General features: G+C 42.5%; 3 protein-coding genes across 4 annotated transcripts; 1 reads left to right on the top strand and 2 right to left on the bottom strand.

Moving 5' to 3' along the window:
• Positions 1–19,081: 19,081 nt before the first annotated feature.
• On the bottom strand, positions 19,082–135,958 carry pparg (peroxisome proliferator-activated receptor gamma). The gene is made up of 7 exons (XM_080182034.1): positions 135,769–135,958; positions 53,600–53,833; positions 52,774–52,943; positions 52,347–52,485; positions 48,618–48,817; positions 44,685–45,132; positions 19,082–24,468 (listed from the first exon to the last, which is right to left on the bottom strand). Exons 2-7 carry the CDS (start codon positions 53,823–53,825, stop codon positions 24,221–24,223), a joined length of 1,431 nt encoding a protein of 476 aa, XP_080038160.1. The 5' UTR covers positions 53,826–53,833; positions 135,769–135,958; the 3' UTR covers positions 19,082–24,220.
• Positions 135,959–158,906: 22,948 nt separating this feature from the next.
• On the bottom strand, positions 158,907–507,615 carry syn2b (synapsin IIb). 2 transcript variants are annotated; one of them, XM_080182020.1, is made up of 13 exons: positions 506,995–507,615; positions 303,530–303,587; positions 295,057–295,148; positions 280,320–280,476; positions 274,981–275,070; positions 229,185–229,247; positions 228,508–228,650; positions 224,597–224,671; positions 210,008–210,110; positions 177,566–177,715; positions 176,530–176,596; positions 162,515–162,809; positions 158,907–159,907 (listed from the first exon to the last, which is right to left on the bottom strand). In XM_080182020.1, exons 1-13 carry the CDS (start codon positions 507,288–507,290, stop codon positions 159,772–159,774), a joined length of 1,725 nt encoding a protein of 574 aa, XP_080038146.1. In that variant the 5' UTR covers positions 507,291–507,615; the 3' UTR covers positions 158,907–159,771. The 2 variants fall into 2 exon arrangements, with proteins under 2 accessions (XP_080038146.1, XP_080038151.1); XM_080182025.1 differs by lacking the exon at positions 506,995–507,615 and adding an exon at positions 445,352–445,416.
• On the top strand, positions 243,242–272,792 carry LOC145337251 (metalloproteinase inhibitor 3-like). The gene is made up of 5 exons (XM_080182044.1): positions 243,242–243,544; positions 266,564–266,652; positions 267,629–267,737; positions 269,586–269,713; positions 270,784–272,792. The coding sequence occupies exons 1-5, from the start codon at positions 243,424–243,426 to the stop codon at positions 270,979–270,981; spliced, it is 645 nt and encodes a 214-aa protein (XP_080038170.1). The 5' UTR covers positions 243,242–243,423; the 3' UTR covers positions 270,982–272,792.
• Positions 507,616–554,165: the final 46,550 nt, after the last annotated feature.

The following is a 554,165-nucleotide window of genomic DNA, read 5'->3' as shown; positions in this document are numbered from 1 at the left end:
CCCCCTTTGAAAACTGCAACCTACAAATCCATGATTTGTAAACAGGGTTGGATTGGCTCTCTTGAAAGAATGATGGAACGGTTACAGTACTGAAAGAGGCCATTCAGCCCGTTGAGTCGGTCTCTGCATGACCAGTTAACCTAGTGCTAATTCTTGGCCCTTTCCCCACAGCCCTGGAAATGTTCCCTTCAGTTATTAATGCAGTTCTCTTTTTGAAAGCTAAGATCAAATCTGCTTCCACTACACTCTCATTCCAGATCCTAACCATTCACTGAATCAAAATCTTTTGGCTAATTTTTGCCATTGGTGTCTTCTAGTTCTTGACCCTCACACCAATGGAAAAGATACTCGGATCAGGTCATGCAAGATTTTGAACATCCTTATCAAATTTCCTCTCGAGCTACACTTGTCCAAGGAGAAATGAAAAAACCCAGCTTCTTCAATATGTCTATTTACTGAAGTTCTTCATTCCTGAAATCATTTTCATGAATATTTTCTGTGGACTCCGTTGATGGTACGCTAAACTTTCTTTCATGTGCAGTTAACTTCTACTGCAATAAAATCAACTGATCAATACCTAAGAGTTGATCCCTAACCCTTACACAACACATTGCATTTCTTAAGCCACATATTGCAATTTTGATCTCACATAGGCTGTCTGGAAAAATATGCAGAAGTGCCACACTCACACAATTCTAAAGCAAAGTTTATTCATTAGTCACCAATAAGGCTTACATTAACACTGCAATGAAGTTACTGTGAAATTACCGTAGTTGCCACACTCCGACGCCCGTTCAGGTCAATGCGTCTAACAAGCACGTCTTTCAGACAGTGGGAGGAAGCCAGAACACCTGGAGAAAACCCACACAGACACAGGGAGAACGTGCAAGCTCCACACAGACAGTGACCCAATGTGGGAATCGAACCTGGGTCCCTGGCGCTGTGAGGCAGTCGTGCTAACCACTGTGCCACCATACTGCCCCCATCCTACTCAAGGATTTATGGAAAATGGACATCTTACTTTGAAAATAAAATGCTTTGAAAGAAAATTGTGCAAGAGTTCATGTGATCACACTTTTTCTGTTGACACACATAGAATTATTGAAAGTTAGAATTTAGCTTGCTTGTTTGGCCATGACATTGAAATGCAAATGACCTTCCAGGACACTTCATTGAGAAGGCAATGAAATGCAACAAAAACTTTTCTGGAGGATTAATGGTTGCCATTGCCCAAATAACACAGGAAGTTCAAAATAGACTCACAGATGTCTTGACTTTGGAATGTAATTCCACAAAATGTGTGTGAGAAGAAACCATTCTGTCATAAGGAGTAAAATTCAAACACTGCTGTGTGTCAATGCCCAAGTCGTTAAAGACTATTTATGTAGACAATGGAAAACAGATATTATGGTCATGTGACAGAAACCAGGTTTCAGTAAGGGACACGATTTGCGAGTAGCCATGGAGAGATAGAAAGAGGGAACAGATCCAGATCAGCAAAAGAAGGACCCTGCTTAAAATCTATCAGCAGGCAGAGAGTTTAGATTAGCCTTTAACTACCGATTTGATGAAACAGACCAGGTTTTCAGTGCAGGGAATCAACAGCACATCAAGTGGATTGAAGCCAGAGAAACCTTCTATTGTGAGAAGTAAACCACTGTGAATCTGTTGTCAGAAGTCTCCAACCACTATTTCGTCAGTGGACCAAAAAGGAACCATCCAGTCTGCAATGTTTCATCTAGAAAGAATCAAGTGGAAGTGGGACTTAAGTGATGCTACCTCTTTTTGAATCACCTTTTCCTTGTGTGTATGTGTGTGTGTATCTGTGCAAACGAGAGTGGGTCCTGTTGTGTATACATTTGATTATTGAGTAGTAAACATTTACCTCTTACAAGAAAACCTGTTATTTGCCTCCTCTTGAGGCTTCCAGTGCTCAGGGGTTGAAACATTTTTCTCTTAGAACACATACGTCACTGGCCAGTCAACCACCTCTCCCCAGTATGTAACACAAATGATAACATCCCTCTCTATCAGAAGGACTGGAAAAGAACATCAAAGGGCAAAGCAATCAGTCCCACTAAATGATCGACATTTATATAGCACCTTTCACAATCTCAGGACATCCCAAACTATGGCACAGTACCTTTGAAATGTAGCCACTTCTTTAATGGAGGAAACACAGCAGCCTCAGATAACTGAGGAATAAATATTGGACTGGTTAACAGGGGAATCACCCCTCCTCTTCTTTATAGGATCTCTCACATCCATCCAAGAAGGCAGTCGGAGCTTTAGTTTAATGTTTCACCTGAAAGGCAGCACCACTCTTTAAGGTTTAAGCTTATTTATTAGTGTCATAAGTAGGCTTACATTAACACTGCAATGATATCACTGTGAAAATCTCCTAGTTGCCGCAAGCACCCTATACAAAACATTGGTTAGGCCACAGCTGAAGTACTGTGCGCAGTTCTGGTCACCCCACTCTTGGAAGGATGTGATAACATTAGAGGGAGTACAGAGGAGGTTCACCAGGATGTTGCTTTGGGATGGAGCATTTGAGCTATAAGGAGAGACTGGATACGCTTGGATTGTTTTCTTTAGAGCAGAGAAGACTAAGGTGGACACAATTGAGGTGTATAAGATTGTGAGGGGTATGGACAGGGTGTGCAAGGAGCAGTTGTTCCTTTTGTTTGAGGGGGTCAACCACAAGGGGGCATAGCTTTAGGGTCAGGGGTAGGAGATTCTAAGGGGGTTTGAGGAAAAATGTTTTCACTCAGAGGATGGTGGGAATTGGGAATGCACTGCCTGGGAAGGGAGTGGAGGCCAGAATCCTTACAACCTTTAAAAAATATTTGGATGAGCACTTGAAATATCATAACATTCAAGGATATGAGACAAGTGCAGGAAAATGGGATTAGTCCACTTTGACTGATATAGAATCATAGAATCCGACAGTGCAGAAGGAGGCCATTCGGCCCATCAGTTTATTGTCAGCGCAGACTCGGTGGACTGATGGGGCTTTTCTGCGCTGTATGACACTATAATGACTCTCTGCTGCATGGAAGTATCTGAGTAGACTTTGTGCTCAGGTCTCTGAAAGGGAAGTTGAACACATGATCCTCTGATTCTAACCCTTTACTAACATTGTCCACTTGGCCATTCTGAGAATGCTGTTACTAACTCACGGCTTACACTATCATTTTGGCCAGAAAAGACATGGGATAGATTGTTTTACTTCAGTAGTGAATGATACCACCCTGCTTGGAAACAGAAGTAACATCATAGGCATTTCTGTTGAAAATATACAACAGCAGATGATTCATTTTTATTACCTAAACCTTCTTGCTTTAATATCATTAAATTGGTCTTTGAAAGACCTTGCGTTTGAAGATATGCACCCAAGATAAATTGACTAACGTTCTTCAGAAACATTGCTATCCAATTTATAAATTCAACTCCATTTTAATAACAATGCACTACATTTTAAAAATCAGTAGATGGCACTTTCGTTACTGGCCTGACATATTGGAATATCCTCTGAAATAATAACAATGATCATTTAAATACCTTCCTTGGGAATTTTTCCCCTGTATTTTTGTTGCTTACTTAACATAACAAAAGTGTACATGTTTGCATTTAGTTAATGAATACTAAATTTGACTGCATTGTGATTTTTTTGCATCAGTTTGTTTGTATTGATTTGCGTTATTTTTGTTCAGTATACCAAAGTTGGATGATTGCAGAGTCATGGAATATATAATAGTGAGGGGCAGCTTGCTTTGAATATTAATTGTAAAGAGTACAAATAAACAGGTGAGAAAGTCAGGTAAAAAAGTGGGAACAGATTTCCGGTCTATTACCTCTATCACTGCTGAATTATGTTGCACTCACTGATTCACATATACATGACCATTTATTTGCCGTAAAGTATCTGGCTGTAGTTATTAATGCAAATATGTGTTGATCTGCTGATTTTTAAAATATTCATTCATGGAGACGTGGGTGTCACTGGCTAGGTCTGCATTTATTACCTACCCCTAATTGCTCCCAAGAAGGTGGGGGTGAGCTGCCTTCTTGAACCACTGCCGTCCATGTGGTGCAGGTACACCCACAATGCAGTTAGGGAGGGGTTTCTAGGTTTTTGATCCAGCAACAGTGAAGGAATGGCGATATGTTTCGAAGTCAGAATGGTGCGTGGCTTGGAGGAGAACTTACAAGTGGTGGTGTTCCCATGAATCTACTGCCTTTGTCCTACTTTTTTACTCATTCGTGGGACATGGGCATTGCTGGCTGGCCAGGGTTTATTGCCCAACCCTAGTTGCCCTTGAGAAGGTGGTAGTGAGCTGCCTTCTTGAATTGCTGCAGTCCACATGCTGTGGGTTGACCCACAATACCATTATGGAGGGAATTCCAGGATTTTGACCCAGCAACTGCAAAGGAGCGGCAATATATTTCCAAGTCAGGATGGTGAGTGGCTTGGAGGGGTACTTGGAGCTGATGGTGTCCCCATGTATTTGCTGCTCTTGTCCTGTTTGTTAGAAACGATGGGTTATAAAGGTGCTACCAAAGGAGCTTTGGTGAGTTGCTGCAATGTATGTTGTAGATGGTACCCACTGCTTCCATTGAGTGTCAGTGGTGGTTGGGGTGCTGTATTATCCTGGATGGTGTTGAACTTCTTAATTTGTTGGAGATGCACTTATCCAGGCAAGTGGAAAGCATTCCATCAAACTCCTGACTTATGCAGCAACTGAATATTTGCCTTAAACAGCAACTAAACTTTGTAGATCACTGCGTTCTTGCTTTGAAAAGCAAGCAGATGGACACAATGGTCGCAGTTGTCTGTAATCACACCCAACTGATGAGTCAATGCAGGCAGTTAAAAATGTGTGGATAAACTATAGGTGCACCATTTGCCATTTTTCACCCATTGACAATAATGGACGGAAAACATCAGATAATGAGCCCGTGATGGCTGTTATACTTCCCACTGCTGGTGATGTTAAACCTGAGAAAATTCTACCCTCCAGCCCATTAGGTACATTTACCTATTGTACATTTGCATATTTGGGTAAAGTATCATCATTGTGTAAATTAAGTGGCTGTGCACAATCACATAATGAATATGCTCTCACCCACTATCATAACTGACAATATGAGGGTCCTTCAAAGTTATTTGTACAAAAAATATAGCTCTAAAACAGTTGATCATGAGAGATGTCAGTTTTGCACATCCAGGACCAGAAAATTGAATGAATGCAGATTTTTATATTATTGTATAATTAGACATGATGTTTAACAGATTATTTTTCAATGATGTTTTCACCCATTATTCATCTGGGATTTACTTCACTGACCACCAAAATACTTCTGTTATTGCATTGAGAAATCCGTTTAGAAAAGGTCTCATGGAAAATTCTGTGAAATAAGCTGCTTTATTGAGTTTATGCAAAAATGTTGTGTAAAATATTTAGCATCAGATTTTCTACTCAAGAACTTGGAAGAGATGAATTTGGTGATACCTTTGCCTGATGAACATTGTTTCAGCACTGTAACTTTTGGCAATGGTCTGGCAGTAACTTTTGGCAGCCAAGCAGAGATCAAAATATGTGATTTGCTAAATTTAACAAGTCACAAACGAACCCTTTGACTCGTGTAAAGAACGTCAGCAAATGGTATTGCCAGGAGAGAACAGAGACCAAATCAGCATGGAAAATAACATCTTAGTGATGCAGGAACTTGTACATGAGATCCTACAAGTAATATTTAGATCTGAAAATTATATGGGAAACTCACCAGCCTTGGGCTCCTGGCTGCATTCAAATGTAGAGTGCTGGTTGGAGAATTGGCGTAATTTGTTGCCCTTTCTCACACTCACATTCCTTTTGTGTGTGGATTGAGAAGTAGTAAATTTAATCTGTATGTCCAAGTCCTTTGCATGATATATTACCTGGGCTAAAATTTAAAGAGCTGAGAATGATCCTCAGCTGGACCTCACACACAATTCTGGACACCTCACTGGTGGGAGGATGTCAAGCCCTTGGAAAGCTTATACAGCAGATTCACAAAACTGACACAAAAGCAAAATACTCTGGATGCTGGAAATCTGAAATAAAAACCAAAAATGCTGAGAATACAGGTAAGTTTGTTTTTGTTTTTGAGTGTGCTGTAAGGGCTTTGGCTCACAGGGCCAAAGAGATAAGGGTAAGGCAAAGTAAGTTATAAGTTTTTTTTTTACTTTTTCCTCTGGGTTACTAAAAAGGGGCAAGTATGGGTGTGAGGCCAGTATGTTGTTGCCAGTGCAACATGTGGGAGGTCTTGGAGGCTCCTGGTCTACCAGACATCCACACCTGTGCTCGGTGTGTGGAGCTGCGGTCCCTGTGGAACCAGGTTAAGGAGCTGCAAATACAGCTCGAGGACCTTCGGCTCATTTGAGAGAGTGAGGAGATAATTGACAGGAGCTATCAGCAAGTTGTCACACCAGGGCAATGGGAAGAAGGCACGTGGGTAACTATTAGGAAGGGGAAACCTCAGGTGATGGAGAACACGCCGGTGGATGTCCCCCTTCAAAATAAGTACTCCTGCCTGAGTACTACTGGGGGGGACAGCTCATCTGAGAGAGGCAGTGGTGGCCAGCTCTCTGGAGCTGAGCCAGTAAGTCAAAAAATTAAAAAAGAGAGCAGAAAGGTAGTATTAATAGGGGACTCCACAGTGAGGGGGGTGGACAGGCGTTTTTGTGGACGTAGACGGGAGTCGCGGATGGTGGTTTGTCTCCCTGGAGCTGGGATCCGGGATGTCTCTGGGCGTGTCCCAGACATCCTGAAGGGCGAGGGTGAGGAATCGGAGGTTGTAGTGCATATAGGTACTACTGACGTAGGCAAGAAGAGGGAAGCAGTCGTAAAAAGGGATTATAGGGAACTGGGTAGGCAGCTGAGGAAGAGAAAAGCAAAGGTAGTAATCTCAGGATTGCTGCCTGTGCCACGGGAGAATGAGGGCAGGAATGGAATGAGGTGGAGGCTGAATGCGTGGCTGAGGGACTGGAGCAGGGGGCAGGGATTCCGGTTCCTGGATCATTGGGATCTCTTTAGGGGCAGGTGTGACCTGTACAGTAAAGACGGGTGGCACTTGAATCCCAGGGGGACCAATATCTTGGTGGGAAGACTGGCTAAGGCTACTGGGGGGACTTTAAACTAGAAAGGATGTGGGGAGGGAATTGTGATGGGGAGACTGGGACCGAGGAGGTTAGCTCGCAGGTAGGGAAGGACTGCAGGCGGTATGACAGGGAGGTTAGACAGGGGGTGGAGAAGGGAAATGTCCAGACTGAGGGGCTGAAGTGTATCTGTTTTAACGCCAGGAGTGTAGTAAATAAGGTAGATGAGCTTAGGGCGTGGATTGCTGCTTGGGAATGTGATGTGGTGGCCATTACGGAGACTTGGATGTCTCAGGGACAGGACTGGGTACTTCAGGTGCCAGGATTCAGATGCTTCAGGAAGGACAGGGAGGGAGGCAAAAGAGGTGGTGGAGTGGCACTGTTGATCAGGGATAGTGTCATGGCTGCAGAGAAGGAGGCTGCCGTGGAGGGACTGTCTACAGAGTCTCTGTGGGTGGAAGTTAGGAACAGCAAAGGGTCAAAAACTTTGCTGGGAGTTTTCTACAGGCCGCCCAATAGTGACAGGGAAGTTGAGGTGCAGATAGGGAAACAGATTCTAGAGAGATGTAGTAATAACAGAGTTGTCGTGATGGGAGACTTTAATTTCCCAAACATCGACTGGAATATCCCAAGGGTAAGGGGTTTGGATGGGGAGGAGTTTGTTAGGTGTGTTCAGGAAGGTTTCCTGACACAGTATGTGGATAAGCCTACAGGAGGAGAGGCTGTACTTGACCTGGTACTGGCGAATGAACCAGGACAGGTGACAGATCTCTCGGTAGGAGAGCATCTTGGGAATGGTGATCATAATTCTATCTCCTTCACAATTGCATTGGAACGAGATAGGATCAGGCAGGCTAGGAAGGTGTTTGTCTGGAGTAAGGGGAAATACGAAGACATCAGGAAGTTAATTGGACAAATAAACTGGAAGGAGGCATTCTTGGGGAAAAGTACAGAAGGAAGGTGGCGGATATTCAATGAATGTTTGTCTGGAGCTCTGCACGACAACGTTCTGATGAGACAAGGAGGTTTTCGTAAGTCGCGGGAACCATGGTGCACGAAGGCTGTGGTGAACCTAGTCAGGAGGAAAAGGAAGGTGTACAAAAGGTTCAGGGAGCTAGGAGATGTTAAGGATCTTGAGGAGTATAAGGATTGTAGAAAGGAGCTTAAAAGGGAAATTAGGAGAGCCAAAAGGGGTCATGCGAAGGCCTTGGTGGGTAAGATTAAGGAGAATCCCAAGGCCTTCTATAAACATGTGAAAGGTAAAAGGATGAGAAGGGATAAGACCTATAAAAGGTGAAGGGGGAAAGGTCTGTGTGGAACCAGAAGAAATGGCAGAGGTGCTCAATGAGTACTTTGCCTCAGTATTCACAGTGGAAACTGATCTGAGAGATTTTGCCACAGTTTTGCAGCAGATGGAAAAGATTAAGAATGTGGGTATTAAGGAAGAGGATGTGTTAGAACTTTTGAATTCTATCAAGATAGATAAGTCGCTGGGACCAGATGGGATGTACCCCAGGTTACTGTGGGAGGTGAGGGAGGTGATTGCAGAGCCCCTGGCGATGATCTTTGCATCGTCAATGGAGACGGGAGAGGTTCCGGAAGATTGGAGGATTGCGGATGTGGTTCCTATTTTCAAGAAAGGGAACAGAGATAGCCCGGGAAATTACCGACCGGTGAGTCTGACCTCAATGGTTGGTAAGCTGATGGAGAGGCTTCTGAGGGACAAGATTTACGAGCATTTGGAGAGGTTTGGCATGATCAGAAATAGTCAGCGTGGTTTTGTCAAGGGCAGGTCGTGCCTTATGAGCCTAGTTGAGTTCTTCGAAAATGTGACTGAACACATTGACGAAGGAAGTGCAGTGGACGTGGTGTACATGGACTTCAGCAAGGCGTTTGATAAGGTCCCCCATGCAAGACTTCTTGAGAAGGTGAGGGGGCATGGGATCCAAGGGGCTTTGGCCTTGTGGATCCAGAACTGGCTTGCCTACAGAAGGCAGAGAGTGGTTGTGGATGGGTCTTTTTCTGCATGGAGGTCAGTCACCAGTGGAGTGCCCCAGGGATCTGTTCTAGGACCCTTGCTGTTTGTCATTTTCATAAATGACCTAGATGAGGAAGTGGAGGGATGGGTTAGTAAGTTCGCCGATGACACGAAGGTCGGTGGTGTTGTGGATGGTCTGGAAGGATGTCAGAAGTTGCAGCAGGACATAAATAGGATGCAGGACTGGGCAGAGAAGTGGCAGATGGACTTCAACGTGGATAAATGTGTAGTCGTCCATTTTGGCAGGACCAATGGGATGAACGAGTACACGATCAAGGGCAGGAGTCTTGGTAGTGTTGAGGAGCAGAAGGATCTTGGGGTCCGGGTCCACAGGATCTTAAATCGGCCTCGCAGGTGGAGGATGTGGTCAAGAAGGCATATGGTGTACTGGCCTTCATTAATCGAGGGATTGAGTTTAGGAGTCGGGAGGTAATGCTGCAACTTTATAAGACCCTTGTCAGGCCTCACTTGGAGTACTGTGCGCAGTTCTGGTCACCTCACTATAGGAAGGACATAGAAGCTATTGAAAAGATACAGAGGAGATTTACAAGGATGTTGCCTGGATTGGGAGGCATGCCTTATGAAGATAGGTTGAGGGAGCTGGGACTCTTCTCCCTGGAGAGACGAAGGTTGAGAGGCGACCTGATAGAGGTTTATAAAATGTTGAGAGGAATAGATAGGGTGGATTCTCAGAGGCTATTTCCCCGGGTTGAAATGGTCGCTACGAGAGGACACAGATTTAAGGTGCGGGGAGGCAAGTACAGAAGTGATGTTAGGGGTAAGTTTTTCACTCAGAGGGTGGTGAGTGAATGGAATCGGCTGCCGTCAGCGGTTGTGGAGGCGAACTCGCTGGGGTCTTTTAAAAGACTTCTGGATGAGTATGTGGGATTTAGTGGGATTGGGGGTTATAGATAGGTCTATGGATTGGTAGGTGTTGATGTGATCGGCGCAACTCATGGGCCCAAGGGCCTGTTTGTGCTGTAATGTTCTATGTCCTAATACCCAGCAGGTCAGGCAACCTCTGTGGAGTGAGAAACGGAAGCTGAGATTTTCTGGCCCCGCCACGCTGGAACCCACCATTCTATCCTTCCACTCTCACTCACTGCTAAAGGAGGCAGTCATTAACTCCACAAACCCCTCCCTTGCAGGCTCCTGGACGGTTCCCCTCCCCGCGGTATCAGGGAGAGAGGTCCATTGGTTTCTGGGCCAGCATTGGATTCTCTCAGGCGCAAGGTGTGATCAACCGCATGCATGTGACCGTCAAGACTCTACCCATTTGTAGTGCACTGCTTGAAACAGATGCAATGGTAAGTTTCAAAAGAGAATTGACTCGGAATAACTTGCAGGGCTCCGGGGAAAAGCATAAAAGGGGTACCAATTGGATAGCTCTTTGAAAGAGCTGTCCCAGGCTTGATGAGCCAAATGGTTTCCCTCTTTGCAGTTTATGAGCAGCATGGCGGCACAGTGATTAGCACTGCTGCTTCACAGCGCCAGGGAGTCGGTTCAATTCCCGACTTGACCCACTATCTGTGCAAAGTCTGCACGTTTCCACGTATCTGCATGGGTTTCCTCCAGGTGCTCCCGTTTTCCCCCACAGTCCGAAAGACGTGCTGGTTAGATGCATCGGCCATGCTAAAGTCTCCGTCAGTGTACCCAAACAGGCACCCGAGTGTGGTGACTTGGGGATTTTCATAATAAACTTCGTTGCAGTGTTAATGTAAGCCAACTTGTGACAACAATAAAATAAAACTTCAAAATCTATGATTCAAAAGTTGAAAATGATGGGCCTATCAGCAGAAAAACGCTCAATAATGTTAAAAAAAGGACATCATTCACTACAAAAGGCAAAAAGTTAACAGTAATAGAATCTTTTAATAGCTGTCCCGCATGGATTGCATAATTAAATGGAAAGTCACAGATTAAGATGCAAAGCTTCAGTGATGCAGATGATTTTTAATCATAGTGAGGTCTTTGGGGGAAAAAGTCACAGGAATAATGATGGCTGGGTGCACTTTCATTTCTACTGGCAAAGCAGCACAAATGATAGCCTGAGATTCTAAATCAGGCTGTAAATTACAAAAAAGAAAAGTTAAAATTTTTAATCAGAACTAGTTAAGCAATACCATTATGCATGGCAAATTAAAAATGAAATAATCATTCTTACAATTCTTTTAATCCACAATCAGTAGAAAGATCTCACTAAAAGACAAGTTGGTGAAAGACAAATGAAAGTGTTTTGATTTTCATACCACTCAAAGATAACTTAATACCCATGTAAGCATGTGGTTCAACAATGCAGCTGCCGTTTATTGCTTTACCAACCAAACAAACTAAAACGTGGATCCTGCAATCTAATAATGCACTGTCTTGCAAAGTATGCAAGCAATACATAGCATACATGCTGCTGAAAGTAGGTTCCTGAAATCTCTTTCATGCAAACTATTCCACTGTGTCTGGAATGCAGTTGTGCCAACACTGGTTTCCTCAATGTTGATGGAATAATAACTTGTATGCCCCAAAGTAAACATCCTGAAGTGACTGATAACTCCATTCTCCTGGGAACACAAAGGTGAAGATCCAGGGAGACTTGGGAGTCTGGGTAAAACTTGCCATGACTTTGGACAGCACTGGGTCCACTCGAGTGGCCTTCTTGATTTGGTCTGGAGTGATGGGTGGGTTCTGCACATGTCTAAAGTAACAGATGTCTTTCTGAACATTGTCCCTATGGCTGACTGGTCGGGGCAGCCTCAAACAACCATCCATATTGCCGTGTGAGGCAGATTTTTGATATCTTGAGGTCATATATGTGAGCACTCAACATCAATACCTAGTGCTGCATCCAGCTTGCAGTTATTGAATTGAATTGATATATTATTGTCACACGTATTGGGATACAGTGAAAAGTATTGTTCTTGCAAACTATATCATTCACAGAGTACATAGGGGAGAAGGAAAGGATAGGGTACTGTGTATAGTGTTGCAGTCACCGATAGGGTGAGGAGAAAGATCAGCACAGCATGTGATAGGGGTCAATCAAAAGTCTGATGGCAGCAGGGAAGCAACTGTTCTTCAGTTGGCTGGTCCGTGTTTTCAGACTTTTGTATCTTTTTCTCACTGGAAGAAAGCGGAAGTGAGTATGTCAAGGTGTGTGGATTTCTTGATTATGCTGGCTTCTTTTCCAAGGCAGCTGGAAATGTAGACAGTGTCAACGGATGGGAGACTGGTTTGCGTGATGGGCTAGGCTACGTTCACAACTATTTACAGTTTCTTATGGTCTTGGTCAGAGCAGGAGCTCTGTGATGCATCCGGAAAGGATGCTTTCTATGGTGCATCTGTAAAAGTTGGTAAGAGTCTAATTTCCTTAGCCTTCAGAGAAAGTAGAGGCGTTTTTTGAGCTTTCTGAACTATAGCATCAGCATGGAGGGACCAGGACAGATTGTTGGCAATCTGAACACCTATAAACTTGAAGCTTTTGTCCATCTCTATTTCATCACGGTTAACAGTAACCTTGAAAACTCCACAGATGTGTCTGGAACCGCCTTTATTGAGCGCTGGGTAGATGGGTGTTGCCCATTCACCATGACTCAAGTCTTATCTTGATCAGATATTCCAGGTCAGCTTTGAATTTTGATTGCATGACATAAGGCGTGGTTCTGGCCTTCGGAAAGTTTGGTTGAGAGTCGGCTCTCAGTTTTACAGCAAGTTCCTTTATGCTTCCTAAATCACAGTGAAAAAGGCAACACTTGTTCAAAACAGCCATCAGACCAATTCCTTCTGTTGCAATGCCCAGGTTAATCACATCTTCTTCAGCTCTGACTATCCAACTAAAGCTGGGTAACTTCCTTTCACCACAAACTATGAGAACTTAACAGTCTGTCCATTCAATTCCACCTTAACTTCCTTTTGGCTCATTGTAGGTACAAATTCCCCTGTACATGGTTTTGGGATGATTTTTGCAGGCTTCAAGGGAAGCTGTTTAAACTTGTCCTCAAACAGAGCATCAGGTACCAGAGAAACTACTGTCCCTGCATTCAGTTCCATACGTATTTGTTGGCCCTCTTGCAGCAGTGTTAACTGTGAATCACCTACCACAGACAAGAACTGGAGCAGTTCTTTTCCTTTGGGCTCGGTATCACTCCGGTCCTCCCGTTCCTGCTGTATGGCATGTAGATTCTTCTCGTTATTACACCAGACTGCAGATTTCTTTATCTCTGGTGCACTTCTCACTCTCCTCACCAATGACAGCAGTGTGTACTATCTACGAGATGCGCTGCACAAGCTCACCAAAGCTCCTTAGGCAGCACCTTCCATATCCACAACCACCATCGTCTAGAAGGACAAGGGCAGCAGGTACGTGGGAGTACCATGCCCTACAAGATCCCCTTCAGGCCACTCACCATCCTGACATGAAAATATATCACCATTCCTTCACTGTCACTGGGTCAAAAGCCTGGAACTCTCTCCCCACCTGAACTAGATACACCATTTGGACTGCAGTGGTTCAAGAAGGCAGCTCACCTCCATCTTTTCAAGGGTGATTAAGGATTGGCAATAAGTGCTGGACCTAACGTGTGGCACCACATCCTGGAACAAACATAAAACATTTACAAGACCAGTGCTAAACATAGAAAAAAGAACGATTTTCCAAAATTGTAGCTGTATAAGGGCTTTTGATCACTGTGAAATGGCCACAATGATTTTTAAGATTCTTAAATTAAAATAATAAGGTTTATGTGATTTTGAACCAAGGCCTGTCCGTACATATCTTATATTAACTACAGCTAGCAGAAGATTCCCCAAGAGGCTTACTGGAGATATGCACCATGTTGTGTTGTATTAAATAAGATATATATTATTATTATACATTATATGCCATATAGACAGGCTGGTCCCTGGTTTGATTCTACAGATACAAACTGAGGCTTGGACTGTTTCTGGGTCCCATACACATCCCTTGGTGAAAGGTGGCTCATTGGGATTTTCACAGGGTTTGCCATCCAATTAAGGATGGCAGGCAGGCTTTCAGAGTTGGAGGGGGCAATCCAAAGTCTTCTGGGTTAGGAGGCGCAGTAGGCAGTAATGAAAGGTAAAAATAGGAATGACATCTCTCCAACATCTTTAAATCTTTAATTAAAAATAACCAGGTCACTGGTGCATGCAGAGGGGCAGCTGGTGGGAAGTTAGGGAACTCCTCTATAGAGCATCTTACAGCCAGTGGCTGTTCCTGTATGCAGGACCTTCTGGAGCATTGACCATCCACCTCCCAGCAGTTTGCCGATGGGTGCCTCCCTACAGGCTAATTGGCTAGTCAGCTTCCTTTCTTTGGCCTGTTTGGCTCCTAAAGAATTGGATCGGCTATCTGCTGCTTGTTATAAAATCATAGAATCCCTTTAGTGCAGAAAGAGGCCTATTGGCCCATCGAGCCTGCACTGACATCAATATCACCCAGGGCCTATCCCTATAACCCCACATATTTACCCTATTAATCTCTCTGACACTAATGGGCAATTGAGCATGGCCAATCCACCTAACCTGCACATTTGGGATGGAGCTGGGAACCAGCATGTTGGCAGGCTGGGCTAATTTCTGGCTGTGGCCCAGCAACAATCCCAGCTCCAGTTGGGACCAAATGTCCAGCCCAACTATCTGCTAGGTTAGCAGATTCCAGTCAAAGAGACAATTGGTCCATGCCATCACCGATCAAGCTGACGTAGAATAAATCAGCAGGATTTGTATTGCTAGATCTTGTTCGTGACCCCCCTGATGGAAGTGTACATGTGACTATCAGGTGATGACAGGACCAGGACTGCAAGTTATAATAGCCCTGCTGTCATTTACTGTCTTGCCTCATGCACGATGAATGCCTGTTGGAAGAGGTTACCAGGTTTGTAGAATGTCATTGTATTCAGGAAAGAAAAGAAAAGGGAAGTGAATTAAAAAAAAATCCGCTAAATTTGAACTTAAATTGCCTTAAAAAGTAGTTTTTCATAAACTAACAAAAACAAAATAAATTTTGGACTTTAGAAAGAATGGTTGCCTATAGTGATGCAATTTGTATCCTGGCAACTAAATTTGCGCCCTTGTGATGTGTGGATTACATTAAAATAATTCATTAAAATTAGACATTTCCACAGGTTTGATATTTTTTTGTGCTTCTGGAATGACAAGTTTGCATTCTGTAGTTGTAATTACATTTTTTCCCCTTTAACCACGTGTAGTCTTCAGGGGATAAAGTAAAACCTGCCTCTTGACACTGTGCAGCTTGAGAAGGCTAAAAATAGGCCAGTGAAAAATTACTATCACATTGATATTATCATACTGCTCTGGAGACCAAAACCACTTTGTGAGTTCAATATAAAGTTACATTTGGTTTCCGGGATCCAGAATCTGTAACCAAAATTTCAAGATTTGTGATATTTTCAAAACAGTAATAATTTTCTAGAAAGGAGCAGCAGCTGGGTGCCGTTGTAGGTGACTTTATCATTATTGCCAGAGAGTTACCTCGATCACATAATCAGACGTGCGCCACAGTGCTGTCCTTATCAGAGACCGAGTTCATCCCACACTCGTACTCCTCCTTTATGAAGAATCATAGCATGCCGATTAGTTGAGTGTTGTGCAGAAATGGTAAGCTACCTAGCTGGTTTGGTAAGAGAAGGAGAAAGTTGTACCATATGTACAGTTAAATATCCACATTGCACATTGAGGTCATGTTTCCTGTCTCCTTTCAATGTGAAAAATCTCAAATTTCCAGCTGCCCTCTATATTTTGTTTCTCAACATCTTCACATGTTTGCCTTACAACTCAAGGGATGCTTTGTTATTTAACTCAATGATCAATTCATTCCTGTCTCAAATTAAAATTACGATTTGTAACTCCAGCTATGACACACAATTATTGTAAGAAGGCTCACAACACCAGGTTAAAGTCCAACAGGTTTATTTGGTAGCAAACGCCACTAGCTTTTGGAGCGCTGCTCCTTCGTCAGGTAAGTGAGAGTTCAGAACCACAGTCCAACGCCAGCATCTCCACATCATGACTACCATCGAACAGAATTATTATGTTAGGTTTATGTGGCATGCTTATTAAATGGCATTTGATTTAAAATAAATGACTTTGTAAAGTAAGGTCACAAGTATTAAAAAAAACAAGCAGCACATGCTATATTTTTCCTCTGAAGGAATATATAAATAAGAATACAGAGGTTAGGATGTGAAGGACAGTTTTTCCTCTGACAAAGAATGTGCTCTGGTTAGCAATATTTACAGGATAACCAAAACTGTAATATTATATATGTCAGTGGTAAAATTTTCTCCAAAACTAGGCAGTGATTGTGAAATAGAAATTCCCCTGGAGTGTTCTGTAAGTGTTTGATAGCTTCAGCAGGAGACCATGTCTACTTTGAGAACTGGACCTGCGAGAGGAGACAATGGGTGGAAATTTCCCTCCAAAAAAGTGTCATGGCAGCGTGAAAAGAGGAGTCCACCACGCCAGTATTTTCAGAGTGCTCGGGCATAATTATGCAGGATGCACAACCCTTCACACAAAAGGTTGTGAATCTGTGGAATTCCCTGCCCAGTGATGCAGTTGAAGCTACCTCATTGAATGTTTTTAAGGCAAGGACAGATACATTTTTGAACAGTAAAGGATTTGAGGGCTACGGTGAGCAGGGGGGTAAGTGGAGCTGGGTCCACAAAAAGATCAGCCGTGATCTTATTGAATGGCGGAGCAGGCTCGAGGGGACACATGGCCTACTCCTGCTCCTAGTTTTTATGTTCTTATGTGTATGTTCTTATGCCCAATCTATTGTCGACCCTTGAGACCTCCTCGCACTGCCCCCATTTCATCAGTGGCATTGTTAAACCACCACCCCCCCCACCCACCAACACAGGTTGACAGCACTGGGGCATCAGGACCTTCCTGATGAGTCCCCTAGTGGACCCCCAACATGCATCCCCTTCCCATCATAATCCTTTCTGTGGTCTACTCCTGTAAGACCACCCCCCACAACCTTTGCATAGGCCAGGTGAGCACTGCCAAGCCTGATGGGCACTGCCTGGCTATGCCCCCAACAAAAATGTTTTGGAAAAGTTGAATATATTTTGACTTCCTCTATTAGTCACTATTAGTCACTATTGCCTAACTAGTGAAACAATAATGAAGATCTGGCTTTAATTCATCTGTTCTTATTATATTATTTTCAATTCGGATATAATTACAATCACTGTATAAATGAATGATTCCCAGGCACCAGTTGACCAATTTACACGGTCATAACATTGACAGAATGGTATTTATAAAACCAGCCTACTCCAGTAAATAATTCAGATTAAAATGAAAGACAAAAATAAAATTATATGTTAGCCACACAGGTTATTGAAAAATAGTTATCAAGTTATGCAGTTGTATGTACATAATTACCAAAATATGGTAAACTTTAAACAAGTAATATGTAGCCAGTGAAATTAACTTACATTTCTCATCATATACTGAAGTCTTTTCAAACCATTAGAAATTGAGAGTTGTTAATTCTATAGTAAACAGTAACTTTCAAACCTATTAAAATGTAATTATTTCTATTCACTATACATTCATTATATGTTATATATAATATATACATCATAACTCAATCTATCTACTCTCATGTTTTCCTACACAGACGTCTCAGCATTACCAATAGCCAAACTCTTATGACTTATTGAAAATGGAGTCTTTGGTTTTTAAGTCTGGCAATGTCTGACAATATAAATACATGAAACTTAGCTACATGAATAGGCAGGGAATTGTGGGATATGGATCATGTAGAGGCAAAATGTCTTTAGAAAGGTCTCATTTGTTGGTGCAGGTTTGGTGGGCCACAGGGCCTGTTTCTCTGCTGTACTGTTCTTTGTCCTTATTTTGATGAAACGTTTATAATGGTTTTAAAACATACAAATGTTTTAAAAATATTTTGGCTGTTGAAACTTTTAGTCCGGCAGACACATTGCTGAAAAGAATCCACCAGAAGTAGGTTCTAATAATTAGAATATCTCGCAGGGGAACAATGTGGTCGATGATTCACATTACACCCAATCTTGTAGCAGAAAGGTAAAACAAAATATGTTAAGAACAACTCAGGATCAACAGTGTTATAATGAATGGAGCAAATCTAACAATTTGTGTTTATGACTGGATTGCTAATCTAGATACAGAAATGTATTCACATCTATAGGTAAATATTCCAATAGAATTTTAGAATAGCACCACATGCATTGTGTAATTTTTCAGTCCTCATTCCATACATTGTTATGAATTTTCAGATACTAACATGAATTATATGAGTTATGACTACTCAAATTTATTTACTGTTACAATAGAGAGGCAACTCTCATACCATTAATCTGGATTTGACTATAGGCGAAACAGACTTTTTCCAATTCACTATTTCACGCAGTTCCCAACAGTAACTTAAGTAATAGTTTATACAGGAGACCAATTCCTGACTTAGAAAGAAAGAAAAAATGTACAGTAACTAGAAATATCTCTCTAATGATAACCATGACACATTCAAAGTATGACTTCACAGTGGTACAGTGGTTAGCACTGAGACCTCACAGGACCCCCAGGTTCGATTCCCGGCTTGGGTCAATATCTGTGTGGAGTTTGCACCTTCTCCCCATGTCTGCATGGGTTTCCTCTGGGTGCTCTGGTTTCCTCCCACAATCCGAAAGATGTGCTGTTTAGGTGTATTGGCCATGCTAAATTCTCCCTCAGTGTACCTAAACAAGTGCCGGAATGTGGTGACTAGCAGATTTTCACAGCAACTTCATTGCATGTTAATGTAAGCCTACTTGTGACACTAATAAATACACTTTAAAAAAGTAAGACACTTAAACCAATTTAAAAGTATTCAATTTTTTTATTTAAAATACTTTGCCAGTACAGAACTGTCATCTTTGCAGTTTACAGATAGTTTGTAACCAAAATATTCCCTTTGAGTAATAATGACTGAAATGGGTATGCTATATAGCAAGTGGTAAACCCTTAACCAGATTTGTGCTTTCTCGCCCAGCACGCCCTTTAAATCCATCTTTTGAATTGTTGAGAAGTGAAAAATAAGTGGCTTAAATTTGTTTGCTAAATAAATGGATTGTTTTGAGATCATGATGACATGATAAACTCTCAAAAAGTCTGGCTATTTCAGAACATTTGAAAGTGCATTCAATGTTATAAGGTGCAGTGAATTGAACTGCAGTGAGCATTTCAATCATTCATTATGCCAACAGTTGCAGTAGCAGCCTCTGCTGGTTGCACATTAGTACTGCACAAATTTCCTCACTTAATGATCCATTATTGGTAGGGTAAAAATATTACTCTTGACGCAGCATCCAAGTACTAATTGGACACTATTTTAGAACATTTTAAAATTATGATAAACATCATTAGCACATGATTGAATGCAATAGAAGTATCTTGCATTTTAAAAACCAAAGCTGGACAATAAAATAAAGGATCCCTGAATGTCAGTTACAGCCATACAGTGTAAAATGTCTCTATACTTCATTTGTAAAATTCACAAATACATTGCATATCATTAGCTAGATGCAATTTCAAAATTAAGCTTCTAACTGAGTACTTAAGTTCAAAAGAAATAATAAAAATTAAATGGACCATTTAGTTGTGTTTTTATGAACTAATTGTCATTACAAAATAAGGCTCAGGTTACATGCAGTCACAAGTCTTGTGATGCTTTGGATAAGCAAATTCAACACATCAAAATGAAATGGCTTACATCGTTATTAAATAAAAAAGTTACACAGTAAGTAAACCTATCAATATCTATTTTATCTTTAACTTGTTTTTACAAAATAGCATAGTTTGATCCCACGCATTTGGAGTTATCCAGTTCAATAATCAGCATTGCAGGAATGTATCCATTGAGTTACGGTACAAAAAGTGTAAGCAGGGTATCTCATAAAACATTCTGATTTTGGATAACTAAGAGTACACATTATATGTAATGACAATTTCATTTTCAGTATTAGGACTACAGCACCTCACGCCGTATGATTAGGCTCAATTCCTTGTTTGTTGTTGAACAGCCATTAAAGAACACGTGCAAAGCAAATTTTCAGTTTTATCTTTTACAGATTTCATTAGACAGCGACTTATGAAAAAGTGATCAATGTGCTGAATTGCAATACCTTGAAGCTGCAAAGAGCTTTCATTACATTGCATGATTTGATAGGGGGAATAAAAAGCAATTCATAAACATACCAATAATCTTAAAATGAAAACAGAGCAATTTGTTTATAGTTTGGCAGAAAATATGAAGAGAATCTGGCACAATGTAATCAGCTGGGATCTAGACCGGGCTGTGGATATGCTGATTCAACAGAACCAGTTAATCATCAACACCGACAGCAGGATGAAGTCCAATGTCATTTTGCCAAGTTTCCATATAATACAAGGGAACCAGTAATGCTATTGCTCCCCCGTCCCTCCTAAGCCAGTGGAGACATTCTGATATTCACAGTGGGCTACTCTTTACTGGCTGAGCTATATATCATAAATAATTTGGCAAATATTTCTACCAGATGATTTGAACAATCATTTCTGTTGGCTCACACAAACTATGTTTCTAAATAGAGAGGCTACATAATACTCCCTTAAATGTAGCCCATTTTTTTTTATCAGAAATCCATGTCATTTTCTTAACCCTTTCCTTAACAAGCTGACACAAAATCTTTCTAGAAATAAAGTACTTTCATTTAATTAATCCCTTTTAGGAATGAGTAATGCTGTTAAGTTACTGTAATATGAATAAACTCAGCTATATTACACAAAGCAAGACCCTGCAAATAAGCTGCGGTGGTTTTGGTTGGAATATGCTGCACTGATAACCAAGAATCTGTGCATTAAATAACATTTGTTCATTATGTAAAGACTTTGGACAAAATGATCCCATCCCGCCCACTAGGGGAATTGTAGTGGGTGTGGCCTTGGACTGCTGATCTTGGGCGGGAATTTCCAACCTTGGGATGAGCGTGGCCGTAAAATTGTGGCAAAAATTAAGAAATTCATCTACTTAGCAGACTTAAAGTAAGGAGGGTGCCTTCCCCCCCATTATAACCTTTAAAAATGTAATAGTTAAAATAATTGAAATTTAATTAAGCATACAGCTGACTGAATATTGGGCTGGTGTATTAAAGAAGTTGAAGGCTATTTATCGGAGAGATTAACTATTAATCATTTGATTCTGCACTTATTCATATTAATTCTAATGCATTGCTTTTTTTTGTATGCCTTATGATTCCATTAGCATCCAATATTTAATTAGGGATACAATGACTGAACTGGATTGAATATAATCTGTATATATCCTCTATGTAAACTTGTCGTGCTGTAATTAATCTTCTCTTCTGCAGCCCCACCTTTGGTAAGAGGAGTGTAATTACAACATAAATTAATATAGGCACTATGCATTCCAAAATCGACATAAGAATGAATAATGGTAATAGAACTAAGGCAGACTATATTATTTCAAATTGGAGATTGAATTACACGTGGTCTGATTGCTGACTGATGTTTAGTCCAGCTTCACCCAAGAACTACATCCTGCAAAACTGGCACAGTGGTTAGCACTGCTGCCTCACAGTGCCAGGGACCTGGGTTCAACTCCCGGCTTGGGTCACTGGCTATGCAGAGTCTGCACATTCTCCTTGGGTCTGTATGGGTTTCTTCTCCGTCTGAAAGATGTGCTGGTTAGATGCATTGGCCAAGCTAAATTCTGCAAACAGGCACTGGAGAGTGGCAACTAGGGGATTTTCACAGTGACTTCATTGCAGTGTTAATGTAAGCCTACTTGCGACTAATAAATAAACTTTGACTTTTTATATTAAAGTCAATAATAACTTGTTTGTAGTTTGATTTTAATGGGGACTATAATGGTGAGAATCCTTCTTTAAATGATTAAGATAAGTTGAAATCTTTTGGCAATAGCTGTTCATATGCTATCCTTTTTGTACAACGCCATAAATATTGAATATTGAAGAAATTTAAGCCAATATGATTATTTATCAAATGATATTCTTAACCATAACATTTGCTCTTAAACTGATTTATAGTTCTATAAAATAAGAAGAATGGAAATATGTAAGCAATCTGTACATTCAGCACAACATACGAACAATTATCTGAAGAGTCCATGAACTCAATAACCTAGCTTAAAGTTTGAAGATTATTTTAGTAATTCCATGGAATTCCATGGGAAAGATGGGGAAAAAGAATCATAGGACAAGCTTTTAATCTAATATTAAAAAAAATCCCTTTAAACCACACTTACAACAATATTACGTTAAAATGCTCAATTGAATTTTAAACCAAAGTGTTTTATGATCAATGACGACCCACAAGGTTGACATCGCTATCAACTTGAATGGACAATTGAATGTTTCTAACATCAAGCCCAAATGGGCTTCCTTTGCTAACCACTCCCAAAAAAAAATTAAGGACCGGAACAACTTCCTACAAAACCTAATTTACAAACTTTCCAAGGACTCATTTGAGGAAAATTCCATGAACATGTTAAATTAATACAGGCATCAATTGCACTCATTATACATTGTCTGTGACAATTTCCTAGTGGAAGACAATGGAGGGAAACCTTACTAAATACATTGGTATTTGTTGATTAATGATAATTAATTTAACTGAAAGTTATATACTTTGCATCAGATTAATATGATAAATGTAAATCGCACAGATCAATGATTATAATGGCTTTTGCAAAGTATTTATTACATGTACTTAAATTGCACTTTTAATGAATTCAGTAGATTCTACAAAATTCTGTTGTGTTCTAATGCAGCTTATGCTTAACATTTTGTAAGTAAAGGGATAATGCATTTTTCTGTTGGCTTCAAAAGAATCCTGTGTAACTATGTTTTGCCATTTCTATATTATATGACAGGAGCACTATTAGTTTTTGCAATAAGAACTTTTTGCATTTAAAACAATGAAAAAAATTTGATTATGTGTTCATTAAGAATACTTCTCTGTCTTCTGGGTGATACTTCTATCCACTTGCAAAGTTACAGAAAGCACTTACAACATAGCATTCAAGTACATGCTTAACTGTATGGAAGACATAGTACTGAATAACCTAGTTAAAATCATAGAATAGAATCATAAAATCTCTACAGTGCAAAAGGACACCAGTTGGCCCATCAAGTCTGCACTGACTACAATCCCACTCAAGCCCTATTCCCATAACCCCACATATTTACCTTGTTAACACTCCCTGACAGTAGGGTCAATTTAGCACCAACCTAATGGGCACATCTTTGGGACGAAACTGGAGCAACTGAAGGAAACCCACGCAGATGCAGGGAGAATGTGCAAACTCCACACAATTGATTAATATAATGAAAATAGTTAACGTTAGTTCATCTTAATTTTCTGTATTATGCCCAGTTTTTTTTTTACATGTGCAATGAAATAATAGGTCTAGATGATTAATCTTAAACAGACAGATAGAAATTTGAGAAAAAGTAATATGCAATCAAATGGCTTGCATAATTTGTGGCCAACCCCCAACTGAACAATATCAGTCAAGTTTCAGTTATGAAGATGACAGAAAGGATGAGTCAGTGCAAAAAAGGGTGATCCTGAAGGACAACACAGACTGGATATGAAAGATAAGTTTGTCAGAAAAATGACAAGTTGAACTCTGAACACTCTAGGCTTTTATGCTATATTCCTAGCTGCTGATAGACAAATTCTCAAAATCTTTCACAGAATAAGGTTTTTTTTTAAGGCACTCAAGCAATTATTTGCAATATTCAGTAATATCAAGGGGATATTACCAGTGCAGAAAATGTTCTACATTCCTGCCAGCATTTTTCTGTACAGTGGAGTTAGGTGCAATTCCACAAACTATTATTTGGGTGCCTAATGACACTGCCATTCGTAAGTTGTTTCTGTTGTCACTGTGGACAATAAAACTGTGGAATTTGAGAAAGGGACATTGCCTTGTCCGTGGTTCAAGGGGAGACTTTCTAATACAAGTCCTTATATATTTCTTGCAGGAGTGGATGAAGACTCATTTCTGCCTCTGTTTTCCTGATCGTGTGCAAAAGCTGCACATGCTCAGTGACAATCTGTCTTAGATCCGTCATCTTTTGAAGTAGTTTTGCAAATAACTGTGGAGAATCTGGGTGGTTTATCTTAAGTTGAAGGGCAAGTGCTTGTAGGATGCTGTCCTGCAGTTCTTCAATTGGTTTAACATTTAGCAATCCAGGCCGATCTAGAACAAAGCAGATAAATAGTTTCATATTCTGATACAACTACTACACCTTGCATTTTATGTCAAATCATCAAAACAGTAAATCATTTTGCAGGAGCATTATCAAACAAAATTAAGCACCCGGCCACATAAGGAGGACTTGCAGCCAAAAAAGTAGTCAGACAGGTAGGTTTTAAGGAGCATTTTATAAGAGGAGAGAGGTAGAGAACCCGTTTAGGGAAGAAATTCCTCAACATAGGGCTGAAGCAGCTAAACTGCAGCGCATATTATGAAGGCATCTCACTTTTGAATGAACTTCACAATCAAAGCTTCTTTAAAAAAACCCAACAGTTTACAAGACTATTCTATAGTAATTGGCTTACTTTGTTTAGTTTTCCTTTGGTAGGATTAAAAATGATGGGCGGAATTTTCCTGCCCACCCACCATGGGAATCGTAGTGGACAGGATACAAACCATGCAATTGTCCATTGACCTCAGACAGGATTTTCCAGCTTTGGAGCGAGCGTGGCCTGAAAGCCTTGCCCGATGTGTTGAACAGGACACTAATGCGGTGAAGATACAAACCAAAAAACCTATTACACCTATGTCAGACTCATATTCATAGATTACAGCTCAGCCTTCAACACCATTATTCCTACGAGAGTTATCCCTAAACTTCGTGGCCTGGGGCTCGGCTCCTCCCTCTGCAACAGGACCTTAGACTTCCTAACCCATAGGCCGCAGTCAGTAAGGATAGGTAGCAACACCTCCTCCATGATCATCCCCAACACCGGTGTTCCATAAAGTCCTATGTGTCCTCACACTATACTCTTTATATATCTCTGACTGTATAGCCAAACTCCCATCCAATTTGATTTTCAAGCTTGCTGATGACAAGTTGTCATTGGATCTCAAAGAATGGCGAGACACGTACAGGAATGAGATATAGAATCTGGTGAACTGGTGTGGCAACAATAATCTCTCCCTCAAAGTCACCAAAATGAAGGAGGTAGTCTTTGACTTCAGAAAGTGTAGTGGAGGCCATGTCCCTGTCTACACAAAGTAGAAACAGTGGGGAGCTTCAAGTTTTTAGGTTTCCAGATCATCAACAACTTGTCCTCATCCCCCCATGCGGACGCTATAGTTAAGAAAGCCCACCAACGCCTCTACTCTCTCTGGAGACCAAGGAAATTTGGCATGTCTGCTACAACTCTCACCAACTTCTACAGATACACCATAGATAGCATTTTGTGATTGTAATACAGCTTGGTATGGCTTCTGCTCTATCCAAGACTGCAATAAAATACAAAGGGTTGTGAACGAAGCCACTCCATCACTCAAACCAGCCTCCCATCCACTGACACAGTCTACACTTCTCACTGTCTTAGAAAAGCAGCCAGCATAATCAAGGATGCCACGCACCCTGGACATTCTCTCTTCTACCTTCTTCCATTGGAAAAAGATACAAAAATCTGAGGACATGTACCAACCGACTCAAAAACAGCTTTTCGCCCTGTTGCCATTCGACTTTTTAATGGGCTTTTCGCACATTAAGTTGATCTTTCTCTACACCCTAGCTATGACTGTAATACTACATTCTGCATTCTCTCCTTTCCTTCTCTATGTATGGTATGTTTTGTCTGTTTTGTGTGCAAGAAACAATACTTTTCATTGTATACTAATACAGATGACAATAATAAAACCAATGAAATCTACAGGAGTGAAGAGACTGACTGCTCAAAAGTGATTGTGTGAGTTCACTAGTGTAAGGTCATTAACACATTCCCATGAAATCAAATATGATAAAGTTTCAAAGTAACTTTCCCTAATATCACAAAGCAGTCAGTGCTCAAAATGCGTCAGTGCTAAAATACCAATATAGAAATGGACAGAGGAAAAATAAGAATTATTTTTTCCAGAAGTGCTAATGGTGAAACATCTGTTTTAATGGTAACCCATTTGTGCTTTTTGTAATATGTTTTATGATTGTGCAGAACACAAAAGGTGGACACAAGATTTTCTTGACAGGCTAAGTGTAACAAAATTTTGAAAGCATTTATACAGAATATACAGAGTTCCATTTCACACAAAATTATATCTTTCCCTATGATTCACAATTAATCCCCTGAAAATAGAAGTGACTTTCCCACAGGGCAAGCATGAAATCTCATGCAGGCCATCAGTCGGTGGACCGAGTGGAGACTAAAGGAATAATTTTGTCAGGGTCTGATGCCAGTAAGAATAGGTCAGTAAATCTCAGTTAAGATGTTGCAACTCTATCCCTGAATTCTACATGGAATCTCACTATTTAATGATACTAATTTTCAGAGGTGTTCCCCTCCCCTAGCACCCGCCTTAAAAGAAAACACAGGTGAGTGACTAAACCTAGTAACCTATTAGAATGAGAAATATTTGCTTTCTCTGGAAGGGAATTTTTCATAGTACGGGGCATGTCTTAGAGAAACATGCAGGGGGAAATAACCTTTTCAAAACACAGTGGAAGTAAGACTTCCTGGACCATGCTTGAAAGAAACATAAAATGACAATGGCTTAAATTTTCCCGCTGTTCCTGTCAATGGGATCTTCTGCTGAACCCCTGCTGTGAATTTCCTGGTGGTGGAGGGGACTATATAATGTTGACAAGTGAGAGTCCAGAAGATCCTGCTACTGAGCACTTGCGCTGCGGTGAAATGCATGGCGGGATGGAGGAGGCTTGGACAATACACCCAATGTCCATTCATTCAAAATCCAGTTCAATGATCTGTTATTAAATTGGATCAAGAGTGGGCTTTTCATTCCCTCAAGCCCATTATGTCGTTCTACCTGTTCATTATGAACCACATTATGATTCCCTGACCAGCTTCAGCTCCTTACACCTTAACACTCTTGCCTAACAACAATCTCCAAATCTCAGTTTTGCAATTTTCAATCCACCATCCTGAACAACTTTTGGGGAAAACAGTTGCAAATCTTTATGCAGACAGACTTATGAAATCAGGCTCAATACTAGAAGCATAAAGAGTAATTTGAAATATTTGATACACCCTTCAAGATTACGCGGCAGTCATAGGCTGGAATTTTACCACCACACCTGCCACAGGAATCGGAGCATGTGAGCGATGGACCATGGCAAGGTCCATGCACCACAGATGGGATTTTATGGTTTTGGGATGAGTGAGGCTGTAAACTCCCACCCGTAGAGTCGTGTAGTGCAGAGAAGGCGCTTTGGGCCATCGAGTCTGCACCGACAATAGCTACCACTAAAGTCACACTAATCCCATTTTCCAACACTTGTCTTAGATCCTTGAATGTTATGACATTTCAAGTGCTCATCCAAATACCTTTTAAAGTTTGTAGGGTTTCCAGCCTCCATTCTCTTCCTGAGCAATGCATTCCAGATTCCCATTACCTGGTGTATAATGATTTTACCACTTAAAACTGAAGCTTTGTATTATAACTTTTTAAAATAAACTATTTTGTTATGGTGAAATGAAGTGATCAATGGTTTAGAAGCTAGTGCAATGCAAGTTTCGGTGAGAAATCTGAACTTGACTTCTCTTGGGAATTCATCCCATTCACTATTAAAACTGGCTATTCACAAAAAACACACTTCCAAGTGGCTGATTTTAATCATGTTAGTATTGTGGCAACTTCAGCATTATTTCAAAGGCCAAAAAAAAATTTAATGATCACCATTGAGAAAGGAACTATATTCACTCCATGTTATTTATATGGATTCCCTGGAAAATATCCCACATTGTGCCAAGTAGATTTTTGTTGACATAAGCTTGTGTTCTCATGTACTGCTAATTTGAGAATCTAATGCTTACGTTCCATGAATAAACTCTCAGTTAAGATGGTCTCTGGCCAATGTTGAAACACTTTCCTAAGCACTTTTCTTAAGAGTATTTGGCTGCTAGTTAGAAATTTCTGCAAATACCACAGCAAGTAGTTGAGGCCAAAATATTGTATGATTTCAAGAAAAAATTAGAAAAGCTCTTGGGGCTAAAGGGATCAAGGGATGTGGAGGCGAGGCGGGATATTGAATTTGATGATCAGCCATGATCAAAATGAATGGCACAGCAGTCTCCAAGGGCCAAATGGCCTACTCCTGTTTCTATTTTCTATGTTTCTATGTGCAGGTTCAAGGTATCAAAATATAAGTGTTCATTCAAATCCATGATCGTTTCTGTAGATTCTCAACCACTTTAGTACAACATTATGTAAAAAGAACTTCACTGTTCATGAATTCTTCTTAGGTTCAATGACCTTCCCTCCATCATTAGTTCACAACCATTTGTGACTCCTTAGAACTGAAGCAGTCTACATCCAAGTATGATGAGATCTGGACACAATTCAGGATTGGGCTGGCAAGTGGTAACAACTGTGGCATGCAAGTGCTAGGAAACGACCATCTACAACAAGAGGGAATCTAACCATCGTTTCTTGACATTCACTAGCATTACCATTGCCCATAATTTCCCACTGTCCAATCCTGCGGGTTATCATTGACCAAACATAGGGGGGATGGGGTGAACTTATCTTCTCGTCCCACCGGTTGATGGGCAGGGCAAGCTGGTAATATCATGAGATAGGTGATTACTGAGCCTGGGACAGAATTGTCCAGGCTCACTTGTCTTAGCAGCAACACTGGTGAAGATCCTCACTGGTGAGGTTTATGCATGATCCCTATTAATGGGACCTGTTGTGATAGCCTCCCCAGTAGGACCAGAGGCCATTGAGGACACCTGGGAGGTTGGGTGCAGGGAAGGTGTCCCTTGGGCAGCACCAGCCTGGCACCCTAGACTGGCCATCCGAAGGGGTGGAACCTGAGGGGTGGGGTGACACTGTGCACTCTGCAACTAGAATCAGACTGGGGGGGGTGGGCATTGCGCACTCTGCAACTGGCGATCAACCGGGAGAGGTGGCAATCGACTGCTGGGCTGGGGATTGGTGATCATTTGGTCCATGCAAAGAAGGGGTGTGATTGACTGCAGAGGCTGATGATAGCTAGGGGTGGCGGGGTGGAGGGTGCAGACAGTGGCAGATCTCCCTCTGTGCTGTTGCACAGAACAGGGAGATCTGTGCATGCGCGACTATGCTTTCTAATATGAGCTGCTGGTTTTTGGCAAGCCTAGGCCCTGCCTCCTCCCCCTGCTGGCAGGAAACAGGTCTTGCTTCAGTTTTTGCTCAGAGTGTGGTGAGACTGAATCAGCGCGATTCTCTCCCAATTTCACAGTGGTAAGATTGTGTCCATTGACTTTCGGGGGCGGGGGGGGTTACACTTCATAGTAAAAATGTTTTTTTTTCCCCTTGCTGTAATTTTGATGGAAAATAAAGTTTGTAAATTAGCCAAGGAAATAGCATTTGATAAACTCTTCCACCTTGATGATGAGGAATCAATGGCTGTAATTTTCCCATCGCAACTTTTCTGAAAAGTCATGGTGGGAGATGCGCATTGCCAGCCTTGTTTCGGGATTTGCGCATGTGCTGGTTTGAATGTAACTATTGGGAGTGTACTGGTCCCAACTAAATCTCCCACCCCGCCAAGAGTACTTCATTCCAGCAGAGTTCAGACTAGGGGAAGTAGCGGGAGACTCTGCCAGAATGAAGGGAGGGCAATCAGGGCCCCCTATGGGTTGGGTGGCAAGGGGGTGGTGCCTCCTGGGCATGGGCATCCTGGCTGTGCCAGCATGTGCCCTCTGGCACTGCCCAAGGGGCAAAATGCCCATGCCCAGGCAGTGCCAAGGAGGTGGGGCCTATTGTGGGCAGGGCCTAGGGACAATCAGTGGGGGTGGAGGGAGCCTGCTGCCACACTGGATTGAGATTGGTCTGGGATGGAGGAAGGCCAGCGATTGGGATGGAGGGGGTCATCTGCTGGGGCGGGGGTGGGGGCGGTTTGCGGTGTTGGGGGAGTGGGGAGGGCATGCCTTCTGGGCATGGTGTCTGACCCTGGGGGGGGGTGGGGGGGAGTGAGCAGGAGGGGGGGGGGGTGGTGGGGGGCTGGACTTCGGGGCGCTCCTGGGCAGGGGGAAGGGTTCAGGACTGGCCTGGGAATTGTTGTGGGGCCCGCAATCGGGCAGTGGGGGAGCGGGTGGGTGGGGAGGAAGGCTGGAGGGGCAGCACTGCAGGGGTCCCGGGCTGGCCAGCAAACAGGGAGTCTGACAGATCGGGGCCACTATGCATGCAGAGAGTCCTAGGATGTCAGACTTTGGCACAAATTTAATCTGCCCCCCGGGTTTTTAACGAGATTCACAATTGGGACCTCTGCAGTGCACACAGAGTGGGGAGATTCGAGTGAGAAGCTGAATGACAAAACAGTTGGGATCTAAAACAGTTTTCCTGCCAATTCAGCGCTTTTGGGAGAATTGCGGCCAATGTTTCTGCAACCTTGAGAAGTGAGACACAGGTCAGGTGTAAAGCTTACCCGCTCAGCACAAACCTAAATACAGATATGTTTTCAATATGAATGCAATTAAATCAAAGAACAGTCAGATATATCAATACTTTTCATTAATTTGGTTTCATTTCCTGATAATAAAAATTGGCCTTTCTGAAAACTGTTAAGGCAGAGGTCTTTAATGTCAAGTTTCAGTAAGTGGTCGGCACAGTGGTTAGCAAGTGCCGCCTCACAGCACCAGGGACCTAGGTTCATTTCCAGCCTCAGGTCTCTGTGGAGTTTGCATCTTCTCCCTGTATTCACGTGAGCTTCCTCCGGGTACTCCTACGCTCCAAAAATGTACGGGTTAGGTGGATTGGCCGTGCTAAATTGCTCCTTAGTGTCAGGGGAACTAGCAGGGTAAATACATGGGGTTATGGGGATAGAGCCTGGTTGGAACTCTTGCTGGTGCAGGCGCGATAGGCCGAATGGCCTCCTTCTGCACTGTAGCGATTCTTTGATTCTGTCCTAATTAAAAACCATATTGTTATTGGTACCTCATTTTCAAAGTATTAATTCACAACAAATGCTCAGGTTTGAAGAGTCTGCACTAAATAGGTGGCTGCAGGAAGACATAAAATCTTTGTGTAAAGTGAAACAGCTGAGACTCTGTAGTGTACAAATCAAAGAGCCTCTTGGGTCAGGCAATAGAATGTACAGGAGTCAGGATGTAAAATGTATTTCATAGGCTCATGAAACTGAGCATAAATTCTGTTTTCAGTTGGTCAGTGTTAAGGTCTTGAAAACAGAAGATATTTAGAACCACTGGGAAAGAGTGGGTCAGTGCGATTAATGAGTAGCTGTTTCAAAGAACCAGGGCAAGTACTATGGAATGAATGGTGCCCCTCTGAGCAGTAAAATTCAATGGCTCCAGTATTTAATGTGGAGAGAAAGAGTGTGCGATAGCGAGGGGAATCCCAGAAAACCCACTACGCGGAGGTCCTGCAGAATTCAACAGCAGGTCCTCATTATCATTTTTAGAAAATTGTGCTCCCCCCCTCAGTGGCTGGCTGAGGGGAAGTCCGCCACAGAAGTGGACAATCCGCAGCAGTCGGGAAGGTGGGAGGGGGAGAAAAACAGTTCGGCTGATTTACTTGAGGGACAGGGGTGATCTGCAAAGAGTGCCCCAAAGACCACTTCTGCGGTCTATCATTCCCATTCCAGTGTCGGCTTTCCTGAGCCTGGCTGGCAGTAATTCAATTTAGCTGCGCTATGGGAGCTTGATTTGAACACTGTAATAAAGTGTCCAGCCTCCCAAATAGTTACGATTTTAAGTTAATAGACTGGGGACTAGATGTGCCATAGCGGTGTCATGGCAAAACATCCAATTAGAACATCTGTGCCTTAATACATACGTAACTACATATGTACGAATTGGAAGTAGAAGTAGGCCACTCAGCCCCTCGAGCCTGCTGCACCATTCACTTAGATCATGGCTGATTTGCTTGTAACCTAAACCCCACATTAGTGCCCATCTCCGCTAACTTTTCACCCTCGTTATCTAGTTCTGTTTCCACTGTGTTTTGAGGAAAAGAATTCCAAAGTCTCACGAACTTCAGAGAAATAAACTCTCCTCGTCTTTGTCTTAAGTGAGTGATCCCCTTATTTTTAAACAGTGACCCCTAGTTCTAGATTGTCTCACAAGAGGAAACATCATCTCCACATCCACTCTGTCAATACACCCTCGGGATCTTGAAGGTTTCGTTCGATCAGATCACCTCTTAGTCTTCTAAACTTTAGAGGATACAAACCTGACCTCTCTAACCCTTCCTCATAAGGCAACACTCCCATTCCTTTTTTAGTCTAGTAAAGCTTCTCTGAACTGCTTCTAACTCATTTATATCTTTCCTTAGATAAGGAGACCAATACTGTATACAATACTCCAGATGTGGTCTCATAACTGAAGTAGTATCTTACTTATCGGCTTCTCCCTATTCCTGCAACCAATTCCCCTCACATTAAACAATAACATTCTACTTTCTTTCTTAATTACTTACTGTACCTGTATATGACCCTTTTGGGATTCATGCTAGGTCCCTCCACACCTCGGAGCTCTGCAATCTCTCACCTTTTAGGTAATAAGCTTTCTTTTTATTCTTCTTGCCAAAATGGACAGTTTCACATTTTCCCACATTATATTCCATTTGCCAGATTTTTGCCCACTCACATAACCTATGTTCCTTTTGTAGCCTCCTTATGTCTTTTTAATAATTTACTTTCCCACATGTCTTTGTCTCATCAGCAAATTTACCAACTATACCTTCAGTCCCTTCATCCAAGACATTTATATAAATTGTAAAAAGTTAATGTCTCAGCATTGATCACCTGTGGTGCCACCTGGTCACATCCTGTTAACCAGAAAAAGGCCTATTTATGCGAACACAGTTTTCTGTTAGATAACCAATCTTCAAACCACGTGAAATTTACACCAACACTATGAGTTTTTATTTTCCGCAATAACCATTGATGTGGCAGCTTCTCAAATCAAGAGTCAAAAAGGGTTAGAAGAGATAAAGAGTTCAATTTCCTCCCCTTCAGCATCGCTCTACTTTGAAACAAACTGTGTGACATTAGTGCATCAACAGTTAATGACTTCTTTTGTTTGCTATTTTATCTGATTCCAATATTGCAACTTCTTTCTAACAAACATTATGGAGTTTAGCAATGATCCCTTTACACTTTCAATGTTGTCTGTATTTTGGTTCCTTCAATTCATGATACCTTTAAATGTTTCTACCTGGCTGTGCATGCCAGGGGAGGCAGTGGCATAGAGGAATTGTCTAATGATCAGAGACCCAGGATAGTGGAGGCCCAAGTTTGAATCTCACTACTCTGATAAAGGGTCATCCAGATTCGAGGCATTGGCTTTATTCTTTCTCTACAGATGCTGTCAGACCTGCTGAGATTTTCCAGCATTTTCTGTTTGTGTTTGAATCCTACTGTCTCAGATGGTGGAATTTGAATTCAGTAAAAACCTTGAAATTAAAAGTTTAATGGTGACCATGAAAGCATTGTCAACTGTCACAAAAAAACCCATCTTGTTCACTGATGTGCTTTAGGAAAGAAAATCTGCTGTCCTTACTTGGTCTGGCCTACATGTAATTCGAGAAACATAGCAATGTGATTGACTCTTAAGTACTCTCGAAATGTCCTAACAAGTTCAATAATATCGAAGTGTTACAAATCCAATAAAATGGAACTAAATTAGAGCTAGCATTGAAGATGACAACAGCAAACATAGCCCTCTTGATTTTGCCAAGTCTCGGGTCCGGGATGTCACATCTGGGCTGCAGAGGAACCTGGAGTGGGAGGGTGAGAATCCGGTCGTTGTGGTACATGTGGGTGCCGACGACATAGGCAAAATGCAAACTGAGGATCTGGGGAGGGAGTATGAAAAGCTGGGAATGGAATTAAAAAGTAGAACCGACAAGGTGGTCATCTCTGGGCTACTGCCTGAACCGAGTGCAGACGGGCGTAGGGTTGATAGGATTAAGGAAGTGAATGAGTGGCTCAGGGATTGGTGTGGGAGGAATGGGTTTGAATTTATGGGGCATTGGCACCAGTATTGGGGTAGGTGGGACCTGTTCGGGCGGGATGGGGTTGGTCTGAACCGTGCTGGGACCAGAGTGCTGGCGAATCGTGTAAAGAGGACTGTAGACAGGGCTTTAAACTAATTGCGGGGGCGGGGGGGGGGGGTGTGTGTGTGTGTGTGTGAGGGTAGGTGACATTACGGGGTCTAAAGTTAAGGAGACAGTACAGGTAAGGCAGGTAAGGATAGAGGCCGAGGATGTCCCAATAATAGGAGTAGGGGGCGTGAGTATGGTTGGTGGCGTTCCGGCAAATAGGGTCCAGGTGAAGGCTGGGATGAAGGCGCTTTATCTGAATGCGCGAAGCATTAGGAATAAAGTGGATGAGTTGGTGGCGCAGATCGACACAAATGGATATGATCTGGTGGCCATTACAGAGATGTGGCTGCAAGGTGACAGGGACTGGGAGCTGAATGTCCAGGGGTATCAAGTGTTTAGGAAGGATAGGCGGGAGGGAAAAGGGGGGGGGGGGGCGTAGCTCTGCTGATTAAGGATAGCATCAGGGTGGTAGCAAGGGATGATATTGGAGCCAAGGAGCAGAACGTGGAATCGTTGTGGGTAGAGATTAGGAACAGCAAAGGGAGGAAGACGCTGGTGGGTGTCGTCTGTAGGCCCCCGAATAATGATCTGGAGGTGGGGCGGGCTGTTAACGCGCAAATAAGTGCAGCGTGCAGGAATGGGACGGCCGTAGTTATGGGGGATTTCAATCTGCATATTGATTGGTCGACCCATGTTGGACGCGGTGGGCTCAAGGAGGAGTTCTTGGAATGCTGCCGGGATAGTTTCCTGGAACAGTGTGTGTTGGAGCCGACGAGGGAGCAAGCTATCTTGGATCTGGTGCTATGTAATGAGGCAGGTAGAATTAGGGAACTTGCAGTGAAGGATCCTCTTGGGGAGAGTGATCATTGTATGGTGGAGTTTCTGGTGCAGATGGAGGAGGAGAAAGTGGGTTCCCGGACACGCGTCCTTTGTTTGAACAGAGGGGAGTACGGTAGGATGAGAGAAGAATTGGCGAATGTGGACTGGGGGAGCGCATTGGAAGGTAGGTCTGCTGAGGAGCAGTGGAGGATCTTTAAGGAGATCTTTCTTGGTGCTCAGCAGAAATTTATTCCGATGGTCAAAAAGGACCGTAGGAGGAGAGGTAATAAGCCGTGGATAACGAAGGAGGTGAAGGAAAGTGTTAAATTAAAAGCGGAGGCGTTTAGAGTAGCTAAGAGTAGTGGGCGAGAAGAGGATTGGGAGAGGTTTAAATGTCAAAGATTGACAAAGAAGTTGATAAAGAAGGGTAGGAGAAACTATGAAGCTGGGCTAGCGCTTAATATAAAAAAGGATAGCAAGAGTTTTTATAAATATATAAAAAGGAAGAGGCTGGCTAGGGTGAACGTTGGTCCCTTAGAGGATGAGAAGGGAGACTTAGTGGTAGGGGATGGGGATATGGCTGAGGTCTTGAATAACTTTATTGTTTTGGTCTTCACGGAGGAGGATGTGAATAATTTGCCGGATGTTAGAGATGGAAAGGTGGTAGGACTGGAGGGTCTCGATGACATTACTGTTACTAGAGAGGTGGTGCTCGACAGACTGGAGGGGCTGATTGTGGACAAGTCCCCAGGACCGGATGGAATGCATCTGAGGGTTCTGAAAGAAATGGCGGAGGTGATAGTGGATGCCTTGGTGGTTATTTTCCAGACGTCGCTGGATTCCGGGGAAGTGCCGGAAGATTGGAAAATGGCTAATGTTACGCCATTGTTTAAGAAGGGTGCCAGGCAAAAGGCGGGGAATTATAGGCCTGTTAGTTTAACGTCTGTTGTAGGTAAAATGTTAGAATCCGTCATCAAGGACGAAATAGCGAGGCATCTTGAGGGGAACTGCTTGATAGAGCAGACGCAGCACGGTTTCATTAAAGGGAAGTCGTGTCTGACAAATTTACTTGAGTTCTATGAGGATGTGTCTAGGGCAGTGGATAGAGGAGAGCCGGTGGATGTGGTCTTTCTTGATTTTCAGAAGGCGTTTGACAAGGTACCTCACAAGAAGTTATTGCAGAAGGTCAGGGGGCATGGAGTTGGGGCTAGGGTATTAGCGTGGATAGAGGACTGGTTGTCAAATAGGAGGCAGAGAGTGGGGGTCAATGGGTGCTATTCGGATTGGCGGATGGTGACTAGTGGAGTGTCCCAGGGGTCGGTGCTGGGGCCTCAGCTATTTACCATTTATATAGATGATCTGGAGGAGGGAACCGAGTGTAGGGTGTTGAAATTTGCTGATGACACCAAGATTGGGGGAACGGCAAAATGTGCGGAGGGTGGGGAGAGTCTACAGAAGGATCTAGATAGGCTGGGCGAATGGGCCAGGAAATGGCAAATGGGATTTAATGTTGGCAAGCGCGAGGTGGTCCACTTTGGTAGGAACAATGGTAGGAAGGATTATTACTTACGTGGAGAAAAACTGCAGCAGGCGACGGTGCAGAGGGACCTTGGGGTCCTTGTGCATGAGTCGCAAAAACCCAGCTTGCAGGTGCAGCAGGTGGTCAGGAAGGCGAATGGGATGCTGGCCTTCATCGTGAGGGGGATTGAATATAAAAGTAGGGAGGTCTTGCTGCGGCTGTATAGGGCATTGGTGAGGCCGCAGCTGGAGTACTGTGTGCAGTTTTGGGCACCGTACTTACGCAAGGATATTTTGGCCTTGGACGGAGTGCAGAGGAGGTTTACTAGGCTGATGCCGGAGTTGAGCTATGAGGAGAGGCTGAATAAATTAGGCTTGTACTCGTTAGAGTTTAGAAGAATGAGGGGAGATCTCATTGAGACGTATAAGATGATGAATGGGATGGATAGGATAGAGGTGGAGAGACTCTTCCTGCTCAGAAAGGATAGCAGGACTAGGGGGCACAGCCTCAAGATAAAGGGGGGGCGGTTTAGAACAGAGTTGAGGAGGAACTTCTTCATTCAAAGGGTGGTGAATCTCTGGAATTCTCTGCCCGTTGAAGTGGTGGAGGCTACCTCGCTAAATATTTTTAAGACGCGGGTTGATGGGTTTTTGATAAGCGAGGGGATTAAGGGTTATGGGGAGAGGGCGGGAATGTGGAACTGAGCCACGACAGATCAGCCATGATCTTATTGAATGGCGGGGCAGGCTCGAAGGGCTAGTTGGCCTACTCCTGCTCCTATTTCTTATGTTCTTATCTAGGCACTTGTGCCAAATTTGGGAGAGCTGTTTCACAGACTAGTCAAGCAACGGCATCCTCCCATAATCATACCTTACAGATAATGTCCCAGGTACCACCATCACCATGTATGTCTGCTCCACTGTCAGGGCAGGCATAAAAGTATACATTTGGGAGGGAGTTGCCCTGGGAGTCAACATCAACTCTGGACCCCATAAAGTCTCATGACACCAGGTCAATCATGGAAAAAGAAACCTCTTGCTGATTACTATGAACCCCCTCAGCTGATGAATCAGTATCCTCCATGTTTTAACACTGGTTGGAGGAAGCACTGAAGGTGGCAAGGATGCAGAATGTACCTTGGGTGGGGGACTTCAATGTCCATCACCAAGACTGTTACAGTTGTATCACTATAGGTGGGTCCTAAAGGACATAGCTGCAAAACTGGGACTGAGGCAGGTGGTGCGTGTGAGAACCAACAAGAAAAAGAAACATACTTGACCTCATCCTCCCCAACCTGCATGCCGCAGATGCATCTGTCCATGACCATATCAGTGGGAGTGACCACTGCACATTTCTCGTGGAGACAAAGGGCCCTGTTTTATCACTGCGTGCGCCACGGGCGCGAAAACGTGGTAAAGTCAGGTGTGAGGCCATTAACGCGATCCACGCAGACGGCCATTGTACCGAGACTCGGGAATGGCCTCGATCCGATTTGCGCCCGAAACAGGCGCAACGGCGATTTAAATGCATTTGCATGCATTTAAATTGAACTAATGAACTGCCCGCCCAACTTCATCAGCATTTCCCCCTTCACAGCCGAGCTCGCCGATCCGGAATCACGCCGAAATGAACATGCTGACTAGAAGTCTGAATCGGACCCTCGGGCTGCTGAAGAAGCGGGTTCAGAGCTTCCAACAGCTCCCTGACTCAGATCAGTGGTTTGGTGGGGACAGGGGGGGCGGTGGGTCAGGTCATTCTCTCATTGAGTGGGGGGTGGGGGGGGGGTGGGAACGATCGTTGTTTGGTGATGTGGCGGGGGGGGGTGGGGGGAGAGAAAGGCCAATCATTGTCTAGTGGAGGGATGGGGGTGCGCGACCATTATCTGGTGGAAGGGTGGGGAGGGGGAGGTGGGCCAGATCATTCTCCAGTGAGGGGGTGGGGAGGGAGGAGGAGGCAGGTCAGATGTTTTTTTGGGGAGGGGAGTAGTGTGTGAGGCCAGATCATTCTTTTTGGGGTGGTTGGGGACGGGGGAGGGAGTGAGGCCAGAGCGTTCCCTTCGAGACAGAGGGGGTGGGACCAGATCATTCTCTTGGTGGGGAGGGAGGGAGGCCAGATCATTCTCTGCGGCAGGGGAGTGAGACCTGATTATTCTCTGGAGGGGGCGGGGGTGAAGCTAGATTGTTCCCTGGCTGGGGGGTGTGGGGGTGGTGAGGCCAGATCGTTCTTTTGGGATGGCGGGGGGGGTTGGTAAGATCTCTGGTGCAGGGTCCACTGCCCTCTGTGGGGCCATCAGTGGGGGCAGGGCAACGAGGAGGGGAAGGGAGTCGCGATTGGTCTGAGTCATGGGGAGGGACGGTTGGTGGGTCGATATGAGGGACATTGATGTTGTGGGGGCCATCACTCCCACTTTTTGCTCTCTGGGCTGCTTTCTCTGCTTTCTACGGCCCAGGAACAATCTGACACGGGTGTGCCTTTTCAAATTTTTTTTTAGAGCTCCGATTGTCTTGGGCATGCCAAGCCCTGTCTACAGCACGAATTGGACCCCCGATTTTTTTCTTCAGGCTAAATGCGTATGGGGGGCACCTGAAAGCAGATTTCCAAATTGGATCTGAATTGCCCCCAGTTTCAACACTTAGAATGAAAATGATAAGATCAGGCCCAAATTGTCACCTTTACATTAAAGACACCCTCCATTGTGTTATGTGGTACACGGCTAAATGGGATAGATTTCAACAGATCTAACAACTCAAGACTGGGCATATATGAGGCACTGTAGACTAGCAGCAGCAGCAGAATTGTACTCAATCACAATCTATAATCTCACGGCCTGGCATATCCCCAATCTCACCAAACTAGGAGATTAACTGTGGTTCAATGAAGAGAGTGCAGCAGGGTATGCCAGGAGCATATCTAAATATGAGGTGTCAATCTGGTGACTACTTACATGCCTAACAGCATAAGCAGCAAGTAAATAGATAGAGCTAAACAGTTTTACAACCAATGGATCAGATCTGTAGCATAAACAGCATAAGCACCAAGTAATAGATAGAGCTAAACAGTTTCATAACCAATGGGTCAGATCTGTAGCGCTGCCAAATCCAAGCCATGATGGACAATCAAGCAACTCATTGGTGGAGGAGGCTCCACAAGTACCTCCAACCTCAATGATGGAGGAGCCCAGCACATCGGTGTAAAAGATAAGGCAACAACAATCTGCAGCCAGAAGCGTTGAGTGGATGATCCATCTCCGCCTTCTCTGGGTGCCTCAGCATCATTCCAATTCAATTCACCCTACATGTTACATCTTGAAAGGGTTGAAAGCACTGGATAGCATAAAGTCTAGGAGCCCTGACAATATTCTGATAATAGGACTGAAGACTTGTCCTCTAGAACGTGCCTTACCCCCTAGCCAAGCTGTTCCAGTATAGCTACAACACTAGCATTTATCCAGCAATGTGGACAATTCCTCAGGTATGTCCTGTAAGATAAAAAGCAGGACAAATCCAATCTGGCAAATTACCGCCCCACCATCATCAACAACACTATCAAGTGGAACTTAGCAATAACCTGCTTACTGACACTCAGTTTGGTTTCCACCAGCATCGTTCACCTCATGACTTCATTACAGCCTTGGCTCAAACATGAATAAAAGAGCTAAATGCCGGAGGTGAGGTGAGAGTGACTGTCCTTGATATCAAGGCTGTAAATAACCAAGGTGTGGCACCAAAGAGCCCTAGCAAAACTGGAGTCAATGGGAATCAGGAGGGAAAGTCTCTGTTGGTAGGAGTCATACCTAGCACAATGGAAGATGGCTGTGGTTGATAGAGACCAGTCATCTCAGCAGCGGGAGCTTCTCAGGGTAGTGCACTAGGCCCAACCATCCTCAGCTGCTTCATCAATGACCTTCCTTCCATTAGGTGGTCAGGAAGGGGAATATTCACTGATGATTACACAATATTCAGCACCATTTGTGACTCCTCAGCTACTGAAGTAGTTCATGTCCAAATGCAGCAAGACCTGGACAATATGCATGCTTGGGCTGAGTGGGAAATAAATATTCATGCCACACAAGTAGCAGGCAACGGCAATCTCTGACAAAATAGAATCTAATCACTGCCTCTTGACATTCAATGGTATTATTATAACAAGATCCCCCGCTATCTACTCCCTGGGGGTTAGTATAAATGGAATTACACTAGCCACATAAACGCTATGGCTACCTGAACTGGTCAGAGGCTAGGAATTCTGCAATGAGTAACTCACCTCCTGAGAAAGTTTGATGAGGACTTGTCAGTTGAGGTAGTATGGGCGGAGATTAGAAATAGGAGAGGAGAGGTCACCCTGTTGGGAGTCTTTTATAGACCTCCTAAAAGTTCTAGAGAGGTTGAGGAAAGGATTGCGGAGACAATCCTGGTTAGGAGTGAAAGTAATAGCGTAATTGTTATGGGGGACTTTAACTTTACGAATATTGATTGGAGTTGCTATAGTTCTAGCTCGCTAGAGGGGTCAGTGTTTGTACAAAGCGTGCAGGAAGGTTTTTTGTCTCAGTATGTAGACAGGCCAACTAGAGGTGAGGCTATATTGGATTTGGTGCTGGGAAATGAGCCAGACCAGGTGCTAGACTTGGAAGTTGGTGTGCATTTTGGTGATAGTGACCACAATTCGGTTACGTTCACCTTAGTGATGGGAAGAGATAGGCATGAACCTCGGGTCAGCAATTTTAGCTGGGGTAAGGGCGATTATGAGGCTATCAGGAGTGAATTAGGAAGCATGGATTGGATTAGGGGATTACAGGGACTGGGAACGTCTGAAATGTGGAGTTTTTTCAAGGAGCAGCTACTGCGAGTCCTTGATAGGTATGTCCCTGTCAGGCATGGTGGATTTGGTAGATCTAGGGAACCGTGGTGCACTAAAAGAGTTGAGTCGATGGTTAAAAAGAAAAAGGAGGCTTATGTTCAGATGAGATTGGAGGGCTCAGATAGTGCACTAGAAAGCTTTAGATTGGCTAGGAGGGAGTTGAAGAGTGAGTTGAGAAGGGCTAAAAGAGGACATGAGAAGACTTTGGCTGATAGGATTAAGGAGAATCCTAAGGCGTTCTATAGGTATGTCAAGAACAGAAGGTTGGTCAGGGCAAGATTAGGGCCAGTTACAGACAGCAGGGGGAAGTTGTGTGTGGAACCGGAGGAGATTGGAGAAGTATTGAACCAATATTTCTCTTCGGTGTTCACGCAGGGGGACATGAATATAGCTGAGGAGGACATTGGGTTGCAGGGGTGTAAAATAGACAGTATTACGGTTGATAAAGGGGATGTGCTGGAAATTCTTGAGGGGCTGAAAATAGATAAGTCCCCTGGTCCGGATGGGATCTACCCTAGGATTCTCTGGGAGGCTAGAGAGGTGATTGCAGAGCCTCTGGCTCAGATCTTCAGGTCGTCATTGGTCTCTGGTGTAGTCCCGGAGGATTGGAGGATAGCGAATGTTGTCCCATTGTTTAAGAAGGGGAACAGGGACTTTGCCGGGAATTATAGACCTGTGAGTCTTACTTCTGTTGTGGGCAAGGTTTTAGAAAAAATTATTAGGGATAGGATTTATAGTTATTTGGACTGTAATGAATTGATTAGAAATAGTCAGCATGGTTTTGTAGCGGGTAGGTCGTGCCTTACTAACCTTATTGAGTTTTTTGAGAAGGTGACCAAAGAGGTGGATGGGGGCAAGGCAGTTGACGTGGTATACATGGATTTTAGTAAGGCGTTCGATAAGGTTCACCATGGTAGGCTTCTGCAGAAAATGCAGATGTATGGGATTGTGGGTAATCTAGGAAGTTGGATCAGGAATTGGCTATCAGATAGGAGACAGAGGGTGGTGGTGGATGGTAAATATTCATCATGGAGTACAGTTACGAGTGGTGTGCCTCAGGGATCTGTTTTGGGGCCACTGTTGTTTGTAATTTTTATTAATGATCTGGATGAGGGTATAGTTGGGTGGATTAGTAAATTTGCTGATGACACCAAAATTGGAGGTGTGGTAGATTGTGAGGAAGGGTGTCATAGTCTGCAGGGAGACTTAGATAGGTTGCAGAGCTGGGCCGAGAGGTGGCGGATGGAATTTAATGCGGAGAAGTGTGAGGTAATTCACTTTGGTAGGAGCAACAGATGTGTCGAGTATAGGGCTAACGGGAGGACTTTGAATAGTGTGGATGAACAGAGGGATCTAGGTGTGTGTGTACATAGATCCCTGAAAGTTGGGAATCAAGTAGATAAGGTTGTTAAGAAGGCGTACGGTGTCTTGGCGTTTATTGGTAGGGGGATTGAATTTAGGAGTCGCAGTGTAATGTTGCAACTGTACACTACTCTAGTGCGGCCGCACTTGGAGTACTGTGTGCAGTTCTGGTCCCCGCATTACAAGAAGGATGTGGAGGCGTTGGAGAGGGTGCAGAGGAGGTTTACTAGGATGTTGCCTGGTATGGTGGGGAGGTCCTATGAGGAGAGACTGAGGGATTTAGGGTTGTTTTCGTTGGAAAGAAGGCGGCTAAGAGGGGATCTTATTGAAACATATAAGATGATTAGAGGTTTAGATAGGGTGGATAGTGATAGCCTTTTTCCTCGGATGGAGAAAGCTAGCATGAGGGGGCATGGCTTTAAATTAAGGGGGGGTAGCTACAGGACGGATGTCAGGGGTAGGTTCTTTACCCAGCGGGTGGTGAGGGATTGGAATGCCCTGCCTGCTGCGGTTGTAAATGCGTCTAGTTTGGGGGCGTTTAAGAGATCTCTGGATAGGTTTATGGACGAAAAGGGATTGGTATAGGCTAGTGGGTCATTGTTTTTGTAACTGGTCGGCGCAACATCGTGGGCCGAAGGGCCTGTTCTGCGCTGTAATGTTCTATGTTCTATGTTCTATGTTCTATGATCCCCCAAAGCCTGTCTACCAACTAAAAGGCACAATTCAGGAGTGTGATAGAATACTCTTCCCTTACCTGGATAAAATACTGTTCCCTTGCCTTGATGAGTGCAGCTCCAACAACAGTCGAGAAGTTCAACACCATTCAGAACAAAACAGCTGCATGATTGGCACCTCTTCCACAAACATTCACTCCCTCCACCAGTGACAAAAAGTGCCAAGAATGAGTACCAGCTACAAGATGTACTGCAGGAACTCACCAAGGATCTTCAGCATCTGCCAAACCCACAGGGCAGGTGGGGGGAGCAGACACCTGGGAACACCAATACCTGGAGGTTACCCTCCAAGTCACTCACCATCCTGACTTGGAAATATATTACTGTTCCTTTGCCGTCACTGGCTCAAAATCCTGGCACTCCCTCCCCAGCACTGTGGGTACACTTACAATACAGGGTCTGCAGCTGTTCAAGGTGGCAGCCCTCCACCATCTTCTGAAGGGCAATTAGGAATGGGCAATAAATGCTGATTTAGCCAGCGATGCCCAATAAATGCATAAAAAGAAACGAGTCCTTTAAATTTTCTTTTTCGTCTTTTAAATGTTCCAGTGGAAATTGAAAATGTGTTGCGTCTGTTACACTATCTCCAAAGAATAATTATTAGCATGAGTGGGCCAAGGTCCTTTCGTGGAAACTATTGTTCTTTAATTGTCCCATGTGGGCACACAGTCTGTTAGCACTTATTCCCAATGTTCACACATGTATAATGGCACGAGGACAAGGCACTAAAAGGCTATTAGTAGCAGTGGTACTGGACCCTAGGAAGGTGCCAAAGCTTTCAGAATCGGGAGGGAGAAAATTTCTGATGAAACAGATTCTAACCATGAAATAAACGCCCGAGTAGCACTTTCTTAATACACATCAAAATGTGTGTTTCTTACCTCCACTGAGGATGACAACAGCAATAAATATTGCAATGTCACAGTCGTTCAGCCCCAAACCATTGAACTTCATGGCAAATTCAAATTTGGGCTCCATGATGTCACAAAACGGTTTCCTCAGGCTCTTTAGAAATTCCCGAGTCATGAAGCCCTGACCAGCAGCAATCAAAAGTCCATCTTTATTCATCAGGGAAGCCAACATACTGAATATGACCTCATGGACACCATATTTAAGAAGAGTAACTTGGTCATTTAGGTCAAGACTTATGAATCCTGGGATGGATTTCGCAAATTCAGTGATTTCCCTTACAGCCTCCACTGAACGGAATTGACAACGTTGAAATATTCGTATCTCTACCTCTGTGTTCTGTTCCTGCAGAGGCGTTTGTTTGAATTTGATGCGTTCCTCTCCTGCCTTTAAGGAATTCATGTCATAAATAACAAATGGCTACAACAGGAAAAACAAAGACATGTTATGTTAGTGATGTACATTGTGTTTTCATTAACAGTTTACATTAGAATCAAGGCATAGGGCTTTTACCAACAGCTTGTGATTCCAGTTACTGCATTCTCTGAAGGTAGACACACATTCCCCCTGATAATGGGGGCTGCCATTAATGCTGGAAGTGGGCTGGCTTCAGAGAACTGCCAACCACTCTGCTCTGTAGACGCAGCAGCGCCACAAAGCACTTTGACCACTGTCAAAATAGTCCCCAGGTTCTAGGTCCCATGGCCAAGATGGATTTCATTGTGGAGGTCTCATGGCATGGGATGGGAGGTCCTTGAAAGTGGGGTTGAGGACGTGAAAATCCTGATAGCAAGGCTAAGTGGGGAGAGAGCACCCAGGGGCAGACCTTCAGTTGGCAGAAGGGGAGGAGGAATGCAACACGGAAAGGGAGAGAGAGTAAGTGAGATGGCAGCTCCCTCATCCTGCACAAGGCCTGAGCAGGGTGATCTGCTGGATATCCCATTGTCCCAAGTCCATGAACCTCTCCTGAGGTCAAGCAGGAAACGACCCTTAAATGACTATTCATTAGCTCTTGGGGTGAGGGTAAGTGGACTGCACTAGGCCTCACCACTCCCTTCTCAACTGCCACCCCTAATCCCTGCTTCCACAAAACTGAGGACAGGATGGGACAAGTAGTGAGAAGGTCACTCAAGGAATTTTACAGGCCCTCCTGCCTGCTAACCTATTAGCAGGGGATCATAAAATTCTGCCCTGAGAATTGTTGGGCTGAAGATCCACTGCAGGCAGAAGCGTGGGAGTAAGGAATGTCGGGGGGGGGGTGGTGGCTTCATTCTGGATACTTGGATATATCTTCCTTGTACATCAGCTACTAACTTGTAATGACCTCAACGTGGCCCATGTCAATGTCAATTGAACCCATTGACATGTCTCAATGTCAATTGAGACATTGATCTCAATGTGGGCCAATTACAATGTGGCCCAGTAATGAATTCAATCAGTTACTGATTGAAGTAATGATTACCCAATCAGGAAGTCTCATCTATATAAATACATACACACACATATATTGAGGGGTATCAGGGCTACTGATACTCTAGATTCTGACTTTGTACCTGAAGCATTCTTAGGAGTGGAGATAAAGTTGTGAATTTGGTGAAGGGACACCCTCCGAGGAGTTATTTCATAACTCCAGCCCAGCATTAGAATCTAAAGGGAGGGTTTCAGTTTTATATGGGAATGCACATGCCTGCATTCTCATAGAAACCATGATAGTCTGATCACTGGTTCTGTGGAGGATATCAAATGGAGAAGGGGTGGGAATAAGGTTGCTCCTAGACAGAGTAGGATTGTGCTATTGAGTAAGGTAAATGTGCCTTTGCCACACAGCTGAATTTAAAAAGAATTGCCTACTTGTTACATGTAGATCCGGGCCACAATCCCAGCCTGGACTTTCATCAAACTTCTATTTTTCCAGATACTATTCAGTTGTTAAGGGCAATGACAACTGAAGCATAATAGAAAAAAATGTTCAAGTGCTATAGCAGCAAAATGGCGGTCAGAGAAAAAAGGGATCTGAAGTAGTCCATTCAGTCCCTCAAGCTTAAACCACCCACTGTTCAATTAGATATTAGATGGCATGTATCTAATTGGCCTCACAAGAGGCTAAAGCTACAAAAGGTGTGAAAATTCTTGAAACAAAGAAGATAATCATAAATATTTTGAATGCCTGTTTTCAACAAGTATTCCCAAAAGGTCACTATCCTCTCCAAACAAATATATTGCAAGTAAAATCAATGAGTTTACTTTTTTTTAAATAAGATGGATTTAAAAAATTCCAAAACATTAAATTTCAGTCATTGATGGTATTTATCCCAGTATGGTCAGAAAATGAGTGGATTTTTGTGAGGGTTTAATAATTATAAGAGTTAATAAACACTGGGGAAGTATCAGATTGGAAACAATATAGAAGGGTAACAACACAAATCAGCTGTGGGTCAATTGATAACACTCTCATCTGTAAGTTAACATTCAGCTCTAGGGTTTTAGCAGAAAAATCAAGGGACACAGCGATCCAGTACTGAGGGAATGCTAACTATTGGAGGTTTGGCTGAAACTTAAGCTGAAGACCCATTTGCTTCTTTGGTTGTAAGTAAAAGGTCCCATGGTAATATTTTGAAGTAAAGCAGGAGAGTTGATCCATTCCCTGGCCAACAATTATGCCTCAATCAACATTTTAAAAACTGATTCTGTGGCATTATCGCATTGTTGTCAGTGGGAGTTGGCTGTCACGTATTAGAATCAAAGAATTACAGAACCCCTACAGTGCAGAATCAGGCCATTACACTCGTGACTACATTTAAGAGTGTTCCATTTGCTGTCACGCACAATGAGTTATCCAGATATTGTGAAATACAAGTTTTTTAATTCTTTTAAACTCATTGGCCTTACTTAATGTTACTTGGCGTAAATGGGGCAGCGATAGATTGAGAATACCCTTACCATCCTGCTTACCACTGACTGGAGGAAAAAAGAAATCAAAAATCACAGGACAGCTAACCTATATGGAATTTCAACCAGTAGCAAATAGCGAGATAAAGTAATCTATTTATAAAAGAGATTTAAAAAATGACCTGTTTACAATATTCACTTGTGTTTTAATTCTGTGTGTGAACTAACACACTTAAATGTATCCATGGATGAACTATTACAGATGCCTGTAATGAATTGTACATAAGAAGGGTAAGTGCATTAAACGGAAGCAGTTTAGAAATTTTTGTCCTGGAGCATCCCTCTTTAGATAACAGAATGCAGCTGACTACTTCAAAAATAGCCAGTAACGTACCCTAGTTTTGAATTATGAACTTTTATTTTTCTGTTTAATGTCATCTCCTGACATCATATAGCCAATTAAAAGACTTATGGCTATTATACCTACATACCATCTTGCTGATTTGTAATTTTTTAGTTGTCCAGGGCACTTAATCACTCAGATGTTGTCATCTATGTCCTTGACTTGATCATGGCCAATACAACTGATCTAGCACTTAGAAAATATACAGATAGTCAAAAATATGTCTACTATTGCACATCAGCTTGCTGAATAAAACTTTTATAATAAACCTTAGACTGCTAGTGGATCCAGATCATGGGGGAGTTTCTAAAATATCTCAAACCAACTTCAGAGTCTTTTTAAAAATGCATTGTGTGGCAAATGAGTAAGCTTAGTATGAAAATTCAATTTGTGCTACCTGGTCAATGAATCAAAATTATTATTTTGACTGCCTATAATTACTTAGTCCCAAAAAACAACAGGTATTTTGCAAATTGTTCATTACACTGTTCATTAATTAATTGCATAGATAAACTCAGCAACTTAAATATAATGCATGACGTCTGAATAATTCAACTGTGGTGAGTTGGCAAAATAACAGCATTCAATTTTTAATCATTGAACGGTTACATACCGATACGTCTCCTGTTTTTCCTGCCATGATTGCTCGGGATTTAGCTTTTGTAATGGGAAAAGACTTATTGTATGATTCAAACATGTGTTTGGCAAGAGCACGGAGATCAGCAAACTCGGGATTCAGCTGGTCTGCATCGCTGGAGATTTCAGCTAGGAGTTTCTCCTTTTCTGCTTGTGGCATTCTGCCAAATCTAATTGCTATAAAACAAATATCAATGTGTCAGCAAATCACACTTATAAAAGGTTAAGCTTAAAGGTCAAGATTAAAGCAAGTGCTATCCATATCAAAGTGAATGGCGAAATATGGTTACACTGAGGTTCCACTCTGTGACTAGTTTTGCATATCAGACATTTATCTGTCGTAGTTCATCTGCAGAATTTTATTTTCCCATGGGATTCATAGCGGGTGGGACACAGACCATGCAAAAGTCTGTCGACCTCGGGCAGGATTTTCTGGTCTTGGGGCGGATATGGTCAGAAAATCCCACCCCATATCTATCTTATGCTTGAAATATTTCAAAAGCTTATCTTGTAGCTGTACTATTTATGCCAAGTCAAGTAAGTAATATATTTGAAATATTTACCATGAACCAGCCTTTAACATCTGGGTCCGACTTGAAAAGAGATTTTCCCCTCTGTTGGGGGACGGCAAACCTTTTACTGCTTTGGCCTGGGCCTACTGTAACCCACTCAGTGACGTGAGAAGCAAGATTTTGTGGGGAAAATGGTGCTAACAGGTATCAGGTGCTCCGGTTGAATCTCCTACGTAATTTACATGTGGTGGGTGGGGAGGGTGTGCTGTGATGTGGTCCTGATGTGATTTGAGATAAGGAAATCTCAGTCAGAATCATAAAACAATGGTAGGCCTGACTATTATAAAATGATCAGTCTGGTTCTGAAAATATAAATGTCTCTTATGATTAAATACTAGATAGTTAAAATATATTTTTTCAACTTCTACCTTAACGCCATATGCATATAGCAACCTTTATTTTCCTCTCCGCAAAACTTTTACAAAGTGATTTATTAGCACTTTTCATTTACTGATCAACCCTCTGAGAATTCTTTTAATATGACTGGCCACTTGGACAGGTGTTTAATGGTCTTACTACAACTTCATGCTGGGAATCTCCATAAAAGAATGCTGCAGTTAAATGCAAATTAAGAGATACCAAATATCACAGCACAGGTTTCTTTCAGGTAAGCGGTGAGTGCTCTTCCTTCGCTGCTGACTGTAAACTCTGGGCCATTATTTTCAAATCAATTTTAAATAATCCAAGCTCCATCAATTTAGCTTTGTGGAATTTGGACCTAGGCCTTTGAGTACCCCCCTCCCCAGGGCACTTATTTTTGGGATCATTGTGACCAAAACACGATAAAAAATTTTAAATGTAGTCAGATGTAATATTAGACAACTTTTCCAGTTGGCAATGGCCTCAAACCAGATTTCATGCTGCTCAAATTGAACAATAAGATGGATAATGGAATCAGCTCTTAGTGAGAGAAATGTAAATTTATTAACCATGGTACAGCAGCGCATGGTTTAGAAGAATTGGCAGAGAATTGTATTTATAAGTAACCAACCAGAAGTTACTATTTTATCAACTGGGTTAAGTCATATTTCAATGAAGGCACATGCTAAATAACTAGTCACTATCTAATCACTAAGATTCAGAGTTAATTGATGCTAGTATGAGTCATAAGAATGTAAGGAATAAGAACATAAAAACTAGGAGCAGGCTCCTCGAGCCTGCACCGCCATTCAATAAGATCATGGCTGATCTTTTGGTGGACTCAACTCCACTTAGCTACCCACTCATCATAGCCCTTAATTCCTCTACTGTTCAAAAATTTATCTATCCTTGTCTTAAAAACACTCAATGAGATAGCCTCAACTGCTTTACTGGGCAGGGAATTCCACAGATTCACAACCCTTTGTGTGAAGAAGTTCTTCCTCAACTCAGTCCTAAATCTGCTCCCCCTTATTTTGAGGCCATGCCCCCTAGTTCTAGTTTCACCTGCTGGTGGAACACCTTCCCTGCTTCTATCTTACCTACTCCCTTCATAATCTTATATGTTCCTATAAGATCTCCCCTCATTCTTCTGAATTCCAATGAATATAGCCCCAGTCTACTTAGTCTCTGCTCATAAGCAATAGGAGCAGGAATAGGCCCTTTGAGCTTTCACCAATGTTCAATAAAATCATGGTCAATCTTCTGCCACTATCCCATATCCTGAGCCCCTGAAAATCTGCCTATCTTCCAACTGAATGTTCTGAACAATTGTCAATCTACAGCCTCCAAGAAAAGAATTCCAAAATATCACAAATGGCTGAGTCACGAAATTTCTCATCTTAGTCTTAAATGGCTGACACCCAGATGCCAGAACAATCTCCAATTCAATAAGGTTTATCTACAGCGAGAGAAGCTACCACTCCTTTGATAGTAATGACAGAGCAAGATATGGACTGGTTATAAGGTTTTCAAGCCACCTGAACCTATGAACAGAGACTGGATGGGTGAGAGTGGGGCAGTGTTGGGGGGGTACTAGTACAAATGTGTATATACACGGAGTAAACTGAGATAGCAAGTAAATATGTTAGAGTAAAAACTTGGGGGAGGTGTCATATAAGGGCACATAAAAGATCAACACGGGACCAAGTACAGTACTACCAACATAGTGATGTGCGAGAACACATGACTTGTAACTCGGGGTCAGTGTAGCGTCGGTCAGAGCCGTGTGGAGGAGCAATTATTGTGTCAGCTCCTGTCTTATAGCTTTTAAGTATCAATGTATACAGCTTCTTGTTAATATAAATACGTACTGTTGATTTACCCAAGACTACGAATATCTTAATAAGACCTACTGAAGTACGCCCAAACCTTACAATGGCCACCACCTTTTAATGGACACCTAGAGATAGATATAAGGTGAGGGGAGGTAAATCTAAAACTGAGATGAGGAGGAACTACTTCTCACGGAGGATGGTGAATTTGTGGAACTCGCTGCCCCATTGCGCGATGGACTCAGAATCCTTAAATGGTTTCAAGAAGGAGATGGATATATTTCTAATTAAAAAAGGGATGTGGGGAACAGGTAGGGAGGTGGATTTGAGACCAGGGAAAGATCAGGCATGGTCTGATTAATGGCGGAGCAGGCTCGAAGGGCTGAATTTGCCTACTTCAGCTCCTAATTCCTATGTTCCAAAATGCTGACGTTGCTAACAACACCCATATCCCAAGGATGAATACAAAATGAAGGTGTTGATGTACTGCAGCTCAGCTGTAAAATGCAAGTCCACACGAGCGTTTCTTCAAATGCTCAGTTACTGATTGCAGCAAGACTGCTGAGAGATACATCTCCCCAAAGAGGAATAGATTTTATTTTTGGTTATTTATTAGTGCCAAAAGTAGGCTTACATTACTAACACTGCAACAAAATCACTGCAAAAATCGCCATGTTGAGTCCAAGTACCCTGGTAAACTTTCTAGTGGAGAGCAGGAGGATCTGAAGAGCAGCTTAACATTACTGCCTTCCCTTACTTAAACATCAGTGCGATGGTGAGGTGGATGGGGACTGAAAGAGTGAACTGAATGATTTGTTCTGCGTTAGTACCTGCAGGTCTCTTTTTTTCCCCTGATTGCTGTATTCTAAACCTTTGAACTTTTGAAGAATGTGAAAAATCTGTGTACAGAAGTTACAAAGAGACAATTCCACATGCACCTACCATTGTGCGACATGCCGACAGCCAGACATTTCTGAAACCTGCAGTACTGACATTTATTCCTGTTCTTTTTCTGAATCCTACAGTTTAGGTCGCACTTGTCATACATCAGCTTCAACCTGATTGTCCTCCGGAAAAATCCCTGTTATGCAAAGCAAATCATGTCACAGTTGGAATGTATGTATATAAAATGAAACAGTTGAAAAGACATCAAACAACTTGGTCTTTTCTTTTTGCACTTATTACTTACAGTTTTAAATTCCTGGGCTAAATATACAAAAAAAATCAGGTTGATCTCTACAGTTATACCTTACTATTCCATACAGTAAATAATAAATACATGTAAATAATTAGAAAACAATTAAATAGTAATGTTCCACACAAATGCTTTTCCTTCTAGATTAGCAATAGTGACACAAATTCAACAAACCTTACATCCTTCACATGCATGGACCCCATAATGGAAGCCTGAGGCCTTGTCTCCACATACTCTACATTCAATAGACAGAGCTGAATTCGATGGATCTTCTAGCAACTTTGAAAATGAAGGTTCTTTTCCTGATTTCTCATTTAAGGAAGAAGGTTCGACTTTGATAGTACCTGTGTAAAGATAAATTTTTACGCATTCAAAATTCGCACAAGTCATGCCGATTAAGCATTCGAAGATGTTGAGACAAATTTTACACCTGGCATTAAAAGTACAGATATTCATAAAACAACGCGCTGCTTCAAGCAGGAATTTCCAGTTTTGAATTGCTGGCATTCAAGTAGAACATTTTTTTTACTTATCTAGAGTCAACGAAACTTCTCTGCATCATTAACCTGTAACTTAAAATGTTCAGGCCCAATTCCCTGCACCTCAATGGTGTGGCCCAAGGCTCCGAAGAGTAGTTAACATGTGTTTAAATATTGCCTTGTCCTTTGCCCTTCCTCCTCCCTACAGGATAAGTAGTTTGTTTCAACTTTACTTCACTTGATCGATGTTTTAATCTATCTAGCATGATGCCTTTAATAACTATTCCATTTGTTCTCCCTTTCCCTTAATTAATCTTCTTAAATAAATCCATTATCCCTTTGCGGTTAGCCAGAAGGGCGTAAATAGGAAGCTTTTTTTTCAAATGCATAGTTTATGACAATGAAAACTCAAACACTAAAATCCATATTTTAAAAACAAATGTGGGAAAAATTACGAAAATAATAGCTGGCTTTCATTAGATTTGTTGTCCTATAAGACACAATGAAAATAAATAACATACTTTGATAATCCAGATATCTTTCATCATATCTATAGTCTGAAGAATTCTCATCAATTCTGAAAGACGTGGAAGCGCGATCCTCATAATTAACTGGAGAAACACTAGAAAAGTCCACTGTAGCAAATGGCTTTACGTCGAAGGAATGAGAGTGATTGGCAAGTTCCGACAGGTCCATTGTACCCATGGCAAAATTGATGGGCCACAAAGGCAACTGAGTGTCTACCATTCTTGGTCCTGCGAGGAAAAAAAGTGAAAAAGGAAAGTTAGTGTGCATTTTTAATGCAAACAATGCTTATGCAACCCAAACTCAATAGTTAATAATACCACAGTAAGTAAGCATTTCAGATTTCACATCAAATAATTCACAATGTACAATGTAGTACGCATATTAAAAGAGAACATTGCTCCTGAAAAGTCACTAGATAAACTTTCATGGCACTGTATTGAAATGATCCAGTTTGTTGGTAAATTGCTTTCAGACCTGTCGCCTGTGGTCATGGTAGCATAACTCTTCTAAGCCTTAGAACAAGTGACCCAACTTCAAAAATGTAGGGATAGATGATCACCAGTACTACAGGGTGTAAATAAAACCGCTGAGTACTAATATATTGGGAAAAAGCAGATGGCCTACAGCTTGCACCCAATCGATTTTTGGGATTAGGGCCCATTAATATAAAAAGTTTGCTTCTGAGGAGTGCATCATGCTCAAGCCAGGATTCTTCAATAGTCCTCGAGGGCAAATACTGCTAAGTTTTAATTGTTTAAAAAAAAAACTTTCTGTAGAATTGGTAGGGTGGTCACCCCAACCCGACAGACCTGGAGATCACCTCCTCGCAATGCCCCTGGCAGTATCAATTCCACTTCTGAATCCTACCTGAGGGCCACTTGCGGTGAAGCAGGCAGTCAAATTCTTCTTTGGACAGGTGCCCTTAGTCCACTCCAATTATTCAGATGAGGGGACCAATTTCTATCAATCTTTGAACTCCAGATTCTAACTCTGCAGACAACAGTCTGAACCTGAAAGTGTGCTCAGCCTAATTTCTACCTCTTCTGCATTTGTGATTGTGAGATGCATATTTCACAGTAGAAAGAAATCGGTGCAAAACCAGAACTGATAAGATCAGCACAGGAACTGTCATGAAATTGCTCATCAAGTATGTACACTATTGCCCTTCTTTAATCTTTCAGATCTAAGCTTCTCTGTGTTGTTTAACAAGGCAAGTGAACACTGTTCAAGTCTGGTCATAACTGTACTAACATCTGTCAACAGTCAGAAACTTTTAATTCTAACTTTGTAATTAACCTCTTTTCAAACTTTAATTATACTTGTCCTTCAGTGTACCATGTTTACGTAGTCACATCAAAACAGGAACATCAGATCGTATTTCATACATTTTATCTAACAATTAGAAATTGTCTGCTGATTGTGTGCATTCATGTAAGTCTACTTTAAAGTTTCAAAAGAAACTTGTGTGAAAGAAAATTCATGAAGAGTTTAAGCAAACTAACCCATGGTGTAAAGGTTAAGTGGCTAAATTTTTCAGATTAGTGTTTTAAATGCAAAGGCATATTTCTACTGCATCAAGTACTTCAGAGCTATACAGCTCAGCTGTTAATAAGTTATCTTCAAATCTCCTGCAAATAATGATTTCCTAGTTGATGCAATCAGCTGTATGCGTTGCACAATATATGCTTTATAAATTAAGGTCACTCAGTTTAAGTGTGTATAACGCAAATTAGATGCAAAGCATAAAAGATATGCACTGATTATGAAACCATACAACGTAGAAATGTCAACTTTATTAAATTATGACAATTAGCCATTATATTTGCAACAGATATGTTATTCATTTACAGAGTTCCTGCATCAATAGAGCCAAACTCAGAACAATTTCTCCTTTTGTTTCACCAGATCATATCAGCATAATCTTAAGGCATTGAAAATTCACTTCAGGAGATTGTAAGTTTTAAACTGCTGCCATTTTTACATTACATCAAGTAGCAGAAACAGAAACAATTAAAATTTAAAAAATACAGCTGCAAGTTGTTTGTTGATCACAATTACAACATGCCACTTAAAAAATTAAAATAGAATAAATTAAACAACATAACTGCATTCATTTAAATCAAAATTGCAAAGAATTAGGCATTTCAATTCTTCATTGTAGATTACCTTTCAAACATGGTGAGCAAATTTCTATCTGAAAATGTGGTAATGTTACATGTGCTATGTTCATGCTATGTTGGCAATGGTTGCTAATGCCTGATGAGTAGGAGATTCCAGCGTGCCAAATCAATGCCAACGTACTGTTGGCCAAATCTAGTGCACAGGATACCAATGTTATGAGGCCAGGCACTGCAACAGGCTGGGTGGCATGATGGCCCAGTGGTTAGCACTATTGCCTCACTGTGCCAGGGACCCAGGTTCAATTCCAGCCTTGAGTGAATGTATGGAGTTTGCACGTTCTCCTCGTTCTCTGTGTGTGTCTTTCCTGATTGCTCCGGTTTCCTTCCACAGTCCAAAAAATGTGCAGGTCAGAGGTGGATTGGCCATGCTAAATTTTCCTTTCATGTCCCAAGATGTGTAGGTTAGGGGGATTAGCATAGTAAATATATGGGGTTATGGCAACAGGACCTGGGTAAGTTTAAAAAAAAGGTGGATTGGTGCAGACTCGATGGGACTGTAAGGATTCTAAGACTCTATGATTGGGGATGTTACCATCTGTTAATGGCATGCAGCATTCTCTTAACCAATGCTCACCATGCTAGTGATAAAAGGAGACAATAATAAAACAAAACTGATCTACCACTTTGGCAATTTATATAATTTCATGCATAACTTTCTCTCTAGACTCATGGCTGATTCTTTTGTCACTATTTTTGGGATATGGGAGGTAGTGGCAAGACTGCATTCTCTGCCCATCCCTAATTGCCCCTGAGAAGATAACAATGTATTATCTTCTTGAATCGCTGAGTCCTTGAAGTGATGCTGCTTCTTCAGTGGTGTTAGAGATCCCACAAGGAAATTTATTTACTATAATTATGTAATCTTAAAGTGGAAAGGTATGTTAACTAGAACACAGCCACAACTTGTTGCACTGTGGTGGTTTGTGGGTTTTTATTATTCACCTCAAACTTGCACCTAAAATATCAAATAAGTTTTGGTCAGTTTTAGTTTGGCAAGTTAACATTAATTAATATGGTTTCAAATCTCATTTCAGAGTATAAATTAGATACATCCTATTTATTACAGGCTTAATAAATGTCCATGTTGTGTAGGTGCCAATATAGCAGGCATTTTATTATGCGCAGAATGGGCCATGTGTGCTGAAAGCTAGTGAATTACAGACGTATTTTTATTTATTTGGTGACAAAATCTAATCCCTATTTCTGTTTTTGCATCTCTCAGCTTTGAATGGCAGTTCTCACAAATGATTTTTTGAGGTTTCAAGGCTAAAATCGACTTTACGTACTTTGGATTTTAAAATAGCACCCCACCAGAATAGCTCTTTATCCTTCGCTAAAATCAAATCAAGGTAAAATATTCAACACTTCCATATTTTCACTGCTTGACTTTAGAATAGGAAAAAGTTCTCACATCTGTTGTAATTTTTCCATGACCCAAGATCATTGGAGACCAAAAGTATGACCCTGTTGGGACCTGTTGGAAGTTCCGATGTGCTGACCTCCATGGGAACTTCCAGGTAATTCCTGGAGGGGAATTTGAGGGGGGAGGAGGGGAGGCTGAAGGAGTGGGATCAGTAACAAGCCTGGGGATAGTTCTCAGTTACCTTCCCTTTCCGACGCTGGGTCCCTTCGTCAGACACTCAAAGCCTCTGAACAAGCACATGAGCTCACAAGCACCCCGACAGTACTGGCTCATGCAAGAAAAGTGGTGTATGGCATACCTGCTGCACTGCTGGCTTTTTTTCACCATATTTTCCAGCTGGAGGCATGTCTTACACCGTCACCCACCAGCAATGTTGGCTTTCCAGTGATCGGGACACTGGAATTTAAAACATACAACCGCTTCATAGGCACGTGGAACCACCACTCAACCCCAGAGTTCCCCAGAGAAAGCCCGCACATACTGCCCCTTGCTAGAGCTGGGGGGCATTGGGGCAGTACCAAAGGCAAGGCCCGCTCCCTGTGGGGACTGTACTTAATTGTGTGCCCTTGGTGTGGTCTCTTCATCTGGTTCACACTGGGATGGCATGATGGCACAGTGGTTAGCTCTGCTGCCTGACAGTGTCAGGGACCCAGATTCAATTCCAGCCTTGGGTCACTGTGTGCAGTCTACACATTCTTCCTGTGTCGGTGTGGATGCTCCGGTTGTCTCCCACAATCTAAAGGTTAGGTGCAGGTTAGGTGGATTGCCATGCTAAAGTTGTCCCTTAATGCTCCAAGTTGTGTAGGTTAGGTGGATTAACAGGGTAAAACTATGGGGATTTGGGGATAGTACCTGGGTGGGGTTGCTGTCAGAATGTCAGTGCAGGTGCAATGGGCTGAATGACCTCCTTCTGCGCTGTAGGGATTCTATGATTGCTCCAGATCTGCTGTAAACCTCACTGACTGTAATGAGAAACCACATGTGAGGGGATGATACAGTGGGGGCAGCTGCTGATGGCATTTAAAAGTACTTATATGAGGATCTTGACATTCTTGGGCAGTAACCTCATTACATCAATGGTGGGGACAATCATGTTATTAGACCCTGCTGGCAAGAATTGCATTTTTGGCCTCTCATGGAATTTTGCATCCATGTTACCATTTGCGCTTGGGACAAACATGGGGCAAAATCGCCTCCCATGTTTCAGATGTTCCTACCTTTCTTGTGTCCCTCTGAAGGTCTATAACTCTTTATCCTTGCCTCCATGATTCCCCAGATTCTACATTTCCTGGATATTTATTTTCTCTCTAAATCTCAGAAATGTCCTTCCATACCTTTGCCTCAATTTCCATTCCCTCTAACTGATGTTAGCTTCAGCCTTAATAGCAGCTTTAAGTAACCTGTAGGGCCCCCCCAGAGGGTCGGGTACAGGAGTGTGCCCCCCTTGGCAATGGCACTCTGGCAGTGCCAGCCAGTGTCCCCTGACACTGCATAAGGGGCAAGGTGTCAATGCCCAGGGGGCACATTGGCATTGCCACCAGGCATAGGACAGTGCCAAAGGGGCAGTCCTAATGGGACGGGACCTCTGGGGCAATTGGTGGTGAGGGGGGATCCTACTGCCACTGCATTTTGGGATCGAAAGGAGGAAGAGGGAGGCCATTGGTCAGGACTGGCCATCAGGGTGGGTGGGGGGATGGTTCGGCCTACCTGGGTTGTGGGGTGGGAGGGGGACGGAGGAAGTGTGGGTTCGTGAGTGCTGAATGGGAGATCAGGGCTGCAGGGGGAGCGGGGGGTCAGCAATCAAGGCAGGCAAGGCCCGGACATGCTCGGGGGTGGGGGAAGAGGGGCAGGGGGCAGCGATTGAGCCATGGTGGAGGCCAATGTTGCAGGGGTTGTGGGGTTGACCAGCAAATCGGGAGGCTGGCCAACAAGGGCCATTGTGCATGCATTGATCTCAGCACTGACAGATCGGCGCATGCAGTGGCCCACTCAAAGCTATGCTGCCAAACTCTTCAGCGGAAATAGGCCCCACCCACTGATTATTCGCGCATTTCATGTTGGTGCACTCTGCAGTGCAGAGAGTGTGGGAGATTCATATTCGAACTCATACTGAAAAGCCAGTGTGATTTACTGCGGTGTTCAGGCGAATTCGACACGTATTTTACTACTTTGATTCTAAGTGCTGAATCTTGGCGTAATTCAGATCCGACTTGTAAACCTGCTCTCAGGCGCCCCCATACTCACTCAGTCTGAAAAATATGTCGCAAATCTGAATAGCGCTGTTTCTTTTTTGCGCCAAATCTGGACTGGCGAACGGGATGGTAAAGGGGGAAATGCCAGTATGTTTGGGCATCCAACTCATTAAGTCAATTTAAATGCATGCACCTGTTTCAGGTGCAGTGTCGATCGCGGCCATTTTCAGGGCTTGGTAAAGTGGGAATCTGCACAGAGGTGGGCGCGGATTGCGCTATTCACCTCACGCCCAACTTTACCAAGTTTTTGTGCCCAAAAACAGGCATAGCGCAATGGTAAAATCGGACCCTTGGAACTTTCGGGGGAGAATCGCCCCATCTGTTGAGTTGAATATGACTTTTCTTCAGAGCTGTTCCATTGGAAACTAAAGAAGCTAACTGGGATTATTGAAAGATAAAGGAACAGGTGGGCTATCAACATGCCATGACCTAGACAGAAGTGGTGAAAATTGCATTTACAAAATACCTATCACATCAAAACAACTTAACAAAAGCACACAATGAATAACTTTGAAGTACAGTGATTTAAGAAAATGACTAGCTTCCACAATTTAAATATTTATTTTAAAATTTTAATCGCAAGAAATTGTTTTCAGAAATACAAAATTTTCAGAAAATAGTATTACTAGGCACCAGGAGTGCTTTATTACATGTATTTTTCTGATCTGTTTGGCAGATTGACTGACTGGACAGAATTCTTTTGATGAATGCAATAGTTGCTTCTGATGACTTATTGCAACAAAATGAAGTAAAATTAACCATGGTTTTTGGTTCAATTGCTTCCATCATTGTTAACTGGATAAGTCATATAAATATTTTGGCTACAAGAGCAAGTCAGAGGCTGAGAATTTTGTGATGGGTAACTCATTTCTCATTCCCCAAAGCCTGCCCACTATTGACATTGCACAAGTTAAGTTTAAGTTTATTTATTAAAATCGCAAGTAGGTTTCCATCAATACTGCAAAGAAGTTACTGTGAAAATCCCCTAGTCACCACAGAGTCTCCACTTGTCTGGATGAGTACAAATTCAACATACTGAAGCAGCTCAACACCATCCAGGACAAAGTCACACAGTTGATCAACTGGCACCTCATCACAACTTCAACATTCACTCCCGCCACCACCAGCACACAACGGTAGCAGCAGGTACCACATACAAGATGCACTACAGCAACTCGCCAAACCTCCTCAAACAGAAGCTCCCAAAACTGTGAGCTCTATCACCTGAAAGGACATGGGCAAAACCTTATGGGAGCACCATCCCTCTGCAAGTTCCACTCCAAGCCAAACACCGTTTTAACGTGGAATTATATTGCATCCCTTCATTGTCAATGCATCAGGAACCTGGAACTCACTTTCTAACAGCACTGTGAGAATTCCTATAACAGATGAACTGCAGCGGTTCAGGGCAGAAGTTCACTGCCACCTTCTCAAGAACAATTAACGGTAGGCAACAAATGCAGGCCTTTACAGTGATGCTCACATCTCATGAAAGAATATTTGAAAATATCATCCTCTGATCTCCATTGCAAATTTCCTTTCTGTACTGAAGTGTCACTTTTCATTCTCCTGTATCGTCTGAACATTAGCATGTGTGGTTTATTGTACAAACACTTGGCGAATTTATGTCACATTTCTCTTGCTCTCTATTTTAACAGAGGCAATTGATTCATTTATTTATAGAGCTGCGTTTTAACCAAGGTCATTTAACTGTTGGTGCGTTTGTTGAACTTCCTCACTCACTAGACCTTTATTGAAAGTATTTCGAGACAGTGGTCACATTGGCCACAGCAGTATGTTCCACTTCCCTTTATTAAAATTAATCTGATTAGTGGCCAGGAGATTCCCTAGCATACAGGGGACAAAATCAATACAGTGTAATCTGCTGGTTTTTCCTTTGAAATACACTTCATGTTTACGTACTAGGAAAACAATTTACTTTTGGTTTGGACTTTGTTGAATTTGCAGACTGAAAAGCCACTTCCTTTGGCTCGGTTGGACTTCAGTAGAGACTGCTTTTTTTAGATTCTGAAGGAGACCCCCTCCAAGTCCATTAAGTGTCTGAATAAATTTTAAGAACGGATGGTTTAAAATTTGCATTAATTCACTGGTGAAATGTTGCCAATCGTCAAGAAAGTCTGTTAAAATGAGGCTTGACCCAAACACTGACCCTTCTGTTCTCCTCATGTACACCTGTGATTGCTACCTGTATCCAGCACTTTCTAATTTTGTTATCAATCACGCGATTTAGCCATCACAGCATTGTAAATATTTGGTACACTTTGGATATTCACTTCAAATGACAGCTTTTTCTTTATGCAACACTTGCTTCTATGGTGTGTTCCATTTACAGTTACTGTTTTCTTTTAAGTCACACTTCCTTTACTAAATCAGAAAAAATGGTCAAATAAAGACACTATGTGAAGTTGAGCGATATGAAGTGACAATGACAAACTGCAAACATATGTTGTTTTTTTAAGGTATATTAGTGACTATCCTATCAACTGGGGCTGTTTTATGTCAAAATATTCACAGGTATGGTTAAAGCATTCTATTGCAGTATCCCTTATTGTGGTTTAATTAAATATTCAGTTGATCACAACAAAAATCCTTAAATTCTGATACAGTAATCATGGAACTCAAATTCTAACACTATGGCTGGAATTCTCTGAACTTGCCCATGGCTGGGATTTTCTGGTCTCGCCACAGTGAATGAAGTTTTGGCTGAGTTCCAAATTCTCCGTTCTCGCTGGCAACGTGCACTAGATTGGAGAATTCCAGGATATGTTTTTAAACTACTTGTGTGCTAAATATAACTGACTTTGCCTCAGGATTTACTTTAATCATAAAGGAATAGAAAAGCAGCCAAGAACATCAAATCAAAAATTCTATGTTAAATGAAAGCATCTGCTGTATATTAAGTTTTACAGTAACTTAGAGACCTAAATATATGCATGTCAATTATCATTTAGCAAGAGCTATTCTTCCATTTCAACACCCTCAACTGTCCTTTCTCAAAGATGGTGACACAATGGTTCCCCTGGTGATGCTAATCTTCCAAACTCTTATCTGAGTAGCCACGTCTACAGGATATAATGTTGTACTGGGAGGCAGTATCATAGGCTTGTCCCTGTTATCATCTGATGCCTGCACATATACACTTTCCAAAAAGGGGAGCAGGAACACTGCATTCAATCTCTGCCAAGTAAGCTGATTTCAGTCAGACTAGTAGCATGGTTGGCTGCAGAGTCTATGGTTTTGGAGAAGACATAATAAACATCATTTAGGTTCATGTTCCTTGTTGCCATCCAGTAACCTCTGGTGGAAGAGTGCATGTGTTCGTATTGTGTATGAACAGGATCAAAGCTGTCTGTGATCAAACAGTCTGATGGCAATCATGTACAGTGTTCACAGGTGAGCACTGCCACCTGGGCTAGGTACATGGTATACTGCTTATTGTGAAACTCCACCAACCCAATGGTCTGCATTTTGTGTTCAGTAATAGTGAGATTATCTGTGCTCACTGTTACTGAAGAGAAAAATTAAACAGCAATTTCCAGCAACTACACATGCACAGTTAATATGTGGAAATCTGGAAGTTGCTATCTGAGTTGTCCCACTTTTCCAGAACTCCTACTTCAGTATTTTACCAAGAGACCTAGCATCCAAATGCATGGAAGATCGTCAGGTTGTGCCACTTCTTTGACATGACTGCATTAAATACAACAGAAAAATCTAGAGCTTGTCTATTTAATGCTATGTTAAGTCCATTTAATGCCATATTAAGTCTTAATTAGTTAATCTTGTGGCGCTGAAAATAACATTTACATGAGTATTATTCCTTCTAACATTAGTTACTGCTGAAGATTTCAAAACAGTAAGCAAAAATTAAATGCTTTTTAAAATTTTTCCCTTTTGTCTCTTTTATCTTTCTTCCTTAATCAAATCTTTTTTCCAATTCTTTATGTTGCTTTCTGCACATTTACATTGAATTAACTACTCTGACACTTTCTGCATTAGACTTGGCAAGCTCAAAGGGTTCTTCAATCTGATTGGTAAAAGAGACAGATAGTTACCAGCTCTGTTCACATTTCCCAGATTCCCTACAGAGGATGCCTTGCTGTCTTGTATATTGAATATTAGGCCTTACCTTCCTGATGCCCCAGTGTCAAATTTGGGGAGCTCCCCGAAGACGTGCTGGGGTATCTCACTTGGAAGTTTGAAGTTAAGTGTTTACCTGGCAATTGTCCAGAAGCACTAACTTCCCCTGGACAATTGCACTGCACTGGGAACCATCCGCTAAAGTGATGTTTCTCCATTTTACATAAATAGTCTGCAAGAGTTAGAAGAAATCAAAGCACTTTTAACTTCAGTGTAATAACTTTAAAGACCCAAGCTGAGCCCCCGCACGAGACACGCCACACATCTCCGACTCCCAGTGTCCCTCCTCAGCAGTCCTTCCCTCCGGTTCCACCTGACAAACCGCACCACCCCAGCTGATGTCTGAACCCTCGCCCGACATCCCATCACTTACCTTTGAAACTTACCTTCTCCCTTTCAATGGTCCCTTTAAACTCACCTGCTTTATATCAGCTAGTGCTGTAAAAAAGAGGGTGCTCCCCCTTTGCTGTCTCCTTTCATACCTTGCTGGTGGAGTCCTGGAGCTGCTTTGCTGTTCCTGTCTCAGTTGGCCTGAATGAGGAAGGTCAGGTGAGACAAGGGCTTTGGAATTCCAGTACGGAATGGCAATGCTACTCCAAGGAAATTATGAGCCAATCACTGCAAGTTTCAGTGCAAAAGCCCATAGGAAGTTTGTGGGCAAGTTCAAGTGTAATGAATGGTATGGGTTTATTTGTCACTGTAAGAAGTCTGACAAAACCAGGTTTAAGTCCAACCAATTTATTTGATAGTAAACTCACAAGCTTTTGGGGTTTGCCCTTTCATCAGGTGAATGGAGAGCTCTGGCCTCAGACAGAGCATATAACAGCACAGACAGTTTACAGATTACTGATTAGAATGTGAGTCTTTACAACTAACCTGCTGTTCAAGTCTTAAAGATGCCAACAATGTGAGTGGAAAGAGCATTATGCATAGGTTAAAGAGATGTGTATTGTCTCCAGACAGTACAGTAAGTGAGGTTTTGCAAACCCAGGCAAGTCATGGGGGTTACAAATAATGCGACATGAACCCAACATCCTGACAGCAAACACAGTCATCAGAAGAGAAATGGAGGGGAGAAAAGTTGGACATAGCAAACTTAAGAAAAAAAGGCTGAATATTATTGAACAAATTAAATATTTAAAAAAGGTCCCTGATCATTAGACTGATAAATAAACATTCCAGAGACAATGGGTTTTTTTTTTACTAGCAGCAAGGATTAATTTGGAAATTACACTTTTTAAAACTCTTAAGTCAATGCTCCTTTTTATAGTAATCAGCACATAAGCGCAACGGTTTCTGATAATTTTGTCATGCTGCAGCGAATGAAGGTTTAGGTCTATCGTACTACGACTGTTCTTTAAACTGACTTCATGTGCCTTCAGCACCAACTTGCACATTCTACTCTGTGTTCCTGTCTTAGTTATTTTCTCTGACTATATAATTTACAAAACACAAGTTAAAATAGAAAGGCTAACATGATGGGTATGTCCCATACAAGACAAAGGCCCATGTTTCTTTGTGGAGGCCCCATCAACCTTTGCACATGGCAGCCAGGACCCAGACCTGGGTTGCCCCACTCCCATTTCTGGAAGATCTCATATTCACCAGACAGGGAAGGGGCAGATCGCAACTCACACAGGCAGAAAACCTGAACTCACTGAGGCTGTTTGAACTCAGTGAGGAGTTCAAACAGACCACATTTTCATTGTGGGAAGTGCCTCAACTCAGAGTGTGGATGTTACAAACTTTCAGAGTAATCATAAAATCTCTTAAAGGGCAGGTAATATCTGTAGAATGGACAAGTTATTGTGTTATTTAAATGCCTTCCCTTTAAAAATATTTTAATAAGCAAGCTGCCTGATTCAGCATGACCTATCAGTATCAATAGTTTTTTGTTGACCTTACTCTAAGGACTATCATTATTAATACTTGGATGTTTTCCACAACCTATCATTATCTCAGTAAACTGTTGTAAGCTCACAGTTTGATTGACAGCTCAAAGAGGTTATTAAAAAATTAACTATCTTTGTTGTGAGGTTCTGAATGCAATAGTTTGTTTTACAAGGGATTACATTCTTGAGGGGATTCAAATGTTTTGATTGGGCTTTCATGAACGGACATTCTTTTATTATAGTGAAGATTGTAATAGATATTTAGAACTTTATTTTATTTCATCTCCGCGTGACCTGTGGGGTTTTTCCATGGTGCATACTGGTTGAGTTGACATTGAGGGTGTAAGGATAAAAGGATGGTGGGTGGGAGAGCATGAGTTGGCATTATATTGGCATGGAGGGTATGAGAGGCCATGGGGTGAATGGGAGCATGTGAGCAGAGGTGGGCAAGGCAGGTGCCATATAGAGAGTAGGATGTCATTATCTGGTTAAAATTGGACAACGTAGCAATTTTTAACTATTCCATAAGAAGTTCTGCCTACAATTTAAATTAGAAATCACAAAATCATAGTTTCCAATCCCCTTCCCTACCTCTGTAACTCCACACATTTACCACAGCTAATTCCCCTAACCTGTACACCTAAGGGATAATTTACCATGGCCAATCTACCCAACCTGCACATCTTTGGACATTGAGGATTTCATGGAATGAAGATTCCCAGTGAATAGCATAAGATAATGTTGTTAGCACTTCTCAGCTTTAAAAAAGAAATTGCTTTCTCAGAGTTACAAAGCCAATGCGCAGAGTAGACATGGCAAACTATTTATTTTCCTTGCTGCTATCAGAATTTTGAGTGGACCTACCATATATTAAGCTGATCTTTGTCTACACCCTAGCTATGACTGCAACACTATATTCTGCACCCTTTCCTTCCCTTCTCCCCTATGCACTGTATGAATGATATATTTTTGTCTGTATAGCATGAAATAAACAATACTTTTCAATCAAATCCCCTTTCTTACTCCAAAAGCCAGCTAGAATTGAATTCAATTCATGAACCCTACAAAAAAATTGTACTAGATCCAAGCTTACAAGAACAGACATTACACCTGATCGGAAGCTTAATCTACACTTGGATCTTAGCCAAAAGGTGAGAAAAGATGGCACCACTCAGCTATTTAATATTACAGATAAATTGGATTTTCACTGCCCACAGCGTGGTCAATCTTTGATTATTTATTCACTTTCCCTTATAGTGAATGTATTGCTCTCAATAATTTAATAGGATTTTGTTTCAAAGTTTTCACATATTGGTTTGCCCTATTCTAAGTGTCAAAGTTATTCTAAGTAGCAAAAATATACTATTTATGGTACGCTCAGTCAGATTGATAACACAGACCCACATGCGTGAGCAGCTAAATCTGTGACCAGAATTTTATCATAATTTATGCTAACAGGATTTTCCCATCTGCTGCAGTGAATGGATATTTAGTTGGCTGCCAAATTCTTCAATCTTGCTGCAGCAACAGTGTGGTGTAAATGGCCAGTAAGATCATGCACCAAATGTTTGCCTTCTCGGGTGGATGTAAAAGATCCCATAGCACATTTTAAAAGAGCAGGGAAATTATCCTAGTATTCTGGTCAACATTTATCTCTCAATGGACATGACTGAAACTGTTCACCCAGTCATTTATCACATTGTTGTCACTCATGACTGTGGAATATCGCTGTGCAAACAATGTCTGCTGTGTTTCTACACTGGAGTAGTGTCCAAACTTCAAAACAAAATAATTGGCTGTAAATCGTCTTGCAATGTCCTAAAGTTGTGAAAGGCTGAGAATGCATGTTCAATCATAAACATAAGCATTGCCTCATTCCAACATTACATAAAGAACCGGCCATAAAGGCCAATCATAATATTACATTTTTTAGATAAAGTAGATTTTTTGATGTTAAAAAGCACAGAAACAACTGTTTACACTATTTACATACAGTCATCTTTTCAAATCAGTCCCTTGTTTTATAAGTTTGTCTTCCAATATAACTGAAGTCACATTCTTCTGCAGAGAGATTTACTAGACAAATTGTAGTTGATAAAATAACAGTATCATACCAGCATTACATCCTATAACAATCAAATATGAATTTAGCTTCTTACCTGTTTCAGACATTAGAAACATGAAGTTCCTGGAACAGCTCAGTGCCTGAAGTATAGTAACAGAATCTGATTAACCACACTGAAACCCACGTACCTTTATACCATCGAGAAAAGGTGCCAGAGTGAACCTTTCATACTACTGGAGCATTAAAAAGTCACATGATTTAAACTCTTCTGACTTCATATACTTTACACCCACTGATCTTTCTTGGTGACACTCAGCCAACTTGTCTCTGGTATTATTAGTTAAAGTAATAGGATTCCTTGATTTAATTTTGCATGTTTTGGAGTCTCCAGAACCTGACGTGAAGCGGTTTGCCTTAACAATTTTCTTTCCTGTTTCTGCTGGATTGGTGGACACCTTTGGTGGAAGACATTTCTATTGGGCCAGATTACCTTCCACTACCTGAAATGTGACTGATGCTTGTGTGCGTCATTGAGCGTCACTGAATTGCATTTATATTGTGCCTTTCATGGCAACAGGATGTCCCAAAGCACCATTAAAGTAATTTTTAAATGTAGTCACTGTTGTAATGTAGGAAAGGCAGCAACTAATTACAAGCTCCAAGGTACAGTATAATAATGAACATATAATTTGTTTTTGTGATGTTGATTGAGGGATAAATATTGGTCAGGACAACAGAAATATAATTCTCATTCTGTCATCAAACTTTTCCCTCTTCCCTCAATCTTTTCCACCTCTCAAGTGGCTGGGTGGCGTTAAGCTTGCGCTTTTCACTTGGTCTACTTCCTTCAATACAGGACAACTAGAGCATTCTCAGACATTGAGGAAGAGCAAAGAGAAAGTTTAGGTGAGGGGACAATGCTACTCTTTTTCACGGTCACAGTCGCCAGCTCAGATACTGACTACCGCCGGCAATTTAGCAGCTAGGTTCAAAGCAGGATTAGCTTACAGTGAGGCAACAGGCACGAGTATTCTGGAACCAAGGCAGGAGACTAGGATAGCACAGGAACTAGCACCGTGGAGGATGAGGTTTTGGGAGTTACCTCCCAAAAGGCATCAACAGGGGTACAAAAGGTATGTCAGGAGGACCAGAATGCCTCAGAGGGAAGGAAGGGGGCTGGCAATGAGATAGTGGTGGGGGATGGGAGGGTCAAAGGAATTGATAGGCAGTTCTGTGGGCAAAAGCATGACTCCAGGATAGTAGTCTGCCTCCCTAGAGCAGGGGTACAGGACATATCAGGGAGGATAGAGGGAATTTTGAAGGGTGAAGGGGCCCAGGCTGAAGTAATTATACACATAGGAGAGAAGGACGTAGGAAGGCAGAGCAGGGGGGATGTACGTAGGCAATTCAGGGAGTTGGGGGCCAAGCTGAAGAGCAGGGCGTCCAGGGTGGCATTCTCTGGGCTGCTGCCCAGTAACAGCATGGCTAGGAATAATGAGATCATGCAGCTGAATGCGTGGCTGAGGGATTGGTGCAAGGTAGAGGGCTTTACTTTTGTCTACCACTGGGAAATATTTGTGAGAGAAGGGCACCTGTACAGGAGGGATGGGGAACATTTGAATGGGAGGGGGACGGATATCTTAGCTGGGAGGTTAGCTGGAGTGTTTCGGCAGGGTTTAAACTAATAGGGAGGGAGGGTGGGGATAAGGCTGATAGCTTATTAGGCACTGGGATTGGGAGCGAGTTGGGTGACAGGGTAGGTCTGGTTGAAAGGAAAATTATCAGGGGGAAGGAGGTTCCGAGTGGGCCTGGAGAGTTGGATTGCGTCTGTTTTAATGCGAGGAGTGTAACGGGTAAAACGGATGAGCTTAGGGCCTTGATGCTCGTGAGGAATTTAGATGTGGTGGCAGTGACGGAGACGTGGTTAAAGGAAGGGCAGGACTGGCAGCTAAATATTCCTGGGTATAAGTGTTTTAGGTGTGACAGAGGAGGGTTGAAGAGAGGTGGTGGGGTGGCGTTGTTAGTAAAGGAGCACATCACAGCAGTGCAGAGGGAGGACAATATGGAGGAGTGAGGGATTGAGTCACTGTGGGTGGAGTTGAGGAATAGGAAGGGAGTGATAACTAAGCTAGGGGTGTACTATAGGCCACCCAACAGCACAAGGGCAGTGGAAGAAGGCATTTGTAAAGACATTTTAGATAGGTTTAGAAAGAATAGGGTGGTCGTAGTAGGTGACTTTAATCTTCCTGGAGTGGATTGGAAGGTGCCTAGAGCTGGGGGTTCGGATGGGGAGGAGTTTGTAAAATGTGTGCTGAAAGGGTCCTTGGAGCAGTACGTAACTAGCCCGACTAGGGAGGGGACTATACTGGATTTAGTTCTGGGTAATGAGCCGGGTCAGGTGGTTGAGGTTGCAGTAGGCGAACATGTGGCTAAGAGTGACCACAAGTCTGTCTACTTTAGGATAAAAATGGAAAAGGATGAGTGCTGTCCGAAGGGGAGGGTGCTGAGCTGGGGGAAGGCGAGCTATAGCCAGATTAGGAAAGAGCTGAAGGACACTGATTGGGAGGGGTTGTTAGCGGGTAAGTCCACGGTTGGCAAGTGGGAGGCTTTCAAGGGCAAACTAAAAATGTTGCAGGAAAGACATGTGCCGGTAAAGAGGAAGGATGAGAAAGGCAGGATTAGAGAGCTGTGGATTACAGGGGATATTGAGAACTTGGTCAGGAAGAAGAGAGAGGCATATGTTAGGTCTAAGCAACTGGGAACGGAGAGAGCACTGGAGGAATACAGAGAGAGCAGGAGGGAGCTCAAAAGGGGAGTTAGAAGGGCGAAAAGGGGGCATGAAATTGCTTTGGCTGATAGGATTAAGGAAAATCCAAAGGCATTTTACTCTTATATTAGGAACAAGAGGGTGGTTAGAGGGAAAATAGGTCCTCTTAGGGACAAAGGAGGGGAACTATGCATGGAGTCTGAGGGAATGGGGGACATCCTGAATGAATACTTTGTGTCAGTATTCACAAAGGAGAGGGGCTTGGTGTCTTGTAATGTCTTGGAGGGAGCTGTAGACCAGTTGAAGGAAATATCCATTACGAGGGAGGAAGAGTTAGGGTTTTTAGCAGCATAAAAACTGATAAAACTCTGGGGCCTGATGGCATTTATCCCAGGCTGCTGAGGGAGGTGAGAGATGAAATTGCTGGGCCTCTGATGCAAATCTTTGTCTCTTCTTTGGACACAGGTGAGGTCCCAGAGGACTGGAGGATAGCTAATGTGGTACCGCTGTTTAAAAAGGGCAGTAGGGATAACCCTGGTAATTATAGGCCGGTGAGTTTGACATCGGTGGTAGGAAAGTTGTTGGAAAAAAGTCTTAGGGATAGGATGTATAAGCATTTGGAGCACTTTGCGATCTGATTAGGGATACGCAGCATGGCTTTGTTCAGGGGAGGTCTTGCCTTATGAATCTGGTAGAATTTTTTGAGGAGGTGACAAAAACGGTTGACGATGGATGAGCCGTTGACGTCGTCTATATGGATTTTAGTAAGGCGTTTGACAAAGTCCCTTATGGTAGGCTGGTAGAAAAGGTTAAGGCACATGGGATACAAGGACAAGTAGCTAGATGGATTGAAAACTGGCTAGGCAACAGGAGACAGGGAGTAGTAGTGGAAGGGTCCTTTTCTAGCTGGAGGTCTGTCACCAGTGGTGTGCCGCAGGGCTCAGTACTAGGACCTCTTGTCTTCGTAATATATGTAAATGACTTGGAAGACGGCGTACGTGGTGTGATCAGCAAGTTTGCAAATGACACCAAGACGGCAGGATTGGCGCGGATAGTGAGGTGGATTGTCAGGTGTCACAGCAGGATATAGATAGGCTGGTATATTGGGCAGATAGATGGCAGACGGAATTTAATCCTGATATATGCGAGGTGATGCATTTTGGAAGGAATAATGCAGGGAGGAGTTACATGATAAAGGGTAGACCAATTAAGAGTATAGAAATGCAGAGGGACCTGGGAGTGCAAGTGCACAAGTCTCTGAAGGTGGCAACCCAGGTGGAGAAGGTTGCGAAGAAAGCTTACGGAATGCTAGCCTTTATAGGAAGGGGTATAGAGTATAAGAGCTGGCGTCTAATGCTACAGTTGTACAGAACGTTGGTTAGACTGCATTTGGAGTACTGCGTCCAGTTCTGACCACCTTACTACCGGAAGGACGTGGAGACCCTGGAGAGAGTGCAGAGGAGGTTTACCAGGATGCTGCCTGGTATGGAAGGACTGGGTTATGAGGAAAGATTGGGTAAACTGGGGCTCTTTTCCTTAGAAAGACGGAGATTAAGGGGGGATCTGATAGAGGTGTATAAAATAATGAAGGGTAAAGATAGAATAAACAGTGGCAGGCTTTTTCCTAGATTGGAGACAAATATCACGAGGGGTCACGAGCTAAGGGTGAGGGGGGAGAAGTATAATTTGGATACTAGAGGGAGGTTTTTCACACAGAGGGTTGAGGGGGTATGGAATGCACTACCAAGTAAGGTGGTGGAGGCTGGCACGCTGGACTTGTTTAAGGTTTACTTAGGCACATGAGTGAAACAGGGATGGAGGATTATAGGAGACAGTTTTAAAAAGAGTCAGAGCCTTGGGATGTTACTGGAAATCTAATGCTGCATGTTGATGTTTTGTCTCTTTTACTCCGCAGGTGTGTTGGTCCACCTTGTTGTCTAACGAGGGGCATGCACACGATGGGTCGTGCGTGGGCTGCTCTTGGATGTTTCGAGAGTGGCCTAGTACTTTGCGTCGTTGTGTGTGCTTAAAACTGGACCAGCAGATGGGCACCACGGCAGCTCAGTGACTATCACTGCTAGCTGTGCAGATACATGGATTTGGGCCAGTGTCTGTGGGAGTTTGCGCATTCTCCCTGTGGTTGCGTGGGTTTCCTCCGGGTGCTCCGGTTTCCTCCCACACCCCAAAGATGTACTCTTAGGCTGACTGGTGGAACAAATTGTCCCTAAACTATTCTCCCCTGAATCTGGTTTCCAATGGGGGTACCGTACGCACACACACGGGTCAAGGTAGGTGTAGGAAAATGCTTTGTTAAGATGGCGGCGCGGGCTTGTTGGGCCGAAGGGCCTGTTTCCCGTGCTGGGTTGTTCTTTGTTTACTACCTCTGCTGCGTGGGACTGCGATGAGGGCTTTAATGGACCAGGCTTCAGAAGAAGGCATAATTAAATTCTTGATGCAAGGGGAGCTCTGCCAGAAAGCCTGCAGTCAACGCAGGGGAAACCAGTACCAACTGGGTAAAGGGCATTACAAAGCTTGTAGACCATCCCTTTCAACATGGATTAGGTGGTCACCTCCAGCAACAAACCTGTGCAGCCAACTATAATACAGAAGGGGTGATGTCTGGCCCTGCATGCTTATGCACAGGTTGCACTGTGGCTAGAAAATCACAGGCCATAGCATGTTCAGCACCGGGGAGAACACCTTTTAGGATTTTCCTTGCCCCTGAGTGCTGACGTAATCTGATTCCCATCCAGTGGGGGCTGGAACCAGATTTGACTTTAAGCAGAATTTTCTCTGCTCCTGGGAATTTCCAGCCCTCGGGGGGCAGTGGGAACCAGGCGCCAAGCACTACTAGCTTCCAAACACAGAAGCCAATCATGATAGCTGTGCCGGGGAAGGGGGGGGGGGTGCGCATTGAAACCCCTGGATGGTCTGGGAAAAGGTTGGGCCCTGGAACTGCCAGGGTGTCAGGCTGGCAGTGCCAAAGAGGCAGTGTGAAAAGGGGGGGGTCTGCCAAAGGAAGGAGGATCTGAAAAGTAGAAGGCCTTTGGTAACCCCATAGCTAGTTGTTGTTCAATTGGGGTGTGGGTGGGGGGGAACAGGTTGGGGGGTGGTGTTACCAGTGACTGGGGGGTGTGGTCTTAACCAGCAAGTAAAAGAGGGGTGATGTGTAGGGGTGTCTGGAAATTGGGGCATTCATTAAAAATGGCGCCCCCAACCGCAGAGGAACTGGCTTCGCCAGCATCTTCAGGTCCCCACTGCAAAAAAAAATTCAAAGTGCAGAAGATTTCAGGGAGAATCTCCCTAGGCTCCAAAGAAATTTCTAAGTGTGGGGGAATTGTGAACTGAATCACACCCACCCTGCCACAGGGAATTTCACCAGTTTTCCTGCTGGGGAACCACACTTCGAAATTTTTTGAGAGAATTCCGCCCAGAGTCTGAAGGCTATTGTCAGTTTGCATTGCAGGACAAACAACATTGACGCATAAGTCAGAGTGATAAAATAGAAAGTGAGACCACTGAAATGCTCTCATGGAAACTCAGATTTTTGGTATCATGATTCTGGATACAAGTAGTGGCACAGTGGTTAGCATTGCAACCTCAGTGCCAGGGACGCGGGTTTGATTCCAGCCCCAGAATCTGTTTGTGTTGAGTTTGCACTCTCTCTGTGTCTGTGTGGGTTTTCTCTGGGTGCTCTGGTTTCCTTCCACAGTCCAAAGATGTGCAGGTTAGATTGATTGGCCATGCTAAATTTGCCCTCTTGTCAGGAGATTAGCAAGGTAAATGTGTGCGGTTACAGAAATAGGGCCTGGGTTGGGATTGTGGTTGGTATGGACTTGATGGGCTGAATGGCGTCCTTCTGTACTGTAGGGATTCTATGATTCTAAGTGTGCAATTGAGCTTTGAAGGCATCACAGCACTCCAACTGGGATTTGTTCTTCAACTGGGATTGTTGAGGCACCACCTTGGAGCAGTGACAGTGGCTGCAAATCATTGTAAAGGAATAAATCAAACGTGATGACAATCTGCCAATATAAAATAAGCTGAATGTAGAAGCAGAAAGAAATAAATACTTGAATTGCTCGCTTCAAAAGTTTTACGTCTGCCATTAAGAAGCCCCTACTCCCCACAATGCAGGTACCCAAGAGGTAGTGCTGGATAGTTCAGGCACATGGTGATGTAGAAAGGGAGAAGGAGATGATGATTAGCAGAGGAATTGGACAGCAGTCTCAGAAGTCCAGGGAACACCCAACTTATTGGAGTTGTTCAATAAAAAAAGGGATGATGACGATGATGACAGCAACAACAATTTGCATTTATAAAGCAATTTTAGCATAGTAAAACTTCACAAGGACCCTCACAGGGGTGTAATCAAACAGAATTTAATACCAAGCCACACAAGGAGATATTAGGGTGATGACCAAAAGCAGGCTCAAAGAGGTAAGTTTTAAGGAGTGTCTTAAAGGAAGAGGGGTAGAGATGGAAAGGTTTAAAGAGGGAATTTCAAGCCTAGATTTTAAACCTATTCATCTGGCAAAACCAGATATGTGGATGGTTAATTATCTAGATTACATATCTGTGCTGGAGTTGCGGAGAGCTGACTGATAGGCATTTTCACTGCAGCAGGTAACAAGGTCACTCAAAGTTGGAAAGGTCCTTTTCAATATAAGCAAAGACTGGGAACTTCAAAGGTTTGAGTTTGCTGGGGAGGGGGGGTGCAGAATGGGAATGTTAGTAAAAGATTCCATCATAATGCAGAATGCAAAGATGTCCTACAGGGTTGCTTTGAGACAGAATTCAGATGAGTACAGGGAAATATAGCGAAGAAAACGGTACAAATTCTCAGTGTGAATTATAAATCAAAGAGTAGAGAGATACAAAGGAAGACCTGCAGGCAGTTAAGAGATCTATGAAACACTAGTTACCTTTATCTATTCAAAGGTAAGCGGAAATGAAGACAATTCATTATAAAGTTAAAGTTTATTTGTTTATTAGTGTCACAAGTAGGCTTACACTAACATTGCAATGAAGTTGCTGTGAGAATTCTCTAGCCATGTTCCAGCGCCTGTTCAGATACACTGAGGGGGAAGTTAGCATGGCCAATGCACCTAATTAGCATGTCTTTTGGACTATGGGAGGAAATCAGAGCACCTGGTAGAAATCCAGGCAGAAACAGGGAAAACGTTCGCACAGACTGTGACCCAGGCCAGGAATTGAACCAAGGTCCCTGGCACTGTGAGGCAGCAGTGCTAACCACTGATATCAGTTATGTTTCCAATCTAACAAGGAAAGAATAAGAAGCTTTGCTTGGTTTAATACTGGGAAATACAGAGAGCAAACAACAGAAGTGAGATTAAGAACTACTGAGAAATAACCACAACGTAGTAATGTTCTGTGTAATGATGATGGAAAAAGAAAATGGGTTCTGGGCTGGAAAAAAGGTAATGCTCAACAAAGTGAGGAGGATTATAGCCCAAATTACCTATGGGAAATCTCAAAATTTCCAGGATAGAGCACAAAGTAAACATATTCCTGTAAAGTGAAAAGGGGTTGCAGTGAAGAATGGAATTCTGAGAGTGAAGCAGTTTTATATATTCAAAACTAATTTGAAGTCAAAATAGCAGAAAATAGAATAAGCAGTGTAAGGACTAAGCAATCACAATTGGTCACCCTGCTAACCTTTCTTCCAACTTTTTCATTAAGATATCTTATTCAAATTGTATTTCAGCTTTTCATTTAAATTCTGTCTTGGCAATATAATACTGCATTTTGTGCTGGTTCAACTGATTTCAAGCAGCATAAAAAGCCACAGGTACTATGTAGACTAGAAACCACAGACAGGAAAAGAGAGGTTTGTAGTTGAACAGACAAGGCTATGAACTTCTGACCTTGGCTATAAGTGCGCCAAAACTAAATGTCTGCAAAGCTAATAAATGTTGCGGTGTACCAGGCTTTTTCATCATGCACGCGATGCGAGCAGAAAATACTGAACTATTTTGAGATACGATTTGACATTAAAAATTTGTCGTTATATTTTGGTATCAGATTTTTAAATCTTGGAAATCAAATCTCGTCTGATTTGCGAAGGCAATGGAACTGTCACAAGTGTTTTAAATCTGAGGTCTTTTTGGGTTAACAAAAAGTAACAAACTTTCATGCATCCAATTACTCAAGCGAAAATGGATTAAAAAAAAGCATTAGAATGAAATTCGGCTAACATCTTATGGGCCATTTTACTGCTGATTTAAGGTGAATCCAGTGTGGTTTTCACATTCCACTGAAGCAGGATCTGTAGCATAAATGCAGTTTCAGTCTTCTGAGGATGATTCAATATTGAAGTGTCAGACAGTTTTGAGAAGGTAGTTTCGCTCCTCTTTAACTTCACACTGGTTGCAATATGAATGAAGCAGGCACAAAATGAACTTTTTCTGACTTTTGAAAAGCAAACCATTTCCCAGAATTTAGTTTCCGATGTTGTAAAGAACTTGGCTATCCTACTGGCTTTTTCTGGTCTGCCCAGGGCCTGGCTCTGCCATGGTCAAAGTCATCAATTACATTTTTTATGACTGAAACCACAGAGGCTTATCCATCCCCCATGGTCTCTGACACAGTCAACTGCTTCATTATCTTCACTGTCGCACCACAGAGTTGGACTATCTGCTCACGATCTGATATTTTGTCTGTCAGGTGCGCAAACTTAGCGGTCCTGGAAGTGCACATGAAATGTGTTCCTTGCCACGCTTATCCCCCGAACATAATTTTATACTGTCTGGCCAATTAATTGGCAACCAGACTGAATACGCTGTGTGAAAGGCTGAGTGCTGGCGGGGAGGTGGGTGCCCAGAAAAGGGGATGATGCGGGCTGGCGCTTCTATTGTGCCCCTTTGGGGACAGCCGCTGTGGAGCTGCCTCAGGGAAGTGCTGACCTGTGAAAAATGGACTGCCATGGAAAAACAATGCAAACTGCGCCCAGGCAGCACAATGAAGTGCAAGCCCCAGTCCCCCGACACTTTTCAAATTTCATTTCAGCCCTCCCAGTTCGTCCCACCCTGGATCGAAGTTGAAGCTAAAATGTAAAGGCTGCCTGGCCAACCGACCTGCTGACCATAAAAGCAGACAGGTCACGTAAAGTTGCATTCAATTTGCCTCTAAATGAGTTACACTGCCGTCTTCATTGTTGGTGGGCGAGCTTCTGATTCTTACGCACGCCCGCTGGCTAAATATTACATGAGTGAGCAATGACAGCGGAACTTGTGCACGACGTCTTTTCACACATTTTCCGAGTTGAGTGCACACCTGTCCAGCAATGTAAAATTCTGGCCATTCTTAGCCAATAACATATATCCAACATTTTAATACAATGTATCCAATAATTTGTTTCTCTGACCTCCTAGCTGTAATTTTCCAGCTCTGGCAACATCCCCATAAATCTCCTCTGTACCCTCACTTGCGTAATTACATCCTTTCTGTAATGAGGCACCAGAACAGTTGTGGCCTAACTAACTTGAATAACCTCCCTGCTCTTATATTGTTTGCCTCGGCAGATAAAGGAAAGGATTCAATATGCCTTCTTGATCACCTTATCAATCTGCCCTGTTACTTTTAGGAATCTCTGGGTCTCTGACTTCCTCTACATCACTCTGTATCCTCCCATTTATTGTGTATTTCTTTGCCTTATTTAATCGCTCCAAATACACCACTTCACACTTGGTCGAATTCTATTTGCCACTTTTTTGCCCACCTGACCATGTCCATTGATATATTCCTGCAGTCTACAGCTATCCTCTCATTTTCCTAAACTCCAATGGACACAGACCCAACCCACTCAATCTTCCCTGTAAAATAAGTTCTCAAGCTCAGGTATTAGTTGAGTGAACTTTCGTTGGACTGCTTCTAAGGCAATTATGTTATTTTTTAATCAAGGAGACCAAAGCTGTACAAAGTACACCAGATGTGGTCTCACCAACGCCCTGTACAACTGCAGTGAAACTTCCCTACCTTATCCATTCCCCTTGCAATGAAGGGCAACATTCAATTTTCCTTCCTAATCAATTGTTGTACCTGGATACTAGCTCTTTTTTTGATTCCTACTCCAGGACATCCTGAAGTCTTTGTAACACAGAGTTCTGCAATCCATCTGTATTTAAAGAATTCACTGCTTTTTTTATTCTTCCTGCTGAAGTAGACAAGCTCACATTTTCCCACATCATCCATCAACCAAACTTTTGCCCACTCAATCAACTCACCTAAATCTACTTTCAGACTCCTTTAGTTCTCTTCACAATTTATTATCTGACCTATCTCTGAAAAGTTAGCAATCATACATTCAGTCCCTTCATCCAAGTCATTGATATAGATTGTACATCAATGAGACCCTAGCACTGATCCCTGCGGTGTTAGCACTACAGGGGAAGAGTGCAGAGATAATTTAGCCCCACCAGGGGTTGCACCGTTAGTTTAAAGAATTACTTCACTCACCAAAATGGCCAATTATTTACTTTCATGATTGCTAGGGACCCAGAATAAAAGAGACATTAACCAGGTTTCTTTCAATAGAATCGGAATGGCTGACTCATTACAAAACGAAACTGCTCTTAAAAAGCAAGTTGCAAGAACGGTTAACACACAACAGTACTCTGGAAGAATAATTATCTACCCCTTTCAAAAATGAATTGCCCATCACACTGGCGTACACACAAACAAACAAACAAAGGACAAACAAATTGGATCTCTGTGGAGATGGGCTTTGAAGGATAGGCTTCATAACATAAAGGAAAATATTCATAGGTTTTTGATGCTATTGCTCTGGAGATGTCTCATATGAAAATGCTCTGGAAATGTCTCAAATGAAACTGGTGCTATGGATGTTTGGACTCTCCCACCAACAGAGCTTTTGTACGGATGATCAGGCTGCCCATGCAACATGATAAATTTTTAAGTTTATTTATTAGTATCACAAATAGCCTTACATAAACACTGCAATGGAGTTGCTGTGAAAATCACCTAGTCACCACACTCCAGCACCTGTTTGGGTACACTGAGGGAGAATTTAGCATGGCCAATGCACCTAACCAGCATGTCTTTTGGACTGTGGAAGGAAACTGGAGCACCTGGAAGAAACACACGCAGACATGGGGAGAACATGGAGATACTGCACAGACAGTGACCCAAGTGCGGAATCGAGCCTGGGTCCCTGGCGCTTGGAGGCAGCACTGTTAATCATTGTGCCACCATGCCGCCCCACAAAAAACCCATTGTGTTGTGGAAGGGAAATCATGTTTAACCAATTTATTGGAATTCTTTGAAGGAGTAACATGTACTGTGGACAAGTGGGGGCTGCACTTGGATTTCCAGAAGGCATGTGATAAAATGCCCCATCCAAGGTTATTGTGGAAAATTAAAGCTCATGTTATAGTGGGTGCCATATTAGCATGGATAGACCATTGGCTGTTAGGCAGAAAATAGAGTATGCATAAATTGAACTTTCTCTGATATGAAGTCTGGAGTCCCATAGGGATCTGTGCTGGGGTCTCATTTGTTACAATTTATGAGATAATGACTGAGATAAGAAAGTGAAGGCATGGTAGCTAAAATTGCAGATGACACAAAGATAGATAGGAAAGTATGTTGTAAAGCAGACATAAGGAGGTTGCAGACAGATATAGATAGGTTGGATGAGTGAGAAAAACATCTGGCTGATACAGTATGATATGGAATAGTGTGAAGTTGTTCACTTTGGCAAGAAGAGTAAAAAAGCATATTACTTATATAGAGAACAGCTGCACAATTCTAAAGTGCTAAGGGATCAAGGTGTTTTCATCATGAGTCACATAAAGTTAGTATGTGGGCACAATGTAATTGAAAAGGCTAATGGAATGCTAACCTTTATTTTGAGAGGAATTGAACGTTGTAGTAATAGAGGGAATTGGTAAGAGTACATCTGAAATATTGTGTGCAGTTTTGGGCGCCTTACTAAAAAAAAATGTTAAATTTATTGGAGGCAGTTCAGAGAAGATGTACTAGATCGATGTGCCGAATAAGCAGGTTGTCTTATGAGGAAAGGTTAGACAAACTGGTCTTGTTTCTACTGGTGTTTAGAAGAGTAAGGGGTGACCAGATTAAAATATGTAAAATCCCAATGGTCTTAGTGAAGTGGATGTGCAAAAGATATGTCCTCTTGTGGGTGAGTCCAGAACTACGGGGCATTTTTTAAAAATTAAGGGTCGTCCTTTCTGGACACACGAGGAGGCATTTTTTCTCTCAGAGGATTCTGCGACTTTGGAACTCTCTGCCTCAGATGGTGGTGAAGGTCATTGAAAATTTTTAAGGCAGAGGTAGATAGGTTCTTAGAATAGAATCCCTATAGTGCAGGAGGCGGCTATTTGGCCCATCGAATCGGCACCAGCAACAATCCCACCCAGGTCTTATTCCTGTAGACCCTCATACTTATCCTGCTAATATCCCTGACACTAGGGGTAATTTAGCATGGCCAATCAACCTAACCCGCACATCTTTGGACTGTGGGAGGAAACAGGAGCACTCGGAGGAAACCCACGCAGGATTCTTGTTAGGCAAGAAAATCAAAGTTATGAGGGTAAATGGGAATGTAGAACTTGAAACACTAACATATCGGCCATGATCTTATTGAATGACATAATAGGCTTGAGGAACCAAATAGAATATCTACAGTGCAGAAGGAGGCCATTTGGTCCATTGTGCCTTCACCAACTCTCTGACAGAGCATCATACACAGATCCTATTCCTGTAACCCCATGTATTTACCCCGTTAATCCCCTTACATTACACTAGCGAACAATTTAGCATGATCAATCCACCTAACAAGCACATCTTTGGACTGTAGGAGGAAACTGGAGTACCAGAGGAAACCCACGCAGACATTGGGAAGAGTGTGCTATCTCCAAACTCCATAAGGGTGGAATTAAACCCAGGTTCCTGGTGCTGTGAGGTAGCAGTCCTAACCACTGTGCCACTGAATGGCCTATTTCAACGTCTATTCTTATATTTGTACAGAACTAGAACTTTTTGAGCTTTACAGGGTTCCAAATGCTGACAGGTTAAACTCAGATGAAGATTCTCTGGCTGGATGTTGATAACCATACATGGAATTTCAGGCAAGACAGGGAGAGAGTATGTTTGGATAGTCATCCTTCTTAGCTTATTCTTCAAAATACCAGGGCCAATCTGAAAGCTTGTCTGCCATGTGATTTTGCGGTAAATCACCAGCCTTTGCCTTTACCAGTCTTCTCCCCATCAATTAAAGTGATTGCAGTTCAGGTGATTTCGTTGAAAAAGGCAGGCTTGTTTCTAGTCAAAAGGTGAAATAGTGGTCTTTCTCCAAATCCAAGTATCCAAATAATACATCTTTCCATATTTTAAAAAAGTCCAGTTTGTGAAAATATGGTTTCCCCAACAGTGGCACTCCCCTCGTTACAGTTTGCCAAGCTGACAATGAGCCATTATCCTTACTCTCTGCTCCCTCTTAGCTAATTATTCCTCCTTTCATGTTACGACTTACACCCAGAGCTCTTATTTTGTGTAGTAACCTTTAATGTGGTACATTGTTAAATGTCTCTGGATATCCAAGTACACCACATTTGCTGATGACTCCAAGATTGGGGGAACGGCAAATTGTGCGGAGGGTGTGGAGAGTCTGCAGAAGGATCTAGATAGGCTGGGCGAATGGGCCAGGAAATGGCAAATGGAATTTAATGTTGGCAAGTGTGAGGTGGTCCACTTTGGTAGGAATAATGGTAGGAAGGACTATTACTTACGTGGCGAAAAACTGCAGCAGGCGACGGTGCAGAGGGACCTCGGGGTCCTTGTGCATGAGTCGCAAAAACCCAGCTTGCAGGTGCAGCAGGTGGTCAGGAAGGCGAATGGGATGCTGGCCTTCATAGCGAGGGGGATTGAATATAAAAGTAGGGAGGTCTTGCTGCAGCTGTATAGGGCATTGGTGAGGCCGCAGCTGGAGTACTGTGTGCAGTTTTGGGCGCCGCACCTGCGCAAAGATATTTTGGCCTTGGAGGGAGTGCAGAGGAGGTTTACTAGGCTGATACCGGAGTTGAGGGGGTTGAGCTACGAGGAGAGGCTGAATAAACTAGGCTTGTACTCGTTGAAGTTTAGAAGAATGAGGGGAGATCTCATTGAGACGTATAAGATGATGAATGGGATGGATAGGATAGAAGTGGAGAGACTCTTCCCGCTCAAAAAAGACAGTAGGACTAGGGGGCACAGCCTCAAGATAAAGGGGGGGCGGTTTAGAACGGAGTTGAGGAGGAACTTCTTCACTCAAAGGGTGGTGAATCTCTGGAATTCTCTGCCCGTTGAAGTGGTGGAGGCTGCCTCGCTAAATATTTTTAAGACGCGGGTTGATGGGTTTTTGATAAGCGAGGGAATTAAGGGTTATGGGGAGAGGGCGGGAAGGTGGAACTGAGCCACGACAGATCAGCCATGATCTTATTGAATGGCGGGGCAGGCTCGAAGGGCTAGATGGCCTACTCCTGCTCCTATTTCTTATGTTCTTATGTTCTTATTTATAGGTTCCTCATTAACCACGTTGCTTGTTACTTCCTCAAACAACTCAAATAAATTAGCATTTAAGCCATTTTATAATGGCTGCCACATGGGGGATAGGTGGATTAGGAGAGTACCTGTGGAAATTCACCATAAGGCATTTTTATTCTAATATTAAAATTAACTTTGGACAGAGTTCTCCCATTTTGACACTACGGGTGGTAAAGCGCAGCTTTGGTGATGCCTGCCCTGCCGACTACAATAGCAAGATCCTGTGATCAATTCAGTACCTGGAAAATTAATTATGCACAATTCTCCTGGCAGCTGATCCATCCGCCTATCCTCAGCTGACTTGTTCAAAAGGTCCCGGCCCCTCTTTGAAGGCAGAGGGAAGACTGACGGGGGAGAAAATGGGCCCCCAACAAGCTGCATGGAAAGCGCAGAAACAAGGAGGTCAAAGCGATATCATATTGTTTACTGGAAGGGGATGTGTAAGGCTCCTGATACGGTGGTAGAGGTCAAAGTGGGGCATGGATGCCTTGCAGGTGATGGGCCTCGGGGAAGGAATGTTGAATCAAAGAACAAACTTCATCTTGAGGCTGCTGGCCTTTTTGCTCTGGGTTGCTGACATCCTGCATGGTCTGATGAAGACAAGGGAGCTGGACTAGTATTTAAATATGGCACCGGGATGTTCAAACCACCAGCTGGCAGCAGATGTATGAACCAGCTGCTGGCCTACCCAGAGATTAGGAGGGGAACTCGCCTGTGCTTAATTAGTGAGGTTCCATGTGCATTATCTGGTGCGGGTTCCTGCAATTCTGACCTATGGGAAAGTTTACACCAGAGTCACCATCCACCACACTAAATTTCAAAAATTGAGAATTCTGCTTTTAGTTTCAGGCAACATTCTGTTCATATCTGGGTAATTTTGTAACAGTAATTCCACTAATTAAGAGTAGGAGGGATGGAATCAATACTTAATGGAACATCCTACGGAGAATCTCACTTCCTATGCACCAACCACAGAGCACCACTTCGTACTGGTGCTAAAAACAACCTAACGTTCCTATTGCACACTCTGCCACTCTGGTGGGCGGGTGCAAAGAAAAGTTCATAAGGTGGCAAAATGGGTGAACAGGAAACAAGTTCCGAGCTTCTCCTTCCAAATTAAGGTTTCTTGTTCCAGCTTCTCACTGTTCTCAAAGGCACCAGTTGTCTTTTCAGGAAATAATCTCAATGAATGCACTCAAGTCCCAAAGTCACGGAACATATTTTTGAATAGCTTGTAAGAAAACACTTTACAAAGTTTAAAGTTTATTCATTAGTCACAAGTAGGCTTACATTAACACTGCAGAAAAGTTACTGTGAAAATCCCTTAGCCACCAAATTCCAACATCTGTTCGGGTACACTGAGGGAGAATTTAGCTTGGCCAATGCACCTAGCCAGTTTCTCTGTGGGAGGAAACCAGAACACCTGGGAGGAAACTCATGAAGATATAATGGGATTGAGAGTTATAGATAGGCCTGGTAGGTAGGGATATGATCGGTGCAACTGTAGGCCACAGGGCCTGTTTGTGCTGTAGTGTTCTATGTTCTATGGGGAGAACATGCAGACTCCACACAGTCAGTGACCCATGCTAGGAATCAAATCTGGGTCCCTGGCACTGTGAGGCAGCAGGACTGTGCCATTTTAAATGCACATAATAATGCATTGAACATTTCTGGTATCCTTATTTTGTTGAGCATCCCTTCAAATTTAATTTGTGCTTCTGCTACTAGGCTTGAAGAATGGAATCAATGATAGCACAGTGTTTACAAATCAGCACAGCTACTGTTGCCTAGGTCAACCAGAACAGATCAAAGTTCTACAACCAGTATCTCTCAGGACTTGTAATTCAAAGCAGGTTACAGAGTTACAATGAATCTCAAAAGCTTAAGTTCATTCATGTCACCAATTGCTGCATACTTCAATAACATTCAGTGGCACTGTGTACTGTGCACACCACCCTAATGAATCTTAAAACAACACAGCACAAATGTGGTGAAAAATGTCCTTCTTGAATTGTGCTCTGAAAATGTTTTCATGTAAGGACACCTTTATTTGAGTATATGATAAGGATAAAAAATGGTTCATTAAACTAGATTTGACCTGTTCAGGTACTGAATAAGGGTATTTCTTGTTTGTTTTTCTCTTGTAGGGCTATATACATCATTAGTGTAGAGGGACAGGCAATCTGATTATTGTTTTTTCCAAGTGCACACCATTTGTCACCTATTACTCTCACCTACAAAAGTTTTATTAATTTTCTACTTTAATACCCATAGTGACAGTTATTATGACAATGTCAAAACAAACTGTCTTCTCTCTATGATAACACTCCTCTGCTCTTATTGTATCACTATAAACTCATTTAAGGGCAATTATTTTATAATTTTCTGCACAAAGACAATATAATGATATAATTAAAATCTATCTGTGGAATGAGCAGCTCTCCACTGAGAACCCAACTTACAGCAATTAAGCTTGAAGTCTAATGGGATACAAGGGGACTGGAATATCAAGCTAACCTTCATAAAGCACCAGAGGTTCTCTAGATCTCTTGGCAAATCTAAACACTGCAGCAGATTTTTAAAAAAATTGTTGAAAGGTTATGAGAAAAATGTTGAGAAAGTACAAAGGGTCGCAAACTACGCCCAATGCAAACCAGCCTCCCATCCATTGGCTATGTCTACACTTCCCGCTGCCTCAGAAAAGCAGCCATCATACTTAAGGACCACACGCACTCTGGACGTGCTCTCTTCTACCTTTCTCCGTCTGGAAAAAAGATATAAAAGTCTGAGGTCACGTACCAAATAACTCAAGAACAGCTTCTTTCCTGCTGTTATCAGGCTTTTGAATGGTTCTACCTACTTTATATTAAGTTGATTTTTTTTCTCTACACCCTAGCTATGGCTGTAACATTACATTTTGCACCCACTCTTTTCCTACTCTGAACAGTATGTTTTGTCTATATAGTGCACAAGAAAAAATACATTTCACTGTGTACCAATACGTGTGACAATAATAAATCAAACCAAAGATTGTGGATGCTTCTACCCATGCCCTTGTAAAACATTTAGAACAGAAACATTACTTTAATAATAAAAAGATAAAATTACAAAAGGTCATGAATGTAGCCCAATCCATCATGCAAACCAGCCTCTCATCCATTGACTCGGTCTACACTTTCTGCTGCCTCAGCAAAACAGCCAGCATAATTAAGGATCCAACGCACCCTGGAATTCTCTCTTTCACCTTCTTCCTTCGGGAAAAAGACACAAAAGTCTGAGGTCACGTACCAACCGACTCAAGAACAGCTTCTTCCCTGCTGCTGTCAGATGTTTTGAATGGACTTACCTTGTATTTATTTGGTCTTTCTCTACACCCTAGCTATGACTGTAACACCACATCCTGCACTCTCTTGTTTACTATGAACGGTACGTTTTGTTAGTTTCGCGTGCAAGAAACAATCGTTTTCACTGTATGTTAATACATGTGACAATAATAAATCAAAAGGAAAGGATGACAATATCCATGGTGAGGTTATGAGTGATATTAAAAAGACAAAAATGAAAAAAAAAGGAAATACAAAGTGAAAATATCAAAAAAATTAAATAGTGAGATATTCGATAGGCACGTAAGTAGCAAAAGGAGAACTGAGATGGGGAAAAGGCCACCTGATGAATGAACAAAATAAAAATCACTGCAGGTAACGTTGAAATGGCTGGACACTGGAATTGAATCTTTGCCTGAGTTTTCACTAAAGAGGAAATAACAACAGAACAGTTCAATAAGAAAGGAAGAGGAAATATTAGATAAAATTAAATAGGACAAGATTTTGGGTCCAGGTGGACTGCACTTGCAGACAATTAAATAAGCTGGAGACAAATTCAGAGGCATGAACATCTATACCTAAAAATTCAATAGAAAAAGAAATGCTGATAAAGGTTTGGTCAGCAGCTAATATAGTATGAACACAGGGAACGATAGGCTTAATGTTATTGACAGGGAACGCGTATCTCTGTTTTAAAGAAAAACAGATGACAAAACTACTTGAAAAGGAAGATATTCTAAGTGTCAGCATGGATTTCTTAAAATAAAGGCACCATTAGGATAAAAGCAAATTACTGTGGACGCTGGAATTTGAAACAAAGACAGAAAATGCTGAAAAATCTCAATAGGTCTGATAGCATCTGCAGAGCAAGAACAGAGCTCATGTTTTGAGTCTGGAAATGGGTGTGAGGTTGATCCAGCTGGATATCCTGTGCTGGTGAGATAACGAGAGGCAAAAAATCAGATGCGAACCTGATTTCTTGGCTCTCTCGCAATCTTACTGGCTCACTCTGCCCATCGGCTGGCTGGCGAGGTGAAAAGGTAAGATCATGGCCAGTTTTATATTCTTAGGGTCACACAGATGTGGAAACTTCAATATGCATTTCTTCATCTTTTTGATTTTATTTTATTATTGTCACGTGTATTAGTATACAGTGAAAAGTATTGTTTCTTGCACGTTATACAGACAGAACATACCATACATGGAGAAGGAAAGGAGTGCAGAATGTAGTGTTACAGTTATAGCTAGGGTGTAGAGAAAGATCAACTTAATGCAAGTTAGGTCCATTCAAAAGTCAAACGGCAGCACGGAAGAAGCGGTTTTTGAGTGGGTTGGTATGTGACCTCAAGATTTTTGTATCTTTAACTTGTTACTTATCTTGTTGGCCTGCAAGATGTCCTGGACCTTGGTTGTAAGGGATAATTGCTCTCAAGTAGCTTGTTAATGAGCCCAATCAACACCCTGCCATGATTAGGTGGGATTTCTCCACTGGGCCTTTGGACCACCCCCCACCCGTCCTGTCATACTGAGACACAGACAAATGGCCGACTGTCTGATTTTCCTGGCCTCCCTGCCATCATGCTCGCTCCAGCAGGCTCCAGTAAATTCCACCCTCTGTCTCATGGAACGATTGAAGCAGAGACCATCAGTGCATTTAAGGGAAGGTTTGAAGCATTGATTAAGGAGGGTGCAAGAAAGTGATTTACAGACAGATTGGGAAAAGATGATTCAGTGGGAAGAAGCTTGTGTGGTGTTTGGGTTTGGAATAGCAATCCTGTCCGACATGACTAACAGACTTGCCATTGTCATATGACTCTGCCATGAGTCTATCTCTGGAGGCAGACATTTTTTTTAATATCAGTTCAATAAAGCCTCTCAGAGATGTACAAATGAAGACTGCTGTCCTTATATTTGCAACACAGTGTCAGAGAGTGGAAAAAGAAATAGATTCTTGAAATCTGCAAAAAGAGCAGAGAAGACCATCGAGAACAGAGGAAAGACAAGGTTCAAAATTTGCAAAAGAGGGCAGAGAAAAGGTGAAAAGAAACGCACACATCAGCTGCAGGTAAAGTTACTGGCTACAAAGAAAAAGGAAACAGGTAAAGGCTGTATGTGTAAAAATTGCTGGAGTTAATTTTCCAATCCCATTTGTAATAAATCTTTGGAGGCAGAAGTTCCTTCACCAAAATCACTTTATTTACAATTCCTGCAGCAGTACACAGGAGTGCTATCAGTCAGCAGTCTAACTTCGAGACTGCCAGAGGAACTGAACTCCCTGTTAAATACAAAGGAAAAGACTCCCTGATTGGCCCATCAATTGATTCCTTAATTAGGGAGTTCATATTCCAATAGGCCAGCCTCAATGGCCTGATTGAAGTCATTACACCGTCCCCGATCCAGTTAAAAAAAAACGTATGACAAAACAGGCAGATTTTCCAGTTATGATGGAAAACTGTGAGATTACAACAGACTTAATGAACAAGCCAGAACTGAGAAGCCATACTGGAAACACTGCTAGGGAGGGACTGCCACAAAGTGGAGACCACGCAAAAGACAAAGGGAGAAGGCCTCACAGATTTTGATAGCCTTGAACATGCATTTTAAACTCCAAATGAATGTTACATATCTGTTCAACACTGTTGGTCACCGCACTTGCGGAAGGATGTATTGGCCTTGGAGGGAGTGCAGAGGAGGTTCACTAGGCTGATACCGGAGATGAGGGGGTTGGACTATGAAGAGAGACTAAATAGACTGGGTCTGTACTCGTTGGAGTTTAGAAGAATGAGGGGGATCTTATAGAGATGTATAAGATAATGAAGGGGATGGATAGGGTAGAGGTAGAGAGATTCTTCCCGCTTAGAAAGGATAGCAGGACTAGAGGACACAGCCTCAGGATAAGCGGGGGGTGCGGGGGGTGCGGGGTGCAGTTTAGATTGGAGTTGAGGAGGAACTTCTTCACTCAAAGGGTGATGAATCTCTGGAATTCTCTGCCCGTTGAAGTGGTGGAGGCTACCTCGCTAAATATATTTAAGTCACGGGTAGATAGGTTTTTGATGGACAAGAGAATTAAGGGTTATGGGGAGAAAGAGGGAAAGTGGAACTGATCCACTTCAGATCAGCCATGATCTTATTGAATGGTGGGGCAGGCTTGAAGGGCTAGATGGCCTACTCCTGCTCCTATTTCTTATGTCCTTATGCTCTTACTAGATTTCACAGTGACAATGAGACCATTGAACAGTATATCACATCAGTAACACAGCTGGCAGAATTGTGAGAATTTGGACAGCCAAAAGATTATCTGATTAAAGATAGATTGGTCCTAGGAGTGGGAGACACCACAGTGAGAGCAGGAGTACGGAAAGATGAGAAATTGACGCTAAGGTGACAGACGTGTGTCAAAATTGGTTGTAAAACAACAACTAGAGCGTACATGTATCTCCTGGTCTGCCACATTATGTTGAGAAAGAGTCTAAGCAAAAAGAGCTGAGTGATTGCAAACAAAAGGGCAGGATGCAGGTACTGTGGAGCACAGCATGCACAAGACAGGAAGACTTGATCAGCATGGAGAAAGCAATGTTTCTAATTGCAAGAAGCCAAATGATTTTGCGCACAAATACTTAAACATAGAAAAGGAAAACAAGCTGGTACAGAAGGCCACAGGCGAGTCTGATGAAGAACTATACACAATGCAATAGGTTGGTTCACTCAAATCTATAGGTGACAAATGCTTTGGTACTGTTACCAAGGTGATCACAGAAAGAAAATACCACGCGAAGAAGTAGTGCCAGATAGACACAGGTACACCATGCAATCCAATGACCTTCTCAGACCTGCATGAAGTAGCTCAACAATGGCAATCCAAAAAATGAAATCGCAAAGTAAGGTTGAGGGATGTGGGCTTCGCTGGCTAGACCAGTATTTATTGCCCATCCTGAACTGTCCTTGAGAAGGTGAGCCGCCTTCTTGAACTGCTGCAGTCCATGTGGTATAATTACACTCAGTGTTGACAGGGAAGGAGTTCCAGGATTTTGACCCAGGGATAGTGAGGGAATGGCAATATAGTTCCAAGACAGGATAATGAGTGGCTTGCAGGGGAACTTCTAGGTGGAGGTGTTCCCATGTATCTGCTCCTCTTGTCCTTTTGGGTGCCCTAATCATGAGTTTGGAAGATGCTGCCTAAGGAACCTTGAGTTCCTATGGTGCATTTCCCTGTGTTGTGCAGTGCAGAGAGACCTGTGTCTGCACAATTGTGCCCTCTCCTGTCAGCTGACAGCTTTCTGGCAAGCTTAGGCTACACCCCTTCCCTCTACTGGCGGGAAACAGATTTTGTGTTATTTTTAGAAGCGAGTGGGATAAGACTGGAGTCGTGGCCTCGCCGGAAAAAATGGATTTGAAACTGTCCCCTTTTCACATTTGTTCAGGACTTTTTTCGGTAAAATTGCCTCCTGTGTGTTCAGTGCATATGCAGAGGCTGACTAGAAGACCAAACAATTGTCAATGCATGAGAACAGTGGGTATATCATGGGTAACTTGGGCAACACTCTGTCACACAGGATCTGACACGAAAATGTGTCTTATGTTCACTGGGAAAAAAATGAAAAAGGGAATGTTTATATCTTCTTTTGATATGAAAAAGGGAGTGTTTTTGTTTTAAAAATTCAATCCTGCACTGCATAGCTCACTGACTTAAAAATAGTCATGCGAGTCTGCCTCAGGAGGGAGACATTTTAAGATCTATTCAATACAGCTTATCACAGGGACACATTAATGAAGACCGCTGTCCCTATTCTTGCACATGTGTGCATAAACATTGACATAACCCAGTTTGGCCAAATGGCCTGTGTGCTGCATAATCAATGCAATTTTATGTGATTTAAAATGTACTATTTGTGAGTGGTGCTCACATACATCCATTCATGCACATAGCTCCCTCAAGACATTCAGATTTATTGCAATGAGCCCCCTCCAATATAACGGAGGCGCTGCTTGTTGTAAACTTCTCTTTGCAGTTAGCACTTTCAGACATCCAAACAGCTACGAATGACCCCAATACAAGATCTTACGGTACCACAAGGAGGGAAGACAACAGTATTTTGGAGCTTTCTAAACCAAATGATCAGACTTGGAAATCTGTCAGTGTTATATACATACCAAAACTAAATATTCCAACGGTTACAGATTGCTCAGTCAAATACCAATGAACTTTGCCATGACAGGTGTGAGTTACACCTTCAAAGTCACTGCAACTAAGCCACAGTGCTGTACGGGAAAATAATTAGAGATTAGATTCAACTGCAGTGGAAAACAATCTGGTGCCCTATTCCCCATTCTATATCCACTCCCTTTTGAATGTTAACAATATAGGAGAAAGGTACGGTACCTATAATTTTGCCTCCTTTTAATTTATATTCAGTAGCTATTTCCTGTTCCCTGCTTCAACTTTCAGGTAAGTGGGTTGGTTAGTCTCAACAGCCAGTAACAATGCGGTTGTGACCAGCTGACTGTTGACAAGGGCAGCAGATACTGGGGAACACCACCACCTCAAGTTCCTTTCCAAGTCACTGACCATCCCTGACTTGGAAATATATCGCTGCCCCTTCACTGTTGCTGGGTCAAATTCCTGGATCTCCCTCCCTAACACAGCACCATGGGTGTATCTACACCTCAGAGACTGCAGCAGTTCAACAAGGCAGCTCATAACCAGCTTCTCAAGGGGCATCTAGGGATGGGCAATCAATGCTGGCCTAACCAGCACTGCTCACATTCCATGAATGAATTAAAAAAAATTAGAGCTGCATTTCTCAAGGGCACCTTGCTTCTGCCAGATTCCAAATTTCTCCTTTTCCTATAAAAAGGCACTGTGCCTCAACATTGCCTTTCATCTAATGATCTGAGAATGGGCAGCTTGGTAAATGACAGTAGGTAAAGTTGAATGACAGTCAAGGTTGGAATTTGGCCTTGCAAAGCTTTGGCTTTGAGCTTTAATACTTTTGTGCCAGAGCTACAAGGTCAGAGGAAGTGGAATCTTTCTTCATGCTTAGAGTCCATTAAACCCCAGTATATTCAAAATAAAGTTGTTGGCACGCTGCAAAATTGACTAATCTCTATTTTTCTTTCTATTTCAGACCACCATGAGAATTCAGGAATTGGACATGATTACGTTAAAACCTTTTTTAAAACCACATTCGATCTTTCCCCTAGATTCTTTTGGAATTCATGGAGAGTTGATTACTCCAATGGGAACGGTTGTATTTCCTTACGGATAAGGAAACGCGTGAGTGACATATAAAGACATTCAGGCACTAAAATTGGAATAGCAGCTTTTTTTGGGGACCACAATATTCAAAAAATTACATTTTCAATTAAACTAGCATATGTCAAAGTTTTGTACTATTGGTATTCTCTAAAATGTTTCACTACACATCTATTCAGAGGTGTCTACTCCCACAACAGCAACTCATTTAGTTATTTAAATAACTGCATATTTCATAGTTACCTTCTGAAAATAAGCTTATTACTACTAATATTAAATATCTCACAACAATCTAGTTAAACAAGTGCAATAAATGTGTTTAGCAAAACCAGATGGACTGATGAGAATTTTTTTTATACACACAGTGGGTTACAATGATCTGAAATGCACAGAAATGCGAAATATTAAATATTGAAAGATTCCTTGTAATTTTCACAATTAAATTGGACACATAGCCAATAAAGGAAAACTGGGACTAATTGGATAATGCTTTCAAAGAGCTAGCATGGGTATGATGGACTGAATGGCCTTCTTCTGTGGCATAAGATTCAATGATTCTTACATTTATTTTAACCTTCTCATTTATTTAACAATATTAAGACAAGAACTCCAAAATCTGATGCATATAGTTTTGTTTAACAATATGAATACTGAAAATTGTAGTGAGATCTTGAAACTGGACTTTATGACACGTTATACAAGAGAGAAGTATTTTCATTAGGACTACTGTTAAAATATAAAGTCAAAGAACTAGGAACACTAATTGTACCAACAGATGGCAAGCCAATTGTTTAATATGGGTTCCCCTCCAAGCCACTCACCACATTGATTTGGAAATATATTGCCATTCCTTTGCAGTCGCTGCATCAAGATCCTGGAATTCTCTCCTTAACAGCATTGTGGGTCAACCCACAGCACATGGACTGCAGCAATTCAAGAAGGTAGCTCACCACCACCTTCTCAAGGGCAACCAGGCATGGGCAATAAATGCTGGCGAGCCAACGACACCCATGTCCACGAATGAATGAATAAAAATAAATTAGCTAATTGATGCTGAAGGCAACAGTAGTAATGTAATTCCTCTTTAAGGGAGAGAACTTTATAGATCAGTCAGTTTAATATCTGTAGTAGGAACAATAATGGAATCTTGACTAAAGGACTAAATAGAACAAAATGTAAAAAAACAAAAAAGGAATAGTCAGCATGGATTTCAAAACCAACATTCTTCTTTTACCAACCTTATTCAATTGTTGAGGAGGTAAGAGAGAAAGTAGACAATAGCAATGCATCAGATGCAATTTATATGGATTTTCAGAAGGCCTTCAGAATGGTGCCCCAAAATGGATTAATGAACAAGGTTAGAGTGTGCAGAGTCAGGGGGAAACGAACTTGTTTCAAGACAAGAAGCAAAGAGTGGGAACAAAGGGTAATTAATTCGGTTTGGAATCAAACCGAATTTGCAAACTTGTGGATGATGTGAAACCAGGGTCATTACTGGGAGGATGTAACAAATTTCAGGAGGACATTAATAAACTTGTGGAATGGAGAAGTAATTGACAAATGAAGTTTGACACAGATAAATATGAGGCGGTACCCTTAGTTATGAAGAATAGGGAAGTCACATTTTACCTCAAAGGTGAGAGAAGAATCTGGGCGGGTGGTTGGGGGAAAGGGGAGTGGATCTTGGAGCACAAATACACCAATCACCTAAGACTGCACCACAAGCAAGGTCTTCTAATAAATGCAAATCTGATTTGCATAGTTCATTGTAATATACACAATGCATTTATCTATTGAGCCAGAAGGGGGACATAGCTTAATTTTTAAGTGATAATGGACCAGGCTTTTCAGGTTGAGTGAGGATGGAACTGAGCAGTACAAGCAGGCCGTTTTACACTTTGGAAATAAAAGAATTCCTTTGTGCGAGTGTGGAGCAATCAGAAGTATAGTTTTACACAGTATCTACAAACCCAGCGATTTGGCGACAAACATCACAAAGAATGTTTGTACTTGATTTTCTGAAGTATTGCACAAGTACTCTTATACCTTGCTGTATTAAAGCACCATGTAAATGGGTCAGCAACTGTGGTTATTGACCATAATGTTTCATCTGCAGGAACTGAAACATTCTGTATAAAATCTTGACACTGTGTAACTTGTTGTCTTTGTGGATATCATAAAATCATGTGACTCCTATATGGCACATTCATACAGTTCTCTGTGGGTGTAAGGCTATGAACAATTTATAATGCTTAAGGTGTGAAAGCAAACATCTTAGTCACGTGCGTTGGTATATACTTAGCTGAGGCAATATTTCCAACATTCTCATCTTCAGGTATTTGGCACTAATGGCAAAAATGAAAACTTAAAAGAGCAAATAAGTTCCACGTTAGCAGCAACATGGGCTGCAATAGCAATTTTTCAGCTTTACAGCTTTGGGTTAAAATGTAACACAGGCTACTGGGAGAAGGGCCCTCTTAAAAATTTACTTCAGTTATTTGGTGGTCATCTTTATTTTCAATGAAGTGGAGATGCCAGCATTGGACTGGGATGAGCACAGTAAGTTTCACAACACCAAGTTAAAGTCCAACAGGTTTATTTGGAATCATGAACTTTCAGAGATCTGCTCCTTCCTTAGGTGAGTGACACTTTTCAGAATGACACTCAGGTAGTAAATTGTGAAAGTTCTTTTAAAAAGATACTTTTTCCTAGTCACAATGGCCCAATTTGAAAATCAAGATGATGGGTGAACAAATAATGATTGACACATCATTATTACATTAATAGGAATTAACAATATAATGTAGAACAATGTATTGTTCTTATGTTCTTAATATGTATTTATAATTGTTAAAAACTGTGAAAAGAGGAACTCCACCACAACATATATAGGCAAAAGAATAATAAACTTTATGATGTGTGGCATGTCTTGACTTGCAGGTGATTATGGGGGATTGTCTCTAGGAACAGTGGTCCTATTAAGGTGTACACATATCCTTCTAATTTTTGTGATAATGGACAGATTTTCTTATTGGTTCTATGCCTCACACTGATTTGTCTTCCTGGCTCCACTTTTTCACTTGTAGCTTTACTGAAGCTCTGTCTCTCACTTCCTGTGCTAGTACACACCATATTCCACGGTCAGATATCTCTTGTCTGACTCTCATGAGCAGAATTTTCATCCAAAACACTCAATTTCACTCCCTTCCTGACAAATTTTCTTCTGTTACTGAAGCTAAAGCAGGTTAAAGGACATTATTGGTCCAACAAAGAATTATTAGACAGTTTAGTTCCTGAGAACTCCAGCCAAAGTATACGGGGGATTATTTCCACTATTTACTATTTATAATGAAATTATAAATGTGTTTCCGATTTTGCTATAAATAGTGAACAATGGAAATCTTTCCCCACCTATTGCTGTGAAGGTCCACGTTCCAGATGATGTTCTATGGTAGTGTGAACTTGTGTCAATATCTTTTTAAGTTCGTTGCTGTTAGTTTGCTGTATTTTTTTTATCTTCCTGAAATTACAAAAGGTAATCTTTGCTTCATGTCATTCAGGCAAAAGAAAACAATGCAAGGTACTTCTCCAAAGACAGAAAATCAGAACATAGTTTTAAATATTAAGAGCTTTTGGATTTAGAATTGATAACTGCTATCTGAATGTTTGAGGAATCAGGCATATCTGGCACTTTCTGCTGGTGGGATCTTCCGGTTCTGCCAACGGTGATGTCTCAAAGAGAGTACTGTGGCAGTTGGGATGGAAAATTCCACCTGGAATTTTTAACTTTGTTCCGAACACTAGGTGGAGAGCCAAGGCCCTTTAGGATACAAATAACAATGACAATACAGTATGGATGAAGACATTGCTTTTAATTGATGCTAAGCTTGGGTGCTAGAAACTTAGAGCAAGTTTTCTGGCTGTTCCCACCAGCAGGATTTTCCAGTCCTGTCAATGGCAACCTTTCACTGTGGGTTCCCCAGCAGTGGAGGGTGTGAACAACCGGAAGCCCCACTGTCAGTGACGGGTTTGCAAGATCCCATCGCCGGGCAATGGTGGGACACCTCTACAAAGCATGCCGTGGAGGTGCGAACAATCCTGTCCTTAGATTGAATTTGTGTAGGCTAAGGAAGTGAAAATTGGAGTGGGATATACAGTTTCACCTTTTCAATGCACAGGCCAACCATGAAATAATAGGCTGGATTTTGTGATAGGTAAAAAAGCCTGAGGCCGTCACTATTCTCCATTATCAAGAAGTGAAATGTATGGACACCAGAAATTCCTGTTCATGTGAAAATGCAGGAGCCTGCTGTCTGATTAACTCTGCTTGTCCATAAGTTCTCCTACCGTGTCATGAGGTTTGGTATTAAAAACCATGCCAGAAAATCTTAGGCCTTGTTCTTTTGAATGTTTGCATATTTTTAAACAGCCATCTAAATCTGACTTATCATCCAACAACCAATAAATCACTGATACATTCTTCATGGCAGTACTTCAACCAGAGTCTGTTTGCCAACTGATCAGCACTCTTTTCTCATGCAGCATAAATTGTTGGTCCCTTTGAAATTTGACATTTTTGCATCTGTCCTGATGAGTACAAGACAAAAAGCTTCAGCAGCATCTTTGTTTTTTTCAGCTGTACTCAAGTTCTGTGCCATAAAGCAATCGCCATCTCTTTTTTCCCCATTCTTTCATTTACTGTGCATGATTTTGCACTGAATTAAATTTTCCAATCGATACTTCCTTTAAATTCTGAAGAGGGGTTGGATGCAAGTGTGGGATAAAGATGTGTGGGTAAGGTTGATTGGCCATGTTAAAATTGCCCCTTAGTGTCTTGGGATGTATAGGTTAGAGGGATTAGAGGGTAAATGTGTAGGGATATAGGGGATAGGGCCTGGGTGGGATTGTGGTCAGTGCAGACTCGATGGTCCAAAGGGCCTGTTTCTGCACTGTAGGGTTCTATGTTCTACGTTCTAAAAACTGGGACAAATGTCAGTGCATCCGGAAGCCAACTTTTCTGTTGTCCTGAGTGATGTGCTGCTTGTGCACAAACCCCTCAGGAGTAAAAGGCTGCCTAATTAATTAATAAATCTGTGTGATATTTTAACATACTTTCAAATTTAATGGCACACCCATGAGTTTCTTGGGTTCCCTGAAATTGCCAGTGAAAGTAAGGCCAAAACACAATGGAAATACTACCCTAAATACCCAGCACTCACAGCAGCTTTCTTTCACTAAAAGTTTACTTTCTACATTTTCAAGGTTCACTGAATCGTATCAGGGAGGGTGGCACCTTGGTCGCCTAACACAAGGGACACTATGACCAATAACACCAATAGCAGCAGCCTGCTCTCCAGAGACCAGCAGTTGGACTGCAGAGGTATGCAGTTTGCAGGAGTACCTACCCGTGACACAAGGCCTACGGGAATAGGCCGAGTTTCCTTGGCAGCTCCAAATAGCAGTTCTATAGTTCTGATAGTTGCCACTTCTGGCATTTTGGGGGTGAAGAATGGAATAAAACAAGGTTGTCTCCTAGCCACCCCCCCCTCTGTATTTGGTATTTTCTTGCCCATGCTCTGAACCTTTGCCTTCCCTGCAGATGTGGAAGTAGTTTACCTGCATACCAAGCCAGACGGCAAGCTCGACATTCTATCCAGACTGAAAAGCGCAGACAAAAATGCAGATGTCTTGACCCGAGAACCCCCTTACACTGATGATGCTGTGCTAATTGCTCACATTGAAGTTCGGCTACAAGACTCATGGATTGTCATGTTTTCCTTACTATAAGCATCAAGAAAGCCACAGTTTTAGGGTCTTGTGTCACTTTAAATAATGCCCTACTGGAATATTTAGTAAGTTTTAATACTTGGGTCCACGGTGACAGATCTGTCTCCTGCTGCAAAACTTGATACGCAAACAGGGAAAGCAGCTACCACCTTTGGCTAATTCAGGAAATATGCATGGAATCACAGCAAGTTGACCTTTCTAAAGGACGTCTGGTAGCATAAATCCCAGATCACAGACTTACTTTAACTTCTATTGCTGACGAGAAAAGGGAAAATAGTGAATCAGGTAACATGTTTTACATCCAACTGATTAATTCCTCCCAATGAAGTCAGTAGCCATGACAAAGGCGGGGTTGTATATTATATACTCTACTTATGTGATGACACATCTGCACTGATAACATTAATCTACTCTCCTTGATCAGTAGCCTCAGTAGTCAATAAGTTCTTTATCAATCAAAACATCTGTATTTTATTTCCGTAAGTAGTCAATAAAGTGTTGAGAAAGCGAAGAAAATCTAATCAATTTGTGCTGTTGATGTCACAAAAGTTAATCAGTTATGTTTTTAATCTAATACTAAGAAATACATGCATGGAAATTAAGCACAGATTTCCACATTGATAACTGAAGTACCTTGCCCAACTCGACATTTCTAATATACACTATAAATCCTTATGCCACAAGTTGTGTCAATATCCATGGAAACTGAGGGCAGAATCTTACTGCCTTTAGGGATTTTTAAAGAACCCTGCTGATGAGGCAGAGACACTAAATTAAGAGGCCATTCCAGGAGCACCATCTAATTTAGTAAGATAGGCAGGACATGCAACCTGCTGGGGCAATGAGAGGGCCTGCAGAGTCTCATTGCAAGCAGCAGCAGCAGTACCAAGAGAGTTTAATGCACTGCGGCAGGGAGAAAAATGCGAGGAAAATGCTGAAGGTGGAGATGCTGGGTGCGATTTAGCGGGTCCTCTGCAACGTGGGTGCAAATCCTGTCCTGCTAAATGTCGTGAGGCGCCAAAAATGGGATTTGCATTGGTGAAATTTCAGAATACGATCTTCCCAACATCCGTCTGATGATGCAATCATGTTAATGTCCAGGAAGGACGCGAGCCCAAATAATGTGAATTTGAATACATTAGCATCTATTTAGCAGGCTTAACATTTCATCTTCATCCCTCATCAAATCTTCCCACCCACCAGCTCTGATGTCATGCATGTGTGAATCATTACTGTGAACTTGCCACCACGTGGCAGCGGTGACTACCCATTCCTGGTGATCGTCAGGACCACGGCAGCCCTGAACTTCTTCATCATGGGGTCCTTCCAGGGCTCCATTGGGGATTTCAGTTGCACTGAACATAACGGCTGTCAACTACATCCACTTTGACTGGGACCAGGCCTGGCAGTATGAGAAGGCTATTGAGTTGGGCAAATAGCTGGTCTGCAGGGGCACAGAGCAACAGATTGCACTAGGTGCTCACCACACCTCACGGCAACAGAGAATCACCTTCATCACGTGGAAAGGATTCCACTCCTTCAACGTCCAGCTGGTCTGCAACCATCAGATAACGGTCATACATACGTATACCGGAAAGCGTGCATGACAGCTTCATCTGCGACAGGTCACAGATCCCTGGGGCCTGAGGCACACACCAAGCTACAGGAATGGCTCCTTGAGGGCAAGGAATATCACCTCACGTTGTGGCCACTGATGCCATCGTGGAGACCACAGATGACTGTAGAGATCAGGTACAATAAGGTTCACAGTAAGACCCACTCTTAAAGATGTGGTTCTCACAGGCCCCTCGTTCTAAGCACAGGCCTGCGATGTGAGCACATGAATGGCTGTGCTTCCATAAGCTCTGGCGCTACTCCTATTTTAATCATTTTATTTAAGTCCCTGGAAAAATTCTGCTTAACTTTTGTGATAAAGTGCCGAGTAGAGTCATGATAATCATCTGTGGAAAGAAGCAGCTGGGTTTGAGCTCAGCCCTCAATATAGTGATTTAGTCAGTGAGTGGGCGTTGTTAATGATGACTGTCAATATGACTAAAGTTATAGATGGCACAGATCCATACGCGGCACGGTAGCACAGTGGTCACTGTCTGCGTGGAGTTCGCACATTCTCCCAGTGTCTGGGTGGGTTTCCTCCGGGTGCTCCGGTTTCCTCCCACAGTCCAGAGATGTGCGGGTTAGGTTGATTGGCCATGCTAAAAAATTGCCCTTAGTATCCTGAGATGTGTAGGTTAGAGGGATTAGTGGGTAAATATGTAGCGATATGGGGTAGGACCTGGGTGGGATTGTGGTCGGTGCAGACTCGATGGGCCGAATGGCCTCTTTCTGTACTGTAGGGTTTCTATGATTTCTATGAGAATCCCAGCGCTCGTGATGCTGAACTTCAGAATCAATAAGAAACTATATATAATGGAGGAAAGAATGCTTGTCACCAAAAATGCAACTTCCTTAGTAGAGACCAACTTTCAATCCTTGGTAAATGAGCTACATTCTATGTCAGATATCTGATCGATTTGGAGAGCCCAGGCCAAAGGAGGAATGTCTGCATGCTCGGCTTTCCAGAAGGAGCTGAGGATGAGTTCCTAGCTAGATTTTGAGAGAACTGGCTACTATCTTTTTAAAATCTCCGCATGGAAGCTGGGCATATTAATCTCGAAGGGGCACATTATATCCTGTTTTAGAGGCCTTACTCCCGACTGGTAATCATGCATTTTCACAGCTTTGGTTGCAGAGATTTTGATGAAGTTGGAAAGTATCTGACAGCTGTATCAATGCAGTTTGCTCTGCTTTATCCTGCTACCGAGGGTGACATCTGACAGATCTTAAGGCGGTTCGACAACCCTACTAAGGCTATGGCCTCTCTAAACTGGCAATAATTTGAGTCATAATCTACAGTTCATTGCTAATCCTGGGCTTTACCCCTTATCATTACACTCCTTTTTTCTCATTTTGCAATGTTATTTATCACGTTGACAGGGGTGATAGGAGCATTCAGCCAAATTTCACCTATTATCCTTTGAAAACCAGGGATGTCTATTTATTTATAATAGACTGCTTCTCTCAGTGTGGTTCCTTTAATTACTCCAAACGGCAGGGTGGCACAGTGGTTAGCACTGCTGCCTCACAGCACCAGTGACCCGGGTTTGATTCCTGGCTTGGGTCACTGTCAGTGCGGAGTTTGCATGTTCTCCCTGTGTCTGTGTGGGTTTCCTCCGGGTGCTCTCCCACAGGTTTTCTCCTACAGTCTGAAAGATGTGCTGGTTAGGTGCATCGGCCATGCTAAAGTCTCCTTCAGTGTACCCGAACAGGTGCTGGAATGTGGCAGTTAGGGGATTTTCATAGTGACTTTATTGCAGTGTTAAGATAAGCCTACTTGTGACACTTAAAAATAAACTTAAGCTTATGACACAGATCTTACTGTATCTTTGTTATGCCAGGGATGCAGGCTGGCATTGGGGACTACCTACGTTGCTTTTGGTCCTGTGTCAAAACTGAATCTTAGTGGTTTAATATCCAAAGAGCTTGAGTAGCACACTGGGAGTATTGGGGAGCATGCTGGCTAGGCTTTATGGCACTAGGACTGTATGATATTTTTTCTTGTAGTCCTTGCACTTACAATGGTTCTATATACCAGTGGTATCCTTTACTCTTGTCATGGGTAATGTGAGTAGCACCAGTGTAGGGAGGTGGATGGGTGGTTTGGTTATACATATGGTCCAACAAGTCCTCACAGCTGGTGAGGGAGACCCTCTTAGAACTGCTGAGCAGTGTTCAAAGAATCTCTAACAAATTCATGTAATGTTACAGGCAGAGAACAAATCCTGAAAAAAGGACATTGTTTTATATCAATGGTGGCCCTGAAACAATTGGAGATGGGGAAAGTAAGTTTTAGTGTGCACCCAAACACGGTGAATCTTTGGTTGATGAGCCTTTTCTATACCTGTGTCCATATCCTATATTCTTCTTGTCTGAATACACAATGGCATTAGCTACATTGAAAATCCTGGAATGTAAGTTGCATGCCTCTGTCTTGAGTACTCATGGCTTTATCTTGCTATCCTGCTTCCCCCCAGTCTCTGAGTGTTTGTACCTTCGGAGGTGCCATTTGTATTGAATAATGAATAAACCCAACCAACTCGGTTGGTACTCTTTTGTCTCTTTCTATATGTATGTGTGGAAAAATGATTATGCTGTATTGTACCAGCCCTTGAGGCTTTGTTGTGTTGTTTATAAAAATTGGAAAAGTCTTCAATAAAAATATATTTAAAAAAATAATATTCAGATGAGTAACTGCCAATTTATTCTCAAATCCCAACAGAATTCATGGACACAGATGAATATACTTGAGCAATTGAATGTTAGATGTAGTTCTCCCCGTGACCTGGCCAATATTTATCCCTTGATCAGCAGCATTACAACAGATCATCTGGCTATTTATGAACACTAATGTGCACAAATTGCTGCTTTAGACAGTGACCATAATTCACAACTACTTCATTTACTGTGAAGTGCTTTGGGATGTCTGGAGGACATAAAGTTTAAACATTAGAATTACTTTGCCTCAATTCTTTAAGGTGGTAGTCCTTGCCAAACTCCATCTTAACAGAAATATTTCCATGTTTCCTTGGCCCACCTTCCTCTTGAAAACAGGCTCACAAGCTGTTCTTTAAAGGGCACTGGTTTCACAAAAGGTTTTCATGAAAACAAAACAGAAGAATGCTTAGTTTTATCATAAAGGCATCACACGCAATTCTATTACAAATTCTACACAAGATTATTAAGTAATTGTGATGTGAAGAATGTTTCTCAATTTATTTCGAAGACAGTATCCATTTAAGCCATTTTATTTTGTGAAGGTTTATTTTGAGTTGTTGCAGAGCAGAAAAAAAAACAGCAGATCTGATTACAGTTACGTTACTGCTCCTCATTCATGTACTTAAAGAAAAAATAACCTAGAAATAAAAGACTGGAAGGGAAAATGCAATATGCCAAATGGTCAACAAATCCATGTGCTAAGGTTTTATCATGGCACAAACTGCACGTGTTCTTGTGCCAAGATGAAAGTTTCATCCAGCAGATTTTAACCTAGCTCCTATTACACTCATAAAAATAGACAGCAACATAAAGCCTCAATAATAGAAAAACTGCGGTACACATGTGGAGGTATTATAAGCTTATTCAATCTAAATAAAGCATTGCTGGCACAATACCAGGATTATTACATTATAAATTTAGTTTCATTACACAAGAGAATTAACTGGTTAAATAGTTGTTTTAAAAACTACTAACAGTTTTCCCATGCCAGTGCCCATGGCACGTGGGATGATATATCTTGCAATAAGAATGGGTAGTTTATTCCATGTAGCACGTACGATGAGGATCATTGATCTAATCACTGAATAAGTCAAGTTTCACTTTTATTAAATGCTACTTTGCTATTATGCCAGTTTTAGGGATTGAGTTCTATGGTTCCATCCATAATTCTGTGAAAATCATTGTGAGGAATGTATGTTTCCATCATCACTCTTTCTGTAAGTACACTCATATGACATAGCTATATATCACACACACGTGCACATCACACATCCATTATCCAGATTATAGAATTGGATCAATACTGATGGTAAATGACTGACTGGAGTCTTTCCCAACATGTTTTCAGCAGCGCAATGGCCTGCCAGTGATTTGGGACTACGGTCTTCAGTCTAGAATTTTGTTAAATAGAAAACTATTACTGTTGGGACATTTCTCTCTTCATTTAAACTTATCCTTACATTTATAAAGCATAACAAAATTGTAGTTTATACCATACCTAACCGAAGTAGTGAGCTCAGCAAATGACCAATATTATTTGAACGATACATGGCCTAGCTAGTTTGGCCAGTGTGTAACGCTGCAGTGTGGATGAATGTCTTGCACTCAGCATGTTGCTCCAGATGCACCTTCTGCTCAGCATCTCCTTATGGAGTCGGATTATTGACTCTCCCTTAAAGTCAAGTTTGGGTGATCAAAAGATACAAGGACCATCTCAGTGTTTGAGCTTTTGACTGCTGAATTCTTATGTGACACAACAAAGAAGAAAGAGGAGCTCCAAAACATCACAAATCAGCCAACAACCTTGATCCTGTCGATGGCATATCAAGATGGTCCTCAGCATGCCACTGTCATTATTACTGTTAGGAATGATCTTCGGTAGTTCAGTACCCTCATCTTTCTCAGTGGCAGGCATGGCTGTGGTTGGCCTTCCGGTGGGGTTGATGGGATTGGTCGCTGGTGCTGGACCATCATCCATTCCAGCAGCAGAGACAATGGCCTAGTGGTATTATTGCTAGACTGTTAATCCAGAAACTCAGCTAACATTCTGGGGACTCAGGTTCGAATCCTGCCACAGCACATAGTGGAAATTGAATAAAAAATATCTGGAATTATGAATCTACTGATGATCATGAAACTGTTGTCAATTGCCGGAAAACCCACTAGTGGTTCACTAGCGCCCTTTAGGGAAGGTTATCTGCCATCCTTACTTGGTTTGACCTACATGTGACACCAGAGCCACGGCAATGTGATTGACTCTCAACTGCCATGGACAACCAGGAATGGACAATAAATGCTGGCCAGCCAGTGACACCCATGTCCCATGAATAAAAAAAAACTGCTGTGCCAGTGTGAGCATTCTGCTCACAGTATGTAGCTCCTCATACGTACCATGAAATTCAGCATATACTGAATGGATTGATCCATGGTTCTCTGAGCAGGTTTGCACCCTATCTTGACTGGGACGCTACTCTTGCATCCACTCCGAACATTGCTGCATGCGTCTCTCCACAAGATTGGCCAATCTCTCATAGTCAGAGCTTAAACTGCTGAGTCCCAAGGCAACATGGAGCTCATGTTGATAATGGAGTCCTTCGTTCACAATCTAAGAGTTCCCACCACCTCAGGGAACTCCGCCAAATGTCCACATATCTGCTGCTCATTATCTAAATATGTGCCCCAAAAGGTGACTCCTGAGGCTGCCCAGTTCACTGGAGCACCATTGTGACTTTCTGCCCTTCATTGAGGGGCACTGTGCACAGATATTTCCAACTCCACAGGCACACAACATCCCTCTGAATACCGAGTTGGCAGGGTGAGAGCTAGACAGATGTGACACCACTTCCTTGGATATTTCTTCCTTCTCTTGATGCCCTTGAGATGATCTGGCCTATGAGATCGGTGAGGGAGCAGAACTGGGACCTGTGTGAGGCGCAAAAGGAGTTAATTAGGTGTAGCCCTGCTCATGGTGAAAACATGCTATGAGGCATGCCATGCTTATGCTGCCCTTAAGATGCAAGTCCATCTTTGCACTCCTTCTGATGCTACCTGGGGAGGTGGTGGGAGCAGGTATGATAATGGCATTTAGGGGGCAACCAGATGAATACATGAATAGGATGGGAATGGAAGGATTCGGACCCCATAAGTGCATATGGTTTTAGTTTGGGCAGGCATCATAATCAGCACAGGCTTGGAGGGCCAAAGGGCCTATTCCTGTGCTGTACTTTTCTTTGTTCTTTGTAAAGTGCCATTGAATTCAGTGAGCTGACTGCATGATCTCCATCATTGCCACCATATGCCAAGGGGATTTCAACATTGCCTTTGAATGTGGCGATTCATCATCAGCAACAGACAGCTATTCAGGTATCCTGACAATCTCCATAACCATAGAACACATGCATCTCAGGGAGGCTGACCCATTCACAGTCCTGGCCATTTTCAGAGTGTTCTTCACTCTTTTGGTCGACAACAACAGAATTTGTGTTAGTCTGACAGTGTATTGTGGGATATTCCTCTTCACTGCTTTGGTGCATCACTGTTCTCGTTCATCTGCTCTGTGTACACACTTATGTGAACTGCTTACACATACAAATCTCAAAATGCTGAGACGGAGGTAAAAGTGCCATATCCTGCACTTTGGCTGAAGCATGCAGATATGATCCTTCCCCTGCACTTGCATGTCGGTGAGCCAAGTTACTCATTTTTCCAGAACAGAGGTCATTGGACCTTTTCAAGCACTGAATCCACAAGTGCTAGTCGTCCTCCGTGTCTCTCACCATAGCCACAATCTGAATTCAGGCTTGTTTGTGGCAGTTGGATTGCGATGGCCAGCATGGTAAAGGACTGACCTCCTCCTCAGCACTTCTTCCATGAACACCTGAAGATTCTGATCAGAGAAATGTGGGACAGCTGGACTCATCTCTTACCCCACAGCTCCTCTGTAACATTCTATGAATGAAAAGGTAAGACGAAAAGAGTCTTAAGAAATTCAGATTACATTGTGCTCATTCACTTTTGTGTGTTTCCACGCACTAACCATTTTCATTCATATCACCAATGATTACTGTTGAATGTGTGGAGAAAATGGCTCTGCACGAATGCTTGGTGTCATGTATGTAGTGGCTGTGACTCCAAGCTGGCATGTTATGCTCTGGGACCACTGACAGCTCTGCTGGTTTTCTCCCCTTAACATAAGAACATGAGAACTAAGAGCAGGAGTAGGCCACCTGGTCCCTCGAGCCCGCTTCGCTTTCGATAAGATCATGGCTGATCTTTTTGTGGACTCAGCACCACTTATCCGCCACTCAGCATAACCCTTAATTCCTTCACTGTTCAAAAATGTACCTATCCTTGCCTTAAAAACGTTCAATGAGGTAGCCTCAACTGCTTCACTGGGCAGGGAATTCCACAGATTCACAACCCTTTGTGTGAAGAAGTTCCTCCTCAACTCAGTCCTAAATTTGCTTCCCCTTATTTTGACGTTAAGCTCCTAGTTCTAGTTTCACCCGCCAGTGGAAACAATTTCCCTGCTTCTATCTTATCTATTCCCTTCATAATCTTATGTTCCTATAAAATCTCTCCTCATTCTTCTGAATTCCAATAAGTATAGCCCTGTGTACTCAGTCTCTCCTCATAAGCCAACCCTCTCAACTCCGGAATCAACCTACTGAATCTCCCCTGCACCCCCTCCAGTGCCAGTATATCCTTTCTCAAGTAAGGAGATCAAAACTATACACAGTACTCCAAGTGTGGCCCCATCAGCACCTTATACCCCAGCAACATAACCTTGCTGCTTTTAAACTCCATCCCTTTTGCAATGAAGGACAAAATTACACTTGCCTGCTTAATTACCTGCTGCACCTGCAAACCAACTCCTTGAGATTGCAGCATGCTGCAATTTTTTTACCATTTAAATAATAGTCCATTTTGCTGTTATTCTTACCAAAATGGATGACCTCACATTTACCAACATTGTAATCCATCTGCCAGACCCTCACCCACTCACTTAGACTATCTATATCCCTTTGCAGACTTTCAGCATCCTCTGCACACTTTGCTCTGCCACCCATCTTAGTGTCATCTGTGAATTTTGACACACTACACTTGGTCCCCAACTCCAAATCTATGTAAATTGTAAACAATTGTGGTCCCAAAACACTCATTTATCCCCCACTCTTTGCTTTCTGTTAGTTAACCAATCCTCATTGTTAGCCACATTGTTATGGTGTGACTCTGCAGATATGGAAGGACCTGGTCAAGATCAGCAGTGTGGATCCATCCTGAGTAAGGGTGGAAAGAGGATGCGTGGCTGGGAAAGTGAGTACAGCATTGTTCATCATTCAACCACCCACTCAAATCTTGATAGCTGTCGACATGATGGCATAACATCTGTTCCAGGCACTGATGGCTAGACAATGCCACCTCCATGGCTGTGTCTTGAGAATTTACCCCATCTTTTCAGCGATTTAGTAGAATGCACTGAGACATCAACAATGACAGTTCTGCCATCAGGAAAGCCCATGTTGGGCCATCTGCTCCAGGGTCCGTTAACAGCTGGACGATACTTGCAGCTTTGAATCTCACCTGATGAGGCAATGCCATCTCCTCTAAGTTCAGGAAGATAAAACTTTGTGAATGGGCCTTTCAGTAGGCCCACTTTTTGTGTGTGCTGGTGCTGCCCATACTGTGGCGGGCCGACCTCCACCCCCCAACCCCTCAACTCCCACACTGAAAATTGGAAGTATGAGCAGATATATGTAAAGATCAAGTTCATGGAGCCAGGAATTCGCCCAAATCTGCACACCTGACTCATGGATGAAATTCCAGGCGTTTAAAGAATTGTATGTAGCCTTGATGATTGAGCAATTCAGTGATGCCTAAACATTTACTATGCTAGGATACTCATTGTGAGCATCGGGTGTGTAGTCAAAAGAGGCAAACAGGACTCTCACTTGAAACAGGCATTAGGGATTTTGCAGATAGCAGCGCTTATGCACATTTAGCAAAACTGTGCTTTTATGAGGTAAACTTTGACTCAACTCACTGTTTGCTAATTTCTCTATCCTTTGTTCTACTACTTTTTATCTTGGAGGAACTCCCTTCCTAATTGTACAGTGGGTGTTCCTGCAACACATGGATTGCAGTGATTCACAAGGCAGCTCACCATCACCTTCTCAAGGACAATAAGAAATGGGCAATAAATGCTGCCTAGCCAGTGACGTCCCCAATCAGACACCAGCAGCTCATCATTGTGTCAGCACCAGCTCAATAACAGTGATAGCTGCTGACAATGGAACTGCCAAAGATCTGGGTTCAGCGAGGGTTACAGTCCACAAAGTGAGTGAGCGTGGACACAGGGAGGAAGCTACTGATTAGAGAGGGCCAGGGGGTGTGCAGGACAAGTCAAGGGGTTTGATCACAACATGTTTCTCCCTTCTCGATGCAGCTCCCTCAATCAAATACCAAGTGCCTTTGAAAAAGGGATACCCTCCAAAAAACAGTCCAGCTGCCCGGTTTTCGGCCTTCCCACAAGGCGACTACTCTGTCCACCACTGGTTCAATATCAAATATGGTGGGATGTGGCCCTTAAGTGGGTTTTAGTTACCCAATTAAGGGCTTAATAGGTGTCAGAATGGTAAGGCCTTCCCATTCCAGTGTTAATGGAGCACAGACGAGAAGGTGACAGAGACCCTGCCCAGCACTTTCCCACCCAATTAAATGCCCCCCTCACCAACCCAGCTTCAAACCCACCCTGGGTGAGGGTATTACATTCTACTATGGTGTTGTTAGCCAATTGTCTCATACCACCTTACTATTAGCTGATGTGTAAACACAGTGTCACCTGCAAATAAGTAAATTATTCCCTCCCTTCCTTGCAAATTTATAATGTTTCTCTGCCTTTGTTAGAGCTTCCCTTTCCATTCAATATCTAGTGAAAAGTTATGGCAGGCCATCCAGTTCCACATCGCTGCCAACACCACTGATGCATTCTCCAGGCAGAGATAAAGACACTTCTCCCACGCAAAAGGAGAGAGAAATAGCATGATGGAATTCACTGGGCTCCTCATGTGCATCTGTCAGTGGTCAAACTGACTGGCAGTGCCTGATGCCTCGAGGTAGATTGCCTATTCAGCCTCTTAAGTATAGATGATTGGTATGAACGTTTGCAGTTATTGAAACAAAGAGACTTTCAGTTATCGAAACAAACAAAACAATTTATTTTCCTTTCACTTTAGTAACAGTACAAGTTAAATTGTAGGATAATGGAATGCAACTTGAGTTGACTGTAATTTTCAAAGAAACAAGCATTCCAAAGATTCTGACACCAGAAATGTTTTACGATGAGCAATCCCTTTTTTTTGTCCGTATGACAAGTGCAGGAAATGAACTTTGGACCAGTTAAATAGAAGATACGGATGTAAATCTGTGGGGTGCATTTGTTCCCTGACTGGCATTGGTCACGTGAGTTTGGTCAATAATGTAGATTCTATTATTGGTCTTGGCATCACATATTCAGTTTGTAATACATCTCAAGTAATTGCGAGAATAAAAGTGTGATTAGAATTGTAATTTTAAAAGGAAATTACATTAACAGAGTACAGAATGGTGATAAATCAATAGTACTATTTCTCACAACAGAATTTGCTCTTAATATTGATTGACATTCTATAAAATACAAGAAATCTTAACATATAAGTGGCATATAAAGGCAGTCACTGAAGAAAGCAGCACTTTCAATTTTCCATGTAGTGTTTCACTAATACAGCTAAAAATTATTTTAGGTTGGTTAACAGCTGAAAAATAGGAGATTGGAAATGCAGATTTGTGCATGTATTTTATATCTTGTGCATGAACTCTTGTAACTGGGATCGCTAAGCATGATTCTAATCGAGAATCTGAATCTTTTTTCTTGTGACCTGCAACTCCCTTTGTTGAAAGATTTATTTACCCAAGGTGCGCAGGAATCTAGCTTGAGAATGACAGAGATAAAAATCTAAACACACTCCATGAACCCAGCATCGATTTGTTTTCATAGCCTCACCTTAAATTTATTGCTACGGGCACATTTAAAAACTGCAATGAACAAAGATCACTTAAGAGAAGAACACGCACCCTTATGACTTAATTCTCCTACCTACAATAATTTAAATAAGTACATGTTGTGTAATATGCAAGGTCAGGGCTGGAGTGCAAACATGAACCTTGAGACATCGAGTATTGTTTTTTGAAGATAAAATTAAAAATTGAGACTAAATATATTTGTTTGTTCTTCCCTGAAGTATAACTGTGTGCAACTATTATGCAGAAATAGGTGGCTTGGCTTACTTGTTGAAACGATCATACAACTTATAATTGATCAACCATTGTTTTTACTTTAAGCCACAACATTCCTGAGACCTTAAGATTTCAAAAGAATTGGCTGAAACAAAAGCCTGAAATCAGACTCCCATGCAAACAGCCTAGTTACATGACTTGTAAAACAAAAGAAAAATACAAATCAATTTAACATGCATATTAAATCAAATTCTATGTTTTCCCTCCCCTCCTGAAGCTGTTAACCGTTGCTATTTTTGGGGTACAGTTCCACCTGTACAAGTACCTAGCTACTCCATGTCATTGATTCTCTACAATGCCTATCGAGCCTGCATCGACAATAATCCCACCTAGGCCCTATCCCAGTAACCCCACGTATTTTCCCTGCTCATCTCGCTGGGACAATTTGGCATTGCCAACCAAACTAACCCGCACATCTTTGGAGTGTGGGAGGGAAGCAGAGCATCTGGAGGAAACTCAAGCAGACACGGGGAGAATGTGCAAACTTCACACAGACAGTCACCCAAGGGCAGAATTGAACCTGGGTCCCTGGCGCTGCGAGGCAGCAGTGCTAACCTCTGTGCCACTGTATCGCCCATGTGAGCTTAATCACAAGAAGTTATTTTACTCCTGTTTTTATGTGCTTCCTCTTCTTGGAGGAAAGTCCTTCCTGTCATGGAGACAGTTTTCATTGCAAAAGTAGACTGAAATTCCATTTGGATTTCACTTGGCTGTATGAACTGCAATTATCCAAACTTAAGTGTTGAGGTACAGATCAGCAACTGGCATTGAAACACACCATGTCATGAATGGTTGGGTTGTAGATTTGCACCACTCCCACAAATATTAAGCCCTAATATTAAGGAGAGGACAGTTTAGTTTCCACGGAGGCAGGAAGTTAAATTAGGAAGAACATTTTTGCAATTTAATCTCAAGAAAATCATAACGGCTAAGATTAGTTCACATGCCTTCCTCTTCAGCCTGAGAGTAATGCATTTGGACTTAAGCATTATGAGGAAACAAGTGGAAAGGAATGAAGTATCTCATTCATTGTAAACATATAAAATGTATGCAGGTAACAGCTCACCTGAATACCTAGTTAAGATTGAAGTCCAATTCTGGGTTGGGATTGGGCCTCTCTGTTTGAGCACATACTGTGATGCAGTACCAAGATTAGGGTCATTTCTATCCCATAGTGAAGATGGGATCATTTAATTTTGGATAATTGCAGTTCATACAGCCAAGTGAAACCCAAATGGAAATTTCAACTTCTAAGGAAAGATCCCAAAATCTCAAAACTGGGACTCTTCCCCTACCCTTGTTTTGTCCATTTCTTGCAATCTATGTAACCTTTATATTACAACCTTGGTGGTGCTTAACCACTATTGCTTCATTTATTCCATCCTTTAAACTTGGCAATGTCCTGAATTATGAGCATCGGCTTTTTGCCATCAGTGAACATTGCGGCTGTTGTTTGTATTGGCTACAGAGTAATGCAGCAGTTGTCCAAGCTGGTTTTGACAGTGCCTTCCGCCCTACGAGCCCCACCAGCAAGAGAGACATCAGCAGAAATTTTAGAAAAACAAATTCCACCTCCAAATAATGCACCATTCTGACTTGAACACATCTCCATACCGTTGTCATCCCTGCATCAAAATCCTGGGACTCCTTACCTAGGATCATCCTGATAATGCCATTACCACACAAATGGTAATGACTGAAGAAGGCAGCCAACGATCATTTTGAGGGGAACTGTGGATGGATGTATTCTTGCAGTATCACCCATACCTTGTAGGAGTATAAGAACGTGAAACCAAGTGCACTACATAGTACAATGTGGTGTTAATCCCATAGATGTTGGCATATAAATTAACCTTTGAAGTCTTGAAAAGTCCCTCCAAAAACATGGATTGAATTATGTACTGAGTATAAAAGTGCATGGGTAGTCATCATCTTGGACTGTCACCAGCATCCAACGCAAAAAGTCTTAACCGCCTGTTCATCTTTGCTTGGGGGGTGGGTGGGCATGGTGGCACAGTGTTAGTATTGCTGCCTCACAGTGCCAGGGACCCACGTTTGATTCCTGGCTTTGGTCATTGTCTGTGTGGAGTGCATATGTTCTCCCCTTGTCTGCGTGGGTTTCCTCTGGGTGCTCCAATTTCCTCCCACAGTGCAAAAGAGGTGCTGGTTAGGTGCACTGGCTGTGTTAAACTCTCCCTCAGTGTACCTGAACAGGCGCCAGAGTGTGGCGATTGGGGGATTTTTACAGTAGCTCCATTGCAATGTTAACATGGGCCCACTTGTGACACTAATAAATAAGTTTCACAAATAAACTTTAAAAACAGCCCACATAACCTGCTTGATGCTTTACATCAAGTTATAAGGCACCAATAATGTTCCTGTGGAGTGAAATCTTGAAGCTCACTATTCTGTGAATATAGCACATTGTGGCTGAAAAGGGAGATTGACTTTCACTGATTCTTGAAGCCTGAAAAATAGGGTTGTCCTACACGCCCCGACTTACATGCCGTGTTTTGTGATACACATTATTTCTTTATTATAAAAATTTGAAGTTAATTTATATGGTAGTTATCAAAATTCTTCAATAAACATAGCCGGTTGTCTCTCAAAAATTCTGGAAACTATTTACTTTATTTTGCTTGACGTAAGCATCAATTTTGACTTCACCTGGATGTTCATATCAGGGAATATGACTTTATATAGAATTACCTATTTGTTAAAATGAACTGCTCACATTTAAAATATCACATTAATTAATCTGCATTTATGACACATATTCAATACCACCATACAACAGCATGGAGATGGATAATTTATTTAGTAGTTTAAAACTATCTGGTGATTTCTTGCATTATCTAAAATTGCGACCTTTAATTAAAAGGTCACATTAACCTTTAAAAATAGTAAAGACGGTGAAACAGTTGTCACATGGAATGACTCAGTAGCAAGGAATGATGTGGTCAGAATCAGCTGCCTTTCTATTGCTGGATCTTGCATTATATAGTTTACGTAATAAGGAACTTGTGAGTGCAGTTCAAATTAGTAACAGACTTTTGTATGGTACATGTACATAATGACACAAATGAGTTTCTAAAGATGATTGATTATCAACTGTTATCCCTTTCTTTTATTCCATGGTTTTGGGTATGGGGGTGGAAGAAACAGAACCGGTTTGGATAGTAATTTAATCAGTAACTCCACCTCTTTCAAATGTTTCACAGTCAAACCTGCCAAACTCCAAAAAAAAAAGGTTGAACTAATGTTTCTTTGTTTGATGTAAAATGGTCTGATCACACATCAAAGTCAGCATTTTATAACGTCAGCTCAAGATTAATTATTAAATGTATATGGTGAGAAATTCAGATCCATAACACCAATAGAGTAGGTGCCATGGTATCCGATCTCTCTCCTGGTGGTGTGAGCTGCACTGCCAACTACTTTTGATTCAGCTTCTGTGGAAACTGTCTTGAGAAGGATATTAGCATAGGCATTGCTGTGAGCATTGGAAGTAACTGATCTCGTGATAGCTCTGACTGACTCCAGTGTCATGCTGGTATGCTCTCTGCTCCATAACTCTGTCCTCAAGAGAGGCAACTCTTATGCTTCCCACGGACAACAACGCCAGCTTCCTCCTGCTCAGCAGCTCAAATCAGAAACTACCTAGGAGGATAGTTAAGAATTGGGTAGGCCTCAGTTGCATCTAGACCAGTAAAGGCAAAGTGCATTTCATTTAAGCGTTGGTGTCTTTGAATGGTGTCACTGATACCTGATTTCCTGTAGCCACAATAAGAAGGACTGACAACAAGTACCATAAGTAGTGAAAGCAGCTTGCTAATTTTAGTCAAATGGGTTGGGACACAACTTTTGCAAGTATATCACCCTGGCAGAATTGGGCACATGTTCAAATCATAAAGTTTGATGCCACTTACCGTTGAAAGTTGATTTTCATACACTCCACTTGTACCAAAACAATGAACAAATTTGAATTGTGTGCAAAACAGCTAGGTACAGAGGCAGCAGGTAAACTGCTCTGTATACTGGCCTGAGGCACATTCATTTAACTGCTACAGTGCGGTGGGGATGGGTGAGGTGTTGTTAATTTTCCCGACTATAACTGGCGGGGTGGCGGACCATGTAAAGATGTAAAGGTCCGTTGACTGGGACAGGATTTTCTGGTTTTGGGGCAAGCATGATTGGAAAATCCCACCCAAATAGTCAGCTCATTGCTGGTTGGATGCTTGCAAAATCCTCCAAGGTCTGAGGGATAATTAATGTGGACAGGGTGGTGATCAGGGGTTGGTGGTAGTAAATGGTTGCCAGGGGCGTGGGGGGGTGGGGGGGGGGGGGGGGGCAGCAGCGGAGGTGGGTGATGGTGGTAGTGGTGGCGGCTAGGGTCAGATATGATAATAGTGGCTTGCAGATGTTATCTGTGTGGCCAGGGAAAGCTTGCCTACTTTGCCACAGTCTGCAAGAACAAAACTATGTATTTTTGAATGGTCTCCAGTTTTACCTTTTGGGACCACTGATTAGGCCAGTCAAAGGTCTACGCGCACCTCATGCTATAGCTGTATTTTGTAATTGGCGTGGGAGAAGTGGCACGGGAACTTCTGTTTGCATACTAAAGCAGTCATAGGTCTGCTCTGTGCGGGTAGGCTGCTAACTCATTTACAAACTCAGCTTCAGCAGAGGTGCTTTACAAACTTTGGATTTCTGTCCATTCACTTTTCACATGCAAAACATATGGCTATGAGTTAAATTCCACTCCATTCATAACTGAGGAGCAAAGTTGCCAATCTGACCATACTCTGGAATTCTTCTGGCAAATGGTATGAGGACTCATATCTTGAGGAAGCAGTTTTATATCACCTAACTTTTGCAGCAGCTAGTATTCATTAGGAATTTAAACTATTTTCATAATGCAATGAGCTGATTGTCCCATCAGCTCTTCAGTAAAATTAAAAGCGAGATCTTGATGCCAATGAATTGGTCTAACAAGATAATTATTTGGGGCCAACTTTACATTTCTCAAAGCAGGTATCACTCTCCACTGGATACCTATACTATAATTTATTAGTCTAGTTTATTTAGATATTAGTCACAAGTTGGCTTACATTAACAGTAATGAAGTTACTGTGAAAAGCCCGTAGTCGTCACACTCTAGCATCTGTTTAGGAACATTGGCCATGCTAAATTCTCCTTCAATGCACCTAACCAGCACGTCTTTTGGACTGTGGAAGGAAACCGGAGTACCCGGAGGAAACCCTCACAGACCCAGGGATAATGTGCAAACTCCACACAGGCAGTGACCCAAGCCAGGAATTGAACCTGGGTCCTTGGCACTGTGAGGCAGCACTGCTAACCACTGTACCACCCTAGGAAGGATGTGATTGTACTAGAGAGGTTGAGGAGGCGATTTGCCAGGATGTTGCCTGGGCTGGACAATTTCAGCTACGAAAGGAGGCTGTTTAGGCTGGGGATGTTCTCCTTAGAGCAGAGAAGGCTGAGGCGAGCCCTGATCAAGATGTGCAAAATTATGAGGGACATGGATAGGATATATAGGATGGATCTTCTGCCCTTCGTAGAGGGGTAAATAACAAGAGGGCACAGATTTAAGGTAAGGGGCAGTAGATATAGATGGAAATTGTGAAAATATTTTTTTCACCCAGCGAGTGGTGGGAATCTGGATCTCACTGCCTGAGAGGGTGGTAGAAGTGGGAACTCTCACAACTTTTGGAAGCAGTTAGATGAACACTTAAAACACCATAGCATACAAGGCTATGGACCAAGTGCTGGAAAATGGGATCAGAATAGATAGCTTCCTGATGGCCAGTGCAGGCACAATGGGTTGAAGGGCCTCTTCTTGTTCTGTAAAGCTATGACTCTACACCTGTGCAACAGCATTGTCCAACTTTGACTGGATAACCAGCTGGGATCTGTTGTGAACATGATGTACTCAAGTTGCTTCAAGCTGAAAGAATTTGAAGAATAAAGTCATATTGGAAATGCCATAAAATTCTGTCAGCTATCTTACCTTTTCTCATCATGATGATATTATTTGACAATAATCTAATTAAATCATTAAAGCAAATTCAGGGAAGATAACTCATTTAAGTGCAGAAGATGAATAATTGAAGGATTTGAAAAGCATTCTAACACAACTTGGCCGAGGTTTAAAAAACCTACAGAAAGTTCAACATGCATAGAATTTAAAAAGAGTTAATAATCAATGAAGCAAGTATGTAATTACGGTTTTATTTCCTTAGTCATATATTACCAACTCCAGCTTGAAAGGTTGAGGAATTTGCTTTAAGTACTTTTCCACAACTAATACCAGCAATGTTCTGAGATCAGCCAAGCTGGGAAAGAAGATGACAAAAAGCAAGACAAGCAGGACTGTCCGGATTTATTTCCTCTTCTGTGATTAAAAAAATGAACAAAATTTCGCTCAAATGGGCATGACAGTCAATTGTGTAATCTGAACTTTCAGCCCTCTGACGAAGAACCACATGTCCTATCACTTGACCAGGAACACTCTGGCTGCAGGCTTTTCTCATTAGACATATTTGAAAATCATAAAAAGGAAATTGAGAAACATTGCATATTATTTAAGTAAGATTACTATCAAGATTGTTTCACACTAACCAAAACATGAAATAAATCTTGTGATTTTCACATATTATAAAAATGGACATGCCTCAAAAAATATTTAATTGGCTGCAAAGCTTTGGGATGTCCTGGGGCTGTGGTAGACATTATAAATACAAGTCTATGTTATATATATTTACGTAGTATATTCCAACAGCTCTCAAAACATGTCAATGACTGCACACAATAAATTGTTATATTTAATTACTTGTTATAAGCAAGACTTAATTACTTCAGTTACTAAAATGTGAGAAACAATAATTGTAACATTTAGACCTGCATCACTTTGTTCTCCAAACTAGTACTGTCAACATTTACCATTTTTTAAAAATTGCCTTTTCAAGAAGTTATATTATTTTCACATATTTGGCTTAAACATCATGTCAGGCTGTCAAAGATTGTTTCAAAATAAATTATTTGCCAAATTGGTACAAGGTGGGAAAGACCACATGGGACAATTTTTGTCCAATAAAAATGCATAGAAAAACCCCCAAATTTATGACTCTTTCCAAGTTATGTTCTGGAGCGCAATCTTTATTGTAAAAATAACTGCACAGAATTCAGCTTATATAAACAGATTATATTGGGATTCAAAATTAACATTATAATTCCTCACTGAATCTAGTTGGGAATTTGTACACACTTCTATGTCTTGAACTGGCAGAGATCCAACCCCCAAAGCAGAAACATACTGGATTTATCACAGCTGTATGTGAATACTGTAACAATCTTAGTTATGCAATAAATAAAGGATATTAGCTTCTTCATCGACCCAAGTAATATACAGGACATGGTCCACCATGAACCTTTATTATTATTTGTCTTGCTTGTACTTTTTATTTGGTAAGTTTTTTGCTTTACAATGATGTGACATCTTTGTAAAACAGGCTTAAGTAAATTAGCTGCAAATAAACAGATTAGGAAAATGTTAACTTGCTACCTAGATTCAGCATAGCAAAGTTATTGACAAATTACAGAGATTTCTGATTCCACATCTGAAATTTAGGAACTTTTTTCATAAAAGTGAGCGGGAGAGAAGGAGGAAGTTGGCAACATACAGCAGAGGGAAAACAGGACTAATTTTAGGTTTGAACATTGAACTTGTATTGGCAGCCTAGAAAACGCACACTAAAGGAATTCTAGAATGAACATATTTCAGTTTTGCTCGTTGCTCTCAAAGTCTACTTTCATTATCTTGTAATTTAAAACAAAACTAAACAAAATGCTCAGCCAAGGCAAAAGATTTAATGACCCAGTGATTTTCAAATGTTATGAAAAATAACAGAGCAGGAATTTTTCTTAGAGCTCAAATATTGCGCAGAGATTTTCAACATAATTACACTTGGCCAGTGAATGAGTTAATTATCTGCAATAAAACCCAATGATCCCAGAAATGGTGAGCTAAGATTCAGTTAGAAATTTGTGTCGAGTTAACTATCAGCATTAATGGAGCATTGGCCCATATTATTAAGTGCTTATTTCAAAACAAGATACACTTAAGCGTATGTATTTTCAGTTTCAATCCAAGGTAATTTAGTTTCTCATTTTGATTGTGAGACATCTAAAAGGAAATGAGTTTTGAGTTACAGTCTATGTTGAGGGATGGGTCAGGGGGCAGTAGTGGGTAGCTGAAGAGAAAAATTGATAACTGGGCAAGAAGAACTCAAACCTAAAAAGGTCACGCAACTTTTCAAAAACAAAACCCAGGCTGAACTTAGATGTTAGTAACAGTTAAACAAGGTATCTACTTTCTGATAATTGGCTAAGCTTTTCCTCTGGCCAGGAAACAAAATCAGTTATGTTAGCTTCCAATAATATCTGTGCATTAACAAAACAAAAGCTTCTCATTAATGCTGGCGTTTTCATTTCAACTGTGTCAAGCACAATGTACTGCCAAATCATGAAACTCTCAAAAGGTTCAACTGGCAGGAGGTCTCAGTAATGCTGGAACAAGTTGTGTTGGCCTATTCTATGCCAGGCCTCTTAAGTAACCTTTTAGCTTCAGGATACTCAACTCCTCGATTCTGCAGAAGCGAAACTATTTGGGTAATTAATGGTTGGTGATACAAATATGATCCAGCCAACGTAACCATCATCATTGGATACAAGAGGAATCACTGAATCAGCCAACTGATCCCACTATAACTGGACAAGATGATGCTTTCCAGCTTGAGTGATTATCTTAGGGTGGTGAGGCCAAGGTTTTGTTCTTTAAGAGAAGGGGCAAGATTACTCTAGCTGGGCTGACGTACAATGAGAAAGATAAGAAAATCTCCAAACTGATTTTGCACAGCTAACAAACATGTCCATCACCGTTCAAAATTTTTGCCTTAGAGCTAAAAGAATCAAGGATATGGGGGGAGGGGGAAAGGGGAAGGGGGATCAGGGTATTGAATTTGACGAGCAACCATTATCAAAATGAATGGCGGAGCAGGCTCAGCAGGCTGAACGACCTACTCCTGCTTCTATTTCTCATCTGAACAATTACAAATGAGGTAAATTTCATATTGCAGAAATCTTCAATACCCGCAGTGCATTATCCATCATTCAATGAAAATGTTAATCGTGGGAATGGCCAAATCCAACTTTCATCTTCAGCCTAAACTCCTGCCATGATGCCAAAGCAGATTGGCAGTAAAAAAAATTACCCTCGTACTCAGGAATTCAACAAAATTTTACAGTCCCTACACTCCAAAGATTTCAAAGATATTTCAGATGATCACCAAACTCCTTATGTACCATATGGTCCACAAAAAGTAGAATATTAGGGTCTTAACTCTAAAAACAAGGAGTCCATAAATATTGATATTTTGACTGTCACAGATCAGCTACCATGGCTTGTATTTGTGTTGTCAATTTAATGTAATAAAACATTTCCAAAGTGCTTTACAAGAGTGTTGTAAAGTGAAATTTGGCACCAAACCACATAAGATGATATAGAGTAGATGACCAAAATACTGATTTAAAAAGGTAGATTTTAATGAGCATACTAATGGAGGAAAGTGAGGTAAAGAGGTTTAAGAAGGAATTCATGAACTTAAGACCTAGGAAGCTGAAGGCACAGCAACCAATGGTAGAATAAGATGGCCCAAGAAGTCAGAATTAGATGAATGCAGAGATCTCAGGAAGTTGTGGGATTAGAGAGGTAAGAAGTGGAAAGGCTGTGGAGGGATTTGAAAACGAGGATAAGATTTTACCAAGACTGTTTGATTGAACAGTGGGCATGCCAGTGTGGGTGAACAGAACTTTGGGCAGGATTTTTTGGCTGCTCCCATCCCAAAACCAGAAAATCCATCCGTGGTCAATGGACCTTTCCATGATCCGGGTCCTTCCTGCTACGATTCCCATGGCGAGTGGGGCGGGAAAATTTCCCCCTTTGTGTGAATAGAAACATGGCCAGCAGAGTTTTAGATGATTGCATGTTTTAAGAGGTTGGAATGTGGAAGACCAGCAAAGAGTGGATTGCAATAGTCAAGTCTAAAGGCAACAAGGGCATGGATGAAGGATTAGTTTGATAAGGCAGACATAGAGAAAATTGGTTGGTTACAGGATGACATTGGCTTAGCTCAATACACACTGATGCCTGAAGTCACTTTGCAGCACATTAGTAAATATTCCTGCTCAGTAACATTTCTAACATTCTGAGAAAAGATAGGCAGTAATTTGCTTCTGCATTAACGATAGCTTCCCTTAAAAATCTCTCATTTTCTCACAGCATCAGGTGGGGTAGACGGTCTGGAAATTTGATTCCCCGATTATTACAGTTGATGAATCCAAGACTTTTCTTTTGTCAGGTGAGCCTATTTGTATTGACTTGGATTGGGTAACTGCTGGTTGGAAGCTTGTTCCACTACAGATTAATGAATAATGGAACAGGGTCCATTTCAACTACAATGGTGAGGAGGGGTTCTTGAACTCCCAAAGTGCAAAGTAATAATGATCACTTTGCTGTCAAGAAAAAATATTTTGAAATAAAAAACAAAAATAACAAATACAAATATAAAAATATTCAAAAAAAATGTTCCAACCACACACAACGCACACAAAAATACATCATTCATGACATCTCTGTCCAATGTTTTAGGTATTAATTTATTGCTGGATGTTCTAAATTGTTGACCTACTGGTCACAAGGTAATCTTAGCAAAGATGTTTTGGCATCAATGCTCATTGATGTTGTTGATGCCAATTTAATGACTGACACCTCAGGCTATGATGTATGGGGCTCTTACTGGAATGTCCTTACAGTTGAACAATTATTGAATCAGGTCACTTTGGAATTTGCTGAGGTACTGGTGCAACATGCACCAAAGGGGAGATTATTTACCCATCTCTTGGTGCCAAAGCAAATTTGTGTTTTGGATAGGTTTTTCACAGTCAAACATTGAGGTTTCTGAAGGCCTCTTAAGAGGCAACGTGGAAAGCCAACTCGAAGATTCCATTGTGAGGATTGGAGCTGTGAAAATCGACTTGATGACTATACTTGGACTGAAGCTTCTAACTCCAAAATTGAGCTTCTGTGCTGAATTCTTCTGGATGTTGAGCAACTTGCTGTTACTTGGTAACTGTGGACAACATTGCCCAGCAGGAAACACAAGGAAATGAAATATTTTGGTCATGTGGATAGGCTCAATGACATTAATTAAAAATAATTTAATGAATAAAAACAATTTGCAGATTCATAAAGAAATATGAAGATAAAAGTTAATTAACCAGTGTTGAATGCTGAATTTATACTTGTGTATGCATATCAGGTTTTTTTTATTGACTGACTGCCAAGTAAGAACGGCAAACATTTTGTAATATGATCTATGATCAAGGAAATTATTCAACGTCTTTAACCAATTCAATGAACTTTCAATGAATGTGTAAAACATTCCTACTTTAGTGCAAAGGAAGCAAGATACCACTGTTGCCAACTTCTCAACATTAAACTTTAAAACGAGTAAACAGCACAGATATTTTATTAACTAACGTTTGTAAAAAAACAGCAGTGCTAAATTAAAAAGATTTTAATTTTGTAAGAATTTTGAACTGCAACACGGCATTTGTTTTTATCATGAAATCATGCTGGGTATAACAAGATATCCACTCCATGTTCTTCAAAGGAAGTATTTATATTATGTATATAAACAGATGCTACCGGTTGTATAAATAGAACCTAACAAAAGAATGCAAAATACTTTGATAAGCCAGAACTTGGATATTGCTGAAAAGAGATGTTGCTGAAATTTTTCATTTCTCACTCATCAGGACAAATGCAAGAATGCCAAATTTCAAACATTCACAACAATTTATGACACAGGTGGAAAGGATATAGATTTTTTGTTTGGCAAATCAATCCAAGTTGGCCAAGGCATTGCTGTGAAAAAAGTCATGGGGAACCATAGATTTTCCCCAATAATGTACTTTTATTACTCACTATGTCCTCCATTTATCAATGAATGTTTTTCAGTTATCATTTGTTTCTTATTCAGGTGATCAAGTATACAAGTGTAAGAACAGTTCTGCTATCATTTTACCCTTTTTGCTGGTAAAACTCACTGTAATTGGTTTCTGCATAAAGTTTTTCAATCTCTCAACATAATACTCATTTCAATAATAAAGTTAATGCGACTGGGTGGGCTATCTAGATTGTAGAAGATTGTGTTACATGGCACTCTAATCACATAATTCATTGATAATTCTCAGTAAGAAACACATATTAATATCTGGATGTGAAAAATGATCAACATGTTGTCTTACAAAGAAGAAAGAGCTAAGCAACATTTATCTTAATGATCATTAAAATCAAAAGATATAACACCCTATTTTAGTAAAAAACACAATGAACTGAGTGATGTATAACTCATTCAGGATGCCTTGATGGAGTGTTTCTAAGAAAGATGTTTGCTCTAACGATGCTTAGAAATGATGACAAATAAAGGGTGACACACAAGTTATAATGGGTGCAATCTTACCACCCGTTCATGCCATACTCCCACTGCAGCGGGATTGGAAAATCCCATGAGCATGAATGGTCAGAAAATTTCCAGTCATGGTTTTGAAAGGAGGGTGGCGTTGAATGAGATGGTGAGGTTGTACAGTTGTCTCTGCTAAAAAAAAGTTCATGCCAATATTTGTCCTCCTCAGTCTATTCTGTAAGGTCACAACTTCCTGTAAACCGGCTAAATCTAAGCTGATGAGGTAGGTCATATCATGAATCCATCATAGAAGAATTTGCTTCAAAAAAATTTACCAAATTTAAAACTACATTAGTCATTTCAGAAAGAATGCATTTTAATTTTTATTCCCTGAAAGAACCTTTTTTCTGGTTAAATGAGGAATGCAAAAAGAAACTCCATTTAATTTAGAGTTATCTATGATTATTTTTGTGATGTTTTATTGGTACAACTTCCACGCGTCAAAAAACAACTGCCAACACAGATGATATAAGATGATCTAAGATTTTAAGATAGTTGTAAAAAATCCAGGGGGCAAACAAATAGAATTTCTTTAATGCAGCAAGGCATTACGATCTGGAAGTCACCACCTGAAAGTGGCCAATCCAGTAGGAACTTTTGAAAGGAAACTGGATATATACATGAAAAGGAGAAATGTGCAGGTCTATGGGAAAGAACAAGGTAATGATACTAATTAGTGAATACTTTCAAAGAAGCCAATACAGAAAAGATGGGCTGAGTGATCTCCTGTCTTTCATGATTCTATGATGTAACACAATATTAATATATATTAGAGAAGCTACAAAGCCTTTGTCATATTTTCCAAAAACTATTTAAAAAATGTCAGGAAAACAAACACTTCAGTCAAAAGTTGGAACACATGCATGTCTGGTAACGTAGTTGATATTCCTCACTTCAATGCTTGGTATATTGAGTGAAAATTAACTTCATTCAAACTTTCCTAAATATACACAGCAGCAAACGTAAAAGCCTCATACCATCGAGAAAATAATTCCAGAGAAGCAGGAGGTGATTCTGCACCGGACTGGAAGATTTCAGCAGAGCCAGATTAGCCGTCAGCTCCATGCCAGAAATAGGTACGGAGCTGCATTAGGTATGCGGGAGATTTTAATATAATTTAAATATGATTAGTGAGCCACTAGCCCCCCACCCCTCTCCCTGCTAGGTGTAGTTCACTCCATCAGGGTTTAAAGTAGCTCCTCACTGATGGAGTGAAGATAGGGAGTGGGGGGGGGGGGGGGGGGGAGTGGGGGCAATCAGCCCCACAGAGGGTTGGGTGGTGGGGAGGTGCCCCCTGGGCATTGACACCCTGGCAGTGCCAGCCTGTGCTCCCTAGCACTGCCCAAGGGGCAAAGTGCCAATGCTCAGGGGGCACCTTGGCATTGCTCACTGGGCATAGGGCAGTGCCAAGGGAACAGGGTCTATGGGGAGTGGGGCCTGAAGGGGGTATCTTGCTGCCACTCTGCAGACAGGATTAATGGGGGAAGAAGGGAAGGTGATCAGGATGGGCTGGGTGGGGGGGAGGGAGGTGGAACTGCAGGGACAGTAAATCGGGGCGGGGTGGTAGTTGTGTCTGGTCCTGGACACGGTCAGGGGGCTAGCCAGCAATCAGGAGGCCGGCAGATAGGGGGTCACTGCACATGTGCCGACCTCGGCACTGACAAAATCGAAGGATGCGCAGTGGCCTGCTCAGTGCTATGCTGCTGGTCTCTTCAACGGGGGTAGGCCCTGCCCACTGATTTTCAGGTTTACGCTAGTGCACTCTGCAGTGCAGAGAGTGTGGGAAATTCATTTTTAAATTCCAGCTGAAAAAAACCAATGTAATTTACAGCACCGTTCACGCGAATTCGGCATTTAGAATTTGTTTGGGAGAAGTGCCTCGTAACCTAATTTAGTTCAGAATCTATAGCAAGTAAACCCAGGTCCCAACTGAGGCTCCCATCATTTCATGCTAGCATGAGCTTCAGAAAAAACAACCTATTACAATAATTTTCCACATTTTTAGGAACAGTTTGCTATGCCTTCAACCTAATTCCTAACAGGATAAAAATATATTTTAAAATTGGACACTAACTATGGACAGGACTATTCCAGGTGCCTACGATAATGTACGTATTGGTTTGGTACATGGAGCTGCCCAAAATGTTCCTGTGTGGAGTTGATAGAAGGGGCTGTACCCTACATTGAACCTGTAACCTGCACTCCATTTGATATGTGACTGATGCTAATAAGACTGGAGACAAGTGTACTGCTCAATAAATTCATTATAATAATTTACTATTGAAATTGAACCATTCATTTAGACAGATGAACAATAATCTTGTAAGTCTTGTGTCTACCGTACTTTGAAACAACGAAACATGCAAATCTTTTATTACATCTGCACATGATTGGCTCAAATATAACTTAAAAATTAGTGCCAAATCACTACTAACTGGTAGGATATTTTAAGTAAAAAAAAATGAACAGGTATGAAAGCTAACAAAATTCTACAGTCCATAATACCAATTAAAAAAATAGAACATGAGAAGTGGAAAAAGAGCACAAAATCTATATTAGTTCAGATCTTCCTGTTGGCAGTGAAACCATGGCTTATGCCTGAGTGCGTGAAGAACTATGAATTCGCCTGATTCATAGTTTGCAGGGACAACTTCCTCTTCTTGCTGCAACAGGTCTACTATTGAAATAAACTGCGTGGGTTTCCATGTGGCACACTGTCAGTGAAACCAGATTCCCTTTTCACATCACAAGCTGGTGACAAGCCCTTGAAGTCTGTTTCACCTCAATGACAGGCAAGTTTTTTTTTAAATGACTTTTAATTTTTAGAACAATTAGGACACTTTTTTTAAAAAAATGTTGTAAACTTTGAGATGCATTTGACACTTTTTATAAACAGTTCAAAAACCTACTGGGGTCTTTTCCTTTGCCATTAACACCGTCAGCAAACTCATCCAACCAGATGACATTGGCAGGACTGAGAAGCCAGTGGTGCTGGGGAGGGTGCAGCAAAATGAAGAACATTTTTATTGCAAAGATCAATGCTCATGCCTGACAGAATTCACTAACTTTGCTCACTTAATGCCTGTGCCCATCAACATTCACTTTTTGCACATACAAATCCAGTGCAAGTTGTGGGTAAATAGGCAAAGTTTCTGAATTAATAGGGCTGGCCTCTTTCAGAATAGAAATAGAAGGACCGGCACTGTAGACTCCTCCGGCGTCTATACAAATGCACCACAAGTTCCTGTTTTTAGCATGAGTGAGTTTGCTGGAAGTTGTGGTGCTGCTGCAGCCTCAACAGTGACAAACATCTTGACATTTGTTGCCATTAGGAGTGCAAGATCCAGGCCGTTATATATAAAAATGGACAGTGGTCTCAGAATCGCAAACGCATTATGTATGTAGTGAACATAATAACCCAGAAATTGCTGGAAAAATAGTACTGAGTTTCAAATACTCACTGTTATTAGAAAGTAAATTACCTAATTTGTAAAGAGGAAGAGATACCTTGCAGTTCATCATCAATCCCTCAATGAAATTCAAGAAATCATTGTATTTGTGCAGCAAATATGCAATAAACCAGGCTTGTCTAACTCATGACCCATGGACCCCCACTTGGAAATCCAAGCATTTATATCTGGCCTGTAGAACCAGTGTTCAAAGTCAATTAGATTCAATGAAATATTCTGCAAGGAGTTGCAACTCCTCAATAACAGGCATAGTTTGGGAGAGAAACAGTCTTGGATTGGAGGGACATGAAGCAAATGAGAGGCTTCTGTTTTTACAGTACACACTTTCTCTGCCTTTAGCCGCGCCTTCTCTCTCTCTCTTGTCCTCCCGTGCAAGCATCAGTTCCCAAAGCAATAAAGGGCTCAAGATAATGGAGTGGGCTGGGGTGGCCTCAAGGAACTGAAGAATTACAGCAACAGCATCTGCCTGGGACAGCTGGTGTCCAAGACAGTGATGGAGTGAGGACGTGTGCCACTTCAGTGTCCCGAATGAATGAGTGTGTGAGTGAGAGCAAGAAAACCGAGACTGGGAGTGAGCTGGACACGGACATGTAGTAGGTCAGGTCTGGAAAACCAAGGTTGAAAGGTTAGCTGCCTCTGACCTCCACCTTTCTATGCATTCCATCAGCATCCTTCTCCCTATCCCTTCGTTGGTGACCAAGATTTGGGACCTAGTTGGTCGCTCTAGCTTTGCTCTTAAATGAAAAGGCAAAATAGGTTTTATTGGTCAACTCTGCTGCCTGGCAATTTTTAATTGTCATTTTTATTAATTGCTCCTTTTTTGGTTGTCAATTTTTTGTTTTGACATTGATATCCATTTTAAAATTCATCTTTAATGTTGTGCCAGCAAACCTTGTCTTGTTGAAAGTTGCTCATTGGCCCCTTGAGTGAGAAAAAAATTAAAACGAAGCCCCATGCACAAAGGAGTTGGACAAACCTGCAATAAACTAACCATAGAAAGTTAGGGCTTGCATTTAACAATATAAGGATCCTTCTAATGTCACCCTATGGCCACAGTTCTCTCATTGCGGCCCGACACTTTTCTGGCAGGTCCAGTCGGAAGACACCGGTCTGCGGTGTAGAATGAGTATTTGCACACGCACAGGGAATGCATGCACACCTCCCAGAACTGGTGAACAGCCGCCAGCCAGACCACACTGGAAACCGGCGGTAAGGCAGGTAAGTTATTTAAAATCTGTTTCTAATGTATTTTAAATATGTATATTTGTTCATTAATCGCATGATTGAATCTCCCACCCTGCCAAAAGTACTTCATTCTGGCAAGGTTCAGACTAGCTCCCCACATTCAGGGAGCTAGCAGGAGACCCTGCCGGAATGAAGGGGGGGGGGCGCAATTGGGGCCCCCCCAGAGGGTCAGATGGTGGGGATGGTGCCCCTGAGCATGGCACCCTGGCACTGCCAACCTGTGCCCCTGGTGCTGCTCAAGGGGCAAAGTGCCCATGCCCAAGGGGCACATTGGCATTCCTGCCAGGCATCAGACAACGGTAAGGGGGCAGGGCCTAGGTGTGATTGGTGGGGTGAGGAGTCCCGCTGCCACTCTGCATTGGGATTGGTCTGGTATGGAGAGAGGACAGCGATTGGGGCTGGGGGGGGTTTGGTCTACTGGGGGGGGGGGGGGGGGGGGTGGAGGGATCACTACTGCTTGGGGGGGGGGGGGGGGGTGGGGGGGAGGTGGGACCTGGACATCAAGACACTCTGGGACGGGGAGGGTCAGGGCTGGCCCAGGAATTGTTGTGAGGGCTGTGATTGGGCCATGTCGGGGGGTGAGCTGGAGGGGCAGCACTCAGGGTCCCAGGCTGGCCAGCAAACGGGGAGTCTGACAGATTGGGAACCACTGCGCATGCGCAGAACTCCAGAACTGTTAAACTCTGGCGCGAATAGACCCCAGCCCACCCCCGGGTTTGAGATTCACGACTGTGGTCTCTTCAGTGCACAGCGTGCGGAGACTCAGGTGAGTAACCGAGCTGTCAGAACAGTCAGGATTTAGAATAGTTTTCCCACCAATTCACCATTTTTGGGAGATTCGCCCCCACTGTCTCTGGCTGAGAAAAGAAAATCTGAAAACACGAAGTCTCAGCTATAGGCATAATCATTTCTTTTTTTGAGATTTTGAAACTTTAAAGCAGATATCTTAGTTTTCCTGCCTTCCTCATTTTTTGCACTCAATCCAAATTTTTATTTCTCTATCTGATTTGACTAATTGACCCCACTGTCTTCTCCCTGTTCCTGTGTTATTATTCCTAAATTTCATTTGTTAAGGACCTGTTGCTCATGTTCCTTACCAAGATATCTGATGCCTTGTTATACTTGCCCTCCATTATCATTCCACAATTCCTGCAATCTGTGCACAAAATTAAGTTAATTTACATTTTATTGATGTCACAAATGGGCTTACATTAACACTGCAGTGAAGTTACTGTGAAAATCCCTTAGCCACCTGTTCGGCTACACTGAGGGAGAAGTTAGCATGGCCAATGCACCTAGCCAGCATGTCTTTCGGACTGTGGGAAGAAACCAGAGCACCCAGAGGACACCCACCCAGACATACGGAGAACGTGCAGACTCCACACAGACGGTAACTCAAGGCAGGGAATCGAACTGGGGTCCCTGGCACCATGAGGCAGCTGTGCTAACCACAACCACTTGAGGTACAGAGATTCTTCCCACTTAGAAAGGATAGCAGGACTAGAGGGCACAGCCTCAAGGGGGTGGGGGGGGCAGTTTAGATCAGAGCTGAATAGGAACTTCTTCACTCAAAGGGTGGTGAATCTCTGGAATTCTCTGCCCGTTGAAGTGGTGGAGGCTGCCTCACTAAATATATTTAAGTCACGGGTAGATAGGTTTCTGATAGACAGGGTAGTTAAGGGTTATGGGGAGAAAGTGGGAAAGTGGTACTGATCCACTTCAGATCAGCCATGATCTTATTGAATGGTGTGGCAGGCTGGAAGGGCTAGATGGCCTACTCCTGCTCCTATTTCTTATGTTCTATGCCGCCTTGCTGTCCTAAAATAAAATTGAGCTGACAGCTGAGGGAAAAATCCTAACTGACCGGGCATACCCGATTCCACAAATGTTGAGCCATTGTTACGTGACTAAGTTAGCACTTAAGGACAAGCAAATAACGTGACCACACCCATATTGTACCCTTGATGATCCTTCTGAAATGGTCACAACCGAATTTGCAAACACGTCAGACAATACAATAATAACCCAAGTTTAATGGTCATTCGAGGAGTTGTCAAAATAAATGCGCCTTTATTGGAGTACATTTATAAAGTGAGCCTCAGAAATGGGATATAATGAAAACAGAATTAACGTCCACCAAAGATACAACTACTGCTCATATGGCATGCAGGATGAAATCGGAATGCGCTGTTCACAATCACGAAAACCAGAACCACATACTGCATTAATCGACGTGACTGCCGAGCGTCTTTTCAGCTGCAGTTAGTGGCAATGACGGAGGAGTGCTGACCTGTACTTCTGCAGCTGTAGGAAGTGAATGGTGGGGCAATAGCAAAGAAACTGAGTTAAAAAACCATAAATCTGTTGCTCACAGAACTTTCCAGTCCCGCAATTCACAGCAATCCCACACCCCAAACTCAGCCAGCATCAATTCATTCAGAGGTACTCAGGAGAAAACCAAATCCTCTTCCGTACTCTGTTATTTCTTTTTGCATCAAACTTGGAGTTCAAACTGCAAGGCAATAACAATCATTCTGCCCTGTCGCTGATTAGAGTCCACAGACACTATCAGCATTGAACAAAGTAACTAACTCATCTAACAGCACCGTTACATTTTCCAATGTTTGTATTCATTCGTAAGATGTGGACTTCGCACTAAGTGGCTACTACATCAATTCACTTAAGAGTGCAAATAAGGGTCAATCACAGCGCATGTGACACTTAAGGAGTAACATATGGGTCAGACCAAGTAAAAACAAGAGATTTATTTCCCTCAAGGGCATTAGTCAGCATCAATTGAACAGCAAGCTTAGAATACCCCTCCAACCTACTACTGAGTGGAAATGCTTGGATTATACACAAAATTCAACTTTCACCACAACTCCCTCCACAACAGAGATATCTAAATTAGACCAGCAATTTTACTCCCTTTTGCCAGCAGAAATTCAGACATATGATTGCAAACTTATATTTATGCTTAACCACCAGCAACAATGCCTCCCCCACCCAAACACACACAACCTACTATCAACTGAACAGAACTACTGAGCTCTCCCCCCCCCCCCCGCCCCCGCCCTCCGCCCGCCTGCCCAGAATGAAAATGCTGGTTGGACCAAACTTCTATGCTCCATGAACAGAATTCCCAGGATAGGAGTATAAATCTTCATTGAACTTCCCTCTGCATGGAGAATAATTATTGGAATCTGACCCCAACTGCTCAATGGATTTTGTCCTCCCACTTAGCCAAGACAACAAAATGAACCATACCCAGAATTGAGATGCCAGTGGAGCAGGAACATTTGCAGAAAATACCAACTCCATGTTTGTTCTTCCCCACACTCTTTCCACAATTTCCTTCCCCTCATCTTCCCTCCAACTCCCTTCCCGCTATTCTGCCTCTTCTATTCCTCACTTTGTTTCTTCCATCATTTACTTTGCCCTTCCTTCCATTCCTCCCCCATCCCCTGCTCTCCTTCCTCCCTCCTACATGTTCCCTTTTCCTTCAAATTGTGTATTTGGTTGGGTGTATCTCTCATTGATGCATTGCTTTGGGAAGTAGAAAGCAGGAATACATAGCTGGAGTTTGCCTGTATATTGAAATCATACATTGGAGATGTACATTGCGTAAATTCTGCAAATTAATTTAAAATATGATATATTTCAGTTTAAATCTACAAATTTTCCAAGTGAATACATGCTACTTACCTGGAAAGTTATAGAAACCAATTACATCAGCAACACTTCACTAAAAAGCTACAATGCATGTGTTATTTAAGAATAAATCTTTATTTAAGTCATAATTTTAAAGCTGGCTTTAAATACTTCCACTAAGATTGACTCTGACATGGCTCAATTGGACATTTATTAAAAGGGTGCTGAAACTTATGGCACTATATCCCAACCAGGAGAAGGAACCATAGGAAAGGAAGGGCAAAAACTTGTGTGATGATTAATAATGCAAATTTCACAACACCCAAATGAAAAACAATTTTGATACAAGTGCCATGAAGAGTCCCCATTAAGCAATGCCCATTCTTAAATTTCATTGATTAGGAATGATGTAAAGGATAAAATTACAACTCATTAAAACTCAAAATATACATAGTAGTTCAGTGAGCTGCACCTTTATTAACAATTTATAAGGGATAAGGTGACTCCAAACCTTACTTTCTCAGTAGCAATCAGAGATTTTAATATACTTGTATAAAGACTAAACAACGAAAAAGCAAAGTCACTAGATTATTTACATCAGCTAAGAGTCGTGTTATGGTAAATTATATGTTTAGCACATTACAACCTGAACTGAGTTTCTGAAGTTCTGATAATGTATGTGCCATCTATCTGTTCTGAAACCACAAATTTATTTTTTAAACAAAAGCAGATAAAGCCCACAGTCTCCAGCACTGTGCCATCTATCTGTTGTGAAACCACAAATTTATTTCTTAAGCAAAAGCAGATGAAGTCCAGTCTCCTGATCTGTCTACAGCCTATTTGAGACAGGTACACTACATATTGTGAGCATAGTGACTTGAACTGGATGACTTAAAACAATAAGATTTTCTTCAATGGTAAAATTGTATTTGTTTTTCTAGCTGATATTTTTGTTTGAAATGCATGATGAAAGGTTGAAAGTGGGCCAATATTTGTAGAAGTCCGATGAAGCAGAAAAATATGAAGACTGCTGTTCCAACTAATCACTAATTTGTATTTAATATGTAATACATTATATATTTTGTGTTTTTGGATATGCTTCCTGTCCCTATATTTCCTTTTTTAAATACGAATTTTAAGGATGTAAGTCATCTAAGCTGTTATAGGTTAGCCAAAACCAAAGATGACAACCAGAGATATGAACTTAACTTTATATATTATGAAACGGCGAAATCTGAAAAGATCTTAGTTGTGCTTAATAGTTGTCACTTTTCAATTCAATAAAACTTTTCTGTACACACTGCAAAAGATATAGGGCATCAATAAATAACATCGATCTAAAGCCCACTGACAACTTTATCTATAAATACTGCCAGACCAAATAAAAACAGAAGATGTAGGAAATACTCAGCATGTTTGTGGATAGAGAAACCAAATTAATGGGTACAATTTCCTCCTTCCTCTGGAGGCAGCCTTGAGGAGTGAGGGGGGGGGGAAGGTGGTGGTGGTGGTGGTGGTGGGTGCTGAAGAAACGTACAACAAAAGCATCAAGATAGGTTTGTAAATATGGATAACATGATTCACCACAACTACATGATTTATTAGTGTCATGAGCATCAGATCAGCTTAGCTTGTTCTCTGGATAGTCTATGTCACTTAGGGCTTCAAAAATATTTATTCTCGCAAATTAATTGAGCTAATGTAAAGTACCGAGTTAATAAACCAGAAGTAGAAATACCTAAACATCTTTAACACAAAAAATGAACTCAAACCTCCCCTTTCTTAATAGGGCAAGGAATGTTTTGTACTGTAGGAATTCAGAGTTCATAATTTCAATATAATTGAAGATGAATTCCTTAAAACGAAGGATTTAAGTTTATTTATTTTTATCACAAGTAAGCTTACATTAACACTGCAATGGAGCTGTGAAAATCCCCTAGTTGCCACACTCTGACGCCTTTTAAGTTACACTGAGGGAGAATTCAGCTTGGCCAATACACTTAACCGCTTTCGTACAATGGGAGGAAACCGGAGCACCCAGGGGAAACACACACAGATACTGGGAGAATTTGCAGATTCCACACAAACATTGACCCAAGGCGGGAATCAAACCCGGGTCCCTGGTTTCATGAGGCAGCAGTGCTGACTACTGTGCCACGAATTGTTTGCAACGCGTTCCTTGAAATTTTTCTAGACGTGGCTCTAGGGAGATGATAGTTAACTACCCAAGAAGCCAATTAAGGCATTTACCGAGCCTATTTGTGGCTTTTTTTTAAGAAGGGAATAGAACTTTTGCCAACAATGCATGGGACATCTGCTTTGTCTGAAGTTCAGCAACTCAAAGGAGGAGGAGAAAGAGCACAGCAGGAGGTCAGAGTGTCATGAGATGCATGTACAGTTTTCACTTTGAATGACCAAACTGACTGCAAAGATGGATCTGTAGACAGATCCACCAGATAGTGCTACGTTGAAGGATTTGCTGTCGGCCTCATCATCGAGATTGCATTTCCATCTTGTGCATCCTTCTCCTTCACACAACTTTTACAGCGGTGTTGCCAGCTGATTTCACTTTGAGTGCCCCCCTGTGTTGCTGGACCTCCCACCTTCCCTATTTGGATGGTGAATTTGGAAGCGGCCCCCTCCTGTAAAATTCAGCCGAGGGCAGAAAGCAGAGTTGGGACCCTGAAATGGTCCTACCTCCGGATGATTTTCTAAAAAGTCAGCTCAATGTTTCAAGTCAATGATCTTACATCAGAGCTTTAGGGTAAAATGTACAACATTTGTCTAGATAATGTTTTATTGCTTTGGCATTGAGTTGTACTATTAGTAACGATTCAAAAACTGCAAATACAATTTCTTTGTCTGATGGTTTAATGTCATTGCTGGATTTATTTCAAAAATGGTTAAACACCCTTGCATAAATACCAAATGGAGGAATTTTCCATCAATGGTAACATCAGTAATATTTTGCAGAATGATTTCAGCTTCTGTTTTACCATTAAAAATTGCTCACACCAATATTTGTGTTAAGTTGTACAAGATTTTGAACAAGAGGCAAAAGTGGACAAACAATATGATAATCCAAGATGACATCCATCCTCACAGAGGCTAAGCAACTGCAGAAGTCGAAGCATCAGCTAAAATAAACAGCGCGATATGCCACAGTTAGGTGACTTACTACATGGCCAAACAGGCTTACCTTGTTCTGTACAATGTTTAAAAAGATTGAAATGAGCTCGATTAATACATTAAAAGTGATACAAAACATCGTATTAATAAACCAAAAGTGAAAATGTACAGTCATCTTTACTTTAAAAAGTGAATGAAGCGACCCAATCTCCCCTCTCTCAACTGAAGTGCTGCATTAGAGCAGAAAATGTTGGGGAAAAACATACTTCAGTGGATCCAAATACAATTCTCCTTCAGACCTGAACATTCTTATTTCTCTCACCAGTGATGTTGCGAGACAAAAACTCAGCGGGTCCCGCAACATCTGTGAGAGAAACGAGAGTTTTCAGGTGTGAAAGGAGCATCATATTGGGTCTGCTGAGTTTTTTCCAGCATTTCAGATTTCCAGCTTCGGTCTTCAAGTTTTGTAGTGGACGTTTATAGAAGCAGTAATTTAAATACAATTGGAGATGAATTCCTCAATTCGGAAGTATAGTTTGCAAAGTGCTCCCCCCTCTCCCCCCGCCCCCAACACACACACACTCTCTCTCCACTCGCTGTGAGAAAATATAATCACTTGCCCCTCTCACTCACTCACTCACTGTATTGACTGTCACTGCAACACGGTTCAGGATCACAGCTTTGCCCACGCTTGCCACTACTAACCTTGACTCTTGCAACATTCAAGCGAGAACCTTCGGTCGCCCCCCTCGGTGACAGCTTATCTTATCCGCAGCAGAGCGATAGTGTTGCTGCTGCTGCTTCCCATCTCGTCCCCGGGAAGGTTGAAAAGGCTGCCAGCTGACGCCACCGCTCGCTCCCTCCCTGACCCACCACGCTCTGCTCTCAGGTGCTTTGCTGCTTGCGCTCTGCTGTCAAAGTGGCGAATCCAGGCGCGCCACTGTCACAGCATTCCAGTCACGCGCTCGCCGCGAGACGGGAGGGATCTGAGGCGCGCGTCACCACCAGCGCGCGAGCACGGCCACGCGCGCGCACTCGACGGGACGCGTGCCCGAGCGCCACGGAGCAGGCGCGCCCCCTGGCTCACGCGGAGCAGCAGCAGCAGCTGCTGGTGATTTCACCTGTTTCATTTAGTTCCCACTTTCTGATAAAGATCCTCTTTCCTAGTCTTGCCCATGTCTGTGCGGGGGCAGCAAGGTGGTGCAGTGAGGGGGGGGGGTGGTACAGTGGCATTGTGGGGGGGTGGCATGGTGACACAGTGGGGGGCAACACAGTGGGGAGAATGGCAAGGTGGCACAATGGAGGGAGTGGCACAGTGACCAGCACTGTTACCCTCACAGCGCCATGGACCTAGATTTGATTCATGGCCTTGGGTCACTGTCTGTGTGGAGTTTGCATGTTTTCCCAATCTGTCTGCGTGGGTTTCCTCCGGGTGCTCTGTTTCCTCCTACACTCCAAAGATGTTGATTGGCCATGCTAAATTTCCCCTTAGTGTCTGGGGATTAGCAGGGTTAATATGTGGGGATGCAGGAATAGGGCCTGGGTGGGATTGTGGTCGGTGCAGGCTCGATGGGTCGAATGGCCTCCTTGTGCACTGTAGGGATTCTATGATGATGTTGTTTGTCCCAATGCGGACCACGTTGGATCTTCTCCCTCCCACTCCAATATACTTTCAAGCAAGTCAGAGATGTCCCTTGCCCTGGCACTGGGCAGGCAACCTACAATGCAGGATTCACATAGAATAGAAACATAGAACAGTACAACACAGTACAGGCCCTTCGGCCCTCAATGTTGTGCCAAGCTATGTCTAAACCCAAGGTCAAGCTATCCCATTCTCTATCATTCTGGTGTGCTGTATGTGGCTATCCAATAACCACTTGAAAGTTCCTAAGGTGTCCGACTCCACTATCACAGCAGGCAGTGCATTCCACACCCCAACCACTCTCTGAGTAAAGAATCTGCCTTGAACATCCCTCCTATATCTCCCACCATGAACCTTAAGAGTTATGCCCCCTACTAACAGCTACATCCACCCAAGGAAATAGTCTCTGCATGTCCACTCTATCCCCCTCATCATCTTATAAACCTCTATTAAGTCACGTCTCATCCTCCTCTGCTCTAAAGAGAAAAGCCCCAGCTCCCTCAACCTTTCCTCATAAGACCTACACTCCAAACCAGGCAGCATCCTGGTAAATGTCCTCTGCACATCCTTCTTATAGTGAGGTGATCAGAACTGCACACAATATCCCAAATGTGGTCTCACCAAGGTCCTATATAGTTGCAGCATAACCACACGGCTCTTAAACTCAAACCCCCTGCTAATAAACGCTAACACACTATAAGCCTTCTTCATGGTTCTGTCCACGAGTGGCAACCTTCAGAGATCTGTGGATATGAACCCCAAGATCTCTCTGTTCCTCCACATTCCTCAGAACTGTGCCGTTGACCCTGTAATCTGCATACAAGTTTGTCCTACCAAAATGAATCACCTCGCACTTATCAGGTTTAAATTCCATCTGCCCACTTTTCTGCCCAGCTTTACAACCTATCAATGTCTCTTTGCAGCCTACAAGAGCCCTGTACCTCATCCACTACTCCACCAACCTTATTGTCATCAGCAAATTTACTAACTCACCCTTCAGTCCCCTCTTCCTAATGATTGATAAAAATCACAAATAGCAGAGGACCCAGCGCTGGTCCCTGTGGTACACCACTGGTAACTGGTCTCCAGTCCTAAAATTTTCCCTCCACCACCACCCTCTGTCTTCTATGAGACATGATGTGGGTATGCCGGCGTTGGGCTGGCGTAAACACAGTAAAAAGTCTGACAACACCAGGTTTTAGTCCAACCTATTTATTTGATAATATTCTCACTAGCTTTCGAGGGGACAGCCTCTTCGTCAGGTGAATGGAGAGTTCTGGCCTCAGACAGAGCATATAAAGCACAGACAGTTTAGAGATTACTGATTAAAATGCGAATCCTTACACCTAACCTGCTGTTCAAGACCTGAAGTGGCTGATAATGTGAGTGGTAGGAGCACTGATCACAGTTTAAAGAGATGTGTATTGTCTCCAGACAGTACAGTAAGTGAGGTTTTGCAAACCCAGGCAAGTCACGGGGGTTACAGATAGTGCGACATGAACCCAAGATCCCTGTTGAGACCGTCCTCATGTGTGCGGAACTCGGATGTCCGCACACATGAGGACGGTCTCAACAGGGATCTTGGGTTCATGTCGCACTATCTGTAACCCCCGTGACTTGCCTGGGTTTGCAAAACCTCACTTACTGTACTGTCTGGAGACAATACACATCTCTTTAAACTGTGATCAGTGCTCCTACCACTCACATTATCAGCCACTTCAGGTCTTGAACAGCAGGTTAGGTGTAAGGATTCGCATTTTAATCAGTAATCTCTAAACTGTCTGTGCTTTATATGCTCTGTCTGAGGCCAGAACTCTCCATTCACCTGACGAAGAGGCTGTCCCCTCGAAAGCTAGTGAGAATATTATCAAATAAATAGGTTGGACTAAAACCTGGTGTTGTCAGCCTTTTTCTATGAGACAGCCAGCTACTTATCCAATTGGCCAAATTTCCTTCCATCCCACACCTGCTTACTTTCTTCATGAGCCTACCATGAGGAACCTTATCAAATGCCTTACTAATATCCACGCATACAACATCAACTGTTCTACCTTTGTCTACACACTTAGTTGCCTCTCAAAGAATTCAATCAAATTTGTAAGGCAGGACTTACCCCTCATGAAACTATGATGACTATCCCGGATTAAGCCGCATTTTTCCAAATGGTCATAAATCCTATCTCTTAGGGTCCTTTCCATTAACTTACTGACCACTGATGTAAGACCAACTGGCCTATAATTACCAGAGTCATTCCTATTTCCTTTCTTGAACAGAGGAACAACATTCGCCACTCTCCAGTCCTCTGGCACAATCCCTGTGGACAGTGAAAACCGATCCGGGTTACGAAGGATGCTATCAATCCCCTAACTATAGCATCCCCTGCAACTACCATTTGTCTTTTTGCTGCCCCCCTCTTGAATGGCCTTCTGTAACACAGTGCAGTGGTCAACTAGCTGATCCACACAGGGAACAAGCACCTCGTACGGGTTGGACAAGGTCAAGAACTGAGGTTCCTCTGTTCCTGAATTCAGGATTGCTCTACCTGCCTCACTTGGAGTCACACACATTCATTGAATCACAGAAACCCTTATATTGCAGAAGAGGCCATTTGGCCCACTGAATCTGCACCAACTCTCTGTCAGAGTATCTTACCCAGGCCTTCTCACATGCCCATGCCTTAACCCCACAAATTAACCTGCCTAATTCATCTAACCTACACATCTTTGGCCACTAAGGGAAAATTTAGCATGGCCAATCTGCCTAACCTGCATATCTTTGGACTGTGGGAGGTAATCGGAGCACCCGAAGGAAACCCACACAGACATGGGGAGAAGGAGCAGACTCTACACAGACAGTGACCCAATGCCAGAATTGAACCTAGGTCCCTGGAGAGCTGTGAGGCCAGTAAAAAGTCTGACAACACCCGGTTTTAGTCCAACCTATTTATTTGATAATATACTCACAAGCTTTCGAGGGACACCCTCTTCGTCAGGTGAATGGAGAGTTCTGGCCTCAGACAGAGCATATAAAGCACAGACAATTTAGAGATTACTGATTAGAATGCGAATCTTTACACCTAACCTGCTGTTCAAGACCTGAAGTGGCTGATAATGTGAGTGGAAGGAGCACTGATCACAGTTTAAAGAGATGTGTATTGTCTCCAGACAGTACAGTAAGTGAGGTTTTGCAAACCCAGGCAAGTCACGGGGGTTACAGATAGTGCGACATGAACCCAAGATCCCTGTTGAGACCGTCCTCATGTGTGCGGAACTCGGATGTCCGCACACATGAGGACGGTCTCAACAGGGATCTTGGGTTCATGTTGCACTATCTGTAACCCCCGTGACTTGCCTGGGTTTGCAAAACCTCACTTACTGTACTGTCTGGAGACAATACACATCTCTTTAAACTGTGATCAGTGCTCCTTCCACTCACATTATCAGCCACTTCAGGTCTTGAACAGCAGGTTAGGTGTAAAGATTCGCATTCTAATCAGTAATCTCTAAACTGTCTGTGCTTTATATGCTCTGTCTGAGGCCAGAACTCTCCATTCACCTGACGAAGAGGGTGTCCCTCGAAAGCTTGTGAGTATATTATCAAATAAATAGGTTGGACTAAAACCTGGTGTTGTCAGACTTTTTACTGTGTTTACGCCAGTCCAACGCCGGCATACCCACATCATGAGCTGTGAGGCAGCAGTGCTAATCACTGTGCCACCGTGCACCCCGATAATGAAACGTCTGGATGAATCATTCAATGTCTTGGTCAGTCGGTGCCTTGGCTTTTTCTGCGTTCTCCCCATTTTAACCACAAGGCGCCACATATTGTGTAAAAAAAATGTGTTGTGGTCGGCAGACAACTTCTGCTCTCAGTTGTCGTGATCTTCGCCTTTTCTTTTAGCAAGTTCCTCAAACTTAGAACTTGAGTCTCAACACCACTCATGCTTCTTACTCAATTCAGGAATGGCTTTGGCGTGCTGAAGCAAGTTTTTTTTTGGTTTTTTTAAAGTGTTAATATACACAGCATTCCTTCACTTGTAAAATAAACAAGAAGCAGTGTAAACATTGAACATGCAAGACACACAACGCAGGGATCTGATTTGATTCATTATTATCACATGTATTGGGATACAGTGAAAAGGATTGTTTCTTGTGGAATACAAAACATTCCATTCAGAGAGTACATAGGGGAGAAGGAAAGGCGAGGGTGCAGAACATAGTGTTGCAGTTACAGAGAAAGTGTAGAGACGATCAATTTAATATAAGGTAGGTCCATTCAAAAGTCTGATGGCAACAGGGAGAAGCTGTTCTTGAGTTAAGAACATAGAACATAGAACATTACAGCGCAGAACAGGCCCTTCGGCCCACGATGTTGCGCCGACCAGTTACAAAAACAATGACCCACTAGCCTATACCAATCCCTTTTCGTCCATAAACCTATCCAGAGATCTCTTAAACGCCCCCAAACTAGACGCATTTACAACTGCAGCAGGCAGGGCATTCCAATCCCTCACCACCCGCTGGGTAAAGAACCTACCCCTGACATCCGTCCTGTAGCTACCCCCCCTTAATTTAAAGCCATGCCCCCTCGTGCTAGCTTTCTCCATCCGAGGAAAAAGGCTATCACTATCCACCCTATCTAAACCTCTAATCATCTTATATGTTTCAATAAGATCCCCTCTTAGCCGCCTTCTTTCCAACGAAAACAACCCTAGATCCCTCAGTCTCTCCTCATAGGACCTCCCCACCATACCAGGCAACATCCTAGTAAACCTCCTCTGCACCCTCTCCAACGCCTCCACATCCTTCTTGTAATGCGGGGACCAGAACTGCACACAGTACTCCAAGTGCGGCCGCACTAGAGTAGTGTACAGTTGCAACATTACACTGCGACTCCTAAAGTCGGTTGGTATGTGATTTCATACCAACGGTTGGTATGTGACTCCTAAAGTTGGTTGGTATGTGATTTCAGACATTTGTATCTTTTTCCCAACGGAAGAAGATGGAAGACCATATATCCAGAGTATGTGGGGTCTTTGATTATGCTAGCTGCTTTTCCGAGGCAGCAGGAAGTGTATTCAGAGTCAATGGATGGGAGGCTGATTTGCGTGATGGACTGGGCTACGTTCACAACTCTACGTTGTTTCTTGCAGTCTTAGTCAGAGCAGGAGACATACCAAGCTGTGATATAACTGGAAAGTATGTTTTCTATGGTGGATTTGTAAAAATTAGTGACAGTTGTAGTGGACATGCCAAATTTCCTCATCCTCCTGAGAAAGTAGAGGCGTTGGTGGGCTTTCCTAACTATAACCTCAGCATGGAGGGGCTAAGATAGATTGTTGGTGATCAGAACAGTTATAAACTTGGAGTTCTCGACCATCCCCACTTCATCACTGTAGATGTGGACAGGGGCATGTCCTCTATTACATTTCCTGAATTTGATGACTAGCCCTTTTGTTTTACTGATATTGAGGGAGAGATTATTGTCGTCGCACCATTCACCAGATTCTCTATGTCTTTCCTGTACTCTGTCTCATCGTTGTTTGAGATCTGACCCACTAGAGTCGTGTCATCAACAAACTTGAAAATGGAATTGGAGTAAAATTTGATCACGTAGTCGTAAGTGTATAAAGAGTGTATAAAGATCAGCATCTATAGAAAGATAGGTATGAGATTTGGGTAGTTCCATGTATCAGAACATCTTGAAATGCAGGAAAAGTATGTAAGGACATGGAAGCCTAAAGGAGAAAAACGTAAAATAAGTAAGCATGAAACTGGTGCTACACTTCTTGAAAAATATATCAAGTTTCTGTTTTAATGTGCATTTAGATTAATTGCACACTTAATTTATACTCCAATAGATTGTAATCTTAAAAATATAGTGATATTGAATTTTTAACATCCTGCTCCCTACTTTTCTTGTGCCACCCCATCATGCTTGCCACTCTTTCCCTACTTTCCTCAATGCCATCCATTTTTCCTTTTTTCTTCTCTTCACTTTCCTCACTCTCTTTTCCTTTCATCGCCATCCACTCCACTCAGCCTTTCAGCATCATCACTCTGTCCTCTTGGTGTGCAGCTGGCCTCCCTCTGACTGTTTTCACATGTTTCCTGCCCATTCCCACTGACAGCTGCTTCCCCAGTACAGTTATAAATTGCGCCCCTGGATTTTCATTCCTCTCCCAACTCCGAAAGAAGACACAATGGCTGCACAACTCAATAACCCTGCCAAAATTCATGCGTGAGTTGTGACGTAATATTAACCCTAGCCTGTTGCAAACTGACTTCTGCCTACTAATTTAAATTATTTGTTCATGCGATGTGCGTAGTGTTACAATTATGAAGGTTATAAAAATTATTATATTTTGGGACTGTATCTTTAAATTTAAGGTTTGTGAAGGAGGCCATGTGACCTGTTTTGAAGCCTGACTGACTGTAATCCTCGGTGTTGAGATTGCAAGATATCAATAGAAGATTTAACTTGTTTTACTGAAAAAAGGTGCATAGAATGGAGTCAGTGGGGGCAATTTTATGAGAACAATGTGCAGCTAGCATGAAAATGGGAGTGTTGCAGATCTGCTTTTTGGGCGAGTCTTTACTCCTAATCTTGTGCACTTAGTGGATGAAAAAATGGGCTAGACCATATCTAGCTACTAGAGGCAGTGGGCAGGGCTTAAATCACCAACCAGCTTGATCAAGCAGCAGAGGGAGCTATTGCGCATTTGCAGACCTCTGCGGCTGGACATGAGCAATTGCAACAGCAGAGGCCTGACAGACAGCGAGAGAGAGCCATCATGCTTCTGCTGCTGCAGCCGTCTTCAACACAGCCCATCCCTTGTTATCCTGGGGGCCCGCAGCTGAATGTGATCCTCACATATCTCAATATATCACTTCTGCCCCACCCCCCCACCTCCCAGACCGATTGCATGCCCATGAACCAATAGTATGCAAAGCAGCATGCCTGATGGGCATTACCAAGGTGCCAGGCTGGCACTGCCAGATTGGTACTGCCCAAAGGGTACCTCCCCTTGCCCTTGACCTCCTCAGGAAGCCCCAGTGGCCTCCATTTCAACCAGCAATGGCAACACGACTGTTCACTGTTCGTGAAGAGCCGATGCTTTCCTCAGCACCTCTCTCAGCAAGGCCACAAAGGCAAGTGAGCCCCGACGATTGCATCCCGGTTACGTTAATTGCATCCTGGGCTCGTTAAATTAGCATTTAAATAAATTTACGTCAATATTCTGTCTTTTGCCGGGAATGGGGGAAAGGCTGACTGCCTGAAAATCCTGTGCCGATAAGATCGCAAGAGCCAAGAAACCAGGCATGATCCTGATTTCTCGGCTCTCCCGTGATTTTACCAGCTCACTCTGCCCATCAATAGGTGGGGTGAGCCAGTAAAATTGCGGCCTGAGCCTCCCAAAGTCCCAGAAAGGTTGTGTAAGTATCAGATTGCAAACAATTGCACAGTAAACTGTCCACGAGACATAGGAGCAGAAGTAGGCCATTCAGCCCATTGAGTCTGCTCCACTATTCAATGACATAATGACTGATCTGATATCACAATCCACTTTCTCACCTTATCCCCATAACCCTTGATTACCTGACTGACTAAAAATCTGTCTATTGCAGCCTTGAATATACTTAACGACCCAACCTCGTCTGCTTCCTGCAATAAAGAATCTCGCATATTCACTGCCCTCTGAGAAAAGAAATGTCTCCTTATTTCAGTGTTAAATGGGCAATCTGAGATTATGCCCTCTGGTCCTCGATGCTCCCACAAGGGGAAACAACCTCTCAACATCTACCCTGTTAACTCCCTGAGAATCCTATATGTCTCAATAAGGTTGCTTCTCGTTTTTCTAAACTCCAATGACTACAACCTTTTACTCACTCAACCTCTCCTCATAAGAAAACCCTTCTGTACTCAGGATTAACCTAGTGAACCTTCTCTGGACTACCTCCAATGCCAATATATCTTTCCTTAGATAAGGAGACCAAAACTGTTCACAGCATTCCAGGTGTGGTCTAACTAGTGCCTTGTATAGTTTTAGCAATGCTTCTCTATTTTTATATTCTATTCTCTTCGAAATAAACGCCAACATTACATTAGGTTTCCTGATTACCAGCTGAACTTCAATTTTGTGATATATGTACAAGGACTCCAAATCTTTCTGTGCTGCCACATTCTGCAGCCTTTCTCCATTTAAATAATATTCAGCTCATTTATTCTTTGTACAAAATGCATATCTTCACAATTTCTGACATAGTCACTGTCTATGACTCTGAGCCATCTTTACCACTTGCCTTTCCATATATGTTTTGTCATCCGCAAACTTGGCAATTGTACATCCGCATCCCTCATCGATTACTTTCAGTATATTAATGATTACTTTCAGTATATTTACTATCTCTGTAGCTATGTCTTTTAATATCCTAGGAAGCACCCCAAGGGGACTCATTTGTTTCCAGTCCCATGAATTTCCTTAGTACTTTTTCTCAGTGATAGTTACAGTATTGACCCCCCCCCAACCTTTGCCTCTTGATTATTTAGTACTTTTGGTATTTTAGTAGTTATTAAAGTTTATGGATTATTTATTAGTATCACAAGTAGGCTTACATTAACACTGCAGTGAAGTTACTGTAAAAATCCCCAGTCGAATAGTTATTAATGTCTTCCACTGTAAGACTCAAGAAGCCGGAATGGAAAGGAACATTGTTTATAACAGAAAAGCTAAGTAAAACAACTAGTTGTGTACACACACTAGTTCCTGCCCAGGACTGCAGTTCAATAGGTCCAGTCCTGTGCTAGCAAGTTGAGGAACAGGGAGAGAATGCAGATAAACACATGGCTGCAGGAATGGTGTAGGAGGGAGGGTTTCAGTTACATGGATAATTGGAGCACATTCTGGGAAAGGTGGGACCTGTACAAACAGGATGGTTTGCACCTGAACCAGAGTGGTACCAATATCCTGGGAGGAAAATTTGCTATAGCTCTTCCTTTTTAAACTAATTTGTCAGGGGGATGGGAAAGCTGTAGTCCAGAAGCCAGTGTTGAGTGTGGCGAGGTACGAGGAGGGTACGGTAGACAGGAAGGTGGGCTGAAGTATGTCTACTTCAATGCAAGGAGAGTGTGATACAGGCTGATAGGCTGGAGGAGGTAAATGTTCTGAGGGAAGGTATATTAGCAATTTTGAAAAACCTGAGGGTCGACAAGTCCCGTGGGCCAGATGGGATATATCCTAGGATTCTTTGGGAGGCAAGGGATGAGATTGCAAAGCCTTTGGCTTTGATCTTTGGGTCCTCACTGTCCGCAAAGATAGTGCCAGAGGACTGGAGAGTGGCGAATGTTGTTCCTCTGTTCGAGAAATGAAATAGAAATGACCCCGGCAATTATAGGCCGGTTTGTCTTACATCGGTGGTTGATACGTTAATGGAAAAGGTCCTGAGGGATAGGATTTATGACCATTTGGAAAGATGCAGCTTAATCTGGATAGTCAATATGGATTCATGAAGGTAAGTCTTGCCTCATAAATTTGATTGAAATCTTTGAGGAGGTAACTAAGTGTGTAGAAGAAGGTAGAGCAGTTGATGTCGTATACATGGATTTTAGTAAGGCATTTGATAAGGATCCCCATGGTAGCTCATGAAGAAAATAAGGAGGTGTGGGATAGAGAGAAATTTGGCAATTGGATAAATGACTGGCTATCTCACAGAAGACAGTGGGTGGTGGTGGATGGAAAATTTTCAGACTGGAGACCAGTTACCAGCGGTGTACCACAGGGATCAGTACTGGCTGCTCTGCTATTTGTGATTTTGATCAATGACTTGGAGGAGGGGGCTGAAGGGTGGGTCAGTAAATTTGTTGATGACACCAAGATTGGTGAAGTAGTGGATGAGGTGGAGGGCTCTTGCAGGCTGCAAAGAGACATTGATAGGATGCAGAGCTGAGCCAAAAAGTGGCAGATGGAGTTTAACCCTGATAAGTGCGAGGTGATTCATTTTGGTAGGACAAATTTGAATGCAGGTTATAGGATCAACGGCAGGGTTCTGAGGAATGTGGAGGAACAAAGAGATCTTGGGGTTCATATTCACAGATCTCTGAAGGTTGCCACTCAAGTGGATAGAGCCATGAAGAAGGCCTATATTGTGTTAGTGTTTATTAACAGGGGGTTTGAGTTTAAGAGCCATGGGGTTATGCTGCAACTGTACAGGACCTTAGTGAGACCACATTTGAAATATTGTGTGCAGTCTGGTCACCTCACTATAAGAAGGATGTGGAAACGTTGGAGAGAGTACAGAGGAGATTAACCAGCCTGGTTTGGAGGGTAGGTCTTATGAGGAAAGGTTGAAGGAGCTGGGCTTTTCTCTTTACGGCGGAGGAAAATGAGAGGCGATTTAATAGAGGTTTATAAGATGATGTGGGGGATAGATAGAGTGGACATTCAGTTGTGAAAGTGGAACTGAGCCACAACAGATCAGCCATGATCTTATTGAATGGCGGGGCAGGCTCGAAGGGCTAGATGGCCTACTCCTGCTCCTATTTCTTATGTTCTTATGTTCTTATGTTCTTATGACTATTTCCTTGGGTGGATATAGCTGTTACTAGGGGACATAACTAAAGGTTTATGGTTGGAGATATAGGTGGGATGTCCGAGATAGGTTCTTTACTCAGAGTGGTTGGAATGTGGAATGCACTGCCTGCTGTGATAATGGAGTTGGACACTCTAGGAACTTTCAAGTGGTTAATGGATAGGCACATGGAGCACACCAGAATGATAGGGAGTGGGATAGCTTGGTCTTGTTTTCAGACAAAGCTTGGCACAACATGGAGGACTGAAGGGCCTGTACTGTGCTGTACTGTTCTATGTTCTATGTTTTATGTAATAAGTTATGTAATAAGCTAGACAGGCCCCTGCCTATTACCATGGGAATTCATGCTTAACAAGATCTATAAGGGGATCAATCAGTGATTCCCCGTGTATCTCATGGGGGTTGTCACATCCACCATGAAGACTGATGCCGAGTATTTATTTAACTCATCTGACATTTTCTGGTTCCCCATTACTATTTCCGTAGTCCTGCTCTCTAAGGAGCTGGTGTTCTCTTTGTCCTCTCTCTTCCCTTTTATATATTTAAAGAAGCTCATATTTCCCTTTTCTTTATTATTTGCTAGTTTGCACTCATGGTTCATCTTCTTCCTCTTCTTTTTATTCATCTTTTGTTGGTTTTTCAAACTTACCCAATTCTCTAACTTACCACTAACCTTTGCCACATTGTGTGTTTGTTTTTCAGTTTAATATTATCCTTAATTTCCGAGTGTTCCTGATTGTCATTCTTCAAATACACAGGAAAGTAAACTTTACTTGCACACCAATTCTATTCTTAAGCAATTACATGATCCCGAAAACGTGATATGAAAGCCAAGATGTGGCATATAGAATGATACTAATAAAGGAAGGTTCTCTACTGAAGAATGGGAATTCTATTTGAGGAATGACATTGCTGTAAAAGATGCAAACAGAAAGAAGTAAATAATATAGCAGTTTGCCAAAAAGACCTTCAACATTGCTTGAATTTATCCAAATTCAAATCCTGCAAGGAGATACCAATCAAAAGCATGTATAGAGAGAGGTCTGTTCTAATGAATGTGAATAAGATGTTGTTCTAGCTTTGACACGTATTTTCAGACAGTCAGATGATCAATGGAATCCATTTCTACCAGATGCCCTGTCCCAAAATGAAGGATCTCAAAGTCAACAACAGGTGATGCCACAATGTCAAACGCTGAAACATTTGCTGTCAAGCAGGTGCTGTAGTCCCAGGTGTTGTGAATGCTGGCAGGAGAAGTTACCCACCCCCTCGGAGCTGCCAGCCAATTGGAGGCATTTCAGCTCAGCAGTCCCAAGCAGTGAGATGTTCCCTCCTTCCATGTCTACTGGGCACCGCAGGGGCTGGAATGTGGTATTGACCCTTTTAATCACATTTTGATTTGATGTTTTAAGTTTCCTTTATGCTTTATCTTGCATGTTGGGCAGTGTTCCCCCCAATCTAAGGGGCTGCCCCCTTTTATTTTGTCCCTTTGGTTTGTTTAATTTGTTTTGATTTGCCAAAAAGAATGCAAGGAGATGTCCTTAATTTTCCACTTAACTGACTCACTTGGCTACCGGGCTGGAGGGAGGCTTCTACATGTTCAATTGCTGATAAAATGGCATGACGGTGGGAAGGCAATGTGCCCCTCCGTATTCCCCCCCAGCATCCCAACCTCTCCATTTTATAGCCCCCTTCCACCCCCAAAAACCATTGTGTGAACATTTGAAATGTGGAAATCAAAGCAGCAGTTTCCAATGTGTTATACAAATAAGGAAGCTGAAATGTTGGGAATCTGTGTAAAGTACCTGATCTGCCAGACAGATGAACTTGCATAAGAGCAGAATATACTTGATTACTTAACTGTAAATGAGAAACAAGGCCAGCATTCATTGCCTATCCCTAATTGTTTTTGCCAAGGTGATGGTGAGTTGACTTCTTGAAACATTGCAATCTGTGTAGCGAAGGTGTTCCCACAGTGCTGTTAGGAAGGCAGCTCCTGAATTTTTGTGCCTAAGTAGTGGTGAGTCAGCGGAAGATTCGCTCATCACAAAATACTTAGCTCCTGTCCAGCTCTTGTAGCCACAATATTTATGTGGCACATCCATATAAGTTCATGGTAAATGGTAACCTACCCCCTGCCTCCCCACCCTATTTCAAGAAAAGCAGGGGACTTATCCCTGGTGTCCTAGCCAATATGTATCCTTCAATCAACATCACAAAATAAATGTTGAGTACTCGCCATTTGTCACATTGCTCTTTGTGGGAGCTTGTTCTGCTCATATTGGCTGCCACCTTTCCAACAATGCAACAGTGACTGCACTTCAATGCAAAAAATGTAGGCATTTTTGCACTTTGAGACATCTGATGAACATGGGAAGTGCTATATAATACAAGACGTTTTTTCACTTTGTAAAGAAATTATTTCCTTTCAGAGTGTAAGCAACATGAATGACTGAGCCAATGACATAGTAAAGAGCAATGGGTTTTGCTGAAAAAATAGTAGTGACGCCAATTGCTATGACCACTATTAAAGTGCCAAATGGACAATATGTTCCTGCAACTGCCCAAGCACAGTTAAACATGGAAATCTAATGATTTCCATCCAAGTTGCCCCACTTCCAAAAGTTGTGGAATATACAGTATAGAGACTGGCTATTGAAGCACATTGAATGGTGTGACAAGACTGTTCTTAAGTGATTTATACCCATTAAACTCATCAGAAAATATTCACACTTGTTCCTTCAAATGCAAATACATTTTTAACAGACTGTTAAGTCTTGCTTACTGCCAGAAACTCATACCATCTCTGGAAATTAACTTTGACAAGTGTGGAGTCTCAGTCCTTCAATTTTTAACCAATATTGGAGATTTTAAAAGCATTTTTATATTTTTCTTTCTCTTTTATCCCTCTGTCACTCACATTTATCCCTCTCCATTTTGTTTTCTGCACATGATTTTATAACAAATTAGTATTACAACTATTTCCTGGTTCAGAATCTGTGCTATTCATTTACGATTTTTCTACTTGATTGTTTAAGGAGATGCACAGTTGCTTGACCTGTTCACAGAGGTCTCAGATCTCCTGAAGAGGGCACCACACCATTTTGATTCTCTACTTTGCAGTCCACTCAGTGCAAAAAAACCCCTTGAAAAATCCAAGCTTAAATGCATTATTCAATAGCTGGAGCCACATGCTTGATAATGAGAGCAAAATCCAGACCAATGTTTTGTTAAAATAGCTGAAACTGAAGCAGCACAATTATGTTGTTCTGGATACAAATAAACATTCATAAAATGTCATAGAATCAGCTTCACAAACTGATGCATGTTTATTAGCTCTTCTGGACTCCGCACCAAAACTAGTTTTGTAGAATGTCATTTAATGGCTATTCTATTTTGAAGTGGCTATATCTCTGAAACTGATGTAAGTGATTGAACATATATTTCACATGCTGAAATTTGTGCTGTCTTTTGTTCTTTGATGCAATACTTACCAATGGCATACACAACTTTTTATTGCCAAAAAATTTGAAAAGTATTAAAAATAACCAGTTTGATTTTTACTAGTTCACTGGTATATGTCGCAGCCTCTAAGAACCAGATATCTAACAAAAGGACAAGAATTATCAAATAAATTGTGTAGTGCTTCAGTTATAACTATCCATATTAACCTTTAAGTTTAATTTGATTTGATTTATTATTGTCACATTTATTGGGATACAGTGAAAAGTATTGTTTCTTACACATTATATAGACAAAGCATATCATACAGTGTTATGATACGTAGTTGCAATCATAGATAGGGTGCAGAGAAAGAGCAGCTTAATGTATGGCAGGTCCATTCAAAAGTCTGTTGGTAGCTGGGAAGAAACTGTTCTTGTGTCAGTTGGTACATGTTCTCAGACTTTTGTATCTTTTTTCCAATGGAAGAAGATGGAAGAGAGTATGCCCAGGATACGTGGGGTCTTTGATTATGCTGGCTGCTTTTCCAAAGCAGTGGGAAGTGTAGACAGAGTCAATGGATGGTTTCCGTGATGGATTGGGCTATATTCACAACCCAAAAGCAAGATCAGGGAAACCTGTTTTTCTGAGTTGGCCTGTATTATTTATTTTCAGTTCGCACAAGAGGTGCTGCCAAAATAAACAGAATTGCGCCACTAAACTGTGTTTTTGGAAAATGAGAGATGGTTTGGCAAACAGATTTTTCCTCAATAGTATTCTATGAGCTATTGCTTTCTTATAACATTTTATCTTTCCTTCTTGCGTAAGATCTCATGACTATAAATGGCCATGTGCTTTATAAGTACAAACATTCAATAGATGCAGTAAGAAGTCTCACATCACCAGGTTAAAGTCCAACAGGTTTATCTGGTAGCATGAATTTTCAGAGCACTGCCCTTTCATCAGTTGGCCAAAGGGAGGATCCTTTGTATGAATAGATGTAGCTTTTAGTAAGTGTAAGTGAGCCCCATAGCGAACCCAGCACATAATCATAAATTGGTTGCTAATGTAATTCTTAGCACACTAAAGATTGGTCAGTAAGCGCTATCTAATCATTGAACCCCATCTAATGTTGGGTACTTCTGAGTCTGGGTTTTGTAAGCTGGTTGAGCACTGTCAGTATTCTGCTCACTGCAAACAGCCGAAGGGATTGCTGTTTAATATGATATACCAGTCATTGGGAATGTATGGCCCACATACCTGGTATTATACTGGCACTGAAATTCATATACCACATTACTGGGTGCCAGGCAAAATGTCTTTTTGATTTGATGCCAATATGTTAATGGAGAATACCACATGTTCTTCCAGCATAGTAGCAGTGCGAAAGGGCTAGATTAACCTGTTGCTGAAGTTTTTGAGAGACCTTACCTTACCTCACTGAAGGTCACTTAAAGGGGTACCTTACCTAGGGTAATTTGAGGAAGTCCAGCCACTTTTCTGGAGTGAAAGTAGCAGCCTTAGGCCCATTCATGAGGCTGCAGATATACTGTGAGAAATTATTTGATCAGGATAGCCATTACCCTGCAGGATAGCTTTGATGCGATGTGTTTCGACATCAAGCTTGCGTGTGAGCAAATTGTTTGGGCCCTGTTTACGAGTTTGCCATGAGGGCCACTCTTATAGCGTATGGAGTTGTTGGAATTCCAACACATATAATGATCAGTGAAAGTTGTCTTGTGGTAGACAGTAGAGAACCCATCAGCTAGCATGTCAAAGAAAGGGAACTCGTTACACTGCTCAATTTCAAAGGTCAGTTTGAGCACAGAATCAAGCCCATTAAGATGTGTACAGAAATTCTTATAGACTGCTTTAGATTCAAATACAGCAAACATACCAAATGGGATTTTACAGCCTCACTTGAGTAAGACGAAATTTCCATCTGTGGTGAATAATCATTTCTATTATCAATCTCTCGCCCGCTCTGATTCCATGGCAGGTGGGGCACTAGAATTCAAGTGATCATGTGTGTATTGGAAACATGCAAGGAGTAGGAGATTTGGGGATATTCCATCAAAAATGTATTTTATGTGGAAACAAATAAAATGTAAGAGAGAGCTAGGCATTGAGAGGGACCCATGGCAACACCAACTATTTGGGCATAAATGACTCTCTAAAACTTGTCCACTATCAACAAGGCACTAGTCATGAGTATGATGCAGCTCCAACAATACTCACAAAGCTCAATACTTTTCAGCACAAAGCAATCCACTTGATTGCCACCCCATCCACAAATATTCACCCTTCCATCACTGAAGAACAATGACAGCAGTGTTTACCATGTATGTGGGGCACCACAGGAACTCACCAAGGACCATTAGATAGCACCTTCCCAAACCCACAGCTGCTGTCATCTAGAAAGACATGGGCAGCAGACACATGAGAATACCATCATCTGGAAGTTCCCTTCCAAATCACTCACCATCCTGGCTTGGAAATTGTGGTAATGTGGGCCCTTTGAGGGGCAATCCTATGCAGGCCATGTGATCAGGCTGGACTTTATGGAGCTGAACAAGGAAGCCAGGCCATTCGGGAGTGACGGTGTGAATCCTGGGTTAATGCCCAAATACCATAAATGAATATTAGAAAAAAATGGTGTTGTTAAAGCTGAATTCAACTGTCCAAGTTGTGAAGTTCATAAGTTCAATAAATACTGATTCAGATAACAGCAGAGTGCCTAGATTGCCATAGAATAATGAGGTGGTGCGAATGTCTATGGCTTCCTTGAGTGTTGTATGAGTGAATTGACTAGTAATCTGAAACAGGCACATCACAACATTGCTATTGATATACAGACCTTGTATGGTTGTTGCCAAAGTGAAGGAATTCATCACCTTGTATGTGGAAAACTTGCTTAGAATTGGCTGTAGCAATTGTTGTAATATGCCTTGATATCAGTATAACATCACTAGAAGGGAAATGTGTCATGCGATCCAGTCTTAATTTAACTTTTGCTTTGACCTGAAACAGTCAAAAGCATCAACTACTTCAACATTATTGAGAAACATTAGCTCTAGTGTTCAGAGTCATGTGTTTTCATACCTATCTTTCTGGCAAAAGATTTATGGACTGCAAACCACTGGAGATGATTTGGTGAAAACCATTGACCATTGCACCTCCAGTATGGCAGCATCTTGTGATAAAGATTCAAGGTTACTACTATGAGATTAGGTACAAGCCAGGTAACTCAATGATCACATCAGATTCACTTAGCAGATTGTTTAACCTAGTGAAAACAGAAGATGTATCCTTAGATCTCCAAGTTATCTTCACTGACATTGAACTTGAAGATGTTCTGCAAATTGATCTGGTATATTTTGTGCAATGCCAATGTTAGCAGCTACAAGATGAAATGGTGCATGATGTTACACTATAGAAACTGTGGAAAATCACTATTGAAGTCTGGCCTCATTCAATTCAGCATGTCCACGAACACACAAGACAATTTTGGCCTTACCAGGATGAGCTAAACATCTCCCGGGGAGTCATTATTAAAAGCAGGCAGGTTATCATATCAGGATCTTTGCAACCTGATATTCTTCAACAACTTCATTACTCATACATGAACATAAATTGGAATAGGAGACTCACAAGAGAAATGTCTATTGGCCTGAAATGAAAATGAAATTGATGTCATGTGTCAAATCAATACAATAGGCCATTGATTCCACATTAAGTTCTTCTCCATCCTTGGTTTAAAGTTGCATCTGACCTCTTTCATGTTCATCGTCACTATTGACCACATTACCAAATACCTCATTAATCAACAGTTGCACAATATGTCAGGCACAACTGTTGTGCACACTTTAAGTGCTATTTTCAGTTTACTTCATGTGTCTAAAGAGATCATTACAGATAAAAGTCCACAATTTATTGGTAAGATGTATCAGTATATGTGTGAGAAGTTGAACATTGATCACAGTGCTTCTTCTCCTCATTATCTTAGATCTAATGGCCCTGCTGAATGAATGATTCACTACGTGAAATCCCTACATCTCAAACGTAGCCAGACCAAGCAAGATCCATGCATTGCAATGTTACAGCAGAGAATGGCATTTTTGAGTACAACGTCATTGGTAAAGCTCATATTTGGCAGACCAGTGTGTACTAATTTACCTATTCTTAGCAATTCTATTCTCCAGAAATTAGACAGCAACTTTTAAAACTGCAAGAGAAGATGATGGACATGCACGATAAAAGTGCAAGTACAGAATTGATAACGTTACAATTGGGACAACATGTCCATATCCAGAATCCCACAGAAGGTACGAGGCAATTAGCTGAGGTGACAAGGTTTTGTTAAGGACCCAGGTCCAATGAAGTCATTACACACAAAAGTGCAAAGGTGGAGCGAAACTGAACACAAATTAGATCATTTAGAACTCTTCAACCACTGCACAGACCTGTCACATCTGGGGCAAGATCCCAAATGCAACCAGAAACAACATCCAAGAATGACAATCTTACAGAACACTGGGAGCAATTAAACACATCTCTGGACAAGGTTATCATGACAAGATCTTGGCATGCCAGCAGATTATCTCTATGCTTTGGAGACCCATAGATTCATCAGTTCTACTTAGGTAATGAAAACATGAACATGCATTATAAATAGCTATAGTTATTTGGAAGGGGGAAAGTGTATTTAAAAAGAAAGGGTTGTGTTGTAAGGGATATCAACATGACATCACTAGAAGGGAAATGTGTCTTATGATCCAGTCTCAGTTTCACTTTTGCTTTCAGCAGAGCACACAGATATTGCTCTGATACATTTAACGCTTATACTGTGTATAGCTGTTTTCATGTGCCTATTCTTAATAAATGAACCCACAACGTGTTTACCCAATCCCTTATGAACAATTGGTGCCTCCTGTCTACTACTGTGAATAAACACATGCATTATGTTACTATATGACATCATGACAGCAATTCCCTCAATCATTTGGCCAGTCATGAGTAAGATAGGGTTTAAAGGGATATCATTTTTGTGACTCTTGGGCAGCATATACTTATTCAGATACAGTGAACCATGAGGATGAATCTTATCATGTACACTACCAGGCAGCTTGTTACTCTTGTACAACCCTAACAGAGCTTTTGTAACTTGCTTTGAGCAGGGTCGTTTGGTTATGCTTAATGGCAGGTTCAATGGACACAAATTTTGAGCTGCCATTTAAAATGGCTTGCATTTTGTCAATGTAGTTGCACTTGTTGGGGATAACAATTCTAGTCCCATTCCGATTCTAAGGCATATGGTAGCACAGTGTTAGCACTGCAGCCTCACAACGTCAGGAACTTGGATTTGATTCGCTCTTGGAGTCTGAATGTTCTCCCCATGTCTGCGTTTGAAAGACATGCCGGTTAGGGTGCATTGGCCATGCTAAATTCTCCCAAACAGGCACTGGAGGGTGGCAATTCAGGGATTTTTGCAGTAACTTCATTACAGTGTTAATGTAAGCCTACTTGTGACACTAATAATAAATAAATTTCAGGTGCGCTGATATGTCTGGGTTGGCCAAGCAACTTTGCAATGCCACCATACATTCAGAATGCATGTGAAAATCATTGGGCCATTGGGCATCCTGCAATATTCATGCACCAGGTCAGCCAAGTGTACTTCTATAAAGTTAATGTGTTCATTGGATTCTCGTTTGTGGAACGACAGCTGGGAATAATGCAGTTCAAAATCAGAAAATACATCTTCCTGTTTGATGCAGAATGAAAGCACAGCAAAACTGAAGGTGTGCAAGAGGATGAACTCCTTACTTTCAGAAAGTACACAATCAGACCGATGTACTACATGTTTGACTATAGTGTGTTATGGTTTCATTGTAAGCAACAAACAGCAGAGCCTCAGTGAGTTAGAATCAAGAATTTTCTGAAATTTTTATGAAAATATAAAACAGCGACCCAATCTGCCTTCCTCCCAGGTGAATATAAAAGATCCCATTTTAGGAAGAGAAGGAAAACACCCAAAATGTTCTCTCTAAAATATATTCTGGAATCAAAATAGCAAACAAGCCAGATTAACCAATCATCCATCTCATTCCTGTTTGTGGGATCCAGCTGTCTACAAATTGACCACCATGTTTACTCTATTATACAAAAGGGACACAATTCAAAAGTACTCTGGAGATGCCAGTACAGCATTCTGGTACCTCCAGAGGATGTGAAAGGATCAGTGCAAATTTCTTTCCTTAATGGCAACATAGATTGAGCAGTTTTACATAAGCAATTCCTCTCAAAGTTGCTCCAAGTTCAAATGCTGTAAGGACATAGCGATCAATAGCATGCTTCTCAGATAATAGCACACATGCAAACTCATAAATCCTAAATTATCTGGAAGCACATTTTCATGGCTAAAAGTACTTCTGAAATAGATGTTGATTATAAGTGCAGACATCTATGTGTCTTTTTTTAACTACTAACTTGTCCCTTTGAAAAGTAATTTTCACCAGTTGTATTTGAAGCTAAAATAATTTTATAATTAAACTAATAACTAAAAATAATAACTAAATAATTTTAATAACTAAAAATACAATCATTTTGTGCAACTGAAAGCCCTGAGGCTAACATTCCTCTAACTCTATATATGTACCACTTGGTGACAGGATAAGAAATCCAGATAAGGATGGTAAGGTGGCACAGTGGTTAGCACTGCTGCCTCACATTGCTAGGGACCTGGGTTCGATACCTAGCTTGGGTCACTGTCTGTGACCCAAGTGTGGAATTTGCATGTTCTCCCTGTGTCTGCATGGGTTTCCTCCAGGTGCTCGGGTTTCCTCCCACAGATGTGTTGGTTAGGTACATTGGCCATGCTAAATTCTCAGTACACCTGAACAGATTCTGGAGTGTGACGACTAGGGGATTTTCACAGTAACTTCATTGCAGCGTTAATATAAGTCTACATGTGACACTAATAAATAAACTTTAAAAATGATAGGCTGACAAACTTGGTATAGATTAGAATAATGCAGTTTTTAAATTTGCTTACTAGATAAGACAGATGCGTGGTTAAATCAAATTCTTATCTTTTTCACATGTATGTAGTTGTTGCTTACATTGCAAATTTGGGTAAAATCTTTATAGAGAATAGTGCTCAATAAAATCTTGAGGCGCTATGAATTTTGCTATGACGGAGACATTTCCATAAAATTGTTACTGTTCATTGGTAACATTTAGCAGTAATGTTCTGTATAGTTTAATTCAGAAAATTATCAGATTACATAAAATGGAGATTTTCTGTGACCACTGATAAAGAATTATCTGTACTGTATCAATGAACTTTTTTTGCTAAAGCTATAATTTGAGTGTGAAAGCTGAAAACTGTAGTTAGGGTATTCTTAAATAAGAATGTATCTGTTGCAGGATTTCATCAAGGAATCCGTAAGCTCCACAAACAAAACATGGTCAGGAAGCTAATACAATTAATTTGCTGATTTAAATTATATCCTGGGATGACAAATTGTACTTTCATATTACCATCAAATATGTGATTCATGAATAACAATATTCATATTATACTTCTCCTCAGGGGAAGGAGAGGAACATAGAAATGTATGGGAATGGAAAAGATTATTGTGATCCAGCTGGCTGATCCCAGGATGGGGATTAATAATCAATTAAAGTGAAAGAATTTGAATTAGGCTTTCTCAATGAATGTCTCGCCAACTTATTGCCATCTCCTCTTTCTTTACTATGACTTCCAATTTTGTCTGCCCTTTCAATTCTCTGTATTAACTGCACTTTGCTTCTTTGTTTAAATTCTATTCTTTTTTTCAGTTTAGTGCCTAACTATGATAATCAAATGATTGCTGTTGAAGATATCACATTTCTGTGACTTTTGTTCTTAATGTTGATAAGTACCATCATATGATTTGTGTGTGGTATATCGATTGCAGTTTTATTTGTGAACTTTCTACAGTAAAGTAATGATATACCAAAATACCTTATCAGATGGTGCTTAAATGGCCTTATATAAATAACAAAACGTGAGAGGTTCAATCTGCTGTGATGTTCTGATTTCCTTTGGAGGTACCTCTGCAATAGTCACAATATTTTCATTTATTTGATGAGCATATATACATTGGACACAAAGTTGTCCTGTTTTATCAGAGCATACAAGGTATACTGGGTTTGAAAGGCAACAAAAGGCTCAAGTATACTAATAACAAAAATTTACAACATATTTTACAACACATACACTAAGTTAATACAGAGATCTTTTAATATACATCAATGTTTATAGGAAGTTATTCTGCGATGTACCTCCAATTGCCTGTATAAGTTGTTACATTTAAGAGGAAAGCAGCTTCTAGAAGTGCAAATATCAAGGAATGTAATTTCTATTCATTCCTTACATTACAAAGTGATTTCAATCAATTCACAGTTAATACTAATATATACTTTTGTTACTTTTAACCAATTCAAAAGTAACTTGTAGATTGGCCACAACACATGTTCTGAATAAAACTTATTACAGCATAGTCTAGTTAATCACAAAAGCAGTTTGTTAACTGATTATTAACACTAAGCTGAATTAACATTCTGGCAAGACTTTGAACAGAAGTAAGCACGCTTTAATTGAAGAATATACTGTCAGACTTCACTACTGAATAAAATATAGAAATGTTACATTCACTATAAGGCATCTCTGTGCACATACCACAACATCACAGTGAATATGCTAAAGGTTAGTATCTTTCCCCTGTTGAAATCACTCAGACATTGCACAAGTAAGTGGAGTGTGACCTGTTTTAAATTTACTAAAATCATCTTGAATCTAACTGACCTAAAGCAGTTCATTATGTCACATCCTACTTTGGACATACTACACTACACCCGCAAGTGCACTACAGAAGGCATCAACTCTAGGGCAACAGAACAGAATTTGTCTAAGTCACTGAAGATAGCACGCTACAGCTATTGTAACATTGACATGGGGTTATACAATACTTCAAGGCATTCAATTTTTTTTTAATCAGAAAATAAGCTGGCAAAGGACTTTCTCAAGTTGCGGATTGTCTCAGCCTTTGCTTCGTCCTCATTCATATTTGATCGAAATAGTGATGATTCCGTAATGTTGAATGCATTGGTCAAAGACTGTGATTTACTGCAAAACCAAAAGAAAACCAATACACTTAAATATATTTTGATTATTGGAAGTTCTTATATTATCAATGAACCATCATTCTCATGAAATTATCTATATCATGAAAGGTGGTAGCATCTCAATTCTTTGTTCCATGAGCATCGGAAAATATATCCTAATCATTTTCATGACCCCAATTGATTACTAAATGGTAAATTGCAACACATATGAACACGTGAATTAGGAACAGGAGTAAGCATTTGGCCCCTCAAGCCTGCTCTGTCCTGATTGTGACTTCAATTCCACATTCCTGCATACCCCCGATAACTTTTGACTACCTTATTATTGAGAATCTATCTACACCACCTTAAAAATATTCAATGATCCTGCCTCCACTACTCTATGGTGTAGAGAGTTCCAAAGACTCATGACCCTCTGAGCGAAAGAAATTCTTCTCATCTCCACCTTAAACTGGAGATTTACTTTTAAACTGACTACCCTACTTCTAATCTATTTCATAGGGGAAACTTCCCTGAAGCGCCCACCCTCAGGATCTTATATGGTTCAGTAAGATCATCCCTCATTCTTCTAAACGCCTAAGGATCTAGACCAAGCCTGTCCAAACATTCCTCATATGATAACCCCTCCCCACAACCACCCTACCATCCTGGGTATCACTCAAATATATACTTTTATTATATATACTTTTTATTTGTTCTCTTTAGTACTTTGCAAACATTTTGTATATACAATACAAACAATTTTTATTGCTATCTTGTAAGAGTGTTATTTAATGTCAGTTAGTTGTTAGTCACAAGAACTATTCATGGAAATTCTGTAGGTGTATCATGTACTAAAACAGGTTATTAAATAGAAACAGTAAAAAATATTTAGATTTGAGCTAAACAGGGATTTCAAGCCTTTGGTTGTGCTGATGTTACTGAAAACTAGTAATTTTTCTTCTGATGCACTTCTTTTAGGGAAAATAAGCTTAAATCTAGGAACATGGAGTTTGAGCTCTTCATTTTTAACTGGATTACATATCGCTAAAATCTGTCCAAATACCTGCCCACGAGAATGGTTTACTTGAATCTTCATTGACTTGTTAGAAACAAAACATAAGGAAACCAAAATAGGCGTATAACACACAGGACTTTAAAAAGCAACGATTTATGAAGAGGGTAATAATTTTGAAGAACGAGGGCCAGCAGAACCATCTCTTCAGCTGTGCCCAACCTTGTTGCATCAGGGGATACCTTATAAAAAGTGTCATGAGTTCTGCTTAATAACCTTGTCTCTTGTGCTCTAAGTGCAAGTAATGGTGACACAGAACATTGTACCAAATCAGTGTAGGCAATGGGGATTACAGTTATTTACTTTTGTCCCTTTATCTATAGTATCAGTGTTATTTTGAATGATTAGTTTATAATTTATGATCTGGCAGAATTTCCTTGGAGGTTTCAGCATTATGAGCAGGTGACTTGAGAGGCATATCTGTGAATACAGTTCCAATTAAGATGCCTAGAAAGCCATATTAAATTTGCAATGCTGTTTCTTTCTCCACTGACGCTGCCTGACTTGCTGAGTATTTCCAGCATTTTATGTTTTTAATTTAAATTGTAAGTACTGTCAAACGTCTCCTAACTGCTGTTGTGATTTAGGAACCCAGATATCAAAGCATTTTAGTTCTTTTTTTAAAAACTGTCTTATATTTACAGTTTACAACTTATTACCTAGCTTGCATTGTGGAAAATATAACCTACTTTTCAGACCACAGACTGAAGGTAACAAAATCATGACTCAACTAAAAGGGAGGAGGAGTGAAAGGGGAGATGGATAATGAGAAGAAAGAAGGGAAATATAAGAGGCAAAATGGAGAAAAACGGAATAGAGAAAGGAGAAGCTACAGTAAGTAGTCTCACAACACCAGATTAAAGTCCAACAGGTTTATTTGGTAGCACGAGCTTTCAGAGTGTTGCCCCTTCATCAGGTGAATGAAGAGTTCAGTTCATAAACAGGGCATATATAGACACAAACTCAATTACAAGATAATGGTTGGAATGCGAGTCTTAACAGGTAATCACGTTCTTACAGATGCAGACAATGAGAGTGGAGAGTTTGTGAACTGAACTCTTCCCTCACCTGATGAAGGGGCATGGCTCTGAAAGCTCGTGCTACCAAATAAACCTGTTGGACTTTAATCTGGTGTTGTGAGACTACTTACTGTGCCTACCCTAGTCCAACGCCGGCAACTCCACATCAAAAGGGATGGTGGAAGAGGAGGTGGGGAAATGAGAGTCAACAGGAGAAGGCAAAGATTAGGTGTTGGGAAAAAACAGCATAAAGGGGGCGAGGGAAAGTAGGAGGGTGAGAGAGATGGGAAAAACGTGGATTGGAAGACTTACACCCTCATGAATGGAACACGGTGGAGTTTCACATTGCACATTTAATATTTCTAAGATCTTATGAAAAGGATGGAAAATCCTTGTTTGCATATTTTGTATTTTTAAAAAAGAATTTGAATTCCTTCTGATGTTTTTGTTGTGTAATCAATATTCGTTCTTTAATATTTGAGACAGAAATTTTATATTTTTCAGAAAAAGAAACCTCAAATGAACAATATCTTACTTTAAAAGGGGATGGGGCTGTGACTGTTGCTGAGGAGTTGTTGGCTGCGATTTGAGTGCAGGCTGTGCTTGCATCTTCTGCTCAGGTTGCCCCTTCAGTGGTTGACCTTGTGATCGCTGGGTTTGCAAAGTAGGCCGTGGCTGTTGCATTGCTTGGCTTGGTGGCCTTTGTTGCTGAGGTGGGGGGCCAGTGGGACGCAGACCTCCTTGTGGACGCGGCCCCTCAGGAAAAGCCTGATGTTTCTGCGGTAGATCTTGGCTTTGTGGATGTGGTCCCTGGGGTTGTGTTGGGCCCCCTATGTTCAGCACAAGAAATACTATATAATGTTACATTGATAAAAATTCCCTGTAAACTTTGAAATCCAGCACTTCCTTATTAGAAAATTAAAGGGCTTTTTTTATATGTGCCCAATGACCTTCAAAGGTGTGACATTTTGAGAAATTACACTGTTGTGATCATTTAAAGTCATGATGGTAAGCGGCAACTCAGACTTTTGTCACTAATAAAGTACAACCTTGTTAATGATGGCAATGCCAGTGTTAAAATAGTTTTACATAGGAGCTGTGGTTACAAGTGAACAAGCCATGGAGATAACATATTAGGTTGCTGAAAACAAAGACAATATGAGAGTCCAGAGGAAACAGGAAAGCAAGGTCAGAATAAGCAATATGGTAAGTACCACAAAAAAATGACGAAACTTCAGTAAAGCTATGTTGTTGGCATAGCACATTGACCCTATTTACAATGAGTCACTAGCTGATGACATCAAGTTTGCTATTAAACCATCTACAGGGCATTTTACTGCCTTTCTAAATGAATACTTTACTGCAACCAGTCCATGAAATTTGAGTTTCATCTGTTGCTTTTAATGGTCACAGTTAATACATTCTATAACAAGCTTTAAGAAATTTTTAAAGAAGCAAGAGAAATATGATTTACGCTTATGTATTATTGGTAAGTCATACGCAACTAGTTAATAAAGTACTATAAATGATAGAATTTATTTGTGGACAGTTATCAATTATATTTCCTTTCATGCACATGACCATGGTCGAAAATTGAAAATTAGTTAACATGCTAACCTCTGCCAAGAAATATTTTGGTTATTCAAAACTGGCATAACATCAACTACATGTAATAAAGATATTAAAATCAACTTAAATTATAATTAAACTTAAACTATTGTAATTAAACTATAATTAAACTGAAATTCAGATGAGAAAACAACATCAGTATTTGTGTATGTAGGGTTACTGAAAAATAGTGTAAAAACAATTAATTTGTGAACAAACATCAGGTATTTTAAGTTATATGGCTGTCAGACTAACTCTGGTGACCTTTAGAAATGGCAGGCAGGACCCAGATCTGGAAATCCCACCCCTAGTTCAGACAGATCCCATTTCATCAGCCAGGGCGAAGGGATTGAGGTGTGTGTTGCACAGGTGGGAAACCCAAGCTCAGCCAGGCCATTTGAAATTATTGCTGAGTTCAAACTGACCCTACTTTCAATGTCCCAAAGGCCTTAACTCCTCAGAGTTGGAGTCACAAATATATGAATTAGACGTAAACACTTATGAAGGGCGGAAAGATTGGTTTAAGTTTATTATCTGAAGTTTGTTAAATTCCCAGAAACTTAAACATGAAAAAGCAGATTGAAGCTGTCAGTTTGAATTAAATAAAAACTCTCTTCTGGACTACTTTAATTGACAGGCCATTTTATGTTGGTTATAAGAAAAAATCCTGATGTTTCAATAGAATTCCTTGTTGTCATTTCCCAAGAGCTGTTAGTACAGCTGAGATCATTTTAAATGCTTGACTGAGTTTCAAAAGCTATAACATATCTCACAATTTGATAGTTTAAAGAGGCTATTAAAGAATAATCTGTCCCTGTTGTGATTATTGATTATAACTTTGTTTTTTATAACAGATTGAATATGAGGTGATTTAAAAACTTGAAATGGGTTTCATCAGTTTAAGTCTTTTTCAATATAAAATGTATATGAGGGAGACTTGTATTAGGTTATTAGTATATTATTTTTCAACTCCACGTAGCTCCTGAGATTTGCCATAGTAGATATTGGGTGAATGACTATGGAGGTAGGAGGAGGCATGGAGAGTGCAGGATGAGAGCTAGATGCCAAACAATTTGGATAAAGTCCTAGAGGACTGAGGAAGTGCTTTTAATCCTTGGCAGTCACCTGCCTTTGTTACCACTATGATGTTCTTCCAAGGGCAATGGGCCCAAATTTATTCTGCCCTCACCTCCTTGGTGCAAAAATTGTGTGCGGCGGAGTCATTTAAACTGAGATGTGACTGTTGGTACTGTAAATGTCCTAACTTGAGCTACGTCCCTGGTAGAAAAAGTCTGAGCCATAATATTAGAACAACATGGATGGATATATTTGATCAATGATTCAGTAGTGTTTAATTTTGGGTACAGGGAGAAATATTAATGTAATTTCTCCAAGTACTTTTACTGAACATCTTTTTGCATCTTTTTCTCATTTTTAAAGTAATGTTGCTCCCTCTTAATTTTACTTTTTTCCAAAATGGACCATGCACAGGCCAGTGGGTGGGCACACCTTTTGCTCTAAGCTCACTCATTCTTTAAAAAGATGCTCAGAGGTGTGAGACTCAATGTGGCTTGACCTCTGATTGCACATCTTTTCCTGTGGCAAGTGTTTGGTCTTTGATGACTCTCACTGATAGTGGTTGAAATTGAGTGCTTACCACAGTGATAATCATGATTGCTTAAAAGTGCATTCCTTAATTTGTTGCTTAGAATTTAAATAATAATGCACGAAATGGTCAAATGCAGCTATATAAATTTCTAGACATTACATTTTCAGTGCATAAGTAAGTGCTGGATTTAAATAATTCAACAATATCCCATTGTTACAATGTACAATATGAATGACTTTGCAAAACAGATTCCTCCAAAAGGAAATCAGAATGACTTTTGAACAGTACATTTTCATTACATTCAAATTTCAATTAGATTTGAATGAAACAAATTTGATTGAGTGTTTCAACAGGGGATTTGATTTACTAACAATTGAACACAGTTTCACAAAGAAGTTGATAGCAAAAATTAAAAGAGCCTTTCATCATTCTTCAGAATGTCAGGGTACATTAAAATACAACTTTAAATCCATTGCTAATACAGTAATGGGTACATTGGCAATTAGGGCCTGTAGGCTTGAAATAAATTAATTATAATCTATGAAATCCAATGATCTTCATGGTACAGATAAAACTCATTTCTATGAATTATAATAATGTCTCAATAAACGGATGTACATCTTAAAATTGCTTTGCTTTTCAGGATTACTATGAGATTAAACTGCATGTTTAGGGATAAGCAACAGCTCTTGCGTTTAAATTAAAGTCATACAGAGGATGTTAATTAGACAGGCATAGTCCTTTACTCAATTGTCCTAGATTGTTGTAATCCCTTGATGGAGGATGCTGTGTGCTTGGAGCTCAAGGTGACCCCCAGAGCTCATGCCTGCATGGACTCCTCCATTATATGGAAGGATACACTGCCATGGGCAAGGAATGCCCTATCAAATAAAAGTTTGTGTGTGAAATGTCATGAAATCTGTTAATACTTTTACATCTAAAACACAATTAAACTAATTTTGCTGTGTTTGCTTTTGTTTCAGTTTGTACGTAGTTTCCCTTATTGCGTTTCTTCGGAGAATTGTCAGCAGAGAAAGCAGAGGATGTAAATGTACTTAACCTAATGATTGTTTTTGTCAGATAGATATGTATGTAAAAATTATATCATAAAGACCCATCTACCTTTTGTGTTTTTATTGCACATCAAGCTGTACAAGTGTGTAGCCACATTATGTAAAATACTGCAGTAAAACCTGAGCATTTTTTAAACCAAATACAATTATAATAAAAAAATAAGAGACTTTTACAAACAAGTCAACACATTTTGTTATGACCTCAACTGTAACATTAAACTTTGCATATAGCATGCTTGCATGCAGATCCAAATGCATTTTTAGGAATGTTTATTTTTGGCTGTGTAAATCAGTGTCCTCCAGGAATTGAAATATTAAGCCATTTTTGTTTCTGTTAGCCACAACACTGTACTTTATCTCCACAAATGTCTCTCCTAAAGCAATGCACAAGGTCAACCATATCTACTTCATATGATTAGGATAACTGCAGAATTACATGCAAATGATTATAACATGAGTTCTGAAGCACGCCTATTTAGGTTTTAGCCATGGGCAAGAGTTTTTCCAAAATTTCAGCAATAACAGGGTATTCATCAGCCACACACCAGCGTGTTATGGCATTTTTCCTATACTCCTTTCAAGGCATTTTGGGAATATGTGCTCCTGACGAGTAGCCCCGCTTGCTTGGAGCACATATTAGCAAATTGCATGCAAACTCCTCCGTCCAGTCATTTTAACAATAATAACCCAGAACTTGCTGTGGCATGAGAAGCAGCCACTGTTTCAGATTTGCTCTTGCACATCTAATTTTGATGACATTTTGTCCCTTAAATTGCTGAAATTATGATAATGAAGTGAACAAGGCAAGCAACTGTGTATCTCCTTCATCGATGAAGGACTGTAAAATGAACGACGCAAAGATGAGAAGGAAGTATCATTTAGAATGGCGAATTCAAAGTCAAATCAGGTACAGAAAGAAAACACAAAGAAAGGAGACAATTGAATTAAAAGACAGAACACAAGTAAAAAGATTATTTAAAAATATCTCCAATATCAATAAAAACCTGAGACCCTACACAAGGAACCATTAATTTCAGTGCCAGAAAGGTTGATTAACAGTAATTAGCACTTAACAATAAAAAAAGTACCTAAGAGTTGAAATGACTTGACTTAATTTTCCGTGGTGAACTTACCTCATATCAACCATGCAAGTGCTATAATTTCACACGGTCAATGCAATTGAAAGGGGAGTCAGACAGCAAGGTGTCATTTCCGTGAAGCTTATGTCAGAAATTTAATTGTATCTTTTGATTTCCATGTTTAATTGTGCATCTGTCCTCAGCTGATATTGCTGTGACATTTGCATATAAATAATTGTGAGCACTACTAACCTCACCATTGTTTTGACAGAAAATTTTGAGCCGTTATAAGACCTGTATTTTCCTCTGTATATTAACTGTTATCAAAATATAGATATATGTAAATAGGGGCATAACACTGGCATAAGGTTTCAATGGGCTGTTTGTACACTTACACTCAGTAATAAAATAGCCTAAAATAGGCTCACATCGCTGGGTGAAAACTACTCCCCCCTCCAATCAACTTTCTGCTTGTAAGGCCTTGTTAAAAAAAGTCATGAGAATTTCTTACATAATTATGTTGGTGTGTGACTGAAAACAATAAATGAGTAATGAAGTCCAGATTAGCTAATGAATGCAGCGATTTCTAAAAATTATCACAGCATTTGGAGACCAGCATAATAGTTATATCAACATGGTGTAGAACATACAAATTTTACAGAAGTGGGCATTTGAAAAAACATACAATTGTTTCATCTGCTTTAATCTTCCAGATCATTCAGTACAGGCAACTACGGACTACAGCCCATATACAGGTGCAGACCACTGTCAGAAACAGGCTAATGAATATTTACAATTTCTCCAGCCCTATTGAACGGTATGGCTCTTTTATAGAAAATTATAAAGTTCTAGACTTACAGCTAATAGCTCAGGTACTGAGGATACTTAGCGGAGAACAAAATTGACAGCATGAATAGCTTTATTTGCCGTGAGCTTCTGAATCACAATAAGAAGTCTCACAACACCAGATTTAAGTCCAACCAGTTTATTTGATAGTAGTGTGATTACTATCAAATAAACTGGTTGGACTTAAACCTGGTGTTGTGAGACTTCTTACTATGTTTACCCCAGTCCAACGCCAGCATCTCTGCCTCATGGCTTCAGAATCCCCATTGTCAAATAGGGATCAGCAATCTGAGCTGTATGGAAAACAGCCACTCAATGCAATTTTCCACAGAGTGGTAAAGTAATGGCCAGAGTATGGACTCCCAGTTCAATTACAGAAGGAGGGTGGTCTCTCAAAGCTGGAGAGCTTGGAAGTAGCAAGAGGATGCCGTGCGAGCTAAGTGAGGAAGAGGGGGCTTCAAAATGAAGGTACCCTACCTCCAGCTGTACATAAGCTGCTACTGCATCCAGGCAGCCTGATCTGTCACTGGGAGGCTGCTAAACTGGCTGGAATCTGGAGGCTGACTGGAAAATCCATCCATAGGCCTCCAAGACAGGCCTTATTTCCCTGTACCCCTCCCCTGTTCTACTGCCAGAAAAATGACCAGAGATGAGATAGAGCGCAGAACAGGCATGCAATCCGACAATTCTGTTTTTAGGACCTGCCCACCTTTGTTCCTGGCCTGGTGGGGGCTGAATGTCCAGCTCTTTATTTCTAATTTGTTTATAGCAATGCCAACTTAAAATAAAGTAAAATATAAATGTTGACTTTTTCTTCCATTTAGAGAGAGATAGGCATGCCCCTCACAAAATATTGCACCAAAAATAGGTTCAGTCAATGAAGGATTTCAAAATCATGTTTTACTTTTCTCTATGATATTTAAAAAAAATCTATAGAATTCCTACAATGCAGAAGGCGGCCATTTGGCCCATCGAGTCTGCACCAACTCTCTGACAGAGATCCCACCCAGGCACTTTTCCGTAATCCCATACTAATCCCCCTAACCTACACATCTTGGGACATTAAGGGGCAATTTAGTTTGGCCAATCCACATAACCCACACATCTTTGGACTGTGGGAGGAAGCCAGAACACACGCAGGAAACCTACGCCAGACACGGGGAGTGCAAATTCCACACAGGCATTTACCCAAGGCCGGAATCAAACCTAGGTTCCTGGTGCTGTGAGGCAGCAGTGCTATCAACTATGCCACTGTGCCATTCTCTTGTGTTTGTCACACAAGTCCATACAAGCAATGTTGATGAAGAAATCAAAAACTGATCAACAGATATTCTTTTCCTTAGCGGGTTGTTTGAAAATAAGTTAGGGTGGCACGGTAGCACAATGGTTAGCACTGCTGCCTCACAGCACTAGGGACCCAGGTTCAATTCCGGCCTCGGGTCACTGTCTGTGTAGAGTTTGCACTTTCTGCATGGGTTTCCTCCGAATGCTCTGGTTTCCTCCCACAGTCCAAAGATGTGTGGGTTAGGTTAGTTGGTCATGCTGTATTGACCCTAGTGTCAGGAGATTTGCAGGGTAAATGTGTGGGGTTATGGGAATAGGGCCTGGGTGGGATAATGGTTGGTACAGACTCAATGGGCCGAATGTCTTCCTTCTGTACTGCAGGGATTCTGAACTTTTGATTAGCCTTTCCCTCTTTCTTTTCCGTAAATCACTGAAGTTGAGGTTAAATATATGTGGAACATGTCTAGTCAAGCCTGTAAAATTGGAAATGCAGTTTAAATCTTGTTTTCCAGAATATGTTTCAGTATATGAGCATTGCAGTTCTAAATCTGGAACTTGCATTTTTGCAGATGAGCCATATGGGAGAAATGCTAGGTTTCTTGCTTAAGTGGTCTGTAACCTGTAGCCTGTTGTGTGTTCAATAAAGTTAATGCAAGAATACATTTTCACACGCATAGCTTAGAAAAGTACATGCTGTGTCTGAATATTGCATATTGGGTGTTGAGAATTGTACACCCACTGTACAGCCAACGTGATTTTCCATTTATTTAAATGCGTGGTATCTCCATTCTTAGTATTCCAGTGTGCATTCTCAGTGTGTACTACTCTAGATTGGAAACACATTTGTACATTCACATCTCCTACAGTCATGGTGAACATAATGTTATTAGCTTTCTGGACCCAGGGAGTGACCAAGATTTCAAATAGTGCATGTAGTGAATGGCTTCCTGGTTATCAGTGGACATAGCTGACATATCAGTGATTTGTGCAGCTTAAGTGTGAAGGGTGGCAAGGCAGCACTGGTGATAACAGAGGGGTCATTATAAATGTCAGGAGGAAAAAGTGGTGCTGGAGCAGATGAAGAAGTTGCAGACAATGAGAGGGGTGAAGAGCGAAAGGTACAGGTCAGAGTTCTTTGGCCATTCACACCAGTGGGATTCTCCAGTCCTGGTGGCAGCACATCCCTGCCCATGGGTTTCCCACTGGCGTGGGAGTGACATCAATGGGAATTCCCATTGACAGCGTCGCGACCAGAGAATCCCATTGTTAGCAAACAACGCGCCATCTCTCACCGGTGGGAAACATGCGGCTGGGAGGCCAGAGCATTCTGTCCATGGTTTCTGTGTTTGGATTTTAGTGTATAAGGTTTGGAGTTTTAATATATGAAGATTAAATCTGTATTATATGCAGGCTGGATTACTGTGTAAGGAATTACAATTTTAATATGTGAGGAGTGGATTTTTAATGTATCAGGCTTGGATTTTTATCTTACAGGGATATGGATTTTTTTAATTTTTGAAGGGGTTGGGCTTTTAGCATAAGAATGCTGGATTTTCACCATGAAGTCTTGGATTATTTGAAAATGGGTCATTTGGTTTTTGGTATCTGGAAGGGAACTTGGATCCTCTGTGCTCAAAGCAATTTACATTTTTAGCATGTGGGTTGTGGGGGGGGGCTGGTGAGAGTGCCAAAGGCAGACAGTGAGCTTTGATTTTTAAACTGCAAGGACTTAGATTCTGCAGATGATTCTTGAATTGGTATTTCATTTATCATTTCGCTATTTTACAATATTTTTATTTTGCTATTTTAGTACAAAAATAAGCTGATTTATGCTACATCATGTAATCTTGGCTGTCTCCAATGCATTTTGATCGTATGAATTCTATTCACTCTGCCCTGTGGATCCAGACATGCAGGGGCATTATTAGAGATTGGAGAGATAATTAGAGGTGGGTGGCCACTCTGTACTGATTTACCTGAGCTTAAACTCTGAAGCATCAGTCTCACCCAACCTTGCTGACTCAGGTGGGTGAAATTCAGGCAACGCAATGGGTCGCTGCATCCAGCATTGAAGTCCAAAAGAAGTGGAGTAAAGGAGGATGTGTCTGTTTTTTACGGTATTAGTTGCTGTAAAGCAGGTGAGTTTAGACGTCCCACTGAAAATAACAGGCCAGGAAGAAGGTAAGTATCAAAGATAAGCAAATGTGATGCTTCGGACATCAGGAGGATGCAGAAAATTTGGACACTAGGGGTGTTATGGGTCAGGTTGTGGGCAGTCGGGTCACTGGAGGGGTCGAGTCGGGAGGGGGTGCAGGTCCAGAGGAGTGGGGGTCACGTTGGATTGGGGCATTGGGGGCAGCTGGGTTTGGGGGGGTCAGGTTGAGTGAGAAATTCCATGCCGTTGGTATACACTGTGGGATTGGGGTGCTTAGATGTCAAATGGGTGGAGAGGTGTGGGTGGGCCTACTGGGGGTGGTGGGGACGGGGAATGTGTCTCGAGCAGAGCTCAGGCTGGGTCTTTAAGATAATTACACTGAAGTTGGAAATGTTTTTCTTTCTTCTAACTCTTTCAGAGTAACTATTCACATATCACTGGTAAAACCATCCAAAGTTAGCTTTGTCGGATGGTTCCCAGCGCAGTGCAACGCAATTGTCCAGGGGAAGGTAGCGCTTCTGGAGAATTGCCAGGTAAACCCTTCCATGGGAATCTGCGAGAGGGATCCTCCAGAACATCTTTTGGGTACTCCCCCAAATCCGACACGGAGGAGTCAGGAGTTTAGGGGCCAATGTGTTTCCACAAGTGTCAACATCTGGAAATTAGTATGCTACACAACTTGTTGATGTAACGTCTATGAGAACCATACATATTGGTATTTGTAAGTGCTAATGCCTTCACTTTAGCATAATCACTAGAGAATATAACCTTTGTCTTTAAAAAAATAACATTATTTGTAAAGGAACAAAACCTGTTTCTTGGTGATCTATTTAGTTTCAGACTGAATTATTTTCAGGTTTCAAAAATCCATTGGGAAATTAGGGTATGTAACTCTTTATTGCACAGATGCAAATATGGCCCATAGTTTCTCTTTTAATATCTTGCTATAGACCCATTACTAAAGCGTAGAAGCACTCCTATCAATATTAAGGTGCAATCAGGAAAATATGCACAGGCTTAATCAAAATAAAAGCTTGAATACAAAACATCTCGTTGGCACCAGAACATCAAATGACTATAGTTTCAGTGACCCTGGCTCTAGCTGCCAAGTTCTCGTAAAAAGTACAACATTAGTTGTGAAATCTAAGTTTTAACATGTGGTACAAACAGAAGCTAACATAATCTATGTCGTTCACCCCTGAGAAAAATCCATATACTCTTTGGCTTATAGGTTCTTCCTAAATTTTGCACAGATTGCTTATTCCATCTGCCCAATTGTGTCTCATCCGTTGGGACTTAACAGTTGAAAATATCAGAATAATGTAATTGATAATCCAATTGGTATTAATTATATAATTTTCCTAATAAATTATAGCTAATCTGTTTGTAAACTGAAAATCTGAAGTTTATGGATTCATTAGATTGGATTACATAGGATATACAGCACAGAAAAAGGCCCATCCAATCTATCCCAGAGCTTATGAGGCTTAGAGTTCAGGATGTAGATAGATTGCAGACTTGGGCAGAGAAATGGCAGACGGAATTTAATCCAGACAAATGTGAGATGATGCATTTTGGAAGATCAAATTCAGGTGCAAATTATACAGTAAATGGTAGAACCCTTAGAAGTATTAACATACAGAGGAATCTGGGCGTACAGGTCCACGGATCCCTGAAAGTGGCAACATAGGTGGATAAGGTGGTCAAGAAGACATACAGTGTGCTTGCCTCCATCGGCCAGGGCATCAAGTATAAAAGTTGGCAAGTTATGTTATAACTGTGTAAAACTTTATTTTGACCGCGTTTGGGATATTGTGTGCAGCACTGATTGCCACGCTACCAGAAGGACATGGATGCTTTGGAGAGGGTGCAAAGAAGGTTCACCAGGATATTGCCTTATCTGGAGGGTTTTAGATATGAGGAGAGGTTGGATAAACTTGGATTGTTTTCACTGGAAAGACAAAGGCTGAGTGGTGGTCGATAGAAATCTACAAAACTATGAGAGCCATAGATAGGGTGAATAGTCAGAGGCTTTTTCCCAGGGTGGAAGGGTCGACTGCAAGAGGCACAGTTTAAGGTGAGAGATGGTAAGTTTAGGGGATACATGCGGAGTGATGATGGGTGCCAGGAATGCACTGATAGTGGACGTGATGGAAGCAGGTATGCTAGCAATGTTCAAGATGTATCTTGACCGTCACATGAATGGAAGGCGAATAGAGGGATAGAAACTGTATTAGCACAGGCTTGATGGGCTGAAGGGCCTGTTCCAGTGCTGTATTGTTATTATGCTCCATATGAGCCTCTTTCTTCACCTAAATCTATCATTGTAACCCACTATTCCTTTCTCCTTCATAATGCCTGTCAAGTTTCTCTTTAAGTGCATCTATTGCTTCAGCCATTCCCCGTGGTAGCGAGTCCTCACCAACATAAAAGCTTCTTCTTAATTCCGTATTGGATTTCTTGGTGACTCTCTGAAGCAAGCTATTATTTATATGACAAGAGACTGCAGAATGCTGTGGTAAGAGGGATCTGTTGCTCCTATGTATGAACCACTAAAAGTCAACATGCAGGAACAGCAAGTAATTAAGAAGGCAAATAGAATGTTATCCTTCATTATAAGGAGGATGGATACAAAAATAGGGAAATCTTGCTCCAGCTTTACAGGGCATTGGTCAGACCACACATGGAGCACTACATCTTGTTTTGGTCTCCTTAGTTAAACAAGGATATACTTGCAGTGGAGGCAGTTCAGAGAAGGTTCACTAGCTTGATTCCTGGGATGATGAAGTTGTTTTATGAAGGAAGGTTGAGCAGGATGTACCTATACTCATTGGAGTTTAGAAAGATGAGAGGCGATCTTACCGAAACGTGTAAAATTTTGAGGGGGCTTTGCAGAGTAGATGCTGAGGTGATGTTTCCCCTCATAAGGGAATCTAGAAATGGGGGCACAGTTTCAAAATAAGGGGATTTTAAGACAGTGATCAGTAGTAATTTGTTCTGTCACAGGGTTGGTGATGTAATTCTCCACTCCAGAGGGCAGTGGAGGCTGTGTCAATTAAAAGGCTGAGTTAGTCAGATTTTTGATCTACACGGGAGTCAAAGGTTATGGGAGGGGGGCAAGCAGAAAAGTGGAAGTAAGGCTACAATCAAATCAGCCATGATTCAATTCGGTGGCAGTGGTTAGCACTGCTGCCTCACAGCGCCAGGGACCTGAGTTCGATTCTCAGCTTGGGTCACTGTTTGTGTGGAGACTGCACACTCTCCCCGTGTCTGCATGGGTTTCCTCCAGGTGCTCTGATTTCCTCCCACAGTCCGAAAGACATGTAGGTTAGGTGGATTGGCAGCGCTAAATTCTCCTTCAGTGCGCCTGAACAGGTGCCGGAGTGTGGCGACTCGGGGATTTTCACAGTAACTTCATTGCAGTGTTAATGTAAACCTACTTGTGACATGAATAAATAAACTTTAATTGGCTTCCTCTTATTTCTTGTTCTTATGTCCTCATGTTGATGGCCTCTAGTTTATGCTTTTCTCCACAAGACGAAATATTCTCCCTGCCTACCTTATCAAAACCTTTTGTTATTTTACATACCTCTATTAGGTCACCCTTCAGCCATCTGTTTCCAAATTAAAAGAGACCCAGTCTGTCATTCCTTCCCTGATATGTGCACATTTTGCATTCAGAAAATTAAATTCCTGACTCTTTTGCAATAATTCCCTGAACCTTTTATTAAATTTACAAGTGGCTGAACAGATAAATAAATGTATAGAAATGTTAATAACAGGAAGATCCAAGCTCAATCCCCACTTTGTGCTGAATTAGTTGACTACATCCAAATTGTACAAGTGCTATAATTGCACTTTAATGTCCCGAGGCTAGTGAGGGGAGAATTGTTTGGAAGTGTGCACGTATAGCTATTGGACAGCAGCAGGTTTGGACAACAGCAGGCTTGGACTTACTTCATTGGGTTGTTTCACGTTGACAAATAGCTCAACCAATAATAACAAGGTTTAAAACAACATTGGCCAATGGAGTGAGATACTGAAGGATGGCCAAATCTGAGAACATTTCTTGACAAACTTATCATTAACGGGAGGGGGGACAACAAAAAATAGGCTCTAATCAAATAAGTACAAGAACATATAACATTTATCCAAGGTTAATATTGCCTTGTAATGCCTCTGTTGAGCTGCTGGTGTCATCCTTTGCTCAAGTTACTCTCTAGACTAGATTTTCTCTAAAGCATTCCAAAACAAAATCGATTCATTAAACTTAAAATGTCTTCATTGTGTGGGAGAGATAGACAGACATAGTTGCCTTCCTTGCTGCAGGAACTAAGAAAAAACGTTAAAAGACTAAAAATATTATTGGCTCATTGGCACAAAAATAAAAATGCTACGAATTAACTCATAAATTAATAATATAAAATTGAAGCTTTTAATGATCTTTACCTGTTCCATTAATTCCCATGCAGAACAACAAGTAGCATGTGGTAAAAGCAAAGGATTAACTCTGAAACTATTCACCTCACAACATAAAATACTTTGAAACACCATATCTAGCCATTGAATGACAGCAGCACTGGACTCTGTATAGGCACAGTTGTGTGTACTGTTTACAACACTGTAGCTTAAACTGCAGTCCCAAGGTCACAAAATGTACAGTAAAACATAGCCATCAATTACGAGCACAAACAATGACAAATAAACATAAGACAGTACAATTGACACTGCATAGAAAAACACAGTCCAGGTCAGCACTGAAACACTGCCAAAAGTTGCGCAGAAAATCTTTTCTTTTTTAGCAAAAATCGCCATCCTTTTATTTGTTTTAGGAAGCCTGGACTTGTTTTGGTCCTACTGCAACGCCATTACAGTCGAGAATATACTGTAAACAACCTTGTGGTGGTGGTCGCTGCTGAGGGAATGAGCCTGGCTGTGTCTGTGTCTCCTTCAAACTTCCACCCTGCAAAAGAAAATGTTGAATCCAAATTAACTCTGGTATTTTCTACTCGCATTGGTAGTATTGACCTAAGGAGTTCAGCTGTACCACCAGTGGCTACTCACCACTTACCTGTTGGTTATAAATGAAATACTTCAGACAATGGTGACATGTTTATAATCAGCACATTTAATCACTAAATTGGTAGGTTCAGAATAACTGTTCAAAACTTGCATTTGAGAAAAAAAAGCAAACAGTTCACTCTGGCAAATTATGTTTTCACATATAAAGGTTCTTATGGCTTTGTTTGAATCCACTTCACCCACCCCCATTATCGTGAAGAGCTACTAAATTGAGCATGACAACAATTGGGGCCACCTTGGGCCACATGAGCTGTTAAGCGATTGCAACAGCGGAACACTTAAGCCACAGTCAGAGCGAATAGATATAACAAGATGGCACTTAGTTCAGCTTCTTCTATCTTAAATGCGTAAATGCTACTGCCAGCACAGTTTAAATGCCGTATATTGTTGTTGTTTGAAAGGAGAATGCTGACGATATTGTTAGTTTTGTTGAACTTGGAAATGTTTGCGGCTATAGTCAGAATGGCATTGTGAAAGGTACGTTATAAAATCAGGCTGTGGATGGAAAATTTAACCATTGCTGTGCATACTGTAATATTGTTGTAAAGAATTCTGCTTTTACATTCCAGCCCTTTCCACGAATGATCAAAGGAAACATTCGCATTAAACATAACTTTAACATTAATCTAACTAACGTAATATTGTGCCTGGTCGCTTTGAAAGGAGGTAAATTGGAGTTAGATTACATTGAGGTACAAAACATTACTGACACCTTATAGTGCAATATTATCACATTACTTCCAGAGGAACAAATATTGCTGAAAGATTTAAACATGTTTTGCAATTCAAATATGCACAATAAAAAGGGTAAGCACATGGATAAATGAATATTTTTTTCTGTTTTGCTTGCCTGTGGTTGTTGTGTGGCAGCAGGTCTCTGAGGTGATGGAATAGGTGTCCTTGGTATCAGTTTGTTCATTTTGGCTAAAACTAGTTCAGTTAGAAGTTCTCTGTCTTCAGCCTGGTGCTCTCCAATTAATGGCATTGTACAGTCCATGACCTGTAAAAAAATCATAAAGTTGTACCTGCTTTGCTGGTGAGAAATGGTTTCATTCTAATACAAATCCTGGTAAAACAACATAATTGATTTCTTTGATTGAACTGTTTAAGCTAGAGCCTGTCCACTATAAGCAAAGTAAGTAGTCTCACAACACCAGGTTAAAGTCCAACAGGTTTATTTGGTAGCACAAGCTTTCAGAGTGTCGCTCCTTCTTCAGGTGACCTTGATGTTGTGAGACTTCTTACTGTGCTTACCCCAGTCCAATGCCGGCATCTCCACATCATCATTATAAGCAAAGCCAGGCCAATGTAAGGCTATAGAAGTGCAGCTTCCATTTACATTCCAACTTAGTGTGGTACTCTTTTCATATGCAATTCAATGTGATTAGGTGGTTATATGCTGTCAGCTTCCTTTGCACAGAACTTCAGTTATACCTTTTTACTATTGCTATTCTATGAGTTCAGATCATTTCATATAAACTCAGATTGGTACCACCGACACAAGCTATGGTAATGACAGAGGATGGAATCTTGTGCTGTCTTCATGGTTAGCTTGGTGATAAAGGGGCACTTAATTGGGCAGAAGGGTGGTGGGTGGGGACTTCCTTGCGTCCATCCCAATTAAGTCCACGATGGGATGAACCATTAATGGCTTGCCCATCCCGCAGCCAATTCCTCTCTCATAGCACTGTGGGTGTATCTACACCACATGGACTGCAGCAGTTCAAGAAGATACATCATCGCCACCTTCTTGGGGACAATTAGTGTTGGGCAATAAATGCTGACCTAGCCACCAATGCCCCCCATTGCCATGAATGAATTTTTAAAAACCCCACCACTACTGGTATTAACCCAGCGGTTGATGGAGAACTTACTATGCAGCAAAGCCTAATAAGTTTGCTTGTGGGCTCCCAGGTGATTCCTCTTTCAAAGGAATCTAGTATCAGGAAGGGGATGCTGCAGAAAGCCAGTTCTTGCCCTTGCTGCTGAGCCTCCGTCCCCATGACCCCCATCCTGCGAACAACTTCCTGTCATCACTCAACTGTACCCCTCCTTGGTCTGGGGCCCCTTCCTTCCTGAGGGCACTGCTGAATACAGAAGTGTTGTCAGTCTCTACTGGCAGGCAGCTCTAGGTGGGCATGACTTCCACCCTGGCTGATTAAAGTGTCTGAGCGGCACAAGATGTGATGAAAAAGGTGATTTTGGGGATTTGATAGTCAGGATTGCAGAACAGAATCATTGAATCCCTACAGTGCAGAAAGAGGTCACTTAACCCATTCAGCCTGCACAGACCACAATCCCACCTAAACCCTATTCCCTTAACCCCACGTATTTGTTCCACTAATCCTCCTGACACTAAGGAATGATTTAACATGGCCAATCCATCTAACCTGCACAGGTTTGGAGTGTAGGAGAAAAGCAGAGAAAACCCGTGCAGACATGGGGAGAATGTACAAACTCCACAAAGACAGTCACGTGAGGCTGGAATTGAACCAGAGTCCCTGGAGCTATGAGGCAGCAGTGCAAACCACTGTACCACATTTAATTTTTTCGATGGGTTTTATCAATGGGAGTTGTTATGTATGAAGTGTGTTTGATTGACAGGTAGAAGTTTTTTTTTCATTTCAAAGACAGGCTCCTGAAGTTTGCCCATTGTCGATACTGGGTGAGTAGCTATGGAGAATACATAGGGGTTGGGGTGCACAGCAGTGTTGTGGGAAATATGAGGGACAATGAGGATATATGGGGGGGCATGGAGATGACATGGAGAATATGAGGAACTTATGGGAGCATGAAGGGGTTATGAGTGGCATGGAGAGGACATGTGGAGTGGGTGAGGGATAGGAGTTTGAAGTGTTGACTTTCTTCATGAAAACTGGGCTGATATCCCAGTAAACAGAGGTGGGTATTTGACCCTGCCGTCCTGGTTATCTGTTCACCTCCTTTACTGCTTGCGGGGCTGAATCCTTCCTGCCTCTGTCTCTCCAGAATAAAAATATGGCAGGTGGTGGCCGTTTTAAAGGAGGCGGTTTGTTGATAGAGGTATTTCCCAATTCAAACTTTCCACCTTCTCCACGAAAATCCCATCTAAAATCTTATTTTCAGTTCCAATATTTAAAATGTTAGACAGCCAACTACCTGTTTACATTAACAGGGACAAAGTAGAAATGGTTGAGAGCTTCAGGACTTTAGGTGTCCAGATCACCAACAGTCTGTCCTAGTCCCCCCATGTTGACATTATAGTTAAGAAAGCCTCTAATTTCTCCGAAGACTAAGGAAATTAGGCAAGTCAGCTACAACTCCCACCAACTTTTGCACTATAGAAAGCATTCTTTCTGGTTGCATCACAGCTTGGAATGGCTCCTGCTCTGCCCAAGACTGCAAGAAACTATAAAAAGTTGTGAATGTATCCCAATCCATCACGCAAACTAGCCTCTCATCCATTGCCTCTGTCTGCACTTTCTGTTGCTTGGCAAAGCAGCCAGCATAATTAAGGACCCCACACATCCCAGACATTCTCTCTTCCACCTTCTTCTGACGGGAAAAAAACACAAAAGTCTGAGGTCATGTACCAACTGATTCAAGTACAGCTTCTTCCCTGCTGCTGTCAGACTTTTGAATGGACCTACTTTGCATTAAGTTGATCTTTCTCTACACCCTGGCTATGACTGTAACACTACATTCTGCACTCTTTCCTTTTCTTCTCTATGAATGATATGTTTTGTCTGTGTAGTGTGCAAGGAACAATACTTTTCACAAATGTTAATACATGTGACAATAATAAATCAAATCAAAACCTTTCCAGTTCACTGGGTTGGATTTTCTAATTTGGATGTTGGGATCGAATGTGGGTCCCGGACTTGCACCTTGTCAAGAATAGTCACCTAACAACAGCTTTTGCAAGATTGGCCAATTAATAGTAAGAGAGTGCGTTTACCATCTGAATAATTATGGGGGGAACTCCCGAGGCTGCAGGGCAAGTAGACAAAATTTGATACCTAACTGCAAAATGACAAACTGGCAGTCCTAGGTGGGAGCTGCTGATTCCTACAGTGAAAGGGAGACTGCTAGAGAGGGAGAGAACAAGAAAGGGAAAACATCAGAGAGAACATAATAGAGAGAAGATGATAAAATGTAGCAGATTAAGCCCAAGGTGGGTGCAATGCCTTTTCTTCTCAACCTGTGTGTCTCACATGTGGGGACCATGAATTATATTTGATTTTGATTTTTGGAGCAAGCAAAGAGATGGATTTGGATCTGCCTGATCCACTCTGTGCATTGGCTTTGTAACTTTTAAGAATGGAAAATAAAGAAAAAGGGACAAGATGACAATTTTGAAATGTCTGTAATTTTTTTGATTGTATTGAAGCACCTCAGAGGGCAACATGATTTATGTAAAAAACTGAATATTATTGTACTTTGAAATGTTTGTAATGTTCTTTCAGATCTTTTACAAATATAGTATGTTTTTTCAACAATAAGATAGACAGAAGATGGTAAAATTTAAGTTAAAAAAGACACCAGATGCTTAGCCATGTTCATGGAGGGGCAAATATTCCACTGGATGGCAAGTAGCACAGCTGTGGCCTAACAGCCATGGCAGCTACAGACTGAGTCCGTAACGAGATTAAGCATTTCTCCCTCACTCCACTCCTTGCTGGCATTCTACAATGTAGAGTCCACCTGTCAAATGGAAAATTCCAGTGGGTGCGAGTAGCTGTTCTTGAAAATGACTCGAGGGTGGGATAGTGCTGGCAAGACAGGTATGCATTCCCACAGATGGTGTGAAACTCCAAACCTACTTGTTTCCAGTCCTGCCTCCAACAGACCTCAAATATCCTTCCCTCCACCACTCTCTCCTTTGAGAAGTTATTTAAAAGATACCAGAAATAAGTCTTTGGAGGCAGAACTTCCTTCACCAAAATCCCTTTATTTACAATTCCAACAGGAGTACCGAGTGCTAAAGCGTCAGCCGTCTACCTTCAGGAGTGCCAGAGGAACTGACAATCCTGGTTAAATGCAAGGAAAAGACTCCCTGATTGGCCCATCAATTGAGTCCTTAATCAGGGAGTTCATACTCCAATAGGTCAATCTCAATGACCTGATTGAAGTCATTACAATACCTCTTTTGCCAAGCTTTTGGCCACCTGTCTTGATAGCTCCTTTTGTGACTCAGTATCTAGTCTTGTTTAACAATTGCTCCTGTGAAGCACCTTGCTACATTTCTACCATATTAAAACACTATGTAAATGCAAGTTGTTGTTGTTTACTAGAAACAAGACAGCAGTAAGAGAGCAATTTTAAATAAATCAGAACTGCTGACTTCTTGCTGGTTGTCCAGTGTCACTGGATTTTGATTTAGGCAGAAATAGCCGGAGTTTTATAGATCTCGGCAAATTTTAATCCACTGATGCATTTCCATCTTATTTCATCCAAAAATAATTACAATACAAGTCAGGAAGCATCAACTTGCAGTGACATTTAGATAGATTTTCAGCTCCTATCAGGTCAAATGCATTTTTCTACAGTGTTCCAATTAGTATTTCTATTCCTAACCACCTCTTCCACTGGCTATAATATATTTCCAACTATTAAGAAACTCCAGGATAGGCACTCTTTTCTTCATGGTGGTCCTCCTGGAAATTCTGTTCTGATAAGAGGAGGACTGACAACAGCAAAAAACGTTGAAGAACAGAGCAAATAAGTGCAGGAGTAGGCCATTCGGCCCTCTGAGCCTGCACTACCATTCAATATGATCATGGCTGATCATGCACTTTCAGTCTCCCGTTCCCGCTTTCTCTCCACACCCCTTGATTCCTTTAGCCGCAAGGTCTACGTCCAGCTTCCTCTTGAACGTATCTAATGAACTGGACCCAACAGCTTTCTGTGGTAGCGAATTCCACAGGTTCATATCTCTCTGAGTGAAGGAGTTCTTCTTCATCTCACTCCTGAATGGCTTACCCCTTATTCTTAGACTGTGAATCCTAGTTCAGTACTTCCCCAACATCAGAACAGCAGGGTAGCAACATATCTGCTTCTTTCCCTGTGCACACCCAGAAGCACTAGGAGAAAGCTTTGAGATTCTTACCAATTGCATGATTCTCAGGAGCCCTGAATGTACCCAAAATGTCCTGAGGACTCCTTTGAATGACACCATGGTCTTCATGAACTGTGAGCTCTTCATAACTTCCTGCAGTCAGATCTCTTTCACAGAAGTTCATTGGCTGTCATGTCAAGTTTCTCAGAGTCCTTCTTCCCTCAAAGTAATCAGTATCATCCAAAGACAATAGTGATACGCATGTCAACTACAGTCATTGGTGACTACAGAAACACTCCGTTATATACAAAGCTGTAAAAATGTATTATATTTTTCACACCTTGTACAAGTGACAGTATTAGAATAGAACATAGAATCCTACAGTGCAGAAGGAGGCCATTCGGCCCATTGAGTCTGCACCAGCAACAATCTCACCCAGGCCCTGTCCCCATATATTTACCTTGCTAAGCTACATATCCTGGGACACTAAGGGGCAATTTAATATGGCCAACCAACGTAATCCGCACATCTTTGGACTGTGGGAGGAAACTCGCAAACACAGTGAGAATGTGCATTCTCCCCACACAGTGACCCAAGCCAGGAATTGAACCCAGGTCCCTGGTGCTGTGATGCAGCAGTGCTAACCACTGTGCTACCATGCCGCACATTAAATATCCCGTGGGTGTGAGTTCTTCCATGCCTAGCTTATACTTTCACTTCATTAATCTGATTTGCTCCAAGATGGTTCTTCAGGTGAGCACACTGAACCTCTCTGTACCTGAAAGGAGGGGCCTGGAATTGGAGTTCAGGCCTCATTTTCAACAAGCCAGTGAGCTGGCAAAACAGAATGGAGGCTGGGACTGCTGTGAGGCTGGCAGTGGCTAGGGAGTGACTCAGATATGGTGTGTGTCTGTGTGTGTGTGTGTCTGTGTGTGTGTGTGTGTCTGTGTGTGTGTGTGTCTGTGTGTGTGTGTGTCTGTGTGTGTGTGTGTCTGTGTGTGTGTGCGCGCGTGCATGCGCATGGTGTGTGTGTGTGTCTGTGTGTGTGTGTGTCTGTGTGTGTGTGTGTCTGTGTGTGTGTGTGTCTGTGTGTGTGTGCGCGCGTGCATGCGCATGGTGTGTGTGTGTCTGTGTGTGTGTGCATTGTGTGTGTGTGTGTGTGTCTGTGTGTGTGTGTGTGTGTGTGTGTGTGTGTGTCGGTGTGTGTGTATCTGTGTGTTGAAGTTAGGCAAGCAGTTCAGGAGGTAGAAGTGGGCAGGTGGGTGGATGAATTTGAGTAGCTGGTTAGAGGCAGAGGTAGAATCATACAATCCGTTCAGTGCAGAAGGAGGCCATTAACCCCTTAGGGTCTGCACTGACCACAATCCCACTCGGGCCCTATTCCCATAATCCCACATATTTACCCTGCTAATCCCCTCTGACAGGAAGGTCAATTTAGTATGGCCAATCAACCTAACTCTGCATATCTTCAATGAATTCTATGAAGGTAATGGTGGTGATTTTGATCAGAGAACAGCAATGGCCCATGTCCTTTAAATGTGTGGTTATAAGGAACACTTTAGCTCCATGTTCTGATGAGTACATTTTAAAATCTTACGTCATTGGTCCTGGTCAGCAAGGGCTTCTCTAAGAACAGCCGGTAGGCTGATATATATATACCTTGCTATTCTACACATCCTGGGACACTAAGGATCACAAGCATCATAAGAGTCATTTTCCAAAAGTTCAGGAATGCGGTACCCATTTTTCAGGTGTGAACCACCTCCTTAGTGTCCAGTAGAGTGGACAGGGAGCACAATCTAAGGAGCTGAAAGCTCAACATCTGTCATATTGGCAAAGACCAAAAAACTGAGGTGGTGTCCTTGCCTGAAACATTCTTCAGACCTTTGTCATGTACATACATATAATATGTTTCTGAAGGAGCATCAGCGAACTCAGGGGATAAACAATATTGCAGAGAGGCCTCAAACAGTCATTAGGCCTCTTATTTGCACGAGAAAGGTCTGAAGAATGTTTCAGGCAAGGACACCACCTCAGTTTTTTGGTCTTTGCCAATATGACAGATGTTGAGCTTTCAGCTCCTTAGATTGTGCTCCCTGTCCACTCTACTTGACACTAAGGAGGTGGTTCACACCTGAAAAATGGGTACCGCATTCCTGAACTTTTGGAAAATGACTCTTACGATGCTTGTGACCACGGAGCTTAGGCTTGCAGATTGCAAATATCAATGGATGCCAGATTGGTATGGCTCAGCTCACTCCCTAGATCTAGGATGGTCATCGGTTGAGGGACTGCTGAAAGCCCAGGCATGGTCCCTTCCCGAGGCGTGACAACCTGCTCCCTTCCCATTGCATGAATGCTACAGCTTGTAACGCCATTTTCCCACCACTCAATGAGAATGTAGGAAAGCTCAATCCAACTGAAACCCTTTTGAATTGGTCTTCTAGTCTGTGCAAAACAGGAGGGATGATTAAGTCCAGAGTTTTTATACCTGTAGTATAGACACCCCCAGATGTGTTATTATAGAATCATGGAATCCCACAGTGCAGAAGGAGGCCTTCAGCCCATCAAGTCTATACTGACCATGATCCTACCCAAGCCCTATTCCCATAACCCCACATATTTACCCTATTAATCCCCTGACACTAGGGTCAATTTAGCATGGCCAATCAACCTAACCCGCACATCTTTTGGATTGTGGGAGGAAACCGGAGCACTTTGAGGAAACCCATGCAGACAAGGGAAGAATATGCAAACTCCACACAGACGGTGACCCAAGGCTGGAGTTGAACCTGGGTCCCTGGCAACATGAGGTGGCAGTGCTGGCCACGGTGCCTCCATGCCACTCATATCCACTACGACTCTCACCTTTCCGGATGTATCACAGCTTGGTGTGGCCAACATAATCAAGGATTCCATGCACCTGGAACACACTCTCTTCCACCTTTTTCCATCAGGAAAAAGATAACAATTCTGAGATCATGTACCAACCGATTCAAGAACAATTTCTTTCCTGCTGCCATCAGACTTTTGAATATACCTATTATATATTAAGCTGACCTTTATCTGCAGCCTATCTTTAACTCCAACACTATATTCTGCACCCTCTCCTTTTCTTCTGCCCTGTGTACTCTATGAATGGTCTGTTTTTGTCTGATTGAACGCAAGAAACAATACTTTTCACTGGAACCCAATAAATATGAGAATAATAAATCAAATCAAGAAAAGTACTTATTTTTCTGTCTAGCCAAATAAAGTTGTTAAAAGCCCAAGTCTTTACAGAAGTCCCTTTTAAATTGTAAGTACACAGCACATGTTATCTGCACAGAGTTGAAATGGGTTCAAGGAGAAAGACCAAACAATCAATTGTTGTACCAACCAGTTAAGATCCATATTTTAAAGTAATCATTGACCCAGGAATTAGTTCTATTGTTTGTTGAACTTTTTTTATTGCGTGCATAGTACCAGTTGTGCTTTACATAATTCCTTTTCATCTCCACCCCCATAATCATGTAACTTCCTCATCAACTAAAGGGAAAATCCATTGTTCATTTTTGCATAAAAGACCTTGTGGATTCTCACAAATGGGGGTGGTTTGGTGGCACAGTGATTAGCACTGCTGCTGCTTCACAGCTCCAGGGTCCGGGTTCAGTTCTGGCCGTGGGTGGCTGTCTGTGTGGAGTTTGCACGTTCTTCCCATGCCTGTGTGGGTTTCCTCTGGGTGCTCCGATTTCCTCCGATAGTCCAAAATGTATGGGATAGGTCAAGTGGCCATGCTAAATTGTCCCTTAGTGTCCCAAGATGTGTAGGTTCGATGGATAGCCATAACAAATGTATGGGGTTCTAGGGTCGGGGAGAGGGCCTTGGTAAGATATTCTATCAAACACTCAGGGCAGACTCGATGGACCAACTTAAAATTTAAAAGGGACCTCTGCACTTGATGGGCCTCTTTTGCACTGTAGTGATTTTATGAAATGATTGCTAGTGCCACAGACTCCTACAGGGAGGGCCCAGTATTCATTGAGACAAATGTATGTTGCATGATGGACAGCTGATAGTCAATTCATGCCAAAATCCCAAAGAAATTTGTGATTATCTTTATTTTCTAATTTTATTTGATTACATTATTTGATACAGTTTGGAAGCTCCCCTGGCAGGTTCACCCATCCCACTTCCTCAACAATTCAATTAGAAATTGCTGCTCCACAGAACATATTTTTCTTTTAAAATCTCTGCTCACTTCAATGGATGGAAACTTTTCTTTCAGTGAGCTGTTTTCTGGATGGTCCGTTCCATCTTCAGTTGCTTCTGCTGAGGTGTGGCCGATGAAGCACCTACTGTAAACTCCTCTAACCCACCACAAAGTGTCAACTTTTAAGCTAGCACTTGGAAGTAAGTGATGGTACATCATTGGAAGGGTTATTGCCTCATACTGCATGCCTGCAGTGTGAGATATCCGATTGACATCAAGAGGTGGAGAGGGTCAGATTCATGTCATATAACAGCAATCAACCAGAACTCTAATGGAATGCACTGCCAGATTGTCACGCTAAATGTATGTGAGAAAGTTAAGTAGGAATAGAAAAGGAAGATACCCGAACAGCTACAGGAAATGGCCTCAAATCTAGCTATCTCCAATGCTTGATTCTCTCTTGCTGCCAATGATATTAATGGCCATTCCTTCCATTGGTATTGGAATGCAAATTGAAAGAGGATCTCCTTTTGCTTTTTTATTCTCTTCTCTGTTGTATGATTAGTTTATTCTGCAAAAAGTGGCCGTTCTGAAGGTGTCTAAATCAGATTAGAATCGTGTGCATGACAAAGTGAAGTAGCAACAATTCTGTCAAAGAGGGTAAAGGAGCAGATGTGGAGGATCTGACTGCAAGCAGAAAGGGTGGATTTGTTTGGAGGAGAAATATTTAAGTGGGAGAGAGAGAAGGGTTGACAGTGACAAGGCTAAATGACAATAACAAAATAAAAAGCAAATCAAAAAATATTAACTTGTGTGTGTATGGTGCTTTTAACGTAGGAAAGTATTCAGAAAAGCATTATCAAACGAAAATTGACACAGATCTGTCGGAAGAGACATTAGAAGGGGTGGAGCATGGTTACAGAGAAAGTATGAGTAACAAAGAGGTGTCTTCACTGAGCAGTTCTGGTGATTCCTCTATTTCCTTCTGGCACTGCAGCCTGATGCTGAAAGCAAAGCTGCCGGGATTAACCTACTCTGCCATCTCTCTCTATTGAACCACAGAATTCCAACAGTGCAGAAACATTCCAGCCCATCAAGTCAGCACTGACTCTCTTGCCCGTGTCCTTCCCTCCAGCCTATCCCCGTAACCCTGTGCATTTCCTATGGCTAATCCACCTAATTTACACATCTTTGGATACTAAGGGACAATTTAACATGGCTAATCCACTTAACCTACACACCTTTGGACACTAAGCGGCAATCTAACATAGCTAATCCACCTAACCTGCACATCTTTGCAGCTGAGAAATTTGAACAGGTGCCCATCACCCACAGATGGAAAAGAAGGCCTCCTTTCTGCTACCACCTTGGCCTATAAACACTCCACGCAGAGAATCTGAAGGCCCTGCCTGCTGTTTCAGAAAATTGCTTGTCATTATTCCTCCATTGAAAGGTAAAACTGCCATAAAGGAGATAAAGGCTGCTTTTAAATAGTAGCTGCCAGACTAGATTTCCTGCCCTCTCAGTTTGCAAGCTCTCAGTAAGAGGTGCTATTGGCAGCTGTAGCTCTTCGATTCCAATCAAATGGGGCCTGGCCAAGGAAATTAGACGGATCCTGAGCTGACTGGGTGGGTGGAATAGACCCACGCTGACCAAGCTATGCCAGGCATGAAAATCAGCCTCATGACGCGAAACACAAGCTGTTCAGTAGAAACTGCTTTGCAATATGTGTAATCATATATTTTGCAGAGCCCAGTGGCATAGATTTTGATCTTTGCTGGTTGGGAAGAGCAGAAGAAGTTTAATTAGGTGGGAAGGATGACACCTGTAATGGTGACCACACGATTTTCCCTTGATTATGGATGGATAATTGGATGGGTTCCATTACTGACATGTGTCCCTCCCTGCCCTATATCCTTCTGTGTTCAGCTGGACAATGCTTTAACGCAGCGCAGAAATCTAACCTAATCTATTTAAAGTCAATGACTCCTGCGAATCTGCAAATTATGAATACAAAATGAGGAAAAATCATGAGGAAAAGAATTAATTACAATAATTTGCAGTAGAGAATTGATTTATCGTAATATAATTGCAGTTTGTGAGTAAAAACGAAATAGACATTTGAAATGTTTTAAATATTTTATAACACCTAAATATTGCCTCTGCTTGTATTTCACTGTGGAGAAATATCCATAATTTAGTCTTCATACAGTGGCTATGACCTCTTCTATTTCAACGCCTGAACTCTTGCTTTTCTGTGTAATAACACTTAAGTAAAATAACCTTTCGACAATACTTAACAGCCATAATAATTTGAGAAATATGAAAATATTCACAAACAGCACATGTAAATATTTACAAATAGGGATGATAATTTCAACAAGACTACTGTGAAGCTTCAGGAGAGTACCTCTTTAATTTTCTTTAAACTCTGTGAAACTAGTATTAAATTGATTATACCTTCACCATTGCCTGTGGACAATGGTGAGACTCACCATGATCAACTCAATGCAATGGTTTCCATGAGAACCCTTCTACATTGTTCAAAACATGCTGTGAAAAGTGTTTCTTCATTCTTCACGGAGAAATTCAATCTTTTCAGAATGTCAGTGACTATTAATTTAGGGAGCGATTGCAGTGTTCCAGTTTTGTGTAAAATTAACTTTAATATTACATTTCCTGTGGTGATTTCAAAAATTGAAATAGAAGCAGCAAGTATAAACCAAACTGAAGCAAACACTATACTAGCTATTGCACACACTTTCCATTGCAGTTTTAGAATACCTACAGTGCAGGAGGAGGCCATTTGGCCCATTGAGCCTGCATTGACAACCATCCCACCCTATTCTCATAACTCCAAATCTTTACCTTGCTAGTCCCCCTGATACTATGGGACAATTTACACAGCCAATCAACCTAACCCTCACATCTTTGGACTGTGGGAGGAAACTGGAGCACCTGGAGGAAACCCATGTAGACACGGGGAGAATGTGTGAACTCCAAGCAGACAGTCACCCGAGGCTGGAATTGAACCCGGGTCCTTGGCACTACCAGGCAGCAGTGCTAACCACTGTACCACTTTACAAAAGAGCATTATCACTGAGTTACTGAGTGACTCATGATACTGTTCAAAGTTTATCACCTGAGCAAACATTTAGTAAAACTTTTCCATGATCAAATTAATGATTACAAATTTCAGTGGGTATTGTTGCATGGATAAAACTGTCTTTGAGTTAAGCAGGGTGTGAATTGGGCAGAGGATGACCGACTCTGTATGAAAAAAAAGGGACAATTTGCCGTGTGTGCTGGTGAAGCCTAGAGAGTGAAAGATATGGTGGTGGGGGCTGGTGAACCTGTACGTTTTGGAAGGTGGGTTGACGAAAAAAGAACAGCATGTCACCCACCCCGATTCTGATGCCGCCACCTGACAGATCTACCCCCGCCCAGGCACCCACTTGGAAAGCCCCAAAGAGGAGCTGAGGAACTGCCATGCCCGTGCATGTAGAGGATAAGGCCTGCAGAGACATCAGAAATCCGGGACAGAACACAGCCTGGGAAAATCTAACAAAAGGCTGAATTATGGGCAGGCCCCGGAAAATCCAACTTGCCACCCTGCAGGTGGGAGCACAAGAAAAAGGTAAGTATCTAGGACACTATCAGTGTGCCAACTAGGCAATTTTAATACCCAGGCCTCAAATTTAATATGATAGACGACTTGTGCAGTCAAAACAATCTCATTCTCAGCACACAATGGTTGGAAGATCTCCTGAGATCTACTCAAAGTGGAAACAAAACTATGAAAGCAATATTTCATTCTCTGAGGCTGTATAAACATAAAATTCTCTTGGGCGCTTTTGCAGATCAGGGGGAATGGCATCAGCTGCCTGTTACATGTTCCCACTGAATACCACAGACATCAGTGCAACTGAAGATCAGGCAGGGTGGATAAGAGGCAGTCAATGCAAAACTGTCCATTTTATGCAACTATCCAAGGTGAATTTCTACCCCTCTATCTATCTCAACACGACATGCTGTCACTCCTTCCACTCACCCTCCCTACTCTAATCAATTCCCTCTCCTCCATCATCACATTGTTCAGCATATTTGGAGGACACATCTTTCTCCTTCTAATTTCAAACATGCATACCTCTCATTCTGTTCTCTTGACATCACACACATTCTCCTTTCACATTCTAACACGTGCACAACTCAAAGCTCCTCCAAGCACTCCTTTCACACCGGATTCCACATACTTTGGGTGGGATTTTCCGCCTGCACTTGCCCCGAAACTACAAAATCCCACCCAAAGTCAATGGACCTTTCCATGGTCCGCCCCTCACCCGCTACGAGGGGGAATGGGGAAATTTGCTCCTCTGTTTCATGCTCATCCCTTTCCCCATCCTCATTCCATCTTGCTTCTTCTCCAAAGCATGTACGATGCATGTGGAACACCCCCAAGGACATGGGTGAATAGATGGTAGGGTGTGAGGGTAAAGTGAAGTTATGAGCATTAGGTATGGGTCATGACTGATGGAGATTATTAGCAGGTGAGAGATGGAGTGCAGTGTATTGAGCAGTGTGTCAGATTTGTAATGTTGGTACAAACTGTGCTAGCCCCTCATGATTCTGTGCTCTCTACACAGGCATGCAGCCATTCAACAGCAATCTTAGCTCCGGCTGTACACTGCAAGCACATAAATGAACAGATGATTCCAGTGTCCATTTGAACAACATCCAATTAATCTCCCTAAAACCATATAATCCTAGAATCTACAGAAGGAGGTCATTTGGCCCATCAAGCCTGCACCGACAACAATCCCACCCAGATCCCATCCCCATATATTTATCCTCCTAATCCCCCTGACGTTAAGGGGCAATTTAGCATAGCCAATCCACCTAACCTGCATATCTTTGGAGTGTGGGAAGAAACCAGAGCACCCGGAAGAAACACACGCAGACACGGGGAGTACGTGCAAACTCCACATAGACAGTCACCTGAGGCGAGATTTGAACCCGGCTTCCTGGCGCTGTGAGGCCGTAGTGCTAACCACTGTGCACCGTGCCACCCCCAAAATCTAAATTTGCAAAGAGATTCTTTGATAAATTGATTCAGAAAGCTAATGAAAGCAAACAGCAACATACTTTAAATATGTGAATCAATCTTCATTCTAGATTTTGTTGGCAGTTTCTCATATGGAATAAATAAAGAAAAGTAACAAAAAAACAGGGCCAGTCAAGGATAGTAGTGGGAACTTGTGCATGGAGTCAGAAGAGATAGGTGAGGCATTGAATGAATACTTTTCTTCAGTGTTCACTAAGGAGAGGGGCCATGTTTTTGAGGAGGAGTGCGTGATATAGATGATAGGATGGAGGAGGTAGATGTTCTGAGGGATGATGTATTAGCAATTTTAAAAAAACCTGAGGGTGGATAAGTCCCCTGGGCCAGATGGGATACATCCTAGGATACTTTGGGAGGCAAGAGATGAGATTGTGGAGCCTTCAGCTTTGATTTTTGGGTCCTCACTGTCCACAGGGATAGTGCCAGAGGACTGGAGAATGGCAAATGTTGTTCCTCTTTTCAAGAAAGGAAATAGGAATGACCCTGGTAATTATAGGCCAGTTAGTCTTACTTCGGTGGTCAGGAAGTTAATGGAAAGGGTCTTGAGAGATAGGATTTATGACCATTTGGAAAGATTCAGTTTAATCCGGGATAGTCAGCATGGTTTCGTGAGGGGTAAGTCCTGCCTCACAAATTTGATTGAATTCTTTGAGGAGGTAACTAAGTGTGTGGATGAAGGTAGAGCAGTAGATGTCGTATATATGGATTTTAGTAAGGCGTTTGATAAGGTTCCCCATGGTAGGCTCATGAAGAAGATAAGGAGGAGTTGGATAAAAGGAAATTTGGCCAATTGGATAAGTAACTGGCTGTCTCATAGAAGACAGAGGGTGGTGGTGGAGGGAAAATTTTCAGATTGGAGGCCAGTTACCAGCGGTGTACCACAGGGGTCAGTGCTGGGTCCTCTGCTTTTTGTGACTTTTATCAACGACTTGGAAGAAGGGGCTGAAGGGTGGGTTAGTAAATTTGCTGACGACACCAAGATTGGTGGAGTAGTGGATGAAGTGAGGGCTCTTGTAAGCTGCAAAGAGACATTGATAGGATGCAGAGCTGGGCCAAAAAGTGGCAGATGGAGCTTAACCCTGATAAGTGTGAGGTGATTCATTTTGGTCGGACAAACTTAAATGCGGATTACAGCGTCAACGGCAGGGTTGTAAGGAATGTGGAGGAACAGAGAGATCTTGGGGTTCATATCCACAGATCTCTGAAGGTTGCCACTCAAGTGGATAGAGCCATGAAGAAGGCTTATATTATGTTAGCGTGTATTAACAGGGGGTTTGAGTTTAAGAGCCATGGGGTTATGCTGCAACTATACTGGATGTTGGTGAGACCACATTTGGAATATTGTGTTCAGTTCTGGTCACCTCATTATAAGAAGGATGTGGAAGCATTGGAGAGAGTGCAGAGGAGATTCACCAAGAGGCTGCCTGGTTTGGAGGGTAGTTCTTATGAGGAAAGGTTGAGGGAGCTGGGGCTTTTCTCTTTGGAGTGGAGAAGGATGAGAGGCGACTTAATAGAGGTTTATTAGATGATGAGAGGGATTGATAGAGTGGACATGCAGAGACTATTTCCTCAGGTGGATGAGGCTGTTACTGGGGGGCATAACGATAAGGTTCATGGTGGGAGATATAGGAGGGATGTCCGAGGTAGATTCTTCACCCAGGGAGTGGATGGGGTGTGGAACAGACTGCCTGCTGTGATAGTGGAGTCAGACACTTTTAGGAACTTTCAGACGGTTATTGGATAGGCACAAGAAGCACTCCAGAATTATAGGGAGGGGATAGCTTGATCTTGGGATTGGACATAGCTCATCACAACATTGAGGGCTGAAGGGCCTGAACTGTGCTGTAACATTCTATGTTCTATGTAGAGTAATATATAAGGTTGATGGATGCATATCTTCAGTTTAAGGAATGATCACTTGCTACGTTGAAAGAGGGTAAAGATTGCATTTTTTTGTGATATACGACCATTGTTACCCCATCTCGTTGGCTAAATGAATTGTACAATGTGATAGGTAATGCTGTTTCCTATTACAATAGATGGAATTACAAGCTGTTTGGTCTTTTAAAAAAAAATTGCATCATTTTCAGTCCTGCGATTTTACGATATGAAGTCCAATTTTCCTTTCTCCTCCAGCTGTCATGTTTTCAGTTCCTTCTAAGTTTATTGAACCTGCTGCTTAAAAGCTCATTGAAAATAAAGCCTGACAATAGTGACTGAAATTTTATTTTCCTTCCAGCTCCAAATGTCCACTATAAAATTCCAAGTAGTAATACATATTAAATTTCTCAATCTAGCTGTTATGAATTCAGTTTTGTTGTAAATCTTTCCCCTGGTTCACTGGTATTAGTCATTCTTTTATACAGTCTGATTTCCTTTTTAAGGCATCGACTCACATTGCCTTTTATTTACTTGCATAATAACATGACCCAGGGAATTTGGGAGGCACAATGGGTTAGCACTGCTGCCACACAGCACCAGGGACATGGGTTCAATTCTGGTCTTGCATCACTGTCTGTGAGGAGTTTGCACTTTCTCCCTGTCTGGGTTTCCTCCAAGTGCTCTAGTTTCCTCCCACAGTCCACAAAATGTGCGGGTTAAGTTGATTGGCCATGCTAAATTGACCCTAGTGTCAGGGGATTAGCAGGGTAAATATGTGGGGTTACAGGAATAGGGCCTGGGTGGGATTGTGGTCAGTGCTGACTTGATGGGCCTATTGGCCTCCTTCTGCACTGTAAAGATTCTATGAATAACCATAATAACTCTTCCAACCCAAACCAGATATTCGTTACTCTGTAAGGTGGACTGAACAAATGCTTCCCGAGATAATGCAGACAAAAACCAATAAATGGCTCAATTTCATATAAAGTTGAACACAAGGAATGATTAACTCGCCTAATTCAATCAATAGAATTCTACGCCAGCATTATAATACAAAACTCTTCAATGGCTAAATTCAATATTCCTACTGTCTCTTATTTACCGGTTCTGGGCAGTGTAAGCCTGCAGCTCTTACATCTCCTCCCTCCTATCTAACTTCACCACAACCTCACCTTTGTGTCTTTCTCCTTTCAGATACCCAAGAAGTGAGACCTGGTCAGGGGGTGATGGAAGAGATAGTAGAAAGGCATTGGTAAAGAAGAAACACTACCACAAGCTCTCACACTAGCAGCCACCAGCTTCGATACTGACAGGCAAAGGCACACAGCAGGATGATTGGTTGACGCTTGTGGTAATATGTGCACAATTTGGTTCTTAGATTTGGCTTGGAATGTTTATTTTGTGTTGGCTTTTATTTTTGCCTTGTGTTCAAGGGGAACAAATTGGTCAGTAATAGAGGGAAGGTAGAGCGTGGGACTGCTGGTGAATGGGGAATTGGAGTTGAATTTACTGATATTGCAGCTTACAGAGTAGTTTGTGGACCTGAAAGACGGTGTGTTGAGTGCTTCCTCTCTTCCTCTTCCTCTTTCTCCTACCCTTCCTGCTTCTCCTCCTGATGCTGCTCCTTAACTGGTCACTCTCTAGCTAGTGGCAAGGACAGCGTCAAGATCGTGCAGCATGCAACAAGCCACTGCAAATCTTGGCATGCATTTTGCCAGGTACTGTAATGTTTCTGAAGTGCGGGCCAGGCTGTTTAAGCGTTGGGTTTAGCACCACAATGATCTACGCTGATCACACTTCCAGTGGCAGCGTAGTCTGTGTTGGATATATGCTGGCCATTGAAACATGTGTTGCACATAGGAACTTTAAGTTACCCTTAAAGCCCTTACCCAGGTCTTTAAGGGTAACCCTTGTTGTCCACAACCACCTTTTTGCTTGTCCGGGTGACTTAGGTGCAGATGGTGCCGCCGTCTGCTGCAGAATGAAGACATCATGACTGCTGCCAAGATATTGAGCATTGACTGCTTTTAACACTGCATTTGGTCACATCATAGCTGGACCGAGAGGGAGTGCAATCTCTTTTGGTTAAACATAGAATATCTAGAGTACAGAAAGAGGCCATTCGGCCCATTGAGCCTGCACCAACCACACTCCCATCCAGGCCCACCCCCACATCCCTACATATTTTACCCACTAATCCCTCTAACCTATGCATCTCAGGACACTAAGGGACAATTTTAGCATGGCCAATCAACCTAACCTGCACATCTTTGGACTGTGGGAGGAAACCAGAGAACCCAGAGGAAACCCACGCAAATAAAAGAAGAATGTGTTGGTTGTGGTATATAAGAACATAAGAACATAAGAAATAGGAGCAGGAGTAGGCCATCTAGCCCTTCGAGCCTGCCCCGCCACTCAATAAGATCATGGCTGATCTGTCGCGGCTCAGTTCCACATTCCTGCCCTCTCCCCATAACCCTTAATCCCCTCTCTTATCAAAAACCCATCAATCCGCGTCTTAAAAATATTTAGCGAGGCAGCCTCCATCACTTCAACGGGCAGAGAATTCCAGAGATTCACCACCCTTTGAGTGAAGAAGTTCTTCCTCAACTCCATTCTAAACCGCCCCCCCTTTATCTTGAGGCTGTGCCCCCTAGTCCTACTGTTCTTTCTGAGTGGGAAGAGTCTCTCCACCTCTATCCTATCCATCCCATTCATCATCTTATATATCTCAATGAGATCTCCCCTCATTCTTCTAAACTCTAACGAGTACAAGCCTAGTTTATTCAGCCTCTCCTCATAGCTCAACCCCCTCAACTCCAGCATCAGCCTACTAAACCTCCTCTGCACTCCCTCCAAGGCCAAAATATCCTTGCGTAAGTACGGCGCCCAAAACTGCACACAGCACTCCAGCTGTGGCCTCACCAATGCCCTATACAGCCGCAGCAAGACCTCCCTACTTTTATATTCAATCCCCCTCGCTATGAAGGCCAGCATCCCATTCGCCTTCCTGACCACCTGCTGCACCTGCAAGCTGGGTTTTTGTGACTCATGCACAAGGACCCCGAGGTCCCTCTGCACCGTCGCCTGCTGCAGTTTTTCGCCACGTAAGTAATAATCCTTCCTACCATTATTCCTACCAAAGTGGACCACCTCGCATTTGCCAACATTAAATTCCATTTGCCAGTTCCTGGCCCATTCGCCCAGCCTATCTAGATCCTTCTGTAGACTCTCCACACCCTCCGCGCAATTTGCCGTTCCACCAATCTTGGTGTCATCAGCAAATTTCGACACCATACACACGGTTCCCTCCTCCAGATCATCTATATAAATGGTAAATAGCTGAGGCCCCAGCACCGACCCCTGGGGCACTCCCATATCTCAGAATTATAATGGAATGCTGACATGCAGGAGGGAATGAAATGTACTTAGGGTGTTTTGAATGCAGAGCCTCAGTGACCTGCCTTACCACTGCAGTGGATTACAAAGAGGGGTGGACAGATATCTCAAACTCCAGTCTGGAAGGAGCCCAACATATAAAAATTAATGGTCACTGTCACCTTCGCAGTAATTCACAATGCAATCCTCACCCATCCGAGGCTGCAGTTCTCATTACTGAAGCCAAATGTCCTTGCCGATGTTCAGTAGGAGGATTTCTCCCTCAGCATCCTGGGAAAGTAGGGCGTCCTGCTGAGAGTCCTTCCCCCCTCCTCCTCCAGCCTGTTCTGCTCTAAGTGGCCACTGCTCATTCCCCCCGTTATATGGTAGTCCAAAAGGAAGACACACTACTGCAACTGTGTGTGGGAGCAAGTGCAGAATCCTTAAAGTCAGGACATAATCCTTCAGCACATGCCATGCTGCCACTACAAACTTCAGAAAATTCTAGGAGCTTCCAAGTATTTCTACAATCGTTGCAGCAACAGCTCAACAGAACTGAATCAACAACTAATCCGTACATGGTTGATAATTTCTTTGAATAATGATGGGGGGGGGGGGGGAGGGAGAATGATGGTCCTTTCTGCTGCTAAACACATGAATAGCTATGCAATTTTAGGAAAGGACATTAGCTGAGGCTTTGAGCTTCAAAATGTGTCAAATCAGTCTTATGCGCTAACTGATGTCATAATCTGCGCATTCTGCGTACTTCAGGCAGATGCTCTTTGCATGCTAGCACTGTCACCAAAATGATGGCTAAAGAGCTGAATTCTGTAGCCCATTTGTTGGCTTCCACTCCTCATCCGTCATTCCCCAGCCAAGGAGGCAAGTAGGCTATTTAATTCCCAGTTTGGTCAATATATTAGCTTAAGCTACATTGGGAGCGGAGTAGTAGTAGCTTTTTGTGAATTCCACTCACATTTTTCATCTTCCCATCTTGGGGAATGTATCAATTTTATGCCCTCTCCAGTGTCTTTATATCCTGTATATGTTATGGTGAACAGAATTGAATGCAATATACAAAGTGTGGTCTAAACGAGCTTTGATATAGGTTTAGCATAACTTCCAGACTTTTCAATTCTGCCCCTCTAGAAATGACATCTGGTGCTCGGGTTTCCTTCTTTTATGATTTTGCTTCTGAAAAGCTGAGTGGTTACATGAAACTTGTATTGAACCCTTGGTTAGGTAAACCTTGGCTGTTGTGCACAGTCCTGATCTACATATTATAAAAATTATCTCAGAGGCATGGGGGAAGATGGAAAGAACATTCACGTGGACATTACCTGAACTGAAGATGTATTAACCAGAATGAATCTAATGAATCGCTCTCATTAATGCACACCTGCCTTCTATTGCCTGATAACTGTAAGTCACAACATAACCGTTCATTTACAGTAAATATGCATTTTGGGCTTACCCATAAAAACTGATAGATTTTGAAGCTCAGTAATAATTATTGTTGCAAATTTAACTTCAAATAAACACTTTTGCCCTGAATTATCTCAGATCCTGGTCTCGAAATTACGAAAAAAACTTATCATATTGAGCTCTATCCACTCCCTTTTAAAGAGATAATATTTGAAAAGGGTTTTGGCACCATATGTACTGGCTGGCCTCCTGATTAATTTGCCAGCTTTGATTTCCCTCCCTACCTTCCTTCTTCTAACAGATCCACTCTGGCACTCTTATCCCCCTTTCAATGTTTACAGATGTTTGCTGTTCCAGGTGTTTTTGGTTGCAGTTAAATATTCCAACAGTTACCACTCAAATAGTGTCCAAAATACTAAAGTGCGGTAGCGTGCATTTCATATCTCTTTACGCCCTGTACGTAATGATCCCATTTAAACCGTCTCTGTTCTATAACTTATAACATTAAAACGATAATTAAAATACAAACTATATTATACATTGGACAACAGGGCGGCACTGTGGCACAGTGGTTAGCACTGCCGCTTCACAGCGCCAGGAACCCGGGTTCAATTGCAGCCTTGGGTGACTGCCTGTGTGGAATTTACATGTTCTCCCCGTGTCTGCATGGGTTTCCACCAGTGCTCCAATTTCCTCCCACACTCCAAAGGATTGGCCCTTAGGATCAGGGGGTTACAGGGATAAGGCTTGGGTGGATTGTTGTCAGTGCAGACTCGATGGGCCAAATGGTTTCCTTCTGCACTGTAGGGATTCTACTCTATAATAAAGTCTGTTAATGCTTGTCCTGTTGTACCAGGCCTGACTCTGCCCCTGACCCTTTTTCTTTTTGATGCACCTTTCCAAGCTATTTCTATTAAAAAGGCTTTGTTTACTTTCAAAATTCAGTTCTTTTAAAAACAAAAATCAAATTATCAGGAAAGCAAGTGTCTTGCTGCTTTTCTCTCTATATCTATATCTATATCATTTCCTCGATGTGTGTTAAAAATGTCACAGATGATAAGCATTTACCATGGCCTTTCCAATCCATCAATCAAGACAAGTGGACACAATTAGTTGCCTTCAAATTTCAACTTGCTTTGTAAAAAAAAAAAATGACCATTTAGAAAGGTATGCAGCCACATCCCCTGTTCTCCTGCTCACTCTCTTTCTTTTTCAATGTTTTGGAAGTTCAGACAACATTGATCAAATCAGGAGTATGTGTGTAATTAGTATGTCCGATCTTTTTCTCATTCTGTCACTCTGCTCTCCTATTCCGACTCTTGCATTCCTCCATGCATCATAAAAAGAAATAATACTTTTATTGGAGCAACTGCAGAATGGTATCTCTGGTCGGTGGCTTGACATTGCATCTGATCAGCGTATTTAAATGTGTTCCATGTGTTCCAACTAATTCCCAGGCAGAAACTTGGCATTTTAAAAATGATACGGAGATGCCGGCATTGGACTGGGGTAAACACAGTAAGAAGTCTCACAACACCAGGTTAAAGTCCAACATATTTATTTGGTAGCAAAGGCCACTAGCTTTTGGAGTGCTGCTCCTTCGTCAGGTAAGTGGGTAAGTCCTTTAAGACTTGATTACCTGTAAAGACTCACATTCTAACCATTACTTTGTAATTGAGTTTGTGTCTTGTGAAAAGAATTCCCACTTACCTGACGAAGAAGCAGCACTCCAAAAGTTAGTGACTTTTGCTACCAAATAAACCTGTTGGACTTTAACCAGGTGTTGTGAGACTTCTGACTATTTTAAGATACTTCAGAGTGTGCTGCAACTTTTCAAAGGGAATTGTATCACACACATGTGATACTGCTCCTCAGACTCTGATTCAATTCCTTGCAAGATTCGAAAACAGCTTTAATATTTTAAAGTAGGTTACTGGAATAAAATGACACGAGCAGCAGAGGACACTGCGCCGAATAATTAGCTCCTAATCCCAGTGATGAAGTTGACAACCATTTGTCTGAGTCAAGGACTGGTGTCATACAATTCAGTCTATTCTAATAAAGCTCAGGACTTTAAAGAGGGAAGCAGTAAAGATGTTGAAATAGATTTAGTCTGTCACTTATTTGTCATTGTAGACATATCACACCCATAGCAGCAGAGCTCACAATGGACCTAGTTCCTTTTGTAACAAAAACAGAAAATGCTGGAAAATCTCAGCATATGCAGAGAGGGGTTCGAACCAATGGGCGGGATTTTACAGCTGTGCTTGGGCGAGACTGGAAATTCCTGCCCACAGTCAACGGAGATTTCCATTGTCGGACCCTCCCATTCTGGGCAGGCAAGTTAGTGGAGTTCTGGCTAATGTGTCAAGTCTGGGTTACCCTTCATCAGAGCTGGCTTGGCACTATTCTCTTTCCACAGATGCTGTCAGACCTGCAGATATTTTCCAGCATTTTCTATTTTTGTTTCAGATTCCAGCATCCGCAGTCTTTTGCCTCTATCCTAGTGTCTTTTATAATTAGCTCAGTCGTCAGAATCCCAACTTTTCTGCCAGATGCGAGCAACAGGCGTATATAATTTATAGTAAAATTCATTTAAATGTTTAATGGAAATTTCAATAACGTTAAACGAGAAATTTGCATTTACATATTGCTCCAGTTTTATTAAGCACATTCTAGCATCTATCATGTATTACAGTTAATGTAGGCGATAATGAGGGGTTTCTAATTTATGCAAATGTGTAATGATTATCTGGTAACAGCAAGTAAAACCAAACCACTACGGAATCTTCACATTCTGGGAAATAATGACAACCCTGAATGGAAAAACAAATTTTCTAAAAGGTTAAAGGGATGATGTGCCAGGAAAAAAGAAACAAGCAGAATGCCAGTCCTGTTGCAAGGACATTTCATAGCATAGTCAATCCATTTGTAATGGCCTTCATTTTATTTGTGTTATCAGTGACCTTGATCATTGTAGTGACAGTTGATTATTCACAGCGCACCTTGCTGCATATAACAATCATTTCTGCATTCAAAGCGCGCAGCTGAATGATTCTAAATTTACTTCATTTGAACCTGGGCAATGCTTGTGATTATTTGAACAATTTCATACTTATGGAAGATAGACACGGGGCTAAAACAGCTGAAGATTGTGGAGAAAAAATAATAAATGAATGAAATCAATACTTTGATTTAGAAACATAAAACAAATTACAAATGGGACCTTTGAGCACAGAAGGAAGCTATTCAATCCAATAAATCTATATTAGCAAATGGGCAATGTGGTTTCACAGAGGTTAGCACAGTTGCCTCAGTGCCCAGGACCCAGGTTCACTTCCTGGCTTGGATCATTGTTTGTGTGGAGTCTGCACATTCTCCCCGTGTCTGTGTGGGTTTCTTCTGGGTGCTCCAGTTTCCTCCCACAGTCTGAGTGACATGCTGGTTAGGTGCATTGCCATGCTAAATTCTCCCTCAGTATGCCCGAACAGGTGCTGGAGTGTGGCGACTAGGGGATTTATGCTGTAACTTCATTGCAGTGTTAATGTAAGCCTACTTGTGACACTAAAAAATAAGCTTAAAAAAACACTAATCCACCTTCCTTTCTCCCTTCATTGACCTGATTAGTAAATCCTGCATCCCTGTATTTCTTTATCTCTCATGTGCTTATCTAATTTTCTCTTTTATGTATCTAGACAATTTATTTTAACTACTCCTTGGAGTAGTGCTTTCTATATTCTTACCATTCATTGGATAATGCTGCTTCTCCTGAAATTCCTTTCGTATTTACCAGTGACTATCTTACATTAATGACGTCTAGTTTTGGTCTTGAGCACAAGTGGAAAATGTTTCTCCATGTCCACCCTTCCATTAACTTAAAAGACCTTTGTTGGGCCAATCTTCAGCCTGCTCTTTTCAGGGAAACAAAAGAATCTCAGGCTGTTGAGCCTTTTCTGGTAAGTATACCTTTGGTTTAGATAATGTCTACATGAATATTCTTTGCACTTTCTGCCATGCCTCCATATAATTTTTATAATACATAGACCAGAACAGTACACAATATCCATGGGTTACCTAACCAAGGTTCAATACAAGTTTTCACATAATCTCTCCACTTCTCAGAAGCAAGGTTATTAAAAAAAGCAAACAGACACTACACGTTATTTCTAGAGGGACAGAATTGAAAAGTAGGGAAGCTATGGTAAACCTGTATCAAAGCTTGTTTAGACCACACTTTACTGCATTCAATTCTGTTCACCATAACATTAAAAAGATATAGAGGCACTAGATAATTTTTAAGGGTTATACCAAAAATGCATGGCTATACATATCAAGAAAGGATGGACAAGTGGAGTTTCCTTTTCTTGAAAAAAGAAAACTGAAGGGGGATCTAATAGTGGGATTTTAAATTATGAAAGATTTTGATAGCATGGATACAGAGGGAATGTTTTCTCTTGTGGGAAGAGCATACCTAAGGCCATCAGTATACGTAATCCAGTAGGGAATTCTGAAGAAATTTCTTTGACCCAAGAGTGTGAGAATGTGGAGCTTGTTACCACAGGGAGTGGTTGAAGCAAATAGTAGGGGCTAGCCAAGCAGATGAGGGAAAATGGAATACAGGATGTGAAGGTAGATTTAGATGAGGAAAAGTGGGACGAGGCTTGAGTAGAGAAAAAGCACTGGCATTTTCTCTAGTTGGGCCAAATTTATACTTTAGGGCTGTGTATCAAATGTAATCCAATTATGTCCTGCTGGAAATGAATCCCACTATTTGCTTCTTTGGCCTTATTAATCTGCTTCACCATTTCTAGTGATTTGTGAATGTGTACCCCTTTGCTCCTCTATTCATAAGATCATAAGATATAGGAGCAGAATGAGGCCATTTGGCCCATCGTGTCTGCTGTGCCATTCAATCATGGCTGATATGTTTCACAATTATTCAGACTCTTGTATATAATCTAAGTAGAGTACGGCATCTTTATTCTTCACATCAAAATGCATCACCTCATACTTATCTATACTGAAATTCAGTGGCCAATTATATGCTCACGTTGCCAGAACAACAATAGTTCCAACACCAATCCCAATCGGACATCACCTCTCAACGTTTGGCCACCTTTAATGGTCAATCTCTATTTTCTGTTTTGCAGCGAGTTTGCCGTTGTTTTGTCTCTAGTCCCTTGACTCCACATGCTCCGACATTAGTTACGAGTCTACAGTGCAGTATCTTATCGAAGACCTTTGATATGAATTTCACGCATGTGCTGAAATTTAAATTACAAACCTATAGAAATCATTGGAGGAAAATTCCAATGCGTTAGCGTTTTTGTATTTAGCAGTGGACACGTACACTCCTGCCATTCTGCGTCACGTACATCATCAGGAGGACATTAATATTCATAAGTAATGTTGTTTTTCATAACACAAGTACTAATTTAACAAGTGCGATTGCCTTCCACAAAAATCCATGTTGTGTGCACTTTTCTCCACAGCCAATTTTGCTATACAGTCTACTGCATAATTTATTTGCTATTACTTTACTCCAAAAAGCCTTATAAATACAGCCACAATCGACTATGTTGCCTTTTTTGTTACATTATGCTGCATGCACCGTGCAAATACTCTCTAACTGGTAAAGAAGCAGTTATTTTTGCAATAATAATATATAATGTAGCCAACAGCTGTCACAAATATGTGATTTGGTCTTAATGTTCTGCTAACATTCATAAACCATTTGAGCTTCACTCATATCATTCACAATTTCATCAGATCTACTTGATTAGATTACAGGCTTGCAACTCTTAGCTAACCATCCAGTGTTGTACAGTCTACTGTTACTCTATTTCTATATTTTTGTTCATAGCTATATATATATGAGAAATGACTTTGTTCTTTAAAATGCTCACAAACTGACCTGTACATGTTGAATTTAAAGCTTTTTCCCAACACATTTGCCTAACATTAATGAGAAAATACAGTTTTCACAAATAGAATTAATCTTCATAGAGGTTAAGAAGAAGGATTAATTACTCCCTAACTGCAGGTGCCCTTGACAGCACTGTGATTGTCTCCTATATTTAAATTGTGAAAAGTAACCACGGTGACAGACAAATGAAAAAGGGGGAAAAATATTTTGCTGGATCTATTCACATTACATTCACATGGGTGGCATGGTGGCACAGTGGTTAACACTGCTGCCTCACAGCACCAGGGACCTGGGTCCGATTCCTGGCTTGGGTCACTGTCTGTGTGGAGTTTGCATGTTCTTCCCATGTAAGCGTGGGTTTCCTCTGAGTGCTCTGGTTTCCTCCCACAGTCCGAAAAATGTGTTGGTTAGCTGCATCGGCCAGGCTAAATTGTCCCTGAGTGTCCCTGAACAGGGGATTTTCACAGTAACTTCATTGCAGTATTATTTATTATTTATTAAAATTATATTACAATTTATAGTTGTCACAAGCCTATTTCTTGTGACAATTATAAATAAACTTTAAAATGTTAATTAATGCACACGCTAGATGACGATGAATAAGCATAAAACTTAAATCAATCTGGATTAAGTCCGTATCGGTTCAAAATACCCTATTAGGACATATGTTTTATAGTCTAATCATGATTATAGAAATTTTGGACAAAATTTCGATGGACATTTCAGACACAGTGGTAAAGGGCAATGGATAAAGGGCAGCTAATTGAAGGAAAGCCAGAAATTGGAAATCTCCCATGTTAAGTTGGTGAACAGTTTGGACCTGGGGGCAAGAAATGGGTGAGGAGTAGTTATGCATGTAATGTCATTTGGATAAAGGTGAGAATTCAACTCGGCGATCTTCGGTTGTCTCAGACATTGTGTAGTCATCAGATATAGGTGGCAGAATAATGAAGGGCTTCAATTTGACACGGAGAGGCATAGCTTCTCATTTAAAATACTGTATAACGGAGGTATCAGTTGACTGCCATTTGAATGCACCTATTCATCTTCCTCCCATTCTTCCCACCTACACAGGCTTTTATTGACCTGGTGCTATGAGAAATAATTGTTTCCTTGCTGACCTCAGTAGTGCCTTCCACGTTATTTAATTCAAAGCAGAACAATAAAACATAAGAAAAGGTCATTTGATCTATCCTTTGCCAGAATTTGTGCCTCAGTGAAATTAAGTCTGAACACTAATTGCTACTTCTCTATTTATGCAATGTGCCTATGTTAGCACATAGCATGAACATGGTAGACAAATTCTACAAATCTCAAACTATAACGTATGCGGGTACATTAACGTTCTTTTGATGTTCATGTAATCAATGCAGATTAAAATATGGTAACCACATGTGCAATTTAAATGTATTAATTTTCATTAATTCTGGTAATAAATAATATCAATGTCAGACACAGTTACCCTCCTCAAATATCACTTCTAAATTAATTACCTGCAAATAATTACCTATCAGTAATCTATTTTAAATTCCATGTCAGTCAGGGCACCGCAGATAATTACAACACTAATTATCTGGACCTTGTTTCATTCCATTGTCCTTTTTATTAAATTCCATTCCTGTTTTCAGTTTTGAACAGGATTGCCTTAGTTACTGATTTATAAATATGTTTTTACCATATCAGTTTTCATACCCATTGCCCTTGGAAACGGGACACATAAGACAAACGTGACTTTGAAAATGAATATGAAAGGAAACAGTATGCTATTGGCACAGAAGTAACAAAATGAGAATTAGGATAGACAAATGACCATCAATAAGTAAAATAAACTCAGACCAGAAAATCCTGAAATGGTGGGGATCCAGAACGGATACCTTTGCTTAGTTTCCACTGATAAAATCCCAAAGGGACAATGAAGGAATGGTAATATATGTCTGAATTGAGATAGTGTTACTCGGATAGGGTCTTGATGGTGTTCCACAGTACCTGCTTCCTTGCCTTTCTAGGTGGTTGGAAAGTATTGCTGATTGGTGAGTTGTTCCAATGCATTATAGCATACACTCTAGCCACAACATGTCCATGGTAGAGGCAGTGTTTAAGCCAGTGAAAATGGTGCTGATCAAGCAAACTATTTGTCCTGGATAGCATCACACTCCTTTAACGTTGGTGAAGCTGCATCTATCCAAGCAAGTGAAGAATATTCCATCAGACTCCTAACTTGCATATGTGTAGGATCATAGAATCCCTACAACGCCAAAGGAGGCCATGCAGCCCATCATGCCTGCAATAACAACAATCCCACCCAGGCCCTATCCGTGTAAACCCATGTATTTACCCTACTAATGCCCCTGATAGCAAGGCCAATCAACCTAACCTGCTCAGCTTTGGGCTGTGGAAGGAAACCGGAGCACCCAGAGGAAACCCATCCAGACATGGGGAGAATGTGCAAACTCCACGTAGACAGTGACCTGAGGCTGGCATGGAACCTGTGGCCTTGGCGCTGTGAGGCAGCAGTGCTAACCACTCTGTCGCCGTGCCGTCTGGTTGAGAGGCTTGTGTTAGAGAGGCTTTAGGCAAGGCAGAAGACCATAGAATCGATCCTCTGACCTGCTCCTATAACCCTGACACTTACTTAACTAATCCAGTTCATTGGTCAATGGTTATTCCCTGGATGTTAATGGTGGGGTCTCAATGATCAAAGAGTCATTGAATGTCGAAGGGAGTTGATAACATCAAACACCAACAAAGTCTGGATAATGTTGAGGTCTATTTGCATGAGTTATGGGTTACTCAATTGCACTGTCATCCAGATGAATGATAGAACATTCATTTCTAGTTGCCAAGGGGTTGCATGAGGTGAGGAAAGGGAGCCAGGATTAGATGGTTGATGGACTCTGGAGATGATAGCGTAAAAACTAGAAAAAAAACTAGAAGCCATTGTTTTGAGATGCTCTGGGTTTGTTTGGATTGGTGACAGTGTCATTGAGCTAGACAACTCAGGAAAGGCATTAAAGGAGAATGGTATGTTTGATTATGTCGAAAGTTACAAGGAGGTTGAGGATGACAGAGGGAACACGGTTATCGTGACAGAGCATAGCACTTGTGCATTGCTTCAGAGCTGTTTCAGTGCTGTGGCAAGCCAGAAACAGCATGGAATTTAAGCATGGAATTTAAGGAAAGATGGGAACAGATTTGGGGTCAATTACAGGTTCAGGATCTTTGGAGAGGAAGGAAAAGCTGGATATGGAACAGACAGAGGATTGGTATTTTGGGGTAATTGGGGGCTGACAGCTAGAATTTTAAGATGCTAGGGAGATAATACTATTAGACTGATGAAAATACCAAAAAGAACAAACCAAGGAACCTGCCTTCAATATATTCCACATATTAAAATAATGATGACAAACAGCAACAACCATGACATGTTATTGGGATTGATTAACAAGCACTGAAGATCCAAAAGTTATGAGGCACACAAAACTGAGCTAACATTGAGTGAAATGCATCAACTAATTTGCTGTATATGTATATTAATATGAATGTGTGCATGATTTGTATGTTTTACAAATATTTTCCTTTGAGGGTTGATAAATGAAAACATCTACTCTAAAAAGCTGTTAGGCAGACCGAAGATAATTACAATTTAAATGATGATCCATGTTTATTAAAGGGAATAACATTAGTTTGTGAAAACAATAAACAACAAGTGGTCCCATCTTAACCTTGTAATGTAACTAATGAGTGTGATAAAATTGAAGTTTCGTCTACTGTATGGTTAGATTATTATGCATATAATTCTCCCAGATCAAAGGAATGAATGAAAACAACCAGTAAACAAGGGAAGATTCTAAAATATCCATATACCTTTCAGATCAAAGTTTTAAAGTTGAAAGTAATTGGTTTAAATTTCTGGCTGGAACATGTCAGTAATGTCACATTGTTATTGGAAAAATCTTATGCAGAGAGGTGCCCTTTTGTTTTGGCTATATTTCTGTGATGGTCTCACAGGAAGGTGACTGAAGTCAGCCAGATAGCAGCTTTGACATGGGTATTTGGTGATTGGATCAGGAGCTATATATCAGCTGTGGGCCAGGAGCAGAAGGGTGTCAATAATCAGGGGTATTTCTGAGTTGGCATCACTAAGTAACAATGCAAAACTCGATGGTTGTCAAACAAACAAAGTAAACTTGCCTGTACAAAGTTAGAAAAGTAAAACCATTTTCATTATCTATTTTATACTCTCATGATCAGATTTAACAGTGAAGTACCTGTGAATTAACAGGCAAACTGTGGTCAAACACATTACATTACACAATAAATGGCAGATGTGACCAAGACGGATCCCACAGATTTCTCAGCAATTCAACCAAATGTTTGTGTTCACTGTGAGTTACACAATCTCATTAAAACTCTGCCCCCTCGAGAGTTCAGGTCTTCACTTTCAAAAATCTAGCCTTTGAATTCCCTCCAACATTCGGTCTGACTTGGACTGTCTCAACACTGCTCACTTCCTGGTGATTTGACCTCTTCTCCTGGGACTACATCCCACTAGCCTCCTGAGGTTGTACTCCTGCAGTGACTCAGTCACAGCTGCAGTCCTTCAGCCATGACAAGTGGAACACCATTGCTCCAAAGAGTTATCTTTGCCACAGTGGCCCACATCATAGTCACCGACCTTCATCTTCCTTTTCAGCTCTCTGGACTTTTCTCCTTTCCCTGCTGATTTATCTCCCTGGTGGTTCCAATTGGTGGCCTCCTCCCTCTCTGAGGCCTCTTCCGGGTTGTCTCCCTGGATTCCCTCTCTAGGTTTGGAACATCTCCCCTTGTTATGGAACCAAAACCTACATCCGCGATTGTTGTTTTCATACCACACAGAAACTCCCTGATGTCCCAGAAGGCTGTGCTCTTCAATTAATAAAAATCTAGACCAGAGCAAGCCTGTCATCCTGCCATGCATGTCAGGAACTCTCAGGTCTGCAGGAAAATGAAGGCCACCACCTCGGCCCAGGTAAGTTCCCACTTCTTAACACTAATTATTTCTATTGTCTAATGCTGGTTGGGAATGGGTTGTAAAATAACTAGTAAACAAGGGAAGATTTTAATGTATCCATACACCTTTCAGATCAAAGTTTTATAGTTGAAAGTAATTGGTCTACATTTCTATCTGGAACATGTCAGGAATGCTACTTTGCAATGGAAATAGTCTAAGCAGAGAGGTGCCTTTTTGTTTTGGCTGTGCTTTTGTGATGGTCTCACAGGAAGGCAGTTGAAGTCAGCCTAGGAACATTGATCCATTGTGGACTTGCAGTTTCCCCTTCCTCTTTGTTTTCTTACCTCAATTATATAATCCTTTCCATCCTTTCCATGGACAGCCTTCACTGCACAGATATCCAGCCCACCAAAAATTTCACAGCATGTGTCAACCCAAAGCCTGTACCTGTCATAGAATAAAGAAGAAAAAAGCATGATTTAGATGTTGTTCAGAAACGTTACTTGAACTATGATGAATTTTCAAACAGATCACCACCAATAATGAGAAAAGCACATCCTCCACCACTTTCAAGGAATGCTTACCTTCTGCTGTGTAATGAAAATGCCAAGTTCGACTGCTAAATTTTATAGATGCATGCAGAAACAAAAGTCCCAACATTAACTGACGATCAGGAATAGTATGGTCAAAGACAGATGGCAAACCAACTACCTTCTGCTGTTTTGAAGCTGGGAGATTCTAATGCCAGTGTCTCATCAATGTGAGTCTTTTCAGCCTCGCGGGTGAACTAAATGGATGATCGGTGGGTGAGCGCAGAATTTCAGGTGGTAGGAGTTTGCCGCTATTGACATGAAGGAATGGTGGTCCTTGGCACTTAGGTAAATAGTTGGGAGGCGTGTTAGATGGGCTTCATGACCAAAGGAGGGGGAAGGAAGCCAAGGTCTACATGAAGCAATCTAAAACATTTACATTTCTGAGTTACTTATGATGTGTTCCCCTTTTGCTACCCAGGTTGGCCTTTTGGGAAAGTACATTGGAACCACTGAGAAAGCTTCCAGTTAAAATTGCAACTGGATTATGATTACATAGGCCTGGGGGCGGGATTCCCTGGCCTCACTCGCCTGAAAACCAGAGATTCCAGGCCAACTTCAGTGGAACTTTACATGATCTGTCCTCCGCCTGCTGGAATTCCAGTGGCAGGTGGGATGGGAGAATTCTGGCTGTTTGGGCCTTATCTGTATATTTAAAGGAGGATCCAATCAGCTTTCAGTGGTTTTTGCTCTTGCCTGTTCTAAAGAACATGTTATAAATATGGGTAAATCACACCCGATATATTAACTGCCTGAGAGTTTGATTCTCAATAGATAGACAGGGTTATCAGTGGCCCTAAAGATTACTTGATAAAATAAGAGACAGAAAAAGAAGTAAGGATGAGGCTGAAGTGGAGAGAACACTATCTGAACATAGAACATAGAACATTACAGCGCGGAACAGGCCCTTCGGCCCACAATGTTGCGCCGACCAGTCTTATTTTCAAAAAAAAACATTGACCCACTAATCTAAACCAATCCCTTTTCATCCATAAACCTATCCACCAATCTCTTAAACGCCCCCAAACTAGGCGCATTTACAACTGCAGCAGGCAGGGCATTCCAGTCCCTCACCACCCTCTGGGTAAAGAACCTGCCCCTGACATCCGTCCTATAACTACCCCCCTTAATTTAAAGCCATGCCCCCTCGTGCTAGCTTTCTCCATCCGAGGAAACAGGCTATCACCATCCACCCTATCTAAACCTCTAATCATCTTATATGTTTCTATAAGATCCCCTCTTAGCCGCCTTCTTTCCAGTGAAAACAACCCCAAATCCCTCAGTCTCTCCTCATAGGACCTCCCCTGCATACCAGGCAACATCCTGGTAAACCTCCTCTGCACCCTCTCCAAAGCCTCCACATCCTTCCTGTAATGTGGGGAACATACCCATGCAAAGCTGCTAGTAGATATTTTAGCATGATGCTCTTTTAAGAAGGTGTTGGCCTCTGCTTTTGAACTGGTTAACTTAAAATAGGACACTGTCAAGAATTGGTATCTGCTCATTAGATTGTTTTCTATGATTAGCAATGCAGTTGGAGTAGAATTACAGACCTATAGAAAACACTCTCCAAAGAAGATTTTAATTTCCGCTTGTTTTAGCTCTTAATGAAAGTGACATCCTCGCCATTCGCACAGAACTTTTGGGCAGACTGCGTTCTTGAAACAAGCAGGAACAAGCTGCTCTGTAAATGTCAGTTCCACACCCACATGTGAACGCCAAGAGGCTGTTTCTGCAGGGCGATTTGGATGTTTTAATGAACCATTACTCTAATTCTGCAAATATTATTAATGAGACTATAATGTCAGCATATCATTAAAAAACTCTGTTTACAAACAGCTGCTAAAATGAAATCCCAATGATTTTACTTGGATAATTATGTTCTTTAAATATAGGAACTTGGATCTTCCACTTTAAACAAAGTGCCATATTACAAATGATGCAGGAGTTTGTGTGCGGAGGGGTGCAGAGTTTGTGATCCTTTTTGATAGTCCATCCACTAATCCCATAATAACTTCAGGAGCCAACATGAGAATCAGGAAGCAATAATAAAGGCAAATAACACTAGTCATTTAATTGGACGGCATGGTAACAGGAGTGGCAGGGGGGCACAGTGGTTAGCACTGCTGCCCCACAGCTCCAGGGATCTGGGTTCAAACCCAGTCTTGGGTGACTGTGTGGTGTTTGCACATTCTCCTTGTATCTGCATGGCTTTCCTCCGGGTGCTCCTGTTTCTTCCCATAGTCCAAAGGTATGCAGGATTGGCCATGCTAAATTGTCCCTTAATGTCCCAAGATGTGTCGGTTAGATGGGATTAGCCATGGTAAATACACGGGATTACAGGGCTAGGGTGGGGAAGACAGTCTGGGTAAGATACTCTGTCAGGGAGTTGGTGCTGACTTGATGGACCTCTTCTATGCTGTAGGGATTCTATGATTTTATGACACAAATTGGTACAAAGTGCCATTTGTCAAATGCAACTGCCTAAGAAATAAATAATCTTATTAGAAAATGTGGCTGTGATATTATTTGAAGCCCATTATTCAGTTAACATATGAATTATTCTATCTAGCTTTAATCTTGGTTGATAACAATCATTGTTCCTCATATTGGTCTACAGGTCAGCAGATTGTGGGAAGAAGGAAGAAATGGTGATCAAAGTAACTTCCCCTTCCCACTATTAAAATTATCAGTGTTTAATTGATCAAAACAGTGAAACTGCTCTGAATTCCTGAATACCCCAGGCCCTTTCTAGACACAAAAATTAAGTTTATTTATTAGTGCCACAATTAGGCTCACATTAACACTGCAATGAAGTTACTGTGAAAATCCCCTAGTCGCCATGTTCAGGCACTTGTCCAGGTACACTGAGGGAGAAGTCAAAATTTAAACTTGAGTAATTTGATTAAAAGCATGTGACCTATTTGCAGATTTCACACATTCCCTAGCTGGGAACAGAACCCATGTCCTTCGCACTGTGAGGTAGCAGTGCTAACCACTGTGCCACCATGCCACCCCAAAACACAAAATACATAGTCAATATATAACGAGAGTTATCACCTTCTGATACTGCAAAATATACAGATAATTCATAGTTAAAAACTTGCATCTAAATTTTTTTCAAAGTTTCCATCACAATGCTTGGAACAGGAAGCAAGGCTTGGCTCACAAGTTTTCTTTTTTAACCTTCAAAGTGAAATTGGTTAAAATTTAATTTTTATATGTACAATTTTTACTAAGAAAGTAAATCAAGTATCTAAATATTTTAAATGTTTATTCATTTAAAGTAAATGGTTTGACTAAATGAAGGGTGGCAGGTGGCACAGTGGTTAGCACTGCTGCCTCACGGAGACACAGATTCAATTCCGGCTTTGGATCACCGTCTGTGTGGAGTTTGCACGTTCTCCCCATATCTGTGTGGGTTTCCTCTGGGTGCTCCGGTTTCCTCCCACAATCCAAAGATGCATGGGTTAGGTTGATTGGCTGTGCTAAATTTCCCCTTAGTGTCCCAAAATGTGTAGGTCGGGGGATTAGTGGGGTAAATCCGTGGGGTTATGGGGATCAAGCCTGGTTAAGGTGCTCTGTTGGAGGAGTCGGTGCAGACTCGATGGGCTGAATGGCCTCCTTCTGTACTCTAGGGGATTCTATGAATTATACAGATATTGAAATCAACACAACTGAAAATAACTATCATTGGTGCCCAATAAGTGCATAGATAATGTTCAATAGTGAAATAGGTAGCATGCTTATAGCCAAATTGCTTGAGCTTAAATTTTGACTTGTTTTGCAGTCCACGATACTGGATTTTAATAAGAAACAATGAGTCGAAGGAGTGGCACAAGCAGGAGCATTATCAGATACAGGGAGTGAAGGAGCAGCAGAAGAAGAAGGAACTTTTCACACTCTGCAACAACAAATCTGAGGAATTGCACAGTGACCTGCTCATCTCTCTGTTCTTTTATCTTACAACAGCCCTTCTACATTAATAGTCTTTGTTACATTCTTCACTAACTCTCTGAATCCTGTGTGAAAAAACATTCAAATCACTCAGACACCTCCATACCAATGGCATACTAACAAGGCTGACTCAGAAGCTACGTATCGATTATACAGCAAAACCAAATTGCCTTTTATTTTACCAAATTAACGATGCCCTGTTTCCCAGGGCTGACTAAGTATATCATCTTCTTCAGTCACCATGAGGGAAGTCAGTTATTAAGTTTGTTTATTTATTAATGTCACAATAGGCTTACATTAACATTGCAATGAAGCTACTGTGAAAATCCCCTAGTTGCCACACTCCACGCTTGTTCGGATATACTGAGGGTGAATTTATAATGGCCAATGCACATAACCAGCATGTCTTTCGGACTGTGAGAGGAAACTGGAACACCCAGAGGAAACCTACACAGACACAGGGAGAACGTGCTGACTCCACATAGACAGCGACCCAAGCTGGGAGTCAAAACTGGGTCCCTGGTGCTGTGAGGCGTAGCAGAGACTGGCTTTTCTTGAATTGTGGCCTTTTGGGTAAGATCAGGCATCAGATCAAGCCCAAGATAGGGTGCAATGCCTTACCTTGTCAGCTTGGATCTTGTTTGTCTCCCTTGTGAGGATTTTGAATTGGATTCAATTGGATTTTGAATTTAATTTTGGGAGGAAGCAAGGAATGGATTTGGGTTTGCCCAGTCCATTGTGAGCATTGGCTTTGTAATGGTGGCATAGTGGTTAGCGCTGCTGCCTCACAGCGCCAGGGACCTGGGTTCAATTCCAGTCTCAGGTCACTGTCTGTGTGGAGTTTGCACGTTCTCCCTGTCTCTGCGTGGATTTTCTCTGTGTGCTCTGGATTCCTCCCACAATGTATAGATACGTGGGGAAGGTTGATTGGCCATGTTAAATTGACCCCAATGTCAGGGAATTAGCAGTGTAAATATGTGAATTTATGTAAATAGGTTCTGGGTGGGACAGTGGTTGATGCAGACTTGATGGCCTGAATGGCCTCCTTCAGCACTGCAGGGATTCTATCTTTAAGGATGGCGTAGTCTTTGATTGCATGTTATAATTAGAGCACCATAACAGTGGCTAGCAATATTCACCAAATAAAAAAGCCACCTCTCCATTAATGTTCAGAAGGCCTCTGATTACAGAAGCAGGATTTGTGCAAGGGACTCAAAATTGTCACAATCCTGGAACTATCTACCCCCAACACACCCACCACAAGATTCGATCCCTCTAGCAGCAAAACAAGACGGCTGCTAGGGGAAAAAAGTTATTCCATATTCATGTCCCCAGTATACAGAAAGCTACACACTTGTAGGACTTTCAACTAATACTGTCTGGAAAGTCCTGGTGCAACTATTGGCTTGGTGCATCTTGGGTTGTTATTTTTTATGAAGAAGATTGAAGCCTAAATAATTTATGCCAGTTTTACGTCACCTCTGAGGCATATCGAAACATTGTCATTTACTTAAATAACTCTGCCTCTTTGTAAAATGCCATTTACACAAGGATTTGTACAAATAATGTGCGAGTGCAGATTTACACTATTTCCTCCCTATATCATCCTCCTCCTAAATCATCCTAACACTTTCCTCCTCTTGGCACAGATAGAATTTACATTGTTAGAGAAAGGTGAGGCGCATTGAGGCCCTGGGTGGTATTCCTTCTTTTCTCAATTTGTCTCTTTTGTTCTTTCACTTTTTCTATCTGCTTTTCCTCGGGGAGGTGGCAGAAATATTGCTCAAGGATGGCACAGTGGTTAGCACTGCTGCTTCACAGCTCCAGGGATCCAGATTCAAATCTGGCCTTTGGGTGACTGCCTGTGTGGAGTTTGCACGTTCACCCCGTGGATCTTTGTGGATTTCCTCCGGGTGTTCCGGTTTCCTCCTACAGTCCAAAGATGTGTAGGTTAAGTGGATTAGCTATGGGAAAACGTGTGGGATTAATGGGGATAGGGCAGGGGAGAGGCCTGGATAAAATACTGTCTCAGAGTGTTGGTGCAGACTTGATGGACATAATGGTCTCTTCTGCACTGTAGGGGTTCAATGATGAGCACATTATTGCCAGGGAGATAGTGGAGAGAATAGTGGCAATGTTACTTCTTCGGATAAGAGTCAGGAATTGGAATAACAGGGATGGTATTTAATTCCCCCAACTACCACCATGGGAGTTGAGTTTGAAGGTGGATGTGATCTGTTTGATTGGGTGGATGCCCGCAGGGTGAAAATGCCACTGGCTACCAACTCCACCCCCCCCCCCTCCGATAAGGCTCCAAGTCAGGCAAGTGGAGGTGGCCTTCCCGCCTGAAGGCCAATTGAGACTCTTAAGTAGCTACTTAAGGGCTACCTAAGGGCCTTATCCTGCTGCCACTGGTACTCCAACAGCGGCAGGTGGGGAACTCACCATCCAGGAAGAATGCCCGTCTACCTTTGTCAGATTTACCTATGGGCTAGTGAGGTCTGCCTTTCATTCTCTGTGCCTGCACATGGAAGTGTGAGGTGCAGAATGCCATTGGTGATCCGTTCAGTGGCACTGCAGGCACTACAGAGCTCCATTAATTTTGCCTTTTTAAAATGGTTTAATTTTCAGATAAAATTCACTTCAGTTTATTTTACCGAGCTTCAAAATGGGCTGGAAGATTGAATATGATACTGTCAACTGGCCAAAAAAAAGAAAATATTATTGATAAAGGAAATTGGATAAACTTAATCTGATGCAATTACAGTTTAGGATGTTCTTTCAAATCACAGTACGTTTTTTTTAATTATTTGAATGTTTAAGCTATGGAAAGAACTCATAATGATTTTATAGATATTCTCTTGGGTAAACATAACCAGAACATTTTCTCTATTAAAGCTCTTTATTCATGTTTCACTCAACACACCATTGTGAATGAGCAGTTTGAAGGTTTTCAAGTAAATTGGAACCAGATGCTCTGGTTGTTATTTAATCTAGCCTAAGAGCATGTGAAATGTTCAACTCACGTCAAGAAAATAGTTGGCAAGATAAGAATAAAACAGTGTCCATTCAATCGACAGATCGAATAGACAGGAACACAAGGAAGCAGCAATCAAAGGTCCATCAAGCCTGCTTCTCCATTCTTTTCATAATTATTCAAGGAATTTGTTGCCAAGGCCTATTCATAATTTTTTTAAATTCAATCATGGAACATGGGTGTTGCTGGCTAGCCAGTATTTATTGCCCATCCCTATTTGCCTGAGGGCAGTTGAGAGACAACCACATTGCTGTGGCTCTGGAATCACATATAGGCCAGACCATGTAAGGACGGCAGATTTCCTTCCCTAAAGGACACTAGTGAACTAGATGGGTTTTTCTGACAATGGATAATAGTTTCACAGTCATCAGTAGATTCTTAATTCCAGATTTTTTTTATTGAATTCAAATTCCACCATCTGCTGTGGCGGGATTTGAATTCGGGTCCCCAAGAAAGTCATTGAGTTTCTGGATTAATAGTATAGTGATAATACCATCAGACCATTGCCTCTCTATTGCCCTTGAGGAGGTGGTGCTGAGTTGCATTGTTGAACCACTGCAGCCCACACAGTGTAGGTACACCCACAGTGCTGTTACAGAAGGAATTCCATGATTTTACCGAGCGGCAGTGAGCAACGGCAATATATCTCCAAGTCAGGATGGTGAGTACTTGGAGGGGAGCTTCCAGGTAGTGGTGTTCCCATGTTTCTGTGCCCTTGTCCTTCTAGGTGGTAGTGATTGTGGGTTTGGAAGAGCCTTGGTGAATTCCTGCTGCTACTGTGTCAGTTGTGGAGAGAGTGAAGTGTTTGTGGGTGTGTGCCAATCAAGCGGGTGTCAAGCTTCTTGAGGATGTTTGGAGCTGCACTTGTCCAGTCAAGTGGAGAGTATTTCATTACTTTTCTGACTTGGTCTTGCAAATTGTGGACAGGCTTTGGGGGGTCAGGAGGTTAGTTATCTCTCACTTGCTCTTTTAGAGTCAGTATTTATATAATAGAATCATAGAATCATACAGTGCAGAAGAGGCCACATTAGAAACACCTGAACTCCAATCTAATCCCATCTGCAAGCACTTGGCCCATAGCCGTGAGTGTTATGATGTGCCAAGTGCTCATCCAAATACTTTTTAAATGTATCTGGATGAGGACTTTAAATGTAGATGTGAGGCAACCCACCTCTACCAGCTCCCATTCCTCTGGTAAAAACATATTTCTTCACATCCCCCCTAAACCTCCTGCCCCTCACCTTGACCTACGTCCCCTCATGACTGACCCTTCAGCTAAGAGGAATAGCTGTTCCTTAACCACTCTGTCCATGTCCCTCATAATCTTGTACATCTCGATCAGGTCACCCCTCAGTCCTCTCTGCTCCAATGAAAACAACCCAAGCTTACCTAACCTCTCTTACTAATGTTCCATCCCAGGCAACTTCCTGGTGAATCTCCTCTGTACCCTGTCCAGTACAAGCACATCCTTCCTATAATGTGATGACCAGAACTGCACACAGTACTCTAGCTGTGGCCTCACCAAAGTTCTAATGGCGGGTCCAGTTAGTTTGTGGTCTATGGTCACCCTTAGGATATTGATAACAGGCGACCCAATGATTTTAATGCTATTGAATATTATGGGGTGATGGTTAGATTCTCTCTTGTTGGAGATGGTCATTGCTTGGCACTTATGTGATGAGAATGTTACTTGTCAATCATCAGCTCAAGTCTGGATATTGTCCAGGTCTTACATAGAAAATAGGCCATTCAGCTGGTTGAGCATGTTTGATGCTTTGCTAACCTCAACGCTTTTTTCAAGTAGTGTTAACTACTGATTCATCAGCTGAGGGGGGGACTATGCGTACTTATCAACAGGGGGTTTCCTTGCCCAGATTTGATCTGGTGCCATGAGACGTCATGGACTCCAAATTGACGTTGAGGACTCCCTTCTGATTATTTATCACTGCTGGGTGGACAAGACATAAAGAAATCTCACAACACCAGCTTAAAGTCCACTAAAGTTGGACTTTAAGCTGGTGCTGTGAGATTTCTTTCTGTTTTACCCCAGTCCAACGCTGGCATCTCCACATCATGGACAAGATATACCCAAGAATGGGACATTATCTGTAAGGTATGATTCTGAGAGTATGACTAGTCTGTGAGACAGCTCTCCTAATTTTGCCATTAGCCCCCAGATGTTTGTAGGGAGGACTTAAATTAAATTAGTTTATTTATTAGTGTCACAAGTAGGCTTACATTAACACTGCAATGAAGTTACTGTGAAAATTCCTTAGTCGCCACACTCTGGCACCTGTCTGGGCACGCTGAGGGAGAATTTAGCACTGCCATTGCACCTAACCAGCATGCCTTTGGATTGTGGGAGGAAACCAGAGCAACTGGAGGAAACCCACGCAGATACAGGGAGAACACGCAGACTCCACACAGACAGTGACCCGAGCCGGGAATTGAACCCGGATCCCTGGCACTGTGTCACCCCACACCCCACAGTATCGTTTCAGGTGCTTCGGATAAACAATTCGGGCTTCAACTCCACTTCCCTATCTGCTCCTCATGTCCGCTAATTCCCCAAGAGACCAATAATCTGTCTACCCCAGTATAAATGTATTCAGTGATGGAGCATCCACAGCACTATTGGGTAGAGAATTCCTAAGATTCTTCACACTTTGAGTGAAGTAATTTCTCCTCATTGTCCTCAACTATCAGTCCTTTATTCTGAGACTCTGTGTCCCTGATTTCAGTTTTCCAACAGCTAAAACAATTTCACAGCACCTTCCATACCAAGCCCCATCAGAATTTTGAAGGTTTGAATGAGGTTGTCTCTTGTTTTTCTAAACTCCATAGAATATAAGCCCAATTTTCTCATTGTCTCATCATAAGACAGCCCCCTCACCCAGGAATTAATTTGCTGTACTGCCCCAAATGCAAACATATCCTTTCTTAACCACACTGGGCATGATATTCTAGATGTGGGGTGGAATTTTCCAGCCATTCATGCCGGTGGGATTTTCCGCTGCAGTGAACAGAGATTTGCCTGAGCACCAAATTCTCCGCCCTCGCAAGCAGCAGGTGGCAGGGTGTGAATGGCCAGAGAAGTACATCAAAGGTTTACCAGACTGATTCCTGAGATGGCAGGTCTGTCACACGAGGAGAGACAAAGTCAGTTAGGATCATGTTCACTGGAGTTTAGAAGAAGTGACGGGGATCTCATGGAAACTTACAAAATTCTAACAGGGTAGATTCAGAAAGAATGTTCCTAACGGTGGGGGAGTCCCGAACCATGGGTCATAATGGTTAGCACTGCTGCCTCACAGCCCAGGGGACCAGGGTTCGATTCCTGGATTGGATCACTGTCTGTGTGGAGTCTGCATGTCCTCCCTGTGTCTGCGTGGGTTTCCTCCAGGTACTCTGGTTTCCTCCCACATTCTGAAAGAAGTGCTGGTTGGATGCATTGGCCATGCTAAACTCTCCTTTAGTGGACCTGAACAGGCTCCAGAGTGTGGTGACTAGGGGATTTTCATAGTGACTTCATTTCAGTGTTAATGTAAGCCTACTTGTGCCTAATAAATAAATTTTACCTTTACTTTAGATCGAGAATAAGGGGTGAGCCTTTTAGAACTGAGGTGAGGAGAAATTTCTTCACCCAGGGGCTGGTGAATGTGTGGAATTTATCACTGTAGATAGTAGTTGAGCCCAAAACATTATCTGATCAAATATTGCACTTGGGGCTAAAGGGATCAAGGTATATGTGGACGAAGGGGGATCAGGATATTGAATTTGATGCTCAGCCATGATCAAAATGAGTGGTGGAGCAGACTCAAAGGGTCAAATGGCCTACTCCTGCTTCTAATTTCTATGTTTCTAAATTCGTACCAAAACCTTTTACAATGTAGACAACTTCTTTGTTTCTGTATTCTAATCCCCTTGTAATAAAGGCCAACCTGGCATTTGCCTTCCAAATTGTTAACACCTTGGGTGCACAGCACATGAAGAACTGAAACTAAAAAAGAAGTGAGTCCATTAATAGGACTGAACAAAAGGTGGAAACATATGGGCATTGGTGAACTTGGCATAAGGAGATATGAACATGAGAAATAGGAGCAGGAGTAGGCCATCCGGGCATGTATTTCTGGCACTTACTTGCAGTATTTCTCTTTTTGTACATTTTCAATTCTGTCTTAGTGCTTCTATTGATTTCCCTTTAGTGCACATCTTTTCTATAACATTTCTCCTTATTTAGTTGTTTTCACAGTTATCCTCCTGATATTTTGCTGCATGTTATCTGCCAGTTTTCACTTTACAATCTATCTGTTTGTTGATCATTCATCCCAATTATCTCCATTCTGTGACAGGAGTTGGCCATTGAGATTCTGAATTACCCCTTTCTGTTCACCTCCCTTTATTTGTTCTTTCTTATTATTAAATTGGGGCGGCATGGTGGCACAGTGGTTGGCACTGCTGCCTCACAGCACCAGGGACCCGGGTTCAATTTCAGCCACAGGTCACTGTCTGTGGGGAGTTTACACATTCTCACCATGTCTGCACGGGTTTCTTTCGGGTGCTCTGGTTTCCTCCCACGCTCCAGAGACATATGGGTTAGGTTGATTGGCCTTGTCAACTTGCTCCCTAGTGTCAGGAGGACTAGCAGGGTTAATACATGAGGTTACAGGGATAGGGCCTGGATTGGGATTGTTGTCCATGCACGCTTGATGGGCTGAATGGCCTCCTTCTGCACTGTAGGAATTCTATGATTAATGGCCTCACTTATTGCTCCCTGTAAAGATCCCAACTGACTTCCTATATATCTGCAACATTTCCCAAGCTAGTAAATGATATAATGCATAAGACAAACAAAACAGAAAAAAAGCTACTTAAATTCATAATGGTGCCTTTTCATTATGTAATGCTTTTCCATTTTGCAATCAAAGAGAAAGGGGAGGGGGTGAGTTTTCATGGGGCCAGAAAAAGTGAGAAAGCTATCTTGGATCAAGTAATATGTAGTGAATGGGCAGGATGACTTAATCAGATGAGAGCTGCTTTCCGAATCATGGGCTCAAATTTAGAGAGTAACTCAACAGCATGGTTGTGGTGGATTAGGCCTCACACTGACCCATGGCTGGTGTGTATGTGTAACTGATTTGCACACCATGAATACTCATTATAGAAAAGCCTTTTGTAAATATGTTCTACCTTCATGATAATGTCAGCAGACCATGAGAGTCTCATGGCACCCGATTAAGGTACAAAACCAATGTAATGTGAACTCTTTACAGCTGAAGTTTAAGTTTGAAAAACACTCGTGCTCCCTTTGTGCGCTCAATAAATCTAATGTTAATGGCAATGTTGTTGGGTGGGAGAGTTGTGCTGGTGATGAAGGATCACCCTTTTGTCCAGGTGGCTCTTTTCTAGCCCACTTGTAGCTGCTGCATTGCCAGCTGGATGGCAGGTTTCACCCCCGAGAAATTTCTCTCGCTGTGTGATCACACATATCTCCTATGTCGCACGCTGCCAGCGTTTTAAATTTTAGCTGGAATCCCATGGGAACCAGCAAAAAATGAGAAAACTGAAGCAGCGTGCACTTTGTTCTCCACTGTTGGGAAGGGCCCACCACAGTTACACAGCTGCCCACAACGTCTCCCAATATCAGGCAGGGGAATTAGTCCAAGGACGTGTTTGAATATTGTCGTTTGGGACTTTTCACCAGACAACGTTTCTTTTTTTAAACTAATTAACCTATATGAGACAGGTAAACATATTCACAGAGGGAGAAACAATATGGGTTCATATTCAGATTCATTCTCTACCTTTGTAATTAATGATCTGTGCAGCTATTTTTTATCAGGACTTGATTTGAGGACAGTAAAGTTGTTCCAAAGGCCTTTTGATATGATACTCTGGTAGCTATCTGTCAAAGTATTTCTTTTGATCCAGTGATTCAAATGCATGCGGGTTCCCTGAAAGTCAGTTTGGAGTTGGAAATCTTTCTTGTGTTCCGTACTGTATATCCTTTGGGTTTAGTGTGTGTTTGCATTGCAGACTGATCTAGTCAACCGGATGTAGCTTGGGTTATGTCAAGCTCTCCATGTGTCTGGTGAAGCCAATCTATCTGTTCAACTGGGCAGATTAAGGAAACCATTTTCCTAATCATTTGGGAAAAAAAAACAGCTTTGAAGACCGTAATAGATATGAATGGGAGGCACACTGCCACAGTTGGTAGCACCAGGGACCCAGGTTCAATTCCAGTCTTGGGTGACTGTGTGTGGAGTTTGAACATTCTCCCCGTGTCCATGTGGGTTTCCTTCGGATGCTTTGGGTTCCTCCCCATTTAAAGACGTGCAGGTTAGGTTGATTAGCCATGTTAAATTGCCCCTTAGTGTCAGGTGGACTAGCAGGGTAAATATATAGGGTTATGGGGATAAGACTTGGGTGGGATTGTTGTCAATGCAAGCTCAATGGGCCAAATGGCCTCCTTCTGCACTCTGGAGATTCTATGCCTCTATGAATCCAAATCTCTAATGATATCTTTCGGTAATAATAATTAGTGCTGTCAAGTGTAGGATCAAAATTTAGAAAATAATTGTTCAGGTTAGTTTCAAAATGTTTCTTCTTTAACTAATTTCTACCATTTGAACTTTTAACTTTTTTTGCTGACTTGCTAGGTTCACAAGTATTCTCACTTCTTCTTAATCATTCATTGAATGGAGGCATCACAGGCTAGTCAGGCACTGACTACCTTGAAATGAGGAACCGCACCTCCAGGAGCCTGCACGCTGTTCCCATGTTGAGTGGCCTGCTATTTAAGGGCCTCAGTTGATGGTGGAGTGGGAAGACTGTTCACAGGGCTTCCTGTCTTACCCTTAATTCGGGTGGAGGTAGAAAGGTCATGGGGTCCCCATCTGCCAACCCCTCACCTGCCATCCTGCCACCAAACTTGTCACGGCAAGGTTCCACCTGAAGCCTTTGTAACTTTAAGATCTTCCTTATCAATGGAAAACTATTTTCAAATAGGTGCACAAGGAAAATGAGCAAGCCTGATGCAACCATACAGGTTTTTGCAAGGTGCTCATTTAAATGTATCCATATAAAATGTGGGGCTTAATAAAATCAATACATGAACGTAACATGATTACAGTAGACATCAGAATGGCAGTCCTGTCAGAAATGTGCACAGGATCTGCATTTTAAGTTCTAATAATACACTCTTGGTGCACCACACAACAAAATTGGCCCAATGTTCTCCAAACTGATCTAGAAGTTGTGTACACTGAACAATATTGTGACATATATTTATACTTCAATATACATATTTGTATGGCACGTGATTCTTTCTGTATCAGTGGAGCACTCACCTGTCTGTCATTGCAATCTGTTCGAGCATGGCTGACCCAGTATTTGTTTTCCAGTTTCCAGATATCGATGTTCTCCTAGAAAAGATAAATAAATTACAGCTGGGGCATTTGGTTCTATTTCTCCATGATTCTGTTGTTCAACATTTCAGCATGACTTCAAAATATATTTAGCTATAACTTATATGCAATCACCCGTCATCAGATCTAATAATCTTATTTTAACTAGTATTGCTTAATAAGTCTGCTTTTGTACAGGATTCCAACATTATTGTTGGATGGGATTGAAGGAAAACTAAGTATTTTGTGGCTTTGTTTCTTTCTACATCCAAATGTAATTAAGCTACAACTCAGTTTCATACACAGCTGGAATTGACCACTCCAATGTTAGATTTGCTAGCCATTTAATAATCATCTTTCTGTTCAGTTATCAGGAAAATACTTTAGATTTGCATTTTTCAGCACACCATGCCGACCCACATAGCTTCAAAAACAATTAACTGGATTAATTTAACAGTAGTTAGGAAGAGTTGCAAAGCAATCTTCTTAGTAAGGGATGTATTTTCTCTCTTTAAAGTATTGTAGAAAGTGTAAAAACACTACAGTGCAGAAAAAGGCCATTTGCCCATCGTGTCTGCACTGACAACAATCCCACACAGGCCCCATCCCCATATCCCTATATATTTACCCACTAATCCCTCTAACCTACACATCTTGGGACACTAAGGGCAATTTAGCTTGGCCAATCAACCTAATCCGCACATCTTTGGACTGTGGGAGGAAACTGGAGCACCCAGAGGGAACCCAGGCAGACACTAGGAGAATGTGCAAACTCCACACAGACAGTGACCCAAGCCAGGAATCGAACCCAGGTCACTGGAACTGTGAAGCAGCAGTGTGAACCACTGTGCCACCATGCCGCCCGTAATGTATTGAAAGTTTCTGTTATAAGCAAAAGTGTAGCACCCCAAAAATTTTAGATGTACATTTTAAAAACTCTTTCAGAAATATTCAGGCTTAACAACTTAATTGTGAAAAACTGCTTTCTTTATGGTATTGCAAGTTGTTCTTGCGTCATGAGCTGATAAAGGATTGGGATGGGTATTGAGCGAAAACAATTTCCAAAACTTGAGAATTTTATGTGGGTTGGAATTCATGAGTAACGGGTAAGTAATTTCGAACATCTTGCGTGTTTTTCGCCCTCTTTGACTGAACTTTAAAGTTTATTGCACAACTGTGGTGAACTGGCGCCTACAGATAGCATTTGCCGTCATTCAATAAGGTTCAGTCAAGCATATCGTACTCAGTCCTGATGGAAGATCATTCATCTGAAGCTTGAACTCTGTTTATTGTTCCACTGCTGCCTGATCTGTTCAGCATTTCCAGTATTTTCTGGTCATATTCCTGCGGTATGTTTTGAGCCGTAACAAATGTTAACTCAGGCAAGCATATTTGGAGGAAGTTTGCCTGACTGGGACTACATGAGATCAAGATCTCAGAGTTTCAGGTGGAATTGGAAATAGTTTAACATGGGGTGGCACAGCGGCCCAGTGGTTAGCACTGCTGCCTCACAGCATCAGGGACCCAGGTTCGACTTTGATTTGAGTCATTACCTATGTGGAGTTTACACATTCTCTCTATATCTGTGTGTGTGTTTCCTCCAGGTGTTCCAGTTTCCTCCCACACTCCAAAGATTTGCTGGTTAGGTGAACTGGCCATGCTCAATTCACCCTCAGTGTACCCGAACAGTCACCGCAGTAGGGGATTTTCATGGTAACTTAATTGCAGTGTGAATGCAAGCCTACTTGTGACTAATAAATTAACTTTTATATTAGGGAAGAAGAAAGGTTTCTGGAGGAAAAGGTACAGCAGGGAGACAGTGGCACAAGAGTTTCAGAGGATAACCACCTCACAGGCAGTGTTAGGAAGGAATGGTGATTATCCATAGGTCAGAGAGATGAGGGAGATCAGACTGGAGCAGAACGCTCTAAGCAAATTGTCCTCTCCAACTGACCTCCTGAGGGTAGAATGAGGTCTCTGGGCAAGGCCATTAGATGATTACAGTGGCACCATGTTCTGAAGGAAGAGAGAAACAGTTGAAGGGAAAGCGTCATGGTGGCACAGTGGTTGGTGCTGCTGCCTCACAGGTTTGATTCTGACCTTGAATAACTTTCCGTATGAAGTTTTCTCCCCATATTTACGTGGGTATCTTCCGGGTGCCCTGGTTTGCTCCCACAGTCCAAAGGTGTGCAGGGTAAGTGGATTGGCTGTGCTAAGTTGCCACTTAGTGTCCAAAATTGTGTTGGTTTGATGGATCAGCCATGGTAAATGTGTGGATTATAGGGATAGGGTTGCGTGGGGTGGGGGATCCTGGGTAAGATGCTCTTTTGGAGAGCTGATACTGACTCAATAGGTCGAATGGCCTCCTTCTGCACCATAGGGGTCCTATATGTGATTAGCAATTCATTATAATTACGGTTGTAACAGGGAGATTAGGAATGTATAGGAGCAGGACGTCAAGAGTGTAACGTATCTAAAGTGTTGATATCATGAAGCGAGCATTCATTTTTTGGGCTGTATGGCTTGTTCCTATGCAGCAATTTCTACAGAATGCATAGTGATTTTCATAAGGAAGTATTTTATCCCTGTTATTTTAAGGTAACCCTCCTTTTCCCTCTGCTTCCAACACTTGTTTGCAAGTATAATACCATTAAATGACAAATGTTGTTTATATTTATAGTGAGGTGTATACAGTTCCGACCACTTAAAACACTCATGTTTAAAATGAGCTGTTGCTTATATTGACCAAAAAGCTGTAGTTGAAATCATTGTATCGATGTTGATTTCAAAATTGCTTGTCTTAACTTAAATGCGGTGCTTATTTTAAGCAAGCACCACTGAGCTCACTTACTGGTTTGCATCTGCACGGAATGTGAAAATGAAATTAAAATTTACTTATAGGTGTCACAAATAGGCTTACATTACCACTGCAATGAAGTTACTGTGAAAATCCCGTAGTCACCTGCTTGGGTACACTGTGGGAGAATTTTGCATGGCCAATGCACCTACCTTTTAGACTGTGGGAAGAAACCTGAGTACCCAGAGGAAACTCATGCAGACAACCTGCAAACTCCACACAGTCACTCAAGCTGGGAATCGAATCCAAGTCCCTGGTACTGTGAGGCAGCAGTGCTAACCACTGCGCCATCGTGCTGCTCCCCCCATTACCTTCCCCATACTGTAGCAGCAGTCCTAATTAATAACTTGCAGTAGCAAAGAAATCTTTCCACATGTGCAGCAGCTGTGCTCAATGGTAAAACATGCAATACAAACTAATACAAAAACTAATAATACCATGCATGGAAGGAATCTTCAACCATATTAAAAGTTGGGTTTGTCAAGAGAAACAAGAATGCTGTTATTTTTTCCTTGGTCTCCATGCACCTTTTATCCAATTTTATCCAGATACTTTCCAAGAAAGGCAAAACACAATTCTTTTATTAATGAAGTACAGCCTTTGCAAATTTAAGCAGGCACAATTAGCACAACGCTAAATCAGTCCAGAATGTGCTGCTGCTTCATCTTGTCTTCTGCAATAATTCAGTGACAGCTTTGAACTCTGGAACTGCAGCACTCTCCAGTTTGAGCCTTGAAACATCCTCTGGGCTATAGCAACTTATGAAAAGTAGCGCTCACCTGCTGGTTCACCAGCATGAACCATTATAAGCAGTGGGGACCATACTACAAAATAATGAACACAGTTACAACTATGGAAAATGACCAACTGAAAATAAGCGTAGAGGGAAGAGGATTTGGGATTCACAAACACAAAGGAATGATATTTTAATGTCATTTAAAAATGTTTTTTATTTTAAAATGTTCTTTCCAGAGAAATATACATAATGTTTGCTCACATGTAAGCCTTGTAATTATTGCCTATTTTTTGAATCCTTATATCATATTTGGAGTCTATGAAGGGTTCTGTTGTGGCGTAGGTGTTTGTTAGGGCTACCACGCTTGCTATATCCTGAAAATCGTAATGATTTTCTACTTTCACCTGGCAGCATCCATTAAAAGGCAGCATAGGGAAAAGGTAGAAGAGAGGGAGAGAAGAGAAGAGAATCAGATGAAGTATTTCTGCGGAAATATTACAAAAGTCATTTTCTTCAGTGAGGATTTCGAACTGGTTTTCCATCACATTTCCATTGCATAATATCATTCACAGTGCATGAAGTAAAACTGGACATAAACTTTTGTTTAATGGATCCAAATATACATCCAGAAGAAAGCTTTGGCCAAATAACATTGAAGGTTTAGATCCATGTTACAAACAATCTTTTGAACTTTCAGGCACGTGTTTCCGACCACACTGGCCCCCAAGACCGAAATTCCTGTCCGAGATCGTGGTCCGTGTCCCATCCGCTATGATTCCCGGGATGGTAGGTAGTAGAAGGGATGGGCTAGTTGGCATCAGCTCAGAAATACAGTCCTATCATATTATAATGGTAAACTACAAGAACCTTAAGATTTAGAGAAACGTTTCTGTACAATTGTTGACTTTTGGCTTAGGCAATTATAAAAGATTAGTTACCTTTCCCATGCCTGAATGAGCATGTCCAATCTTCACAACAGCAGGAAATGTTGGCATGGTTAACTGAAAATACAGAAAATGTTCTCATTAATTCTTTCTGTTCTCATTCTACTTACACTATGATTGAACAGGACATGTTTCATACCATATCAGATATTGCCAAGAGCATTGAGTTCTTTTTATTATTTGTTAAATAGAAACTTTAGGATTTAAAGAACAAAGAAGAAAGAACAAAAACAGCCCGGGAAACAGGCCCTTTGGCCCAACGAGCCCGCGCCACCATTTTAACATTACCAGTCCCCCCCTCCACCCATGACCCCTTATCTATTGTTTTATGGCCATCCACATTGAGGGAAACTAATTTAGGGACAATTTATTACTTCCAGTCAGCCTAATAGCACATCTTTGGGGTGTGGGAGGAAACCGGAGCACCCGGAGAAAACCCACGCAAGCACGGGGAGAATGCGCAAACTCCCACAGACACTGGCCCAAATCCATGTGTCTGCACAGCAAACAGTGATAGTCACTGAGCTGTCGTCTTGCCCAGTATCTGGTCCAGTTTAAGCACACACTAATGACATGAAGCACTAGGCCACTCTCAAACATTCAAGAGCAGCCCAAGTCCGACCCATCGCGTGTATGCCCCTCGTTGGACAACAAGGCGGACCGACTCAAAACCTGTGAATTAAAAGAGAAAAACATTATTATCATTCCACATCCTTTTACATTACCAGGGACATCCCAATGCTAATGAACCTTATTTAAAACAATCTCCTATATTCTCCCATCTCCAACCCACTCATGTGCCTGTCTAAGTTACTTTTAAACAACTCCAGCGTGCCTGCCTCCACCACCTTACTTGGCAGAGCATTCCATACCCCCACTACCCACTGTGTGAAAAACCTCCCTCTAATATCTGTGTTATACCTCTCCCCCCTCACCTTAAGCCCATGGCCCCTCGTACTGCGTGTCTCTAACATAGGAAATAGCTTACCTCTGTTTACTCTATCTATACCCTTCATAATCTTATATACCTCTATTAGATGCCCCCTCAGTCGCCATCTTTCAAGGGAAAACAGCCCCAATTTGCTCAATCTTTCCTCATAACCCAGTCCTTCCATACCAGGCAACATCCTGGTAATCCTCCTCTGCACTGTCTCCAGAGTCTCCACGTCCTTCTGGTCGTAAGGTGACCAGAACTGGATGCAGTGCTCTAAATGCGGCCTAACCAATGTTCTATACAACTGCAACATTAGATTCCAGCTCTTATATTCTATACCCCTTCCTATAAAGGCTAACATACCATAGGCTTTCTTCACAACCTTCTCCATGTGTACTGCCACCTTCAAAGACTTGTGCACTTGCACCCCCAGGTCTCGCTGCGTTTACTGGCAATTCTGACTGATAAATACTATAGCTCCTGTATCAACAGGAGCTATCAATAGATCTTGTATCAACTTGCATTTAAATGCACCTTTATTGCAGACAAATCTCCCAAGAAATCTACATTTGATTGTTAGACCTGAGCCATGGTCAGTTGGTGATCAAGGGGTAGATATTCATGCTCATAGATCAGACAGTGTAATTATATCACTTGAATGCAATTATGTCCATTCTCAAGTTAAGAGACAAAGGCAATACTCCAGACATGGTCTCATCAAGGCCCTGTCCAACTGTAACATCTCTACTTTTGTATTCCATTCCCATTGCAAGAAACAGTTACACTCCATTTGCCTTGACAATGTCCTTTCTAGTCCAAAACATGAAAATGTATCAGAGAAAACAAGGGAATGACAGAGCAATTAAACAACGACATTAGATCTATCCTCATGGATGAAGACACAGAAAACTTCCCAGAAATGCCAAGGAATCAAGGGTCTGGTCAGAAGGAGGAATTGAAGAAAATTAATATTACTAAACAAAAGTGCTGGAGAAATTAATGGGACAAAAGTTCCCAGGGCCTGATAATTTACGTCCCAGTGTACGAAAGGAGGTGGCCATGAAAATAATGGATGCATTAGTTGTCATCTTTCAAAGTTCTGTAGATTCTGGAACAGTCCAGGCAAATTGGAGGATGGCAAATATAATCCTGCTATTTAAAAAAAGAGCGTGGGAGAAAACAGGGAATTAGACAGGTTAGCCTACTACAGGCAGTAAGAAAGATGCAATAGTCTATTATAAAGAATGCAAAAACAGAATACCTAGAAGATACCAACAGGATTTATGAAAGTCAACATGGATTCATGAAAGAGAAGTCATGACTGACAAATCTACTGGAGTTTTTGAGGATGTATCTAACAGAATAGATAAGGGAGAAACATAGAAACATAGAATATAGGTGCAGGAGTCGGCCATTTGGACCTTTGGGCCTGCAGCACCATTCAATATGATCACGGCTGATCATGCACTTTCAGTATCCTGCTTTCTCCTCATACCCCTTGATCCCTTTAGCCACAAGGGCTACGTCCAGTTCTCTCTTGAACATATCTGATGAATGGGTAGAGAATTAGCAGAGAATTCCACAGGTTCACAATTCACTGAGTGAAGAAGTCCTGAATGGCTTACCACTTATTCTTAGCCTGTGACCTCTAATTCTGGATTTCCGTCAGTAACTCCTTCATGCTAGACCCAGTGTCCCCTAGTATTTCTGTAAGTTTATTTGTGTCCTCCTTAGTGAAGACAGATCCAAAGTATTTATTCAGCTGGTCTGCCATCTCTTTGTTGCCCATTATGAATTCACCTGATTCTAACTGGTAGAGACCTACATTTGTCTTCACCGGTCTTGTTATCTTCACATATCTATAGAAGCTTTTGCAGTCAGTTGTTATGTTTTCTGCAAGCCTACCCTCATTCTATTTTCCCCTTCCCAAGTAAACTCCTTGTCCTCCTCTGCTGAATTTGAAATTGCCCCCAGTACTCAGTGAACCAGAGAACCCGTGAATGTGGTGTTTTTGGATTTACAGAAACCTTTTGACAAAGTCCCATGTAAGACGCTAGTGCGCAAAATTAAAGTACATGGGATCAGGTGCAACATACTGGCATAGAATGGGGATTGGGTAGCAGACAGGAAATTGACAGTTGAAATAAATGGGGTTTTTTCGAAGTGACAGGGAGTAATTAGTGGGTTCCTGCAGAGATCATTACTTGAGCTCCAGCTATTTACTATATACAAGGGACCTCCCCTCTGTCTGCCAACCACCCCAGAGGCCTGCAAACAATCCTGACAGGGGCTGCAATTCATCTGTTTGCCCTCTAAGTGCTCCTGACAGCGGGAAAACCAGAGTGTTTCCTACTGGGCGTTAGCAGCGCCTGTCAATTGGGATTGTCATTTCAGCATTTAAATTTATGTATCCTGAGAATCATCCCGGCCAACCTGGCTTTACAGAAATTGAGCTCCGGGCTGACAGGCAGATCCTCCCCTCCTCTCCGCAATGGTCATGGCGACCCTGCTGGCAAGGGGGCTGAGGGGCATCCTTCCCCCACCATCCATAAAAGAATGTGTCATGCCCCCACACACACACCATGCAGGCATGAGGGTGACTCGAGCTTCCTCCTGATGCTACCAGGAAGCTGGAATATTTGAGCTACCCGCATGCTCTTTTGCTTTTGAGGTTTCCTGGAAAGAAGGTAGTCCTTGTTAGATGGCATCTGAATCCAAAGAGGGAGCAGATACAGTCTGCGTCTTTTGCAGCACTGCACTAACAGGTTCCTTTCAGCTGTATGTTCAAACCAAGGATGGCTACATCCATTTATGCCTTTTCCCTGTTTATGGTCATTACCTCCAGATGACTTCAGCAGTAATGGTGAGGTTGTTACTAGTCTGGAACTCAGTTCCCATTATCTGGAGGCTGGAAGGGACAGCAGTATTGAATCTGGCATACCAGGCTTCAGGGTGGGTTAGTTTAAGAATTAATGATAGAAGCACAGACTTCCCTTTGGACTCTGAAATGTGAACCGTTAGATTCAAGAGTTCACTGACACTTTGTAGGTCTTGGACAAGTTTATTAAGGGTTCATTCGAGATGTACACCATCTTTCAGTCTTGCTGGCCCTCTCTCTCTCACAAGCTGTCACCAGTCTCTCTTCTTTCTATTGTTCTTACACAGAATTATTATTCATTACTCCAGAAATGCCCATTTACATTCACTGGTTAATTAAACACACCACATAAGGTGGTCAACACTGATTAGTCCGGACCTCTGATCATGCATTGTGCATGAGTTAGCAGTCTCCTGCCAAGATTAGCTAAATCACACACTGTGAGTATGTGATGATTAGAGCAGCACATGTAACACTGTAACATGCTCCCAGCATAAGTGAAGCTTTCAGCAGGGTTTATCCTGTGTGAAACTTGAAGCTTCAGTCGGGTTTATCCCATGCGAAAATGTTAATGAAAATCTATCATCGAAAATGTGATAAAAATGGTATATAAAAAAGTAAAATAAAACAGTGGCTTCCCACAGAACCATCTTTGTGGATGTTCCTGGAGTTGCCTCTTCATGGTGGATCATGCTACTGCAATGCCACCCAGTGTGATATTACACACAGGGGCAATCGATTCAGAAACTGAACTGTTATTGCAGTGATGTGGAGATGCCGGCGTTGGGCTGGGGTGGGCACAGTAAGACGTTTCACAACATCAGGTTAAAGTCCAACAGGTTTATTTGGAATCACGAGCAGCACTCTGAAAGCTCGTGATTCCAAATAAAGCTGTTAGACTTTAACCTGGTGTTGTGAGGCTTCTCACTGTTATCTGCAGGACACTGCCTGTGATGACTCCCAGTGCATGCACATTCATTTGGTGCTCTTCAAAAGCAGGACCGACAAGACTTGGATCCCAAGGCTCTTCAGTCAAGTGGCTATGGATCCCAACACTGCAATCAGCAATATCCTCTTTCTCGTATGACCAGCATTTCTTTCTGCCCAATTGTCCCATGTAACCCAGGGATGGATATTTCTGGTACGGTGCATGTGAGAGGTACCAGCATTTCTAGGCAAGCCATAGGATTATAACCTCTTTAAATCTGTGTAAGCAGTCTCTTAAGTATTTATAATATTTGATGAAGCACAAATCACTGCATTATAATTTCAAATCCAGACACACATCATTACCCAATAGTTTATCCAAACACTTATATTTAATTCAATTATGAGTCATGGAAAAAAATGAAACCAATAAGGTGCCAAGTTTCACAGTCATTTATTTCAATCAGTCAGACCACTATAATAAATATATATAGACCAGGCATAAAATTAAAGATAACACAAAGTCTTCCATTTCCTAGTGCCTTAATCCCAGGCCTAATTAGTCTGCCTGTTAGTTTATTAGTTACTGCTAAAAGAGGTCAAGATTTCTAAGCTGGCTACACTTCAATACAAGTATTTTCTTCTCAGAACAAAAAAATCCACACCACTTCTACCACCATGTGTATGAGAACTATTGTCTTACACCTAACCTCCACGTGACAATCACTTCAGAATTGCTTGATTGTGCTGTGTCACCACATTTGAAGGAAATCAAATCGATATTCTGTCTTGGTCCCTCGCTTTCTGTTTTACTTGGGCCTGCATCTTGGGTTTACATCGATCTCTGAGTAGCCCACATCCTTGTCAACAACAGGCAACTCTGACGAAGGGTCATCCTGATTTGTTGTCTCTATTCTCTCTCCACAGATGCTGTCAGACCTGCTGAGATGTTTCAGCATTTTCTGTTTTTGTTTCAGATTCCAGCATCCGCAGGATTTTGCTTTTAACCAATTACCCTCGTGCTTCACCATCCTGCTTGATTTGCTGCTGTTTCTTTTTGATCGTTTTCTTAATCGGTCTCAAAGCTTCAGCAGTGCATTCAACATTTTTTTGGCAGTCGATGGCCATTGTTGCAAATGTCATATAATTCATTGTGGTAAAAAATATATGTTTAGGCGACCTTGTACTGTTCTTTTGCATGACATGTACTGACCAACTAAGCCGTGCCTGATTTAGTACTGATTTAGCCTGATTACACTAGTCATGTTTGCTATGAGAATTGTAGAAATGATCCAAATGGCTGCAGCCAAAACTTTTGTGTTCTTTAAATGGCAAATCATGTTTTTGGCAGTTGTATCTTGGTCTTACCTGTTGTTTTGCATCATATTGTTCAAATGTCCATACTTTTCTTAAAGCCCAGGCCAGAACCTCCAAGGTGTTTTATGAAGTTAGCCAAGACCCTAAGTCCTGCATTTTGACTTTGGCATTGGTGAACATAAGGTGTTTCAATTCAAGTTTGATTCAAGTGACCCACTAGGAAGCTTTTATCAAATAAAGTTTTTTTAAGAACACAATTAAAATATAACAACAAGAATTAGCACAACTTTTACCAATTACAGGACTTAAATGTGACACACTATAACTCCTAACAGCTAGCTATCTCTGTTGTTCCAACTCAAACATCATCTCACAGTCATACACCCTTCTTCAGACTTTGTACAGAAACAGGTATGTTCATGTAATGCTGGGTTCTCAGCTTTTTAACACCCGTTGTGAACTGGTACTTCGAATGTTGGAATAGTGGGTGAGGGGCAGACCATGGAAAGGTCCATTGACCTTGGTGGGGATTTTCTGATTTTGGGGTGAGAGTGGCTGGAAAATCCTGCCCATGATGTCATTTATACTTTCTCAGTAATAGAACAGGACACCGATTACGGACTTCATGGTGCCAACAAAATCCTGCAAAGGAACATGATTAAAATACATTTCTTAAAGGCACAGAATCAACACCTATGCGTTCCAAAACATTTTTCTGAAATTGTTCATAATGTACATCCTTCTGACTGGTGCCATTAGAAACAATAACACTGAGCTAAATGGCCATAGGCTGTGTTTTCTTCTGATCGTGAACCCTGATACTAACATACTTATATTGTTTGCTAGAACAAGTCTAAACATCATGCCGAATTTATAAAGGCTCATGAATAATAAATGAACACTCGACTGATTCTTCCTCTGGTCTTTAGAAAACCCAATTTGTGCAGTTTTACAGCTTACGAATTGCACATCCAACCCACGTGTGACTTGTGCCATTTCTGTCTTTTCAGACTAGAGTCTGTTGTAAGCTACAGTGGAGTGTGTGAGGAATGACTACCCTTGACATCAAAGCAGCATTTCACTGATTGTGGACACGATGTCACAGTGGATAGCATTGCTGTTTCAGAGCGCCAGGGGCCCAGGTTCAATTCTGGCCTTGGGTGACTGTCTGTGCGGAGTTTGCAGGTTCTACCTGTGTCCGTGTGGGTTTCCTCCAGGTGTTCCAGTTTCCTCCACACTCCAAAGATGTGCAGGTTAGGTGGATTGGCCATGCTAAATTGCCCCTCAATGTCTCAAGATGTGTAGGTTAGATGGATTTGTCATGGTAAATATGTGGGTTTATGGGGATAGAGCGGAGGAGAGGGCCTCGACAGGATGCTCTGTTGGAGAGTTAGTGCAGACTTGATAGGCAGAATGGCTGCCTTCTGTGCTGTAGGGATTCTGTGAAATGCTGGCCTAACCAGCAATGCTCACATCTCAAGAAACAATGAATTATAAAAAAAATTCTCAGATGAATGGAACATCTGTTATGTTGAAACCCATTAGCCTTTGAAACTTAGCCAAGCATTGATAATGGCCACAGATATCCAAAAAGCAGACTCCTCTCTGGAAAGGTAAGAACAAAATGTGCTCATTTCAAATTTCGAAGCAAAGTTTCTATTAATGAATATAAAGAATCAGGTGATTTGTTTTGAAGTGGAAATTTATTTCACGTGTTCAAACCAGAAAGTAAGATGGTTAGATATTTTCAAAGTCACTTCTTTTAAATCAGCAGAGCCATATAAATCTTAATAAAAAAGGTAATGGGGGTGATCTTACTAAAAAAATTCTAAGTGCCTAACAAGTATGAAAACAGGAGATAATTGCACCCATTTTATCAGCAAGCTTTCAGACATGATCTTATGACACTTATTGCAAAAGAAGAAGCAAAGTGTGATTCATGCCAGTAGAGGGAGTGGATGGAGCTGATTTACACCCAAAAGCTGGCTGCTCACACTAGAGGACACTATCACACATGCGCCCACAGAACAAAGAGATGTCAGTCGCCCCCTTCTGATCGCTGACCCCCCTGGCTGATTGCCCCCAATCATTGCCCCCTCAGCCTGGCAGATTGCTGCCCCGGCTGATTCCCATTTACAGAATGCACAGCTGCCCTTCCTGCCGCCCTTTGGCCCTGCCCCATCATAGCCCTTCCCATTCCCTTTAGACCCCACCCCATCATTCCCCATCGCATGGTTCCAGTGGGCACTGCCACAGTGCCAGGCTGGCACTGCCCAAGGTGCACTTCCCTCTGCCCTTGTCTACCCAGAGGGCCACAATGGCCTCTGGTCCTTCTGGTGAGGCCACCACAGCAGATCCCCATTGATGGGGACCATATGTGATCCTCGCCGGTGAGGACCTCCACTGGTGAGACTGTTAAGACAAGTGAGCCCGGATGATTCCATCCCAGGCTGACTAGTCATATTTAAATCAACTTATAAATATTAAAGTCAGGCTGATCAAGCCGGCAGTCAGGGCTGGTAAGAATGTGAGAGGCAAGAAACTAGGTGTACACCTGGTTTTTCGCCTCTCTCACGATCTTACTAGCTCGCCAAGCCCACTGGCAAGTCGTGTGATAGCACAAATGTAATCGGCATTTTGTAACATTTTTCATTACATAATGTTACTTTCTCCATTGGAAAAGCACTGCAATGCATGTGAACAAATACACAAGGTCAATGCAAGAGAATCATAATGAATCAATGCATTAAAAACACGTCTGTGTACAACACAGCACCTTACAGTGACATATTTAGGTCTGAAAACCCTTTACATATACCTTCCAGAATGTACTGACACCTCAGCAGTTGTTCTATTTCCTTCAGGAAATCTCAAATCTGGCATGCTTTTAATGGGCCTCCAAAACCCCACACCTCCAAATGAAGATGTTGTGTAGGGGGAAATCCAGCTTTCATCCTTCATTTAAAATTGCGAACCCAAACTCAAAGGATATAGTGCTTTCCACATTAGGCATACCCAGGGCAAAGGAGAAGTGGCACAATGTCGGAAGAGTAAAGGAAAATCAGATTTCCTCTCAAAAGAACAAAGACTGGTCATTCTTGCCCTCAAATGTGACTCCACACCAGATGAAAGTTTGTCCCTGAGTTACTTAAACAAAATCACTGAGGAGATGGCAATCTTGTTGTGACAGAATCTCCATGGTGCATTCATTGGCAAAGGACACCTCACCTGTACATTGCGGTGCATCTAGAAATGGAAGACGGAAGGCGGTGAAAAGAAAAATATTAGCGTGAAAGCAGATGAGCTATATTGCTACCGTTTGGCGGAACAGAATAAGCAACTAGAAAAGTGGGAACAAAATTTTCTGAACATAAGAATTAGGAACAGTAGGAGGGTGGTGAAAAAGGCATTTGGGACACTTGCCTTTATCAATCGAGGCATAGATTACAAAAGTAGGGAAGTCATTTTGGAGTTGTATAGAACTTTGGTGAGGCTACAGCCAGAGTACTGTGTTGACTTGTGGTGGCCACATTATAGGAAGGGTATGATTGCGCTGAAGGGGATGCAGAGGAGATTCACCAGGATGCTGCCTGGGATGGAACATTTAAGTTATAAAAAGAGATTGGGAAAGCCTGGATTGTTTTTGTTGGAGCAGAGAAGGCTGAGGGGCAACCTGATCGAGGTTTACAAGATTATGAAGAACATGGGCAGAGTGGATGAGTAGCAGCTGTTCCCCTTAGTTGAAGGGTCAGTCATGAGGGGGCATGGGTTCAAGGTGAGGGGCAGGAGGTTTGGGGGGATGTGAGGAAAAACCTCTTTATCTAGAGGGTATCTGGATGAGCACTTGGCGCATCATAACATTCAGGGTTATGAGCTAAGGGCTAGCAGATGGGAATAGGTGGGATTTCAGGTGTTTTCATTGACTCGATGGGCCAAAGGGCCTTTTATGTGCAGTATGATTCATTGGTTCTATGATTCTAGACCATTTAGCCTTTCGAGCCCAATTTGCCATTTAATGAGATCATGGTTGATCTACTACTTCAACACCAACACTTCGAGCAGGCTTGAAGGACCGAATACCCGACTCCTGATCTAGGATTCTATGTTTTCCTGCACTATTTCCATATCCCTTGATGTTTTTAATATGTAGAAATCTTATTTATTGGCCATAGATTTCAAGAGAACCAAATTAATTGAGGGGATAATTGATTTAATGAATTGGAATGGAAGATTAATTAGATGTCAGGCAGTGATTTCACTCAAGTTTTGTGGAATTCACTTTTGAGTCAACGTTCATTTCACAAGCAACTGATGAAATCAATACTGATAAATCAGTGGTCTCATTGAATTAAATTAATTCTCCAGCACCTAATTTACTGAGAAGAATTTATGAGCCTAATTATTATTTCTTTTAATTATGTTATTTATCCAGCTACTAAGTTATTGACAGGTTATTTATCTGAATAAGTAATCTGCGGTAAAATGTTTCACAATCATTAATTCAACATAGAAGTCAATTCTTCTAGAAAGCGATTTACCTGCCACCAACGAGCAAGGGTTCTTAGAAAAAGCACTGCACAGGCAGGTCAATCACAACCTGTAATGTTGTGACACGCTAGCACAGTCAAGAGATTTCAGGCTTCATTAGGGGTGTTAGGGATGTAATAGAAACCAGGTGCAGGAATTGCAACTCTCGACTGGCCTGGTGCAGTGCTCCAGTCTCTGCAATGTTAACTGGACAGGGTAACATGGTAGGGTGTTGGGGAGAGTTACAGAACAAAGAGACCTAGGGGTATATATTTATAGCTCCTTGAAAGTGGAGTCACAGGTGGACACAGCGGTGAAGAAGGCATTCAGCATGCTTGGTTTCATTGGTCAGAACACTGAATACAGGAGTTGGGATGTCTTGTTGAAGTTACACAAGACATTGGTAAGGCCACACTTGGAATACTGTATACAGTTCTGGTCACCCTATTACAGAAAGGGTATTATTAAAGTAGAAAGGGTGCAGTAAAGATGAATGCTACCAGATGGATGCTACCAGAACTTGATGAATTGAGTTATAAGGAGAGGCTGGATAGACTAGGATGTTTTTCCTCTGGAGTGTAGAAGGCTGAGGGGTAATCTTATGTAGGTCTACAAAATAATGAGGGGCATAGATCAGCTAAATAATCAATATCTTTTTCCCAATGTAAGGGAGTCTAAAACTAGAGGGCATAGGTTTAAGGTGAGGGGTGAAATACAAAAGTGTTCACAGGGGCATTTTTTTCATGCAGAGGGTGGTGAGTGTCTGGACCAAGCTGCCAGAGATAGTAGTAGAAGTTGGTACAATTTTGTCTTTTAAAAAGCTTATAGCCAGTTATATGGGTAAAATGGGTATAGAGGGATATGGGCCAAATGCTGGCAATTGGGATTAGCTTAGGGGTTTAGAAAAAAGGGTGGCATAGACAAGTTGGGCCAAAGGGCCTGTTTCCATGCTGTAAATTTCTATGACTCTATGGCAGGTACTGGGTAATTCTCTCCAAGAGAAGACTTCACCCTGTGGGGTGATTACTCACTCTCGGTTCGCATTGGTCCCTGAAGTCTGGTGACCCACTCCTGCTGTACTGCCTTAAACAGCCAGACAGCAGACACACAACACAAACTAAATTGTAAGATTATTGAGTTAAGAGCATATGCGCTCAAGCCCAAACATAATAAGAAGCTGTAAGTCCTATGGTAAAAGGGTATTAATGGATACAACAAGGATTCTGAGTCCAGGAAATGTGCAGTAAATAGCAACAAATGCCTGAGCTACCAGATCAAAAATTAATAAGTAATCTGTCAGTTGGGTTGTGCAAGAACATACAAAATATGGAAAACTGCACTAATGGGATTCAGGAATAGTTGTGTCAAGTGGCTGCAAAACTGCAGAGAATGTCACTCTTCAATCAGCTGACAATATTTCCTCAGAGCTAAATAGTTGACAATCAAGGGTCTTTTTAGATAGAGGTTTCTATTAGAAGGGAAAGGTTTATTTTGTGTCCCAGCCTCAAATTGATAAAAGTCGGTCTCACCTTCTGACTTTTGTCCCAGAGAACCTCCTTTTCCCAAGCACAAGAATCAGGAGAAGGTCTCAAGATTTTCAAGGATTTGTAGGGTGATTGTGGGGCTAAGCTGGTCACAGTTTCATCTGTTGATCTTATAAGGAGATGTGAAAAACCTTACTGTGTCTATTTCCAATCATCATGCTGGGGAACCTCAAGAAACCCAGTAGTAGGCACTCATGGTGAAGGAACAGGAAACCCACTCACATTCAATTAATGCCCCATTAATGAGGGATAACATTCTTGTTATGTAGTGACCAGAATTATTCACAGTATTCTAGCTGTGGTTTAAGTATGTTTCATGTCTTGACTAATAAAGGGAAGTATCCCACATGCCTTTTCACTATCTTATCTATCTGTTCTGTGACTGCAGAAATCTTCCTCTACACTTGTCAATTATTGTGTATTCTCTTGGCTTACTTGCTGTATCCAAATACATTGGGTAGAATTTTATGCTGCCCCCAAGGTGTGTTCTGAGGCATTGGGAGGTGGGTGTAAAATTGAATGGATGGGATTCACCACAGGAACCAGCTGACCCCAACCCGGATGCAAGTTCACGCTTGGGCGGGTAAGGCCTCAGGTGGGAAACCCACCTTTTCACTTGACAAGGACATTGTCCCTCCAGCCTCAGTTTTTAGGCTGGCAGGTGTGGGTGTGACAAGGGCGAAAATCTGAAAAAAAAAGGATTCTGCGTCTCAGATGGGAAGGTGGGCAGGGCACTCAATCTGATTTCTTCCTCACTATCAACCAGATGACCAAATTTTATATCCTGATGAAAAAAAATGTCTAAATCAAGATTGGTGAGAAGGTGATAGTATGTGCTAGCATCACCCCATGGTGTTTTTTGCAACAAATTAAAAGTTTCATTCTAAATAAAAAGTACACATTCACATTGCATCCGAAATAGTGTTTGCTGCAGTGCAAAGTTATTATTACACATCAAGGTAAGGATTTGAATGGGGTCTGCGGTGAGATTCCTCTTGGAACCTAGCTTGGCTGATAACTCCCCCATGCGGCTACGTCGCCCTTGGGAGGAGAGTAACTGTAGTCCTGGCAACTTACCCCACATAGCCAGTTGCACCTCAGTTTATGTCTAATATATTAAAAGGATTAAAAACAAGAAAATAATTTCTCTTTATTCCCCCATGCCCATTCCCGTTGGTGGATTCTTTTCTCAAATGCATTTTTTGAATTGATTACAGATTTTGATCTATCTCCAAACTACAGACAATCATTTCTAATTAGCGAGATTTTTTTTCTTTCCTTGACCTACCATATTGCAGGAATTAAACAGGATTGTCTCCAGTAATTGCTAACATATTGTTGTAATATGTAATATTTAAACTCCTGAATAGTGAATTCAATATTGTGAAAAGTGGATTGCTGCTTCTAAATCTTTAACAATAGGATTAAATGAAGCTGTTCATGAAACAACTGAATAATATCCACATCATTTTAGTGGATGCGATTGACAAAGATTGACATCAAGTAACTGACATATTAAAATTAATTTTATAATAGCGCAATTAAAAAGCAATTTGTAGCAATGATTCCTTTACTATTTCTGAAGATGCATTATATAAAACATTTATCTGAGCCAAAGTAAAGATTTTTTTTAGTGCTTTAAATTTGAAAATCATTTAAATAGATTTTACACTTGTGGCTGTTTTTCCCTCTAAGAAGTATCGTTGCCACAGCAATTACACTAATCATAACAAATGTTTGGAGAAATCATCTGAAATGACTGCTCTGTGTGGGAGTTGGGAGTCCAACAACGTGCCTTCGTACAGGAGCTCAAGCAGTGACAGGCTATTGCCTTCCTGGGAAGGCGGGGTTTGTAGGAAGTGACAGGACCATAAATATGAGGGTCCACTGTGGCGAAAGTGGGAAATCAGGCAGCTCAGTCAGAGAGAACCTTAAACAAGATTGCTGCATTGTGTTACCGCTGAACAAGGCTTCACATCTCCCTATTACTCCTGCGGCAGGCAAAAGAAGTTTACAGAAGACGTTCTTCCACGAGGGTTAGGTCTGCACATACAAACCTCTGCTGAGCAGAAAGACTTGTGTATTGTGTGTATACTATAGGACAGCATGAATACCCGGGTGACTGGCTTGCTACTCTCAATTCTGACTCTGAGGCTTCAGGAGGTTGTGAATGGATGTAGCTGCCTCCCAGTTCACCCACAAATAGTATTTTGTAACTCTGATATAGGTAAGTCAAATGTTCCAACTAATTATATAGTGTTGCTGATTTTTGTGTTTTTAATTACATATTTGAAGACTTTCAGACTTGGAAAAAAATATTATCAGTTTACTTCAGGAAAGCAGGGAGTGTACTAAATATTGGAGGGAGGAGTGGTATCAAATTGAAATGTCACTTTCTGAAGCTTAACTATGAATAGCAAATACAATCTTTTTAGTACACAGCTCAAAGCAAAGGATTTAAATGCCATTTTTAAAAGTATACTAAAGTAGCGGTTTTCATTCCGTCATTGGAAATCTGCCAAACACTTCTAAATGTAAAAAAAATTAAAAACAGCATTTGCATTTCTTTGGGAAGGACAATTCTCTCTCCGCATACTGATTAGTTGTCCTTAATATTCAGGTAGAAAGATCTATGTGCAAATTAAAAATCCCCTGATCTTCATTTTAGATAATACAGCCAGTGGTTGGTATTTCATAAAGCAACTCTCTAATCCCCTTTGTAAACTTTAGTGCAGAAGGCTGTTTGAATAGTGACTGATCTGATGATAGCAATGACCGCTTGCCAACTTAGGGGCTTCCTATTCAGTGGCAGGAACCGTTAACCTAGATTTTTTTTCCCCATTTGGCTAGATGTTGTAACACTAAATTATAGGCCGTTGAACCATCTCAAATGAAAATCAAATCATAACTGCCACAAAAAGCAGAAACATTCAGTGGGATGAAGAAAGCAATAATTAATAACACGGCTGAACCTTTTGGTGGGGTGAACTGAGTTTACAATGAATAGAGAGAATTCGGTCAGTGTTTAATTCTGCGAGACCACCAGAACTATTGCTTTTGCTGCCTCTGTTCTTTACGGTTACAAGCAGGAGAATTGATTAAACCTGGGCCAAGCACCTTTTACTGTCCTTTTTCTTTGAAGTGATTAGTAGTGTGGCACTCAGGGACAGCTTGACAATGTAGCTTTTGTTCCATGAGCCTGTCCCTTCAATAGATTTCAGCCAGCGCACAGCATGCCAAACTAGACTAAAGCTGCACATGAACTGACAGCTGAAAGATTCTTTGGCACTTTGACGTGTGATATTTAGTATTTATCTTAAACTGCAGTGCCACAACACAGACTGGAAAAATGAGTTTGTGTAACGATTCTCGGACAGGTTTCCACCACTCAAACGAATCAACAGAAATACACACTTGTATTCCATTTTCTTTTCATTTGATAAAGTACCGGTAATGTTAAATTACAACATTCTTTACTGTAACTGAGTCTGAGTCTGTTTCGAGACAGCCTCAGGGTTCTGTTTTAATGCACTATCTTTTCAGTTTGCTTCACAAAGCTATCCTCTGAACACAATTCGACATAATGGAATTTTTTTGGGCTCCTCTTTGGGAACCTTAGCAAAGGAATGGAAATAGTCCCAAAATCTTGCAAGAGAGAGAAAAGATTCCTCTAAAGCCCAGGATAAGATTGATAAACACAGCGTCACTTTCAGACTTAAGAAAATGCAAAAAATAATCTGTAATGTTTTATGCTAAAGATTACACACCAACTTTGGGAGCCGAGGTTTTTTGTTTAACTCCTCGCATGTTTTTCGTTTACATCAGCAACACTGAATGTTTTACTCAGTGCCCCTTTATCGAGTGCAAATAATTAGATTCTCAGGGCAAAAGTTTGTTTCCCTCTAATGCTAAAGTCTGCATTCAAGAATTTAACAAAGTCACCCTGTGCAAATGAAGAAACAGGGGTTATGTGCGGTGTTGCTGGTTTTGCAGCAGACCACCCCTCGCCTGAATACAGAAAAGCCCTACTGCTGCTGATCACCAAAAGACGCTGGCCTCTTCTTACATATCAAAGATGTTCATGTGTGTGGTTAAGGTGCTTAATCCTCCTGTAGGCATTCTTAAGGATGAAAAAGGACAGAATTCAAATTGTCTGTCTTACATTTAATCACGCAGCAAGCATTTAATTGTATTGTTGAATGTTTGCTTTGAAAGTCAGTTCTTTAATTACTGTGCCATCAGGCAGTGAGCACCACAGTCATTAGAAAACCTTTGATGTGTTCGCTAGGAATTAGGGCAAACATGTAGAAGTGTGAAATTTAGGTAACAGCTAAGACAAAATGTGCAGCCACTTTCACTAAAGCTCTACTTTACTAGCAGTGGGCCACACTAGCAACTGTAAATGATTTTTCATCTTCATGAATATTTGAACAAAAATGTCATGGGACTTAACTCTTACAAGATAATGCCCTACAGTATCAGCCTTTTGATCAGTTTAAATGCACCATTATAGAATTTTAAAACTATTCAACAAACATAATTTGTGCCATTATTAAAGTGGAAATTGGACATTGCCTGCCAATAATCACAACACAGTTAAATGCTGAAATGAAGAAGTCGCTGTCTGGAATGTACGGGTTAGGTTGACTGGACATGTTAAATTGACCCTAATTTTGGTAGGATTAGTAGGGTAAATATGTGGGGTTAAGGGGGTAGGGTGGGATCGTTGTCAGTGCAGGCTCGATGGGCCGAGTCGTCTCCTTCTATACTGCAGGGATTCTATGATAATGATACTGTGCTTCTGTACAAGCTAAGCTATAAATGTATTCTGACCTGTGACTTACTAGTCAAGTACATTGACCAATGTCAAGGTGTACTTACATGATATATAATACAATGTTGACCATTTCAGTGTTAATACCTTTTAAGGCATGGTATGTCTCAATTATTGTCAACTTCTCAATGACTGAGAATTAACTTTTACAAGCCTGGAATCTCATTCCTTTAGACTTTAGTGATATTTGGAGATTTAAAATACGTATTTTTCACTTTCTCTTTTTGCAACTTAATCCAATAGTTTTCCCTCTCTTAATTTTACTTTCTACACCTTGACATTAAATTTCCTATGATTCTCCTCTGTCAGCAAAGTTTGGGTGTGGGGTGGGGGAAGGTGGATGGTGGTGGGGATGTATTGAAATTTTCCAAGGCTGAGGAGGGTAGATTCAAGTGCACGCAGGGAGTTGAATTCCTAAACTGGAAATCTCTGGGATTCACAGGGATAGGATTGAAGGTGAGCAGTGATTTCCCACTTGGAAATGTCAGGTAAGTATGCAGATATGTTATTAAACACTGGTTTGACAGCCTGTTTCCCCAACTTCTTAGCAAAAGCAGCAGAGGCAAATGAAGAGCAGAGACAGCTTCTTTACTGAAGCTGACAGCGTTCAAAGGTTTTGCTCAGTGAAAATGAAGAAAGGCTACTGCCGAAGCACTTCTCCCAGACACAGCTATCGCTGTTTGACAAGTGCTTGCCATCTTCTTGGAAAGCACTTCATCTGTTTAGCACTTCACTCACCCTCAGCTGAATTTCCTCATGCCAGCCTTCACCATGGCATGCGAGCAACTTACGCAGCAGCAGCTCCCACCTCTGATGGGGGAATAAGAAGAGAAGCAACACCATCGCCAACTGCACCAGTTGCCTTCTCCTCTGCCCCAGAAGGGCAGAAGCGACCAGTGCCAATCTAGGCTCAAAGGAGACTAAACTCCCAAAACCAGGTACCCCAGGCACTGAGGGCCAGCTCTCTGGACATGTGTGAATACTGTGCATCAAAAGGCTCAGGCACTCATGGCAAGTCACTGCTGTCACCTGCAGCCTGTGTGACAAGGACTCTTTTCCAATGGAACACAATCATGAACTGGAAAATCTTTCCTTCACACATTTTTGAGAGTCACTCCCTGTGGATTCCTGGATTTTTCACATCCCAGCATCTGATTCTGCTGCCTGACAGAATTCACAAATTATTTTTGATCATGACACTAAACGTGGTGGGTAATCAAAGTCAGCAGCAGCACCTAATGGTTTCAGATCTGATTTGCAGGATTCAAGTCAAATAAATAGTGTTGGGCTAATATTGGATTAGAGCTACAGTTGAAGCATTTTACAGAAGGCACATTTTGATGCAATCCACAAAGGGCAGCCCCTAAAGAGCAAACTGCTCTCCCCACCTCCTGTCCTTTAAGCACTTAAGTTTAAAAAATAGACTTACAGTTCCTGCCTTGCTGCCCAAGCCATATAGTATTATCAGCATCAGCTGGCTTGACAACAAGCCTAATTGACCCTTAATTGTTTATTTAAATGTGGCAATTGGATCCTGCTCCCTTTCCCCCACTGGAAGCAATGATGTAGTGGTACTGTTACTAGACCAGTAAGATCTGAGACCTGGATTCAAATCCCATGATAGCAGGTGGTGAAATTTGAATTCAATAAAAATCTGGAATTAAAAGTCTAATCATAACAATGAAACCATTGTCAATTGGTTGATGCTCAGAAAGGACAGTAGGACTAGAGGGCACAGCCTCAAGATAAGGGGGGTGCAGTTTAGAACGGAGTTGAGGAGGAACTTCTTCACTCAAAGGGTGGTGAATCTCTGGAATTCTCTGCCCGTTGAAGTGGTGGAGGCTGCCTTGCTAAATATACTTAAGACGCGGGTAGATAGGTTTTTGGTAGGCAAGAGGATTAAGGATTATGGGGAGAAAGCGGGAAAGTGGAACTGAGCCACGACAGGTCAGCCATGATCTTATTGAATGGCGGGGCAGGCTCGAGGGGCTAGATGGCCTACTCCTGCTCCTATTTCTTATGTTCTTAATTGTTGTAAAAACCCATCACTAATGTCCCTCAGGGAAGAAAACCTGCTGTTCTGGCCTACATGTGACTTCAGACTTGCAGCAATGTGGTTGAATTTCAAACATCACCCTGAGGTGGGGAGCACTTAAGGATGGGCAATAAATAGCAGCCCAGTCAGAGATGCCCAAAATGAATTTTGAAAAATGTTATGGGGTTGAGCTCAGGGATGGGTGGGAAGGATGACCACCCCATTTTATGTTTCCATCCCCATGGCAAACATGTCCAAAAGGAGGATGTAAAATTCAGCCCAACATTTCAAGTCTAATGTCACTCTTCAGAAAAAGTTTATTTATTAGTCACAAGTAATGCTTACCTTAACACCGCAATGAAGTTACTGCAAAATTCCCTTACTCGCCACACTCTGGCGCCTGTTCAGGTCAATGCACATCTTTCAGGTTGTGGGAGGAAATCGGAGCACGCGGAGGAAACCTGCGCAGACACTAGGAGAACGCGCAGACGCCAGACAGACAGACAGTGACCCAAGCCTGGAATTGAACCTGGGTCCCTGATGTTGTGAGGCAGGAGTGCTAACGACTGTGCCACGGGAGACATGGATTGATGTTGGTTTAGTATTATAGAACATTCAGAGTTTGAATAGTTCTTACCACTTTGCTTTTCTTTTTGAAAATAATATAAGTGCTATCAGGCATTCACATAAACTCAAGTGAACCATTTGACTTTCTTTCAGCTTCAGAAGGCAAATGCAAGATTAGCTTCAAAATCTAAATGAAGTTTGCCACTTGCATTGTGACTTGAAATCTGATCCACACAAGGTGTAAAGATGGCCTTTTGCATTTTGGTTTAAAAGGTAAAGTTAAGCAGTGCTAGGAAGAGAATAAGCAGCAATAATTATAAAAATATTTTCCTCTCTCAACGTTCAACATGTTTCTGAAAATCCTTCACATGGATCTGACTTCATGTCATCATGGGTGGCATGGTGGCACAGTGGTTAGCACTGCTGCCTCTCAGAGCCAGGGACCTGGGTTCAATTTTGGCCTCGGGTGACTGTGTGTAATTTGCACATTCTCCCCATGTCTGTGTGGGTTTCCTCCGGGTGCTATGGTTTGCTTCCACAGTCCAAAGATGTGCAGGTTAAGTGGATTGGCTAGGCTAAATTGCTCCTTAGTGTCTGAAGATGAGTCGGTTTGATGGATTAGCCATGGTAAATGCATGTTCTATTCATGTCTGCATGGCATTTCTCTGGGTGCTCCGGTTTCTCCCACACACTAAAGATGTGTGTAGGTTAGGCCATGTTAAATTGTCCCTTTGTGTCGGGGGATTAGCAGGGTAAATACATGGTGTTACAGAAATATGACCCGGGTGGTGTTGTTGCTGGTGAAGGCTAATGGGTCAAATGTAAAGGTGCTATGATTAGCTATGTAAAGATGTAAAGATGCTATGATGCTGCACTGTAAAGATTCTATGATTAAGCAAGTGACAACTTTGGATTTAATAGTCGCAATGAGGTCCAATTTCAGGGACCAAAGTTGTACGCTCCATCATCAGCTGAAAATGTCAGGGCATTTTTCCTGCATCCCTGTCTTTAATGGACATCAGATCATATGCAAATGTGAGCTCCAGTGCTTGTTTTAGGTCCCTTCACAGAAATAAAGGTCCTTCAGTAGCCAAAAAAGGTGCAATCACTGTCTAATGTAAGTGTTGTCTTAAAATAATTTAATGGACCTTCCTGTGGAGCCAGAAAGAACAGGAAAGCTCACCCTGGATCCACCTCATTATTGCCAGCACAATCTGCTGTGCTCCTGCTGTCCTGACCTGTGGCTGCTGCCAGTGAGGTACAGCACATGATCAGAAATTAGTTGCTGCAAATGGAGCTGCAGCAGAGACCTGCGGTTCACCTCCATTATTTAGAGGAATCTTGTGACTGACTTCACCCCAGCTTCAGGCCTCCAGGTTCGTGTAAGTGCTGGCTGCGAATTACTGGTTCAGGGCCTGAAAACAGACCCTGACGAGTTTCTACCTCACTATTGGCACACAATTAAAATGATCACATCAGATTTAGCAACTGACGTCCTGATCGAAGACTGCTTGCTAAAGTCTCTGGTATCACTGTTAAATTGGTACTGATGGAGCTGACAATTTAAACTGACAATCAGAAACGGCTGCTCTTTTTTCGTCGAATCGCTACAGTGCAGAAGGAGGCCATTCAGCCCGTTGAGTCTGCACCGACTCTCTGACAGAGGATCCCACCCAGGCCCTTTCCCATAACCCCAAGTATTTACCCGCTATTCCCCCTAACCTACGCATCTTGGGTCACTAAGGGGTGGTATGGCATGGCCAATAGCCCAACTTGCACATCATTGGAGTGTGTGAGGAAACCGGAACACCCGGAAGAAGCCCACGCAGACACAGGGAGAATGTGCAAACTCCATACAGGCAGTCACCCGAGGCCAGAATTGAACCCAGGTCCCTGGCACTGTGAAGCAGCAGTGCTAACCACTGTGCTGTCTGTTTTGAAAGTCCCAGTTGCAAATAGTTTCACAGACATTTCCTTTTCTTGTTCTACACTACACTGCAGGCAAAATGCAACTGACCATTTCACAGAGGACAGGTTCAATGCAGGATATGTGAATTAAGGGTGAATGGGAGAGTTTAACCAGGTTACTGATGTTTCTTAAAACAGATCAAGTAGAGGGGATACACATGGTATCATTGTCATTCTGACACCTCCTTGGTCGAGAACATTGTAAACTGAAGGGTGAGCAGACAGTTCTACAATCTAACACTGCTATAGAATGGAACTCTCAGGGGACTGCACCAGAATAACAAAACACAGCAGCACTGCAATGTTTCAACAACATTTGAAGCATGCTATCAAGAAAGCATCTACAATTAGACCATCCCTCTAATTATTGCTCATATCTGTTAGAGCTTTACATCAGCAATTTCTATACATCTTGCATGTGTCCAAAATGGTTTGTTTACCATGGTATTTTACAGGTTAGAGATCACTTGTGTTTGTAAAATAAAATTAATCTAAATTTGCATTTGCAGTCTGTGCTTTGTATCTCTCCCCCTTATGTCCTGGTCAGAGACTGGCAATGTGAGGTGTGAGGAATTGTCAGTGTGTTAACCCACTCTGCTGCCCAGAAGCAGGGCAAATAACAGAAACATTTAGTTATAACAAAAGAAATTGATCCAGAACACATCATTTACAGTCAGGAGTTAAATAATGTTAATATTGCTTGCTCTTCACATCATTAAACTATGAACAAATAATGTTTCCTGATTCTGGCAATAACATATTAGTTCCCCTGAAAGGGTTGGATATGGAATTTATTGAACGAAATTCCAAACACTCTGTGATACATCATCAACACAATTATCATTGAACCAATCCTAACAGAGATGCCTTAATCTAACTAAAAAGTCAGAAAACAGGAACAAGAATGGCCATTCAACCCTTGAGCCTTGAGCCAGTGTGCCATTCAATTTGATCATGGTTGATCTGTATCTTAACTCTATTTCCCTGCCTGAGTCCTATAACCCTGAACATCTTTGTCTAATGAAAACCTCTCAATACCAAATGGAAGGGCTTGGAAAAAGAAACGAAAACAGAAAACGCTGGCAACATTCAACAGGTTTTTTAAAAAATTCATTCATGGGCCATTGTTGTTGCTGATAGTGCAGTATTTATTACCCAGTCCTAGTTGCCTTTGAACTGAGTAGCTTGCGAGGCCATTTCAGAGAGCAGTTGAGGCCAACCACATTGCTCTGGAGTCACATATAGGCCTGACCAGGTAAGGATGGCAGATTTCCTTTCCTAAAGGACATTAGTGAACCAGATACAATTTTCCGATAATCGACAATGGCTTCGTGGTCATCGGTAGATTCTTAATTCCAGACACTTTTTATTGAATAGAGTTTAAATTCCACCATCTGCTTTGGCGGGATTCGAACCCAGATCCCCAGAACATTAACATACATCAACTCACTTAATCATCTTAAACACTTCAATTATGTCATCCCTAAATCTTCTGCACTCAAAAGGGAATATGAGCCTTGTTCATGAAACCTGTTCTCATAACTTCCATCCTTTTAGCCCTGATATCACCCTGGCAATGTGCATTGTGCTCCTTCCAGGGGCACTATATTCTTTTGGTGATTTGGGGCCCAGAACTGTGTACCCCAGATAGTTGCGACCAGAGTTTATACCTCTGCAACATAACATCCACCTTCTTATATTCTAACCTTACTAAGGTGAAGAACAACATTCCATAAGAACTTAGATTACTTTTTGTACCAGTCGAATAGTTTTCTGCAATTCTTGCATTCAAACCTCTTAATTTATCTGCTTATCCACTGTCCTTTGAATTATACCATTTAGATCTATCTAGGATCTCAAAGCTGATAACCTTTCATTTTTCAATTTCCATTTGCAGATTTCTGCTCCTATCTTCACTACTTACCATGCCACCTAACCTAGCATTGGTAGAAAGCTTGGATAGATAGATAGATAGCTCTCTAATACTTTATTTAAGTCATTATTTATACAATGAGAAACTGAGACCCAAGTACCAAACACTAGAATTCATCATTAGTCCACATCCTGCCAATTGGGCTCCATATCATTATCCCAATCCCTGATTTCTACCTGCTAACCAATGCCCCACCCATGTTATAAGGCAGTCTTCAATTCCAATCTTGTATGCAGAACATTATTGAATAGCTCCAGGTGTCCAGATGAATAACATTCAGAGGCATTCCCTTATCTACATTCTCATAAAACTGAAGTAGATTATTTTGATATCAATTATCTTTACAAATCCTGACTCGCTTACTGTGATGATACTTCGCACTTAGTCATTCTCGCCCTAATGACCGAGTCTAATTAAGAATTTTAAAAATGCAGACTTGCAAATCAACAGGTAGATTTCCCCCTTGGCTAACAACATCCACAATTTTTTTTTATATGAGAACTGCAGGACAGGATCTCAGCCTTCATGTGTTATCGAAAGGAATGTGTAATGATAATAGGCACCAACAATATTACAATGGAATGAAGCAAATCTTCAGGAATTCAAAAATTAAATTGCTTCAGAAAAATGCTTTCCACAATTTGAACCATTTCAGAAAAAATTTCTGTAATTTTAGTTGATTTCTGCCCGCTTTCAAGCTATTTAGTACTGTGTCAATTGATGCTACTCTTGGCTAACTTTCATTTTTTAAGTTTAAGTTTTAGTTTATTTATCAGTGTCACAAGTAGGCTTTCATTAAGCAGATCTGACAAATGGTCATCTAGACTCAATGTTGGCTCTATTCTCTCCTCACAGATGCTGTCAGACCTCCTGGGTTTTTCCAGCATTTTCTGTTTTTGTTTCAGATTCCAGTTTCCACAGTATTTTGCTTTTATTTTGGCTTACATTAACACCGTAATGAAGTTACTATGAAAATCTGCTCGTCGCCACACTCTGACACCTGTTCAGGTACACTGAGAGAGAATTTAACACAGTCAATGCACCAAACCAACATGTCTTTTGGATTATGGGAGGAAACCAGAGGACCTGAAGGAAACCCATGCAGACACTGGGAGAATGTGCAAACTGCACACAGACAGTGACCTGGAGCTGGGAATCGAGCCCGGGTCCCTAGCGCTGTGAGGCAACAGTGCTCACCACTGTGCTGCCATGCCACCCAATGAGCAATGGATTTAAGGAGAAGGTACATTGGAAAAACTTGTTTTCCTCTGACAATTTGTGAGAGAAGCCCTCAAGTTAATTTAGATGTGACATCGCCCCTTGGTGTCAGGAAGACTGGCAGGGTAAATATATGGGGTTGTGGGGATAAGGTGTGGGGGGATTGTTGTCGGTGCAGGCTCGATGAGCTGAATGGCTCCTTCTGCACTGTAGAAATTCTATAATTCTACTCTATGATTTATTAGTTCAGCTACACTGGAAGCTGATACTTTATTGGATAATACTTAGTTCTGCTGTCAGCGTTTCATTTAGCATTGTCATAAATACTTACAATAATTTGAGAGATGTAGCCGTCTTCTGAGCTGTTACAGTGTGAATCCATCAGGGCCTATGAAGCATGTTCATTTTGATTTTGTACAAAACTGGCTGCAGTTGTTAAAACGATTTTGAGGGTAGTGAACCCAAATTTAGTTTAGTCAATGAGCGTACAGAGGAAGAAAAAGCACGTTCCAGTTTTGTGCTGTTCCTGTCTCATGCCACCAAGAGATCTGAACTTTTATCAGTGCTCCATCTGTCCACGTTTCACAACTGAGGCTATAACAGCTGTATTACCTCCCCCATGGACTATTATTTTAAGGAGTGCTAACCTGCCTCAGGCAATAATCATTTTTACAGTGCTCTGCTAAAAGCAAACCAGAGTTTAAGCACTATTCCCCCTTCCCCAGGCAATGTATGTGTGGAATGTGCACATTATATATACAAAACATGTAGAGGGCGGTTCTCCCTCTGTGCGGCTTGAGTAGCATAACAGGCTCGGAAAGATCAGCGAGGGGCTTGTCGTGGGCATCGCAACCTGTGTCTGGCTGATCGTGAGTCTCCCAGGCAATGTTTTTTGATGTAATCAGCCTTGTGCCGGAAATCAACGCAAAGCTAATTATAATATTGAAGTTGCCATTTCAATGTCATTAGCCAGCCCAGGACTGTAGTCTCCGGGCTCGCTGCTGTCTCTCCCCGCTGCCAGGAGAGGCTTCCATCAACGAGGATTACAACTGGTCCCCATCAATGGAGACCAGGCATGAACACCCCACTGTTGGGGAGAGAGGTCATTGAGGCTCCTCTGGGAGGTCAGGCACAGGAGGGGGTGCCCCTTGGGAAATGCCAACCTGGCACTCTGGCACTGCCCACTGTGCACTATCCACCAGATACTGGGCAGTGCAAAGGGGGCAGGGCCAGAGGGGCGGGTCCTATTGGTCGTGGAGGAGGCGAGAACTGCTGCACACTCTGCAATGGGATTGGTGAGAGGGGGAGGTAGAGGTGATTGGGCTGCATATAGTGGGGGGAGGAACAGGGTTAACCATGGTGGGGGCTAGTGATTTGGGCTGGCCCAGAGGGGTGGGGTTGGGCAGACTGGCGACTTGGGGGGTTGGGAAAGGGGGATGGGCAGGTAGGCCATAAATCAGGGAGGGGCGGTTGGGAAGCCAGCGATCGGGAGGCCAATGATGGGGAGACCGATGCGCATGTGATGATCTCCCCACTACTGCATGCTTGAGAAGCCAAATTTGCCCAAGTGAGTCACACTCCACACCTACTGGTGTGAACGTCCTGGCGGGCTGTGGAGCACAGAGATTCATGAAGCAAAGTACGCCCAAAAACAGATAGGAAAATCTCCCATTTTCCTGGCTGTTTGGCACTTAGATTTTGGGGGGAGACGCGTGCCCATAGCCTTATCACATACTAATTGCCATTCCCCTTCCTCTATTCCTTATTCATAGGGCAATACAGACAAAACCTTATATTCATCCAAGACTCAGTTGGATGATGGGGGTGGGGGAGGGTGTTAAAAAGAGTTTTCATGACGGGTGAGCTAAGACGAGCTGGATAGGTCAGTCATTTGTTGTTATTTTGTGAATTGCAGTTTTACCCCGCAAAGTTCAAGGCTAAGGCCCTAATTTCCATTGAGTTAAAAGGATGGGTTGGATCTGGATCCGGATGTCCTGCTCCCATTTCAAGCAGATCACATTTTGGTCAATAGGGTAAAGGGGGCAGACGTGACTCAAACATGAAGGAAATGCAAACTCAGCTGTAACCATTACCCTCAACCCGCAGTGCGGGCATTATGAATTTTTAGAGTAGTCATAAATGCTCTTCTATGTTGGATAAGGTCCGTAGATCTGCCAAACTATGAAATTATTTAAATCTCCAGACCTCTAAAAGTTTTAAATAGCCTACCCGTGCTAGAGTATTTTTAAGAAAATCAAGCTGAGAAGTTATTTAAATCCCAAACCATGTTGAAATATAAAAAGAAATGATCCCATTCATGAACGCCCATTCAAAATATTTAGATTTACTCAAGTATTTAATCCCTATAAAAACAAAGAGACTTGTATTCATAATCCCACAAAAGAGGCTAATCTTTTCATAATAATAAATATGAGCAAAATTCTGCAGAGCCTAGAAATCTGACATGAAAACAAAAAAATAGCATTTATGGAGAGAGAGAGAGACAGAGTTAACATTGTGAGTCTGTATGACTCTTCTTCAGAACTAAAGAGAGGGAGAAACCTGGTGGATTTTAAACTTTTTAAGAGAGATGGAGCAGGTGAAGCAAAATATAAGGTCTATGGTAGGTGTGAGCTGGAAGTGGTTGCACAAAGATATTTAGGGCACAGGACAAAGGTTTGGGGCAAACCCCAAAAGCTTGTGAGTTTACTATCAAATAAACTCGTTGGACTTTAACCTAGTGTTGTGAGACTTCTTACTGTGTTTACCCCAGTCCAACGCCAGCATCTCCACATCATGATGTGGGAGTAGAAATCCAGGCTTTGGACTCTGTAGCTGAGAGCACAGATATTCTGCGCCCTTGATCATTAATACCTTTTTATTGGTTTAAATAAGGTGTGTTTAGTATTTGATGAAATACTTTGCATTAGTAAACAGTTCACTTCGCACCTTAGCTGGAGTGGCTAAAACTCATGAGTTTAAATTTAAAAAAAACCTTGTGTTTTTCTGAAAGAAAGCTCTGATTTTTTAAAATCTACAGATATTCAAGACCAATGAAAATTATTCCTACCTATGTGCTAAGTGGACAATGAGATTAATTACTGGGCAAAATGGGCACTGGTTAAAGCTAAAGACATCTGAGACACCAGACATTATGAGCAGAATCTTATGCCCTCCCCCTTGGCAGGTTTGGTAGCAAAGGGGAAATTTAATTGAGTGAGAGGATGGAAGATGTGGTCCCCACCCACTTTGTCTCCATCTGTGGCAGAAAGTCCTGTGGATGGCCCACCACTAAATAAGGCTATTAAGCGGGCAATTAGAGCCTCATCCCAATATCACCAGTGTTAACCAAGCAGCAAGTGTGAATTCACCATGCTAAGAGCACAGCAAATAGGTTTGCTTTCGGGCTCCCCAGGGGGGCTGCATGGTTAAAGGCACTCACTCAATGGATCAAGGGACTTGGCATCGGGCAGGCGAGAGGCCTGTTGACACCCACCACCCTACCATTATTGCAGACCCTCTCCCATCCCCATCCTAAGATTCCCTTCCCGCCATCACTCACCTCCGGCCTGGTATCCAGTGATGACACTTGGTCTGAGGTGAATTGCCATACCAACAGTAGACATCACCTTCCCCGTGGTGCTACTGTTTAATTGAATTGCCAGCCTCCAACTGGCCAGCAGCTCTTGGCAGGTGGAACTTCCATCCCTGCGCTCCATAATCCAGGATAAAGGCTGACCACTGGAGCAAGGTGCAGCGATCTTCCTGAAAAGAGGCAGCAGGGGACTACTGCCAACTGGGACCCTCATTGCCTCCACAAGGTTCCACCCAATACCTCAACAGTAAGGAAATCTACTGGCCAATAATCACCAACCAGATTTCAATTACACAATTGGATGAAAAAAGGTATTCTTTTAGTTACCATTTAAATAAATTTCAATGATAATAACTGAGAACTTTCAACATTCAGCTCTATAAAATTAAGATTAATATCAACAGGTCAAATATACCAATACAGTAAACATTCACTAGTCTTCCCAGCTACAAACACTTGTTCTGAATTTTGTGGCAATGCTAAAACAATGGTACTCTCTGCTGACCTCAAAGAAAGCTACCCACAAAGATTTAGTTGTGCCAGGTACTTCCCATTCCTTGGTGTCATTTTGAATCTCATACTAAGTTAAGGAAACATCCAGGCATCCAGGACTAGTGATAACATCAATCAGAGCAAGCAGCCAATCGCATTGAAGCATTCTCACGGACAGCAAACCGGCAAGTAAAATGTGTTAATCATTCATTTCTAATTAAATTTTAAGTGAAATAATTTATCGGGAAGAACACACTGGATTAATGCAGAAGCGGAAATATCATTAAAAAGCATTTAAGAATACTATCATAGTGGAGAAATTTGTCATTGCACATATAAAATCAACTTTCCAAAGCTAGAGAGATTCGGCAGTGTTTTTTAAAATTAATATGGATGGGACATCACTGGCAAAATTAGCATTCATTGATCATCCCTAATTGCCCTGGAAATAATTTGATGAGCCACTTTCTTAAATAGGGAAGGCAGTGAGGTAGTGGTATTGTTTCTGGACTAGTAATCGAGAGACCCAAGATGCTGCTTTGGTGACCAGGTTCAAATCCCACCATGGCAGATGGTGAAATTTGAATTCAACAACAATCTAGAATTAAAAGTCTGATTAATGACCATGAAACCTCTGTCGATTGTAAAAAATCCCTTCTAGTTCACTAATGTCCTTTAGGGAAGGAAATCTGCCATCCTTACTTGGTTTGACCTATATGTAACTCCAGACCCACAGCAATGTGGTTGACTCTTAAATGCCCTCAGCTGAAGGGCAATTAGGGATGGGAAATGAATAATGGCCAAGCCAGTGATAAGCACATTCCATGAGCAAACATAAAAAAACTTGCATTCCATCTGGTATAGGTACACACACAGCGCTGTTAGAGAGTAGCTGGATTTAACCCACATCTGCTCTTTTAGCCTAAAATAAAAGCAAAATACTTCGGATGCTGGAAATCTGAAATAAAAACAGAAAATGCTGGAAAAATCCAGCAGGTCTGTCAACATCTGTGGAGAAAGAAGAGCTGAAGGAGACCTATATGGACTCGCCATGGGTGCTGCCTGCTGAAATTTTCCAGCATTTTCTGTTTTTATTGCTGTTTCGCTGGTGTTTATGTGACTGCTCCAGTTAAGTTTCTGGTGAATAGTGATACAGACGATGTTGATGGAGGGGGATTCAGTGATGCTGACGTTGTAAATGTCAAGGGGAGGTGATTAGATTATCACTTGTTGGAGATAGTCATTTGTGTGGTGTGAATGTTATTTGCCATTTAATAACCCAAGCCTGACTGTGTCCAGGTCTTGCTGCATGCGAGCAGGGAGAACATCATTTTCTGAGAAGTTGTGAATGGATTTCTACGCTGTGCAAACAGCAGTGAACAGTCCAAACACTGATTTTAGTTATGCTTGCTGCTGTTCCTGGTATGCGCTCTTACACTCCCCACTGAACTAGGGTTTGCCCCTGACTTGATAGTAACGGTAAAGTGAGAGGGATATCGCACCATGAGGTTAAAGGTTATGAAGGAATGCAATTCTGCTGTTTCTGATTGCCTACAGCATCGGTTCTGAGCTGATGGATAAGTTCCAGCCCCACATAACATTTCGATAATGTCACACAACACAACGGGGCATATCTTCAACGTTTCAAAGAAGCTTCATAGAATCCCCACAGTGCAGAAGGAGGCCATTTGGTCCATCAACCACAATCCCCCCCAGGCCCTATCTCCACAACCCTGTATATTTACCCTGCCAGTCCCCTAGGACTAAGGGTCAATTTATCATGGCTAATCCACCTAACCTGCATATCTTTGGACTGTGGGAGGTAACTGGGGCACCTGGAGGAAACCCATGCAGACATAGGGAGAATATACAAACTCCATATAGACAGTGACCCAAGCTGGGAATCGAATCCTGATGCTTGGAAGTAGCAGTGCTAACCACTGTGCCACCATGCCATCCTTAATGTGAAGATGGAACTTTATTTCCACAAAGACTGTACTATAGTTACTTCAGTCAACACTATCATGGACAAATGCGCCTGTGACAAATAGATTTGTGAAGACAAGGTCAAGTAGAATTTTTCTTCCTGCCGATTGCTTCATTACCTGCTGAATGCCCATTCTGGCAGATAAGTCATTTAGGAGTGATTTAATGTGTTTAAAGTTTATTTATGAGTGACACAAGTAGGCTTACATTAACACTACAATGAGGTTACTGAAAATCCCTTAGTGACCACATTCCAGTACCTTATTCGGATAAACTGAGGGAGAACTTATGATGCCAATTCACCCAACCAGCTGTGGGGAGAAAGTGGAGTACCCAAAGGAAACCACACAGATATAGTGATGTAGTTTCAAATCAGGATGATGTGTGACTTGGATGGGAACTTGTAGGTGGTAGTATTCCCATGCCTCTGCTGTACTGGTCCTTCTAGGTGGTCCACAGCTTTGGTTTAAAAGATTCTGTTGGAGAAGCCTTGGTAACTTGTTGTGATGCATCTCGTAGATGGTACACACTGTTGATATTGTGTGTCTGTCGGTGGTGGAGACAGTGAATGTTTAAGGTGGTGGAAGGGAGGACTTGGATGGTGTTGGGCCACTTGGGTGTTGCACTCCTCCAGGCAAGTGGAGAGTACTCCATTACACTTGGATCTTGTAGATGGTGGATAGACTTTGGGGAATCAGGAGGTGAGTTACTTGCTGCAGAATTTCCAGCCTTTGGCCTGTTTTTGCCCCCATACTATTTACATGGCTGGCCCAGTGAAGGGTTTCCAGTCATTGATAACCCACACAGGATGCTGACGGTGATAGGATCCAGTGATAATAAATTCTACTGAATGTCAAAGGCGTATGGTTAGATTCCCCTCGTGTGGGAGGTGGCCATTGTTTGTGTGACACAAATATTACTGCCACTTAGCAGCCCAAGGCCAAACGTTGCCCAGGTTTTACTTCATGCCGACACAGACCGCTTCAGTATATGAGAGGTTGTGGATGGTACTGAAATTGTGCAATCATCAGTGAAAGTTCTCACTTCTGACCCCGTAGTGTTGGGATGATCATTGGTGAAGCATCTGAAAATGGTTGGGCCCAGGGCTGAGATTATTGGCTACTGACCATCACAACCATCTTCCTTTATGCTTAGCTATAACCCAGCCACTGGACACTTTGCCCGGATTACCATTGACTTCAATTTTTATACAATCATAGAATCCCTACTGTGCAAAAGGAGGCCATTTGGCCCATCGTGTCTGCACCGATTGCACAATCTCGCCCAGGCCCCATCCCCTTGACCCTATGTATTTACCCTACTTGTCCCCCTGACACTATGGGACAATTTAGCATGGCCAATCAACCTAATCCGTACATTTTTGGATTGAGGGAGGAAATCGGAACACCCGGAGGAAACCCATGCAGACACAGGGAGAATGTACAAACTCCACACAGACAGTGACGTGAAACTGGAATTGAATCTAGGTCCATGGAACTGCGAGACAGCAGTGCTAGGCACTGTGCCACCAGGCCAGGGGCAGTGTTAAGTTCTCATCAGCTTCAGTGAGTTCCAATTGCTGGTGATAGGGTTATGGAGTTTGGGGTGAAGCTAAACACAACGGCTATGGTCTTTCGAAGCTGAGCGGAATAAAGGTGCAGCTCATTTAAAACTGGACGTTGATAAGTAGCCTTACACACAGCAGCAGTTAGGAACAGGAGATAATATCACCAAGGAACAGTATATAGCTCCAGATAATGACAGTGCAGTGTGGGACTCTGGAGGTCACGATGTGAGGGAAGAGAAGCAATTGTTGGAGCTTTGGTTATGATTGGATAATTGATAATCCTTTAGAACCGAGATGAAGAGGAATTTCTTCAGCCAGAGGGTGATGTATCTATGGAATTCTATGGAAGGTTGTGGAGGCCAGGTCATTGAGTGTATTTAAGACAGAGATAGGTAGGTTCTTGATTGGCAAGGGAATCAAAGGTTACGGGGAAAAGGCAGGAGAGTGGGATTGAGAAACTTATCAGCCATGATTAAAAGGCGAAGCAGACTCAATGGGCCCTATGGCCTAGTTCTGCGTCTATATCTTATGGTCTTATGGAGAGGGAAGAATTGGTCAAGCAAGGTTAATTTCATGAAACTGGTAAAAGAGGTGTTAAAGGAGCCTCATCGTGTGTTAAAGAATGTAAAGGAAAAAGAGGAGAGATAATGCACCATGATCACAATTGCAGAGAATATTGTTTGTACTTTGGTTATGGCCATTTCTGTACTGCCAGAAAAATGAAAACCTGATTGAAGGCATTCAGATAGGATGATGAAAGCTTGAACAGAGCTGTGAAGAAACATGTTGGAGGATATCAAAGGGAAAAGGCATGATAGTTTGCATAGATAGAAGGATGATGGATGGTCAATTTTGAAAGGTAGCATACAGCAGTGTTATTATATTTGGAGTTAGTTAGATGGCATCTAGAAAGGCATGCACAAATTAGCTCGTAATGCTTTGTAATATGATCATGACTCCTCTATTAAACACAGTTTTTTTTACCCTTTCCAAGCTACAGTATTGTGTGTACATGTTTGTATCAAGTATGTAGTCCATGTTAGAATATTGCCTTGCCATGTTGCATTTAAATGTGATCTCTGCTGTTATTTCCATCAGCCTTTTTACGCTTTCTGTTAGCAAAGGCTTCAAGAACATTGCCACCATTGATCAAGCACAGTTAATTAAAGATTAGGATGTTGTGCATTTGTGTGGTTACAGATATGAAAATTAAATTTACTAATTTGAAATTCAAAATAATAGAATTGGTTTAATTTAAATATCCTCAGACCAAATTAACACTCACGACCTCAATTAGTAATTTTATTTTCATTTTGTAAACCAATGATCTGCGCTTGGGACAACTGAAAGGATATTAATATGTGAGTGTACAGATTAAAAATACTGAGGAGAGAGAAGCAGGGATTAAGTATGTAGCAATGGAGTGAGCTGTGGAATAATATTACTCATTTTGCTTCTGACTGCATTGCATATGTGACTGAATTATACAATGAGTTAATCTGCAGGCAGCAGAAGCCTGAAAAATAACATTTTCTTTCATCAAGTAAAGAAATTACAAATAAGAAAGACTTTTCCCAGCAGGGCATGCAAATCCATTATTGAATGTTTTTTCATGAAATGTCACACACTGCCAGCTAAACCATTTACTGACCATCGCCATTCAAAATAAAGTGTTTCTGTCCTTCATATTAAAAATATTCTGCTGCAGAGATTAAGAAGGTAAAATTATTTTAAGTGTTTCAGCTTTATCCCACAATAAATTAGTTATCACCAGGAGTATTCTACTGGCAGCACAGGACAGGGGTTGACCGTTAAGTAACAGCAGCAGAATATTAATTATAGCAAAACGTCTGATACGCCAGATGCAGTGGGACTCCTAATATACCCAAGCTGTGCTTGTCAGGAATGCTTAACTGTAGTATCTTGATGCAGAGTCCATTACTGGGAGAATTCACCATATCAAATACACGATGGAATTGTCATACACAGTTGCATGAAAGGAGGAACAGCTTCTCTGACTCTTCAGGATCAGTCCCCCAACTGACACAACCCCTGTCACACCCTCCAGACTGCAGGCCCAACCCAGTGACCAGCTTCTTGAAGAAACTGGCTGATTTTTGGTTTTCTAAAACTGATGAGAAGGAAATTGTGACACCCAGCGTTTGCTGATTAAGTTCAAATAAGGCCTAATGCTGAAAATGACTTTCGTCATTTAGGCTTTGTTTAAATGATTGTTTCATGGGATGTGAGCATTGCTGGCTGGGCCAGCATTTGTCACCTATCCCCAACTGTCCTTGAACTGAGTGGCTTGCTAAACTATTTCGGAGAGCAGTTAAGAGTCAACCACATTGCTATGGCTCTTCAGTCACCTGTAGGTCAGACCGGGTAAGGATGGCAGATTTCTTTCCTGAAGGACATTAGTGAGCCAGATGGGTTTATATGACAATCAATGATAGCTTCATAATGAAAACCACTTAACGCCCAGTTGGTATAGGACTTTGGTGAACATTGCATGCTCCCTCCCTCCCCCCATTGATATCACTGAGATCAGGAGTTTACAACTATTGTAGACTCTCAATTTGTGCACTAAAAGCATCCAAACTACTTTGCACCATAGTATTCCATGCTCATTCAATAAACTTCTGAGAATTGATTCAGCTGGGTAAATAAATATCCAGCATGCCCATCAGATTGTTACTCTGCTCGTTGCTTGTTACAGCTGACACTAAATTTCAAAGTGTATTTAAAGCACCACAAATGCATGAGAAAAATGTGGAGCGGCATGGCGAGCTTTCAGGTTCATATTCAGTGGATGCACCATGAACCTCAAGTCCATTTTGGGCTGAAGGAAAAAACTCCCGGCTTGGGTCACTGTCTGTACAGATTCTGATGTTCTCCCTGTGTCTGTGTGGTTTTCCTCTGGATGCTCCGGTTTTCTCCCACAGTCCAAAAAATGTGCAAGTTAGGTGCATTGCCATGCTGAATTCTCCCTCAGTGTACATGAACAGATGCCGGAGTGCGGTGACTAGGGGAGTTTCATGGCAACATCATTGTAGTGTTAATGTTAGCCTACTTGTCACACTAATAAATAAACTTAGTTACCCATTTTATATTGTTGCAAATATCCAACTTCAACCTTTGCCCACCCTCCGCCTTTGTTTTGGCTCTTGCCAGACAAACAGGACAGTGATAACAATAATAGTGAGGAACGTACAGACTCTTATAAGACGAGAATATTTCTTTGCATGTATATAACATTTGAATCCAAACAAACTCAATGAATCATTTGCACTGGTTTGACATTAAACCTGATAAAAATAAATGCATTAAAATAAGAAGACGTTAATTTTTCCTTCATCTAATGAAGCTCATTTAGTACTGTCAACTGTGGAAGTTACTGCAGGTACAGTGTTTCAAAAGCTGGCAACATCAGGACCTAGTCTATATTTGATTTTGGATCTTGCTGGTTTTTTGGGTTGGGTTCTTTGGACTGAGTTGGGTTGGGCAGTTTGGGTCAGGTTAGATCAGGTCAAGGGTCACCCGGTCCACTTGGATTGTGGGAAAAGATAGCTGCATGAAACAGATAACAGGTTGACGGTCACTGTGCCAATGCAACACCTGGTTGAATAGCCAATGAGTTATTTTACTCATCTAATGATAATTAAATATCACGCACGGCAGGCCTAAAAAATGTCCAATTTTTGTGCATGGCATAGCCAGATTTGAGACACTGTACCTGTATTTAATTTTTGATGACTTTGATGCATTAAATAAGACTTACAGTTGCAGCTAAACTCAATGAGAAACTAGGCTCAAAAGGAGAGGGACACCATTGGTATGACTGACTAATGTGATCATATCCCTTCTAATGAGGAAAACTTTTACCATTAGCACAGTCAGATATTTGAAGCATGTCAGAATGAAAGACCTTTCTTCTGAATAAGAATAAAACAATTGTTGTAAAAATATCTGTCTAATTGTGGCTGCACAGGGCCTTGATAAGTCTGCACCTGGAGTATTGTGCACAGTTTTGATCTCCTTACCTAAGAACTGGTACACTAGCCATTGAGGGAACGCAATAAGGTTCAACCAGATTGATTCCTGGGATGGCAGCATTGTCATTTGAGAAGGACTCGACCTGTATTGACTGGATTGTAGGTACTCAAATTGAAATGCATGAAATCCTGACAGGGCTGGAGAGGCTGGATGCTGGGATGTTGTTTCTTCTGGCTGATGCAGGGCCTGGGGGTGGGGGTGGGGGTGGTGGTGTAGAACGAGGAGTCGCAGTCTGAAAATATGGGGTGGGCCATTTAAGACTGAGATGAAGAGAAATGTTTTCACTGGTGAATCTATGGAATTCTTGCTGCAGAGGATTGCGGAGGCCAATCACTGAATATATCCAAGAAGGGAATAGATTTCTTGACTTTAAAGGTGTCAAGAGATGTGGAGAGAGTGTGGGAGTCATACCATCCCTTCAGTGCAGAAGGAGGCCATTCGGCCCATCAGTGTACTGACTGCCCATCAGAGCATCTCATCAGGTCCATCCCCTGCCCTATTCCCATAACCTCATGCATTTAATGCACTAATCCCCCTAACCTACATGTCGTGGGACACAAAGGGTAAATTTAGCATGGTCAATCCATCTAACTTGCATAATCTTTGGACTGTGAGAGGCACTGGGAAGAAACCCAAGCAACACAGGAGAACATGCAAACTCCACACAGTCACCCAAGGCTGGAATTGAACCCTGATCCCTGGCAACGTGAGGCCATTGCGCTAACCACTGTGCCACCATGCCATACAGTACTTTTGCAATGACCTGTAGCAGTGTAAAGATACTGGGTCAGCCATGATCATCCTGGATGGTGACATAGTTCAACAGGCTGAACGGTCTACTGCTCTTCATTTCTATGTTTCTCTGGTTCTTGTTTCTATCTCATCATCAAAACCTATACAGTTGCATAAAGCTATTAATACATTTATTTTTTCCATGCCTATTTATTAATATATATTTATTAAGATAATATTTTCTCTCATTTTGTTTCTAATAGTGATACGAGCATTAGTCATTAGTAAAAAGTTGATTTCTTCTGACAACATGGAACTTGGCACGATCCAGTATGCAGTAAAGCAAGAAAAGGTACTCAAATGTTAAAGACCTTAGCGAGCAGATTGGTCATTTAGATAATAAACAAAAGCAGAAACATTGGAAATGTGCAGTGTGTCAGTCACCTACTTAAAAAGAGAGGTTAACATTCTGACAAAAGAGACTGATCCAAACTGCAAACCTATTTCTCTTTATTAAATGATGGTTGACCCATCTGTGAATTTTTCTAGCATTTTTTGTTTGTATTGGGCGGGATATTCTGACATCCCTGTTTGTCTTTCTTGTGGAGATGGGGCGCCGTTAGCCAGCGGTGGGATCAATCTGATCCCGCCGTTGTCAATTGAATTTCCCATTGACTCCACCCCACCACTAGGAAGCCCACAGCAAGGATGTGCAGTCGGCAGGGCCAAAAGATAGTTTTTATTTACCTCTGTGTTGATTGGAAATGAACCATTTGCCAAAATTGCCATAGCTAGTTTTGAACAGTCCTTTTGAAGTTTTCTTTATGTTTATGATGATGTCCTTATGAACATTTATGATATTTCCACAACAGATTTCCAATTTATCACAATGCAGAAAGTTTACTAAAGGCTTATTTTTCTTTAGGAGAAATAAAACCCTTGATTTTTAGGAAGAAATTTTTGTCAAGGGATCAGAGTAATTCATTAGCAAAGTTTTATTGGGAAAATTATTGATGTGAAATAATATTAAACATTTGAGTCATTTACCTCAAAAGATCCTTCAAGTATATGAACCCATTACCAATACATCTCTTCATATGCAGCCTGCCAGTGTGAATAATTCCATAATTAAGTTCATTCTTGCAAGTAATAATTCATGTGTGAAAATTCATTTATTCGTTTGGAGAGCATAGTTTTTCTAAACAAGATAAGATTTCATGTACTTTCAGGATTTGGTGTTCAGAGAAAGCTAGGCTCTTTAAGTGAAGCCTTTGATTATGATGACGTAGTTTTCTTGCTAAAAACGTTAATGTCTAAACCTTCACCAGATGTACAAAGGATTTGAAAAGAAGAAATTGGTAGAGTATGTCTACACAGCTTCCAGCTCTGCTGCATGTGGTGTAGAGCTTAACACCAACGTCCAGTACCTCATAACAGGTAAGATAAGAACTTAATGGGAATGGTTTCATCATTTAAACACCTCCATTTTCACTCATTTAAATATTGAACGATCTCCGATGATGTTACTGAAGTGAATGACTCAACTGGGGAGGGCAGGAGAGAGGAGGAAAGTTAGGAAGGGATGGGATATGAGTAAAAAGTGGAAGGAGGAAAAAGGAGAGGGAAGCAGAGAGGGAAAGAACAGGATGGGATGAAGGAAGGGGTGGGCAAATATAGGGTGGAATAGGGAAGAGAGAAGAGGGGGGAGGGTGATGAGCGGGAAGAGAATGTGGAGAGGGAGGAGGGGAGTCTACGTGCAGTCTAGAAATGAATTCCCACTGAAAGAATTGGGGAAGAAGTTTGGAAAAGGCGTGAAAACAATTTGGAATGTTTTTGATTAATTCTTTAAAGGAGTGCTTTGCAAACTCACTGCAAGTAGGCAAAAAAATTGTTTCCTCAAAATACCACATCAATACATGATTGCATGTAACCTTGTGGAACAACAATTTATTTTTATGGTAAAACCATTTACTTATGGGGTGGGGGTGGTGGCATTTAGCTCAGCTGGCTGGACAGCTGGGCTGTGATGCCAACAGTGTGGGTTCAATTCCTACACTGGCTGGCGTTCTTTATGAACTTTCTCACACTTGCCCCTAGCCTGAGGTGTGGTGACACTTAGGTTAAATCACCATCAGACAGCTCTCCCTCTCAAAGGAAAGAGATTGTGGCGACATTTTTATTTTTGCTGCGTGGCTTTTTAGAGCAGGGGTTACAAAGTATAAACATAGCAAAGATTCAACTTATTTTAATCTCTCTTATCAAATGTTTTTGCAACATCTTTTTACTTTATGACCATAAGATTCTGCTGAAACATACATATTTACATTCAGAACTTTTATTCCGAATCTTGCTTCAAAACTCAACTCCTTGAAAGGATCTGTAATTTTTAATCAATCATTTTGTTTTCATAATCATAGAAACCCTACAGTGCAGAAGAAGGCCATTCAGGCTATCGAGTCTGCACTGACAATAATCCCACCCAGGCCTTATCTCCGTAACCCCAGTGCTAATCCCTCTAACCTATGCATCCTGGGACACTAAGGGGCAATTTAGCATGGCCAATACACTTAACCCGCACATCTTTGGACTGTGGTAGGAAATCAGAGCACCTGGTTTTCTTGGTTGCTTTTCAGCTGTGAGGCATTCGTTGATACACCCATTCAGAATACATAATAAAACATATAGATTGTACAATACTCAGAGATACTTCTTTACTCAGAGAGTGATCGGGGTACAGAATGGACTGCCTGCTGTGACAGTGGAGTTGGACACTTTAGGAACTTTCAAGCGGTTATTGGATAGGCACATGGAGCACACCAGAATGATAGGGAGTCGGATAGCTTGATCTTGGTTTCGGCCAAAGCTTGGCACAACATCGAAGGCTGAATGGCCTATTCTGTGCTGTACTGTTCTATGTTCTATGTTCTAATACGTTGTTCTTTTTTCTGGTCTATAGGCTAATGATAGGATTAAATAAATGATTAATCGAGTATAATAACCAACTCCTAATTAACTGGTGCTGAGGTGGGAGTGTGCTAAATGTTCTACTTGCAGGAAATATGCATTTATACACCGCTTCTAACAATAATGATTACTGCAGCTCACTGCCACTGCATTGCTTTGCTAAGCTTTATTCTGGGTGGGCTATAACATTGTGTTCTCAATTCTGCATTGAACTCTCTGCCTAATGTAGTTCCAGACAGCAGCTGGTTATATCTGCCTGTTAGCATATTAGATATGTGGCATATTGGCATATAGATATGTGGCTATTCCTTTTCGTTTTAGGCCAAATTGATATTCAGGGAAAAGTTCATATTGGACTTTGCAATTGGATTGTCCCGTGGGGTGATCTAACTTCATTGCAAAAACGGCATCTGAAGTGGAACAAATATGAAACAGGCTGCAGCTGTCAGGTAAGTCAAAATCCTAGTATGCTTTCCCACTTCCGTTCTTCCCTCAATCCCTCTTGTTGTGGTGGAGCAGCTACATGAACTGATAAGACTTCAGCATTATGAGAGCTGAGTCAGTGAGTAATGGCAAGTTTTAAAGAAGCAATTACATGGCACCTAATAGTGTCCTCTTGTGACATCTATACGCACGCTTTCCAACAGGATCACTGATAACAGTCAGAAACAGGATCCCTGGCTGATTTGTCCCCTCTCTAATTGATGCTCTTTGATGTGCACTGACTGGCATAATGTTAACGCAATGCCAGCTGCCTATGCACCAGACTTAGTCTTACTGCCAACGTATTAGCATATTTCATCCCTATTTGTTTTGAACCTGTGGTTCATGCTTAATAGTATAATGCATCTGGCAAATGGTGTTTGTGTATCCATTCAGAATATATAATAGCAGTGGGTCCTTGATTTCTTTCTCAATACTGGGGATAATTACCAAACTAATCCCAAAGTGAACAGAACTTCAGACTGTCAAGAGTTATATCTGAATTAATTGAACTGTACACCTTCCAATACACAAATATTATATGCCTATATATTTACTTGTATGGTGGCACAATGGGTTAGCATTGTTGCCTCACAGCGTCAGGGATCTGGGTTTGATTCCGGCCCTGGGTCACTGTCTGTGTGGAGTTTACACTTGCTCCTCATGTCTGTGTGAGTTTCCTCTGGTGTTCTGGTTTCCTCCCACAGTCCAAAGATGTGTAGGTTAGGTGGATTGGCCACGCTAAATTACCACTTAGTGTCCAAAGACATGCAGGTTAGGTGGTTTGGCCATGCCAAATTTACTCCTCAGTGTCCACAGATGTGTAGGTTTGGTGGATTAGCCATGGTAAGTGGATCATGGGGAAAGGGGAGGGGAGTAGACCTGAGTAAGATGTTTTCAGAAAGTCAATACAGACCTGATGGGCGAAATGGCCTCCTTCTGCACTTTAGGGATTCTATGGTTCTATATACTATCAATAGCCTGAATTGATTTTTATAACTCGTGTTAAGTACACTCTTAAATTTCTTTTCTCCAGATTGTCACTTGCCTCAGTCTATCCTGCTCTCCTCCAGCAAAGAACCAGTGTGCTTGGACTGACCTGGTAACTGAGAAATCCCCAGCTGGATCTCAGGCAAAGTACAGCGTCTGCACGAAGGAAGGCTATGATTCCTGTCACTGGTATGGGGAAGGATCCGCCAGCGCAAATGAGAATATCTATTACAGTGAACCCTGAATCTCCCTTCCCCCCACAAAAGTTGTGTTCTTATATCAGCTGCAGGTGGTGCAACTGTGTCAAAGATCTCTAAATTCCTCTGTTTAAAACAAACATTTTGTCAGTTTACTGCATTTCTGTATGCTATGTGAAGCATAGCAGTTTCCTCATCCATTCTTACACCTATATGAATGCATCCCAATGAATGAAAAGCAACTTCTGTAGCCTCTCAATTGATTCTGCTGCAATGATAGGTTTTGTCACAGGAGGCAAACTGAAGTATGACCACCAATACAATTCTTGTAAATATATATTGGCTCTGTATGTAGTTGGGGAAGTTTTACATCAAAACCAATGAATCTTACAGATGTGAGTGGGATTAGAAATAAAATATATCTTGGTAATTGAGAATGATGCCAATTAATTATATTTTTCAGGATTCAAAAAAAAATCTAATTAAAAATCCAGTGTAATTTTTGCACTGACAGTTGAACTAGCTCCTCTGAGGCCAGTATCCTTTCACCAAATTTTAATTTACTGACATAGTAAGCAACACTTGTGCAGAATATAAACCTGAAGTCCCAGTAACCCTGATGCTCCACATTATGTAGACCATTACTGGCTTAATCAGGGAGCTCATATTCTAAGGCCCATACACATTGGGCTTCATTAAAGTCATCATAGCAGTGATGAGATTACAGTTATGTCAAATATTGGTATTTTCTTTGAAGGCAGCGCCACACGCAAGGTTATATTAACATATGGTTGACAGCACAAAAGGTACATGAGCTACCGATACGCGTGATGCATTAGGACAGATGAACACTATGATGGATACCAACCAGCAGAAATGTTCCCTCTTTTGTCCCTGGAAATATTCCTTTTTAAATAAAAAACTGAGGTTTAATATTATCTGAGGGATGGAGACCACTTAAAAGGAAATCATGTTTGTTTTCAATGTTTAGTGCCAAATAAAATGATTAACACATGTCCTTTTAACATTCCTTGCACTGCAAAATACAGTGGGATTACATCTGAATGTCATGTATGTGAATACAATGTCTGCAAGGTAGAACTTAAGTTATCTCAGATACATGTTGGGGGAGGAATTTTACTGTCCTGACCACCTCGGGAATCAGGGTGGGTGAGGGATGGACCACGGAAAGATCCACTGACCTCGGATAGGATTTTCTGTTTCGGAGCGAGCAAGGCCAGAAAATCCCACCCGTTGTGTCAAGAGAAAAAATGTTCCATGTTCTATCAATCACATACTTTGGTAAGACCAGTAAAACTGATGCCCGGCATATCAGTTGGCCCACCAAAACACTGACTCTAACAGCTCTTCTTAAATAAATGACTAAAAACTAAATGTACTTGCAAAGCTCTGAGAATGAACGCAAGGATAGAATATCAAAGTCAATGGGACTCCCAAGCATCAACCTTCACGTTTGGAAAATAGAATCCAAATCCTGTCCATTTTTTGGACAGCATCTTTGATTAGTCTAACTGTATCGGATGTAAAAGACTGCTGCAAGATTGCGTTTAGCCATTAGAATATTCCAATCTAATTAAATGATGAATAACTGTGATCAATGTTTCCCAAAATTCATTAAGAAAGCCACACCACAAAACTGAGATTGATAAATCTTCAAATTCAAGGCCAACCTTTTTTGTAGTTCCTCCCCCACTTCCATTCAAAGCATTTAACCTAAATTTGACAACATATTCACTTGCAAATAAACTGCTTTAAAATATAGACACAAAGATGATTTCTCACATCGGGTATGAATGTTGTGCTTTGCAAGAACCCTGCTGTCTTTGTCAAATATCTAACTAAAGGCTTTCTTATTAATGTTTTAATAAATGTGCTTTGTTTTCTGTAACACTTCTGAGACCTCAAATATGCTTTATTTTGAAAGGATCTAAGTCTGTGTGTCCACTTTATTTTTGATTAATTGGGCGCCGAATAAGCATGGGAACTCATCCGCATGCATTCCACTGAAAATTACTGTGGAATTCCTATAAGTCGAGTTCCTCTTTGTATATTATAAAGTTCACACTCTTTCCTTGTAAGGATCATTCTACTTTCTTGAACTCAGTAAGTGGAAGCACATAGATGTGCCAATGCTCTATATGCAGGTGATGCTGGGATTTAAGGAGCTAATACTATCCAGTCTACCAGTGCAGAGTCCTGGAAAGTTTCTTATTGTTTGTCCAGCTAGTACCATCTTGTTCAACAGATTAGCGCATGTTTGTCCAGTCTTTTCACTTGGGGATGGGGAATGGGGGTGGGGAGGGGGGTAGGATTGGTGGCTTATTTTTCTTACTCAAGGGGCTGATGAGTAACTTTTGGAAAGGTACAGTTTGGCACAATAATGAATTGAATTTTTTTAAATGTTCAGATTTTAAGGAAATAAGTAGGCCGTGATTCTCCCAATGGGAGTATAAATGGGTTTCCTGCTGGCATTAACAGCACTTTCCATGTGAGATTCTCCCACCTTAGTTATGCATCGTGACAAGCGTGCCACCCCCTCTGACACTACAGTCACATTCCCATATAGCTCCCTCTGTACCCCAGCAGGATGAATATCGTCTCATGGCATCTGCCCCGTACGTCCAATGTTGGTGCTGAGCTCTGACCAGATGAACACTAGATTCAATGAAGCCATCCCTAGTGGCACCATAAGCAGCACAATTCATCGCAAAATGATCAACAATGATTTTTAGCTTAAAGCAACACCCTCTGGCTGCTGTTATCACTTGTCTCAGCTTTTCTTCATGGGCCATGTGGTAAGCACAGAACATTTTATATTGGACACCTTGTGACATGCTAGTCACCTATATGTAATAAATGCACAAGGCTGGTAACCCCAATCAGAACTTCTACCGATGTGGTTTTGTATAGTCATTAATAAAACCTTATGTGCAAACATCCAAAAGCGTAGATTTTCATACATACAGCAACATAAATGTGGCACATTTGATTACAGACCAAATTACTTAATTTAAGTTTAAAGTTTATTATTACTATCACAAGTAGGCTTACATTAAACTGCATTGAAGTTACTGTGAGAATCCCCTACTCGCCACATTCCAACGCCTGTTCAGGTACATTGAGGGAGAATTTAGCATAGCCAGTGCAACTAACCAGCACATCTTTCGGACTGTGGGAGGAAATCAGAGGAAACCCATACAGACATGGGGAGAATGTGCAGACTCCACACAGACAGTGACCCAAGCTGGGAATCAAACACAGGTCCTTGGCACTGTGAAGCAGCTGTGCTAACCACTGTGCCACCATTCCACCCGTTTATATATAGTACCAAAGTACAGCTTTTCATGAATATACAACAATGACAAATTGAGATGGCATAACGCTAAACATTAGATTGCGTGCACAACCCTTAATTTTCATTGCCTTGAGTGATTAATTTACATTCATTGCAATGCTTTACAATAATTTTAGCAAGCTTCTAAAGGCTACATTTTGAAGTCCTGTGTTTCAATCCTAAAACAGCAAGAAGCACCCTTACAAAGTGTCATATATTATTTGTGTAGTGCTCTCTCCAACCCCTTATTGATGCTTCTTTTGTAACAATGATTATTTGTTATCTAAACAACTTCTCAAACCCTCAACATTCGGGGTGGCATGGTGGCACGGGTGGTTAGAACTGCTGCCTCACAGTGTCAGGGACCCGGACTCAATTTTGGCTTGGGCCAGTGTCTGTGCAGAGTCTGCATGTTCTGCGTGGGTTTCCTTGTTTCCTTCCACAGGCTGAAGGATGTGCAGGTTAGGTGCATTGGCCATGTTAAATTTTCCTTCAGTCTACCCAAACAGGCACCAGAGTGTGACAACTAGCTGATTTTCACTGTAACTTTATTGCAGTGTTAATGTAAACCTGCTTGTGACTGTGATAAACTTTAAACATAGAAGCCAGCGTGTAGTTTTGGGTTCACAATTCATACAGTAGGTTAGCCATACAGAATAAGGGAAAATAACATTACGAGAGCGACACTTACCATTTCCTTATGATTTGGATAAAAGACCTGTTCAATTAGTGGAAACTTCTCCGGGCCCATGCTTTTGTAGATGTTTACCAACTGAGCAAACTGAAACAGAACAAGACCGTATGATTGCAAGTAATGGATATATACCAAGATACATATACTAACATTTTTACAGATTTTACCTCTGGCTTTGATCCCTAACAAAATCTCAGAGGGACAAAAAACATTTTAGAGAATAATACAGCTGTGACAGTGTTGTGATCATTATAATCCAGGAGCTATAATTCAGATCCTAATCTTCTCTGCTTCCCCCTGTCGTTTCAGGTGGGTTTTCATATCAAACAATAAATCACAATGACATTTTTCCAAGAGTCAATTATTTTTTGGTTCCCTTCGGTGTTCTTTTGCTAAATATTGCCCTACAGCAAAAGAGGATAAGTAGGATTTTTTCATTTATCTCACAATGCTCCTAGACACTAGAGGTTAGCAGCCAAATCCTCTCATTTCTCTTTATCAGTTTCACAAGATTGTACATACTTCTGTGAGTGTTTCTGCAGATATACACTGTTATATTAATGGAATATAGAAATATAGAAACACTAAATAAAGGTAAAATACCATGGATTGAACTGAAATAAAAACAGAGTGTGTTAATAAAACTCCAGTCTGCCAGCACCTGTGTAGAAACATGGTTTTTTTTTATTCATTAATGAAATATGGATGGCACTGGCTGGCCAGTTATTTATTGCTCACCCCTAGCTACTCTTGAGTGGCTTGCTAGGCTATTTTAGAGGGCAGTTGAGAGTCAACCACATTGCTGTGGCTCCACAGTCACATGCAGGCCAGACCAGGTAAGAACAGCAAATTTCCTTCCCTACCGGACATTAGTGAACCAGATGGGTTTTGCTGACAATGGTTTCACAGTCATAAGAACATTCTTAATTCCAGATATTTTTTATTGAATTCAAATTCCAGCCACTGTTGTGGCGGGATTCGAACTCTGGTCCCCAGAACATTAGCTGAGTTCCTGGATTAATAGCCTAACAATAATACCATTAGGCCATTGCCTCCATTTTTCTGAAGAAGAGCCATATTATTGAATTTGAAACATTCACTCTGTTTTTTGCTCTCTGTAGATGCTGCCAGGCCTGTTGAGTTTTTCCAGCATTTTCTGTAAATATAGAAATGTAATAGACCATTCAACCTTTCAAACACATTTTGCAGTCATTACAGTTCTCTGACCTTAAATCCATATATCTGCTTTTGTTCCATATCTTTAATACCCTGAACCTAATAAAATTCTATTAAGCTTAGTCATGAAAAATCCAAATGTTACCACATCCAAAATCTTTTGGGGGAGTCAATTACAGGTTTTCGCTATAATTTGTGTGGAAAATGTGCTTTCTAATTTCATCCAGAAATGACCTCCTTCTCTTTCATCAGGTACTAGGCCCTGAGAGGGGGCACTAGAGGGAGCACTGGAAACCATAGATCTCAATTGGATCAATGATAATACTACAGCAGTTTGCTTCTGCAGTATGGCTGATCAGAAACCACCACCCCCCCCTCTCTTTACTGCCTTCCATTTGATGTATTGGAAGGAGTTACAGGCTGATTTTCCACCTTATGCATGTACCTTCCATGGTTGTCAAGTCCTGAATTGGAACTTGAATTTGTGTATCTGACCCGGGATTAGGGACACTAACACTGCGCCAGACCTCCTCCACAAATGGCCCAGTTGTAATTTTCTGAAATAATTTTTTATATCTGTAATACATTGGGTCACACTTGGAAAGAGGATAGATACGAAGGGTGGCGCGGTGGCACAGCGGTTAGCACTGCTGCCTCACAGCGCCCGGGACCTGGGTTTGATTCCTGGCTTGGGTCACTATCTGTGTGGGGTCCGCACGTTCTCCCCATGTCTGCGTGGGTTTCCTGCGTGTGCTTTGGTTTCCTCCAACAGTCCGAGAGACGCATTGGTTAGGTGCATCAGTTGTATTCGGTCTCCACCACCACCCCTCCACGCTACCGCGGGGTCCTGCAACTGTTTGCAACCTGCCCTGACAAGACTGATCACCCCCAACACCAGCCCCGGGCAGACTGCTCAACCCCCTACCCTCTGACTGGGCTGATTGCTATGTTCTCTCCCTACACCCACCCCCACCCATCGATCATTATGCAGAATGGCAATGGTCCCCCCTCCCCTCACCCATTGCTGTGCAGAGTGCGCAGCTGCCCCCCTCCCCACTGATCAGCCCATCATATTCCCCTAGAAGGCTCTACCCCACTCCCTTAGCACTACCTAATGCCGGTGGGAAATGCCAGGATTCATGGTGGGCAGTGCCAAGGTGCCCTATGGACACTGCCAGGATGCGAAACTGGCAGTGCCTGGCTGGCATTGACCGGCTGGCATTGACCAAGGGGCAACCCCCTTCCCCCTGAACTCCGGAGAGGCCTCAATGGCTTCCGATTCTACCAGTAAGGCCATCATGTCTGTCCCCCATTGCTGGAGACAAGCTGTGATTCTCGCCAGAGAGAACCTCCCCAGCGAAATCACACAGACAAGTGAGCCTGGATGATAGTGTCCCGGACTTGCTAATTCTATTTAAATTTATTTAAATAACCTATTCACCTTCATATTGGAAATGTATGAAGCTGATCTTGCTGGATATCTGGTGCCAGTAAGGTTGCAAGACGTGAGAAATAGGGCACGAACCTGATTTCTCGGCTCTCTTGCGATCTTACCTGCTCACCCCATCCATCAGCCGGCAGGTCAAAATGATCAGATTGTTTCGGTTTCAGCTAATAAAGGCAAGTATACCATAAACCTTCTTAAGCATTTTATCCACCTGTCCTGCTACTTAAAGGAATACACGCCTCATTTATGAAACCTATTTAATCTAACTCTTTAAGACCTAATGTTGTTTTGATGAAATGGTGCTGCACACATGGAATCACAGAATCACTGCAGGGCAAATGGAGCCCATTGAGCCAACGACAACAATCCCACCCGGGGCCTATTCCCATAACCCCACGCATTTACCCTGCTAAACCCTTTGACACTAAGGGTCAATTTAGCATGGCCAATCCAACTAACTTGCAGATCTTTGGACTGTGGGAAGAAACCCATGCAGACATGGGGAGAATGTGCAAACTGTACACAGTGACCCAAGCTGGGATCCAACCCATTGTGCCTTCATGCCTCCCATACCTTGCCTCCCACACTTTCCAAAACCAATATACCATCTCTGAAATTCACTTCCCAAAACTGAACTCAATGTTCCAGGAAGGGTCTGCTCAAGGCACTGTATAGATGAAAGGTTGGCCAGAACTTTCCGATTCCTGCTGCATGTTTTGGAACCATTGAAAGGTTTAGATGCAGAGAGAGTCCATTGTGCCTGTGCTGGTTAGATGTGAGAGAAAATAAAGTAGCCGCTTATTTTAATCCATTTTCCAGCGCCTGGTCCATAGCCTTGCAGGTTACATCACTTCAGTTGCAGATTCAGGTACTTTAAATTGAGCTGAACATTTCAGCCCCAACCAGCAACTTGGGCAATAAATTCCAGATAGTCACCACTCTCTGCGTGAAAAAATGTTTTCCTCATGTCCCCTTTCATCCTTCTACCTGAAATCTGCTTTTGTATTCAATGCCTCACCCAATAATGGAAAGAATTCCATATGCTTTCTTGACCAACATATCCACCTGTCCTGTCAGCTTGAAGGGCCTGTGGATGCACCTTCTCTCAGGTGTCTCACTTCCTCAATCCCTCTCGATATTTTCCTGTTTATTGAATATTTCCTTGCTTCATTTGCCTTCCCCAAATGCGTTATCTCACACCTTTGCGGATTGAATTCTATTTACCACTTCTCTGTCCGCTCAACCAAATGATTCATATTATTCTGGACACAATTGCTATCCTCTTCATTATCAAGTACATGGCCAATTTGTGTATCATCCACAAATTCCCCAAACATGTCTCATACAATTAAATCCAAATCATTCACGAAAAAAACAAACAGCAAGGCCCCAAGACTGAACCCTGTGGAACACCATTGGAAAGTGCTTTTCATTTACAAGAGCATCCATCAAACAGTATTCTTTGGGTGGATTTCTCCCACTTTGAGACCCAAGCCAGAACTCTACCATCTCACAGAACTGGCACAGGGACAATGGGAATCTCCGTTGATCTCAGACAGAAATTTCCAGTCTCACCTGAGCGAGGCTGTAAAACCACAAGTGTGGTGTGGGTGGCTCCGGTGGCACTTTTTCCACTGACCAGATTCTGTGCGTGGAACCTCACTGACTATGCGCAAGTTGCCCTCCAAATTACTTGACGGGCTGTCAGCTGATTCGTCTGCCCGCTGTCAGCTAGTGGTTTCAAAGAACCCAGCGCCATATTTAAGTGCCAGTCCAGCACAGTCCTTTCATTCTCTCCAGCCCACTTGTCATCACCAGACTGCGAAGGATGTCAGCAACCCAGAGGGAAAAGGCTCACAGCCTCAAGGAACTGTGAGCTTTGATTGCAGGTTCTATGCGTTCCTCAGAGGAACAATTTTTGAAGCGCAGTTCGAATGTATCATTCTTTACTTATATTTATTTATTTATATCATGAGCATTTCAAAGACTTTCCTATGTTACTAGTATGCTGTCCACGGTGACCACTGGCTGAGCGGAAGATGCACAGGAAACATAGTGGTATGGAAGATGCATGGAAGTTATGACATATTAGGGATTCATGGAGGGAACACAGGGGCAGGTGAGATTTGAGGATGCATGAGGGAATGGGTGGAGGGGTAACTGATGAGAGTGAATAGACTTAACTCTCATAAATAGAACCTGGCCAAACTCTCTGTGAATGGAGGAGGATTTCTAACCCTCGGGCCTTGGCATCCATCCACTTTTGTTCCAATTTGGGCCCACTTCTGGACATGGTGGTCCCAGTTCCAGCCTAACTCTGACTCCGCAGTGAGGAAACTTTCATGAGAATCATAGAATCCCTACAGTACAGAGGGAGGCCATTTGGCCCATGCGTCTGCACTGACCACAATGTCACCCAGGCCCTATCCCCACAACCCCATGCATTTACCCTAGCTCACTCCCCTTGACACTAAGGGGCAATTTAGCATGGCCAATCCACCTAACCCGCACATCCTTGGAGGAAACCGGTGCATGTGGGCTTATTCAGAACTTTGAAATGTGACGTAGGGAAGCAGCCTGATTTGTAATGTCTAAGCCTGTGACTCAAACCTGACCTGGGGTGTGCCTTGTCGTTACATTATTTCCTCTTGAACTCATTCAGATAAGTCATTAAGAATACAGTGATTCAGTTCTCCCATCATAATGAACTTACCACCCATGGTTTGTCACAGAAATTGTAGATGGATTCTAATGAGTTCACACTTGGAAGTCCACCATACTGAAGTCCTATAATAATATTTCGGAAGTCTTCGTTTTCTGCCATGCTATAAGGATGTTGCCTCACAACAATGAAGTGAGGTTTGAATGCTCTGTAGATAGAAACGCAAAAAATATATCCGCGTTAAAACAGTTTGACAATAAGCAATATTTTGCCCTTCCAAAGTTGTACATGTTGACAGTCAAATTCCACTTGGTCACCCACACGCCTAAACCCTAACACCCAGCACCCACCCACCACCACCTGCGCCCCCCCACCCCCCCACCTATTCTCCCTGTGTCTGCGCAGGTTTCCTCCGGGTGCTCTGGTTTCCTCTCACAGCCTAAAGACGTGCAGATTAGGTTGATTGGCCAGGCTAAATTGTCCCTTAGTGTCCAAGGGATTAGCAGGGTAAATGCTTGGGTTAAGGGGAAAAGGCCTGGGTGAGATTGTGGTCAGTGCAGCCTTGATGGGCCGAACAGCCTCCTCTGCACTGTAGGGAATCCAGTGAATAAATGCAAATCTTTCTTTCAGTTAAAGTAACCATCAGAAATACCCACAGGGTGTACTTTCAAACAGATTTCCCCTCAAATGTGGACAAAAAATTACCACAGAAACTTTATATGATATTAACATTGGAAAGAACATGTTTATTTTTGGAAAGGCGATGGATTTTGGAAACCACACACGATATGCTTCAAATGATGCCATTGGAAACAACTTTCCACAGCATAATGTTCGCCATTCTGGTTACTCGGTTGTACTTTGAAGAGTAACACCAATTTGTTTCCAGCCCCAGCAAAGAATAATAATGAGTGACATGGGCTGGGATTTTCCAGCATCCACCCCCCCCACCCCCACTCTCCTCATGGCAGTCTTTTCCAGTGGTGAAGGTGGCTTGCCATTGGCTGCTGGCAGGATCTTCCAGCCCTGCCAAAGTCTACAGCATTTTGTACAGCTGCTCGCCCGTGCCGTTGGGAATCCCACTTTGGGGGTGTTGCCTTTGGCAGGACTGGAAGACCCTGCTGGAAAGAAGGGCCAGATAATCTCTGATTATTTGCTGTACCTATATTTTAAATTTGTGTGATTCATGTAAACGGATGCACAAATCCCTCTGAATACCTGTATTTTGTAGTCTCTCACCCTTAAGAACAAGCACTTCCGTTCTTTCCAGTGGATAATTTTACACTTCCACGAACTATAAACAACTTGCCACTTTCTTGTCCATTATTTATCAGTTTATATCCTTTTTCAGTATCCTCCTCATAGACTACTTTCCCACTTAGCTTTGTATCATCAGCAAACCTGGATACATTGCATTCAGTTCTCTCTTCTAAGTCAGCGATATAGATTTTAAATAGCTGAGACCCAATCAATTATTCTAGTGACATCCTTCTATGTTACAAATTAACAGTTCATTCCTCCACTGTTTCCTGCCCATTAACCAATCCTCAATGCATGCTGATATATTACCTAATATCTTGTGATCCCTAATCTTGTGTAATAACTTCTAGAATGTATTTATTGAATCCCTTCTGAAAATCCAAACACATTACATCCACTGCTTCCCCCTGCTGGGGGAACTCTAATAGATTTGTCAGACATAGAATCCTTACAGTGCAGAAGGAGGCTATTTGGTCCATCAAATATGCACCAACCACAATTCCACCAAGGTCCTACCTTGTAACCCTATGTATTTACCCTAGCTCATCCCCCTGACACACTAAGAGGCAATTTAGCATGGCCTATCTTTGGAACACAAAGACACTGGTTGTCTCAAAGTGTCAAAAGACATCACTAGATGTGTATTCAGCCCTGGTTTTTGGGGGGAAAAAGGGCTTGTACAAGTCACATGATAAGAAGCCATTTATTTTATTGTCTATTTGACAATTTCAGCAAGAAACTGCTTGGATAATTCCCATAAAAGCCATCAAACCAGCTACTAATCATCCAAGTAGTCAAAGTAATTAACAGCAATACCTTGAAAGTGTGAAAAGGATTTTCTCCAACCTGTTCCAAATTTATATTATTGTGAGAACCAACCTCCTGGAAATTTGACTGCAAGAATCCTCTCAGCTTACTGAAAAAGCTTCTTTCAAGACCATCACTTAAACTAAATAATCAACTTAATCTAAGAAACTACAGGCCTATCATAAAAGATACAGAGATAATTGTTACAGGATTGCTTTTCTTCCATTTGTATTTAATCTTTGTGCATGTGATTGTGTGAGTGAGATGTACCATTTTAAAGATCTGGGATAAGCGAGCTGTATGGGACAATGCCATGATGACCGAGGACTGCCCAGCCACAGGGCTGGATGCTCCCTCCCAGCCAGAACCAACTCAGGCTCCGGTGGCCAGAAGACGCTCGCCAATATCATCACAGCCACCAAAGTCAGTAAGCTCCCTTCAATGTTGATACCAGGCAGGGGGCACTGAGACCCAGCACCCAGAGGTGTATGTTTAAGGCACAACAGAGGAATGTCAAAGATGCCATTATTTGTGTCCATTGCTTTAAGGTTTCTGTTTGGTTTGGTATATGTTAATGTGAAGTAACATAAGCATTTTCTGTAACTCCATGGGTTGAAATGGATGCATAATTGGAACAGTGGCTGGACGTCGCACAGGTTTGTAGGACATTTTGTGGTGCTGGAGTTCTGAGTTGGGCTCTCACGTAAAGATTTTTTGCAGATGAAATCTTGCCATTGGATTGAATCGGTCTCCATGCCTTGGGTGTCTAGCTGAAGGTCGCTGGATGGATACATCCCACGTGTTCCTGCCCCCATGAATGTTCCTGTCATCTGCCTTGATATCGTCACCCTGTGTAATCCCTGAGTCATCCTCCCACCCATTATAAGAGTCATCCTCCTGAGCCTGTGGAGCTGCCTCATTTTCGTCAGCCTTCTCTGAGTCCCTGTGTCAGAGTCAGATTGTGTAGAGCAACAACTATGGGGGGGTCACGTTCTGCAGGATACTGTAGTAGTCTCCCGGATTGCTCCAGGCATCTGAAGGGTATCTTGAACAGCCTGATGCTCATCTCTACCACTGCTCTTGCGGAGGCATGACTCCTGTTGTATCTCTCTTCAGTTTCAGAGCTTGGGTAATGGTGTGGGGTCATTAGCCACCTCTTCAAGGGTTGTCCTTGACACCCAGGAGCCATCCATCCAATTGTGCAGGAGACACAAACAGGCTTGGTACCTGGGAGAGCCGCAATGTGCAAGAATCATGAGAGTTATTGGATAACTTGCAGAGTCCGTGTCTTGTGGTCGCAGGCATTCATTGACTGGTCTGAAATGTGTTACCTGGTTGGTGGAGGCAGGATGCCTCACATCCTTTACAAAGTACCTGGATGAGTACTTGGCATGCCATAATATTCAAGGCTGTGGGTAAAGTGCTGGCAAGTGAGATTAGATGGGCAGGGCCTTTCAAGTTTCAGTGCAGACTCAATGGGTTGAAGAGCCTCTTCTGCACTGTAGTATTCTATGATTCTGATACCCCTGCTGTTGATGAAAGTTCCTAACTCACCAACTAGCACCTTGATGGCCACATGCATACAGTCCATAGCACCCTGGATGTGGGGAAACCCAGCCATCGATGTGAACCGTCGAACTCTCTCCATCTGGTTGGCCCATCTGTCTGGTAACTGATAAACATGAGGACATGTTGATGAACTGAAATGTGTGTAATTGCCAGACCAAACTTGACCCACCTTCCTGCTTTTGAGGTCCAGCCACCTAATTTTGGCTGCAGAATGGGAGATTCCACCCAACAGATCTGAAGCTGGTCATAAGAACATAAGAACATAAGAAATAGGAGCAGGAGTAGGCCATCTGGCCCTTCGAGCCTGCCCCGCCATTCAATAAGATCATGGCTGATCTGTCGTGGCTCAGTTCCACACTCCCGCCCTCTCCCCATAACCCTTAATCCCCTCTCTTATCAAAAACCCATCAACCCTCTTCTTAAAAATATTTAGCGAGGCAGCCTCCACCACTTCAACAGGCAGAGAATTCCAGAGATTCACCACCCTTTGAGTGAAGAAGTTCTTCCTCAACTCTATCCTAAACCGCCCCCCCTTTATCTTGAGGCTGTGCCCCCTAGTCCTACTGTCCTTTCTGAGCGGGAAGAGTCTCTCCACCTCTATCCCATCCATCCCATTCATCATCTTATACGTCTCAATGAGATCTCCCCTCATTCTTCTAAACTCTAACGAGTACAAGCCTAGTTTATTCAGCCTCTCGTCATAGCTCAACCCCCTCATCACAGACAATGTGACTATAAATATGCAGAGTTCAGCTTTCCTTGTAGACACTTTCTAATATCGCTGGAGTGTTGCTGGGAGCATCCACTTTCTCATAACATGAAAAATCTCAGTAAAAGACTTGGGTGGAATTCTACCAAAAAACTTTAACAGTCAGAATAATGGAGTGATCGACAACAATCTCTCAGGCATCAAAATCCTCCCACACTTAGGCTAAAATTCTCTGGCTGTTCATGCCGGGTGGATTCTCTGGCCCCACTGCAGTGGATCGAGGTTTGGCTGAGCACCGGATTCTCCTTCCTCCCTTGTGGCGGCAGCGGGGCGTGAATGGCCGGAGAATTCTGGCTTCAGTCACTTTTTGGAGAGTTGGGAGTTTCACGCTAGTACTGGGGTTGGGCGGGGTGGGGGTGGGGGTGCCTAAACGTGCCGGTGAGCCTGGCTTCAGAGCGCTTGGGTGCCAATGCACAGGGTGTCCTGATCTCACAGTGCACTAGTGCACTGGGCATCTTCTCCCACTCCCTCCCTGACATGGGCCACCAGTCATGTGTCTCTGTGCGTGACCCCGACTTGCCCCCCTATCAAGAATCCTGACATGCTTCCCCCAGTCAAGACTTGCCTCCCCAGTCCATCCCTATATGATCCCCCTGTCAGGCACCCCCACACACAGTCCCCCTTACATCATGGCTTCCACTCAGGATCCACTCCCTAGGCACTGGCCCCGGCAGACTGGTGGTGCCCAACTAACACCGCCGGGCTGTCCAGTGACCACCGCCGGACAGTCCAGTGGTCACTGACAGGCACCGCTGCTGTGCCAGGCAAGCAGTGCTAAGTTGGCACTGCCTGGCCATGCTCCCAACCACCTGGGGGCTTCAGTGCCTCTGAGGCCCTCCACCGCTCTGCGTGACCATCAGGTGAGGTCTCACTGGTGGACAGCAGTACCGATTCCTGCCGCTATCATGCCACAGCTGCAGACTGGTGAACTTCATGTATTGGGAGTTGACTGCGCTCTGTATATTCAAATACTACTTTAAATATGCTGATCAGCCTCGTGCCCTTATTGGGCACAAACTGGTTCGTGCCATTAGAAAGAGACTGGGAGAATCGCAAACTGTTTGACACCAGGTGCAAAATGGATTTTTAGGCCCGCTCCTATTCTCCAGAACTAGCACGATCTACTAACGGCGCGGCGAGGTCAGAGAGTACCCCACCTTTGTAAATCCAAAGGAATTCCTAAAAAATATTCTAAGCTTGACTTCACATCCAATCACAGCCATGATCCACCTTTCATGTCTGACCCAAGCTGTGAGCGATTAAGAGCTTTCCAGTTAAACCTTGTTGATACATATCCAAAACCACATAGTAAAAGGTGGCTGGATAACTGGAGCCTTTAGGCACCAATAGAATAAGCTTCAAGAGTCTTTATCCATCCTTGACTGATGATGTTGTTATATATTTTGTGCAAGCTACAAAATCACAGAAAGTACATTGCCTTGGAGACTAACGTCTGCGCAAAAGACTTGCAACCTTTACCGCATAAATTATAACAAACATAATGGAATATTCAAGGTACAATCTATTGCCATTGATTATTTTGACCAGAGCACTGAGGACTGTTAAACTGATTTATCTCTTTAATATATCACCAGTAACCTTACAAATTATCCTTTCAACATCAAGGACAAAAGTATTAACATGCAATTCCACCTGGACACAAAATATTGCCACACATAGAAAGTGGGTGCAGGAGTAGGCCATTCGGCCCTTCAAGCCTGCACCACCATTCAAAATGATCATGGCTGATCGTGCACTTTCAATATCCACTCCCACTTTCTCTCCATACCTCTTGATCTCTTGAGTTACAAGGGCTACAACCAGCTCTCTCCTGAACATATCTAACGAACAGCCCCCAACAGCTTTCTGTTCAACGTGTAACGCCTTCCTGTTTCAATGACCACTTGCAATGATGGTGAAACTGCCAGCCGTCGCCATCATTACGGCTGTGGAAACTCAGAGCAACTTCTGTTGTTCACACGGGCTCTGCTAAACACAGAAATTCAAAAGTTGCTCTCAGTGATTCCTGGCTCCTCCTCAGAGTGCGCTGTTGAAATCCTGTCAGCAGAATGGTGGGACTAAAAGGGTAGAACATAAAAGAGAATGGCAAAAGAAAATAAAAATGCGTCAGAAGACAAACTGATCTAATTCTTGAAAATAGAATCAGTGGCTTCATTAAAACCAATACTTTCTCATTCTGGAAGCTAAAGGTTGAGGATGGCCATGAGAATCGTGCCATGTCACGTGACACCAGCCTCATTAAATATGTGTCAGTGGGTTTTGTTATGTTTGGTGTGGTGGGCTGGATGACTTCAACCCTGTCATCATATCTGGGCTTCATTTTTTAAAAGGCATCCAGACATTATTGATGCAGCAATGAAGAAGGAAGATGGACCTTCAGGGACATTCTGAATCTGGAAAATGGACCTCCTTGATACTGGAAGATCCACCTGATAGATGCTTCCCCCAACCCATGTTTCAGGGTCCACGATGTCTGGACTTTGGAGGTAGCCCCTGGCCTCCTTCATCTAGATGTCAAAATGTATGGGCCACATTGGTCCAGACATGTTCTGGGCCGGCGAGATTTCACGCTGGCGGGGATTGGGAGGGTGATGGGGTGGGGGTTACATTGGTCAGGTAAATAAAGTTCCTTTTTTGAATGATTTCATGTGACGTGGGCACCATTGGCAAGGCCAGCATTTGTTGCTCACCCTGAATAAGTATCTTGAAAACTCACAAAGCTTTGCCTACGATGATGAATACAGTGCAATTAAATGGTTTGCTTAGAAAATCTGCCAATACCCAATGGTTCTTGCATTTCTCCTTTTGGCCAGTGTACATCCAGCTCTGCTTCTTCTGATACTCTATGCCACTATAATGATTTGACACTCTCCGACCCAGATATTTTATTTTCACTTGGGAATAAAGAGTTAGAAATTTAGAACAAACATTCCTGAGATGTGGGGGACAAGGTCACTCCTCCTGATTCCACATTCAGGTCAATCTGGAGGCCTCCCTTCCAGTTAGCACATGCTGAGTGAGGTTCTGACGTGTTCAAAAATCAAGCATGGGTTCTGCAAGAGACGTGCTGGACCCTATACTAAATAAATTATTTCCACCTTTGCATATTCTTGATACTTGTTCCTGATGCCAAAATAGACATTTCATCCAATATAGCAAGCTGTACACTTCTGGTTGGAATTATATGTATTTTCTGCTTGCCAAACCAGAGGCCTGGGAGCCTGATTAGTATCCACAAAGCCAACACTACGCGGTCAAATTTAGAGGTCATTATTCCACTTCCCAATTGTCCCCAGATCCCTTTAAGCAACTTTTCGCATTCCACGCAAACTTATTTCATTACCAACTTTATTAACTCTGTTTTTGAACCATCATATTGGTCATTTCTGAGATTGCAATGTTTGTCAAGAAAGCTTCAGACTGATTCCTAACAATTACCACATGCCACTTAGCCGAGCTTGATTAATGATCACTTCGCATTGCCTTCCTGCATTGCTTAAATCTTTAACAGATGGGCAATGCTGAATTTTTATACCTCAACATTCAATCACTTTAACTAAAGCCTAAATATCACTTACCTCATTATTCCTTTGCAGAATCACTCTTCTGAAATGCAGCACTCTGATTCTGCTAATCTCCTTGGCATGGCTCTTCATCAAGTGCCACTTCCAATTACTATTAAGATTGCTTAATAACTTAAGACAAGCACTTTTAGAATGAGCCTAAATGAGGTTATTCAATGAATTTTATCATCCAATTTCACTTCCAGCTGTATGTAATTCGAATACCTGCTTCTCTCTAAGTGGGATTTTCCTTGGCTACAAGTTCATAAATTAGTAAAATTACATTAAAATCTTGGATCATTATGATTAGTTTTCATTTATTTCCTTCAGCATTAATGCTCCTCCCTCTCCTGCATTTTGTTGGCTTAATTCATATTTACATATGAACATATGGGCTTCGAGCAGGAGTAGGCCACTTGGCCCCTCCGCCCTTCAGTAAGATCATGGCTGATCTGGTTGTAACCTCTCACCCCACAGTCCTGCCTGTCCCCCATAACTTTTCATCCCTTGTTAATCAAGACTCCACATCAAATATATTTAAAGATTCTGCTTCCACCACCTTTTGAGGAAGAGAGTTCTGGAGACTCTCAACCTTCTGACAGAAGAAACTTTTCCTCACCTTGGTCTTAAATGAACAACCCTATTTTAATTTTGTTTTAAGTTAATTAGCTTGACAGTGGACATAATGAGTAATAGGACCCGATCAGGATGAAACTAAGAGGTCAATACCAATAACAGTCTGCACATTTCTGAGCACATAATGAAATTTATCTTTGTACTACATATTTTCGTATCACTGTTTTAGTTTCTTATCCAACATCGAACATAAACTAAATAAAACAGGGATAATGAGAGTTTACACGTATCATTCTAGAAACTGGATCACGCATCACCTGTTTTACAAGCATGAAATGGCCACCTAAGTTTGCCTAATGATGGGCAACATGTATATGATTCCATGCTGGCAGTGCACTGTCCACTATTTTGGATCATACTCCTGCATTGGTTGGCATGGTGAATGCCAGAGATATTAAAGAATGCTAATTTAAAATAAGTAAATAACAGTTCTAGGCTTATTGTAGGGCTATTTGTGACGTTGGTCTGGTCTGACCTGAACCCGGTACACTAAGCAATAAGCTCTCTCGGTAACTCATCGCATAAACAACCAACCAGAAACCTTAAGTAGAGCTGTATTAAGGGCTCATCCACCACATACAGGGTTTGTTGTCAGCTGTCCTTTTAAGCTGCTGCTGGGTTGCTTTTTTGACCTGCCTATCTCTCATCGAAGCTAAATATTTGATTTCTGCTAGCAATTCTTCGCTATAGTGTTAGATGGGAGGGAACAAGGCCATCTGAGAAAAAAGGGAGGAACATAGCAACAGGAACGTAGACCAATTAGCCCCTTGAGCCCATTCCATCTTCAAGATGATCCATGGGCCCACCTTTGCCCAATGTCCATCAATTCCTTTGGCTAATGTCAAATTCAGAATTAAAATTAACTATTGACCCACATCATTTTGCAGAAGAGAATTTTAAGAATCTAATACTTTTAGCATGCAGGTGTTTTTCTTAACATTACTCATGACTCTTTTACGCTATGTCCCTTCTTTATAGAGTCCCCAAACAGCAGATAAATTTTGCCTCTTTCTACCCTATGTAAGTTTCCCTTTTTGAATGTCTTTTGGAAATCCAAATACACTCCATTTACAGGTTTCCCTTTAACCACTCTACTGGTTACATTCTAAAAGATCTCCAAATAGATTTCTCAAACACGATTTCCCTTTCACAGAAGTCTCTGTCATTTCTTTGCTCCCATTATTAATTTCCTAGTCTCACCCTCCATGGGACCAACACTTACTTTAGCTACTCTCTTATTTATGTATATTTGTGTAGGAGCTTTTCCTTAATTTTCTCCATTTATAGCCAGCTTTTTCACTCAAACTCAGCATTCTTCCTTTTATCAGTCACTGTTTGCTGGTCTCTAAAATTTTCCCAACCTTTCTTTCAATTTCACATATCCTCAACTTTCTTAGTTAGCCATGGATGACACATCCTTCTCATAGAGTCTTTATTTCTCAGTGGAAGATAGCTTTAATAAGAGTCATGAAGTATCTCCTTAAAGGTCTGCCATTTCCTTGTTTCTGTATTTATCAAAACCTATAACATCTTCAAAATTTTCCAGTTCCGATGAGTTGACATTGAAGTGAAATATTGGACTGGACCTTCCCAGCTATCTAATTCTTTTTGTTATATTCTAACTGTGTTCTTAAATAAAGTTTGTTTTGATAAAAGCTTCCTAGTGGGTCAACTGAATCATACCTGGAGCGAGGGCGGCACGGTGGCACATTGATTAGCATTGCTGCCTCCCAGCATCAGGGATCCTGGTTCAATTCCCAGCTGGGTCACTGTCTCATGTAGTTTGCACATTCTCCCCATGTCTGCATGGAGTTCCTCCTGGTCCTCCAGTTTTCTCCCACAGTCCAAAAATGTGGTTAAATGGATTGGCCATGCTAAATTGCCCCTTACTATCAGGGGAACTAGCCAGGGTAAATGCATGGGGTTATGGGGATAGGGCTTGGGCAGGATTGTGGTTAGTGCAGAGTTGATGGGCTGAATGGCCTCCTTCTGCACTGTAGGGATTCTATGCAACATCTTATACTCACCCTACTACCAAAATCAAATGCAAAAGTTAGGGTTTAGGCCAACTGCATAATTTACCTTGGAGTTTCTGGTCTGGTCCCTAACAATTTTGAAAAAGAGATATTCCATCAGATCTTCCAGATCAACTTCTCTGAGGTCATAGAGACATAGAGGCTTGTAGCATAGAAACAGGCCCTTCGGCCCAACTTGTCCATGCCGCCCTTTTTTTTAAACTCTTAAGCTAATCCCAATTGCTCGCATTTGGTCCATATCCCTCTTTACCACAAATGAAGCAAGAGGCAGAGAGGCGAATATATTAATTGTTAAACCAGCCCAATATTGACCACTGACTCACTCACTCATACAGATTGGGTCATATAGGATGTTTGAATTACTGAAACCACCAGAGATTGCTGATTGTTTATGCTCCTTAGTTAGCTATGTTCAGACTGTAATTGTTAATGAAGCTTTTATTACTATCGAGGATGGCTTCTGTTTCCATCTGTGCTTTTGCAATTCAGGGTTTAATGCGACATTCTCTGCACAACAGTGGAGACAGCTTGCATTACAACAACATTGTGATTCTCTCCATCATGATTTGATCCAATTGCATTGTCGCTATTGCTCTTTTAGGGTCATTGCTGGGCTAGCAGGTTAAGAGATTAGTATCTGTTGCAATGACTTCTCAAATGTAGAGTATCAGACTCCTGTTTGAGTTTCAACGTCTATCTGAATGTGCCATGAAACAAGGGCTGTCATTTACAGCACTGATTTGCATTTTTATTAGTATATTTTCCTAAGGGATACATTGTCGATTTGCAAAACAAGAGCTGGCAATTCACATGGCAGGAATACAGAATGAGCTATCCTCTTAATGGTGAGCAGAACAGTAATTACATTGCTGTAATGTCACATTGCAACCTGTTTACTGAAATTACCATGGAAGGATAAAAGCTATACAGTTGGTAGAGAGATATTTTGTCAATCCCACTCTCCAATACATTGATTGCAAAATGTAATCATGGAAAATAAGCTTAGTGAAAATTCAGTATGTTTTCACTGCACAAACAGTAAAAGGCCAACTTTTGGAAGATTCTCCATTTTTGTCCAGTGCTGCTTGTATTTTTATTCTAAGTACTAGCAGATGTGCAGTGTCATTGCTCACAATGCAGTGAAGGACACACTGGTTTATAGAATATGTAACAGGCTATATATAGTCGGTGGGAGTTAGTGCATTGAATGTCAAATCCCATTTTTCCTCATCACAATGATGTTTAGTATGGATTGAATTTTGGCGTTCCGACCATTTTCCGTAAGACGTCTGCCTAATTTACCTATTCCCTTCTAATCTCTCAATTCCTCAAAAAGTAGCAGAAAACAATTTGCAGCAGGATGACAGGCATTCTAAATTTAGCGGCATTGAAGGGGCATGGAAGGATTCAAATTCAAATTATAAAAATCTCAGGGTCTGGCTCAAAGTCATGAAGTGGGCAGAGGTTGAGTACAGTTTGGCAAAATGGAAGGTGTGATGCCCAGGAAGAGCAAACATATTCTGCACCATCCCAGACCTGCCTATTCTTGTCCTGGAGGCTGGTCAGACTTTCTATTATCACAGCAGCCTGTGGTATGCGAGCAGTATGCTAAGCATGTCTTCATAGATGCTCCTAGCATCTTATTCAAGCATTTACATTCCCTTTGTCTAATTATAGCACCCCCCCCGCCCCTCCCAAACCAAACTCCACCCTCATAGTATAAATCTTGTCCTATTTTCTTTGTCTTTAGCTCTAATGAAGGGTCTTCCAGGCTTGAAATGTTGGCTCTATTCTATCTCCACAGAAGCTGTCAGACTGCTGAGCTTAACCAGCATTTTCTGTTTTTGGTTCAGATGCCAGCATCCACAGTATTTTACCTTTATGTGGTGTGGTTCTCAAATGGATAGGTTCCTGCTCACACTATTGGACATTTTTAAAAATTCAATCCTAAGATGTGGGCATCGCTAGCCAGGCCAACATTTATGGCCCTTGATAAGGTGGTGGTGAGCTGCCTCCTTGAACTGCCACAGTACCCAAAGGTATACCCACAGTATTGTTAGGGCATCCCAGGATTTTGGCCCAGCAACAGTGAGGGAATGGTGATATGTTTCCAAGTCAGGTTGGTGTGTGGTTTGGAAGGGAACCCTTAGATGGTGGCATTGGATAATTGCAGAAGCTGAGGTGCCTGCACTCCTGTCCTTTGGGACCCCTCACCTGCCTCACTCGCAGTCACACCATCCTGTCACTGACCAAATCAGAAGGCCTTATCCTAAGAGTTCTTGGATAATATATACAATATTTAAGATTACGATCTGACAATTAGGGGGAATTCCTTTAGTTTTACATGTACTCTAAAGAATTTGGGATTATGTTGTGGATTCAATAAATACATTTATTTTTTATTATTCATTCATGGGCACCAGTGGCTGGCCAGCATTTATTGCCCATCCTTAGTTTCCCAAAGGCAGTTGAGAGTCAACCATATTGCTGTGGCTCTGGAGTCACAATAAGAACATAAGAACATAAGAAATAGGAGCAGGAGTAGGCCATCTAGCCCTTCGAGCCTGCCCCGCCATTCAATAAGATCATGGCTGATCTGTCGTGGCTCAGTTCCACATTCCCGCCCTCTCCCCATAACCCTTAATCCCCTCTCTTATCAAAAACCCATCAACCCGCGTCTTAAAAATATTTAGCGAGGCAGCCTCCACCACTTCAACGGGCAGAGAATTCCAGAGATTCACCACCCTTTGAGTGAAGAAGTTCCTCCTCAACTCCATTCTAAACTGCCCCCCCTTTATCTTGAGGCTGTGCCCCCTAGTCCTACTGTCCTTTCTGAGCGGGAAGAGTCTTTCCACCTCTATCCTATCCATCCATCAATAAGGCTAAACCAGGTAAGGATGGCAGTTTTCCTTCCACAAGGGACATTAGTGAACCAGATGAGTTTTTCCAACAATTGACAACGGTTTCATGTTCCTTGTCACAAGCCTCAAATCTCAATTTTGAAAACTCGGTTCCTTTAATCCTCATGAAAGCATATAAGGGGCATAGGAACAATTTTGCAAAGAAACTGTTACATCTGGTCTTTACTGATACAGACTGGACAAAATTCTCATTATTTTAAGAATTTTTCAAATTGATCTCACACAAATTGCTGCTTTGTATTGACCAATCATCCTTAATATGCATAACAGATTGAATATACGAGTGCAAACTACCAGCTGTTTTATTGAAGAGAAACAGAATCTCAATCACATTGCAAACAGTCATTCAACTTTCACTAGATGATGGTATTCTGATTTGACGTGTATGGTGTAATCAATAACAGTTGTTCTGACAATATGCATTAGGGGTGGCACGATGGCGCAGTGGTTAGCACTGCTGCCCCACAGTGCCCGGATTTGACTCCAGGCTTGGGTCTGTGCGGGGTCTACACGGTCTTCCCATGTCTACATGGGTTTCTTCCGAGTGCCCCGGTTTCCTCCCACCGTCCGAAAGATATGCTGGTTAGGTGCATTGACCATGCTAAATCCTCCCTCAGTGTTCCCTTAACAGGTGCCGACCGGAGTGTGGCGACTAGGGATTTTCACAGTAACTTCATTTCAGTGTTAATGTAAGCTTACTTGTGACACTAATAAATAAACTTTAAACTAGAAATGGAACTAGGATCTATTTATCGCTTTGCAATGCACTTGATAAATATCTCAAATAGTTTCACCGAACACTGCATCACTTGAATTGCAGTAAGTTGTTATATGGGCAGTCATACTGTAGGCAGAAAGTAAAACGTATAACATCTGGAAAGAATTTACTTCCAGTTCCAGGTGATACGTTAAACTGTCAAAACATACGTGCATTAATTATATCTTCACCTGTTGTTACATGGCCTCGTTCCTATGTTGTTGTTCAACCCCACAGCTAATTTTTCTTCATTCCTGGCTGACAGTGCGCCTCATTATGAGGTGATGAAGTGTTACATGAAGAACCAAATCAATCAGTGGACTAATTGGCCCACCGTCATGAATGGAGCTGTACAGATACGTAATTTTCCAAGGGAATGGGACTGCTAATGAAAAGCAGCTGGGCTGTGTGGGTTCCTCGTGCTTTGTCCGTGCAATCTCTTGTCTCACCTGACAACCTTGGTGCCATTCCGCACAACTTGCATGTCGACCATGCAGGTACCATCAGCTTGAGCAACCAGGTTAATCTCAGCAAATTCGGCCTGAAAAAGAAACAATTCAAACAGCTGTTCAGAGCACGGTGAAAGGTCATCTGGTTAACAAAATACATTGAATGATATTCCAAATAAAATAGGGAAACTTTCTGCAAATCTCTCATGATCAAAGAACAAAGGAAATTACAGCACAGGAACAGACCCTTTGGCCCCCCAAGCCTGCACCAACCATGCTGCCCGACTGAACTAAAACCTCCCGGAGACCATATCCCTATATTTCTATCCTATTCATGCATTTGTCCAGATGCCTTTTAAAACTCACTATTGTATCTGCTTCCATTACGTCCCCTGGCAACGAGTTTCAGGCACCCTCTGTGTAAAAAACTTGCCTTGTACATCTCCTTTAAACCTTGCCCCTCGCACTTAAACCTATGTCCCTGGGTAATTGACTCTTCCACCCTGGGAAAAAGCTTCTGACTATCCAATCTGTCTATGCCCCTTATAATCTTGTAGACTTCTATCAGGTCATCCTTCAACTTCCGTCGTTCTGGTGAGAATAAACCAAGTTTCTCCAACCTCTCCTCATTGCTAATGCCCTCCATTCCTACACCCTGGTAAATCTTTTCTGTACCCTCTCCAAAGCCTCCACATGTGGCAATCAGAATTGAACACTATATTCCAAGTGCAGCCAAACTAAGGTTCTATAAATCTGCAATATGACTTGCCAATTTTTAAACTCAATGCCCTAGCCGATGAAGGCAAGACATCCACATTCCGGAGCACCTGGAGAAAACCTTCTTCAGCTGCGTTACCACCTTCAGTGACCTGTGCAACTGTACTCCCAGATCGCTCTGCCTATCAATACTCCTAAGGGTGCTGCCATTTACTGTATACTTTCTCTCTATATTAGGTCTTACAAAATGCATTACCTCACATTTGTCCGGATTAAACTCCATCTGCCATCTCTCCGCCCAAGCCTCCAACCTATCTATGCCATGCTGTATCCTCTGATGGTCCTCATTGATATCCGCAAATCCACCAATCTTGTGACATCTGCAAACTTACTAATCGAACCAGTTACATTTTCCTCCGAATCATTTATATATATTGCAAACAGCAAAGGTTCCAGCACTGGTCCCTGAGGAACGCCACTTGTCACAACCCTCCATTCAGAAACACACTCTTCCACTGCTACCCCTCATCTTCTGTGACTGAGCCAGTTGTGTATCTAAAAAAGATCCTGTCCACAGCATCAAATTAAAGTTTATTTATTACTCACAAGTAGGCTTACATTAACACTGCAATGAAGTTACTGTGAAACTCCACCAGTCGCCATACTCCGGCACCTGTTTGGGTACACTAAGGGAGAATTTAGAATGGCCAATGCATCTAATCTACACATCTTTGGACTGTGGGAGGAAACTGGAGCACCCGGAGGAAACCCAAGAAGACACGGGGAGAACATGCAGACTCTGCACAGACAGTGACCCAAGCCGGGAATTGAACCCAGGTCACCGGCATTGTGAGGCAGCAGTGCTAACCACTGTGCCCATCAGCATTTCAAATGGAAAAGTAAAAGAAATCCACCACTGAGTTTAAGTGCATTACTAATAATTGATTAACTTTTAATCTCTGTTCATAATAGCTGGATAATAATCTTTTGAAATTATATTTGAATCGTTCATGTTTTATTGACATCCACATTCCAATTTACACCATTATTCTGTAAAAATTTTATAATTTCAATTTACTTTGCTTCCACCTTCTCAACGCTGCCCTTCGCCTGAGGTGTGGTGATTCTCAGGTTAAAACACCAGCAGTCACTTCTCCCCCTCAAAACAGAAAGCACCCTATGATCACCTGGGACTATGGAGACTTTTATTTTGGGGAGGCTTGGTGGCACGGTGGTTAGCATTGCTGCTGCACAGCACCAGGGACCCAGGTTTGATTCTGGCTTTAGGTCACTGTCTGTGTGGAGTTTACACATTCTCCCCGTGTCTGTGTGGGTTTCCTCCAGGTGGTCCAGTTTCCTCCCACAGTCCAAAGATGTGCGGGTTAGGTTGATTGCTCAATTGCCCCTTATTGTCAGGGGGACTAGCAGGGTAAATATGTGGGGATAGGGCCTCGGTGGGGTTGTGTCGGTGCAGCTCAAAGGGCTGAATGGCCTCTTTGTGCACTGTGGGGAGTCTATGCTTTCATGTTGCAATCTTAAAGCAATATTCAGAGTTGAATGAAATAGATTTATTTTCTAAACTGCCTTGCAGTACAAACCTCAATGTTACATATAAAATGGTAGCAACACAACTGTCTTTCTGAACGTCAGCACTGTAAAGGTGTTCAACTCCATTTGTCTACGGCTTTCATAGTCACTTGAATCGTAACATGAGAAAGTGTGGCCACACATGACCTTTGACCAGTGTCTGGAATACCTCAGTGGCATTTTCAGCTAATAACATTCCTTGCTGTGTTTAAAGACCTGAAAACAGCTCAACGTTAAATGGCAACATCAACAAAACAAATGAAACAGGCTTCTGACAATTTCGTCTGGAGGGTAGGTTCACATTCATTTTAATGAGGCCACATGAGAGCAGAGGACAACTGTTAAAAAGTTAACAGGTTCTAAGCAAGCCGTTGTTTTACAAGCCTTCACTGCCTCAGCAGCTCTTAGAACACAAGCTAAGTTCTGCAAACATTAGGAATGAGTTACAGATAAAGTTAATTTATTTCTCATAAGTAGGCTTACATTAACAATGCAATGAAAATCCCCTAGTAGTCACACTCTGGAGCCTGTTTGGCTACAATGAGAGGGAATTTAGCATGACCAATCCATCGAACCAGCACATCTTTCGGACTATGGGAGGAAACCGGAGCACCCAGAGGAAACCCACGCAGACGCGGAGAGAAGGTGCAGACTCTGCACAGACAGTGACCCAAGCCGGGAATCAAACCCAAGTCCCTGGCGCTGTGAGGCAGTGACCTGAGTGGAGTTAGTCGCAGGGAGTGATTAGTCAGGTTCTACTGTACGGTCAAACCAATATTGTCCTCGCTATAGAGGACAGTGAAGTGAAGGTTTACCAGGCTGTTTACTAGGATGGCAGATTTGTTATATAAAGGGAGACTAGGTCGGTTAGGATTATATTCACTGGAGCTTAGAAGAGTGAAAGGAAATCTCATTGAAACTCATAAAATTCTAACAGAGTCAGACAGGGTAGATTCAGGAAGAATGTTTCTAATGGTGCAGGAGTCCAGAACTAGGAGTCATAGTTTGAGGATAAGAGATAAACCTTTTAGAACTGAGGTGAGGAGAAATTTCTTCACCCAGAGAGTGGTGAATTCACTACCACAGGAAGTAGTTGGAGGTCAAAATGTTGTCTGATTTCAAGAAGAAATTAGATATAAGTTTTGGGGCTAAAGAAATGGGGGAAGGGTGATCAGGATATTGAATTTGATGGTCAGCCATGATCATAATGAATGACGGAGCAGACTCGAAGGGCTGAACGGCCTACTCCTGCTTCCAGTTTCTATGTTTCCGCATTCTTCCTTGACAAATTTTCCAAACATTGCATATATTTGAAAACAATGGTGTTGGTGTTTTGAGAGTCATATTTTTATTACACACAAATCAGCTCCAGTATTAACAACGTTTATCTTACACGGCGCTAGATACCAGTTGGAACAGTGGGTGAGTAACCTACTTCCATTGTTGCCTCTCATGACCTGATTACTACAGAGAATACTGAGGCGATGGCCTCGTGGTATTATTGCTAGGCTATTAATCCAGAAACTCAGCTAACGTTCTGGGGGCCCTGGTTCAAATCCTGCCATGGCAGATGGTGGAATTTGAATTCAATAAAAAAATATGGAATTAAGAATCGACTGTCGACCATGAAACCATTGTCAATTGTCGGAAAAACCCATATGAATCATTATTGCCCTTTAGGGAGGGAAATCTGCCACTCTTATCTGGTCTGGCCTACATGTGACTCCAGAGCCACAGTAATGTGGTTGACTCTCAACTGCCTTTGGGCAACTAGAGATGGGCAATAAGTGCTGGCCAGCCAGTGACGCCCATGAGCCATGAATCATAGAATCCTACAGAGCAGAAGGAGGCCATTTGGCCCATTGACTCTGCACCAACCACAATCCCACCCATGTCCTATCCTCACAACCCCATGTATTTACCTTAGCTAGTCCCCTAACACTAAAGGGCAATTTAGCATGGCCAATCCACCTACCCCTCACATCTTTGGACTGTGGGAGGAAACCAGACCACCCGGAGAAAACCCACGCAAGCAGGGGGAGAATGTGCAAACTCCACTCAGACAGTGACCTGAGGCCGGAATCGAACCTGGGCCCCTAGCGCTGTGAGGCAGTAGTGCTAACCGCTGTGCCGTCATGCAGTGAACCGCCTTGATTCTACTTAAGCATCATTATAAAAACACAGCGGAGGTTTGTAATTCACTGAGGTGTTGACCATTTTATAGTCCAACGCATTGTAGATTTAATTCATTGCCCTGGTGTACTCTTGTACACATGTTCAGCAGGGAGGTTTCTGCTGACTTGTACGAGGGCAGCCAAGGTTCCTGCTGGCTTTCATGGTCCAGTAAATTTCCCCATTGAGTATGAGGCTCAATACAGCTGTGATCACATTCTTATAAAGTGTATACCTATAGCACTGATCCCTAAATCTGTGCAAATTGCAATAAATGGTTAAGTCTGATTAATTCCCACACCAGAGAATAACAGGTTTTAATTAAGAAACATATTATCACCACTGAATAATTTAAACTTTTCATACTGATAAATCATTTCCTCCAAAGTGCAGAAGCCAGCTACTGCAAAATTTTATGAGAAATTTCATTACAATAATGTTTTCTCTTTACTTCCAGAGGAACTTTGGCAAAAAAATGATCAACCATGACAGGATTAAACCTGGCCACACATGCTTCTAACAGTGAGGACTAAGTGCCTGTAGAAAGAGGTTTAACTGAATGAAGCCTTGCAGCATTCTAACTTCAGGGCTCCACTAACCTGGTAAATAGCCGCTCAAGATTTTTTAAAATACATTTATAGGACATGGGCATCCCTGGCTGGCTAGCATTTATTGCCCACCCTTAGTTGCCTGAAGGCAGTTGCGAGTCAACCACATTGCTGTGTCTCTGGAGTCACATGTCAGCCAGACCAGGTAACGACAGCAGATTTCCTTCCCTAAAAGGCATTAACGCACCAGATACCTTTTCCTCACAATCCACAATGGTGTTATGGTCATCAGTAGATTCTTATTTCCAGATTTTTTTTACTGAATTCAAATTTCACAATGAGTGTGAGGGTGAGCTGTGAGGAGGATGGAGAGACGCTTCAGCATGATTTGGACAGGCTGAGTTTGTGGGCATATACATTGGCAGATGCAGCATAATGTGGATAAATGTGAGGTTATCCACTTAGGCAGCAATAATAGGAAGACAGATTATTTCTCAAATGGGTGTAAATTAAGAGAGGCGGACACTCAGCGAGACCTTGGTAGCCTTGTGCATCAGTCATTGAAAGTAAGTGAGCAGGTAGTGAAGAAGGCAAATGGCATATTGGCTTTCATAGCAAGAGGATTTGAGTAAAGGGATAGTGATGTTTTTGCTGCAATTGTACAGGGCGTTGGGACAGAGAATTCCAGAGATTCAAAATGCCTCAAAATTGGATTGGCAGCCTTACTGCCCCACTATACTGCTCATCCCATTTTCAAAGAGGCCTACTTCAGGATGTCCAACGCATTAACCTTTTTCAGCCAATTGGTGCCCTTCAATATGGAAACTGGAGTCTGACGATATAACTATGTGTATGAGGTAAGGGTCAGTGCAGTGTGGGCTTTAACTAGTTCAATTAAAGAGAAGGGAACCAGAGAAAGGTAAGTGTTAAATTACTTTTCTGGGTTTCAAAGGAGCAGGGGGGGGGCATCTCCAGGGCCCACAAAATGGTCTGACCTGCTGCTGGAAGAGATTTTCCCCCCTTCATGATGGTGGAGCCCTGTCCCACTCCCCATGGTTTTTTTGGCTTCTGGCCACTTAATTTTCCTTCACTGAATCTGCATTGTGCAGGGACACCTATTTCGACCCCTACAGTTGACCTGGTGTTTGTAAATAAACCTGAAGCCTCAAGACTTACAGGGGCTTCTTTTCTACAGAGGGAGGGAGGCCAGTGATCGGGGCTGGACATTCAGGGTGAGAGGGTGGGGGGCGGCCTGTTGGGAGTCAGATCTGCGTGGAGGGGGTCAGGAGTGCTGGAGGGGAAGGCAGGGGCGGGGGGGGGGGGTAGGATCGAGCCGAACCGGACCGGGGACTGGCGGGGTGGGATAGGGGTTGGGGCTGCGGGGAGGGGGGTGGGAGTGCTGGGGGTAAGGGGGGAGGGGGGAGGATTGAGGTGGCCCGGAGTGGAGGGGGAAGGGTTCAAGGCTGGCCAGGGCACGTCCAAGAGACCAGCCATCTGGAGGCCGGCAGTGCAGGGTGACTGCTGGTGTGCAGATCTCCGTTCTGACAGATCAGCGGATGCTCAGTAGCCGCTCAGTACTATGCTGCTGGCCTCTCCCGCGGAAATAGGCCCCACTCCAGATTTTTAGCGTGATTCACAGTAGGGATCTCTGTGATGCACAGAGTGTGGAAGATTCATTTTGAAAATCTGACTGAAGAAAAAACAGCAAGATTTACTCCAGTTTTTACGTGAATTCAACACTTAGAATGTTTTTGGGAGAATCCCACCCTTTATCCTTTTGATTCGGTTCAGTTAAATAAACCAAAGAAGCTATTCTTTTGAGATATTAAGTTAGAAGTTACTATTATTGAGATTAGTTGGCAAATCGATAAAAGTGTTCCTATGACATGCTGATAAATGAATGGTCTAGTGTCTCAGTTTTTTTTAAAGTTTATTTATTAGTCACAAGTAAGGCTTACATTAACACTGCAGTGAAGTTACTATGAAATTCTCCTAGTCGCCACACTCTGGCACAGGTGGACAGGGTGGTGAAGAAGGCATTCGGCATGCTTGGTTTCATTGCTCAGGACATTGAATACAGAGTTGGGACGTCTTGTTCAATTTGTACAGGACATTGGCAAGGCCATGCTTGGAATACTGTGCGCAATTTTGGTCACTATTATAAAAAGGATATTATTAGACTAGAAAGACTGCAGAAAAGTTTTACAAGGATGCTACCAGGACTTGATGGATTGAGTTATAAGGAGAGGCTAAATAGACTGGGACTTTCTTCTCTGGAGCGTAGGAGGTTGAGGGGTGACATTATAGAGGTCTATAAAATAATGAGGGGCATAGACAAGGTAGATTGTTAATATCTTTTCCCAAAGGTAGGGGAGTCTAAAGCTAGAGGGCACAGTTTAAGGTGAGGGGAGAGATACAAAAGTGTCCAGAGGGGCAATTTTTTCACACAGAGGGGGTGGTGAATGTCTAGAACAAGCTGCCAGAGGTAGTAGTAGAGGTGGGTACAATTTTATCTTTTAAAAAGCATTTAGATAGTTACATGGGTACAATGGGTATAGAGGGATATGGGCCAAATGCAGGCAATTGGAATTAGCTTAGCAGTTTCAAAAAAAAAGGGCAGCATGGAGAAGTTGGGCCAAAGAGCCTGCTTCCATGCTGTAAACCTCTATGACTCTATGACCTGTTCGGGTCAGTGCACCTAACCAGCACGTCTTTCAGAGTGTGGAAGGAAATTGGAGCACCTGGAGGAAACCCACACAGACATGGGGAGAATGTGCAAACTCTATACAGACAGTGACCCAATCCTGGAATCGAGAGAATACCACAAGAGCTCATGCATTTTTCCATTAATATAACTGCTGATGATTGCTAGCCTACTACCCTTGTCTTTGGATATCAGCAAGGGGTGTTTTTCGTTTTACCACAATGGAGTCAGATGAAGCAAATAAGACTTTGTCATGCAATAGTTAAAAACTAATTAAATACTAGTTCAATACTGGGTCAGTTCTATGAGGGTTGACAGATTTTAAATCTCATTCATTATTTGATTTGGATATTCAGATCAGGTGCATTTGTGCAAAAAAATGTTTAATGCAAATTTTCATTTTGCATTGGGCTGGCATCTGAAGGTAATTGCCATGATTCTACTGCCAGCTGCCAGTCTTTGAAGGTTCTTGTTTATTGTCACCTAGTAAGGAAGACTGCTTCTTATGAATGACAACTCTTCAATCTTTACCAGTCAGCCCAGTGGTGGAACAGGACAGATGCTTTATCAATGTCACTGATATCTAGAAATTGTCAAAATGATCTTCTATTAAATGCCAACTTATTAGCCAAACAAGTTTAGCATCACTCCAGGAGACTAGAACACTACGTACAAACATTAATCACAACTCAAAATACATTACATAATGTTCGACACTGCTTTGAAGATAGAAAGAAATACTGACCTGTTCCACTCTGATATCATATTCTCCATGTACCTTTTTTCCACGGAACAATTTTGCCCTAAGAAGAAAGAAAGTTCCAAATGAATCACTAATTAAACATTGACTACCTTGAGTAATACATAGACAGTGCTGTTTAAAAAGTATTTTAACCACCTCTTTTCTCCTTTTGAATGTCACAAAGATGTGCTGGACAGAATTAATTTGGTATCTCATCAGCTAGTTTCTAATACCATGTTTTTAAAAAGGGACATTTCACTGAAACTCACAAACACTGACTTCAAATGGCTGCCAGTTTGCCCAATTTGATGATGACATAGGGACAGAATTTTCACATTCCGTCCGCCACGGAAATTATAGCAGACCATGGAAAGATCCGTTAACCTTGGACGGGATGTTCTGGCTTCGGGGCAAGCATGGCTGGAAGATCCCATCCATGGTATTCCTATTACGGACAACAACAATAGTGATGGAGTTTCTGTTCGACATTTGTGAACAAGAAATAATGGACACATCAGCCGGGAGAACTGTTATTGAGTTTGTGGAAGAGAAAACATGAATTTTGGCCTTTACATCACTTAGAAAGGTGTGTAAAGCTGTAAGTCAATAGATTGGAGATGAGGATCTCATCATGAGGCTGTGAACTGCTCAAATGCACTGATTAGAGTTGATGCTAGAGGCCTCCTGTAATCAAAATGCACTGTTTAAGCATTATCAAATAATACAACACATTTTCATACTACATTCGGTTACCTGTGACCAGCAGCATTCTAACTCGTTACTATTTGCATCGATGGGTGTGATCTTACTGGCCATTCACAACGCGGTCCTGCTGCAGCGCGGTTGGAGAATGTGACGGCTGGCCAAATCTCCGTTCGCTGCAGCGGGATAGCAAAATCCCACCGGTGTGAACAGATTTGGCTGGTGAGTTAACCCACGAATATCGATTCAAAGACGAATAGAAAGGCACTTCTACAAAACTATTATACATCCGCCAACTTCAAACTGGAAATCTTTCATATCAGTTAAAGGGCGGCATGGACAAGTTGGGCCGAAGGGCCTGTTTCCATGCTGTAAACTTCTATGACTCTATAGCTCTAATTCTTACCTGATATCAGAATTTTTTTACAAAATGTATGCCCTGTGAAAGTTTCTGTTCAGAATAAAAATACATTAGCAACAAGTATGTTTTTGGTAGTTTTTTATCTCAGTGAATAATAATTTTTTTGGCTCAGTTTGTGAAACATTAGTCAGTCGCCATTAACAGAATTAAGGTGGAAGTTGCAGAAGATCTTGCCATCATTGGACACAGGGGTGCTGCCAGAGGAATTGCCTTGTTCAAAAAACGGGGTAAGGATAAATTTAGGGTGGGATTTTCCAGCCACGCTGGCCCCAAAACCGGAAAATCCCGCCTGAGATCAATGGACTTTTGCAAGGTCCTGTCCTGCCTGCTATGATTCCCGTGGCGGACGGGATGGGAAAACTCTGCCTCCAGAATCTACAGCCTTGTCTGTTTTAATCTCAGTCGTGGGAGCATTCATGGAATGTGTTAAAATAGAAACTCCAAGCACTTTCCTAGGCTTAATACAGAAATTTATGCAAAGAATGTTCCTTGACAAGGAAAATTATATCTTTTCTGTTAATTATGTTGCAGTCATAAATAGTAAGGGTTCAACTTTGCTACTGCGTTATAACACTGATTACGTATCTCTGAGTCAGACCTTCCCATCTATTTACCAGGTGCAGCGAGTCATTCGGTTGTTCTCTGCTCCAAATCAGCAATGAAGAAAACTTCCATGAGTAAAATTTCCAACCTCACTCATTGATTGTTATTTATGATTTGCCAGAACGCCAGACCTGCCAGAGGTGCCAAATCACAAGCAGACTGGAAATCTGCCAAATATTTTCACTTGGGGGAGTCAATTAGGGAAAGACAGGGCTATATTTTTTTTAAATTGCCTAGGATAATTTTTCTACAAGACGTCAGAGGCTCAGATAATCTGAGGTTATAGAGCAAGGACAAACATTACTAGCACAGTGCTGTTACTGAAGATTGAGTAGATGAATGAAGCATTTAGTTTCAAATCTCAATTTGCATTAGAATGGGTCTCATAAACAGTGGAAGTTAAAAGTGGTTTTATTTCCAAGCACTGAGGGCCAGTTTTTATCCCAAAAAAGTCCATATGCAGTGGGGAGGCTGGTAGCAGGTCAGGAGTCCCAAATGTAATTGAAACCAAGCTTTCCCATGGTTCTAACTGGGCTGTAGCTTTCGCACCCTACTTCCAGGTTTCCCAACCAATCAGAGAGGGTGGGTCAGAGTGGGACATGCCAAATCTGTCAAAAGAATTGTTAGGTAAAGGGACCTCAATATGGGTCAGGATGGCAGGACTGGAAATGGACCCCTGTGGCTTCTGCAACTACTGGAATGGAAGGGAGCCTTTTAAGTATGGTATCCGGATATGATGCCAGGGTGTGGTGATACTGTGCCTTAAGAAATGTATTTTAGTCATGTTTCTGAGCAGGATATTTCTAGCAATTTCTTCCATTTTATCGGTGTAATTTTTGTTCACAACCAGCATCCTGTATTATTGCTGCAGTAGCATAATTGCTTAATCTGAACTAATGCAGTTCTGCTCTTCTCTTTTCAAAGAGTTGAGGAGGAACTTCTTCACTCAAAGGGTGGTGAATCTCTGGAATTCTCTGCCCGTTGAAGTGGTGGAGGCTGCCTCGCTAAATATTTTTAAGACGCGGGTTGATGGGTTTTTGATAGGAGAGGGGATTAAGGGTTATGGGGAGAGGGCGGGAAAGTGGAACTGAGCAGCGACAGTTCAGCCATGATCTTATTGAACGGTGGGGCAGGCTCGAAGGGCTGGATGGCCTACTCCTGCTCCTATTTCTTATGTTCTTATGTTCTCGGTGTTCCCCTGGGATTTTGCAGAGTGGGGTTTGATTGGCATGATTGGCAGATATGGTCATGTGATGGGATGAAGCTAGGTGTACACAGAATATCCAAGCTTAGATGCTGCTTTTGAGCTGCGAGGGAGAGGAGTGTCTCTCATTTCCTGTCTCTAAAGTTGGAGACTGGAATCTGCCAGGATACAAGTCTCTTGAAGATTCTGCTGTATGAGAGTGGGTCTTTCTCTAAGAGTTGTTGTTTTGAAAGCTGCAGAGAGACAGAGGTCCTGGAATGGAAAGTTCCATGCTCAGGATCAGCCACTGAGAAATTCGTATGTGTTTTTAAAAGTTATCAGTGTCTACAGGGATCATAACATGCTGGGGTCAATACATCAATTACGCTATTTTCTTTGACAGCGGTCAAAAAAGTAGGTTTATTATTGCAGCCCCTGTTTTTCAATAACATCAAAGCTGGTGTCAAGACTCAGGAAACAATGTTACCTTTGCATTTCCTGAATTCATCAACTAGTTCCAATATCAGTTGCTATGACGAGTATTTGAGTGACTGATTGCTTAAAGTTGTAATACTTTCAAATATAGAGTGGAAAATACAGGGCAGTAAATTTCAGGGCTGCTGTGTGTTACATACATTGAAAAAGATTTTCAAATTTTGGTTTCATATTACACAGAATCCCAGCTGAACTGAAAACATAAAGAGGGAAATGGATGATGATCTGAAAAGGGAGAACGTACAGGGTTAGAGAGGTGAAGGAAGAGGAGTGGCACTAGACAAGATTGCTTCTACAGAGGCTTTGCGTGGCCAATCCACCTAACTTGCATATCTTTGGACTGTGGGACAAAACTGGAGCTCAAATGGACTCAAAGACCTCCATCTGTGCTGGAACAATTCTGTGATTGTGAGGTGACCCAGAGATATATTGATTCCTGGTCTTTATTTTACAATATAAGGTTACATCCTGCCCAGCTCTGGTAGGATCAGTATCGGGTGATGGATAGGAATGGAATTTTGGGTAGTAGAAGAACAGTGCTCAATCAGGGGTAGGGCTGTGTGGTGAAAGGAGGCGGAATTCCAGGGGCAGCGAAGGCCCAAGGTTGCTTTACAGGACTTGAAGATGTTCAAGCAAGTAACCCAGGCCTCTTCTGGATGTCGAGGCATCCCTCAGCAGGTTTAGCCTTGTGTGAGGTTTCAGTCCACCTCTCTCTCAGGTTGGTATTGCAATGAGACCTTGAAAATGTCATTGGAAAACAGTCTGAAAATCTGAAGCAGGGCCCTGCCATCTTTGGGCATTCTCTTCACCACCTCAATTTAAAATTGTGGTTTGCTAGACCAGGGTGGGAAACCGGTGGGTAAGTCCCCTGTTTCACCTTAATGGTATAAATTGGATGGACAGTGAATATTTCCCCATTGTTGCCAGGCAGAATAAGCTGAAAACATAAATATACTTTAACTGGAATTTAAACAGCTAATAGGAATGTGGTGCTATCGACTCTTTTCCCTCCAAGTTTTTTGACTAAAATAATTGGGGTGCCACGGTGGCACTGCTGCCTCACAGCACCAGGGACCTGGGTTCAATTCCAGCCTTGGGTCACTGTGTGTAGTTTGCGCGTTCTCCTTGTGTCTGAGTGGGTTTTCTCTGGGTGCTCTAGTTTTGTCCCACAGTCCAAAGATGTGCAAGTTAGGTGGATTGGCCATGCAAAGTTGACCCTAGTGTCAAGAGGGTTGGTAGGGTAAATATATGGGGTTATGGGAATAGGGCCTGAGTGAGATTGTGGTCAGTGCAGACTCGATGGGCTGAATTGCCTCCTTTCTGCACTGTAGGGGTTCTATGATTGTACTGTGCATTCACGGCAATACATTGTCATTGGAGTGCAGTTTAAACTTATGACTCCATTGTAATTGACTAATTAGTTACAGCCTTTTCCTATGGTAGCTTTGTAAATATACCAGTTTTCCAGAATGTCTCCATCGTACTTTTAAAAATGGCCAATTCTTTTTGTGTTACACATCAATTACAAGTTCCTCGACCTTTTTTATTGAGGCACTCATTATATTTAAATGGACTGATCCTAATACTTAATGATTGTGGTGATAGGACTGAATTCATAATTTAACAGCTCAACCATCATGAATAATCCATTTTAACATTAAGCAGGCCTATAGAATGATGAAGAAACCCCAGTGGAAGACAGTATTACAAAAAGGAACAATTTGCTTATTGTATAAGACTAGGATTCCCATTTAGCAGGAAGGAAGGCAGTGGTGTAGTGGTACTGTCACTGGACTAATAGTAATCTAGAGACCCTGGGTAATGCTCTGGGTACCTAGGTTTGAATCCCACTATAGCAGATAGTGAAATTTGAATTCAATTGAATGACATCTGGAACTAAAAAAAAACCACAAAACAATTGTGGTAAAAACCCATCTAATTCACTAGCGGCATTTAGGATAGGAAATTTGTCATCCTTACCTTGGTCTGGCCTACATGTGGCTCCAGAATGTGGTTGGCTGTTAACTGCCTTCTGAAAAGGCCTAGCAAGTCACCCAGTTAAATTAGGAATAGGCAGTAAATGCTGGTCTACCCAGCAAAGTCCAAATTAATGATTAAGAATTAATTCTGCTGAAAAAGTCACAATAAAATACATGAAAGCACAGCATAGAAGCAGAGTGGTGAATCTGTGGAATTCTCTACAGAAAATAGTTGAAGGCAAAACATTGTGTTTTTTTTTCAATTTGCAGCTTTTATCATTGCGATTTTTTTGATTTAATTTGATTTATTATTGTCACATGTATTAGTTTAGAGTGAAAAGCATTGTTCCTTTTGCGCTGTAGAGACAAAGCATACTGAACATAGAGAAGGAAAGGAGAAGGTGCAGGATATAGTGTTAAGTCATAGCTAGATTGTAGAGAAAGATCAACTTAATACAAGATAGGTCCATTCAAAAGTCTGATGGCAATAGGGAAGAAGCTGTCCTTGAGTCGGTTGGTATATGATCTCAGACTTTTGTATCTTTTTCCTGAAGAAGGTGGAAGAGAGAATGTCCAGGGTGCGTGGGGACCTGGATTATGCTGGCTGCTTTGCCGAGGCAGTGGGTAGTGTAGGCAGAGTCAATGGATGGGAGGCTGGTTTGCATGATGGACTGGGCTTCGTTCACAACCTTTTGTTGTTTCTTGCACTCTTGTACAGAGCAGGAGTCATACCAAGCTATGATTTCAAGAAGGAATTAGATAAAGCTCTTGGGGCTAAAGGGCTTAAGGGATATGGGGGGGGAAAAATGAGATTAGGTATTGAATTTGATGAACAGCTATGGCATTGTTGAGTGGTGGTGCAAGCTCGAGGAGCCAAATGGACTACTCCTGCTTTTATTTTCTATGTATGTTTCCATGCAATCTGGTCCATGCCAATCTTTATGCAGTAAAAACTCAGCAACCATCCCTCTCCATCTCACCCTTGCAGAATAATTTTCTCTTCCTTTTCTCCTTCATGTATTTATCCAGTAATTGCATTTAATTATTTGCAGGTGGAAGATGGAAGCTTCATTTGGTTTTTAACCTGAGCACTTTTAAAGAGACGTTTAAACTGTGAACAGAAGGCAGAAGTTTTTGCATGCTGGTATTTCTCACCCCTGCTGAAAAAGTCACCTGGTTCTGTTAGCTATCCCGCAGTCATTTAACACTCATTGATGGGAAGTACACCCACTGATAGAGCAGCACTGTGGCACAGTGGTTAGCACTGCTGCCTCACAGCGCCACAGACCCAGGTTTGATTCTGGCTTGGCTCAATGTCTGTGCGGAGTCTGCACATTCTCCCCGTGGCAATTAGGATATTTTCACAGTAACTTCATTGCAGTGTTGATGTGAGCCTACCTGTGATAATAATAAATACACTTAAAAAGAAGAATTTTATGTGCCCACTAGCAAATCAGTGTTGAGATGCCCTAACATTTTGCCCTGATTGTGGTAATTTAGGTGGTATATGTTTGTAATGACTCACTCTGTAAACTAACATAACACTGAGTAAAGATTAGCTTCAGTGCTATCCTTTACATCTAGCTTCCTCTTACCTGATGCTATCCAGGTCAACCACCCCTTCTGGTAGCAACCCCCACATTTTAACCACTCTTTGGGTAAAGAAGCTGCTCCCAGGTTCCTAATTGGATTCATTAGTGACCATCTTATACTTACGCCCCCCACAACTTTCATCTCCAATCCAAGTATAAACATCTCTATGTCCAACCTACCAAATCCTTTCATAGGCTCCAAATTTTCTTGGCCGAACCTCAGTCACTTTGTAGAGGAATAAATCCCAACCAATGTGCCAATCTCTCATGTTAGAGAGACTGATATCATCCAGTTGTTCATGCTGGCAGGATCTTCTGGCCCCATCGCAGATGTTCTGGGGGTGAGGTGGGGGTTGGGGCAGGATTCAATGGGAAATTCCATTGACACAGCGGTGAGAGCCCAGAAGATGTTGGCTGCTGGCCAATAGCCGGCTCCCTTTCACCACTGAAAGGGGTGTGGGGGAGGGGGGCAGTAAATCCGGGCCATAATCTCTCAGTTCTGGTATCACCCTTGTAAATCTTTCTTGCACCTTCTTCAGTGCTTTTATAACCTTTTGATAATTTGAAGATTATAATAGAGAAACGAAAAGGATAAAGCAACATTTTAAAATAGATTAAGGGTGTGAAAGGATCAATTTGCAAAAATGTTGGTAAGTGCAAGAATAGCAAAAGTGTGTGACTGATTGGAAAGACACAATGTTTATCAGAGTGTGGGCCAGAGAATAGATTAAATGAATCAGAGTTTGCTGAACAATATTATTGCCCATTGGCCAACTTACCTCATGTTGCAATTTGTTGTAAAACGGAACTTTTTGTGTATGAGTGTGCTCTTGTTTATTGACTATGTCGTGAATAATTCTATAAATTGTTAGAAGTTGGAGGAAGGATGGAGGTTATACTGTAATGGTGTATTGAGTAGATTCTGATGTAAAAGAGAGAGTGTTCCCAGGGTGTTGTTTTTATTATGTTTGGGGTCTAATTATGGACTATAAGAACACCGCAAGCTAGGTCGGGTAGAATTCAAACAAGGAACGGTTTGTTGAACATCTTAACAGTAGCACAGTTAGTCATAGAATCATATAGCACAGAAGAAATCCTTCAGCCCATCGTGTTTGCACCATCACATTAGAAACACCTTAACTCCCATCTCATCCTATCTGCCAGCAATTGGTCCATAGCCCTGAATGTTATGACATTCAAAGCGCTCATCTATGTACTTTTTAAAGGATGTGAGGCAATCCACCCCTATTACCCTCCCAGGCAGAACACTCTCTGGGCAAAAATGTTTTTCCTCACGCACCCCACAAATTTCCTGTCCTTCATCTTAAGCCTATGTCCCCTAGTGATGGCCCTTTAACTAAGGGGAACTCTTTATCCAGTCTGTCCATGTCTCTCATAAGCTTGTACGCCTTGATCAGGTTGTGCCTCAGTTTTCTCTGCTCCAACAAAAACAACCCAAGCCTATTCAACCTCTCTTCATAAATGTTCCATCCCAGGCAGCATCCTGGTCAATCTCCCCTGCACTTCCTCCAGTCTAATCACATCCTTCCTATAATGTGGTGACCAGAACTACACACAGTACTTTAGCTGTGGTCTCACCAAAGTTCAATAAAACTTCAACATGACTTCAATGTTTTTGTAATCTAGACCTCGAGTGATAAAGGCAAGTATCCCATATGGCTTTTTCACCATCCTACTAACATGTCGGTTCAGGAACAACTTCCCGAAGGTCCACCCTGGAGACTAGGGGGTTTTCACAGTAATTCCATTGCAATGTTAATGTAAGCCTACTTGTGACAATAACAATAAATAAACTTTAATTCCCTCCATTAGTGAATGAAACAGGTTTTTGCGACAAGCAATATTAGCTCCATGGTCACTATGGCTAGCTTTATATTTCAGATTTAAATTGAATTCAAATTTCACTAACTGCCATGTGGGATTTGAACTCACACCCCCAGAGCAGTTGCCTGGGCCTCTGGATTACTAGAACAGTGACATAACCACTACACCAACATCTCCCAGAATCCTTGGACGCTGGCTGTAGAAAATCAGTATCATATCTTGGGAGTTTAAAAACTCTTAATTTTTGTATGTGCCCCAACTCTCTGTTAAAAAAAGTTCCTTCATTAATTTGTTTAAATGAAACAAATGTCATATTTAATTTTTACAATGTCAACCAAATGGGCAGAAGTAATGGAAATTACTCTTGACGGTCCTGCAACTTCTATGTTATTAGAATGTGACCCACTCTTATTTGTTTTTATTATAATTTATGTCCTGAAGTAGTAATTCAAACGCATCATCATGATTGACTAAAGACTTCCCACCAGGCTAACCAAACTTACTTAATAAACAGATAGACTGGTCCTGAGATATTTAAGAATGCCTAAAGTGGAAATAAAGGCACAAATAGCTAGATATAAAAATCCACTAGAACAAAGGAATAAAAACAGAGGACAGGTCAGCACCAATTGTAATTCCTGCCTACAAAAAGGGAGATGGACCTGTTCCAAAGAACTATAGACCATAGAGTCATAGAGGTTTGCAGCATGGAAACAGGCCCTTCGGTCCAACTTGTCCATGCCGCCCAGTTTTTACCACTAAGCTATTCCCAATTGCTTGCATTTGGTCCATATCCCTCTATACCCACCCTATCCATGTAACAGTCTAAATGTTTTTTAAAAGACAAAATTGTACCCGTCTCTACTACTACCTCTGGCAGCTCATTACAGGCACTCACCACCCTCTGTGTGAAATAATTGCCCCTCTGGACCTGTTTGTATCTTTCCCCTCTCATCTTAAACCTATGACCGGGAAAAGATGTTGACCATCTAACTGATCTACGCCCCTCATTATTTTATAAACCTCTCTAAGATCACCCCTAAGCCTCCTATGCTCCAAAGAAAAAAGACCCAGTCTATCTAGCCTCTCCTTATAACCCAAACCATCAAGTTCCAGTAGCATGCTAGTAAGTCTTTTCTGCACTCTTTCAAGTTTAATAATATCCTTTCCATAATAGGGTGAACAGAGCTGTCCACCGTATTCCAAGCATGGCCTTACCAATGACTTGTACAACTTCAACAAGATATCCCAACTCCTGACTTCAATGTTCTGACCAAGCATGCTGAATGCCTTCTTCACCACCCTATCCACCTGTGACTCCACTTTGAAGCAGCAATGAACCTGTACTCCGAGATCTCTTTGTTCTCTACCTCTCCTCAATGCCCTGTCATTAACTGAGTCAATCCTGCCCTGGTTCAATCTCCCAAAATGCATCACCTCACATTTATCTAAATCAAACTCCACCTGCCATTCATCAGCCCACTGATTCAGTTGATCAAGATCCCGTTGCAATCACAGATAACCTTCTTCACTGTGAAAAAAGTTATCTAGGATTGCAAAGGGATCTTGATCAATCAACGGGTTGACACCTATCTTGGTGTGATCTGCAAACTGTTTTTGTGTTACAGATTTGATGCAATATGGAGAGGGCTACAAATCAACATATCTTCAATGCTCTCCCCACCAGCCTTGCAGTGTAACCTTATTCACACTTAGTTGACGCTGCTTGTCTTTATGTTTGCAGCACATTCCTCTGTTTCAAAGTTATAAAAGTTATATATTCGATAATAATTTGTGGAAAGAAGGATCACTATCATTTCTTGCAAGTCCAGTAGCACAGTGGCAAAACATTCAAGACATGGATCACAACCATTTTGCCTCAGTTGTGTTTTAATTTTAAAAACAATAATTAAAAACAACATTATTTATTGCTTGTAACCAATTATTACCATGACAGCTAACAGTACTAACCCTCTTCTAAATAAATACTAGAATCCAAAAAGAGATAGTATCTGATCCAAGGAAGAGCATACAGACTGGCCAAGAAAAATAATAGTTCTGAGGATTGGGACCAGTTTAGAATTCAGCAAAGAAGGACCAAGGGATTGATTAAGAAGGCGAAGTATAGTATGAAAGTAAGCTTACAGGGAACATAGAGACCAACACTAAGCGCCTGATTTTACCATCGTGTTGTGCCTGTTTTCGGGTTTGGAAACTTGGTAAAGTTGGGCATGAGGCAAGTCACGCAATCTGCGCCCGCCTCCGTGCTGGTTCCCACTTTACCAAGGCCGTGATTTGCATGCATTTAAATTAACTTAATGGGCTGCACGCCCAACTTTACTGACACTTCCCCCTTTACCACTGTATTTGTCCATCCAGAATCAGCGTGAAACAGACATGCTACCCAAAAGTCCGATTCGGGAGCTCCAGTTAGTGAGGAGGTAGGTACCTAGTATCCGACAGCTCTCTGCTGAAGAGCGATGGTGGGTGGGGGGGAAGTGGGGCAGGGAGGGTCCACAGCAACTCTGCCTGAGATCAATGGGGGGGATGGGAAGTGAGGGGTCTGTTGCCACTCTGCCTGAGATCAATGGGCGGGAAGGGGGGATCTGCTGACTCTGTGCCTGAAATCAGTGAGGGGGAGGGGTGTCCACTGCTTGAGATCTGTAGACGGGAAGTGGAGAGGGGTCCACGAATGGTCTGGGTGGCAAGGGAGTGTGGGGATAAGGGGGTCAGTAATGTGGGGATTGGGGCAATGTCTGTGGGAGCCAGAAGGAGGCATTATCCACCCAGGAGGCATGTGGCTGGGGAGCAGTTTTCTAGAATTCTTTTCTGCGCATGTGCGATTGGAGGTGCCAGTCGGAGCTGTATAGTTTTTGGGGGTGTTAAGACCCAACCACGAGCGTCTGCAGCGTGATTTGGACTTGCTGATATTTTTTCAGGCAAAGTGCGTATAGGAGTGCCTGAGATTGGGTCTAAAATTCGGATCTGAAACACTCCCAATTTCAAGTCCGTCGAGCACTTAGAATCTAAATGGTAAAATAGGGCCCTAAGAGTTTCTATAGATACATGAAGAGAAAGAGTTTGAAGAGAAGGCAAATGTAGGCCCCCTACAGACAGAAATGGGAAAATGTATGATAGGGGACAAAGAAATGCCTGAGCAAATTAATACATACTTTGGTTCTGTCTTCACAAAAGAGGACACACATCAGATATCAGAAATGTTAGAAAATGCAAGATTTAGTGAGAGGGAGATCAATATCAGTCGAGAAACGGCGCTGGGAAAATTAATGGGATTGAAGGCAGATAAATCCCCAGGGTCTGATAATCTACATCGCAGAGTAATTAAGGAAGTGGCTATAGAAATAGTGGGATGCATTGGTGGTCATCTTCCTGGATTCCATAGACTCAGGAATAATCCCCGCAGATTGGAGGAGCTAATGTCACTCCAATATTCAAAAAGGGAAGTAGAGAGAAAACAGGGAATTATAGACCAGTAAGCCTAGCATCGGTAGTGGGGAAAATTCCCTAATCCATTATCAAGGAATTTAAAGCAAAGCATTTAGAAAGCAGTGGCAGGATCAGATAGAGACAGCATGGATTTATGAAGGGGAAATCATGCTTGACAAATCTGTTGGAATTCTTTAAAGGTGTAACTAGTAGAGCCAACTGCCTCACTAAATATTTTTAAGATGTGGGTTGATGGGTTTTTGATAAGCGAGGGGATTAAGGGTTATGGGGAGAGGGTGGAAATGTGGAACTGAGCCATGACAGATCAGCCATGATCTTATTGAATGGCGGGGCAGGCTCGCAGGGCTAGATGGCCTACTCCTGCTCCTATTTCTTATGTTCTTATGTTCTAACAAGGGGGAACCAGTCGATGTGGTATATTTGGACTTTCAGAAAGTGTTTGACAAAGTCCCACATAAGAGATTATCGTGCAAGAGTGAAGTGCGTGGGATTGGTAGAAGTGTATTGATATGGATAGAAAACTGGTTGGCAGAGAGGAATCAAAGAGTAGGAATTAATGGGTCCTTTTCAAATTGGCAGGCAGTAACTGCTGGGGTGCCACAGGGATCAGTGCTGGGACCCCAGCTATTCACTATATTTATATTAATGATTTGGATGAGGGAACAAAATGTAACATCTCAAAGTTTGCAGATGATATCAAGCTGGGTGGGAGGATGAACTGTGATGTGAATGCAGAGGTTTTTCAGCATGATCTGGGCAGGTTGGGCGAGTGGGCAAATCAATGGCAGATGCAGTACAATTTGGATAAATGTGAGGATATTCAATTTGGAAGCAAAAACAAAAAGGCAGATTACTACCTGAATGGCTGTAACTTTGGAGAAGTGTGCAGCAGGACCTGGGTGTCCTTGTGCACCAATCGCTGAAGCTAAGCAAGCAGGTGCAACAGGTAAACAAGGCAAATGGCATGTGGCCTTCATAGCGAGAGGTTTCGAGTACAGGAGCAGGGATGTGTTGTTGCAATTATACAGGTAAACAAGGCAAATGGCATGTGGCCTTCATAGCGAGAGGTTTCGAGTACAGGAGCAGGGATGTGTTGTTGCAATTATACAGGGCCTTGGTGAGGCCACACCTAGAATATTGTGTGCAGTTTTGGTCTCCTTTTCTGAGGAAGATGTTCTTGCTCTCGGGGAAGTGTAGCAAAGGTTTACCAGGCTGATTCCGGGGATGGCAGGACTGACGTAGCAAGAGAGATTGACTAGTAAGGATTGTTTTCACTGGAGTGAATGAGGGGAGGATCTCATAGAGACTTATAAAATTCTAACAGGACTAGATAGGGTAGATGTAGGGAGGATGTTTCTGATGGTGGAGGAGTCCAGAACCAGGGGTCACAATCTGAGGATTCAGGGTAGACCACTTAGGACGGAGATGAGGAGACATTTCTTCACCCAAAGAGTAGTGAGCCAGATGAATTCATTACCACTGGAAATAGTTGATGCCAAAATATTGAATGTATTCAAAAGACAGTTAGATGTAGCACTTGGGGTGAACGGGATCGAAGGTTATGGGGAAAAAGCAGGATTAGGCTACTGAGTTGGACGATCAGCCATGATCGTGATGAATGGCAGGCAGGTTGACAGGGCCAAATGGCTTCCTCTTATCTTCTCTGTTTCAATGACCCTGTGGCCTCTCCATTACAAGGACAATTCAAATTGGCCTTTGTAACATCAGCCACATTCACTCCATCTCAGCCTATCTTCGTCACCACCAGACTCAACTGGCAACATTTTCCTAGGCCCTTGAGTGTGGTTTTGGGGCTAGCATGGGAAAAGTCCTGGAAATCTATGCCAGATTGTGATCTGGATGCCACCTTCCGACTTTGCCCCGAGCAGAACTGAAGATTGGCAGAGAACCTCCTTGGATCTCTTTGTTCAGTAAGTTATTAAAAATCCAAATATAAACTTCTTTAGCCTTGAATCCTGAATTTCCCAGCTATGGAATCTATTTTCTGACCTGTTAGTAGGTCACCAGGGTCACCGAGGTAAGTGCACAGTGGGAAAAGAACTTGGACCAGTTTCACTGAAGAGTTCAATCCATGGATATTGACAGACTGATGTTCAAAGCATTCCTTCCTTTAGACTGTCAAATTCTTGGAAAACATTTCACTCTACTTACCTCCCCACTGCCACCTTTCACCAAGGCAAGGGTCATACTGCAGCCGACTACTCCATCTCCTTCCTAATTGGTCAGGGAGTCCAGAGGAGAGATGAAATTGATTTTCTCTGCTAAAGAACAACTGCTTGGACGCAGTGCGGGCAGTTGGATTCCAGATCCGGAAATGGTCAGGTTCCAACAGGGACCAAAGTAGTAAGTAGTCAGAGACTATTTCCTCGGGTGGATGTAGCTGTTACTAGAGGGCATTAACTATAAGGTTCATGGTGGGAGATATAGGAGGGATGTGCGACGTAGGTTCTTTACTCAGAGAATGGTTGGGGTGTGGAATGGACTGCTTCCTATGATAGTGGAGTCGGACACTTTAAGAACTTCCAAGTGGTTAATGGATAGGCACATGGAGCACATTAGAATGATAGGGAGAGGGATAGCTTGATCTTGGTTTCAGACAAAGCTTGGCACAACATTGAGCGCCAAAGGGCCTGTACTGTGCTGTACTGTTCTATGTTCTATACTTCATTTACCCAATTAATCTACTGCTCTTCGAATCAGCCTCCCATTCTCCACCCTCTCTAGATTTCAGATCATCCCAAACACTTCTGCCTTGTCCTACTCTTTTTCACTCTATCCTCACTGATCTACATTAATTATTGGTACCACCATAGCCTCAAATTGCAAATTCTCATCCTCATGTTTAAATCCTTTAGCTATGGGTCAAATGCTGGTAAATGGGATTTGGTGGGAGGTCAGATGTTTCTCACGTGTTGGCACAGACTCGATGGGCTGAAAAACATGGTGAAAAACTGCAGCAGGCGACGGTGCAGAGGGACCTCGGGGTCCTTGTGCATGAGTCGCAAAAACCCAGCCTGCAGGTGCAGCAGGTGGTCAGGAAGGCGAATGGGATGCTGGCCTTCATAGTGAGGGGGATTGAATATAAAAGTAGGGAGATCTTGCTGCGGCTGTATAGGGCACTGGTGAGGCCGCAGCTGGAGTACTGTGTGCAGTTTTGGGCGCCGTACTTACGCAAGGATATTTTGGCCTTGGAGGGAGTGCAGAGGAGGTTTACTAGGCTGATACCAGAGTTGAGGGGGTTGAACTATGAGGAGAGGCTGAATAAACTAGGCTTGTACTCGTTAGAGTTTAGAAGAATGAGGGGAGATCTCATTGAGACATATAAGATGATGAATGGGATGGATAGGATAGAGGTGGAGAGGCTCTTCCCGCTCAGAAAGGACAGTAGGACTAGGGGGCACAGCCTCAAGATAAAGGGGGGGCAGTTTAGAATGGAGTTGAGGAAGAACTTCTTCACTCAAAGGGTGGTGAATCTCTGGAATTCTCTGCCCGTTGAAGTGGTGGAGGCTGCCTCGCTAAATATTTTTAAGACGCGGGTTGATGGGTTTTTGATAGGCAAGGGGATTAAGGGTTATGGGGAGAGGGCGGGAACGTGGAACTGAGCCACGACAGATCAGCCATGATCTTATTGAATGGCGGGGCAGGCTCGAAGGGCTAGATGGCCTACTCCTGCTCCTATTTCTTATGTTCTTATGTAAGGACCTCTTCTGCACTGTATGATTCTACGAACCCCTTCATGGCCTTGCACCTTCCTATTTCTGTAATCTCTTCCAGCTCTGTAAGCCCACCCCTCATCCAAATCTATTTTCATTTGTTAAAACAACATGCAGTTACAATTCTCAATTATTTTTTGCAACAGCAGATACCAGTTTATTGCTAACTACTGCCACCATCTGACCAATGCACGATAAGCAGGTATATCAGTCGCCGAGGAACATTTAATAACATCACGCAACATTCTGAAAAATGTTTATCAACAAAAATATACCTTCAGGTTTTGCACTCTGGATTTTACTAACAGGGTTTTTAGTTTGATGTGTTGATTAAGTCAAAATAATTTGACAGTCAGATTCTGCTCTGTGAGTGAGATTTGAAATGAAGTAGATTCAACCAAGAGGATAGCAACAGACTGTGCCAGAAACAAGCGCTTGGAGATCTTTGAAAGGGATTTTGACAAACCCAGGGGAACAATGAAACTGGAGCAGTTTCCAGAGTGATTCCAATCTCATAAGTTAATTAAACCTTTCTGTAAATGTACGTTTAATAATATAAGCAGTTCTAGTTTTACTATTCCTGCAGGCTTTTCTCAAGTGATTTTCTATATTCGGAATTTGCATTTGGTGGGGGCAATCTTGCGCCCATGTTTGCCATCCGTGCGAATGCCCGAGGGAACTCAAGGTCCAGAAGTTGTAGTCCTCACCGATGAGTTTGCAATTTTGGATCTTTGCCGCCCCTCACTGATGCCATCAGCTTCATGCCCATGGCAGATATTTGAATAGGTTTTAATGTCATTAACCAGCCCCTCTTGCCAGATATTGACCACCCCCTTCCCTCACGCTGTATATTGATAACATAACGTCATGTAAGCACAGTTTTAAAAGTCATGCTGCTGTGGGGGTCTCCCCGGGAAAAGGTAAATATAGCCCCCTAGAGGAGAGGGACATGGTCAGGCAGTGCCCTTGCAAAGCACCCTGCCACTGCTCCTTGTTACAGGTGGGCACCATCAAGGTGATACCGTGTCCATGCCAACCTGGCAGCACCAACCTGTGCCAAGGGCAGGCCCCAATGGGAGTGTCATGGTGGGGGGGAGGGTGCGGTGGCAGTGGACAGCTGGCCGGGAGCAGATGGAAGAACTGTTTTTTTCCTTGACACATTCAGAGAAATGTGAGCGTCACTGACTGAGCCACCGATTATTGTCCATCCCTCAACTTTCAGAGGGCAGCTAAGCTGGGTGGGCCAGGGGTCACATGTGGGCCTGACCAGGTAAGGATGGAAGATTTCCTTCCCTAAAGGGGCAGTGGTGAAACAGTTGGGTTTTTCCAACAATCAACAATGGTTTCATGGGCTGGAATTTTGTGACCTCGGTTGGATGAGGCTTATAAAATCTCACCTGAGGTCAACGGAGAATTCTGTTCTATGAGACTAACTTGCCCTGATTCCAGGGTGGGCGAGGCGGTAAAATTCTGGCTTGATTTTTATCAAGGAGAAAGCAGTTCGGACTAATTCTCTTATTTCCCTATTCTACGGTGTTCCATTTTAAAGTATACAAGACTAACATTCTTATTTCCCTGTTTTTTTCCCTTCTAGGTCAAATTTCACCCTCTGACATAGTGGGATTTGAACACATGTCTTCAGAGCATTACCCTGGGCCTCTGGATTTCTATTCAATGACAATACCACTATACTACCCCCACCCCAAGAGATCAGAATTGGAGCACCGCAGACAGAGTCCAGAGGTATGAGGTTGGAGGCAACTTAGGGATTTGAAAACAAGGATGAGATTCTTTAACTGAATCGTTGTTTAACTTGGAGCTGATATAAGTCAGTGAGCATAGGGGTAATGGATGAACTTGGACTTGGTGAAAGTTTGGGATGTGGGCAGCAGGGTGTGAGAAAATCTCCGGATTATGAAGGTGAAAACATAGGAGCCTGCTCAGATGTGTCTTAGCACGGTCAAGTCTGGCGATAGCAATGCATGGATTAGGATTTCAACAAGAAATGAGCTGATGTGAAACTGGAATTGGGAGAGTGTCTGGAGGTGGAAATAGGTGTTGTTGTTTGATAGATGTGGTGAGAAGCTTGTTTCAGTGTATAATATGACACCATGGCTGTGAACTGTCTTTTTTAATCTCTGACTGTTTCTATTATGAAGATATTGTGCCTTTAAGAAATATATTTTTATCATGTTTCTTATAAGGGGTATGCTTAAAAGTCAGCTCTGTTTTACACAGTGCCTATTTATCTAGGCAACAGGCAGTTGAGAATGTAAAATGGTATTTGATTTTAGCTAATGGTGTGTTTGTTTAATCTGAGTTAATGTATTTGCATTTACTTGGGTTGTCCCCTGGGCTTTCAGAGCAGAGTTCTGATTAGGTTGATTGACAGAGTCATGTGTCAATGACAGAGCTAAGCTTGCAGGAGAGACAATGTTTTAGAACAGTCAGTTACTGTCTAGTTCAGGAAGAAGCAAGAGATGTCTTTCTGTCTCTCTGCAAGTTACTGCTTGGGGCTACCAGAAGACAGGTGCCTCTCAGGCGCCTCTCTCTCTCTCACTCTCTCTCTCTCCAGAGTTATTCAAAAAGCTCTAGGACTGTTAACAAGTACAAACATGTAAGCCTGTGTTTGCTAACTGATTTTGAAGAGGAATTTAAGTCTATATGAGGAATATTTCTTGAATTGGAACTCGTAGGGATAGGATGGCAGCAAAATATTGTAACTTGCCATGTTCAAACATTGGGGTGGCATGGTAGCACAGTGGTTAACACTGCTGCTTCACAGCTCCAGGGACCTGGTATTGATTCCCAGCTTGGGACAGTGTGGAGTTTGCATATTCTCCTCGTGTCCGCATGGATTTCCTCCGGGTGCTCCGGTTTCCTCCCACAGTCCAAAGATATGCGAGTTAGGTTGATTGGCCATGGTAAAATTGCCCCTTAGTGTCCTGAGATGAGTAGGTTAGAGGGATTAGCGGATAAATGTGTAGGGATATAGGGGTAGAGCTTGGGTGGGATTGTGGTTAGTGCAGATTCAATGGGTCAGATGGTCTCTTTCCGCATTGTAGGTATTCAATGATTGTTTAAATGTTATGTTAGTTCATTTGTTATGGTTAAACTGTGTTGTTAAATAAAGCTTGTTTGGATAAAAGCATCCCACGTTATCAGTAGAACCACATCTGGAGTGTAACATCATATACTCATATTAATGCCAAAAGTAGCAAATAGTTGGGGTCTAGTCTAACTTAACAATATACCTTGGGGGTTTCTGATCCACACTCTAATACAAGGAGAAAGGATGGAGTCAGTGCTAGTGAACAAAATTTTTGTTGGGGACCAAAAACAATGACATTGGTCTTCCCAATATTTAAGAAGAAATTTCTGCTCAGCCAATACTGGAGGTTGGATAAGCAATCTGACAATTTAGGGGCTGGCAGGGTTGGGAGGGGTGTTGGTCAGGTAGTGTGAGTGTCATCATTGCATATATAAAACTGGCACAGTGGTTTTGGATCAAGTAAAACAGGAATAGAAGGGGGCCAACGAGGTGTGGCGGCAAGAAAAATATTTCTTTTTTGTGTACAATTCTCAAGTCATGTTTTAAGTTATATTCTACACATTGGATCCTAATGGACTTTTATAGTGAAACACAGCCTGGGAAACATTCTACAATGTGCCCATTTAAAAATATCATGAAATTATCTGTTACCATGGAGACCAATATCTGTAAAGCTTGCTTTTTTGTGGTTATTATACATTTGAGTTTGACAAGGGCTTAAAGATTTTGTTCTGTTCGCTGACAAAAAGTCTCACTTATTAAGAGACTTAAGTGATCCATTTAAAGCAATTATATGCTTTCAAAAAGGTATAGTTGTGCAATGTGAATAAAATATCACACTGATATTTAGTTTATACTTGGTTTACACTATTTGAGAAGAGGTGCAACCTCTGCCTAAATGTAAGCACCAAATGCCAGTATTTAATGCATCCATAAGAGTAGCCATCACAGCTTCTAGAGATTCCTGCTGGAAGCACTCAACTGCAGTGTCTAATGATCACAGAATACCTACGGTGCAGAAGAAGGCCATTAGGCCCATCGTGTCTGCACTGACTCTCTGACAGTGTCTTATCTAGGCCCTCTCCGCTGCCCTATTCCTCTAACCCCACATATTCTCAGGTGGCATGGTGGCACAGTGCATAATACTGCTGCCTCACAGCACCAGGGTTCAATTTCTGGCTTGGGTCACTGCCTGTGCAGAGTCTGCACGTTCTCCCAGTGTCTGCACAGGTTTCCTCTGGGTGCTCTGGTTTCCTCCCATAGTCCAAAAGATGTGCTGGTTAGGTGCATTGGCCATGCTAAATTTTCCTTCAGTGTACCTGAACAAGCACCGGGATATCCGCGCTTGTTTCAGTCGTGGGCTTCTCCACACTGTCTGACTCAATTTGGCAGCCAGACCAATGCACTAAGCAATTCTTGATACATAGAAAACATCTTTCTTTGAAAATAGAGTCCCTTTCCTCTTTGGACATGACTTTTCCCTCCAAGAGAGCACTTCCTGGATTGTCATTTAATCTGCATCTGTTACTGCTCATTTGCGTTCAGTGAATCACCAATGTCAACTGCTCTGTCTGACTGTCTTTGCCAAGTGGGGTGTTGATCTACATAGTGATGCTCAGAAAGCAGAGAGTGAGTAAAAGTATATCTTTGATAGAATTCTCCCATTCAGTCTGTGTTTCGCCTTGAATTTGAGGTCCAGATGGGGTTTCTTTAGGGTTTGCCTGTTACCCTAAGAAAGTTGCTTTAGTCTGTTATTCATAAAAATAAATCTTTTACAGATCTATATCTGTCTCCGCAACACTACATAAGATTGTACTTCTGCGACCCACCAGTTACTTAATCGTGTGGTGTTGCATCATATTGACATCAGTACAAGTTGATCCTGTCGCTAACCTTTCACTTTACATCTCTGCCAACACTTCACAGGGTTAAATCTGTGGCTCCTTGACCAATCTCCTTGATCTGGTCCTGTTTCATTTTGAGGTTGAGGGTGAACTGCACTCGCTTATCATTCAACTGCAATGTCTTCCACCTGGGTGGTTGCAGAGTTTTGACTTGTTTCCAGGTCCTGGTCTCCATCCAGATAATAATGGATAATAAGCCCTAGGCTCCATCGATTTCCTTTCCAGTGATATTGGAGCTTTTTGGTTCCTTCCTATATTTCGTAGGTCTGTTTCAATTCTATGAGATCTCGGCTGCAGAGTTCTTCCCATTACTGTGCCTCCTTTCGGTTGGTCTCATATCCACATTTTTCCCTACCCTATAGCACTTTTAAATATTGTGTTCCGTGCTGAAAGTTGAAATTATGAGCTTGATTTTCTCTTTATTGCTCCTCACACTTCCCCATGTTCTCATGATCATGTGAGGTAAGGTTAGTTGTAGAGCTGAACATTGTGTTCACAAGCGCCTTTCCAAGAATAATTCTATTGGCAAGAATTCATATTTTAGCAACAAAGTTCTGAAGTTAAGAAGGGCTAAGTTAATATCTTTGTTCTTTTTCATCAGTTGTTTGATAGTTTGAACTCCTATTTCTGCTTCTCTAATCAACCGAAGATATCTAAGTGAACTACTCACAAGCACAAAGCCATATTCCTACACAAAGTTGTGGAACAGTTTGTTAACAAACTGAAGTCTGACATCACATCATGAGGAATTTTCTTAGAGATGTAATGCCTTTGCCACATGGTGCTGTGCAGTCCACACACTTCGGCCATCTGGAGTAGTAATCATCAGTTATAAAAATGTTGGCTTTAAACTCAAATAAATGCATTCCCAAGGGCTCCCATGGCCTTGAAGGAAAAGTGGAGGATTCCAATGGTTTGTTCTGCTGTTGGCTATTCAAGGCAGAGGGAAGGAAATTCAAGATTAACTCTTCAATAGAATGAGTAATGCCATTCACTACGTCCACGTGACATGAATGGATTTTCTGGAGAAATTCCAGTCAAAGTGTTTTAGGGATGACTCATCTGTCATTAAAAACTAAGAAATCAGCAATGATTGTGAAATATTTTCTCTGTTTGAGGTATTGGCAATGCACTAATTGTTAGGAGCATAATCTGGCCATCCGTTCTTTTGCCTGGATGCACTCATCATCCTGCTGCTGTGCTTATTTAATCTCTTGTAATCTCTTTTCTGTGGCTGGCCACCACTATTTAGGAATGAATGAAGTCAATGGTTCCTCACTAAAAAGTAAATCTTCCAGTTTAACTTCTTCCACTGGTATACTTGATCATGCGTCATGCTGATGTCTGGTACTTCCCTTGAACATACTCAGTAATTGACTTGTTTCTCATGATCCTCTGTCTAAAATATTGAAATTCAAATGACATTTTTGTGATCTCCTTTAGTTTAAAAAGAGTAAGCAAAGGCTTGTGACCAGTTTCAATTTTAAACTTTAATTCCACGCCATAATCAGAGAACTTCTCGTGGGCACATGTGGCTGCTGATGCTTCTGTTTCAACCGTAGCATGTATTTCCTCTATGTCCATGAAATATGACACATAATAAACTGGTCTCCTTTGTCCATTTTTTGAACTTGAAACAACACTGTAAATAATATTTACATCCAATTGTTGGCAATTCTGAATTATAATGTATTAACATTTCTGGTGAAATTAGGAAATTCTTAATCATGGCAAAAGCATGGTCCAAGCTCTATTTCAACACCTGTCATGGTGGATGCAATTTTCCCATCCCACTTGCCATGGGAATCGTAGCGGGCATGGTCAGACCATGCAATGGTCTGTTACTCTCAGGTGGGATTTTCTGGCCTTGGGGTGAGTGCGGCTGGAAAATTCCGTCGAATGGCTTGTCGATTTCCACTAAGTTTGGTAAAAATTACCGTACCCAACTGACCATCTCAAAGAACCTTTGTAATTTAGTGATTTTTTTTAGGCTGTGGAAACTCTTCATTCACCTTGGTTTTCTGCAGGTCACTTTTTCAGAGCTACATCTGTAACTATGAAATATTCTTATTTATTCACTGTGTTTCTATTTATAAGAATTGATAATGGTGATGCTAAAAGATTCTCTATCAATCAGTGAACAAATTTTATATTTTATACCTATTTGGGGCAGCACGGTGGCACAGCAGTTGGCACTGCTGCCTCACAGCGCCAGGGACCTGGGTTCAATGGGCCAAATGACATCTTTCTGCATTGTAGATTCTATGATTTGACAGCAATTAATAAAGGACTTACGGATTGTTTGAATAGATGAAAATTTGTTTTATATCAGTCCTGAAGGTGCCATTTTTGTACGATTGTGAAGGTTGAATGGGGATGGGGGTAGCACAGTGGTTAGCACTGCTGCCTCACAGCACCAAGGACCTGAGTTTGATTCCTGACTTCAGTCACTGTCTGTATGGAGTTTGCATGTTCTCTCCGCGTCTGCGTGGGTTTCCTCTGGGTAGTCCGGTTTCTTCCCACACTCTGAAAAATGTGCTGGTTGGGTGCATTGACCTGAACAGATGCTGGATTGTGGCGACTAGGGGGATTTCACAGTAACTTCATTGCAGTGTTAATGTAAGCCTTACTTGTGACTAATAAATTAACTTTTTAACTTCAATTCAGGCCTTGGGTCACTGTCTGTGTGGAGTTTGCATAGTCTCTCCATGTCTGTATGGGTTTCCTCCAGGCGCTCCAGTTTCTTCCTACAGTCAAAAGATGTGCGGGTTAGGTCAATTGGCCATGCTAAATTGCCCCTTAGTGTCAGGGGGAGGGTAAATATGTGGGGTTATGGGGATAGGAACAGGGTGGGGTTGTTGTTGTTGCAGATTCAATGGGCCAAATGGTCTCCTTCTGCACTGTCAATTCTAAGATTTGTGAGCAATTAATAAATGGCTTATGGATTGCTTGAATGGGTGAAAATCTGTTTTATCACAGTCCTGAAGGTGCCATTTTTGTATCATTGCTGAAGTTTAATGGCTGGTTACAGTGACTGCAAGGCTATATATCACTCAACAGTGCTTAAAATCTCCCTTGGTAAACTCCTTGTTGTTTCAGTATTTAAGTGGTAAATGTATTATCTCCTGTCTATCTTCTTGTTGTGATATGCCTTTATGGGATATCAGCATTAAATCATGAGAAGGGACATATGTCATGTATAACTTGTCAGGAAGTTGTGGTAGTTTTACATTATCTATGTTTATATTGTTAGATATTAGAAACAAGGTATAGATTTAAGTGAGTTTGATTTAGTGTTTGTGTAGGAAAAGGTAAAACTCTAGTTAGGTTCATGCTAAACAAAGGTGTTTGAAGTTATGGGGGCTTTGTAGTTAATTTCAAACTGCTTAGCAACCTTTAAGTTAGAAAAATCTTTTGAGTTTAATTTTAACTAGACCCAAGGCAGTTGGAGCTTAGCAGCTAGAGAGGAAATAACTCTCATAGCTCTGCCAGAAGCAGGACAATAGAATAATAGGGAGAAAGCAACTCCCAGAAACTAAAGAACAGGTAGTTTTAGAAACCAAGGAACCAAGTAATGAAGAAAGAAGTCCCAAGAAGATTGAAGTTAAAAGAACAAAAGGAACTGGAATTTGAACAAGCTACTGTTAATTGAAGCTAAAGACAGGAATTGAAGCTAAAGACAGGAACAGAGAAAGGCTCTCAGTTAAAGGCAGAGTTGTAAAGTGCAGACCTGGTGAATTTTTTTTATTGATTCTTGGGACATGGGCATCACTGGCTGGCCATCCCTAGTTGTCTGAGGGCAGTTGAGGGTCAACCACACTGCTCTGGCTCTAGAGTCAAATGTAGGCCAGACTGGGTAAGGACAGCAGATTTCCTTCCCTAAATAACATTAGTGAACCAGGTGTTTTTTCCGACGATTGGCAATGGTTTCATGGTCATCAGTAGATTCTTAATTCCAGTTTTATTGTTGAATTCAAATTCCAATATCTGCATGGCAGGATTCGAACCTGGGTCCCCAGAACATTAGTTGAGTTTCTGGATTAATATCCAGCAATAATCCCACTCGGCCAACACTTCCCGAATTTGGCTAGCAAGAAGCCAAAAATCTGAAGTAATCCTAAGATTGGTAACATTAGTATTGCCTATGAAGCAGTAGTGTTCTATTGGTGTGGCTGTGTAACTGAGAGATTGTATGGAGGCATGTGTGCATGTGGCAATTCAAGACAGAAGAATACTTAAAGGAGAGTTAGAAATTCTGGAAGCGGATCCTTGTTGAAAACAGCTGTGCGCAAGTGTTGTTTGGAAGAAAATTCTAAGGCATGTCATAGAATCATAGAGTCATGGAGGTTTACAGCACGGAAGCAGGCCCTTCGGCCCAACTTGTCCATGCTGCCGCTTTTTTAACCCTTAAGTTAGTCCCAATTGCCCACATTTGACCCAGTTCCCGCAATTCTCATTTTATCTATGTAACTGTCTAAACACTTCTTAAAAGACAAATGGTATCTGCCTCTACTTCTACCTCTGACAGCTTGTTCCAGACACTCACCATACTGTGTGTAAAAAAATGCCCCTCTGGACTCTTTTGTATCTCTGCCCTCTCACCTTTAACCTATGCCCTCTAGTTTTAGACTCCACTACATTTGGGAAAAGTTATTGACTATCTAATTGATCTATGCCCCTCATTATTTTATAGACTTCTATAAGATCACTCCTCAGCCTCCTACACTCCAGAAAGAAGTCTCAGTCTATCCAGCCTTTCCCTATAATTCAAATCATCAAGTCCTGATAGCATCCTAATAAATCTTTTCTGCACTCTTTCTAGTTTAATAATGTCCTTTCTATAATAAGATGACCAGAACTGTACACAGTATTCCAAGTGTGGCCTTACCAATGTCTTGTATAACCTCAACAAAACTTCCCAACTCCTGTATTCAATGTTCTGACCGATGAAACCAAGCATGCCAAATACATTCTTTGCCATTCTGGCCAACTGTGACTCCACTTTCAAGGAGCTATGAACCCCTAGATCTCTTTGTTCTATAATTCTCCCCAGTGCTCTACCACAAACTGAGTAAGCCCTGCCCTGGTTCGACCTACCAAAATGCATCACCTCGCATTTATCTAAATTAAACTGCATCTGCCATTTGTCAGCCCACTGGCCCAATTGATCAGGATCCTATTGCAATCCTAGATAGCCTTCTTCACTGTCCACCATGCCAACAATCTGTAAACTTACTAACTACGCCTATTAAAGTCTCATCCAAATCATTAATATAAATGACAAATAACTGTGGACCTAGCGCCGATCCCTGAGGCACACCGCCTGAAAAGCAACCCTCTACAACCACTCTCTGTCTTCCGTTATCAAGCCAATTTTGTATCCATTTGGCCACCTCACCCTGGATCTCGTGAGATTTAACCTTATGCAACAACCTACCATGTGGTACCTTGTCAAAGGCTTTGATAAAGTCCATGTAGACAACATCAACTGCACTGTCCCCATCTATCTTCTTGGTTACCCCTTCAAAAAACTCAAACAAATTTCTGAGACATGATTTTCCATTCACAAAGCCCTGCTGACTGCCCCTACTCAGTCCTTGTGTCTCTAAATGTCTGTAAATCCTATCTCTCAAAATACCTTCTAACAACTTACCCACTGCAGATGTGACGCTCACCGGTCTGTAGTTCCTAGGCTTTTTGCTGCAGCCCTTTTTAACAAAGACACAACATTTGCCACCTTCCAATCATCAGGTACCTCACCTGTGACTATCGATGATTCAAATATCTCTGCTAGGGGACCCACAATTTCCTCCCTAGTATTCCACAGTTCCTGAGATATACTTCATCGGGTCCCGGGGATTTATCTACCTTATGTGTTTTTAGACTTCCAGCACCTTTTTCTCTGTGTAAGTACGCTCCTCCTTTGGGGAGTGGAGTTTGGAAACACCCATATCATAATTACCTGGGGGGATTTGAGTGTCAGAGTCGGATGTCTTTGACAACACTTAGCCTGTTGGTTTGCAGGGATTGTGCGTTTAATGAGAACATTATAGTACAAGATACATTTTAAAACTGTGTTATTCTTAAAATCGGCATACATTTGTGAAGATAAGTGGGAGTGAAGCAGTATTGTATGATAGTTAAACTTTTCATGTTTAACACATGTTTCAAAACTGTTGCTAAAAGCTAACTGGCAATGCTGTGACTCTGTTCATCCATGTTTTCTGAAAGAAAGTACAAGTTAGTGTTCTGAGCCAGGGTTCCATTCTGGGACATTCCTGTCCAGTAGTAATATCAAGAAGGATTATAAAAAAACCGGTCTCATGCCATAGACTAGAATCATAGAATCCCCACAGTGCAGAGAGAGACCATTCGGGCCATTGGAGCTGCATCAACAACAATCCCCCACAGGCCCTCTTCCCATAACCCCACATATTTACCCTGCTATTCCCCTGACTATAAGAGGAAATTTTGCATGGCTAATCAAGCTAATCCAACACATCTTTGGATGTCCTAATTGTCTAATCTTAATAAATAAACCCACAATGAATGATTGGTGTCTTGTGGCTTGTACAGTAAATAAGCCAAGGTCTTCATAAACACCTCTCATGGCTCCAATGCAGTCTATAGCACTGGCAGTTCACAATGACCTTGTTGGTGTGTGTAAGTGTTAAAAAGAATAGCTTTAATGGTAGAACAGTCATCACGTGGAAAAATAAAAGATGCGGAGGGATTGATGAAATACTGGCCAGAATTATCTGGCTGTTCTTGCCAGTGAGATATTCTGGTCCCACTGATAGCACACTCCCCCACGCCCCTGGCGTGACCAGAAGATCCCACTGTCGTTGAGTGCTGTGCTGCCTCCCGCCATGAGAAAGGTGCCATGGGGAGGCCAGAGAATCCCAATGCCCCCCATTGTTAAAGATGTGACTCCATCACACATCGGATGGTTTGCCCATTCGTAAACCAGCACTTTCCCTCTTGATCTTTTTGTGGTCTCCAATCAATCAAGAGTAAAAAACTCGCAAATCACAGAGAAAAATCACAAACTCTCCCACTGTAATATCCTGTTTTGGAAAACACTTTGCTGAGATCATTTCATATCTTCATTGGAAAAATACTCAGCCCTGAGGCATTTGGGACCTGAACTGTTTCACGACCCTAACAATAGGTGACATTTCCAATAATCTTTTCTCAATATTACCACATAGTGCTTCCCAGTAAATAATTGGCACAGTAAGCGATCTGGACAATGACAGGATCATTATGCGGGGCCTGAATGTTGCCAAACATAAGATTTATTCTGATAGTAAAGCATGCGGCATTAGGATCACCAGTGGTCATGGCGGGAGCTGTACCCACTACAATTCTGCAGGATTACAAGCTGCTCTCAACATGTATTCAAATCCAACCTCCTTGTTGCTCAACAATGAGCTCCATTGCAAAGGTTCCATTCATTCAATGCAAAACAATCAAACAAATACTTGAACAGGAATATTGCGTCAGGGCTACTGAATTTTTAAAAAATGATGTACTGCTCCAAAATCTAGTGTTATTGGAATAAGCAGTGATTCAATCAGCCACAGGAATTATGCAAAAGCCTATCACTTTGGCAGCCAGAGCTGCATCACGATAGACACTGGCATGTACACATATATCTGCTTATCTGTTCTCTAATGACGTCCACAGTGCTCTTCACGGATGTTTTGTGTTGATTTAATTGCGTCTGCTGAGTTGATTTATATTTTTTGTATTATGTTTCCTGTTGATTCCATACACTGGTGACATTTTAATGACAAATCGTAATTTTTACATTCAAATTCCTCTTGTGCCTCTCCTGTCATTTCATATTAAATCGAACATCTGCCTTTCAATGATTCGGTGGCAAATTCACGAGCAGTGAACATGTTTTTTCTTGTTTAATGATATAGCTCTTAAGCACAAATAACCACCTGTTGCATTAATGAAATGGATGTTTAATGTTGGCACCAATGACCCATTCATCACTGCCCTTGACGCGGAACACATATTTACCAAGAACTCGTTCAGTTCAAATGAAAGTGCATCACTAATGAAAAAGCCAACTCACACCAGTAACATGCAAGATGTGCATTTACAAACCTTTTATTTATGATAACGAGAAAAAGATAACTTGTGCCTATGCACTCACCACACCTCAAACTTTGATTGACAGTATTTCGTTATAACTTGCTGTCATTAACCACACTCTGATGTGCAGTGGCACAGTAATTAACACTGCTGTCTCACAGCAGCAGGGTCCTGGATTGAATTCCTGGCTTGGGTCACTGTCTGTGTGGAGTTTGCACGTTCTCCCCGTGTCTGCGTGGGTTTCCTCTGGGTTCTCCAGTTTCCTCCCACACTCCAAAGATGTGCGGGTTAGGTGGATTGGCCATGCTAAGATTCCTCCTTAGTATCAGGGGGATTAGCTATGGTAAATGCATGGGGTTATGGGGATAGGGAATAGATGAGATTGTGGTCGGTGTATATTCAATGGGTTGAATGGTCTCTTTCTGCACAATAGGGATTCTATGAAGGGTCAGCCAGACTTGAAACGTAGGGCCTATTCTCATTCCACTGACACTGTCATACCTGCTGAGATTTTCCAACACTTTCTGTTTTTGTTTCAGATTCCAGGATCCTCAGTATTTTGCTTTTGTCCGCAACCATGATTCTGGTCTTGAAACTTTTGTTTCAAGTAATGTTATGAAAAATTCAAGGGTGCTTGCATTTCATTGGAGCATACATAGTACCAGAATTTACAATGGCCTGTGAACGATTGCTATCTGTCATTATTAAGCACACCCTTTGACCATTTAATTTCTATGACCTTCCAGCAGAATTTTGAGAACCTGATGAGACAGCGCCCTCTATAGGCCATCTGGGACTCTATGTGAATGAGGCAAGGAACTCTGTTGCTATTGTATGATTCTTCAATCTGTTTGGTTAAAGGGCAGCACAGCATCTGAACATAGTTGGGGGCAGGTGGAATGGCAGAATGGGGAGGGAGCAGGCCCACCCCATCACTTTCCTGCCCAGCCCCGAGCTCACCCCCGTAGTACAGGGAGTGGGCAGGCTGCCGAACTCAGCAGTCCACCCGCTATATTTAAATGGATAACTAGAGGTCAATCAGACTTGTTATTGAGCCCATTGACCCTGATAGCACACTGCCCCAAGCCATATAACATTGAGTTGGGCAGCAAGGCAGGAGCAAGAAGCCTGATTTTTTTTTTAACCACAAGTGCTAAAGGGCACGGACGGAGAGGTCACTCTTCGGGAGCTGCCCTCTGCCAGTCACCGGGTACTCCCTCCCCTTAGGTTGAACCCAGGTTTCCTTCCTTAAACCCATCCCTTCTCCCTAACCACTTCCATGTCCCACAGTCCTCCAGCCCAAAACTGCAGACGGAGGGTGGTGGGGGGAGGGGGCGGGGCACGATGGCACAGTGGTCAGCACTGTTGGCTCACAGTGCCAGGGACCCGGGTTCATTTCCTGGCCTTGGGTCCCTGTCTGTGTGGAGTTTGCACATTCTCCCCATGTCTGCCTGGGTTACCTCTGGATGCTCCGGTTTCCAAAGACAGTCCAAAGATATGCAGGTTAGGTTGATTGGCCGTGCTAAATTGCCTGTTACTGTCAGGGAGACTAGGAGGGTAAATATGTAGGGTTACGGGGATAGGATCTGGTTGGGATTGTTATTGGCACAGACTCGATGGGCCGAATGACCTCCTTCCACACTGTAGATTCTGTGATAACTATGATAACTTACCTGCCCCTTTCAGCAGCAGTTATTTGTATCTTCCTGGCATTGCCAAGGCTAAGGGTGGGGAGGTGCCAGATAACCAGATTCCCAATGGGCCACTGCTGTGCTTTACAGCTGCGAGGGAGGTTGGCGTGATGCAGGTTGGCTCCATGCCCACATGGTTCCTGGGTGCAGCGCTCATCCCTTGTATCATTCAGCCCCTGCTCTACACCTGCTCATACTTCTTATGTTCTTACTAACTAATCCACAAAGGATTCTGAGAGTGAATTAACAGGGTGCATTTGGAACTCATGTACAGCACATCAGAAACTATGATTAACAAACAACATTAACATGTTATCTGGAGCACAGGAGATAAGTTCTGAGTCAGAAATTAAACACCTAATGTTCATAGTGATAAATAGGTCCTCACGATCTTGCAGCAAAAGGGAAATCTGACACTGCAATGATTCACTCCAGGAATGTGATCCACAAATCCCAGTTACCCTCCATCTGTCCATTTTTTGTTACTTTAACTTTGTCCCAAACAAAAACAACTGCTATTTCTATAAGTTCTTGCATAAAGCAGCAAATCCAGAGGAAAATACCAACTGTATGTACAGGCAATCTGACAAACATCCATCGAAATAAAAATATTTGCAGCAATTCATAGAATCCACAGAATCCCTAAAGCGTAGAAGGAGTCCATTTGGCCCATCAAGTCTGCACCGACCCATCAACAGATATCTTACCCATCTCCATAATCCCACATAATTACCTCGCTAATCCGCCTAACCTACTCGCCTTGGGACACTAAGGGGCAATTTGACAAGGCCAATTCACCTAACTTGCAAATCTTTGGAGTATGGGAAAATATTGGAGCACCCGGAGGAAACCTATGCAGACGCAAGGAGAATGTGCTAACTCCACACAGACATTGACCCAAATCCCAAATGGGATTTGTTCAATCTACTTTTCAATCTGCCTTGTATAGACACACTGGGGGCAGAATTGTATGGCCTCGCTTGTCCTGAAACTGTAAAGTCCCACCCAAGATCAGCAGGCCTCTCCATGGTGCGTCCCTCACCCATGCTGATTCCTGTGGTGGGCAGGACAGTAAAAGTCCAGCCACGGACAGCTGACACAGGTTCAGGGGATCATAGATTTTGATAGTTCTTAACAAAAATGCAGCTGTTCAATTAACCAGTAGAGGGTAGTCACAGTCTGTCGATTCTCCAACATGAATTGAATCATGTATTTTTAAACTATCTATTTAATAGTGTGGCGGACGCAACCTTCTGTCATCGATTAAAATACGTTACCAATTTTTTGATGTCTGGGTCTTAGAAGGTTCAGATACCACTGATGAATTACGTCAATTATGCAAACATTCACCCGCTAAGTGAACAAGGTTGGATAATGTTTCTGCCCAGTTACCAACCGGGAACCTTTAGCATCTTGGGCGAGTGTGATAATCAGTGCACTGTACTGTTAAAGTGTTAAACAGGCTGGAAAGACAAACCAGTGACATTCTGCCACTGATGTGATTTGAACACAGGCTTCCATAGGATCATGATCAAACAATGTTGAGACTAGTCTTACACTGTCGTCACCTAAACTGTTCATTACTGACTTTTCTTTTGTCTCCTAGGCCACAGCTGAAATTAAATATCTTTATGGCTGTGGAGATTGGATTAGCTAAGAACTCTGTTGAAGCTGACTGCCCAAACACAAGATAATTGAGTCATTCAGTGTGGCATAATCGATGCCTGTGTTGATCTACCATTCCCATGTCATTTGCATCAACGTGAATGTGTGTTAGAATTGCCTAGCAACAGACTGGGTGCTGAACCACCTGTACAAAATCCAACCCAGGTTCATCCCTGAAGTGTTCTTGCTCTCTTAAAGGCCAGATTCCTATTCTGTCCATGAGGAGCTACTGCTATGTTTCATATACTTAAAAAGAGTGACCCTTTGGACCAATGTGGGTCAATCAGAAGTAGCAATGTGTATACAGACATAGACAGAAAGAAAAACGATAGATTGTCCGGATGGGTTCAGAACCTCAGTTTAGTTTGCGGCCCAATGAGTAGTCAAAGTATAAAGGTTTGCTACTTTGAATCTTGCACCAATTTGCAGCATAACAAAAGGATGACAGGAAACAACAGGAGGAGATGAAACAGAGATCAAATCTGAAACAGAGCCATCTCGGCCATAATAGCATTAAATTGACAGATTCTACCACAGGGTAATTTTAGCTTTACCTGCAGTTCTGGTGAGAAACTTACTCAGATCAGGTGCCTCTTTTTCATCTCGCTGGATTTTACATCTCTTTGAAGAAGGGCATGATAACGAGATTCTAACAGAAGCCTAACTAACAGAAGTTAATAGTTCCCTGCTAGAAACCCCACTGACGGCTAAAACTGCCCCTGAGAGATCATTTACTATAAACCTTTAAAATAATCATGCAAGGAGAAATTACAGAATAACTGCAATGGTGGGACGGGATCCTTCGACTGGTGATGAGAGATATATCACAGCCATATGAATGTAAAAACTAGGAACAGGAGTGGGCCATTCAGCCCCTTGAGCCATTTGATAAGATCATGGCTGATTGTGGTCTCAACTCTGCGTTCTTGTATTCTAAACTCTTAGACTCCCTTGTGTAAGGTTTTGATAATTGTACCAATTTTTAGGACTTGTTATTGATTGGTAACATCTATGGATTTTATTTCTTTAACCATGGCTTAAATTAAATGGTTCACCTTGAATTTCTCTTAGTGAGACAATGGGCATTCAAGGCAGTTGGAGAACAGGAAGGCAGTTGTTTGTAGGAAATTACACTTAATTGTAAGCACCTTTCAATTGCTTGAGAGCATGGATTGAAAAGTCCTATGTCATAATTAATTTTTTTTAAGCAACTTTGTAGGTTAAAAAGTAGTTTGAATTTTGAATGACTTTTATCTTTAAACAAAACCCATTTATTGATTTAATCAATTGACTATATTTTCAGGGTAGAACATCTGTATTAGAGTAAACTATTTTCTCTGCTTTGACAAAGGTGACGTGGAGATGCCGGTATTAAACTGGGGTAAGCACAGTAAGAAGTCTCACAAAATCAGGTTAAAGACCAACAGGTTTATTTGGTAGCAAACGCCACTAGTTTTCGGGGCTTTTCCCCTTTGTCAGGTGAGTGGGGAGTTGTGATCACAAACAGAGCACATAAAGGTACACACTCAGTTTACAGAATACTGATTAGAATGCAAGTCTTTACTCCCCACTCACCTGACGAAGGGGAAAAGCCCCAAAAGCTAGTGGCGTTTGCTACCAAATAAACCTGTTGGCCTTTAACCTGGTGTTGTGAGACATCTTACTTGACAAAGATGTGCAGTTTAGGTGCATTGGTCATACTAAGTTGCCCCTTAGTGTCTGGGATGTGTGTGTTAGAGAAATTAGTGGAATAAATATATGGGGTTATGGGGATAGGGCTGAAGATTGTTGCCAGTATAGACTTGATGGGCTGAATGGCCTCTTTCTGCACTGTAGGGATTCAATGATTCTTCTATGATTTTTTGACATTATGATTGGAAGTGTTTTTAACATTCATTCTAAACAATTTTAGTATATGTAGGAATGTGTTAGAACATGTTCATGTGAATGTTAAGAGGTGCATTATTGACAAGAGGATGTGACTTTGTTTGTGACTGTTCTGTCTCTAAATTTCAATTTTCTTCCTGCATTTAGTGGTGCACGAAGGCAAACTTTTGTCTGTTTCCATAGCTAGTAATTCCTCAAATAGGTCACTAGTCTGTCTCCAGGGGCTTATAGCTTGAGGGGCACCACATCAAGTTTGGCTGACCAAGGTCTTCCTTGTTCTTACCACCAACCATTCGCATGTTGCAAAAATTTGCATGTTGACTCACTCAAGCTCTTTGACCGCATCATGAACACATCTTCCTTAGCTTTCAAGTCCTGGGGTGGGATTCAAAACTGGAACTTCTGGCTCAAAGGTAAGAATGTTACCACTACTCCACAAGATCCCCAAGTCTGTATCTAAAGCAACTGTGTTACTTGTTTGCAACTGAATATAAAGTCTGCAGGCCAGGGAAACAAGAGATAAATATTTGTCCTTCCTCCGTACTGAGTCAGTTAGAGAGTTGGGGTGACATGAGATGACTCGTAGCCAAAAGCAATGGTAGGGGTGAATTTGAACCATTTCCAAAAAAGGGATTCCAGAGTAATAAGAAGTGGGGTTGGAAACTTGGAATCCTTTTTGGCACAGTGTTATCATGGTTTCTGGGATATGACTCATCTGGACATAGCTCAATGTCACTTGAAAGACAGAACAAAAAAAAAATCACCTGTGCTGGCAATGCTAAAGGAATCCTAGAAACTTCAGAGATTTCCACGTTGTCTTCATTGTTTTCCTATTAAGTATATGTAAATCTTGCTTAATAAATTCTGTTGGTTCATATATATCCATTCGGTCAGGCACAACTGAGGAACCTAATGTTAGAAATCAAAAATTTGTAATGTAGAAATTTTAATTAGAAGAGTTTTACAACTCAAAACCCTGAAATCTTACACTTGTCAATCAAGGATCTATCCAAAACAGCCTTAAAAATATTCAATGTCTCTGCCTTCCCCGCTTCACTGCTCTCCAGGGGAGAGAATTTCAGACATTAACATCCTTCTGAGAGAAAAAACATGTCCTATTCTCTGTCTTAAATATGAGGTTCCTCATTTTTGAATCATTTCTCATATTTCTAGTCTCTTTCATAAAGGAAAAACATCCTTGCAGCATCAAAAATGTTAAGTCCCTTCAGAAAATTTTTCAATAAGATTACCTCTCATTTTTCTAAATTCCAATGGATAAAAGTCTAACCTGTCCACCTTTTCCTCACAACCCTTTCAGTTGACTGACTCCATCCCAAACTGCTTCTACTGCAATTATATCCTTCTGTAAGTAAGGAGACACAGTACTCCAGATATGGTTCATCTGTATAATTGCAGCAAAACTTCCCTATTTCATTTCTCGTTTCCCTTGCAATAAATTATAACATGCAATTTGTCTTCTTAATCACTTGCTTTATCTACTTTACAACATTTTGTGATTTGTATACCGGGCTACCCAGGTCCCTCTGTTACTAAGTTTTGCAATCTCTTTCCATTTAAATAATGTATTGTTTTTATATTCTTCTTGTCAAAGTGGACTAGTTCACATTTTACCATCTTATAGTCCACCTGCCAATTGCTTGCCCACTTACTTAACCTATCTAAATCCCTTTGTGGATCTTTACATCCTCCTCACAATTTACTTTTCTATTTTCTTTCCGTCATGATCAAGTTTAGCAATCATACATTTGGTCCCTTCATCCAACTCATTTATCAGATTGTAAATTGCTGAGGCTGCAGCATGAATTGCTGTGGCACTGCAATAGTTACAGCTTGCCAACCCCAAAATGACCCACTTATCTCTGCTTCCTTTTAGCTAATCAGTCCTTTATCCATGATAAAATGTTACTTCTTACACCCATCAGATACCTTTGACATGGCATCTTATCAACATCTTTTGGAAATCCAAGTATACCACATCATCTAGCTCCCCTTTGTCCACATTATTTGTCATTTTCTCAAAGAATTTGAATAATCAGTGAAACATGATTCCCCTTTCACAAAAGCATATTGACTCTGCCTGATTGTATTAAGATTTTCTAAGTGCCCCACTATAACATCCTAAGTAATAAATTCCAGTATTTTCCCAATGGAAGGAATTAGTCCAACAGGCCAATAATTACATGCGTTCTGTGTACCTCTTTTCTTGAATAGAGGCCAGTAAGAAGTCTCACAACACCAGGTTAAAGTCCAACAGGTTTATTTGGAATCATGAGTTCAGAGCACTGCTCCTTCACTCACTCACTGGATGAAGGGGCAATGCTCCAAAAGCTTGTGATTCCAAATAAACCCGTTAGACTTTAACCTGGTGTTGTGAGACATTATTATGCCCACCCCAGTCCAACGCTGGCATCTCCATCTCTTGAAGAGAGGAGTTATATTTACAATGATGGGACCTTTCTAGAATCTAGGAAACTCTGGAAAATTACAACCAATTCATCTATTATCTCAGCAATCACTTCTTTTAGAGGCCCCAGGATGAAGCCCATTAGTTCCTGGTGACTTCTCAGCTTTTGGTTCCAATAGTTTTCTCACTAGCCACATTGGTGATTGTGATTGTATGAAGATCCCCCTCCCTTTCACCTCTTGGCTTGTAAGTATTTCTGAGATAATAATTTGTCTACAGTGAAGACAGTCACACAATATCTGGTCAATACTTCTGACATGTCCTTATTTCCCATTTTCTTTCTTTCAGAAAGCATTTGTCAAAGTCTCTCACAAGAGATTATCAATCAAGATTAAAGCGCATGGGATTGGAGGAAGTATATTGAGAGGGATAGAAAACTGGTTGGCAGAGAGGAAACAAAGGGTAGGAATCAATGGGTCCCTTTCAACTGGCAGGTAGTAACTAGTAGGGTACCACAGGGATCAGTGCTGGGACCCCAGCTATTCACAATATTTATTAATGATTTGGATGAGGGAACAAAATGTAACATCTCAAAGTTTGCAGATAATGGGAGGGTGAGCTGTGTCAAGGATGCAGAGATGCTTCAGAATGATCTGGACAGGTTGGGTGAGTGGGCAAATCAATGGCAGATGCAGTATAATTTGGATAAGTGTGAGATTATTCACTTTGGAAGCAAAAACAGGGTGATAGCTTACTACCTGAATGGCTGTAAATTGGGAGAAGGGAGTGTGCAGTGGGACCTGGGTGTCCTTGTGTACCAGTCACTGAAGGTAAGCATGCAGGTACAGCAGGTGGTAAAGAAGGCAAATGACATGTTGGCCTTCATTGTGAGAGGCTTCGAGCACAGGAGCAGGGATGTGTTGTTGCAACTATACAGGACCTTGATGAGGCCACACCTAGAATATTGTGTGCAGTTTTGGTCTCCTTTTCTGAGGAAGGATGTTCTTGCTCTCAAAGGATGTTCTTGCTCTCAAAGAAGTGCAGCGAAGGTTTACCAGGCTGATTGTGGGGATGGCGGGACTGATGTATGAGAAAAGCTTGACTAGATTAGGATTGTTTTCACTGGGGTTTAGACAAATGAGGGGGGATCTCATAGAGACTTATTCGAACAGCTCTAAACAGGATAGATGCAGGGAGGATGTTCCTGATGGTGGGGGAGTCCAGAACCAGGGGCCACAGTCTGAGGATTCAGGATAGACCATTTAGGACAGAGGTGAGGAGACATTTCTTCACGCAAAAGAGTGGTGAGCCTGTGGAATTCATTACCACAGGAAGCAGTTGGTGACAAAACATTGAATGCATTTAAGAGGCAGCTGGATATAGCACTTGGGGCAAATGGGATCAAAGATTATGGGGAAAAAGCAGGATTAAGCTATTGACTTGGATGATCAGGTATAATCTTAACGAATGGCGGAGTACACTCAGAGGGCCAAATGGTGTCCTCCGACTCCTATCTTTTATATTTCTATGTTTCTATTATTTATTCCTTGGCCTCTTTCTTTTGAAACCACACTCACTTCAGTTTCTCTTTTCCTTTTCAAATACTTGGAGAAACTTTTACTATCTACTTTCATTTTTCTTTCTTATTCATTCTGGAAATGTGGGCATCGCTGGCAAGCCCAACATATAATGCCCATCCTTGAGGGCATTTAAGGGTCAATCACATTGCTGTGGGCCTTGAGTCACATGTAGGCCTGGCCAAGTAAAGACAACTGATTTCCTTCCCTAAAGGATATTAGTGAACCAGATGAGTTTTTATGAAAATTGACAATGGTTTCACAGTTTTCATTAGACTTTAATTCCAGATTTTTACTGAATTTAAATTCCACCATGGCGGCATTCAAACCCAGGTCCCCAGAGCATTACCCTGGGTCTCTGGATTACTAGTCCAGTGACACTGCCACTCCGCCACTGTCTATTTCAAAATAGTTTCCTCACATATTCTAATTTCTCTCGCCTTACTACATTTTTAGACATTCTTTGCTATTTTTAAGTTCTGTCCAATCTTCTGACCTATCACAATTTTTCTCAGAATTTTACACTTTTTCCTCAGATTTAATATTTTCTTTAACTTCCTCAGTTAGTCGTAGATGGTGCATTTGTCTCCTCAAGGTTTTCTTTCTCACTGGAGTGTCTCCTTGCTTAGTGTTATGAAAATCTCTTGAAATGCCTGCCTCTTCAACTTCCCTGACCTAATCATTAACTTAATTTCACAGTTCACTTTAGCTAGCTCCGTCTACATACCCTCGCAATTGCCTTTAGTTATGTTTAATATATGTAAAAGCAATTAGAAGGATATGGAGCTAGCTCAGGTCATTGCAGACAAGGTCGCCAGATACAATAGAAATGAGAGAGCCTTTAGAGTGAGGTAGCAGGATAATGGCTTGTGGCAATGATGGTGATACAATTGAAGTTCCATCAGCAAAGATAAATTTCCAGCTGCCTTCGCCAAGAAATAATTAGATAACAGGGTGAGCAAGGTTCTCTGCAGCAGTAAAAAGACTAAACAGGTTAAAAAGAATCTTGTTTCACCAGAATCATATTGCTGTTTGATTCTATTAGTTGAGGTTGAGAAATGGTAAAAGAGTTAAAAATATCATTTTTCTATTTTATCTTGTTATTTTTTCCCCACTGTCTGCTTGCATATTCTTCACTCCAATGTCCAAGTTAGAAGATTGTTGCCTGCTCCGTCCACTCTGCTGCAAAATGCATCAAAGTAGTCTCTAAACAGAAATGGTCAACATTTTAAGAATAGTCCAAATAGGTAGTTGAAGGTTACGACTAATTTTCATGAGGGGGACAAGCAAAAACATGGACAATTTAAGCCATAAGGCCTGTTCCCATGCTGTTTGCTATATAACTATTTAAGTCCACTAATGGTTCACTAATGTCCTTTAGGGAAGGAAATCTGTTGTCCTTACCAGATCTGGCCTACATGTGACTCCAGAGCCACAGCAATGTGGCTGACTCTCAATTCCCCTCAGGCAACTAGGGATGGACGATAAATGCTGGTCAGCCACCAATGCCCATGTCCCATGAATGCATAAAAAAGTCCTAAGTGCTGTTTTCTAGTGTTATAGCAAAGCCCCATTTCTAGTTCAAAAGATTCAGCTGTACTATTTACAAAGGGAAGGGAGTTCTCCTGATGTACTGGTCAACATTTTTCCTTTAAACGGCACTACTAAAAATCTATTTTGTTGCTTCTTCATTCATTTGTTGTTTATGGGAACTGACAGTGTGTAAAATGACTAGGGAGTTTGGCCTCTCTAACAACAGTGTCTGCATTTTAAAGCAATCCAAGGTTTGCAAAGTAAATTCAGATTTATTGTCAGGGTAACTAGTAATGGCACCTGATACGTCCCAGTTAATGATGTAACCCACAACAGAGTAAAAGCTCAATTACTGTATCTTCTAGAATATAGAGGCTCCTATAATTATCATGTTGAAGGATAATTGGAGCCCCTGTAATATTTTCTTAAATTCATTCATGTGATGTGGGTGCCTTTGGTTAGGCTGCATTTATTGCCCCTCCCTGAGGGCATTTTAAGGATGAACCACATTGATGTGGATTTGTGTCACATGTAGGCCGGACAGGGAAGGACAGCAGATTTCCTTCTCTAAAGGACAAATAGTGAACCAGATGGATTTTTACCACAGTCAACAATGGCTTCAGGATCATCATTAGATTTTTCATTCCAGATATTTTTTATTGAATTCAAATTTCTCCATCTGCCGTGGTGGGATTCGAACCTGGATCTCCAGAGAATTACCCAGGGTCTCTGGAGTAATAGTCTAGCAACAACTCTACCATTGCCTCCCCAAGTAGCTTGATCAGGCACTCTAATTCAATCACCCAAATATCTAGCATTGACATATTAAATGTTTCCATTTTTAAAATTCAATATTCTTAAAAAATTGGGAGCAACCTGATCTCTTGTAGATCTCTTGTAGAATTCTCAAACCTAAGTCCAACAGTAAGTTCTATTGCTGTCAGACCTGCTGAGGTTTTCCAGCATTTTCTGTTTTTGTTTCAGATTCCAGCATCCGCAGTATTTTGCTTTTAATTTTATTGAGTTTTGGATTGGAAGACTATAATTACTTCCCTTCTAAACAAAGAATCCAGAACCTTTGAAAATATTGTTAAAGCACACAAATAGTAAGCCGGTTTAAACAAAGGCCAGCCTCCCACTGATCTCCTGGTTTTATGCATAATAAGGTAAGGTGAATAGTCAAGATTCATTATATAGCAATGGTTACTTATTGCACTGTGCAGATATAGACCCTTCCACCCCTTCCAATTGGTCAATCTGCAGGTGCTTACATTCCATGCAAACTTCCTCCTATTTTTCTTCATATAACTCAATGAAGATACTCTTCTTATACATTTATTTAGGTTCGGCTTAAATGCATCTTTCTTATTCACCTCAAATAGACCTTGTAGTAATGAGTTCCATATTCTAATTCCTTTCTGCTTAATAAAATTTCAGCTGAGTTCCCAATTGGATTTATTATTTACGATCTTTATGACCACTAGCTTTTGTCTCCACCCAAATTGGGAACATTTTATCTATGCATGACTCATCAAATCCTATCAATATCTTAAAGACTGCTTAAGGTCACCCTCAGCTTTCTCCTTGCTAGATCTTTCCTCCAAGTGTATAACGTCTCCTTTCTGGTATCATACTTGTAAACTATTTTGCACCTTCTCCAATGCCTGTATATTATTTTCATATTATGGAGGCTAAAACTGAGCACAGAACCAGAAACTGAACAGGACGAATCATGTGACTACAAGAACAGGTTCCAGGTTGGGAATTCTGCAGTGAGTTATTCAAGCTTATTAAAGCCTGTTCACTATTTACAAGGCACAAGTCAGGAGTGTGATTCACTACTCTCCGGTTGCCTGGATGAATATAGCTCCAACAGTACTAAAGAAACTTGACAACTACAACAGAGCAGTGTGCTTAATCCACCATCTTAAGCATTCACTCCTTCATGTTTAGTGGTAGCACTGTGTCCAGCTACAAGATATACTGCAGAAACTTGGCAAGGTTCTCTCAAAGTAATGCACCATCCTGGCTTGGAGCTATATTGCTGTGACTTCACTGTTGGTGGGTCAGAAAGCTGGAACTTGCTAACAGCACAGTGATGTACCTACACTAGATGGATTACATCCGTTGAGGAAGTTGGTTGACTATCACCTTTGTGAGGGCTATGAGGTGCGGGCAGGATGGGCGGATTAGCTCAGTTGGCTAGTCAGCTGATTAGTGATGCAGACTGACACCAACAGTGACGGATCAATTCCCATTCTGGCTGAGGTTGTTCAAGAAGGCCCCGCCTTCTCAACCGTACCCCTTCCCTGAAGTATGGTGAACCTCAAGTTAAATCACCGCGAGCCAGCTCTCCCCTCAAAGGGGAAAGCAGCCTGTGGTTATCTAGGACTATGCGAAATTAAACTTACAGGAATTGGCAACAAATGCTGGCCACGCTACCGACTCTGACATGCTGGAAACCAGTACAAAAAAGCCCTCCAAGGGTGAGTAAATATTTCACCCTGGTTACAAAGAACAAAGAACAAATTACAGCACATGAACAGGCCCTTCAGCCCTCCAAGCCTGCACTGATCATGCTGCCCAACTTAACTAAAACCCCCTTACCCTCTGGGGACTATATCCCTCTATTCCCATCCCATTTATGTACTTGTAAAGGGGGCCTTAAAAATCTGCTTCCACTACCTCCCCCAGCAACGGGTTCCAGGCACCTAACATTCTCTGTGTACAAAATCTGCCTCGTACATCTCCTTTAAACCTTGCCCCTCGCACCTTAAACCTATGCCCCCTAGTAATTAACTCTTTCACCCTGGGAAAAAGCTTCTGACTATCCACTCTGTCCATGCCTCTCATAATCTTGCAGATTTCTATCAGGTCTCCCCTCAACCTCATTCCAGTGAGAACAAACCAAGTTTCTCCAACCTCCCCTCATAGCTAATGCCCTCCATACCAGGCAATATCCTGGTAAATCTTTTCTGTACCCTCTTCAATGCCTCCACATCCTTCTGGTAGTGTGGCGACCAGAATTGAACACTGTATTCCAAGGGCGGCCTAACTAAGGTTCTATTACTTCTGAATCCTAATAACTATGCCTTCCAAAATGCTGTATTCTATTAATAACTACTTCAAAGTCTATGTGCAACAGAACAAAGCATCATTGATTACAAAGAGGACAAGACATGTCACAAAGGAATAGAAAAATATTGAACGAAAATTCAAACAGTCTGATAGAAACTGAACCATTTTATGTCTGGATTGCCCTAATTTAGAGACACACAAAACAAAAGGCCATGTGGCCTCCTTCTGTGCTGTAAATGTCCAGGTTCTGTGTTAAGTTATAGGACTTTGTAAAGTAATGATCATGCTGTGAAGACAAAAGTGAAGTAACATCGATATTCTTCATTAATAAGAAGAAAGACTGCATAAAACATACAGTGTGGTGCTCATTATAATCAGCATTTGCACAATTTGCTCATTATGATTGTAATTCTTCAGCTAAAACAAATGGAGGGAGTCTGATATATTTCCGTGAAAATATAAATCAAAATGTTTGGACAGAGTTATTCAGCTAATTATGTGAATTTTTATGGATTTCTTGCCCAACCAGAAGCAAAAGAGCTTGGCCCAGAATTTTCCCATCTTTTCTCTCATTGATTTTTTTTAAAACGGTTGTTTGTTCCACAAGTAGGCTGACATTAACACTGCAATGAAGTTACTGTGAAAATCCCCTGGTCACCACACTCTGGTGTCTGAGTTCAGAGGGAGAATTTAGCCATGGCCGATGCACCTAGCCAGCACTTTTTTTGGACTGTGAGAGGAACTGGAGGAAACCCACAGAGGCATCAGGAGAAGGTGCAGACTCCACACAAACAGTCACCTAAGCCAGAAGTTGAATCCAGGTCCCTGGCACTGTGAGGCAGCAGTGCTAACCACTGCGTCACCCAATATGCAAGTGTTCTAACAATCAGCTGGTAATTTTAAATACACTTCATCGACAGATATTGATGAAAATGAATATAAATGTTAACAACTGGCATTAGATCCACAAATCTCATCTCCTGAAAGAGGAATTATTAATTTTCTAAAATCTACCTGATTAGAAAACAGCTAGCAGTAAACATGACGGACAGGATGGAAATAATTGAAAATTTGTACAAGTGCATATACGTTTGAAATGAACACACATCTCCTTGTTGCCACGCCACCTGCTTCGTCATTCACTTGCACCATGTAACAGATGTGAGATGAATCAAGCAAGCAGCAAAATGAGAGACTTAGCCAGAACCCACACAATCTTCTTGCTCTATCACCAGCAATGCTCCTGCACTGGGTCTGATTTGCTGAGGGACCTGAAAGGAATTTTCTTTTCCCCTACTGGCCCCGGATTTTCTGTTAGGTACCTCTCCCGGGAGATTACATATCCCTGTGGGATTGGAAATGGTCGAGTCGTGATCAGAAGGCATCACGTATAATCAATTACAGCATTTTCTTCCTGTCCTCCCGAGTCTTGCCTCGTATCTCTTGAAAGCACTGACTCATTTTGGTGCATAAATTCTTAGACACAAGCAACCCTTTTCAACTAATTAACAACTCTTCACAAGCGAGACTGGAATAGTAGCATTACTGGGCACCCTACCACCAGACTCCAAACTCAAATCAGCTGGCTCATTGCAAGTCAGGACTTAAAATCTGGAACCTTCACAGTAATATTTCAGACAGTGTCTTATTCTCTGTAACTTCGGTGCCATTTCAGGTGGTGGTTCTATACACTGAATCTGTGTTAGTATTTCCAAAATTGTCTCCACAATCTGAATCTTCAGTCCAATTTCAGTCAGTGACTTAACCGTTTGATCTTCACACCGTTTCTTCAACATTCTTAGCTGCTGAGGAATAGAAATTTCTTTTGTTTTTAATTGATCTTTCAATACATTTCCGAAGTATAACATGTTGCTCTATCTCACAATTTATTCATTGTGCTGACGCAGCTAAGTTCTGCATAAGTTGAATAAGGGTGACACGATGGCACAGTGATTAGTACTGCTGCCTCACAACACTAGGGACCTGGGTTTGGTTCCTGGTCGGGTCACTGCCTGTGCGGAATCTGCATGTTCTCCCCGTGTCTGCATGGGTTTCCTCCAGGTGCTCCGGTTTCTTACCAAAGTCTGAAAGATGAGCTGGTTAGGTGCACTGGCCAAGCTAAATTCTCCCTGAACAGGTGCCAGAGTGTGGTGACTAGGGGATTTTCACAGTAACTTCATTGCAGTGTTAATGTAAGCCCTCTTGTGACGTAAATAATATTGATGGGAAAAGACCTTTCACTTATCTCTCAAGCAGTTCCCAACAAAATATATGAGGGATACTGGAGATGTACATTGCTGTAAGCAACATTTTTGTTGCATTTGTGATGTGTCAGAATATTTTGATAAACCTGTATTTTTGGAGTCAAAATGGTTCAGTCAGATGCACTTTAAATGGTGGTTAACCAGTTAAAGTGCATCTGATTTTTACCATAGAACTAATTCTCCATTTAGTCATGCTATTATTAGCAGCATCTCTGTTGACCAACTTAGCATTATACTTACCTGAAGAAAATAAATGTAATCATTTCAATTATGTACCAGTGGAAGCACATTCTCCAGATGGCCCAGCAGGAGAATAATTGTTCTGTAAATGCCAAGATGCCACCTTATGTTGGTGGCATAGTGATATAATCCACGTGCTATCATAACAGGGTCCTTGACCATGAAGGACATCCATAAGTTTTGAGTTAATTGGGAAAAGAAGTTTTTTTGTTTGTAAGCAGAAACACAATAGGTAAAAGCTCATCAGTAACCCACGAGCAAAATTTCAGGAAGAATAATGAGGTTGCATACTTCAATAAAATGCACTTGACGAAAAAGAATGCCAAATTCCTCCAACCAATATCACAATGGGCCACTGGTATGTGCCATTAGGCTCCATGCTTTCTGAGACATGCTGAATCATCCATCAGTTCCTCTAAGATGCTATCATTTGAAATTTTCATCATTGTGTTGAAATCCTTCCATAGCCTCAACTCTTTGTAACCTTATACAGCTCTGCACCCACTGAGATTTTTACAATTTGGACCTCTTGCCCATCCCTGATTTCAATCACTACTCCACATTTGATAGTCATGACCTTGAGCTCCAGAATTCCCTACCTCCTTACACCTCTCCACTTCTCTTCACCTCCACATGTCTACACAGGGCAAGCACAATGATACAGTGGTTAGCACTGTTGCCTCACAGTGTCAGGTACCAGGTTTGGTTCCCAGCTTGGGTCTGTGCGGAGACTGCACGTTCTCCCCACGGCTGGGTGGGTTTCCTCCAGGTGCTCCAGTTTCCTCCCACAGTCCAAAAGATGCGCTGGTTAGGTGCATTGGCCATGCTAAATTCTCCCTCAGTGTATCTGAACAGATGCCAGAGTGTGGCAACTAGGGGATTTCACAGTAGCTTCATCGTAGTGTTAAGGTAAGCCGACTTGTACATTAATAAATAAAGGTAATCTGTATCTCTCTACACATTTCCACTTCTCTACATATAATTTCATTTGACTTATTATTGTTACATGTATTGATATAGAGTGAAAAGTATTCTTTCTTGTGAGTTATAAAGACAAAACATTCCATAGAAAAGGAAAGGAGAGGGTGCAGGATGTAGTATTACAATAGGGTGTAGAGAAAGATCAGCTTAATATAAGGTAGGTCTATTCAAAAGTCTGATGGCAACAGGGAAGAAGCTGTTCTTGAGTCGGCTGGTACGTGACCTCAGACTTTTGTATCTTTTTCCTGATGGAAGTTCTCAAGTTGCATGGATCAGTAGAAGACGTTCACTAGCTATTTACTATTAAATGCTATACTGAATGCAAAACAATAAGGGTAATATTGTCTGAGAGTTTGGTCTCCTATTTATTTGGTCTCCTATTAGGTAGAACAGACCGGTGAGAAATTCTAGCTAATATTTTTGAATCCAGTATTCATAATTTTGAGTTGCTTTACAGGTAAAGAAATAGCTTCATGTTCACTCACCCGTCAGGTCACAATCTTATATCGAGTCTTACATCCTAGAGTATCCCAGATTGCAAGAAGTGTCAACAAAAAGTTTTGGATTGGGGGAGCGGATTTGAGTAAAATAAGACAAGATCTGGTCATGGACCTGACTGGGGACAGCTATGAATGGGCAAATCTACAGAAGAGCAACTGGGGGGCATTCAGAAAGGAAATGGGGTGGGTGCAAGCCCAGCATGTTCCCAGTAGGGTGATCGGGTAGGCACAACAAGCACAGAGAACCATGAATGACCAGAGATATTCAGGATACAATGAGAAGGAAAAGAAAGGCTTTTAAAAAGTACAAGGAAAGCAAATCAGTGAAGATATTGGTGAAGTATAGAACTTGCAGGGTACAGCTTAAGAAAGCAAAGGGGGGATATGAGAAAGCTCTGGCTGGTAAAAGTATGGAAAATTCCAAGATGTTCTATAAGTATATCAATAGGAAAAGGATAATCGTGGAAAGAGTAGGGATGAAGGGGGAAATGTGTGGGTGGAACTAGAGGACAATTGTGGGTTGAATGAATACTTCACGTCTGTCTTTCACCCAACAGAATGAGGACGAAGGTATGGAATTCAGGCAAAGAGAGATTGTAAAATTCTTGAACAAATTGACATCGGGAAGGACAAGGTATTGGAGGTGTTGGCAGCCTTAAAAGTGGATATATCTCCAGGTCCAGATGAATTGTGCCACTGGCTGCTGTGGGAGGCAAAGGAGGAGATTGCAGAGGCTCTGACCCAAATTTTCAATTCTTCTCTGGCCATGGGGGAGCTGCCAGACAACTGGAGAATAGCTAGTATGGTTCCACTATTTAAGAAGGGTTGTAGAGATAAACCAAGGAACTACAGACCAGTGAATCTCACGTCAGTGGTAGGGAAACTATTAGAGAAACTTCTGAAGGAGAGCATCTATCTTCATTTGGAGAGGCATAGCTTGATCAGGGATAAGCAGCAAGGCTTCATCAGAGGGAGGTCATGCCTAACAAATTTGATTGAACTTTTTGAGGCGGTGACCAGGTGTGTAGACGAGGGTAGTACAGTCAATGTAGTTTATATGGATGTCAGCAAAGCCTTTGACAAGGTCCCACATGGGAGACTTGTAAAGAAGGTAAAGTCACATGGGATGCAAGGTAATTTGATAAAGTGGATTCAAAATTGGCTCAATTCTAGGAGACAGAAGGCTGCTTTAGTGACTGGAAGCCAGTGTCCAGTGGTGTACCACAGGAATCTGTGTTGGGCCCCCTATTATTAATCATTTATATAAATGACATTGATGACTGTGGGGGGGTAGGATTAGTAAGTTTGCAGATGACACAAAGATTGGACAGATGGTTCACAGTGAGTCTTGGGTTACAAGAAGATACAGACGAAATGGTCAAATGGGCAGAAAAGTGGCAGATGGAATTTAACCCTGAAAAGTGTTAGGTGATAAACTTTAGAAGGAGTAATTTGACAAGAAAGTGTCCAATGAGTGGTAGGACACTAGGAAGTTCTGTGGAACAAAGGGAGTTTGGTGTGTTTGTCCACAGAAATCTGAATGCAGAAGGGCATGATAGTAGGATGATGAAAAAGGCATATGGGACACTTGCCTTTATCAACCAAGGCATAGGTTACAAAAGCAGGGACGTCATGTTGGAGTTATGTAGAACTTTGGTGAGGCCATAGCTGGAGTATTGTGTGCAGTTCTGGTCACCACATTATCTGAAGGATGTGAATGTGCTGGAGAGAGTGCAGAGGGGATTCACCAGGATCCTGGGATGGAACATTTAAGTTATGAAGAGAGGTCAGATAGGCTTGGGTTGTTTCATTGGAGTGGATAAGACTGAGGAGCGACCTGATCGAGGTGTACAAGATTATGAGAGACATGGACAGAGTGGATAAGGAGTAGCTGTTCCCTTTAGCTGAAGGATCAGTCACAGGGGGATGTAGGATTCAAGGTGAGGGGCGGGAGATTTAGTGGGGATGTGAGGTAAAATCTTTTTATCCAGAGGGTGGTGACAGTCTGGAATGCGCTGCCTGGGAGGGTGATAGAAGTGAGTTGTCTCACATCCAATAATATTCAGCACCATGGGCCAAGTATTGGCAGATGGGATTAGGTGTTTCTAATATGTTGGTGCAGACTCAATGGGCTGAAGGGCCTCTTCTATGCTGCATGGTTCTATGATTCTATGTTACATGAATAAAAGTAAAAGCATCAGAGGTTATCATTATAAAAATAAGAATGTATGAAATACCTGGCTTCTTACATCACTTGCTTGCAGCCTTTTAAGTAATTTTTAAAGTCTGAGGATTTATTGTGCGTTGACAGTGATATCCTTTCTGTACATTCCCCATTTATCTTTCAACAAAGAGCCAACCAAAGGCTAATTTATTTTTGGATCTGCCTATATAAATGACTACACAGTTATCTCTGAAAAAGCTTCCAGAAACTTGTGCTCTATAATAAAGAAATGGTGGTCCATTGTTCGACATGAGGGCGGGGGGCAGGGGGAGTTTCACCTCCAGTCTGATTGTGTGTCCTTTGAATACAGCACTCTGATTTCTGTGGAGCTTGTCTATCAGGCCTCACCCTGCCAGACTGACGGAGTGAACCACAGGCCCTGATTTTGTTATGTCAGAGTGGCTGAAGATCTCAACAGTGCATCTGGAAAGACTCACGCCAATTTTCTGTCAGTGCCTGACACTCTAATGTTTGTAAAGTTTATTTTGTTCGTTTCACAAGCAGGCTTACATTCACACTGCAATGAAGTTACTGCGAAAATCCCCTAGTCGCCACACTCTGACACCTGTTAGGGTGCATTGAGGAAGAATTTAGTATAGCTGATGCACTGAACCAGCACATCTTTCGGACTGTGGGAGGAAATCGAAGCCCCCAGAGGAAGCCCATGCAAATATGGAGAGGACATACTAACTCTGCACAGACAATGACCCAAGCCGGGATCAAACCCACGTCCCTGGTGCTGTGAGGCAGCAGTGCCACCGTGCCACCCTATTCTGACAAATTATAGGAAAACGCAGCCCACTATTTAGGGTTTTCTGGAGAGAAATGACAAAATTCTTCTCAAAATCACTTTGCAAGTTAAAAATGCTTGTATGTTAGTTCTGATTTCTGTTGTTTCACCTCAGAATTTGAGGACGTAAATCTCTGTTTATGATAATCACAGTTGAACAATCAGGACAATTGTAACTCTCTCTGCCCAGCAGAAACCAGGCAGAATGTAAATTAAAATTGAGCAAGCCTATTAGACATCTCCTTTCTGACCCACAGCAGATTTAACCTTGTAATGTGGACCCTGATGATAACTGACAACACACTAATCAGTGAAACTTGTCAGTGAATAAGCGGAAGTCCAAAAAAGATAATTGTTTAGGATCAGAAAACGCAAGAGTACACCTTTAGACTCCACAAAGAAAGTTTACACATCTGTTGTTCTGGGTTTCCACTCTTGAGCTGTAAGATTGTGCTAAAAGTTCTAGCTTCACCACTGTTGTAATATGCCTTGAAGAATAGCAGCATGATATCACCAGAAGGGAAGTGTGTCATCTATCCAGTCTTAGTATCACTTCTGCTTTTGAGCAGAGCACCCACAGAGCTCTGCTATTGATGTCTCCAAGCTTTCTAACCATATATATATGTTCTTATGTGTTTAGTCTAAACAAATGAACCCGCAACATCTTTACCCAATCCCTTAAACACAGTCAGTGCCTTTATCCCATTATAACAACACCACTGCCACAACTGAGCGCCAACAGATGCCATGTCAATATTTGTCTACCACCAGCCAGACAGTTGTCAATTTATTCCCGTTTAAGGCCTAGTGGCATTATCGCTAGACTATTAATCCAGGAACTCAGCTAATGTTCTGGGGACCCAGGTTTGAATCCGCCATGGCAGATGGTGGAATTTGAATTCAATAAAAAAGCATATCTGGAATTAAGAATCTACTGATGACCATAAAACCATTGTTGATTGTTGAAAAAACCCATCTGCTTCACTAATGCTCTTTAGGGAAGGAAATCTGCCATCCTTACCTGGTCTGGCCTACATGTGACTCCAGAGCCACAGTAATGTGGTTGACTCTCAACTGGCCTCCAAGGGCAACTAGGGATGTGCAATAAATACTGGCCAGCAAGTGATGCCCATGTTCACGAATGAATAAAAAAAAATTCTGAGGGGAGATCTCATTGAGACGTATAAGATGATGAATGGGATGGATAGGATAGAGGTGGAAAGACTCTTCCCGCTCAAAAAAGACAGTAGGACTCGGGGGCACAGCCTCAAGATAAAGCGGGGGGCGGTTCAGAACGGAGTTGAGGAGGAACTTCTTCACTCAAAGGGTGGTGAATCTCTGGAATTCTCTGCCCGTTGAAGTGGTGGAGGCTGCCTCGCTAAATATTTTTAAGAAGCGGGTTGATGGGTTTTTGATAAGAGAGGGGATTGAGGGTTATGGGGAGAGGGCGGGAAAGTGGAACTGAGCCACGACAGATCAGCCATGATCTTATTGAATGGCGGGGCAGGCTCGAAGGGCCAGATGGCCTACTCCTGCTCCTATTTCTTATGTTCTTATGTTCTTATGTTCTTAATTCTGGCTGGCAGGACGTAAATGAGGCCTAACGGCTAATATTAGCTATGTCTCGCCCCGAGATTCCAGAGCAGTATGTCCCACCGACTCCCCTCCAGGGATTTAACATTTGCCCAAGGACATCTCATGTTTTCTAATTAAGTTATGAAGCAAAACTGCTACTTTTAATCTGCAAATCTATCCTCCAGCTAATGGTTCCTTAAATAGGGCAGCAGGCCCACAGGCTTACTTACAGATTGAATTGTACTGTCAGAAATTGGATTAGACAGAAATAAAAAAAGAACAGTCATAAATTAATCAACGACTATTAGCTAATACCCTGTGGCATTGTGCAAAGCCAATGAAAAAGGAAGAAAAAGGATAGAAGAGAAAAAAGGAAGAAGCTTGCACTGATACATAACCCCAGAAAGTCCCAAGCATTTCACAGGCAACAAATGACATTCTCAGCTATAGTCACTATTCTATTGTAGCAAGTTCAATAAACAGTAATTTAACAAATAATATGGGTGGCATGATGGCACCGTGGTTAGGTGTAGGTAAATTCTCCTACCTGAACACATGTCAGAGTGTAGTGACAAGGTGATTTTCACTGCAGCGTTAATGTAAGCCTACTTGTGACACCAATACATAAACTTTAAACTAACCAGATAATATAGACGGAGTCTTCCCAGCCATTAAGGTATGGTTTTGGAGACAGGTGGGTGGGGGGAATTCAAATCACTCCATATCCAAACAGCTCCCCATCACAGTCCCAGCTCTGGGTTTGTTTCCCAGTGATGGATGTCACTGGAGTCAGCTGCTCCCTCCACATGAAATGGACAGTCAATTCTGCCAATTAAGGCACCATCTAGTTGCCATTTTCTGCACCCGCTGGCCTTTTCCCATCAAACCGCGTACCCTGCCCCCTCATTGAGTTCAGCAGCTACTTGGAAACAGCCTCCTTGTGTCAGTTCAATGGTGTGGAGATGCCAGTGTTGGGCTGGGATAAATACAGTAAGAAGTCTCACGACACCAGGTTAAAGTCCAACAGGTTTATTTGTAGCAAACGCCACTAGCTTTCGGAACTGGCTGTTCCACCTGACGAAGAAGCAGTGCTCTGAAAGCTAGTGCCGTTTGCTACAAATAAACCTGTTGGACTTTAACCTGGTGTTGTGAGACTTCTTGCCCAGTCCAATGGGCCATTGGAGCCTCCTCTCACTGGGCGCAATAAAGGAGATGTGAGGATAACAAGCGCACAGCAACTGTTACAGCCAGCCTCTTGCAGAGGTTTCCCTCTTCACACTGATGGCCTGAACAGCTGTGAGCTTTCTTTACTTTTAAATTCTCTGTGGGCATCCCAAGGGCACCTCCATTTTGGGCCAGTCCCATGCACCCCTTTCTGCCACAGCAGTAGCCGGTAGGGTTGCCAGCCATCCAGTATAGCCAATCCCCTAACTGGGACTCCCATGTCACTGCTTCACCCACAATTCACAGAGGTGGCCTCTTAATTGGCCTTCTCTCGCAAAATAACACCATGGATGGACGTCAGACACTGGATGGGGGGGGGTGGGGGTTGGTCAGCACTTGGAAATGGTCCAAAGTCAGGTTCCAACAGCCTGTGGAAATATTCAGGCCTATAATTTAAAGATACTTCCTGTAAATGTCTCGCTGTTGGTCGCACATTTTAACTATTTGTGCTTATGCCTCTAGTTTCCTATTCGCAGCAATGTAACATTTGGATCTTAGAAAGAACATCAATCGTCATCTGATTATTGCTCAGCTCAAAAATTTACCTAATACAAATTAAGTTGATCTTCCTGTACTGGACTACTGCATTCTGCACTTTCTCCTTTCCTTTGCGCCTAAGTGTCTTACGAATAATATGCTTTGTCTGTAAAGCACGCAGGAAACAATACTCTTCAATAATAAATCAAATCAAATTCAACTCTGCTTTGCATTTCTGGGATCTTCTGAACCAGACTTTTCCAGAAATGTTCATGTCAGGGAGCTTTATCGAGGCAGGGTAGAGTTGGGAGGGAGACAGAACGTGCTACTTTTTACAACACTAACCGATATGTGGTAAGTTTAAATGTTCAGTTTTTGATGGTTAGTGAAAGGGTGAATGATTAAGTGAGATGGTGAGTGAATTCTTGAATGAGTGAGTTGAGTGGTTGTGCAGAAGAGTGAGGTAAGTGGATGGTAGGCAGGTGAGTGGATAGATGGATGAGGTAGGTGTGGCAGGGATGTGAGTGGGTAGGTAGATAAGTTGGTGACTGGTAGGTAAGTAGGAGGATCAGGTGATTTAGGTGGATGACTGTGCAAGAGGAGTAGGGTTGGTGGGGTTGGACTGGGAAGTAGCCAAATTGGGTTGAGGGAGTAGTCAGGAGATTTGGAGGGATAGTGTGTCAGGGAGCAGTCAGATCAGGTCAGAAGCGTATAATCAAGCGGAAGTTAGGAGGGGTAGTTTGGAAGTCAGTGGGGGAGCCGGAGGGGGGGGTTGCGGTGTGTGTGATTGGAGGCATCAGTTCTGAATTTATCCAAGAGTTAGCCTGAGATTTAATCTATCTAACATATCTTTTGGGTAACGACCCAGGTAAGTCCTGTGGAATTGTCAATCTTGAAAGGTACCAAGCTGCAGAGTCATTGTCCTTTGCAAGTTCAAACTTTCCAGGCAATTCCCAAGGAGGGTGACATATCAAGACTTCCACAGGGTTCTGACATGCTTTTACTATCAGACATATGTCCTCTGATGTCCCAGAGGCTGGAAGATTTGGCTGCGTGTCCTAGATACTTCTCAGAATTTTCAAAAATTGTCCATGATTGTTCCACATTTTTTCTGACATTTTTCTCAAAGCTTTTGCTTTGATCTGTCACTTCAATGCTGCACATATCTCACTCCTTTTGTAAACCTTACATACATCTGTATCAGTTTCTATTTCCTTGTCTTTTAGTTTCTTGGCTGAGATCATGTGTGCACCTCACATCTTTTCTTTAGCATGGTCCCGATTTCTTTTTTTGGACATTCTTCATTCCCTGCACTTTTTTGCTATTTGATTGCAATTTTCATTTATACTTTTGAAACTTACTGTCCTTTCAGGTCATGCTAATAAAAGTATGATGCCCAGAGAAGCTACTTGACTGAGTATGCAGAAAGGTCCAGAAAATCAGGGCAGGAATCCAGGGCTACGGGGATAAGATGGGAAAGTGGAGTTGAGGATTAGCATGATCTCATTGAATGGCGCAGCAGGCTCAATGGGCCGAACTGCCTACTTCTGTTCCTATGTATTCTGGTCTTATGGTAACAGTGCTGTCCACTTTCATGCAGCAAGGTCCAAGCACACTGCCCTGTTAGCTCCTGTATGTACAGACATGATGATAGCACTGCTGCCTCACAATGCCAGGGACCCGGATTCGATTCCCACCTTGGGTCATTGTCTGTGCTGATTCTGCATGTTGTCCCCGTATCTGCATGGGTTTCCTCCAGGTGCTCTGGCTTCCTCCCCCAGTCCAAATGACTTGCTGGTTAGATGCTTTGGCCATGTTAAATTCTCCTTCCGTATGTCTGAACAGATGCCAAAGTGTGACGATTAGGGGATTTTCACAGTAATTTCATTACACTGTTAATGTAAGCCTACTTATGACGCTAATAAATAAACTTTAAACAAAAGGGTTGAAGGACAACATGCGTGCAGCTCTGAGAGATGGAAAGAAATGTTCTTTCAACTGTGAAGTATGGAGAACTACATAATTAAGCTCTTGAGAATTAAACAGAAAGAAAACTCCTGAGATAGGAAATGTGAGGCAATGTGGATACTTTCTGTGATCGTCTTTTCAAAAGTGTTGAAGTTTTAATATAAATACTGAATCAGAAAAAATATTTCTAATGATTTACGGTAGAAATTCATGATTGGAAACTGAAACTCAAAGCTCAAATTTTGGGCCCAGGAAAATATTCGAGGCTATAACTTGTTCTTTTTTTTTACAGAACAGGATTGGAGAGCCTGAAACAAGTTTTTAAATTTGTATTTGTTTGCTGTTTTTTAGCTTCACATCTCATCAGCAAATTGGACACTTGACAAGTGCAAAACGTTTAATTATCTAAATGGATAGCTTGAAAGATAAACAGCGCAATATTTGGAGTTTGGGAATCATCGCCACAGTCATTAAGAGAAGTGGCGTAAACTGCTACCTCCATGAATTTCAAACTTCCTGGAATTTCCATTTAAAGATAAACTTCAGTTTACATACTATAAGACCATAAGAAATAGGAGCAGAATAAGGTCATTCGGCCCATCAAGTCTGCTCTGCCATTCAATCATGGCTGACATGATTCTCACCCCCACTCTCTTGCCTACTCCCCATAACCCCTGATCCCTTTATTGATCAAGAACCTACCTAACTATCTTAAAGACAGTCAATGACCTGATACTGATACCAAAACGGACTCAAATATTATCACAAAACGTTAGTCAGAAGTCATTTCATTACTGTTCTCTTGACTTTGACAATAAATAAATAATCATCTTGAAAATATTTCACTAACTTAATTAGAAATGGTCAATGTTTTGGACATGACATTTTCTTATTCACATTTGCAGATAAATTTCTGTTCCTTTCACAGCTCATTGCTTGATTAAATATGAAGCAATTATGTGTACATTACTGCATTACGTGGCTCCCACACTGGAATTGCAGAGTGTGGGAGCTTACAAAATGTAACATTTGGCTGCATGGTGAAATCTTGTGAATTGTCTCGAGTCAGTTTTGGTTTTAGTAGTCCTCAACCATTTTCACCTTTTCATTTTATGAGTGCGTTTAGAGACATAATTCACTATAATGAACGTTGCAGTGACAATCAAACAGCCACTAATAAATATTTGAGCTGAAAATACATATTCATTATCATTAGAATCATAGAATCTCTAAAGCTCAGAAAGAGGCCATTCAGCCCATTCAGTCTTTGCTGACTATCCAAAAGAGCATCTTATCTAGCCCCTCCAGCCCTATCCCTGTTGCCTATGCATTTAAGAACATAAGAACATAAGAAATAGGAGCAGGAGTAGGCCATCTAGCCCTTCGAGCCTGCCCCGCCATTCAATAAGATCATGGCTGATCTGTCGTGGCTCAGTTCCACTTTCCCGCTCTCTCCCCATAACCCTTAATCCCCTCTCTTATCAAAAACCCATCAACCCGCGTCTTAAAAATATTTAGCGAGGCAGCCTCCACCACCTCAACGGGCAGAGAATTCCAGAGATTCACCACCCTTTGAGTGAAGAAGTTCCTCCTCAACTCCGTTCTAAACCGCCCCCCCTTTATCTTGAGGCTGTGCCCTATAGTCTTACTGTCTTTTTTGAGCGGGAAGAGTCTCTCCACCTCTATCCTATCCATCCCATTCATCATCTTATACGTCTCAATGAGATCTCCCCTCATTCTTCTAAACTCTAACGAGTACAAGCCTAGTTTATTCAGCCTCTCCTCATAGCTCAACCCCCTCAACTCCGGTATCAGCCTAGTAAACCTCCTCTGCACTCCCTCCAAGGCCAAAATATCTTTGCGCAGGTGCGGCGCCCAAAACTGCACACAGTACTCCAGCTGCGGCCTCACCAATGCCCTATACAGCTGCAGCAAGACCTCCCTACTTTTATATTCAATCCCCCTCGCTATGAAGGCCAGCAACCCATTCGCCTTCCTGACCACCTGCTGCACCTGCAAGCTGGGTTTTTGCGACTCATGCACAAGGACCCCTAGGTCCCTCTGCACCGTCACCTGCTGCAGTTTTTCGCCACGTAAGTAATAATCCTTCCTGCCATTATTCCTACCAAAGTGGACCACCTCACACTTGCCAACATTAAATTCCATTTGCCATTTCCTGGCCCATTCGCCCAACCTATCTAGATCCTTCTGTATACTCTCCACACCCTCCGCACAATTTGCCATTCCCCCAATCTTGGTGTCATCAGCAAATTTCGACACCCCTACACTCGGTTCCCTCCTCCAGATCATCTATATAAATGGTAAAAAGCTGAGGCCCCAGCACCGACCCCTGGGGCACTCCACTAGTCACCATTCGCCAATCTGAATAGCACCCGTTGACCCCCACTCTCTGCCTCCTATTTGACAACCAATCCTCTATCCACGCTAACACCCTACCCCCAACTCCATGTCCCTCGACCTTCTGCAATAATCTCTTGTGAGGTACTTTGCCAAACGCCTTCTGAAAATCTAGAAAGACCACATCCACCGCCCTAGACACATCCTCATAGAACTCCAGTAAATTTGTCAGACACGACTCCCCTTTAATGAAACCGTGCTGCGTCTGCTCTATCAAGCAATTCCCTTCAAGATGCCTCGCAATTTCCTCCTTAATGACAGATTCTAACATTTTACCTACCACAGACGTTAAACTAACTGGCCTATAATTCCCCGCCTTTTGCCTGGCACCCTTCTTAAACAACAGCGTAACATTAGCCGTTTTCCAATCATCCGGCACTTCCCCGGAATCCAGCGACGTCTGGAAAATAACCACCAAGGCATCCACTATCACCTCCGCCATTTCTTTCAGAACCCTCGGATGCATTCCATCCGGTCCTGGGGACTTGTCCACAATCAGCCCCTCCAGTCTGTCGAGCACCGCCTCTCTAGTAACAGTAATGTCATTAAGACCCTCCAGTCCTACCACCTTTCCATCGCTAACACCCGGCAAATTATTCACGTCCTCCTCCGTGAAGACAGAAACAAAAAAGTTATTCAATACCTTAGCCATATCCCCATCCCCTACCACTAGGTCCCCTTTCTCATCCTCTAAGGGACCAATGTTCACCCTAGCCAGCCTCTTCCTTTTTATATATTTATAAAAACTCTTGCTATCCTTTTTTATATTAAGCGCAAGCCCAGCTTCATAGTTTCTCCTACCCTTCTTTATCAACTTCTTTGTCAATCTTTGTTGACATTTAAACCTCTCCCAATCCTCTTCTCGCCCACTACTCTTAGCTACTCTAAATGCCTCCGCTTTTAATTTAACACTTTCCTTCACCTCCTTCGTTATCCACGGCTTATTACCTCTCCTCCTACGGTCCTTTTTGACCATCGGAATAAATTTACGTCCACCTAACCTGTTCATCTTTGGACACTAAGGCACAACTTAGCATGGCCAATCTCCCTTTGGACTGTGGGAGGAATATTGTTTTCAGCAGTGCAGATAAACAGAACCAGTGTTTCAATTTATCCTTCGAAGTTTTGAGTAATTCACAAAAGTAACATCAGCAAGTAACATCAACAATTGGATCAATATAATAACAAGATATGCTCAATATATGATATGCTCTCTATAACATCAGGGGGGCGTGGTGGCACAGTAGGTAGCACTGTTGCCTCATAGTGCCTTGGACCTGGGTTCAATTCTGGCCTTGGGTCACTGTTTGTGTGGCGTTTGCACATTCTGCCCTTGTCTGCCTGAGTTGCCTCTGGGTTCTCCAACTTCCTTCCATAGTCCAAAGATGGGCAGATTAGGTTGATTGGCCATATTAAGTTGCCCCTACATGTCAGGGGAACTGGCAAGGTAAATACATGGGATTACGGGGAAAGGCTGGGGCAGTCTGTTTTTGAGAATTGGAGGCTTGCTGGAAATTGTGCCAGTTTATACCCCCCGCGCCCCTGTTGTGAATGCAGCCAGCCAGAACGGTGGATTGTGTAGGACTGCATGCAGAAATCATGCAAATGAGGGGGCAGTACTAAGATTGCATGGGGACCGCTTGTTTCATGGGATTGGGAGCAGGAAGATCACAAAGTTTGGACTCCACATTTTCTTATTTACATTTGCAGATAAATTTCTGTTCCTCTCTGTTCCTGTCATTAGCCACCCCCCCCCCCCCCCCCCACCACCCCCAACTCTTCCCACCCCTGAAAACAGGCCTGAATTAAATGTTCCCTCCTGTCTGTTTAATCAGTGCTGGAATGCTAAAACCTGCAGATGAACGACCTGGTTATCAATAAATATGACTAAATGGGTGAGCTGAAATCAGGCTTTCAAACAGACACGTCCATTTAGCACAAGATCCATCACGCAAACTAGCCTTCCATCCATTGACTCTGTCTACACTCTCTGGTGCCTTGGCCAAGCAGCCAGCAAAATTAAGGACCCCACGCACCCTGGACATTCTCTCTTCCACCTTCTTCCATCAGGAAAAGGATACAAAAGTCTGAGGTCACGTACCAACCCACTCAAGAACAGCTTCTTCCCTGCTGCCATCAGACTTTTGAATGGATCTACCTTGCATTACCTTGATCTTTCTCTACACCCTAGTTATGTAACACTACATTCTGCACTCTCTCCTTTCCTTTTCTATGAATGGTATGCTTTGTCTGTAAAGCGCGCAAGAAACAATACTTTTCACTGTATATTAATGCAGGAGACAATAAATAAATCAAATCAAATCAAAAAGAGCCATTCGGCATCTGTTTTCATCCTTTCAGCTTTGACAAAGGGTCATCTGAACTCGAAACATCAGCTCTTTTCTCCTTACAGGTGCTGCCAGACCTGCTGAGATTTTCCAGCATTTTCTGTTTTGGTTTCTGATTTCATCCTGTTGTGTTTCCTTTTACATTTAAATCAGAGCAGAAAAACATGGGAAAATGATGGAGCATGGAGAAATTGCACTCAGAATCTGTCAGCCTATGGGGAAAATTGAATGTGAAGCTGACACCAGATATAGGATGATTTTACATTAACTCCAACCTTCCAATCTATATGTGACTGTTGAACATTTTGTGACGGGCATTGGAAAATTGCATTTTAATGTCTTAGTACAGCTTTAATCCAGACTATTTAAGACTTATGGCTTAACCAGCTATTATCGAAAGCAATTAAACCTAAGCAGACCCAGATTGACAACTATATAATTAGTAAAACAGAAAGAAAATATCTATTTAATTGAAACTTTAACATTAATTGCACAATACACTACAGTTAGCAATATTTCTATATTGATATTACAATAATGATTATGAGTTTTATGCCACTACAATTATATCACTGTATATCAATTATACAGACAAAATCACTTATAACAGGTACATAAAAAATAAAAACCAGAAGGCAAAGGCCATTCAGCCACTCCACCTTACTCTGCCATTCAATATTATCATGACTGATCCTCTAACTCAACACCATAATCCCACTTACTCCCCTTTGACTCTTTGATGCCTATTATGTTTAGAAATCTATCTATTTCCTTCTTAAATAAATTCAGTGACTTGGCCTCTGTAGCCTTCTGTGGTAGAGAGTTCCACAGCTTCAGCACTGAGCTCTCCTTATCTCAGTCCTAAATGGCTTATTCTGTATCTTGAGACTGTGACCTTTAATTCCAGAGCCCCCAGCCAGAGGAAACAATCCCTGCATCCAGTCAGTCCAGTCCTGTCAGAATTTTATACATTTCAACGAGACCCCCTCTCATTCTTCTAAACACTGGTATGAATGCAATTTGAGTACTTTACCTGGTGGAAGCTATAAATAAGAAATTTGCACAGAATACATTGGCGCAATACAGAACTCGCCCATCTGAAAGTGTTGGCTATGGGTATAAATCACATATTTTAGTCAGTGGTGCCTGACCAAACTCCAGCAGGAGATATTGGCACCGCTCTCCCAGTCGCCATATGGTCAGAGACTGGACATACCCTGGAAAAAACACTATGCAACCGCTCGGACATCTCAACACAAGGAAGCCATGGAAATTGCTTGGGAATTTTAAGTTTCCTATGGGTAATTATTCAGCTCCGTGGGACACCCCAGAAAAATCTTCAGTTAGAATTGGAGACTTTAGATGGTTCTGATTTATGTACCTGGATAATTACCCAGGAAATGTTAGAAAGAAAATAATCTGGTATAACTCCTTGGTAAGTATACAACTGACCCCTCTAACTCCTACATTAACATTTGACCAGCTCCTTGACCCTCACCATTTCTCTCCCGACCTGTCTTGATTCAACCCTGACTTGACATACCTAACATGATTTGTCCCCAAACCCCCCAACCTGACTCCCCATTGCTAACCCAACCCCACCATTTGACTCCGTTGTCTGACTGGCCTCCATCACTCGACTTTCCCTTGACTTGACCTGACCGATCTGACAATCCCTCCTAATCTGACTTGATTTCTTCCCAGATTCATCTGACCACTTGCCTACCTTCTACCCTACACCTAACCCACTCTACTGCTGGCTTTTCTACCCACCTGCCACCATATCACCTCTCATCCTACCTCCTACCCACCTAACCACCTCACCCACCTATCACCCTAACCACTCCACCACCTAAACACCTCATCCATCTAACCACTCACTCACCTGCCACTCACCCACTTGCCACCCTACCTGGATGCCACCTTACTACCTTATCCCTTCACCCATCCTACTCCCTTACCCATTTACATTTTCTCTGAAGCATTTTCAGAAAAACTTTGGGACATGAAGGTAACTGAGTTATTCTAAAATTGACTGCAATTAGCATTTTGGTTGCGATTTGTGTGAGCACAGAGACCAATGCCGGAATTTTACCTCCTCGCTCGCCCGAGCCTCGTAAGATCCTATCTGAGGCTAACAGAGAATGCCATTCTGTGAGCCGGTAAAATTCTAGCACAAATGTGAAGGCAGGTTTTGAATGAGAAAATGTAAATTTATCTGAATAATTCATGTGCGCTAATAATTCTGGAAAAAATAGAAACTGTTTTTTTCAAGCTTATTTATTTGACACAATTAGGATTACATTAACACTGCAATGAAGTTACTGTGAAAATCCCCCAGTTGCCACACTCCGGTGCCTGTTCGGATACATTGGGGGAGAATGTGGCATGGCCAATTCAACTAACCAGCATATCTTTTGGACTGTGGGAGGAAACCGGAGCATCTGGAAGAAACCCACACAAACACCAGACTGTGTTTGCAGCAGGATGAAAGACATGTGTTTTTCTCATGAAATTAACTTAAGGAATAAATATGACAGCAATGTGCTCCAGGCACACCCAGGGTTTACACTCAATGATACTTTTTAGTCACACGTCAGAGCAGTGGCGAGCACCCGAAATGTAACTCAAGATTGACGCAGAGACTCACCGACGGGGGTACAAGTGTCGAGATGTGGGATTTGTACTTCAGAATTTCTTCAAATCATGCCTTGACCTTGTCACAACTGCAGTCAGTACACAGGCAGCCATTAATCATTGCCGTGCTGGAGATTTCCGCATTGCTTAATTAAATAAGTCCGTTCAGGAAACCACAATGCTGATTATATCAAGATCGTTCCTCAAAATTGAAAGAAACTGACTCCTTAATATGTTGTTCAATATGTGGAAGGGAAGGAAATCCATTGCAAATGAAATAAAGCAGCCCCAATTAACATGTTGGAGAATTTAAAACCAAACATTAAATTATTTTAAACTGCAGCAGCTTCCTTGTCTGAATGTCATCAGTTGAGCTCAGCTGACTTTCAGTGAAGGGTGGAGGGAAAAGGTGGGCTTAAGTTTAACTTTTAGTGTCACAAGTAAGCTTACGTTAACACTGCAATGAAATTACCTTGAAAATCCACTAGTTGCCACACTCCAGCGCCTGTTCGGGGACACCGAAGAAGAATTTAGCTTGGCCAATGCACCTAAACAGCACGTATTTCAGACTGTGGAAGGAAACTGGAGCACCCGGGGAAACCCATGCAGACATAGAAAGAATGTGCAGACTCCGCATAGACATTGACCCAAGCCGGGAATCAACCTGGGTCCCTGGTGCTGTGAGGCAGCAGTGCCAACCACTGTGCCACCCTTTTTACCTGTACTGTAACATGATCCAATTTAAATACATGTTATATAAATGAACACCTTTTCACTTGGCCATGTTATGAACACCTTCTTGAATTTGCAAAACATTGTTTAAAGTTGAAAAACTCCGACATTTAGCAATTCGTAACTGCCAGTTCTTATTAAGGGCTTTAACCAAATGCTTTAGTACCATAAAACGTTAAAAGTAAAGAAACAGCCCTTCATTCGCAAACACCTACATGTCCTATTTACCTTGATCACAATAAATTGCTGTCAGAAGTCACTGTCAAGGATCTGGTTCATGTTCTTTATCCAAACTGGGGACAAACTAAGGGTGGGATTCTCTGGCCTCCCCATTTTTCTTGGCAGTGAGGGGCGGCACACCATTTGCTAAAGACGGGATTTTCTGGTCTTGCTGCTGTCAATGGGATTTCCTATTGAAGCTACCCCAGGCTGCCAGGAATCCCATGACAGCGGTGTGCCACCAGAGGGACCAGATAATCCTGCCAGCGTGAACAGCCAGAGAATTCTGGTCTATTCCCCTTCTCCAGCCTGTCTCCTGCTCACACACACACAGCCCCAAACTATAATAAGAAAATTATAATACTATACCCCAAACAACCATTACCAAATTAGCCAGGCCTGGCTGATCTTGTCAAACTGTTTTATAATGCCACATCAAAGGTTATTGCAGAAAATAGTGCGGAGGTAACATATTGGCATGGATTGGAGATGGGTTGGTTAAAAGGAAGCAGAGAGTTGGCATAAATGGGTCTCTGTCTGGTTGGCAGGATGTGACAAGTAGGTGTGCCACAGGGATCAGTGCTGAGGCTGCAACATTTTATAATTTATATAAATGACTTGGATGAACAGACTGAAGTTTGGCTGCTAAATTTGTTGACAACACAAAGGTGGATAGGAAAGTAAATTGTGAAGAGGACATAAGGAGGTTACAAAGAAACATCACTAGGTTAGGTGAGTGGGCAGAACTCTGGCACACGGAGCATAATGTGGGCAAATTTGAAATTGTCCACTTTCCCAGGAAAAATGAAAAAGAAGCTTATTATCTAGAAGGTGAGAGATTGCAAAGCTCTGAGATGCAGAGGGATCTGGGCCTCCTCGTGCATCAATCACAAAAGGCTAATATGAAGGTACAGCAAGTAATCAGGCAAACTAAAGAAAGTTATCGCTTATTTTGAGGGAATTAAATACAAAAGTAGGGAGGTTATGCTTCAGTTATACAGGGCATTGGTGAGACCACAACTGGAGCACTGTGTACAGTCGTGGTGTCTTTATGTGAGGAAAGATGTAAATGCATCGGAAGCAGTTCAGGGAAGGTTACCGGAGACAGATACCAGGAATATGTGAGCTGTTTTAATAGGGTAGGTTGGAGAGGTGAGGTTTGTGTCCACTAGAGTTTCAAAGAGTAAGAAGCGACGTGATTGGAACTGTTAAGACCCTGAGGGGTATTGACCAGATGAATGGGAGAGATTATTTCCTCTTGTCAGAGAATCTAGAACTAGGTGTTTACAAATGAGAGGTCAGTCCTTTAAGACAGGGATGAGGAAAAATTTCTCTCAGAGTGTTGTGAATCTCTGGAACTCTCTTCCTCAATAGTTTATTTATTAGTATCACAAGTGGGCTTACATTAACACTGCAATGAAGTTACTGTGAAAGCCCATTAATCGCCACACTCCGACGCCTGTTTGGGTACACCGAGGGAGAAATTAACATGACCAATGCACCTAGCCAACACATCTTTCAGACTGTGCGAGGAAAAACCAGACTACCTGGAGGAAATCCACGCAGACATGGGGAGAACGGGCAGAATAGGAACTGGAAGCAGAATCCTTGAATATTTTTAAGGCAGAGTGAGATAGATTCTTCATTAACAAGGGGGTGAAAGGTTATTGGGGGTAGGTGGAATGTGGGGCTGAGGTTACAATGATCTTATTGAATGGCGGACCAGGCTTGAGGGGCCAAGTGGCCTACTCCTGCTCCAAATTCATACGTTCATATGTAAGTCTTTGGCAGAAACTAAAGTGCTTTTTATCCATTTTTAAATTTATTTTGAAGGCTTTTATTTTTGCAAGGAAGTCTGTGCTCTGGGATCTATGTGGCAGATAGCCTTTTTGAGCATGGAAGCTGAGAGAACGCTAAGTGAACTTCTCTGTTCTGATGGTGGGGCCACTGATCTGTTGCTTCCAGCCAGTTACAAGGGAAGCGGTTGAAAGGATGTTACTCCAATTAAAAACTAAGTGGATTTTGCAGCGTTAGAAGTTTATACCAAATGGGGACAATGGAGATTTTTCTCACAAAGAACTGGCATAAATCCATGCCTCAGACAACAAAGGAGAAATTAGGTTCAAAGTTGGGATTAATTCCTCTTTATTTTCTATTAGAAGGAAATATTTAAAAGCCTGAATTGCTCAATTAGGTGAGGAATTCTTTGCCACTTGAACTTAATGCTACTTTCTAATGTCATGCATTTAACATAATTATTATACTTTCAAAACAGTTAAGAGATTTCACTTGCAGCCTGAAGACTGGCTCTTCCTGTTCCACAGTACAGCAGTTAATACTGTAAATCATAGAATAGAATCCCTACAGTACAGAAGAGGCCATTCAGCCCATCAACCCTGCACTGACAGCAACCCTAGCCAGGCCCTATCCCCATAACCCTCATTTCAAAAAAAAAATTGATTTGTGGGGCATGTGCGTCACTGGCTGGCCAGTATTTATTGTTTATTTATTGACATCAACAAGTTCCATCCCACCATCAGACTCACCATGGACTACTCTCCGGAATCAGTTGCATTCTTGGACACACGCATCTCCATCAAGGACGGTCATCTCAGCACTTCACTGTACCGCAAGCCCACGGATAACCTCGCAATGCTCCACTTCTCCAGTTTCCACCCTAAACATGTTAAAGAAGCCATCCCCAATAGACAAGCCTTCCGTAAACACAGGATCTGCTCAGGAGAGGACGATCGCAACAGACACTTCCAGATGCTGAAAGATGCCTTCATAAGAATAGGATATGGCGCTCCACTCATCGATCGACAGTTCCGACGCGCCACAGCGAAAAAACGCACCAACCTCCTCAGAAGACAAACACGGGACACGGTGGACAGAGTACCCTTCGTCGTCCAGTACTTCCCAGAGTGGAGAACCTACGACATCTTCTCTGGAGCCTTCAACATGTCATTGATGAAGATGAACATCTCGCCAAGGCCATCCCCACACCCCCACTTCTTGCCTCCAAACAACCGCACAACCCCAAACAGACCATTGTCCGCAGCAAACTATCCAGCCTTCAGGAGAACAGTGACCACGACACCACACAGCCCTGCCACAGCAACCTCTGCAAGATGTGCCGGATCATCAACATGGGTGCTATCGTCTCAAGTGAGAACACCATCCACCAGGTACACAGTACATACACTTGCAACTCGGCCAAAGTTGTCTGCCTGATACATTGCTGGAAAGGATGGCCCGAGGCATGGTACATTGGAGAGACCATGCAAACACTACAACAATGATGAATGAACACCACTTGACAATCACCAGGCAAGAGTGTTCTCTTCCTGTTGGGGAACACTTCAGTGGTCACAGGCATTCGGTCTCTAATCTTCAGGTAAGCATTCTCTAAGGCGGCCTTCATGACACATGACAGCGCAGAGTCGCTGAGCAGAGACTGATAGCCAAGTTCTGCACACACGAGGACGGCCTCAACCGGGATCTTGGGTTCATGTCACAGTATCTGTAACCCCCACAGCTTGCCCGGGCTTGCAAAATCTCACTAACTGAGATGGTGAGACAATACACATCTCTTTAACCTGTGCTTAACCCCCTCTCCACTCATACTGCCTGTACCTTTAAGACTTGATCACCTGTAAAGACTCGCATTCCAACCATTATTTGGTAAATTGAGTTTGTGTCTTTGCATGTCCTGTTTGTGAGCTGAAATCCCACTCGCCTGATGAAGGAGCAGTTCTCCAAAAGTTAGTGGCTTTTGCTACCAAATAAACCTTTTGGACTTTAACCTGATGTTGTGAGACTTCTTACAGCATTTATTGCCCATTCCGAGTTGCCCTTGTTCAGAAGGCAGTTAAGAATCAACTACATTGCTGTGGCTCTGGAGTCACATGTAGGCCAGACCAGGTAAGGGTGGCAAATTTCTTTCCCTAAAAGACATTAGTGAACCGGCTGGGTTTTTCTGTCAATCGACAATGGTTTCATGGTCATCAATAAACTCTTAATTCCCGATTTTTTTATGGAATTCAGATTCCACCATCTGCCATGACAGGATTTGAACCCAGAACATTAGCTGAGTTTCTGGATTATTAGTCTAGCTATAATATCATTAGGGCATCGCCGACCCTGCTTATCCCCCTGATAGTAAGGGGCAATTTAGATGGCCAATCAACCATGGGTTGAAAGATTTCAAGAAGGAGGTAGACATATTTCTAATAATAAAATGGATAAGGGGATATGAGGAACAGGTGGGGAGGTGGATTTGAGACTAGGGAGAGATCAGACATGCTCTAATTGAATGGCGGAGCAAGCTCGAAGGGCTGGATTCAGCAACTTCTGCTCCTACTTCCTATGTTAGTAACCTAACCCGCACATCTTTACATTAAAAAGGGAACATGACTTCGCTTTTCTTGATGTTCCAATGCTACAATGAAGCCTTTCGAGGGACTGCAAGCTCTGCATTTCTGGAGAAGCTGGGATGAGAAGACCTGGCAAATAATGCAGAACTCTGGCACGGTGGGGCAAAAGTAGAGGCATCTAATGGCCTCCTTGGAAGATTTGGATCAATGCCAAACCACTTCTGTGTGATTATACCACAGTGAAACTACACCATACAAATAGCTGACAGCTCAGATAATGGGACTGGCTGCCATTAATGGGCAATACAGTGGAAAGTGGTACATCCCCCTACTGTCAACCCCAGCCCCCCCACCTCCCGCAACAACGTGGAACCCAGAAAGCCACCAAAAAGAGTTTGTAAAAGATCTAGAGGTCTATTAGGGATTAGAGGGAGCAAACCTGCTCCACTTACAGTCAGAGGGTGAGTTAAAGTTCACTGCAAAAACACAGCCTGGAATTTGTCATGGTAAATAAGGAATAACTGAATTACAAAGAAAGAGACTGTGCGTGCAGCTGGTTGAACTGCCTGAAATAGTTGCATCGCCTCATGTGATCTAAATTGCATCTCTGTAATTGCTGCCTTTGGCAATGTCAAATGGTCAGTGCCATTATTCTGATATTGGTGGCTGCACGGGATAAGTGTAGATGATGTAATACTAGAAAAAACATCTTTTCAAATGATTTTATAAAAAATTATGTTTGTTGAAGTATTTATGGTTCTCCCTGGAAGCAGATGGGGTGGTGAGTGGCAGGGTGAGTGGGGGGGGCTGGTACGATTGTAAAATTGGATGCCATGCCATGAGCACGGTTTCTGATACATACCCACTTTCACCTGCCCACCTGCAATTTTAAGGATAGCAGGGGCAGTATAGAGTTACGGGCAGCATGGTGGCACACTGGTTAGCACCGCTGCCTCACATTTCCAGGGACCTGGGTTCAATTCCCAGCTTGGGTCACTGTCTGTGTGGAGTCTGCACATTCTCCCCGTGTTTGTGTGGACTTCCTCTGAGTGCTCCGGTTTCCTCCCACAGTCCATGATGTATAGGTTAGGTTGATTTACCATGCTAAATTGCTCATAGTGAAGGTGAGAGGGATTAGCAGGGCAAATGTGTGGGATTGCGGTGTTAGGGCCTGCGATGGGATTGGTGTTGTTGCACACTCGATGGGCCGAATGGCCTCCCTCTGCACTGTAATGATTCTATGGGAGGACCACCCATGCATAAGAGCTGCTCGTGACCTCCTCCTGACACCATTGGGATGAAATTTGGACAGGAGAAGTCTATGCCAAGCATTCAACTTGGTGGCTTTCACAGTACAGGCATTTGACTGAGGAAATTTGGGGGTGGGGAGGAAGTGGGGGTGTGTACCTATTTTACAGAGCAGCCACCCTTTTGACAGGGAAGGGTACCCCTCAGAGGCAGGACTGACTCCCCCTATGGGGAAAATGGTCGAGTTCTAGCCAGGAAGACGATGGTGATGTCATTGGACCAGTGATCCAGGTGCTTCTCCTCCTGTCTGCGTGGGTTTCCTCCGGGTGCTCCAGTTTCCTCCCACAGTCCAAAGATGTGTAATTTAGGGACATGGGTCCAAAAGGCACCATGGCCATTCTCAGCAAGGTAGACCATGACGATTATCAGTGATTGTTGTAAACCCCCATTTGCTTCACTTGAGGGAAGGAAATCTGCCATCCTTACCAGGTCTATGTGAATCCAGAGCTACAGTAATGTGTTTGACTCTCAAATGTCCTTTGAAATAGCCCAGCAAACCACACAGTTCAAGGGTAATTAGGGATGGTGTGACGTGAGTCCCTTTAAGGAAAGTTTTTTTAAACATGATTTCTGCAGCGCACAGCTTCAGTGATGTCATTGTTGCTGGCCTGGCTACCAGATGTGCTTTTTATTGCTACTTCAATGAGGTTATTTGTTTTTACTTTGGGGTTTTTATAACTCATAGAATCATAGAACCCTACAGTGCAGAGAGAGGCCCTTCAACCCATTGAGTCTGCACCGACCACAATCACACCCAGGCCCTACCCTGACATCCCTACATATTTTACCCGCTAATCCCTCTAACCTAAGCATCTTAGGACACTAAGGGGCAATTTTAGCATGGCCAATCAACCTAACCCGCACATCTTTGGACTGTGGGAGGAAACCGGAGCACCCAGAGGAAACCCATGCAGACACAAGGAGAATGTGCAAACTCCACACAGACAGTGACCCAAGCCGGGAATCGAACCCAGGTCCCTGGAGCTGTGAAGCAGCAGTCCTAACCACTGTGCTACCGTGCCGTCCAATTCTGCATTGTTAGGAGAGGAAAAGAATACCGGTTGGCAGGTCAGGTGACAAGAGGTTTTTTTCCATTTTCAGATCTGAGCTGCAGGTTTGAGTTTTAGTTTAGAAGGGAGTGAACATTTGATTGAAAGCACTGTCTCTTCTCTGTCTCCCTGGTTTTGGGAAATTCTGCTGTTTAACTGAAAGCCTTTCTGGAGTAGAAAATCTCTTGGAGGGGGTGGACCAAGAGCCTTTCTGGGCCTTTGGAAAGCTATCTTGTCTTCAGACTGTTCTGAGTCATCGGAGTATTCGACTGCAGCCTCATAAAGAAAAGAATCAATCCCAGTATCAAGTGAGCATTAGTCTGTGCTGTTAAACCTGTGAAAAGGGTTTTCTGTTGTCTATGGGTTTTGATTTTAATTGGAACATATTAGACATATTCTTTGAGAGTTATGTATTATAGTAGTTGTTTTGTTTCTTGTTTGTAATTGATAAAAGTTCTTTCTAATTTTATTTCCATACATGTTAACTATATTTTAACTTTATATGGGAGTTAAATGCCATATAAACTGAACATATATGGCAGTTTATATATTCTGGCATATAAGCTGACTAACATGCATCCTACAATGTTCCATTCACATTTTTGCTGTGGGAACAATTGTGCCTTACCAGCATGGCAGATAGATTGCCTGGTAAGCAACAGTGGCAGTTACCTCTTCCTGCGTTCTCTGCCCAAAGGCAAGTCCAACCCATAGTGCCACAATCTACACCAACAGTAGGGCAAGAGGGAAGATCGCACATTCACCCTAGACACAAAGGGGATGGAACTCATGCTGTTGGCATCAACCTGATCCAAACCAGCTGTCCAGCCAACTGAGACAATTGACTCCAAGTGCACCAGTCCAAGTTGCTGTGACAATAGATACATGTTGTGGCCTACAGCTATGAATGGAGATTCTAATTTCTTTCTATCACATGGCTGGCTAGGTATCTCTCCCACTCTTACTACCTGACATATGTTGGAAAGATTTACAAGTTGACCCTCAAACTGTTTGACCACGTTATAAGCACACTTCCTTGACCATGAAGTCTTGGAGTGAGACTTGAACTCAGAGCTTCAGAGGTAGACGTAGCAACACATCATCTGTTGCATCACAAGACATCCTCCAACAGTTACTGAATGTTGCTTATTGAAGGGAATTTGCTGCATTGTAGGGAGTTCTAGCTGGCATATGTTCAATGGGGGAATATCTAGATTAACTTGGTTCAAGTGCATTTCAAACTTTACATTTTAATGGCATCACAAGCCAAGGTAATCTTCTCAACAAATGCCATATTACATAATTCCAATAACAAATTCCGCTTAATACACCAAGACCTATTCTGCTGCTTCTCAAGAAAACATCTCCTGCAAGATCGACCTCAGCACTCTTTAAGAAACTGTTACAAGCAGGCCCTTCTGGAATTTAAAACTGGCAAATTCCTATAGATGTATCTGCATCCTTTCTACAATGCTTGTTTCCCAGTCAATCAAAAACTCAAAGAGTATTGGGAGTATGTCAGATAATAGGGAAAGAAAGGAGGGCAGCATGGAAGTTGACCCTTACAAATACTACCTACAGCCAAATGGGCAAGGGCTAGTTGCAAATATTACATCATATTTCCCAAAATTCAAATCTGTTCCATAATTTCCACCTTTTTCTAGACGGAACGGGGAGATGTTGGTTGCGCCATGGCTAGAGAAGCGACACATTGAAGTTTTGCTCCCAATCTTTCTGGGCAGCAATACAGCATGATACAGGCGGCACATCAGCCTATCAAATGATTTTGAATTTTAAAACTTCAATTCTATTCAAAGCAGTTTCTTATATGGGAGTGTGTCCCATTATGATTGATGAACTGTTCACTTCTGGAATCTGTGATGAAATTGGCCACTTATCTGAGCCAGACTTTATCTTGTTTCTCCTATGTATTCAATAATGGCATCTCGGGTTGCATGATTACACCTCACATCCTTCACTTAATGATATTTGAAGTCATTGCTTTTGTGCAGTGATGGCTACATGTGTGGTAAATGGTTCCCCTTTTCATTCACATTATCATTCACCTCAAGGAAAGCTCACGTCTAATTAATTGCATGGCTGCTTTTGTGGACAAAGTGGTGGTGATATAAGAGGATAATAGATGAAGTTGATGGATGTACATGCTTCAGTGCTTAGCTGGCTGCAGGTAGGTGGAGACAGTTTGATGGCTGTGCAGTTGAAAATGCCATCGCCACATACTGATTATGCTGTGGGGAAAATAACTTCTGTAGTCAACCTGGCATTCTTAATTAAGGCACTGCATTTTGTTGTTCTACTTTTTTCAAGTGAGTGCTAATTTTAAATTAACATTTATGATGGAGATTATACCCACTGTAAATCATGGCCCTGCAACAATAATACCGCAGAGGCATTCAACTCCAAACTGCATTGCCCACACACAGAAAACAGTCTTGCAGAGTATGTTTGAGGCACAGTTTGCAGTAAATGGGACAGAAATGCAATGTAAAAAGTTATGTATTACTACTGTTGAAAAGGCAACACCCAATGAAAGATGCTCAAGCTATACAATTTCTTGTCACCCAAGCCAGGGTATGTCTAAATGGTCAAGAAATTTCCATTGTCCTAACAGTTACAAACATTTGCACAATTATATATGGTCACAGTAGGGACATAGGAAATAGGAGAAGGAGTAGACCATTCAGCCCCTTGAGCCTGCTCAACTATTCATCTAAATTATGGTCGATCTTCTATCTTAACCCCATTTTCCCGCATTATCCACATAATCATAGAAACCCTACAGTGCAGAAAGAAGCCCATCGAGTCTGCACTGACCACAATCCCACCCAGGCCCTACCCCCACATCCCTACACATTTACCCTCTAATCCCTCTAACCTACACATCTCAGGGCACTAAAGGGAAATTTTAGCACGGCCAATCAACCTAACCCGCACATCTTTGGACTGTGGGAGGAAACTGGAGCATCCAGAGGAAACCCACACAGACATGAGGAGAATGTACAAACTCTAGGCAGACAGTGTCACAAGCCGGGAATTGAACCCAGGTCCCTGGAGTTGTGAAGCAGCAGTGCTAACCACTGTGTTATCGTGCTGCTCTCTCTTGGTATCTTAAATATCTAGAGATCAATCCTTGAATGAACGAGCCATCACCATCCTCTTGAGTAGAGAATTCCAAGGATTCATCATTCCCTGAGTGAAGATATTCATCTTCATCTTGGTTCTACATGGCTTAGCTCTTATCCCGAGACTGTGTTCCTTGGTTCTAAGCACCCTCACACCAATGGAAACATCCTTTCTGCATCTACCCTGACAAGCCCTTAAAGATTTTGTATGCTCCAACAGGATCTCCTCTTAATGTTTTAAACCCTAGAGAATACAATCCCAGTTGCTTCAATCTCTCCTCATATTATCATAATAATTGCTGGCTGTTAGTGACAAGATTATTTTGATTTGATTTATTAGTGTCACATGTATTAACATACAGTGAAAAGTATTGTTTCTTGCACGCTGTACAGGCAAAGCATACCGTTCATAGAGAAGGAAACAAGAGAGTGCAGAATATAGTGTTACAGTCATAGCTAGGGTGTAGAGAAAGGTCAACCTAGTGCAAGGTAAGTCCATTCAGAAGTGTGACAGCAGCAGGGAAGACGTTGTTCTTGAGTCGGTTGGTGCGTGATCTCAGACTTTAGTATCTTTTTCCCGAGGGAAGAAGGTGGAAGACAGCATGTCTGGGTGCGTGGGGTCCTTAATTATGCTGGCTGCTTTGCCAAGGCAGTGGGAAGTGTAGACAGAGTCAATAGATGGAAGGCTGGTTTGCGTGATGAATTGTGCTACATTCACGACCTTTTGTAGTTCCTTGCAGTCTATGTGCCATGTTATGTGCCATGGTTTGGTGAGGGAGAGATAACTAATGCAGTAATTATATTATTGCAAACACCACCCTTATTCTATTCAAATGTACTGCCTAATGGACAAAAACCCAACAGTTTTGTGAAGGCCATATTTTCAGTGGTTTGGTTGGAGGGCTATATACCATTTTGTGTCAGACCATAATCAGAAGAGATATTTCATAACTATTGGAAGCTGAAACAACAATCTGAGCATGATGAAGCATTGTAGCCTGATGTCCACAAGTGTAGGAAAATGTTTTCCTCATTCTCCTTAAGCCTTAACAAAATCATGTATCCAAGATGGTTTGTTTTATGTATTTAAATAAACAAAGAGTTATGCTACAGATTTAGAAAATGCAAACTAATATCAAGCAGATATTAACTTGGCATGGTGGGGCACAGGAGTTAGCACTGCTGCCTCACAGCTCCAGGGACCTGAGTTCAATTCTGGCCTCAGATGACTGTGTGCGTGCGTGTGTGTGGAGTTTGCACATTCTCCCCATGTCTGCATGGTTTTCCACCTGCTCCAGTTTGCTCCCACAGTCCAAAGATGTGTGGGTTAGATTGATTGGCCATGCTAAATTACCCCTCAGTGTCAGGGGTCTAGCAGGGTGAATATGTGGGATTATGGGGTTGGGGCCTGGGTGGTATTGTTGTCGGTGCCGGCTTGATGGGCCAAATGGCCTCCTTCTGTACAGTCGGGATTCTATAATAATGCATCACATGATTACAATTCACACAACAGTTAACAGCTGCTTTGCAATGAGAAGTCATTTTCATGTATCAAGCATAGCTTTCCACTCTGAAGAGATACCATCATATTTCTATTACACTCTGGAAAAACACAGCGCAATGTTTAATAATGGGGTCGACAAGACAGAATGATAACCATGATGTTTGATTTTACAGTAAGCGGTTATCGACCACAAACAACATATCAGGGAATTAGCTTCCAGCAGCTGAGCAACAAACTGAGTTATCATTTCAAATTTGAATCGACATGAGAAATCTACTGAAAGAAAGGAGTGTGCTCCTGTGATACTGAACGGGGAAACAACGTCGTATAGTATACCATCAGTTGTCGGCACAGCTTCAAGCTCTGTCACAGCTGATGCCAAAGCAGCTGCTGGTGGTGAGGGCATGAAACATGCTTCCCACAAGAACTGGCTGAGGCAAAGAAGCTGAGTTGATTTCAAAAGGAAACTAAATGAGTTTGTGAGAGATAAAGGCAATGTGCTGAAAAGTTGAGATGAGGGCAGTGAAATGGAAGGAGACTCATGTAGAGTACGAACACCAGTACAAACTCGTTGGGCCGAATTGGCCTAATTCAGCGCTGTACACTTTATGTAAATCTATGATTCACTGGGTAATGCGCACGTCTGATTGTTTCAAGTGAAGCATGCTTCTCAAATTAATTTTCCTCTATGTTGACATTGGTGGCACATTGGTTGGCATTGCTGCCTCACAGTACCAGGGACCCGGGTTTGATTCCCAGCTTGGTTCACTGTCTGTGCAGAGCTTGCACATCCTCCTTGTGTCTGCCTGGGTTTCCTTTTGGTGGTACGGTTTCCTCCCACAGTCCAATAGATGTGCTGGTTCCGTGCATTGGTCATGCTAAAATTCTCCCAAATGGACACCGGAGTGTGGCGACTGGGGGATTTTCACAATAACCTCACTGCAGTGCTAATGTAAGCCTACTTGTGACAATATAAATAAATGTAAAAACATAACTTATATCCAGTGACCCTCCTCGCCCTACCACTAGACCTGAAGCTTTGTGATTGGGATATAGAAATTAGGTTTTAATCTGGAATATCCAAGTCTCTGGATCCTACAGGGGGAAATGATGGCATAGTGGTAATAGTGGACTGGTAATCCGAAGACCCAAGCTATTGCTCTGGGGATGTGGGTTCAAACCCCAACACGGCAAGTAGTGGATTTTAATTCAATTAATAAAACTGGAATATAAACTAATGAAGCTATATATTTAAAGGGGTTGCATGATTGCTTTAAGAGCTAATCACATGATTTGATAGTGATGTCATTGGGGTTTCGCAGGCTCTTGCTTTTAGTTTCAGTTTCTCCTCTGCCAGGAACATGCTTTTAAAATATATCTGTTGTTAGTTTGAATCTAAGCGTGCAAGCACATGTTTTCTTTTTGTTAAACCTACAGGCCCTAATATAGTTAGAATATTACAAATGGTGACCATGGCAACTGTCATTAAACATCATAAAAGCACACCTGGTTCACTAATGTTTGTAACATGACATTCTGCACCCTCTCCTTTCCTATTCCCCTATATACTCTATGAATAGTATGCTTTGCCTGTACAGCATATAGAAACAATACACTGTATCCCAATGCATGGGACAATAATAGATTAAATGAAATCATATCTTGTTTTTATAAAACAACCTCTTTGTAGGGGTAATGCACTTCCTAGCACATCATATATATTAAAGATAACAGTGCCGATATAGAAATACTATGAGCTATAGGGTGGGATCTTATGGCCTCACGCATCCCGAAACAGTAAAATCCCACCCAAGGTCAATGAAGCCTTCTATGGTCCGCCCTTTGCCTGCTATGATTCTCGTGGCCAGCGGGGCAGTAAAATTCCAGCCATTGTGTTCCATTTTGGGCAATTTACTTTAGGAAAGGTGTTAAGATCATTGAGAGAATCTTTTTTCTACCCTCTGTAAACCTGAAGTTGTTTAAAGCATTGCTGTCCATGTCTAATTTGCATTGGTTGAAGAATTGGTAACTAGAGGGTAAGTTTTAACCCTCATGGAGAAGATAGTTCTGACATCACTAACATGGCTGTCACCTCCTCTCAGCTCACCTCTCCCCTCATTCCGGAATTCCCTCAAATTCACAAGCCGTTGATAGTGTGAATACACACTTCTTACTTCTGCCTCTTTTCTCTTCACAACCCAATCTTTGTCTCCTTTTTCATTTCAGATACCCAAGATGACAATAAATGGTCAGCATGGCATTGCCAAACTAGTTGAGCCACGTGCAAAAATGGACCTGTTTTTGCTAAAATTATAGTTGGCAACCATTTCTCACTTGTGGCATAATTACGCGCTAACACTTGATCTCCTTGTTGAAATGAGTACTGTTTTGCCCTCACTTCTCATCTGGCAACTTGAGATTGTTGTTGATGCTCTACTATCTCTTATGTCCTCTTCATAAATTCCTCTCTTTGGCAAGTTTAGCAACAGTAAGTTCAGCAACAATACATTTAATCCCTTCATTCCAAGTTATTGATATAGATTGTGAATATTGAGGCTTCAGCACTGATCACTTTGGCTCCACTAGTTACAGCTTGCCAACTCATAAAAGATCTATTTATCCCCATTGTCTATTTCCTGTTAGCTTACTAATTCACTATCCATGAGCTCTTGTTCTATGTAATAATCTTTGATGTGGCACCTTATCAAATGCCTTTTGGAAATCTAAGTATAACACATCTATCAGTTCCCGTTATCTATCAGTTCCTCAAAGTATTCCAATAAATTAGTCAAGCATTACCCGTTCGCAAACCTGATTGCCTTATAATTGTTGAAGTGCTATGCGTCAACCTTCTTAATAATAGATCTTAACATTTTCCCTGTGACAGATGTTAGACTAACTGGCCTGTAGTTTCCTGCTTTACATAAGAACATAAGAAATAGGAGCAGGAGTAGGCCATCTAGCCCTTCGAGCCTGCCCCGCCATTCAATAAGATCATGGCTGATCTGTCGTGGCTCAGTTCCACTTTCCCGCCCTCTCCCCATAACCCTTAATCCCCTCTCTTATCAAGAACCCATCAACCTGCTTCTTAAAAATATTTAGCGAGGCAGCCTCCACCACTTCAACGGGCAGAGAATTCCAGAGATTCACCACCCTTTGAGTGAAGAAGTTCCTCCTCAACTCCGTTCTAAACCGCCTCCCCTTTATCTTGAGGCTGTGCCCCCTAGTCCTACTGTCTTTTTTGAGCGGGAAGAGTCTCTCCACCTCTATCCTATCCATCCCATTCATCATCTTATACGTCTCAATGAGATCTCCCCTCATTCTTCTAAACTCTAACGAGTACAAGCCTAGTTTATTCAGCCTCTCCTCATAGCTCAATCCCCTCAACTCCGGTATCAGCCTAGTAAACCTCCTTTGCACTCCCTCCAGGGCCAAAATATCCTTGCGTAAGTACGGCGCCCAAAACTGCACACAGTACTCCAGCTGCGGCCTCACCAATGCCCTATACAGCTGCAGCAAGACCTCCCTACTTTTATATTCAATCCCCCTCGCTATGAAGGCCAGCATCCCATTTGCCTTCCTGACCACCTGCTGCACCTGCAAGCTGGGTTTTTGCGACTCATGCACAAGGACCCCGAGGTCCCTCTGCACCGTCGCCTGCTGCAGTTTTTCGCCACGTAAGTAATAGTCCTTCCTACCATTCTTCCTACCAAAGTGGACCACCTCACACTTGCCAACATTAAATTCCATTTGCCATTTCCTGGCCCATTCGCCCAGCCTATCTAGATCCTTCTGCAGACTCTCCACACCCTCCGCACAATTTGCCTTTCCCCCAATCTTGGTGTCATCAGCAAATTTCGACACCCTGCACTCGGTTCCCTCCTCCAGATCATCTATATAAATGGTAAATAGCTGAGGCCCCAGCACCGACCCCTGGGGCACCCCACTAGTCACCAACCGCCAATCCGAATAGCACCCATTGACCCCCACTCTCTGCCTCCTATTTGACAACCAATCCTCTATCCACGCTAACACCCTACCCCCAACTCCATGTCCCCTGACCTTCTGCAATAACCTCTTGTGAGGTACCTTGTCAAACGCCTGCTTTCTGTCTCCCTCCTTTCCTGAATAGAGAAGTTACATTTTGCAATCTGATGGAACCTTTCCAGAATTTAGGGAATTTTGCAAAATTACGACCAATGGATCCATTGTCTCAGCTTCCATTTCTTTTAGGATTCTAGGATGCAAGTCATTAGGTCTTGGGGAAATATTGCCCTTTGGTGCTAATAGTTTTCTCAGCACCCTTACCCTCTAGACTGTAATTGCTTTAAGTTCCTCCCTCCCTTTCACCTCTCAATTGGCAAATATTAGAACATAGAACATAGAACACTACAGCACAAACAGGCCCTTCGGCCCACAAGTTGCGCCGACCACATCACCTACCAACCTACAGACCTATCTATAACCCTCAATCTCATTAAACCCCATATACTCATCCAGAAGTCTTTTAAAAGACCCCAGCGAGTTCGCCTCCACCACCACTGACGGCAGCCGATTCCATTCACTCACCACCCTCTGAGTGAAAAACTTACCCCTAACATCACTTCTGAACCTCCCTCCCCGCACCTTAAATCTGTGTCCTCTCGTAGCGACCATTTCAAACCGGGGAAATAGCCTCTGAGAGTCCACCCTATCTATTCCTCTCAACATTTTGTAAACTTCTATCAGGTCGCCTCTCAACCTTCATCTCTCCAGGGAAAAGAGTCCCAGCTCCCTCAACCTAACTTCATAAGGCATGCCTCCCAGTCCAGGCAACATCCTTGTAAATCTCCTCTGCACCCTTTCAATAGCTTCTACATCTTTCCTATAGTGAGGCGACCAGAACTGCGCACAATACTCCAAATGAGGCCTGACAAGGGTCTTATAAAGTTCCAGCATTACCTCCCGACTCCTAAACTCAATCCCTCGATTAATGAAGGCCAGTACACCATACGCCTTCTTGACCACCTCCTCCACCTGCGAGACCGATTTAAGAGTCCTGTGGACCCGGACCCCAAGATCCTTCTGCTCCTCAACACTACTCAGACTTCTGCCCTTAATAGTGTACTCGTTCATCCCGTTGGTTCTGCCAAAATGGACGACAACACATTTATCCGCGTTGAAGTCCATCTGCCACTTCTCCGCCCAGTCCTGCATCCTATCTATGTCCTGCTGCAACTTTTGCCATCCTTCCAGATCATCCACAACACCACCGACCTTCGTGTCATCAGCGAACTTACTTACCCATCCCTCCACTTCCTCATCCAGGTCATTTATGAAAATGACAAACAACAAGGGTCCCAGAACAGATCCTTGAGGCACTCCGCTGGTGACTGAAAATATTCCTGGGATGTTACTTGTGTCTCCTACAGCGAAGACAGATGCTCAATGCTTCTGCCATTTCCTTATTTCTCAAACTCACTCACTGGAGGGCCAATGCTTACTTTACTCTTTTTCTGGGAATTGTTGTGGGCAGGACAGACAATTTACGGGATCATTTTAAGATCTGCTGACCTCAGGCAGGAATTTCCAATTCCCAGATTGGCGGGACTGGAAAACCCCACCCTTACTATCCGTTTTCATATTCTAGCTAGTTTTTTCTCACACTTTAATTTCTCCTTCATTTTCTTAGTCCTGCTTTGCCAGCTGTTAAATTCTGTCCCATCTTCTAACCTGACACTAATCTTCTCAGAATTGCACACTCTTTCTTTTCCATTTTCAACTTCCTTAGTTATCCATGGAATAATGCATCCTTCCTCATTGGAATTTATTTTTAGTGCAGAAGGAGGCCATTTGGCCCTTTGAGTCTGTACTGATGCTCTGAAGTGCATCCCATCCACCCCTCCCGCCCCATTCCTGCTACCCAGCAAATCCAGCATAGTTCATCCTCCTAACCTACACACCAGCCTGCACATCTTTATGACTGTGGGAGGAAACCAGAGCATTGGGAGGAAACCAATACAATATAGAGACATATAAGATAATGAGGGGGCTAGATAAGGTAGAAGTAGAGAGATTCTTCCCGCTTAGAAAGGAAAACAGAACTAGAGGGCACAGTCTCAAAATAAGGGGGGGACACTTTAGAACGGAGTTGAGGAGGAACTTCTTCACTCAAAGGTTGGTGAATCTCTGGAATTCTCTACCCGTTGAAGTGGTGGAGGCTACCTCGTTGAATATATTTAAGTCACAGGTAGATAGATTTCTGATAGACAAAGGAATTACGGGTTATGAGGAGAAAGCGGGAAAGTGGAACTGATCCACTTCAGATCAGCCATGATCTTATTGAATGGTGGGGCAGGCTCAAAGGGCTAGATGGCCTACTCCTGCTCCTATTTCTTATGTTCTTATGTTCTTATAACCTATGCATACTTGGGGGAGAACATGCAAACTCGACACAGTCACTCAAGCCAGGAATCAAACTTGGAGGCAGAAATGCTAACCACTGTGCCACTGTGCCGTCCACTTCTGTTTTCATGGCCTTGTAATTGCCTTTATTTAAGTTTGAAACACTACTCATAGACCCAGATTTCTCACTGTCAAACTGGATGTGAAATTCAATCATGTGGCAAATTCAACCATCACTTGATCTTATACTTAGAACTCAGAGACTGAAACGTGCATATTTTGGAGGCTGGGATGGATATCTGCATATGGTAAGATACTAGGAATAAGTTCCCAAGAACTCAGGAAGAGGAAGAGGATAGTATAGGCTGAACCTTACTGGAGGGCACAGTCATATACCGGTTCTTCTGAAGAGGAGTAGGATAAGGAACACTGGATTTCTGCCAGGTCAGTGCTCAATGTCAAGGAGTGTGGAGGAGTTCAGCACTGGCACAGAGCTTTGCAGTGAGCTTGGAATCCATCCTTCCCAACATAGTCACATCCATTGGTACACCCCCGGGACCCAGCAAGTTTGATAACTAAAGTTACAGTTTCCACATCGTCGCGTGGAGATCACTTCTGCCAATAATGTCATGGGCAGATACATCTACAACTGGTACTTTGGTGAAGACAAGGTCAAGTGGGTTTTTCCCTCTTATTGTGTCAATCATGACCAGCCCAAAGCCCTGTCTGGCAGACATGAGAGGATACAGTTAATTCAGTCATCAGTGATATTACCAAGCAACTCTTGATGATGGACATTGAAACTCCCACCCAATGTACACTCTGTGCCCTTGTCACCCTGAATACCTCTTACTTTAACATGGTGGACTCATTCGTCATAGGTGGTAATCAGCAGGAAGTCTCCTTGCCTATATTTGATCTAATGCCATGCAAATTCATGGGATTCAGAATCAATGTTAGGAACTCTCAAGGACACTGCCTCCTGACTGTATTCATCACTAGTGAGTCCATTTTGCTGGTGGGATAGTAGCTACCCAGAGGTGGTGATAGTGGGGGGAGTGTGGATTTGGGGCATTGGCCGTAAGGTGAGTCCGGCTGTTGCTTACTAATCTGTGGGACAGCTCCCCTAATTTTGGCATCAGTGCTTAGGTACTAATTGGGACTTTGCAGAGTTGGCTGGTCCAAAACCTCAGTCAAAACTGTCTGGTCTGTTTGGTTTTACTCTTCTTCAACTTTTTTCAACCATTTCAGAGAGCAGCTAAGAGTCAACCACAATGCTGTAGATCTAGAGTCATTCATAGACAAGACAACAGAAGGACAACAGATTTTTTCTCCTGAAGGACTTTAGTATACCAGATGTATTTTCATGAGAATCCAATAGTTTAATTACCTTTATTAATGAAACTTGCATTTTATTCCAGATTAATTAATGATTTTTACCCAGCTGCTGTATAACATATGTTCACTTGTATGAGGACAGTAAGCAGTAGGCTAGAGCGTGGAGCTCAAAAATCTGAGCACTGGCACCAGATCAACGATTGGTGCCAATTTGGTGTGCTGCCAATGCTGTTAAGTGCACACACGTAAATTCCTTTCACCAAGATGGCATTGGGCACCTTTTCCAAGCAGTAGCAGACTGTGTAATAGCTAAAAGAAACGGGTGCTACACAATCCAATTTCATGGATGTCCTATCAGAATATTCAATGATTGAATATTGAAAACAGCTGGTTGGTAACACAGAGCTTGAATTTTGCTGAAAAGAGACAGATTGCTGAAGATTTTCATCTTGGTCTACAGCAATCCGCTGGTTGTTGATGATAGACAGCATATAGGCCATACCCATTTGCCCATGCTTGCAATACCCAAAATGAAACATCTACCCATAGATGTGATTGCACTCTTGAGCAGCAGTCCCTGAACAACCCTGACAACTACACCGACAACCAATTTAAGATAAGCAGTCGAGCTCGTAATGTGGCTTATTTACACATGCTAGAAGCGGCATACATTCATTCACGGAACCCCACTTTCTGCCAACAAAAGTAATGTTCAGTCCTTGCACATCCTTTGAACTCCCAGGGAACTTAGAAGGCCACTGTTTCCTGATACTTTTTGTATAGCGCAGCCTCAGTTAATCAGAGTCAATTCACCAACCGATCAACAGCCTTTCTTCCTGCAGTACAATTTAAGTTTATTTGTTAGTGTCACAAGTAGGCTGAAGTTAACACTGCAATCAAGTTTCTGTGAACATCCCCTGGTTGCCACACCCCTGTGCCTGTTCAGGTACACTGAAGAGGAATTTAGCCTGACCAATGCACCTAACCAGCATGCCTTTCAGACTGTGGGAGGAAACCGGAGCACTTGGTGGAAACTTGTGCAGAAATGGGGAGAATGTGCAGACCCCTCACAGACAGTGACTTAAGCTGGGAATCGAACCCGGGTTCCTGTCGCTGTGAGAGCAGTGCTAACTGCTGTGCCACTGTGCCACTCACCCCCCACCCCCCGCCACCACCATGAGTGTTTGAAATTTGATGTTCTTGTATTTGTCCTGATGAGGAAGATGAAAAATTTCAGCAACATTTTTTCTCTCTTCAGCAATATTCAAAAACTGAAAAAAAAACTTTTAACGGATGTGGAGAAAGGGCAGAAAAGTGAAACTAAATGGATAGCTGTATCAAAGAGCCAGCACAACACATTGCCAAATGGTGTCCATCTGTGCTGTAAAGTTCTATGATCTTACAAGTGCCTGCAGTCACGACAACATGCTTATATATTTATACTTACTTATTCACTCATTTATAATGTTCAAGAGTTTCATCTTCATGGAAAGAGTTTGATGAACTTTTCCCATTTGCAAAGCATCAGAAAATGCTTCCCCATCAGAAGACCAAGAATTCAATCCACACGACATAGTGCAGTGCACAGTAAGATAATTTTGTGAATGTAACTTGCTAAACTTAGGGAAACTGCTTGACATTTCGGGAAAGGGACTTCAACATTTGGGAATATTAGACAAGCAGGGAAAATCTGATATCTTCCAGAATTACTATACAGTTTAGCATACAATTTGCCAAAAAATTATTGCAGTGACTTTGAAAAATTTAATTCCAATATGGAGACCAAGATGTACCTTCAGTGTCCTAAAGGTTGCTTTAATCATTGATGTGTCTTTGGATGCCAAGAAGATGTTTGTTTTTAAAGATTATCCAGGTTATGTTGGCCTTCGTTGAGAGAGGTTTTGAGTTCAGTAGCAGGGATGTGTTGTTGCAACTATACAGGGCCTTGGTGAGGCCACACCTAGAATATTGTGTGCAGTTTTGGTCTCCTTTTCAGAGTTCTTGCTTTGAAGAAGTGCAACGAAGGTTTACCAGGCTGATTCCAAGGATGGTAGGACTGATGTATGAGGAAAGATTGACTAGGTTAGGATTGTTTTCGCTGGAGTTCAGATGAATGAAGGGGGCTCTCATAGAGACTTATAAAATTCTAACATGTCTAGATAGGGTAGATGCAGGAAAGATGTTCCTGATGGTGGGGGAGTCCAGAACCAGAAGTCACAGTCTGAGGATTCAGGTCAGACCATTTAGGATGGAAGTGAGGAGACATTTCTTCACCCAAAGAGTGGTGAGCCTGTGGAATTCATTACCATAGGAAGTGATGCCAAAACATTGAATACATTCAAGAGGCAGCTGGAAAATGGGATCAAAGGTTATGGGGAAAAAGCAGGATTAGGCTATTGAGTTGGATGATCAGCCATGATCATGATGAATGGTGGAGCAGGCTCGAAGGGCCAAATAGCCTCCTGCTGCTCCTATCTTTTAAGTTTCTATGTTTTCCATGTTAGGAAAGGACAGCATAAAACAGGATTTGATCCATTGCCATTATCCCTCAACAACTAACCATAAAGCACTGTTGGCTGGCTGAGAAAGAATGAGTCATGGGTTTGACACAAGGAAGCAAGGATAAACTTGAAACATGATGTCTTGGGCAATATATCCCAGCCGCATGTTGATGAAATAATACCCCTTCTGTTCACAGGGCTATGAAAAGGTGAATGGTTTGTCCATCTCAAATCACACGGAAATGCTGTTGTAAAACGGCCTATCACTGCTCACATTTTGTGTCCAATAAGTAACTGAATTCTGCCCTGGTTGTACTTTGGAAGTGTTATCTGCTCCACCTTCACCCTTTGGCGGCACAGTGGCACAATGGTTAGCGCTTCTGCCTTATAGCACCAGGGACCTGGGTTCAATTCCCAGCTTGGGTCTGTGCGGAGTGTGCACATTCTCCCCGTGTCTGCATGGGTTTCCTTCGGGTGCTCCAGTTTCCTCCCACAGTTTGAAAGATGTGCTGATGTGCTATCATGCTAAATTCTCCTTCAGTGTACCTAAATAGGCATCGGAGAGTCATTGCAGTGTTAATGTAAGCCTACTTGTGACACTAATAAATAAACTTAAACTTTCAAAAACTTTTTGCAATCCTTCTCCCTTTTCTGTTCTCTCTGCACCAACATACATCTGCAACCAGAGCAAATGTTCTGGCTACACAAGACATTTAAGACTCATTATGAAACTAACGTTTCATGTCCCATTTCAATGTGACTAAGATCTGTACATGGATTCAAAGAGAACGCCATCTGGAAAGTTGTACATTTGTTAAATTTGATTAGATGCTCTTGCTTATAATTGGCTTAGTTGTTCTGGCCACTGCAGATTGGCTGTGTGAATCAAATGTGAACTTACGGTTATTACCCTTAGTGTTGCATTTGCGCTAAGAGTGGAAACAGACTGAACACAAGCCAGAACAGGCCTGGTGTGGGTGGTGTGTTACAGTTCACTTAGGGAGTCCGTGTTGTTGGAGCATTGCACGCAGCTTACATGCAGGTTGTAGTCTGGGGCTATGGATAGTGATGGTGGAGGATCTTTCCTTTCATACGGCTGAACTGGAATCTCTCCTGCTCTTCCTGCCTGCTGTTGGCTTGTGTTGTAAGGATTTACAAGTTGATAGTCAACCTTAGAGGACACTGGAAAAGCTCAGCAGGCCTGCCAGCATCCACCAGGAGAGAAGCAATATGTTTCTAGGCCACGGATTGTCAGAACGAAGGGTCTAGGGACTCGAAACATTAACTCTGTTTTTCTCCTAATAGATGCTGGCGGACCTGCTGAGTATTTTCAGTGCCCTCTGTTCTTGTTTCAAGTTCCAACATCCGTAGTATTTTGCTTATTTTGATAATCAGCTTGTTTAATTGTATTATAAAAGCACCTTCCGTGATAAATATAAGTGAACAGGTTGTGTTGTGTATAAATGTAAAGGTGAATCTAGGGACAGTGACTCATTTGGATCTAGTTTCAGAGGGTGACCCAACTTTAAAAAAAACATCTAAATGTGTTAATTAAACCAGGAAGGCAGAGTGGCGTAAGCAGTCTAAATCATTCAGCCCAGAGTTGGAACTATCATAGGAGCAATTACATGATTGTGTCTCACCATGACGTTATATCTACTTGCAATTTGTCACGCCTTGCAGGCACTTCAAAGGCAAATGGGTTATTTGAGCCCCTCACAAAGGAAGGAAAGAAAAGTGAGGGATTTAAACTATCAAGACCCAGAAAGAAACAAGCAGAAAGCATCATTTCAAAGAATGCTACAGCCTGGTGCTAAAACAATTCTTAATACATTCACACCTTTGAGCAGAGTATAATTTTAAATGATCAGGTCATTCATTGAATCAGAGAATAGTAAAACACTAAAGGCGGACATTCAGCCCATTAAGTCAGTGTCAGATCTTTCGAAAAACTACCCAGACCTGTTCTCCTGCTCTTTCCCATATCCCCGCAACCTTTTCCATTTCAAATATTTATTCACTTTTGAAGACTATTATTGAATCTGCAGTCCACTTACTAAATAAAAAGCTTTCTTCATATCACCTCCAGTTATTGTTAATCATCTTAACCTGAGTAGTCTAGATATCAACCCTTCAGTGAAATAGTATCTCTGTATTCATTTCATCCAAATCGTTCATGATCTTTAACACTTCTATCAGTTCTGCTTTTAGCCAATATTTTTCCCTCAAACAACATTTACTGCTATCATTATGCCTATGTTGTGCTGTTCTATATGTGTCCAATTTGTTTATTTTCTATACATATCTAGTTAGCTAATTCAGAATCATGCGATGTGCTAAATATACTCTCCTGTGAAGTAGATGCACCACAGAAAGCATTGTTTCAGGTTGTATCACAGCTTGGTATGGCTCCTGCTCTGCCCAAGGCCGCAAGGAACTACAAAAGGTTGTGAACGTAGCCCAATCCATCACACAAACCAGCCTCCCATCTCCTGACTATGTCTGCACTTCCCGCTGCCTCAGAAAAGCAACCAGCATAATCAAGAACCCCACGCATTCTCCCATCTTCTTCTGATGGGAAAAAGATACAAAAGCCTGAGGTCACGTACCAACCAACAGAAGAACAGCTTCTTCCCTGCTGCCATCAGATTTTTGAATGGATTTATCTTGCATTAAGTTAATCTTTCTATACATTCTAACTATAACGGTAAGACTATATTTTCAATTGTCTCTTTTCCTTCTCTATGAATGGTATGCTTTGTCTGTATAGTGCACAACAAACAATACTTTTCATTGTATACTAATACATGTGACAATAATAAATCAAGTCAAAATAACTTGATAAAATTAAGTACAGTAGACACTAACAACACAGATTGTCAAAATCCTGAAGTATTACATATTTATAAGGGTTGCATGTTTCTTTAAGAGCTGATCACATGATTTGATGGTGCTGTCATTAGGGTGTTTGCAGAGAATTTCAGTTTGTACTCTGTGCAGAGAACATCTCTTTCAATAAACCTTGTCGTTGTTAGTATGAATCTATTTGCGCAAACCATGTTCTTTTTTCTATTTAAACCCACAATCCCTAACATTGCTAGGACATTTCTTTTAGTGTACAAAGTTTTTGCAAAGGCAGCATACCCCAGGCTGTAGCAACTTGATCACAGGGGACCTAAAGTCCACATAATGGGAATTTGCTGGGATGTTGCCTGAGGTGACAGCCCAAATACACAAAAAATTATATCATTATTTCACAGTTTCAGGGACCTGGGTTCAGTTCCTGATTTGGGTCATTGTCTGTGCGGAGTCTGCACATTCTCCCCGTATTTGAGTGGGTTTCCTCTGGGTGCTCCTCCCACACTCACCATTCACACATATACAAACACAAACACTTATAGAAGTTACCAGGACAGGAATGGCTCATAAATAATTGGCTTGTCTTGGTGTCAGCCTGTTGAAGAAGAGATTCTTTTCCACTCTTGAAGTGTAGCTAGGTGAATTCAATAACATGAGTCACAAACTAAGTCAGTGCAGGGTTCCCTCAAAGTGATAGATTTCCAGAAGGTCACAATGTTAGTTAATTGTAGTCTTATTGCTAAGAAGTTATTTTCACTGCACTGGGGGGCTTGAAAAGGATCAAGATTGGAGATCTTAGATGGTGCTGGCATTGCTGCTTAAGGTCTCAGACTCGGTCCCACCAGCCTAACATAGGACCACAGTCCACCCCTCCACATTCCCGGCCACCCAGTGGGTGGCCTGCCCACCACGTTTGAATAAGTAATCGAAGGACTACTGAACTTGATAACAAGCCAACTAACTGCCCCCGAAAATACACTGCCCACACCATAGTATAGTTGCAAGGGCTGACAGGCAGCATGATCAGGTCATTTAAAAAAATTAAAATGATTGGAAGGAAGAGGATATTATCTTCATGGGGTGTCCTTTGTGCATCAGGGGCAATCTCTCTAAGATAGCACACCCCAGGCTGTAGCAATTTGGTCACAGGGATCTAAAGTCCACATAATGGGAATTTGCTGGGATGTTGCCTGAGGTGACAGCCCATTTCAAATATACAAAAATTATATCATTATTTCACAGTGTCAGGGACCTGGGTTCAATTCCTGATTTGGGTAAGTATCTGTGTGAAGTCTGCACATTTTCCCCATGGTAGGAAGAAAGCCCCCTTTCTTCCTACTTGCCTGCTCGTCAACACCCACCATCCCCAACCCCTACTTCCCTCCCTAAAATGGTAGAACCGTCCCTGCCTAATGAATCACAGAATTATAAAATCATATAGTGCAGAAGAGGTCCTTTGGCCCATTAAGTCTGCACTGAGAAACACCTGAACTCCCACCTAATCCCAACTGCCAGCACTTGGCCCATAGCTCTGAGTGTTATGATGTGCCAAGTGCTCATCCAGGTACTTTTTAAAGGATGTGAGGCAACCGGCCTCCATCACCCTCCCAGGCAGTGCATTCCAGACTGGGTAAAAATGATTTTCTTCACATCCTCCCTAAACCTCTTGCCCTTCACCTTAAGCGTGCATCCCCTTAAGACTGACTCTGCAACTAAAGGGAACAATTGCTCCTTATCCACTCTGTCCAAGTCCCTCATAATCTTGTACACCTTGATCAGGTCATCCTTCAGTCTTTTCTGCTCCAATGAAAACAGCCCAAGCCAACCCAACCTCTCTTCATAACTTAAATGTTCCACCCCAGGCAGCCTCCTGGTGCATCTCCTCTGCACCCAGAACTACCTTACTCCAGGATCCATTGGATCATCTTCTTGAGACTGGTTGAAAGTCCCAGCAATGAACTACCTGACAATTCGATTGGTTGGCAACTTTCAAGGAATGGGCTTCCTCCCCAGTGAGGGGCTGAAGTCCCACTTTCCCCCATAATATGCAGCCCAGTGGATCTGAGAGTCCATTAATTTTGAGTTTTGGGTCATTTCACATACAGTCGGAGGTATGAATTCCGTAAATGGTTTTGCCTCGGTATACCAATTCAACAGAGGCACTCCTCCTGTGGTCATTCAATTTCCAGAGACTTGAGTTATTTCTGCGACTATAGAAACTATAAAAGTCACCTCATCCTCAGCAGCCATCTTTGCAGCCTTTTGACATCCATTTTCAAAGGGAAAAAACAGTCCCAGAAAATTCTAAACTGGATACAGTCCATGTTTAAAGTTCTGAATATGACATGCCTTACTGTACATCAAACGCCAAGAATAGTTGTCTTAGACATTTGTTCCTACTATCACTCACTCCCTTTGACAATTTACGATGAAAGTTTTTGTTTCAGGCACCCTATCCCTGAGTTCTTCCTCCCGCATGCTCAAAACCTATTACATTTCTCACTTTTCTCAGTTCTGAGGAAAGGTCCATGACCTGAAACATTAGCTCTGTTTCTGTCTCCACAGATGCTGCCAGGCCTGTTGAGTATTTCCAGCAGTTTTTATTTCAGATTTCCGGCATCCACTGTATTTGGCAGTTCTGTCAGACCTTTGCTTGTACATATATAAAAAATATTGATAATAAACCCTTCATAACTTGTAGCCACAGTGAGTCACCTTCAAAGTTATTACACTTGCCCGATCCCATTCACCTCCGCGATTCAACGATCTAGCTGAAGGCCATTGCCAACATCTCAGTCAACCCAAATGGAGGCTACAAACTAGCAAACTGCATTGATTCGAGTGAGACCCAATTTGCCCCAAGCTTCGAGCTGAGCCATCAAGTTGAGTATTTCCAGCAATTTCTGCTTTTATTTCAGATTTCCAGCATCCTCTGTGTTGGGCTTTAAAGCCTCAGTTGCTTTGAGTGTGCTAATCAGGGGCCAAATATGTGCTTCAGGAGTCTGATGCCAAATTGGATGCAGTTTGTGCAAAGAGACCTGTGTTCCAATTCACTTTAATACTCCTGCTATCTCCACTGCACCATGGCAGGCAGTGCCCTTATCAATCAAGAACCTATCTATCTCTGTCTTAAAGACAGTCAATGATCTGGCCTCCACAGCCTTCTGCGGCAAAGAGTTCCACAGATTCATCAATCGCTGGCTGAAGAAATTCCTCCTCATCTCTGTTTTAAAGTCTCTTCCCTTTAGCCTGAGACTGTGTCCTCTAGTTCTAGTTTTTCCTACTAGTGGAAACATCCTTTCCATGTCCATTCTATCCAGGATCTAGCCTCATTAAGCTAGAGGACAGAATTATTTAGCATCCATGTCCAAAATATTAACTTCTTTCAAACCGAAACATTTCATCGATTACTTATGGAGTCAAGGGAATGGTACTGAGGACATTATGTACAAATAACTAATGTGGGAAATGCCTCAAAGTGATCTTCTGAAAGAAAAATACATTAAAGTATCCGTATTATTGGCACAGAACACAGTGTGATGTATAAAACAATATTCCACGGAGTGACATTGCACGGACATTCTTAAAAACCATTCCTAATTCCCCTTCTGATCTCAAACTGATTAGATATTGGCCTAGAATGGCTAATGCATGGGATATTTAAAACGAGGTTATCTGAAGACAGCACGTGTGGAGAGATAAAGATTTGTGCCAACGTTTTGAGCCGAATGACCCATCTTCAGAATCTGAAGTTCCAAAGGAAAATAATTCGGCTCAAAACATTGGCTTTCTTTCTCCTTCTAGAGCCTGCCTGAGATTCTCCAACGCTTTCTGTTTTCGTTTCAGATTTCCAGCAGCTGCAGTATTTTGCTTTTATTTATCTGAGGACATCTTTACAGTTGCTAAGCAAATTTTAAAACATGATACAAGCAAACCTTTTTTATCTCTGAGGAATGTGTCAGAGAAGTTCACAACTACAAAGGGGACAATCTTATCAGAGATTGGCAGTGTTGGTTCTGGCAAGAAAAATGGAGTGAATCGTGCCAAGGGCTCCATTTCTAACGAAATCCTGAGCCTCATTGACAAAAGTTTTTATGGCCATAAGAATAATGCTGCACCCGCAGTGGCCTCCCTCTGAGTTGTCCGCCATTGCGCCACTCAATCGTGCCAATCACTGGTAGCTACATATAAATGGTTCCCCAGCACTTGTTCCAGAGCAACTGCAGAGGGTGGCAGCCAGGAAGCCCACACTCCTAACCTCTTAGCAGACTTCTCGATGGAGTGGAGCAGAAGCTACCCTCTCTACCCTCACTCCAACAGAAGGCCTCCCACCAAGGTCACCACCTCCGCCTGGGATGCAGTGGCAGCCTTGGTGAGGCAAGCTCGCTGCAGAAGAGGGCGGGGCAGCAGTGCCACAAGAAGGTGAAGGATCTTCTGTGCTCAGCTCGGATAAGTCAGTCTCATGTAACTTTTTTCTGGAACCCCTCGTACCCCCTCCCACCTCCACCTTCATCTCTCACCCACCCACTTTGGCCTCTGCCAACACCTATAGGGAAGCCTTTCACTCCACCCTTCCACAATACCATGCCTCCCCCAACTCACTGCCACACACTCCAGTTCCCACTCAGTTCCACACCTACCACACTTCATCGCCATTTAAAATGTCAACACTTTCCCTATCAGTGTGATTGCAACAAGTGTGAGCAAGCACGCCTAGCCAGAGTAATGCTGGAGCTCAGAACCCTCACACCACTTGGAGCGATCTGGCCAATTTTGAGTGGGTAAAGCAGTGTTTGATCTGCTGAAGGCAATGGCGGATTTTTGTGCCATATTTGCGGCACTTTGTATAAAAGAAACAGAAGCACGAATTTCACAACAGACCACTGGTGGCTGTTTTACTCACCTCACCATCACCCTCAGTGCTCCAATAATCTAGGCACCATATTTAAAGGCCGTGCCTGCATCCAGCCAGCACACATCAAGTCAGAGGGAGCTGTAGCTGCCAAACCAAGGAGGCAAGCTGCCCCGGGATCCCCTTCCTTTCCCCTTCAGCCCTTCATTGAAGCTTGTGCCTCAGTACCTCAAGGCAAGCACGACAATGCTGCTGTGCAGATCCACCTATGGACCAACCACATCACCCCTGCCCTCTGCCTACCCGCTGAAGACGCAGAGCCACTCTGCAAGCACTGAGCCAACTTGAATGCACACAGCCGCGAGCTCCACTCCCTCCCCTCGGAGTTCTGGTCCCCAGGTGCACGTCTCTTGAGTCCACCTTATGTCAGACAGTCGTCTCTTGGCCTTTTGGCTAAGGTCAAGTGTAGTATCGACATGCTGCGCGTGGTTGAAGTCATTAGGTTACCTTTCAGCTTCATTTGGAGCAATTTTTTAAAGTGGCATCTTGGTCTTTTGGCTAAGATGCAAATGAGATCAAGCCTTGGAGGAGGAGCTATGCCTACTCCAATCAGCTTGGACCATGTGGATCAAGCCCAAGAGAGGAGGTGAGAGCCCTGTCTTGTCAGCTTGGATCGGGAATATCTCAACGTGTTGGGACTCTGAATTGGACTTGATTTGATTGAATTGGAATAAAAACAAAAAAAAAAGTCAGACCGTTCTGTCATCTCATTGCCATGGTGGTTAAACTTGACATGGGGTTACAATTCCAGCGTGTGGGTCTGATAATGATATGCAAATGTATTATAATGGCGTTCCCAATGTTGCATGGTGGGAAACATGGTCCACCACTGACAAGGGGGGGGGAAGAGGGGATGATTACCTCCTGCATTTACGCCACCTGGAGTGCTGCCAAACATGCCTGCAACAAATGAGAGTGGAAAATACCGATCAATTATTTACAGGATGCAACTCTCCCCTTTCTGCTGTAAGTGCTCCTGTCAGCGGGAAAACCGGAATGTTTCTGACTGGTGTTAGCAGCACCTGTCAGCTGGGATTCACCTCCCTGCAGCATTCACATTTATGCATCCCGGGAATCACACTGCCCAGCCCGACTTTACAGAGGTCAGGACATTTAAAAAAATCATCCCAATCTCACTGTGAGAATCAGCCCCCCTCCCCCCCAACTCCCTGCCCTCCGCTCCACCCCCACCCCCCCCCCCCCCCCCTCCTCCCCAACACAATCGACATGGCGACCCTCACTGACAAGGGGATCACCTCAAAGCCCTCAGCACAGAGGGGCGTCCTTCTCCCACTGCTGTAAGAACAGGTCTAAGAACACAGGGATGGGGGTTCCCCCCATCCCACCAGCCAGAAGCCTTAGCCTTTACCCCCACCCCCCTCCCGCCAGACATTCACAAATGGGGTTCCCTCAGCCCACCCCCCCAACTCCCCCTCCCCCCTTAGTCCTCCCCCTCTCAGGATCCCCAATGCCAACCTTGTATTGCCCCCTGTCATTCCAGCAATGGCACTCTGATCTTGTACTCCAAGGGGGAGCATGGGAATAAGAGCGGTGCCCCTCTGCCACTGCCAGGCTGCAGGGTGAGGGACCTGGGGGTTGGGTGAGCTTGAGCTGGGGAGATGGTTGAATGCATCGCTAGTGCTTTTTAAACACTGCAGTTAGAAAAGAGGAAGTTAAAACAAGTAAAAGTTGTCAATCAAAGGCTGAATGTTTATAAACATTGTGGAGCAGACCAAAGACAGCACTCCAGATGCATTTAACCATGAAGGGAAAGAGCAACAAACAAGGCTCTTTGCTCGTGGGTAAATAATCCATACCTGTCAATCAAACCACTTCAAAGGATGCAGACAACAGATGCTAACCTTCCAATGTTAAAAGGTACTCCCCAGTGAAACTGACTATCAAAGCACTTCAAAGGGATTTCACAGAACGGTGGGCTATGAGAGAAAGCAAGGAATTCTCCCTGGAAAACCTAACAGTTCATTTCTAAAAGAGAATTTTAAAGAAAGCTTGTAACACCTTGGCCAATCACTAGTGTGGACAGAGGGCTGCAGTGATTTTGAAGGCTTCCAGATGTCCAAAGGGCGTGGCTGTCAAAGCGAACAGAACACTTCAAAGGTTTTAGAGAGCAGAGGCAATAATGAATATCTTATCCCAGAACGGTGTCAGAATTCATCACAGCACCTTTCCCAGGGCAACAAAGACAAATGTAGCCACTAGTCCCCCACCCCAAGGGAGAGTCCTGAGGTCAAGGCCTTCCTCCCAGCCCAAGCCCACACAACCCCCAGATCTCTGGCAGCAGCAGAGCGACACATGGGCACAGCACTTACCTCCTGGCCCATCTCCTCAAAGCACAAAATGCCAGGTCCATACTTGTCAGGACCTGTACAAAAGGCTGCCCAGTGGACTTCCTGCTGGTGGGGCAGTGTGAGGGGGTTCGGGGGGGTGAATCACAGGAGGCCGCTGAACCGGACTTCCAGCTTGCTAATTACATTATAGTGAGCAGCTTTGCACGATCATGTTTTGATTGTGCAGTCAATCAATGGGTCTAAGAATGCAGACATGAGGGTGACCCCACCCTACCCAGCCCTTGCCAAAGGCCAAATCCCCTCCCACAAGAGAGGCACTCACAGATAGGATTCCCTCAGGCTCTCCTCTCATGATCTCCCCACAGACCCCACCCTGGACCTCCAATGTCAATGTTGCAATGAGCGGGTGAGAACCTGATCGGAGCCAGTAGGCAGGGCTGGGAGCATTGTGATGGGTTTGCTGCCAAGCGGGAGTCATGATTTAGGCTGGACACCATCAGGATTCCCGCAAGGAGCTAGTGAAGTCAATGTATCCTAGTCAGGATTTTTAACAAGGAATGGTACTTGGATTGTATCTTACCTCATCTAAATGTTGTTACAGTGAAAGAAATGGATTTACATCCTGTGTACAGCATCCAAAAGGGGCCCAACATGGGCGGCATGGTAGCACAATGGTTAGCATTGCTGCTTCACAGCTCCAGGGTCTTGGGTTCAAATCCTGTTTCGGGTCACTGTCTGTGGGGAGTTTACATGTTCTCCCTGTGGTTGCGTAGGTTTCCTCCGGGTGCTCCGGTTTTCTCCCAGAGTCCAAGATTGTGTGGGCATGTTGATTGGCCATTCTAAATTGCCCCTTTGTGTGCTGGGATGCAGAGGTTAGAGGGATTAGTGGGTAAATATATGGGGATAGGGCCTGGGTGGGATTGTGGTTGGTGCAGAGTCAATGGGCCAAATGGTCTCTTTCTGCACTGTAGGATTCTATGATTCTAACTGTGCATTAACAGCATAATGGCCTGCAGCAAATACCATTATGATCTAGATATCTAAACAAAAGTAGTACTAATGATTTTCATTCCATTCAAAAATTGCCCTTCAAATCCAGGCATTGTTTAGATTATAGAATATTGTTTGCCCTGCTTTCTTTGGTAGGTACTCCACATGCTGTTGGTGCACGAGCACAATTCTTTCCAATCCCTTTGAAGATAAAACTGTTTTATTAGCACCCCGCTCGATGCAAATTCTTAGCGATTTGCATAATCTGTGTGAAATGCTGAAATGTGCGTCTTTAACTAAAGCAAGCTGAAATCTATGTTTTGAAGTGTCTCATTTACACATACCTGACGCCTGTGACAAGCAATTGATGTTCGGAGCTGAGGGAGCCTCAGGGTATGTTTCACGTTAGAGTTTCCTTCGCTAACAAGTTTCAAATTCAGTATGATGGACTAAACTAATCAGAAAAGATTCTGTTTATATTTATAAAAATGAAACACTGGAAATCTGACATAAAAACATTTTGTACTGAAGTAAACAACAAGTAAGTAAAGCAGCGTTGGCAAGAGAAAAAAAAATCAGAAGATGGTACTGATTTAAGGAAGTGTGCAGTCAGGGAGGAAATGGGTGACCACCAGTCAGAAGGAGGGGGGCAGACAACTGATCAGGAAGGCCCCAGAATGTATCTCACTCGAGAACCATTTTCCTGTGTTGGAAAAGGGTGAGAGTTGACAGTTCCTCTGGGCAGAGCAGCCAGGGCCACGGCACTGTGGGCGGCTCAGTTGCACAAAGGGTGAGGAGTAAAAGCAATAATGGGAGGAGGTTTAATAGTGAGAGGAGTAGACAGGCTTTTCTACAGCTGCAGACGTGATTCCAGGTGTGTTGCTCCTCGGGTGCCAGGGTCAAGGATGTCACTAAACAGCTGAAGGACATTCTGAAGGAGAAGGGTGAACAGTCAGAGGTCATGGTTGACATTGGTACCAACGACTCAGGTAGAAAGAGGGACAAGGTCCTGCAACAAGAGTTTTGGGAGCTATGTAGCAGATTGAAAAGCAGAACCTTAAAGGCTGTAATCTCTTCATTACTCCTGGTGTCACATGCTAGTGAATATAGAAATAGAAGGATAGAGCAAATGAATGTATGACTGAAGAGATGGTGCAGGAGGGAGGGCTTTAGCTTCCCAAATCACTGGGTCAATTTCTGTACAAATCGAATGGGTTGCACCTGAACTGGAATGGGACCAAGCTCCTTGCAGGGAGGTTTGCTAATGCTATTGGAGGGAGTTAAATTAATTTGGCGGGGGGAATGGGTCACAGTGTGGAGGTAAAGTCTCCATCATCCCAGATGACTCATGAGTCCCCTTTGAGGAGCAGAGCTGACTGGTGTTGATTTAACCTGAGGATGACCACAGCTCAGGCAAGGGGCAAGGCCTGTACAGGAATTAAACCCACACTATTGGCATCACTGTGCATCGTGAAACAGCTGTCCAGCCAACTGAGCTAAGCCAGACAGACTGGTCAGAGGGGAAAAACAGTGGCAAATGGTACTTAACCCTGAAAAGTGGGAGGTGACACATTTTGGAAGGACAAACAAGGCAAAGGAATATACAACAAACAGTAGGATGCCAGCAAGTATAGAGGACCAGAGGGACCTTGGGGTACATGTCCATAAATCCCTGAAGGCAGCAGGACAGGTAGATAAGGTGGTTAAGAAGGCATATGGGATATTTGCCTTTATTAGCCTAGGCATAGAATACAAGAGCAGGAACGTTATGATGTTGGTTAGGCCACAGCTAGAGGACTGTTTAGTTCTGGTCACCACACTATAGGAAGGATGTGATTACATGACAAAGGGTGCAGAGGAGATTCACTAGGATGTAGCCCAGGCTGAAATGTTTCAGCTACGAAGAGAGGCTGGATTGGCTGGCTAGGCTGGGGTTGTTTTCCTTAGAGCGGGGAAGGCTGAGGGGGGACTTCATCAAGGTGTACAAAGTTATGCAGGTGACAGGTAGATAGGAAGAAACATTTCCCCTTAATGGAGGGGCCAATAACCAGAGCTAAGGAGCCAGTAAGGTAAGGAGCAGAGGATTTATAGGGGATTTGAGGAAAAACTTCTTCACCCAGAGGATAGTGGGAATTTGGAACCCACTGTCTGAAAGGGTGGTAGAGGCAGGGACCCTCACAACATTTAAGAAGCGTTTAGTTGAGCACTTGAAACGCCATAACATAAGAAAGCTATGGAGAAAGTGCTGGACAATAGGTGCTTGGTGGACAGCACAGACATAATGGGCTGAAGGGCCTCTTTCTGTGCTGTAAAACTTTATGACACAGCTGAAACATCAAAATCTGTCTTTTGTTTTTACAGATACTAACCAATCTACTATGTACTTCCTGCTTTGGTGTTAATATATGTTTGGAAGCACACTCCTTTTGGTGGTGGATACAGTGTGGTTGGGAGGGTTCAGTATGATCGCTGGCAAAGTTCAAAGTTCACAGGAGACTGGGGAGAGATCAAAGCAGGGTTGGCGATTGGGAACTGAGAACGAGGTTCAGGGAGAAGGAGGGAGATGGAGAGGTAGAGGTCATAGGAGAGATATTGGAGAGGGGCCATGACTGCGATCAGGGGTCAACCAGTGGATGCAGGAAGGTTGGTGGCAGCAAGGATTATCAAGGAGAGATGATGGATATTTGTGGAAGTTTCTGGGGGGAAAGTTGGAGGGAAGTGGGGAATGACGCAAGTGGTAGACAATGTTTACAGGCACTTAATTGGCATTGAGAAAATACTGCTGCTTCTTCTGACCCACAAGCAGTGCTGTAAAAGGTGTTTATCCAATGGACCAAGCCTTTCTTGCCTCTTTAGAACATAGAACATAGAACACTACAGCGCAGAACAGGCCCTTCGGCCCACGATGTTGCGCCGACCAGGTAAAAAGCAATGACCCTCTAACCTAAACCAATCCCTTTCCATCCATAAACCTATCCATGGATCTCTTAAACGCCCCCAAACTAGGAGCATTTACAACTGCAGCAGGCAGGGCATTCCAATCCCTCACCACCCTCTGGGTAAAGAACCTACCCCTGACATCCATCCTATAACTACCACCCCTTAATTTAAAGCTATGGCCCCTCGTGCTAGCTTTCTCCATCCAAGGAAAAAAGCTATCACTGTCCACCCTATCTAAACCTCTAATCATCTTATATGTTTCAATATGGTCCCCTCTTAGCCGCCTTCTTTCTAATGAAAACAACCTCAATTCCCTCAGTCTCTCCTCATAGGACCTCCCCTCCATACCAGGCAACATCCTGGTAAACCTCCTCTGCACCCTCTCCAAAGCCTCCACATCCTTCCTATAATGTGGGGACCAGAACTGCACACAATACTCCAAGTGCGGCCGCACCAGAGTTTTGTACAGTTGCAACATGTCGCTGCGGCTCCTAAATTCAATCCCCCTACCAATAAACGCCAAGACACTGTATGCCTTCCTAACAACCCTATCTACTTGATTCCCGACTTTCAGGGATCTATGTACACATACACCTAGATCCCTCTGTTCATCCACACTATTCAGAGTCCTACCGTTAGCCCTATACGCTACACATCTGTTATTCCTGCCAAAGTGAATTACCTCGCACTTTTCCGCATTAAACTCCATCTGCCACCTCTCGGCCCAGCTCTGCAACTTGTCCAAGTCTCCCTGTAAACTATGACACCCTTCCTTACTATCTACCACACCTCCGACTTTGGTGTCATCAGCAAATTTACTAATCCACCCAACTATACCCTCATCCAGATCATTTATAAAAATTACAAACAGCAGTGGCCCCAAAACAGATCCCTGAGGCACACCACTTGTAACTGAACTCCATGACGAATACTTACCATCAACCACCACCCTCTGTCTCCTATCTGCTAGCCAATTCCTGATCCAATTACCTAAATCACCCTCAATCCCACGCATCTGCATTTTCTGCAGAAGCCTTCCATGGTGAACCTTATCAAACGCCTTACTAAAGTCCATATATACCACATCAACTGCCTTACCCCCATCCACCTCTTTGGTCACTTTCTCAAAACACTCAATAAGGTTAGTAAGGCACGACCTACCCTCCACAATTCCATGCTGACTATCTCCAATCAATTCATTACTCTCTAAATAACTATAAATCCTATCCCTAATAATTTTTTCTAAAACCTTGCCCACAACAGAAGTGAGACTCACCGGTCTATAATTCCCGGGGAAGTCTCTGTTCCCCTTCTTAAACAATGGGACAACATTCGCTATCTTTAACTGCTGGGTTCCCTGAGACTTGGGAAATCATTTAACATGGGACTAAATAGAAACCTTCTTAAAATGAAGGCATGCCTTCTCCTTGAAAGACTTCAGTTGGTCATTTGCAGCTTGGCTAAGAACCCTTCGTCTGGCCTTTGTTAAAACATGGCAGCTTTCAGGCAGACCTGTTGCCCTGCTCAAATTTTAAGATTTCAACTTCCCTCCTGAGCCAACTGTTTTTGGGGAGATAAAATTATCGTAACTTTGTGGACACCTTTGAAATTTTGGAAGGGAAAGAAAGTGGCAAACATTCTTTTTGATATAAATAGCAACAAATGTTCATCGCACAATGCAGCCACCCTGTCACATTATCCCTCAGTGATGAAGTAAAAGTAACAGTTGGACAATTCCTGAATTAGGCCCTGACTGAATCTAGATGTTGGGAGATCCCTTCTCCTGTCCTCTGGCATTATTATCACGTTACTTGTGCTGGACTATGACACAGGGTAGTGGGCGGCATGGTGGCACAATGGTTAGCACTGCTGCCTCACAGTGCCAGGGACCCGGCTTGGGTCACTGTCTGTGTGGGATCTGCAGGTTTTCCCCGTGACAGTGTGAATTTCCTCCGGGTGCTCCAGTTTCCTCCCACAGTCCGAAAGACATGCTGGTTAGGTGCATTGACCATGCTATAATCTCCTTCAGTGCACCCAAACAGGTGCTGGAGTGTGGCGACCAGGGGATTTTCACAGCAAAGTCACTGCAGTGTTAATGTAAGTCGACTTGTGACAATAATAAGTAAACTTCAAAATAAGTGAGTATCAAGTGAGGTTAAGGAAGTCTGATGGGTACCTTAGAGTTTCATATTGCTTTTATGGCTAGGCTCATCAAACAGCACTTTAAGAATTAATATACTTCAAAATGGTGGAGAAGTGCTCGGATTCCTTTCCTGGATAATAGCTTTTCTGGAGAGCTGCTGAAGGTTTTAGTTACACAATGACGTATGGGCTTAGGAAACCCAGTAACTCCCGACAGTTGAATAAAAGGGCCATTAGCTGATCTGACCTGCTTCTTTTATCCTGGCTATTGATTACAGGAGACACTGTACTGTGGAGGCAGGGTTCTCCTGCACTTATTAGCACCTAAATAGTAAAACTCTGGAGCACTCCATCTCCTCTCTTCCCCTCCAATCTAGGGATTGGAAGAGTCCACCCACTGTCCCCCCCCAAGCACCTTTGAGTCAATTTTGCCTCCAGCATCTTTAGAAATAAATTACTTTATAGATATAGAAAACCATATTCTCAGCTTTTATGTTCCTAAAAGTAGCAGTAAAAGATACATGCTATTCAGCAGTCTCTCCCTCACTGAACACGTCAACATAAAACTCAAAAAGTCATCTCAGCATTTGGGACTGATTGTAAAATATCATTTCAAATGGACAGGCCAAATAGATTTGAAAGTTTGACATGGTCAGCCCCAACAGGTTCTTTATGCTAGCAACATTGCTGATGGTGCATTCTGCAACACTCATTACTGCAGACAAATACAAAATCCATTACAAAACTAATAGGTTTTGAACTCCTGAAGGCTGACCGAGCGCTCGTTTGATCAACCTGTAATCAATCCTTCTCGGGAATGAAACATCAATTTCTGTTCCTGCTGTATCGGCCTCTTGCTCATCACCCGTTTTTAATGTCTTCTTGGTAAGATCTGTAATATAGACACTCGCACAAGCTGCAGCAAGCTTTGATGGTTAATAGCTCTTGATCAATCACTGAGGAGAGTTGAGTAGCAGTCACTTGGTTGAGACGCGATCACTCACACAGATTGTTTGAGGTTAACTGAAGATGGACAACAAATGATGAGAAAAACAATAGCTCTTAGGATCAAAAATACACTGCAATTTGTAGTTGCCAAAATGTACCTGCAATTGGTGCATCAATACTAAGCTTATTGATAAGTCACTTTGTTTTCTGCTTCTGTTCAGATCATGTTTCTGTACGTGATCATTTCTATAGCTTAGGGCCAATGGAATCATACAGCACAGAAGGCAGTAATTCAGCCCATCATATCAAGCTGGCTCTTTGAAGCACTATCCAATTAGTCCTCGTTCCTTGCTTTCTCCCCCATGGTCTTACAAATCATTGCTCTTCAAGTTGTTGCTGTTAAGGTTTTCTAGGCTGCTCCTGGTATTACTAATGAGCCCCAAAATAACATCAAAACCAAAGCCTGCTCTTTACAAACAAATCATGACTGGAGACAACTATGGGTTTCCACAGATGATCAACATTGTAATTAAGTGTGTCTGAAAGTCATGCTTCTTTTCAGCCTTCCATTGTTTCTCGGGCCATTCTCTTCTCATTTGCAAGAACTTCAAACATTAACATTGCAATGAATTCCTCATGGAGTTATGTTCATGCATCTGTTTTACTTCTCCATTCTCTGCTTTGGACTCGATTTAGATCCTGCTTGCATTTTTGTTGGCTTAATCTTTCAAAGAGTTGGTGCTGCCACTTATAATTAGATGTAAACACATGCAATATCAAAAAGATCTTGCAGAAAGGTCTAGGCTTTGATACATTTCTTGACAATAAAGCAAATCAAAAGAAACAAAATGCAAAGGGTCGTCATGAATTTGTGACACCAAAGGTTTCACAAGTACCCTTATTAATTATGGTGTACAGTGATCCATAATGTTATTCCGTACTATTATATAATGCTTGCCATGTAATTGTTAGCATTGTTTAAACTGGCACTTGCCACTGCTAACATGGAGAAATGATGCTCAACGTGCCTCTATTTATAGGCAGCATGGTGGCACAGTGGTTAGCACTGCTGCCTCACAGTGCTAGGGGCCCAGGTTCGATTCCCAGCTTGGATCACTGTCTGTGCAGAGTTGGCGTGTTCTCCCTGTGTCTGCGTGGATTTGCTCTGGTTTCCTCCCACAGTCCACAGATGTGCTGGTTAGGTGCATTGGCCATGTTAAATTGCCCCTTAGTGTATCCGAAAAGATGCCAGAGTATGGTGATGAGGGGATTTTCACAGTAGCTTCATTGCAGTGTTAATGTAGCCTACTTGTAGCAATAATAAAACAAACTTTGAAACAATTCCCACCTTGGGTCACTGACTGTGTGGAGTTTGCACGTTCTCCGTACGTTTACATGGGTTTCCTCTGGATGCTCTGGTTTCCTCCCATAATTTAAAGGTTAGGGTTTGGTTGATTGGCCATGCTCAATTGCCCCTAAGTGAGAGGGAGATTAATATGTGGGAATACAGGAATAGGGCCTGAATGGGATTGTTGTTGGTGCAGACTCAATGGGCTGAATGGCCTCTTTCTGTTCTACAGGGATTCTATGATTAGTGCTGCTGCACAGATTTTCCGAAGGTCGGAAAATTAAGCAGCGAAACAGAGGTGGGAGCTCCTGGCTCCCCACATTCAGCACACCTTGTGGACCAGAAAGAGTAATATTTTTAGAATGATACCAGCAATGATACCAGGCTATACCTATTAGGAAGACTGAATGGGCTGGGGCTGTATGCAGGATTCCCTTTCGGGCCTATATATTCTTCCTAAAATGTGGTGTTCAGAACTGAACACTTGTGGCCCGTTTATACAGATATAGCATGATCTCTACCACTTGTACTCTAACGTTCCAGTTACAAAGGCCAGCATTCCATTAACCTTATTATTTTCTGTATTGGAATTTACAGTTTTGATTCCATTTTCTCAAACTAAAAAAACCTATAATTTAAGAACAGATCCATGCTTTTAAATCTAAACCCATTCCAAGTGGCAGAATGCCCAGAAGCTGACAGTTAATGGAACTTGGCTTCCTCTAATCCATGGATACCAATTAATGGAGGCCATATTTTCGAAGTCAGAAAGAGCAGAGGTAACAAGCTGGGGATAGTAAATCATGCTTTTGAGAATAAGATGCTTTTAACTGATAAAGAGATTGGTCCTAAAACACTTTTATTTGTTCTTTCATTCATCATGGTGATTTCTGGAGCTCACAACGCTCAAATGGAGCTTTTAAAGTAGTTAGTATGCCAATCAGCATCAATTTCTACTGAATGGGCTTCAATTGTAAGGTGACTTTGCAGGCTAAAGATCCAGGGAGCGGTTCTCCATCCTGCTGCGCTGCTTTTGTAGCTCAGTGGGCCGGAAGAGTCGAGCAGGGACCATTTTGCAGGCTCCCTGCTGGGCACCATGGTCTCCGCGCATCTCCGGCAGCTGGATGTTTGGTGCCGTCAGCTCCACGCCAGAAACCGGTGTGGACCTGCTTACATGACGTAAATGCACATTATAATCTATTTTACTTATCATTAGCAGGCCTGGGTCAGAGGTCACCAGGCCTGCTAGCGTCTCCCCCCCCCCGCCCGCCAAGAGTGGTTCACTCCTAATATAGCTGCGGCACAGTAGTTAGCACTGCTGCCTCACAGCTCCAGGGACCCAGGTTCAAATCCAGCCTCGGGTGACTGTTTGTATGGAATTTGCACATTCCCCCTGTGTCTGCGTGGGTTTCCTTTGGACGCTTTGATTTCTGTCCCACAGTCCAAAGAAGTGCAGATTAGATGGATGAGGAGCCATGTTAAAGTGTCCCTTAGTGTCCCAAATGTGTCGCTTAGATGGAGTAGCCATGAGAAATGTGTGGAGTTATGAGGTTCGGGTGGGGGATGGGAGGAGGCCTGGGTAAGATAATCTAACAGAGAGTTGGTGCATTCCCGATGGCCTTTTCTGCACCGTAGGGATTCTATGATTCCCCTGTCCATGTCCATTGAAATTCATAACTGTACAATTATGTAGGAGTCGAGGTGGAACACTGTGCGGGAGTCTCACTGACTCTTGACTTGGCTGGTTGCTTATTAATAAATGCTGCAGATTCTTCCACAGCAAGAAAGGCCGAGGGCTTGGGTCACAACACCTTCACCGAGAGTGTAAAATGGCACCTGTTGATAGAGCGCTCGCTATAACCCTCCACCAACAAAATCCCCTGTCGCACCTCAACCTTTCAAGCTGCGGCTGTACTGTGAAGTTGATTCACCAGCAAGATAATCACATGCCAGAAGAGATCCTTTCTTTTCTGCAGTGCTTCGTGATGGTCGTGATCCTGCAGTGAGCCACTGCTGATTAAAGTCAATCTGATGTGGCAACCAGCATCGGTATGACTACAATTAATAGCAAAAACATACATAAATTATCAAATAGAAGAGGCAATGTTTCTGAACTGGAAAGGGGGAAGATAATCACGTTACATTGCAATGCTAGCAGACACTGTCATTTCAAAACCACAGCACTGTTACAACAGATTGTCCCCACAGAGCAACAAATTCAGAACGCTATTGACTGATGTCACATGGCAGAAGTCGTGCAAGCACAGAAACAGCAAGATTCTCAGTTTCACGCAGACTTCAGATCTCATTGGAACTGCTCCATAGCTCCGTGCTGCATTCTGTTTTCTGATGTTGATGTTATGCCAAAATTCAAGTCAAAGGCCAGTGGTTAGAAAAAAAAGGATTTTTTCGTTTGCCCTCAGAACAATTTGGGCGAGATTCTCCTGCCTTCCAGTCGAGTGTTTCCCGCGCATGTTGTTTGCTGGCAGCGGGATTCTCTGGCCCCGCCGCCCTCAATGGGAATTCCCATTGATGTCACCCACCCCCCCCCCCCCACCACACCGGCAGGAAGCCTGCGGGAGGGAGTGTGCTGCTGGTGGGATTGGAGAATCCTACTGGTCTGAACAGCCGGAGAATTCCGACCCTTAACTTTGATCTTCTGAAAAAGGAGGATGTGGTAGCTAATGCATTTGGTCATCAAGGTGAATTACGAGCTATGATTTGAACATTAAGTCAGTGAAACTAAAAGGTAAAACCAAAGAACGTTTTAAGATGGTTAATCTTGCAATCTCATAGAGATGATGCAAGAATTGACACAGCCAAGAACCTCGAAGCTTCTTGTGCTACAAGCTGTGAGCTCTCAAAGGTACACCTGACAGAGTGAATACTGAAAGGATGTTTCCCCTGTGGAGAAACTAGAACTAGGGAAAACAGTTTGAAAATGTTTAAGACTCCTACATAATTGTACTGTATGAATTCGAGATGGATGTGGACAGGGGAATCATAGAATCTCTACAGTGCAGAAGAGTTCATTCATCCCATCAGGTATGCACCAACTCTCTGATAGTATATCTTACCCAGGCCCTCTCCCCTGCCCTAACCTCGTGAATACCCCACACATTTCTCATGGCTAATCCTTCTAACCTACACATTTGGGACACTAAGGGGCACTTTAGCATGGCTCCTAATCCATCTAATCTGCACATTTTTGGACTGTGGGAGGAAACCAGAGCACCCAGATGAAACCCCTGCGGACACAGGGAGAATGTGTAAACTCCACACAGACAGTCACCCGAGGCTGGCATTGAACCCGGGTTCCTGGAGCGTCGAGGCAGCTAACCAATGTGCCATCGTGCCAAAGCAACACGGCTTGTTTAAGACAGAGATGTCAGCCTTTTGGCTAAGATCAAGCATCAGATCATGCTCAAGGTGGGGTGTAATGCTTTTCTTTTCAGCTTGGACTTTGTTTGCCTCTCTTGAGGGGATCACAAATTGGATTCAATTGGATTTTGAATATAGTTTTTGATGCAAGTAAGGAATGGATTTGGGTTTGCCTGATCCACTCTGAGCATTTTCTTTGTAATTTTTAGGATGGAGTTTAAAAGAAAATTCTTGAACAGTTTAAGACAAAGATAAAGAGATTTTTTTCTCTCAGAGGGTCATGAATCTTTGGAACACTCTTCCCCAGAGAATGGTGGAGGCAGGGTCATTAAATATATTAAAGGCAGAGGTAGATTCGAGACTAACAACGGAGTCAAAGGTTATCAGGGGTAGGAGTAAGCAACTGTCCATCACACAAAACAGCCTCCCATCCATAGACTCTGTCTACTCTTCTGGCTGCCTCAGGAAAGCAGCCAGCATAATCAAGGCCCCCAGACATATTCTCTTCCACCTTCCTCCATCAGGAAAAAGGTACAAAAGTCTGAGGTCACGTAACGACTCAAGAACAGCTTCTTCCCTGCTGCCATCAGACTTTTGAATGGACCTACCTTATATTAAGTCGATCTTTCCCTACACTCTAGTTATGACTGTAACACTACATTCTGCACTCCTTTGTTTCCTTCTCCCCTATATACTCCATGAATGGAAAGCTTTGTCTGTATAGCGTGCAAGAAACAACACTTTTCACTGTATCCCAATACATGTGACCGTAATAAATCAAATCAAATCAAGGTGGCATTGAGGCCACAATTGATTACCCATGATCTTGTTGAATGGTGGAGCAAGTTTGAGGGGCCAAAAAGCCTCCAGTTGCTCCTGATTCATATGTTAACATGTTCAAGATTGTGTTAGTTTTCAGTGGTTTTCGCTCAAGCTTGTGTTAAGTTAATTAGCAAATTGTTGGATGGCAATTCTGCACTGTAGCAGAATAATCAGGCTGTGATTTAGACCAAAAGCTGTTTTTGCGATAAAACATGGTTTTTGATTTATTTAAGAGCAGTAACCTGGCGACCATCTCTGAATACAGCCGAAAATGGCTTCATCACAAAAAATAAGCATTTTAAATCAGTTAAAAGCAAATTATTGCGGACACTGAAACAAAAACAGAAAATGCTGGATAATCTCAGCAGGTCTGACAGCAACTGTGGGGAGAGTTCAGAGTCAACGTTTCAAGTCTGGGTGCCTTTTAGCAGAGCTGAACCCACCATATGTGAGTGATTCAATTTTAAGCTAATGAAAATGACTTTAATAAAACTGTACAGAAACATACACTACTTACAATCGTGTGTTGTATTCAATTTCTGAGTAAATACAAACATATATACTCTTAGATTACTACAGCACAGGAGGACATTCAGCCCATCACTTCTCAGAAAGATGCCCTTTAGTATCCTTGTGCCTAAAATAAAGTTGAATTTTAAGAAATTCCTTGAATAGAGATAGCATGAGTAAAGTGTCTTTCTGGTTCTATCACAGCTTGATACGGCTCCTGCTCTGTCCAAGACCACAAGAAACTACAAAAGGCTGTGAATGTAGCCCAAACCATCATGCAAACCTGCCCCACATACATCGACTCTGTCTACACTTCCCGTTGCCTCGGCAAAGCAGACAGTATAATTAAGGACTCCACATGCCCACTATGTTCTCTCTGCCACCTTCTTCCATCAGGAAAACATTACAACAGTCTGAAGTCATGAACCAACCGACTCAAGAACAGCTTCTTCCCTGCTGCCGTCAGATTTTTGAATGGACCTACTTTGCATTAAGTTGATCTTTCTCTACACTCTAGCTATGACTGTAACGCTACATTCTGCATTCTCTCATTTACTTCTCTATGAACAGTATGCTCTGGCAATTGGCTGTATTGTCACATGCATACTAAACATGTGACAATAATGAATCAAATCAAATCAAAAAATCAAATTCTTGGTGCCTGTGTTGAAACCTTTCTAAACCTTTTGTTGTCTAGTGTAATATAGTTAATATTCTTGTTTAAGGAATGTTTTTTCTCTCTCTGTTAAAAAAATCAATGGCAGACTCCTGTGAATCTGTTCAGTAAATACCCCCGATGATTTAAAAAAAAATGAAAAAAATTATGATCTATCAAGCCAGCTTCCATTCCATTCCATTGGGTGGCACAGTAGCACAGTGGTTAGCACTGCTGCTTCACAGCTCCAGGGACCTAGGTTCGATTCCTAGCTTGGGTCACTATCTCTGTGGAGATTGCACATTCTTCTCGTGTCTGCATGGGTTTCCTCCAGGTGCTCCGGTTTCCTCCTACAGTCCAAAGATGTGCGCATTAGGTTAATTGGCCATGCTAAAAATTGCCCTTGGTGTCCTGAGATGCGTAGGTTAGAGGGATTAGTGGGTAAATATGTAGGGATATGGGGGTGGGGTCTGGGTGGGATTGTGGTTGGTGCAGACTCGATGGGCTGAATGGCCTCTTTCTGCACTGAAGGGTTTCTATGATTCTGAGATCTGACTTGTCCTGAAGTATCTTCAACTGGGATTGTAACAACTCACTGTTGTAACAAAGGAAACATAGCAGCAAAAATGCATTAAACAAACAGCAATGTGATCACGAAAAATGTTGCTTGATGGATAGATGCCAGCCAGGACATCAGGCATAACAGTACCACAGGATGTTTTAAAGCCACCTTGATGGGCCTCAGTTTAACATCTCAATTTGAAAGACAGCATCTCTGACAGTGCAGCCCTCCCTCATCACTGCAATGGAGTGTCAACATTGATTTTTGTGCTCAAATTCTGGAGTGGGACTTGAACTTAAAGATACAATTAACAATATACAATACGTCATCTATTCTCCATCATTCATGTCTCCTGCTTTTTTTTGCCAGTATAATTCATCAAGCCAGCCGAAATTAATTCTTACACTGTCCTGTGTTTGCAAATGTCTGGTATAATCAAAAGGGAATTTCAGCTGCTTCACGATAAAATTTTTCCTCTGCAATTTGCATCAAGAGGTCTCCTGCATCAGAAGTTCTGTTTTGAAAGGAATGCGTAAGGATCAACAAAAGCACACCAGGCCAAAGACTGCAGTGTGCAATCCATTTGAATTGATATCTCCAAAGGGACAACTTTGGAGGCCTTGTTACAGTAGACAGCTTTATAATGAGGACCAGTGCACTTAAATTGCTTATACTATAAAAGATCCAGAATCTTCTTGTAAATCTCACAGGTTTAATTTCAAACTATAACTCAGCAGCCTTTAGTGCGAATTTAAGGGTTAGTCTCCAAATGTGACCTTGGTTTCGCGAATGAGCCTACAACTTTAACTGAAAAGGTTATTTTAGAAAGAGCAAATTATGGACGTTGCCATCTCCAACGATTCACTCTTGTACATAATCAATTAAATGCTTCTGCTACATGATCTGTTTGGGCAGGTGATAGATTCTAAGGATCTTCACAGGTCTTTACATTGATTTATGATTAATGGAATTGATTAGGTATCACTGTCTTTCTTCAGAATATAATCGTAATTTCATCACAAAACTAATCGTCCTCAAATAAAAATCAAAACTGTACCTTGCACATCAGTGGGACTTAATACTATGGGCCAGAATTTTACCGGCACGCCTTCCCCGATTTCAGTGGCGAGCGAGGCTCAAAGAACTCTCCGTTGGCCTCGGGCAGGAACCTCGGGTGGACGTGTCAGTAAAATTCCGTCCTTTGTAGTTACTGTGAAAAATGCAATGATTTTGGGCTGCATTTTCCCATCCCACACGCCACGGGAATCGTACTGGGCGGGGGTGGGCCATGACCTCAGGTGGAAATTCCTGCTCGCAGAATGAGAGCAGCCAGAAAGTGTCTTGAATTTTCTTATCCAGATTTGTACAAATTTAATTATTTAATATTTTGCTGAGTTGCTTTGCCTAGATCTACCATTTTGCCTGTAAATAAACCTGACCAAAACTAGATTTCACCCATGTGAAATGCGCTATTTTCACCTTCTGAAGTTGATGAGAAAAGGTTGTGGGTTGGCAGATATTTTACCACAGTTATGGACAATCTAGACTAGTGAGCAGGCTGCACGAGTGGCCTCCTTCATCTCAGAGGACCGCAAGATTGACATCAGGCTTGTCTACTAACCATGACTCCATGAAAAGATTAAATACATGTAATACATGCCAAATATTTCATAACAAGCTGTAGAAAATGCTTCATCATTTTTATATTAATAGAACTATCATCAACTTCAAATGTTTTCAAATTTAAATTTTATTAGTGTCACAAGTAGGTTTACATTAACACTGCAATTAAGTTACAGTGAAAATCCCCTAGTTGCCGCACTCCGGTGCCTGTTTGGGTACACTGAGGGAGAATTTAGCATGGCCAATGCACCTAACCAGCACGTCTTTCGGGCTGTGGGAGGAAACTGGAGCACCCGGAGGAAGCTCACGCAGAATAACATGCAGACTCTGCACGGTGACCGAAGCCAGGAATCAAACCTGGGTCCCGGGTGCTGTGAGGCAGCAGTGCTAACCACTGCGTCACCATGCCACCTCTGGTAAAAACAAAATAAATAATTCAACTTTGGACACAGAGGGAGTGCACGGCTGTGTCAGTCAACGTTGTGTGCAATGGGCACGCACCTCACTTCACTAGCCCTTGCTTTATGTGCATATCACTTCAGTCACACTGGGGGGAAAAGAACTACGCACATGGAAATCAGGAGAATATGGGAACCCTGCACATGGGCAGCATGACCAACAAAATATTTTGTTGGCCTTACTCAGAACCCAAAAGGGCTACAAGTCTCCTCCCCCAGGCCACTCTATAGTGAATAATATGCCATACTTTGTAGATTAATTGCTAAATTTGGGAGCGCTATTGCACAGGTTTGAGATCCAGTTGACTGCCCGTCTTCTATCTTTATAAAACTAGAAGTAGGCAGGCAAAGATGAGTTGAGACCAGCTCTTAAAACATTTTACATGTCACATAACCCGAAACCACCTATCCTTGAAGGTTCAAGTTATCCAATGTGCCTTATTTAAAGCATAAAATCTGTTCCAGGGAGAGAGTTGTTCCAATGTTGAGGTAATGGTGAGTTGCATACCAGTGTCTGGAGAAGAATTTGCAAGCAGAAAAAGGCTATTAGAATGCTCGAGATGGGTGACCTAAGTGTACTTGTGGAGTTCTGAGAAAATGGTATACCCTGTGAGAAACGTTATTATGAAATTGGCTTCTTAAGTGCTTCAGAAAAAGATAACTCCTCAGGCAATGAAGAGTGAGATTCCTGACAGGATCATTTAAAGATTGATGGAATCATTGAACATGTTCAGGCATTTGTAAGATTAGAAACAAAATGTCTTCATACGAATTTTTCCAATTTCATAAACTAACTGCGTCACTGGAAGAACCTTAGCAGGAGGTTACCAAAGACTTGTACGAGGTCAGCGGGTAAAAGCTTTGTGTAGATATTAGCTATGAATTCTGATTTCTTGAAATAGTTCTGTCAGGGATAATAAACTGGTACATGAGGGAAGACTTAAAAATATATTCAATCATTGGGGCATTTCTGAGAAACGTATCATTCATAGCAGAATATAATTGACAGGGCTTCAGGCTTTCAGAACCCAGTGGAAGTGTGCACTTGAAAGCCAAAGTTGATATTAAGTATGAACCTCCTGCTGTTCAACTGTCGATCCCTAATCCTTATCACCTACAAGTCAATGAAAAGAGGGGACTTTAATATGAATTTTGAAACAAGAGCAATAGCTACATACTAAGGGGAGTGAGAGGGTGGGCCATACTACTTGATGCTGACGGCACCCCACCAACCCCACACCTACCCACCCCCTCCCAACCCAGAAATAAAATCAGGCAGAAGCTCCATGCCACTCTGCAGTCAAAATGAGCTGCGGGGGTTTCCACCTCTCACTGGGAGTGAGGGAGTCCCTTCTACTTGCCGCATTATGTGGACTGATATCGGGGGGTGGGCAGGAAGGTGGTGGGCTGCTCACCCCCACTATTTCACACGCTCCCTCCTCTCCCTCCCCAACGTCCTCGCTACTACTCCACCCACCCCATCCACCAAAAACATGCTGGTGGTGGCCTGTAAAATCCAACCCCTAGTCTTAATCAAAGGCATGGTGGCACAGTGGTTAACATTGGCGCTGTAAGTCAGCAATGACCCAGGTTCAATTCCAGCCTTGGACGACTGTCTGTTTGCACGTTCTCCCTGCGTTTGTGTGGGTTTCCTCCGGGTGCTCTGGTTTCCTCCCCAAGGATGTGAGGGTTAGATTGATTGGCCATGCTAAATTTGCCCTTAGTGTCCCAAGACATATAGGTTAGGGGAATAGCAGAGTACATACATGGGATTACAGGATAAGCCTGGGTAAGAGTCAGTGCAGACTTGATGGGCCAAATGGCTTCCTTTTGCACCAGAGGGATTCTATGATTCTATTATTGTATAGCAACCACATTTGTGACAACCAATAACAGACTGAGATAGCCAGATGGTTCTATCTGTACTCCAAACAATACCTTGAACCTGGTGGCTTACATCCTGGGTTTTTAAAAGGAAGTGGTTACAGAAATAGCAAATACATTTGTTTTGATCTTTCCGAGTTCCCGAGAACTTAGAACCAGCCACATGGATTAGAAGGTATCAAATATAATTCCACATTCAAAGGAAGGAGGAAGGAACTATCAGCTAGTCAGCCTGATACCAATAGTAGGAAAAGCTCTAGAATCTATTATTAGATGGGAACAGGAACTGTTAGGTATGGGCACAAACGAAAAGTGGAGTTTATTCAAGGAACAAGTACTGCGTGTCTTTGATAAGTATGCCCCTGTCAGGCAGGGAGGAAATGGCCAAGTGAGAGAACCATGGCTCACCAAGGAGACTGAATGTCTTGTTAAGAGGAAAAAGGAAGAGTAGGTAAGGATGAAAAAACAAGGTTCAGTTGGGTCACCTGAGGGTTACAAGGTAGCGAGGAATGAGTTAAAAAAAGGACTGAGGAGAGCTAAGAGGGGGCATGAGAAGTCCTTGGCAGGTCAGATAAAAGGAAAACCCCAATGCTTTTTACTCTTATGTGAGAAATAAAAAAACGACCAGGGTGAGGTTAGGGCCAATCAAAGATAGTAATGGGAACTTGTGCATGGAATCAGAAGAGATAGGAGTGGCGTTGAATGAATACTTCTCTTCAGTGTTCACTAAGGAGAGGGGCCATGTTTTTGAGGATGAGAGTGTGATATAGGCTGAAAGAGGTAGATGCTCTGAAGGAAGATGTATTAGCAATTTTGAAAAACCTGAGAGTCAATAAGTCCTCTGGGCCAGATGGGATACATCCTAGGATATTTTGGAAGGATATTTTGGAAGGCAAGGGATGAGATTGCAGAGCCTTTAGTTTTGATCTTTGGGTCCTCACTGTCCACGGGGATTGTCATGATGTGGGTATGCCGGCGTTGGACTGGCGTAAACACAGTAAAAAGTCTGACAACACCAGGTTTTAGTCCAACCTATTTATTTGATAATATACTCGCAAGCTTTCGAGGGGTTACCCTCTTCGTCAGGTGAATGGAGAGTTCTGGCCTCAGACAGAGCATATAAAGCACAGACAGTTTAGAGATTACTGATTAAAATGCGAATCCAAAATGCGAATCGACAGTCACCAGGCAAGACTGTTCCCTTCCTGTTGGCGAACACTTCAGTGGTCACGGGCATTCAGCCTCTGACCTTCGGGTAAGCATTCTCCAAGGCGGCCTTCACAACACACGACAGCGCAGAGTCGCTGAGCAGAGACTGATAGCCAAGTTCCGCACACATGAGGACGGTCTCAACAGGGATCTTGGGTTCATGTCGCACTATCTGTAACCCCCGTGACTTGCCTGGGTTTGCAAAACCTCACTTACTGTACTGTCTGGAGACAATACACATCTCTTTAAACTGTGATCAGTGCTCCTACCACTCACATTATCAGCCACTTCAGGTCTTGAACAGCAGGTTAGGTGTAAGGATTCGCATTTTAATCAGTAATCTCTAAACTGTCTGTGCTTTATATGCTCTGTCTGAGGCCAGAACTCTCCATTCACCTGACGAAGAGGGTAACCCCTCGAAAGCTTGCGAGTATATTATCAAATAAATAGGTTGGACTAAAACCTGGTGTTGTCAGACTTTTCACGGGGATTGTGCCAGAGGACTGGAAAGTGGCGAATGTTGTTCCTCTCTTCAAGAAGGGAAATAGGAATGACCCTGGTAATTATAGGCCAGTTAGTCTTACTTCACTGGTCAGTATGTTAATGGAAAGGATCCCAAAAAATAGGATTTATGACCATTTGGAAAGATTCAGTTTAATCCGGGATAGTCAGCACAGTTTCGTGAGGGGTAAGTCCTGCCTCACAAATTTGATTTAATTCTTTAAGGGGGTAACTAAGTGTGTAGACGAAGATAGAGCAGTTCATACCATATACATGGATTTTAGTAAGGTGTTTGATAAGGTTCCCCATGGTAAGCTCATGAAGAAAGTAAGGAGGTGTGGGATACAAGGAAATTTGGCCGGCTGGATAAGTAACTGGCTGTCTCATAGAAGATGGGGAGTGGTAGTGGAAGGAAAATTTTCAGATTAGAGGTCAGTTACCAGCGGTGTACCACAGGGATCAGTGCTGGGTCCTCTGCTATTTGTGATTTTTATCAATGACTTTGAAGAGGGGGGCTGAAGGGTGGGTTAATAAATTTGCTGGTGACACCAAGATTGGTGGAGTAGTGGATGAGATGGAGGGCTCTTGTAGGTTGCAAAGAGACATTGGTAGGATGCAGAGCTGGGCAGAAAAGTGGCAGATGGAGTTTAACCCTGAAAAGTGCGAGGTGGTTCATTTTGGTAGGACAAATTTGAATGTGGGTTACAGGGTCAACAGCAGGGTTCTGAAGAATGTGGAGGAACAGAGAAATCTTGGGGTTCATATCCACAGGTCTCTGAAGGTTGCCACTCAAGTGGATAGAGCCGTGAAGAAGGCTTATGGTGTGTTTGTGTTTATTAATGGGGGGTTTGAGTTTAAGAGCCGTGGGGTTATGCTGCAACTATACAGGACTTTGGTGAGACCACTTTTGGAATATTGTGTGCAGTTCTGGTCACCTCACTATAAGAAGGATGTGGAAGCATTGGAGAGAGTGCAGAGGAGATTTACCAGGATACTGCTTGGTTTGGAGGATAGGTCTTATGAGGAAAGGTTGAGGGAGCTGGGGTTTTTATCTTTAGAGTGGAGGAGGATGAGAGGTGACTTAAAAGAAGTTTATAAGACGATGAGGGGGATAGATAGAGTGGACATTCAGAGACTATTTCCTCGAGTGGATGTAGCTGTTACTAGGAGGCATAACTAGTGGGAGATATAGGAGAGATATCCGAGGTAGATTCTTTATGCAGAGAATGGTTGGGGTGTGGAATGCACAGTCTGCTGTGATAGTCAAGTTGGACACTTTGGGAACTTTCAAGCGGTTATTGGATAGATACGTGGAACACACCAGAATGATAAGGAGTAGGATAGCTTGATCCTGGGTTCGGACATAGTTCGGCACAACATCGAGGGCTGAAGGGCCTGTACTGTGCTCTATCATTCTATGTTCTATGTTCTAGGGATTTAGTAACAAGATCCTGAGAAAATTATAATCTTACTAAGTGAAGCCAACATAGATTTAGTAAAGGGAAAGTATTTGTCAAATCTTTAAGAGATCTTTGAGATTGTAACTAACAAGAGAGATAAGGGTGGATTTTGTATAAGCATTCCATAAAATGCCGCAGAAGAGATTACTACGTAAAACAAGGAATCAAGAGATTGGTGGCAATTTATTAACATGGATTGAGGACTGGTTAATGGAATGAAAACAGGGAAGGAATAAAACTGGTTGATTTTGGATTGGCAGATGGGATTCCACAAGATTGATGCATGGGATTCAGCTATATGCAATTTATAACAATGAATTAGATGAGGGAACTGAGCGTAATGTACAGTTTTCTAAACTGACTCACAGTGCGCAAGCAACAGAGGTCATGAGGACCCCCTCCTCCACTGGGCAGCACTGGTGACTGTGGAGTGGGCACTCAGGGATTGGAACTGACTCTGAGGCCTCTTGACAGACACGGGCTCAATCTTCTTCTTGCCTCAGTCCAGTGGACAGATCCTAATAAAATCAGCCTAGAGGCCCAATGGTTGCCTCCAACAGAGCTCTCAAAATGGTCGGTGAAAGAAAAATCACTGCCTGCTCTCCAACCTTGCAGGTTCTCATGGCAATGGTTCCACCCATCGCTCTCATAACTTGCCCACTCTCACAAATTTCTCCCCTGTTCTCACAAATACCCACCCTTTTACTTACATATCCTTCCACTCTCTGCCTCCTTCTTCCCCTTTCACAAGTCTCTCACGCTGTCCCGCTCTCACAACTCTACCCACCCTCTGTCACAACCATACCCAACTCCCCTGCTCACACAGCTTCTACCTCATGTACCACCATCCACCACCCCCCCCCCGACCTCCCCCCCCACCCACCACCCCAACTGCCCCCTCACCCCTCCCCCTGCCAGCTCTCACTCTGGAATCACAGCAATTTTCATGCTTCAAAACAAGGTCACAGTGGGAAGAAGATTGGGAAGCAGAGGTTTAATGCAAGGAAGTTTGCTGATGATACAAAGTCAGGTGGGAAAGTAAACAGTAAGGAAGATATGAAGAACTACAAAAGGATAAGGAGCAGTAAGTGTGTGGGAAAGATGGTAACAAATGGAATGGAATGTGGAGAAATGTGAAGTTACCTACTTAGGTATGAAAAACAGAATACTTTTTAATTGTGAAAGACTGACCAATGTTTGTTCAGAGTCATCTGGCCATCCTTGCATATCATGGAAAAGTAACATGTAGGTGCAGCAAGCATTTGGAAAAGTAAATGGCATTTTAGCCTTTATTACAAAGGAATTGGTGTATAAAAATAAAGAATTCTAAAAGTCGTTATTTTGGGCTTCAGTGAGACAAACTTGGAGTACGCTGTGGACTTTTGGTCTCCTTATCTGAAGAAAAATATAATTACCTTGGAGGGAATGAAACAGAGGCTCAATAGGCTGAACCAAGTGATTGTCCTATGTGGATAGCTAGAAGAATGAGAGATGGTTTCATTGAAATATACGTACATGATCTTATGACTTCGTCCTGCCTGGCTTTCAACAAGGTGAGGGGGCAAGATTGAGCGGAAGGTGAAAAATCAGGTTTGTGCCCAGTCTTTAGTCTCCGCTGATCTTACCAGCACTGTTTCGCTGGCGGAAGTGGCTTCACATCTAGAAATCAGCAATGGGGGAGGGGAGGTGGGGTAATGGCCATGGGGAAGGGGGATCCAATTTCCATGGGGGGCGCAGTGGTGGGGGAGCGAGGAGTCCTGATGTCCTTGAAGGGGATCCTGATGTCCATGGGGCTGGGGTGGGGGGACCCAATATCTATAGGGGGGGTTGTGGAGGACAACCTGTACATTGGGAAGCTGGGTCACCTGCACAGTGGTACCCCATTGCAGTCTGCTTTCCCTGCAAACTGAGGCTCCATCCCGCTATTGGCAAGAATTGCATCCCAGCTCCTTTTTTCTGTGCTAAGTGCCATAAGATTGCATTAAATTGATTTTAAACACACTCAAAAAATGAGTCTGACACTCTCCTTTTCTTGTGCTCATTCGGCACTTCGAATTTTTTTCATAAAATTCTACCTATAAATTTTGTAAGAACATAACAGGGTAGATGCTGAGAGAGCGTTTCCCAACTAGGGAATCTAGAGCTCTGGATCATAGTTTCAAACTTAGGACTGAGAGGAAATTTCTTCACTCGAAGTTTTGTGAATCTTTGAAGTTAATTTTCCACAAAGAACTGTGGATGTTCCATCACTGAATACTGATTTTCTGGATTTCTAGAACTAATTGAACTAATTTCCAGGTTTCTGGATACTAATGGGATCAAGTGATAAGGGACAAGGTAGGAAAGTTGAGTATAACCAGAAGATCATTCTGATCTTATTGAGGGCAGGCTCAGTGGGCTGGATGGTCTACTCCTGCTCCTATTTCTTAGATCTTTATATAGGACAAAAAGTGTGAAAAAAAATGGCCAAATATTATGAGAATCATTACAGTGCAGAAGGAGGCCATTTGGCCCACTGAGTCTACACTGACCACAATCCCACCCAAGCCCTACCCTGCTTAGTTACCTTGCTAATCCCTCTAACATATCACATCCCAGGAAACTAAGGGTTAATTTGGAGCTGTGAGGCAGCAATGCTAACAACTGTGCCACTTCAGGAGGAGGCTAACAAGAAAGCTAAGAGTTCTTGTCAACATTTTTAAAGCAGTTATATTTAAATAGATTGCACTGAACTAGATCCTGATGATTAACTAAGGATCAAACTTAATGGGCAGAAAGGCACATGTCCAAAACCAGGACTACGCGGAGTGCCATTAGCTAATGGTCTATGTACTGGAGAAATCTATAAATCAAATCCACATGTGAAGGAGAATGGTTAATTCAAGATTTGGAAGGTTACAATTATTAGAGTGAGTGAGCATCAGATGAATTCAAGTCTGAACATCAAGGTCCATGTAATAAAAACAAACAATGTTGCAAAAACTCAGCAGGTCAGGCTGCATCTATGGAGAGAGAAACAGAGTTAACAGATCAAGTCCGTATGATTCTTCTTCGGAGTTTATGTTCTCGCTGAATATTCACTGGTACTATTGCTCCAATACAAAACAAATTCCAATACTGAAGTGAGAACTTCCAGCAACAGGATTGTGAGAAAGCCCCAAATTACATGGTTGCTCTCAGGCCTCAGATAAAATATTTAAGTCCAGTTAAGATTTGTTTCATTGGTCAAAGATTCCAGGTGAACAGCCACCATGAGTGCAATTTGTGGGAATCACCATTCTGACTTGGGAACATTGCCAGTTCTCTGCACAGGGAATATTTCAACTGAACGGATTTATTAATCAACATCACGTATTATAGATATTCCAGTTTAAAATGATTCTGGATGCAGTTATGCTAATAATTCTTGAGTCTTCAGAGCTATTTAATTCAATTCTACCCAAATTCAAGCCAAATTCTTCCTAGAATCCTACAGTGCAGAGGAGGCCATTCGGCCCATTGAGTCTGCATCGACCACAATCCCACCCAGTCCCTATAACCCCATCCTAGCTAGTCCCCCTAAGGGGCAATTTTAGCATGCCCAAGCCACCTAACCCGCACATCTTTGGGCTATATGAGGCAACCGAAGCACCCGGAGGAAACCCACGCAGACATGGGGAGAATGTGCAAACTCCACACACATACTAATCCAAGGCAGAAATTGAACCCAGGTCCCTGGCGCTGGGGGGGCAGCAGTACTAACCACTGTGCCACCATGCTGCCCCACCATGCCTTCACTGATGGAAATCATGCAGGAAATGTATTTTTTCCAATTATGTTTTGCATCACATCTTGATCAGTTTGCAAAGTAACAATGAATGTATGTAATTTATGCAGATTCATAGATTTTGTTCATTCATGGGGCATGGGTGTTGCTGGCTGGCCAGCATTTTTTGCCCATCCCTAGTTGCCCTTGAACTGAGTGGCTTGCTAGACCATTTCAGAGGGCACAGAATCATAGAAACCTTACAGTACAGAAAGGGTCCATCGAGTCTGCACCGACCACAATCCCAACATAGGACCCACAATAGGTCCTTTTCCCACATCCCTACACATTTACCCACTAATCCCTCTAACCTACGCATCTCAGGACACTAAGGGCAATTTCTCAGCATGGCCAATCAACCTAACCCGCACATCTCTGGACTGTGGAAGGAAACCAGAGCACCTGGAGGGAACCCACATAAGGCGAATGTGCAAACTCCACACAGACAGTGACCCGGGAATCGAATCCAGGTCCCTGGAGCTGTGAAGCAGCAGTGCTGCTAACCACTGTGCTACCGTGCCGCCAGTTGAGATTCAGCCATGTTGCTGAGGCTCTGGAGTCACATGTAGGCCAGACCAGGTAAGGACGACAGATTTTCTTCCCTAAAGGACATTAGTGAACCAGATGAGTTTTTCCGACAATTGACAATGGTTTCAGGGTCATCAGTAGATTCTTAATTCCAGATTTTTTTTATCAAAATTAAATCCCACCAGCTGCCATGATGGGATTTGAACCTGAGTCCCTAGAACATTAGCTCACATTCTGGATTAGTATACTACCAAAATACCACTAGGCCATCGCCTAGTTAAATTCATATTAATGCTGGAAAGAGTGACATGTTGCCACAAGTTTTCATCTTATATTCACCAGGACAAAATGCAAGAATGCCCAAATTTAAACAATCACAACAATCTATACAACAGGAGAAAATAGTGTTGATTGGCCAAGGTGTCAACCGTAGAGAAAGCAATGGGAAACGATAGGCTCTCCAAGAACCCTGGCAATTCAAAGCAGTAAAAAGTCTGACAACACCAGGTTTTAGTCCAACCTATTTATTTGATAATATACTCACAAGCTTTCGGGGTTAGCCTGAAAGCTTGTGAGTATATTATCAAATAAATAGGTTGGACTAAAACCTGGTGTTGTCAGACTTTTTACTGTGTTTACGCCAGTCCAACGCCGGCATACCGACATCATGAATTCAAAGCAGCACAAGGGCTTGAACATGTTCTTTTTGTTTGCAGAAAATAGGTTCCTGCCTTTAAATGGATATCTTTTCTACTAAGGGTAAATGAGCCATGTTAGGAACTCAACTGATTAAATTACATTGGTTGTCAGTCATGGGGATGTATAGCCTACTTACCTGGCATTGCACTGGACTGAAACTCATACACAACTATGTTCATAGTTTTTTTGGACAAATGGCAGCACCCTGTTAATGGAAAATTACCACTCACATAGCCCCTGCACAGTAGTAGTGTGAAATGGCTTGATTAATCTGTTGTTCAGGTTTTTGAGATATGCTGCCTTTCCAGGGTTATTTATGGTAGACTGGGCGCTCTTTTCACATCTGAAGGTGGTAGCCTTTGGTCCAGTTTTGAGTTTTCATTAACAGGATGCTGCCATACAGATAACTTGTTGAGTTTCTTGCCAACCAATCAGCTTCCTTGCCTCCTGTATTACGAATTGCTGTGACCTTTTGAAATTTGCATTCTGGCATTTGTCCTGATGAGTGCAAATGAAAAGCTTCAACAACATGTCTCCCTTTCCAGAAATATTCAAATTCATATTAATAGATACATGCACTGTGGAAAATTCATCTCCCATAAAGTTTTACACATTCCATGCTTTACAAGGTTCTAAGATTACAATCACTAATTCTACACTTCTGTTGACCATGTAGAGTAAATCAGGAACCATGACTGCTCACTTCAGTACAGTACTATGAAGTACAATATACAATTACATGGGTTAGCCTGCCTCTGATCCTCCTAACAACCATTATGATTTCATTTTCAATTAAGCAAGAGATTCCATGTCAGAGCTTCAAGCAAAATCTCTTCTCTTTGGGTAACACAACGTATTGAATACAATCATTTTGGAGAATTTGTACGTGGCAGGCAAAATATTTCACACACTTCACACGAAAAATGAAGAGCTGTGCATAATTCATATCCCTGTCCAAGCTGGACATCAAAGCTTGGTAAAATGTCAATTTCTTTCATATCAAGGCAGTAACCAGGCAAGAAAGACTTCTTCTTTGGGTCAAGTGATCTTGGGCATAGGATAGAAACTAAGCACCAAGAACAAGACAGTCTTCTGATTAAGGCCACTTTGTTTGTAATCCAGCTGATTTCCCATAGATTAACAAATGAGTAATTATTAGTTATCAATGTTATGTTTACAGTTGCTATTAAATATATTAGTGTTGATTCCTGGGGTTGAATCTTTAGTCCTCCTCCATGATGGATTTGGTGGTGGGAGAGCATTCATTTAGGTGGGAGGGTGATGAGTAGGGATCCTGATTGAGTCTGTGGCAGGAAGGCCATGGAAAGCCTTCTTGCCCTGCTGCCAATTGAGGTTCTTAGGCGGGCAACTAATGTCCACTTGAGGGGCCCATCCTGCCACTGCTAGTATTAACCCAGCAGCAGGTGGGGCCTCTCACCATGCACAGAAACAAATCTGTGCTGAGTTGCTTGCGAGCTCCCAGGAAATTCAAAGGCACTAAAGTGCCTGATGCCAGTAGGACATCCACCTCGTGGGGTCATAGAATCATAGAAACCCTACAGTACAGAAAGAGGCCATTCGGCCCACTGAGTCTGCACCGACCACAATCTCATCCAGGCCCTACCCCCATATCCCTACATATTTTACCCACTAATCCCTCTAACCTACACATCTCAGGACACTAAGGGGCAATTTTAGCACGGCCAATCAAACCTAACCCGCACATCTTTTGGACCTTGATCCCAGGGAAGGCCTGCCACTGGCATGTCAGTGGCTGTGTAGAACAAAATGTGATGGACCCCAGGGCAGAAGTTGGAATATTTTAAGAAGGTGAAACATCGGACAAACAGAGGTCAAGACTGAGAAACACATTACAGCAGTGAATTAAATAAATGAAGTTTCTAATCAAGGCAAGAAAGTGTGAAACAGGCCTAATTAAAGCTAGGAAGGGAAAGCAGACAAGGAGAGAAAGCAATAATTCAATTGAAGCTGAATTGAATAAACCTGAATTCAAAGTAGAAATTAATAATATAGGTGTTAAAATGTCCCATCAGAAATAATCACATCTCAGATAAGCATTTGCGTTAACACTTGAGATCAGCTGGAACATTAGAGTTTCCTTATTGGCAGCCAGTTATTATTTCATCCACCTGGGATGGCAAGAGCAGCTCCTGCACGTTTGCACTGTGAGACAAGAGACATCAGATTAACTGATCAAAGGAAGCTAAACAAGCAAACTTACAAGATGGCCAGTACATCAATGCCTGGAGGCTTGGTGAGGCTTGGTTAGGGGAGGCAATGGCCTAAAGTTATAATCACCAGGCTATTAATTCCTTTTTTTCATTCATTAATGGGACATGGACATCGCTGACTGGCCAGCATTTATTATATCCTTAGTTGCCCGAGGGCAGTTGAGTGTCAACCACATTGCTGTGGCTCTGGAGTCACATGAAGGCCAGACCAGGTAAGGACGGCAGATTTCCTTCCCTAAAGGACATTAGTGAACCAGATGGGTTTTTCTAACAATGGTTTCATGGTATCAGTAGATTCTTAATTCCAGATTTTTTCTATTGGATTCAAATTCCACCATCTGCCATGGATTCCAACCCCGGTCCCCAGAACATTAACTGAGTTTCTGGACTGATAACCTAGTGATAATACTACTGGGCCATTGCCTCCCCTATTAATTCCCAAACTCAGCTAATGTTCGGGTAATGAGGGATGGGCAATGAATGCTGGCCAGCCAGTGACATGTTCCATGAATGAATAAAAAAAAGGAACTTCATCACAATACACCTCACATCAAGCGACATATCTTGACATCAGGGCAGAAGGTGCTGGACTTCAGTGAGAGTGGTAAGTATAAAGGCTTCCTTGCAAGATTGAGAGCCTTGTGGAGCAGAGGTCGCAGACTGTCGGCAGAGAAACACCAAGGAAAACCAACCCTGATCACCCCAGTTCTGTAGGAAACAAGACTTTATGAGTTCACTGTGCCACTGTAATGATAACTGCATTTTTGTGTTTGAATAATAAATTTGCATTTGCACAACATAGCTGGAGCCTGAACCACAAGGAATCAGTTAACTAATGAAAGAAAAAATTCTCAGTATCAAGATCACATTCAGAACAGAAGGAGTTAAAAACAACACAAAAGATTATAGAAAATAAAATGCATTGGCAACAGTAGAGTCTGTTTCCTCTTTTAAAATAGATGCAGGCAAAACAGGTCTGAAGGTGACCCTTTTTAACTGAATTTATTTATTAGTCACAAGTAAGGCTTACATTAACACTGCAATGAAGTTGCTGTGAAACTCCCCTAGTTACCACACTCTGACGCCTGTTCAGGTCAATGCACCTAACCAGCACACCTTTCTGACTGTGGGAGGGAACCGGAGCACCCGGAGGAAAACCATGCAGACACGGGGGAAACATGCACACTCCCACACAGGCAGCGAGCCAAGCCGGGAATCAAACCCAGGTCCCCAGCGCTGTGAGGCAGCAATGCTCACCACTGTGTCACCGTGTTGCCCTGAGCATCATTTAAAATTAACATGACAGAAAGCAGAAAAAACTGATATACTGGAGAGAGAGAGAGAGAGAAAGACTGGCAGAAAGCTGGTCCCAATATCGACTTGATCTAAAACTGGTACAGCACAGAACTGAACACATATACCTCATGAGAGCATTATAACCTTTCGGTTATTTGTGTTATGAAATTACTAGGTACAAGCTGCGTCTAGTTGCATAAACAATTGATGGTTGTGTGGCCGTGAAAGCCTGTTTATGAAAAGCTTTGCTTATAAAGAAAGCATTTTCTGTTAGCATATTTTCAAAGAATGCTGTCAACTCTCCAAGCTAATCCCAGAATGCCTGCTGAGTCTAAAATGTGGTCAAATTATCTTTAAAGCTTAGCGTAGTTAGTTACACAGGCAGAAATACTTTAAATTGAAGTCTTCTAACCGAAGCAAACCATACGAAGGATCCCACAGCAACAACTTGTGACAGTATCTTGGCCCAATGAACTACTTAAGCAGTCGCTATCGATTTAGTCAATGTCGCAAAATTGATTAAGGAAGACACTTGTGAAAAAGCGTAGCATGGCTTTGAACTGCCAAACAAGATAGGAGTTTTCAAAGCTGCAGGATCTATGGCGGCTATCACAACATACATACTACAATGTTACTAAGCCACTGAACTGGACAAACTTAAGGAAAACAAGATACTGTTCCAGACCAATTGTATCGGTCAACACTCAAACAAGCTTGGAAGGAGATACCATAGGCATTAATATCCACATATAAAAACAATATTGAATATACAAAGGGGAAATCATGGTTAAACCACTAAAAATCATTGGTTAGGTCTCAGCTGGAGTGCTGCATATAGTTCTGAATATCACACTTTTGAAGGATGCCAAGGACTTGGAGAATACAGAGGAGCTTTGTAAAGGCAGTACCAGTGATGAGGCTAACCATGTAGATCCAGTATGTCTGAGGGGAAAACATTTGAATAATCCATTCATATCCTACTTCACACATATTGATCCACTCCACACTCTGTGACCAGAAGGACACAGGCTAAACCTCTGAATAGTTGAAACTTTTGCATACAACTGATCATTCTTAATCTATCCAAAGCGAATTTCGAAGCAAAATTAAAATCAATTTCAAAGGTAAAGAAGAAGTGTACTTTGACAAGCAAATGAAAAGAAACCACAACTTGAAGTTGAAAATTGGGTTGGTGGCAAATGGTCAAATCATGACTACAAAATCATATCATCTCTATCAGGACCAAAGTAGATCATGTAGGGGCAGCACAGAAGCACAATGGTTAGCTCTGATGCTTCACAGCACCAGAGACCCAGGTTCGATCCCAGCCTTGGTGACTGTCTGTGTGGAATTTGTATGTTCTCCCCAAGTCTGAATGGGTTTTCTTTGGGTGCTCTGGTTTCCTTCCATTGTCCAAAGATGTGCAGGTTAGGTGGATTGGCCATGTTAAATTGCCCCTTAGTATTCAAATATGTGGGGGTTGGGAGGGTAAATATGTGGGGTTGTGGGATTAGAGCAGCGGGGGTTGGGCCTGAGTAAGATGCTCTGTCAGAGAGTCAGTGCAAACTTGATGGGCTGAATGGCCTTCTTCTGCACTGTAATGATTCTGCACAGTTGCTCAGTACCAATGCCTATTTGTTGGATGACAACACAAAGTAGAACATGAGTCACTTGATAGTGAGCAGACCAGGATGTTTCGAGGACAGTAATTGCGAGGATCCATTTCCTTTTCGGATGAGTGATTATAATGTTGATCATCCAGCTGGTCACACTGAACCACGACCTCAAGTTCACAGATCTCAGCAGGGTGCCATCAGCAACCTTTATACTTTACACAAAACAAACATGTTGAAACTGATTTGTAGTTTAAGATGGTTTAATTTAAAAGAAGGGGTCTTTTCATTTTCCAAGGGTGGAGAATGTTCTTCAATTGTCCAGTGTTGATTGTCTGTGTCTGTTCACTGCTCACAGTGTGAAACTAAACTGAAGCTGTAAACACCAGAGCAGACATTTTAAAAGCACTATAAGCAAAGCTTCTGTGCACACAGGACCTGGTGTGTCATTTCTGCATATCTCCCAGGCATAAAACACAAAGATACTGCAGAAAATATGCTATTAAAATTGAGAACTGCAACTAACTGAGCAGGCTGAGGCTCTCTAGTCCACATGAGAAAACTAAGACCTGAACGATGAAGGGATTCAACGTAGCCAATGGGGAGAAGTTGTTTCTACTTGTAAAGGGGTCCAGAACAAGGAGGTATAAGAGCATCACTAAGGAGATATAAAGAACTTTGGAAGAATTTCTTTCAATGGAGAGCACTAAGAATGAGGAGTTCCCTGCCATTTGAGTGGTTTAATAAGTCAGCATTGACATATTTAGGAGGGGACCTGATGCAAATGGGAAGGGGTAGGGAATAGAGTGGCATGAGGCAGAATTGGAGAGCCTCTTGTGCCGCAAAAACACTGTCATAGATCAATGTTGCCCAGAGGCCTGTTGTGCTGTGGAGATTGTGTCATGCTATTTAAAACGGGAGAGCTGAGGTCAGCTTCATGCAGGATTGCAGTCAGTAAGAAGGATGTTTTAAGATCTATTTTCAGCTCACAAAAGCAGCAAACGCTATATCCAAATGAACACATGACCCCACTGATGCATTATGAAGGATAAGTGCTAAGAGAAAGCCAAGATATCAAGCAAATTCATTGGTGGTATCACTTTCGGTTCGTAATAAGATTTAAAAACAAGATTCCCATGAGACAGAAATAATATTTTTAATGCAGATTATTGGATTTGATTTATGATTGTCATATGCATTGGGATACAGTGGAAGATATTGCTACTTTTGCATTCATAGAGTGATTAGGGGAGAAGGAAAGGAGAGGGAGCAGAATGTTGTGTTATAGTCATAGCTGGGGTTTAGAGAAAGATCAACTTAATACAAGGTAGATCCATTCAAAAGTCTGATGGCAGCAGGAAAGAAGTTATTTCTGAGTCAATTGCTACATGACCTCAGACTTTTGCATCTTTTTCCTGATGGAAGAAGATGAGAGAGTATGTCCATATGTGCATGGAGTCCTTGATTATGCTGGCTGCTTTCCGAGGCAGCGGGATCTATAGTCAATGGATGGGAATCTGGTTTGACTGATGGCCTGGGCTACGTTCACAATCCTTTGTAGTTTTTTGCAGTCTTAGCCAGAGCAGGAGCCAAAGGATGATTTTTGTGATGCATCTGTAAAAATCGTCGTAGCGGACATGCCGAATTTCTTTAGGTTCCTGAGAAAGTAGAGGCGATGATGTATATCGCTTTAAATTAATTCAGCCATGGTAATGTTCCAGTTATAGATATTGCCTCGGAACACAGTAAAAATGCTTAAAACCCAAAATATTTTGTTGCTTTATCATATGACAACTCTCCTCTTACTTAAATTTATGGTCAAAATTGTGTGCACATCAGATAAACAAAAAGCAGTGATATGAAATTCTCATCAATGACACTATCAGTTCATTAGTGCATGAAAAGTGGATTTAATCTACAATTTTCTGCTTGAACATCTAGTACTGAGGAGTACCATCGATTTCAGTAACTAAAAGTGGATTCATGCAGTGTGAGTAATGAAGCATTGGTTATAGTGGCATCTGCAAAATACTGGAGCTTTGCAAAGTCACGCTGCTAACCCCTTTCACAGCAGTACAGCCTAGTCAGGGATTTAGGATGTAAAAGGCATGGAGCTTTAGGCTACTTCACCCTTCGAACTGAATCCTTCCACAGGCAAAGGCTCCTTAGACAGCACCTGACTAACCCGCAACCACCACCTTATTGAAGGATAAGGGCTAAAATGCACGGGGACACCAACACTTGGATGTTCCCCTTTAAGCCTCATACCATCCTGACTTGGACATATATTGGCGTTCCTTCACTGTCACTGAGTGAAAATCCTGGAACTCCCTCCCTCACAAAGCTGTACATGTACCTAACCAAAGGGACTGTAGCTCCAAGAATGCAGCTCCACCACCTTCTCAATTGGGGATGGACAATAAACGCTGGCCTAGCAAGTGACGTCCACAATCCATCCATGAGCAGAAAATATTAATATTCCACTATGTGTATATTTAAATGAACAAAAGCAGACAACGGTGTTTCTTATATATGGACTCTCTGAGCAAGCAACAGAATTTGATTTGGAGGTTGAGGCCCCTGTAAAATTTCATGAATGGCCTTCCCACTGTAGTCCTGCCTGCCCTCCCACCTCTCTGCAACTTTACAGTGTGACAGGCAAGTTCGAGGTGAGCACCAGCCACAAACCAACTCCGAACACCTCCCCTGGCCATGCACCAATTGAGGATCTTAAGTGGCCAATTAATGAGCAGTTATGCATCATTCACTGCCCAGCCTCAAGTACCAGGCAGGCGGGAGATGCCTCTGTTCCTCCCCAAAGGTTTAAGCCCCTCTATCACTCTACCAGCACTCCCAGTCCCCTCTTCTTAATGCCACCCTCCCTCAGGCCTTCCCTCTTCTCCCCTGCTCGAGACCCACATACTTACAGGATCATGGACTTCCGGGACTTAGATCCTGGGGACTGCTTGCAATCACAGCTTCTGATGCTGCTTGGACGATAGTGCTGCCAGCCAATCAGATTGACTGACAGTTCTTAGAGGCCGGACTTCATCCTGAGTGAGGTGTGGATCATTAAATGTACCATGGCTTTACAAATATAGAGATCAATTATAATGGATGAGCTTTTCAGACTTAACTTACCTGAGACAAAATCCATAATCCGGCACTTAACATAGGTGATTTGATCAATTTTGCATTCAACAAATGCAACCACCAGTTCTGGGAAATTACATATGTGAAGCCAGTGTGGTCACCCTTCCCAATGGGACTAGAGGCCACTGAGGCCTCCCTGGATGATAGTGGGTGGGGTGGGGGGGGAGGGGGGGGGGGGGGGCGGTGGGGCAGTGTCAGCTTGGCATTGCCAGCCTGGGGCCCTGGCAGTGTAACCTGGCATCCTGATACTGTCAGTCTGGCACTGCCCACCTGACACCCTGGCACTGCTCACTGGGCAGAGCCAAGTGGCAGGGCCTAAGGGGAGAGGATGTTGGCTGAAGGGGCAGCAGGCAGGGGTGGGCTGCACACTCTGCAAATGATGACTGGCTGGAGGGGCTGTATCAGGGCACTGATCAGTGGAGGGGAGCATTAGGCCAGCAATGGTGATGGGGGGGGCGGGGAGGAGGAGGAGGAGGTGGGCATCAGGCCAGAAATGATGGAGCACATCAGGCCAATGGGCCAGGGAGCCAGCAATCAGCAGGGATGGTGATATATAGGTATATATAGGTGATATATAGCTGTATAGGGCATTGGTGAGGCCGCAGCTGGAGTACTGTGTGCAGTTTTGGGCGCCGCACCTGCGCAAGGATATTTTGGCCCTGGAGGGAGTGCAGAGGAGGTTTACTAGGCTGATACCGGAGTTGAGGGGATTGAGCTATGAGGAGAGGCTGAATAAACTAGGCTTGTACTCGTTAGAGTTTAGAAGAATGAGGGGAGATCTCATTGAGATGTATAAGATGATGAATGGGATGGATAGGATAGAGGTGGAGAGACTCTTCCCGCTCAAAAAAGACAGTAGGACTAGGGGGCACAGCCTCAAGATAAAGGGGAGGCGGTTTAGAACGGAGTTGAGAAGGAACTTCTTCACTCAAAGGGTGGTGAATCTCTGGAATTCTCTGCCCGTTGAAGTGGTGGAGGCTGCCTCGCTAAATATTTTTAAGAAGCGGGTTGATGGGTTCTTGATAAGAGAGGGGATTAAGGGTTATGGGGAGAGGGCGGGAAAGTGGAACTGAGCCACGACAGATCAGCCATGATCTTATTGAATGGCGGGGCAGGCTCGAAGGGCTAGATGGCCTACTCCTGCTCCTATTTCTTATGTTCTTATGTTCTTATGTGATATATGGTGGGGGCGGGCGATATCCAGGGGAATGGCAGATCTTCAGCTTTTATGTCCACTCGTGCCCAGAACACAGAGATTGACGCATGAACAATGGCACCCTCTAGCTGTCACCAGCTGGCTTTCCATCAAGAATAAACTCTGTCCACTCTCCCTACTGGTGTGCATCACACTTTGCTTCTTTTTTTTTTACACTGAGTGTCATAAGATTGTGTCTGAGAGCTCACTGAAAAAAAGGGTGCAACGCGCTCCCATTTTTCATGCTTGTTTTTTTGGTAACATCATCCCCTTGTGTTTGTGAATGGTTTTATTCATTTTATTAATTTACAGGATGTGAATGTCACTGGCTAGGCCAGCATTCATTTCCCATCCCTAACTGCCCTTGTGAAGGTGGTGGTGAACTGCCTACTTGAACCTCTGTAATTCCTGTGGTGTAGGTACACCCGAGAGTTAGGAAGGGAATTCCAGGATTCTGACACAGTGACAGTAAAGGAATGGCAATATTTTCCAAGTCAGGATAATGAGTGGCTTGAAGGTGAACTTTCAGTTTGTGGTGTTTCCATGTATCTAGTGGCCTTGTCCTTCTAGATAGTAGCAGTCATGGATTTGAAAAGTATCGACAGAACCTTGGCATTTTGTAGATCATACACACAGCTATCATTGTTTCTCAACGGCAGAAGGAATATTTGTGGAAGGAATGCCAATCAAGTAAGCTGTTTTGTCCTGGTTGATGTCAAGTTTCTTGTTAAAGCTGCATTCATCCAGGCAAGTGAAAAGTATTCCAACACACTCCTGCCACCTTCTAAATGCTATACAGACTTTGTTTTGTCAGGAGGTGACTTACTCACCACAGGATTCCTAGCCTCTGATCTGCTGTAGTAGCCACAGTATTTTTAGAGCTAGTCCAGTTAAGTTTCTGGTCAATGATAATGCCCAGGACGTTGATATTGGGGATTCAGCAATGATAATGCCACTGAATGTCAAGGGCTGATGGTTAGATTCTCCGTTGTTGGAGATGGTCATTGCCTGGCACTAGGGTGATGCAAGTATTACTTGCCACAAGATTGAAATCAGGCTTGTATATGAAAATGCTGAACATTTCACAGCAAGTCCGGGGCAACTTCTTTACGCAGAGGGTGGCGTGTATATGGAATGAGCTGCCAGAGAAAGTGGCTGAGGCAGATTCAATAACAACATTTAAGAAGCATTTGGATAAGTACACGGATGGGAAATGATTAGAGGTATGGGCCAAATGTGGGCAATTGGGACAAGCCAGGAGGGCACCATGGACCAAACGGCCTGTTTCCGTGCTGTATTGCTCTAAGTTATAGAAAATGCTTAATAATTTATATATTAATAGAACTACCATCAACTTCATATAGTAGAAATAAAATAAATATTTACACTTTGGACACAGAGAGAGCACACGGCTCTGACAGCAAATGTTGTGTGTAATCAGAATGCACCTCACTTCATTTCCCCTTGCTTTATGGGAATATCACTTCGGTCATACCACTAGGAAAAACATCACATGGATGGAAATCAGAGGAATGTTGGAATCATGCCTAAGGGCAATGGTCAACAAAATATCTCGTGGACCACACTCAGAACCCAGGTGGGCTGCATATGGCCCCCAGGCTGGAGGTTACCCACCACTGTCTTAGATCAATGCTGTACATATTTCAGATTAAATGAGGTTTTGAATGTATAATTTAGTGGAATCTTTCATGGACAAGCTTTTGAATTGAGCACAATCGGAAGCTGATATTGAGCTGTTACAAGAAGCTTGAACTTCAAAGGTAAACCTGTTACTGTGGATTCTCAGTGAATAGAAAGAAATACTGATCTTTTTGGCATAATCTTCCTTAATACAGTGCCCCAGTTTTATAAAGAACTAGCTTACAATGATTTGCCAATAAAGCAGATTCCAATTCCAATTCTCTTCCTGCATCTAGTGGCAGATTTTGCTGTTTCCATTGCTAGTTATCCTTGGAACAGCTCACCAGTCTGTGTCCCGACGTTTACAGCTTGAGGGACGCCACTCCACATTAAGCGTGGCTGATCAGAAGTCTCTCCTGCTCTTACCAATGGCCATTGGTGTGTTGGAAGGATTTGCAGGTTGACACTCAACTTGTTTAACTGTGTTATGAACCCACTTTCCTTGGCATCAAATCCTGGAGTGCGACTCAGACCCAGGGCTACTGGCTCAGAGGTACAGACACTACCCGTTGCTTCACAAGACCTCCCAATGAAGCAGATTGCAGGGTTTATTATTATATGCTTCTTTGTGGTTGAACTGTTACTGAAAAAGTCCTGGGTATTTAATCATGTGTTAGGATATTAGGGCAGTGGAGAACAGGGAAAAATGAGCATTGCCTTAATTTCAAGAATTATTTGTATTACAAGAAAAGAGTTTTAACGACTTAAAAAGCTGTATGTCTTATTTAGCTTGAATGCGTACAACTCTGCCTAATATTATGAATCATTTGCTGAGTAACCCAGCACTTAGCACAAATCTATAAGAGATGGATTGGCTCCAATTCCCTGGGAATAATACCCCACAATGATATTTTAACAACCTGCAGAATCACATTCAAAAATAAAAGATCTTTCCCTAAGTTAAATTGATGGATGCTATTCTAACAATGCAAACAGAATTTTTACATGAGAAAATGTGGATTTTTTTGTTCGATAATGCTTTCCCATCTCAGGTGGGTTCTTCCGGCCGTGCTTGCCTCAAAACCGGAGAATCCCGCCAGAGGTCAATGGGCCTTTGCGTGGTCTACTCGCCTCCAGCTTCAATTCTGTAGCAGGTGGGACAGGAGAATTCTTCCCTAGTTTGAGGTTGTTTAGTATTTTGATTAGATTAATTTTTTTCCTTCTAATAAGCTAGTCCTAAATAGAACCAAACAATTTTTTAAATTCATTTGTGGGATGTGGGCGTCACTGGCTGACCAACATTTATTGCCACATGGTCTGGCCACATGTAGGTCAGACCAAGTAAGGACTGCAGATTTCCTTCCCTAAGGACATTAGTGACCCAGGTAGGTTTTTCCGACAATTGACAATGGTTTCATAGTCAGTAGATTCTTTATTCCAGATATTGTTTATTGTATTCAAATTCCACCAACTACCATGGTGGGATTCGAACCCGAGTTCCCTGAACATGAGCTGAGTTTCTGGATTAATAGTCTGGTGATAATACCACTAGGCTATTGCCTCCCTAGGAGAGGGGACAAAGTGGGCATCAACCATTGCTGCCTATACATCACAAGTGTGCTGCCCTAAAACACAAATGACAATCAATCTAATTGGGATTCCTACGAACGCTGGTGTGTACAGCAATAATACCATGATATAAAGCTGACCGATATACCAAGACTGGGATTTTCCGGCCTTTCCTGCTATTAGGATATTTCAATTCCACTGCGCAGGTTTCTTGGCAGCGCTGCTGGCAAGCAACACAACTGGCCATTGACTTTGGTGGGACCAGAAGATTCCACTGGTGGCCAATGGTGAGCTGCCTCCACCCCGCAAAACCCACCAGGATGGATGGGGAGGGGGTACAAGTGGGAGGCTATGTTTAGGGCATATTCCTTTATTGACAAACCCGTCTTACTCTCACGTGTTGTTTTGTTGAAGATCCACACGGCATGGCGGCACAGTGATTAGCACTGTGTCTCACAGTGCCAGGGACTCAGGTTCAATTCCTGGCTTGGGTCACTGTCTGTGTGGAGATTGCACATTCTCCCTGTGTCTGTGTGGGTTTCCTCCAGGAGCTCTGGTTTCCTCCCACACTCCAAAGATGCGTGGGTTAGGTTGGGCTAGGTTGACTGGCTATGCTAAATTGTCCCTTAATGTCAGGAGGCTGGTAGGATAAATAAGTACGTTTATGGGGATAGGGCCTGAGTGGGATTGTGGTTGGTGCAGACTTGATGGGCCAAATGGCCTCTTTCTGCCTCCTTCTAGGACGGAGATACAAGTGATTGTCTCCTGGCTATGCACCCCTGTAGTAATGGTCTTCTGAATGTGTGATTTTTTATTCTAAAGAATTCAAAGCTGTTGTGAGTCACCCGGCTTTGTTAGTAGGCTGTGTAAATACGTTGCAGACATTTAATGATAAGCAGAGTTGTATAACAGCAATAATGAGATGATACCCAATTTGCAGCGGTGCTTTATGAAAATCACAGCATTAAATGAGTTTTACTTTGCATACCACTCAAATGATGAAATCTGTTCACACCAAATCAAGTGCTTAATATCTTTAATCTTATGTGCATGTAGCTACCTCTTTCTTGAAACAGACTTGCTCTTTGTTTGTTTAGCAGTTTCCTGCATCGTTTAACTCCACGATGGAAGTTGGCAGTGGAAATCACCAGAGACTTCAACTGTGTTTTTAGTTCATTCCGCTTGTGATAGCAGATGAGTTCCGCTTTGGGAGAGGCACTAATGTTATTCGGGTGTAAGTAAGACACAGATGGGAATGGAAGGCTAAAAATGAAAATACAACAGAAAAATAAAAGGGGGAAGCAACACAAAAGTTGACATTAACTGAAAAGCAATAAGACATAAATGTGTCTGTGCTGAGGTGGTATTTAAAGTTTAGACATTAGTGACACAATCACTGTGGAAATGGTTCCATTGCAGGCGTACATTTGTAATATATTTAAGTGGTTGCAAGATTGATTTATGGTCTGATCACATGATTTGTCAGTGATGTCATTGGCGTGTTTCACAGGTTCTTATTTTAGTTTCATTTTCTACTCTGTACAGGCAACAGCTGCTATAATAAACTTGTTATTGTTATTTTGAATTTACATGTGCAAATCGTGGGCAGGATTCTGCCAGCAGTGTAACCCCCACCTGTGGGCTGCGTGGCATCCTGAGGTGATTTCAATGGGAAACCCTGTTGACAGCAGTGGGACCAGGGAATCGCACCATCGGCGAACAACGCACCATCTCACACTATTGAGAGAAATGTGGATGGGAGACCGGAGAATCCTGTGCCACTTCTTTTTCTTCTTGCTTAAAACCCACAACCCCAAACATAGTTAGGACATTACAATATTCCATTTGTCAGAGAGAGGGCTGGGGTGTTAAAAATAATTCCCTGAGTGATATTAGTTAAAGTTATAAGTTGTGTGCTTCCTGGATAATATAAATTGATTTATTTTCTATTCACCCATGATCAGAACACTGATAGAGATTTTAATATCAAGTACAGGCTTTCTGAGCCATTGCCAAATTATATAATTGATCATTTCTGATGCTTGCTAAAATAAAAAGATATGAAAAGATTAACCTGGTCACCTCCATGGTTTGGCAAGATGGGTCAGGTCCTTAACAGGTCCAGAAAATGGGAGGGCAATCTTTAAATTTATTAATTAGTGTCACAAGTAGGCTTACTTTAACTCTGCAATGAAGTTACTGCGGAAATCCCCTAGTCGCCACATTACAGCACCTGTTTAAGTACACTGGGGGAGAATTTAGCGTGGCCAATGCATTTAACCAGCACACCTTTCAGACTGTGGGTGGAAAGCAGAACACACAAGGGAAACCCACACAGACACAGGGAGAACGTGCAGACTCCACACAGACAAGTGACCCAAGCTGGGAATCGAATCCAGGTCCCTGACACTGTGAAGAAGCAGTGCTAACACTGTGCCATCATGCCAGCCTGAATTAAAGATCAGAAGGTAAAGTTCAAATGGTACAGTAAGAATACTAAAATAATGCAAACGTTTCATCTAATAAAGTATTCCAAGATGATTCAGAGGAGAAAATAACACTGAACACAAGATTAAGAATTAGCAAAGGTTATTGAATGTGTTTTGATGTGGATTTTAAACATAAAGAAAAATCTATCAAGATGGAGGCAAATAGAGGAAATCCCAGGGAAGAGCAAGAACTTTCTAAAAATTATTTTAATATCAAATTTGAAATGCTTATTTTGAAAGAATCACAGAATCATTATGGCGCAGAGGAGGTCATTTGGCCCATCCTGCCTGTACCGGCTTTCGAAACGAGCATCATGACTTAGTGCCATTCCCTTGCTTTTTCCCCATAGCCCTGCTCATCATTTCTATTCAAGTAATCATCTAATGAATGCCCTCCTGAATGCCTCGATTGAACCTGTCTACACCATACTTCCGAGCAGTGCATTCCAGACCCACCCACTGTGTGAAAAAAAATTTTCTCACATCACATTTCCTGCGTTTGCAAATCACTTTAAATCTGTGCCGTCTCATTCTTGATCCTTTCAGTACTAAATATTATAGAAGCAAAGCTATGCCTAACATTGAGCAGTTTTCTTACTGTAATATTTACATTTTAGCAATAATGCTGTTGCAGCAGAAACCAGACCTGTTCAGTTTTCACCTGAAGTTGCCAGCAATCTAAGACTTCAGTTATAATTTTTGAAAATATATGTAAGGTGTGTCATATATAGCATTGGAAGTAATGGCTCAATCAGACATGTGCTGTGCTTGATTTCAATGTTTAGACCAACCAAATGTTCAATGCTTCATGCATGCACATAAAACTGAATGTATTGTAGAATTGCACCTAAAAATCTAAAAGCACAACACAGCTTTAATATAAAAATATTTCCAGTATCATTTTCTTAGCACTTCCACAATCACCTCTCTCTCTCACCTCTCCTTGCCCTTCCTGATGCATTTCCTACTTTGCTTTGAATATCCTTACAGTTAGGATAGTGAGTTGGCTGCAGTATATACATAGAGAGTGAAATTTACGAACACCTATTAGCAAGCACTCCATTTAATGTGATTGAATGAAACTTTTCTGATTGTTTGTAGTGTCAACTATGGCCCAATTGGCAGCAGCTTGTCTGATGCATAGTCTCTGGGCTCAGGTCTCTCTCCAGTGCTGAGACTTCCTGGTCCTGCCGTGGTGGGTTTTCCAGCAATGGGCATGGTGTTCCAATTAAATCCCTGCTACTCAAGGGCTTGAGGACAAAAATCAAAAAGCTGACATTCCAGTGCACTACTGAGGGAGTGCTGCATTGTCAGAGGTGCTGGTCAGGATCTTGAGCCTGTACTCTGCACGAGCAGGATTGTTGGCGGGGACACAAAATCCAGAAATGGCAAATCTCGCTGGTGAGATCACGATTTCTGATTTTCCCTGCACTCACTGGCAGCGTAAACCAGGCTCATGCCCACAATGGGCAACAGGTTTGGCCAATCATAATCCTGTTGAGGGGATCGCTCCAGAGACACAAAGGTAAGTATAACCCCTGGGGAGAGGGACATGGGCAAAGAAGTGAATGTGAAAGTAGTCTTTCATCCTGGTAACATGCCAGGATGATTTAAAATATGCATCGCTTCATGTTTTAATTCCTGCCATCATTTCTCCATCATCTGTACATTTTTAATTCAAAACAGAACAAAATTAGATTTTAGCAGTCGAGTTACTGGTTCCTGTAATAATCTTCATTACAGAATTATATTTGCCAAGGAACTAAAAATTCTGTAGTTTTTAAACACACCAGACAGGATTATTTTGCTGCATTTTCCCCCGAGTCTTTATGCTGCTAAAAATGAGTCATTAAAAATTGTATGTTAATGTGTGTGTGTGTGTGTGTGTGTGTGTGTGTGTGTGTGTGTGTGTGTGTGTGTGTGTGTGTGTGTGAGAGAGAGAGAGAGAGAGAGAGAGAGAGAGAGTGAGTGAGTGAGTGAGAGGGAGAGAGAGAAAGACAGACTGACGGAAAGATTGTAATGCTGCATTTGAACACCTGCCATTTAACCAATACAACTGATTTATTTTGCAACCTAGAACTCCCCTGTTACTAATATTCTGGGATTGATCTGAGTTCTATTGCAAGTGCATTCCATCTCCTAGACAATATTACTCTCCATATTCAAAATAACTTCTTCCCTCCCACTCATCTTTCTATATCATGTTGCGGATTCCACTTTGTTTGAGTTTCACAGAGGAACGGCTGTTAGTCTGTATTTCAGCTTATGGTTCTTCGCATTGTTCATCCAGGAAGACATTGATTTCTGAAAACCAAGTGACAAACCCTCAAATAAATCTAATAACGACCACAGCCAGTGTTTAAATCAAGTATTCAATATTGCACCTTCTAATTATTGCTGCTGCATGAGCAATGTGCATTTTAATAGGAAATTAAAGAAGTTCATAGAATTATAGAATCCCTACAGCGCAGGAGGCCATTCAGCCCATCGAGCCTGCATTGTCTTTCCGACAGAATATCCTACCCAGGTCCACCCCCTGCTCTATGCCCTTTGACACCATGCTAATCCCCTTTAACCTACACATCTTGGGACACTCAGGGGCAAGTGAGCATGAGCAATCCACCGAACCTGCACATCTTTGGAGTTTGGGAGGAAACACATGCAGACACGGGGAGAACATGGAGACAGTCATCCAAGACTGGCATCAAATCCGTGTCCCTTATGCTGTGAGACAGAAGTGCTGACCACTGTGCCACTATGCTGCCCTGCTCTATCGATAAGGTGAGCAAAAACTCAGAATATAACATCAGAAAATGTGACGTTATGTACTTTGGTAGGGTGAATAAAGGAGCTGAATATTGTTTCAATGGGGAAAGACTGCAGAAAGCTGCAGCACAGAGGGAGTTGGGCGTCCTTGTGCATAAATTACAAAACCCTAGCATGCCAGTTCAGCAGGTAACAGAGAAAGCAGGCCTTTATTTCAAATGGAATCGAGTATATAAAAAAAGAAAAGTCTTGCTAAAACTGTGCAAGCCACAAGTTAGACCACACCTGGAATACTGTTTTGGTCCCCTTACCTAAGGAAAGATACACTGACATTGGAGGCAGCGCAGGGAAAATTCACTAGGTTGATCCCAGGTATGGATGGATTTTCTTATGAGGAGAGTTCGTGTAAGCTGAGCCTGTAGTCACTGGAGTCTAGAAGAATGAGAAGAGACCTTATTGGGAGCTTGACAAGGTAGATGCTGAGAGATTGTTTCACTTGTGGGGGAGTCTAAAACCAGAGGGCATAAGAGGTTGCCCATTTAAGACAGAGATGAGGAGGAATGCCTTGCCTCAGAAGGTGGTGAATCTGTGGAATACTTTACCGCAGAGGGCTGTAGAGACTGGGTTGTTAAGAGTGTTCAAAGCTCTGATGGACAGACTTTTAATCAGTAAGGGAATCAAAAGTTATGGGGATAAGGCAGGAGAGTAGAGTTGAGGAGTATCATGTCAGGTCAATCATGATGTATTAAATAGCACAGCAGAGTTGATGGGCCGAACTGCCTGCATATGCTCCGACTTCTGATGGCCTTAAGGTGTAATGGTCTCAATGTCCAGCCATAACAGAAATATTGCTGTTCGAGCCTGTCCCACCTTTCAATTAGATCTGTACATCAACTCCTCTCACCTGTTTTTTGTTCACTTTTTTGAACATTTACATAACAAAAATTCCTAAGGTTGGAAAGAGCACATCAACCCTTTACAATGTCAATAACTGCTTCAGAATAAGTTTACCTTCCCAGGAAATGTAATTAATTAACATGCACGCTCACAATTAGCAAGCATTTGTTTCATTATAATTTTTAGTCACAATTTCCTTACAAAGTGTCGCCATTCAATAGCCAATATCTTTTTTGCTAAGTAACGAGTGTTAGGCAATGAATTTTCTGGCCTTGCTGCTGCTTATTGCTCACCGAGGGAGGTGGTGTGCCGTTCAACAGTGGCAGGATCATCTGGTCCCACCGCTGTCAATGGCATTTCCCATTGACTGCACCCCACGCACCGGGAAACCTATGGTGAGGGTACGCCATCAGTGGGATCGGAAGATGCTGACGGCATGAATAGTCAGAAAGTTCCAGCCAATGTTTCTCACCTTTATATAAAAAAGTGATGTGTCTAAGGGCGGCTCTTCTGCTCTTTACTTGCCCTTTCTTCTTCAATTGCTTCGAGGGGTTTTTAATTTTCAATTACAACATCATCATTTCTCCCTCTTGGTTTACATTCCTCTAATCTTCCTTCAATTACATCCTTCAGAAAGTCCTCCTATCTTAAAATATGGCCAATCCAATCCTGTTACATATTCTTGGATGACGTTCACTCGCGACCTATCCTCTTCTACCACCTGAGAACATTTTAATTGCTCTCCTTTTCTCCCCAATTGACACACTCCATCCTTCTCCATTTCACTACCTTCTCATCTTTGGATGTCCGCTTTTCTCCAGATCCCCACGTTAACCCTGTAGAACAAGACACTCCAAATCATGGGAACATAAGAGCAAAAGACACTCTTGGTAATTTGTGTTTAGTCATACAAGTTCCAAACAACTTGGGGATCCAAGGGGCAGCGCAGTGGCATAATGGTTAGCACTGCTGCCTCACAGCACCAGGGATCTGGGTTCGATTCCCAGCTTGGCTCACTCTCTGTGTGGAGTTTGCATGTTCTCCCCATGTCTGCAAGGGTTTCCTCCAGGTGCTCTGGCTTCCTCTCATTGTCTGAAAGATGCGCTGGTTGGGTGGATTGACCATGCTAAATTTCCCCGAGTGTCAGGGGGACTAACTAGGGTAAATGCATGGGGTTATGGGGATAGAGCCTGGGTGGGATTGTGGTCGGTGCAGATTCGATGGGCTAATTCTATGATCCCACATTTCAAAGAGATATTTACATACTTTTTCATATGATTTTCTACAAAATGTATTTGCTCCCCTGGACTTTGAAGAATTCCGCTATGAGAAAGTATAGTTTCTGAAAAACACAAAAAGGTACAAAGATGATATAAATCTTTTCAAGATGGTTTATTCGCACATGATCTTATTATAATAAAATTATGTATGGCTCTTTTCTCCCCAAAAGCATCCAAACAGTTGAAAACATTGTCACTTGTGCAAATGAGTGTGACTTCCTCATTGGGATTAACCTTTTCTGATCAATAAGAAACAGCTCCAATCCTCACTGGGGTTTTTGGAAGATAGCTATCTGGAGTCCCAGTACGTTGTGTTAGAAGTGGCAGGGGTGTTTCCTTGTATATTTCCAGACCCAGGATCACGCTATTCGTGAGGAATGAAAGGATTCCCTCGCAATAATGGAAACAAGTATGAAATCAGAAACCACTGTAACTTAATGTCATTCTTTGACTTTTCTCATTGCCAGGTGACCTTTTCCACACTCTCTCATACGTGACTGCAATAATATCAGGAGCTGACACAGCTGACCCAAGCAACGACAACACTGTCGGACCAACAGGGCACTGCCCACTGGTCAGAAAATCACCGGGGAACCATCATCACAGCACAGAAGGCATGGTGGCACGGTGTTTGGCACTGCTACCCCACAGTGCCAGGGACCCAGGTTCAATTCTGCTCTTGGGTGACTATCTGTGTGGAGTTTGCACATTCTCCCTGTATCTGCATGGATTTCCTTCAGTGCTCCAGTTTCCTCCCACAGTCCAAAGATCGCGGGTTAGGTTGATTGGCCATGATAAATTGCCCCTGAATGTCAGGAAGGTCAGGTGGGTAAATATGTAGGTTTACAGGATAGGACAGGACCTGGGTGGGATTGTTGTCAGTGCAGGCTCGATGGGCCAAGTGGCCTCCTTCTGCACTGTAGAGTCTATGATTCTACAGTCAGTTCCATGGGGGAGGCCCAACAGAATCATGTGCCTTTTAAGCAATTAAAAAGCCACCCTTGGGCCTTCGCTGGGATTAAGAGCCTTGACGACACGAGTCCCACCTGCTGAAAACTGTCAAGTGAGGCTGGCAGCTCCTCATACAACTAGTGCCAACATACGTGGAGCCCAGAAGCATCATGGAATCTCAGACACAAAGGTAAACGAAAGTGGGATGAGGATCGTGGTATAAGAGTCATGGAAGAGGGGACAGGAAGGTCAGTGGCAAGGGAAGGAAGGAACTTTTTGCTCACCTCCACTTCCCGATGTCAGGGAACGCCTTCCCAAAGACTGTGAGCAAACCTGATAAGGTTCCTGGGTAGTAGTCTGGCGACTCAAAGCTGTGTGGCTTCCTTTAGTCCCTCAGCCACCATTAAGTTGCCATGAACTCAGGGATACCAGATGGCAATTGGCTTGTTTATAAGCCGAATTAATACCCAGCTACTGGCAGACGGTGTCAGCCCCTTCTGCTGCCCAACCTAAGTAGGGGAGGATTTGGTGCCGCTGGGAGACTGACATGGGGTGGGGCATCTCCTGTCAGTGGGTAGGCCTGGTCACCATGGTTCCTGTCAAGACTGGCTGCATTGAATCCAGCCCTTTGTCTAGCAATGTTTTGATATTCTTAGCAAATTAGAAACATATACTAAATGGAAACAAGTTTAAATTAATGCATTTCCACACAAGTTTATATTAATGCATAATACAGTCAGCAGAAGAAATCTGATCTGACAGACACTATTTTCCATTTCTAGCCTGTGCCAAAAGTTAATGAGATTTTGTTTTAGTCAGCTTCTTCTGGATTTTTTTTCTTTCATACTGTGCTTTCCTAACAGCGTTTTTGAAATAATCTGTGCATGTAGCTTTTTGAAGGACCAGATACATATATGAACGTATAAATTAGGCACTCATTAGGGGTTCCTCAAGCCTGTTCTGCCATTTGCTAAAATTGTGGCTGATCTAAATATGGCCTCAACTCTATTTTCCTATGCGCCCTCTATCATGAGGTGGAGATGCCGGCATTGGACTGGGGTGGGCACAGTAAGAAATCTCACAACACCAGGTTAAAGTTCAACAGTTTCATTTAGAATCACAAGCTTTTGAAGCACTGCTCATTCATCGGGTGAGTGGAGGGAGGTTCACAAACCTGGCATATATAAACAAAGACACAATTGCAAAATAATTACAGATTCCAATCCTTAATTATCTCGCAATTGTGTCTTTGTCTATATATATACTGCCTCCGACTCCCTTGTCAATTAAGAATCTATTTAACTCAGCCTTGAATATACTTAATGATTCTGACCAATTTTTATAGATGCACCATAGAAAGCATTCTTTCTGGTTGTATCACAGCTTGGTATGGCTCCTGCTATGCCCAAGACAGTAAGAAACTATAAAAGGTTGTAAATGTAGCCCAATCTATTACGCAAACCAGCCTCCCATCCATTGACTCTGTCTACCCTTCTCGCTGCCTTGGTAAAGCAGCCAGCATAATTAAGAACCCCAAGCACCCCTGACATTCTCTCTTCCACTTTCTTCCTTTGGGAAAAAGATACAAAAGTCTGAAGTCACGTACCAACTGACTCAAGAACAGCTTGTTCCCTGCTGCCATCAGACTTTTGAATGGACCTATCTTGCATTAAGTTGATCTTTCTCTACACTCTAGCTATGACTGTAACACTACATTCCGCACTCTCTTGTTTCCTTCTCTATAACGGTAAGCTTTGTCTGTATAGCACGCAAGAAACAATACTTTTCACTGTACACTAATGTATGTGATAATAATAAATCAAATCAAAAATCAAAGATCCAGCCACCACTGCTCTCTGAGGAAGTGAAATCCACAGGCTACCAAACTCCTAACAGAAAAATAGTTCTCTTCATCTCCTTCCTAAACAGGAAACTTCTTATTTTGAAACTATCATCTCACCCTTAAATAGTAACAGTTCCACACTGTCAAGGATCTTATATGTTTCAATAAGATCACCTCTTATTCTTCTAAACTCCATTGGGTATAGACACAACCTGTTCAACTTTTCCTCATAGGATAACCCCTCACACCAGAATTAAGTTTCCGAATTGCTTCTAATGTAATTTTATTCTTTCTTAAGTAAGGAGACAAAAGCTATAGTGTTTCAATCTTGTTTCACTACATCCCTATACAACTGGCGCAAAATATCTCAACTTTTTAATGCCATTCCCCTTGCAATAGTTGACAATATTTCCTTAACCATCCTGATCATTTGTTGTGCCTGCATGCTAACACTTTGTAATGCATGTACCAGGACACCCAGATCCCTCTGGGTGTCCTGGTACATACAATAAAGAGTCTGACAACACCAGGTTTAAGTCCAACCGATTTATTTGATAGTAAACTCACAAGCTTTCGGGGTTTGTCCCTTCGTCAGGTGAATGACCTGACGAAGGGACATATCCACATCATGTCCTGGTGCATGCCTGCTCAGTCTCTCTCAATTTAAATAATATTTTTCTTTTCCATTCTTCCTTCCAAAGTGTTCACTTGTTCCCATCTTATACTCCATCTGAATTCTTTTTGCCCATACATTTAACCTATCTATATCCCTCTGCAACCCTTTATATCTTCTTGCCACTTATTTTCCTACCCACCCTTATGTCACCTGAAAATTCAGCAACCAAACATTCAGTCCCTTCATCCAAGTTATTGATGTAGGTTGTAAATAGTTGAGGCCTCAGCACTGATCCATGTGGGGTTTCACTAATCATACCCTGTCATGCTGAGAATGACCCATTTATCTTTACTCTGTTTCTTGTCAGTTAACTCATCCTCTATTCATGCTAACATGTTTCCCCCACTCCATGAGCTCTTACGAGTGGTAACCTTTGATGTGCCACCTTATTGAATGCCCTTTGCCCCTCCAAGTACTAGTTCCCTTTTAAAGTTTCACTTTGTTACTTCCTCAAAGAACTCTAATACATTAGTCAAACGTGATTCCTTTTCGCAAAACAATGTTGACTGCCTGGTTACTTCATGACTTTTCTAAATATCTCACTATAATCTCCTTAGTTATGGATTGCAACATTTTTCTTATAATAAAGTTTCAACTGACTGGCCTCTCGTGCTCTTTCTTTCTCTCTTCTTTCTAGAAAGTGGGTATTAAATTAACTATTTTTCAATCCACTGGGACCTTCCCAGAGTCTCAGGAATTTTGGAAATTCACAACCACTGCATACACTATGTCTGCAACCATTTCTTTTGAGACTCCATGGTATAGGCTATCAGCTCCTGGGGATTTATTAGTCTTTAGCTCTAGTAGTTTTCCCAGCACATTTTCCCTGATGATTGTGATCGTTTTTTCCTCCGATTCTTTTAGCTCTCATTTTTCAAGTATTTTTGGGATTTTTTTTGTATCTTCTACAGTGAAGCGTGATACACAATACCTGTTCACTGTTTCCACTATTTCCATTTCTTTTCCATTATTCATTCCCCAGACTCACCCTCCAGAGAACCATCGCTCACTTAAGTTACTCTTCATTTTTAACTACTTGTAGAAACTCTTACTGTTTTTATATTTCTCGCTAATTTTCTCTCATACTCTAATTTCTCCCTATTTATCTTCTTGTTGGTTTATCAAAGTTGTCGAATTTTCTAACCCACCAGCAACCTTTACAGAATTGTTCAATTTGATACTGTCTTTTACTCCCTCATCGAATCACTGTGGTGTGGAAGGAGGCCATTTGGCCCATCGAGTTTGCACCGACCACAATCCTACCCAGTCCATATCCCCGTAACCTCACGTATTGACCATGCTGGTCCCCCTGACAGTGACAATTTAACATGTCCAATCAACCTAACCCACACACCTTTGGACTGTGGGAGGAAACCGGAGCACCCGGAGGAAACCCATGCAGGCATGGGGAGAATGTGCAGACTCCATACAGACAGTGACCCAAGCCGGGAATGAGACCCGGGCCCCGGGAGCAGTGCTAACCACTGTGCCACTGGGTTAGCTGTGGACAGGGCAAGGGTGAGAAGTCCTGGATCCCAGTGCTTCTCCCGTCTGCAAGTCTGTCATCTCTGCATGCCCCCCGATCCACCCCATCCCACCTCCCATCCCCCTGCCCATCCCTCCACCCCCAACCCCCTTAACCCTCTCCTTCATTCATATATGTTATTCTTTCCCTTTGAAGATTCACCAATCAATTCATTAAACAATCACAGAAAGGACTTGGTAAAATTATAGCACACCTTGCATAGGTCAGTACTATTCAGAGCAGGAACAATATAACACTTGACTGTGCCTTATAGATGATCCTACCACCAGTAATACACAGAGGGTACAATTTATAGTTTAGCAGAATTGTGCAATATTGTAAATTTGACAGGAAAATTTCCCTCCTATTACTTATTGATAACACTGTGCAGACTACCAGCGATTGCCTCATGTTCTGCACTTTGCACCATATACACATGGTGACAGTAAATACATAATTGGGGGGGAACATTCAATGCTTACAACCCAGGTTGCAACAAAACCCTTCAGGTTTTGTGTTATATCTTTTTATTATCTGTTCTGCATAGAAAAGAAAGGCTGTCTCCATGCTACAGCTTGCATCGATTCATTGTTGGAGAGCTCTGGAAGGGAAAAAAGGAGGGAGGGAGGGAAGGAGGGGATGAGGAGAGGGGAAGATCCCATTCTCTTGCTGCTGCCCAAATTCCCTCCTCCCTCCGTGGACACACTGACACAACACTCGCTCACCTCGCTCAACGTAACTCAATGGGCGAGATTCTCTGGCCTGCCCTCAGCAACAGAAAGCTGCACCCCATATGCTGGTCCTGCCACTATCAGGAATAGGAAATCCCACTGAAACTCTCCCACGCCGCTGGGAATCCCAGGAGATGAGCTGCTGACAGGATTGATCACCCAACTCAACAGCCTGATCCCACCTTCCCCCTACATATCATTTGATCCCCTTCACCTCAAGCTCTATATCCAACTACTTCTTGAACACATTCAATTTTTTGGCCTCAGAATCTCATTTCCTTCCACCACCAACTAGTTTCTCACAATCTTCAGACAAGACAAATAATCACAATGGTAATCCCAGCAGACGTTTTTCAACAACTCGCCCGTTTATCTTTGTAAATGCAATACTTCACAATATTGTGCTTTTCTAAGAGATAGTCTTAACCGGGTCCCTTGGGCAGGGACTGCTCTCAGTATAAAAGAGTGCACGGAGAGTTCATAGAGTTTGCAAAGAGCTGGGTTGAGTCACCAGTTACATGAAATGCTTCATAGTTAGTCCCACATAAGCTAATATTGGGAATGTGGTACGGTGGCACGGTGGTTAGCACTGCTGCTTCACAGCACCAGGGACCCGGGTTCGATTCCTAGCTTGAGTCATTGGGCCTGATTTTACCATTTTGATTCTAGGTGCTGAATCTGGGCGCAATTCAGATCTGACTTGGGAAACTGCTCTCAGATACCCCCATATGCAACTAGCCTGAAAAAAAAAAATCACGAGCCTGAATTGTGCTGTGGGCAGGGCTTAGCATGCCTGAAACACTGCAGCTCCAAATCGGAGCTTGGAACTGCGCACGTGCAGCGAAAGAAATTTTAAATACGTGCTCGGGCCGCAAAGAGCGGATAAAGCGACCCAGGAGCGAAAAGTGGAAGCGATGGCCCCCACAGACATTGCCCCATCCCCACAACATAATTGTCTCCCAATCTACCCACCTCCCACTACCCAGACCAATCGCAACCCTCTGCCCCACTTCCCTCCCCCACCGTTTGCCCACACAGTTGCAGCAGTTCCCCCATTCCCCTCCACCGATCGCCCACAGAGTGGCAGCAGAGCCCCCTCCCCCTCAATCACCCATAAAAAGGCAGCAGTCCCTCCCACCCCTGCCTTCTTACCCCCTCCACCATAGATCCATTTGGCCTGCCGCTCCCCACCCCCCCACCAGAGAATAATCAGGCCTCCCTCCTCCCCTTTCGCCCCCACCAGAAAACCATCTGGCCTCCCTCCCCCCTCCCCCCACTAGAGAGTGGTCTGGCCTCCCTCCTCCCTCCCCCACCAGAGAATGATATGACCTCCCTCCTCTCTCCCAGCCCCGCACCTCCCCACCAGAGATACAGCTGACCCTCCTCCCTCTATCCCACCAGAGAACAATCTGGCCTCCCCTCCTCCAGAGAACCATCTGGCCTCTCTCCTCCCTGATCCCCCCCACCACAGAGTGGTCTGGCCCGCCTCCTCCCTCCCCCCAGAGAATGATCTGGCCCACCTCCCTTCTCCCCCCGTCACCGATCTGAGTTAGAGAGCCACTGGAAGCTCTGAACTTACCCTTCAGGAGCTGTGGTGCCCGAAACAGACCTTTACCGAGCAAGTCTGTTTCACACCGAACCTGGATGCACGAATGCGGTGGTAAAGGGGGAAGTGATGGTAAAGTTGGGCAGGCAGCCCATTAATTCAATTTAAATACATGCAAATTCATTTAAATTGCCATTGCGTCCATTTCAGGCACAGTTCGGATTGGGCCTCGGTAAAGTGGGCACCTGCGCAGATCACACTAATTGCCTCCCACCCGACTTTACTAAGTTTTCGCACCCATTTTCGCAACGCAATAGTAAAACTGGGCCCATTGCCTGTGCAGTATCTGCATGTTCTCCCCATGTCAGCATGTCTCCCAGAGTCTGAAAGACGTGCTGGTTAGGTACATTGGCCATGCTAAATTCTCCCTCAGTGTACCCAAACAGGTGTTGGAGTGTGGCAACTAGGGGATTTTCACAGTAACTTCATCGTAGTGTTGATGTAAGCCTACTTGTGACACTAATAAATAAACGTAAACTTGTTTTAAAACCTTACTGGAAAACTGAAACAATTCCTCTTGCTTCACACCCCTGACCAAGTCCACTTGCATGTCCAAAGTGAACTTTGCTTGACTCGGGATGCAGTTTCACTTTGGTAAGGGTGAATTGATCTTCCCATCAGATTAAGTGGGGCCCAGTGTTCTGCAAGATCTCCTGAATGTGCTGTGGTGCCTGATTCACTGACAAATTCACCGCCCCACTAAGAAAGTACAGCCTACCGGTCAGAGGATCTATGTCTTACTGTGGGATGGAATTGGAAATAGCAGTCAAGTTTGACTGTGCTTTCTATAGGCTCAAAATTTGAAGAAGCACATATATCCCTTGCTGAGTGCTGTTAGAAATGGATTGTCAGAAAAACCAAAAGGATTAAAAATATAACAATGAAAAGAATTGGTGAATTCTAATGAATACAACTATTAATAGCGCAATATCCTTTGTACTGTTGAAGAGCACATTATTTAAATTTTTCTAAAGAAATTAATATTCTAACATAGTAGAAGAGAAGCTTTTGTAAATGTTAGGAGCTGCAATAAAGGCCATATTAAAATTCTGGAACTCAACGAAGAAGCCACTCAAAATGACGCACAGTTGTTAAGTTTAACATACCTATTATGCGCAGATGGACAATGCTTCCATTTTGTTACATAAACCTTAGTTAAAAACAACAGAGTAAAATCTCTTAAGTTTATAGGCCCGTGAATTAGATGCTATTGAAAACGCAAATGATTTACAAGAGGTGTCAAAGCAATTACTTACACCAACAATTTATTTATTATCTACCTGGGAACAGCAAGTTGACCATGTCACGCTGAAAATGAATCTCCCGTCATCCCACGGAAACCCTCACTAAGCCTGCTCGGTCAGGAAGGCAAAATGCCCGATTGCAGCTTCTTATTTTAAAAAGAAGTCAACTCCCTTACAGCAGCTAAATTAATGCCAGAAAATTGAAGGATCGCAATGCTGAAGGATGGAGAATTTTTCACCTTAGTGTCAGCATCGAGTAACTACTGACTGACTACATTGTGTTTTATCAGTACCCCATCCCTTACTGGTTAATGCTATATTGCATTTTCTATTTAGAAAAAAACCCTGATAGTAGGCTTCGGTAGTGGGTGTGTGATGGATGGGTGGTTTTTGGAGCAGGGGTGGGAGGCGGTAAGGGGTGAGAGGCAGGGGGACCTCTGCAGCGCAGCTTTCTCAGAGCACTCAGAGATCACAAGCTCAGGATTGCATCTTGGACCTGTGGTTAGGTGGGGAGGGGAGATGACAGCAAATGCTGACAGCTCAGAGCACAGTGGCACAGTGGTTAGTACTGCTTCCCCTCAGCTCCAGGGACCTGGGTTCAATTCCCAGCTTGGGTGACTGTCTGTGCGGAGTTTGCACCTTCTCCCTGTGTCTGTGTGGGCTTCCACCGGGTGCTCCGGTTTCCTCCCACACGCCAAAGATGTGGAAATTAGGTTGATTGGCCATGATAAATTGCCTCTTAGTGTCCTGGGATGTGTAGGTTAGCGGGGTAAATGTGTGGGATAACAGGGATAGAGCCTGGGTGGGATTGTTGTTGGTGCAGACTTGATGGGCCAAATGGCCTCCTCCTGCACTATAGGATTTCGATGATTTACTATCAATCACTACAAAATCCAGGTCACTGTCACTTAAGACTGAGTTCACGTATCCAAAACAGCATTTCATTCTTTAATTTCTTTAGCATGTTTTCAAGTGGATATTAATTACTCCCTGTCGCTACACATACGCATCGTGAGCTGAGTATTGCAATTCTTCAGATCTTCCAATGCTTTTAGTATAATGGAATTAATTTTCTCAGCATTTGGGTTTAGTGTTGTTGTTGTTGCAGATTCTTAATCGTAGAAGTTGATTGAGACTGCTAATCATTTCATTAGGAGTCTTTAATTGAAGCTCTGATTTCACAGGACAGAGCATTTTGTTGGATGAAAAGATAGACTAAAAAGAAAATCCCATGGCATTCTTCAAAGAATAAACAGGAAAGTCTCCTGACCAACATTTATCACACTAACTACTATAACAAAATACAGATTGCTTGTCATTCATCTCAGTGCTGGTTGCAAGATGTTGCAATGTGCAGACTGGTCCCCCATTCTTGCTTATTTAACAGCAGTGTCCACGCTTCAGAGGTGGCCTGTTAACTGCCTACTGCTTTGAGACATCATGAGGTTATTGAAGTCACTATGAAGTTCTATAATCTCTCTTTATGTAGCAGAGTTAAATGGAGGTTATATAGGTTAGGTGCATTGACCATGTTAAATTCTCCCTCAGTGTAGCCAAACAGGCACGAAATATGGCGGCTAAGGGATTTTCACAGTAACTTCATTGCGGTGTTAATATAAGTCTACTTGTGACACTAATAAATAATTTTTTAAAAAAGGAACAGCAGTTCAAAACAAAAGCTCTTCCTCTCTATAGTCAGCTGGACTCACTTTGAATAGAGAATACTGAAAAAATGAGCAGATGTGTGTGGAGTAAAGATGGCTTGGTGTGGCAGGGGGTGTTTGAGGGCAGGGAGGGTTTAGACATTGAGACAACAAATGAATGGGGTGTTTAAGAAAAAGATTTAAGATGGATGAAAAATGTCACAGTCTGAAGTTGTTGAACTTATTGTTGAATCCAGAGGCTGCTGCTCACCCACTCCTGTCCTCCCCACACCAGGCCATCGGTCTCTTGTTCTTAAGTTTGCTACATCTTTGTGGCAATCTCTCCCAGCTACAGTTTAATATGTAACACATTTTCTTTCTCTTTAATTCTGATGAAGAGTTAAACAGACCCAAAACGTTAGCTCTGTTTCTTTCTCCTTACAGATGCTGCCAGACCTGCGGATTTTTTTCTCTGTTCTTGTTTCAGATTCCAACATCCACAGCATCTCACTTACTTTAGACTTACTTTGAGATTCTTCTATGATCATAGAATCTCTACAGTACTGAAGGAGGCCATTTGGCCCATTGAATTCATACTGACCACAATTCCACACAGATCCTGTTCCTATAACCCCTCACATTTACCCTGCTAATCCTTCTGACACTAAGAGGCAATTTAGTATGGCCAATCAACCTAGCCTGCACATCTTTGGACTATGAACCAGAGCACCTGGAGGAAACCCACACAGACACAGGGAGAACGTGCATTCTCCACACAGACAGTGACCCAAGGCCAGAATTGAACCTGGGTCCCTGATGCTATGGGGCAGTAGTGCTAACCACCTTGCCATTCACTGATGGCTGATGTTAGCGTAACTCCTTTAACGTGCTGTGTTCTCCTTTCTTTCATGCTTTGTGAGCCAAAACACTCATATAATCATGTTCCAGTTCACAACAAAATGGCCAGAATTCACAAGAGAAATAAAATAATGAACCATATTCTTATTTATGGAAATAAATAAGCCACTTCTTTATCCAAATGTTGTCAGACCAACCAGATGAAACAATATTCTGTTTTCTGTGACGTGAGGGCTTCAATTAAAGACCGAAAGAGGAAATGCTGGAAAATCTCAGCAGGTCTGGCAGTATCCATAAGGAGAAAAAATAGCTGATGTTTCAAGTCCAGATGACTCTTTTCAAAGCTTTTTTCCTTCAATTAAAAACTCTTAATGAAATGATTAGCAGTCTCAAGCAACTTCCATGATTAAGAATCTGCAACAACTACACTAAACCCAAATACTGAGACAATTAATTCCATTATACTAAAAGCATTGGAAGATCTGAAGAATTGAAATAATCAGCTCATATTGCAAATGTGCAGTGACAGAGTAATTAATATCCACTTTGGTAATATGCAATATCAATTAAAGAACAAAATACTGTTTTGGATGTATAACATATTTCTCAATTTTCAATGACATTGACCTGGATTTTGTAGGGATTTGGTTGGGAAGTGGATGGGCATTGATAGTGAACTGTCAGCATTTGCTGTCATAAACACTCTCAAATCAAATTACCCCTCACCATCCACCTCACCCCACCCCACCAACCACCCACCCACCCACACCACTACCAAAGCCAGCAATCATTGAATCAGCAGCAACTTCAACCTTATTGCCCCTACATTGCTGTAGGAAACCTCATTAACCAATTGGAACTGTTTTTTAAAGGGGCAATGTCAGTAGTAACTATTGCTGAACAAAACTGAAAATAGTTATTTCATTCCGGTGGAATTTCATTGAGTGGTTATTAAGTAGATTTATTTTAAACTATTTTTTTTTTTACAAGAATTTGTTAGAAAGGATTTGCAGAACATATCAGCTTTAACCCAGGTCTTTGCTCCATGATTAATTTGCTCTATGTAAAAAAAAACTGTTACCGTACGTTGTAATATGTTAAATTATTTTTTTCACTAGTTGGGTCTCTGTGAGATTGTTTATATGCAATTGGGGTTGCTTGGACAGATTAAGGATGTCAGTCCAGCTTCATAGGATGGCACGGTGGCACAGTGGTTAGCACTGCTGCCTCACAGCACTGGCGACCCAGGTTCGATTCCCAGCTTGGATCAGCATCTGTGTAGAATTTGCACATTCTCCCCATGTCTGCATGGGTTTCCTCCAGGTGTTCTGATTTCTTTCCACACTCTAAAGATTGTGGGTTAGGCAGATTGGCCATACTAAATTGACCCTAGTGTCAGGCGGATTAACAGGAAAAATTTGTGGGGTTACAGGCCTGGGTGGGATTGTGGTTGGTGCAGACTCGATGGGCCAAATGGCCTTCTTCTGCACTGTAGGATTCTATGATTGATGCAGGGAATTCCCCAGTAAAGAAAGCTACAATCAGTTGCAGTGCACTGTACCCCGATAAGATGTTCACCAGAAAGATTGCCAGATCTCAGCGAAACTTACTTCTGAGGTCAGTGGTGGGAGCCAATGCTTCACTGCACAGCGCAAACACCAGGCTACTGTATAATTTAATCCTGACAAGGAGAATAAAACCCTCAGATGTTTTGCATTTTAAATAACTGCTGTCCCACATTCAGAATATAGCCGAGATTCAGATTTCAAAAGTTAAACTGTCACATAAGCTACCTTTCAGAATTGGATTTAGGACAAGGTGATGAGACATTGGAAAAAAAAGAGCTGATGTGAAATAATGACACAGAATGAAGTAATATTTTATATTCCACACCAGAGGGGAAAATCATAATGTGGTGCATTAACCCAGCTACAACAAAACTTGCATTGCTGTTTTATATTAACTATAATGTTGTTTAATTTGGGCCATTACTGTTCCCAGAGGAGGTATATGGTAATTACAGAAATCTGTCCGTAATTTGAGGACACAGCAATATCCCTGTCTTCTAAGATTTGTATGACTACCTCAGTATGGTCATTAATAACTGAGCAATAGAAACTACATGCAAAGCAGATAATTACAATGGACCAGCACTTTCCAAAGCTGGTGACTAAGCAACTGTTCATATCTCCTGCTGTTGCCTGTTTAATTTCAATGAGATTTTGCGCACCAAGTTGCTGTAAGCGGGACATCAAAATGGGGCAGAAACCTGCAGAGTACCTGGCACCTTAAAGTTTAAAGTTTATTTATTGGTGTCACATGTAGGCATATATTAATGCAGCAGTGAAGCCACTGTGATAATTCCCTACTCGTCACACTCCGATGCCTGTTCGGGTACACTGAGGGAGAATTTAGCATGGTCAATGCACCTAACCAGCACGTCTTTCAGACTGTGGGAGGAAAACAGAGCACCCAGAGGGAACCCATGCAGACACAGGGAGAATGTGCAAACACCACACAGTCACCAAGGCCAGAATTGAACCCGGGTCCCTGGCGCTGTGAGGCAGCAGCGTTAACCACTGTGGGGCAAGCAACTCCTTAACCAGTCCAGTTGAAGGGCTGTAGAATGAACGGCACAGAACCTGTCCCAAGAAATGTAGGCTGGAATACACAACTCAAAGTCAAATCAGGTACATAAAGAAAAGGAAAGAAAGACTGGATTAAGAGAAAGAAAATAGATAAAAGTATATAATTTTCATAAAATATCCAACCACAACTAAAAACTGAAGTGATGTTTCTCCACACTCACCAGTGATAATTGTCAGCATCAACAAGGTTGCTTCACAGTAATTAAGACATTTCATGCCATTAAACAGATATATATACTAGAATGGGTAAGTAGCCATTCATAGGGGAGGTGATGGCCTAGAGATATTATCACTCGATTATTAATCCAGAAATCCAGCTAATGTCCCAGAGACCCGGGTTCGAACCCTGCCATACAGATGGTGGGATTTTAATTCAATAAAAAATATCTGGAACTAAGAATCTACTGATGACCATGAAACCACTGTTGATTGTTGGAACAACCCATCTGGTTCACTAATGTCCTTTAGGGAAGAAAATCTGCCATCCTCACCTAGTCTGGCCTTCATTTGACTCCAGAGCCACAGCAATGTGGTTGACTCTCAACTGCCCTCGGGCAACTAGAGATGGGCCATAAACACTAGCCAGCCAATGATGCCCATGTCCCATGAATGAATAATGAAAATAAAATTCTGTGGCAAGCTAGGTTTGTATCTACTATGCAATGATAGTAACTTCACACTATTCAATGCATTTCACACAGCATGACTTCACTGCATGAGTCACACAGTGAGATGCTATTTCATAGACTCCTTACAGTGCAGAAGGAGGCCATTTGGCCCATCAAGACTGCACTGACAACTATCCTACCCAGGCCCTATCCCCGTGACCCCATGTATTAACCCTGCTAGTCCCCATACACTAAGGGGCAAATTAGCATGGCCAATCCACCTAACCTGCATATCTTTGGAATGTGGGAAGAAACCCATGCGACATGGGGAGCACATGCAAAGTTTGCACACACAGTCACCCAAGACCAGAATTGAACCCAGGTCCCTGGCGTTGTGAGGCAGCAGTGCTAACCACTGTGCCACATTGCCAATGGTAGAACACCACATATAAGACAGCAACTTCTAATTTTCATGTTTATATGCACATCTTTGCTCATTTGAAATTACGCACGCACTTAAATATTAATCTCCTGCTATCTTGGTGGTTAATTCTGGCCCAACATTCTGGTCTTGACAAGAGGCTTCTTACCACTATGTTAGAACTAAACACTGTAATTTAAGATACAAACCTAAAAATGCTACTTACAAATTTAGCCAAACAGTGTACATTATACATACATGTGATTACTAATTAAGAATTATTATTGCAGTTTCCCTGACGGTGTAATGATTTATTTTATCAGTAGCTTATTTGATCATGATATCCCCCATTGAATGAACAGCTTGCCTATCTTTGACAAGAGGTCAAGGGTTGTTGGTGCACATAACAAGAAATCAATACCTTAAGGAGAAGAGGGGACCGAGAAGAAAATGGCAATTGCGTAGGGCATTGGGAAGGCCATACCTGGAGTATTGTGTGTAGCTTTGGTGTTCTTAACTGAGGAAGGATGTCCTTGCTATGGAAGGAGTGTAGTGATGGTTTACCAGGCTGATTCCTGGGATGGCAGGTCTGTCATATGAGGAGAGACTAAGTCGGTTAGGATTGCATTCTTTGGAGTTTAGAAGAGTGAAAGGGGATCTCATAGAAACTTGTAAAATTCTAACAGGGTAGATTCGGAAAGATTAATCCTGATGGAGGGTGGGGGAGTCCAGAACTAGGGGTCCTAGTTTGAAGTTAAGGGGTAAACCTTTTAGGACTGAGGTGAGAAGAAATCTCTTCACTCAGTGTGGTGAATCTGTGGAATTCACTACCACAGAAAGTAGTTGAGGACTAAACATTGTGTGATTTTAAGAAGAAATTAGGTATAGCTTTTGGGGCTAAAGGGATCAAAGGAGAAGATGGGATCAGAATATTCATTTCATTTTGATGATCAGTCATTGTCATGATGAATGACTGAGCAGGCTCAATGGGCCGAATGGCCTATTCCTGCTTTTAGTTTCTATGTTTCTATGAATTGCGTTAACAATATTGTTGTGCCTGGTAGCTCCTTTTCCAAAGGATATGAGGAAATGGAACTTTTACTAATCACCTTTAAAATTAACATCCTCTTCCAACGAGTTCAGACAGCTCAACACCCCACCCCATAAATAAAGATCAGTGGCTAGATCTTAGGAAGTGTGGATCATTTTCCGAATCTTGAGAGGCTTCTTTGGATGAAGGCAGCCATGGACACACTAAACCAGTTCTGTTGGGTGGGATATGCTGCTCACATACCTGACATCAAACTCCCAAAGCAATTGCTCTACCCCAAACTCGGTCAGGGCAGGATAATCCCAGGAGAACAACAGAAACACTTTAGGGACATCCTCAGAGGATCCCTTGAGAGGTCAAATATTCCGACTGATTCGTAGAGGACTCTGCTTGTTATTGACCAAAGTATAGAAACTCATTCAGGATGGGACTGACAGGAAAAGACACTTTGTGTAGAACACGGGGAGAGGTAAGGCTGAGGTTTTTGGAGTACAAACCTCTAAATGACCCATCTACCCAACCTTTGAAGCACACTATGCCCCACATGTGGCAGAGTCTGGAGATCGCAGTTTGAACTTACTAGCCATCTTAGAACCCGTTGAACTGGACCAGTAGCAGGTCATCCCCCATCCCAAAGGACTTAAGCAGGATAATGACAGCACCCTGTCCCCTCTGAAAATCACAGTGCTGCCTTCTTGCCCGCCATCCCCTGCAGTCATTGGGGAACAAGTGTCAGGAAGCCGTTTGCACTGATCTCCCCAGTACTTGCAGCAGTTAAGTCATTGCGGGGTGGTGAATCAGAGGGAACATTCCGATACTCAGGAGCATAGAAATGATTACTAATGAGGCATAAGATTTGACCCGAAAACACGCTGACGCCATTGGTGGGAAACACTCCATTTAATCACGCCAGAATCAACACTCTTGTCATTTTTTGGTAAGATTTTGTCCTATGCCCACATGGAGTCATTTTGCCCAATGATTCTAAACATGTTTTCAAATAAACTACACAGGTAGAATCACAACACTGGCCCATGACTTCCTTGGATTGGGTTTCACTGGCAAATTGCCGCTCCAGTGGCATTTACCTTGGCTGGAATTTCAAAGCCCTTATCTCGTCTGATCTTCCTCACTCAGGCCAAGTGAGTCAGGAGCAGTGAACTGAGAAACTGGCTGCACATCAGTGGAGTGCAGCAAGGGAGAAAGACACCCACATTTTACAGCACTAGCTGCCATAAAGCAGGGACTATTGAAAGGTAAGGTCCAAGGGTAAGTAAGGATTTGGACATCAGACCACGGTGGGGGGAGTCGGACTGGGAAGGAGGGCGGACGGGAGTCAGACCCAGAAGTGTAAAGTAAAAATTATTTATTAGTCACATGTAAGGCTTGCATTAACACTAAAATGAATTTCCTGTGAAAATCCCCTATTCACCACACATCGGCGCCTGTTTGGGTCAATGCACCTAACTGGCATGTCTTTCAGACTCTGGTAGGAAACCTCACCATCCAGAGGAAGCCACGCAGACATGGAAGAATGTGCAAATTCCACACTGACAGTGATCCAAGCCAATGATTCTAAACATGTTTTCAAATAAACTACACAGGTAGAATCACAATACAGGCCCATGACTTCCTTGGACTGGGTTTCACTGGCAAATTGCTGCTCCAGTGGCATTTACCTTGGGTTCCTGGCACTGTGAGGAAGCAGTGCTAACCACTGTGCCACCCAGGAGGAAGGAGGAGTTGGATCTCGGGAGCGGGAGTTGGGTTGGCGATGGAAATGTTCCATGCGGTGCATGTACTGGGCCTTTAAGATAGTTATTCTGAAGTTAGAAGTATTTATTTTCTTCTAACTCTTTCAGAGTAACTACTAGAGTAAGATTTGCAGAATCGTCAAAGTTTGTGATTTAAATCTTAGCCGGATGGTTGTCAGCCCAGTGCAATTGTCCAGAAGAAGTCAGCACTTTTTGAAATGTATTTGTTCATGGGATATGGGTGTCGTGAGCTGGGCCAGCATTTATAGCTCAAACCTGAGGCATTTCAGAGTCAACTACATTGCTGTGGCTCTGGAATCACATGCAAGTCAGACCAGGTAAGGAAGGCAGATTTCCTTCCCTAAAGGACATTAGTGAACCAGATGGGTTTTTCCAAGAACCGACAACGGTTTCATGGTCATCAGTAGATTCTTAATTCCAGATTATAATTGAATTCAAATTTCATCATCTGCCATGGTGGGATTCAAATCAGGGTCCCAGGGCATTACCCTGGGTCTCTGCATTACTAGTCCAGCAAAAATACCACTATGCCACTGCCAATTGTCAGCAAAACCCAAGTATGAGAAGGTCCAAGAGGGATTCCCCAATGTATTATTGGGGTAACCCCCAAATGCGATGCTGGGGAACCAGGAATTTATATTTAATACTAATACAGAAGCAAAATACTGTTGATATTGAAAATCTAAATAAACACAGAAAATGATTATCTCTTTTGTAATCACAGCTATGTGAGAAGCAAAATTATTTGATTGCTGTACATCCAGAGATGACACTGAGTAATGTAGAATACAAAATATCAACTGTGAGATTAACCTTGAAACATTCTGTCAAAACTATTTCCTGACTTAAACTTAGGGTGGCACAGTGACACAGTGGTTAGCACTAGCTCCAGGGACCTGGGTTCAATTCCTGGCTTGGGTCACTCTCGGGGTGGGGTTTGCACATTCTCCCTGCATCTGCTTGGGTTTCCCTCAGGTGTTCCAGTTTCCTTCCACACTCCAAAGATGTGCAGGTTGGGTGCATTGGCCATGCTAAATTGCCCTGTAGTGTCCGGAGATGTGTAGGATGGAGGGTTTAGCGGGGTAAAGACATGGGATGACAGGGATAGGGCCTGGGTAGGATTGTTGTCAATGGGCCAAATGGCCTCCTTCTGCACTGTAGGATTTCTATGATTCTAAATTTAAATTTCTTTATGGCTGGAGAGTGGAATATTTCCTCATCTGTTCAAATATAGAAATGAAAGAAATAGTAAAAACAGAGAAATAAGAATATTGGTCTGAACTGAACTTGTATACCTTAAAATGTAACATTGGTGAAAACCGGGAAAATCAGAATACTGGTCTGAACTGTGTTTTCCTGTTGTGTAAAGCCCTCAATGTCAGAATATAATAAAATTCTAAAATTCGAGCGCCGTAATGTTTACTCCAAGTGAAGGAACTTTAAGTGATTTTGTAAAATGTAGGGATCGGGGATAAATATACCTAAATGTAATGATCGAAATTACTTTGTGCTACATTTTCAAAAAGTAAGTAAAAGTTTATTTATTCACTAGTCATTAGTAAGGCTTACATTAACACTGCAATGAAATTACTGTGAGATTCCCCTAGTCGCCACACTCTGGCACCCGTTTGGATACACAGAGAGAGTTTAGCATGACCAATGCACCTAACCAGCAAATCTTTCAGACTGTGGGAGGAAACCGCAGCACCCAGAGGAAACCCATGCAGACATGGGGAGAACATGTAAATTCTGCACAGACAGTGACCTGAGGCTGGAATTGAACCCAGGTCCCTGGCGCTGTGAGGCAGCAGTGCTAACACTGTGCCACCATGTGGGGATGCTGGCGTTGAACTGGGGTAAGCACAATAAGAAGTCTCAGAACACCAGGTTAAAGTCCAACAGGTTTATTTGGTACCTCAAACTTGCAGAGTGTTGCTTCTTCTTCAGTTGAGTGAAGAAGGAGCAACACTCTGAAAGTTTCTGCTTCCAAATAAACCTGTGGACTTTAACCTGGTGTTGTGAGACTTCTTACTGCGCCCACCATGCCACCCCAGCAGGTAATGTTGCTTTAGCCTTAATGATGTGTTATTATTATTGTCTCCACAAATCTCTTGAAGTAAGAATTGAGAAGGTGGCAGCTCCATTGCAATTATCCTTTGATGCTATTCTACCACTGCCATCAAAAGATTTGAAGCAGCTTGACATTCAACCCTTTAAAATGTCCATTCTACACCAGAACTTTGAAATGATTATACTTTCACAACTACTTTTTAAAGGTTGATTCCCAACCAGGAGCTGCTCATTATTCCTCATTAGAAGATGAATGAATATCAAAAAGGACAACATCTTTTTCTCACTATGGAGAATCACTGAAATTGACAGAGCTAATGATGAGATCGTATCCAAAATATACGCAGCTAATGTCAACATATAGAATGACAAGCTGGCCATCTCCCAGCCATAAAGATTTACTTAGCACTTTGAAATTGATTTTATTGTATGTGAAAACTGGTTAGGTGCAATGTATGTTACAGTAATCAGAACCAATGTTTGAATAGGTTAAATAGTAGGTATATTGTCACACCCAATGGGTCATTTGCAAATAATGTCAGAATTTGATTTGATTTATTAGTGTCATATAGAGTCATAGAGGTTTACAGCATGGAACCAGGGCCTTAGGCCCAAGTTGTCCATGCCGTCCTTTTTTTTTAAAACCCCTAAGCTAATCCCAATTGCCAGCATTTGGCCCATATCCCTCCATAGCCATCATACCCATGTAGCTATCGAAATGCCTTTTAAAAGATAAAATTGTACCTGATTCTACTACTACCTCTGGCAACTTGTCCAGACACTCACCACCCTCTATGTGGAAAAAAAAAATTACCCCTCTGGACCCCTTTGTATCTCTCCCCTCTCATCTTAGACCTATGCCCACTTTATCCTGTTCTAAAAAAAACCTTGTACCTTTATGCTTTCAAACAAGGAAGGTTATGCCTTTCACAAATAATAAGAACTAAATTATTACACAAAATAAATCCTTTCAACAAAAAAAATTAGGTCTGTGCCTTACAGCAGATCTAGAATACAATTCTAGCCTTGCATTCACATAATTATGAGTATTCCAAGAAATATTAGAGTAACCAGCTATGTGGATTTAGTTAACATTGCATGTTCCATTATTAGTGATGTAGAGAAACCAGCATGCAAACTGCAAACAAGGTATGCTGAATGGTGATGGCCTGGATTAAATGTGCAATAAAATCATAAGCTTTATACACTAGAGAATTCAATGGCATCTTCTGATAATTGCAACTGCGTGGGTAAAACTCTTATGGCAAAGAATGACTTATACTGCTTTCTGTCGCATATCAATTCACCCTCACTTTAAAAATAGGAATGAACCACAGAGAATGCAGGTCAAAGAGTGTTCTGCTCCATAAGATCACCGCAAGGGTCAAAGACAATTCTGAGATGTACAGTCTTTGAATAAAAGTCATCTTTTGAGAATGCCCTTTACTTAAGGTTGGAATCACAGTCTAGTCCCCATAAGCAAAGAAACAACATTATACGAGCTGATATGTCAGTTTGGATTACAAATCCTAGAAATTAAGCATCTAACATCATATGCCTGCCATTTTTCTGCATATTCCAAGCTGCCATTTTGAAAAAGACTTCAATGTAGATGTCTTGGCGCATGCAGGTAGGAGGACCAAAGTCCATTTGAGGTCCCCATCCAGGGTTGTCCAGGATGCAGCCAGTACACCAAATTGCGCTAAGAATATTCTTACCTGCATGAAGCTTAACCACCAGTCCTTAAAGAGTCGGCCAACAACATGGCAACTGTTTAAAAAAAAACTTAGCTGAATGTAGAGCTGGGAGAAATTGGAGTGCTCCTCTCAGCTCCACAGTAGACCTGACCATCATTGGCCCTTGCACAAGCCCCCTCTCCTACTAACCCCCCTCGTCTTGTTCATCCCCTTCATTCCAATGCTTTTCCCAATATTTCACAGGATGGTAGCCAAGCGCTGCTACCATAAATGTAGCTTCATTCTTGTGGAGCCAGCAAAGTGTCTCAGAGTCTGTTGGTATTCACAGCTCATGGGCAATATGGTGAGGAGGCCTAAGGTCCAGTTTCTGATGAGATGGGGTCCCTGGTTTCCAACAACATTAAGAGATATTTCAGATCCCTAGATGGGATGACGCAAATTTCCACCCATATGATCGTTGCAGTGATGTAAGAAAAGTTTCAAAAATGGAGTAATTGATGAAAATGTGTGGAGTGTTTCCGAGCTTCACTCCTGAAAGGCCTGGCTCTAAATTTAAGGCTACGTTCCCTCGTTCTGGACTCCCTAATCAGCAGAAATAGATTCCCTCTACCTACCTGATCAGTGTTACTTCATTTCCTGGGGGGAAAAGAAAATCAACCAAAACACCCTTTAACTTTCCGGGAATGGAGGGATACAAACGAACGTCTGACAAATTTACTGGAGTTCTACGAGGATGTGTCTAGGGCGGTGGATAGAGGAGAGCCGGTGGATGTGGTCTTTCTGGATTTTCAGAAGGCGTTTGACAAAGTACCTCACAAGAGGTTATTGCAGAAGGTCGAGGGACATGGAGTTGGGGTAGGGTGTTAGCATGGATAGAGGATTGGTTGTCAAATAGGAGGCAGAGAGTGGGGGTCAACGGGTGCTATTCGGATTGGCGGATGGTGACTAGTGGAGTGCCCCGGGGTCGGTGCTGGGGCCTCAGCTTTTTACCATTTATATAGATGATCTGGAGGAGGGAACCGAGTGTAGGGTGTCGAAATTTGCTGATGACACCAAGATTGGGGGAACGGCAAATTGTGCGGAGGGTGTGGAGAGTCTGCAGAAGGATCTAGATAGGCTGGGCGAATGGGCCAGAAAACGGCAAATGGAATTTAATGTTGGCAAGTGTGAGGTGGTCCACTTTGGTAGGAATAATGGTAGGAAGGACTATTACTTACGTGGCGAAAAACTGCAGCAGGCGACGGTGCAGAGGGACCTCGGGGTCCTTGTGCATGAGTTGCAAAAACCCAGCTTGCAGGTGCAGCAGGTGGTCAGGAAGGCGAATGGGATGCTGGCCTTCATAGCGAGGGGGATTGAATATAAAAGTAGGGAGGTCTTGCTGCAGCTGTATAGGGCATTGGTGAGGCCGCAGCTGGAGTACTGTGTGCAGTTTTGGGCGCCGCACCTGCGCAAAGATATTTTGGCCTTGGAGGGAGTGCAGAGGAGGTTTACTAGGCTGATACCGGAGTTGAGCTATGAGGAGAGGCTGAATAAACTAGGCTTGTACTCGTTGGAGTTTAGAAGAATGAGGGGAGATCTCATTGAGACGTATAAGATGATGGATGGGATGGATAGGATAGAGGTGGAGAGACTCTTCCCGCTCAAAAAAGACAGTAGGACTAGGGGGCACAGCCTCAAGATAAAGGGGGGGCGGTTTAGAACGGAGTTGAGGAGGAACTTCTTCACTCAAAGGGTGGTGAATCTCTGGAATTCTCTGCCCGCTGAAGTGGTGGAGGCTGCCTCGCTAAATATTTTTAAGATGCGGGTTGATGGGTTTTTGATAAGAGAGGGGATTAAGGGTTATGGGGAGAGGGCGGGAAGGTGGAACTGAGCCACGACAGTTCAGCCATGATCTTATTGAATGGCGGGGCAGGCTCGAAGGGCCTAGATGGCCTACTCCTGCTCCTATTTCTTATGTTCTTATGTTCTTATGAGCAGCACAGGCTTGGAGGGCCGAAGGGCCTCTTTCCTGTGCTGTATTGTTCTTTGTTCTTTCTAAATTCAAGGGATTACCCTGGTTTGTATGATCTCTCCTCCTAATTTAGCCCTTCCCATAATTTGTGTTGCACTCCCCTATCTTTTGCAAGAAATGGTGGCCAGAATGAAATACAAGATTCCAGTTGGTGGGCTAGCTTTGTATCGCTGCAGTTTATCTTCTATCAACCCTTCGAAGGGTCATCAAGACTCAAAACTGTAGTAAGTCCTCAGAGGCAGAAGTCCCTTCACCAAAATCCCTTTATTTACAAGTCTGACAGCAGCATACAGACTGCTTTCAGTTCACAGTCTACACTCGGAGGAACTGACACTCCTGGTTCAGAACAAAGCAAGAGGCTCCTCGATTGGCCCATCAATTTGGTCTTAATCAGGGAGTTCATATTCTACCTCGATTGCCTGATTACAGAAACGTTGGCTCTATTTTTTCCCCACAGATGCTGTCAGACTGCTGAGATTTTCCAGCATTTTCTATTTCTTCTCATAGAATCCCTACAGCACAGAAGGCAGCCCATCGTGTCTGCATTGATCACAATCCCATCCAGACCCTATTCCCATAACCCCACATATTTACTCTGCTAATCCCCCTGACGCTAGGGTCAATTTATCATGGCCAATCAACCTAACCCCTTTTTGTTTCAGACTCCAGCATCCACAGTATTTTACTTGTACTTTCCATCTATTTGTATTCCAGGCCTCTTGACATAAAGGCCAGTATTCCATCCAGCTTTACTTTTTGTACCTGTCCACATTTGAATAACCCCCTCACCCCCTCCCAGTGTTTTTTTATTCCCTCATGCGCACCTTCACCACCAAGCATTAGCAGTGTTGAATTTATAGCAGTGGGTGAGAGAGGAATTCCTGGAATCTGCTTCTACAACACCAAAGGGCAGCTGGCTGGGACTCAAGCTTACTGCACTGCTGCTTCGCATTTTGTATGTCATGGAGTGTGTGGCAAGGACTGCATTCACAAAGAACACAGATCACAATGTTCTATGCAGCAGTAATAAACTGACACTCTGCCAGTACTTCTGATGCAAATGAAGCTTAGCTGCATGCAAAGTCATTGAAGTTAATTGGGTTGCCTTTTCTTCTCTATCTCTGCAAAAGGTTGTCTACAGTAATTTGATTTTCGGTGGCATGGTGACTTTTATTTATTGAAATGACAGAACCTTCCATGTATCCTTTTTTTCAAAAAAAACCTAATTGCGTTTAATAGTGTCGTTACAAGTTTAGAAACGGCTTTGAAAAGGAACTTTTCTTTGGAAAATGAGGTGTTCCTAATGGGAATGTTTGTTCCCTAGGATTTTGTAAATTAGTCCTTCTAATTTATTGGGCAGAATTTGAGCCCCCCTTGAGGGTGGGGTGGGAGCAGTGGAATCTTGTGGAACCGTGGTCAGGCAGGATTCCCAGCACCTGCCAAGTTTTCTGAAGGCAGTTCATGCGATGAGTCAACAGAAGACTGAAAGCAGGCAGGAAATCACTTTATATTCAGGGCAGCGCAGTAGCACAGTGGATATAAAAGCAATGGCAAAGCCACAGCATATATATAGTGGTTGGGGCGGCATAGCGCAACTGCAATTGTCAACTGCAATTGATCAGTAAATTGAATATTGATTATGAAGTAAGAGTCAGTAGCAGTGTTTAACTTGTGCCCATAAAATGACATTTATATAAAATATTTTTAAAGGAAACCATTAAATGGAACATATAAAGTTTTCCATGGGCGGCACAGTGATTAGCACTGCTGCCTCACGGTGCCAGGGACCCAAGTTCAATTCCAGCATCAGGTCACTATCTGTGTGGAGTTTGCACATTCTCCCCGTGTCAGCATGGGTTTCCTCCATGTGCTCCAGTTTCCTCCCACAGTTCAAATGGTGTGCAGGTTAGGTTGATTGGCCACGTTAAATTAACCCTAATGCCAGGAGAATTAGCAGGGTAAATATGAGGAATTATCGGGATAGGCCTGGATGGGTTTGAGGTCAGTGTGGACTCGAAGGGCTGAATGGCCTCCTTCTGCACTCTAGGGATTCTATAATAAAGGAAAATTTTTCAAAATATGACTTTTAAAATGCCTTTCATTTTCTTACCAAATTTCAACTACATTTGAAGCAAAATTGAAACCACTATTTCTCTCAAGCTCCACAGGCTACCAAATATATCTTATTATTTTTAGTAGCTGCTACGTGCTGTTTCAGTTGATTTCTCTTTCAAAGTGTTCTGTTCCATATTGTCTAGCTATCCACTAATGCAGTGGATTTGTTGGAAGGAAAAAATGCTTTGGATGCTGATGGAAGCTTTGGAGGCTTTGAATATAATAATAAATACACAGTATAATGAGCAAGCAAGCTACAGAGCCTGTCTTTTGAGCAAGCTACCTGGCCTCTAATTAAAGATAAACTATTGAAGAAGAAAAGATCACTTAATCCATCAAACTATTTTATTTTTACTAGCGCGGGCTCAACCCAATCCATTTTATATAAAATATTGCTAAAGTAAGCCATGAACGGCGGAACTTTTTTTCAACATTTGATTCTTAAAGTGCCCTTCATTTTCTTACCAAATTTCAACTACATTTGAAGCAAAATTATCATGGAAGACAACTAACCATGAATAAAACTTCCCAGAAGATAAATTTTTTGTGAAATATCCCTCCTCCCCTAACTGTAATGGGGAAAGCTTCTGGATATTGCTGCGTCATTGGTCCCAGTACTCTTCAACTTTAATGAAGTGAATTCCACACAGTCATTATCAGGCAATTAATTACTATTTTAATTCAATAGTAGTAGAGTTCCAAGATGGTGCCAAGAAAGCTCATTTGCCACCAGCACATCATGCAAAATTACAGGCACTCTGGCCTCAATTTTCCACTCACTGGCTTCAAATGGACAGACAGCGACAGTGATCATTAAATCAATGGGAAGCACAGCACAGAGGAAAGCTATCTGGTATGGTGTGTTGGTGCTGACTCTTGTGAAGAGTAAACATGCTTAGTCCCACATTCCAATTTTTGTCCCTTGTAAGTTCCTCATTCCCAAGTACGGGTCCAATTCCCTTTTCAAATTAATTATGGACTAAGCTTCCATAATCCATCCATGTAGAACATTCCAGACTAAAAACTGTTTTTCCTCATCATCCCACGAGATCTTTTGCCAAATATTTTAAATCCATGAACTCTGGTTATTGACTTACTCACTAGAGCTTTTCTCTGTCAACACCTCTCGTCGTCTTGAAAACCTCTTGACCTTCTATGATCCAAAGAGAACAGTCATAACTTCTCAACCTCTTCATCAAATCCCTCGGCCTTGGTAACATCCTGATAAATCTTCCCTTTACTCTTTCCAGAGGAAAGGTACAGAGGAGATTTACAAGGATGTTGCCTGGACTGGGAGGCATGCCTTATGAAGTTAGGTTGAGGGAACTGGGTCTCTTTTCCCTGGAGAAACGAAGGTTGAGAGGCGACCTGATAGAGGTTTATAAAATGTTGAGAGGAATGGATAGGGTGGATTCTCAGAGGCTATTTCCCCGGGTTGAAATGGTCGCTACGAGAGGACACAGGTTTAAGGTGCGGGGAGGAAAGTACAGAAGTGATGTTAGGGGTAAGTTTTTCACTCAGAGGGTGGTGAGTGAATGGAATCGGCTGCCGTCAGTGGTGGTGGAGGCAAACTCGCTGGGGTCTTTTAAAAGACTTCTGGATGAGTATATGGGGTTTTATGGGATTGGGGGTTATAGATAGGTGTTGATGTGATCGGCGCAACTCGTGGGCCAAGGGGCCTGTTTGTGCTGTAGTGTTCTGTGTTCTGTGTTTCCAAGGCCTTTACATTTTCTTGAAATGTGGTGCCAAGAATTGTGTACAATACACCATTTGAGCCCTATTCAACAATTTATAGCTGCACCCATTATTTTCTGATTCATACTGACAGCTGTTTGGTAGTGCAATGAAAGTGAGGACTCCAAAATAATCTACCCAATCGAACAGCTGATCATCTGTCCACACATGCAGTTAGCCAAATTATTTTAATATTTATCCACTTCTTCATAAAAATAATATCCAACACAATAAAACTCTAGATAGAAGCAAATTCACTCTTCAATTCATTTTCAGTACTTTCAACCCATACCATCGTTTCTCACCACAGATAAGAAATGTGTAGCTACAAGTTCTGGACTGGGTGGCATGGCGGCACAGTGATTAGCACTGCAGCCTCACAGCACTAGCAACCCATGATCAATTCCAGCCACTCACTGTCTGTGTGGAGTTTGCACATACTACCTGTGTCTGCATGAATTTCCTCCGGGCGCTCTGGTTTCCTCCTATACTCGAAAGGTGTGCCAGTCAGGTTAATTGACCATGCTAAATTGCCCCTTAGTGTTGGGGGATTAACAGGGTAAATATATGGGTTTGTGTGGATAGGGTGGGATTGTTGTCAGTGCAGGTGCGATGGGCTGAATGGCCTCCTTATGCACTGTAGGGATTCTATTTGATTTACCTTGATAAATGTACCCTTTTTTTTAAATCCATTGTTGTGTTAATACTAAACCATGTGCATTTTTTTCAACTAGGTTTCACTGTAGTAAAAAATATTAAGGTTTCCTCATTCTCCATTTAATCTTGTTCTGCTTTTCACCCACTTCAAACACATACACCCTGCATTTTTCTTTCTGAAAGACAGAACTATCATCATTGAACAAATTGTGTGTGTGATACTTATAGCTCTGAGTCAATCAAGCAGTCTTGAACTCTTTATTCCCTCATCAGAACCAGTATGAGGATGGCTTGGATATTTGACAAAAAAATGACTTTATAGTAATGTAATTACATGTGTGAAACCTTGCAAGAAAACGTCCAAACTAAAGCAGCACTGTAACACTGGTAAACATCAATTAAAGGTTCTTTTTAACCCTGAAGACCATTACTTCTTCTGCCTCATTTTTGGAATTCATTATCTCCCCCCATTGTCTTTGGAAAATATTTGTAAATCTTCTCAATTCTGTTATAGCTAAAGCCAAATTACTATTTTTTTCATGTTTGGCCCCAGAAACTATATTCTTCATCTGGTTATAAGCGTTTCACTTAGTCAACTAAGCACTTCCATCTTCACTCCAATCAATTTCTACCTTCATGCTTCTCTCGTTTCTCAGCTCTCTGTCCATAATATTACAGCATTTTGTTTTATTCATTCGTGGGACATGGGCGACATTGACTGACCAGCATTTATTGCCCATCCCTAAGTTGCCCTTGAACTGAATGGCTTGCTGGGCCATTTCAGACAGCAGTTGAGAGTCACTCACATCGCTGTGGCTCTGGAGTCACATATCGGTCAGGTCAGGTGAAGACAGCAGTTTTCCTTCCCTAAAGGACATTTAGTGAACCAGATGGGTTTTTACAACAATCAACAATAGTCATCAGCAGATTCTTAATTCCGGATATTTTTATTGAATTCAAATTCCATCTGCCGTGGCGGGATTCGAGCCTGCGTCCCCAGAACATTAGCTGAATTTCTGGATGAATTGTCTCGCGATAATAGCACCAGACCACCGTCTCCCCCTACTCTAAATAGTGTGGGCCACAGCCTTTTCAGCGTCTCTTCTTTAATCCTCCTCAGCTGCTAAAAAAATGTGTGGCCTTAGTAATAACTAAAGGCTATGTGCTTTAAAATAGCTTTGAAATTGAAATGAAGATGGCAGCGGGTGTTGTAGAATATACCCTTGAGTGATTTGATAATATCATTGTGAATCATCCCAAACTGTGCTTTTTGAATTGTGTGTCAATGCACCCAGTAATTTCAAATGCTTCCTTTTGTTCAATTCCGTGGCAGTTACTGAGAAAACATATAAGCATCAATCAAACCCCGTCTTAATTGCTACGTTAGTCAGCAACGGCCTTGTACGGAATTCATTTTAAGTTCCTCTTCCAATTTTCTCTGGAAGGAGAGAATGCTTCCTGAGATGGGAGAAAGTAAATGACTACCCCTGAGGGAGCAGTCTGGAAGATGGGATGACATATGTTCCTTTGTCACACGGAAGGTTTACAGCAGAAGGATAGCCTTCGTAGATTTCCCTTAGACCAAATGCCAAAAATCATAGCTTATCCCAAGTAAATATCCATAGATATGAAGCAAAATGGCAGGGAAATTCATTCTTGCAGCAGTGGAGATGGTAAATGTATTGATTTCAGGCTAATGATTTAAATTACTTCATTTATTTTGACCAAAAATTCCTGGGGTGGGTGCAAAACAAATTGGCTTAGTTCCATGAACATGCCTGGGGATCTTGATGCGGAATCACTCTGCCTCAATACAAGCACAAATGTCATGTTGTCTGCTCAACTCCATGATTGTTGCATGCAGCCCATTGCTAAACGTGATGATGAGGACGTTCATGTTCGTGCAAGACTGGCATCTATTAAGTCTAGACTGTGCTTCTTAACACCAACCTGCATCTCTTAACTAGGAGGTGAACTCTGGGTGGAGGAGAGTTGGAGGTGACTGTGAAAGGATTTCCCAGCAAGAAAGAAGGAGGAACAATGGAGCAACAGGCCTGAGCGAGAGTGAGATCCAGTGTTGTGCAATTCAGTGCTGGACGCCTTAGGCATAGGTGGTGCAAAGGAGAGAGGTTGTTCCTCTGCAGGGCACTAGGAGGCTCTTTAAATAGGAAAGGGAGCAGATATCATTGGGGCCATTGCAAGGAATTTGGCTCTAAGGACCTAACTACAGAGCTGCAATACATGTGTTCAAAAGCAATGGATTTAACTTTAAATATCATCTCATCACCAATCATCTGTGCAGACTCGATGAGCCAAATGGCCTCCTTCTGCACTGTGGGGATTCTATGATTCTAAGTTGAAAGCGTTTCAGGTAAGCTGACAAGCAAAGTAACAGTTAGCAGGGGAGCTTGGTACTCAACTTTGCCTTAAATATGAGAGATTTGGGGTGATGTAATTATGAACGATTATGCATGATATAATTGCAACATTCAACTCTTGTACCTCCTCAGACAAAGACACAAAACCTTCAGACATTATAATGGCTGCTGTGTTTAGCTTACCATCCTCTACAGAAAAGGCTATCATAGATTCATAGATGTTTCCAGCATAGTGGGAGGCCATATGGCCCATTGTGTCCACGTTGATCAACAAAGGTCTGACAATACTAATCCCATTTTCCAGCACTTAACTCATGGCCCTGGAGGTTATGGCAGCACAAGTGAATATCTAAAAACTTCTTAAATGTTATGAGAGTTTCTACTCAACCACCCTTTCGGGCAGTGAGTTCCAAACTCCTACCATCTTTGAGCAAAAAAATTCCTCCTCAAATCCTTTCTTAGCCATCTATCTTTTACCTTAAATCTCTGCCCCCTGGTTATTGACCCCTTTACTAATAGAAACAGTACCTTCCTATCCACCCTTCATAACCTTAAACACCTCTATCAGATCTCCTCAGCTTTCACATGTCCAATGAAAACAGCATCATGTATTCAATCTTTCCTCGTGTAAATCAGGGGTCAATAACTCTCTGGGTTCCTGCATGCGTTTTGGTGATGCTTATTAACATTATGCAATGTAATTTAGCTTCAAGAACCGCATTAATCAAGCCAAATCCATAAATCTAATCCATTTCTAAATCATTGCAGTTATAATGAGGAACTTCTGTTCAAGAGAAAAGCTTTTAGAACTTAATTTTAACTGTTTTTTTTAATGTCGTTGCTGGCTGGCTTCTTCTGAACAGAAAAATGTAAGCAGTATTTGAAAGCCAGTTTGAGATTTGGTTCTGTTATTTAATGAGCCTCAAGACGATGTTGGCAATTAATGGGTGGAGTTCTGAGAGTTCAGATAAAGAAAGGGCTTGATGTAAATTAAGGAGGAGAGAGAAAGGTTCCGTTATAGTGGGAATTGGAATTAGAGATGAATAATAAGGCGCTAGCAAACAAAATCTGATTAAGTAAGAGCAATGTATATGTGACAGAGCTCTTTGCAAATGTTAATCGGAGAAAACTGATATACCTTTCAGAGGCACTAATCTCTTCTGTGACACTGTGTTCATAATTTGGCAGATCATTTCCTTGAGCAGGGCTTAACAAATGGAAATTCAAGAGGGGATGAAAGGAAAATGATGGGAGAGGCAGAAGTAGAGCAATGAACTGCCAAGAAAGAAACCCATTGGAGAAAAACAAGTACTGCCAGATTATTAAATATGTCATGTTATTATGGTACAGTCACAAGTATTACTGATTCGTATGAAAAATCCTGAATGTGTAACTACTTTAAAAATTGTCTTCAAACTTTGAGAATAAAGCCAGCAGAATTGGGAAGAAATAAGAAAGTAAAGTGAAAGGAGCAAGTTATTTTCCTCAATTCACCATGGGTGTGATCTTATCCAACGTTCACGCTACACACCCACTGCAGCCAGGTAGGATAATTTGCTGGCGAGCCAAACCTCCGTTCACTGCAGTAGGATGGGAAAATCCCTCTGGCGTGAACTGTGGTAAGACTCGGGCCCATGTGTTGAGAGGTTGGCCCAGTTTGAAATAGCAATTTTTTTTTAAAAATCATTCAAAGGATCTGGGTGTCACTGGCTAGGCCAGCATTCATTGCCCATCCCTAATTGCCCTTGATAATGGTGAGCTGCCTTCTTGAACTGCTGCAATCCATGTAATGTAGGTACACCCACAGTGCTGTTAAGGAAGGAGCTCCAGGATTTTGACCCAGTGACAGTGAAGTCAGGATGGTATGTGGCTTGGAGGGGAACTTCCAGGTGGTGGCATTCCCACACATCTGCTGCCCTTTTCCTTATAAATAGTAGCAGTTGTGTGTTTGGAAGCTGCTGCCTAAGGAGTCTTGCTGAGTTCCTGCAGTGCATCTTGTAGATGATACACACGGCTACTACTGTGCATCAGTGCTGGAGGGAGTGAATGTTTGTGCAAGGGGTGCCAATCAAGAAGGCTGCTTTGCCCAGGATGGTGTCATGTTGGAGCTGCACTCATCCAGGCAAATGAAAAGTATTCCTTCACACTCCTGACTTGTGTCTTGTAGAAGGTAGACAGGTTTTGAAAAGCCAGGAATCTCTAATCTCTGATTGCTTTCGTAGCCACAGTATGTATATGGCTAGTACAGTTCAGTTTCTGGTCAATGGTAACCTTCAGGATATAGATATTGGAGGACTCAGTGTTGATAATGCCATTGAAGTGTCAAGATGCAATGAATAGATAAGTAAACCCTAATTGCAGATGCTCCAACTTGTATTTATGTGGCTTTCTTAGAATCGGAAGAAGCAGGAAAAGCATGTTATTTCTTCATAACGCTGCTAAGGCAGGATCTGAATGGGGGTAAATAAGCTAAAGATTCATTTGCCCTGTTTTTTGAGCATGAGAGTCACAATTTGTGACCTACCTCCCTCAGTTCTGTTGACTGGGCAGCATGCAAAGTTGATGCATTCACCTCATAGTGGTGAGTAGATTTCTCACTGCTGGCTGCCTCTGCACGCAACAGTACTGTGATGTGATGTAGCCTATTCTTTCAGGTAGGCTGTCCCACTTAAAGGGAAGTTGCATTGAATAATGTTGCTGGAACGTAGAGGAGTTCCAGGTTGACAGATGCAGCTTTGCAGATATTAGTGGGGAGGCAATGGCGTAGGGATATTGTCACTGGACTAGTATTGCAGAGATCCAGGTTTGAATCCCACCACAGCAGATGGTGAAATTTGAATCTAAACCTGAAATTAAAAGACTAATGATGACCATGAAACCATCACTGATTGTCCTAAAAATACATCTGGTTCACTATTTAGGGAAGGAAATCTGCCATCCTTACCTGGAGTGGCCTATATGTGGCTCCAGACCCACAGCAGTGTGGCTGATTCTTTAAATGCCCCCTCAAGGGTAATTAGAGATGGGCAACAACTGCCAGTCCAGCATGAAAGAGTAAAGCTGTCTCCCATTACACAGTGGGCTCATCTACCCTTGAGGCTGTTAACTGGCCAAGCAATGGGCAGTGAGAAGCCTAATTCCGCCTCTGTTACCATAATACAGAGGGCGGTGGAAGCCAGAAGGAAAATGGCCAGGCCGCCTTCTCATCATCTGAGGTGAAAAGGGTGGGACGGGAGTGGGGGCTAGCTCTGCTGGGTGGGGGTGACCGTCTGCATCAGGGGCACATCCCCCACCCTCCTCTACCCCGATAACCCTGCAGTTCCATCCCCAGTTTACTACTGAAGGCTCTTAGAAATGATCCTGCACATCTATTGCATCCATTAATATTGTTTCAATGTAAATCAATTAACAGCAATTCAAACTCAATCGTGCCTTTTGTAAACTTATAAGAGCAGCATTACTAAGATAGACACGCAGTTCTGGCTTATTCATTAGTGAGTCATAGAATGCATAATTGGTTTTCATGGACTCAAGTCTGATGCTGAGTTTAAAAATTACTTCTTGTGGTGCTTTATCTTCCTTGAACGAGTCACTGCAGTAGTATGCAATGAGTGTCAAACAGTTGTACGTTCATATTCAATTAATTGCGATGCTTATGCTGGCTTTTGTGGCTCAGTTGGTAGCACACTTGCTTCCGAATCTTTGGGGGCAACTTTGCGCCTGCGCCCACCACAAGCGTGAACAGTGATGCGGGCACAAGACAATGAGAGAGTTAGGAAAGGATACTCCCCCTGGCAAAATCTCATTTCCCAACTTTCCCTGCCCCTCGCTGGTGATGTAATGAGGTTCCGGCCAACAGAGGGCGAGAACCTCACGGTGATACATTTAAATAAATGTTAAAATCATTAATGAGCATCCCCCCCCCCCCTCAGTTAATATTCATTTATTAACATGACTTCACGGCTGCGAGGTTTAGAGCAGGTATATAAAGATGTGAATTAGTCAGGTAGATCACCAAGGTGTGCAGGGATATGTATGGCCTCCGGAGAGGAGAGAGAGGGACGTGCCCAGGCAGCAGCCTGGCACTGCCCTCTGGCACATGTTGCCAACCTGGTAGCACCAACCTGGCAGTACCATCCTGAGCCAGAGTAATCCCTTCAGGAGCTCCATCTTGCGGGGGGGAGTTTCTGTAAGAATCATGGAATCCTACAGTGAAGAAGGAAGCCATTCAGCCCATCAAGTCTGCACCAAACACAATCCCACCCAGGCCCTATCCCCATAACCTCATGCATTTACCCTAACTAATCCCTCTGACAGTAAGGGGCAACTTATCATGGCCAATCCACCTAATCCACACATCTTTGGACTGTGGGAGGAAAGCGGAGTACCCAGAGGAAACCCACCACAGACAGGGAGAGAGTGTATAAACTCCACACAGACAGCGACCCAAGCCGGGAATCGAACCCGGGTCCCTGGTGCTGTGAGGCAGCAGCGCTAACCACTGTGCCACCATGTTGCCAAGTATGCTGGAGTGAGGGTGGAACCCTGATGCTTGTGCTGTGGGGAGGGGGGAAGTCTGCGACATCTGTGCTGTCATGATGGGGGGAGCCCCCAATGCTTGTGGGGGTAGGTGTCTCCTACATCTGTGGGTGGAGAGAGTGGTGAGGAATGGGCTGTGGGGAATTCATTTTTAGTTCAGATCGGGTGCCCTTTAAAGATGTCACACCAATCTCTGTGGGGCTGGATTTACCACCTCTATCAGGCCTTGCCCTGCCACACCACAACCACAACCCCAGGTTCATTTTGCTCAGAGCGTCCGAAGATCTGGTTCAAAAGCCTCGGTTGTACCTCCGGAGAGCTACAGGCCGGTTCTCAGTCAGAACCTGCCATTCTAACAAATTACAGGGAAATTCCACCCATAATGTTCTGGGTTCAAATCCCACTTCAGGACTTGAGTTCAAAAATCAAGGTTGACACACCAGTGCAAAACTGAGGGAGTGCTACACGGCCAGAGGTGCTGTCTTGCAGTGGGGATGTTTCACTGAGATTCTGTGTACTTGGTGAGGTGGAGGTAAAATATCCTACAGCAATACGCTGACGAAAAGAAGGGCAGCTATTCCTGGTGTACTGATCAAAATTTATCTCTCAATCAACAGTGCAAAAAAAAGATTATTTTGTCATTATTACATGGTTCTTTGTGGGGTACTTGTAGTAAATAACATAGCTGCCACATTTTACCTCAAAAGCACTTCACTGGTAGTCTAGTGGTTGTGAAAAGTATTATGAAAATGCAAGCCTTTTCTAGACTGGCGTCAAAATATTTAAATTAGTATCCTCCCAGTCTGTCTGGATTTTCCTACCAAACCCTAGCTGTACTGATCGTGAATCAGTGCACATACACACTCCTTATCCCTCCCATCCGCAAGCCAGGTTGTTACTTTAACACTAAATAGTGCAGATGCTGGAATCTGAAACAAAAACAGAAAATGCTGGAGAAACTCAGCAGGTCTAACAGCATCTGTGGACAGAGAATGGAGCCAACGTTTCAAGTCAGGAAGACCCTGGTCAGAGGTGTTACTTTAACACTGTTGGTACACTCAACAGACCAATCATACACATGGCTTTTACTGCTGATATTAAAAGTATACTGTAGTGCAATAGAAATAATAAAACACACACAGTCAGATGTTAAGCAAATCACACGAAGTATTGATATCAGCCTATGAATGAAATGTTGCACATATTAGTTAATACATGCAAGCAAATGCCAACCTTTTCCCACAAATGGCTACTTCATATTGGTCCTGCCCAAGTGCTGCTTGTGGTTCATTCTCTCATGTCCTCTCTCCTCCTCCTGCTGTTACCTCCTTCCTCTGCCTCATCACTGTCCAACATTTCTCACTCATTAGCTCATAGAGTCATTGAAGTTTATAGCAAGGAAACAGGCCCTTCGGTCCAACTTGTCCATGACATCCTTTTTTTAAAACTCCTACACTCGTCCCAATTGCCCCATATCTCTCTATACCCATGTACCTGTCAAAATGCTTTTTAAAAGAGAATATTGTACCCACCTCTGCTACTACCTTTGGCAGCTTGTTCCAGGCACTCACCATACTGTGTGTGAAAAAATTGCCTTTCTAGACATTTTTATATCTCTCCCCTCTCACCTTAAACCTACGCCGTCTAGTATTAGACTCCCTTAGCTTTGGGAGAAGATATTGACTATCTAGCTGATCTGCGTCCCACATTATTTTATAGATCTCTATAGGATCGGCCTTCAGCCTTCTATGCTCATAGAGGCAACAGACTGGCCCGAGTAAGTTACTGCTGTTATTACTCATAAACAAACAGTTATTCCCAATAAGGGAACTGTTGTTAACTGATATCATCCATCAGTTACCTCCAACGCATTTTGGTTTTCGGATAATCCTTATTTAACTGAAACAAAATTGAAATAATTTCTTTGCTAGATTTCTCATGGGTAATGTGATTTTTAAAATGAGCTATTGGCTGAACTATAGGGTAAGAGAATATAAACTGATGTGGATCTTCAAATCCAAACAGAAAAGGGAGATAGCATCTAATGTACAATAGGCTCCCTGATCAGCTGGTCACGGAGCTCCGAGCCCTAAAGTGAGAATCACTTATCACTAATGAAAGAAATACATCTTCTACATTTATCAGGAGATCTCACATTAGGAGACATCACACGGGAGCAGATCCCAGACAACCCCCATACAGGCTCAGTAATTTCAAAATACAAGTCAAGCCTGGGCTTTTAGATAATACTGCTCAAACAGCACTGCTGCCTCACAGCATCAGGGATCTGGGTTCGATTCCCAGCTTGGGTCACTGTCTGCATGGAGTTTGCACATTCTCCCTATGTCTGTGTGGGTTTCCTCTAGGTGCTCCAGTTTCCTCCCACTGTCCGAAAGATGTGCTGGTTAGGTGCATTGGCCATACTAAGTTCTCCCTCAGTGTACCCAAACAGGCGCCGGATATTTTCACAGTAACGTTATTGCAGTGTTAATGTAAGCCTACTTGTGACAATAAATAGATCAATTATTTAAAATTATTAAACTTCGAGTATGGGTTAAAAATGCAGAGAATGTAAGTTTGGATCCCGTCATGGCAAGTTCTCAAATTGAATTTAATAAATTTGGAAATTTAGGGCAGAATTAATTACCAAATGCCTCAATTGAATCACAAGGGGAAGTGGCCTCCCAACCCCACCCAGTCAGCCTTTGCGTGATCCCGTCCTACATTATTCAGTTGACACACAAACTAATTCATTGTAGAGGAAATTGCTCTGTACCAGTGCAAAAAGGATTGCAGTCTCTCAGAACAACTGGAGATAGCCATTAGCTGGGACCTACTCAGTTCCATCCAGACAGTGAGAACAATTTGGCATCAGTCACTTTAGTTAGTCATCTATTAGAAAACACTTTTCCCAGTTCAATATCATATTTGCTCATACCTTTATTCACTGCCTTTGAATTTCCAGGATACTTGCCCATGTTTCATTGTTAGGCGTGATGGGTTAGACTTCCGCAAATTCTGCGGACCTTTAAGAATGGCAGCCGGGACCTGATTCCGGGTTCCCCGACCGTATTCATGGGTTTCCCTTTACTATGAGGATGTGCCCTCGGATCTTGGTCTCTCCCCCCAACATCTTCCCACGTCCACTCTATCCAGGCCCTTCATTATTCTGTAAGTTTCAGTGAGATCCCCCTCATCGTTTTAAACTCCATCGAGTACAGCCCCAGAGTCCTGAGACGCTCCTCATATGTCAACCTTTTCATTCCTGGGATCATTCTCATGAACCTCTTCTGGACGCTCTCCAAGGCCAGCACATAATTCCTTCGATACGGGGCCCCAAAATTGTGCACAATATTCTAAATGTGGTCTTACCAGAGCTTTACCAAGCCTCAGCAGTACATCCCTGCTTCAGATCAGTCATGATCTCATTGAATGGAGGAGCAGACTCGATGGGCTGAGTGGCCTACTCCTGCTCCCATGTCTTATGGTGTTGTAGCAATGTTTTATATGGAGTTCAGGTGTTTCAATGCTGTAATGGATTTTTGGGCTCTCAGCCAAGCTTCATTTTGCATTCTTGGCTGAGAGTCCAGACATCCATTAGAGTACTGGCATCTATTGGAGTTGCAACATTGTCAGTTGCAGCTTTCCCAATGATTAAAGCTTCATTTTGCAGAATACCTCTATTTTCTTTGCATTTAAAGTTTTTATAATTATGAGTAATTCATCAACAGACTGGTATAAGTGCTTGAATCAATATCACATCCAGACACTTTCGCTTCTTTGACTTTTTGGAATTATTATACGGGGGGAGCAAACTGACTCAAGCCTATGTTTGGTTGAATGCTGTAAATTTGGCAGGAGTTCAGTAGAAACTCAGCTTACAAATCCACAGGGTCTCCACTTTAATTTCCAGCAGTGGAGCAGGAAAAGGGCCTGAGGGAACTTACTCCAAGATCAATGACAAAAGCATAAATATAATGCCTTTAATATAGAAAAACAGCCTAAGGTATGCAGGGGTCGAATGAAAACAAAAGGATGAGGAGCTAAAGGGAAAAATATTAGCAGGGCTAGCCACAAACATGGTCAAAAATATAACGTCTTAGAAAGAGAAAATTAACTGGAAAGACAACAGGGTTTATGTAGGAAACTGCAGAACGTGAAATATAGGTATATGTTGATATGGCTACCATTGGGAGGGGGAAGGTATTGCACATAAGGCCATGGTCAGGGAAATATCTATTTTAATGGGATGGAGGGGAGAGGTTGTTGGATACAGGAAGAGGATAGATAATGAAGGACAAGATGGGAATTTGTAAGGTCAGTTAAGGTAACAAGGATAAGGGTTATAGATGTGCAGGATAGGATAAAGGTGGCAGAGTTTTTGAATTAATTGAAGTTCATGGAAGGTGGAGGAACAGAGTTTAGCCAGGGGAGCAATAAAGAGTTGGGTCTGTAGGCTGTTGTGTTATTATGATATAATCTTTGGGCTTATTCGCTCTACAAAACAGAAGATGTAAATCACTCATAAGGGATTTGGTAAACATGATGTGGGTTAATTTATTAAGACTAGAAACATTATAAAGGTATAAAGCTTGAAGGCGTTGGAACGTTGTGTTCACAGCAATGGTGAAACAAAGACCAGATCACATGACACATTTCCCTTCTAGTGACACCATAAAGACATATTACAACAAAGCTGTTTGCAAAGCTTAGGTAAAGCTCTCAACAGCAGAGACAGGTGAGGCCAGTGATTGACGTGAACTCAGTTTGGGCAGCATACTTTTCTCTCTGTATGGAAATGCAATCTGAAAAATCATTTATATTTTGTTTGGAAATGGAAAACGTGAGTAATAACATTTTCAGCATTAAAACCTGAGACGTGCGTCTCCCACCCTCAGACTAATTATGAGACCTTTTATTTCATCTGACTGATGGGGGCTGAAAATTTATCCAACTTTAATTGTCTGTAAAGTCTATTTAAATTCAAGTGACTTGGGCGCATAATATCAAATATTACATGATGCACCCTATGGTTGCAATACTAAAGCAAAGAGGAATGCACAGTACACTTGAGAAAAGGATAACATTTTCTATATTTTACTTAAGACAGTCTGAGCATATTCATAAAAAAAAAGCTGGCAATAGTGATAGTGATGATCTCTTGAACAGAACCATATCAAATTTATGGAAGTCCATTTTTTATTATTCATTGATGGGAAATAGGTGTCACTGACTGGCCAACAGAGCTATTTCTAATTTCTTCTGTCTGATTTCAAGAAGAAATTAGATATACATCTTGGGGATAATTGGATCAAGGGATATGGAAGGAAAGGGGTTTCAGGATATTGAACTCGATGGTCAGCCATGATCAAGATGAATGACAGAAGATTCGAAGGGCTGAATAGCCTACTCCTGCTTCTGGTTTCTACGTTTCTATTGCCCATTCCTAGTTGCCCGAGGGCAGTTGAGAGTCAACCACATTACTGTGGCTCTGGAATCACGTATAGGCCAGATCAGGTAAGGGCGCAGGAACTTTAGGGAAATCCTTCCCTAAAGTGAACCAGATGGATTTTTCCGACAATTGCCAATGGTCATCAGTAGATTTTCAACTCCAGACACCTTCCATTGAATTCAAATTCCACCAGCTGCCGTGCCGGGACTCGAACCCAGGTCCCCAGAGCATCAGCTGAGCCTCTGGACCAACAGTCCAGCGACAATATCACTAGGCCATTGCACTTGTCTATCCACTATGTTTGTGGCCCCAGTGTCATCATTCTGGGGTTTACCAATGGGAATTTCCCTTTTAGAAGAAAATGAGAGAACAATGGAGTAAAGGCAGGCAGGTTGGATCCCTGAGAGGTGCTGCCTATCCACCTGCTGCTCCTCACATTTGCAGACAAAGGCACCTTGCCAGCTTGCAGAAACTCCACTTCTCAACAGAAGCTGAGGACAACAGAGGAAATGGTACAGCTAAGAAACGCTGGTAACAGACCTTACTTCTGGATGCGTTCTCAAAAACAACCCAATCGCAATATCACACATTCCCTTTTGCACTGTATTTAAAATCAAGTGCCACTATGGTTTAATTATTTGCATCTGTCAACACGTAGCCAACTGTTGCAGGAGGCCTTGTAACAGCGGCGGGGTAAAACCTACAGGGAACTGATCACTACAGGGAGCCATCTCCTCCGAGTCTGATGCCGAACTGTGCCATCTGCTTCAAAGACATCTGCAGAAAACATATAAGCTGAAACTTCAAATGGCAGTAATATTCAGCTATGACCTGAACCTTAGCTCCCCTACTTTTTAAATGTGCTTCAATACAGACCTATGGGGGAGATGCAATAGTACAGAACATGAGGGCCATCCTCTTCACAATAACCTCAACTCTTTTTTACTCATTCCTGAGATGTGGGCATTGTTGGAAAGGACAGCATTTATTGCCCATCCCTGTTGCCCTACTTAAGCCATTGAAGCCCTTGTAGTATGGATGGACCTAACAGTATAGTTTGGGAGGAGTGGCAGGATTTTAATCCAGCAACAGTGAAAGAAGAGTAATATATAGCCAAGTGAGGATATGTATGATGTGGAGGGGAAATTTCAGATGATGGTGTTGCCATGTGCTTCAGCGGAGTCTGCATGGGTTTCCTCCCACAATCTGAAAGACATACTGGTTAGGTGGATTGGCCGTGGTAAATTCCCCCTCAGCGTACCCGAACAGGCGACGGAGTGTGGTGACTAGGGGATTTTCACAGTAACTTCACTGCAGTGTTGATGTAAATCTACTTGTGACACTAATAAATAAACTAAGCTTAAACAAATAAACTTATTCTCTTAGATGTTAGCAGACATTGGTGCGAAAAGTGCTATGAAAGGATCCTTGACAAGTTACTGCTGTGCATCTTGCAGATTTTACACACAGTTGCCACTATTTAAGGTGTGAATGGAGTGACAATCAGGTCAGCTTGGTCCTGGATGGTATTGAGCATCTGGAGTTTTGTTGCGGGTGCACCCAACCAGGAAAGGGGGTAGTATTCCATCACACTATTGACTGTGCGTTGCGGATGGTGGACAGACTTTAGGGAGTCAGGAGGTGAAGCCACTGCAGAATTTCAAGCTTCTGACTTACATTATTGTGGCAGTTCCAATCAAGGTTCTGACCAATGGTGACCCCCAAGATGATGGCAGGGATTTCAGTGATGGTAATTCCATTGTCTGTCAAGGGAAGGTGGTTAGATTCTCTCCTCTTGGAGATGGTCATTGGCTGGTGCTTGTGTGGTGTGAATGTTACTTGCCACTTACCAAGCCTGATTATTGCCCGGGTCTCGCTCCATGTGGGTATGGACTGCTTCAGTATCTGAGGAGTTAACTAGACAGACAATCTCTACTTCAGTGGTCATCAAATAAGGGATCGGTTACTGGGCTCTATCACACACTTATAAATTAATGGCTGTACTTGGATTAGTTTTTATCTTAATCTTGGTCTTACCTCTCCTTTATTTCTGGCAGAAGTTTGAAGCAGTTGATGTGCAAGGGAGCAGAAATTCACCTTCGGTGGAAAATAGGCAACATCAGCCCATTTTTATTAGAGTCAGCGGAACTAAATATTGAATGGGTAAGTAACTGGTAACCAATGTAATACACCCAAGACATATTTCCGCCCCACTGTGAAACTGCAGAGATTTGCAGGAATATTTTTCACCCAGTTTCAACACTCCTTGCTTCTGTCACAAAGTTTCCACTTCAACCAGTCGGTTCCCTGTACACTTCTGAATTTGTCCCTGTAGTTGTGCTAATGAATGTCTATCTGACAACCTCAGACACACAGAAATCAATCATTGCTTCCCTGAGTTTTTCAAGTTTCAATTTGTTGGTCAGTTTACATCAATGTACATTGTGATTCCTCTTTCCTTTCTTCTCCAATAGGATAGAACCATTGGGATAAAAGCAAAATACCACGGATGCTGGAATCGGAAAGAAAATACTGGAAAGTCTCAGCAGGTCTGACAGCATCTGTGGAGAGAGAATAGAGCCAACGTTTCAAGTCTGGATGACCCTTCGTCGAGGCTAACAGCAAAGAAAAATAGATTTATACTTGAGGGTGGGAGGGGTTGTAATTTGGACAAAAACAAAGTAAGTTATGATGAAGAAGGCTTAGAAAGATGCTGAAAGTGTCCATTAAGTGATTGGAATGGGTGAATGGCAGAACAGAGGCACAAATTGTTAAGGGACTGCCTGAGGAATATGGCAGTTGCCCTGAAAAGGTTGGGGGGGGGGGGGTGGTGGTGTTGTTGGAGGTGGGTAAGATGGAGAGTGAGATTGGAGGTGGAAAAATGGGAGAGAGGGGGTGATAAAAAAAGTTAATGAGATGAAAAGAAGGAATGAAATAAAATAAAATGGAAATGGGGAGAAGGTGGAGGGGGCAAGTTCGTGCTCTGAAATTATTGAACTCAAATGTTCAATTCGGAGGGCTGTAAAGCACCCATTCAGAAGATGGGGTGCAGTTCCTCTAGTTTGTGTTGGGGTTCACTGGAACATTGCAAAAGGCCAAGGAGGGCAGGGTGGCCTGTTGAGGTGGCACGTGTCACGAAGGTCCAGCTCCTGCTTGCTGTCGGACTGAAGGTGTTCTGCAAAGCAGTCACCCAGTTTGTGTTTGGTCTCTCTGACCCATTCCTGAACGATTAATTGGAGCTGCTGACAGAATGGCAGTCACCACAATTCATCATCGCAAAGCGGCATTCCAACGTGTTAAATAAATGCAAGGATTATATCATTCTTTGCTGCTGTTAAGATTAGATTTGTGTCTGAAGTAATACTCAAAACCTTCCTGATTAGTATCGGTTTGAAAAAGAGTAAAGTATGCACTTTTGAGTTAACTGTGCAGCTGCAGAAAAGCATTTGACATCCTTATCAATGTCTTAATGAGCTGAAACTATCATTTTCACTAGCTTTCTGTCAATGTTTATTAATCTATTTTTGGAGAGATAGGATTATAAGAGTAGGGAATTCTTGTTGCAGCTGTACAAGGCACTGGTGAGGGCACATCTGAAGAACAGTGAGCAGTTTTGATCCCCTTATTTAAGGAAAGATATAACTTCATTGGAGGCAGTTCGGAGAAGGTTCACTAGAATGATCCCCTGTATGAAGGGATTGTCTTATGAGGAGAGATTAAAGAGGTTGGGACTCTACTCACTGGAATTTAGAAGAATGAGTGGTGACCTCATTGAAACATATTAGGATTCTTAAGGAATTTGGCAGGATAGATACCTTCTGGTCCAAGACTCTCCCATGAGAGGATGTTTCCCCTCATGGGACAGTCTTAGACCAGATGGCATAGTGTTAGAATGAAGGGATGCCAGTTTAAGAGGGAAATGAGGAGGAATTTCATCTCTCAGACAGTTGAAAGTCTTTGGAACTCCTTGACAAAGAGAGCTATAGGGGAAGTGTACTTGTGCATACTTGAGGCAGAGATAGATTTTTGATCACTAAGAGAATCAAGGGTAATGGGGAAAGGGAGGAAAGTGGACGTGAGGAATGTCGGATCAGCCATGACCCTATTGTTTGGCGGAGCAGACTTAAAGGGCTGAACAGCCTACTCCTGTTCGTATTTCTTATGCCTTATTTGTCAGGGTAGCTTCAGACATAGTGGTCTCCTCCATCTTCATTTCTCCAACTGTTATTGGCATCTTTTCTTTTTGCATCATTACCAAAGCTAACAATATAATCTCTTTCACGCTGGTAAAGGAATAGAAGTATGAAGGGACAAACTTAAAATTACCACGGTCAAAAGGAACAGGAAGAATAAAAATACTGAATACTTGAACCTATCACCTAAGCTAGCAAGCTGGATTTTTAGACACATTATATGTGAAATCTGTAAATTCAACGCCTCTAGTAAAATCATTTTGAAATTGTAAGCAAAACCCATTGCTTGCAACGAAAACAGCAATTGGCAATGGAATAAAATTAAAACCAATTCTCTTAACTGACTGCCAGGGCTGAAGACCATAAGCATTCCAAATTAACCATTTAGTACTCAGACATTTCAAGAATTCCCATTAATGTTAATACAATAAGTCACGAGTGGAAAAATCTTTAAGAAAAGTAAATAGACCCTAAGCTGGTTATCCAGTTGTTTAGTTAAAGCAGCAGTGTAAGTACTCGTTGCCACAACATGGTTAAGTCACTGAGGCTTATGTGTCCAAGGATATGGACTCATGTTAAACTTGAGTTTCCCTTAGAGGCAAGTCAGATTAATTTTCTGCCATGCAGCTTGCGTCATGGTGCAGTTTCAGATCTGACCCCGACAAATTGCACTGCCTTCTTTATATTTCTTAGTTTGATGACTATGTTTGGAGAAAGATAACATTATATATACACACACATTAGATTATGGTGAATTTGATGCCATAACCTGGACTGCTGCCGATCCAGACATTGGAAATTATGAGCTGATAATACCTTATTCCAGTTTCTCAATGTCAGAAAGTATTAACATTTTGAGCCAAGGGATGAAGCAGAGCAAAATTTATGAGTGTTAGAAAAATAGCTGGAGGTTCTTGCCAGATCTACAGACATGAAGGCTACTGGAGGACAAGCGTCTCCTTGCATTTATTACAAATGAAGAGTCAACGCAGATTGGGCTGGACTAATTTAGACAAGTGCTTCTCGAAAAGGTGCAGTATCATTTTCAAAAACATGCCAGCTGCAGACGAGATTTATAGCATCTGCTACCTTCTCATTTTTAATGTGAACAGCCCTTTGTGACTGCTGAAATGAGTCAGTCGCTGCCTTACTGTTCAATCCTTTATCCTGTCTGACACCAAGACCTCTGACTTCTGCCTTTGAAAAACTGTCTGTCTTTGCCTCTGCCTTCCATTATGTCCAAAGCTCCCCATGGCCTCAACCCTTCCTATCTCTGTAATTTCCTCCAGCCCTACAATTCTCCAAGGCCTCTGTGCTCCATCGATTCTGTCCCCTTGAGCAAGCCCAATTTCCTTCACAAACTGCGGAGAGAAATACAAGTTGGAGGGTCACTGACCTGCAACATTCGCCGGAACTCTACCGCCTCGCCCACCACAGAATCAGAGCAGGCGAGCAGCCGACAACAGAAATATCTGTTGACATTGGGCGGGAATTTCCAGTTTTGCTCGAGTGAGGCCGTAAAACTCCACCCAGTAACTTTGTTCCTCTGTCCACGATGCTGCCAGAGCTGTTGCGTATTTGCAGCATTTTCTGTTTTTATTCCCAGTATTTTCTTGCTGTCAATTTTTTCTCTCAACGCTCTTGTGAAATGCCCCAGCACATTTTACTCAATTAAAGATACTATGTAAGTGCAAGTTGTTGTTGCTCCCAATTGCTGCGTTAATAGAAACTGAGAAAAGATGTTTCTTTAAATCTCAAGAAATTTGCTGAGATGTTTTTGCTATTTTTTGCCCTCTTTTTCTTTTTTTAAATCAGATACCGCATACTTTTTCTTGAAAGTATTGCATTTTTAGATTATTATACGATTGCATCAATAAGTCAAAGTAACATAAAGATGTACTTCCCACAGGATGCACCTCAGTGAGTTGGTGCTCCCATGTACATTGCACTGAACAGCTAGGCACAGGATTGTTATTTGATTTTTCTGCATGGACAGTTGTCAGCTCAGTTCCACATTAGATTTTATGTTCCTCCCAAGACTGCAAGAAGAGTCCAGCACACCTCCTAGCAGCCGATCCGAGACAAATGCATTTAGACATCACAAAAACTGACCGTCATTATTTCTATTGAGAAAGATTGTACTGAAGTACTTTTATTTAAAAAAAATGAAAATTGCATAAAGTATGGAATCATGGGTTGCACAGGTGTCTCAGCTGTGTTTTCTTCGGGACTGTAAGTGATGTAAAAATCGTAGAATCCCTACAGTAGAAGGAGGCCGTTCAGCCCATCGAGTCTGCACTGACCACAATCTAACCCATGCCCTATTCCTGTAACCCCACATATTTACCCTGCTCATCCCCTGACACTAGAGTCAATCAAACTGACTCACACATCCGTGGGAGGAAACTGGAGCATCCAGAGGAAATCCACGCAGACACAGGGAGAACGTGCAGATTCCACACAGACAGTGACCCGAGGCTGGAATTGAATGTGGCTCCCTGGTGCTGTGAGGCAGCAGCGCTAACCACTGTTCCATCATGTTGCCCAACTTATCATTGTGAGTGAAATTTATTGTCATTGACTTACATACTGTGTTTCAGGGTAGAAACAGCTCATTGAAAATCCAAAAATCACTAACAAGTTACCAATGCCTAGTTATCATTTTTATTTAATGCACAATGGTTTTCATTTGAAACACAAAAACCTGGCCTAATATCACCTATTACAGTTATTTACATAAATATGATATTATTGACTGATTAGTAACCTACAGATTATGAATGCAGCTACCAAATCCGATCCTCTTGCTTTTTAATCTAATTCCTGTGCTATGAAGCTGTCAAGAGAACAGCTTGTATGAATTTATTTGGGGTGAGTCACTAATGGTTACAAAATAATAGGAAATGTTATGTTTTGTAGCAGCAGTTATAAAAATTGCCCCATAATAAAAAATTGGAAAGGTATATTCTGCAAGTTTTCGGTATTCATGCACAGAATATATGCCGTGCACATTTTTTTTTTGAATTTCCTTTGTTTACCACAGAATTTTTAAAATTGTGTTCTTAACCACCAAGCTAAAAGTCATAAGTATTTATTTCTCGGAATGAATTTTATTTTGTAAGTTTTGTTGAGTGTATATTGATGATAGACTTCTCTAAACATGACGGTGAAAGCATCAGCTCTTCTGTACCTATGGGTGGAGTGTGGATGTTTCCCTTGGGGTGGCTTTATTGGCCTACTGTGTATACATCCACATATGTGAGAAGGTGCAGCTTGATGTTTTGCGTAACATCAGCAAACATCTGTTCTCAAAGCTTATTCCTATCTCTGCCAAAAATAGATTAAGTTATTTTAGAAAAAGCCACAGAAAGAACATAGAACATTACACTGCAGTATGGGCCCTTCGGCCCTTGATGTTGTGCCGACCAGTGGAACCAATCTAATGACCCTCTAACCTAAACTATTCCAATGTTATCCATATGCCTATCCACTGACCATTTGAACGCCCTTAAAGTTGGCGAGTCCACAACTGCTGCAGGCAGGGCATTCCACGACCTTACTACCCTCTGAGTAAAGAACCTACCTCTGACATCCGTCCTATAATTACCACCCCTTAATTTAAAGCTATGTCCCCTTGTGTTAGCCATCACCATCCAAGGTAAAAGGCTCTCACTGTCCACCCTATCCAATCCTTTGATCATCTTGTATGCCTCAATCAGGTCACCTCGTAACCTTCTTCTCTCCAATGAAAATAACCTCAAGTCCCTCAGCCTTTCCTCATTAGACCTTCCCACCATACCAGGCAACATCCTGGTAAACATCCTGTGCATCCTTTCCAATGCCTCCACATCTTTCTTATAATGCGGTGACCAAAACTGTATGCAATACTCCAAGTGCGGCTGTACCAGAGTTTTGTACAGTTGTAACATGACCTCACGGCTCTGAAATTCAATCCCTCTACCAATAAAAGCTAACACACCGTACGCCTTCTTAACAATCTTATCAACCTAGGTGCCAACTTTCAGGGAGCTATGCACATGTACCCCGAGATCTCTCTGCTTGTCAACACTACTAAGAGTCCTTCCATTAGCCCTATATTCTGTACTCCAGAATACCAAAATGAATCACCTCACACTTTTCCGTATTAAACTCCATCTGCCACCTCTCAGCCCAGCTCTGCAGCTTATCTATGTCCCTCTGCAAACTGTAACATCCATCCTCACTGTCTACAACTCCTCCAACTTTGGTGTCATCAGCAAACTCCTCTAACTTTGGTGTCGTCAGATAGGTGGGGCTGCACTATTGTTGGAGTATTGTAAGTCCAATTCCATATGCTTTTCTGCTTCCCTTGTCTTGTAGTAACTTTTCCATTTAAACAAGTGCCTGGTAGAGGCATAGGGTGGGATTTTTGCCCCAAACCCGGAAAATCCTGCCTGAGGTCAATAGACCTTTACGTGGTCCATGTCCTGCCCACTACGAATCCCACGGCGAATGAGACAAGAAAATTCTGCCCTTAGAGTTTTACAACACAGGAGGCCCTTCAGCCCGTCTTGTCAGTGATGGCCTTCAAGCATTTACCTGTTCTAATCCCAATTTCCAGCACTTGGTCCATAACCTTGGTGAAATGTGGGGTTGCAGAGGCTATATGCCATCCCCAGTGTACAAAGAATGCAAGATCCAACTCTAATGTCAATGAGCTGCGTTCATCACATTGCTTAAATGGGTCTTCCTTCCAACAGTGTTTAAAAATTGGAAAAACTGAGCAGTCCATCTGACCATCAGTATGAGAAGGCAACTTGGAGATATGCTTCCCAAGTTCTGTTAGTATCCATCTCTATGACAGCATGCCCCTCTAAAGCCATTCCTACCTTTTCTCAGGGTAATTTTGAAGGGCACTCAATGGGCTTTGTTACAACTGTGTATCTTGAATAGGTTTTGAGTGAGTTCCAATTGGGCACTATTTCCCCAGAGTATACAGGTGAGAATTGGGATGCAGTGTATAGAAGATTAGAGAGATGAACCCATATTGTATTGCATTATGCTGCAGTTGATTGGGGATTCACCCCACATCACTGGCACACTACCACTGAAAAGAAATTATATATAAATTGGGCTGCTGGATAGTTATCAATAATCTTCTATTGCCATGGCCAGAACATTAATCTTCCTGTAACAATGTCATCTCAAAACACCTGAACACTCCAGATGAAGGATCACACACCAGCCGGAACAAAGCCAAAATCAGACTAACACCTTCATGTAACACTGAAAGTAGTCAAACAAAGAAATATTACTGACAGTGATTTTGAAGTTGTTCAGATAATGGTTAGCACTATTCAAACATTGCTGTCATTGTGTATGCTGCCTCCTGGGCACTCTGGTTAGCATTGGCCTTGTAATTAGTCCCTGGTAACCTCAATGTTTGATACATCATGAGAAACGTTGGTCAAACATTGCACTAAATAGCCTACCTTTAGCGGGTTAGATTGTCATATCTGCTAATATGTAAATTCAGATTCTTTTCATATAAGGGAATGTTACAATAATTGATTTAATTACATTTTAAGGATCAGCACTCAAGTCGTTCAAGTATTTGTCTATCCTAATTTGCTAATCAATTCAGCACCCAAGGGGGGCAATGCTGCAGGCTTGGAAGATTAGTTGCATATTGAGCTGAAACGGTGCCACACTTACTGCGCATTTGCAACGCAGTGTTTGAATATGGTGTCCACTTTGCCAAAGGATTTTCCATTCTGATCACAGCTTAATTAACAATAGGTGGAATTCATTAAATTCCAAAGCAGAAAAGATCAGGAGAATTATGTGGGAACAAAGATTTATTACTATTGTCAGGGTATACTGGTGAGGTGTATTTGACTCCCAGTATGAAGAGAGATTGAACAGTTTAGGCCTGTACTCTCTGGAATTTAGAAGAATGAGGGGAAATCAAATTGAGGTATTCAATGATAAAAGGTATGGATAAAGTAGACATGAATTGGATGCTTCCGCTGGTGGGGCATTCAGGACGAGAGGTCAAAGTCTTAGGTAAAAGTAGCAAATTTAAAACAGAGTTGAGGAGAAAATACTTCTCCCAAAGGGTTGTGAATCTGTGGAATTCACTACCCCAAAGTGTGATGGAGGCCGGGACAGTGAGTAAATTTAAGGAGGAGTTAGACAGGTTTTTAATTGATAATGGGTTGAAAGGTTATGGTGGGAAGTCAGAAAAATGGGGATGAGGAGCTTAAATCAGCTATGATCAAATGGCAGAGTCAACTCAATGGGCCAAATCACCTAATTCTGCTCCTATATCTGATGAACCTACCTTCCATTTACAGTGTACTATACTAGCACATGCTTAATCCTTTATATTGAGATGCATAGTTGCATAATTTCCAAGTTACAGATCCTTCAAAGGAGAACTAAATAGATCACAGGCGAGATTTTCCTGTCCCGTTTGCTATGGGACAGAAAATTCAGTGGGACCATCTAAAGGTCCATTGAGCTTGGGTGGGAATTTCCAGTCTTGGGACGTGCGTGCCTGGAAAACCCCGCCCTAAATTTACAATGGCCATAATTCTCTAAAATTTCCAGCTGGAAAAGCGGTGCGATTCCTGCCGAGTGACACGGCATGATTCAGATCGCAATCCACCCACACCTCGACAATGTTTTAGAGACTGAGGTGATTCACACTGTGAGAGGGATGTGCGGGATCGAAAGCAAGACTGGCTCTTCAGATAATAGGGACTCCTTTTTAAATGTCTGGCTTTTTTCGTATAATTTTACACTTCAAGCATATTAATATCAATTAAAATCAAATATTACAGAACACAAATTCTAAGGGCGCGTTCTTATCTGCGCTTCACACCACACTCCCGCTACTGCGAAGTCAGAATTTGGCACCCAGCCAAATCTTCGTTCACTGCAGCGGGATGGGAAAATCCCACCAGCGTGAACAGTGGTAACATTCCGGCCTAAACCGTCTTCAATTTGCTCAGTTTTACCGCAATGCAACATGCTTGTAGAAAACAGTAATTACACAAAGGAATATCTAGGGGCTAATTAAATGAGAAAACTGAACTGATGAAATGATATATTCAACTTGAAACGTTGGCCTGGATTCTCCAGTCTCACTAGCAGCTGAGATTCTTTGGCCTCGCTGCAGTGAATGGAGATTTAGCTCAGTGCCAAATTCTCCCTTCTCGCTGGCAGTGGCAACGGAGCATGAACAGCCAGAGAATGCGAGATGTTAACTCTCTTTCTCTCTCCATAATTACTGCCACATCCGCTGTGTATTTCCAGCACTTTCAGTTTTCAATTGTAAATGTTGGTGTTCTGAGACACTTGGGGGTACTTGTATAAGGAACACATAAGATACAGCAAGCAATTAGGAAAGCAAATTGCCTTTATTAAACAGGGTTTCAATGGGATTGGGGAACAAGAATAGCAAAGAGTGGAATTACTTGAACTATCTGAGTTTTGGTAAGCACAGAGCAAGTCTATTGGTGCAGCAATTGGCATGGTCACAGAATGGTGCCAGTAGAATGGCATAGTTGTTCAATTCTTTATGGTAACTGCAATTATTTAGGTTCTGTACTTTGGCTTCCAGTCCTTATTCCACAGCTCAGCAGCACACTGTGACTCGCCCAATGCTGTCTCCTCAAACTCACTAACTGCACCCTCCCTTGCCTGTCTCTCAGTGTTAGCATTGCAGGTGAAAGGTGTAATGTCCTAACTAACTATGTTAGGGGTTGTGGGTTTTAATCAAAACAAAAGATGTGGTTTGCTCACATACGCCAGAATTCTACCATCCTGCCTGCCATGGGAATCAGAGCGGGCAAGGGACGGACAATGGGAAGCTGCATTAACCTTAGGTGGGAATTTTTGGTCTAGGGTTGAGTGAGGCCGCAAAATCCCACCCACAGGTTCAAAGTAACAACAGGTTTATTTCAGGGACCTCTTGACTGTACACAGAGTATAAACTGAAAGTGAAACAGCAGCACCACCCCAATGATACCACCATCAAATCATGTGATCAGATTTTGAAACAATCTGCAACTATTTAAATATATAACAGCCTTTCTCTGTTATATCTCTATCTCTGTGACCATGAACACAACAACAAGTTACACTTAGCACTAATAGTACTCTAGACACAGTATTATGCATCATTAATCATTATATACAGTCAATAAGAAACTCAATCAGGGGATGTCTATTCCTCTTTGATTGTATAGAATGTTCTGGAGTTTGGCTGTCCTTGGTCATATAATTTATGATTTAGAACTTCAGTAGACACTTCTTCTCATGAAACTAATTCTGCATCATTTTCACATGGTATAATGGCAAAAACACACTCATTAGGCAGCTAAGATCCAACAAAGTCTTCTGTAATAGTGTTCAGAACACTAGGGACTAAAGATGTTGGTACTTCCAGAGATGATGCAAATAAATCATTCCAAGATGACAACAATTGGTCAGCATGGTGCCATCAAACTAGCTCATCCTTTGTTTAAGCTGTGTAAGAAATTGGACCTGTAGTTGCTAAAACTATGGCTGGTACCCATTTCTCACTTGTGGCATAATTATGCAGTAACATTCAAGCCCTTTGCTGAAGTGAGTGTTGTTTTGCCCTCACACTTCATCTGGCAACCTGAGTTTTTGCTCTATTTTGCTAACATTTCTGCAGGTAATAACAAATCAAATATGGATCTCATTTTTCTCTTTAAGATTAGCAGTGCAGGTGAACATTAGGTTGTTGTACGAGTAATGTTTCTACAAAGGTGCCAACAAGCCATTCACACGACATGATAACAAACCTTACTCTTTTGAAGCTTTTAAAGAATATTTCAATGATTGAACAAATCATTCAGCTAATCCACAGGCTGATGGGTGATAAGGTGTAGATTTATGTTTAATATTATTTACTTTGAGATCATCCTCAAACTCTTGTGAAGTAAGGTATGAACCATTATCACTAATAATCTGTTCTGTTGACCAAATCTTACAACATTTTGTCAAGTTTTTCAATGTTTCCTTCAATTGTAGCAGATTTCATAATCACAACATCTGGCCATTTTGAATGTGCATTAGTTAAGTACGTGTAACCTTCAAGCCAACAAACAAAATCTGCACGCAATCACTGCCATGGCATTTTACGCCACTCCCAAGGATGTGAAGGCGACAACGGTCTTTCTTATTTAGGCACAGGATTGACACTGTCCCACTTTTTTTTCCCAATTTGAACATCTAGACTCAGCCATCAAAAAGAACTACGTGTTAATTCCTTCACCTGGACTATACCAGGATGTCCTTCACATAGTTGTTCAAGAATTCTTCCACGTGGACTAGGAGGAGTGATCACTCGGATTCCCTACAATAGACACCCAACTTGGATGGTCAACCAAAACTTTCTTGACACATACAGTTTCAAATCAGGATGCATGTGATGCATTCCAGCTATCGTTCCTTTTAATGCCATATCATTCACCTTCCCCTCCAGGGATCATTTCTGGTATATCTGTGAACGTAAGAAGCTGTCACAGGCAAATGATCTACGAGCAAAAAATAAAGAATACTAGCAAAACTATCTGCTCAATAGGCAAAGGGAAGTGTGATAATGCAGTAGCATTAGCATGGCACTCTGGCTGATGACACAAGTTCAATGACAATCTTTGCATTTTGGCTAACAGCTAACAATGATATGGCCTTATATAGCCCAAAAATAGTAGTTAATCATAGAATCATAGAAAGCCTACAGTGCAGAAGGAGCTCATTCGGCCCATCGAGTCTGCATCAACCACAATTCCACCCAGGCCCTACCCCATATCCCTACATATTTACCTGCTAATCCCTCTAACCTACACATCTCACGACTCTTAAGGGGCAATTTTTAGCATGGCCATTCAACCTAACCTGCACACCTTAAGGATCAATGATTAGTCTATAATCTGAAATGACAGCCATATAAACAATGATGAAACCTACTCCGAAACCTATACTCAATGCTTCTTTTCTAGTTGAACATAGTCAGATTCGGCAATAGTACGTGAGGCAAAAGTTCTTCTCCCGAAGGCATAAGATGTGAAACTACTGTCCCTACCCATAAGGTGAAGCATCGCAACAAATAGCAACGGTGCCTTCGGATTAAAATGAACCAATATTTCAGTCTTCTGCAAAGTACCTTTGACATCCTTGTATTCTTTCTCATTTTGTTTTCTGATCCCATGGCTGTTTCATACACACTAAATTAGAATGGTAATTCTTTTCCTAACCTAGCTACATTGTTGAAGTCATTGCATAATTTAGTAACCCAAGAAAGGACCTCGACTGTGTCACATTCATCAGAAGTGGTGCTTCTAATGTAGTGTGCATTTTTAGGTGCTTTATTAGGCCTTTACTATCAATAACATGGCCAAATACAGGACTGATATTTGGAAATATTCACACTTTTCTTTTTTGATATGCAAACCATGTACTTTAAGACATTCCAATGTTGCTTCTAAATTATTCAAGTGCTCCTGTTCACTGGACCCTGTAATTAGAATATCATCCAGGTAATAGTGTGCACCAGAAAGATCACCGAAAATCTGAACCACCGATCTGTGGAATAGGCGGGTGCAGATGTTATTTCAAAAGATAAAGGTCTTTTTCATTGTAAAAGATTATGAGTAATGATGGTAAGCAATGGTTGAGATTCAATGGCTACATTCGCTTGTAAAGATGCTTGTGAAAGATAAATCTTACTGAATTACTGACCACCTGATAACCCAGCAAACAAATCTTCAATAAAGGAAATGGATATTGATCAGCACACAACATTGGATTTATGATTGTTTTAAAATCACCACGAATACGAACTGACGCTTCTAGTTTCATCACAGGTACAATGGGGGTAACCCAGTCACTCATTATAACTGGCTGTAATACACCAGTGTTAACAAATCATACTAATTTTTTTTTCTAAAACTTGGTACAAATTGCACATGGCACTGCTCTTGCTTTGAGACTTTTTGGGTTGACTGTTAGGCTTAATCTTGAGTTTCACTTGAAATCCCTTTATTGAGCCAAGTATTTCTTTGAATACACTCTTGTATTTATCCAGAAGGTGTTGTATGTCTGTGTTGACAGCACTCCAGTTAAGCTTTATCTTCCCCAACAGTGATTTCCCAAATAAAGCTAGGAAAATTACTATGGATCACTTGGAAAGACAGTAAAAAGTCTGACAACACCAGGTTTTAGTCCAACCGATTTATTTGATAATATATTCACCTGACGAAGGGGGTAACCCCGAAAGCTAGTGAGTATATTATCAAATAAATCGGTTGGACTAAAACCTGGTGTTGTCAGACTTTTTACTGTGTTTACGCCAGTCCAACGCCGGCATACCCACATCATCACTTGGAAAGGCAACACCACAGTTTGCCCACTGAACTCTAGGTTGATCATAATGTAATCGACATGACCTCTTCCATGTATGTGCTTACAATCACATCAGCTGGTTATACAGGTAGATGCTTCAGCTTTTGTTGGTATGTAGCCTCAGGGATTAAAGATACAGCAGCACCAGCATCAACCTCCATCTTAATATGTTGTCTACTCAACTTCAAAATCACCCAGAATCTATGTGATTCACCCTGTATGGATAAGATATTCAATTTCAGTTCTTCATCATATTTCTGGGCATTCTCTTTTTCATAGTTGTAATTCTTTTCTTCCATGTTGCAAATTCTTTTTGTAGAATGCAACTTGTTCTTTTTCTTCTTCTTCAGATTCTTCTTCTGAATAGTCTTCTCAAGGGAGGCTGGTCTAGCCCAATGAGTTTTTGCAATGTGACCCATTTTGCCACAATTCTTGATTGACTATGCTTGCTCCAACATTCACTCGCTGAATGGACCATTTTGGCACATCTGTGATTTGTTTGATCCTGTTTTGACTGCTTATGGGCTGTTCCCAACTTATAGATCTTCATTCTGGCACCAAATTATGAAGCCTCTTTGGCAGCCAGTTCTACCGACACTGCAATTTCGACTGCTGCCTTTAAAGTCAAAGCATGTTTCACAAGCAATCTTCTCTGGATAGATTCATTTTGGAGACCACAAGCTATACAGTATATTTTAGCAACTCATCAAACTCACAATAGCAGCCCTTTTAACATTGCCACAAACTGAGCAATGCTATCGCCTTCCACTTGATACCTTTGATGGAACCTGAACCGTCCCACAATGATCAATGGTTGAGGAGAGTAATGCTCTTCAAGGGTCTTTGTCAAATCATCATAAATTTTGGTTCCTGGCTTTGCTGGATGGAACCGGTTCTGGAGCAATTTGAAGGTTTTACTTCCTTGTGCAGCTGAGCCACACACAACACTTGGCTCTGGCTACCCTCCCTAGAGAAACCATCAGTCGCATCATTTTCCAACACAGGAAAACAGGTTCTTGAGTGAGGTGCACCCTGGAGATTTCCGGACTACCTGCCTGCACCCCTTCTAGCTGGTGATCATTCATTCTCTCTCTGACTGCACTTCCTCAAGGTGCAGGGCGACTACATCTAACCATGAGCCTCGCAGCTTCCCAGATGCCTCCTGCCGATATTCAAACTCCAAAATCCGGCTCTCGTGTTGGTCAAACCAGTGGTGCTTCTTGCGAATGTGGTCATCCAGACTGCATGGGGCGTTTGGGAAGTCCCACATGCTGCAGGCTGTACAAAACATGGGACTGAGCTCCGCAGTCATACTTTTACCTTAAAAAGACTCTCAACTTAAATTTATGCCAAGTAGAAATTGTTTAAGTTAGTTTTTTTAAGAAAAGCTAGAACTTGTACCTTTCTTTAACGTAGATTTAAAGTGAACCTGGACTACAGTGATTCAAGAAGGGAGCTCACCACCACTTTCTGAAGGGCAACCAGGGATGGGCAATAAATGCTGGCCAGCCAGCAACGCCCATGTCCACTGTATGAATTAAAACAACTTACCCGGTACATACCAACCAACTCTCTCCCTTGTAACCTTCACACCGACAGCAGAGCAAGACCACTTTCTGAAGATGAAAAAGTTAGAAATCTAAAAAGCCGAAGAGTACCTCTTTTCCCTCTGCACTGAATTCCCAAATATACACATATAATATTGTCCCATCCTGCCCACCATGGGAATCATACCAGGCCGGGGGGGGGGGGGGGGGGGGGGGGTGGGGGGGAAGCGTGGTTGGTGGTGATGGTGGAACTGTGCAAAGGTCTGTTGACCTCGGGCAGGATCTTCCGATTTTGAGACGAGCGTGGTCGGAAAATCCCACCCTCTGACTGCGTCTCAGTCCGGTGACACCTTTTCCCAACTACTTGTGCACCTATGTACAAGTCAGACATACAATGGAATGTGTTTCCCTTACTTGGATTGTTACAGCTGCAACAATACTCAAGAAGCTCAGCACCATCCAGGACAAAAGCAGGCTGCTTAATCGGCACTCCATCCACAAGCTTAACATTTCACTTTCTGCAGCACTGCAGTACAGTAATTGCAATGTGTATAATCTACAATTTCCACTTCAACTAAACACCATGTGTTGTTTAGCAGGGCCTCCCAAGTCTGACCTCCACCGTGCAAAAGCACAAGGATAGCAGGCAAATGGAAATACCATTGTCTCCAAGTTCCCCTTCAAATCACACACCAGCCAGCTTGGATATGTAATGCTGTTCCTTTATCATTGTTGGGTCAACATCCTGAAACTCCCCACCAAACTGTATTGTGGGAGTAGCTTTATCAAAGGGGCTGCAGCAGATCAAGAAGGCCCATCACCATATTCAAGGCAGCCAGAGATGTGAGATAAATGTCTGTATTACCATACCACCCCTATCTCAAGTACGAATGGAGTATATTTATTTAGTAGTCACAATAGGCTCAGAATAATACTGCAATGAACTTACTGTGAAAATCCCCTAGTTGCCACACTCTGGCATCTGTTCAGGTACACTGAGGGAGAATTTAGCATGGCCAATGCACCGAACCAACATTTCCTTTGGACTGTGGGAGGAAACCGGAGCACCCAGAGGAAACCCATGCAGACACAGGGAGAACATACAGATTCTACACATACAGTCGCCCAAATCGGGAATTGAACCCAGGTCCCTGGTGCTGTGAGGTAGCAGTGCTAAGCACTGTGCCACCATGGAATAAGATACAACTAAGGAGTTCATGATTTAATGTTTGCAAATGGAGATGATACAGATGCTTAGTTTCAACTATTGTGGTACTTTATAAGATCATAAGACAATGAACTACTGCAGCCTTCATGAATTTTATAACAAGGCAATTCCACCGTAGAGTTAGAAGGTAGCAAAAGGGGATCCAAGGGCAACACATTCTCATGTTTAATGCAACAGGTTAGTAACTAAAATTACAAATTGAGAACCAAAAACAGACCGCAGATTATTAACACACCTGATCACCCAAAAATAAGTTAATTTATAATTCACCATATTTTATTCTTGTCAAGTGTTAGTTTAAGTTAATTTTACATTATTTTTAAATTCAGATGAATCATTTTTTTATAAATTTGTAACAAGCTTGCATAATTGGCATTTATCAGTAAAACGTCTTCCGTTGTGTAAATGAAAAGTCAATATTCTCTGCCAAAGTGTTCATACCACTCTGAGATGCTGCAGTGAGCAGGAATGTGATGTAAATTAATTTTACTATAATCTGCAACCATCTGAGAACCGTAACATTTTTGCAGCACGCTCATGAATTGTAATCAAACGCATAAGTCCAGCCTTATTCTCTACCGATGAAGTATTGACTACACTCAGTTATGAAAGAAATGAATATCAAATATTTTATTATGAAACCTAATAAATCAGGACCCCTAATGGGTTGCAAATTAACACTGAGAGTATTCTGACATGTTCCTGTTACATACTGTTGCATTTGATGCCAAAAAAACACAGCAAACATAACCGTGCAGGATAAATACATGAAGTGAAAGGATTGTGTGCAGATTAATACCTCCTGGAACACAAGCATCACCAAGGAAATATTGGTATAATAAGAAATTGGAAAAGAAAACATAGGTTCCCACAGCGTCTGACAGTAAGATTTATTTTAAAGTTCTCTCTTATGATCAGGGATGTGAAGGTGGCACAGTAGTTAGCACTGCTGCCTCACAGCACCAGGGACCCCGGGTTCAATTCCGGTCTCGGGTGACTGTCTGTGTGAAATTTGCACATTCTCCTCGTGTCTGCATGGATTTCCTCTGGGTGCTCCAGTTTCCTCCCATGCTCCAAAGATGTACTAGTTAGGTTGATTGGTTATGCTAAATTGCCCATGTGTGACAGGAGGATTAGTAGGGTAAATATGTGGGGATAGGGCCTGGGTGGGATTGTTGGCACAGGCTTGATGGGCTCCTTCTGCACTGTAGGAATTCTATGATTCTATGAAAATTCTTAGAACCAGATTCAAATTCTGGTCAGTGTCTGTGTTTAAGAGGAAAATGGTCAGGTTATTTAGTTTCAGAGTGCTGCAGCTTCTTCAAAGCATAGAATTTTGGAAAATAATTATTCCAAAGTATGATATTGTTAAAAGGACCTTTCAAAAAACAACGGTCTCAGAACAGAACAGTTTTCCTGACAAAAGTCTCCATGTACCAGTTCTATAAATTTTATGTTTGACTGACCAATTGTATTACAATAATTGCTTGTTGCAAGAAACAAAACAATGACAGAGCTACAGAACAAACTGTTCATTTACTTGAGCACGCAGGTTGCCATGACACCCTTTTTCTGCCACAAATTGCATTTAAATAACATGACTGAGGGCTTATCAGCTTCCCTCGAACATCAGTTCAATTATTTGGGAATGATGTCATGGGAGGATGGGCTTTGCACAGCATCTGTGCAGGTGCAACTTCCTCATAATTCACAACAGGGCAGGAGGTGTCATGGCAACACAACTAACTCAAATGCTGTTAACACGGCTCAGAGACCTCTGACCAGCAAGGTGGGAACAACGGCAAAGAAACATTCCCAATAAATAGGAGGGGTGAAAACTGACCAGCATAGTGTAAAGAATGGTTTGACCACGGACACTTTAATCTCCTCTAATAAAAACATTCCTAATGCTACTGGCAAACAATTGTAGAGTCCTGACAGTGCAGAAGTAGGTCATTTGGTCCATTGAACCTGTACCAACAACAATCCCACCCTTTCCCCGTAATCTCACCCTGCTGATCCCCCTGACACTAAGGGACAACTTTAGCACGGCCAATCAACCCAACCCGCACATCTTTGGACCCTGGGAGGAAACCGGAGCACCCGGGGGGGCGGGGCACCCACGTAGACACGGGGAGAACGTGCAATCGTGGCCTGCCCGTACCGAACAAAACTGTGATGGACGTTGAATTTCATGATTTCAGAAGGTGTCGGCTAATCAGCAATGTTGTTTTAACATATTTCTTGCTTTCGAAAGTAAGCTGATGTTTCTGGAATATCTGCAATGCCGCCCCGGGCCGGAGATAATTTATAGCAAATAATTTCCTTTTATACATTGATTTTTTTTGATAAGACTCGTGTACAGTGAAGAAGGAAACCTTGGCTTCTGGGTGAAATACCATTGCCATTTACGTAGTGCTTATATTTAATAGAAGCTTCTATGTGTCGATATAGTGATTATCTAAGAGAATGCAAAAATAATTTTCAAAAAAGACATTTTGTTTGTATTTTGTGATGTTTTCCAAACGGTTCAAGATGTGGAAAACACAGGCTAGTTGCTCTGCAGTGCAGTGTGGAAGGTCAGAAAGGCTCAGGAGAGTTATAGCAGCACTTTGGGTATATCCCCTCCGCCCTCTTGAGTATTCTTGCATGGCAATTAACATTCAGAAAGAAAACAGCGAATACAAGCTGTTTGTTTCTGAGATCTCAATTAAGACACAAATTCCCTTCTCTCCCCTCCCCAATCCCGGTGCTGTTTAAAGAAAATAGTGAGAATATTTATTGCATTGCTTTTAACAGACGGGGCATTTATTAGCCACTAGTGTTGGAATCTTAAACACACGTGTATATTTTACAAAGTGCCTGAACTGTGAATCCATTTCTCCCAGTACATCATTTCAATGAATGATTTGACGCTATTGCTTAATGGGGGCCAGTGTTTGATCTGCTCATAATGGCAAGAAGGGTTCTGCTATTCTGTCTGAATGAGCAGACACAGGAGTTACCTTACCAGTCGGTGTGCGGTTCATCAATGACGAGGAGGATTTTGGCTTTCTTGGCAGCACCAGTGGATGTCTGCTCCACTAATCCGGCGGCGGCAGCAGCCGTAGTTTGCTTGACAGCGTTTGAGATGGAACTGAAGAAGCTGCTTCCAGCGGACTGGCTCGACTGCCTCCTCTCTGGGGTGGGGGAAACCGGCGGAGGGGGCTGAGGGGGGTCTGGCCGCTGTAGGTCTGTCATGTATCCATTTGGCAGGTTAGCAATGAAACTGCTATCGGAAAGCCTCCGGCGCAGAAAGTTCATCATTTGTGCTGAATCTGATAGGGGGGGAAGCCTTCAAGGGCGAAAAAAAGAACAGGAACAGGAGAGGCGAGGTGCCAAGCAGTTGGAGAGGGGAGTTTCAGAAGCAGATCTGTGTAATGAGCAAGCTCCCGTGCGATGCCTTTATATCCCTGTCTCTAAAGGGTGCTCAGCTGGAGGATCAGAACTGCACATATGCTGACGTCTGCCTGCCACAGCTGCTGTGAGTCTATAGTAGCATTGGGCGCCTTGCTCTTTCTGCCGTGCTGTCCTCTGCCTTCCTTGACAGAAGCTCCGCTCAGGCACGGTCACTGGCTGATTAGCAGTCAAATGCAATCTGCCTATTCTGCCCCAGTCCAGATTGCTCCGAATGATGTGCTCTTGAATGTTATAGGCGGCGTGGAGCTGTCACATGGCAGCCAGTGAGTTCCCCCCACCCCTCCGCCCCCATATAAATATTCAGATTAAAGGTGGGACACTGTCTGCATTGCCAGTGTAGCTTCTCACTTCCTTTATTTCTTTCTGACTCTTTCAGTCCTGCTTTTTAGCTGCAGGGCAATAATGAATATTGAACATATACATTTCCCTGCATTTAGAATGATCCACTAGACAAACAGATGTGCTACAAATGTGCTTTATTTATAGCTTTCTAATGACTGTAGCTAACAAATGCACTCAGCAGCAGCCTCTCAATGTGTAACATCTTTGAATTTGATTCCTAAGGTTATTCACAGAATGGCAAAATTGCAATATTTTTCCAGCATGATAACACTCCTTATTATAATGTTTTCTCTGTGATGCCCTTAAGTTACAGGAATGAATAATTAGATCAATAATCAATTAAATAGATGGCTAAAGTTTTTTTTCTGTTCAGTCCTTTAAGAATTATCCTTTCATACATACCACACAACTAAACAGCTATTGTACAGATCATTATGTTACAGATTTGGGAGTAATTCCCTAAATGAAATGAACAAGCAATTTGCTTTTGGAATTTCACATTCATTTTTTGTCTCTATAGAAAATAATGATTCAACACTTGAGGGGAAAATATGGTGCAATGATATCCATGCTTCTATCATAAAATCTTCATCTTTTGAAAACCAGTGATGTTGACTAATCACTTGCTGTTTAACTCCTGCTTGTGTGTGTGTTCCAACCTATAATTTCTGACAAATGATTTTCTGCATACACTTAAGCATCATGTGGTAGACATGTAGAGAGCTGCAGAAGAGATCTCCAGTCCTGTATTTTTCTTGAATGAAGCAAAAGGCTGCAACCCTGTCACATTTGTGTTGGAGGCAGAGGAGTGCTGGGGACCCTTACAGGTTGCAACAATTATTGTAAGTGAGAATACACAGACCTTTTGTACAGGAAAAACCTGCCCTTGGAAATGTTGCTTGTTTGCATCATCCAGCATAGTTTTATAATATGGGAGCCTGACAATCTGGGGTCATGTCAATGTTATGAAAGGTTTGCAAACCGAAGAGAAAAGAGCTTACCAATTTTTATTCCAATGGCAAATGTACCATATTTGGGTAAAGTCCATTAAGTTAGAAGCAGAATTGTGCAATTGAATTATTTACTGATGCCTTCCATTAGAATGACAATAGCCATACAGAAGTATTAATGTCAGGTCTTTATCAGAGTTTATTACATTTCCAAGATGTGTTATCCAGGATTATGATGCTTGTTGAACAACCGAGAGGATATTCAATAAGCAACTTCTAGTGAAAACATTTAAAAAATCTGACTGTAAAATATTCACTTCACCTTTCTTTGGCCTAATTCTCTGTTTATAATTATTGCAAATGTTTTTATTGGACATTACTCTTGTTGTACTGTAGACAGGATGTTTCTGCAAGAATTATATTTTTACAATAATCAATATAGATCACTTTACTCCTGAATTTGTCTAGGTTTTTCAGCGAACCTTTAATAAGGTATAGCAAAATCTTCCAACGTACAGCTCCATGGGAACTGACTTCCCTCTAATTTATGAAACGGAGACTTCACCTAACAGTATTTTAAATCAATTGCAATCTTGTCTTGCATGCTTGGAAGAGACAATTCCTTAATGGAATTTACCCATCTGGTGCAGTGTAAAGAAGAGATTTCTCTTGCTGGCATTTTATAAAAAACACAATATTGATTCTGTACCACATGGCTTCAGAGCAGAGGCTGTGTATGACTTTGATTTATGTTGAACTCTTGCTCCTTTTCAATTACTATGATCACATTGACAGTGAAGTAATGTAATTAGCAAATTAATTTCTCAAGATAGAAAGAATTGCTGTAATAAAGTGCATGTAATACTACTGTGCTGATTTTTTTAAACCCTCCATCTCACTGTGCTCCTATTAAATAGCACCTTTCCACAATGATCACATCATGTTATGCTGTTGGGCCTTAGCAGGCTGCACTTTCTGCCAAAGCAGGATCTGTATTTCAATGTGTGAAAAATAACTGATGGAGGATGGTGACTGCAATAGCTTCTAAAACACTTACAACTGAAATAATAAAAATCAAACTGATTATGGATATCCACATATAAAAGTTGGTACTAAAATCAAGAGAAATTTAAATGATTCAATTCATTTTGCCAAAGATATTTCTGAATTTTGGAATCTGTGGCCTCAACTTTCCACTTGTCAGGATCATTGATAGGTCTATTGATAGGATGCAAGACTGGGCGGAGAAGTGACAGTTGGAGTTCAACCCAGATAAGTGTGTGGTGATTCATTTTCGCAGGTCAAATAGGATGACAGAATATAATATTAAGGGTAAGACTCTTGGCAGTGTGGAAGATCAGAAGGATCTTGGGGTCCAGGTTCATAGGACGCTCAAAGCAACTTCGCAGGTAAAGGCTGTAATTAAGAAGGTGTATGGTGTACTGGCCTTCATCAAATCGAGGAATTGAGTTTAGGAGTTGGGAGATAATGTTGCAGCTGGTCAGACCCTGGTCAGACCCCACTTGGAGCACTATGCTCAGTTCCGGTCACCTCATTACAGAAAGGATGTGGAAACCATTGAAAGGGCACAGATGAGATTTACAAGGATGTTGCCTGGATTGGGAGCATGCCTTATGAGGATAGGTTGAGTGAGTTTGGTCTTTTCTCCTTGGAGAGACGAAGGATGAAGGGTGACCTGATAGAGGTATATAAGATGTTGAGAGGTATTGATCGAGTAGATGCTCAGAGGCTTTTTCCCAGGGCTGAAATGGTTGCCACAAGAGGACACAGGTTTAAGGTACTGGGGAGTAGATATAAAGGAGATGTCAGGGGTAAGTTTTTCACTCAGACGGTGGTGGGTGCATGGATTCGGCTACTGGCAGTGGTGGTGGAGGCGGATTCAATAGGGTCTTTTGAGAGATTTTTGGATAGGTACATGGAACTTAGTAAGATAGAGGGTTATAGGTAAGCCTAGTAGGTAGGGACATGTTCGGCACAACTTGTGGGCTGAAGGGCCTGTTTTGTGCTGTAGTTTTTCTATGTTTCTATGTCACCAGCATAACATTCACTGGGTGGGAGGACGTTTGTGTCCGCTGGTGGTCCAAGGAAGTGCAAGTTAGGTTGATTGGCTAAATTGCCCTTTGCTGTCAAGGAAATTGGCAGGCTAAATACATGGGGCTACAGGGATAGGCCCTATCCCTGGGTGGGATTGCTGTTGGTTCAGATTCAATGGGCTGAATGGCCTTTTTCTGCACCATAGGGACTCTGTGGGTGGGATTTTATGGCCTCGCTCGTTGTGAAACCATTAAATTCCACCCGAGGTCATCAGAACTTCCTGTGCTCCACTCCTCATCCTCTCCGATTCCCATGGCAGGCTGGCCTGTGAAATTCCAGCCTATGATTCTATGGGGTGTATTTCACCATTCCACCCACAACTGGAATTGGAGCGAGTGAGAGGCGGAACATGGGAAGGTCCCTTGACCTGGGGTGGGATTTTCAGGTTTTGGGGCAAGTGAGACCAGAAAACCCTGTCCTATGATTCTCATCGAGCCCAAATCAATTTCCCAGTCTAATTTCAATATTGTATTGGCTAGTTCCCAACAGTCTTCCCATCCGCATTTTGGGTGAGCAGGCAGAAAGGGCGGAATTGCTACTGAGTTCAGACACATACAGAGGTGTGAAGGACCAGGCAGCCAGGAAGGAGTTACAGTTGCTGACAAAAGGTTTAGTAGGGCAACTGCATGAAACTGACAACCAATAGACCAGGCACCCTTTCCTTCTCCACTATGAATGGTATGTTTTGTCTGTACTTTTCACTGTATGTGGCAATAATAAATCAAATCAGTCATGGGGACACAGTAGCATAATAGTGATGTTGTGGAACTGGTAATCCAAAGACTTGGACTAATGCTCTAAAAACATGAGTTCAAGTGTAAACCAATTAATCCCTATCTGTAACTGCAATCTATATTCTGTACCCTATCCTTTCCTTCTCCCCAGTGTACACTCTGAATAGTATGCTTTGTCTGTATAACGCACAAGAAACAATACTTTTCACTGTATCCCAATATATATAACGATAATAAATCAACTCAAATCAAGGTGGAGTTGAGGCTACCAGCCTCATTGTTGCAAGACTGGACTGTTATTGAGTGCTGCCGTTAGTAGCACTCATTGTCAGTAAAGTGTTAATGACAGGGGGTGTGAAATGTGGTGATATTGCATGTTAGCTCGAATTTAAATGCAGCTACTTAGAATCATAGCATCCCTACGGTGCAGAAGGAGGCCATTCAGCCCATTGAGCCTGAATTGACAACAATTCCACCCAGGCCCATCCACATGTAGTTATCCTGCTAATCCCCCTGACACTAAGAGGCAATTTACCATGGCCAATCAACCTAATCTGCACATTTTAGGATCTGGACTTTCCTGGCCCTATGGAGGGATCTTCCCCCACTACATCAGCGACCTGGGGTTGAGGGTGGCACATGCAGGAGTTCCATACAACTATAGATTGCACCCGTTCATGGGCACCCAAGAAGCTTGCCCTTTTTGCCATCATGCTGAGTCTGTGGGCCATGACTACATTGAATATTATAGGCTGCACCCCTTTTTAATAATCTTAAAAACCTCTTATTGATGTTTTGTTTGCACTTCAGTCCCACCCTCCTGATCTATGGGTACCCGATGCAGAGGAAGCGGGGAAGGCAGGGAACCTCCTCATGAACCTGCTCTTGCGCCGAGCCAAAAGATCTATTAACACGCCCAGGCAGCAGGTGACCGAGGGGGTCAGCCAAACCAACTGTCTGCCTCTTTACCACGGCTACATTTGTGGCTGGGTGTCCTTAGAGAGGGAGCAAGCAGTGTCCGACGGCACCATTGAGGCCTTCCATGCTCGTTGGGCACCGCAGGGACTGGGGTGCCTTATCGACCTCTTTAACCATATTTTGGTTTGATGTTTCAAGTCTCCTTTGTTTTTTGTTTCAGGTGGTCGCCTCCTTTGTGCCTCAGTCTATTTGATTTAGTTTATATGATTTGCAAAAGGACAGCATTTCCTGGCCCCCAACTTTTGCTGGAAAATATAACCACTGAAAGAACAGGATTCTGTCTGCACAGGCCCCATCTCTTTTCCCATGGCAGCTGTCCCCAGGTGGAAAAAGTAACCTTTCTGTCTTACAGGTGGTGAGAAATTGATGTTATATAAATAGGTTTTCAGCTCGTGTGTTATCTTGTTTGCTACTCATTTGTGGTAGCATACGATGCTTTAGTTTCAAAGAGAAAAGGTTATGTAAAAGATCAAAGTGTCACTTCCACTGGTTGACAGAGGACCAAGCTGAGATGTGCTAGAAAGCAAATAGTTTCAACCCAAACCATACCACGCAGGAAAAACAAGGTTTTTACTGGATTAATGAAGAATGCAAAGTCGGCTGTAATGACGAGACTGTGGCAAGAAATAATTATTTTGACCAAAGGTCTCTGCTCTAGTTCCACACAAATTGACAGTTCACTCTACTAGTGCTTTTCTCCAAAATCATTGTAATTAGGTCAAAATAGCGTTTGTGCTCCTTCAGATCAAGATACAAAGGGAAAAGAATATTGGTAAATTGCAGGGCAAACTATGCAGAACAAAAGTAAAACCCAAGTAGACATAAGAACAGAAGAAGCTAGTCAGCCCATCGAACCTGTTCTGCCAGTCAGCCAGATCATGGCTGTTCTGCATTCTACGGATGGCACAGTGGCACAGTGGCAAGGACTGCAGCCTCACTGTGCTAGGGACCTGGGTTCAATTCCAGCGACTTTCTGTGTCGAGCTTGTATGTTCTTCTTGTGTCTGCGTGTGTTCCTTCTGGGTGCTCCGGTTTCCTCCCACATTCCAAAAATGTGTGGTTTGGGTTAATTGGCTATGCTAAATTGCCCCTTAGTTTCAGGGGGATTGGTAGGGTAAGTATGTGGGGTTACAGGGATAGGATCTGGGTAGGATTGTTGTACGTGCAGGCTGAATGGGCAAAATGGTCTCCTTTTGCACTGTAGGGATTCTATGGTGCAAAAAAATAATTAATTGAGCCAGGGTGTACTGCATTATATGGAACAGTGTTTACATATATTTACTACCCTTCCTGTGTAGAGGTGTTTCCTAGTTTCTTTCCTGAATGGCCTGGCTCTGAGTTTGAGATTTTACCAGTATTCCCTGGCCGTTCACACACCATCGCCATTGCCAACAGGACTGGCGAATTTGGCGCTCAGACAAAACTCCATTCACTGCGGTGGGACTGGACACTCCCAGCTGCGGATGAGGCCAGCGAACCTGGCCCTTTGTCCACCTGTTCGATGGTCCTACAGCAGTGAAAAAAATTTCCTACTAGCTGTGCTAACAGTTGATTTGATTTGATTTATTATTGTCACATGTATTAATATGCAATGAAAAGTATTGTTTTTTACGGGCTATACAGACAAAGCGTACCATTCATAGAGAAGGAGATGAGAGAGTGCAGAAGTGTGTAGTGTTATATAGAGAACATGGAACATAGAACAGTACAACATAGTACAGACCCTTCAGCCCTCGATGTCACAGTCATAGGTAGGGTGTAGAGAAAGATCAACTTAATGCAAGATAGGTCCATCCAAATGTCTGAAGGCAGCAGGGAAGAAGCTGTACTTGAGTCTTGATTTCAAAATCCCTGCCAAAAAACCCAATCAAATTATCCTTCATCTTCCATATTTCTTGTAATCATTTAATCTCTCATCATATTTCATCACTTTGGGGGCAATCTTACCAAAAATAACTCAAGTCCAGGATGGGCGGGAAGATTACTGGGCAAGTTTAAATGTATTATTTTATGCACTCAGTGCATGAAAAAACAGCAGAGGTGGTTTCTCGCCTGTAGACGGTGCGGGTCACCCGAATGCTGGCTGAGAGCAGCAGAGGGTGCCATTGCGCATGTGCAGGTGTCTTGCAGCAGAGATCTGTCACTCAACCTCTGCTTCTCTCAGCCTCCCAGACTAAAGCACAACAACCCCTGCCCCCAGGTACCACAAGGGCCCACAGCCTATCGTAACTTCCCCCTACCTGCCTGGACCAATTCCCCCCTTCCCCTCCCCGCCTTACCACCACCAGGATTGGCCACCCAACCACCCCCCAAGATCCCCTGCAATCAGCCACCAGCCCCCTGTAATCAGCCGCCCAATCACCCCTCCCCAAACCAATCCAAATGCAGAGCAGCAGCAGGCCCGACTTCCCACCCCATACCGATCCCAATGTAGAGTGCCCAGGGTATGCTGTGCCCATCCGCTACTGACAGGCCACACCTGGTCTGGCCCTGCCCCCTGTAGGCCCAGCCATCTCAGGCCCAGCGTCTTTGGCACTGCCCATTTCCTGGTGAGCACTGCCATGGCGCCAGGCTGCTACTGCCAAGGTGCAAGATTGTCACTGCCAGGCTGGCTGGCACTAATCAAGCAGTAACCCCCATGCCCCTGACCTCACCGGAGGGCCTCAATGGCCTCCAGTTCTACCAGCGAGACCGTAATGATTGGCGACCAGTTGTGATCCTCACCAGAGGGAACATCTCCCGGGGAGGTCACACAGGCAAGTGAGCCCAGGCGATTCTGTTCAGGACTCATTAAATCAATGTTAAATAAAATTTTAAAATATTTAAATACTTTATTCAGGTTTGCGCTGGGAATGGAATGGATATCCATTGCTGGTAAGATCACGAGCAGCGAGAAATCGAGCATGAACCTAATTTCTCAGCTGTCGCGCAATCTTACTGGCTCGTCTGCCCATTGGCCAGAGCGGCGTAAGATCGTTCCTCCCCTGCCACCACCTCCCCACCCCCCGCGCCCACCCCCACCACCACCAAAATTGTGCCCTGATTATATTTTAGTGAACGTTTGCTGCACTTCTTCTGCGACCTATCTTTTCTTGTAATGTGGTGCCCAGAACTGTGTACAGTGCTCCAAACATCATTAGACAGCTGCAGTAAAACCTTTTACCCTTATAATCTTGCCCTCTGGACAAGGCAAACACTTCATGAGACTTTAGGATTTTTCTTGTACCCAACCGCCACATTTTTATGATCTGTGTACATGCATTCCTAAATCTCTTTGGACCTCCATTGTTTCTCGTCTTGCACCATGAAAATAGTAAACTTGGATCTCTCCTTTTTTTGATCGAAGATGGACGACCTTACGCTTAACAGCACTGAAATCCACCTGCCGTAGTTTGGCCCACTCACTTCATCTATCAATGTCTCTTTGTAATTTTATGCTCCCGTTTGCATTATTTATATCGTACCAATCTTTGTGCCAACAGAAAACTTGGATATGTGGTCCTCTAGTGTGTTATCTGATTTATTAAGGTATATGATAAACAGTTGAGGCCCCAGCACAAATCTTTATTGAACAATCCTCTCACTTCCCACCAATTCGAGTATATACCCATTCTCCAGGAGTTTGTTAACAGCATGCTATTCATAAGAACATAAGAACATAAGAAATAGGAGCAGGAGTAGGCCATCTAGCCCTTCGAGCCTGCCCAGCCATTCAATAAGATCATGGCTGATCTGTCGTGGCTCAGCTCCACATTCCCGCCCTCTCCCCATAACCCTTAATCCCCTCTCTTATCAAAAACCCATCAACCCGCGTCTTAAAAATGTTTAGCGAGGCAGCCTCCACCACTTCAACGGGCAGAGAATGGCCAGAGATTCGCCACCCTTTGAGTGAAGAAGTTCCTCCTCAACTCCATTCTAAACCACCCCCCCTTTATCTTGAGGTTGTGCCCCCTAGTCCTACTGTCCTTTCTGAGCGGGAAGAGTCTCTCCACCTCTATCCTATCCATCCCATTCATCATCTTATATGTCCCAACATTCTAACTGAAATTTCACATCCTGGAAGAAAAATTTTCTGTTCCACCCACGACAGAAGTCAGAGCAGGCAAGAGACGGACCATGGAAAGCTCCGTTGACCTTGGGTAGGATTTTCCAGTGTTGGGGCAAGCACAGTTGGAAAATTCCACTGCCTGTCTAATTAAGTAACACTGCACACTATGGGGGTGATTCTCCCAAAAGTGCTGAAAACTATTCTAGATCATGGTTGTTTCTTCAGTGCAGCTTCTCACCCTGAATCTCCCCACTCTCTGCACTGCAGAGATCACAATTGGGAATCTCTTTTAAAACCCAGGGGGCAGAGTCTATTCATGCCAGAGTCTGACAGTTCCAGAACTCTGTGCACGCGCGGTGGTGCCGATCTGTCAGTCTCCCCGTTTGCTGGTCAACTCAATCGCTGGCCAGCCCGCAGTGCTGCCCCTCTAGCCACCCCCACAGCCCAATCGTGGCCCCACAACAATTCCCGGGCCAGCCCTGATCCCCCCCGTCTCAGAGCGCCCCGATGTCCAGCCCACCTCCCCTCACCCTGGCAGATCACGCCCCCCCCCCGCCCCGCCCCGCCCCGCCCCACCCCCCCTCGCTGACCCCCACCTCCCAGGAGGCAGACCCCCCTGGCAGACTACCACCCCAAGCCCCAGCCCGCCCCAGTCGTTTCCCTTCCTTCAGCCCACACTGATCCCCATGCAATGGGAGCTCCTAAGCCCTGCCACATAGGCCCAACCTCTTGGCACTGTCTAATGCCTGGTGGGCAGTGGCAAAGTGTACCCTGGGCATTGTCACTTTTCCTCATGGGCCATGCCACAGGGCACAGGTTGGCACTGCCATGGTGTTCATGCCCGGGGACACCACCCACCCGCCACCCAAGCCCTGTGGGGCCCCAATTGCCCCTTTTATTCCGGCGGGATCTCCCACTAGTTCCTTGAACATGGGGAGATACTCTAAAACCCCACTGGAATGAAGTACTCCTGGTGGGGTGGGAGATGCTATCGGAATGCACGGAAGTTGCCGAGCCCGATAATGACAAGAAAAATACATTTAAAATACATTAAAAAAAGATTCAAATCACTTACTTCTCTTCCTGCCAGTTTCCAGCATGGTCTCAACTGTGACTATTCTCTGGCTCTGGGAGATGTGTGTGCGTTTCTGGCGCATGCACAAATCCTGGAAAAAGGTCGAAATGTGATTCCTCTGTCCAGATCCACCAGAAAAGTTGCGGGTTGCAATGGGAGATTCAGGCCCTATGTATCCCATTCCTGTGGGCACCACAAAATTTGCCACCCCTCACCACATCATCTCTCCTATATTTTCTATTGCATAAAAATCTCCTAAGCAGATGCACCACTTCTGCCATTTCCCACGTGATTATAACTAAGACTTTGAGTGCCAGTGGTGTGCATTAAAACATTTAGCAATGGGGGATTATTTTCATCGCTGAAACTTATGTCAGTGGACAATGCTGCATCTACAGACAATCTATTAAATAGCCTCCTGGTCAAACAGAGAGGCTGTGCATCATGCTCACAATTCTTCTATCCAACCATTAACATAGGATTTGAGAACATAGAGGTTTATTTATTAGTCACAAGTTGGCTTACATTAACATTGAACATAAGAACATAAGAAATAGGAGCAGGAGTAGGCCATCTAGCTCTTCGAGCCTGCCCCGCCATTCAATAAGATCATGGCTGATCTGAAGTGGCTCAGTTCCACTTTCCCGCCTTCTCCCCATAACCCTTAATCCCCTTGCCTATCAAAAACCTATCTACCCGCGTCTTAAATATATTTAGCGAGGCAGCCTCCACCACTTCAACGGGCAGAGAATTCCAGAGATTCACCATCCTTTGCGTGAAGAAGTTCCTCCTCAACTCCGTTCTAAACTACCCCCCCCTTATCTTGAGGCTGTGCCCTCTAGTCCTACTGTCCTTTCTGAGCGGGAAGAGCCTCTCCACCTCTATCCTATCCATCCCATTCATCATTTTGTATGAGATCTCCCCTCATCCTTCTAAACTCCAACGAGTATAAGCCTAGTTTATTCAGCCTCTGCTCATAGCTCAACCCCCTCAACTCCGGTGTCAGCCTAGTGAACCTCCTCTGCACTCCCTCCGAGGCCAAAATATCCTTGCGTAAGTGCGGTGACCAAAACTGCACACAGTACTCCAGCTGCGGCCTCACCAATGCCCTATACAGCCGCAGCAAGACCTCCCTACTTTTATATTCAATCCCCCTCGCTATGAAGGCCAGCATCCCATTTGCCTTCCTGACCACCTGCTGCACCTGCAAGCTGGGTTTTTGCGACTCATGCACAAGGACCCCGAGGTCCCGCTGCACCGTCGCCTGCTGCAGTTTTTCGCCCCGTAAGTAATAGTCCTTCCTACCATTATTCCTACCAAAGTGGACAACCTCACACTTGCCAACATTAAATTCCATCTGCCAATTCCTTGCCCATTCACCCAGCCTATCTAGATCCCTCTGCAGACTTTCCACACCCTCCGCACAATTTGCCATTCCACCAGTCTTTGTGTCATCAGCAAATTTGGACACCTTACACTCGGTTCCCTCCTCCAGATCATCTATATAAATGGTAAATATGCTAAATAAATGGTAAATTGCAATGAAGTTACCGTGAAATTCTCCTAGTCGCCACATTCCAGCCTCTGTTCAGTTACAATGAGGGAGAACTTAGCATGGCCAATGCATCTAACCAGCACATCTTTTGAACTGTGGGAGGAAACCAAAGCTTCCGAGGAAACCCATGCAGAAATGCAGAGAACTTGCAAACTCCACACAGACAGTGACCCAAGCTGGGAATCAATTTAATTTGATTCATTATTGTCACGTGTATGAGTATACGGCAAAAAGTATTGTTTCTTGCATGCTGTACAGACAAAGCGTACTGGTCATAGAGAATGAAAGGAGAGAGTGCAGAATGTAGATTTACAGTCGTAGCTAGGGTGTAGAGAAAGATCAGCTTAATGCGAGGTAGGTCCGTTCAAAAGTCTGATGGCAGCAGGGGAGAAGCTGTTCTTGAGTCGATTGGTATGTGATCTCAGACTTTTGTATCTTTTTCCCGAAGGAAGAAGGTGGGAGACAGAATGTCCAGGTGCATGGGGTCCTTGATTATGCTGGGTCCTTTTCCAAGGCAGCGGGAAGTGTAGACAGAGTCAGTGGATGGGAGGCTGGTTTGCGCAAACCCAGGTCCCTGCGCTGTGAGGCAGCAATACTAACCATTGTGTCACCATGTCACATGGCTGTTATTCAAAATTAGATTTAATGTAAATATTTCACATTGCATTGGTTTTGCTTGAATCATGTGTGCATCATCATTATTTGAGATTAGACTAGTCAGAGAGCTAAATGTACTGGCTTTACTCAGTATCCACACGCATTGATGGTTAGAGGAGAGTTAGGGACATTTCTTTTATGGTAGAAGAGACAATACTGTATCATTTTGCTCACTCTTTAGTGTCCAGTGTTGTACTCACCACTCTGTGGGTCAGGGTTGAGCTTGCAGGCTCAGCTGGCCTTCCCTTCCATGCTTTGTAAAGAAGATTGTCTGAGACAAGACATGCCGCATCATCGACACAGATGCCATCATCTCACATGAGAACACTATCCACCAGGTACATAGCATATACTCTTGCAATTCAGCCAAAGTTGTCTACCTGATACGCTGCAGGAAAGGATGTCCCAAGGCATGGTACATTGGCAAGACCATGCAGACACTACGATAATGGATGAACGGACACCACTCGACAATCACCGGGCAGGAGTGTTCCCTTCCTGTTGGGGAACACTTCAGCAGTTACGGGCATTCAGCTTCCAATCTTCAGGTAAGCATTCTCCAAGGTGGCCTTCAAGACTGACAACAATGCAAAATCGTTGAGCAGAAACTGATAGCCAAGTTCCACATACATGAGGACAGCTTCAACCGGGATCTTGGGTTCATGTCACACTATCTGTAACCCCCACAACGTGCCTGGGCTTGCAAAATCTCACTAACTATCCCAGCTTGAGGCAATTCGCACCTCTTTAAACTGTACTTAACACTTTCCCCACTCACATTGTCTGCTTGATTACCTGTTAAGACTCGCATTCCAACCATTATCTTGTAATTGAGTTTGTGTCTATACATGCCCTGTTTGTGAACCAAACTCCCACTCACCTGATGAAGGGGCGGTGTCTGAAAGCTAGTGCTAACAAATAAACCTGTTGGACTTTAACCTGTTGCGAGACTTCATAATGTTTCACTTTGGCACACTTCGTTTCACATTCCTGTGGGCTCCATAAAATTCCCCTCCTCATCCCATTGTCTTTATTATCTTTTCTACTGCTTAACCAATCTCCCAACCAGGTCAATAATTTGTCTTTCACTCATTAGCTTTCATTTTAACTAAGAGATGGACACTGACGATCTGATTGTACTTGTACGACTAGACAGATCCATTTCTCACGTTGACTGTAATGTTGCAGAATATAGTCTGAGCTAAGAAGTCGGAATTCCTTCCTTAATAGTTGTAAATTAATCCACAAATGAACATCTGTGACTGGCACTAAAAACAAAAAGATGCATCTTTATTTCTCCTGACAGGTCTTTCAAGCATGTCTCAAATAAAATGGTATTTTATAATTAAGCATTCATTACCAAATATAAGATGAATGTATATCAAACATTTAGATATCAGACCATTTGACATTATCAGCCTGAGAGCCTCCACAGACAGCATAAATTAAAGGAAGAAAAATTTTCAGAGCATGTTGGCTTTAAAGCCCAGGAGGCTTAATGCTAAGCTGTTGAGAATCAAGCTTCATAACCTTGAGCAGAAGGAATTAATCAAACTCAAACTCAGCCACATTGGGAAAATCTACATCACAACACATATACACCTCATTGACTAAATAAGAGTTTTCTGCAGGTTAGCCATATATGTAAAGATAAATTATATATGTGTTTTATATATATAAACTGTATCGAACATACAAACTAGAATCAGGAGTAGGCCAGTCGGCCCCTTAAGCCTGCTCCACCATTCATGATGGATCTGATTGTAACCACATCCCTGCCTACCCCCCATATTCTTTTACCCCCTTGTTAATCAAAACTCTATCTAGCTCTGCTTTAAAAGTATTCCAAAATGCTGCACCCACTGCCTTTTCAAGAAGAGTTCAAAAGATTCACGACACTGAGAAAAATACACTTCTCATTGCTGCCTTGAACAATAACCCCCTCATTCTAGATTCTCCCATAAGAGGAAACATCTCTCCACATCCACCTTGTCAGTACCTCTCAGGATCTTAAAGATTTCAATCTCTTAATCTTCTAAGCTTCAGGGGATACAAGTCTAACTTGGCCAACCTTATCACATAAGACAACCTGTCTGTTCTGGTATTAATACAATTGAATCTTCTCAGAATTGCTTCTGGCGCATTTACATTTTTCCTTAAATAAGGAAACTAAAACTGTAGACAATGCTTCAGATGTGATCTCACCAATGCCCTGTACAACTGAAGCATAACATCCCTACTTTTGTAATCAATTACCATCACAATAACTGATAACATTCTATTAACTATCTAAATTACTTGCTGTACCTGCATCTATAGCTTTTTGTGATTTATGCAGTAGAACATCTAGATCCTGTTGAATCCCAGAGCTCTGCAATCTCTCACCGATTGGGTAATATCCATTTTTGTTATGCTTTCTGCCAAAATGGACAATTTCACATTTACACACATTAAAATCCATTTGCCTGGCTTTGCCGACTCACCTAACCTATTTATATGCTTTTGTAGTTTTATATCCTCTTCACAACTTACTTTCTTACCGATCTTTATGCCATCAGCAAATTTAGCAACCATGCCATCTTTCCCATCACCCATCACATATAAATTGCAAAAACTTATGACCCAGCACTGCGGACATACCACTTGTTAATCTCACCAACCAGAAAAATAACCATTTATGCCAACTGTTTCCTGTTAGCTAGCCAATCTTCTGTCCATGCCAATATGTTACACCCACATCATGAGCTTTACATTTTCCACAGTAAACACAAAAGAATAACAGGAATGGGTGGAGTTTTCCCATCCCACCCATCACGGGAATTGGAGTGGGTGAGGGGCAGACCATGGAAAGATCCACTGACCTTTGGAGGGATTTTACGGTTTCAGGATGAGCAAGGTGGCACGGTGGCACACTGCACCAGGGACCTGGGTTCAATTGCGGCCTTGGGTCACTGAGTTTGCACATTCTCCCTGTGTCTGTGTGGGTTTCATCCGAGTGCTCCAAGTTCCTCCCACACTTGCCGGAATAATGTAAGGGGGAGTTATATGATAAAGGGTAAGCCCATAAGGAGTGTAGAATCGCAGCGAGACCTGGGGGTGCAAGTGCACAAGTCTTTGAAGGTGGCAGTGCAAGTGGAGAGTGTGGTGAAGAAAGCCTATGGTATGTTAGCCTTTATAGGAAGGGGTATAGAGTATAAGAGCTGGAGTCCAATGTTGTAGTTGTACAGAACGTTGGTTAGGCCGCATTTAGAGTACTGCGTCCAGTTCTGGTCGCCTTACTACCGGAAGGACGTGGAGACTCTGGAGAGAGTGCAGAGGAGGTTTACCAGGATGTTGCCTGGTATGGAAGGACTGGGGTATGAGGAAAGATTGAAGAAATCGGGGCTCTTTTCCCTTGAAAGACAGCGACTGAGGGGGGATCTAATAGAGGTATAAAAGATGATGAAGGGTATAGATAGAGTAAATAGAGGTAAGCCATTTCCTGTGATAAAGACACATAGGACAAGGGGCCATGGACTTAAGGTGAGGGGGGAGAGGTATAACACAGATATTAGAGGGAGGTTTTTCACTCAGAGGGTAGTGGGGTATGGAATGCTCTGCCAGGTAAGGTGGTGGAGGCAAACACGCTAGAGTCATTTAAGAGTAACTTAGACATGCACATGAGTGGGTTGGAGATGGGTGGATATAGGAGATTGTTTTAAATAAGGGTCATTAGCATTGGGGCGTCCCTGGTAAGGTAAATGGATATGGTACAATAATAATTTTTTTTTTCTTTTCATTCACAGGTTTTAAGTCAGTCCGCCTTGTGTCCAACGAGGGGCATACACACGATGGGTCGTACTTGGGCTGCTCTTGGTTGTTTGAGATTGGCCTAGTGCTTCATGTCGTTAGTGTGTGCCTAAACTGGACCAGATACTGGGCAAGACGACAGCTCAGTGACTATCGCTGATTGCTGTGCAGACACATGGATTTGGGCCGGTGTCTGTGGGAGTTTGCGCATTCTCCCCGTGCTTGCATGAGTTTTCTCCGGGTGCTCCGGTTTCCTCCCACACCCCAAAGATGTGCTGTTAGGCCGATTGGCAGTAATAAATTGTCCCTAAATTAGTTTCCCTCAATCTGGATGGCCATAAAACATTAGACAAGGGTCATGGGTGGAGGGGGGGACTGGTGGTGTTGGGATGGCGGCGTGGGCTCGTTGGGCCGAAGGGCCTGTTTCCCGGGCTGTTTTTGTTCTTTGTTCACTCCAAAGATGTGCAGATTTAGTGGATTGACCACACTTTTGTGACTCAGGATATGTGGGTTAGGGGAATTAGTGGGGTAAATATGTGGCATTATGGTTAAAAGGGTCCGAATAAAATGCTCTGTCAGGGAGTCCACGCAGACTCAATGGGCCGAATGGCCTCCTTCTGCACCGTAGGGAATATATGGTTCTATAAGATGGATGAACTGGGATGAAGGTGTAGTTGGATTTTAACTGAGCCTCCCTGTTGAAAACTCAGCAAGTGGGCAGTTAGAATAAGTAGACTATTTATGCAATTAGACTTTGACCATTCTGAGCATTTATGCTTTTCCAGGGTTCAACACGTGATTGAGATGCACACCTAAAGGCACCTTCCTAAAATTAACTTCATGAATAGAGACACAGACTGGGAGCGATTGTGTCAATGGGATCCAATTTCACTATAATGTGACCTTGAGAGGAAAACTGTACCAGGCTGTATCAGGTCTATAGTTGCTGGGGTAACAAGATGACGCCCACTGAGGTAAGCATAAAAACTTACATTAGGGGGCTGGCAGTAACAGAACCGTTCTTTATCATGACTCACACATGGAAATGTTGACTTCCTTAGTCCCATTATCTTCCCATAGCCCTACTTTCCTCTCACGAGACCCTCCTGAAAATTCTGCTGCCATTTTTGGGAGGATCTCGCGGGAGGACAGTAAGAAGAGAGATTTTGAGGAGTTTGAGGGGAGTGATTTTTCTGTGTAAGGCCTGGAGAAGCTCCTCTGCTTTGTTCCTCCTGGCTCTGTTTACATGTCAAAAGAGAAGGTTGAAGAGCAGGTAAAACAGCTATTAGAGCCAAAAGCTCCAGTCAAAGAGATCACATTGGAGCAAGAGTGTAAAATTGGAAGGACAGCTTTGGTGTTGCATTTTATTTAGGATTCTTATGAACATCCGAAATAGATAGTGAGCATTTGCAGATTGAAAAAGGAGCCTGAGTTTTCTAGTTTACTTCAACGTTGCTAGTGCATTTGGAAGGCTCCTCAGTTTCCTTGCTTTCAAAATACTTTCTGTCTGATTCCAGTTTAGTTTGCAAACCCAGTTCTCAAATTATACTGCAATTTTTTTCACGATTTCCATCCAAACCACATCACATCGACACGAAAGTCCTATTAATTATTAAGAAGTTCCTTTATTGGGGCACTGCTCCATTTACTTAAATATTAAAACCCATTACCTGACAAAGCTGCTTGAATTATATTTGGAAATTATTTTGGTCACTGGCCATGCTGCTTTCCAGGTTTCATTGAGGACAGTCTACCCCACTGATGAGAGGTCCAACATCTGCATATGGGTTCTGCATTCATACATGAAGTATTGTCTGATTTGTTCAGGAACAAATTTACAAGCAGAATTCTAAGGATTCTATTGGAATCCATTGTGAGATGTTATTCAATTTGATCTTGGAAAAATGCTTGATAATTCTCAAAAGTGTTGGTATCAATGCTTACAGAACTAAAGTCAGAACGTCAGTTATGGCCTGGTAGGTAAGCAGTTAAAATTGACCTGGTAATTTACTTGCCAAGATACTGTCTAAGTGCTACTGTCTTCGATATTTATCACCTGTACTGAACAAATGCAACCAAAGCCAAGGAAGAACTGCTATAACCATGCATTTCAGAAAGGTAGTTGTAGGGGAAGAGGTTAGATAACATCATCTGGCCCTGTCCAATTTTTAAACTCCTAATTAAGCAAAGAAGTCACAGTAGCTTTTCCACCATGTATCACTACTTAGAAAAGGATTGTGTTAGGGTCAAGACCAGAAACTCCAGGGTCTGGACAAATGCAAGGTGATGCATTTTAGTAGGTCCAATTCAGGTGAGAGCTAGAATACAAATGGGAGAACCATCAGGGACATAGAGGCATAGAGAAATCTGGATGTGCAGTTCCACAGATCCTTAAAAATGGTAGCATAGGTGGAAAAAGTGGTGAAGAAAGCATATGGCATGCTTACTTTCATCGGATGTGGCATCGGATCAAAGTTGGCAAGTTATGTAACAGGTCTATAGAATGTTGGTTAGGCCACATTTGGAACTGTGTCCCACTACCAGAAGGATGCGGAGGTTTCGGAGAGAGTACAGAAAAGGTTTACCAGGATGTTGCCTGGTATGGAGAGTATTAGCTATGAGGAGAGATTGAATAAACTGGGATTGTTTTCCCTAGAAAGATGGAGACTAAGGGGCAAGCTGATAGAAGTGTATAAAATTATGAGAGGCATGGATAGGGTAAACAGTTGGAGGCTTTTTCCCAGGGCAGAAATGACAATTACAAGGAGACACAAGTTCAAGATAAGGGGGGAAAGTTCAGTGGAGGTGTGTGGGGGAAGCTTTTTTACACAGAAAGTGGTGGGGCCTGGAATGCACTGCCAAGTGAGGTGGTTGAGGCAGACACATTAGCGATATTTAAGACTTATCTGGATAGATGTATGGAATAGAGGGATACAGGCAGTTGGTCTAGATAGGACAACATGATCGGCACAGGCTTGGAAGACCAAAGGGCTTGTTCTTGTGCTGTAATTTTGGTTGTTCTTTTTTCTTTATACATTAAGGAGTTAGCTGAGGCTCTAACTTTGCCTTTCAATTTTGGCTTCACGGTGTGTATAAGGGATTTCAGTTCAGGTATGGTTCAATTGACCCATGAGGATGTTTATATCAATACAAACTTTCTTTAAGAACAGAGTTGGAATATAACCAAAAGATTTAGCATAACTTCTACCAAATTAAGTACTTAAACATGACAAAGTCTAATTCTTAACAGCAATGCATTGCTATAGCTCCAATTTAACAGCAACCCAATGATCATAAAGCCTTTGTTCAGAATACCAAAAACAAATCTGTTCATGTGTCTGCTAGATTTTCAGCCTTTTAACACTACCCTCTGCACAGAGTTCCAGACAGACACCCATCTTCTAATTCCCAAACAGCAACCTCCAGAGAAAGATCCACCCCACACAGCAGAATCTCAGGGAAAGAAACTTATTTCCTGGCAGATTGCAATCTCTAAATCCAGAAAGAAAAAGAAAAACAGAGAAAGTGACCTCTCTCTAAAGATCCCAAACAGCAGACTGAGCTTGAGTTCTCTGTGTAAGCCTAGCTCCATCCAGTCACCTGATATTACTGTCAAACCACCCAATCAAGTTCCAATCTGTAAAATTCCGGGGGAAATCACTAAAATCAGCAGAACAGTGTTAGTTCAGATTGAAACAAAAATGTTGGCAATTAGGAGCAATTATGCTGCTGCAGTAACAAAACAGGGCTGGCAGATATAGATCCAGTGGCACCAGTAATAAAACACTGCTAAAACAGATCCTGCAGAAGAAACATGACAAATAAATTTCTTAAAGGCACAGTATCATCAAAATTGGAAGTAGAAGAGCCATTCAAGTAAGTTTATTCACTCCCTTTGATGGGTCTGGAAAATTAGGAACAGCTCAAGTTGCCCTCTCTTGCCCTGGACTCTTATTTGCTAGCATGGGACGCATCCAGAATCCTCATGCCAACTGAACACTGCTCAAATTTCCTGCCTACCTTTTGACGACTCCAACAGCTGTTTAATGAGCCTCATTGGATAAAATTGCCATGCCTCCATTTAACCATGGGCAGGCAGGAACCTAACTGAATCCCAATTCAAAACCCACCATCCCTCCCCCCACCCCGCCCCCAACTCCCCACCATCACGGTCCCGCGAAAGATCTCTGGAGTGATTTCAAAAGTTGTTTTTCTGAAAAGATTGTGAAATTCTTTGTTTGGGATTTTCTGACAGTCCTGCCGCTGGGATCATCTGGCCCTGTCAAAAGTCAGTGGAGTTGTGGATGGCCTGAATCATGCCCCCACAGAGTGTCCTGCCACAGAGAAGCTGGGTAATCAGGCCTCTGAAATTACAGCTTGTGATAGAGTTCAAATCAGAAGCTGAATTTACAAAGTAGCATGAAGGCCTCTTTACCAATTGATCTTTGAATTGTATCCCCAAAGGTATCTGATTAACAATAATTACCCAGTACAAAACATAGGCCGGATTTTCGCAAATGAGACAGGAAGGTTGATTTGGGAATTTTCCCAATCTGGTGGACCTGTCTCCTTTAGAAGCCTCTCCCACCCAATATTTTCACTAATGATTTTTTGCTATTTTTAGAATGTCTGTACAGTCCACTGCTGATATAAATGGTTTTGAACCTTTTTGAAACTCGGCCAAGCATTCATAATAGGCTCAGCTTTAATAAAGAAAACTTGGGCAGTGTAAATATCTGTGTCTGTTGAAATTATAAAAGCAGATAGATAATAATATTCCCCAAAATATAGCCATTAGCCTGTCAATCAATGCATTCCAACAGCTGTTGCCTTTTTTTCACTTTAAGGGAAACCTGCAGACTTGTTTTGTTCAATTTTAAAGGGTTGGAGATTTAAATCACTTCAGATCATGATACTTAAACTGACATTTATCTGCCCTTCACAACACTTAAGCCTCAGCACTAATTTCAAATGACACAGTGAATTCATTGTTTATGCCAGTTTGTTTCACACTCCGCCCACTTCACTCAGCCAGCCAAATCAGGATCTGCCAGAAATCGGGTCAGCATTTCCACTTCCAGGTTCCCCCACCATTTTTGAAGCTCTGGGTGACAATTCAGCCTCATTCTTATGAAGTACTTCTATTATTTGCCATTTATTATTCTTGATTCTGTGTAAATAATGCTCATAGTTATTTTAGTTTGCAGGATTCTTGTTTCTGGGTCGAAGTTCAACATTTCAGTGTCTTTGGTAGCGTACAACAAACCATGTTAAAGAGACAAAGGGAAGAATTCTCTCATTTTGAGACTAAAACCGTGATTCTCCCAAACAATATCGGGCAATCTTACCAGCAATTGGCAGGGTGTTGGATCCGTCAAGAAAATTGGTATGAGATGTACCAAAGGCTCCGGCATAATTTCTCACCGAGAATTGAGTCTTATTGAGAAAACTTTTTATGCCGCAAGAATAACATCACGCCCGCGGTGCCCTACATCTGATTCACCTGCCACTGCTCCACTTAATTGAACCAATCACTGGGGGGCTGTATATGAACAACTGTCTCCCTGTGAGTCCACGGTGCCTAGTTCCCGCTTATCTGGGTCAAGGGAGATTGGCATCTACTGGACTTCCCCCTGGGCGGGTGTGGGCGTTGGGGGGGATGGTGGGGGGTTGTGGTTTGGGGGAGGGGGGCAGCTGCACACTGGGAAACCTGAACGTTTGGCCCCCAACCCAGTAATTACATTTAAATGCATTAAAATCAGCAGTGATTGGGTTGTCGCCTGCTCTGGGCAAGAATCTGATCAGCAAAGATGCAGCGGGGTTGGGCGACTGGCAATGGGTTGGATGCCCAGCAAGAATCCCGATTTGGCCCTCTTGTCCAATTCAACGGGCCATCGGGATTCCCAGATGGGACTGGCAGCCCCGGAGAATTGGCCCCTAAGTCCTGTGGTGGGGGCAGGAATGTGAGCATTTCCCGCTGGCAGGAAAAGCACCAAATCTTCCAGACTCAACCTTCACTAATTATGCACCCGGATGTTTTACGCCTTATGCAATAGCGAGGTTGGCACCTAATCCACCGTCAAGTGCAGGTACCATCTGGAAAGAAGGTGGACCTTCTGGGAAAAAGGATCTCCAGGAACATTTTTAGGGGCTGGAAGATGGAACCTCTCCAAGAAATTGGAAAGTCCACCTGCAGGTGCTTCCCTGACTTGCTGCTGAGGTGGTCCAGGGTTTAGGATTGTGGGTGACATCCATCCTGAATTCCGGAATTGTTCAGGTGAGTCCCAACATCTGCATGTCGTGTTATTCCAAACATGTCTCCTATCAGTGTATTTTCCTGTTAACATTGCAGGGCGTGTGTGTGTGTGTGTGTGTGTGTGTGTGTGTGTGTGTGTGTGTGTGTGTGTGTGTGTGTGTGTGTGTGTGTGTGTGGTGGGGGGGGGGGACGCAGGTGGAGTGGGAACCTTTATCTGCATCCCATTAAAGGGATGTGAATGGCAGCTTTTCCATCCCGCTATGGCAGGCACTAACGGAAGGTCCTGCTGTAAATTCACACTGTGTGATTTCAGGACCTCCTGCTATACTCCCTTCCCCCCACACCATCAAAGACACCAGTGGGGCCTTGGGAGAATTCCACCCTAAATCTAGTAAGGAGATTACTGCATATTTTTCATTGTAAAGTACGTGGGCACGCACCTCTGTAAGGGAATTAAGAAATTTGTGATAGAGGTAGCCACAATAATGTCAGCAATCAACAATTCTGAGTGATCAGATTGCTCCAGTTACAGATGAGCTCATTGGCCACAAAACCTGCTCTGTAGTGCTGCTGCTGCCAGTGCTATGGAAGTCTGAAACTTCAAAATGTCAGCCAGATTGCTTCTGGCCATCGACACCATGACGTGCCCTGACTGCAAGGCTGCTAGTGTGGATGTGCCATGCATCTTTCACAAGCTTTCAGAATGAGGAGATTGTGACATTTCTCAGTGCCAATTATTGCTCTAGCACACTACCAGCTATTTTGGGCCTTTTGGGGCCTGTTAATCCCTCTTCTTGAACACTCATATGTGAGCACAAAGAGACATGTGCATGAGGTCAATGGTATCCTGCAACATTGAGAATCCCACTGGTCTGGCCTGATTTGAACAGCTACTGGAGGGACTTATACTTGCAAGTGTGTCAATAAGTTTGTGGTAGTCTGCTGCACCCTTCACAACCTTATTGTGACTAGGGTACAGCTTTGCTGTCAGGCTATTGGAGGGCACCGCAGGAGGAGGAAGCAAAGGCATCCAGTTTGCTTCTTCCTCCCTCTGAAAATCAGTGGGTGGGGCCTATTCCTACTAGAGAAGCCGGCAGCATAGCGTCGAGTGAGCCACTGCGCATGCGCCGATCCATCAGTGCAGAGATTGGTACATGCGCTGTGGCCCCACACTGCTGGCCTCCAGATCACCGGGCAGCCTGATCTCTGGCCAACGCTGCGATCTCCCATTGCTGGCCCTCCCATTCCACCGTTCCGCCCCCCCCCCCACACACACACTTTCTAATTTCTGGCCTCCCAGATCTCTCCAGGCCAGCCCCAGTGCCCCCTCCCCTGACATCCGTGACTCCCCCCTCCCTCGGCAGCCCCAACTCTAATTGCCCAGCAACCCCAATGCCGCCTGGCAACTCCAATCCCTCCACCATCCTGACAGCCAGCCCTCCCTCCCTCCTACTCTGCCTACAAACCTGAATGCAGGGTGGCAGTGGGTGGCAACCATATCAAGCTATGATACATCTGGAAAAGATGCTCTCTATGGTGCACCTGTAAAAAGTGGTGACAGCTGTAGCAGAAATGCCAAATTTCCTTTGTTTCCTGGGAAAGTAGCGGCTTTAGTGGCTTTCTTAACTATGATGTTGACATGGGGGGACAGGTTGTTGATGATCTGGACACCTAGAAACTTGAAGCTCTCGGCCATTTCCACTTCAGCATCATTGATGTAGACAGGAGCATGTCCTCCACCATGCTTCCAGAAGTCGATAACTATCTCCTTCATTTTTAAGCTTGAGAGCTTAAATCCTGGTACCTCCCAATGATGGGACAATGAAAATCTCGAATGGACAGAATGCCAGGATTGGAAGAGCACAGAAATTCTAAGGGACTAATAAAATAAAATTGCGAAGGCCCTGTGGCACAAGATACCAGTGCCGAGTCACAATCCAGCAACCTGTATTCCACCTGTGTGGAATTCTTGTTCTCTGGATTCATATTTAATGGAATATAGTTGAGGAACAGAGCCCTTTACTGTCAACACCAAGAGAAAAAAAAGTCCTCATCTCTTCACACTGACCTGAATTTCAACCCAGGCTTCAGATCTTTGTTTTAATGGAATGGCATAGCAGCCATTCTTTTTTTTTGGACACGTTTGAAATATTAAATGGCCAGAATGATTCTGTTTTTAGGTTCCTTTCATCAGACAATATTGATTTAGTTTAGCCATGGTGCGCTTGAAGCAGTGACACCCAATGGAGGCTGAAGAAACTGCAGTTTACAGTGATTGAAGATATGTACAATTTTAAGGGACATTAATTTCTCTTGTAGAGGCGATCTTTTGAAGCCTTCCTCAAAATATTAGAAATTGTGTGGAAAATGAACACTGTCTTTATGAGATAAGGTGAAACAGAGAGAGCCACTGCTATGTGACTATTAAACAGAATATGTGACAGTGTTCGCCACATTCCCCCTTGGAAGTATATGATGCAATCAGCCATCTGTTTGTTTTTGGGTAAGGTGTGAGGTTTTTTTTATATTAAGTCACAGAACAGCAGTGTTCAGCTAGAGGCAACTGCAACAATGACAGATGCCTCCTGAAGCTGACCTGGATGGTTGTTTGTTTGAAATATGTTTAACACTATGCTGCTTAGTATGAAAATCATTTAGCCTTTGCAGACAATCTGAGCAATTCTGGAATTGGAATTGTGATTAATCAAAAGGTGTCAGTGAGATATACAGCACCGAAAAAGGCCCTTCGGCCCAACTCGTCCAGGTTTGCTAAACTGCGTTTGCCCGTATCTCTCTAAACCTTTTCTGTCCATGTACCTGTCCAAATATATTTTAAATGTTTTAACTGTGCCCGCCTCTACCACCTCCTCCAGCAGCTCTTTCCAAACACCCGGCATCCTCTGTGATAAACAGTTGTCCCTTGGGTCCCTTTTAAATCTTTTCCCTCTCACCTTAAACCTATACCCTCTAGTTTTGGACTCCCCTTTCCCTGGGGAAATGACTTTGGCTATTCACCTTATCTGTGCCCTGCATGATTTTATAAACCTCTATAAGGTCACCCATCACCCTCCAATGCACCAGGGAAAAAAAGTCCGAGCCTATCCAGCCTGTCCTTGTAACTCAAAACCTTCCAGTCCCAGTAACATCCAAAGATGCGTGGGTTAGGTAGATTGGTAATGCTAAACCGCCCTTTAGTCTCGTGGATAAACTAGGGTAAATGCAAGGGATTAAGGGGATAGGGCGTGGGTGGGATTGTGGTTGGTACAGGCTCAATGGGCGGAAAGGCCTCCATCTGCACTGCAGGGATTCTATGATTCTATGCACATCCATGCCTGATAATCGCAGACAGCTATCAAAAATAGCTGACAATGTTAAACTGCATGCAGTTACATTTCTCCATCGTTGGATGTTTTGTGATAGACCGTGCTAAGGAAAAAAAAGGGTTGATACTATCTGGGTGTGGCATGGTGGCACAGTGGTTAGCACTGCTGCCTCACAGCTCTAGGGACCTGAGTTCAATTCCCAGCTTGGGTCAATGTCATGTGAAGTTTGCAGGTTCTCCCTGTGTTTGCGTGGGTTTCCCCCAGGTTCCTCTCACAGTCCAAAGATGTGCGGGTTAGGTGCATTGTCCATGCTAAATTGCCCCTTAGTGTCCTGGAATGCATTGATTAGAGGGATTAGCAGGGTAAATATCTGGGGTTATGGGGATAGGGCCTGGATGGGATTGTTGTCGGTGCAGATTTAATGGGCCAAATGGCCTTCTTCTGCACTGTAGGGATTCTATGATTTCTTGACTGTAATGTAATTAAATAAATTTACTTTAACTACAAAGAGTTCAAGGGGCATTTTAACCCACGTAATGTTGTTAGGTAAAGCTTTTTTATTGTGGTTTCAAGTTTAGCATCCCATCAAAAAGACAGCATCTCCAACAATGCAGCACTCTGCTACTGCACTGGAGTCATGATGTGGAGATGCCGGGGTTGGACTGGGGTGGACACAGTAAGAAGTCTGACAACACCAGGTTTAAGTCCAACCAATTTATTTGATAGTAAACTCACAAGCTTTCGGGGTTTGCCCCTTCGTCAGGTGAATGGACAGAGCTCTCCACGGAGAGAACTCTCTCCGGGGTTGTGGTAGGGGGAGGGGAGGGGAAAATGTAGGAAGTGTGTGCTTACTCATCTGCGGCTTATGAATCAGAGAACTCTCCATTCACCTGACGAAGGGGCAAACCCCGAAAGCTTGTGAGTTTACTATCAAATAAATTGGTTGGACTTAAACCTGGTGTTGTCAGACTTCTTACTGCACTGGAGTGCCAGCCTCAATTTTTGTGCTCCCAAGTCGTACATTAGAAGCTGAATCCTCAGTCTTCATCACTGCGCTACCAACACAGCCAGGACTGGCATAGGGATGTACTGCCTGGTCCTTACTGACAAGAAAGATTCCAAGCTCTACACAAAGCCCTATGTCAAGTTGGTGTTGGGCTACTTCATGCTCCTCAAAGTTGCAACGCAGACTTGTTTGGCAGGCTTCCCAATGCACTACAGATTTGTGAGTAATCTCTTGTAGCCTTGTCTATTGAGTCCTCTGCAGGGGAACTAGTGTGCAGCTGGGCCCTCCTCGTGAGCTGCCGCCTACATTATACTTGCCTCCAGCCCAACCTCCCAGGCATCTGAGCCTGGTATCTCACACATACAAATCCCTGCCCTGCGTGAAGAAGCTCCAGTCCTTGGGTATCTGTTTGGATATCTGCAGTGAAAAGCAGACAAGCTTTGGGTTGTGGTAGGGAGAGGGGAGGGGAAAATGTAGGAAGTGTGTGCTTACTCATCTGCGGCTTATGAATCAGAGGAGGTTGAAGGGCGAGGGGGAAGTGTGACACAGCAGGAGGTGTGAGGATACCATCATCTTCAATGACTTCAGCCCTGCTGGTGATTTTTGATTTGATTTGATTTATTATTGTCATATGTATTAGCATACAGTGAAAAGTATTGTTTTTTGTGCACTATACAAAGCATACCATACATACAGTACATAGTGGAGAAGGAAAGGAGAGGGTGCAGAATGTAGGGTTACAGCATTGCTAGGGTGTAAAGAAAGATCAGCTTAATATAAGGTAGTTCCATTCAAAAGTCTAATGGCAGCAGGAAAGAAGTTGTTCTTGAATTGGTTTGTACGTGACCTCAGACTTTTGTATCTTTTTCCCAACAGAAGAAGGTGGAAAAGAGAATGTCTGAGATGCTTGGGTCCTTGATTATGCTGGCTGCTTTGCTGAGGCAGTGGGAAGTCTAGACGGAGTCAATGGATGGGAGGGTGCTCGTGTGATGGACTGGGCTGCATTCACAGCTCTTGTAGTTTCTTGCGATCTTAGTCAGAGCAGGAGTCATACCAAGCTGTGATACATCGGGAAAAGATGCATTCTATGGCATATCTGTAAAAGCTGGTGAGAGCATACGGACTTGCTAAATTTCTGCAGCCTCCTCATATTGATCATGGTCTCAGCAATGGTCCTTCCCATCATGAACAGTACTGTCTCCTCAATGGGAGTTAAAGCCTCCTTGTTAAGACAAGTTGTTCTCCTTCAGTTCTTGCCTGCTGCCTGTTGTTACGCCCCAACATCTCCTGCAAGAAAGAAGGATGTGTAAATGAGTGTCAAGCAATATTTTTGGGTGATGTGATTGTCATGGTTATAGCTAATGATGTGTGCAAACTGTGAGTTGTGGGCACGAGACTTGCAACAGTGTTAACCTTGCGAAGGTCAGGTAAAGACTGTGAAGTGTAGGGTACTGATTGATAGAGATTGTTTGTAGATTAATGATAGGAGTGAAATGCAGCAGGAGGCCATTCAGTCCATCGAGGAGAGACATTGCAGTTGATGGTGTGTGCTATTTGAAGATGAACTAACTGACCTTGTCCACTTATGGTTAAATGTCTTCCTACACTGCATCCAGATTCTTGGAGTAACATGCCTGGCAGTAACCTTCTCTATCAAGATCTCACAGGCTCCTGAATAAATGTCTAGATGGCTTCCTGTCCCCTCTGATACAGAACCTCCCCTTTTTCCACCTCATCCACTAAACCTCTAGTGCAGCATCTGAAAACCTTGAAAAACCATGTTCTCGCATGCTTAACCTTTGCACAGGTTCAGTTATGACTCTAAACTAAAAAGCAAAGTACTGCAGATACTGGCAATCTGAAACAAGAACAGAAGATGCTGGGAAAATCCAGCAGGTCAGACAGCATCTATGGAGAGAGAAACAGAGTTGACGTTTTGAGCCTGGTACATGAGGTTTGCACACTGCCCGCATCACATCCATCTAGAAATGGATAATCATGTATCGTCATTTGCAGGTTTGCATGCCTGCAAATTTTTAGTCATTTGGATTTTTAAATATTTGTTTCACATCCAAAATGGTGAACTGATATTTTTGAATAACTTTAACCAGATTCAACTATTGTTTTGTGAATTTATGTTAAACTATAAAAAGCAGAAATCAAACTGGAGCAATATGACACTAGTGGATGACACGGCGGCACAGTGGTTAGCACTGCTACTTCACAGCACCAGGGACCCCGGTTCAATCCCAGCCTCGGATGACTGTGTGTGTGGAGTCTGCACATTCTCCCCATGCCTGCATGGGTTTCCTCCAGGTGCTGTGGTTGCCTCCCACAGTCCAAAGATATGCAGGTTAGGTTGATTAGCTATGTTAAATTAACGTGGTGTCAGGGGGATTGCAGGGTAAATACGTAGGGTTACAGGAATAGGGCCCAAGTGGGATTGTGGTCAGTGCAAACTCGATGGGCCGAATGGCCTCCTGCTGCACTGTAGCATTCTGTGAAGACAGATAAAAGCGTGTAGTGCAGTATTGGTCTGATTCCACATATTGTACAATGTTGTCCAAATTACTGTATTCATTCTGTTCCCCTAATTATGTTGACGGAAAAGAATAATTTTAATCAGAATATGCAAGTTGTTTTAAGACTGGGCAATGCAAGTGTTGAAAAGACAAATTAAGTCTCTTGTGATTTGAGTATCTGCCCAGAATTCCAGGATTAACAATGGATGTCGTCAATAAGAACTGAACAGTGAATTCTAGTGACCAAACATGAGGGCTATACGTACAATCGGCCTGGTCAATGCCGTTAATCAGAGCTGTTTCTCATACATTCTATGACTGAATTTCATGGCTGCAGTGCCAAGCCCCCTCCCACCCACCATCAGCTTGGAAGTATCGGGTGGCAGCCCTGCTGCATCCCATTCCCAGGATTCCCGAGGGAATGAAATGTCCACTAGGGATTTACTGCCTGCTTCTGGGGTTCCTGGGTCTTGAAAAACAAAGAAATTGCCTCCACGAGCTGCTGGCCATCTTTAGTCCCAACGGCGCCACCTTGAGGTGTGGCCATGCTGAGACTGCAGGAGACCTCAGAGCAATTGCAGCAATTGAGACCGTAGGACAGAGATGAATGAGGCAAGCTTTCTGTGGCTAGTCAGAGAGGCCCCAATGAGTGGGAAAGAAGGAAATGGCATGGAGATGGAAGGTGGATGGAAAAGAAGGGGGACTTTGGATTGGGTGACCCTTGGCACCAACAGGACCCTATTCACCCTTAAACGATTGGAAAATAAACAGACCAATCTTGAGTTCCCCACCCCGAAATGGGAAAAGTCCGAAAGGCAACAGGCTCTCCAGCACTCTGCCTTCACAGAACAATAAGAGGAGGCGATGGCCTAGTGGTATTATCACTGGAATATTAATCCAGAAACTCACTGCATGTTCTCGGGACATTGGTGGTTCAACTACTACCGTGGCAGATTAAGAATCCACTGATGATCGTGAAACCATTGTCGATTGTCATAAAAACCCATCTGATTCCTTTGAGGAAGGAAATCTGCCATCCTTACCTGGTCTGGCCTACATGTGACTCTAGAGCTACAGCAATGTGGTTGACTTTCAACTGCCCTCCAAGGGTAACTAGGAATGGGCAATAAATGCTGACCAGCCAATGTCGCCCATATGAATGAATTTTTTAAAAATATGCTCCTGCCTGCCTACCACACCTCCACTGGGGGTTTGGTGAGGGAATTACATACTGCCTCTAGGTGTAATATTTTTCCTAAGTAAAAGCATCAAGGGATACGCAGGTAAAGCAGGTGAAGGTAATTGAATTTCAGACTCACCACGATCTAACTGATCAGCAGAGTAGGCTCAAAGGCAGAATACTCCTCTTCCTGTTGTCCTATTTTTTAAAATGATCACCAGATTCTAGAACTCGCTTCACCTATGCATCATTTATGCATGTGACTTTATAAACTCCTTTCCCCTGGCCAACATTACAGCTGGTCTACACATCAGCACTTTCTCTCCATTAAATTCAAAGTATGTTAAATTAATAATAGGGGAATACTTTTGATAATGTGACTGCAGTAAGCAGAATCCTATAATGAGTTTGGTCTCAGTAATGGGAGGTGGAGAGGCCTGTGGGACAATCATCTGCCACAACGTGAGCTATCTGCATGTAGTAATTGCCCCAGTAAGTTCAATTTTTGAAGTCAAATATATGAGCTCACTGCATTTTTGCTATTGATCTATTAATGTGGTGTAAATAATTTTATTTGCATGTGCCCTCATGTTCTCTGGGATTCAAAACGTTTGGTTTAATTTCCTTGTTGAAGTTCCACTTTGCAAATTAAAATCATTTAAAAATCAGTCTTATTTTGGATCTCTGGCCAGCAGTTAATTCCGAAACCCAGCTTACAGCATCGCTGTTTACAACAGTTAATTTAAAATACTGTTCACGTGACAAATTCCGAATATCATTATTTAACAGCTGCAAGATCATTTTAAAATGTTAATAGGATTTCAAGCGTTATCTAAAATCCTGTGATTTTTCTTCCCTTGGATTAGCTAAGATTTTCCTCCTTGCTTGGGTGTCACTGATGCTACTTAGTTGTCTCAGTCGAAAGTGTCGATAAAGGATGTTGCAAGTGATTCAACACTGGAAGTCATTTCCCAGTTGATGTGGTTGACACTGACAAATGTACGTCGATGGAAGAAGAGTCTTGTAGACTCAAAAGCTTAACTGTGTTTCTCTCTCCACAGATTCTGCCACTACTGCTGAGTTTTTCCATCACTTTCTGTTTTTATTTCAGACGTCCAGCATCCAGAGTATTTTACTTTAATTATACATTTAGAAAAGCTCTGAGCGGACCATTATTCATGCTTGGGTCTTCCAGCTGAGCGCTCTTCACTGTGGATACTTGGCCACATTACTTCTGATCTCTAAACAGCATGGTTTTATCAGCCTATGTACAACGTACCATCAACTTCCTCTCTTCACCTCTTTTTCTAAAGATTTCACCAGGCACAGGCACATTCCAATATCACATTTCCCAATTCCTGCTATGCTTATAAAATCAATACACACAATGACCTGAAGAAATCCTCTCTTGCCTCTCATTTTCTTGTTATATTTCTTTTGAGTGAATTAGTAAGTGAGTGAGTGTGCAAGACACTGAGAGTGAGTGAGGGAGTGGCAGTGAGAGTGAGTGTGCAGCACACTGAGAGTGAGTGAGTGAGTGAATGAGTGTGCGGGGCACTAAGAGTGAGTGAGGGAGCGGCAGTGAGAGTGGGTGAGAGGAGAATTTAGTGCTGTTTAAATTAAATCCCTACCTGTCCGTAACAAGAGGAAAGGAAAGTTGAGAGACAGGGTAAAAGCAAACTAGTGCGGATGCTGGAATCTGAAACCAAAAGAGAAGATGCTGGAAAATCTCAGCAGATCTGGCAGCATGTGTAAGGAGAGAAAAGAGCTGACGTTTCGAGTCCAGAGGACCCTTTGTCAAAGCTAAAACAAACAGGGGTTTGAGGAGAATATGACATCCTGTTGGCTAAAGGTCTAACCGCCAATGGTGGCAGAGAGGAAGGGGCTGTAAGTTTGCCAGAGGTTGCAAAGAAAGGGAGTGATTAGACCATGAAGAGGATTAAACACAAAGATAGAAGTTCTGAATTGGAGACATTGAGGACTGGGAAAAAAATGTGGCCAGCAAATATAGACGTGTCTGACCTGTTGCAGTTTACTGATAGTGGAGTTTTGGATGAGCTGAAGAGATGGGTGTGTGAGGGGTGGGGGCAGTGGGTGGGTGGGGACAGTTGGAGGGTGGGATCAGTGGGGGGTGGGGAAGTGGGGGGTTGGAAGTGGTGGGGGGTGGAGGCAGTGGAGGGTGGGGGCAATGGGGGGTGGGGAAGTGGGGGGTTGGAGGTGGTGGGGGGTGGAGGCAGTGGAGGGTGGGGCAGTGGGGGTGGAGGGCAGTGGGGAGTGAAGGCAGAGGGGGTGGAGTGCAGTGGGGGGTGGAGGGCAGTGGGGTGTGGGGCAGTGGGGAGTGGGGGCAGTGGGGTGGTGGGGGCAGTGGAGGACAGAGGGCAGTGGGGGATGGAGCGCAGTGGGGGAAGTGGGCAGAAGGGGGTGAGGGCAGTGCGAGGATGGAGGTCAGTTGGGGGTGGAAGGCAGTGGGGGCAGTGGAAGATTGGGGCGGTGGGAGATGGGGGTGGAGGGCAGGGGGGTGAAGGGCTGTGGGGGGCAGTGGGCGATGGAGGGCAGTGGAGGATTGGGGGTGGGGGCAGTGGGGTGATGGGAGGCAGTAGGGGGCGGAGGGCAGTGGGAGCAGTGGGGGCAGTGGGAGATGGGGGCAGAGGGAAGTGAGGGCAGTGGAGGGGTGGGGGCAGTGAGGGGTGGAGACCAGTGTGGGGGTGTAGGCCGTGGGAGGTGGGGGCAGTAGGGGGTTGGGGGCAGTGGGGGGAGGTGGAGAGCAGTGGGTTGATGGGGGCAGTAGGGGAGATGGGGGCAGTGGGAGGTGAGGATAGTAGGGGGGGGGTGGGGGCAGGGAGCTGGTGCCAGTTGGGGGCTGGGGGCAATGGGTGGGTGGAGAACAGTGGGGCATGAGGGCAATAGGGGGTGGGGAGATGGAAGGCAGTGTGAGGTGGAGAACAGTGGGGGAGGTGGGGGCAGTGGGGGATGAAGGGAAATGGACTGACCAAAAGAAAAATCGAACATTTAATAGTGACAGTGACCAGTGACATGGGTGAGAGTTAAAGCAGTAAATACATTGAAGTAGGCACAGAGGTGGTTGACGTTGCAGAGGCAGTGTAGCTGGTTTTATGATGGAACTCCAAGGCCTGGGTTTTCACTCCTGATCAGAAGAGCGCAGTCGAGACATTTTTATTTTGGGGTATCTGGGCCAGTCAACCCAGGAACGAGTGCAAAGGATGCCAGGTCCAGAAGTGGGTTGGGTGGAAAGCCTGCCCCAGTGCATCTGCACTGATACAATTTTCTTTAGAAAAGGGAAAATGTAAAACAGCCTTCCAGTCAGCATCTCTCATACCCACTGAACTCTCCCCACACACACCTCATGCCCATCCATGCTAACCTTATGCCACCTTATGCCTCCTATTCAACTCCAGAGCCCCTCATACCTCCATATCACACTGCGATCTTTTATAGACCCTATGCCAACTTAGTAGCATTTCATTGCCAACCCATGCCCCTATCCACCACCAGTTGCCCTTACACTTACTGTACCAACTCACCTAGTATTCACCACAGGCAGACTTTGAAACCCATGCTAAGATTAAATAAGCACCTATTGCAGGGAATATTAGTTTTTAAATACCCTCAGTCACAAAAGCCCATTTGCTACGCTTACATTCCTTGCACTACATTATCCCTGAGAACAACAAACATTTTACTCAATTGTATAGTCCCATACAAAAACAAACATTGGAATTCATAGTTCTCATTTCATTCCTGAACCATGGTGGCACAATGGTTAGCGTTGCGGCCTCTCAGCATCAAGGACCCGGGTTCAATTCTGGCGTCGGGTGACTGCCTGTGTGGAGTTTGCACATTCTCCCTTTGTCTGTGTGGGTTTCCTCTGGGTTTTCCAGTTTCCTCCCACAGTCCAAAGATGTGCAAGTCAGGTGGACTGGCCATGCTAAATTGCCCCTTGGTGCCAGTGGGGTTAACAAGGTAAATCCGTGGAGTTATAGGGACAGGGCCTGGGTAGGATTATGGTTGGTGCAGACTCGATGGGCCAAATGGCCTCCTTCTGCACTGTAGGATGCTATGATTCTACGTGGAGTTGTCAATCAAACTGAATGTCGGGCACCCTACTAAGATAATGGATGGCTGTGAAATCAGCTCTAATGTAGCACTAATACAGTAATGGCAATGAAGGGTAAGGTATATATCAACAGAGTGAAATAGCAAGCCCTTTAACATTCTGGGCAGTTTTTTTCAAAGCGTTTAATGCAAGAGTTTTAAATGCCTTGACAGCACGACAGCCCCCTTTCACAGTTCATCTCAACACTTGTTGACAGGTGTTTTCGACAGTTCCACTGAGCTTCACAGTTCCAATCAGTTTATGCACATTTCATGCACATTCATGCTTACATTTAGCAATCCTAAAGGGCATTTTATCTCTCCCAAAGAGCATCTGTCCTCCAGAAAAGATGTCCCAGAAACACAATCAAATGGTTACCTTAGCTCTCCAAAACGGTACCCTGGCTATCCAAAACAAGTCTACACAGTCCTGACCAGGCCTAATCTGAGCACATGGGGTTCCAGACATCACTCGTACCAAAATCACGAATGAGTAGAGGCAGCTCCTGATTTCTATGGGCAGCTACCTTCACAAGATGCACATGTAAAACTCCTGAACCAGGCCCATTCCCACCCTCAGGAAAATGGGAGGGGCCATGTTCGGGAGCAGGACTACTAGATTCAGGTCTCCTCCTCCATTTTTGCCATGATGAAGAAGCTCTCTACCATGGAGAAAATCGAGGCCCAAATCTCAACATCAGCAATTATTAGGAAGAGAGAAACAAAATAATCACTGACTTCTATGCCAATGGATCACAAGACCATAAAATGAGCTAAGCAAGCTAGGTTTGATGTTTTAACTTACTGAATAATTCTGGGTTTGAATGCTTGGGCTGGATCATTGAATACAGGAGTTGAGACATTTTGTTGAAATTGTGCAAGGCATTGGTAAGGCCTTGTACAATATAGAACTGTGTACAGTTCTGGTCACCTTATTATAGAAAGGATATTATTAAACTAGAAAGAGTGCAGAAAAGATTTACTAGGATGCTACTGGGACTTGATGGTTTAAGCTATATGGAGAGGCTGGATAAACTGGGGCATTTTTTCCCTGAGCTGAGGAGGCTTAGCGGTGATCTTTTAGAGATCTATAAAATAATGAGGGGCACAGATAAGGTAGATACTCAACATCTTTTCCCAAAGATAGGGGAGTCTAAAACTAAGGGCATAGGTTTAAGATTAGAGGGGAGAGATACAAAAGCGACCAGAGAGGCATCTTTTTCATACAGAGGGTGGTGAGTGTCTGGAACAACTGCCAGAGGTAGTAGTAGAGGCAGGTACAATTCTGTCTTTTAAAAATCATTGAGATAGTTACATGAGTAAGATAGGTATGGAGGGATATGGGACAAATGCAGGCAATTGGGACTAGCTTGGTGGTAAAAAGGGGGCGGCATGGACAAGTTGAGCCGAAGATTCTGTTTCCATGCTGTAAACCTCTGTGACTCTATGACTCTATATGATTTTCCTCAGAGTGCATGGCCTTGATATGAGATACATATACATTCATTTGCTCATAATTAATTACAACAATGAAGATTAAGAAGCAAATTAGAGAAAAAAGATTTCCAGTGTTACTGTCTGTAGTGAGATGGAGAACTACATCATTTTAATTCAGACAACAAACTGATAAATTAGAGCAGTCTTTTGACATAGCTCACAGCGCATTAAAGTGGCATTTTCTAAGTACAGAAAATATTTTTATTGAAACATCTATAAGATTGAGGGAGCTGGCCAGGTTTCTATACTGAGCAGGTAATTCTGCACCTGGCGAGTCTAAACCAGGGGCACAGTTTAAAAAGAAGGGGATTCCTATGTAAGATGAGGAGGAAGCTCTTCTCTCAAAGGCTGATTAATCTCTGGAATTGTCCACTCCAAAGAGCAATAGAGGCTGGGTCATTAAACATACTCCAGGTTGAGTTAGACAGATTTTTGATCTACAAGGAGTTGAGAGTTAAGTGGAACAGGGAGGAAAGTGGAGTTAAAATCACAATCTGATCAGCTATGATCCGACTGAATGTTGGGGCAGGCCCAAATGGCCTAGTTCCTTCAGTTACTCCCTCTCACTAAACCCTGTGATCCCCAACATTTCTGTTATATTGTGTCTTTCTTTGTGAAAACAGGACCAATGTGTGTATTTAGTTCACCAGCCATTTCTTTGTTCCCCATTATAAAGTCCTTTGTTTCTGACTGTAAAGGACCTACATTTGTCTTCACCAATCTCTTTCTCTTCACATACCCAAAGAACCTTTCCAGTCAGTTTTTATGTTCCCTGCAAGCTTACGCTTCACTCTATTTTCCCCCTCTTAATCAATACCATTGAACCCCTTTGTTGAATTCTAAAGTGATCCCAACCCTCAAGTCTGCTGTATTTTCTGGCTAATTAGATCCTTGGATCTCTTACACTCTTTAATTTCCCTTGTAAGCCATGTTTGGCTGCCTTTCCTGTTTTATTATTTCTCCAGACAGGAATAAACAATTGTTGCAGTTTACCTATGCATTTTTTTGAATATTTGCCATTGCCTATGCACCATCAACCCCAGTCTATCACTGGCACGTCATGCCTCATACCATCATAGTTTCCTTTATTTAGATTCAGGACCCTTGTCCCAGAATCACCTATGTCACTCTCCATCTTGATAAAGAATTCCATCATGTTATGGTCACTCATCCTCAAGGGGCCTCGCACAACTAGATTGTCAATTATTCCTTTTCGTTATACAGCACCAAGTCTAGGCGTAGTCTCCAGTTTGTTCCTCAACGTATCAGTGCAGAAAAACAAACCTGTGTACAATCCAGAAACTCCTCTGCTCTGATATTGTCATTAATTTGATTTACCAAATCTATATGCGGATTAAAATTATCCATAATTACAGATGTTCCCTTATTATGCCCACATCTTGAATTTCCTGTTTAGTGCCGTTCTGGAACATTACAACTACAACTTGGGAGGAGTCTAGAAACAACTCCCACTAATATTCTTTCTCGTCGGTGTTTCTCAGCTCTACCCAACAGATTCTCCATTGTCAGAGCTAACGTCCTTCCTCACTATTGTGATCATTTCCCTTTTAACCAACAATGCAACTCCACCACCTTTTCCTTTTTCTCTGTCTTTCCTAAATACTGAATACCCTTGAATGTTCAGTTCCCATCCCCGGTCACCCTACGGCCATGTCTCTGTAATCCCAACTATATCATACCCGCTTACATCTAAGATGTGTGGTCTAGATTGATTAGCCATGTTAAAATCGCCCCTTAGTGTCCTAAGATGCATAGGTTAGAGGGATTAGCGGGTAAATATGTAAGGATGTGGGGTTAGGGCCGGGGTGGGATTGTGGTCGGTGCAGACTCAATGGGCCAAATGGCCTCTTTCTCACTGTAGGGTTTCTACGGATCTATTTCTATTTTCCACATTTAATTCACCCACTTTATTGTGAATGATCCATGCATTAAGGCACAAAGTTTTAAGGCTTTTTTTTAGCATGGCATATCCCATTCCCATTAATTTTCACTGTGGCCCTGTTTGATTCTGGCCCTTGATTTCTCTGCCTATCACTTCTCTTCCTCTCCTTTCTGTCTTTTGTCCTTGTACTTGATTCCTCCTCCTCTGGCTCTGTGCATAGGCATCCATTCCCCCACCATTTTAGTTTAAACACTCCTTTGAATGAACATGTTAGAATCATAGAATCCTTACAGTGCAGAAGGAGGCCATTCAGCCCATCGAGTCTGCAGTGACCAAAGTCTCACCCAGGCCCGATCCCCATATCCCTAGGTGTTTACCCTGCTAGTTCCCCTGACACTAAGGAGCAATTTAGCATGGCCAATCCACCTAATCCGCACATCTTTGGACTGTGGGAGGAAACCGGAGCACCCAGAGGAAATCCACACAGACATGGGAAGAATGTGCAAACTCCACAAAAACAGTGACCCAAGCCAGGAATTGAACTCAGATCCCTGGCATTGTGAGGTAGCAGTGCTAATCACTGTGCCACATCTCCTTTCACCTACAAGCTATACTATTGGCAAAGTGGTTGTTTCCTTTCTTCCAATTCCCCTTGTCCCCATCAATGGCTACATTTCCTGAGGCTGTGAAAGTTGTTACATAAATGTATTTGTTTTAAACCATTATTTTTAAATCTAAATGGCAGTGGTTTAAATGCAGGAAAATTATGTCTTTTTTTCCCCCCACAGGACATTTCTCCACAAAGACAATTAAATTAGTTAACAAAAGGATGTCTGAATAAGATTGTAACAGAAGGACAGATTTTATTTTAACAGCAAATTAGATGAATCATAAGAACATAAGAAATAGGAGCAGGAGTAGGCCATCTAGCCCCTTGAGCCTGACCCGCCATTCAATAAGATCATGGCTGATCTGAAAGTGGTTCAGTTCCACTTACCTGCCTGCTCCCCATAACCCTTAATTTCCTTATCGATCAGAAATTTATCTATCTGTGACTTAATCATATTCAACGAGATAGCTTCCACCACTTCAATGGGCAGAGAATTCCAGAGATTCACTACCCTCTGAGAGAAGAAATTCCTCCTCAACTTTATTCTAAACTGACTCCCCCTTATTTTGAGTCAGTGCCCTTCAGTTCTTGTTTCCTTTCTAAGTGGAAAGAATCTCTCTGCCTCTACCCTATCTAGCCCCTTCATTATCTTATATGTCTCCATAAGATTACCCCTCAGCCTTCTAAACTTCAATGAGTATAAGCCCAATCTACTCAATCTCTGCTCATAAGCTAACCCCCTCATCTCCGGTATCAGTCTGGTGAACCTTCTCTCCACTCCCTCCAAGGCCAATACATCCTTTCGCAAGTAAGGGACCAAAATTGCACACAGTACTCTACTTGTGGCCTCACCAGTGCCTTGTACAACTGCAGCATGACCTCCCTGCTTTTATGTTCCATCCCCTCGCGATAAAGGCCAACATTCCATTTGTCTTCTTGATCACCTGCTGCATCTGCAGACTGAGTATTTGAGATTCACGCACAAGGACTCCCAGGTCCCTCTGCACAGTTGCATATTGTAATTTTTCACCATTTAAATAATAGTCCATTTTACTATTATTCCTTCCAAAGTGGATAACCTCACACCTGCCAATGTTATACTCCATCTGCGAAATCCTCATCCACTCACTCAGCCTATCCAAATCTCTCTGCAGACTTTCTTCATCCTCCATGCAATTTGCTTTCCCATTCATCTTTGTGTCATCAGCAAACTTTGTTACCCTATACTCAGTCCCCGCCTCCAGATTGTCTATGTATATGGTAAAGAGTTGAGGCCCCAGCACCGATCCGTGCAGCACGCAACTAGTCACCAACTGCCAACCAGAAAAGCACCCATTTATTCCAATTCTCTGCTTCCTATCAGATAGCCAATCCTCAATCCATGCTAACACTTTACCCCCAACTCCATGTACCTTAATCTTCTGCAGCAACCTTTTGCGAGGCAATTTGTCAAACGCCTTCTGGAAATCTAAAAACACCACATCTACCGGCTCCCCTCTGTCAACCGCACTTGTTACACCTTCATAAAAATTCATCAAACACGACTTTCCCTTTATGAATCCATGCTGCGTCTGCTTGGTCGAACCATTATTTTCCAGGTGTCCTGCTATTTCTTCTTTAATGATGGATTCCAGCATTTTCCCAACTACGGACGTTAAGCTAACCAGCCTGTAGTTACCCGCCTTTTGTCTACTTCCTTTTTTAAACAGTGGCATAACATTAGCTGTTTTCCAATCAGCTGGCACTTCCCCAGAGTTCAGGAAATTTTGATAAATTATTACTAACGCATCTGCTATTACTTCGGCCATTTCTTTCAGTACCCTGGGATGCATTCCATCTGGGCGGGGGGAATTGTCTACCTTTAGTCCCATTAGTCTACCAAGCACTACTTCTTCAGTAATAGTAATCATTTTAAGGACCTCACCCCCTACAGTCCCACGACCGTTAATGTTCGGTAAGCTATTTGTGTCCTCTACCATGAAGACCGATAAAAAATACTTGTTTAAGGCCATAGCCATTTCCTCATTTCGCATTAATAACTCCCCCTTCTCGTCTTCTAAGGGTCCAACATTTACTTTAGCCACTCTTCCTTTTTATATATTTGTAAAAACTTTTACTATCAGTTTTTATATTTTGCGCTAGTTTAGTTTCATAATCTATCTTTCTTTTCTTTATCGCTTTCTTAGTCGTTCTTTGTTGTTTTGGAACAGCAATAATCATGGGGGATTTTAACCTGCATATTGATTGGTTGACTCAAATTGGACGCGGTGGACTTGAGGAAGAGTTCTTAGAATGCTGTCAGGATAGTTTCCTCAAACAGTATGTTACAGAACCTACAAGGGAGCGAGTTATCTTGGATTTGGTCCTGTGTAATGAGACAGGTAGAATTAAAGATCTTCTTGTGAGGGATCCTCTTGGGATGAGTGATCACAATATGGTTGAATTTCCAATACAGATGGAGGGTGAGAAAGTAGGGTCCCAAACCAGTGTCCTCTTGTTTGAACAGAGGGGAGTACAATAGGATGAGGGTGGAATTGGCTAATGTAGACTGGGAGCACAGACTAGTTGGTAGGACAGCTGAGGAACAGTGGAGGATTTTTAAGGAGATTTTTCTCAGTACTCAGCAAAAATATATTCCAGTGATAAAGAAGGAATGTAAGAAAAGGGATAACCAGCCGTGGATAACGAAGGAAATAAAGGAGAGTATTAAATTAAAAACCAATGCGTACAGAGTGGCCAAAATTAGTGGGGAATTAGAAGATTGGGAAAGCTTTCTAATGCCCTGTATAGGCTTGGAGAAAAATGTAGAATACATTGCACTGCAGAAGCTATCTGCACACATGGAAAGCAAACAAGTTTATCTATTCTTGTGGCATATCTTGTCCATATCATTGTGGTACAAGGAGATCTTGTGATGCGGTGGTAGGGTCTGAAGCTCTGGGTTTAAGTCCCACTTCAGGAATTGATGACCACAGAAGACACATTTGTAATGTGGCCAAATAGGTTAATTACTAGTCTGTAAACCCTTTCTGGTGTCATGTATTAAGGAGCAGGAGAGCTTCTTGGTCAGCCGTACTGCAGAAGGTCAATGGCAAACCACTGCTGTACTTTGCCAAACACAATCATGGACCAATCCAATGGAAGGCCAGTGGTCACCAATGCCCTCTTAGAGTATGGTACCACGAGGAGAAGGAGGGTTGTGTGGGACACAGTTCCTTCATTGTCTTGGGAAAGCAATGATCCAGAAATTCATTGAAACCATGCTGCTTTTACAAACATAACAAACACATACTTGTCAACAATTATTCCTGTAGTATGTGCAGATTTTATGCACTAAACTGTTGTTTCAATAATAAGAAATACAGTTGTTAGGAAAAGAAAGGGGGGGATAATGATCAAGTTGCCAGCATTCATCATACACATTATAGTTAGTAATTATGCTGTGCTATTATAAATACTACTGCCTGTTCATTTAGGTCTTAAATTTTGTCCGTGGATTTGTCGTGATATCCCACAATTAACCAATGGCAGTTCAGCCTTCAAGGTACTCTTGTACTAAATGATTGCATTGTCCAGCGACAATGCTAATAAATATCCAACCTGATTGCAGATTATTTTTAATATGAAACCTAAGCAAAGGTCCAAAGCCAAGAGAGCAAAGTGCATCATCAAGGCTTGGTATCATTGACATCATCTTAGAGAGATGAGACACAGCAGGGCGCCGTGAAAAACCCACCTGGTTCACTAATGTCCTTTAGGGAAGGAAATCTGCCATCCTTACCTGGTTTGGCCTACATGTGACTCCAGAGTCACAGCAATGTGGTTGACTGTCAACTGCCATCGGGCAACTTTGGGCAATAAATGCTGGCCATGTTCCACAAACGAATGTAAAAAACTTCTTATTCTAATTCTAATTCTAACTGCTTATGAATAATAGTTAATTTTATTTATTTTTAGACAGATGAGAGGAACAGCATTGGGAATAAGCAATTGCTGCTAATGAATTAATTTGCATTCAATTAGGCAAACACTACTTTTCGCAAACGTTGATTTCCATGAGAGTGGAATAGCTTCGCTCTGATAGTCTTATCCCACTGACTGGAATGGGACATGCGAGTGATTAAAACCACGGAAAGCCACTCACTACTGTGGTTCCATAATGAACGGCCTGATATTAATGGTGTCATTCACTTAGACCAAAAACGATGAATATATTCAAATCAGAGTGCCATGATGTCATTGGGACGTTAATACTTCTTTAACTATAAACCCTCAGTAAAACCTTGTAGAATCAGCCTGAGAAGCTACCTGACGTGCCTGGAATAATATAAAGAAGTGCTCACATCCATTCATCGATAGTTAGGATCTCTTTTTCTTCTATTGGATGAAGTGCCAAGTTTGCAGTTTTAAGGGGAGATTGTTGTGTAGTGGTAATGTCACTGGGCTTATAAACCAGAGGCCCAAACTAATTTGCTGGAGGCTGGAGTTCAAATCCCAGCTGTGGAATTTAAATTCAATTTGAAAGAAAGATCTGGAATTGAAAGCTATGCCTGAATTTTTACACAGATAGTGAGGCTCTCCATCTTTGCGAAAATAGCTCTTGCTGTCCAAATCTGGAAGTCTTGATAGTAGGGCATAGATTGGCATGGAGGGCATGAAGGGTCATGGCAGGGTGGGTAGGGGAATGAGGTAACATGGGTTAGGCATGTATTGGGCATGAAGAGAGTGTGGGATGGGTATGAGTGGGTGCATGCTATAGGGCTGTTTTTTGTTTCACTCTGTTTTCATAGTTGGGACAAACTGCCAGATTGGCCTTACACCCAGTTACCCAGCTTACCTTCATATTCAATAGCCACCTCTAAAATTATCCTGGGGACAGTGGGCCGGAACTCCCCCGAAAATCCCGCCAATCCCACCATACCCCCAGAAATTTGATCTTCTGGGCCACTTTTTCAGGAGTTGGGTTTGCAGAACCAGGGGGTCCCCTGAATCTGCACCCCCGACATGCGAGATACATTTTGAGTCTATCAGCAGACAGTGCAGAGCAACATCAAACTCTGATTGGGTCCCCTTAGAGGGGAAGACACTGGTGAATGTTGAGGTGATTAGGAGAGAGAATGGCAACAGTCAAGGTGATGGTCTCCTGTGTTTGTTTAAGTAACTTTTTTGTGATTTGGTGAAAAAAAAGCCATGAAGGAGGGAGGTGGTGAGCCAGCAAAAGAGTTGGGAGGTGGAAGCAAGCTGTCATTGAGCAGAGTAGGGGTAATTCAACACCCAGGCCAGGGCTGAGCAGCGCTGGGCAGGCTATAGCCAGGCAGCCAGCAGCGAGGTGAGGTCGCTGAGGTGAGGTGGGAGACGCTGCCAGGGATGGGCAAATTGGCAGAAAAGGCCATGAGGGCTGGAGGTGGCGAGCCCGCCAGTCATTCTGGACTCAGAATCAAACCAATGGTCACATGCTGATAACTCTAAGCACCATCGCTCTCAAAACTGACCTTCAGAAAGTCTCCTCAGGACAAAGAACAGAATTCTGCAGACAGAAGCACTGATATTGGATTTAGACTCACTGGATACCCCACTCATGTGAATCTCAGGCAATAACCTCTTTGATTTTGTCAGAGGAAGTAAGGAAGTGAACTTTTGGAACTGAATGAAACTCTGAAATATACTGATTGGGAGCATATGCATCTTGTTGGTTGGAGCATTCGCTCCTGCACTGTCCTGCCTCATTCTGTCCCACACTGGACCGGCCCATTCTGTTCCACACTGGACTGGCTCATTCTGTCCCACACTGGACCGGCCCATTCTGTTCCACACTGGACTGGCTCATTCTGTCCCACACTGGACCGGCCCATTCTGTTCCACACTGGACTGGCTCATTCTGTCCCACACTGGACTGGCCCATTCTGCCCTGCACTGGCCTGGCTCATTCTGTCCCACACTGGACTGGCCCATTCTGTCCCACACTGGACTGGCCCATTCTGCCCTGCACTGGCCTGGCTCATTCTGTCCCACACTGGCCTGGCTCATTCTGTCCCACACTGGCCTGGCTCATTCTGTCCCACACTGGCCTGGCTCATTCTGTCCCACACTGGACTGGCCCATTCTGTCCCACACTGGACTGGCCCATTCTGCCCTGCACTGGCCTGGCTCATTCTGTCCCACACTGGACTGGCCCATTCTGTCCCACACTGGACTGGCCCATTCTGTCCCACACTGGACTGGCCCATTCTGTCCTGCTCTGGCCTGGCCCATTCTGTCCTACGCTGGACCAGCCCATTCTGTCCTGCTCTGGCCTGGCCCATTCTGTCCTACGCTGGACCGGCCCATTCTGTCCTACGCTGGACTGGTTCATTCTGTCTTGTGCTGGCTTGGCTCATTCTGTCCTACACTGGCCTGTACTGCAATGATATCATTGGCTGATCTTTTTTCCATCTCATTGCTGATCAGCAAGTTCCATGCCTGCTCACCTCAAGACACACATCTCAATATTGACTATCATTCTGATAAGAGGTAAGCTTGCATTTCAATTCAGCAATTAGGGGGGATGTTTTAACAAGTTAAAAAGCGCTAAAGCAATTAAGCAGTAATCAATTTGTCTATGTTTGCGGCATGCACCTTTATGTTCTGTGGATGGAGAGTGGGTGGGGTTGGGAGGGGCTTGTCATCATTGGGGGAGGAGGGCAGAAATGCAGGTGAGGGTGGGGCTTCACACAATATAAGTCCACCATATATAATTTATCAGAATTTAATGTTGAGAATTTTTGTATAAGACAAAACAATTCAATGTGTTCCCATATGGAGGTGCAATAAATCAACCATTACTTTCAATATAAAGTATATTTTTCACACATTAATATCCAAAACAATACGGCTACAAGGATCTGAATTTATTCACTTTATTTGAAAGAAAACTACAATAAGAAATGGAATTCTGTGAGGCACTGGCAGTTCAAAAATAAACCAGGCAGCTCTGTTACTTGCTCCAGCTATTAGGAACCAATATTCACTGTAACCATGACAATCTCTTTCCGTGACTACTCCTAAGAATTCAAGAGAGTCAGCAGCATATGATGTCATTGGTCATTGTCTCGTAAGCAAAAGTCATATCAGCGCCACATACAGAATAGAACTAATTTAATTCTGCCACCAAACTTATTTAGGGTGGCATGGTGGCACTGTGGTTAGCACTGCTGCCTCACAGCACCAGGGACCCAATATTCAATTCCCGGCTTGGGTCACTGTCTGCGCAGAGTCTGCATGTTCTCCCCGTGTCTGCGTGGGTTTCTTCCAGGTGCCCTGCTTTCCTCCACAGGCAGAAAGATGTGCTGGTTAGATGGATTGGCCATGCTAAAGACATACTGGTTAGGTGCTGTTTCATCCTTTCATAATTTTAAACAAGTCTATTGTTTTGCCTGGGCCTAACCAAACAGAACTTCATACTGCAACATTATGTCCAGCCAATTGGAGATTTAGCAGTAGTCTTCTGCTCTTGTTTTAAAGAACTCAGCAGCATAAAAGTTTGACACAGCTGTGGCCTTTCCATCATTGACAGGGCCCAGTCTGATGTGGGAGTGACTTATCAGTCACACTGCAGAAGTGATGCAGCCTCTTCCTCCAAAACAAAGGGTACCCCATAAATCCTACAAACTGTAAAATACTCCTGTGTAATCTGGTAGAGTGCAGATTTAAAAAGTTAAAATTAAGTTCAATTCTGGTACAAAAGTCAAAGAGCAAGCAAACTCTGTAGCAAAAAGCACTGGCAAAAATTAGACATATAAAGCCATAAGTCCAAATAAATATTAGAACTTTTCAAGCAAAAGAGAAAAGGCATCTTTTTGGCAGTGTCTGTTTTATAATGTGGTAACTTTTTTATTGATTCGTGGGACATGGGCGTCTCTGGGGGGGTAGTATTTGTCGTCCATCCCTAGTTCCCTGACAGCAGTTGAGAGTCAACCACATTGCTGTGGCTCTGGAATCACGTGCGTGATCACTGCAGGGTTGGAGAGCCAAAGGGTCTGTTCCTGTGCTGTAATTTTCTTTGTTCTTTGGTCAAAAGAATAACTAGAGCTA

Source organism: Carcharhinus amblyrhynchos, chromosome 3 (assembly GCF_965287045.1).
Source record: "Carcharhinus amblyrhynchos chromosome 3, sCarAmb.v2.hapA, whole genome shotgun sequence".
In the NCBI taxonomy this organism is placed as follows: Eukaryota; Metazoa; Chordata; class Chondrichthyes; order Carcharhiniformes; family Carcharhinidae; genus Carcharhinus; species Carcharhinus amblyrhynchos.
The sequence above is the reverse complement of the archived record's forward strand: the minus strand, read 5'-3'. Positions and strand labels throughout refer to the sequence as shown.

Coding starts and splice junctions, on each gene's coding strand:
- pparg (XM_080182034.1), bottom strand. CDS start 53,825: ATGGTAGACACTCAGTTGCCTTTGTGGCCCATCAATTTTGCCATGGGT. Junction 52,944..53,599: donor AAGATATCTGGATTATCAAA/GTATGTTATTTA, acceptor ATCTTTACACAG/GTACTATCAAAGTCGAACCT. Junction 52,486..52,773: donor ATGCATGTGAAGGATGTAAG/GTTTGTTGAATT, acceptor TTTGCATAACAG/GGATTTTTCCGGAGGACAAT.
- LOC145337251 (XM_080182044.1), top strand. CDS start 243,424: ATGAATACCCGGGTGACTGGCTTGCTACTCTCAATTCTGACTCTGAGG. Junction 243,545..266,563: donor ATTTTGTAACTCTGATATAG/GTAAGTCAAATG, acceptor TGTTTCTAATAG/TGATACGAGCATTAGTCATT. Junction 266,653..267,628: donor ATGCAGTAAAGCAAGAAAAG/GTACTCAAATGT, acceptor AACCTTCACCAG/ATGTACAAAGGATTTGAAAA.
- syn2b (XM_080182020.1), bottom strand. CDS start 507,290: ATGATGAACTTTCTGCGCCGGAGGCTTTCCGATAGCAGTTTCATTGCT. Junction 295,149..303,529: donor ATGATATCAGAGTGGAACAG/GTCAGTATTTCT, acceptor TTTCTTTTTCAG/GCCGAATTTGCTGAGATTAA. Junction 177,716..210,007: donor GAAAGGATTATATAATTGAG/GTAAGAAAACAA, acceptor ATTTTTTTACAG/GTCATGGACTGTACAATGCC.